Source organism: Anolis carolinensis, chromosome 3 (genome assembly GCF_035594765.1).
Source record: "Anolis carolinensis isolate JA03-04 chromosome 3, rAnoCar3.1.pri, whole genome shotgun sequence".
NCBI lineage: Eukaryota > Metazoa > Chordata > Lepidosauria > Squamata > Dactyloidae > Anolis > Anolis carolinensis.
The window spans coordinates 109,832,204-110,277,419 of NC_085843.1; the positions used below are offsets into that span (position 1 = coordinate 109,832,204).

The window sequence follows — 445,216 nt, forward strand, 5'->3', positions numbered from 1 at the left end:
TTTGAAATGCCATTTACAAGACCACAGCATCATATTACAGTAGAGTCTCACTTATCCAAGACTCGCTTATCCAAGGTTCTGGATTATCCAAGGCATTTTGTAGTCAATGTTTTCAATATACAGTAGAGTCTCACTTATCCAAGCTAAACGGGCCGGCAGAAGCTTGGATAGGCGAATATCTTGGATAATAAGGAGGGATTAAGGAAAAGCCTATGCTATTGAACATCAAATTAGGTTATGATTTTACAAATTAAACACCAAAACATCATGTTATACAACAAATTTGACAGAAAAGGTAGTTCAATACGCAGTAATGTTACGTTGTAATTACTGTATTTATGAATTTAGCACCAAAATATCACGGTATATTGAAAACATTGACTACAAGAAAGGCTTGGATAATCCAGAGGCTTGGATAAGTGAGACTCTACTTGTATCATGATATTTTGGTGCTAAATTCATAAATACAGTAATTACAACGTAACATTACTGTGTATTGAACTACTTTTTCTGTAAAATGTGTTGTATAACATGATGTTTTGGTGCTTACTTTGTAAAATCATAACCTAATTTGATGTTTAATGGGCTTCTCCTTAATCTCGCCTTATTATCCAACATATTCACTCATCCAACATTCTGCTGCCCCGTTTATGTTGGATAAGTGAGACTCTACTGTATTATTATTATTGCATCTTACTATTATTAATAATAATCACAATAATAAGTAACAACAATAATAGCTACATATAATAATACCATATAAATAATAATAATAGCATCATATAATAAGTTAGCCCCAGCTTCTGCCAACCTAGCAGTTCAAAAGCATGCAAATGTGAGTAAATCAGTAGGTACCGCTTCTGTGGGAAGGCACCGGCGTTCCATGCAGTCATGCCAGCCACATGACCTTGGAGGTGTCTGTGGACAACGCCGGCTCTTTGGCTTAGAAATGGAGATGAGCACCAACCCCCAGAGTCGGACACAACTAGACTTCATGTCAGAGGAAAATCTTTACTGTAATAATGTAATACTATAATCATTATTATAGCATCATATTATTCTTACAACATCATATAATATATTAGGAATAGTATGTAATATAAGTATAATAATAGTGTTATTATTATAGTATCATATTATTATTATACTATCATATTATTGTTGTTGTTGTAACATCATTTTATTATTATATGATGGGTACTGTGTTGTGGAAGGCTTTCATGGCCGGAATCACTGGGTTGCTGTGAGTTTTCTGGTCTGTATGGCCATGTTCCCGAAGCATTCTCTCCTGATGTTTCGCCCACATCTATGGCAGACATCCTCAGAGGTTATGAGGTCTGTTGGAAACTAGGCAAGTAGGACCTGTGGAAGGTCCAGGGTGGGAGAAAGAACTCATGTCTGGCCTGAGGCAAGTGTGAATGTTGCAATTGGCCCCCTTGATTAGCATTGAATGGCCTTGCAGCTTCAAAGCCTGGCTGCTTCCTGCCTGGGGGAATCCTTTGTATCCACTGAAAGATACCTACATAAAAACGTCAACCATCACCTGAGTAAAAAAGGAAGCACAATCAAAGCCCTGGCAGACCATGCAAAAAGAATCTGCGAACCCCACCTCCTCCAAGGGAAACTGAACACTGGACCTTCCAGAGATATATAAACCCCACCTGCCTAGTTTCCAATATACCTCTGAACCTCTGAGGATGCCTGCATAGATGTGGACGAAACATCAGGAGAGAATGCTTCTGGAACATGGCCATGCAGCCCAGAAAACTCACAGCAACCCATATTATTATTATTATCACAACATGTTGTTATTATTATTACTGTATTATTACTATTACTACTGATGCTAATAATAATAATAATAATAATAATAATAGCATCATATAATAATACCATATAAATAATAATAATAATAATAATAGCATCATATAATCATATAATGCTATAATTATTATAGCATCATATAATATATTAGGAATAGTATAAAATAGAAGTATAATAATAGCATTATATTATTATTATTATAGCATTACAACCTCTGAGGATGCCTGCTATGGTATTGTAAATTAAAAACTGAAAATAAAGGAATTATTAGATGTTGAACCCTGTTAGTGATTTTTGGCCCAGTCTGTGCATACACAATGAGAGGGATTTTTGGAAAACCTGTATTTGTATGATACATGCGCAATGAGATCTCTTGTAGGTTTAACCCAAGTCTAAACATGAAATTCAGTTATGGTTCATATCCACCTCGGGCTTGGAAGAACTTGTTAGACAACGTTTTTAATCATTTTGTGCATAAAATATCGTTTGTGTGCATTGAACCATCAGAAAAATAAAGGTGTCACTATCTCAAGGTGCAGCTCCACTGTAGAGTTAATGCAGTTTGACACCACTTTAACTGCCATGGTTCAATTCTGTAGAATCCAGGGTGAGACATCAGTCCTATTCAATGGAATACCTTGCAAAACTGCAGCTCCCATGATTCTATAACATTAAGCCATGGTAGTTAAAGTTGTGTCAAACTCCATTACTTCTACAGTGTAGCTGCACCTGAGATCACTTGAGTTTTTAGGAGTGAAGTGTGTTTTGAACAACTTTGCAATGTGTGGGCAAATGTGGATATGATTTCATGGAAGTTATAATCTGAACTTCAATTTCAGCCAGTGCTCTTTCCAGGAACTTCTACAAACCAATTGGAAGGGAATCGTCATCATTGTCATCATCATCACCATGTCAGAAGAATTCTGCTCTGCCTCAAACAAATAATTTTAAATAAACCAAAACTCTGCTTCTGACTCTAGGGTCCTAAGGCAAATCCCATGGACCAGTCACAATTTCAAATAAGAAAGTCATGCCTGAAACATACTCTGCAGACCTTAAACAAGTCTCAGCCCAAAAGAAAGTTATACAGTCACCAGAACCAGAAAGAGTTGGGTTGTGATTGTAGCCTTCAAAGGGGTGGACAACTGCAGTACCCATTTTCTTCCTCTGGAGGGCAATGTGGACCACCAACATTGGCAAATAAAGTGGGAAGTGCTAAAAAAGCCGCTGGATGAGGTCATCTGGAGTTTTGGAGTTCGGTGTCATCTCTATGCAGATGACACGCAACTCTATTACTCTTTTCCACCTAACTCCAAAGAAGCCTGGGCCAGTGTCTGCTGTGATGGACTGGATGAGGGCTAACAGGCTGAAGCTTAATCCAGACAAGACAGAGCTCCTCCTGGTCAGTCGTGGGGTCGATCGGGATATAGGGTGGCTGCCTCTGCTCGATGGGGGCACACTCCCCCTGAGGACACAGGCCCACAGTCTGGGAGTCCTGGATTCAACACTGACACTTGATGCCCAGGTGTCGGCGGTGACCGGGAGGGCCTTTGCACAGTTAAAACTTGTGCGTCAGCTGCGACCATACCTCGAAAAGTCTGACTTGGCCATGGTGGTCCATGCATTGGTTACATCAAGACTGGACTACTGCAATGCACTCTACGTGGGGCTGCCTTTGAAGACAACCTGAAAAATTAAAGTGGTGCAAAGGTCAGCAGCTACATTGCTAACAGGAGCTAGCTACAGGGAGCGCACAACACCTCTACTGAAGCAGCTTCACTAGCTGCCAGTAGGAGCTCCCGATGGCATAGTGGATTAAAGCCTTGTGACTTGAAGGTTGAGTTGCTGACCTGAAGGCTGCCAGGCTTGAATCCAACCCGGGGAGAGCGTGGATGAGCTCCCTCTATCAGTTCCAGCTCCATGCAGGGACATGAGAGAAGCCTCCCACAAGGATGGTAAAAACATCAAAACATCCGGGCGTCCCCTGGGCAACATCCTTGCAGACGGCCAATTCTCTCACACCAGAAGTGACATGCAGTTTCTCAAGTCACTCCTGACACGAAAAAACAAACAAAAAAACAACTAGCTGCCAGTAACTTTCCGGTCCTAATTCAAAGTGCAGGTTATGACCTATAAAGCCCAAAATGATTCAGGTCCTTCTTACCTTCATGACCGTATCTCCCCCTACGAACCAACGCGAGCTCTAAGATCTGCTGGGGAGGCCCTTCTCTCGCTCTCACCACCGTCTTAGGCATGGTTGATGGGGACGAGGGAGAGGGCTTTCTCGGTGGTGGCCCCCCCGCTCTGGAACTCTCCCCCCAGAGATATCAGATTAGCTCTCACCCTGTCTACATTCTGTAAAGACTTGAAAACATGGATGTTTCAATGTGCCTTTGAATAACAGATCAGCTCATAACCATCACTGTCCAGTCCTAATTTATTTATTGTTCCAGCTTCCAACACTTTATTCCTGCTCCTGGTCCTATTGTTCTGTGTTTTGCACAAGCCTTGCCCTTCCCTTATAATTCTTAATAGTCTCACTTTCAATCTTTGATGTTTTTAGATGTATTTTATTCCTTGAATTGTTTAATGGTTTTAATTATATTGTTCTGACTATGTTTTAATCTTTATTATTTTGAATTAATTGTTTTTGGGCTTGGACCCCATGTAAGCTGCCCTGTTGTTCTCATCATCATCACCATCATCATCATCCTATGACAGATCACCTGAAATGATGACTGAAGGCCCTTCCAGACAGGCCCTATATCCTAGGATCTGATTCCGGATTTTCTGCCTTAAACTGGATTGTATGAATCCGCACTGCAATCTGGGATCTGCACTGTTTATCTGGGATGAACAGAAAACTAGGATCAGATCCTGGGATATAGGGCCTGTCTGGAAGGGCCCTTAGAGTTAGTACTGATTCTGCTTTTCCAATGCAGCCTTAGCTGTAGGGTGTATTTAACTTCCAACACATAGCCCAGCCTTAGCATGTTTTCTCATGGGCAAAAAAACAAAACAAAAAAAAAACAAAACAAATTCCACTGGCTTCAAATCCCTGTATGCATGGTAGATCAGTTCCTGGACTTCACAATCATACACAAAACTGCAGATAATATTGAAGGCCCAAGAATGCCATAGGGTCAAGCTGGAGGATCTGGGAAATACTTAGAGAGGATATATTTTTCTGGATGTGGATAAATAAAGCTGCAGATACTGGTCCCGTGGATATGGAGATCATACCATATTTTTCAAAATGCGTATTAAAGTTATGCATTATTCTTCTGCTTCTATTTTAAAAAACTGAACTGAGGAGAGTGTTTTTTTGTGCTGTGAGAAAGTCAAACCAGTCCATACTCCAGGAATTAAAGCCCAACTGCTCACTGGAGGGAAGAATATTAGAGGCAAAGATGAAGTACTTGTACACATGAGAAGACAGGAAAGCTTGGAAAAGATCATGATGCTGGGGAAAATGGAAGGAAAAAGGAAGAGCGGCCAACCAAGGGCAAGATGGATGGACGGTATCCTTGAAGTGACTGGCTTGACCTTGAAGGAGCTGGGAGTGGCGACAGGCAACAGGGAGCTCTGGTGTGGGCTGGTCCATGAGGTCACAAAGAGTTGGAAGCGACTGAACAAATAAACAACAAAAGCTGCAGCCTTAATACAACATTTACTGTACTCACCAGCTAGACCGAATGTGATTTGACAGTATAGCAGTTTGATAGATAGATTGGCACTGGAAAATCATGAGGGTGAGCATCAGTGAGTCTGCTTGTCAAATTAATGTATCCCAGTGGATTTCTGGGAGGATAGCATTGAAGAGGAAAGGAAAACCTTACATCCCACCATGAGCTCTCTGGTAGTAGGGTAGGATGAACATGTCATAATAAAATACAAAATTGCAATTATTCTCAAATAAAATAACTGGTTGAAAGTGTTTTAGCATTTGTCTCTCCTATTCCCATGCTGACTGAATGCTCAATTAGATAAGTAAGCTTTATAGAAAGTTTAGCAGCAGCACTAAAGTGCACAGCAGTTGTTTCCTACAAAATAGGTTATCTGCTTCCAAAAAGTAACTGTTGCAAGAATATTTTCTTCCATCAAAGAAATTAACTTGCCTCAAATATTTCCAAGGTCAGACAAGTACTGATCTCAGCATTTGGCCATGATCATGCTTGCACAGGTCCAGGAAGTTTGGCAGAATTCCATCAGTTCCAGCTTTGCTACTTTGCCTGTGTGCCTTGGAACCACTTTGAAAGCCAGAGTAAAAGATTTAAGGGTGCCAATCAAAGTGATAAAGCTTTTCAAAAGAGGGTCTTTTCGAAATGGTCCTAATTAAAGGTTGTTCCACAGAATTGTCCAAATCTCTTTCAAATCTCTATGGAGATTAGTCTTCACAATACAGCATTTGTGTGTGACAGGGGGTGTGGTGTGGTGTGATGTGATGTGATGCTGGTGAAGGATCTCTGAGACATCAGCAATTGCACTATATAGTTAATGTTTGTTATTTATTAATATTATTTATTTAATACATTTATATCCCGCACTTCTCACCCTGAAGGGGACTCAGAGCGGCTTACAATAATATTTACATACAGTGTATTATATCACTGTTATATTGTTAGTACTGCACAGAGTGTAACTTGCCTATGACCACCCAGTGGGTTTCCATTGTTGTGCCCTAGTCAACACACAAATCACTATACCAAGCTGTCCCTCTGAAACTTGTCTAACCAAACAATAAGATAACATTCATCCAAGGAAAAATCATAGTTAATTGTTAGTGCACCCAACAGCTGTAACATTTGCTGCCATTCCTGCTAAGGTGGATATCCTGTGTGGTCATCTTAACTATAGGACCCATGTCACATGCCCAAGTTTTTCTAGGCCTTTTGCTAGTATTGCTGTAAGATTGATTGCCAATACTGAGGTCGAGCCAAGGACTTCCTGTGTTCAATCTAATCTGACCTGCAGCAGGGAGTTCCACAGATCCGGAAAAGTCCCGTGGGACCAGCCAACTATGAAATGTGCATACCCGCAGTAGCTCAATGAGCCGGGACTATCTTTCCCTTTGCATTCTCTCCCCAACCTCAACATTGTAACTAATCTCTAATAAAAGTATCATTGCATTTTAACCTTTCTCTCTCAGAGCGATACAATGTGTCTTTTCACTAATACCAACCTATGAGCCTTTCCCCGCACTGACTCTAGCCCTCTAACATATGAATTCTTTCCTTTCCTAAGCCGTGGGAAGCCACCGGTAAGCCAGAATTGTGTTTCCTTGAACCACAGTTACTGAAGACTCATTGGACCACAGGTCAACGGGTTGGCACCATTTTGGCATCATATCTTCCTAGATTAATTCTAAGACTAACTGCTATCTCCCTTTCCACACTTTGGACTTCTACACTCTGGGAAATAACCTTTATTCCAAGAAATGAAATTTAAAGGGAAGGAACAGCTGATTGTCAACCTTGGCTCTCCGCCGCCGCGCTGCCCTCGCTGGTTACTCGCCGCTGTTTAAGGAATTCGGACTCCATCATGAACTCAAAGGAGTCAACCTCAATGTTTCCTAGGGTCCCAGGCTATGATCGAAGCCTTCATCGACCCCTCCTTTCAGGATTTTTGGCCAACTTTGCCACGCGGTTTGAAAATCTACTGGAACCCTTTTCTTCCTTTTGGACCTCATATTCTCCTATGTGGTTTATGAACTTGTCCTGGACTATTTTGGTGGGTGGGATGGCTTGATATGATTTCCTTTTTCTATGAATTAATCCCTTATATGTCTCTCCTTCCCCTCATCCCATATATGAACTATGATATATGAAATGCCACCTCTGTGTGATCCCAGCCTTCGGGAGACGCCCTCATTTCTGTGGGGGGATAATCCCTTCACAATAAGGATTTAATCAAATCTCCTTGCATGAACAAAAACAATGGGCATCCCTCCAGGCATCGGAGCAAGACCACCTGAAAGAGGATGCCCTCTGGTGATCTTGTCACATTCCAATAGGGGACAACTTACCTTTGGAAAGTGGAGATTGCCCCAAGTGTTTCTCTCCTTTATCTTCACACCTGGCCGCAACTACTGTCAAAACCTCGCCTACTTGTTCCCATATTCAGCCTTTAGAAAATCCAGGTCTTGATGGACATGTCAGACACAAATGTATATCCACACAATCAAAAATTATAGCTTGCTGGCTTGAGAACCCCGAGGGTTATCACCAGCTGTCGGATACTCCTCTCTCCTGATTGGCCGAAAGGCCGAAGCGGCGCTGGCTTTCTGACATGCCTCCTTTCCAGCTGATGATGACGGCCATTCAGTATGGAGCCGGCAGAGGGGGGTGGGCGCGGGAAATTCAAAGCTGACCGCCCTGTTTTTTGGCTATATAATGTATTGTGAAGTGTTGTATGGTATGTCTGCTTGACGAATGATCGCGGTTTGACATCCTTTCCAGCTGGATCGCATTAAACAACTTGGTGGCATTCTCTTCTGCCTTGGGTGAGATTTATTTGGGAACTCAGTGGGAGATTCTTACTTGTGCGGCTCTCTTTTCCTCACCAAGGTAGCAGACCCTTTTTTTGGTGGGTCCGTGGGCTCTCTCCCACGGGACAAGACCCTTCAAATTCTAGTTCGATTTCAACACAATATAAATTGTTTCCAGACTTTGTGCTGGCATTCCGCTGAGCAGTATGATGGACCCAAATGCATGTACCTAACAGTGATATTTTAACATCAAACATGTGAAATATATAAATTCATGCTGAAACCAATGGGCCTTAGTATCAATTAGGAGTGGTGGAGATCAGTGCCAGAGTTTTAAAGCAGCTATACTCATAAAACTTTAAATTCCTCCTCCTTCCTCACCATTTCACCTACAAGGTATGTCCACCCTAAAATTGGAGAACCAGGGAAACGTAGTGGTTCTCCCCCAAACCTGACAACTGTTGTAGCCCAGTCTCCATCTGAGCTGTCAGTTGAGCCTGATGTTGGCCCCATTCAGCCTGTGATTGTCCCTCCACCTGCCTTGTCAGAGGACTCTGGGTTTGGGCCTGAGATGCAGCCAGAGTTTGTCCCAGTGGATTCTGGGACCAGAGACAGAATGGTTGCAAGTAGGCAGTTTGAACCGCATTCCTAAAGCAGTCAAGGTCGGATCTCCAGGTGCCAGATGGACATTCTAGTTTGGATGCTGGAACTGATAAGGTGGAGAGGGATAATGAGCTTGACAGGAGGAGAGTGATAACTCAGTTGAGAAAAGAAAAGGAGTGTGTTAGGAGGAGTAGACGTTTGCTTTTGAAACTAAATTATGAGCAACCTTCTCATGGAAAGGGACCTTGAATTCCCCATAAGAAGGGTTGCTTTCTTTGACACAGTCATAGGTGGTAACTTTGCAAATCCAAGAAGGAAGATCTTTGCTTCCTGTGTTTCCCTGAAGCCTTGTATCTTGATTCAAGTTCCAGCCTTGCTTGTTCCTGTGTTTCCAGTTGAATGTTACAGTACCCTGGACTAAATGTGGAGTTTTGTTCCTGTTTTACTTCCTGTGTTTCCAGCTTGATTAATGCCTTGGATTAACCCTTGAAATCCTGTTTGGACTATTCGTGATACTTTTCTTGGAACTGACTTTGCTATTTGGTTTGGACTATGTTCTTTGAGTGATTTTTACATACTCTTGCTTCCAAGTTTTCAAGTACTTTGTTCCTGTGGATTCAAACCCATTTAATTGACTTTGAACTTGATTTTGCTATTGCTTGCATATAATCTTCAATAAACAGCTTGCTTACTTATATTGTTGGGCTTCAGTGTGGATTTGAGGTACCTACGCAGCCTAGGGGTGCAACAACAACCTTAGTTTTAGTATTACCAATCCAGAAGAGGATGCAGCTTAAAATCTTGGCTAGATATTTGCCATTGTACTGCAGATTTTAATTCTGATAAATGATGTACATATTATGGCATTACCCAGGGCTTTTGTTTTTGTGCCGACTAGATAATCCTTGGAGCCCCTGGTGGCGCAGTGTGTTAAAGCGCTGAGCTGCTGAACTTGTGGACCGAAAGGTCACAGGTTCAAATCCGGGGAGCGGAGTGAGCACCCACTGTTAGCCACAGCTTCTGCCAAGCTAGCAGTTCAAAAATATGCAAATGTGAGTAGATCAGTAGGTACTGCTCCGGCGGGAAGGTAATGGCGCTCCATGCAGTCATGCTGGCCACATGACCTTGGAGGTGTCTACAGACAACGCCAGCTCTTTGGCTTAGATATGGCGATGAGCACCAATCCCCAGAGTCGGACACGACTGGACTTCATGTCAGGGGAAAACCTTTACCTTTATCTTAGATAATCCTTGCAACCAATTTCTCTTCATTCTTTCCTCTTGGTTCTTTCCCTCAGTGCTTATAGAGGTTTCTTTAAGGTTAGGGCAGATGTAGTGATCTCATTTTAAAAGAATGAGATAGCACCTAAACCTATTCTATTTCAAGCGCTTTGGATTTATCGTAATGCTAGTAATGTTATGCTCTAAAAACAGAAGTGTTGATTTCACTAATTAAAATAAAGGCAGAATAGTAAAGGACATGGCAATTCCTATTGTAAAATCCAAGCTTTAGGAAGGACAGAATATATGTATTAACAAACCAGCATGAAAAGTGATTATACATTCTCAGAATTCATATCTTAGTGCACTTTGAATTGGCAAAACCCGGAAATAGTACCACTGTCAGCTTGGTGAATTGTTCCCCTTGGACTCTTTTTATCTTCCAAAGATTCAGATACACTGATTACGTCATATAATTTTGTTTAAAAATTAGCTAGCTCATTTTCATGACTCAGGGAATTGGTCCCTGATACTTATGACAGTATTTTTGGAAGTCATCCAGATAGTCATGTTTATGCAGTATGTACAAGTCGTGTGTTTCTTTAGAAGGGTATCAAGTTCAGAAAGTATAATAATTTGAAGAATGTATATCCCTATCAATTAAAAAATACACTTGATGTGCTTTAGAATGAACAGGGAACCTGATAAAGCAACTCCAGTACTAGATGAAGATACTGGAAAGTATTTTCTTGAGTTTTTTTTAATTTGTCTTGAAAATTAAGTTTTTTAGTCTTGTTTTTTTTTTCCATGTCAGGAGCAATTTGAGAAACTGCAAGTCATTTCTGGTGTGAGAGAATTGGCCGTCTGCAAGGATATTGCCCAGGGGACACCCAGATGTTTGATGTTTTACCATCCTATGGGAAGCTTCTCTCATGTCCCCACATGGGGAGCTAGAGCTGACAAACAGGAGCTCACCCTGCTACCCAGATTCAAACCAACCTTTTGGACAGCAGTCCCGCCGGGAAAAGGGTTTAACCCATTGCACCGTTGGGGGCTCCTCTGTCTTGTGCTTCTTTGTTTTATGTTTCCAATTGGTTTGTAGTAATACTGTATACCTCATGGAGACTATTCTACAATAGGCAGAAACACATGCAGTATATTTACATAAAATAGATTTTCTGATTTTCTTTTTAAACAAAAGGAATTTTATATGGATTGTATTTTCAAAAACAATAGTCTTTTACAAAAGAAAACTTAAAACTTAGATTAAATTATTAGTTTGTTTTTTTTTTAAACCAAATGCACCAAAGAGAAACAGCTTTAAGGGCAATTAAATTTTGAATGAGATAAGCTCTGGCAACCATTCCATACAGACAATTCTGCCACTAGAGTGCAGTAATGAAAATGTTATTACACAAAGCAGAAGGGATGTGAAGATGAAGTGTCAAAGAGATGTATGGGGAGGAGGAGAGAAATAGTCACTTTTGCTTTTTTTTATCCTAGTTGGTATTCCACCTGCACTATTGAAGATGGAAATCAACACACCCAGCTCACGGGAGGAGCTCAAAGTTCTACAGCTCTTCTTAGGCTGTAAAACCCATGGCCCCTCACCAATTATTATATCAGAAACAGCTCATGGGAATTGCAGTCCTGCAATCCCTATGTAGTGATTTCAGCTAGGACCACTGTTAAAGGATCCATGCCTGGCGAGTGTATGCTAAACCAGATGGGCCAGGACAGAGAAACAAATACACCAGGCTGAAGACAAGCCACAGAGGTTTACTACAATTTGGCCAAAAAGGATTCAAGAACAGCATTCTGCTTCAAAAGGTACAAGCATAAAAACTCATGGAAATGCATGATATTTTATACAGTCCTTGTTAGGGAATTCTCCCAAAATAGCAGAGCATTCAAAAATACAAACAGGATACTTAATTGAACAGTCAGCTCACAGCAAGCAGAAGGTGAAGTGTTGTAGCTGCAAAATAATTCTTGAGCTTATGAGGCAAAGATGCAGAGTTCAACATTACAGTAGAGTCTCACTTATCCAACATTCGCTTATCCAACGTTCTGGATTATCCAATGCATTTTTGTAGTCAATGTTTTCAATACATCGTGATATTTTGGTGCTAAATTTATAAATACAGTAATTACTACATAGCATCACTGCATATTGAACTACTTTTTCTGACAAATTTGTTGTATAACATGATGTCTTGGTGCTTAATTTGTAAAATCATAACCTAATTTGATGTTTAATAGGCTTTTCCTTAATCTCTCCTTATTATCCAACATATTCACTTATCCAACATTCTGCCGGCCCGTTTATGTTGGATAAGTGAGACTCTACTGAATTTCTAAGGTTCAAAAAGAGGAAAATAATACAAATACCACATTTCTTTCAAACACACAGAGTAGAGAGAGGTCTGCATGCAAAGGTGGAAAATGCAGAAGTGAGATCATGTTGTTTCAGTTAGAAATTGGGATCAGAAGGTCAGAGAGAGAACAAATAGACACATTGACAGACATTCAGGAGCCTGGAAAAAAGGGATTCCCTCAGCCTAGCCTAATGCTAACTAAGCTATTCCTTATTGAGGACTGCAGACTTGAGCAGTGTGAGGCTGACTTTCAACAGTTCTGACAGCTATTCAGACTTCCTGCTCCCTCCCCTGATTGGCTGGAAAGGAGGCTGGCTGGGATCTGCACCAGGATTGGCTGGTGGTTCCTTTGACATCACAGCCTACAGGCTGAGATTCCTGTGGCGAGAGGAATGGCAGCTGGGGATTAGTCTGTTCAAGAAAGCCATCCACTGCAGAGATGCTCCTGGGAGGGTACAGTCCGTGAGGAAACAATGCTGTAGATTTGCTGATGGGTTTTTAATTAACTCATGTATCCAGTTCCATGCAAGACAAAGGTGTAAAGCCAAAGAGACAAAAGTGTAGGATTTAGACCAGGGGTCCCCAAACTAAGACCTGTGGGCCGGATGCGGCCCTCCAAGGTCATTTATCTGGCCCTTGCCCTCAGTTTTAGATTTAGGCTTGCCCAAAATCTGAAATGACTTGAAGGCACACAACAACAACAACAACAACAACAACAACAACAACAACAACAACAACAACAACCCTAATTAACTTGACTATCTCATTGGCCAGAAGCAGGCCCACACTTCCCATTGAAATCCTGATAGGTTTATGTTGGTTAAAATTGTTTTTCCTTTAAATATTGTATTATTCTTTCACTGTTGTTGTTGGGTTTTTTTGCACTACAAATAAGACATGTGCAGTGTGCATAGGAATTTGTTTGCTTTTTTTTCTTCAAATTATAATTCCGCCCCTCAACAGTCTGAAGGATTGTGGACTGGCCCTCTGCTTAAAAAGTTTGAGGACCCTGATTTAGACAATCAAGGGAGGTTAATAAATGCACATCTACTAAGGTCCCTCTTCTGTGGGAGCAGCAGACTCTCAGCCTCAGGTTAAATGGACAAACCTCACTGATCTAGTTTCCAATATACTTCACAACCTCTGAGGATGCCTGCATAGATGTGGGTGAAACTTCAGAATGGAATGCTTCTGGAACATGGCAATACAGCCATACAGCCCAGAAAACTCACAGCAACCCAACTATAAATCTTTTGGCGGTGGGGAAGGATGGCTTGATAACACCCAAAAGGCCACCATTTCCACAACCCCTGCTTTAACAAAGAAGTGTTACATTTCTGTTTGCTCTTTCATGTATTTTCATTCACTCTTGCTTAATATTTGATAACATGTCTCTTAAGTTTGAGAATTTTAGAAAGGTATAAGTGTGAGTGTACATGTTTCACCAAACACATTCACAAAGAATTGTCATCTTACACTGCTGAATTAATTCGGTTTCACACCACCTTAGCTGGCATGGCTCAATGCTGTGGAATCATGAGATTTGTCGTTTGGTGAGGCACCAGCACACTTTGGGAGAGAGGGCTAAAGATGTTTTTAAAACTAAAATTTCCATGATTCCGTAGCATTGAGCCATGGCAGTTCAAAGAGGGTCAAACTGCAATAATCCTAAAGTGTAGATGCACCCTTTGTTTGTCTAGGATGGGGTGCATAGCAAGATTGATGTATTTATCTGAGAAAATGTTTTGGCACAATAATCCTATACTACAGAACAGAGCATGAGAGTGTGCCAGAAGACGAGAAAAAATCAGATTCTGGATGTATTTTTTTTGAGGAAAAGCATCCATGAAAAATTAATATTATTTTTATTCATTACAATCAGTATAAAAACACCATAACTGACATTAGCTAGTAGGGTCGCCATAAGTCAGAAACAACTTGAAGACACACAATTACGACGGCCACAACAAAGTTGCTTGGTTGCTTGCATGAATTTTAGTTACTAATATGTAGCTGATATATGTTCTTTTCAGTCAAATTTAATTTTCTTTCCAATTCTCCAGGACCATAAAACAGATTGCTTCTGAACTAGAGAACAATGCTTGCTTTGTCCTATAATGAATAGTTCTGCCTTGCTTTAACAGAAGTTGCTTTGTGCTGCCTTCAACATAATATAATTATCAGTATCTGCTGCTTTAAAAAAAGAAGGACCTATCACTTGTATTTGCTGGTCCTATTTCATAATTATAATGCTTGATTTTAGTACATCAATCAATGTGGTCTCTAAGCACCATTTGACAGTCAAAAAATGCTCATGTCTGTAGAAATTATCTGTTCTCAGAACATATGTTTCCATTACAGTCACTGATGAATATTAGTCTGATTTCATCTTAGTTAATAATTAAGACTTTTTTAAAAGGTGGAAGCAAACGGCAGGTTTGAAATATATGTTACTCTAGTCTAACCGTTCAAACATGTTTACTCAAAGTGCAATGGGAGCTGTACTTTGAATTATCTTAGCCAACACATGTTTGCTGAGATAAACAGAATATGGGGCCAAGTGAAATACAGACATGATGAGGATCGGTGCATAACAGAAGGGTATTTAATTCTTCCTACACCCATTAATTATTCCCTGCAAGGTTTGGTTTTAGTTCTCCTCAGTAAGCTTTATGTGCAGTTCTAAAGCTCAAGGGAATAATCAGCAAATTACACACCTATGGAGACATCTGCAGTTTGAGTAAATTAGTGGTTTTGAATCTTTAATCCACTAGAACCTACAAAGAAATCAGAGTTTTCTTTGACAAGATCTGAGGGCTTTCACCTTTGCCTCTTCATCTGAGTGTGAATAGGATCTCTTCAGTAATCAAATCTATATATATAAAAGAGTGATGGCATCACGGCAATTCACAAAACAACAAAAGTACAGGCCCCCCAACCTCAAAATTTGACAACACAACCCATCATCCACGCCTCAAGGTTGATACAACAAAAAGAAAAGAAAAATAAAGTCCTAATTAGAGGGAGAGCAATATTTTTTTTTATCCAATTGCTGCCAGTTTAGAGGGCTAATCTCTGCCCACTTCGTTGCCTAGCAACCAGCCAAGGGACAACCAGGTTTCAGTTAGGGGACAGGCACAGTTAGGCCTCACTTAGACTTCTTCCACAGATTATCTAATTTGCACTGGATTATATGGCAGTGTAGACTCAAGGCCCTTCCACACAGCTATATAACCCATTTATAATCTTATATTATCTGCTTTGCACTGGATTATCTTGACTCCACACTACCATATAATCCACTTCAGTGTGCATTTTATACAGCTGTGAAGATGGGGCCTCATATAATCCAGTTCTGAGCAGATAATATAAGATTAGAAATATACAGTAGAGTCTCACTTATCCAACGTAAACAGGCCGGCAGGATAAGTGAATATGTTGGATAATAAGAAGGGATTCAGGAAAAGCCAATTAAACATCAAATTAGGTAATCGTTATACAAATTAAGCACCAAAACATCATATTATACAACAAATTTGACAGAAAAAGTAGTTCCATGCGCAGTAATGCTATGTAGTAATTACAGTAGAGTCTCACTTATCCAACACTCGCTTATCCAACGTTCTGGATTATCCAACGCATTTTTGTAGTCAATGCTTTCAATATATCGTGATATTTTGGTGCTAAATTCATAAATCCAGTAATTTCTACATAGAATTACTGTGTATTGAACTACTTTTTCTTCCAAATTTGTTGTCTAACATGATGTTTTGGTCCTTAATTTGTGAAATCATAAATCATAACTTAATTTGATGTTTAATAGGCTTATCCTTAATCCCTCCTTATTATCCAACATATTCGCTTATCCAACATTCTGCCGGCCCGTTTATGTTGGATAAGTGAGACTCTACTGTACTGTATTTACAAATTTACCACTAAAATATCGCAATGAATTTAAAACACTGACTACAAAAACATTGATTATGAAAAGGCAGACTGCGTTGGATAATCCAGAACACTGTATAAGCGAATGTTGGATAAGTGAGATTCTTCTTTAATATGAAATAATTACTGGGATAGAATAATGCAGAACAATATAATCTCTAAAACCAGGACAGTAAATAAACAGGGAAATTTCACACAGGAAACAATCAGGGCCAGCTAACACCTCCCAACAAAGTATTCCCATCATCAAAGTCTGGCAAATCCTCTGTTTTCTCAGGGCCACAGACAGTAGAAGCACATAAAATATCACAAACAACACCACTCTGAAAACAAAGGAATTCAAGACAGGAAACAATCAGGGCCAGCTAACACCTCCCAACAAAAAATTCACTCAGGGAGGAAACAGCCAGGCTTTAAAGCTGCAAGGCCATTACATCCTAATCATTTTTCCTAATTGCAGCATTCATACTTGCCTCCAACAAAAAAAAAAAACCAATCAGAAATATTGTATATTCACAACCTTTAGGAAATAATATCCCCTGATGGCGCAGCGTGTTAAAGCGCTGAGCTGCTGAACTTCTGGACCGAAAGGCCACAGGTTTGAATTGGGGGAGCGGAGAGAGCCCCCACTGTTAGCTCCAGCTTCTGCCAACCCAGAAGTTCGAAAACATGCAAATGTGAGTGCATCAATAGGTACTGCTCCGGCGGGAAGGTAACGCCGCTCCATGTAGTCATCCCACATGACCTTGGAGGAGTCTACGGACAACGCTGGCTCTTCGGCTTAGAAATGGAGATGAGCACCAACCCCCAGAGTAAGACACGACTGGACTTAATGTCTGGGGAAAACCTTTACCCTTGACCTTAACTACCACCAATTCCTCAATACTTTATTTCCCATACCACCAGACTTCGCCACAGCAACGCGTGGCCGGGCACAGCTAGTATATTAATAAGTTCAATAATACAGAAAAGGGGTTTCAGTAATGCTACTGAAATCAGCTATCAGTCACCAGGGGAGAGTGTAGGTCCATTGCCCGGCATGCCATGCTACTTTGAAAGCCAGGAAAAAATGACAGGCTGTCAACAGCTATAATCCAGGATCTCATTCTGGATGAGCAGGCAGATCTGGTGTGCATAATGGAGACCTGGTTGGGCAAGGCGGGAGAAGTCAACCTTACCCAGCTATGCCCACCAGGCTTCTCTGTGCAGCACCAACCAATATCTGGGGAGCAGGAAGGTGGGGTTGCAGTGGTCTGTAGGGATTCCATCTCCCTGACAAGATGCCCCATCTTTGAATGTGTCCACCTGAGGGTAGGCGATCGGAACAGAATAGGGATGCTGCTAGTGTACTGACCACCCTGTTGCACTATAGTCTCCCTGCCTGAGCTAGCCGGGGCTGGTCTTGGGCCTGGAATTGGAGTCCCAATGGCTCATTATGCTGGGGGATGTCAATGTTCATGTGGAGACCACCTTGTGGCTAAGGATTTCATGGCCACCATGGGGCTGTCCCAATGAGTATGTGGCCCCATCCAGAGCTGGGCACACATTAGACATGGGTTTCTGCCAGGGATGGGAGGAAGGTGGCAGTGTGGATGAGTTATCCATCACTCCTTTGCCATGGACCGACCATCACTTGGTCAGGTTTAGGCTTACTGCACCTCCTGACCCGTGCAGGGGTGAAGGGCCAATTGAAATGGTCCGCTCCAGGAGGCTCATGGATCCGGATGGGTTCCTGACGGCTCTTGGGGAATTTCCTGCCGCCTCAGTAGGTGATCCTGTCGATCCTCTGGTCACTCTCTGGAATGGGTAGATGACTAGGGCAATAGGGCAACGATTGCTCTGGAACGTCCCCTCTTGAGTTGCAGAGCTAAACTAGCTCCTTGGTTCAACAAGGAGCTGGCAGCAATGAAGCGAAGAAAGAAGGGTCTAGAGTGCGTGTGGCATACCAAACACAATGAGTCAGATCGAACATGGCTATGTCTTTATCTAAAGGCATATGCTGCGGCAATAGATGCTGCAAAGAAATCCTTCTTTGCTGCCAATATTGTGTTAGCAAAGAACCGTCTGGCAGAGTTGTTTTGAGTAGTCAGAGGTTTGTTAAACCCTGTCTTCCTTGACGGGGTCCCTGACAACTCAGCAGCTCGCTGTGAAGCATTTGCTCAGTTCTTTGCGGACAAAGTCGCTCTGATCTGCTCCAATTTGGACACCATGTTAACAGCAGTCTCTGAGGATGTATTACGAGCATCTGCTTGTCCGGTTTTAATTGGTGCAGTTCGATGATGTGGATAAGATATTTGGAGAGGCAAGACAACTACATGCATCTTAGACCCCTGCCCATCCTGGATGGTAAAGCAAGCCAGAGGGGGTTTGGCACAGTGGGTGAAGGTGGCAAAGATTCCGGCCAGCTTAAAACAAATTGTAATAAAAACGTTGTTGAGAAAACCATCACTGGAGCCCACTCAATTTAACAACTTCAAGCCAATTTCCAATTTTCCTTTTTTGGGCAAAGTCCTGGAACGTGTGGTTGCCTTGCAACTCCAGGTGTTCTTGGAAGACATGGATTATTTGGGTCTGGCTCAGTCTGGCTTTAGGCCGAGACATGGTACCGAGACAGCCTTGGTCGCCTTAGTCGATGATCTATGCCGGGAACTGGACAGGGGGAGTGTGTCCCTGTTGGTTCTGCTGGTATCCTTCTGGGACGTCTTGTGGGAATGGGTTTGGAGGCACTGTTTTGCAGTGGCTCCAGTCCTTCCTCGAAGACCGCTCCCAGAAGGTGTTGTTGGGGGACACCTGCTTGGCCCTGCAGTCGTTGTCTTGTGGGGTCCCGCATGCTGTTTAACATCTACATGAAGTCGTTGGGAGAGATCATCCGGAGTTTTGGAGTTTGGTGTCATCTGTACGCAGATGATGTCCAACTCTATCACTCCTTTCCACCTGCTACTAAGGAGGCTGTTTAGGTCCTGAACCATTGCTTGGCAGCTGTGACAGTCTGGATGAGAGCGAACAAATTGAAACTGAATCCAGACAAGACAGAGGTCCTTGTGGTAAGTTGTAAGGCCGTACAGGGTATAGGGTTACAGCCTGTGTTGGATGAGGTTACACTCCCCCTGAAGATGCAGGTTCACAGCTTGGGAGTTCTCCTGGATTCATAGTTGAGCCTGGAACCTCAAGTTTCAGTGGTGGCCAGGGGAGCTTTTGCACAGCTAAAATTTGTGCGTCAGTTGCGCCTGTACCTTGGGAAGTTTGACTTGGCCATGGTGGTCCATGGTCTGGTTACATCCCATATAGATTACTGCAACGCGCTCTACGTGGGATTGTCTTTGAAGACTGTTCAGAAGCTTCATGTGATCCAATGGCCGGCAGCCAGGCTGCTCACCGGAGTGGTATACAGGGAGCATACCACCCCTGTTATGTCAGCTCCAGTGACTACACAATTCAAACTGCTGGCTTTAGCCTATAAAGCCCTAAACAGTTTCAGCCCAGTCTACCTGTCCAAATGAACCACCTCGGAGTTTAGGATCATCTGGGGAGGTCTTGCTCTCAATCCCACTTTCCTTGCAAACGCGACTGGTGGGGATGAAAGACAGGGCCTTTTCAGAGGTGGACCCTCGGCTGTGGAATTCTCTCCTTAGCAATATCAGATCAGCCCCCTCCCTCCTAACCTTTAGAAGGAGAGTAAAAACCTGGCTTTGGGAGCAGGCCTTTGAAAAATAGCGTGTGCAACAATTGTAACGGGAAACTGTGCAATGTGATTATGGAATGGCCTCAACCTTGTTCTTGGAAGACGTATTTTAACTTTGAAATGTATTTTAATTTGCTAATTTGTATGTGTTAATTTTATTCATTTTTATCTTATGTTTTATGTCTTGAGGCACTTTTTAAGTGCTGTTTTGTAAGCCGCCTTGAGTCCCCCTCGGGGTAGAGAAAGCCAGGGAATAGATAAGGTAAATAATAATAATAATGTCTGGCCAGGATCACAGGGTTGTTGTATGTTTTCCAGGCTGTATGGCCATGTTCCAGAAGTATTCTCTCCATAGATGAAACGTCAGGAGAGAATACTTCTGGAACATGGCCATACAGCCCGGAAAACATACAACAACCCAACAACAATAATAATAACGCTTGTGTATTTCAATTATTTCTCTGTGTAGTCTGGTATGGTGGTTGTTAGAATGGTCCAGCATTTCCGTGTCCTCAAATAACACATTGTGTCCAGGTTGGTTCATGGAGTGCTCTGCTCTGGCTGACTTCTCTGGCTGAGTGAGTCTGCAGTGCCTTTCATGTTCCTTGATTCATGTTTGGGCAATGCTGCGTTTGGTGGTCCCTTCCACAGCTGCATACGTGGTATACGGTAGACTCCTGCCGAGGTGAGAGGATCCCTCTTGTCCTTCGCTGTTAGGAATTGTGGGAGTTGAAGTCCACAAGCCCTGGAGGGCCCAAGTTGGCCCATGCCTGCTATAGATGGACGCTAAATCAAACCATGTGATACCCGTGGCTGCTTGAAGGCACACAGCAACCCAGCCTCTCCCGCCTCCAAATCCACACGCCCTCCGCTCTGATCCTCCTCCTCCTCCTGCGGCTCTATAGCAACCAGCACCCTTCTTGCCGCTTCTTCTCTATGGCCAAGAGAACACGTCCCGCCCTCTTCGCCGGGGATTGGCGGGAGTGGACGGGGAGCACCGAGCTCCGATTGGGCGCCTCCTCAGTCCCTCCGCTTCCCTGGCGTAAGTGGGTGGGGCGAAGAAGGTGGAGCAGCAGTAGCAGGAGGATTAGTTGGGAGCTTGTGTAGTCGCCGCCGCCGCCTCCTCCCCCGTTGCTGCTGGGCCGAGGGAGGCGGGCGAGCCGCGGGAGACAGGCCTTGGTGAGTGAGTGCGGGTGGGAGCTGGGGCGGAGAACCAGGCCGGGAAAGGTCGGGCTGGCCTTCTGCCTGAAGGAAGGGAGGGGAGAAGGACTGCGAGGGGAGGCGGCTGCGGCCCTCATCCTCCGCCCAGACACCCCAGGAGCTTGGAGCCCTGGATAGGATAGAATGCTCCAGCCCCATTATTGATGTACAACGGCATAGTAAAATGGTGGGCCCTTATGTAAAAGGGCGGAATCAAGGATTGCTTTGTGGAATAGTACTCTTTTAATATTTCCAATCAGTGAATATGGAGGGAGGGCCTACTGTACTGTAGATGGACAGGGCGTCCCCCTTAAAACCGTGTGTGGCCTTGGGGATTCATGGAAGGCGGAGGCAATATATGTACGGCTCAGGAATTCCTTTCTGTGGGAGCGTAAGTACATTGTGTCCCAAAAGGAAACATTAACAAATGCATATTTAATTTTATATATTATATATATTATATATATACATATAGGGCTGAGGCAATGCATGTCTATGGGAGCATAAGTACATTGTGTTCCAAAAGGAAACATTAACAAATACATATCATATTGTTATATATTATACACACACACACACATATGGCTGAAATAATATATTTTTATGGAAACATAAGTATTGGGTGGCAACCTGTGCTTGACAGAGTCACACTCCCCCTGAAGGCGCAGGTCTGCAGCTTGGGGGTCCTCCTGGATTCGGGGCTGACACTTGAGGCTCAGGTGTCGGCCGTGGCCGGGAGGGCCTTTGCACAATTAAAACTTGTGCGCCAGCTGCGACCATACCTTGAGAAGTCAGATCTGATCATGGTGGTCCATGCCTTAGTTACCTCTAGACTGGATTATTGCAGTGCGCTCTACGTGGGGCTGCCTTTGAAGACTGCCCGGAAATTACAATTAGTACAACGCTCGGCAGCCAGGTTTCTAACTGGAGCAAATTACAGGGCGCGTTCAACGCCACTGTTTAAGGAGCTCCACTGGCTTCCGTTTATTTTCCGAACCCAATTCAAGGTGCAGGTTATTACCTACAAAGTCCTGAACGGTTTGGGACCCACCTACCTTCGTGACCGCATCTCCCCCTATAAACCTGCACGATCTCTTCGCTCGTTGGGGGAGGCCCTCCTCTCGCTTCCACCACCCTCGCAGTCACGGTTGGTGGGGACGAGGGAGAGGGCCTTCTCCGTCGTGGCCCCCCGGGTTTGGAATTCGCTCCCCAGGGAGATCAGGCAGGCCCCCACCCTCCTCTCCTTTCGGAGGAGCCTGAAAACCTGGCTCTTCCAAAAGGCCTTTGATGACTGATCCTTGTAGGATTGACTTGGTTGCCCACTTAGTAATAGACCCCCAGGTATGCCTTCTCAGTATTATACTTAGCACTTTAAAGACTATGTCAGCTGGGTAACTACCCCTCCCTGATGACTTCGACATATTTTGCGCCTTGCCCAGATCCATGAATTCAACCCATATTTTAACATTTTATTTTGTATGTTGATCTTTTATGACTGTTTTTATCAATGTTGATGTTTTATTGTTGATTGATTTGCTTATTGTTTTGCATTTGCTTTTATACTGTTGTGTCTGGACATGGCCCCATGTAAGCCGCCCTGAGTCCCTTCGGGGAGATGGGGCGGGGTATAAGAATAAAGTTATTATTATTATAAGTGCATAGTGTCCCAAAAGGAAACATTAACAAACTATATATATACATACATACATAGCTAGCCAAGGCAATATTTTTCTATGGGAGCATAAGTAAGTACATTGTGGCCCAAAAGGAAAAATTAACAAATGCATACATGTAAGGCAGAGGCAATATTTTTCTATGGGAGCATAAATACAGGGTATCCTAAAGTCTCCATGGATAGGAAAAATTAGCATATGCATATTATATTGCGCATGCATGCATACACAATATAATATGCATATGTCAATTATATATACTATATATGTAAATTGTAAAATTTTAGTAGTGACTATGTTGTAAATAAATGTACATTTAGCTGCAATTCACCATTCCCCAATCAGACTTACAGGTACCATTGTAAATGACAATTGTATACTAAGGGTTTGAGGGGTGGTTCCTGCACTGCCTTGCCTTGCAAACATCACTTGGGATTTTGGTTAGATTGCTGTTGCACTTCGTAATAGCCCAAAATAAAACAATTCCAAAATTGTAAACTGTTAAGGGTGTATATGTTTTTTTGTAGGAGTATATGTGTATAGCAAGCCCTCTGAGGAATGACTTAGGGAGCTAAATATGTTTAGCTTGGAGAAAAGAAGGCTGAGAGGGGACATGATAGCCTTGTTTAAATATTTGAAAGGATGTCACATTGAGGGGGGAGCAAGTTTTTTTTCTCCTGCTTTGGAAAATAGAACATGAAGCAAAGGATTCAAATTGCAGGTGAAAAGACTCAACCTAAACATTAGGTAAAACTTCCTGAATGTATTTATTTCTCGTGTCAGAAGCGAACCGAGGGTACAAGTTGTAATGGATTTGGAAACATATAGGTTTTTTAAGAAAAAAAAAGCTTGGCATTAATACTAAATGTCTTTTGCCCAGTAGCTGGCCACTTGGAGTGCCTCTGGTGTTGCTGTTAGAAGGTCCTCCATTGTGCGTGTAGCAGGGCTCAGAATGCATTGCAGTAGGTGGTCTGTGCTTTGCTCTTCTCCACAGTCTCATACTGTGGACTTCACTTTGTAGCCCTATTTCTTAAGGTTGGCTCTGCATCTCGTGGTGCCAGAGCGCAGTCTGTTTAGCGCCTTCCAAGTTGCCCAGTCTTCTGTGTGCCCAGGCGGGAGTCTCTCATCCGGCGTCAGCCACTGATTAAGGTTCCGGGTTTTAGCCTCCCACTTTTGGACTCTCGCTTGCTGAGATGTTCCTGTGAGTATCTCTGTAGATCTTAGAAAGCTATTTCTTGATTTAAGGCGTTGGTGTGCTGGCTGATATCTGAACAGGGGATGGGCCGGAGATGTCAATGCCTTGGTCCTTTCATTGTTGGCTGCTACTTCCCAGCGGATGTCAGGTGGTGTAATGTCGGCTAAGCAGTATAATTTCTCCAGTGGTGTAGGACGTAGACATCCTGTGATAATGCGGTATGTCTCATTAAGAGCTACATCCACTTTTTTAACGTGGTGAGATGTATTCCATAATGGGCATGTGTATTCAGCAGTAGAGTAGCAAAACGCAAGGGCAGATGTCTTCACTGTGTCAGGTTGTGATCCCCAGGTTGTGCCAGTCAGCTTTCGTACGATGTCATTTCTAGTGCCCACTTTTTGCTTGATGGTAAAGCAGTGTTTCTTGTAAGTCAGAGCATGGTCCAGGGTAACTCCCAAGTATTTTGGTATGCTGCAATGCTCCAGTGGGATTCTTTCCCAGGTAATCCTCAGAGCTCAAGATGCTTGTCTGTTCTTAATGTGGAAAGCACACGTCTATGTTCTAGATGGATTAGGGATCAGCTGGTTTTCCCTGTAATAGGTAGTAAGAGCACCTAAAGCTTTGGAATGCTTCTGTTCAACCATTTCAAAGCTCCTTGCTTGGGCGGTGATGGCACGATCGTCAACATAGATGAAACTCTGGCCCTTCTGGCAGTGGCTGGTCATTTGTGTAAATGTTAAATATTGATGGAGCAAGCATGCTCCCCTGAGGGAGGCTGTTCTACTGTTTTCGGCATCTGCTTCTCTGACCCTGGAATTCAACAAAAAGCTCCTGTTTTGTAGCAGATTTCCTATGAAGCGGATGAGGTGGTAGTCCTTTGTGATATTATAAATTTTTCTCAGGAGAAGGCAATGGTTTACAGTGTCATAAGTTGCTGGCAGATCTGTGAAGACAGCTCCTGTAATCTGCTGCCTTTCAAACCCATCTTCTGCGTGCTGAGTCAAATTCAAAACTTCTGATGTGCAGCTTTTGCCTTTCCTGAAGCCAACTTGCTCCGGAATCAGACATGGGTCTATTTTTTCTATAATTCTATTCAAAATAAGTCTCTACAGAACTTTGTAAAGATGGCACAACAGGGAGCTTGGTCTATAGCTTTTTGGGTCATTACAGCCTTTACTTCGTTTCAAGATGGCTATGACTTTTGCTTTCCGCCAGATTTTGGGAATCTAACAGGATGCAATGAAGTTGTTCATCATCTTCAACAGCCAGCACCTTGCTTTTGGGGCAAAGTTCTTAATTTGTTCCATCCATAGATCGTCCAGGCCAACTGCTTTTCCATTTTTACATTTATTGAGGGCCATGTCCAATTCAGTTGATGTAAAAGGTTCATGAAGGTGGTGGTTCTCATTATCTGGTTGTTTGACATTTGGGTTTCCTATTCTTCAGAAGTTGATGCGTTATCTGATCTGCCTTTATGTTGGCATGGGTGTTAGTTTGTGAGGGATCATTGCTCAGCTGTCTTAACAGCTTCCATGCCTTCTGACTGCTCCTGCCCATGTTGACTTCTGTTATCAGATTTATCCACTGTTCTTTCTTGGCTTCAGAGATGGAGGACAGAATGCTCTGCGCTGTCTGGAGAGTTTGCTCACTAAATAGGTCTTCATTGTGGAGCCTGTAGTAGTCTTCCAGCAAGGCAGCTGTATCAGGAGTAATGCCCTGAAGGTAGTGTGTTCTGCAGTCTCTCAGTATAGAGGCCCGTGAACAGGTTTTTACTATTTTGATAAAGTGCTTGTATTCCTCAGGGATTGGAGCAACTGATATGATCTTGTCATCTAGCATGTCTGAGAATTTAGACCAATCTGCCTTCCTGACTGTGAGAGCGGTTTGGTAGCAGAATATGCTGCCTCAAGATTGTGATGGAGTCTCCTTCCTTGGAGGTTTGTAAACAGGGCGGCCATCTCTCAGGGGTGTTTAATTGTCTATGCCTGCATGAGGTTGGACTGGATGGTGGTTGTGGTCTCCTCCATCCCTATGTTGCTGTGAATCTTCATGTATATAGTATAAAGCAGGCTTGACCCGCCCCGTCCCATCCTATAGTCTTTCTGTCAGAGATGGAGTTGCATAACTATGGAAATCATAGGGACGGTGGTGGTGGCAACAGCAGTTCAGGTGTGGTTTCTGCAGTTGCAGGGCATTTGCCTTAGCTTGAAGGCAGTGCGGTGGTTTTCATGCTTCTCAGGGTCTGAGGCACAGGGCAGGATCTCTGTCTGTCTGTCTGTCTATCTGTGGATCTGATGTGAATTAGTGTGTGTGAACTCTTGTGTAGGATCTTCCTGCCTCCTTGTTAGTCATCCCTCCCCTTCCTTATTTCTCCTATTTTTGGTTTTATTCTTTTGTTTTCAGACATGGCTTTCAAGTGGTTGATAAGCAGTGAACTGCTATGTTGTAGATGGGTAGGCTGATGCCCAAGAACACCAATTTCCACCTCCTTCAAAGCTCTAAAAACAAAAAGTTATTTGGGAACAGATTTGCAACTTCAAGCAGATGACAGGAAAGTGTTTTTGTGGCCACAACAGGTCTTGCTTGTTATGGAAGCAGTCAGAGTAGGTGGCCAGACTGAAATGCTAGGGGAGACAGTGGAGTGCTTCTTTTTTGTAATGGAAATGTAGAGCTCCTCCACTTGCCTCTTCAGGGTGAAAAGGGGTGAATGGTTTGGATTTGTTGGCTTGCATAATCGTCAATCAATAATTTATTTCATGCACCAGTTACAAGTCTTAAGGATAGCAGCAGCAGGAGCACAGGTTTCTGATTGTGTAGCACTGGTGCAATAGAGGAAGATGTTTTCCGTTTTAGCTTTGGGAGGAGACTTGTGTGACATAAACAGTGTTCTGGCAAACAAAATACTGATTCTCTTGTTTCCCTGCTTACAACTATCTATATTGGGACTTCTCCTTATACTGTAAAGAGTTTTTAGGAGAAGATGGAAACTATCTTGGAAGAGTGGGTGTATATGCAAAGATTTTTATGGCACCTTCCTTTTATTTTATGACAGGTTGCCCAGACAGCTAAAAAGGCTGGCTGGAAAAGGAAAGATGTCTTCCGAATCTTTTTGTTTGGAGGCCCAGACCAGATTTGATTCCAAATGGTTGAAGACAGACTTACAGGTAAAAACTTTTTAGTATGCATGACTGAGTGACCGTATTGTGAGATACTGTTTTTAATGCAATATAATCTGTTTTGCTAATTGAAAAACATAGCCAGGGGAATTGGAATGAACAAGTAACTTGTAAATATATTGATCTGACAGCTGCTCAACAGAAAGAAGTCAAAGCATGTATTTATGATTTCAGTGTATTTAAAGCTTTGATTAAAGGTATATTTATTTTATATTTAAGTCTGCCTACTGATAGTTCTTTCCATTTGGTTTGCACTGATTTGACTTCTGCATTTCAAATTGAGGCTGAAAAAGGCTTGGTGGTGGGAGCATTGAAATTGCTATGTTAGAATTCTTTAGGTTGATGTTCAACTTTGGTATGGCTGGCTGGCTGGCTTTCTGTTGTTATTTTACTTGGAACCAGCTGTACAAATAAATCTGTAACAACAATAATGATATATCCATATGTTTTGGGTTTCACTGTAATCAGTATTTGCCAGGACCATAATGGCTAGGGATGCTGGAGGGTATCCAAAATATCTGGAGGTCATCTGGTTTAGGAAAGCTAATTTTAGTAAGTAGCCCTGAGTGAGCAGGAGTAGGTAGATGGGCTTGTACACTTGTGTATGTCAGAGCTGTCCATGGGAAAATCCCTTTTAATTGATACTTTTACCATATTCTTAAACCTGGCAAAAGCTGAAAAGCCTGGGATTCCAGATTCTGTCACCATGGTGCAAATGGATGGAAAGCTGTGCGTGTGGTGATCTTTTTAAAATTTAACAACTATATTGTTTTAATCTCCAATCTTTAGTGCAAAGATAAGATACAGAAGTGGCTCAAGATTCTATGTTTGCTGTGATAATTATCAGTCCTCCCAAGTGGTAACTGGACCCAGTTATGCAGCAGGGTATACCGTGGAACTGTTTTTTTTAATGCTGGATAGGACGGTGGTTAATTGGAATGGAGAGACTTTAGGTAGTTCCATTTTCATAGGCAGATCATTATCCAAGGGTATAAATTTACCAGAATTCTGGGACACTGTAGTGGCTGGGGGCTCATTAAGATGGTCTGCTCCAGGAGACTGATGAATTTGGATGATTTTTTGTGCTTATTGGATATTTTTCTGTCTCATCAGCAGGTGATTCCATGAAATGTGGATGATCCATGAAATGGGAATTACCATATATACTTTTATATAAGTTTTAAAAAGACAAAAAGTTGCCCCACAAAACCTGGGTTGACTTCCCCATGGGTCAGTATAAGTCCTCTGCATTACTTCTGTTCTTTTTGAATGCCTGAGCACAGTGGTGCCACCAGAGGATTGCTGAGGAATGTTGAACAGGCGATAAGTGAAATAGGTGACTGCCACTTTTTTGCCCAAGCCAACTTTCAACTCACCCATCGTTATTGCTGTGCTGCTACCATTGTTTTCTCCTCGGATGGTGAAGCCCTGTGCTTTTGTTCCTTTTCTGGCTCTGGCAGTGATGGCAGTGTGCTTCTGTCTGCTGGCTCCCAGGTGGCAGGCAACCATGACAGGATTGGAGCTGGTGGTAACAGCTGCCATTTTCATAACAGCCCCACATTATCACTGGCAGCATGAGAGTTAGAGAAGAGGAGTGTATCACCACCAGAGCTTGAGAAGGAGTGGTAATAAAAGCCCAGAGCCTCACTGTCTAAAGAGAGGATATAGGTGCAGCAGTGGTAGCAGCAGGTGAGAAGGGAGATAACCTGGGTGAAAGAGTGATCTTTTATCTGCTTACTCATGATTAATTGCCCCTCCCTGCTTTAAGTGTCCCATGAGAGAAGGCTCAATGCAGGGCTTGTGGAAAGGGAGAATGTCCATGGGAAGACACTAATCCTGCCTGGTGCTTTCTGTCAAAGGAGTGCTGAGCGTAAAAAGTAGTGCCTCGTTTAGGTTCTCCCAGGATAGACTGATTTCTTACCTTAGCAATTTCACTCAGTAAAAGAGTGATTGTTAATACTTTTCTTGGTAGAAGGCCTTTTTGAATAGCTGGGCAAGAAAATGGTGGCAATGACATCCAAGGATGTTTCTAAGTGACCAGGCCACTTTGATTCACCATGGCAGAAAATTACATGCCTGCTAAAAATTAGGAAGTGAAAGATGATGTAAGTATAAAAGAAGATGAGGGAGAAAGAGCAATCTTGTGGCTCCTTGTAAACTTACATTTGTTTTAGCATGAGCTTTTATGCATTGTGCATTATTCATTTCACAATCAGCAAAAACACATGCTGAAATGAGTCTATTAATTCTAAAGGGAAAGTGTCCAGAGGAGGGTGACTAAAATGATCAAGGGTCCGGAGAACAAGCCCTACAAGAAGCGGCTGAAAGAGCTAGGCATGTTCAGCTTGCAGAAAAGAAGGCAGAGAGGAGACATGATAGCCATGTATAAATATGTGAGGGGAAGTCATAGGATGGAGGGAGCACGCCTACTTTCTTCTTCCCTGGAAATTGGAACGCGAAACAATGGTTTTAAACTACAGGAAAGGAGATTCCACCTGAACATTAGGAAGAACTTCCCCACTGTGAGAGCTGTTCGGCAGTGGAACTCTCTGCCCTGGAGTGTGGTGAAGGTTCCTTCTTTGGAGGCTTTTAAGCAGAGGCTGGAAGGCCATCTGTCGGGGTGCTTTGAATGCGATTTCCTGCTCCTTGGCAGGGGGTTGGACTGGATGGCCCATGAGGTCTCTTCGAACACTATGATTTTGTGATTCTAAGGAGCCATATCCTTTCATATGGATACATCAGTATTTCATTGTTTAATAGTTGCCATCACATAATAGTTGCACCCTTTTTATGGTACCAGGTTTGGTATTTTTGTATTTCCCACATAATAGTCAGTTACTTCTTTTGAAGGTAAAAAAGAGGTAAAAAATGTGACTATTATGTAGTGAAATATGGTATGTTTATTGTAGAACAAAAGTAAATAAAAACAGACTTATATTTTTGGTTGATTAAATATTCATGCCCTGTGAGTACTTGGTAGAAGGCCGATTGTGGGCAGTTAGCTGTGAGTCTTCTCAGGTATCTCTTTGCCAGCTTTGCACATCTGGATCCTTTATATTGGCCTTACCCTTTGGTGAAAGTGTACCAGTTGTATCAGGTGGACCCTGCGATGAACAGCAACTTGCATGCTATCTAATCTGATAAAGTTTAGGGCTTTGATTGGTCCTTTCAAAAATATTTGGGTTCTTCTTTTTCTAACATTTAATGTACCTTTGCCTTTCCCAAATTCTCCTGAGGAAAAGCATCCTCCACAGTATAAGGCTCCCCACCAACATGCAAATGGTATTTTTAGGGCAATGAGCAATATTAGCTTTGCACTATAAATAGCACTTTACAGCAAAATCTAGAAGTTCAATCTGTGTTCTATACCAAAGAAATGTTTTCCCACATGTTTACTGTATCTTCCACATGTTTTTTTTTTTAAAAAAATGAAACTCACAAACAGACTGAAACATTGGATTATTTCAGCAATGGCATTCTTCGTACCATTCTTCTATGTATTCCATCTGGGTGAAAGTTGTCCTGTGGATGATATTTCCTACCTCAGCTGCAAATCTGTCCAGCTTTTTCAGAGTTACCATTATTTAAACTGTTTTTGTGTGTTTGTGTGACCGCATGTTTCCATACGTAGGTGTTTGAACAATGTTTCTTTTCCACTTAAAAAGCTAATTGTGTTCTGTTTTTTAAAATAGTGTGAGATTGATATTCCATATGCTCATGTTATATCCTTAAAAAAAGATGGTTGAGTTATGTAGGAAAATATTCTGTCCCCCCAATATTTTCTCAGCCTTTGAGACATGCTCATGTGGTGAAGCTTGTGTTATGTTAACATCTCACTTTGAGCCAAGAAATGTTACACTGTGTGGTCCACACTTTTAATATTTCTAAGATTACCTGGTACTGTTTTTTCTTCTACTGGTCTTTTAATCACGTCTTTTCCATGGTACAATCTTTAAAAACCCTACATATTTAGTAGTTTTGATATAGTGACCCTATTTTAACAATATGATGCCAGATCTACCATAACATTCTGAAGTATTTATAAAGTTAGACAAGGTTAATCATCAGTGACCACAGACTACTCATCTTCAGGGATCTACAGGAAATGACAATTAAAAATACTGATATCAAATACGTTTTCAGCATACAGAGCTATTCATATTATATGACTTGGACCTGTTTATAAACCTGTATTCCAGTTTTTTTAGTTCACACTTGAAGGGAAAAGAAGATTGTTACACACAAGTATATTTCTAGCATGTCAGGGATTTGATAAAAATCCTTATCTCCGATATGCTAGCTATACATTTTATTTATTTTGGAAGAAAGACTGTGTTTAATCTGTCCTTGCAGAGCAAAGTAGTATACTTGAGATACAGGTTTAACACCTCATTTGCTACTTTTAAGAAGTGGGCTTAGCTGCTCCTTCATCTTCCATAACACATTTATTTTTAAATTCTTCATATTGCTGAGGTTAGTAGAATGCATATAGCTCCTGTGGTATGTAGAAGGATGGCTCTCTTGTTTCTAACTTTAACTCTCTTAATTATGGACTTATTTTTGAAACTTAATAATTGCAGATGCTACAGTTTATATTAAATAGAAAATAACCAGTGTAGTAAATTTCAGTGAGGAGATGTAAACACATTGCAGTTTGCTCTTGTTATTAAAGAACCAGATTATGCAGTTGTTTGAATTGTGATGCCTTGTATAGCTTTCTACAGTGAGAAGAAGCTTCTCTTTCTTGATGTGGAGAAGAAATGTGTAAATACCAGCTTGGCTGGTAACTTCTAATGAACAAGAAAGTGGCTTAGCAGTTAAGCTTTTGTAGGTAATGAAGTTGTTTCCTCTTTTTAGATGTGTTACAAATAACAAAGTGAAAATAAATTTGTGGGGTTATTTGAGTGACTGAAAACTACTATAGATAGTATAAATCTTCTAAATAGGAACTTTGGGAAGAAGCTATTAGTTGATTTTTTCATCCAAGCTTGTAACTAACAAATGATGCCTTTATAACAAAGATGTCTTTGTAGTATTTGTCTTATGGGATGTGGTCTTCAAATGTATGTTTGGTTGTGCTTGCCTGTTGCCATTCATAGAGTTATCTGGAGTCAGAAAATAATTTGCTAAAACTCTTGAGTTGCTCTTATAAAAAGACATGATCAATTTTGGATACTTCACTTTCTGTAGGTAGCTATGCTTTCACTTCTTTGAATAAGAATAATTGGGCTGTGTTCATGCTAAATTAATAGAACATAGAGTTCATTGCAATCAAAGGGGCATGTTGTTTGTGATTCCATCACATTGAATTCATAATGCAACTCCATTGGGATGTTAACAACTTATTCATTGTAGAAACACATTGTATAAATCTTCATTTTGGATTGTTTGACTTTGCCAACCTCATTTTCCAGAGAACTGGCTGTTTTTTTGGTTTAAGTATCTCAATTAAATATTCAGTAATAGATGGCTAACACTAAATTTGAATCGCAAATATGAACATATATGTTAGTGATTGCTGGTAATGTACTGAGAAGTAGCTCATATATCATATCTCTTTTTTTCTACCTCTTCGCTTCTAAAAGCTTGCTTTTACACGGGATGGACTCTGTGGACTATGGAATGAAATGGTCAAAGATGGTGAAATTGTATACACTGGGACAGAGCTTTCCCAAAACAGTGAAGCATCTCCACGGAAAGGTGGGTTTCTTTTCCTTTTTAAATTTTTTTCCCATCACCATTTCAATATACATATCAAATTATGGGCTGTGGCGCAGCTGGCTAGTAACTAGCTGCAATAAATCACTACTGACCGAAAGGTCATGAGTTCAAAGCCTGGGTCGGGTTAAGCCCCCGACCATTAAATAGCCCGACTTGCTGTTGACCTATGCAGCCCCGAAAGACAGTTGCATCTGTCAAGTAGGGAGATTTAGGTACGCTTTATGTGGGAGGCTAATTTAACTAATTTACAACATCATAAAAAACTGCCAGCAAAACACAAGGAAAGGAATGAGGAAGTACAGCCACTAGTGGACAGTGAAGCAACAGGTCCCCCTGTGGACGGAATCGTGAAGCTGGAAAAATGTTAAATACCTCTGTGTGTGTCTATACTGTATGTTGTTTGTCTGTTGGCATTGAATGTTTGCCATATATGTGTTCATTGTAATCCGCCCTGAGTCCCCATCGGGGTGAGAAGGGCGGAATATACTGTAAATAAATTATATATTCTTCGTAACATTAAAGGTAAAGGTAAATGTTTCCCCTGATGCTAAGTCCAGTCGTATCCGACTCTGGGGGTTGGTGCTCATCTCCATTTCTAAGCCGAAGAGCCGACGTTGTCCGTAGACACCTCCAAGGTCATGTGGTTGGCATGACTGCATGGAGCGCCGTTACCTTCCCGCCGGAGCGGAACCTATTTATCTACTCACATTTGCAAGTTTTCGAACTGCTAGGTTGGCAGAAGCTGGGGCTAACAGCGGGTGCTCATTCCACTCCCCGGATTCGAACCTGCGACCTTTTGGTCAGCAAGTTCAGCAGCTCAGCGCTTTAACACACTGCACTACCACATTATCCTTGCTAATTCCACCTTTATCTCCCACTTATGTCTATTGTTTTATGCTTTATGTTTTGGTAAATTGTTAAGTCTGGTTATGTGCAGATGATTTCTTATTTATTGTTGTCTTGGAAGTGCTGGAAACTGCATTTATAATTTAACTAGCTGTGCCTGGCCACGCGTTGCTGTGGCGAAGTATGGTGGTATGGGAAATAAAGTATTGAGGAATTGGTGGTAGTTAAGGTCAAGGGTAAAGGTTTTCCCCAGACATTAAGTCCAGTCGTGTCTTACTCTGGAGGTTGGTGCTCATCTCCATTTCTAAGCTGAAGAGCCGGCGTTGTCCGTAGACTCCTCCAAGGTCATGTGGGATGACTACATGGAGCAGCGTTACCTTCCCGCCGGAGCAGTACCTATTGATGCACTCACATTTGCATGTTTTCGAACTTCTGGGTTGGCAGAAGCTGGGGCTAACAGTGGAGGCTCTCTCCGCTCCCCCAATTCAAACCTGTGGCCTTTCGGTCCAGAAGTTCAGCAGCTCAGCGCTTTAACACGCTGCGCCATCAGGGGATATTATTTCCTAAAGGTTGTGAATATACAATATTTCTGATTGGTTTTTTTTTGTTTGTTGGAGGCAAGTATGAATGCTGCTATTAGGAAAAATGATTAGGATGTAATGGCCTTGCAGCTTTAAAGCCTGGCTGTTTCCTCCCTGAGTGAATTTTTTGTTGGGAGGTGTTAGCTGGCCCTGATTGTTTCCTGTCTGGAATTCCCTTGTTTTCAGAGTGGTGTTGTTTGCGATATTTTATGTGCTTCTACTGTCTGTGACCCTGAGAAAACAGAGGATTTTCCAGACTTTGATGATGGGAATACTTTGTTGGGAGGTGTTAGCTGGCCCTGATTGTTTCCTGTCTGGAATTCCCTTGTTTTCAGAGTGGTGTTGTTTGCGATATTTTATGTGCTTCCACTGTCTGTGGCCCTGAGAAAACAGGATTTGCCAGACTTTGATGATGGGAATACTTTGTTGGGAGGTGTTAGCTGGCCCTGATTGTTTCCTGTGTGGAATTCCCCTGTTTATTTACTGTCCTGGTTTTAGAGATTATATTGTTCTGCATTATTCTATCCCAGTAATTATTTCATATTAAAGAAGAATCTCACTTATCCAACATTCGCTTATACAATGTTCTGGATTATCCAACGCAGTCTGCCTTTTCATAATCAATGTTTTTGTAGTCAGTGTTTTAAATTCATTGTGATATTTTAGTGGTAAATTTGTAAATACAGTACAGTAGAGTCTCACTTATCCAACATAAACGGGCCGGCAGAACGTTGGATAAGCGAATATGTTGGATAATGAGGGATTAAGGATAACCCTATTAAACATCAAATTAAGTTATGATTTTACAAATTAAGCACCAAAACATCATGTTAGACAACAAATTTGTCAGAAAAAGTAGTTCAATACGCAGTGATGCTATGTAGTAATTACTGTATTTATAAATTTAGCACCAAAATATCACGATATATTGAAAGCATTGACTACAAAAATGCGTTGGATAATCCAGAACGTTGGATAAGCGAGTGTTGGATAAGTGAGACTCTACTGTAAATACTACATAGCATTACTGCGCATGGAACTACTTTTTCTGTCAAATTTGTTGTATAATATGATGTTTTGGTGCTTAATTTGTATAACGATTACCTCATTTGATGTTTAATTGGCTTTTCCTGAATCCCTTCTTATTATCCAACATATTCACTTATCCTGCCAGCCTGATTACGTTGGATAAGTGAGACTCTACTGTATATTTCCAATCTTATATTATCTGCTCAGAACTGGATTATATGAGGCTCCTTCTTCACAGCTGTATAAAATGCACACTGAAGTGGATTATATGGTAGTGTGGAGTCAAGATAATCCAGTGCAAAGCAGATAATATAAGATTATAAATGGGTTATATAGCTGTGTTGAAGGGCCTTGAGTCTACACTGCCATATAATCCAGTGCAAATTAGATAATCTGTGGTAGAAGTCTAAGTGAGGCCTAAATCTGCCTGTCCCCTAACTGAAACCTGGCTGTCCCTTGGTTGCTAGGCAACCAAGTGGGCAGAGATTAGCCCTCTAAACTGGCAGCAATTGGATAAAAAAAATTATTGCTCTCCCTCTAATTAAGACTTTATTTTTCTTTTCTTTTTGTTGTATCAACCTTGAGGCGTGGATGATGGGTTGTGTTGTCAAATTTTGAGGTTGGGGGGCCTGTACTTTTGTTGTTTTGTGAATCGCCGTGATGCCATCACTCTTTTATATATATAGATATAAGGATAAAGGTATCAGTTTCTCTATGACAGGGGTGTTTAACTAATTTTCATGGAGGGTCACATCAGCCTTATGGTTGCCTTTAAAGGGACATAGAATCTATGGATGGAGAATCTCTGGATACAGAGGGTCATTTATAATTTTTTTACATAGTGGTCAGTGCTCTTTAGTTTTTACCCAGTTTGGATATTACTATTATTCAGATAAATGCCTTTGTCTTTATGACAATGGGAACCTTTTGTAGGAGTTGAAATCAAAGGAAAAAAATACTGATAAAATATATGCTTTCACTCATACTTCATAAGACAATGTATGGTATTTCATTGCATTCTGAATTTATGCAGTTCTGCAATTGTTTTTCTCGGCTTTGATCTAATGACTCATATGTTTAAAGGTCTTGCAGAGAATGGAGACAAAGAGGCTTAGTTATGGACAGGAAATCTTATGTATGAAATATGCAACTGGATTGAGTTTGAAATCCATTAGAAAGTGATAGGAGCTTCCACTTTTTGAATGTATGCATGCATCTTAACAATGAGGCACAACAGAGACAGGGAATGTACAATCCTGCATATGTTGTTGGCCTATAATTCCCATCATCCCTCAACATTGACCCTGTTGGCTAATGCAGTCTGATGAGAGCTGCAGCTCAAGAACATCTAGAAGAAGATTTGTTCCCCAACCCGGCATTTTGGGATTCTAAATAGAATAGGTCACAGTGTTGTTCAGTGAAGCAGGAGCTTTAGCACCAGTAAGAGTTAGTGTGTCTCTTCCATGTAATGATAATATTAGAGGTAATCTGAGGACACTGAACGACCTTTTCGATAGCGAGACTGAGAACCTCTTTGATGGAACAGTTTTTTTCCTTTAAGCCATTTACATTGTTGCATTTGAATTCCCCCCCCCCCCCCCCCCAATTCCATAGATGACACTACTGAAGGTCAGACCGGATCAAAAAAAGATGATCAGAATGACAAGGAGAGGAAAGATGAAGAAGATACACCATCACCTACTTACAGAGCCAAATCCATTGTTGAAAGCTGGGTTTGGGGCAAACAACCAGGTAATCTCTTTCAAATTTTGATGATGAAGAAGAAGTTAGTGTTGTTCAGCATGGAACTTGTTATCTCTCCAATCCTGTAGAACTGTTGAAGCTATGGGAAGGGAAAATGATATTGTCTTTCCTTCCTTTTTCTTTCAGAGCTTTCTCTTGTGCTGTATGGTGCTGTATGGTGCTAGGGGTCTTAACTGGAATTTAAGAGGATGCAATTTTACTAGTGGATTAAATTACCAAATAGGCTTTGGCTGACTCATTTACTTCCATACAGTGTTTAATGACAGTGATATAGAAGCATAACTCTCAGTTCATGGCTGTAGAGTCAGTGTTGGTTCAGTTAATAAATAAATTATACGTTTTCTAGCTAGTTATTGACTCGGGAACCCATGAAATCTTTCAATTACATGGCGTTTGGGTGGTTCATGGTGCTATTTGTATACATTTCTTTGGGAAATTGCTTCGAAAACACCACAGTGGTGTTAACCCTTCCCTATGATATCTAAAGCTCTATCCGTCTGTCTATCTGGAGTTACACTTCACCCAATTGCAGTTACGTTTTGGATTCAAATGTTCCCAATAAATGTGAAAAAGTCAATGTTGCCCTTCAAATACAATAAAGCAAAAAAAAAAAAAACAATTTGGGAACTTAAGAAATGTACATGTCCTGACTTACAAACAAATTCAGATTGAGAACACACCTAAAGAACCTATCCTGTTTATAGCTTGGTGGGTGCCTGTGCCACATTTCAGCCCAAATGAGAGCATATAGGGAAAGCAGAGGGTTAGTTTACCCACGTTATTTTGAATATAGGGGGAAAATGATTACATTTATAAGTTCAGTGGAAACTGGATGGAAACATGGAGGCAAATTTATAAGCCTGCAATACATTAAGCCCTATTTGAAATACGTTTCTTGACATGAAAGCAGCTTTCAGTTCAAATGGTATCTGGGATAAGTTCCCAGTCACATGAAATTCTGTAAATATATATTCACCCAGGTTCAGTCACATTTTGGAATCAAATATTCCCAATAAATGTGAGACTGCCTGTGTATAGAAATCAGAGTATCTTTATGTGTTGTATAATATGCCCTATTGAAACAGTTAAATGTTATAGGAAACGTTATCATTTATCCTCAGGGGCAGCTGTTGATATAATGTTGAACCAAGAATACCATATACTGTATACTAAAAAAGTATTAATTCCCATTGCAATGGGAATTGCTGGCTTTAATACTAGGCATGCACTACTTTGAACCTTAGCTGATTGGCAAGGTCATCCCCATTTTACCAATGGGGCCAGATATAGCTAGGTTAGGGATAGATATGCTCTAGAGCCCAAAGCACTACAGAGCACTTGATTTCCATTATCTTGGGAAGGGCACAGCTATGCCAATTACAATAGCTGCTTTCATGATCTGATGTGATAGTGCCTCACTTTTGGTCTTTGCTTTCCCCCCAGCATGTTAAAGGGCTTCTTGCCATTTGTATTAGGGGTTCCTTGAAGCATAATTTTTGAGCATCTTGATTTTAAGAGTGGAATTCCCTAAGATTTTAAACAGATTTTTTTTGGAGGTATTGTATATTAGGGATGCTAGCAGGGATAGCAAGGGTCAATGTTCCTTACATGAGAGGTTGAAACAGCCTTCTCCATTTCTAAAACAATTTGTTGATTTTTTTGAAGTTAGAATTTAAAATCCTTGAAGTTTCAGATGCTGCCAATGTGCTGTTAAAAATAATAAGAATTTGTTTACAGATTACTATATTATGAGTGGAATCCAGATGTTATTGTGGGTGACTTAATGCCTGCTATAATTGTGTCTTATGTCTGGCTATAACCATATAGTATATAGTTACAGCCTATTCTGATGGATGGTCAAGAAAACTATAGTGTACAGTATAACGCATTTTCTAAAAACTTGCTAAACTAGTTTTGGATTTTAGGTTTCCTGTTCATTGAAAATATTTGCTGTTATCGAACGGCTAAAAACAGAGAGTTAGGCACACTGTGTTCCATGTTGGCACTTGGTTCAGTAAAGATATGGTTACTTTTGTGTGATCGAGGCAGCCTCTGCAATGTGGAATGAATGCAGTTTGGCACCATTTTAACTGCCATGGCTCAATGGTATGGAATCCTGGGATTTGGTAGTTTCCTTAAAGAGGAAGGCTCTTTGGCATTATAAAATGACAAGTCCCGGATTTCCATTTCAGAGAGCGATTGCAGTTAGTAGTGTCAAACTACATTATTTCTACAGTATAGAAACAGCTTGGGTCATTTTCTTCACTTTTCAAAAAGTATGAGATTGTATGATATTTACATAGCTCCCTTTTAAAAATATTGGCTTTGAATGGAAAGCCTCTTCAGTAACTTCATTTGATGAACATTACTACTATGATTTTTCTAAAGGGAAATCTCTCTCCTACAGCCATCAGTTTTAATATCAACATTATGTACTAAACCATACTTGGCTAAACTTCAGATGTTAGGAGATGCCTGTCAGAGTAAACAGGTCATGTTCCCTCTTAGTAGATTTACTGCAGCCTCATTGACCTGTTATCCTCCAGATGCATTGGAGTACAACTTGTCTTAGTCCCAGCAAGCTTTTCATTATTTTGAGCTGTGGTTGTTTGGTGCAGTAGTTCTTGAGTAACAGGAACATGCTACTGATTCTGGATAGGAATTAGTGTTGCAAAATGCTGACATGCAGATGTCTGTCTGCTACGGTATGTTCCCTTGAGATTTTGTTTACAAAATAAAGTTTGAGAGGTGTTATGGTGACTGTGGCTAGTGCTCTGACTCTGATTTGCCATGTAGGTCTTATATAGTTAGGTTGTATTGGGTGTTATGAATTGTAAAGCATTTATATGAATATGTTTGCTAGCTCTTAGAACATGACTCGTTTGAATCCCCACTCAAGCATGGAAACTCACTGGGTGACTTTTCGCAAATCCTTTTCTTAGATACACAAAGGAAACCCACTCTAAATAAAACTTGCCAAGAAAATGGTGTGATAGATATGCGTTTGGGTCACCATAAATTGGAAATAATTGGAAGTCACTTCAATTTTAACACCAGTCTTTTGACTTCCAAATTCGCTTTAGTAGAAGTTTACATGCTGCTTCTTTAATAAATGAATCTCCTGGAATCTGATGATTGCAATATATTGCAGTGAGGGTAGTGGCCATGGAGAACATAATTCTGGTTTGTCTATTTTTCACATTTTTAAAAGGAGGCTGCATTTTTGTAATGTATAGTCAGAAAGTGTCTGGAGCACCAAAATCATTCTACAGGGATTCTCCTGTTCTTTTAATGTCTTTCCCCTATGCTCCTGAATGAAGAAAATTGTATTTCATAATGTTGCATAGTTCTTGAGGGCATTGCACAATGTGAGAGAAATTCCTCAGTCACCTGATGAATATGCACAGACACCTCTAATCACTCACTCATCTTCCTGATTATATATTTTACCCTGCAAACGGGTCATGCCATCTAAATAGTTGTTATTGAGCATGGCAAAATGAACTGTCTTAAGGATTATGATTTTTTTCAGTGTCAGTTAAATTATACAGCTCAAATATTATAGTATTGCTTACTATCTGAGCCAGTTACCCAGGATTAACGGAAATGCTGCGGAATGCTGATCAGATTGCAACTGCTGGTCAGTCAAATTAGATGACATTCCATAAATCTCTTGATAGGATTCTTTATACCTGCACTTATCTGAAAAGAAGAAACAGAGTAAAAAATGTAAATAAATATGGGCCTATGATTTAGGAGAAAGGGGAATGTAGCTTCATGCCAGTTACCTGATTTACATCCCCCCCTCACTGCTATTTGCGTTATGACTGATGTGAAATGTTTTCTCTAGTAGGTGATCTAATTGGGAAAATTGATTGAGAAGGCGAACAAAGGGTTAAGCTGTGTCTGTGTTCCAGATCTGGCTTCTAACTCTATAGCTGCTCTGTGTATTTCTTCATGGCTGTGTGGACTTTTCCAAATCAGTGTTTCTATGGCTTTGTGTCATATGTCCCAAGACAGAAGCAGAATGGTTCTTGATTTTGTAAACTAGTGCCTAATGCAGTGGTTCTCAATCTGTGGGAGTTGTAGGTAGGCCAAAATACCTGGGTACCCACAGCTTGAGAACCACTGGCCTAATGGGTTCATTTCGATCTGCTTCAGCCCAGTTACAGGATCTGAAAATAGGATATGAGAGTTGAGAAGCTAATTGTCCACTAAAACCATATTTTCTGAGGAACTTACGCAAGACTTGAGAAAGCTTCAGCTTTCATCTTCCCAATGTTTTATTAGTCCTAAAAAGGACTAGGTTTAATTCTCAACTGGTTTTTGTATATATACAGGAATGACAATTCAAATGGATAATCCTGTGCTGTTCTCAGGTTTAAACTAAATTTGCTACCTTGTTTGTGTTGTCTACAATCTTAGTGTTCTGCCGTTTTAAGACTTGCTTTGTCAGTACTATTTTTAAATGATCGTTTTTATTCAAGAAAGAGACAAAAGGAGACACACAAACAAGCATTGTATATGTACGAAGCCACCAAAACTACACAACTCCTCGCAATTTACGGTATATTAATAACTACGACTATATTATAAGATTTTATGAATTATGCCATTATAGCAAAACATCCAACGCATTTTTGAAGTCAATGTTTTCTATACATCATGATATTTTGGTGCTAAATTCGTAAATACAGCAATTACTACATAGCATTATTGCGTATTGAACTACGTTTTCTGTCAATTTTGTTGTATAACATGATGTTTTGGTGCTTAATTTGTAAAATCATAACCTAATTTGATGTTTAATAGGCTTTTCCTTAATCCCTCCTTATTATCCAACATATTCGCTTATCCAATGTTCTGCCGGCCCATTTATGTTGGATAAGTGAGACTCTACTGTACTTTTAATAACAGGTTGGGGTTAGGTTTGTGCTAGATAGCACAATATGTCTCTTTTTTCTTTATGTCTTGCTGTGTTTTATGATGTTAGACATTTTCTGCATTTTCACTTATGCACGTGTTTGTATTGAATATATTTAATAATATATTTTTAAAAGCTGACAAAATAGAATACAGCGTACTTCCCCATTCATTGTAATAAATGTAACATCAGGTTCAGAGTAAATATGAGCAACTTCCCTTTACAATGCCAAGCAAATTTATCATAGCAAGCAATCAAGGGTGCAAATCCTGGCCATTCAGAATAGTTCTTCTGGGCAGAATGTTTTAGTTTTAATTTTGAGGCCAATTTCACTGCTGCATAGTAGAGCCAACAAAGTGTTCTCATTATTTTTTGGTTGTACTCATTTTGTTACCCATTCTACCTATATGCTAATTTTCATCCAGCTTGTTTCATCATGTGTAGTCTTCTGCAAACAATGGGCTCAACAGCACTAAACTGGGTGTTAACAACTTATTATATCAGTTGGCTTTTCCCATTTCACTATTCCATTATAAGAGCAAAGTCTTAGCCAAATTGCCTGGCCTGTTAGTACAAGAAAATTATTTTACCATTGTTGCTGAATCTCACCCCGTTCTCCGTCTCCCCAGTATCACAAATCTGTTTCAAGTTAAGTCCTTCTGTTGTCATGGAATAAGAGTTAAAGATTCAGCTGTATTCTGATTAGTTTAGTGAGCATCTAAAACCCTACCTTGACAATAGTTGATGTCTCCCCATGCCCTGTATTATTTACTGAGCTTTGTTAATTGTCTTATAACTGCTATAACTGCAATGTTATGTGCCTAGGACCCACAGCCAGAAATTATGGTTGTTCCCAAACTCTGAGAACATCCTTAAACAACAAACATAATCTGGCTATATTTTCTACTAGTCACATAGACCTCTGATGATTATCATGTATGCATTAGATATTGCTCATTATGTTCATATCTCTAAATTTCTATAAAATGTTGGTGCTTGGAATAAACTTTTATCTTTCTTGACCAGTGCTGTGAGTAGGTTGGACTGAAAGCAGTGCTGGGTCTTAATAGATCCTTTGGCCAAAGTTGTTGGCTGTTGGCCTTCCTGCTCAGTTTCAGGACTCACCCTAGCTTTGTGCCCCACTTGAGAGGATGATATAGGGCGGCTAACATACTAAGTACTGCCTCATGTGTTAAGCTAGTGATGTACTGAGCACCAGAATTGTCAGGGTGGTCCTGGAACCCCAAACTGGCTCTGTCAAAGTAAACATTGAAATCCTTGGAACCCATGCCCTGGGATGTTCCAGCACTGTCTTCAAGACCCACTTCAGCCGGTTCAAGCAAGGAGACCCCTTGGCAAAGGAGTAAGCAGTATAATAGTAACTTATCTGCTGTCTCCTTTGTCCAGTGCTAAGTACAAACTTTCAAAATTCAGGCAAGAGCTGAAGAGTTTCCTTGTGAAGAATCATTTTGTATGAAGGCAGCTTCTCCCCACATATCAGTGGAGTATTTTAGACCATTAATATTAAAATACTCAAATTACTATCCTTACTCTTGATATGTATGAGATTTACTTTATAAGGAACAGGTTTCAATAGTATTTCATGACTAGTTGGGAGCATGTCGATAAACATTACCTCAGGTTAAGAAGCTGTCACTTTTTTTTCTTCCTAGATATAGAATGACCACTCGAGATTTTGTAACATCATAGAGTTGGGACAGATCACAAGGGCCATCATTTCCAACCCCCTGCCATACAGGAATACATAAAGCATTCCAGACAGATGGCTATCCAGCCTCAGTTTAAAAACCTTCATAGAAGGAGAATTCACCACACTCTGAAGCAGCGTATTCCAGAGTTAAACAACTATTAGAAAAGTTTGTTCCATTTATCAGGAAAGTAGCATAAAATTTTGTCGTTTAAGTATTCCTTTCATGCCTTACATTGTGCAAATGTAAGTTCATATTACAAATTTTATAATAAGTTCATTCTTAATTGCTACACTTTTTAATTCAAACAAGAAAAACAGAACACTGTTTTCTTTATAATCCTATTTTTCTTAAATTTAATCAAAAATCAATTATTCTTCAAAACATCGCCCCCTACTTTTAGTATCAAATAGAATGCAAGTGGGTTTTGTACTAACTCTCAATTAGCTAAGTTAATTTGTCCATCCCTGCAATGTCTACTAATTTGTTGATCAATTCATCTTCAGATGGGATCTTTGATATTTTCCAGTATTTGATATAGAATATCTGATACTGTTACCATATGCCGAGGTAATCTGCTGATCTTTTGTTTGTCAAACTCAAAAAACTCAATCAAGTATTTGAGTTTCCAGTTTGAGAACAAGTTTTATTTTCAAAAGTTTCTGTGTTATTGATTTTAACAGCCACAAGTTTTTGGTTTAGACCAAGCCATGCCACTAAAATAGCTTTCATCACTATGAGTTGACAAACTTATGCAGGTGAATCATAGACTCATAGAGTTGGAAGAGACCTCGTGGGCCATCCAATCCAACCCCTGCCAAAAAGCAGGAAAATCGCATTCAAAGCACCCCCGACAGATGGCCATCTAGCCTCTGTTTAAAAGTTTCCAAGGAAGGAGCTTCCACCACACTCTGGGGCAGAGAGTTCCACTGCTGAAAACTCATATGGTCAGGAAGTACTTCTTAATGTTCAGGTGGAATCTCCTTTCCTGTAGTTTGAAGCCATTGTTCCACGTCCTAGTCTCCAGGGCAGCAGAAAACAAGCTTGTTCCCTCCTCACTGTGACTTCCCTTCACATATTTATGGCCCTCATCATGTCTCCTTTCAGCCTTCTCTTCTGCAGGCTAAACATGCCCAGCTCTTTAAGTTGCTCCTCATAGAGCTTGTTCTCCAGACCCTTGATCATTTTAGTCGCCCTCCTCTGGACATATTCCAGCTTGTCAACATCTCCCTTAAATTGCGGTGCCCAGAATTGAACACAGTATTCCAGGTGTGATCTGACCAAGGGAGAATTGCTACTGGCCAGAAGTAAATTAGACACAATAAACGGCACCTTAGTAAGCTCCAAATTTGACTACTGCAGTGCACTCTGTGTGGAGCTACTCTGGAAGCAAGCGCAGAAGGTAGCAACTAGACTGCTGTCTGGAATGCTATACAGCGACCACATAATTCTGGTATTAAATAAATTAATACCAGTATATTTCTTAAATGGTCTCACATCTCTTCCTATATATGTTTACCTGTTATTTGAGGTCTGCTGGAAGTATCTTCCACTTTGTCCCATAAGTCAGAAATGTGCTATCAGAAGATGTGGGTGAAAGCTTTCTCTGGTATAAGGGAATTCCCTCCTTTTACAGACCTGGATAATAGTGCCCATGCTGCCATCATTCTGGCTGCAAGGGAAAATGTTGCTAGTTACTAAAGCTTGTGAGATGCAATTGATTATATCCACATTTGCATGAGTGGTTTTGTTTCGTTTGCTTTAAATCTGCCTTGGTTTAATTTTCAAATTGTTTAATATGTTCTTAGCCTTTAAATTATTCTTACTGTTTTAAATAATTTTAAACTGTTCAGTTTCATTTTAATGCAAGCCACTCTTGAGATACATAGGGAACAATCAGCTCATATGTGAAAAGATGCCTAGGAACTCGGTGTATGCTACCATAAGATCCCATTTCACAAATGAAGTATACAGTAATGAACAAAGTATGGTGCATTCCAAATAGTTAGCATTGTACCCTAAAAATGAACACAATTCTTTATCTAAATAATAAATTGGGTGCATTTTATTTCTTTCCCAGTTATCATGAACTGTCAGATTTCTTCAAGGTATATTCATACTTTGAATATTTTGTATGTATTGTGCTCCATGTTTTATATAAGTAATATTCTTTTTTGTCCTAGATGTGAGTGAATTGAAAGAGTGCCTTTATGTCCTGGTGAAGGAGCAACAAGCTCTAGCCAAGAAAACTGCCACCACAACACTCTCAGCCCTGAGACTAAAACAAAGGCTTGCTATCTTAGAACGCTATTTTATTGCATTAAATAGAACTGTCCTTCAGGAAAATGTCAAAGTTAAGTGGAAAAGCAGCAATTTTCCTTTGCCTGCTGTGGACAAGAAGAGGTAAAGACCTGTTCAAAGAAATCTTTCTTATTTCCTCCTCCAGGGCCCTTTATTCAATTACTTGAGGTCTAAATTCACTTCCTAGGCCCACTCAGTCATTATAATTTACATATGTATTGACTAACCTTTCAGCGGTTTATTCAAAATGTCAATCTTAGCTGAGATTTAGGCCTGATTTTTCCTTCACCCAGAGCTGTGGCAGTTTCACTAGTGTGTTGTGCCTCAGTGTAAGGAAATGTTCTTGTTGTTTGCCATCAAATTCCCTTGGACATAGGGCAACCCAATGAATGAAAGACTACAAAAAGCCCTGATCGTCAACTGCCCTATTCAAGTCTTGACAGTGCCATGGCCATGGCTTCCCTGACCAAATCAATCCAACTGTAGTTCAGTATCTCTTGTTGCCTACTGCTTTGTTTTACCAAGCAAAAGTAAAAGAAAGTAAATATTAGCAGTTTATAATCTTGATGTTTTATGAGTAAGGATACAAATATTTCATGTCGTTGTTAATAGCTTCTTAACTAGTGCTGTGGTAGAGTTGTTTCCTGATGATATATCGGGGATGGAGCATTTGTCCTTATTCTTGAGTTACATCATTTTTATTACAGTTTTTCTATTTAAACATTCTAATCAATATTGTGTATAGTTAACCCTTCACAGCTTCCCTGTTCTTGTTTAGCTAAGTGATTGGTCAGTTAGCTGAACATTCAGCAGAATCATAGAAAAATCAGTCAGAATTGATAATCTATTATTCCATAGCTTTAAATGAGATGGTGTACATTGTATAGTAGTATAGTTGATAAATCAGGACCAAGCTTCCATAAAAGTGTCCCTTAATGTTTCTTCTCTGTTCAGCTGAGGATGGGGGTGCCAAGCAACATCTGTCTAGCGACAGTCAACATTTTGAAGATATAGGTGTTTAGTTTAAACAAATGTATTGTGTCCATCTGTAATGACTTCATTGTTTGCTACAGTCCCAGACCTGTTGGCAAAGGAGTAGAAGGACTTGCTCGTGTAGGATCCAGAGCTGCCCTTTCGTTTGCATTTGCATTCCTACGGAGAGCTTGGAGATCAGGTATAGTTCAATAGTACTATGAATCTGATTGTGCCTTTTTCAGGTTAGTAAAATTATTATCTAAAAGTTCTGTTTGTGTTTAGGTAATTTACTTGGAATCTTGTACAGATCCACAGAAGGAGAAAGTCTCATTGAATTGAATATAACTTATTCCCAGATGTGTGTGGTATTTCCATGTAAGACAGTGGTTCTTAACCTGTGGGTCCCAGATGTTTTGGCTTTCAACTCCCAGAAATCCTAGCAGCTGGTAAAGTGGCAGGGATTTCTGGGAGTTGTAGGCCAAAACACCTGGGGACCCACAGGTTGAGAACCACTGATGTAAGCGCTATGAACTAGCCCTTTCTTAAGGGTCAAGGCAGTATAAACCTTAACTTTGATGGAGTAATTTCCATTTTGAGGATACAATTCTGAAGCTAAAAGACAATGGATTGCATTTATCTACAAACATGCAGACAAACATAAACAAACAGAGAAACAGTTTATACAGAGCAAAAAGACAATACCCCTCACAAAAACAAATGGATACTGTTCCATTATCCAGGCGGAGGCCAAAAAAAGGGGGGGGGGGGCTAGACAGAGAAGAATAGTCAATTTTACCGGGGTGTGTGTGTTGAAGGAGTAAAACAATTTCTCCGGAATTTCTTTTATTCCCCCCACTCATGTTGCCGTCATGGAAACATGACGGTAACATGATATTTCTTAATATAAAAAAATTAAAATACAACAACTAACTCAGTCTAATCTCATCTTTACCACTACAACCACACACAATTCTCTGCTAAACATACACATCAGTAAAAAACTAATCTATAAGCCTCACACTCTCTACTTGTTGATTATAAATGCTCAGTTTTCTGTTCCCTTAAAATATCACTGTATCGCCTTTCTACTTTTAATAGTACTCTTCTAAATCAGAAAACCAATAGTAGACTTTTTTCTCCATCTTTGATGTAAAATAAAATAATAAGTCCCTGTCTTTAAATTCATCAAAGATTTATCCATGATCAACATTATCAAATGGAGGATACGAAATGCTACTTGGGTTTTCTTTTGTACTCTCAATGGTTTGTAAGAGTGCTCATTTTTAAAGCTCTAGTCCATTGGCGAGTTCGCTATTTAGCAGGAAAGTGTGGAACTTCTGTTTGAGAAGCACTCTAAAGCTTCCTTGGATGTACAGAATTCGTTATTTCTCGGATGTACAACTCTTGGTCTTCTAGATATTTGGGCATAGGCTTTCACAATCACTTACTCTTGATTGATGAGGCATGATGGCAGTTTGTAGGCAAAAGCATCTAGAAGGCCAAAGGTCATGTGTCTCTGGATTAAAGTGTCTTGTGGAATTATTTATTCTCCTCAGATTTTGTAGTTAGGTGGTCTGGAACTGAAATTGACTTAATTGACATTGTTATCACTTGATATACATAAGATAATAAATGCTGTGAAGGTGCTAAATATGTTTGTTGTGTCATAAAAGTTGAATTAACATAAACAATCTGGCATTTATTAGTTGCATAAATGTTCATCTGCCTGAGACAGTACTTGGTAGAAACATCTGTAGTAGCTATTATAGCTGTGTGAGTCACTGAATAAGTCTATCAACTTTGTGCATCTGGATCCTCATATTTTTGCCCATTCTTCTTGGCAAAATTAGTCTAGCTTTGTCAGGTTAGACATGACCATTAGTACATGGCTACTTTGAAGTCTTGCCATGAAGTTTCAATCATTGAGGTCTGCCCTTTGGTCTATTCTGAGGTATTCAATTTCCTGTTTTTAAATTGCTTTGATTATTTATCAAGGGTCGTTGCCATACTGAATAGTGGTGTTTTGTCCCAGGCCCCATCTACACTGTCATATAATGCAGTTTGAAAATGCATTGCATGGTCGGTGTGGAATGAAATAATATAGTTTAATTGCATTGAACTGCATTATATGAGTCTACACTGCCCATATAATGCAGTTTCAAACTGCATTACATGGCAGTATAGATATCTCAGATCTCTTGCAGCCTATGACTGAGTTTCTTCCAAAACAGCCCTGTATTTGGCTCAGTCGATCTTGTTTTAGTCCTAACCAGTTTCCCAGTCCCTGTTGAAGAATAGCATCTCCCCAGCAAGAGTCTGCTACCACTGTGGGGGAAGGCGATCTCAAAGTAATGAGCACAGTTGGCTTTGCACAATACATTTTGTGCCAAGACCTAGAAGCTTAATTTGGATCTCATCATACCAGAGAAACTTTCCCTCAGATGTTCGTTTTTTTTGTGCCATGTGTATTTTTTATAGATAGTCTTAAATATAAGTTTGCTTCAATAATAGCTTTTTTCTCATTATTCTTTTACGTACCCCAGCTTTATGAAACACCTACATGATATTTGTCCCATGGACAGTTTCTGCCCTCTGTATATCTTTACCTCCTTTGAAGTTGCCACTGGTCTTTTCGTTGCTTTTCTTTACAAAAAACAAGTGACAGTTTGTACCTTGACAGCATTGAGTAGGTTGTGTACACTAAGTGTTAACAATGTCAATTAAATATGTTTTAGTCCCCCTGGTATAGGAGAATTATAATACAGGAAATGTACCAAAGTACATCAATTGGCCATCAATTTTTATGTTACTCTATTTATGTTTCACTGGATTTCCTTAACATAGCAAACATATTGTATGCCATGTTTAGGTGAGGATGCAGATCTTTGCAGTGAACTATTACAAGAGTCTCTTGATGCCCTGAGAGCACTCCCAGAAGCATCACTCTTCGATGAAGGAACAGTATCCTCTGTCTGGCTGGAAGTTGTGGAGAGAGCAACCAAATTTCTAAGGTCTGTTGTGACTGGGTAAGTTTCTTTTTTAAATGTTCTGTGAATTTGTATGAGGAGGCTATTGTAAGGATTCTAGCATGATGGATTTTCACCCTCTGTGTTTTGTGCTTGAAGGAAACTGATGTTAAACCATTTTTAAGGGTTTCCTCTTAAAATCTTGAGATACATGAATGTGAACTTATACTTCTTTCTTGTCATTTCTTTAAAAATGCATTTCCTGGATTTATTCATATTGTATAAAATGCAGGTAGGTATGGAGGGACATGTTGCATTAGTAGTCTCCTTGAAAAGAAATTAGAAAAGAAAAACACAGTTTTGTTAAAAGTTTTGTCTAAAAGCACTCTGTAATGCAAAGGTTTTTATTTAGCTGCTTTGGGATACTATCTTCAACAAAACTGATTTCTGCTTTAAATTAGAGATATTCATGGAACTCCGGGTTCAAAAGGGTCTGGAAACATTCCGTTGCAAGACCAACACTTGGCACTTGCTATATTGCTAGAATTGGCTGTCCAGAGAGGCACACTAAGGTGAGCAGTGGAGAGCATAGTCTTTTTACATTTTTATGGCCCCTTCAGTCCTCATTACATGTTTTAAATTGTTCATATGTGTATATATTTATAAATTCTTATAAAGTAAAGGAAATATAAATGCAATTAAGTAAGATCTGTTTCACATATTTAACCATGCTTCTGGTTCTCCTCTCCCTCAGCCAAATGTTGTCTGCTGTTATACTATTGCTCCAGCTCTGGGACAATGGCACACGGGAAACAGATAACGAAAGATCAGCACAGGGAACTAGTGCCCCTCTCCTTCCTCTGCTGCAAAGGTTCCAGAATATAATTTGTAATAAAGAGATGAACAATACTGAAGAAGAACTTCAGGTAGGCCCACCCCTCATTAACTTATTTAGTTACATTGATAACCTGTGGACTGCAGTGGTCTTTACCTATTTATTGTGTTGCCCATGGAGCTTAAACCTGCCCTGTCATTGCCTTTCCCACCATGAGAATATATGGCCATTTTGTTTTGTCTGTCCATCCAACCAACCATCCATCCATCCATCTATCTCTCTGCTTACTCCTATCCACTTACTTCAATCATAGATTGCAGTTTCCTGGCCATTATCAAGAAGCCCTGGAGTGGAAGAGGGTGGAGGAAATAAGGAGATTTCAGCTTTTCTGTTACCTAAGTGACTCTGTTGCAAATCACTAATAGTGTGAAGACCAGCAGTCTGCAACTCTCACGAGTCTCCTGATCTCAGCAAGTCGGGTGGGGAGGCATAATCTTCTCCATCCTCATAGGGTGAACTATCTGTGTGCAGCCCCACTCCCCTGCCATTTCGTACATGTGGTACTCATGTCATTACTGATTCATCATGTGGTTCCTCAAGTATTTCAGTGATTTTGAAAATAACTCCCCCAGGCTTTGTACAGGTGTCTATTCTGCATAAATATTGTCCCAAGATGTTTTATTCAGGAAGCAATTGTAAATGTTTGGGCTACCTTTAACAATAGAATTTAATATGAATTCTAAAATTACTTCATTAATGTAACAATTCTGTAATCCCATTATTTCAGCAAAGTCATGCTGAGCTAACTCTTTCAAATGTTGCACAGTTTAAGAGCATATTTTAAAAACTCTCCATTTTTGTTTTAGATGCTGTCCTACCCATTAAGTCCAAATGAAAACTTCTTACGGTATCTAATACTGCCACAGGACAATGAACTAGCAATTGATTTAAGGCAAACGGCAGTTGTGATTATGGCTCACCTGGATCGCCTTGCCACCCCTTGTATGCCTCCCCACTGTAGCTCTCCTACATCACATAAGGTAATGTTACTTATGCTATCTAGTGAAAGGGTTCTGCTAATAAATAAACAAATAGTGAATCAATACATTTTAAGCAACATAAAATTGAGAGAGTTGGAGTTGGAGAGGTGTTTCAGTCCATGTGAAGGACTTAGTCTGGCCCAGTAGAATGTTTTATATTGGACCATTGTTCTTTGCCACGCCACAAACTTTGCTCATTTTTTTATTCACATGGGTATGAAATGAAGTGTGCCTGCCTACTTCTCTCCTTAATTCTTCATATAATAATTAAGCAAAATGAATAAATGTGAATTCAGTCCTTAGTATGTTTATTGGTTTTAACTATTGTAGATTAAGTTGGTGTACACAAGTATCGACGTATTTGGTAGTTGATTCAGTGGTTCTATTCTGGTCAGGATTAGCAGTGATCTTAAAGCAGTCTAAATATTCTAAAGGTACCAGATCCTTTCTGATCTTGGAAATGAAGCAACCTGAAAGACAGTTGCATCTGTCAAGTAGGAAAATTTAAGGACTGCTTATGCGAGGAGGCTAATTTAACTGATTTACAACACCGGATGAGGAAGTACTCCATCAAAAATGATTCGTCGTCACAGTGGATGATGAAGCAGCAGCTCCTCCTGTGGCCGGAATCGAGCATATCCTCACAAAGCCAGAAGCTGGGAAGTTAAATAGCCTCTGTGTCTGTCTGCCTGTGTGTTGTTTGTTTAATAGCACTGAATGTTTGCTATATATATGTACATTGTGATCCGCCCTGAGTCCCCTTCGGGGTGAGAAGGGCGGAATACAAATATTGTAAATAAATAAATAAATAAATAAGCAAGCGGGATAAGTGGAAGATGACCAATAATTATGGATTTCAGGCTACATTTCAAGGTAAACAACTTGCAAAACTAAATTGTCTGAGAAGACTGTATGACATTTCAGGTGTCTCCAGAAGTTGACAGGCGACTTGAGAGGCACACACACACACACACACACACATGCAACCAAATTGCTGAATATGTTCACCAATTTTCAGCAGAGAAGCATGTTTAAAACAAACATTGACACAGGAGATAAATTTTGACCTTTCTGGCATGTTGTAGCTGCACATAATGCCTGGAAATCGTTTCTTCATTTCTCTTGCTTTTGGATGTGTAAATCTGGTGCAAAATGAAACATTTATTGAGCTAACGTAATTGTCTGTGATTCTAATGCATTCTAAATGAAGATGTTAGATGTTATTTTTTTTGAAACAAAGAATTGTCTTTCAGGGTTCTTTACAAGAAGTCATAGCATGGGGCTTAATTGGATGGAAATATTATGCCAATGTGAGTGGTCCAATTCAGTGTGAAGGACTTGCCAGTCTTGGAGTTACGCAGATTGCTTGTGCAGAGAAGCGTTTTTTAATTTTATCTAGAAATGGACGTGTTTACACACAAGCATATAATAGCGATATACTGGTAGGTGGCTTCTACTTACTTCCCAATATATAATATATATATATTCAATAATATCTCATTGATGTTTGATGTTTTGTTAAATTAATGTTTTTCTTACAGAGCTATGATTGCAGTAGGAAACTCAGTATATCTTTATACTAGTTTTTAGTGAGGCCTACTTACTATTTCTATCTTTGTAATTGGCTTAAGAAAACATTGTTATGAAGTTCTTATTGTCCAATGAATGTGTTAGGATTCATTTATTGCAAAGACATGAAACTTGAGAGAGGTGATTACAAATCTATTTTTTACTCTTAAAATCATATGTATAGAATTTATATTGAATTGGGGATTGAGAAGATTATACTTTAGCTGTGAAAAAGAAGACAAACCATTCCATCATGCCATCTGGACTGATTTTAAATCTTTTAAAAATCAGTAGAAATTATCATGACTTTCCTAAGTTATGTGTTATTTGCATTGTATTTCCATCTTTCAGCAAGACTAATATTGTTGTAATTGTTTGTGTGTTCAATATAGGGACCACAACTAGTGCAGAGTCTTGCTTCAAGAAACATCGTCAAGATTGCAGCACATTCTGATGGCCATCATTATCTTGCTCTTGCAGCAACTGGTGAAGTTTTCTCTTGGGGTTGTGGAGATGGTGGGCGACTGGGCCATGGAGATACTGTGTAAGTATCTTAGAATCTATTTCTTCTAAGACTAGCAGTTAAATGTGTTTCCCCCACACCAGATATTAAGTCTAGAATAATGTAATGGATGTTCAGTAAGGGCCAATTGCTGTGTAGCAATCACTGGAAATCTATTTTTAAAATCACAATTTATTGTTTTGTTTCTAGTGTCATTTGCATTGCGAAATTAAATGACATAGAATGGTGTATTTTGAATCAACTTTGAATTTTTAAAGCTTGCATCTTGTTTACTATTTATGTGATCCAGTTTTCTTTTATATTTTATGTTCAGCATGCTGAATTGGTAGTTGTGTTGATGCCTTGTAATTCTGATGAACATTAATCTTTTATAGGCTGAACAGGATGCCTATTTGCAATCCAATATATCTGTCAAACTTCATTTTTTCTGTTTGCAAAACAAGTAGTAGTCTTAAAGAGAGCAAATGCCAGTCTTGAAACTATCATAATATTTGCTGCCTGGCGGATCTCTGTCCTAATATTTGGGAGCTCGGGCACTTAAATGAGCCATAAACAATGAAAGATTCTTTGTCACCCATCCATCCTATTATGATGTTTCTCAACAGTATGATAGCTGTATCATGAGAAAACAAAATGTTTTAAGCACTAAAATACTTGGTAAATAGAAGTTAAGAGTGTTTCAAAAAGATGGACCCAATTTGAAATCACTATATCCCTGCAACTGCGAACTGCCCAAGAATGAAGCTCTTAACACCTGAAAGGTTGCTGTATGGAGTTTCAAATGATTACCACTAATGACTTTCCTAGTGCACAAACAGCTCCTAGCCTCAGCCATGCACAAAATGGCAACCCCACAATATAAGGTCTAATGAGATATTCTCCACTTGCAGTTATTTTTTTATAGTTGTTTCTGTCTCAAAACAACTTGATAACTTATTAAACTTATTAAAACTTGATAATTTATTAAACAATCTGTAACTTTTTGTTTAATTTTAACATGTTGCCTTCGGGAAATATACCTCTTTGAAATTGGGTCAATCATTTTGAAACTCCCTGGTAAATAGAACTATTTCTGCTGGTTTGGAGGAGCATAGGACAGGAAAGAGACATCAGAAAGTCTATTGGTAGACTGCTTCGGTGTCTGGAAACTTTAAAAAAAACACCATTAGCATTATTGGCATTATGTACATGTTGTATACTTAATATATTCCTGCAATATCTGGCAGTGTGGTGTTGTGGTTTGCACATTGAATCATGATTCTGGAGAATAAGATTAAAGTCCCTACTTGGCCATGAAAACCCACTGGGTGACTTTGGGCCATTGCACTGTCAGCATTGGAGGAGGGCAAAGGAAAACCCCCTCTGAACAGATCCTGCCAAGAGAACCTGTGATAGGTTCACCTTAGGGGTCACTATAAGTCAGAAATTACTTGAAGACACACAGCAACATCAACATCATTTGTATGGCCAATTTATTATTCTCACTTGATACTGTCTTGCTTCCTACCTCTGTAGACCTTTAGAAGAACCGAAGATGATTTCTGCTTTGTCTGGGAAGCAGGCTGGAAAACATGTTGTACATATTGCATGTGGAAGTACATATAGTGCTGCAATCACAGCTGAAGGAGAGTTGTATACTTGGGGTCGAGGGAATTATGGTAGACTGGGTCATGGTATGTTCACTTTAGCTCCTTTAGTTTTTATGTTATGAAATCACAGCATCTAAATTTGTCCGAATGAACAAAGACATCTCATTTGTGTTTTGAAGGCTCCAGTGAAGATCAAACAATCCCAATGTTGGTTACTGGGCTGAAAGGACTGAAGGTCATTGATGTATCATGTGGGAGTGGTGATGCACAGACTCTTGCTGTTACCGAAAATGGTTAGTGTCACTACCAATGTATTATGAAGTCTACTTTGAATATTTTTAGTTGGGATAATTATGAATTTGTTTCTCTACCTTTTCTAAGTCCTTTTGGATTTGTATACTAAGTTGAACAGTTTTTAATTTCATCTTTTAAAAATGTATTGAATTTTTTATAGAACACTTTTTTTTGGCAATAAGAACCAACATTCTCTGCGGTGCAACAAATATTCAGTAAAACATAAATAATGTCAATTGTTGTGCTGTGGAGAGGCTGTATCCTTTGTAGGATTTCCTAAATTAGGGTTCTGCCACAAATAAGTATCCCAGATAATCCTCTTTCAGTGAGAACATGAAAGAAAGCCTCAGCAGAGATCATAAGAGATGGACAGATTGATCTATAACAGACCTACACAACCTGTGGCCCTCCATGTGTTTTGGATTTCAGCTCCCAGAATGCCTGGCCATTGGATAAGCTGGCTAGGGCTTCTGGGTGTTAGAGTCCCAAACATTGGAGGGGCACAGATTGTGCAGGTCTGATCACATAAAAGTATTCATTGTTCAAGCATACTCTAACATGGGCGTGTTACATGTGTATGTTATGGCAGTTGTGGCTACGATTTAGTTTAAGATATTATTTTTACTTTATCCAATTCAACATTTAAAGGAATAAGACTAATTCCTTGGCATTATACAATCAAATGTACTTTTGATCATGAAAAATAATTTGTCAATTGTTTTCCATTTCCAAATTGCAAAAACATTTGTTTTGCAAAATTTTGAAGTTCTTATGTTTCGTTTTCTGCATTTAATTTGTTTTGTACTTTCATTGATCTAAACCTATGAATGTTGCTGTGTTGTGTCTATTACAGTTACTAATGGGATCTCTTTTCCAGGTCAGGTATGGTCCTGGGGCGATGGAGATTATGGGAAGCTAGGAAGAGGTGGCAGCGATGGTTGCAAAACTCCCAAGTTAATAGAAAAACTTCAGGACTTGGATATAGTCAAAGTATCCTGTGGCAGCCAGTTCTCAGTTGCTCTAACAAAAGATGGGCAGGTCTACTCTTGGGGAAAGGGTGACAATCAGAGGCTTGGGCATGGAACAGAAGAACATGTCAGATATCCCAAACTACTGGAAGGTTTACAAGGTATGTGTTGAGTTAACACAACACTTTGCAACTTCAATGAAGTCAGTTAATGTTTTTCCCAGGAAATTTGATGAAATTATTAAAGATAACCATACAACATGTAAATGCAATAGATACATATTGCCTTATTCTAAAACAAACTTAGAAGTCATGGTTAAGAGGAGAGGTCAAGTTCAACATAAAGAACTAAAGATTAAACAGCTCTAGAAATGGATTGATATAAACATTGCAATTCCTGTGAATCAATATTAAAATTAGGGCTTCAAAATGGCTTGTTTGCCTGGAATTAGGGACAAAGGTAAACAGCAGTTGTGATTATGGCTCACCTGGATCGCCTTGCCACCTCCTGTATGCCTCCTTACTGTAGCTTTCCAACTTGCAAAACAATCTTTTATGAAAAGACTATGACATTTCAGGTGTCTCCATAAGTTGACAGGCGACTTGAGGGGCACATACACACATGCAATCAAACTGGTGAACATGCTCACCAATTTTCAGCAGAGAACCATGTTTAAAACAAACATTGACACAGGAGATAAATTCTGACCTTCCTGGCATGTTGTAGCTGCACATAACATTTGGAAATTGTTGCTTCATTTCTCTTTCTCTCATCTAGTGAAATAGGGAAACTGTCACGCTTTCTGACAACTCCAATTATTTTACGATTTGTTGGAAGTTTATAGCTCTAAACTCTCCTTTATGCTGCCTTAATTGTGATTTCCTATTAAAAACAGACATCTCCTTGGCCTAAAATAGTCTCTGGGGGACAGGGAACATAACAAAATTGAGGTGAGGTCCTTTGAAAAAAAGTGTTTTTCAAAGGATGATTTAAAATTTGGGGTGTAAGGATGGCAATAGAAAATGGTCAAATGAGTATGCATTTCCCCCATCTTTGGTCCTAAGGATGCATAGAGAGTGTTTATTTTCCTTCTGTCATACTACTAGAAACTAGAGTCATCCAGTGAAGCTATAAAAGATTAAGGGATGAAGACTGACAAAACAGAATGCTTCGTCACACAGCACATAGTTAAACTAGATATTTACTATCAAAAGATATGGTGATGGTTAATATCTTAGGTGGTTTTAAAAAGGGATTAGATCAATCCATGAAAGATAAAATTATCAATGACTGCTGGTCATGATAATTGCTGTATACTGTCTCCAGAATCAGAAGTAACCAGTTGCTGGGAAACAGAAGTGATTCTGGGCTCATGTCCTTAAGCCTTTGCTCGTTCTCTCAGGGCTCTTTTTTATAATTGTTGAAGATTTCTAAAAAGCAAAATCTGAAATTCCTGTTAGAACGGGAGCAAACTCAAGGATCTTCTGCTAAACTTGGCAAGATGCATTTCACATACATTACAAAAACTTCTCTTATTATGAAACTGTTTTCAAGAACAGTTAAAATTCTTCTCTTTTTGTAGAGTGATAACATTGATCGTTCCCATTGTCATTTTGTGTGTTTTCTCCCAAGGGGAAAAAGTGATAGATGTAGTAGCGGGATCTACCCACTGTTTAGCTCTCACAGAAGATAGTGAAGTGTACAGCTGGGGAAGCAATGATCAATGCCAGCATTTTGACACTCTGAGGATCACTAAACCTGACCCTACTGCTCTTCCTGGATTAGATTCTAAGCATATTGTTGGCATTGCTTGTGGGCCTGCCCAGGTATGTTTCTGCTATAACTCTACAGTTTCTCTCTTTCTTCTATTTCTTTATTTTTTTGTGTTGCTTCATAATGCAGGATTGGGCCATTGTTTATATGACATAACCATGCTTCTTATCTCTTTTTAATATCATACATTCAAACACATTCATTTTTATCTTTGAAGCTTCTTTTCATACTTAACTTCAATGAGCTTCTGTTGTAACCTTGGGAGGAACATTTATTCAACATCATTGATGTCCAGCAAAGATTTAACTACATGGAGCTTTGAATGTTATGACTTATTTCTTTTGTACATTACATAGAAGAACCTGCAGTCCTGCTCTAGAGCAGAAGTTGTGTTAGTTTAGTGCATACCTCTTTCTCTGCAGGACCTGCTTTTATCTTTTTTCTCTATATTATTTTTTCCTTTATGACAGAGAATATATGGGTATTGTTTTTCTTCACTGAACAAAGTTGAGAAGCAGAATTTCAGAGGTGGAGTGAGGATTAAGTGACTCCCTTTTACAAGATATTGCTCTGAACAAGATATTGTTTCTTGTCATTTTTGCTTCCAGAATATGTGTAGCTGCTCCTGAGGCCTATAGGCTACCTAATTTTTTAAAATGTCTTCTGAGCCATATATATGGCTTATGTTTGCATTCTTAGGGCATTTGGAAATACTATCATGTTCTCAAGCTGGCAGTTGTCCAAAATGAACCAGGGTAGGGAAAATCCAGTTGTAACCGCAGATCTGATTGAACTTTTCAGAGCCTGTACTTGAACTCACTAGCTCATTCCTCCAAATGTTTGCAATGGGATGAATCTTAAACTGGTTATTCCTCAATAACTGTTGGGTTTTCTTAGATATTTGCTTAAAGTTATTAGTTACTGTGGAGAGATTTATTTTTTAATTACATTTAATTTCAAATGTCTTTGTCTTTTCTCATGGTGTATTACTTGTTTTTTGGGTTTTTTTAAAGAGCTTTGCCTGGTCATCTTGCTCAGAATGGTCCATTGGTTTACGAGTGCCTTTTGTGGTAGATGTTTGCCCAATGACATTTGAACAACTGGATCTTTTACTTAGACAAGTGACAGAAGGAATGGATGGCACTTCTGACTGGCCACCTCCACAGGAGAAAGAATGTATGGCTGTGGCTACGCTGAATCTTTTAAGGCTACAGGTATCTTAAAAACGCTGAGATAAGATTCCAGGGTAATACTGTGAGAGACTCTGCTGGTTTTAAATATATACTAGCCCTGTTGTTGATGATATTGTTATTGTTAATGTTGTTGTAATTATTATTTGTATTTATATCCTTTTTCTTCTCTCCCAAAGGGCTAAGACTAAAAATAATACAATATGTGAATTTAAACCCAAACAGTAAAATAGAATTAAACACAGGACTTGCTGAAATACATAGTTAAAATCAATAAAACATTTTAAAAAACCTGTTTAAAGGGTGCAGTACTCCCACCCTTTAAACAAAGGCTGGATGACCATCTGTCAGGTGTACTTTGACTGTGCTTTTCCTGCATGGCAGCGGATTTTACTAGATGGCCCATGTGGTCTCTTCCAACTCTATGATTCCATGATCTTAAACTGATACTACTTCTTACAGATATTCTTACAGAGAATACAAAATGACTGTTCATTTACTGACGGGTCTATGGACCATAATAAATATTGTTGTTGTGATATCTTGTAATTTGATAAATGCTTTGCAATCCTAGACCTAAAACTGATGTAAAGTTAGTAGAAAAAACAGCATGGTCACAGAATTCTGTTAGTTTCTCCAGTATTAGAGTTGTACTTATGGTCACAAATGTGTTAAAAGAATGATGTCACTGGATATCAGCCTTTAGAGCATCTGTCCTTGCAACAAACTACTGAGAGTAAGGTTATTTTTGTCATTTTGCTGAAGATTGCACCTTAATGCAAGTTCATAATTCAAGACCTTTTCTCTGTTGACCTTAAAGGCTGAGTCCAAATGTTTTGAGAAATTATGACAACATTTCAGAATTTACTTTTGCAGAGTATGGAAGTATATATCCTTTAAAGTCAAATTGTAATGTTTTAGACTTGTATTAAAGACAGGCATGTTAATTTTTTATTTGTTTTACTTGTAAATTAACCTCTCTGTGTTTCTCTTTCAGCTTCATGCTGCAATAAGTCACCAAGTAGACCCAGAATGTCTTGGTTTGGGATTAGGCAGTGTGTTACTCAACAGTTTGAAGCAGACGGTTGTAACTTTAGCAAGTAATGCTGGCGTGCTTAACACCGTGCAGTCAGCTGCCCAAGCCGTGTTGCAAAGTGGATGGTCTGTGTTGTTGCCAACTGCAGAGGAACGAGCTAGGGCTCTTTCAGCTCTTCTACCCAGTGCAGGTATATTTTTGTGTGAGAGATAGATAGATGGGGGTTGGTGGAAAAAAATATTCTGCATTTTGACGCTCGTGTATGTATCTGTTGGGTTTCCAGTCAAGTAAGATGTTTTGTCAATTGTTAGTTTCAGGGAATGAAACAAATGTAAGTCCAGGTCGTAGATTTATGATTGATCTACTGGTTGGAAGCCTGATGGCTGATGGAGGTCTAGAATCTGCTCTGAATGCTGCTATCACTGCAGAAATCCAGGTATGCCTGTATGGTTCATATTGTACTTTGATATATATATATTTAAAGCAAGATCATAATTAGCATGTGTTGTAATCTGGTTGGTTTTGAGTAACTCATGTCTTGATTTATTTATTTTACAGTTGCGATATTAATTCTGAATAGTAGACCATATTATTTTAAGAGATAATACAGGTTGAGTATTCCTTATCTAGAATTGCAAAATCCAAAATACTCCACAATCCAGATTTGTCCACATGGATGGCAAAGATAGTGACACCCTTACTTTCTGATAATTTAGTGTACATAAACTTAGTTTCATGCAGAAAAGTATTAAAACTATTCAACATTACGTTCAGGCTCACTTCATAAAATGTATATGAGTCATACATGAATTTCTTGATCGAACCGAGATCCCATTTCAAAAATGTGTGTGTGTATTTATATATATATATACACACAAATATGGTATTTCAAAATCTAAAATGATCCAAAATATGAAACGCTTCTGAATCCAGTTGCATGTGGGATACTCAACTGTATGGAGTGCATATGCAATTTTTTTCAGCAGGGATTGGCAACTTCTGCCTTTCCATGTGTTGTTGGACTGGAGTTGCCATGATCCTTCACTGCTAACAAGAGCTAATGTGTGTGTCAAGCGAGCCACATCGAGAAGATAACAAGCTGCCTATCAGCAAAACATGTAATGCGCTGAATATTCTATAGATAGAGCATCTTTTTGTATTCATTTCTGATTTCATTGTATTCCGAAATTAATTTTGTTGCTTTTAACCTCATCCCTTTTGTGGCAGAGGTTCTACCTCTTTCTGCTGTGGAATTTGTTACTGCATGAATCTTAGAACGTGAACATTTAGACTGTCAGGATTTGGGCATGTGGGAAGTGTGATTAGGGAAAACTCACTACGTGAAATCTACATGGAATCAATAATTCTAATGTGACAGTAGTATTGTAAACGAGGAAATCCTAAACTGGATTGAGTTTAGATGGCGTCATAATTTGGAAGTGTGCATGCTATTTAATGCTAACAATAGATTAATGGATGTGTTTGATTGTCAGGAATGTTTTTAGCAGTTTAAATTGATTCAGTGGCTGCAATCTTGTTAAAAGAAAACTGATCTATCCACAGTGTCACATGTCTTAGTTAAGTTACTGTGTTGTAGAGGATACTGTGCAGCGTTTACCATTGAGGCTTGTTTATATGCAATAGCTGATATAGAATGTGGAACCTACAATGCTTGCATGAGTTACATAGTTAGATGATACTATACAGATGCTATATGAGTTATTTTGGCTGCCTGTTCAAGTCAGGGTGTTGCTTTTGGCTTGCAAAACTTTAAATCAGGAGGGGCCAATTTGTGACCCTTCAGACATTGGACTGCAATCCCCATCACCCACCACCAGCTTAACTAATTATGCAGGATGATGAGCTCTCTAGTCCAATTGTATCTGGAGGACCCAAATTGCTCTCCCCTACACGGTTGAGACCATGTAGTCTGAGGAAGCCTACATAAATAATGACTTAGTGTAGCCTTTATTGATTCCTGGCTCGTTGATCTCCAATTCTCCTATAATCTACCATGTGACTCTGATACCAGGGAAAATCCATTAAATATGGTATAGGGAGCAGGCATGTTTATTAACACAGTTTTTCTTCACCAGGCATTTGCTGTTTCATTGCCATAGCTTATTCAAGGGTTCAACATTCAGTGTTTCATTTTGTAGGATATAGAAGCAAAAAAAGAAGCCCAGAAAGAAAAAGAAATCGATGAACAGGAAGCAAATGCATCAACTCTCCACAGGAATAGAACACCGCTGGACAAAGACCTCATTAATACAGGGATCTATGAATCTGCAGGAAAACAAAGCTTACCTTTGGTTCAACTAATCCAGCAATTATTAAGGTAGTGTTTTTTTTTAAAAAAATGCGGCTATGACAAAATGATTGCCCCTATCCCCATTTCATTATTGTTGTAATTTACTTCTTCTCCCTTATCATTTCTGATAGGATGGTACAGTATATAAATAAAGTTTTTTTATTATTTATTATTATTACTTTTTGAGTTGTCACTGAACTGTAATAATTAAGACACAGCACCCTCAGCTGTTAGAAATAGTAAGACCAGAGGCTTATTTGTTAGTATACAGCCTTCACAGTATACGTTGTCATTTGAAAATGGCAAACTTGAATGGACAGTTTCCTTTAATACTTTTCTGTGTCTTTTGAAACATTCAGAATTTTCAGCAACAGATTGTAGTATTTATGGAGGAATCTCGCTAATATCAGGGCAACCCACTGGTGCACCCAAAGTATCTCATTGACTTTGTTTTATCTTCAAGTCGGTTATGTTTCCTATTAGCTGTAAAAAACTACACCATCTTCACCCAGTATTTCTGGGTGCATCCAGTATTTCTTTTCAATTGGCTTAGTTTTGCTTTAGTCTTTTTATTTCTTTGCTCCTGTAGAGGATTGAGGGAGAGGAGAATGGGAATGCGCTGTATAATCTTCATTTTAGAGGACACAATGACATATTATTCATCTGAGATTATGTCATGGTGCCGGCTAACATGCTCCTTGACTCAAGGAAAAAGAGCATCAAAATGTGGTGGCCTGGCTCACTATTTAACTCTTTATATAAAGTGTCTTTTAAAACATTTTTTCAAATGTTATTCTCATTAGGAACATTGCTTCACAGACAATAGCGAAACTGAAAGATGTGGCTCGTCGTATTTCTTCCTGCTTAGATCATGAACATTATAGTAAAGAGAGGTCTGCTTCTCTGGATTTGCTATTGCGTTTTCAGCGCTTACTTGTTAGTAAGTTGTATCCAGGAGATAGTGCTGTTCAAATCCCAAATACATACAGTAAGTAATGCATTTGTTGTTAACTGTTTTCAAAAATTGGTGGTTTATTGATTTACTATTAGAGTAAACATAATTTTCAAATTGCTGTGATTGTGATATAGTGTGTGCCTTCTGTTTTGGACAGGTCCTGAGCTTCTAGGAGTTGGTTCTCTGCTAAAGAAATACACAGCCCTTTTGTGTACGCATATTGGAGACATATTGCCGGTAGCAACAAGCATTGCCTCCACTAGTCATAGGCATTTTGCTGAAGTAACTCGGATTGTAGATGGAGACCTAACAGGTACTGATCATTGATCTTTGTAGACTAAATTGTCAATTGATGATTAATGAAAATGCAGTGGGGTGCATACTGAGTTGTGCTTCATGCTTTTCGGAAAGCTTCTCTAGAGGATTTTGGGTCCTTCCCGAGCAGCCTGAGATTGAAGGATTTCAGGGAGAAGGGAGATTGGTGAGAATCATCCGTACTCTCCTTCCTTTAACAAGAATCCTGGAGCCCCAGGAATGCTGACCAAAAGGTTGGCGGTTCGAATCCGGGGAGCGGGGTGAGCTCCTGTCTATCGGCTCCAGCTTCCCATGTGTGGACATGGAAGAAGCCTCCTATGGGATGGTAAAACATCAAACATTTGGGTGTCCCCTGGGCGCAACGTCCTTGCAGACGGCCAATTCTCTTACACCAGAAGCGACTTGCAGACACTCCTGACACCAAAATAACAACAACAGGAATCCTCCACTGGATCTTGATGTCTTTTATGAATGAGAGAAGCCCTTCCATTTATAGACCAGCCAATCTGGATTCAATCTGTTGCAAATCTGTATGAGAATATGTCAATAAATTGCTGATTAGTAGAGATCTACTTAACCAGTTTGCTCATCCTTTATAAATGGAAGCCTGAACAAAATAGACATGTGAAAAAATTAAAACGATGAAAAAGTTAAACATTCAAAGTTTAATAGCAAAACAACCATGGCTACTTGGCACAAAAGTCAATCCCTGTGAATGTCTTTCCTTTTTACTAGCTAACAGAGGGCCCTATCACAACAACTAGAGTAGCAAAAATGTGTTTAATGGGGTTGGGCTTGTAATCCTGTGGTGGAGAATAGCAGGAGGCAGAAGAGAACCAGGGAAGGATAGAGAATAGTTTGTAGTTAGAGGGAGGCTAAAGAGCAGAGATTGGTAGATAAGAGACTTGGAAGCTGGAGAGTAACAAAGACTTGTAAGGTATAGGGAGAGACTGAATAGGCTGGGGAGTAATGATGGGGTAAAGATGGAGCTGTCAAAGTCAGGTTGAAATATAGACCTACAGGAATCATTGTACACGAGTTCTTGTTGAATGGTTATGTGTGTATTTGAATTTCTGTGTGTGTGTGTGTGTGTGTGTGTGTGTGAAGAAAGACATGGTGTGTGCTGGAATGTGGTAGGAAAGCAGTCCTTATGATATGCTTGCAATTTAAAAATGCACAGAGGTGTATGTTTGTGCACCTGTAAGTTTATCATGCTTCCAGAGAAGATTCAAAGAATATCTTTACTACAACATAAACTTGTATTGGATTGCAATCCACAGAAAGTTACTTATTCTTGAAGCAAAACCACTTCAGCTCATTGACTAGATTATCTTTAAACTTCCAACTTTAATTTCAGCTCTGGAGTTCTGTTATACTGATTTTGCTAATTGCACTAGTTTTTAAGAATAGAAAATGTTTTTAATGTTTTTTTTTTGTTTTTTTTACTGAACACTGTGTTTTCCCTTAGGTGTACTTCTTCCAGAGGTGGTGGTGTCAATAGTACTCCTTCTCAGTAAAAATGCTGGGCTTATCCAAGAAGCTGGTGCAATCCCTTTACTGGCTGGCCTACTAGAGCATCTAGACAGATTTAACCATCTAGCTCCTGGTAAAGAGAGAGATGACAGTGAAGACTTAGCTTGGCCAGGAATCATGGGTATGTTCTTTATCAAAAACCCCTACTAGCTTCTACTTTCAAGTTGGTTTCAAAAGCCTTCTGTTTTGTTCCAGAAATTGGATCTTTTGACTGTGAACCACGGAGATAAGTTATGTTTATACATGTATCATTTCTTCCTTCTAGGTTCATTCTTTACAGGACAGAACTGCCGAAATAATGAAGAAGTGACACTGATACGGAAAGCTGATCTGGAGAACCACAATAAAGATGGTGGCTTCTGGACAGTTATTGATGGCAAAGTATATGATATAAAGGATTTCCAAACACAGTCATTAACAGGAAGCAGTATACTTGGTAAGCTTTCATTTTCCTGACAACAAAGATACCAAAAATATTTTTTGTTCGATTGCTTTCTGAATGAATTGATCTTTATTTTGGTGTTGCTCTATTTAGCTCAGTTTGCAGGAGAGGATCCAGTTGTAGCTTTGGAAGCAGCTTTGCAGTTTGAGGATACGAGAGAATCCATGCATGCCTTCTGTGTTGGCCAATATATGGAGGTAAAAACTTCAGAAAATAATATGTAACTTGTGTGACTTAGTGGATTTTAAAGAGAATAGTTCTCTAGTCTTATCCTTACATTCCACCCAAATTCTTGAATTTTGATATCAGGTATGGTGTCCTTTTTCTTTTGTGCTCCAGCCTGACCAGGAAGTGATTACTACACCAGATACTGGCAGCCTGTCATCACCTCTCATTGACACTGAAAGGAACCTAGGGCTGCTTCTTGGACTCCATGCTTCGTACCTAGCAATGAGTACACCACTTTCTCCTGTGGAGGTTGAATGCGCCAGTAAGAATATCTTTAATTGAAACTGTAACTGATACCACTATAGGAATGCAGTGTACTTTGCCCATTCTTTTTTGGCATTTAAATATAACTAACCACATAATTGGAACCCCGGTGGCGAAGTGTGTTAAAGCACTGAGCTGCTGAACTTGCAGACAGAAAGGTCCCAGGTTCAAACCCCGGGAACGGCGTGAGCAGCCGCTGTTAGCTCCAGCTTCTGCCAACCTAGCAGTTTGAAAACATGCCAATGTGAGTGGATCAATAGGTACCGCTCCAGCGGGAAGGTAACGGCGCTCCATGCAGTCATGCCGGCCTCATGACCTTGGAGGTGTCTACGGACAACGCCGGCTCTTCGGCTTAGAAATGGAGATGAGCACCAATCCCCAGAGTCAGACATGACTGGACTTAATGTCAGGGGAAACTTTTACCTTTACCTTAACCACATAAGTGAGTGCTGTAACCATGCTTATGTACACTCTTGAAACTAAATCTCCATTAGTTCAGTGGCACAGGAGTGTAGCCTTAAGTATTATAAAGGTATTGTGCATTAGAATTTAATTACAGACCAAACTGGGTTTTAGTTATTTGGGGGAAAAACCTGTAATTTGAGTGTTTAGGTGATCACAACAAAAGAGACCTGTTTTTTAGCATGTGGATTTAAAGATGAAAAAAAAAACATGAGTGGTAGATTGGATAATCAACCAGATCTGGATGGGGTTGCACTCCCCCTGAAAGCCTGTGTTTGTAGCTTGGGGGTACTCCTGGATCCTTCTCTCCAAATATCAGCCCAGGTAGATGTGACAGTCAGGAGCATTTATTTCGCCAGCTGTGTGGAACAACCTGCCAGAAGAGATTTGACAGCTAAATGAGTTGTCAGAATTTAAAACAAAACTGAATACCTGTCTCTTCCAGCAGGCCTATCCAGTTAACTGTCAATCATGAGTTTTGATTTATTTTCTATTTTTAATATATGTCGATTCTGTATCTGGGTTTTGCACACATTTTAAAATATATTTTTGTGTTTTATCTATGTAATTATTTTTGTAGAATGGCTGAAATCTTCTATTTTCTCTGGAGGCTTGCAAACTAGTCAAATACATTACAGTTACAATGAGGAGAAGGATGAAGACCATTGTAGCTCTCCTGGTAACACTACCCCTAACAAATCAAAACTGTATTCACATCGTCTGACTTTGAGTGATCACTCCCAGCCATTTCTGCAGGCAATTGCCGACAACAACATCCAGGATCACACTGTGAAGGTAATATCACACTTCCTTATAAACATGGGCTACAAAATTTATTTATTGCTCCCTGCCTTTTTCCAGTGTCTGTACGCCCCTTTTGAAGGTTTGGAAAAGAAGGGTGCCAATTAGATGATTTATCCAGGTCTTGTTCTCACTATTGGAACTGTTGTTGGGAAGCTTGGTGCTTGAAAGCTTCAGGATTTGTACCTGACAGAAATCCTAATAAATACACAACATTGGAAGCAATCCCTTTCATGGCCAAAAGAGTCTTTTGGGTCACTTGACTGACTTTGCTAATCGCCAATAGATAGTTGGTTCTCAGCTTTCAAACAGAGTAGAGGTAGTTATTCTATGTCCTCCAGTTGTTAATGGGATGTGACTCTCAGCAGTTTTCACCATTTTCTATGTTAGATAAGATTGCTGAGAGTTGTAGTTGTGGGCATGTCAACGTGAATCCCAACTACCTCTCTCAGCTACCACTGTTATTGTGGAGTGAGCAATTCCTGAGCTATTGTCCAGGGACTCAGTGGTAGATAGCCTGACATGTTTTCTCTTGCGAACTGGAAAGCTTTAATAAACCTAGAAGAGGTGTAGCAGATCAGATAAAGGGCCAGGTATTCAGTCTCTTGTATTTCAGTTTCTCTTTGTGGCTCTTCCAATTCTCTCAATTTCTGGCTGCTCATTTTAGCTTTGGAAGTAAGTCTACCTTTGTTCTGTGATTATGGCTGAGCTAAAGCAGCAGACTTGAATAATCTTCCCCCACACAAATCCATCCCCACTGACTTTGCCAGGCTGTGGGACTAGCAGCATCTGCTGCTTTCTCTAAAATTGTAAAACTCTACTTGATGAATATAAATAAAGCTGTGTGAGGAATATGAAGCATACTGTTCATCTGGCTGCCTCTTCTTGAATGTTGTTTCCTTCACAGTGTTCAATACTTTCACATATAGTGGGGAAGTACACAGTTTGCCATTAGCCTAATTCATGAAGAGATTAATACATTATGGCTAGCCATTTGTGAGAGAAGTGGACTGTGGGTTAAGCCATTACTGAGCTTTCCTTGCCTGTTATGTCTGCAGACTGTTTCTAAAATCGTGCCCTCCATCTTTCTGAGCCTTGAATTGGAATTTTTAAAATGTGCTTTTAGATCTTCCCCAGGCTGATGACCACAAATCTCATCCCCTTTTTGCTTGGTGGTTCATGCAAGTGAGACGTGTGTGTGTATGTTGTCTCTCTGCAATTACTTAAAATTCAGTCCTTTTCCTCAATAAAATTTGTCAGTTTTCATGAAGTATTTTGTTTCTGTGGAGTAGCGCTGAAGAAAATAGCCAGTTTAAACATAACTAGCTGAATAGTCCTGTATCAGTGGTTTTCTTTGAAATCTTTCAGGTATCATTCCACTTCCCTCATCTGTAACAATGACAAAGAAAATAAACTGATTATGGGAATGAGAAATTTTGACTTGTTCATGGAAAGTCACTTGAGTAATTTGTCTTTTTCAGCATTCTGTCTTTTAACCTTGAAAGTGTTGCTGTTTCAGACAATTACAAAATTTTATTGTCTCTTTTTTGTTTTGTTTAAGAGGGTGAGACCAAGAGGTTCTGTGAGAGGAAGTGAGTAAGTTTGTATAGTCTATAAATTCTCAGTTTAGGGTGAGGAGGCATCCAAGAATGGGTCCCATCTTGGGGATCATATTACTGTGTCACTACAGATGGTTGCATGAAGCTTGGGGTGTTCTGAGCTTTATCCCACATTCTGTCCTGATTTTGGACTAGGGCAGAACTCTTTTTTGCTCTCCTGTTGGCATTGTGTAATGTTCTGCTACATTGCAGCGCAGTCAGCCCTGATCACACAGTTCCCAAGATCTGCTCATGACTCCTTGCAATTACCCTCTGGCTGTATGCTAGAGCTAGAATGGATGTGATGTTTATGAAAGAAGTCTTCAATCGTTTTCATTGCACAGTTTGCCCCTGGCTGGTTTGAGAGGTGGATAGCCCTTTTATGTGAACAGCTCATGAGAGAAATTGAGCTAGTCAGTATATGCAACAGGGACCCAGCTGCCCATTCACTAGAAAACGGATTTGCAGGAGCGATACGTTCCTTACACTTCTTGTATACTCCAAAGTCTTTAACTTAGGATGAAGAAATATTGCCAACTATAACACATGACTTCTTGGGGCTTCATGATGTTTTATTAAATGTGTATATATTTTTGTACAGGACTTCCTATGTCAAGTGGAGAGGTACTGCAAACAATGTCACTTGACAACGCCTATTACATTCCCTCCAGAGCACCCAGTAGAAGAAGTAGGACGTTTGTTGTTATGTTGTCTTCTGAAACATGAAGATTTAGGTATCTGCATTTGACACACAGTCATCAAGAATATTCTTACTGTACTGCTTTTATTTTTTCTTTGATATTACTATAAGATCTCTCTTTTTCTCCTTCCAAAGGTCATATAGCACTCTCACTTGTTCATCCTGCTATGCTAGGAGTTGACCAAGTTAAACACCGAACACTTCCAAAATCTGTAGCAGATGTGTGTCGTGTTGTCTACCAAGCAAAATGTTCACTGATCAGAGTAAGCATTGGACCAATAAATCACTAGTATGTATTTTTAGCAATAATAGGTATTATTGTTGCCATAATGACACGTTGATTTGTTTATACTGTTATTTTAAGACTCATCAGGAACAAGGAAGGTCTTATAAAGAAGTTTGTGCTCCTGTCATTGAACGTTTGAGGTTCCTCTTCAATGAACTCCGTCCAGCGGTGTGCAATGACCTCTCAATCATGTCTAAGCTTAAAAGTCTAAGTTCTTTGCCCCGATGGAGGCGGGTTGTTCAGAAGATAATCAGAGAGCGAAGAAAAAAGAAAGGTAAAAAGACATTTTAAAATACAATTTCTAGTGAAAGTAATTGCAAACATTTTTAAACTTATGCATTAAAGTACAGTGGATTTGGGTTCATTTCCAAGCAAGGATTTGCCAAAAAAAAGATGGTGCCATCAGCTCTCAGTAGACTATCCTGTTCACTATGGACTTCCGCGTTACAATCGTGAAGATTCCATACAATTGAAGAATGTGTAGCTTGCAAGAAAAAAACACCTCCCAGATGTTTTTTAATTGGCCCAAATGTTCCTTAGGGATTTTTTTTTTTTGGGGGGGGGGCAATTTTGACACATACCCTCCTCCCGTATGTTTTATGTCCTGCCTCCCAGGAAATATTGGGAAATTTTTATTTATTTATTTACTTACAGTATTTATTTATTTAGAGCATTTTTACCCCGCCTTTCTCACCTGAGGGGACTCAAGGTGGCTTACATAAATTGGCAAAATTCAATGCCCAAAACAATTCACTAAAATCAACAGCACATACAAATCAAATAACAATACAGAGTATTGTTATTCTAGGCCTATCTTGGGTCTAGAATGATCTATGGAGGGCCCCCATTCATTGATGAACTCCCCATACATTTGTGTGGAGCCATGAACTCTGTTCTTAAATATATAAATTTTGTGCAAAGCAGTGGTGCTATCTTTCTTGTGAAAGCTTAAGATTTTTGTTTAAGAAGTATTAGTTTATAGAAGTGTATGCTCTTTTCTGTGTTTTTTCCCTACTAGTACCTAAGAAATCTGAATCTTCTGATGTGGAAGAATCCAAAATTGGCAATGAAGAGAGTGATTTGGAGGAGCCATGTGTCATACCCCACAGCCCTGTGACAGCTGATAAAAGACCCTTGTCAGTCAAATCACCTAAGGTAGATTTAGATATACTGTATCTAATGGTTAAGTTGTGTGTATAGTTGATTTTAACTTCATTCAATACCATGATGAGTTGAGGCATGCACATTTCCTTTAACATACAGATACAAACTTGAGTCATCTATCTTTGTGATCTGACCTTGAGTTTTGGATGAACTTCCTTGATGTTATAGGTGCAGATCTTTGACTTGCATTGGCCTTTTTGTATGATAAATTTTAGCTATAGACAGTCAGTTTGATGGAATCATTATTATTTAGTTACAATAGTAATATGTATACACATATGCTGCTTTTAAAAAAAGTAATCCTGCAGAGCCTGTTCTTGACTCTGAAATTTTAGAACTTTTAACTGTTAAATATTTAACATGCCATTGTAGAGCAAATAGTGTTTTTAGTCTGATGTCTTCATTATTAATTTACATGTAACTGCATTTCATTTCCTAGGATAAATGGCAGCCATTGATAAATACAGTCACAGGGGTACAAAAATACAAGTGGCTGAAACAAAATGTCCAAGGCTTGTATCCCCAGTCTGCTCTTCTCAGCACCATTGTGGAGTTTGCTCTAAAAGAAGAGCCTGTTGATGTAGAAAAAATGAGGAAGTGTTTGTTGAAGCAGGTAAAGTATGGCATGTTTATAGTGATTTTGTTTTTACTTCTTAAGAAGTTGATGCAGAGATGATATTTACATAGACGCTAACATTCTTTGTCTGTGTTTTGCAGCTAGAAAGAGCTGAAGTTCGTTTAGAGGGGATTGATACAATTCTGAAGTTGGCAACCAAAAGCTTTTTGCTACCTTCTGTGCAATATGCTATGTTCTGTGGATGGCAAAGACTTATTCCAGAAGGAACAAATATAGGGTAATTCCCCCTTGTTTCTTTGAACTCCATTGCGTTCTTTACTCTATGGTGCAGATAGCTCTAGGGGCCATTGCAAGGTTTGGCAGTGAGAAAGAATATCCCGTATGGCATATGAGTAACATACAAAAATGCAGAGGTTAATGCAGCATTTGTGTACTGTGACTGCCACTTGTTTACTTAAAATTCAATCCCCCCCCCCCAATAATAGAGGGTCTAAGAAGCACCACAAAAACACATTAGTATCCAGCTGTGTTATTGCATCAGGAGAAACCTCTCTAAGACTCAGCTACTTACCTTTTCAAATTAACCTGGACTGTTCTTTGACTACTCTCTTGCTACTCTCCTACTTACAGCTTGGACTGTGTTGTTAACTCTTCTCGATACTCCCTATTTATTATTAATTTGCGATTATGATATTTATACCCTGCCCTTCTCACCCTGAAGGGGACTCAGAGTGGCCCCACAGGTGAGTATATCTACAGCACTTTTTAAAAAGTGCAGCTCCTGTGCAGGAAAGTTACCCGACTATGACGGGCACTCAATGTGTCTCCTTTGGGAGAAACCCTCTTGGTGCAGGCTTGTGCCGTGAGTCTGGCATTTACTCCACAAGCCCGCAAGGCACTCCTCTAAGAGAGCTCTCCTGCCTCTTGCGCCTACCTCCAGCCACTTAACATCTGAGCCACTGGTTTCCACACACAGCTCAGGGGCGGCACCTCGGCAGCCACCTATCTCGATGGCTGGCGCACAGCCGGTCAAGAGGAAGCTAGCTAAATCACCACATTTCATCTGGCATAGGATATAGTTTTGCCAACTTTTTTATAGAATCCCATCATGTCCTTGTGTCAGGACCCAGGCTACAGAGCACCAATAACCATGCGCAGAGACCAGAATCTATCTAATATCTTTATTAAAGGAATATATAAAGTCAATAAAAGCAAGTGAAGAATATAGTTCAGAAGTAGACCTTTCAGGAAAGGTCAATTATAGTCCAGGAAAACAATGTCCAATATGTGATATTAGAGTCCAAAGTTATAATCCAATAACCGAAACACACACTTGCCGAGCAAAGTGTGGGGAAATGACAAGGTCCTTTAGTCCAATGGAGCTTGACAACAAGGCTGGAAAACAAACTAGATTCTTGGCAAACAAGACTTGATACGAGGCAACAAGAAGCAAGAAGCAAGAACAAGGTCCGTGGCGAGGTCCGGGGAACAAGGCAGGCTTGGAACTTGGTCCTGGAAACAAGGAACTGGAGTTGCGTAGTCCACACACGATCTCACTCCTGAAGCTGACGAATTGACTCCGCAAGGATCTCCTTGCGGTAAAACACCTATATAGGATCTTGTTTTCCCACCAAGGAACACTTTCCCTGGAGAACAAGAAGTGAAACCCAAACTGTGTCCAGATGCATGACTCCTTAGAATTTCCCAAGGGAAACAGGCTTAATCAGCTAATTGTCTGGCAGCGATTCTGAGAGAGCGGCGATTAGCCTCCCTCGCCCCTCTATCTCTATTATAATTGTCTTTTCGAGAAAACGGGGGAGAATTCTGCCCAAGGCTTGTTTGGCTGGATTCTTGAGGGCAAACATCCTGAAGGTGCAGGGGCTCCGTTTCTGGCTGAAACGGTGTAAATCCCATGTTTTCCTCTTCGTCTGCCACCATAGTACTAGGAACGGGACTACAAGGCCCATGAGACATCACACCTTGGGATGTTCCCTCCTTCTCCTTGACATATGCAGGTCCCTCACTTTTTATGTCAACAGGATGATGGCAATTAGGAAGTCACCTAGGCTCTTTCTGCAGTACCATAGCAATACAGCAGGCCTCCCAATGTTGTTCCAGCAGCTGCCAGCATGGTGGTATCCACGATCCAGCTAGCGTACCAGCTTCCTGGCAAGGATCCGGCCCAACATATCAGGGGCCACTCCCATCAGGGCTGTCGCTACTTCAGCAACATATATCCGCAGAGTGCCGTTGCATGACATCTGTCGAGCAGCTATCTGGCCCACCCCATTCACCTTCGTCACCCATTACAAACTGGACATCATCTTCAAGCAACAGGCAGCTTTTGGAAGAGTGGTCCTCTTCTCCGCAGTGGCATGGTGCCCACCAGCCAAGATTTATAGTTTGCTAGTCTACCAAATGTGCGATTTCACAGAGACCACAAAGAAGGAATAGTTGATTACCTGTAACCGTGTTTCTTTGAGTGGTCATCTGTGAAATTCGGACATCCCCATCCATTCTCCCCACTGATTGTCATGCCTCGGTCGTTCAGCCACGGTCTGTGGCGGGGGAACTGAGGCTGCAGCTTCTCCCCCAGGCTATATGCCTTCTGGGAAATGGGTGGGGCTATAGCCAACAGCTGGAAAAGCTTTCTAGGGAGTTCTGACCTTGCTGCGCAGGCACATCAACTACCATATGTGTGAATTTCACAGATGACCACTCGAAGAAACATGTTACAGGTAAGCAACCATACCTTATTCTATGATAGCAGCTGTTTTAAAGGCATTGAATTGTTTCTTATGTGTAAGCCGCGTTAAGTCCCCTTTGGGGTTGAGAAGGGCGGGATATAAATTTAGTAAATAAATATATTTTGGATATAATTCTGAAAATTCTGAAATCATGTTTTTTTTTAATTCACACAGGGAGCCTCTAACAGACTGCTTAAAAGATGTTGATCTGATTCCACCTTTCAATCGTATGCTCCTGGAAGTTACATTTGGAAAGTTGTATTCATGGGCTATTCTAAACATTCGGAATATTTTGCTTGATGCTAATAGTAGGTTCAAAGAACTAGGTAAGAACTTCACATTCTGTGCTGTTAGCTTTCTTTTATTTAAAAAGTTCATGTATTGATACTTCTTTCATGTTTATGTGTCGGGTGCAAAGTGGCTCAGTGTTTATGAAGTTATAAAAGCATTTCTATTTTTGTATGTTCAGGATTGGAGTCACAAAAATTCTGTTTATGTAATATATAATCTTTTTTATTTTTATAATGTTGCAACCAGATTGGGTTGAACAAGGCGGAGAAATAGATTATTCTAGGATTGTATTGATTTAGTTAGAGCATTTATACCCTATCCTTCAGCTGGAGCAGATTACAAATTATTAATTTGTTAATTAATTTTGCAATTCCCTGCCCTTATATAATCTGCCCTTGTATAATCTGCACAGTCCACTGTTTTTGCTTCTGGGGAGGATGAAGAGGAGAAAGTAATGTCTTCTGAAATAAATGCCCTAAACAGGATTCTGTTCTTTCAGCTGATTTCACATTTGAAAATATGGCCTGTTACCAAGCAGAAATGGAAAAATATTAATAAATGCCTTTTTTTCCTTTTGTATATTTGATCGTTATACTCAGATAAAGTACTTAGATGAATCTAGTTCCACCCAAGAAATGATGTGAATGTTCAACTGGGGTCAACATATTAACAATTTGAAGGAAATAATAGAATGGTTGCTTGCTAAATGTTATAAAAGCTACTTAGATTTGCTTTCTTATTCCTCCACTAGGGATCCAACCGGTTCCCCTGCAAACTATTACAAATGAGAACCCTGCTGGACCAAGTCTTGGGACTATTCCACAAGCACGTTTCTTATTGGTTATGCTTAACATGTTAACCCTACAACATGGCGCAAACACTTTGAATCTCCTTCTCAATTCTGGCATGTTGGCACTGACACAGACTGCATTGCGGCTGATAGGTATATTTGCTTTTGTTGATATGTCTTTCTTGTCATCCCACTAAGATTTTTAGGGTATTAGACTACTTCCTAGATCAAGTGACTCTCCATTTGTGCGACTAACACTCCCAGCAGCCTTAACCAGTGATGGGGAATTCTGGGAGTTGCAGTTTAGCAATATCTGAAGAACCCCACAACTGTAAGACATGCTGCTTTCAGAAAAGTTGGCCTAAACCCGAAGGTCCTCAGATCTTTTCAGCAGAGAGCCAGTTCATGGTCCCTCAGACAGTTGGGGGTCAGTCTATAGTTTAAACAACATAAACTTACTAGTATTTCAGTGGGAAGTGTGGACCTGTTTTTGGCTGAAGGGAAAGTCAGGTTAATTAGGATTGTTGTAATTGTGTGCCTTCAAGTAATTTCAGACTTCAGGTGACCCTAAGTCTACAGTTTAGGGTGGGGGCTAGGTAAATGACTTTGGAGGGCTGCATCTGTCCCACAAGCCTTTGTTTGGGGACCCTTGCCTAAACCTTTCAGAAAGCTGAAATAATTTCATTATGATCATTCGTTTTCCATTTCATATTTTATAAGAGTGGTAGCATACGTACTGGTGCCTACTAGATCTCAAAATGCATTTGTTTAATTAGGACCCAGTTCAGATAATGTTGAAGAAGACATGCTTGCTTCATCCCATGGTGCATCTGCTACAGTCCTAGAAGAATCTAGAAAGGAGACAACTCCAGTTCAGCTTCCTGTTTCAGGACCAGAGTTGGCAGCCATGATGAAGATTGGTACCAGAGTGATGAGAGGGGTAGACTGGAAATGGGGTGATCAGGTACCACTTTGGATATTGTCCTCTCTTTTTCTTAGATATTGGCAGTGTAGTCTTAGTTCGCTTCCACCTATATTAAAATTGCTCTCCTGCTGCTCTTTCTTCAGGATGGTCCACCTCCAGGCTTGGGTCGTGTGATTGGAGAACTGGGTGAAGATGGCTGGATTAGAGTCCAGTGGGACACCGGCAGCACAAATTCTTACAGGATGGGAAAAGAGGGAAAATACGATCTCAAACTGGCTGAGCCACCACCTGCTTCTCAACCTGCCACAGAAGACTCAGACACAGAGGATGATTCTGGTAAAGAACATGGGAGAAATGAAGTTGCTAAATGATTGAATTACCTCAGACCTTTTTTTATTCTCCTCTAATTTGGTTCAGATAAATAATGTCTTGGTAGTTTAGTTTTACAATTAGACTCTTCTCTCTCCTCTGCCTCCTCTGGTAAACTGTGGGCTGACACATGACCTTTCAGACATTGTTGGACTGTAGATCCCATCATCCTATACTATTAATTTATTATTTTATGCCTACAAACTTGTTATGAACTTACAGCAACCCTAAGGCCACCCTATCATGGAGTTTTCTTGGCAAAATTTGCTCAGAAGTTTACTTTTCCCTTCTTCTGAGGCTAAGAGAGTGTGACCTGCCAAAAATCACCTGGTGGGTTTCCATGACCAATCAGGGATTTGAATCCTGGTCTCCCTGATTTGAGCTCCAAGACTTAAACCACTAATACCACACTGGTACCATTAATGCAGAATTGTCAATGAGGAAGGCAGGTCAATAACATCCAGAAGATCACAAGTTACCTGCCCAGTCTTATGTCTTAAAGATATGGAAGAATTGAAACCATAGACATTCTTGAGCATCAGAGTTCTTTAACAGCAGGATGATGAGTTTGATGTGTGGTTTCAAGTAAGAGTAGATCATTTTTGTGTGCTTTATCAAGCTTCAGGAAAACTTCCTTTATTTTAATGGACAAATCATTAAATTATCCATGTTAATGGAGCAAATTTATTTCATTCGTTATTTCTCCAGATGTAATCTTTCCTAAGTGGTTCATTAAAGGTTGATAATGTAATTTGGATTCTAGATTATTGTCTTTCGCTGAACACTTTCTTCTTGAAAGCCCCCGGTGGTGCGGCAGGTTAAACTACTGAGCTGCTGAACTTGCTGACTGAAAGGTTGGCTGTTCGAATCCAGAGAGTGGGGTGAGCTCCTGCTGTTAGCCCCAGTTTCTGTCAAGCTAGTAATTCAAAAACATGCAGATGTGAGTAGATCAATAGGTACCACTCCGGCGGGAAGGTAACAGCGCTCCATGCAATCATGCTGGCCACATGACCTTGGAGGTGTCTACGGACAACGCTGGCTCTTTGGCTTAGAGATGAGCACCAACCCCCAGAGTTGGACACGACTAGACTTAATGTCGGGGGAAAACCTTTACCTTTACTTTCTTCTTTATTTCTTAATCGTTGAAGTTAACAGAAATATGTAGTCCTCCAAGTGATCTTAGACTGCAGTTGCATTGGTCCTATTTAGCGTCATTATCGGTAAGGTCCTGGCAGCTGTAGTTCTAGGAGCCCCCGGCGGCATAGTGGATTAAAGCCTCGTGACTTGAAGGTTGGGTTGCTGATCTGAAGGCTGCCAGGCTCGAATCCCATCCAGGGAGAGCACGGATGAGCTCCCTCTATCAGCTCCAGCTCCATGCGGGGACATGAGAGAAGCCTCCCACAAGAATGGTTAAAACATCAAAACATTCAGGCGTCCCCTGGGCAATGTCCTTGCAGACGGCCAATTCTCTCACACCTAAAGAGACTTGCAGTTTCTCAAGGCGCTCCTGACATGAAAAAAGTTAGGTTGAAAGTGCAAACAAATGTGTGTGTATCACTTCTATTACTTACAAACACTGACTTTGAGTCTTGCCTCAGAAGGAGAACAAGTTGAAAGAAACCTCCATCCTACTACCATGATGCTGACAAGTACAGTGAACCTGCTCCAGACGCTCTGCCTCTCTGCTGGCGTCCATGCTGAAGTCATGCAGAATGAAGCAACCAGGACCTTGTGTGGACTGCTCCGGATGCTGGTAGAAAGTGGAACTATAGATAAATCAGGTAGAGATTTGCAGCAGCGAATCTGAAGCTTGCTTTGTGTGTGTAGTTCTTACTGTAATAGTAATAAAACATCGTTTGGTTTTTCCAAGTTAAAATGACTTGCATTATATCTTTTCTGCAATCTTCATTTTTAGAAGTATTGAGGTTTAAAATATTGAATGTTCAACATTTTGGCAAATTATCTTTTGTGCAGTATGGATTTCTGGTGCTTTATTTCCGCATAAATATTTATTATTAAATTAGAAAACTATGGTTCTAGGATCCCCTGTGGATAACAGAATCTGTAGATGTGCAAGATCAGTTACATGCACAGTAAAATATTTATCTCATATAAAATAGTAAAATCACAGGTATTTTTCTGGAATGTTGCTCATATGGAGAGAAAGGGTTTACATGGAAGCCTGGCTTTCCCAAGATTATCTTTATAATGTACACTGCAGGATGACAGCCATGGTATTTGAAGACAATGGTTTTCTTTAAAGACACAGTTTTGTAGCAAAGAAGCCTCGTGCCAAAGTGCAAGCTGGGAAAAGAAGAGCACTTACAAGTGATTTAATTTCTCCCCAGCTTCCTTACCAAATACTTTGGTTAATAAAGAACAGCACAGAAGCTGGTGCACATTGGGATTCATCCGAAGCATAGCACTCATGCCTCAGATGTGCAGCACTCTTAGTACATCACAGTGGATAACTCTGCTAATGAAAATTGTAGAGGGACACGAATCATTCACTGCTGCATCTCTACAGCGACAGGTAAATCCATTGCTTGATGTGCCCACTGACATTTTAACAGCCAACCAGTGAATCACAGCACTGTTTTTAAAGTCATACCTCATGTCTTCAGCAAGGTCAGGTGTCCTTAAAAAGATTATTTTGCCAGTGGAAAAATAAAAGAACATGCAGTGTCAGCTTTGTTTCTGCATTTAATATTATGAATGTTGGCTGAAAATGTGTGTCTTGTCAACCTAGATTTGTTAGCTGAGAGTTTGTAAATATTGGCCTGAATCTAAAGATGAGAAGTTAGGCATTTGTTTTAAGAAAATGACCATACTGCACAGTGAAGTGATTTTTTTAAAACCAAAGGGTAGTTTGTCATATGTGCAGTGTCAAGCTTGTTTAAAAGGTGTTTTAAAAATCTGTAGTTCTATACATTGGCTGTACCTAAAACAGCTCTTTGAATCTTGACTGTTTTGTTCCTTGTGAAAAATAGCACTCCAAAAAACTGGCTATCCTCAGGATTCTCTGTTTTGTCATCTATAAAATTATATAAAACCAGGATTAGAGTATTTACATGCACATACAATTGAATCATGACAAATTTTGAGATGTATTTTTAAATAGAGATCTTTTGGTTTTTGTGAGGCTTTTTTGCAGCTGTGTTTCATCTCTTCTCTAAGAAAATATGCCTATTACACAGCTGAAATTCTGTGTTGTCCCTATAGTTTAAGAGGTTTTTTCCTGTAGAAAATCTCATTTCCATTCATCTTTAGATCCTTGCGGTACATTTACTTAAAGCTGTGCTCCCCTCCTGGGATAAAAGTGAAAGGTCAAGAGATATGAAATTCCTTGTGGAAAAGCTGTTTGGTTTCCTGGGTAGCCTGCTCACTACTTGCTCTTCAGATATTCCACTGCTCAGAGGTAAGAGAGTGTTCTGTTCTCAGTGTTATGTTTTCTTGTTTTTTTTTTGTTGTTTTCTGAGTATTGTGTGTGTGTGTGTGTGTGTTTTTTTTTGTAGAGTCTACTCTGAGGAGGAGGAAAGCCAGGCCTCAGGCCTCTCTGACTGCAACTCACAGCAGTACTTTAGCCGAAGAGATAGTGGCACTGTTGAGGACATTGCATTCACTGAGCCAGTGGAATGGACTCATAAACAAGTACATCAACTCTCAGCTAACCTCCATCACCCACATCTTTGCAGGAAAACAGTCAGAAGGGGTAGTTCCCACATCTTCAAAATCAACTTATTTTTTTTTAATAAACCAGTAATTGTTAATGTATTCAGTGAAATCTGATTATTTAAAATAATGTTATAATAATAGATCATTTGATGAAAAATATTTCTTTTTAAAAATTTCAGTTTATTATAATATATAGTTTGTGTGCTGCTTTAAAAATAAAAAATGTATGTATCTTTGGATAGACATTATTGTCCCCTACAGTGTAAGTATATTGTTCTCCCTTTTTTACTAGGCTGTTTTGGAAGATTTCTTCCCTGACTCAGAGAGTCTTGAGGTGGGAAGCCTAATGGCTGTTCTGGCAGTCATCGGTGGAATAGACAGTCGCTTACGGTTAGGTGGCCAGGTCATTCATGATGAATTTGGAGAAGGCACAGTAACAAGGATCACCCCAAAGGGAAAAATCACAGTGCAATTCTATGATATGAGAACCTGCAGAATCTGCCCACTTAGCCAGCTAAAACCAGTGAGTACACTGCAGTGATGTCGGTGCAAGGCAAATGTGATGGATAGTATTTGGACACATTTGATTTTGAGAAATGCCCCTTTGGCTGGTCAATAGGAATTTCTGTACTCATTTCCCTTCAGATCATATACAGTTGTCCCTCCATGTCCCTCCACTTTTACACAGGTTATGGGTGCGGCTCCTCTGTGGAGATGGAAAGTAGAAAAGTGTAGCTCCTCTGTGGAAATGGAAAAATGTGAATATTTCTGGGGGGCTGGTGAAGGAGAGACACTGTGTCACCACTGCTTCAGTCTGGGGCAGGGGATGACCACTATTGTGGGTAGGATTGAAGAAGACATGGGAAAGTCACTGTTCCCATCTTCTGGGAGTCTCTCCCACCAGAGGCGAGTACCTGTCAGCATTTAACTGAGAGTGGCAGGCAGAAGGATCTTTTAATGCAGCTTGCATCTTTATCTTACTTTATTTTGAATAATTTTAAGTATTTTATTACAGTTGTCTACTTCTTTCTTTTTAAACTTCATATCATTTTTATCTTAATTGTATTTTGTTTTAATCTCATACTATAACGCAATTTGGATCTCCAGTTTAGAGAAGAGCAGTATATACATTGAATGGATAAATAGATGGCATTTTCAGTAAAATATTTATTTTAGAATTTCTCTTCCTCTCTTACAGCTACCAGTGATTCCTTTTAATGTTAATAATTTGCCATTCACCGAGTCCATGCTATCTGTTTGGGCTCAGCTGGTTAACCTGGCTGGAAGTAAAGTTGAAAAACACAGAATGAAGACTCCTAATCAGGGTGTTTCAGGTTTGCATTTTTCATTTTGAAAATGTATTATCTCTGAAATGAAACCGTCATAAAATATGTAGTGATAAATAGATTTGAACAGTGTTGCTTCATCAGTGGTAGATATATGCACTTCTGTCAAGCTGTCTGGCATTTATTAAAATATATTCAGTATTTGATTATAAGCATAAAAACACTTCTACCTAAATGGGCTAATAAATGTCTGTAATTTGTTTTGATCAGGACAAATAGACTTGGACTTGCTGAGATGCCAGCAGTTAAAACTGTACATACTAAAAGCAGGTCGAGCTCTGCTGTCTCATCAGGATAAATTAAGGCAAATATTGTCTCAACCAGCAGTGCAAGATTCTGGCTCAGTCCCCACAGGTATTATCCTTTTGTTGATTCCTCTTTTTTAATTAGACTTTTATTCCTAGTTTGCTATTTCTTCTTTTGTTGAGTTAGACTAAACAACAGGGAATAGCTATTTTGTTTAAAAAAATCCCTTTTGAAAGATATTTTTAAATACTATAAATAAATCAAATAAACTTGACACCCTAACCACAATAGAAAAAAAAATCTTCCATTTCATAAACAAGTTATTCCAGGTTATAACTTCATGAATTCAATATGGTTCAATATTCACTTGGATGCATTGAAAGGAATTGATATGTTTCTTTTTTCTTCGTGTACTCTGTGAATGCACACTAATGGAGAAGGCTGCGCCTGCGCAGACTCCAACGGATACTCTTCCAAGCTAAAGTTTGAAATTTGGCGGTAACCCCGCCCCTCTTCCCGGAGGGTATAAAGGGCGCCCTCCGCGCCCGCTCTCCAGTTCCTTTTTTTCCGCCGCAAAGCTCACTTCGGACTCTTCGTTCTTATGTCAACCACGCGTTTTAAATGGTGCACTCAGTGTGCCGCTAAGATTCCAGATTCCGACGGCCACGCTAAGTGCCTTTTCTGCCTTGGCGAAAGCCACGTCGTCGGTACCTGCCGTTTTTGCCTGGCCTTTACAGCTCAGGCCAGAAGGAATAGAGCTGCAAGACTCCGTGCAGCTCTTTACGAAAAAACTCTTGCTCCTGAGGCTTCCACTTCCACCTCGGCCTCGATGGCGTCCAGGCCTGCTCCGTCGGTATCATCGAAAACCTCGAAAACCTCGAGACCGCGACCGACCAAACCGCCCTGCACGGTGACCACCGCTACGGTATCCACCCGGTTGGGCAAGATGGGCCCTTCATCAACTTCGAGTTCGGTGGCTTCGGCCATTTCCACTCGATCCCGCCTGGCTTCGCCGCCATCTTCTTCCGCCATGAAGATTGCCTTCAAGAGGGCTCAGGAGGAATCCAGACGGGCTCAATCTGACTCGGCAGCTGTGTGCCCGATTCCCCCGACGCCGGGAAAATCGCTGAGGGTCGCGTCGAAGCAACCTCCAGCAAAGAAACGAATGATCCAGAGGTCGTCCTCCTCAGCGTCTTCGAAGAAGGACGTCCCCTCCTCTGTGGCCTCCTCTAGGAGATCCTCTCCTATCCAACCAGCACAACGCCTCCGCTCCTCTTCCTCTCCTCATGGTCAGTCCTCGGATGCGGACGCTCAGGCCTCCCCCGACCGGTCGGTCAGGACAGTTATTAAGGCTCCCCAGCCGGCACCATCTCGTCTTCCGGCTCGACAAGAACTCTTTCCCCCGGCTCAAACACCTGAGAGGGGTAGACAGATGACGCGCTTAGCCCGCGCCGCCCAGGCCTCCGCGTCCAAGGGCGTTCCTCCACAGCCGGCTCTCCCTGCTCCTGAGGTAATACCTCATCATGACTCTATGCTTGTTTCTCCTCCCCGGTCCCCTCAAGGGCCCGAGGAGGATGACCCCGATATCGAGCGCCCCGAGTCGATACTCTCCGCCTCCGTTGTCTCTCTCGGCCTTGACCTCTCCCCGCCTCACGACGCCTACGAGGTCGACCCACCTTCCCCGACGGATAATATTCGGGCTTTCTCCGACCAGATGGTCAGAATGGCAGACGCTCTGGGGATGGAAATTAAACAAACTTCAAAGGCCGTTACCGACCCCGTTTTCAAGAGGGTTCAAGCCCAAGCCCCGCCAGCCACCTTGCTGCCTTTTCTTCCATACCTCCTGGACGTCATCCAGGCATCTTGGAAGACTCCGTCTTCGATACCTCCAACCTCTAAGAAAATAGAGGCCTGGTACCGAACCGATGACGAAGCCTTGGAATGGCTCAAGCATCACCCTGACCCAAACTCCATGGTGGTAAAGGCCTCCCAATCGTCGGGTCGACACTTCAACTCCCCGGCCGACAGAGAGGGCAAACGCTTCGATGCGGTGGGCCGCAAGCTGTACTCCGGTGCTCTCCTCCTTTGCCGTATGGCAAACTACGGGGCCTGCATGGGCGCTTATCAACAGATCCTCTGGGAGAAAGCCCAACCCTTCTTCGCCAAGCTTTCTGACGAAGACCGGTCAGTCCTCTCGACCCTCCAACAGGAGGCGGACTCTCTCGCACACCACCAAATTCAAATGGCTAAGCATACCGGTGATACCGCCGGAAAAATGATTGCCCACGTGGTCGCGATCAGACGGCATGCATGGCTTCGGTCCTCAGGACTCTCTTCTTCCTCTCGACAAGTGATCGAAGACCTTCCTTTCGACACCCAAGGCCTTTTCAATTCTGGCACTGATGACAAACTTAAGTCCAATCACGACTTCAAGATTCTCGCAACAAAGTGCGGGACCGATCAACCTCAGGCTCAGCGGACCCGATGGTTCCCGCAACGGTACCGTCGCTACCCTCAGCCTTTTCGTCACCAGCCGTTTCGACGCTCGTCGAGCTCGAGTCACCACAGTCATCAGCAACAACCTCGCCGCCAGCACCAGGTCCCGAAAGGTCGGGGCAAAGGTCCTGCAGCCATGCCACAACCCCAACGACGGGCCTGACGCCCACTCTCTCGGGGATCTTTCTATCTCCACTACTACTGCCACTACCATGCCGTCCCTAGGCCCCGACCAGATCCTTCCTCTCTGTTCTTTTCTCGACCGCCTAGCTCCTTTCTACCGCGAATGGGAGTCTATCACCTCAGATGCCTGGGTTCTTCGCATTGTCAGAGACGGCTATGCCTTGGAATTCGAAACTTTGCCACCCACGGGTCACATCCTCCACACCGACCCTTCACCGGAAATATGCGCCGAGGTCGACTCCCTTCTGGCGAAGGGCGCAATCCAGCCTTCTCCTTCCGAGCAGGACACTCGAGGTTTCTTCTCGAGATACTTTACGGTTCCCAAGCGGGGCGGAGGTCTTCGGCCTATCCTCGACCTGCGGGCTCTAAACCTCTTCATTCTGCCTTCAAAATTTCGAATGGTTTCAGTGGCCTCCATCCTCCCGATGCTCCGAGACTACTTCGCCTCTATAGACTTACGCGACGCGTATTTCCACGTCTCGGTGCGTCGATCCCACAGACGCTTCCTTTCCTTCAAGCTCCTGGGACACTCTTACCAGTTCACAGTTCTCCCCTTCGGCCTCGTCACGGCCCCAAGGGTCTTTACAAAGGTGGTCGCCGTGGTGGCAGCGCACCTCAGGAAACAGGGCATTATGGTCTTTCCTTATCTGGACGATTGGATGATTGTCGCGTCCGACCCCTCATCCCTTCAAAACCACGTCTCACAGACTCTTTCTCTCCTGCAACGGCTGGGCCTTCAGTTGAATGTCTCAAAGTCTCAACTCCTCCCAACCACAGAGATCCGCTTCATTGGAGCTCTCTTCAACTCCATCACGGAAACCGCCTCCCTACCGAAGGACAGGTTCCTAGCCCTTCAACAGCACCTTTCTCTCCTCCTCCGCAACCGCAGGATCCGAGCCCACGCGGTCCAAGTTCTTCTGGGTCACATGGCCTCCACGGTCATGGTTACCCCTTTCGCCAGATTACGTCTCAGACCTCTCCAGAGATGGTTTATAGACTCTTTCAAACCCCATCGGCATCCGAGCTCAATGTTTCTCACGGTACCGAACCACGTTTGCCTCTCCCTTCGTTGGTGGCAGGACCCAGCGAACGTTTGTGTGGGGCTTCCCTTCCATCCCTCTCTACCGTCAGTCACCATCACGACCGACGCCTCCAATTTTGCGTGGGGAGCCCACATGTCGTACCTCACCGTCAGGGACCTGTGGTCCACCCAAGAAAGGTCTCACCACATAAATTTTCTAGAACTGTTATCAATCTTCAAAGCCCTCCGGGCGTTTGCTCGCTTTCTTCCCCACAAGTCTGTTCTAATCCAAACGGACAACGTAGTAGCCATGTACTACATCAACAAACAAGGGGGTACGGGCTCGAGAAAACTCATGGCTCTCTCGACGGACATTTGACTATGGTGCATAGCGAGACACATAACTCTGTCGGCAGTTCACCTTCCGGGGGCTCAAAACACTCTAGCAGACTCTCTAAGCAGAATAACGACCTCCCCCCACGAGTGGCGTCTCGATCCCGAGATCCTGAAATCCGTCTTCGACGATTGGGGCTGGCCAACTCTGGACCTTTTTGCCTCCCCCTCGAACGCTCAACTTCCTCGCTTCGGAGCGAGACTACCTCCAAACTCGACTCCGGGCTGTCTCGGAGACGCGTTTCTCCTCGACTGGACTCTCGAACCCGTCTATCTATTTCCTCCCTTCCCTCTCATCTCGAGAGTAATAGAGAGACTCTATCTAACACCGACATCGGCCATCCTGATCGCCCCTGCATGGCCACGCCAGCCGTGGTATCCCACGCTACTCCGGATGTGTGCGCTTCCTCCCCGCACTCTCCCAACTCTTCCTCATCTTCTATCTTCACAGAAGGGACAGGTCCTCCACCCCGACGTCCCGTCCCTACACCTGACTGCCTGGAGGATACTTCCTTAAATTCTCTCCACCCAGACCTGCAGGCGATCCTTCGCGCCGCTCACAAACCGGCCACATCGAAGGCCTATGCTTACAAGCTGGCAAAATTCCAAACTTTCCTTCGGGACCGACGCGTCGATCCCGCCTCTACTTCGATCCCGCTGGTCATGGACTTCCTACTTTCCCTTGCGGATTGTCAACTTTCTCTGGCCTCGATAAAATCCTATCTCGCTGCTCTCTCCTGGCATTTCCAACGTCAGGGAAAACCCTCTCTCTTTTCTAACAACCTCATTAAGACCTTCCTTCGAGGTTACAACAACTTGCACCCTCCAGTTCAACCTCCGACTCCCGGATGGAGCCTCGAACTCGTCCTTTCTCAACTAGCTTCAGCTCCCTTCGAACCTATGGCCTCTGCAGACCTTCACCTTCTCTCTTGGAAGACTGCCTTCCTTATCGCTATCACCTCTGCGCGAAGGCCTTCGGAATTGGCTGCTCTCCGGGTGGACGAACCCTATCTCCGTTTCCACCACGACAGGGCTGTCCTTCGCCCGGACATCACCTTCCTACCTAAGGTGGTCTCTGCTTTTCACCTGAACCAGGACATAATACTTCCTGCTTTCTTCCCTAATCCTTCTTCTTCTCTGGAACGGAAACTCCATCTCCTCGATGTCAAGAGAGCCCTCCTTTTCTACAAGGACAGGACTAAGGACATACGTAAGTCACCTAGACTGTTTGTGGCTTACGCTACCCATAAACTGGGCGAACCACTTTCTTCCCAAAGACTCTCACACTGGATTGCTCAGACCATCGAGCTCGCTTATCAGCTGGCCAAACGCCAACCCCCCTCTTCGATCCGCCCTAGATCTACGAGGGGCCTTTCCACCTCTACGGCCTTCCTGAGGGGCGTCCCTCTCGACTCCATCTGTCGAGCGGCTATCTGGTCCACTCCATCCACCTTTGTTTCACACTACAGGATGGACTCAAAGAACCTCAAGGACTCGGCCTTTGCCAGGTCCGTCCTTTCCTCCTGCCTTACCTAAGGTTGTTGCCTTACTCAAAACCAGTTTTCGGGTTTATCCTTCTTACAGGCTGACCGTTGTCATCCACCCCGTTTGTAATAGATGTGCTCAGGGATTCTTTAATGTAGTGCTTGTGTACTGTACTTACCCACTGCACTGAAATGTATTTTTTGTTTAAATACTTCTCCCTCTGTTTTCAGAGACTGAGTTTATGCCTACCTCTGTATTTTCTTACAGACTATTGCTCACTTACAATGTTGTGATTATGTTCTGGATCCTAACATCAAGGATCGGTTTTTTTTTGCACTATATGCGATTGCATCGCTTCTTTGACCGTTGCACTTGCTTGTTTTGAACCTGTGCTCAATAAATGTGTTGTTTGGACACTAGACTGGTTATCGGGTTTGCTATCCCACCTACCTACACCTCAGCTTGCTAGTCTCCATTAGTGTGCATTCACAGAGTACACGAAGAAAAAGGACAGGTTGCTTACCTGTAACCGTGTTTCTTCGAGTGTACTCTGTGAATTCACACAATCCCGCCCTTCCTTCCCCACATGCAAACCTCTCCCTTTCTCGCTGCCTTTGCGGCGTAGGAACTGGAGAGCGGGCGCGGAGGGCGCCCTTTATACCCTCCGGGAAGAGGGGCGGGGTTACCGCCAAATTTCAAACTTTAGCTTGGAAGAGTATCCGTTGGAGTCTGCGCAGGCGCAGCCTTCTCCATTAGTGTGAATTCACAGAGTACACTCGAAGAAACACTGTTACAGGTAAGCAACCTGTCCTTATTGTTAGGTGGAGTATATATGCCTGATTAAAATGGGGGAGAAGAAAGGAGGGAAAGAAGGAAGATCAGCTTGTAGATTGATAGATAGGAAAGAGCTAAAACAGCTACCCTGTCTTCTTCAGTAAAAACAGCAGCACAGATATACTTGAACAAAATGGATGCTTGAGAAATAACAGTAAATACTTTTGAAATTATTTATTGCTCAATCATAATCCTGTCCTTTCTCTGAAGAATTCATGATTCAGCATTTACTTTCTTCTAGCCCTGTGAAATAAGGTAGGCCTGTGAGGCAGTGACAGGCCCTCAGCTCTGTGGTTCCAGGTTCTGTTCTAGCCATAAACCAGGATGGCCTGTTTCCTCGCTGCTGGGATATGTGATTATTTTCCCAGGCATAAAAAAGAACACCTTTGTCCCATTTTTGGGAATAGTTTCCAAATACAATACATGTTCATGATGCACAAATTATTGTCACTGTCGCCCATTTCAAATATGTGATTATGTTTTATTAAAATGTATGTGTATCAATACTCATGAGGACTTTGAGTTCTTACAGTTTTGCTTTGGTTAGCAATATTTGTCACTCAGAGAACTCTGGAAACAGGCGTTTAAGTGAAACACTCCCCCCAAAAATCAAAACTTTGTGAGCAGATAATAGATTGTGTAGAATTCGTGCATTTTAAGTGAAGAATTGTTGGGATCTGCTGCTGGAAAAGTATTTTAGTTACACTAACAATTATACTGTATGCAAATACTATATTTGCTTCTGGTGCTCTCCCTCCCACTGGTTCAGGCCAGGGAAGTTATATTTGTTATTTAAATCAATTTTTTGTTGATTTCAGACGATGGTGCAGTGGCATCACCTGATGTTGGAGACATGTCTCCTGAAGGACCCCAGCCTCCGATGATCCTCTTGCAACAACTGTTGACTGCAGCAACACAGCCTTCGCCAGTGAAGGCAATATTCGATAAGCAAGAACTTGAGGTAGATTTTCTTTTAAATATACTGCAAAACTTAAAATTGAACCAACAACAACCAAACAATGGTTTTGAATGTTCTTCAGTTTCCTAGAGGTTTGTATATGTTTTTTTTACAGGCAGCTGCATTGGCTGTGTGTCAGTATCTAGCTGTAGAGTCGGCACATCCATCAACTCCCGTCTTCGAAGACTGTAGTTCCAGCGAGGCCACAACACCCATTACAGTCCAACATATCAAACCTGCAAAAGTGAAAAAACGCAAAGTGTCCCCTATTCCACCACTTCCAATTGTAGTGCAGCTTATGGAAATGGGATTTCCTAGAAAGAATATAGAGTTTGCACTGAAGTCACTGTCAGGAACCTCTGGAAGTGCCTCTGGGTTACCAGGTATCAGAATGCGTTGGGACTGATTGTACTTGACAGTTACAGAGAGAAAGGGAAGGGAGAAACAAATGAGGCTAAATCCAAGGTCACTAAGGTTGTGGGCTGATTAGACAGAGCAAAAGAATAAGTTGTTAATTATTCCAATGCTGCATGCTTGAGATATTGGACCCCTTGGAAGTCAGAAAAATACCTACTACACTATACAGTATTGTGTCTTCGTTAGGTTCTTTACATGTTACATGGTTGTGATGAAGTGGTGTGGGAAGTTTTTCTTCTTCAGAAGATATTGGAAGACATTATCATGGCCTTTACTTCAACCACCAGCATGTCTTGGGGCAGTTGGATGGATTAGGATAAATGGATTAGAATAAAATGTGTGAAAGGTTGATTTAAAAAAAGAGAATGAAATGTTTTATTTTTGAAATTGCAGAGAATAATATTGGAAAAGCAAGAGTACACGAAGAAGTGGGCATGGAGAAACACAGAAAACAGGAACTTAATTTGTTGATGTGAATTATAACTATTGAAATGTACATTTATGCCGTCATATTCTAGGGGTGGAAGCCTTGGTTGGCTGGCTCTTGGATCATCCTGATGTTCAAATTACCGATCTCTCAGATGGTGATACAGTATCAGATGAATATTCAGATGAAGAAGTTACAGAGGATGTTGAGGAAGCAGAAGCTGCATATCCTGTGGTAAGTGCAGTAGATGGAGTTTTATAAATGGTTTTAGATCAACAGGGTAATTTCTTTAAGAGTGTTTGTCATAACTTTGGGATGAGGAAACTGATAGCACATTGTCTATAGTCATTTGAAGAACTTACAATGCAGCATATTTTACGTATATGACAGAGAGATTATATACATGTATTATTTTCTTTTGCAGTCCACAGGGGCCGTTGTAACAGAAAGCCAGACCTACAAGAAACGAGCTGATTTCCTAAGTAATGATGATTATGCTGTCTATGTTCGAGAGAACATTCAGGTAGGCTTCATTATGTAATTGGCATTTGATAGTGCTGTGTCCTGTTTGGAAAAACAGTACTGATGGTGTTGAAATACTGACAATGGATTTACATGGGAGAGTACATAAGTGGCAAATTACTTTAACTGCAGAAGTTGCATTATGTGACATCTCAAGTGTTTCAGAGTATTCTTTGTGTAATTAAAACCAAAAAAGGGGTTATTTGGTTATATCAGTAGAAAAAGGAAGAAAAAAGAAATTGTAGGGCCTCTGCGAGGAAAAGGTGGTTGAAATACTAATGGGATAGGAAAAAGGCAGAGCTACTCAACACCTTCGTTGCCTCAGTCTTCTCCCAAAAGGAAATTGGTGTTCAACCTGAGCAATACGAAGTGTATGAGGTAATAGGGGAAATACTGTTGTGGATTGCTCTTCTGATTCTGAGGGAGAAGGAGGACAGGTGGTTGAAGAGGCAGCAGCACTTGGGGATTTAGGGTTAACTGGTGAGGAAGAAGACGAGGGAGGAGTGATAACAGATATGGTGGAGATCCCTACATTTTCTGGAGCAACAAAGGGAGAAAGAGGGCCGAAGAAGGTCAGCTAGGCTAGCAGAGAAAACACTGAGCAATCAGATCTTGCCCTAGAATCAGCTGTGCTGGAAAGTTCAGGGCTATAAATTAGCAGCAAGGCTAGATCCCAGTGCTGGCTGCAACCATCTTATTTCCGAGAAAGAACCTCAACCCAGCATTGTGTATAGCGTGGAATCTCTGAACCCTCCTGTTATTGGCAATTTGTAAGCCTGTTTATCAAAGACTTTATTCGATGTTGGCTGCAGAGACTTTTGTTTTGAGTTTGCTTGAAGATTAACATCAAGATATTACTTTCTGTTTTCTAAATTTTAGCTGAAGTAAAGCTCTTTTTATTTGCTTTCACATGTGTCTAAGGCTGTTTCTGGTGCGGAACTGGACAAATACAACCCAAAATGAGTAAAGTAGCAGTCCAGGAATACCTAGATACTCTAAATCAGGGGTCCCCAAACTTTTTAAACAGGGGCCAGTTCATGGTCACTCAGACCGTTGGAGGGCCAGACTATAGTTTTTAAAAAAAAAAAAAAAACTATGAACAAATTCCAATGTACACTGCACATCTCTTATTTTGAAGTAAAAAAACAAAACGGGAACAAATACAGCCTCAATGTTAATAATAATCATAATAAAAATAATAAGGAGGGTTGGAAGAGTCCAACCCCCTTCTGCCTTTGTGCACCAAAAGCAGAAGCAAAGTGCCCCTGACAGATGAGCACCCGGCCTCAATGTTGTTGTTAATAATAATAATAATAATAATAAATCACACAGCCCTAAACACTTGGGAAGTGTTCGACTTGTGATTTTGTGATACGAAATCCAGCATATATATCTCATTTGCTGTGTTATACTGTGTCTTTGTGTCAATAATAATAATAATAATAATAATAATAATAATAATAATAATAATAATAATAATAATAAAGAAGTTTGGAAGAGACCCCCTTGGGCCATTTAGTCCAACCCCCTTTTGCCTTTGTGCACTAAAAGCACTAGCAAAGCACCCTTTAATAATTAATTATTAATTAAATAATAATTAAAATATCATTATAAACAAGCAAAGCTTTGGAAGGTGCGCACCAGGCAAGGAAGGAGGTGGGAAAGGCCTTTACCTCCTCCCTTGCGCTGCACGCACCTTCCTCGGCGGAGGAGAAAGGAGCTGTTGCAACCGGGGGCGGATAAATGGCTTCAATGGGTTGCATGTGGTCCCCGGGCTTTAGTTTGGGGACTCTTGCTCTAAACGAATTCAGGTATCCAGGGCCAGATCAACTACATCCAAAAGTATTGAAGCAACTAATCTTATCTCTTTTTTCAATAGAGTTACGAGCTTGGTAGATGCAGGGAATGCTGTGGATGTAGCATATCTTGATTTCAGTAAGGCCTTTGACAAGGTCCCCCATGACCACCTTGCAAGCAAACTAATCAAATGTGGGCTAGGCAATACTACTATTAGGTGGATCTGTAAATGGTTAAGCAACTGAACCCATAGGGTGCTCACCAATAGTTCCTCTTCATCCTGGAAAGAAGTGACTAGTGGAGTGCTGCAGGGTTCTGTCCTGGCCCCAGTACTGATCAACATCTTTATTAATGACTTGGATGAAGTTTTAGAGGTCGTGTTCTGGCCCAATGGTATCTTAAGTATTTGAAAGGTGAACTGACTGCGCAGGGAACAGATTGGAGACTATATAGTTGAATCAAACAAGAATTTATTAATTGACAAGAATTTTAGACTTTCTCTCCTGAGTCTCACTACAAAGTCTTTCTGGGGAGAAGTAAAGTCTTTGAGAGATACACACAGTTCTAGCAGAACTGAGACTCCTGAATCTTTATTTCTTCTTATTGTCTTTTTCTTGTATGGTGTTCAACTGTCTCTAAGATGGTCTCAAAGTTTAACTCCAAATGAACATGCTATTTGTAGACCTTTCAACCTTCCTCTCTCTTCACTTTCCAGTCACGAAAAGACTGACTCTCCCAAGAACCAGAAGTGCCTTGCCTGAGGCTCTGCCCCTGAGGAGATTCTTAAAGGGGCAGGGTGATGGATGCTTCAAAGGCAAAGAGGCTTTCTAGACTGACCTCCCAGAAACTGTACATAAAATATTAATCCCTCTAACTAAAAAGGGCTTAACTAGGGGTAAACAGTGAGAGTCTTCATGGGGTATGACAGGGCATGCTTATCAAGTTTGCAGATGATACCAAATTAGGAAGAGTAGCTAATACTTAAAGGACAGGATTAGAATTCAAAATGACCATAACAGATTAGAGGGACAAAACTAACAAAATGAATTTCAACAAGGCAAACGTAAGATACTACACTTAGGCAAAAAAATATGAAATGCCTGGCTCTTGCAGTCTTCATGGACACCAAGTTAAACATGAACCAACAGTGTGATGCAGCAGCTTAAAAAGCCAATGGGGTTTTGGACTGCATCAAAAGGAATATAGTGTCTAGATCAGGCATGGGCAAACTTCAGCTCTCCATGTGTTTTGGACTTCAACTCCCACAATTCCTAACAGTTTAAAAGTGATAAAATAAAGGAATCACAAACAGCTAAATAGTTTTGGACCAAAAGCGGGCAATAGCAATCGCATTGACCGTAGCTTTAAACAACAACAACTCTGTGCATGAGGCATGGTATTGTGGGCAAGCATACATATGAGGAGTTGTTTGTTCAGCTCCACAGTCACACAAGGTGGAGGATTCCTCCAGGTAGTGCCATCTTGCCAGGTTGTCTTTTGATCTGCCCACTCCGCTTCTCAGTCTATTTGGGGACTTCCAGGTTGCCCATTCTTGGTTTGCCCCTGGAGGCAGACCCTCATGGGGGCCCATCCAGTTGGGATTGCCTGGTTTAGCTGCCCAGAGGGACACCCTTGCTGCTGCTGGAGGAACATCAAGAGGAGTGGTGGTTCTCATGAAGCCCTTCCTTGATTTGAGTCTACTGGGAGGAGGCTGATAGTCATGCAGTAGGTGGCTTTCACAATGTTTGACCTTATTTCTCTCACAGTTAGCAGCAACTTCCCATCGCACATCAGGAGGGGCAATGCCAGCTAGCTTATAGAGTTTATCAACAGGTGTAGGTTTAAGGCAGGGGTCCCCAAACTTTTTAAACAGGGGGCCAGTTCATAGTCCCTTAGACCGTTGGAAGGCCGGACTATAGTTTTTTCTAAAAAACAGTGAAAAATTCCTATGCACACTGCATATATCTTATTTTTAGAAAAACAAAAACAAATACAGCCTCAATGTTAATAATAATCATAATAAAAATAACAAAGAAGGTTGGAAGAGACCCCTTGGGCCATTTAGTCCAACCCCCTTCTGCCTTTGTGCACCAAAAACACAAGTAAAGCACCCCTGACAGATGGCCACCCAGCTTCAATGTTGTAAATAAATAAATAAATAAATAAATAATAATAAGAAGAATAATACATCATACAGTCCTAAATTCTTGGGAAGTGTTCGACTTGTGATTTTATGATACGAAATCCAGCATACATATCTCGTTTGCTGTGTTATACTGTGTCTTTGTGTCAATAATAATAATAATAATAATAATAATAATAATAATAATAATAATAATAATAATAGTGGTTGGAAGAGAACCCTTGCGCCATTAGTCCAACCCCTTTGTGCACCAAAAGCATTAGCAAAGCACTCCTCAATAATTAATTATTAATTAAATAAAAATTAAAATACCATTATAAACAAGCAAAGCTTTGGAAGGTGCGTACCAGGAGAGGGAGGAGGCAGGAAAGGCGTGCACTTTTGCGTCCTCCCTCACGCCGCATGTGCCTTCCTCAGTAGAGGAGGAGGGAGCCACCACCGCGGGGGCCAGATAAATGGCTTCAATGGGCCGCATGTGGCCCCCGGGCCTTAGTTTGGGGACCCCTGGTTTAAGGCATCCTGTGATTATTCTACATGCTTCGTTCAGTGCTATGTCCACCTGCTTCGCATGGGCAGACTTGCGCCAGACAAGACAGGCGTACTCTGCAGTTGAGAAAGACAAGGCCAGGGCTCATGTTCTTATTACTTATGGGTCTGCACCCCGTGCACTGCCAGTCAGTTTCCACAGGATGTTATTGCGTGCAACTACTTTGTGCTTGGTGTTCATGCAGTGTTTCCCATATGCTAGTGTTCAATCTAAGGTGACACCAAGATATTTAGGATGGAAACAGTGTTTGAGCTCTTGGCCTTCCCAAGTAACTTTCAGTTTCCTGTTGGCTTCACGGTTACGTAGGTGGAAAGCACACACTTGTGTCTTGGCAGGGTTAGGCTTCAGGTGGTTCTCTTTGTAGGAGACGGAGAGATCTTTCAAGGCATTAGTGAGCTGGTTTTCAACTGTTTCAAAATCTTTTGCTTGTGTTGTAAGGCCAAGGTCATCAGCATATATAAAGCTCTTTGTAAGTGGTGGTTGTGGCTGATCGTTCGTGAAGATGTTAAGGTCGGTGCAAGAACGCTGCCTTGGGGTAAACCATTCTTTTGCCTCCTCCATCTACTTTTCCTGCCCTGAAACTCCACATAGAAGCTATGGTTTTCCAGGAGGGTCTGGACAGTTTTTGTAAAGTCAAAGTCCCGGGTGATATGGTAGACTTTTGCAGCATTTTTCTATGTTGCACCGTGTCATAGGCTGCCGTAAGGTCCACAAAAACTGTTCCCGTAATGCAGCCTTTCCCATAGCCTTCCTCGATATGCTCAGTCAGATGAAGAATTTGACCTATACAGTTTTTCCCTGGTCTGAAACCTGCTTGTTGTGCAATAAGCTTAGGTTCGATGACAGGTCCTAATCGATTTAATAGCGTCCTCTCATAGACTTTATATAGATGACACAAGAGGGAGATTGGTCGATAGTTCCTGGCATTGGAGGCATCTTTACCAGGTTTTAAAATGGCAATGATCTTAGTTTTCCTCCATGCTCCGGGAATCTGTTTGTGTACCAAGCATTGATTGTAGAATTTCAAAAGCCAGTTTTCAGCTTTGGGCCCCAAGTGTTTGATTTGCTCCATCATTAGGTCATCTAGGCCAGGTGCTTTACCAGTTTTACATCGCTTGATGGCTTCTCTGAGTTCTTTCAGGTTTAGAGGAGATGATAACTGGTGGGTTTCAATTTCTGGCACCCTGTGGATTTTCATCTTTACTCTGCTGCAGTTGGTTTTCCCATTCTGAATTAGCTGGTGAGCTCTCTAGTCTGGTGTTACGTTTGCATGTCCATGGTTGACCAGAGGGTCACTATCCAGGCATCTCAGCAATTGCCAGGCTTTTCGGCTACTCTTGGACATGTCAAGGTTCTCAAGCAGCTCTACCCAGCGGTCTTTCTTAGCATTAGCTATGACTGTAGATAATGTTTGGTCTGCTGCTATAGTCACATCACTGTATGGACTCTCTTGAAATAGTCTGAGATATTCCTGTAGCTGATGTAGCGATTTTTCATTTAGGCCTGGTAGGTAGTTTGTGCGACAGCCTCTAGGGATTGAGAGCCTCGAGGATCTTTTCACAGCTTCTACAAACAGGTCATAATTTTCTATACAAGGTTCTATATCAGAAATAGCTGCTTCCAAGGTCTCTGTAAACTTTGTCCAGTTCGCTTTATTGAAGTTATATCTTCTGCGGAATGGGACACTTTTTGGTCTTACAGCTGCATATACTACGCAGCATATTGGTCTGTGTTGAGTATTAGGTATCAGGTTTAATACCCTTTTAATGCATTGGTGGATTGTGCTTTCATTTACAAAAATCAGATCAGGGTTATAACCACGCTTCCATCGGCCGCTATTAAATGATGGCGGTAATTTACTATCATGAAGGAGGCTCATTCTGCTATTGTCGGCCCACGTTAGAACTGCTTTACCATTTCTATCATCTTCGTCATAGCCCCAGACACAGCTATGGCTATTGAAATCTCCCACAATAAAATGGGCTTCATGATTGTGACAATTGGTTGGGGGAGTAAAATAGAAATAAGCCCCAGGTGGTTTGTAGAGTGAAGATACACTGCAACTATCCAGTTCCACAGATAGGATTTCAGTGTTGTTCACTTCTGTGAGAGAGGTTGCAGATATTGCTATACCAGATCGTACAAAAATGGCACTACCATATTGTCTGTGAGGTCATTCCACTGCCAGTTGCATTCCGAGAATTTTTGGTCTTCTCATTGTGATGTCTCTGTGTGTTTCCTGTATACATAAAATGTCACACGAGATGTCCTCAGGCATTTTGGCTAATAGCTCTTCCTTAGCAAGTGACAAACTTTCTATATTAGTAGACATAATTGTTAGCAAAGGTCTAAAGACCTTTGGTGTGGAGAGATAAAACACATTTAAAATGTTTAAAAAATGTTTAAAAGCAATGCAGTGCTTTTGGGTTGGGAAGATTCGCCGTTTACAAGAAACGTTGCCCAGGGGACGTCCAACTGGATTTACTCAGTTTTCGAGGAGGCTCTTTCCATGTCCCCTATTCTACAATTTAGCAGTGTATTGTGTGAAGAAATATTTTGTTTCCTGCATCTCTCTATTTAGCATAATTGGATAAACCAAGATTCATGAAAAGCTCTTCCTGTTTATATTTTCCATAACTAATAATGAAACACATCACTAGCAAGTCCCTTGGTACTTATTTTTTTGTTGAGCTAACTTGCTTGAGATGAATTTTCTCATAAGAAGCTGTTTCATTGATCAATTGGACTTCTTATTTCAGCACCTTATCTGGTTCTACAACATCACTTTTGTATGTTAATTCCATAGTCTACGATCCAATGTGTCAGTGGATAGTGCTACTCCTTGAACCAAGTCTTTTGGGTTCTTGCCTACCTAATTTAGTAATAGTGTAAACCATGGGATATGGAATAGTTAGCCTTGGACCTGCTGGTTTCCTTCTTCCTTCTTCCAAAATTTGAAGGGTTCTGGGTTACCATAACTTATTGTGTCACTCTAGCTGGGAACTATGGTAAACCTTTGTAAGAGTTAAATTAAACAAGCCAACAACACTTAATGTACTTGAGTTGATTGAAATTAACCATAGTTAAAATTAACCACAGTTTGGCTAACTAAAAATAGAAACAAGTTTCTCTAAACTATGGTTTAGTGCAGTGTTGTTCAAAGTGATAGTTAATGATCAGGGTCTGGTTCAGAGACATTAGAACAGAAAAAGACTGCCTGTCTTCCTCATCAGGTAGCCTGTGCAGCACTGTTTTTGTGTAATTTGCAAATAAATGTCTTGTTTACTTCCCTAAATTGTTTTGGTTCTGGCATTCACTTCTGGTAAAACAGATTCTAATTTTACTTGTCTATGGAATGATCAGTTTTGTAACATGCAGTTCATCAATGTCACAATTCAATGTAATATTGACCATATATCTACGCTACATTTATATGCTAGCCTTTCCCCAGTGTACTGAAAGGCTTATGCATGGCTCTTTTCCTCTCAACAACCCTGTCAGGTAGGTCAGACGGAGAGAGGGTAACTACCTCAAGTTTACCCAGTTAATATCATTAAGGACTAGAACCTGGATCTCCCAAGTCCAAGAAAAATATTATAACCTCTATGCCATACTGGCATTTGATATTCAGGTGAATACTTAGATTTTTGCCCTTTTCAAAGTTAGGTAGCTATGCACACCATATGTCCAGATGGGTTTTGGCAAATGTGTTCTACAATTATGGCAAATTCTGATTTCAGGGATGTATGTCCTATTACAGGTAACTGTTAGTTTGTGGCTCAACTGCTATTGAAGCTTTAGGTAGTGATATTGATCTCGTTTTTGGTCTTAGGTGGGGATGATGGTTCGATGCTGTAGGACATATGAAGAAGTTTGTGAAGGCGATGTGGGAAAAGTTATTAAATTGGACCGAGATGGGCTGCATGATCTCAATGTGCAGTGTGACTGGCAACAAAAAGGTGGCACTTACTGGGTCAGATATATCCATGTTGAGCTTATTGGTAAGTTGAATATTTGTATTTCTTATTCAAACAGTATTTCTTGAGCCTTCAGAATTCATATACGTCAGTAACACTGCTTTCCATGTTTTTAGGATTCCCACCACAGAGCTCTCCCTCACACATAAAGATTGGTGATAAAGTACGTGTCAAAACCTCTGTGACCACACCAAAGTACAAATGGGGATCTGTTACCCATAGAAGTGTGGGAGTTGTGAAAGGTACTGAAGGTTTTTTTTTATAAAAAAAATATGTTGGTTTAATATTTTATGTGCTGTTACAGATTTTGTCACTGTAGAATAGTAATGTCACCTGCAAGGTAATACTGAACAATTGAGAAGGCTTGATCTTTTCTTCTGCATTTTTCCTAATATCTAGATGTATTAGAAGTATTATATTGGGTCCAAATATGAAAATAAATGCATGGTGAATAGTGAACATCGCACACATCAATAGTATGGTTCATTTACCTTTCTAAAGCTCTGTTTTTAACATTATCTGTTGCATCAAGACTAATATACATTTAAATAAGGCGAGAGTTGGTATCCATTTGAGGTTTGTGAGGAGAAGGCAGACCAGAAATCAGATACATTTAGTTGACTCTTTCCAGTACCCTAAGTTAACTTAAGCATTGAAGTAGAATAGCAGCTGTTTAGCACCTATGTCAGGGGCGGTTCAACCGTAAGGCAATTTTGGCAGTTGCTTAAGGCGCCTTCATCTCGGGGGTGCAGTTGAGGCGCCTCTTGAGGCGCCTCCAAGTGCCCTAAAGCCAAATGCCGACTTCCTGCGTCCCTCGCTCAACCTGTTCACAATTGATGTGTAAGAGCTGCATGATATATATAGTCCGCACTGAACACACAGAGTGCACTGTGCGGTCAGTGCAAATGGGGCCTGAGGCTGCAGGGCAACGTGGCGCTGCTCCCGGCTACAAAAAAGAAGAAAGGCTGACCTGCATCATGATGGCCAGGTGGAGCGAGTTCTTGGCAATATTGTCACTGCATTTCTTGCACGAAGCCTGGCTGTTCTTGGCGGTCAGTGCAAATGGGGCCTGAGGCAAATGGCGCTGCTCCCGACTGTAAAAAGGAAGATAGGCTGATCTGCACCATTATATATCTGTGGAATGTCCGGGGTGGGAGAAAGAGCTCTTATCTGTTTGAGGCTAGTGTGAATGTTACAATTGGCCAGCTTGATTAGCATGTAATGGCCTTGAAGATTCAAAACCTGGCTGCTTCCTCCCTGGGGGCATCCTTGGTTGGGAGGTGTTAGCTGGCCCTGATTGTTTCCTGTCTGGATTTCCCCTGTTTTCAGAGTTTTGTTCTTTATTTACTGTCCTGATTTTAGAGTTTTTTTTAATACCGGGGGCCAGATTCCCTTTTGGTGGCCTTTTAATTATCTGCCTTGATATTCTGGGTTATATGGCTGTGTGGAAGGACCCTCAATGCTCTTCCACACCGCTATATTGTCGCAGCTAGCAAATTGGGTTCCAAACTCTCAACCCCTTCTGCCAAACTGTCCTTTGGTAAATAAAGATTTATATAAACAAAACATACAAAACACAGTCCTTTGCTTTCATCAGCAACAAAACAAAGCTTTCTTATCTTCAAGCTTTAACCTTTCTGGTTTCTGGACTCTCAGTCTTCAAACCTCTCTTCGGTTCTCCTTCAGTAGCTTTTCAGCAGCAATACCATCTTTGCCACCATCACAGCATCTTCATATAATGCAAACACATAACACTCCACCACAACAACGCCACTACAACACTAACATAAGACTTACTCAATCTCTATTAATAGCCCTCAATCTAAAGCAGGTGTCTTGATTGCTGATCAAACATAGATGGGACATGATTCTTGCAAACACTTATTCATTTTCACATAAGAAATGACCCAAATAATATAAAAACTCTGACATATATAACCCAGAATATCAAAGCAGAATAACCCACAATATCTACTTTGAACTGGGTTATCTAAGTCCACACTGCCCTATATCCCAGTTCAATGTTTGGTGCTAAATTTGCAAATATAGTAATTCCTACATAACATTGAACTGCTTTTTCTGTTGATTTGTTGTAAAACATGATGTTTTGATGCTTAATTTGTAAAATCATAATGTAATTTGATGTTTAATTGGCTTTTCTTTAATCCCTCCTTATTATCCAACATTTTCGCTTATCCAACACTTATTTTTCAGTGATTGGTTGGGGGGGGGGGGGCAAAATTCTGTTCGCTTACACTTGAAAATTACCTAGGGCTGGTCCTGACTGGAGTATAGTCTCTTTGTTTGGTTCAGAAGGGCAAGCATTGTCTCACCGAATTCTGTGTTTTGCTGGAATCATGAGGTGCATTCCCTTCCTCATTCCTTGAAATCATTCCAGTCAACCAAGGTAGCCACATATTGGGGTTTTGGCTCAGAGCTGGTCTGTGACTTTTCATAGGCACAGCTTGCTTGTCCTTTGTCTTTAGAGAGAGACCACAGGTTCAGGTTGGGTTGTAAGTTAATGGAGATGTTACCATCTTGAATAGAAAACTAAATTTGAAGAAGAGGCAGCATTTTTGCCATTTTTCCCCTCTGTCACATTTTGTATTCTTCTCACTTTCCGCTTAATATTTTGGAAAGGCTTTTTGGAATATAGAGGGAGAAGCAGTGAAAGGATAGAAGGGCTTCTTCTGTGACAGTTGTTCCACTCACAAAGTTTATGGTCCATGTCATTGTTTTAGTTAATCCTTGGAGCAGACTTGGCTGTTCAGAGAGAAAAAAGAATAGGGAGGTTTATAGTTTTATTACGTGGTCTCTATGGTCCACAATCAGAAATCAAAATGGAGAAGTAAATGTCACATGATTATTTTGGCAGGCATGTGGTGTGATCCTCTGTCTGATCTTGCAGTGCAGATTGTGGAAGGAAAGGGAGGGGAGACTCTTTAGTTGAATGTCTCATGTACCCATGATTAGTTATCACACCTATATGTCTTCAAAGTAATACAGTTACAAGATGTGGCAAAAATACATGCTGTATATTCATCCATGAAAGAAAATACACAAAATACATCAGCCTAGTTTTTGAACCCTCATTTTTCTTGTTGTGTGCTTCAAGTTGTGACTCTTATCATGAACCTATCATGGGATTTTCTTGGCAAGATTTGTTCAGCATAGGGTTGCCTTTGCCCTCCTCTGAGGCTGAGAGAGCCTGACAAGGGCAAGGTCCCCCATCAGTTTCCACAGCTGAGCAGGGGATTCAGATTCTGCCTTCACCTAGAGTCCAAGCCACTATACACACACATACATACATATATCACATTACCCTTCCTTTTTTGAATCCTACTGACACAGATGGTAAAAAAATTACAGGGGAATAAAAAGAATGTTGTTTGGGTGACATTTTGCATATTTGTTTGAAATTTGCCTGAAGAAATGTTGACACTTTCCAGGGTCTTGGCATAAAGAGAATGGTCTCTAAGTCAGTTTTGAAGCCAATGGCTTTGAAAGCTAACATGATGTATTTTATACTTTTTTCATTGGCTAATCAAAGGTATATTTTGGATTTTGTTGTATTTTGTTCTTTGGCTACCAAGGAAACCTCTGCATTTTTAAAAAAGATGTAACACATATATATGTTTGCTCTTATTTCATTGTTAAAGACAAAGTGATTGCATTCTTTTTATTTTTTAGTTAGATAGTTTTCATGCTTAAAATATTTGGCGCAGGTTAGAGAAATGAATACTGAAACATCTCTACTACAGACAGATGGTTTCTTGTGCAAACAGAAAAGTTATTTAAATCAATGATGAAGGATATGCTAAAAATTACCCAAAGTTCCAGCAATTTCATAAATACTAGCAATCAATATAATATATATCAAGTTACAGATCTCTCTGTTGTCTTTCTCTTTTTGCGTGTCTAAGAGGCACCTCTAACTTTCCTGCCTTCTCTTGTTACAGCTTTTAGTGCCAATGGTAAGGATGTCATTGTTGACTTTCCTCAGCAGTCTCACTGGACTGGACTGTTGTCAGAAATGGAACTAGTTCCCAGCATTCATCCAGGGGTTACGTAAGTTGTTCTTTAATCCTTTGATCATTTTTTCTTGTGCTCTTTTGAAATCTGTATCTTTTACTTCTGTAACTGAAATTTCCTAAGAGATGGCATTAGCTGAAAAGCATGAAAATGGAAATTTTGATAATGAGCTGTGTAGAAACAGAAGCTGTTCATATTAAATGTTTTAAACTGAATCATTAACTAAGAGAGGGATATGGGTGTTGTTCTCATCAGGTGTGATGGCTGTCAGATGTTTCCCATTAATGGACCTCGGTTTAAATGCAGAAACTGTGATGACTTTGATTTCTGTGAAACTTGCTTTAAAACCCGGAAGCACAACACACGGCACACATTTGGCAGAATAAATGAACCAGGTATATATATATATATATATTTATTATAATTGAATGTGATTTCAACTCTGGGAAATTTCTTTTCTAAAGATTAATTTTGGAAACTCCATTTTCACAACTTTACCAGATTTTGCATTATCTCTGACAAGCTTTTCAAATGTGCAAAATTCCATGTAATGCACAAAACAGTAGGATGACTTGTGTACGCAGAATTTGCAATCCAACAAGCAGTCTAGTCTAGTGCATTGGCCTTTAAATATACCGAATACTAAAGAAAATATCATTGTCTTCAGGACTGTAACTCTTAACTTTTAAAAATAGGTCAGTCTCCAGTATTTTGCGGCCGTTCCGGAAAACAGTTAAAGAGACGTCACAGTAGCCAGCGAGGAATGCTCCTGGATGATTGGTCGAGAATTGTTAAAAATCTAAATGTATCATCCTCTGTAAATCAGGCATCACGTCTGATTGATGGAGGTGAACAGTGTTGGCAGTCCTCTGGCTCCCAAGGAAAGGCAAGTTTTTTTTTTAAAAAAAGGTTGCAACATTTATTTATTATTATTTATTATTTATAAAAATATTTATATCCCACCCTTCTCACCCTTATTTACTTCTATATGCAATTATCAATATTCATTTATCATTTCTTTTTGCTTTAAATATGAATATAATAATAGTTTTTAAAAAAGATAGTCATTTTTAAACTATATTTGTAGATTTAGAATTTTAAGAAGTACTTTTATGTTTGCATATAATGTCACTTTCACATTCAGTGGGGTTAGGGGCGCATGGAAAAAATATATGTTTTTTTTTACATGAGAGAACACTTCTCTAGGTGTCTCTAGATCCTCCAACACAATAATAATAATAATAATAATAATAATAATAATAATAATAATAATAATAATAATAACAACTTTATTTTTATGCCCCGCCCCATCTCCCCGAAGGTACTTGGGGCGGCTTACATGGGGCCTTGCCCGATAAAACAATCAAATATCAAAACACAGCAATAAAACAATTATCCAATAAAAACATCAATTACAGTAAAAACAATTGTTAAAATCGACATAAAATATACAATATTAACACAGGAGACTAATTCATTGAACCCAGGCAAAGTGCAGAATGTGCCGAAATGGGGAAGGTAATTTCACAGTAGAAATGGACAAAATGCAATATAACATTGGCAACACCTTGAGAATGGGGCTATTATAAAATGGGCAGATAGATCAGTCCGACAACAAATTAAGTGTGAAAGGCCTTTTGAAAGAGCCAGGTTTTTAAGTTCCTACGGAAGGAGAGGAGGGTAGGGGCCTGCCTGATCTCTCTAGGGAGCGAGTTCCAAAGCCGGGGGGGCCACGACGGAGAAGGCCCTCTCTCTCGTCCCCACCAACCGTGACTGCGAGGGTGGTGGGAGCGAGAGGAGGGCCTCCCCCGATGAGCGAAGAGAACGTGTGGGTTCATAGGGGGAGATGCGGTCTCTAAGGTAGGTGGGTCCCAAACCGTTTAGGGCTTTGTAGGTGATAACCTGCACCTTGAATTGGGCCCGGAAAATAAACGGCAGCCAGTGAAGCTTCTTAAACAGAGGCGTAGAACGCGCCCTGTAATTCGCTCCAGTTAGAAGCCTGGCTGCCGAACGCTGTACTAGTTGTAATTTCCGGTCCGTCTTCAAAGGCAGCCCCACGTAGAGCGCATTGCAATAGTCCAGTCTAGAGGTAACTAAGGCATGGACCACCATGGTCAGATCAGACTTCTCGAGGTATGGTCGCAGCTGGCGCACAAGTTTTAATTGTGCAAAGGCCCTCCCGGCCACGGCCGACACCTGAGCCTCAAGCGTTAGCCCCGAATCCAGAAGGACCCCCAAGCTGCGGACCTGCGCCTTCAGGGGGAGTGCGACCCCGTCAAGCACAGGTTGCCACCCAATACCCCGATCAGACGTACGACTGACCTGGAGGACCTCTGTCTTGTCGGGATTAAGTCTCAGTTTGTTCACCCTCATCCAGGCCAACACAGCTGCCAGACACTGGTCCAGAATCCGAGGGGCTTCCTTGGATTTAGGTGGAAAAGAGTAGTAGAGTTGGGTGTCATCCGCGTAGAGATGGCACCGCACTCCAAAACTCCGGATGACCTCTCCCAGCGGTTTCATATAGATGTTAAAAAGCATGGGGGACAAAATAGAACCTTGCGGGACCCCACAGGTCAATGGCCAGGGGTCCGAGCAGGTGTCCCCCATCTTCACCAACTGGGAGCGACCCTCCAGAAAGGACTGGAGCCACTGCAGTGCAGTACCCCCAAGGCCCATCCCAGAGAGCCGCCCCAGAAGGTTACCATGGTCGATGGTATCGAAAGCCACTGAGATGTCCAAGAGAACCAGCAGGGTCACACTCCCCCTGTCCAGCTCCCTGTGGAGGTCATCCACCAAGGCGACCAAAGCCGTCTCAGTACTGAACCCAGGCCTGAAGCCAGACTGCGATTGGTCCAGAAAATTCGTATCTTCCAAGAATCCCTGGAGCTGAGAGGCAACCACCCGCTCCAAGACCTTGCCCAAGAATGGTAGGTTAGAGATTGGCCTGTAGTTACAAGGATTGGTCGGATCCAATGAGGCCTTCTTCAAAATTGGCCTTACCACGGCTTGTTTTAGGCTAGATGGAAATTTGCCCTGCCCCAAGGAGGCATTAATTATTGCCACAAACCAATCAACTAACCCACCACTGGCCTGTTTTAAAAGCGAAGATGGGCAGGGATCAAGGGCACAGGTAGTCGCCCTCACTGCTCCAAGAATCTTGTCCACATCATCAGGTTGCACAAACTTGAAACGAATCCCACAAGATCGAACAGACAGATGCCTCGGTTACCTCACCTGGCAATGCTTCAAGACTGGCGTCCAAGTCGGAACGAATCTGAGCGACTTTGTCTGCAAAATGGTGAGCGAACTCGCTACACCAAGTTGCCGAGAAGTCAGGTGCCCCCCCACCCTGAGAAGGGTGGAGGAGCTCCCCAACAACTCGGAACAACTCAGAAGATCTATTTGTTGCAGACGCGATGCGGGCAGTCGTGAAAACCTTCCTGGCTGCCCGCAACACCGCGGAATAAGGCCTAATAGCGGCTTTATACCGTGCTCGGTCAGAAACGCCACAAGTTCTCCGCCAGCGACACTCTAGTCTCCTTCTCCCATGTTTCATCTCTGCCAGCTCCCCGGTGAACCAGGGAGCCGGGGCAACTCCACGTAGCGAGAGGGGACGTTCGGGAGCGATCATGTCAATAGCCATGGACAACTCGGTGTTGTAACGAGCGACCAAGGCATCGACAGGATCGTCAGCCTCCATGGCAGACAGAACCCCAAGAGATGTCAGGAATCCCTCAGGATCCATAAGTCTCCTGGGGCGGACCATCTTAATGGTCGTCATGGCAGCCATGAATTCCTGAGTTGCACCTGTTAAGGTGGCCTCAGCATGGATGTGGCCAACAAACAACTCTGTGGCCAACTTTTTTCAGGCTTACAGAGGTGCAACTGGAGGACCATAAGATTCCTAGAGAGGCTATTTTTAATCAAAGCTGCAAATAATCAAATCAGCAAAAGATAAACCTGCAAATGTGGAGGACCTGCTGTAATTGGAATAGTATTTTTCCTGAAGATTCTAGGTAACTGAATGCAATCAATATTTTCCAGCACTGGATCCGTTTGGAGATTTGCCCTGATGTCCTAGTGCACAGACTGAAAATGATTGTGGATCCTGCGGACAGCAGCTACATGCCCTCCTTGGTTGTAGTTTCAGGTATGGTATTCAAGTGTTAGGTTTTGGAAGAACCAGATCCATTATTGACCAAATACTTGTTTTGTGTATTCACATAGGCATTGATATAAAACCTCTGTCAAATATGGATCTGTTTTATAGGTGGAAGTTCTTTAAACAACCTCATTGAGCTGAGGACAATCACTATTAATCCTACAGACACTACAGTTCTTCTTCTTGGTGACTGCATAGAGGTCGGTATAAGCTACTTCTAAGGAAGACTTTTGAGGAATGTTCTATATTGTTCCTGTGGATGCCTGTTAGAGTATAGGAGAATAGTAACTTGTTTGCTGCTCCTCTGTGCTCTTAATTGACCAGGGAATGCCCAGGCTCAGGGAGGTTACAGCTGAGAAGAACGTTGATTTGGTGGAGGGTTTGGCCGGAAGACGATTATAGCTATGTCTTCTAGTCTTTATTTCTTTAAGTTGGCAAAAATATATGCCTTAGCAATTGAACAAAAGAGTCAGTTTCCAAGCTTTTTGCATGTTGCTTTTATTGTTGAGATTGAATGTATTAATAACTGGGCTATAGAATTGTAATAATTTTTACTTTTAGTATCACAGATATATTGAGGTTGCTATAAAACAGTGCAGGAGCTCTGGCATCGATTGCAAAATACATGGTCTCAGTATATTGGGGCGTATCCGGGCAGAGGATGAAGACTTAGCTGCAGTCCCTTTTCTTGCTTCTGATAATGAAGAAGAAGATGATGATAAAGCTAATACTGGGAGGTATGGCATATTGCAACAAGAAATCTTTAAAAATATTGCTTGTGTTGGTAACTACAATATGCCGTTATATGCTATAAAAACTCACTATGAACTGAAAATTTGAAATGTTTTATACTACACAAAGGTTAAGCATGTTTTCATAAAAGTATCTTATAGTCTAATTCCAGTAGTGTCTGCAGCTCACTGGAGCAGTGAAGTTAAAAGTGAAAGGGAAATGTGGATGAAGAGTATGGTCTTGCATGCATCAAGAAAACATGGAATGGGGAGAAGAACTTTTTAGCTCTCTTATTTTAAGGATTCCTCCCAAAAGTATGGGGCATAGAATGTTTTTCTTTAAAACAACAAGTGCTTGGAATGACAAATTGGTGTCAGGAATCTGGTCTTACAATTTAAACAGAGCACAGCTATGTTTAACTTTATGGTATCTATATATTTTGCCTATTGCCTTTTATGGTTTATATGAAACAATAAGAAAAATCCTAGATTGAATTCTTGTATCTTTGGAAGCCCTCTTAGTGTTCTTTTGGACTCTCAAACAGAGGATTCTTAGAGTGCATTATGGTGAATTGCAATTTTGTTTTCATACTATTAATCCCCCCCCCCCCCCCCGCCTATGACTTGTGGAAGACAAAGTTGAGGTAAACAGGCAGAAAATGTGATTCAATAGGAAGGTTTTTAAACTGATAGGCCTTTTTTTCTTACATAGTCTTGTTAGAAAGAAGACTTCTGGCCTGGAATCAGTGGCTACAATAAGGACCAAAGTTTTTGTTTGGGGCCTGAATGATAAAGACCAACTGGGAGGACTGAAAGGGTCAAAGGTACCGGATGTTTAAAATTTATAAAATGAATTAAACAGTCTGCTTCCTGACTTTACTATTTGAAACAGGCAGTAGTGGTGTGGGTTTGCTGGTGAAAATGAGAAAAATAGTGAATACAGCAGTAGGTCTGTCTTATCCTTGTGGATCTGATCATCTGAATTGAGTCTCTGGATTGCCGAAACATTTGCATTTCAACAGCAGCAGAACAGGAAAGATGTAGTCCACATTTAGCAGCTTGGTTCTTTGCTGAAGTCGGAATCAAGCAAGAGAAAAATCTTAAAGAAATGTGAAGCACTTGGACAAACACAGATATTGTCTGGGTTGTTGTGTGTTTTTCAGGCTGTGTGGCCATGTCCTGGAACATGGCCACACAGCCCGAAAAACACAACAACCCTGTGATTCCGGCCATGAAAGCCTTCAACAACACATAGATCATGTCTTTTTGCATTTATAGTCAGCAAGAATGGAACTTGAGATATAAATACTGTTTTATTGACATCTTATTAGTGCAGCACTTAGGCAATGGCTATCTTGAAATGGTGGCTGCATCTCCAAATCTTGTCAATATTAGAGAAGTCAACTTTCTTTTATTTAGAGCTGGATATGAATAGAGCTGTCAATGAGATACTCAACATTTATAAAGAAAACTTTGATAAGAGTACTCAAGCAATTGCCAATCTCAACTGGAGTAGATACATTGACTCAGTGGGATTTACAGAAGTGTTGGCTTGCCATGCAGTGGTTCATTAAATTAGCTCTGGTTGGGACTAGCAATTGGTTTTAGGCCATTACATTTTTTCATTTAACAGCACATCCTTGTACCATATGACTGAATGTTTTTGAAATCTTACTAAGTTTCAAAATCAGTTTACTCTATGTCCTTGGGGACTGCTGAAGGAGAAGTATCAGCCATGTGTCCGACACTTGGATATGCTGACTTATTTGGTCTATGATTAACTCCTGACCAGTATAGTGAGCTCTGGATTTTATTAGAAAAGGAGGTGGTGGATTTGTGGTTGGGGAGCCAGTTATCCTCATTTGATGCTATATTGTTCATATTCTTTTTATAATTTTTATTTCTCAGTTTTTATTTATTTATTTATTTCATAAATAAAATTTCTCAGCTTAGAAATGATTTTTTAAAAATATCATAACATTAGTAAACATATCAGATATATTAAAGAGGGCAGTAAATCATAAAAGTGAAATGAATTTTTAGGTATTGAATGAGAGTGGAAAATTAAATAGAAAGCAAACAAGCACATTTTGAAGTCTATTCAGATTTTCTTTCAAATAATATCAAAAGTAAAGTTTTTAATCAAAACATTCATTTTCAAGAAATCAGCCTATAAACTAATTTTTTGATCTAATAACTATATTTTGTTTTATTTGCCATGTGCAGATAAAAGTCCCTTCATTTTCTGAGACCCTCTCTGCCTTAAATGTGGTGCAGGTAGCTGGTGGCTCTAAAAGTCTTTTTGCAGGTGAGGAAACTCTTAATTGTGTTAACTTTCCTTTGTGTAAGGCACTGCATGTATTGTAAAAAGTTTGTCTTTCTCAAAATTTGAATTGTACATATCTTCTCTGTCTTAGTGACTGTAGAAGGCAAAGTCTATGCTTGTGGAGAGGCCACTAATGGAAGACTGGGATTAGGTCTATCAAGTGGAACGGTTCCTATTCCCCGGCAGATTACGGCTCTCAGTAATTATGTAGTCAAGAAAGTTGCTGTTCACTCAGGTATCGGTTCTATCTTTCTTTGGGAATAAATAAGCATGGCATATTACCTCCTCATTTCTCATCCTCTGTGCGTTAATCTTTTAAAATCAGTTAAAAAACAGTTTAAAGTCAGTTACATGTTTGTGTTTTAGGATTGTGTTTTTTCTCCATAATATTCTGAATGGAGAAATATGTATGTGAAGATGGAGTGCCACATCTATTCTAGAATACAGATATGAATGGTCGTTAATAAAGATTTAATTTTGAATGTTGACTTCTGTCATTATGGGAGTGTCATATAAAATAGAAATACAATGTACTGGTGTCCTGGTCTGGTTGGATTTTGCCATTTTTTCTTAACAGGTATAATTTTCCTGTTTTGTATTGGGTAGAACTGAGACTTGGAAACAGGTGGCAAGATTCTGTTTTGATATGAAGAAAAACAAAAGTGCAGTGCGTTTCTCAATCAGGCTCAAGTTGATTCCCTGATTTGAAGCTAAGTCTGAATATTAAAGAGAATTTAGTACATTGATTTGCCATGGATGGGAGTGAGGAAACTTAAAATTGCTGGTATAGCTATTCTCTGAAGATTCTTACTGCTGTTCAGTATTTTTTTTGTTTTGTTCTTACTTTGATGTTAACTTGACCACTTTCTCATATTCCTATCCATTCCAGGTGGACGCCATGCTATGGCTTTAACTGTTGATGGCAAGGTATTCTCTTGGGGTGAAGGAGATGATGGAAAGCTTGGACATTTCAGTAGAATGTAAGCGTTTTATGTTTGGTAACCTCTTAGGCTTGCTGAATTATTTACCACATCATTTTTAGCTAGCTAGCTATATTTGTTCAGTGAAGGGATTCGTAAAAAGTAGACAGTTGAGTTGAAATACTTAGTGTGATATGGAAGTAATAGTGGATGCTATTATTGTAATTTAGGTAATTTAGATACTTTGTCATTGTAATGCATGGCATATCTGTCTTCTGCTTTTTTCCCTCGGGGTATTTCACCACTCTTTAAATAACCTTCTGTTTTAAAAAAGAAGAACCAAAATGTGTGCAATAGATTGCTTATATTTTTTTTAATATATAATACCTTTATATAAATTGTATTATATGAAAAAGAATAGCACATAATCATATATTTTGACAAATGATATATTTGTGTGAAGCTCAGAGGAGTGGATCGATTACAAATCAGATAAAGGATAATATCTTCAAATAAACTGAGTAAACAGAAATACTTCATATGTGTTTTATGTTCTGTTTACAGGAACTGTGATAAACCAAGGCTGATAGAAGCACTGAAAACAAAACGTATTCGTGACATTGCCTGTGGTAGTTCTCATAGTGCTGCCATCACCTCCAGTGGGGAATTATATTCATGGGGCCTTGGTGAATATGGTCGGCTTGGACATGGAGACAATACTACACAACTTAAACCAAAGATGGTAAAGGTCGTATGATGTTTTCCTAGTTTCCCATATTAAGACATACACTTGCCGATGTATGAAAACCAGCTGAAATGCCCTCATGCAATATGTAGTGCTGGTTTTGTGTGTGTAACATCTCCTTATGCTTGTAATGGATGAAATGTTAAGCTTTCAGTGTAAGTTGGGACTGTCTGAGGAAGTGTGTAAAGAGTAAGCTTCCATGTAAACTTTTACTGCTCTTGATTTGATCAGGAGACGACCCAAGGTGTTGCTTTTTTCAGAAGACAGATGCCTAGATTGAGCAAGATTTTGGATGGCCCTTTGTTTCACTTTGTTTTCCTGAGTCCACCTTGCACAAACCCAGAAGTGTCCATTTAACTTTCCCCAACTGTTTGGCTTCTTTTGAAATCTGGTGTAAGAGTGTATGCATCTTTTGTGAGACATACACAAAAGACTTATAACAAATTCACTTTCTAATCAAAACTGGTTAGGGAGTAAGTTTGTCGCTAAAATGGGCAATGATTTCAGATGGATGCATTTCAAGCCCTATGTTTTCTGTGTTGTAGGTTAAAGTGCTTCTTGGTCATCGAGTGATTCAGGTGGCTTGTGGGAGCAGAGATGCTCAAACCTTGGCACTGACAGATGAGGGTAAAAAGTCTTTCATTAGTGCACTTTAAATATTGCATTACCTTTGCAATCTCTAATGCCGAGTTTCTTTTTCTATTAGGGCTAGTATTTTCCTGGGGAGATGGAGATTTTGGAAAACTGGGCCGAGGAGGAAGTGAAGGATGCAACATTCCTCAGAACATTGAAAGGCTGAATGGCCAAGGAGTCTGCCAAATTGAGTGCGGAGCTCAGTTCTCTTTGGCTCTTACCAAGTCTGGGGTGGTGTGGACATGGTATGTCATGTTTAACAAATTGCAAGCATTTGTTAGAATCAGTGAAATCGATGCAATATGATGTGTTGTATAAGACTAATTTATTATAATTGCAACCATCAAAGGCGAGAAATAATGGCAGCTGATCAATGAACACTTTCAGAGCAAAATTAAAGAGCAAGGTCAATTAAGTTGCACAGCCTTCATTGATTTTCTTTGTTTTTTTTCCAAAAATCCCAAGCTAGGATAAATTAATAATGTTCTTATCACTGAACTTTTTTTGTCCCACTTTGAAACTACTCCCAACTCTTACAGATGAATGATTGAATTTGCTCCTCAGTGATGTAAGAGCCAACAGCTTAGACAACTTTAAAAAGGGGTTAGATTAGTTGATAGAAGATAAGGCTATTAGTGGTTCCTAATTATAATGGTGGTGTGTTACCTCCAGTATTAAGGAGCAATATGATGCATTCCCATTTGATGTAAACATGTGCAGAAGCTTCTGTTGCCATTGTGCTCTGCTTATAGGAGTCCCAAAAGGTATTGGTTGGCCATTTTAGAGTCAGTAGGCTGGAGTAGGTGGATCTTTATAGTCTTTTCCAACATGGCTCTTTTTATGTTCCAAGGCTTTCTTTATAATACCAGTACATATGGTCTATATTGGAAAAGTCCACATAATAATTAAATAATGTTATTTTGTTAGATCTGCTTGACAAAAAAGAAAAGAAAAAAGTAAATCTAGGTGCATGTTTATTTCAGTGAATGGGCTGAGAATAAGGGCTCTGGGGTCAAAATAATCCTCTTGAGCAAAGCTGCTTCAACTCTTTCCCCTTCAATTGCAAAAATTGCCTTTCCTTTTAAACACATGAGAAATTGAGAGTACAGTAGAGTCTCATTTATCCAACCTTCGCTTATCCAATGTTCTGGATTATCCAACACAGTCTGCCTCCTGACCGTTTCCACAGCTGTTTCTCTAGGTAGTAAGAACTGAACTTTTTATGGATTTAACTTCTGACAATGTTGTTACTGTAAGTTCATTTTATGCAATTCTATCTTTATTTGTAATCAATTTTTAATAGTCAATGTTTTGCAGTCAATGTTTTCAATACATTGTGATGTTTTGGTGCTAAATTCGTAAATACAGTAATTCTTCTTACGTGTTGTCTGTGAAATGCACACATATGGGTTACCCCAGTGCGCCTGCGCAGAGTTCGGAACCTTCTGGAAGTTTAAAAGTGAAACAAATCAGCGGGAGCCCCGCCCACTCTCCCCATGTAGTATATGTAGACGTGGGCGGGGCTACGCCCCAGTTCTTCTTTCCGCGCGACAGCAGACAGTAGGAACCTTTTGTACTCCTCTCTTTTGGATTTGCAACGGTTTTTGACTCTGGACTGGCCTTGACTTGCTGCCCTCTCCTGCCCCACTTTCTGGACTGGACTTTGACCACGAATCAGGCAATGTCTACTTTATTCTTTAAAAAATGCAGCTCATGCGGAGCTAAGCTGCCTGACTCAGACAGGCACAACATGTGCCTTTTGTGCTTGGGGGGAAGGGCACGTTCCCCAAACCTGCCCAATTTGCCAATCTTTCACCCCCCAAGCACGCAGAAACAGAGAGGCCCGCCTTAAGGCCGTCCTCTATGAGCAAGCCCTGGCGCCAGAAGAAACACGCGCCCAAAAACGGCCCTGCCCAGAGGCCTCCCCTCCTCCTCTCCTAACTGAGGCCTTAAACTCCCTCCCAGCCAGGGAAGAGAGTGCTGCCGAGGATTACCTGGTGCCTGAAGCGCCACGCAAAAAAGCCAAATCCTCCAGGACCAGGGAGGCCAAACAGAAAGAAGGCTCAAAAAAGCAAAAAAAAAGGGAGGCAACTCACTGGCGAAAAGCCCTTGAGTCCCCCGCTGCAAAACCGGGCTGGAGAAAACATGCCTCGGGACCGAGGCTCTCCGAACCCGCCCTCTCCGCAGGAGACTCCTCCCCACTTGTCTCCAGTTAACTCTTTGCAGCCTCTCGCTGAAGCAAGCAGCGAAGCTGCCCCTGATGGCCAAATTGCAGAGCCCTTCCCCACTCAGGGACGGCCTTATCCTCCTCCCCGCTCAACCCCAGACAGGCAAAGCCTCCAGGAGGAGGGGCGAGGCCGCACCATGAGGGCTCCTCAGTACCGTGGGCGCTCCCCCTCCCTCGAATCCAGGGCCTCAGGCTCTAGGAGCCCATCCAGGGCATCCTCCTACTCCAGGTCTTTTTCCCCTGGCCGCAACCGCCCTTATTATGCTGATTTCTTTTATCCCTATCCCCCTCCACCCCCCTTCCCCTATGGGGCTCCTTGTTACTATGATTTTTACCCAAACCGAGGCCAACTTCCTCCTCCAGTGCCCAGGCAGCCTCCTTCTGCTTCAGCCTCCCGACCAGAGGCCACAATACAGGCACTGCCTCCCACTCAAGGACCTTCCAGCTCCTCCCAGGCAGCTGAACCAAATCTGCCTGAGCAAGGAAGGGAGCTAGCTCACATCCAATCAACTCCCATCCCTGACACACTGCAAGACAGGGATCTAAATGCATCTGAAGGAGACACCCCTTCATTGGCACCCCCTCAAACTGAAACAGATCAAGACCCTCAACAGGCAGAGGATTTTAGAAACTTTTCAGCTCTCCTCATTAGACTCTCAAAAGCCCTTAACCTACCCACCCCCAAACCAGCTAATGTTGTGGAAGATCCCTGTTTTTCCTCCTCAGAACAACAAACCCCAATATCCACAGCCCTCCCAACCCTTCCATACTTACTACAAGTTATCAAAACTGTGGGGATAGCCCCATCATTAGTACCAGCTACTCCAAAACGAGCTGAAAACCTTTATAGGGTTGATCTCGCTACAGCCTCTTGGCTTGCAAAAATGCCTAAGGCCAATTCAGTTGTTACAGACGCCCAACCTAAACCAACTCAAAGGGCACAGCTTACACCCTCAGACAGAGAGGGTAAGAAACTTGATGTAATGGCCAAAAAGTTCTATACCTCAGCCTGCCTCTTCGCCCGTATGGCTCACTATGGAGTATACATGAGTATATACCAAAAATTTCTCTGGACTAAAATGGAATCCTTCCTCGATTCTCTTTCCACTCATCAACAAACCCTTGCCAAAGCTTTTCAACAAGAAGCATTATCTCTCACGGCCTTTCAAAAGGACCTAGCAAAGAATACTGCCGACGCATCGGGAAAACTCCTTGCAAGTGCAGTGGCCCTACGAAGACATGCATGGCTCCGAGCCGCCATCTTGTCTCCTTCCGCTCGCTCCCTTATTGAAGACTTACCAATGGATGAAGCGGGACTTTTCAACCCGGAAACAGACTCCCAGCTCGAACATTCTCATAAAATGAAACAAACCATCACCAAGTATGGACAACATCAATACCAACCCTACCCCTCCCAGCATCGGCGATGGCCTTATCAACCACAATACTACCGGGGCCGCTACAGTCCCCTGCCCTTTCGAGGAAGACAACGGCAGCAGCCTGCCTCAACAGGCAACCGCGGACCACCCCTCCCCACGAAGGGTCAGTACCGCGGAACAAAACCGGCAGACAATAGGAGACGGCGCTTTTAGCCCCTCTCCCCCTACTACCACTCACTCCTCCCCAGTTCAAACTATGTTTCCCCCCCTTACCACCCACACTTACCTTGATAGACTCTCTCCATACCTTGAACGGTGGCAACAGATCACATCAGATGCCTGGGTGCTAAACATTATAGAGAGTGGCTATGCTATAGAATTCCTTTCCCTGCCACCCGTGGGACACATCTGTGCCACTTCCCCCTCAGACCCCCTCCTTGAAGAAATAAGTTCCTTACTTGACAAAGGGGCAATTTCCCCCATCCCTCCTCACCACGTTTCTTCCTGTTATTTTTCCCGTTACTTCTTAGTAACCAAACGCGGTGGCGGTCTTCGCCCCATCCTAGATTTACGTGGTATTAATCTGTACATCAAACCACGTAAATTCCGCATGGTGACACTCCCCACCATCCTTCCCCTTATCAGGAAGGGATCCTGGCTTGCGTCTATTGATTTGAGGGATGCTTATTTCCATATTTCCATTATGGAAGATCACCGTAGATTTCTCAGCTTTGCAATAGGAGACTCCTGTTACTCATTTAACGTCCTACCCTTTGGCCTTTCCACAGCCCCAAGGGTCTTTACCAAATGCATGTCAGTAGTGGCAGCCCATTTACGCCGACACCACATAACGATTTTTCCGTATCTGGATGATTGGCTTTTATCAGCGGAATCCCGCGATCAATTGCAATCTGATATTCATTTCACTTTATCTTTTTTGCAGACCTTAGGTCTCGTTGTCAACAGAGAAAAATCCCACCTCTCCCCTACCCAGCGTATCACCTTCATTTGCGCCCTTATAGACACGCAGTCCCAAAAGGCCTTCCTACCAGAGGAAAGATTCAGAAACTTAAGAACTATGGTCTCCGAATTGCGCCACTATGGACGAGCGTCCGCCTGGACAATCCAATCCACCTTAGGCCACATGGCCTCAACTACAGTGGTTACACCATACGCTCGCCTCCGCTTCCGAACCTTACAAAACTGGTTCGTCCGGAAATTCGACCCAATCCGAGATCACCAAAACATTGTCCTATCACTTCCTCAGGACGTCCTCAACTCCCTCTCATGGTGGACAAAGAGGTCCAATGTGTGCTCGGGACTTCCGTTTGTTTCTCCTCGCCCCTCAGTCTCACTGACAACTGATACATCAACACTAGGTTAGGGTGTACACTTACAGAACCTAACAGCCCACGGCCGTTGGTCAACACAAGAGCAAAAGCTCCACATCAACGCCTTGGAGCTCCTAGCCGTGGAAAAGGCCCTGAAATCCTTTGCCCACCTTACCAAAAACCAGGTCATCCAACTTGTCACGGACAACACAACAGTGAAAGCCTACATAAACAAACAGGGAGGGACCCGCTCACTCACTCTCCTCTCCATCGCATCACAAATCTGGGAATGGTGCATTTGCAGGAATATTTTTCCCATAGCGATTCACCTGCCGGGAGAGGACAACGTCCTAGCGGACTCCCTGAGCAGAACTCCCCTCATCAACCACGAATGGAAACTCCACTGCAGGGAGTTTCGCTTCATCACGAGACGTTGGGGAGTTCCTCAGGTGGATCTCTTCGCCTTCCAGTCACTTCTCAACGTCTGGCCTCCTGGATCACCTCGGCGATCCGCCTGGCTTACCAACTAGCGGGCAAAGAACCACCATCGCATGTAGCTGCACACTCCACCAGGTCACTGTCAGCCTCCCAAGCCTTCCTCCGGGGTGTATCCCTGCAAGATATCTGCAAGGCAGCTACCTGGTCATCTCCATCGACGTTTGTGTCACACTACAAGCTGGACATCCAGGCGAAGAAGGATGCCGCGTTCGGCAGGGCAGTGTTATTCTCCTGTGTAGCATGACCCACCTCCAAGGTTAGTAGCTTGCTATTCACCCATATCTGTGCATTTCACAGACAACACGTAAGAAGAAGTATAGGTTGCTTACCTGTAACCGTATTTCTTCGAGTGTTGATCTGTGAAATTCACACAGCCCGCCCATCCTCCCCGCTGAGGTCATGCCTCGGTCTCTCAGCTGCTGTCTGCGGCGGAGAACTGAGGCGTAGCCCCGCCCACGGCTACATATACTACGTGGGGAGAGTGGGCGGGGCTCCCGCCGATTTGTTTCACTTTTAAACTTCCAGAAGGTTCCGAACTCTGCGCAGGCGCACTGGGGAAACCCATAAGTGTGAATTTCACAGATCAACACTCGAAGAAATACGGTTACAGGTAAGCAACCTATACTTCCTACATAACACTACCATGTATTTAACTGCTTTTTCTGTTGATTTGTTGTAAAACATGATATTTTGGTGCTTAATTTGTAAAATCATAATGTTATTTGAGGTTTAATAGGCATTTCCTTAATCCCGCCTTATTATCCAACATTTTTGCTATCCAACGTTCTGCCAACGTTTATGTTGGATAAGTGAGATTCTACTGTACTATAGATTTAGAGGGGAAGAGAGAGAAGAGAATTCCGTGAGAATAAAATAAATACATAAGCATACAGACTTCATTCTCCTCATCTGCTGGGGAAAATATTTTTTTAGCTGTTGGTTTCAAATGCTTAGAGCCTGGTAAGATTTCTGAATTCCCAATGTGATATGTTATCTCCAGGGGCAAAGGAGATTACTTCAGGCTAGGACATGGCACTGATGTTCATGTAAGAAAGCCGCAAGTAGTAGAAGGACTGAGAGGGAAGAAGATCATTCATGTGGCTGTAGGTGCCCTCCATTGCTTGGCCGTCACTGACACAGGACAGGTAAGAAAAACTTGCCAGCCCAATGTTTTGTGCAGCAGCATACAAAATCTGTTAGAGGATGACTGGTCCCGAAAGTTAACTATGTATCCAGTAATCACCCTCCCTTGATTCTATAATTTGCTGATAGACCTGTGCAATGTATGTTTTTACCCTGTTTCTCCTTCCGCTCCCCTCCCCCTATTGTGCTTTAGTATCTATCCTCACATTTTAAATGTACTAAACATACCAAGTTTGTTTGTAACTGTGACCTTTATTTCCTGTGCTGGTCTATGATCGAAATAAATGATTTGATTTGATTGATTTCCCAGCCCACTCTGAAGACCATTATTTGATAGTAATTTCTATGGGAAAAAAATAAAATTTACTTCTTACCGCTTGTTCAGAACTGAAGTTCAGACTCCTGGCAATAAATGAGTAAATGCTCAAATGCTGAACAAAATAATGCAATAATTTTGTGAAGCTTTCAAAATCATTACTAGTATTACCATGTTTCCCCAAAAAATAAGACAGCCCCTGAAAATAAGACCTAGTAGAGGTTTTGCTGAATTGCTACATATAAGGCCTCCCCCGAAAGTAAGACCTAGCGGGTCTGTTGTGATGAGCTCCCCCTCGTGGCTGGAAGCTGCAGTACCGTTCTTGCTGTACAATAGTCCAGGAACTGCTGTGGAGATCGTTACAGTCTCGAGACAGTGTGTGGGAGCCAGGTATTTTACAGCCCATATTTTTTGTGGCCCTGTGTGTGAGTCAGGCAACCAGTGTGTCACTTTGATTCTTTAGGGGGTGTCTCTTTTCTGCTAAAGTACAAGAAAAAATAAGACATCCCCTGAAAATAAAACCTAGCACATCTTTGTGAGTCAAAATTAATACAAGACACTGTCTTATTTTCGGGGAAAGAGAGTAGCTATTCTTTTTTTTAGCTTTTTAGACTGCAGTGCCTTAATTTAATCATTTTATTATGTGGATCGCCACTATGTTAAGTGATTTGAATTCTTTTGACTAATGAAAAACTTGTCAGATAATAGTTTTGTTTTTTTTCAATGTTATAATGTTTACTTAATAAATATAGCTTCTGTAAAATTGTGAAGTACCAACCTGTGGTAACAGTGTTAAAAATTCCACAGATGAAATAAAAAGCAGAAAAGCCCAAATAAACCCTTCTGAAATAATCAATGTATGCATTTTTTAAAAGTAAACAACGAAGGAATTTCATGTTGTAAGGGCATTCCAGAGTCAATGTGAAATCTCCCTCTCTCTCACACACACCCTGTAGCTGTTTTTGTTCCTTGTTATATTATTTATACATCTTTGATCAAAATTTGGATTTTGTAATAATTACTAGTCAGTATATGAGTTTTTATTTGTACTGTGTTTTTAAGTGTTATAGAATTGAAGTAAACCAAAGCCTTTTTGGAATTACTGTGTATTATTATTCAGGGAAGCTATGGAGGAGTAATCCTCCAAAATTGGGTTTATCCCCTCATGCCACCTTAGACAGACCCTTGTTTTCCTTCAGTTACATGCATAGGTTTCATACAGAATGAAAAGTATGGAGAGCATATCTGGTTTTAAATCTGCTATTTATACTTCCATCTTAAAAGAGGCAATGTGGTGTAGTGGTTTGAACATCTGAAATTGGAAATAACTTGAAGCCTCTCGCTAACAAATACATGATAGGCTTACTAGAAAAAGTGAAGCAAAGAATTCCTTGCTTTATTGACAGGTTTACGCTTGGGGTGATAATGATCATGGACAGCAAGGCAATGGGACTACTACGGTTAACAGAAAGCCCACTCTGGTCCAGGGTCTAGAAGGCCAGAAAATCACGCGTGTAGCATGTGGATCTTCCCACAGTGTGTCTTGGACGACAATGGATGTAGCTACACCATCAGTGCATGAACCAGTTCTTTTTCAAACAGCAAGAGACCCTTTAGGCGCATCCTATTTAGGTAATATATAGCTAATTTTCCGACAATGCTGTTAAGGCGTTAGAGAGAGAAATTACTCCTATGTGCCGGGCTGCAGTTGGGGGTGGGGGTGGGGGTGGGGCTTGTGCCATTGAGAGAGTTAAATAGTGGCTTAATGGCTCATTACTTCAGCATGTTCCCCTCTGGCCTGAAGCACAAGGAGAGGGGAAATATGCTTAATTTCAGTTGTTATAAAATTTAACAAAGCAGGAGTATATGAGAGTTTAATCATGCTGTGGGGACCATTTATGAGGAATACTACGACTGAAGAAAGAACAAACAAATATTTTATGAGAGTTCTTACTTGTTGTGGGAGCCCGTGGTGGCTCAGCGGGTTAAACCACTGAGCTGCTGAACTTGCTGACTGAAAGGTTGGTGGTTCGAATCTGGGGAGCAGAGTGAGCTCCTGCTGTTAGCCCCAGGTTCTGCCAACCCAGCAGTTCGAAAACATGCAAATGCGAGTAGATCAATAGGTACCACTCCAGCAGGAAGGTAACAGCGCTCCATGCAGTTATGCTGACCACATGACCTTAGAGGTGTCTATAGACAAAGCTTTGGCTTAGAAATGGAGATGAGCACCAACCCCCAGAGTCGGACACGACTAGACTTAATGTCAGGGGAAAACTTTTACCTTAATCTTCTTACTTGTACATCTTTATAATTATATATTGAGCAAATGTTATGAATCAAATTAATCTATGAATGTATTATCCTTGAATTTATATGCACATGCCTCTCTGAGACATGTAATTAAACTACTCTCTTATTTCTTGTAGGTGTCCCATCAGATGCAGATTCTTCTGCTGCTAGTAACAAAATCAATGGTACAAACAGCTCCAAACCTAACCGACCTTCCCTTGCCAAAATCCTTTTGTCACTAGATGGCAACCTTGCCAAACAGCAGGCCTTATCTCATATACTGACCTCACTGCAAATCATGTATGCCAGGTGAGCATGTGGCAAAAGACAGGTGATGGCACACAGTTTCTTTTAGTGTCCATATTGGCCTTGGGCTGTCTCTAGCTTTTTCCAGACCCTGGAAAATATAATTGAACAATAACTTCTGGAGCCAAAATAGAGTTCTGGAAATTGCAATAAAAACAAAACAAAACTTTTTACCATTCTAAATTTTCTGTTGCCTAATAGAGTTTCTGAAGAAAATCTATATACCAATAAAGTAATGCAAATGAAACAACTGTAATTGGCTAGGAAATCTGTTGGTTAACTTTGAGTGGATATGCTCTATGTTTGTGAGAATACATGAGAGAGAGTTCCATCATCAAATATGTGTAATATGTGCATTAGAGACTACAGTTGCTTCCAATAGCATATCTTTTCTACTTGACGTTATGTCTGCTTAATAATAGGCCAGATTTTTAATCACATTCTTGGAAGTATGTGCAGTTCTTAGATAAAGCAAACCGATTGCTTGCTTTGGGAGAAAAGCATGCATATATATATATATATATATATATATACACATACACATACACATACACACACACACACACATACACACACACACACACACATACATATATGTGTGTGTGTGGGTGTGTGTGTGTATATATGTATATATGTATATAAAATAATAAATAAAAAGTATGTTAATGCATTTTATAGGTTGACATTCTTCTTGCCTTTAGATCCTATGTGTTGATCCTTCTCACTTTTTAAAAAAGAGATGGACAACATTCCTCTGTAGTTTTATCAATGGGTAATGTGTGGTTTAGGGTGACTCTTAGGGCTAGCACTATGAACTGTGGTAATTCCATACAATTTTCATAAAATGGGAAATCGTGTATGTAGCTGAAAAAAATGTGGGCCCTTGGTATCCTCTGTTTCCAGAATCACTATTAACCCCACTCACCCTGAATACTCAGATCTATGGATGCTCAAGTCCCATTATATACACTGACATAGTAAAATTGTGTCTCTTGTGTAAAATGGAAAAATCAAGGTTTTGGAATTTTGTTTGAATATTTTCAAGCTGTGTATGGTTGATTGTATAGTGAATATGTTTATTTTGATTTAGGGATGCTGTGGTTGGAGCACTAATGCCTGCAAGTATGATTGCACCTGTGGAGTGTTTATCTTCATCCCCTGCACCTCCTCCAGACCTTGTTTCCACGGGCAGCGCTTCAAATGGAGACGAGAGTATGCTGGCTGTAGATGTAGAGGAGCGACTGAGCCCAACCCCTTGGCAAGACAGGAGGGTAGAGGTAAATATTTTTTTTCAAATGAAAACATGAACATCATACGTGGATAAGGTGGACAGAACTATTGCTTTATTCCTGCAAAATGGTACTGTTTAATTTGCCTGTATTTCATTGATGTAACATTCCAGTATAAAATATTCTATGTAGGCAAGTTCTTAGTTTCATTTAAAAATAATTATGTGTGGAGCTTGCAACACATAGGATAAAATAAGATTCCAAACGTTTTTAGATATTGTATTGTTCCAACGAAATAGACATTTTAAGGTTTCAGAATCTTATTTTGATATGGCAAACTCTGTTTGCCTTATAGTAAGATTCCCCCGAAAAAAGGATTAAGACAAAAATAAAAAAAATTGGCAAGTCAGGAATGCACTTGTGATTTATATGTGATTTTGAACCTGTTTTTGGTAATGATCGTTTATTTTTTGGGAGCATTGAAAACATTTTAGTCCTGAAGTATCTTCTATAAGCTATGATGTTTTGTCTGTGCAAAATTTTGTTGTATCTGATTTAACGGCCTCTGTTTATTATTGCCATGCGGTTCTTTTGACTAGGTGGCTTCTTCAGAAGATTCTGTAACTCCCTCTGCTGTGACTCCTTCGTCCACAGCAGCCTCGTCTCGTCCTTTCATTCCTGTCACTGATGACCCTGGAGCAGCCAGTATAATAGCAGAGACAATGACTAAAACCAAAGAGGTATTGCTTCTATTTTTCATTAGATATACTTACTGTGTATATTCAGAAGCAACTAAATGTTGACAGCAGTTGATAGATTTGGGTTGTAGAGTGGTCAGATAGTGTAGAACCTCCTCCATTGTGGTTAAAAAAATAAAATGTTTAAGTTTGTGCTAAAGTAGAGATATAGCAGGTGAACTAAAAATAAACTGATATCCTGTAACAATAGAATCCATAGATGTAGATATTACACTAAATCCAGTTGTTAGTTTCAACCAGCATAGACCATTTCCATAATTTGTATTTATTCAGCTTAGTCCACTCTATTTTGCTAATGGCTAATATTTAGGTTTGCTGCTGCTGCTCCTCCTTTTTCTTCTGAGCTCTATTAGTTACTGTAAGTAAAGCTTTTCTTCATTTGCCTTGGCTTCCATCTTCCTTTGAAGGACGTGGAAAGCCAAAGTAAGGTCTCTGGTCCTGAGCCACAGTACTTGGATGAGTTCACTGGTCTCCTGGTCCCAGATGACACCAGAGTCATGGTGGATCTGCTGAAGCTGGCCGTGTCCAGTCGTGCCGGAGAGAAGGGGAAAGATGTTCTTTCAGCTGTTCTGTCTGGCATGGGCACTGCTTATCCTCAGGTGTGTTAAAATAACCCTTGCTGTTTCTGAACCAGTTACTCCCTTAACAGCAGTGTTTTTTAGTATATAAAAATTTCTAATGATTAAATTGACTCTGAAAAGTTAAAAGACTATGGAAAGCATTGAAGAACAAGTGCTCATGAAGTGGCATTCTTAAATATATTTTTGAAATGGGATTGTAATCTATAAACAAGCTGAGTCAAAATGTTTCCCACTGAAAGATTGACCTGGAAAAAATAAAAGTTTGCAAAGAGAGTATATACGTGTATATGTACAGGTTGAGTATCCTTTGTCCAGAATTCCAAAATCCACAATGCTCCAAAATCCAGAGTTGTCCACATGGGTGGCTGAGAGAAGAACTTTATGATGCTTTGATGTACACAAACTTTGTTTCATACACAACATTTTTAAGACTATTGTATAAAATGCCTCAGGCTAAGTGCGTAATATAAAAGATAAATGAATTTCATGTTTCAGTTTGGGTCCCATCATTAAGATATGTATATCCAGTATTCCAAAACCTTTAAAAACCCAAAATATGGAACACTTGTGGTTAGGGCTGTAGCCAGAGGTTTTTTTTTTAAGTTCACCTCCCTCCAAAATGTGTCAGGTTAAAAAAAACCTGGTTTACTCATAAATTGGTTAACCAGTTACAATACATGAGTAAACCAGTTTATTTTAACCTGACACATTTTTTTTGGGGGGGGGGGAGAGTTGAACCCTTAACCCCCCCCCCCCCCCCCGCTACGGCCCTGCCTGTGGTCCTAGGCATTACGGATAAGGGATACTCAATCTGTACCAGTACATGTAAAATATGTGTAAGAAACTGATGAGAAAACTGGACTTGTATCTTCTTTGGGTTTCTTTGGGAAAAGCTCAAAAATTTATTTTTGTATTTTTTTCTTGATCTGTACTGCTAAGGCTAGTCTCACAAATGTGAAAACACACTGCATTTTCTGCAGAAAAGTCAAGTCACCTGGAGATGGGGTGGGACACATGCCCCTGTCACCCTATACTTTCTGCCTGAGACGTAAAGAAACTTTATGTTTGCAAAGAGTAAATCACAAAAGATTTGTATTTTTAGGTTGCTGATATGTTGTTGGAGCTATGCGTCACAGAACTGGAAGATGTGGCAACCGATTCACAGAGTGGCCGTTTGTCTTCACAACCCGTGGTGGTTGAAAGTAGTCATCCATATACAGATGATACTTCCACCAGCGGCACAGTTAAAATACCAGGTACTAAATTTCTTAAAATGCTTATTAAAAGGAGTAGTTGTACATTCATTGTAAATAATATCTATATAGGCTTTCTTTGTTTCTTTTCAAATGAAAAAAGATGTCAATTCCATTCTGAATTCTTCAGTCTCTTTGATAAATGTAGACCAAAATGATATGTCAGCTGTTATCGAGTTCACATAAGGATTGTTTGGACATCCCTGGGCATAATGCAATAATTGTTAGATGGGGAAAAGTATTCACAAGTTTTATGTAATCTAATGCTTCCTGTGTTGTCTGTGACTATATACTGGAATTAATTTTAGATCATTTTAGGGGAACTGCATTTAGATTGTCATCCCAAAACATGTTGACTTATGTGCTTGAAGAAAAAAAATGTATTTTAATGGTTTAATACTCAGGTAAAGAGCCTTTAAAGGCTAATATAGAGTTCTGGACTTACAGTTGTGAAATGTGTGCACAATCCTATTGGTTATGTTGAGTTGCACTTTGGATATTATTTATACAAAGTTTTAAAATGATCCTTCTAGGAAAAATGCATTTATTTATTTCCCACTTTTCTTCTACAGGGACTCAAATAACTCCCTATAGATAAAACCAGGGAAATCTTGCTAAATACACAATACAAAAGATTTGAAAAGCCGTACAAAGAGTTAGCTTGTGTGTGGGCTCTTGTTGCAAATTTCTTTTTTTTTCATTATTATTTTTTATTTTGTAAAGAAACATAATACATTGAAAGTGGTGGAACAATATATTGATAGGAAAGTGAGAGAGGTGAAAGGGTTCTGGAAATAGGTGAAAAGAGAAAACAGGAGGGGGAAAAAAAGAAAGAAAGAAAAGAAAAATAAAAAAATATTGGTTGACTTTCCATCTTGACCTCAGAGTTTTCTTGTTGCAAATTTCTGATGGTATTTTTCTGGCTTTAATCTGTAGGTGCTGAAGGGCTTAGAGTAGAGTTTGATCGACAGTGTTCCACAGAGCGGCGCCATGATCCACTCACTGTCATGGATGGAGTCAACCGTATAGTTTCTGTCAGATCTGGTAATGAGCTAGAAAGTCAGATTGCTTCATTGTGTGTTGAATATTTTATCATTGTTTCATTGAGATATTAGCTTGTATATTGATTTGTGGCAGGGAGCAAATAACCTAAAACATAACAAATATAATAAAATAGAAAATACTTAACTCACAAAATAATGGACAGATTGTACATGATGGGATTAACCAGCTTTCCTTTGCTGAATCCTTAATCTGAGTAGAGTTTTCAGGCACATGTTGTCTATGTTATATATTCTGTTGGATTGGAACCCCTTCAGGACCTTTGTGTTTTTAATTTGCCTCTTCCTGCTCTACTTGTGTTTAGTGAAACATTATGTTCTCTAGATGGTGCAGAGGAAGAATCCATGTCACTGAGTTGTTTTCCTTCACACCAACTCAGAAGGCTGGAGTGCATGATCCAGCTAATACTTGAATGTCAATTCTCATTTGCTCTCTGCAAATAGAGTTATGTTGCAGCTAGGAATAGCATGTGGTTTTCCTTTGCTGAAATTTATTGTGTTTGGTGTTCTCTAAGGCACCATGAAAAAAAGAACAGATTCCTATCCTGCAGGGTTTATCATTTAAATAGCTATTCTCATCCTAACGTTATAGGTCGTGAATGGTCTGACTGGTCTAGTGAGCTGCGTATTCCAGGAGATGAATTGAAATGGAAATTCATCAGTGATGGTTCTGTAAATGGATGGGGCTGGCGCTTCACAGTTTATCCTATCATGCCAGCAGCAGGTGAGTGTCATACATGGCGTCAAGACAGAATAGTGAATCGTACTAGTGTATCTATTGCTTTCCAGACCTCAGTTATCAGAGATTGTTCTGCTAACAGACTAATGATTACCTTAAACAGGAGGAGAAGAGACTGCACTAGACCACATATGGTTAACATTCAACTCACATGATCAATATGAACTTTTCTTCTGCTGATGACCGCCAAATGTCCATGGTTAAAAAAAAAACATTGCTTTAAGAACCAATGTGAAAAACTCTTTTGATAACCTAGTTATCATGTGATGATTGCAGTCATTACATGAATTGTGTTGGTCATGTGCATTTAGCTTATGTTTGAACTGTATATAGTTGAGTCGCTGTTGCCCTATTTTGATTAAACTGTGGTATATACCGTATTTTTTGCTTTATAAGACGCACTCCCCCCCCCCCCCCCAAATAGAGGGAAAAAGTCAGTGCATCTTATAAACGCAATATGACCTCACGTGGGGCCGTCCTCCTCCTCCTCCTCCCCCCCTGGCTGCTGAGGACGGGCCTCTCTCGCTCTCTCTCGCATTCGCCTTCCCTCCCTTCCCTCCGAGGCAGAGTAGGCCCCGCAGGAGGCGCTGGCGGCGGGAGGCGCCCTTCGCTTGTCGCCGCTGCGCCTGCCTTCTCCTCCTCCCCCCCTGGCTGCTGAGGGCGGGCCTCTCTCGCTCTCTCTCGCCTTCGCCTTCCCTCCCTTCCCTCCGAGGCAGAGTAGGCCCCGCAGGAGCGTGGGGTCATCTTTTAGTTCAAATTATTTTTCCCCATTTTCCTCCTCTGAAAACTAGGTGCGTCTTATCATCAGGTGCGTCTTATAAAGCGAAAAATACAGTATTTAATTTTTTCTCCTTCCAAGTAGCTGACATCAGTTTCCAGTTTTAAACGTTTTTTTTTTATGTAAGTGCAAACCTTTGACTGACGTGATTAATGTTGTTTTCTCCCCTGCAGGTCCAAAAGATCTTCTATCAGATCGCTGCATCCTTTCTTGCCCCTCAATGGATTTAGTAACATGTTTGCTAGATTTCCGTTTGAATTTTGCTTCTAATAGAAGCATAGTTCCTCGCTTAGCAGCCTCACTAGCAGCATGTGCTCAGCTGAGTGCTTTAGGTAGGTACAGTTTTGAATAAGCTTCTGAGTTATATATTTTAAAATAATTTTAAATTCTGTCAGCATTAATTTTATTTCCCATGTATTTTTAGCTGCTAGCCACAGAATGTGGGCCTTACAAAGACTACGGAAGTTGTTAACTACTGAGTTTGGCCAATCAATCAACATCAATAGAATACTGGGAGAAAATGATGGTGAAACACGCACTATGGTAACTCCTCCTATATAATAATGATTTTTTTAAGATTGTTGCAATGCTTGATTAAATAATAGCACATAGCAACATATCATGTTATGTGGAAGATGAAGCAAACCAGTAGATTCAAATTACTAGGAAAGGAGGTCTGACTGACAATGAGGAAGGACTCTCTAGTGATAAGACCTGCCTGACAATGGAATAGATTACTTCAAAAGGTAGTGAGCTTTTCTTTTAAGCAGATGTTAGTTGGCTGACTGCCAGGGATGATTTAATTGTAGATCGCTGAACTAATTGAGGATGAGTTGGATTACCACATTCATCTAGTAGCTCTGTGATTTACAGAGTTTAGTTATCCATGCAATACTATACAGCTTGTAGGTTTTTATGTAATATCAGTGTTGAGTAATGTTTTTCCACCCAGAATTGCTTCTAGTCTTCTGGATATTTTATTGATGGATTTCACAAAGGATACCATTATTAATTTTGTCAAATGTGGCATGAATATTTCCTTTCCATGATAAACTGTACATGGCTGTGTAATTTCATCCACAGAGCAGGAACCAAAGCTGCTTTATAATTAGTTAGTAGTTATGATCTAGTAGTAAGATTGTCTTCTGTATTGTCCAAGGCTTTCATAGCTGGAATCACAGTTGTGTGATTTTCGGGCTGAATGGTCGTGTTTTAGCAGTATTTTCTCCTGACATTCGCCTGCATCTGTGGCTGGCATCTTCAGAGGATCGGATTCTCTGAAGATGCCAGCCACAGATGCAGGTGAAATGTCAGGAGAAAATGCTGTTAGAAACAGCCATACTTCCCGGAAACCACACAACATCCCACTGTCTTCTATAGCTACACAGCCAGTGCCATTTGTCAGTTTAAAAGATCATCTCTTCATTACAACAGGATCACCATTGTAAATAACCATATATAGAAACTACCATTTATTTTCGATACTTTTTCTTCCAGAGTTTCACTGGTAGTGCCTTAGCTGCTCTAGTTAAAGGCCTTCCTGAAGCTTTGCAGCGGCAATTTGATTATGAAGATCCCATTGTTAGAGGTGGCAAGCAACTACTTCACAGCCCTTTCTTTAAGGTAATAAAATGCAGAAATGGGAAAAAATATAAGTCAGAGTTTGGGCTCACCTTTAGCATTGTATAGCAGCAAATTTTGAACTTGAAACTTCAGACCAATCCTGATGATACTATTTAGATAACTAAAATGTTGGCTGGAGAAGAAATAGTCTAATAACAAATGAAGCAAGGGCTTAAAAAGATTCACTTTATGAATATGTTTAATATGAGGAAACCCAGTAGGGGAATCATATTTCCAACTCAAGCTGAAATCTGGTGCTTTCCAACTAAATTGTTTCTTTGCTTGTAGGTTCTGGTAGCGCTTGCTTGTGACCTGGAATTGGATACTCTTCCCTGCTGTGCAGAGACACATAAGTGGGCTTGGTTTCGGAGATACTGCATGGCTTCCAGGGTTGCTGTAGCTCTTGATAAAAGAACACCAATGCCTCGCCTCTTCCTTGATGAGGTATTGAAGAACATCTTTAATATAATGTTTTTACAGTGAAAGACACACATTTAAAATTTTTAAAGGCTATCATGGAGACGATAATAAATATTTAAATGTTGCTCACCTTCTGTCAAATCAAACCACCAGTGGATATTTTGAAGCCTGCCATTGTATGACTTGATTGTCATCTTTTGCCGCTTTTCACTAAAACATCATAGTGCTTGACTGCTTGCTCTTGCAGTCAGCGCATAGTGAAATAGCAAGGGTTATGAGATGCTTTGCTTTAACTGATAGCTTTAAAAGTCTGATATGTTTTTCAGGTGGCCAAGAAAATTCGTGAATTAATGGCTGACAATGAAAATATGGATGTTTTACATGAGAGTCATGATGTTTTCAAGCGAGAGCAAGATGAACAGCTTGTGCAATGGATGAACAGGTACTTGCAGGCTTCATATTGTCGAACAGCATTCTAGTTCCAAATGTGCAAAATGTTATGATGTTAGGGTATTTCTCATTTTCATGTGACCTCCTCTCTGCTTTTCAACAGACGACCTGATGATTGGACGCTTTCTGCAGGAGGGAGTGGAACTATTTATGGTTGGGGCCATAATCACAGGGGACAGCTTGGAGGTATTGAAGGTGCAAAGGTCAAAGTTCCCACTCCATGTGAAGCTCTTGCCACACTTAGACCTGTGCAATTAATAGGTGGTGAGCAGACACTTTTTGCAGTGACTGCAGATGGGAAGGTAAGCCACAAGGAGAGGCAGATGTAACATGGTTTTTGTTATTTAACACGTTTAGTTAGGACAAATGGGAAAGACTTAAAGTTATCAGTGAAGTTTGAATGAAAGGAAAGCTGTGTTCGGATTTAATAAACCACACAAATGCAATATGTAAAACAGACCAGAAACAATGAGTACTGTTTCCATTGAAACAGCAAGTACTTTTTCCACTCAACTGACCTTGTATCCACAAAGTATTATTTGAAAGAGCTTTCTTATTTATACAACAGTTGTTGGTTAACTTTGGAATTCAAATCCCAGCACTACGCAAATCCCAGCACTACGCATAAACACCCACCTTCCACATGATATCAGAACAGAATGGTGTATGATGATCACATGGAATGTGAAAGCTCCTGCTCGATCATACTGAAAGCTCTGGCTCAAACTTTTGCCTCTTTATCCTTCAAGAAACAGTAGTAATGTGCTATATGCAGCACTCCAAAAGACATTAATTGCATGTGAGACAATGGTGCTTGTACAAATGTAGGTGGACGGAGTATTCACCACAAGGTTTTTTTGTGGCTACATATGTCTTTTCTATTACTGGATGACAATATGGTTGTACTTTGAAGCATGCAGATCAATAGTATTCCAGAAATCTGATACAGCTTCCCTGGTAGTGACTGGCGGGTGAGTGGGAACTCAAGAAAGGCTGACCCATTTTTGCAGGCAGTATGGGATCCTAATGTGCCAGTCACAGGCCTGTACATACTTGATTTTCTGTATGCAGCTTTCCCATGACCTGCATTTCAGCATAATATGTAGCACAACCTTCATATCTAAATGGCTGTTATCACATGGGACATGAACCTGTTTCCTGTTATCCCAGAGGGCAGGGCCCAAATAAATAGATTTAAAGTATAACAAAAGAGGTTTTGACTAACATTAGTGTGAACTTCCTGATGGTAAGAGCTGTTTGACAATGGAATATATTGCTCCTGAAGGAAGTGGTCATACCTTCATCCGAGTGTGTTTAAACAAAAGTTGGATGCTTACATCTCTAGGTTGATTTAGTGGTAGATTTTCAGTACTGGGAGAGGGTTATATAGTCTTTGGGGACCTGTCCAGCTCTGTGACTTAATGATATTATCATTGGTCTTTTCGCTTTCATGCCAGAGAAGATATGAGCAAGTTGAACTTGTGTAGTTTTGACTACTAATCTCTTTTTTGAAATATACATTTAGCTGTTATGCCGAGAAACAGTCATTTTGTAATAAGCTTTCAGCTTTTGATATGGCAAATTAATGCAATAGGGAGTTCTTAGAGAAATCCTTCAACACAATTCCATTTTCCAACAGACACTCAGGATAGCATAGCGTTGAGATATTGTAATCTTTGTTGGTTCCTCTCATTAGGGCTTTTCATGAAGCGTATTTTATTTCCTTCTGAAAACATTGGTGTTTGTCAAAGTCTCCTAACATTAATTATGTCCTTTGTTTAATTTCTGTTTTGTGTATTTTAATATGTATTTTATAGAAATACGTTTTAATATGTATCTTTTATATACATACATTTTAATATGTATATTTGTGGTATTTTTACTATGTTTATGTGTTTTAATTATTCTGTAACCTGCCACAAGGAGAGTAAGAAATAAAATAATAATAATAATAATAATAATAATAATAATAATAATAATAATATTATTTTAGTATGAATGCTTGCATTCTGGCTGCATAGGCAGCAACAGTCAAAGCCTAAACATCTGAAATAAAGAGATTGTAATATATTAACACATATATAGTTTTCCTGCTGAAAATTCCTTTCTTTTGGAGATATTAGTTGAATCATATACAGTAGAATCTCACTTATCCAACATTCGCTTATCCAATGTTCTGGATTATCCAACGCATTTTTGAAGTCAATGTTTTCAATACATCATGATATTTTGGTGCTAAATTTGTAAATACAGTAATTACTACATGGCATTACTAAGTATTGAACTACTTTTTCTGTCAAATGTGTTGTATAACATGATGTTTTGGTGCTTAATTTGTAAAATCATAACCTAATTTGATGTTTAATAGGCTTTTCCTTAATCCCTCTTTATTATCCAACATATTCGCTTATCCAACATTCTGCCGGCCCGTTTATGTTGGATAAGTGAGACTCTGCTGTATGATGATTCAGGTAGATAACATTGACATACAGAACATCAGGAAAGGGACTTTCAGGTTTTATTCTTATGTTACAAAGTTAGTATTTCTTAAAACTTGGCTAAATAGAAGAGGAAACTGTTTCATAAGATAATATGAGAAGCTTTGGAAGAATGTAAACAAAATTGTGAAGTCTTCTGAATGAGAGAAGTAGATACATATTTACTTTTATTTTCCTTTTGTCATAACCCATAGAAACACTGAATATTCACATCCACATGTGAAAAGTTTTTGCAGTTACAAAATCTTTTGTTCTTTTTAGCTATATGCCACTGGATATGGTGCTGGCGGAAGGCTTGGAATAGGAGGAACAGAGTCTGTTTCTACGCCAACACTTTTAGAATCTATTCAGCATGTGTTTATAAAAAAAGTTGCAGTGAATTCTGGAGGAAAGCATTGCCTAGCTCTGTCTTCAGAAGGAGAAGTCTATTCCTGGGGTGAGGCAGAAGATGGCAAACTGGGTCATGGCAACCGAAGGTAATAACAAATTTTCAGCAAATGCGTTGTTTTCACATTACTGTTTAGGCAGGAAAAATGGTATAACAGGAAAGTGGCCTATTTATAATGTATTGTAGAACCTATGTATTGAGTCATTTTAATACTATATTAGTTCTTTGTGAGAGAGCAGGCTTATCTCCTGCTTTTGACAGACTTTGCCAAAATAACATAGCATAGAAATGGGTAACTTTGCCTCCCCCCAGATGTTATTTAGATTACATCTTTCATCAACCTTAGCCAGTCAGTGATGAAGAGTTATGACAAATGTTAACATATGGTTGACAATTTCTGGCATATTACAGTTGGCAGTCCACCTCTTGCAGTTAAAAACTATAAGGCAAAAATCCACTGTGTTGGATCTTTGGCTGAAAGTTTGCTTGTAAGGTATTTGCCCACTCTGCTGTGTCATTTCACAGGTTTAGAAATAGAAAAAAATATTTAACTTCTATGTCACAGTCTCTAGCATGACAAAGTGTTTGTTGGAGCTGTTTATTCTACAAAGTTTGTGAGCTATGCTTTAATTATTCCTCATAATTTCTTTTAAAAAGAGAACCTTTTTACTTTTCCTATTGCACTATTGTACTTAACTGAAGTATGCTACTTAAATCGGGCACTTAATTTATCATTTTACTTTCAAATGACTTAATTTAGCCCTTGTGATCGTCCTCGAGTAATCGAATCTTTGCGGGGCATAGAAGTGGTTGACATTGCAGCTGGTGGTGCACACAGTGCATGTATTACTGCTGCAGGAGATCTTTACACATGGGGCAAAGGAAGATACGGACGTCTTGGCCATGGAGACAGTGAGGATCAGCTAAAACCGAAACTGGTGAGATGAAGTCTCAGTCATGTGTTTCACTCATCTTTTCAATGGCATCGGATTCCTGCCTGATCCTGATAGTTAAGCAGGATGATGATGATGATGATGATGATGATGATGATGATGATGGTGATGATGATAATTATCATCTTTATACCCCGCCTTTCTCCCCATGGGGACTCAAGGCAGCTAACAATCCCACACTAGACAAGTTTAAAAGGTGCAGTACAAAAGTTAAAAAGTAATTAAATTGTAGCAGTGTGGTAAAAGCTAAATTAAAATACATAAATACACTTAAAATAATCAGCCATAGTCAGTATGTGAAGAGGAGACCTCCAATGAATATGTATTGATCAGATGCTATCAGATGGAACTGGCAAAATCACCTCTGATTATTCCTCACCTCAAAAACCCTATGAAATTCAAAGTATGACCACAAGTCAACAGGCCACTTGAAGGTACATGTACAAACAACGTTTTGTTAATTGGGCAAGCGTATCTTTAAGTTGCTCCTGAACCAAGTTGCCAAAACATATCAGATATTTTGCCAGCTTCCATTGATATGAGTAACAGTTAAGCAATCTTTTATTCCATTCTAATGTTATCTTGGAGAAATCACTACGGATTGAGAATTGTTCATATTTGTACATGGATAATAATAGTAAACATATGTAAAATCTGAATGCAGCCAGTGCAGCTTACCTTCCAGATGAGTGTATTTTCAGATGTAGCTGATTCTTAGATTAGAATAAATACCATGTCAAATATGTGTATTCATTTAATACAATAATAGAAAACTGATTACAACATAGATAAAACACATAAACATTGTAAATATTGTATAAAATACACATATTAAAATGTATTTCTATAAAATGCACGTATTAAAATGTATTCCTATAATATATGTATTATAATACAGAATAAATATGAAAACACTGGACATGAGTTTAAAATTCATTAAAGCTGACTGGGTAGGTCTGCCAGAAGAGATAGGTCTTCAGATGGGTTTTAAATTGTGACAGCTGATCTAGCTGTTGGATCTCTTCTGGCAGCTCATTCCACAGTAATGGGGAGGCCAATGTAAAGGTCATCTGGGTGACACTCTCCAGTCAGGTTCCAGCTGGTTGGAGTACAGTAGTTGTCTCCCAGAGGATCTTAGTGTTCTGGGCGGATTGTACGGGAGAAGGCGATCCTGTAGGTAATTGGACCCAAACTGTGTAGGGCTTTAAAGGTCAAAACCAACACTTTGTACTTTGCCTGGAAACTAATTGTTAGCTAGTGGAGGGACTTTAGCATAGGTGTAGTATGCTCACTCCTGGATGTTCCTGTAACCAATCTGGTTGCTGTATTTCTGCTGTGTTTCTACACTTGGTACACAACGTAACCCAGTGTACAGTGCATTGCAGAAGTGCAACCTTTAGATTACCAGCACATGCATTACCATCTTTGGGACTTCCAATTCTAGGAAGGGGCGCAGCTAGCGTATCAGCTAAAGCTGGTAGTAAGTACTCCTGACTATCGCATTTACCCTGGCTGACATTTAGAGATACAGAACCAGGAGCACTCCCAAGCTGTGAACACAGTCTTTCAGAACTGACTGACACATCTCCATCCCCAGATTAGGACCCTTAATGGCAAGCACCTATCATTTTGTCTTAATTCAATTTCAGTTTGTTTTTCTTCATCCAGCCCATTACCTCCTCTAGGCATTCATTCAGAGGAGAAACTATCCTTAGCTGAGGCTGATTTTGAAGGCATGGAGAAATATATGTGGATATCATCAGCATACTGATAACACCTTGCCTCCAGATGTTCTCTCCTAGCAGTTTCATGTACATATTAAAAAGCAGCGGGGATAGAATGGCCCGTTGTAGGATGCCACATAACAGTTTCCTTTTTGAGGAACAGCTGTCCCCAAGCCCCACCATCTTGAACCTGCCTGAGAGGTACGACTGGAACCATTGCAACACAGTGTCTCCGATTCCCAGCCCCTCCAGGCGTTCCAGAAGGATACCATGGACAATGGTATCAAAAGCTGCTGAGAGTCTAGAAGCAGTAACAGGGACACACTCCCTCTGTCGATGTTAAGATGGAAACCATCCACTAAGGTGACCATAGCAGTCTTAACTCCATATCCTGCTGTGAAGCCAGTTTGAAATGGGTCAGGGAAGTATGTATCATCCAAGACTGCCTGGAGTTGGAGGGCAACTGCCTTCTCAATCATCTTGCCAAAAATGGAAGGTTGGACACTGGTCTATAATGATTAGATACAATATACATTTTTAAAAGATTGATGTTTTAACAGAATTCTCTCCTTCTCCTTGAAACTTCATATGTATACATCACAAAACCAGTTTTCAATCTTTGATTAAAAATCCTGGACTTTCAAATAGGATGTTTACTAGAGGTAAGCTGAAGCAATGTATGGTTTAACAAGATAGACCCAGTGAGTAGAAGACCCGCATAAATCGCTCTGTGCTTCTACTAAAACTGAAGTAGTAGAAATGTAGAGCAATTGATGAAGGTCCTCTATTTTTGAGATTTCTTTTTCAACAAAGTGCCTGTTTTGCAGGTGGAAGCACTCCAGGGCTACCGTGTGATTGACATCGCCTGTGGTAGTGGAGACGCACAGACCTTGTGCTTGACGGATGATGATACAGTCTGGTCATGGGGAGATGGAGACTATGGAAAGCTTGGTAGAGGTGGTAGTGATGGTTGTAAAGTCCCAATGAAGGTACTTGGATTTCAAAATCTGCTTTCAGTCTATAAAAGTTTGAATTAAGAATGGAAGCAGGCCTGTAGCTAGGATTTTGATTCGGGAGAGGGGGGCTGAGTCTGAGTGAGAGAGGATCTACCTAGCAAACCTTTTGTATCATCCCAATACTCCCATGCATATGAGATATATTGAGCATGGTGATCAGATCATGATATGAATAAACACGTGCCAGGTGCCACATACCAGTAAGGCATTCTTGCGGACCACCCTGAGAATTTTTGGGGGGGGGGTGTCAAACCCCCCCCCCCCCAGGCTACATGCCCGCATGGAAGTATTATGATTTATTTATTTTTTTAAAAAAGCAAGATGAAATAGCGTAATTAAGAATAGTGGTGAACGTTGTGACGTCTATATATACAAATGATTATGTGTACAATGATTAAGTGAAAATTCTTCTTTTGAAGGATTACTGTGAAATCTTTTTAGGCTTGAAGGATGAACTAGTTGTCACTAATCAAAAGTTATTTCTGTCTTAAGAGCATATATTGACATTTCAGTCCAGATGGATTTTTCTGTTGGCAAATTATCAAGATACCATGTCGTAAAAATATCTCATGAGAGGATGTCGAAGACATATTTAATGTCATTGCCATCAAAGAAACATCTGTTCCAACAGTTTAAAAACATTGATAGGACTGGACTACATTGGAGAAAACAGCCGATTATAAAATACTGCAGGAGACTCCATGAGGATTGCATTTACCATTTCCTGTTCTTTTTAGAGATGCTTTTATCCCTTATAGGCTTTCCTTTAAATCAGAATTTAAATCCAAACTTTGCACAATTTCTTCTTGAGTTTAGGTTGCTGTTGAACTGTTTAATGAAAAAAGCAGCAGACCTTCCACATTTGAGGTGTTTTGTGGGTTGATATCCCACAATTCCATTATTGGAGTTGAAAACATTCTTCTCGTCCTAAGGAGTCTCTTAGAGGTTTCTCGTTAGTCTTCCTATGGCTTTTTGAAATTCTGTCATATGGCTGTCAAATCCTTGCTTGCGGATTACTTTGTGAGAACATCATTGTGCTCTCTGCCTGAACATTTTCTTCATTTCTCCAGCTTATTTTTTGTGACTAAATGAGCGATAGCTCAGCATTGCTTAAATAGAGATAGCAAAGAAGAGGGACAAAGGACCTATTAAATATGCTAAATTAAAGTAATGGCACTTCTTAACTAAATGTAACTTCGTTAGGACTAATATTAAATTTAGCTAAATGAAAATTGTTTTTAATCTATATTAACATCATTATTGGACTGCACTGTAAATCTATTTTAATATGCCTTTGTGCACCATGTGGTCTGAAGTTTCCTTCTTTTTTCAGTTACACTTAAACTTCTCTCCCTTAGATTGATTCCCTCACAGGGGTTGGAGTAGTTAAAGTAGAATGTGGCTCCCAGTTTTCTGTTGCACTTACCAAGTCTGGAGCTGTGTATACATGGTAAGTGCATTTGTTACTAGTTGGACTTGAATTCTTAGGAGAAATTTAATAGTAGTTTGAGCTCTTTTTCTGTTCTCTTTTTACAAAATTTGCAGTATGTTACACTTAAATGTCATTTTTGTTTATTGTTTTTAAATGCCACTTTAATTATTAGAATAACATAAAGAACAAAATACCTGTATTCTAAATACGATAGCTTTAAGTAACTTCATCCCCAAAGCTGTCTTTTAGTAAAGGCTAGCAGGCATTTAGTGGTATAACTTCTAAGCATTTGTTATCTTCACGTAGGGACAGAATCACATTAAAAATACATATAGTCCTGGTCCACCAAATAAGGATTATAGATTTCAGAACTGATTCATGAAAAAACAAATGTATTGATTGAGACCTGTTTTTTCAATACAGGGGCAAAGGAGATTACCATCGATTAGGTCATGGGTCAGATGACCATGTTCGGAGACCTCGACAAGTCCAGGGGTTACAAGGAAAGAAAGTCATTGCCATTGCAACTGGTTCATTGCACTGTGTGTGTTGTACTGAAGATGGTGGGTAGTACAACTCTTTATTTATGATTTCAGTTCTAAGAGTTGAACATGTTCTTATTTTTTTTCATTTTGCAAGGAACTGCCCTGTTGCCCTTCTGCCCCATTTGTGAAATCTTATTTACTTCAGGGCCTAATAGCCTCTAGTTCTGAAATAGTGCCACCACCTCTACATCTTTATGAAGATAGCCACCAAAACATACTTCCTTTTAGTATGTTTGGTGAGTGGAGAACATAGTCGAATGCTAAACTATCTGACAGTGTCTGTGTAGTGCAATGCATATTGTATTCTCAGCCAATGGAGAATGGGCCATCCAAGAAGGACTTTTTCACCCCCAAGTATGTGTCTGGCAGAAATTAGGTAGATAGGGGCATGTGAATGATGCTGTGGCGCAGCTGGTTAGTAGCCAGCTGCAATAAATCACTACTGACCATGAGTTCATGAGTTCAAAGCTAGCCCAAGTTGGAGTGAGTGCCCAACCATTAAAATAGCCCAGCTCTTTGTTGATCTAAGCAACCCGAAAGATAGCTGCATCTATCAAGTAGGAAATTAAGGTACCGCTTATGTGGGGAGGCTAATTTAACTAATTTACCACACCATAAAAATCGTCCAGCAGCTTGTGGAAAGGAATGAGGAAGTAATCCATCAAGAACTCGGTGTCAAAGTGGATGAAGCAGAAGCTCTCCCCATGGCCGAAATCGAGCATACCCTCATGAAGCCGGAAACTGGAAAATGTTGAATTGCCTCTGTGTCTTTGCCTGTATGTCATATGTCATTGAATGATTGCCATGTATATGTACATTTTAATCTGCCCTGAGTCCCCTTCGGGGTGAGAAGGGCGGAATATAAATACTGCAAATAAATAAATAAATAAATAAAAGTGCTCCAGTATAACAGTACAGTAGAGTCTCACTTATCCAAGCTAAACGGGCTGGCAGAAACTTGGATAAGTGAATATCTTGGATAATAAGGAGGGATTAAGGAAAAGCCTATTAAACATCAAATTAGGTTATGATTTTACAAATTAAGCACCAAAACATCATGTTTTACAACAAATTTGACCGAAAAAGCAGTTCAATACACATTAATGTTATGTTGTAATTACTGTATTTACAAATTTAGCACCAAAATATCACGATATATTGAAAACATTGACTACAAAAATGGCTTGGATAATCCAGAAACTTGGATAAGCGAGGCTTGGATAAGCGGGACTCTACTGTATTTTTAGAATAGCGATATTTAATAATGTGGAATATGTTTATAACCCTGTGGATTGAAGAATGGGGGTTTTCAGTGACAGGGCAGGCTGGGAACATAGAGAAGAGTTATACCTGGGGAGTGCTGCTGAGTGAACACATACTATTTGAATGGAAGGGATTTCCAGTGTACGTACATATTTTAAGGTACCATATATACTCGAGTATAAGCCGAACCAAATATAAGCCGAGGCACTTAATTTTATCTCAAAAAACTGGGAAAACGTATTGATTTGAGTATAAGACAAGAATCAGAAATGCAGCAGCTCCAGGTAAATTTTAAAAATAAAAATAGATACCAATAAAATTACATTAATTGAGGCATCAGTATGTTAAATGTTTTTGAATATTTACATAAAACTAATTTGAGATCATAATAAGACTTTAATAAGATAAGACTGTCCAACTCTGATTACCTATATACTTTAGTATAAGCCGACCCAAATATAAGCTGGCAGAACCCTCACTCGAGTATAAGCCCTAAAAAGGGCTGAAAAACTTGACTTATACTCGAGTATATACAGTAATCAAAGTAAAAAGGCTTATATGTAACATTAATACAGAGGACCCTTGTCCTCCACAGGAGTTTGGTTTTGAGTCCGCCTGCAGATGCCAATAAAAGTGGATAATCATGTCCCATATAAGTTTTCTATATTTCTTTGTTGTATTATAAAAGACACACAAAACAAAACTAATAACAAAAAACTAAACTCCCAACAACAACCAAGCAAACACTAATCTGTTTCCACCTCACTCACTAAGAAAAACAATTTAAAAATTGACTTCCAAATCAAATCAAAGATTTACGTATGTTAACATTAAACTTTTGTCAGTCATCAAGTCATAAAACTCAGTCTTCAAACCCTGAAAGCATTTTGTTTGTTTGTTTGTTTATTTATTTATTTACAGTACTTAAACCTCGCCCTTCTTACCCTGTCCTTCTCTTCCCTTTTAAACTGCAGCAGTTCATCTACTTTAACATCACTGTCATTTTATTTATAAGATGCGATGCGATGATCCGCAGTTAGTGTAAATCATGGGTCCAGAGCCAGTAGATCTGGAGGGTCTGTTGTATGTACAGGCAGTCCCCGAGTTACAAATATCTGACTTACAAATGACTCATAGTTCAGAACGGGGGTTAGACAACAGAACGTGTGAGAAATTTCCCCCTCAGAATGGAAATTTACTCCTGAAAGAGTTTTTATGGGGCAAAGAGGTCTCAACTGAAACTCTCACCAATCCTTGTTTCCACAGCAAGCTAAATTTTTCAAAATCCCATTATCACAGGGACAGAAAATAAGGTGAAATCTTCTGAACAGGTGCATAGACAGCAAAATAAATGTTATAGGGGCGTTAATCCTTTTCTATGCTATCCAAAGTGTGTGTGTGTGTGTGTGTGTGTATCCCCTTCACACACACTCATTAATACATACATATGGACGGAGTTACACTTAAAAATGTGCCTGTTCTGACTTGCATACAAATTCAACTTAAGAACAAACTTGGGGACTGGCTGTATTGCATCCAGGGCTGTGTTAAACATTTCTTAGGTACAAATTTTCCTTGATACTTTCATAACACCCTCTCTTCTTTTCCTTTGACTTTTCATGTTCCCACCAATTTGATTAATATGTAGCATTGTTTTTTGTTTTTTTTTTACTAAGTAGCTATGAAATTAGCTTAATTTTTTGGTCTAATCCCTTCAGAGGCTGTGGCTCCATTAATAGTTATAATTTATTTTATGTATGTATGTATGTATACATGTAATCTCCCACCTGTCTCCTGATAGGGAACCCCCTATTTTGAACTGACATGTAATGTTTTGTCGGACTTAACATTGTTAAGCCATTGCTGTAACTCATTCTTTGGATTTGATGTCCTTGGTGAAGGTGAAATGATGCTTTTGATTGATGCAGGTGAAGTTTATACATGGGGAGATAATGATGAAGGCCAGCTTGGAGATGGGACAACAAATGCTATCCAAAGACCACGCCTGGTTGCTGCCCTTCAGGGTAAAAAGATTAACAGAGTGGCCTGTGGCTCAGCACATACTTTGGCATGGTCTACCAGCAAGCCAGCAAATGCAGGCAAGCTCCCTACACAGGTAAGACTGAATCCCTTTTGAATTAAATGTTTAAATCTCTTGAAAAAATGTATAACAAGAATGGTCTTAGTTTTCAGTGGCTAAATGGTGTGGGTACAGGATTATTGGTTTCTTTTGCCCTCATGCCTTTGACCACATCATTTTATTGAGTGGATTGATTTATGGTTGTGCTGAACATTCTCCTATTCCGGTGTTTTATGCCAAAGTAATGCTATTACTGAGAAGGGATGATTCTTCCTCAAAGATATTAATTTTAAAAATACTAACTTTTGAACAGCATGGTTGTTGCCATTGCTCATCTCTATGTCCATCAGTGCAGATTCAGGGCTACTGCTTCTTTTTGCATGGCTGACTCTAGTTAACAGGAGACTGTGCAGTGAGTGGGGTGATACCATGATGTTTCATAGCCATCAGATTTGGCTGTGTATCATTTTTGGTATTAAAGTGACTGAAAAACACTTATTTGATCCCAGTCAGTAGGAGAGCATGTAGCTACCCGAATAACAACATTACATTTTAGTATCAGTCCTCTTTAGCAATATGATGAAGGGTAGGTAGGGTTTGAGAAGCATTTTGATCTCTCAGAAATCCTTGAAAGGCCATACTCCATTGTGTCTTTCCATTCTTTAGTTTAATAGTGTTTGTGTGTGCTAAAAGTGGTCCCTATGCTTCCTAGCGGATGTGGGGACAACTTTGACATGCAGCACCCCCCTCTCCTTGGCCTAAAATAGGTCATGAAAACATTTTTACAATTTGGTTTTTTTTTTTTCAAAAATGCGAGAGGAGGGAGACTGGAGACTTCAGAAATAGCTGTAGGAGTTCATTTTCCCACCCATGCATTACCGAGTGTGACAGAATCTGAAAAGATTGGAAGGAAGGAACTCGCTAAAATTTTTTCAAGCCTTGTCAAAAAATCTTCCAGATTCAGGGGGATACTTTTAATAATGCAAACATATTAATAAAATGCAGTTGAATATTTTAGCTGTACTCTCTTTATTTCCTCTAAGCTGTTCCACTTGTAGAGTCTACACTTGTGCACAGTGTAAAACTTTGGAAATTCTTTGGAAGCATATATAAGTATAAAGCCCCTCCCTATCCATGCTTTAACAGCATGGGAAGGGTGCTCAATTTTTTTAATGACAGTAACTAGCCTAAATACAACGTAGGATGGGATAAGACGAGATGGATCTTTGAGGGGTTTGGACTAGTGGAAATGTTAGCTAGCTCTTCCTGTACAGATGCTGTGTATTTATTCAGTGGCGTATTATTATTCAGAGTATATAGCACTAATGTTGTGACTCCTTCCAGGTTCCTATGGAATATAATCATCTACAAGAAATTCCTATAATTGCCTTGAGAAACAGGTTGCTGTTATTGCATCACATCTCTGAACTGTTTTGTCCTTGCATTCCCATGTTTGATCTTGAGGGCCGTCTTGAAGAAACTGGCCAGGGCCCTTCAGTGGGGTTTGATACATTACGAGGAATTTTGATATCTCAAGGAAAGGTATTTGCCTGAGATTTTAGTATTTACTACTTTTAAACAAAATCACTTTTTAAATCAAGTCAACTGCTGTAATTGTATGTGGGTACAGAACTATGTGTTTGTACAGTTAGCTTAAGGTTTCAGCAGTGGATCTGGCATTACTGTGGTTGCCTGACCATTGACAGTGGAAAAATAGGAATCACTGTAGCAGATTAGGAAAGGCAAATGACTTAATCCTTAACAATGATCAACAGTACAGCTTTCTCACTGCTGGCAATCTTGTAGATGAAATTGCTGGTATTTTGAGCCTTAATTTCACCTCTTCCTGGCAATCCATCAACCACCATTAGAGGTACAGGAGCAGTACTACTAACTGTTTCTGGGCCAGTTTAGGAGAGAGGCTCGTCCTCTCCCCAGCAATCCCAATTGGCATTGTACTTTTGAACCACTGTCAGTAACATCAAAAGTTTCCACATTGTCCCACTGACATGGAGGCCACCAGGCACTACTCCTTTCTGGACATTGTGACCATGTTTACAGCCATCTAGAATTGAGGTAATGGCAAGTATCTGAATTTCTTTGACTAAAGGAAATTTTAAAATATACCATATTCTTTATGGTCAAAATGCTATATTGTTAATGATGGTGGGATTTTCCTTTTAAGTACACATAGGCTCATGACTAAATTGCACTGCCCCACTCCTGCCCCATGCCCAAAATGTCTCCAGTTTTCTTGTGTTGATCTGACAGTAACCTACTGGTCATGGTTGGGGTATATAAGGTGATGTAGTAGCCATCTAGTAAACAACACAGGCATAGTTGTGTTTTAAAGACTCTATTCTTCACTGTTTTAGGAGGCAGCATTTAGAAAAGTTGTTCAAGCAACTATGGTAAGAGATCGACAACACGGGCCAGTTGTAGAACTCAACAGAATACAAGTAAGAATGCTACACTGCAAGTGCCTTAAATGTGAGGCTGCTGGTCATTATTTCATGCTCAAGGACTTGAGAATGACAACTTGTGATGCTAATAACCTTCTTTGTCTGTTTTGAACTTATTCTGATAACCTCTGGCATAATGTACTCATTAGACAAATAGCTTGGACCTGAAAAGATTATTATTATTATTATTATTATTATTATTATTATTATTATTATTATTATTATTATCCTTATTATATTTATTATATTTATTTATACCCCTCTTTATCTCTCTCGAAGGAGACTCAAAGGGGTTTTTGCTATAGGAAAACTGTAGCTTCAGGAAACTTTCTTTCTATGAGCTTACTTCCATTTACTTTTATTAGGAGTAAAACCATACTGTCTAAATTTCATGATCATTCTGATTTTTAGGTTTGTATGATTGTAGGGAAAGTAACTGAAGCTGAAATTGGGTTTCCTTCATTTTGTCAAAGCACATGATATTCTATACCTATTATAAAGTGCCATTTATTATTTCTGTCACTATTTTAGTATGACTGATTTTTATAGGGAAATGAATCAACCTGGAGGAAAGAATCGAGGGTCTTTTATTTGACAGCTAGAAGTATGTGTGTGCTTGTTTATGTATGTGGGAAATACTCTTATTAAGGTCTTTACGTTAACTATGAAGAGAGTGTTGTATCACATTGTGTACCTTTATTCTCTCACATGATTTTTGTCTGCCTTTGCTTGTATAATTTCATGTGCTTCATAATGGCCTAAAGTATAATTAAGGTCCAGGAAGTAACTTTTAGGCATCACATGTGGTCACATTGGTGAAGGAAGTGGTTATTATAAAAGCTTTCATTGACGTGGAAGAGTGTAATGCCATGCCTTGGGCAAGATAGGGTGTTCTAAGATTCCCCCCCCCCAAAGGCTATATATAAAATACTACTTTATTATATGGAGTAAAATTTGCAGCTTTAAAACTGATTATACAGTGGATATTTCAAAATTTCTCTTTGAAGGGGAGGCTACTATGCCTGCTTGCCTTAGTGGCATGGAATTGGGTAAAGGGTTTGAATTTATGATACAAATATGATGTGTTCTGAAACTATAATGAAGGGCAGAATAATATTTACCATAATACACTATGTATGTGTATGGTCTGCCAGTGTTTATATTGTAAGACTTGCTGTGGCAATCAGAACATCAAGTACCATAGATCTGGAGAAAAACATGAATATTTAAGAAGCTTCCTAATATACTGACAGATAAATTATGTTGGTTTGTCACTACTGTAGTGAGTATTCAGTATTGTTTCCTCTGATTAGAAATGACATTCGTGGATCTCAGGCAGGACTGTTTTCTTGATTTGCATGCCTCTGACATCTTAAACATAATTTTAGGATTGTTGCTCCATCCTGTCACTACAGTAGAGTCTCACTTATCCAACATAAACGGGCCGGCAGCATGTTGGATAAGTGAATATGTTGGATAATAAGGAGGCATTAAGGAAAAGCCTATTAAACATCAAATTAGGTTATGATTTTACAAATGAAGCACCAAAACATCATGTTAGACAACAAATTTGGCAGAAAAGGTAGTTCAATACGCAGTAATGCTATGTAGTAATTACTGTATTTATGAATTTAGCACCAAAATATCATGATATATTGAAAACATTGACTACAAAAATGTGTTGGATAATCCAGAACGTTGGATAAGCGAGTGTTGGATAAGTGGGACTCTACTGTATTTGCATTTAGCATCATTCCCTCCATGTAGGTTTGTATAGTCTGCATACACCTTCAAATATTCCTGTTGAAATTAATTGCTACACTCACACGTTTGAGTGCCTGATTCTGCATGCTAAACATATTCCAGTTTTACCCATTATGTTTTAAGTTTAACAGCCTGCTAGATTTGACATTGTAAGACATTTTTTTTTTTATCATTCACTGTCAGGTAAAGCGTTCCAGAAGCAAAGGAGGATTGGCCGGTCCAGATGGCACAAAATCTGTTTTTGGACAAATGTGTGCAAAAATGTGCTCATTCAGCCCAGATAGTCTTCTCCTGCCCCATCGTGTCTGGAAAGTCAAATTTGTTGGTAAGATTCTTGTTTTGACATGGCGAGTTATTTTAGCTTTCTTTTTGATTTTGTGTGCTGCAATTTACAACTCAAATAAACATGAATGGAGCCTTCTAATCCAGTTATACTAGATATAGTGGGTTGATTTCTATTTTGGTTTTGTGGTAATGAAAAAGCTGAATTGAATTTGAGATTAAATCCAGAGTATTTTCAGCTGGCAATGCCATCCATTGATGGGTTAGCTCCTGTTGCCACCCAACCTAGACAGGATATTGCATTATTTTGAATTTCTGTTGATCCTGACCTCCTCTTGTTTAAGTTCTTCTTGCCTCAACTCATCATATATTAATCTCTTTTGCTTTTTCTGAGTTTTTATATAAATATTTATCTTTTCATCTCTCTCCATCCTCAATCCAATCCAATACTATTACTATAAAAAAATCCTTGATCTTTCATTTATTCATGTTACTTTTCTTCCCTGCTAGTTTCCTCTTCTCTTTCTATTCTTATTTATTTATTATTTTATTTACTGTATTTATACCCTGCCCTTCTCACCCTGAAGGGGACTCAGAGCGGCCCCTTCATGCCTCTTTCTCAAACACACCCTGGGAGTGGGAAAAGCGTAGTCCGCTAAACCAAGCTCTGCTTCAGGAAGCTCTCCTGCCCCAAGACATGCCCATTTAATCCAGGATATGTATGTGATCTTATCTGCCTCCCCCAAAACCTGCAAAGGCATGCAGACAGTAGCATCCCCCAAGGCAATGGCTGCCTCCTCCAGAGCTGCCTATTCTAACAAAGATGTTGAATCAGTTTGTAATGAAAAGAATCCTCCTTGTGCGCTTGACTGAGCAACAGCTGAGGTGTTGGAACCATTTTCCATTCAACAGTAATTAAAAACAGGATTTAGCCTCTGACTATAAAAGAGGAGATAGTACCCAACCCCAACAAGGATATTTCCCCTCCTACTCCTCCAATCCTTGCTAGAGCAGCCATGGTCCCAGTTATTTCCACAGTGCCTCTCAAGCCCTGAGAATGCACACACATGCTGCAACTTCTTGCAATAGCCTTTTTGAAGCCCAACCTAGCATTGGTGCCCTGAATATTTCCAAAACCTAGCACCTTGAGACCACAGAAAATGTATATTTTCCAGTACCTTAATGGCCGCCTTGTAAAATCAACTTCCTCCCAAGAAGCCCACTTTCTCTTATCCTGGGTAGAGAACCTTCTTTCAATCTCAGCCCAACACATTCAGGGAACCTTGAGAAGGGGGGTGGATTTCCTCAGCCTTCATACTCTGGATCCTGGGGAATGTAGTCTAGACCTTTACATTTTCAACCAACTGCAAGCACACTCCTTCAGGTAACAACAACAACAACAACAACAACAACTTTATTCTTGTATCCCGCCTCCACCTCCCCGAAGGAACTCAGGGCAGCTTACACAGGGACTAGCCCTAAAAAACAACAACATAGTATTACATACAACAGTAATTAAAACAGTAATTTAAAACAATATAACAAAGGTATAAACAACATAACAGATGCTTTAAAAGCCTGAGCATCAATTGCTATATACAGAAGAGAGTAACTAGTGCAAGAGCTCCAAAAGATCCATACGTAAAATCAGGGCAAATAGGGAAAGAACAAGGGAACAGTTCCATTAAAATGCTAAAACATATAGAGTGAGGAACAGTGATAAAGTGCTGTACATATTTGTAAACAGATTGCATGTCTGATGGGCTTATTCACTCAAACACGCACTGGAACATCTACATTTTCAATTCCCAGCGGAAGATGGGCAATGATGGAGTCAACCTAATCTCCCTGGGGAAAGAGTTCCAGAGCCAGGGGACCACCACCGAGAAGACCCTCTCCCTCGTCCCCACCAGCCGTGCTTGGGACAGAGGTGGGAGCGAGAGAAGGGTCTTCCCGGAAGATCTTAGGTCCTGCGCAGGTTCATAGGGGAGAAAGCGATTGCAGAGATAGGCAGGTCCTGAACCATTTAAGGCTTTATAGGTAATAACCTGCACTTTGAATTGGGCCTGGAAACTTATCAGTAGTCAATGGAGCTGCTTGGAACAGGAGGGTTGACTGCTCTCTGTAGCTTGCTCCCATTATTAATCTGGGTGCTGATCTTTGTACCAGCTGTAGTTTCTGAACCATCTTCAAAGGCAGCCCATGTAGAGTGCATTGCATTAATCCAACCTGGAAGTAACTAAGTCATGGACCACCATGGCCAAGTCAGACTTCACGAGGTACGGTCGCAGCTGGCGCAAAGCTTTAACTGTGCAAAGGCCCTCCCAGCCACCGCCGACACCTGAGCATCAAGCATCAGCACTGAGACCAGGAGGACCCCCCAAGCTGCAGACCTGTGCCTTAATGGGAAGTGTGACCCTGTCGAGCACAGGTTGCCACTCTATGCCCTGATCAGCCACACGACTGACCTGGAGGATCTCTGTCTTATCAGGATTAAGTTTCAGCTTGTTCACCCTTGCCCAGTCCATCACAGCGGCCAGGCATCGATCAAGGATCCGAGGGGCTTCCTTGGAATTTGGTGGGAAAGAGTAGTAGAGTTGAGTGTCATCTGCATAAAGATGGCACCCAACTCCAAAACTCCGGATGACCTCGCCCAGCGGTTTCATGTAAATGTTAAAAAGCATGGGAAACAAAATGGAACCTTGCGGGACCCCTCAGGTCAATGGCCAGGGGTCCGAGCAGGAGTCTCCCAGCTTCACCAACTGGGAATGGTCCTCCAGGAAAGAGCGGAGCCATTGCAAAGCAACGCCCCCAGTACCCATTCCCGAGAGCCTCCCCAGAAGGATACCATGGTCAATGGTATCAAAAGCCACTGAGATGTCCAAGAGAACTAATAGAGTCACATCCCCCCTATCAAGCTCTCTGTGGAGGTCATCCACCAAGGCGACCAAAGCCGTCTCGGTACCGTGATCGGGCCTGAATCCAGACTGTGACGGATCTAGATAATCAGTCCCTATCACGAACCCCTGGAGCTGCGAACCAACCACCCGCTCCAGAACCTTGCCCAAAAAAGGAAGGTTTGAAATTGGCCGGTAGTTGTTAAGTACCAACAGATCGAGGGATGCCTTTTTCAGGATTGGTTTAATCAATGCCTGTTTTAAGGTAGATGGAAAAAGTCCCTGATGCAGTGAGGCATTTATTATCCTCAAAAACCAATTTACCAGCCTCCCATTGGCAAGTTTTATTAGCCAAGATGGGCAAGGATCTGAAGTGCATGTGGTCTCCCTCCAAGGATCCCCTCAACGTCATCAGAGCGAACAGTCTGAAACGAATCCATTAACACTGGACAAGCAGGTGCCTTGATTACCTCCGTAGATACTGCATTAAGGCTGGTGTCTAAACTGGAGCTTTCTTTATCATAGTCCTGAGGTGTTTCCACGTCAAAATGCAGGTTTGAAGAAGAGCCCAAAAGGCTCAGGGGCTTCTCCTGTTTCTTCACCGACGGGAGAAGCGAATAGAAGCCTGCTGGTTTGGGTAATTAGCTGTTAATTAATTTGTTGTGGGATAAAGGCCCGCCTATTCATTGAAGCTTTAGCTTAATAAAAATGTTTGAGTTGCATTCAGGAGATGTATTTCCCAAGTCTTACAAAAACTAAGGGGGTTTCACCCTTATTTTGAGCCTTGAAGGCTCTTGGTTTAATTAATCCTAAGTTTCTATAATAAGATCAGTGGTGTTAATGGAATTAAAAAATAGTAATTGTGGCAGGGGCTGTGGTTAAGATGATTGTTGTATTTGGGTAAAATCATTTAAATTTCATTTGGATTGTGTTTGGGGATAATGTGAGGGTAGTTGTGTAGGTTAGTCATAGATAAAAAATAGGCTTAGTAGGGAGGAAATGGCTATTATAATGGTTAGTGAATTGAAGTTTTGTAAAATTAGTTCTTCTATAACGAGTCATATTGGTACAAATCCAGTTAGTGGGGGTAGACTTCCTAGTGATAGGAGTGAGAGTATTATAATAATAGTAAGTGTTGGTGATAGCGTTCAAGTGGTTGCTGTATTTTGAATTGTTTTGGATTTGGAAATAGTGAGAGAGAAAAATATTGAAGTCATTATGGTTAGGTAAATTAATAGGTTTATTATTAGAATATTTGTTATAATTGAAGAAATTGTAAACTCCCTCCTCTCCCTGGAGATAGAAATGGCAGGGGCAGGGTCTAAGGAGGCTAGTCATCTCTTTGATTCTGACGAGCCAAGGAAAGTACTGCTGAGGAGGGATGCTGATAGGGAAAATTCATGTGCCAGTTGAAAAAAGAAATTATGTTGGGGGGGGAGCTATTCGGGGATGACGACAACAAATTGGAAGGATTTTTTTCTTGCAAGAGGGTTAAGGCCTGTGCTGGGACATCGGAATCCAAGATTGTAATCCGGGAAACCAACTTGAAAGCATCTGGATAAGAATCAAGGGAACCGGGACTCAAAAAGATCTTGTCGTGGGTGTCTACTACAGACCTCCGAGTCAGGATGAAGGACTTGATGAAGCCTTCTGTCAACAGCTGACCAAACAGGCACAAAGAAGAGATATAGTAGTCATGGGCGATTTCAATTATCCCGATATCTGCTGGAAAACAAACTCGGCCAAGAGTACAAAGTCCAACAAATTCCTCACTTGCCTTGCAGGTGATGTTATGGTCCAGAAGGTAGAAGAGGCAACAAGGGGATTGGCTACTCTTGATCTAATCTTAACAAATGTGGAAGACCTGATCAATACAGTAGAAGTCGTCGGATCCTTAGGGGCAAGTGACCATGTGCTCCTGCAGGTTGCAATACAAAGGAAGGCTGAAACTAAGACAAGTCACACACGCATTCTGGACTTTAAGAGAGCTGACTTCCAAAAAATGAAGGAATTACTGAGCGGCATTCCATGGACGCCAATATTAAAAGACAAGGGAGTTAAGGATAGATGGGAGTTTTTCAAAAGTGAAATACTCAAGGCACAAATGCAAACAGTGCCAACAAAGAAGAAAAATAAGACAAGTGCAAAGAAGCCAGAATGGATGTCCAAAGAACTTCTAACTGAGCTAAGACTCAAAAGTGACATGCACAAGAAGTGAAAAAGGGGAGAAATCACCAAAGAAGAATTCAAACGCATAGCCAACTCCTGTAGGGAAAAGGTTCGCAAGGCTAAAGCGCAAAATGAGCTCAGGCTTGCCAGGGACATAAAAAACAACAAAAAAGGCTTTTTTGCTTACATTAGTAGAAAAAGGAAGAACAAGGAGGTGATAGGGCCACTGTGAGGAAAAGATGGGGTGATGGTGACAAGGGACGGGGAAAAGGCAGAACTACTTAATGCCTTCTTTGCCTTGGTCTTCTCACAAAAAGAAAGCCATCTCCAACCTCAGCAACATGAAATGGACGAAGGATTGGGGGAAATCCAACCCCAAATAGGGAAACAAGTTGTCTAGGAACACCTGGCCTCTCTAAACGAATTCAAGTCCCCAGGGCCAGATCAGCTACATCCAAGAGTATTGAAGGAACTAGCAGAAGTTATTTCAGAACCACTGGCAATTATCTTCGAGAGTTCTTGGAGAACGGGAGAAGTCCCAGAAGATTGGAGGAGGGCGAATGTGGTCCCTATCTTCAAGAAGGGGAAAAAAGAACAACCCAAACAATTACCATCCGGTTAGCCTCACTTCGATACCAGGCAAGATTCTGGAAAAGATAATTAAGGAAGTGGTCTGCGAACACTTAGAAACAAATGCGGTCATTGCTAATAGTCAACACGGATTTACCAAAAACAAGTCATGCCAGACTAATCTGATCTCTTTTTTCGATAGAGTTACAAGTTGGGTCGATACAGGGAATGCTGTGGATGTAGCGTACCTGGATTTCAGTAAGGCCTTCGACAAAGTCCCCCACGACCTTCTGGCAAACAAACTAGTAAAATGTGGGCTAGACAAAACTACGGTTAGATGGATCTGTAATTGGCTAAGCGAACGAACCCAAAGGTTGCTCACCAATGCGTTGTCTTCATCATGGAAAAAAGTGACAAATGGAGTGCCGCAGGGCTCCGTCCTGGGCCCGGTTCTGTTCAACATCTTTATTAACGACTTAGATGAAGGGTTAGAAGGCATGATCATCAAGTTTGCAGACAACACCAAACCGAGAGGGATAGCTAACACTCCAAAAGACAGGAGCAGAATTCAAAACGACCTTGACAGACTGGAGAGATGGGCCGAAACTAACAAAATGAAGTTCAACAGGGACAAATGCAAGATACTTCGGCAGAAAAAATGGAATGCAAAGATACAGAATGGGGGACGCCTGGCTTGACAGCAGTGTGTGCAAAAAAGACCTTGGAGTTCTCGTGGACAACAAGTTAAACATGAGCCAACAATGTGATGCGGCAGCTAAAAAAGCCAACGGGATTCTGGCCTGCATAAATAGGGGTATAGCGTCTAGATCCAGGGAAGTCATGCTCCCCCTCTATTCTGCCTTGGTCAGACCACACCTGGAATACTGTGTCCAATTTTGGGCACCGCAGTTGAAGGGAGATGTTGACAAGCTGGAAAGCGTCCAGAGGAGGGCGACTAAAATGATTAAGGGTCTGGAGAACAAGCCCTATGAGGAGCAGCTTAAAGAGCTGGGCATCTTTAGCCTGCAAAAGAGAAGGCTGAGAGGAGACATGATAGCCATGTACAAATATGTGGGGGGAAGTCATAGGGAGGAGGGAGCAAGCTTGTTTCCTGCTGCCCTGCAGACTAGGACACGGAACAATGGCTTCAAACTACAGGAAAGGAGATTCCACCTGAACATCAGGAAGAACTTTCTCACTGTGAGAGCTGTTCGACAGTGGAACTCTCTCCCCCGGGCTGTGGTGGAGGCTCCTTCTTTGGACGCTTTTAAGCAAAGGCTGGATGGCCATATGTGCTTTGAATGCGATTTCCTGCTTCTTAGCAGGGGGTTGGACTGGATGGCCCATGAGGTCTCTTCCAACTCTACTGTTCTAGTAAAGACACTATTCAATTGCTGGGGAGTCCCGAGCATAGACCTATTTGCTTACCAGAAAATTCGAAATGCCCTCTGTACTGTGCTCGCCAACCCGCAAATCTGAAAAAAGGATGTCTGGGGTATGCGTTTCTTCAACTGTGGAGTGGAAGAGTTTTGTATCTTTTTCCACCAATTCCCCTTATCACAAAGGAGATTTCCAAAATACAGAGGGACAGAGCAAATTGCATTCTAATTATTCCTTGGTGACCTCAACAGCCATAGTTTGTGAGCATCTTACAAATGTCCATTCGTCTATTGAACCGTCCAAACTTGCTATCAACTCAGAGAGGTATGGTTTGGCATCCGGACACACATCAACTCAAGATGACAGCGTGGCGAATTCGATAAACGCAATAACTCCATCATTATCTGCTTCAGTGCAAAAGATATCGGCAGCACATAGGACTCCCACAATGTGATCATATACATATAAATAGGCGTGTTTTAAGTCATTCACACAGCTTAAAGGAGTTCAACCAGAATCAGCCTCATCTGCTATAATACTGGAATTTTTGGGCTTGCTTGTAGATGCAGGACTATCACTCTCATCTCTGAAATGTTATCTTGCAGTGATATCTTGGTATAGAAGGAAAGCTGGTTTACCATCATGCTTTGCTGACCCATTAATTACTCTATTTCTTCGTGGTTTTAAAAACCTAAGACCATCAATCACGCCTATAGTACCATGTTGGAGCTTGGAGTTGGTACTCTCGTCTTTAACGAAGCCTCCATTCGAACCACTTGCCTCAACTGAATTAGTTTATCTTTCTTGGAAAACAGCGTTTTTAGTAGCAATCACTTCTGCCAGATGGGCACGTGAGTTGTGCGCCCTTCGATCAGATGCTCCCTATATTCCATTTCATAAAGATAAAGTGGTATTACGCACTGATGTTGCTTTCCTCCCAAAGGTAGCGTCTATGTTTCATACTTCCCAGGAAATAGTCCTCCCAGCATTTTTCAAAAACCCATCAACAGCATTAGAGAAAACACTACACATTCTAGATGTACGATTTTATATTGATAGAACAGCTGGATTTCGTAAATCTTCAAGATTGTTTTTGAAATATCGTGAGGATACTAAAGGTACACCTGTATCCACACAGCGGTTATCGGCTTGGATTGTAGCTACGATTCGGCATGCATACAAGTTAGCAAACTGAGAGTTACCAGGACATGTTAAAGGCCACTCCACAAAATCTATGTCCACCTCCATGGCTTTCATGAAGAGTGTGCCCTTGGATGCTGTTTGCCATGCAGCTGCTTGGTCCATGCCGTCGACTTTCATCAGGCACTACAAGGTCGATGCAGTGTCTCGAAAGGATGCTGCGTTCGGGAAAGCAGTACTGTTTTCTACGGTGACATGACTCCCACGAGCCAAGGTTAGTAGCTCGCTAATCTACCATATGTTCGGATTTCATAGTTGACCACGAAGGAGGAGAAGAAGGTTGCTTACCAGTAACCGTGTTTCTCTGAGTGGTCACCTGTGAAATTCGCACATCCCCGCCCATCCTCCCCACTACTGTCATGCCTCTTACCTTGCTACTATCGCAGCAGGGAACTGAGGCGGCAGCCCCTCAGACTGGCTATATATAGGTCAAGGAGGAGAGTGGGCGGGCTTCCGCCAGGAGAGCTCTGGAAGATTCTGTGAACTGTCAGCATAGGCTGAGGGATACCATATGTGCGAATTTCACAGGTGACCACTCTGAGAAACACGGTTACAGGTAAGCAACCTTCTTCTTCTGTAGCCTGTTGTGTGCTTATGGGTAGGTCTAATGCAATCTTAATGACCAATAAATAGTTTGAATTATGTGGCCTTTTGTTCTCGTTGTGTTATGTATTAGTGGCAAACATAAGTACATTTAACAACTGTTCATTCACACTACATTTATTATTTATTTTACCAACATGTTGCAGGTAGCTTTTACATGACTCAGCTATTAACGCTGATGTTCCCACAAAAATATTGTTTTCCTTTCTCGTAGGTGAATCTGTGGATGACTGTGGTGGAGGATACAGTGAATCAATAGCAGAAATGTGTGAGGAGCTTCAGAATGGGCTGACACCTCTTCTGATTGTCACTCCCAATGGAAGGGATGAATCCGGAGCCAACAGGGACTGCTTTCTGCTAAACCCTGCAGCAAAGTCATTGTTGCACATGAATATGTTTCGCTTCCTGGGTAACTTTCACTTAACCACATTGCTTTAATTTGCAAAGATTTCATTGTATAGTATATGCAAACCCATGATCTCTCTCTTTTTCCTAGGGGTTTTGCTGGGGATTGCTATTCGGACTGGGAGCCCTTTAAGCCTCAATCTGGCAGAACCTGTATGGAAACAGTTGGCAGGAATGAACTTAACGATTGCTGATCTCAGTGAGGCAAGCACAAACTTATGTTCATCCAAGTCATTTTAGTGAATTTAAGAACTTGCTTGATTATGACTACTACCAAAAGACTATACTTATTTAAAGAAATACACTCTGAAAGCCGCTAATTAAGGTGTTGCTCTCTACTTGTTATAAAGAAAAGGAGAAAAGGCAAGATGTATGCATCTTTAAAATATTTAAAAAGAGGAATCCTTTTTAGTGCATAAAAACACAGGTCTTCTAGGAAGTAAATTGAGATATGGATGACAGTGGTTTCCAGCCTATTTTGCAGGGCCTCAGCTCTTCCTCTACTCCTGTGTAGAAGAAAATAACCAAAAAGCAGTCAATGGCTGCCTCTGGGGTTTCAATTCTTTCTCAAAATATGGTGTATCCACCCATATTTTGGGTGGAGGGGCTTCAGCTGGGTGGGACCTGCAGCAGGACTAGGGTATGTGGAATTACTGTAGTTCTTGAACTCCAGAAGTTTTCTTGCATATTCCCCACATTGCTAGTTGTAGACCACATTTGACAATGTGGCTTGTCCTTAATCCGTAATTTAAAATAAGGTCATTCTGGGGTGTGGGTGGGTTATTTGAATTTTTGCCCTGCCACAGAACTCTGGAGGATCAGGACCTAGTCAGAGTTTAAACAATTTCAGGTGATTCTTTCATTGGTGGCTTTCCAGTTAAGGAAGTTGCTAGATTGTGGAGATCTCAGGATATGGCTTATTAGACTATGAGTGTCTTGTGTTGCCCCTTCTTCCCTTTTTTTTTATTACCGGTTTTATACTTCAATAACATTTTGCTAAATGGTTTTTGTTTGGCATTCTTACACACAAACCCTCAGTGCTTCAAAACAGATGTCTATTAGAGTAGGGCCCGGTATTCGTTTCATGCATTTCATTCGTGCTTTTGTACCGTACCGTTCATTGGTATTGCACGGTACGGCAGACCCCTCTCCACACAGATGAAGCAGTAAAACAAAAGTGAAAGCAGCACAAACCCATTTGCTTTGCTGCTGTTCATTCCACATGGCGCTCCCTGAGTGGCCCTGGGAGCTCATTGCGGGCATGTCTGCCAGCCGTGCTTGTTGCCTCTTGCCTGCCTCAGTGCCTGCCTTGCAGCCTGCTTATTCTTTAATCTCAGGACTCCTCTGCATATTGAGAGGGAGACATCTCAGAATCAGTGGTACCTTAACCCCAGTCTTTAAGATAAATTCTCTGCATATTGAGAGGGAAACCTCTAAGAATCGGTGGTACCTTAAGCCCAATCTTTAAGCTCAATTCTCCTCTGCATATTGAGAGGGAGACCTCTCAGAATCAGTGGTACCTTAAGCCCAGTCTTTTAGCTCAGTTCTCCTGCATATTGAGAGGGAGACCTCTCAAAATGAGTGGTACCTTAAGCCCAGTCTTTAAGCTCAGTTCTCCTCTGCGTATTGAGAGGGAGACCTCTCAGAATCAGTGGTACCTAAGGCCCCGCCTTTTTACTTCAAGTCTCCTTCACAGATCAAGAGTAAAACATCTCAGAATCATTGGTATCTTAAGCCCTTAGGTTAGAGGGCGGGACCAATGGGGAAAGAGGAAATGTTTTTAAGGAGATTATATTTAAAGAAAGAAAAAATCCCTAAAATTCGGGGGATGACCCAAACCTTGTAGGAGTTGGAGGGTTAAAAATGGTAGATGTGCCCTCCATGTGTGGTGATTTTCACCCCACTAGCCCTAAAACTGAGCGTAAGGGAAGCCTGGGCAACCTGCCCATTGTCGCCAATGGGACAATGCATTTGTATATTTGGATGGTGAAACCAAAGAGCTCATTCGGATGGGCACTAGTTTTGGAAGCGGCAGATGAACATGGAAACGGGGCCATATAAATGGAACAAACAGAAACGGGTAGTGATTTCATATAAATGCGCAAGACTAATGTCCATATAGTTTTAGGAAGCAATATTCTACCTCCTACCATAAACATACATATATATTTACGTTCAGAACTCTTGTATAATCAATAAATTGCTTCCATGCCTTCCATTCTGGAAAACAACTATTCTGACTTGGGTTTTTCTTTATTTCAAAGGTTGATAAGGATTTTATTCCTGGACTTATGTATATCCGGGACAATGAGGCTACTTCTGAAGAATTTGAAGCCATGAGCCTGCCTTTTACAGTGCCAAATGCCAGTGGCCAAGATATTCAGCTTAGTTCCAAATATGCCCATATTACACTAGATAATCGAGCAGAATATGTGAGGCTGGCAATAAACTACAGGTTTGTGGAATATTAGTGTCCTGTTTACAGAGCCATCCTATTGACATTTAAAAAGCCTTTGCCTTTGTTTCAGCCCAAAAAAGTATTAGTTAATATGCTTCCTGTGATCTCTTTTTGTATCACAAAATTCTCTTGAGTATTAGGGTAAGAGACAAAGAAAAAATGAGGTGGAAGTGGGGTCATGAGTTAGGAGGTAGATGATCGCTGAGAACTAAAGTGTGACTTAATTTCCTGTCCTTGAACTGAATGTGTCCTTCCAGATGTAATTGGCATGCATCTTCCAATAGCCCTGTTCAGTGTGTTGTCGAAGGCTTTCATGGCCGGGATCACAGGGTTGTTGTATGTCTTTCGGGCTGTGTGGCCATGTTCCAGAAGTATTTTCTCCTGACGTTTCGCCCACATCTATGGCAGGCATCCTCAGAGGCTATGTGGCATGGATAAACTAGGCAAGGAAAGGAAAAAATATATATCTGTGGCGAGTCCAGGGTGTGGCAAGAGTCCTCTCCACAGATATATATTTTTTCCTTTCCTTGCCTAGTTTATCCATGCCACACAGCCTCTGAGGATGACTGCCATAGATGTGGGCGAAACGTCAGGAGAGAATACTTCTGGAACATGGCCACACAGCCCGAAAGACATACAACAGCCCTGTTCAGCATAGGCAATGGCGAGATATTATATTCTATATGAAAAATGTACTGTATTTGCTTTCAACTTTTCAAACTATTTAAAAGGGAGGGATTGCTCTATTATCTTTTTTCATTATTCCAGAGCCTTGAACATGTGTAAATAAATACTGTTGGGGTTATAGCGTAGTATATTTTGGTGGTTTTCTTCAGAATTCTTTAAAGTGCATTTTGAAGGAAAGAGAAAAGATTTCAGAATCTATCCTCTAGATCTGTTATCAATCATATCAGTGGTGTTCTTTTCACTGATAAATGGGTGTCTTTTGGCAGACTTCATGAATTTGATGAACAAGTTGCTGCAGTTCGAGAAGGGATGGCTCGCGTTGTTCCGGTTCCTCTTCTTTCACTTTTCACAGGATATGAACTGGAAACAATGGTGCGTAGGATGGAACTATTAATTCTATTGGTTACCTGAGAAAAAATCTGGTCATATATATTTTTATATGAACATGTGTTTGAAACTTTTATCTCTGCTTATTTTATAAGTTTATGCCTCATTAAGGTTGAGTTTACCCTGAGTTACATAATTGACCTACCTACAAGTGCTAAAACTGCTTTGTGCCTAACAATGCAAAATAAATTTGGGACTAAGCCACTCACTTGGTGACACTATTGGTTGCTGCTATAAAATAAAGCCTTGCAGAAGTATTACCCCCTCCCCTCCCCCATTTTCCACATTTTGTTTTATAATCTGGCATTGAAATGTATTAATTGGCAATGTTATCATTTGATCTACCCAAGATACTGTGGGCTCCTGGTATCTGCTGGAGTTTGGTTCCAGGGCTGCTGTGGATACCAAATCTGTATGTAATCTATTACATACAATGGCATAGTAAAATGATGTTCCTTATATAAAATGACAAACTTCTTTTTTTGGGTGGGAATATTTTCATGTTGAAGATATTGAATTTATAGATGCAAAATCCATGCATATAGCGGATCAATTGGCAAAGTATTATTTTTTGCAGCACAAAAGTTAAGTTAACCTAAATAAAATCAAGAGAAAATGTTTAGGAGGAAGCTGATATATTTGATGCCTTCTATAAAAAGCCTATTTTTAATCATTTTATTAAATTATTAAAAACCTAACTTGAAATTTTATAGTATTTTTCTGGAATCCAGATTTTTTTTGAAAACTATCTCCTTCCTTACCTTCCTCCTGTATGTCTGCATCTGAGAGAGTGAATGTCTTCCCATCAGGTGACTACTACTTCACCTCTTTTCTTCTATCTTTTTCCTTTGTCTGAAATGTTTTTGCCTTTTAGAATGGTTACTCTAATTGTTCAGTTCCTATCTGATGACCCCCACCTATACATTTCAGTTTATAGTGCTAGATATGATTTTTTTGGGGAATGGAGGGTGAGTAAGGAAGACTAATTTGGCCTATAAACAGTTGTTGCTCAATGTCATCAGCCAAGCTGGGGGCATTCTGCATCCTGAACGTTTAGAGAATGAGAATGATATAACTGGGATGTAGTGTGGACATTGATTACATTCATAATAAATGGCATACCTAAACTTCACAAAGAGCAGGTCATTATCCCCAAATCCTAAGGGATCTGCATCCTGGTTAACAAGAAAGAGTGGTAATTTGAAATAATTGGGATTTTTTATTTTTTTATTTTGGAGAAACTTTATTTGCACATGGGTACAAAATAAGATATCATGGAGATGGGACCCAAATCTAAGCAGAAAATTCATTTACACCTTGTAGATGATCATTTCATATGCAATATTTTTTTAACAATTTTGTGCATAAAATCAAGTACATCAAACCATTAGAAAACAAAGATGTCACTATCTCAGCCACTCAGGTGGATGATTTTGGAGTATTTCAGATTATGGAATTCTGTGTTAAGGAATGCTTAACTTACAGTTTTTTATTGTTAAATGGCTTAAATGTTATGAAAGTTAAAGATGGCCTGTGAAATTCTCCAGTGTCCTTTTTCTTTCTCCCTCCTCAGGTGTGTGGGAGTCCAGATATTCCTCTTCACCTTCTGAAATCTGTGGCTACATATAAAGGCATTGAACCCACAGCTTCCCTCATACAGTGGTTCTGGGAAGTCATGGAGTCCTTCTCCAACACGGAGCGTTCCCTTTTCCTGCGCTTTGTCTGGGGCAGGACCAGGCTTCCTAGAACAATCGCGGATTTCAGAGGCAGAGACTTTGTCATCCAGGTAAGAACTGAAGAGCCACAGGAGCTCATTACTACTGTGAATTAATTTCCAGTTTGTGAGACTACATGGTGTAATAATACTAGGCAGCCCACTGGGAAACCAATGTTCAGCACACACAGTGGAAGGCATAACCTTTTTATGTTTTTCTCTCTCTCTGTTGGCATCTCTGGAACTACTGTTGCCATGATTATAGTTTTCCTTTGTCCTTTTTTGTTACTATTTAATGGAGCTAGAATAATTTTGTAGTTTTTCCAGAATTATTGTGCAATGCATGACTTGTGACTGCAGTATTAAAGGACTTGCCTTGATCTTATGATTTTAGCAGTGAATAGGTGTCTTGTGCTTTCACAGGGAAACAGTAGTGTACTTTGAGTTGAAATAAAAATAAATATTATCTTTAAGGATTATTTCATGCTGTGCTAAATTCTTGAACCAGCCAGTAAAAAGACTGAGGCAATTTAAGGAAGAAAGCACTTATCATTGTAAAGGCACTCTTTAATGTGCATTATACGAGTACGTACAGCAACTGCAAATACAAATTCTAATGGAGTTGCTGCCTGTATTGGAGATGGAACATGATGAAGGCTGACATAACTGAATGTAAACCCCACTGAGGCTTCAATTTTGTTCAGCTTCTACATGAAAGCATATTATGTAAAAAATATATTTGCTGGTTCAATGCAGTGAAATGTTTGTTTCTTTTCTGCCTTGACAGGTCCTAGATAAATACAACCCTCCAGATCACTTCCTTCCTGAGTCGTACACATGCTTCTTTCTGCTGAAACTGCCCAGGTATTCGTGCAAACAGGTGCTAGAAGAGAAATTAAAGTATGCCATTCATTTCTGTAAGTCCATAGACACTGATGACTATGCTCGGATAGCACTGACTGGAGAGCCGACTGCAGACGACAGCAGCGATGACTCCGACAATGAAGATGCGGACTCTTTTGCTTCAGATTCCACACAGGATTATTTAACTGGCCACTGAAAGGGAACCGTCCCCTTGCTGGCTGTTGATGCTACAAGCACTGAGGCAACGCGCCATAATGTAGCATTGGAGCAGAGGGAGAACTGTGTAGTGAACCGGGCACAAAGGCATGTAACCAGAGAACTACTAATCATTACTCAACATGGGGAGCTTGTGTTCTTGTGGGAATAGGGATTGATAACTGAAGTAACTTTCTGTAGAGTTAAACGGGTGCCATAAATGGGCATTGAACATCTATTTTGATAGCTGAAGGTCCCCTTTTTTCCCTTTATGCTGCACTGCAGGTAGAAATTTGTGTTTACTCATGTGTTGTAAATGTTTATAAAAATATTGGTAGAGTGAAATTTAAACAACTGAAATCTTTTAAATTGTGGGTGCAATAGATTTTTTTTTCAAAATTAAGTGTTGTGTTCTTTGCATCTTCTTGATTGTATATTGGAACTACTGTGCAATGACTGAATAGTATTATAAATATTTCAATTAATTTTACTAGTTGTTTTGTTTATTAAAAATACTTTTTGGAACACTCAGTTATCAGTATTCCTTACATTCATCAATAGATAACTAAGCAACACCTCATTAAGCTTATTCCACCCCTCAGAGACTTTATTTGAACTTCTATATATATATAATGTATCTTGAATTGATATCTTTCTGTGAATGACAGAATTCTTAACATGGGAAATATACTGTACAGAACTGTGCCATGTATATGCAAAAATTATAATTTCCCTCTGAATAAAACATCTGTCAACAAACAGTTTAGTAGGGCTTTTTATGGTGAGAAATCTTCCAAAGAATTATGTACCTTTCCAATTTGGTTTTTCTTTTTTATAATTTTTTTATTAAATGAATTAATGGCATACAGAATATGAGAAAGATAATAAAATACACATAATACAGGTATGCCATTCCCCCAAATCCCCCCCCACTTCCCCCCACCCATGAACCCACATATGACTTTCGGCACCACCCAGTATGAAACTAATATCTCAAAAAATCTACCCTTATCCTACATTAATAAATTCCCCTTGCAACTACTTTGAAATATATTTTGTCTTTCTTTCTAAATGCCCAAATGCAAGCCTCCATTTCTTAACAAAGTCTTTATTGCTTCCTCCCCATATGCCATTTGATAGCTTGGCCATTTGGATATATTCTAATAATTTTTATCTCCAGTTCTTTAGCTCTTTTTCTCCTTTCCAAGATTATTCTATTATTCTCACTGCAACAAAACTGTATTGACATATTTCTACATCTTCTTTACAGGTATTTTCACCAATTAGCCCTAAGATGTACATTCTGGATCTTTCCTAATTGTTTTAATGATCATATTATTTGTTTCTTTAATTCCTTTTCCCCAAGATATTTGTACCAACTTATAGATCCACCAGACATGAAAAAGGTACCTTTCTGTACTTTAGGAGGTACCTTCCCAATTTCTAAAGAATTAAACAAATGCACTTTCAGAAGGCTTGGACCAATTCTGGATCACTCTTGGTTTAGCTTTCAAGTCAAATTTCCAAAACCTTTTTTGGGCGTTAGCTATGTGTAGGTAATTTTACCACTCTGGTTCTTTTTATTGCTGTGTTATCTAATATTTTTCTAAAATGGAATGGAAGACACTGCAAATTTGAGACATTTCCATTAATGTTTCTTCACTTATATGGTGTCTACTTTTAAGAACCTTTCCTCGTTGCCTTTAGTACTCTGATTAATAGGTTACTCAGGTTTATTTGTGTAAACAAGTGATATATGTCTTTTCTTAATTTATGTTTTTAGTCTGACACATTCCATTTATATGGCAAAATCACAGTCTCCTATCTTCTAATTGAGTGGTTTTCTGCCTTTGGCCCTCCAGATCTTTTGGATTTCCACTAACCATTGTCCCACGCTGGCTGGGACTTCTGGGGATTGAAGTCCAAAATATCTCAAGGATTTCATTGGAGAGCTACTGTTCAAATTGTAGTCAAAAAAAGGACTTGGCAATCCACGTGTTATTACTTGTCCCCCTCACTCAATGTTGAAGTCCCGAAAAATTTGGAAATAATAAAAGTTTTATGATCATCAATTAGTGGCTGTTTTAGACATTTACACAAATCTGTTGTGCCATATATGCAGTGAACTCTGCCTCTATTTTTAAATACCTATATATCCAGGGTCACATAAAAATGTTTTGGGCTGAAGGGGGTCGCAATTGGAAAGGTTTAAGAAGCCCCGTGTTAGATGTATTCCATAAAGAGTCTCCACCTTTCCAACTCTTCTTTTTGCATAGAATTAATGAGGATCTATTATTTTCAGTAGAAGGACATGTCAGTTGTGTTTGACAGAATCAGTGGAATGATGGGTATCAAGAATGCCATATTATGTTGTGCTCTTTCTAGCAGTGCCATTGTGTGAGTGCAAGGTTTGTTTACTGATATACATTTACAGACTTAGTACAAAGGCAGTGCCCAAGCAATGCAAACACTATCGGCCTAGTTTTATTGCACAACTGGTTATGCAAAGGGATCAAACATGTGCTATCTCTTAAGTTACCACTTGTGCAAAAAAGAAATAAATACAGCACAAGTAAGTAGGATTTTATCCTCTACTACGGGCATCCTCAGGAATTCTGGGAGCTGGAGGGCTGCAGTTTGAGGATGCCTGCTCTGCTAGATTTACATGGGAGTCATAGTCCCCTCAAGTATTAATTAGTTACTTAGTATACTTTTCTAATTAACACTGCAGGAGTTAAACATCTCCAGGTTCATCGATAAGTAAAATATGTTAGGTGATCTGAGAATGCAGTAAACTTTGCAGTATTGGGATTACAATATGTATGAATGATAAAAGGACGTTTTGGAAGAAATTGGCATGAATTCAGACAGCCTAGGAGAATTTATCAGCTGAGCTGTCACATCCGTGGTTGTAATACTTCTTATCTAATATTAACTCAAAGAAACACATTCTAGGGTCAATTAGGATTCAGCAGAGTTGGAAAATATAAAGGATCCCATGATTATTACAAAAGCAGTGTAGTATGTTAATCTAGAGAAAGTTATTTTTTTATTTTTAGAATGTACTTTATCATAAACTAAGCCAACTGCCTTATCATATCCCAAAAGGTTAATCCAAAATTTGGGTTCACTGACAAAGTTCTGCTCCAATAATTCTTGCCTTGTTCCCTCCTGGCAGATGATAATAGGCTTCCTAAAAACTGTGTTAATATTAAAACTTGCTAATTGGTGCCTATTTGACTTGTCTCTGTGTTGGATTATTTTTTCAAGAAATGTGTCCTGTTATTTCTGTAGTCATACGGTAAGATTTCTGTAAAAAAAATCTCAGATTATCATATTTTTGTTTCTTTTATTATTTTGATATTTGGCCAAGCAATATAAGACTTCTGTGTTCACTATAAGAGCAAATTCCTTTTGTGTTTTCATTGCATTAACTTTAAAAAGGTAACATATCCCAATACAATGCTTGTTCAGTTTCAAACTTGGAAAGAATCCTTTTGGAATTTAACATTTTGAACACTTTTGAAAAACCAAGTGGCACAGGAATTTAACCTTGATAGTAAGAGAAAAGAGGGAAAAATGAAAGTTTGAATCAGTGGTGCTCATTGGAATTAGAGGCAGTGTTGCTAAAGCATCACTTACTCATAATAGCATTTCGTTATTGGTTTAACCCAAAGATCCATGTAATCACTCTGACTGCAAGAGGGGCCAAATGGAAATTTCCAAAGCAGCAATGTGGGTATAGGACACTTTTCGTTTGTTCATGACAACTGATAATTGGAAATGTATGCCTTATAAACACAGAGAACAATTTTTAGATAAATATAACAAAGAATCCATAGTAAGTCTAGTTTCCATAGACTTTTGAGCGATGTAGTTGCTTTTGTCTATCTTGAATTGCCAGTCAATTTTTGGAATGACCTTTGACAGACAAAATCAGAAGCATTCCTCTCTTCGTTAAGAGCTTTAGTAAAATGACCAGTAGTAGCATTACTATTACAATGAATTGTATTGTTACATGCCTTCAAGTCTTTTGCAACTCATGATGACATTACCACAGGGTTTTCTTGGCAAGATTTGTTCAGGGAGGCGTTCCCTTTGTCCCCCTCTGAGTCTGAGAGAGTGTGACTTGCCAAAGGTCAACCAGTGGGTTTCCATGGCCAAGTGGGGGTTTGAACCATGGTCTCCAGAGTCCTAGTCCAACCCTTAAACCACGGTCATTTCTTTGGAAACATCTAAAAAATAAGATAATACAAGAGGAGGATATTGCTTGTTGTTTATTCATTCAGTCACTTCCGACTCTTCATGACCTCATGGACCAGCCCATGGCAGAGCTCCCTGTCGGCCATCGCCACCTCCAGCTCCTTCAAGGTCAAGCCAGTCACTTCAAAGATACCATCCATCCACCTTGCCCTTGGTCAGCTCCTCTTCCCTTTTCTTTCCATTTTCCCCAGCATCATTATCTTCTCCAAGCTTTCCTGTCTTCTCATGATCTGGCCAAAGTACTTCACCTTTGCCTCTAATATCCTTCCCTCCAGTGAGCAGTCGGGCATTATTTCCTGGAGTATGGACTGGTTTGATCTTGTGGTCCAAGGCACTCAGAATTTTCTTCCAACACCACAGTAAAAATGTGTCTGTCTTCTTTCGCTCAGCCCTTCTAACTAGGAGGAATACCATTGCTTTAACTATGCGGACTTTCGCTGCCAGTGTAATGTCTCTATTCTTCACTATTTTATTGAGATTGGTCAATGCTTTCCTCCAGTCTGTGTCTGCAGTAATCTTTGAGCCAGAAATATATAATCTGTCACTGCCTCTATGTTTTCTCCCTCTATTTGCCAGGATCTAAATAGAAATATCATGTGAGATACATATATATATTGGATAGAGGATATAAATGCTCTAAATGAATAATTACTAAGGCAATTAGGGTAAAAACAAAGTCACAAAAGTATAGGGAAGGTTTTGGGTATGCAGCTTAATGCTTCCGAGATTTTTTTTTTTTTGGATTATAGTTTCTAGGAATTCAATTAAAACTTCTTCCAGGAAATAATATTTCAATCTGTAGTCTCAGTTTGCATCTAGACCCCTCAACACACACACACAGACACACACACAGTATTTTAAACTGTGACAGCCACCCTATAAATATATCAATTAAAGCGTGACACATCTAAAAAATAAAATATATGAGACTTATGTTTACTTAAAACATTGCCTTCTTTACCCTTAAATAATCTATTCTGATTTGCAAAGGCTCTACAGTGCTTCCAGCAATTATATTTCTTGATCTTGCAATATCAGATCTTTTTTAAAAAAAAACTGGGTTATGTTGGGGATTGAACCCAAATGCTCCTGTGTGTAAACCTGGCTAGAGTTTTCTTGTTTCCTCCACTGATTTTTGCTGTTTGGGGTAAGCCTGTCTCATAAACAGTCCTTTGGATGAGGTTTTACATACATATTCATTTATGCAAACATCTTTATAATAATTGCCACTCCCTTGAGCTGCTGGAGGAATGCAAATATGACCGAGCCCTGGAGGAGCGTTCCCTCCTCATCTGCTTTATCCCTTCTGCTTCATTACTTAGAACTCAAAAGTCTGTCAGGAATGCAGGCAAAACATATTTTCCCTGCCCTTCACTCCCTGCACATGCTTGTCATAAGGTAGAATCTATAAAAATCCTTCAGACTGGCAGACCTTAAACCAGTTCACAGTTTGCTCTTTTTTCATATTCTCCAGCATTCCTGGCAGACTCCAGACACGCAAAAGTGAGCAGTAGCAATTCCCAAGCTCATGACTGACAAAACCATGCTAGTTGTGAAACAGTCTGTCTGTAGGGCCCATAGGTTCTCTTCTTTACCTAACCCAAGGGCATTTTTTGGTCTTAGGATAGTTATGGGACTGCTTGGATTTAGAAGAAAAGGGTAGTCTATTGTAAGAGGAGAGACATGTAGCCTTCCACAGTTCTCAGCAGCCCCAGCCAGCATCCCCAGTGGTTAATGGGAGTGGTTGCCACCATTAGACTAGGATTGAGGATCCCAGATTCAGTCCTCCATTTTGTAAACAATTGGTCCTGACACTATATTTCAGACTTCATGAGATTGTTGTGGGCAAGAGGCCCATGTGCACTGCCTAGAACTCCTTGGAGACAAAACAAGGTAAGTGTAGGAGATAAATGACAGGAAGACATGTTGAGAATGTTTTGAAATACAGCCATAGTTTGTCTTCCTGTTTTTTGTATTTTGTATGTAACGGCATCAGTTGCCACTTGTAAGCCGCCCTGAGTCCCCTCGGGTGAGAAGGGCAGGGTATAAATAATTGAAATAAATAAATAAATATGTACATAAGGACAAATACATGCTTTCAAAATGTTGATTCCAGAAGTGTGTGTGTATGTGTGTGTGTATGCGTGCATGCCTTCAAGTTGCCTCTCGGCTTATGACGATACCATGAATTTCATGGGGTGTTCTTAGGCAAGGAATACTCATGTGATTTTGTCAGTTCCTTCCTCTGAAATGTAGCCTTTGGTATTCATTGGTGGTCTCTGATCAGGGCTGGCCCTGCTTAGCTTCCAAGATCAGACAGGATCTATTGCCATTAGGAAGACTGTGGAAAATGTGTTTTCTCCTCTTTCCTATCCATGTTGTATTTGAAAGATGGTGTGTTTTCTTCTGAGGCTAAAATCATAGAGTTGAAAGAGACCTCAAGTGCCATCCAGTCGAACCCCCTTCTGCCATGCAGGAACAGCCAATCAAAGCATTCCTGCCCTTCCTTGGACACACATTCCAGCTTGTTAACATTGTTCTAGAATTGTAATTACAACTGGGCACAGTATTCCAGTTGAGGTTTGGCGAAAAGCAGAATAGAGTGGGACTATTACTTTCCTTGATCTAGGCACTATACTTGATGCATAGCTATACAGTAGAGTCTCACTTATCCAACATAAACGGGCCGGCAGAATGTTGGATAAGCGAATATGTTGGATAATAAGGAGGCATTAAGGAAAAGCCTATTAAACATCAAATTAGGTTATGATTTTATAAATTAAGTACCAAAACACCATGTTATACAACAAATTTGACAGAAAAAGTAGTTCAATATGCAGTAATGCTATGTAGTAATTACTGTATTTCCGAATTTAGCACCAAAATATCACGATGTATTGAAAACATTGACTACAAAAATGCGTTGTATAATCCAGAACGTTGGATAAGCGAGTGTTGGATAAGTGAGACTCTACTGTACTTCTATTGATGCAAAATACAAAAATACAGAGAGATAAAACCAATGGATACTTTAAATATATTTAAACTTAGACTATGATACTTTGCCCTGCACATGACAGACTCACTGGAGAGAACAGAGTCTCTTTTCTAGTTTTGCTTATCAGATGATCTCTATATTTGCATGTGGATGAGCACAAATTAGAAATTTGATTGCAAAGTACTATTAAGAGATTTGAGATGCCAGTTCTCAGATCCTGGCCCCTCTTCTCTGCTCCTCAAGGTGAAAGGGAGGAACCTAAGGTTGAAGTGCTGCCTTGAAACATGTCCCTTGTACTATCTCCACAGACCCACCTACTGTGACATTGCAAGGGATTGTGCCTGGATCTTATAGCTTCCAAATGTAATTCCAGAAGAATCCTTGGAAATACAACCTATCAGTGAGAAAAGACAGAGCATTTTGCATCGAGTCACTGTAATTCTTTTGCAGTCAGAATGTGTAGGTTTATAAGGTTTGAGCTCATTGAAGTTCATCTCATGCCAGCTACATGTGAGCATCTGTCTACATTGACACAAAAATTCATATGCATTTTCTGGACATTTTCAAATGTACAAATCTTTACCCACTGAGTGAAGTGCTTTCAACCCAGAATTGAATATGGCTTTCTTTCTACATTTTTTCCAGACGCATCGCTTTGTTATTTGTTTTCTTTCATAGAATGGATTGAATATTCGGTTACAAATTGTGTCTAGTTCAGGTTTTAGGGTGCAAACTGGACAAATCTGTAAACAAAACATTGCAACAAAGTTAATTTTATACCCCTACATTTCAGATAACAGAAAACAGGTTTAAGTTTGAGTATCCTTTTCCCCGTGATTTAGAGCTTGAAAAGTTACATTTTCAAACTACAACTTCCAGAATCCTCGAGCCACTGGCTACACTGGAAGTTTTAGCTTATTTATTTATTGTGTCAGAAGCGAAGCGAGGTTACAAACTGTAATGTATTTGAAAACAAAACAAAGTTAAATAAAACTTGGCATTATGCTAAATGTCCTTTGACCAGAAGCTGGCCACTTGGAGTGCCTCTGGTGTTGCTATAAGAAGGTCCTCCATTGTGCATGTGGCAGGGCTCAGGCTGCATTGTAGTAGGTGGTTTGTGGTTTGCTCTTCTCCACACTCACATGTTGTGGACTCCACTTTGTGGCCCCATTTCTTAAGGTTGGCTCTGCATCTCGTGGTGCCAGAGCAGTCTGTTCAGCACCTTCTAAGTTGCCCAGTCTTCTGTGTGCCCAGGAGGGAGTATCTCATCTGGCATCAGCCACTGATTGAGGTTCTGGGTTTTAGTCTGCCACTTTTGGACTCTTGCTTGCTGAGGTGTTCCTGCAAATATCTCTGTAGAATCTAGAAAACTATTTCATGATTTAAGGCGTTGGAATGCTGACTAATATCCAAATGGGATGGTCTGGATATGTCAATGCCTTGGTCTTTTCATTGCTGGCTACTACTTCCCGGCGGATGTCAGATGATGCAATGCTGGCTAAACAGTATAATTTCTCCAGTGGTGTGGGACATAGACATCATGTGATAATGTGGCATGTCTCATTAAGAGCCACATCCACTGTTTTAACATGGTGAGATGTATTCCACACTAAGCATGCATATTCAGCAGAAGAGTTGCAAAACACAAGGGCAGATGTCTTCACTGTGTCTGGTTGACAACATTAAGATTGTTTCGGGGCCAGGCTTCAAAATGTTTACTAACACTGCTATTACTCTAAACATACTAACGAAAAAATAACTTATCCTGTGATAGAGAAAGACATCTTTAAACCCTTGCCTGACTTAAACCTGAACCCAGGATTTAACAAGACTGACAGGTAGAAAGTGAACCCTCAAAACAGACAAAACATTATCTCAGTGGCTTCCCCTTTTTCTCATGTAGCTTGCTATTGTTGAGATCATTACTCAGAATTTAGTTGAAATTGATACTTTAAGGGCCCTTCCTGCACACTTTGACATGCTCTCCCAATTTACCATCCTGCCATGGAGTTAACCTCTGTCACATGTGTGTGGATTTTTTTCCCTGAGAGAATTAGCAGTGATCCATTTACTTTCCCCTCCCCTTTTTTTGCCCTTTCCAAGGACTGACGGAGGATTAAAAGGAGCTTTGTAAATGCAACGAATACTGCTAATGGCAGTCAAAACAAGCACCAGCTTCTAAGTTGGCATCACATGATAGCAGACCTAGAAATTCTTGTTTCATTTATCAAGGCATAGAATGCAATGGGCACTTGTAGATCCTTAGGATACAGAATCTGGTTCCTTTTATCCATTTAGATCTAGAAATGTTCAATTTTTGAAAGGTAGAAACTTCCACCTGTCTTAACTGAGGGAATTGGCTCATGACTTTATGATCTGTGCTTTTTTTGGAAGACTTAAAGAAGACAGCAAGAAGTCAGCAGGAACAGGTAAAACATCTTCCCGTTCTCTTCACCAGGCATATAAGACAATAAACCGTTGATATATTCTTTAAACTCTACAGCTGAGATTACTTAATTGCAAAGATTTTCTTCATGCAACACTTGCTGTAGTTGCCTTTTGATTGTGATTCTTTGAATATTTTTAAAAATCATTACATTACATTATTTTTGCTGCAGGAAATTAACTACTCCTTTTCTCCCATAGGCATTTCTACTTTTGGGAAAATAAAAAAGGTCATTGTTTCTTTGGCCATTTGATTGAGATAACTATGACAAAATACCTTACCAACTTGATATGAATTTATATGAAGGTAGCAATAAAGGCTCTTCCGGTAGAAATATTTGCTTTGATCCATCTATGTAGATTTGAATTGAATAATGAGGTTTTTATATGCATACAAGTTGAAAGATCAAGAATACCATTTGGATGCTTAATTATTGGCTGGGCATTATTTGCTGAATCAGAAATGTAAATCTATAATTATTATGGTTTTTTTGCTATCCCCATATCATTCTATCACACACTACATTTTTTGAAGTGTAACTACAGTTGGTTAAGAGCAATGAAGTTTGAAATATATATACCGTAGAGTCTCGCTTATCCAACCTTCGCTTAGCCAATGTTCTGTATTATCCAACGCAGTTTGCCTTTTAGTAGTCAGTGATTTTGTAGTCAATTTTTCAATACATTGCAAAGTTTTTTGGTGCTAAATTTGTAAATACAATAATTTGTAAATTTGTAAATACATAATGTTATCATGTACTGAACTGCTTTTTCTGTCCATTTGTTGTAAAACTTGATGTTTTTGGTGCTTAATTTGTAAAATCCTAATGTAATTTGACGTTTAATAGGCTTTTTCTTAATCCCTCCTTATTATCCAACATTTTTGCTTTTCCAACACCTGTGTATACACACACACACACACACACACACACAGTGTGTGTGTGTGTGTGTTCATGATTGCCTAGAATAGAGTTAAAGGGTCATTTAACACATTAACTGAATGTTTTACATTGTAGCTTCCTAAGATTCTTGGACTGAATTAGACCTGTTCAGAGTGGAATCATTTTTCATTCGGGAGTTACACTAGTTTTTGAACTTTGATCAATCCCCTTGAAGGCTTTAAGTTAGATGTGGAAATTCGGACAACTGTGAAATTTGATACAAAATGGGAATGAATGCTATAGTAGGTTTCTACTTGGTTCATTCTATTTCTAAATTGATTTTTTTTACCACTAGTACACATCAGTGGCTACTAGTCATGATTGCTATGCATTCCCTCCAGTATCCAAGTCAGTATGCCTCTCATTACTAGTTTCTGGGGAAAATATAATTGCATTCATATTCTGTTCAGAAGTTGCCCTTTGGCATCTGCTTGACAATATACTGAATTAGTTATTAGTCTTTTAATATGATCTCACAGTGTTGCTTTTTACATTTGCTATTTGAGTTCTTCAGAACAATAGTGCTGATACCCATGAGTAGATGAAAGGGCTGTCCCAGGCAACAAATTTGGTGTTTCATAAATGGAAAGGAAAATACTAGTTATATGACCATTCTTGCATTCAAGACTGGAGATAAATTCTTGTAGGATTTTCTGTCTCTGATACCAAGTCGGTTGTATTCTAAGCCCTTTGATTTGGTTGGGTAGATTGCCATTTGAAGATTGTGTTGATCTGGCTCCTTTATTGTAAAAAGGAAGTGCAGGTATAGCCATCTGTCACATCTTCCACAGTAGACATTTCATGAAATATTTGGAATACTATCCTCCATGCCTGAAACAAAGTGAAGATCATGTTTTCCATGTCTCCTTACAATTGCTACGCTGTGTGGCATATAATATGGTTTTAGAGCAGAGATGGGCAACTGTGGCCCTCCAAAAGTTGTTGATTTGGAGTTGGCTCTGACTGCAAAGGACGAATGGGAGTGGTTGGCCAGAAACATTACATTTTTATGTTATAGCATAAGAAAGAAATTCCCTTGGGATATTTAGTTTTGGGTATTCAGTGAGCTATAGGACTCATTGAATAATCTTGGGTCAGTTACCTCCTAGATGCCATCTTGAGCTCACTAAAGGAAAGGCAGCAACCAAATCTAATACGGTTGGTCCTTCACATTTGCAGATTTGACTATGGTGGATTTGCTCATTTGCAGATTTGATTAATGTGTCCTCTTTAGGAATCTCTAGGTCTTCTGGTGTGACTCTAACATCCACTGGAAATTGATCACAGAGTTGTTCTGGGGTGACTGGCAATTCCTAGGAAGGACACTTCTCCAGGTCCTCCAAGGCAATTCTATGTTCAACCTCTACCTGAGACAAGCTGATTAGGGCTTCTGGGAGTTGGAGTCCCAAACAGGCCAAAGGTTGTGCTCCACCGATTCAAAACATAACAGTGGAAATAATGTACAGCACTCTCCATTAAAATGGTTTCTGCAGTTGTTAGTAGATAACGGAAGACCCGTCTAAATGCAATGGAGGTGGCGTTTCTTAACAACTTCTCAAGGAGCAGAGAGTTGTTGATGTGTGGAGGCAGAAGAGCAAAGGAGATGGAAAGATCTTTATGAAAAAGTCAGAGTAGTCTATGGAATCATGGGAGATAAGCAAGCATGAAGCAGGAGTAAAGACCCTTGGGGTTTAAAGGTGAGCCAGAGGGTCCGGGGGAAAGCAAACAGTGCACTGATCGCCACGAACCCCTGGTCCCACAAGATAATATAAGAAAGAGAGGGGGGACCCATTTTGTGGAAAGATCTTAAACAAATAACACCAAAGAGGCACAGAACCAGAACAGGGAAGAAACCATAAAAATGCATGAAATTTGGAGCAATTTCAGTTGATGTTAAAATGTTTCCTCAAATTAGAGAGGCCACAGAGGAACACATTACAAAACCACAAATATACGGGGCATGAAAAGAGTTTTTGAGTTAAAGTCAAAACATTTTCTCATCTCATACATGAGAAAACCAAATACAGGCAGTCCCCAAGTTGCAAACATCCGACTTACAAACAGCTCATAGTTAAGAATAGGACTCAGACCAAAGGAAGTGAGAGAAATCTATCCCTAGGATGGGAAATTCACCCCTGAAAGAATTATCATGGGGAAAAAGTGTCTCCACTGAAGCAATCATATCCATAACAGAATCATATCCATATCAAAATCCAGTTATCACAGGGACGGAAAATGAGATGAAATCTTCTGAACAGGGGCACAGGCAACAAAATTATGCCTTCCCTATGCTATCCAAAGCAAATACATACTGGAGTTACACTTAAAAAATGTACCTGTTTTGGCTTACATAAAAATTCAACTTAAGAACAAACCCCTTAGAACCCATCTTGTTTGTAACTTAGGGACTGCCTGTAAATGCATGAAATATGGGAAGAGTTTTACTATATGTAAACAAAATGTAATTTTAATATAGGCCCCTGCACAAAAGAGAAGCTATATAAATGCATGAAATATGGAAAGAGCTTCAGTCAAAGTTATCACCTTATTTCACTTCAAACAATCAACGTAGGAGAGAAACCATATAAATGCACGGAGTGTAGGAAAACCTTATGATGATGAAGATCTCTTAATTTGTTCAAATATATGTGCTCAAGGAAGATATTAATTTAAAGCTCTGTTTTTTTCCTTAAAATTCTGAAGAATTCTGAAAAGACATAATTGATTTGTCCTTGATCAAAACTTTTAATACCTCCTATATACTTTTTTTTAAAGATTCAGATATTATTGCCCACCTTTCTATTAAGAACACTCACCAAGAAATCTGAGGATTAATTTTTAAAATCACAATAATATTAGTTTACATACTGGGAATAATAGGAACGACTGGTTTAAACAGTGATATATGTCTAGATTGTTTTAAATGGCAAATAGCTTTTAATTGTTATTGATTAATATCTACGGTATGTTATTTATTAATACCTACCGGTATGTTATTTTCAGAGCCCCCGATGGCACAGCAGTTTAAATTGCTGAGCTGCTGAACTTGCTGACCAAAAGGTTGGCGGTTCAAATCAGAGGAGCAGGGTGAGTTCCTGCTGTTAACCCCAGCTTCTGTCAGTTCAAAAACATGCAAATGTGAATAGATCAATAGGTATTGCTCTGGCGGGAAGGTAACGGTGCTCCATGCAGTCATGCCGGTCACATGATCTTGGAGGCATCTACGGACAATGCTGGCTCTTTAGCTTAGAAATAGAGATGAGTGTTACAGATTAATGATGATAAATGGAAGCTCTTATGTGTGCCCGTGATCCAGAGTCACCCGCAGAACAATAACATGCCACTCAGGTTTGCAGAACAAAAATGCAGGAACTTTACTGATTCCAAGAGATCAAAAACAGTAGTATTTACAATGGTCACTCTGATCAATTACAGAAGTCCACAGTCATAAACAGTCCTTTCTCGGTCCACAAATCTGCTTCAGAGAAGAATACAGTCCCGGTTCTTCTCCCTCTTTTTCTCAGCAGCAAACAGGCCTCAAAATAGCAAGGCCTCTCTGAGTACACTTGCTACCTACACCAGCAATACTTAGTCAGCAACTGAAAACTTGTCCAAACTGATTCTGCAGCACCAGAACAGAAACAGTATCAAAATCAATCTCCAGGTCTTTTGCAGGCTCAGCCAATCGGCTTTAGGTACTTCATTTTCCAGTTAACACACACAGCAAACTATGACAGTGAGCACCAACCCCCAGAGTCAGACACAACTAGACTTAATGTCAAGGGAAAATCGTTACCTTATGTTATTTTCAATCGTATTAAGTTGAAAACTATTTATTGTTTATTACTTTTTTTTAATATACTATTTTTGTATTTGTTACTTGTTGTAAGCTGTTCCAAGTCCCTTCAGGGAGAGGAGGCGGGATATAAATAAATAATAATTATTATTATTACTGTGTAAAAACACTTCATTATAATTTTTAATTATATCCAGGGTATGTAAAAACATGCACAAACTAAAGGACTTTTGTAAAACAAAATGAGAAATCAAATGACTTAGTCACTAACAAAATTACTTCAGTGTAATGCAGCCTAACCTTTTGTTGGTGACTGAAGCATTTTACTTCTCATTTTATTCTATAAAAGTCCTCTGGTCTGTGCATGCCTTTCAGAGAAGCCTGCCTCTTGGCTTTATTTAGCCTTATAATATACTACACTCTTTGATAACCCACTCACTTTATGACTGCTTTTCACAGTGTGTTAAATGTATTAAGAGACATTTCCGGGTCTCAGTTCTCTTTTAAGGTATTCATAAGCTCTTATGCTTTTTCGCTACTTCCAATGCCACTTTATAAACAAAGCCTTCAGAAAACAGCTTATCACAGAAAACAATTTATCACAGGCCAGTGAATCTCATTGTCATATTCCTTCTTAGTAATGTAGATTTGGATCCTCCTCCCACAAAATCTGAAGGGAAACTCATAATAAGCAATCATCTTTTTAAAAGAGATCAATTGACCCATCTCCCTCCAACACAGTCCTTTGAATCTGCACCCTTTTCTTCAGTGAATTGCTTTTTTTGATTATGCTTCTGGATCATTCTTGTTTGAAGAAAGTCTTCTCTGTGCCTGTCTTTCTTCTCTGCCGGCTGTGAGGTTCTTTCTAGTGACATCAATGTAATTAATTTGGGAGGGCTGTGGTTATGAGCATTCCTGCTCTTCCTTCAAGTTCAAGCAGGGATTTCACATGGTGTTTCCAGTTTTGCGATATTCCTGCCTTCCACAATGAATCTGCATAGAACTTTAAGGTTCTTCTTTTTCAGTAGAGTAGATATGCGCAAATCTCTACGAGACTTGTATACCCATACCATTCTGCTCTTCCCCAAGCTGCTAATTACTGGTAAAGATTGAGTATCCCTTGGAACCAGAAGTATTTTTGATTTCAGATTTTGGAATACCTGTATTTGCATATATGTCCATAAAGAGAGATCTTGGAGATGGGACCCAGTTCAAAACATAAAATTCATTTGAGTTTCATATACACATAGCCTGAAGTTAATTTGTACACAATGTGTTTAATCATGTTGTGCATGAAATAGAGTTTGGGTAGGTTAACCACCAGAAAGCAAAGAGGTCACTCTCAGCTACCCATGTAGACAATTTTGGATTTTGGAGTATTTCAGAATTCTGGATAGGGGATACTCAACCTACAGTTGTTTAGCTCCTATACAAAGTAAGTACAAGATAGCACCCAGGTGCTTGGTCCTCTTAACAATTTAACAGTGATCTCTCATTATCTCTTCCCACCTTAGTTTGCTCTGCCATCCACGAGATTGGAAAGTTTATAACATCAAACCTTTCCAGAGATCTTTTGAAAGCTTTTTCCAAAACACATTCAGTGATTTTTTTACACAACTCCCCACTTTTATGATTTCCATTTTTGTGACTAAACATGTAGATCTATGACACTTTACCATAGTTTGTGGGAGCTGATGGGTCAGCCACTTAACCTCTTTTTTGATGTTGGATTAAGATGCTGGGAGGGAGACCACAGTTCAAATCCCCACTAAACCATGGAAACCCACTGGGTGAACAAGTCAGCCTCAGCCTCAGAGGGGAGCAACCCCTCTTTGAACAAATCCTGCCAAAGAAGCCCCATTATAGGTTCTCCTTAGGATCACCATAAGTTAGAAAAGACTGTTGATTTCGATTGCTCTCTATTTTTGATGCTGATTAATTTCTGTTGAAATGTAACACCTAAGTAAATGAATCTGTACACTTCATCTGGCCTCCCACAGTGACCTGATCATTTTTACCCAGCATTTCAAACACAAAGCCTTCCAATGAAGTCGAGTCATGCTTTCAACTGTGAGTCATAATGTAGGCCTCTCCAGTGATGTGTGAAAATCAAGTCTTAAATGCTTTGAGCACTTGACTGGCCTATTAGTGCAATTATATTTCAAAAACCACCTTCCTCTCTGTCAATAGCTCCCCATCATGCTACGTTCCTATCACCTGTCTTGGCAGGATGGAGCTCTTCTGCTTCTGTGTCAGCATGTGGCCAGTAATATGACATCATATATGTATTTTGTCGAATTGTGTATATGTGTGTATGTGTGTTGAATTACGTTTTAAAATGTGCATGTTATATAATTATTATGTGTTTTAGCTATGTTGTAACCCGCCTTGAGCCACGAGAAGAGACAGGCAAGAAATGAAATCATCATCACCATCATTTGGAGGCAGCATCCCCCTTTCCCCCCTTTCTCACAGTCCACCTTTTATTTTATTTTTATACTAGCTTGGGTACCTGGCGATGCCCAGGTTATTTGAAAAAGGCATTGTTGATTTTTGGATGTTAGGTATTCTCAGTTTGATGTGGGTGAACTACAATTCCCAGAATCGTGAGGCAATCCTTTGCGAATCCTGCCAACATTCAAAGTTGGCCATTTTGGTCTGTGTGTCAGATTTGGTCCAGATACGTCATTGTCTGGCTTTAGTGCTGTCTGGATAAGGGTGAACTACAGTTCTCAAATTCCAAGGGCAATCACCCCCAAACCCCGCCTGTATTCACAATTGGCCTTGTTGGTTCTGTGTGCCAATTATGGTCCAGATCTGTCACCTGCTGGGTTCAGTGTTCTCTGGATGAGGGTGAACTACAACTCCCAGATTCCCAGGGCAATCACCCTGAAACCGTGCTAGTATTCACAGTTGGCCATGTTGGGTCTGTGTGCCAAGTCTGGTCTAGATCTGTCACCTGCTGGATTCAGTGTTCTCTGGATGAGGGTGAACTACAACTCCCAACATCAAGGTAAATTCCCCCCAACCCCTGCAGTATGTTTAGTTGGTCACAGGGGTCTCTGCGCCAAGTTTGGTCTCGGTCCATCATCGGTGGGTTTGGAACCCTTTTTGATTGTAGGTGAACTATACATCCTAGTACCTACAACTCCAAAATGTCCAGGCCATTTCTCCTCAAAACCCATCAGTATTCAAATTTCAGTATATCGGGTATGCATGCCAAGTTTGGTCCAGATCCATCAATGTTTGGGTTCATAGAACGCTCTGGGTGTAGATAAACTACAACTCCTATCAATCCCTCCAAAGGTCTCCAGTATATTTTGTTGGTCATGAGGGTTCTGTGTGCCAAGTTAGTTACAGGTCATTGGTGGGGTCTAGAATGCTCTTTGATTGCAGGTGAACTATAAATTTCAGTACCTACAATGGCTATAAATCAAGGTGAATTCCCCCCAAACCTCTCTAATATTTTTCGTTGGTCATGGAGGTTCTGTATGCCAAATGTAGTCCAGGTCCATTGTTAGTGGGGTTCACAGTGCTATGTCCTGATGCAGGGTGAACAACAACTTCCATCATGTGGAGTCAGTCCCCCAAACTCTTCCAGTATGTTTAGTTGCTGCTTAGTTTTGCTCTGTTTGTTATGCAGATGAAAGGGTTAAGGGAGAGGCAGTGGGTGGAGTCATGCAAATTTCATACCAATGGAGAGAAAGGAACCCTGGGAGGTGTCCTTGGTGGGAGATGTCACTTGGGTGAGGGGTAGTATGGTGTTTGTGGAGGACATTGGCAGGGCTCTTGGACAGGTTCATGGCGCTCACTATAACCTGCAATGTCAGTGGAGGGAGGGACATGGGTGTCTTCCGCTTAGTGGGAACTATAGCTGTTTGTGGAGACAGGACTCTGTCTGTGTGAGTGGACACCTGTGCCACATACACACATACAGATTTTCACTTTTATTATGTGTATAGACAGATGTGTATAGATGTGTATATATTTGCCTTTCTTAAAAAATGCTGGAATCACACAATTGTGGAATTATAGTGGGAGAGCAGTAGTGTGGAAAGGTGGGTGATAAAAGATTGTGGAAGTTTAATCATGGGACCATGGACTGGTGAACGGGTGCAATATTGAAGATGCTCAGTGCAGTTTCCATCTCTTATCTCTGCTAATGCAACTATTGCAGATAGTTGGTGTGATAAAATCCACAATTTTCTCCCACAATTCCAAACAGCCGGTAGGCTGTTAGGAATTGTGGGAGTTGAAGTCCAAAACACCTGGAGGGTTGAAATTTGCCCATGCCTGCAATACACGTATGTATAAATCTAGAAATTTTAGATAAACATCAACCTAAAAATGTCTGACTTATCAATGGATCAGTGTAAGTGCTGTATTTCAATAAATAAATAAATAGAAATGAAAGGGGTGATTTGGGAACTACCCCAATCACTGAAGATACCCGAGTTTGCCAAGCCGTTATGAGTCCACTCAAGAGACCAAAAATAGTTGAGGACAAAACACCTTTATTGTAGCTACAGACAGACGATGACCACAGTGGGGCCAGCAAAAGATCGTCTGCCCAGAATGTTTCCATTCAGGGCATTTTATAGGCCAGTTGTTTATCACATTTCTAGTTCCTCTTTCTGAACTGGAATTTACTGGAAATCCCCCAGTTCAGTTTGTGGTTAGCTAGAACATCCTGCGTTGTCAACAAGTCCAGGATATAGCTAACCACAACATTTCAACAGGTGCAAGCTAAACACATGTAACGTATATATATTGCATACATTTCTCAGAATCGGCTTAACCACAAGCTTGACCGAAACTGATTCTTGCTAAACTTAGAACACATGCTATCTTTCGCAAAACAGCAAGTTGCAAACTTTTATCTTTACTTCAGAGGGGAGACTGATCCTCTAATTTCCAAGCAGACAGGCATTTCTAAAATGGAGTCACTTTGGTTCAGTGACCCCTTCATTCCCCCGTTTTTTCTTGTAACCAGGAAAGACATTTTCTTGGTTACACAGGTCATTCAGGTCATTCCATTACAGTGGGGTGGTTTCTTGCTCCATGGTGTTTAACTGCATGTACATGACATGCTGAACTTCCCTGTGCTGGCTGAAAGTAGCAGTGATCAGTCTCGCCATCATGTTTCTCAAGCACGACATAATACAGGGCAAAAAGAGCAAAGCAAGAAGTATAATTAGCAAGATTACAAACAATACTTTGATGAGGTCTCGTAACCAATTAAGATTCGGCAACCAATTAAAAAGCCAATCAAACCAGCCGGTTCCCTTGGGGGTGTAAGTAGCCCTTATTGTGGAGACAACACTGTTGATTTTGGCCACATCATATTCAATAAGTCCAGACTCATTGACATAATGGCAGCAAGTTACATTTAACCATACACATAAGCCACCCTCTGCTGCCAGAAGGTAATCTAATGCCATCTTGTGTTGCATAAGGACTCCTGCCAGTGAATCAATTTCAGTCTGGAGTGCTTTCATGCCTATGACAGTCTGATTAGCCAAAATTTCCAGCTGTGCGGAGAGCCTCCTCAGTTGTTTGACATTTAGGGCAACTCCCACCCAAGGGAACAGGATTGCTCCAAATCTTTCTCCCTCTGTTAGGTACGTATTATCAGGATCGTAGCCACGTTTTTCATCATATGATCTTTTAGGCCTGTTCCACCGGTCAGCTGCTTCCAATGCATGCAGGGGCTGCTCTCGCGGGTGTATCCCAATATTAGTGGGGACTAGGGTACCAATGGTGCAGGTACCAACCCATAGTGGGGGTAAGACTTTACCTCCCCACTTCACACATATCCAGAAATACCCCGGAGGCAATCCTCCCATAGCATGGTTATCAAGCAATATACCGGGCCTTGGCCTTCCAGGAATTTGGTATTCCATTGGGAAGTTTCCTCGCGTCCGGACCAGATCTTGCCGCGCTGGGGGTGCAGCTCTCACCACTGGTGATCGTGGTGAAGGTGCAGCACCACCCACAGGCGGTTGTGGTGGAGCCGCCGCTCCCGCCACGGGTGGCTGAGTTGCTGCACGAGGCAGCTCCGACCCGGGCTTAACCACATATATTTTTGGGGGCGTGTTAGCTTTCCCATTACGTGCCGGACGAGAGGGCGGTTTCTTGTCACCCCCCTCTGGTGAGGCCGCTTGCCTTCTCAATCTCTGCGAGTGACCATCTCGTTGTGGCTGTGGCTGTTCAACTCCAAAGTGTATGTTGTCATAATATACAGGGAGAGTGAGATTACAACGGGGGTAATCTCCTACTTCTATGAGATTGGCTTGGGGGAAGTTCTTATGATCAATTTCTGAGATCCCTTCTTTTGATCGTGTCAGACAGGCTGATGCGGCTGGTGCAGAATCATCAAGGGCCAATAAGAATTGAGCCGAATCAGTCAACCCCTCTTCATCTTCATATGTCCAAGGGGTAAACAGTTTCCATCCGGATACATCCAGCAGGGGTCCTGCGGTCATGACCCAACCCTCATATTGAGAGTGAGGGCTATGGGCACAAATCCAGCAGTCTTTGACCTCTGCTTCTTTGACTATATCTTTAATTAATTTGTGGAACATGTTCTTGTCCCAACCCATCTGAGTCTGCACCAATGGCATCATTATCAATATCAATAAGTATAATTGTGTCCTCATTTTTACACTGGTGTTTGTCCTCACTATCACAAAATTTCAGCCAACAGAAAAACAGAATACAACCCACACAGGAACCCACAATTCCCCACACCCAAAACCAAGTGTCCATTCGGTCTTTTGGGACACTCTCGGAAGTGTACCCTCCTTCCTTCTTCAAGGCGGTTCTTGGTAACCTGACCTCTGGGGCTAGCTCTAGGTAGCTTCGGACCCCTCCTCTTCAGGGCAGCTCTTGGTAGCTTGACCCTTAGGGCGGGTGAGTGTGAATTTGAGTGGATTGTCCTTGTGTAGGTTTACCTTCCAGTAATCAGGATCTTTGGTGGTGTAGTCCTTCTTGATGCGAGTGTAATGTACCCACGGTTTTATACCCTTCAACTTCACAGCAGTAGGAGTTGTGAGTAACACCTCCAGTGGTCCCTTCCACCTTGGGCCGAGGGGATCGCACTTCCAATCTTTCAGCCAAACAAAGTCTCCTGGTGAGAAAGAATGTAACGCAGTAACGGGAAAGGGGTAACGCAGCATGCCAGTGTATTTATACAGTTTGTTTAACACTATACCCAAAGCTTGGACCTCTTTTATCAGTTCTTGCTTTCCTAATTCGTGTATGTCTCCCTGCAGAGGTCTAATTTTCAGAGGGGGTCTTCCATACAACAATTCATAAGGTGACAAACCCAAAACCCTGGTGGGGGTGCATCTGACCTTTAGTAATGCCATTGGCAATATTTGAACCCATGTCATCCCAGTCTCTTGACACATCTTTGAGATTGTTCCTTTCAAAGTCCTATTCATTCTTTCCACTTTCCCCGAAGATTGGGGCCGGTAAGCACAATGCAATTTCCAAACGGTTCCTAACAACTGGGCTAGGCACCCTAAGACTTGGTGAACAAAGGCCGGGCCGTTGTCACTCCCAATGTGTAAAGGTATTCCGTACCTAGGGATTATATCCCTCATCATGGCACGGCTGACCTCTACAGCCTTCTCAGAGGTGGTAGGATATGCTTCCACCCACCCTGAGAATGTGCATACCATTACCAACATGTAATGAAATCTTTGGACTTTTGGCATTTCAGTGAAATCAACCACTAGAGACTCAAAGGGTGTCGTTCCCAAGTACTGAACTCCAGGCGGGAGCAGTGGCCCCATCCTGGGGTTGTTCTTGGCACAAATTTCACATCTTAGAGCAGCGGTTCTGGCCAAGGCATGCAAGCCGTCCACCCAGATTTGCCGTTCCAAGAGTGAAGCCATTCCTGTTGCACCTAAATGGGTTTGTCTATGAACCTCCTTCACCAATTCCCATCCCAAAGCTTTTGGGACGTAAATTTTTCCATTGGGTAATATGAGAATATTACCCCTCCACTTTGCCCCTTCTGCTAGGGCCCACTCCTTCTCTTGTGCAGAGTAAGTCATGGACTCTACTGTGGGTGTAACATCCAACTGCAAAACTGATTCCTCCGATGTGCTTTCATCTGCTGCTTTCCTAGCCTGTTGATCTGCCAGGCGATTTCCCTGGGTTACCTGATCCTCACCATACTGATGTCCCTTACAATGCATGACTGCTACCTCCTCTGGTTCCCAAACTGCATCTAAAAGCTGCAAAATTTCTGTTGCATTCTTGATCTGCTGTCCAGCAGAGGTCAGCAGTCCTCTTTCCTTGTAAATGGCACCGTGGGCATGCAAAGTGGTGAAGGCATATTTTGAGTCAGTATAAATATTAACTCTTTTTCCTTTAGCCAATTGGAGGGCCCTTGTCAGAGCAATCAACTCGGCCCGCTGTGCGGAAGTCCCCGGAGGCAACCCCTTTGCCTCTAGGGTCTCCCCATTGCTATTCACCACTGCATACCCCGCCTTCCTTTCGGAACCAACCACACGACTTGACCCATCTGTGAAAAGCACCCATTCTGGAACCTGAAGTGGCAGGTCTTTGAGATCTGGCCTACTTGAATACACTTCATCCATCACTTCCAAACAATCATGCTGCATCAATTCTCCTTCTTCTACTGGCAACAAGGTAGCTGGGTTTAAAGTGGCACACACTGACAATTTGACCTGTGGATTATCCACCAACATGCTCTCGTACTTAAGCATTCGGCTATTGGTGAGCCAATGGTGTCCCCTATGTTCCATTAAAGTCACTACTGCATGGGGACACTTTAAAATCACTGGCTGCCCTAAGGTCAGCTTGTTCGCCTCTTCCACAAGAACTGCAGCAGCCGCTACAGCTCTCAAGCACGGGGGCCATCCACAGGCCACATTGTCCAGTTGTTTAGACAGATAAGCCACTGGCCGGGGCCAATCACCTACCAACTGAGTCAATACTCCTACAGCCACTCCTTTCCGTTCTCCTACATACAAGTAGAAAGTTTTGTCCAAATCAGGCAACCCCAAAGCGGGGGCAGACATCAAGGCTTTCTTCAATTGCTCAAATGCATCCTGCTGTTCTGTTCCCCACACCAAGGGGTCTCCTGACTTCCCTTTTGTGGCCTCATGGAGGGGTTTGGCATATAGTCCGAAATTCGGAATCCATATATGACAAAACCCTGCCGCTCCTAGGAATTCTCTGACCTGTTTCCGAGTTTGGGGGGTAGGGATGGAGCAGATGGCTTCCTTGCGCTCCACCTCTAGCCTCCGAACACCTTTAGCCAAACGAAAACCCAAGTACTTCACTTCCTGCTGAACTAGCTGAGCCTTCTTTTTCGAAACTTTGTAACCTTTTTCTGCCAAGAACTGCAACAAGGTCTGAGTCCCTTCTAAACATTCCTCTCTACTGTCTGCACAGAGGAGGATATCGTCTACATATTGGAGAATGGTCCATCCTTTGTCATTTTTGACCATTGGCAGCAAGTCCTGCGCCAGGGCTTGTCCGAAAATGGTCGGGGAATTACAGAACCCCTGTGGCAATCTTGACCAAACGAGTTGACCCTTGGCCCCTGTCCCAGGATCCTCCTTTTGAAAGGCAAAAATCTTCTGGCTCTCCTCGGCCAGTCTGATGCAAAAGAAAGCATCTTTGAGGTCCAGGACAGTAAACCATTGGTGTTGAGGTGGAATCAGGCTGAGCAGGGTGTATGGGTTTGGAACTACCGGGTGGAGAGGGACTACTAATTTATTTACAGCCCTCAAATCTTGGACAGGGCGATAAGACCCATCCGGTTTCCTGATTGGCAACAAGGGTGTGTTCCATGGAGACTGGCAAGGAACCAGTATTCCGTACTTTTCCAACTTCTCCAAATAGGCCGCAATTCCAACGATCGCCTCCCGAGGGAGCCGATACTGTCGGATTGCCACCGGATTGGCAAAGGGCTTTAATTCAATTATGACTGGTGGAACATCCTTTGCCAACCCCGGAGGGTTATCTTCTGCCCATACCTCTGGGACATTGAATGCTTCCCAGTCAGTTCTTTCTTCCAATACAGAGTACAATCTCCACTCTTCCTCCATAGGTAGTTCCAAAGCCATTTTTAACTGCTGTTCCACTAGTTGTCTATCTTGACCTACCCTAAATCCAGCCAACAATGAACCATCTTCCTCAAAAAGCAAAGCAGCTCTCATTTTGCACAAAAGATCTCTTCCCATTAGAGGCACAGGACATTCAGGCATATAAATGAATCTATGCCTGACCAGATGCCTCCCTAACAAACATTCTCTCTCTGCCAACAAAGGACAAGCTTTTCGTTTTCCTGTAGCTGCTACAATATTTACATCTTCTCCAGTTGGGTGAGACACAGCCGTGTTCACCACAGACTTAGAAGCCCCGGAATCAAGCATAAACTCAACGGATTGATTTCCAACTCTCATATCGACCATTGGCTCCCCTGGTTCAATCCTAACCATTCCATGGCTACCCGGGGATCCGGGAGCCGGTCTGTCCTATTGCTCATACTCATCCTCCTCTCTCACGGAGGCCAATCCATGCACATCTATAGCAGGGTCAGCCAACCCGGCTGCCACCGGAGCCCACCTGGGCTGGCCGGCAGCTCCACGGTTCGGCCTTTTCCCTTTCCAATTTCCACTTCCACTCTGCACTTTTCTATTCTGTCCTTTCCCAAGGTCCACTTTGCAATCAGCTGCCCAATGCCCATGCTTGTGGCACCTTGCACATTCATTCTTTCCCAGTGGCTTGCCCCCTGGTTCTTTCTTTCCTTGGCCTTTTCCTTTCCAGCCTGATCCTCTGGGTCTTTGCGGCTGTTCCCCTTGGAACACAGCAGCTATGACCTTGACCCTGCGGGCCACCGCTGTTTCTTCTTTCTTCGCTTGTACAACCTCACGAGACAAGTAAACCTGATTTGCAATCTCCAAAATCCTTTCTAAAGTCAAGTGGGCCAACCCAGCATCTTTCTGTAACTTTCTCCGTATGTCTGGGCTACACTGGCTGGAGAAAACACTCTTCAACACTATCTTTCCTGCAGCTTGATCCCTCTGATCATCCATGTCATATGGAGAAAACTTCTCAAACGCTTCCCTGAGTCTTTCCAGAAAGGCTACCGGACTTTCATTCTTCTCCTGCTCCATCTGGTAAATCTTTTTCAAATTTGGGACCCTCGGAACCCCTCTTCTCAGGGCACGCACAATCAAGTTCTGGTACAACCTCAGTGCATCCTTACCAGGACCATTTGGTTCATTCAAATCCCATTGTGGGTCTTCCCTCACTGGGAATACCCTTTCCTGGTACACATCCACAGCATCCCTACTATGAGAGTTTGCATGCTCCTTCGCAGCCTCTTGTCTACCCACTTGCGTCAACAGTACTCTCTCCTCTGCTGTCAACAGAGCTTCTAACAACTGTTTCAAATCCACCCAACTAGGATTGTGTGTCTGAATGATACCTTCAACCAGGTTCGCCATGCCTCTCGGATCTTCTGACCAGGCGGGACGGTTTGTCCGCCAGTTCAAAATATCCGAAGAAGTAAAAGGAACGTGTTGAAACAGAGTCCTAGTCTCAAATGTGGGGCGCCCGTGGTCATCAAAAGACCGTGGTACCAACTGTGGCACTTCCCTTATGGGGCACAATGTTGCCTCATCCTCACTTGATTCACTATAACAATGGGCCTGTTTCAACTCTGTCAGCTTCTGACGGGCATCTATTTTCGCTTGCCTCTCTGTCCGTTTCATCTCTTCAGAGGGGTAGAGCAATCGGGGGTCAGAACTCACCGCAGGCTGCTCCTGCTTGGGAGCGCTTGCCGCTGCTGTGAGGTCAAACCCCCCCATCGCGCCCGCCCCTCCATGTGATGCCAGTGGGGTATAGAGGGTAGGTATATATGGGGGAGCCGGCATGGGTTCATCAGCCGGATTCCCCGAATCTTGATAAGGGGGAGGTTTGGCAATTTGCCTTCCCCCTCTCTTTCCCATTGGGGTGCCAATTCCCCTTTGGGAATTACCTGAGGCAAGTCCTCTATTCCTCCCAGGCATCACCTCTTCAACCACCATGCATTTGCACTCTTTCAACCAGTCAGGCGGCTTTCGTACAATATCATACCAAGCTGAAATGTATTTGAACTGATCAGGGTGTACATCGGCAATGAATCTATAAACACTTAAAGTCAAAGCAAGATCGAGTGACCCTTCAGAAGGCCACTGGGGAGTGAGGGGGAATGAGGGCCACTCTAGCTCACACAGCGTACGCAACTTATTTGGCCTCATTCCTTTCTCATATGTGTACTTAGAAAACTTATCGAAATTATCTAACATGCATTGGAGAGGGGTCATTGACCCTTCTGCTCCTTTTGATCCTTTTGATTCTTTCCCACCCATTGTGGTATGTGGAGTAGACCCTGGCCGGCACCCCCGGACGGTCAACGGTCAGTAACCGGGAACGCAAGGTCTCCTCCGCCCTCCCACAAGATGCGAAAAGAAAACACAACAATAAATTTCCCAGTGGAGTATGTCCCCGGACTGTGGTTGGATCTCCCGTACACGTCCAGTTACTAGGGCTTGCCTCCCTGCAGACCTGGTTGGATCTCCCTTTCAGGTCTTTCCTAGAGCTCTTTTCTCCCTTTGGGTTTCTCTCGTTTTCCCAAGGGCTTCTAACGGGACCCAGAACAATTTCTACAATTTAAAACTTTCCCTCCCCGCAATGCTAAACAACAGCGGTTTAAGAGATATACTTGCCTATCTGGCATTCTGTCCCGCGGCGGCCGCCTTCCCACGAGCGATGGTTGTCTCCCAACGAGTTGTTTTAGAGGAGAGCTCACCTTCCCTCGCCTCGGGTGTCATGCAGGGAACCGCTGGTCTTTACCTCGAGAGGCCGTGCACGTCTCAGCGCGGACCGTACGCGGCACCCCGGAAGGGGAAGTGGACACGCCTTGCTCCCAAGAGCAGCTCTTGAGTGGGCTACAACGGAACCTTGGCAAAACACTAGAAATCCCAAAATTCCGAAATCCCGGACGAGCCCCCAGAAATGAAAGGGGTGATTTGGGAACTACCCCAATCACTGAAGATACCCGAGTTTGCCAAGCCGTTATGAGTCCACTCAAGAGACCAAAAATAGTTGAGGACAAAACACCTTTATTGTAGCTACAGACAGACGATGACCACAGTGGGGCCAGCAAAAGATCGTCTGCCCAGAATGTTTCCATTCAGGGCATTTTATAGGCCAGTTGTTTATCACATTTCTAGTTCCTCTTTCTGAACTGGAATTTACTGGAAATCCCCCAGTTCAGTTTGTGGTTAGCTAGAACATCCTGCGTTGTCAACAAGTCCAGGATATAGCTAACCACAACATTTCAACAGGTGCAAGCTAAACACATGTAACGTATATATATTGCATACATTTCTCAGAATCGGCTTAACCACAAGCTTGACCGAAACTGATTCTTGCTAAACTTAGAACACATGCTATCTTTCGCAAAACAGCAAGTTGCAAACTTTTATCTTTACTTCAGAGGGGAGACTGATCCTCTAATTTCCAAGCAGACAGGCATTTCTAAAATGGAGTCACTTTGGTTCAGTGACCCCTTCAATAATATCTCCTTTTCTGACTGGAGTGCTGAAAGGCAAGAGCTTAGTCCCTCCTGAGAGAACCATAAAGAAGTACAGACCCCCTCTATTATATCCTCTGCTGCTCTGCATCTGGCTTTTGTGAATTTCTGGGCAGAGAAATGCTGGCAGCATTGATGCTTTCTTCTCTTCAGAATGACCCTCGACTTACCCATGGCTCATATCAAAATCCATAGCTGGGGTCCCAAAACCTGCCTTCACCCGGATCCACAGCTGTTTCTCTAGGCAGCAATGTGCAGCGGGCCAATCACGCCCAACAACACAAGTGCAGCCACACTCCCAAACAAGTGGCAGACTTGTTGTAAAACATGATGTTTTGGTACTTAATTTGTAAAACGCTGAGGTGAGTTGTAAATGTGATATCCCACTTAGATGCTATCCCAGCATCTAATTGCTATCCCGTTTTGCACAGATCCTGAAGAAAGGCAGAATGTTCTCAGCAGGGTTATTTAAGGACTATGACTGAGCCACAATGGAAAGCAATGCCATTCCCAGACTAATTTGTGGACAGCAATGCCATTGCCTTCCAAATTATCCCCTCTCCAAATTTTTTTAGTGGAGCTCTTGACTAAAAAAAAAGCCACAAAATGAATATTTTAGCATAAAACCTGCTTAATGATACATTCTTTGAGAGAAAATACATTTTGAAAAGCATTTATTGTGAGAATAAATATTACTGCTGGCATTTAAATAGGGATTTTAATGGGAAATCGGATGAAGCAGATTTATGAATGAAAACAGGCGAAAAAACAACAACCTTCTCTCAAGAGACTGGAAATAGGCTCATAAGTAAGATGTTTGTGAGCTGCTGTTTCAGAAAAGCTTTTCTTGATGTTAATTCATGAGAGTACAGCAGTATTTCAGCATTTGCAGTGGATCTATCAAGTGCAAAGAAGGAAGAATGGGGAGGGAGCGGCTCAAAATCAGATTCCTTTGCAGCCTTTTCTCGCCCAAGGGATTAACTCTGAACTACCAATTAAAAGTTATTGTTAAATCTTGTTAGCAGCAGAAAGCAGTTAGGCGATTAATCCCAAAGATTTAAAATATCTGTTTCACACAGCAGAGGTTTCTTCTTATTTCTTGTAACTGCTGGATCTTCTATAGTGTTGTGTCCCAGGGAGGCTGTGCTATTTCTTGCATCTTAACCCATGGCAAAGTACACACACCAGTCACTACTTGAAGCTGAAATAAAAGCGTAGCTGCAGGCGAGTGCATGCACACAGTGTGTGGCTGTTTGAGAATGATTTTGTTTTTTTCTCAGATTCCCCCCTCACCCTACAATCCATATAATCATTTCATGCTTTGATGGAATTTCAGGCAACAACCCTTGTAAATTCAGCACCGAAATGACTGCTTATCAGCAGGCTAAGAACTATTATTAGACAGAATGAGGCAAGTGCTTCAAACTTGTGGGGGAGGGGGGCATTTATTGTGCCATTACCTTAGATCAGGAGGTAGAGATGGTAGGGATGCATTGGCATCCCATTGGAACTTAGAAGGCAGCAAGCCTCACTATGGATGTATCTACACTGTGGGATTAATGAAGTTTGGCACTACTTGAACTGTCATGACTCAATGCTCAATTGAATAATGGTTGTTGTAGTTTTATATATCTTTAGGTTTTTCTGCCAAAGTGCTCACCAAACTAGAAATCTGAGGATGCCATTGAGCAGGGGTCCTCAAACCTTTTAAGCAGAGGGCCTGCTCATGGTCCCTCAGACTGTGTTGTCGAAGGCTTTCATGACCGGGATCACATGGTTGTTGTATGTTTTCCATTTCTCCATACCTCACAACCTCCGAGGATGCCTGCCATAGATGTGGGCGAAACGTCAGGAGAGAATACTTCTGGAACATGGCCATACAGCCCGGAAAACATACAATAACCCTGTCCCTCAGACTGTTGGGGGGTCGGACTATAGTTTGAAAAAACCAATTCCTATGCACTTCACATATCTATGTACTGCAAAAAAACAAAACAAAACAAAACAAAACAAAAAACAAACAAAAAACGAATGAACGATACAATTTTTTAAGAAGAATAATTTCAACCAACATAAACTTACCAGTATTTCAATGGAAAGTGTGGGCCAGCATTTGGCCGATGATATAGTCAAGTTAATTAGGATTGTTGTTGTGTGCCTTCAAGTCATTTCAGACTTAGGTGAAAGTCTAAAGTTTAGGGCGGGAGCCAGGTAAATGAGGGAGCCCCTGGTAGAGCAGTGGTTAAATCACTTAGCTGCTGAACTTGCTGACTGAAAGTTCAGCAGTTCAAATCCGCTGAGTGGAGTGAGCTCCTGCTGTTAGCCTCAGCTTCTGCCAACCTAGCAGTTCGAAAACATCTGAGTAGATCAATAGGTACCGCTGCAGTGGGAAGGTAATGGCATTGTATGCAGTCATGCCGGCCACATGACGTTGGAGGCATCTATGGACAATGTCAGCTCTTTGGCTTAGAAATGGAGATGAGCACCAACCCCCAGATTCGGACACAACTAGACTTAATGTCAAGGGGAAAGCTTTACCTTTACCTTACCAGGTAAATGACATTGGTGGGCCTTAGTTTGGGGATCAATGCCATTGAGCATTTCTGTTTGTTCTTGAATCAATGCGTCTCAGTCATTTTTGACACTTCGTATAAATTTGTGGACCAGATTTTATGAAGAAGTACCAAACAGGCATTTTAATATGATATGGACATTTTCCTCTTCTTCCTGAGAGCTGGCTGAAATACAGTCCCAAGGAGAGTATCAGTTGGATGACTTGTTGCACTTTGCACAATCATACCTTCTACCCAACACCTCTGGTGTCCCATTTTCCTAGCTGCTTTTCAAATGGACCCGATTCTCTTTCTTCCCATCTCACTTTCCCTCTTTGTTCTGGCTTACTTCAATTGCTGCATCTAAATTAAGATGCATGGGCATTTTTCACTCAATTAATTCAACAGCAAGGAGAAAAAGTGCTAGAATGTTGCCCTTTCCTATAGGATGAGTCAAAAGTGAACTACCACAGCCTCTCCTTATTAGTGTGTTCTTCCTCATTAATAACTTTTGCTCTCTTGGCCAGGCTCTGATGTTGCTTGGCTGTATATTTATGGCTTTCTATTTGTAAAATGTTGGCAGGACTATGACTTTAGAGACCAGGGTTCGAATTCCCATTCATTCATAGGAACCCATTGAGTGAGTCTTGGCATGCCATATTCTCACAATGCCAGAGGAATGCAAAGGCAAACTCACTCCAAGGGATCTTGCTAAGAAACATCAAGATAGGTTCACCTTACGGTTGCCATAAGTCAAAACTGACTTGAGGTCATACAACAATATTACTTAATTCAACCTTTTTGTAATAGGTTTAGAATACTCCTCCTTCACCTGCAAATCCCTGGTTTCCATAGGAAGCTTCCTTGGCTGTTAAAGAGAAAACAGGGAAAGAGGAGGAGATTCTCCCTTTTACCAAAACTATGTCTCCAGGACTTCTCTTTGTTTGGTGGTGAAGAAAAGGACACAGAGATCCTGAGTGATATAGTTGTCATAAAAGCATGTAATTCTGCCAATTGGTGCATTTCATTATTAGTTGCTAGGCTCTGTGGCTTTAGCTACTTCCTCACTTGTGCAATGATCAAAAAGCCTGGACTGTTGGATGCTGTATTTATAAATAAAATGATTAGGTAAGAGCTCTTAAAATGTCCAGCAACATCATATATGTACGAGAATATCAGGATGTATATAAGGCAATCAAATTCGTGGAAATCCTTTATTGTCAACAGCCATTCTGTGCTGAGTGTAAAGCCTATCTTCAAAAACGATGTCTCCTCTTCTTGGGACCAGGCTCTTTTTGGCTTCAGCAACATGTACAAAGAATCTCTGGGTCTAACAGAGAGAAATTTAATCTTGTGATTAAAGCATGGCCTACATACATTGAAGGTCATATGTTAATTTTTAACTTAGGTACAAAACTCTCATTGATATCTCCCGTTGGAATAAACTTTTTTTGGAATTTCTGCCACGTGATAGGACAGATGACGATTATGATGGAATGAAAGTACATACTTCCTGGGACTCTCTGGGAAGATAGCATTGTTCCTCTTTTGAAAATCACCAGTACTTAAAATGCGATAAGGATCAAAATTCACCCCCATGATTAGTCCTTAACATTAGTCCGCATCTCTGTGGGTTTCACCTTTGAGGATTTGATTATTCACAGATCTGATTAATGGGTTCTCTACAGGAATCTCTAGATCCTTCAGGCTGACTCTATGGCTGACTTCTGCTAGAACGTGACCATAGAGTTATGCTAGAGGAAACAGATTCCTGAAGAGAACAGTTTTCTAGGAATCTCTCAGTCTTACACAGTGATTCTGTGGCCAAGTTCCAGGGCGATGTAGCTGGATCCGGGGCGCCTACCGCTTCGCCACGGACCGCAACGATTTTCCCTTAAACACAATTTCATTGATGTAAATAAAGCATGGTATACTATACTTAGGAGGATTACTATAATACACTTCTTTATCTAGATGCATTTCAGCATTAACTTCAATATGTCTTGTTCATATAATATAACATACCGGTAGTTGCCACCCAAACTGGTATTTCCATATCTGTAACTAAGTTTTGCTGATGTAAGTTCAATGAATGAGCAAAACATGCGGAAGAACTTTGCCTTAAGTGTTTCCATTGGATATGTGGAAAGCTGGTTTTGAATCTGAAGGAGCTTAAGCAATTCATTAGCATGATTAAACCCCCTTTCTCATGGATTATGTTTTATCCCAGCTAGTTTGTTCTACGATGTCATGCTTGCTAACTAATGTATGTTTAACACTGCAAATGCAATTTTCTGTAGCAAACGATTTTCCATGGCAAATTAAAGTGAAGAAGAACTTAAATACAGGGCGACTGGGAGAGATGTGGAAGTGATTATACAGACCAACAAATCTGCCTTTCTCTGAGCTCATGTTGACAAGGCTTGGCTGTATGGTTATGAGTCTTCATGTGATGTCTTCATGTCTTTTAGAATTACATAAGGCTATTAGAAGGAATATTTTGAAGATGGGGAGAATGAAGGTTAGGCAGGCCGGTTAACCTGCTCTCATGAAGATATTTTCAGACTACAGCTGTTTCTTAGAGCACTCTGCAGTCTGCCTGGGAAATTCTAACTGAAATCTCTGGCAATCTGATTTAAGCCCCAAGACAGTCAGCTGAGAAAGACACTGGCAGCCAAAACATTTGATATCTTTTCAGGATCAAGCTTTTTTTTTCTAGCTTCCTTTGATTTTAGTGCTGGTCTGATTTTATTCCAAATAAGCCCTGCTCACCCCGTGACCATTCATTCCATCACCTTTTACTCCTTAAAAATTAAACCTCTTCTATTCAGTATTCTCAGCAATCTGTATCCACAGTTTCTTTATCCAGGGATTCAACGATGCACAGCTTGAAAATGCCCCCACCCCAAAGTCCACCACAAGGCAAACCTTTTTGCCTTTTTATGTAAGGGACACAATTTCACTACACCAGTGTATATTATAGGATTTGAGCACCTGTGGAACCAAATCCCAGATGATACCAAGGGTCCACTGCATTAGTCATTCAACAAGACCTTGCTCCTACAAAGTGGATGGAGAAGGTAATGTTTGGAAAGCCAAGATACTGCTTAACATCAGTTTAGATTCAGCGATGCACACTGTCATATCTGTCCATACACAGCACGGAGCTAAGATTCACTATAGTTGCTTCATGGTATGTGCAAAACATTTTTGTCCTTTGATATGGAAATCTGCCACCACTTCAGACTCAAAGGTGTATAGAATGTACATTCTGGGTCTGAACCATGGTGCTACATGCAACAATAGGGAGAGGTAGAAGAGAAGCAATGGGTAATGAGGAGCTGCTACTCTAAGCTTGGCTTTAGCATTAGATAAAATAAGGCAATTGCCTTAGATGGGCAAATGCTAGAGGGGGAGCAGGACCAGGAGCAGGCATCATTATAATGTCCTAAACGGTTCAGGCCCTGCCTATCTCTGTGATCACATCTCCCCTTACTTACCAGCACGGACTCTTAGATCCTCTGGGGAGGCCCTCCTCTCGCTCCCACCACCGTCTCAAGCGTGGTTGGTGGGGACGAGGGAGAGGGCTTTCTCGATGGTGCCTCCCTGCCTTTGGAACGCCCTACCCAAGGAGATAAGGCAAGCCCTGTCACTATCCTCCTTCTGCAGGGACCTGAAAACCTGGTGGTTCCAACAGGCCTTTGAAAATGATTAGTTCTGGCCACTGGCTAGGACACTACTTGCACTTTACCCACTTCCTTGGACCTACCACACATTGTCCAATCCTCTTATAGCGGCCTAACAGGCTGTGAGATCAAGAAACCTAGTTTGCACTTTACTCACCAGCTGCACCTTACCCACCTCCAACTACAGTAGAGTCTCACTAATCCAAGCCTCGCTTATCCAAGCCTCTGGATAATCCAAGCCATTTTTGTAGTAAATGTTTTCAATATATCATGATATTTTGGTGCTAAATTCGTAAATACAGTAATTACAACATAACATTACTGCATATTGAACTACTTTTTCTGTCAAATTTGTTGTATAACATGATGTTTTGGTGCTTAATTTGTAAAATCATAACCTAATTTGATGTTTAATAGACTTTTCCTTAATCCCTCCTTATCATCCAAGTTATTCGCTTATCCAAGCTTCTGCCGGCCCGTTTAGCTTGGATAAGTGAGACTCTACTGTATATGTTACTTCGTGGCACTAGCCCTTGTCCAGCCTCTCATAATGTCTACCCTCACCCCCACAGGAATCTTGTCCATTGGTAGGTGAACCTTACCCAATGGGTCAATATTGAACTGGTTTTATTTTGTATGAATATGTTGCATCACAGTAATTATGTTGATGTTTTATTATGGTTGTGTTATATGTTTTGTACTGGTAATTGAATGTTTTACCTATGTTTGGAACCGCCCTGGGTCACTTTGGGGAGATACAGCAATATATACATAAAGTTTTTATTTATATATTTGCTATTATATTATTATTCTCTACTATGTACAGAGATCTGATGTTGAACTCATGGCTCAAGTTTTGAGTCTCCTTGCTATTCCTTCTACTGAAGGGCAGAGCTAGAGGGATGCAGGGCAGACCTGCATCCCTTAAGCTGCTCTGTTGCCTTCAGATGCTATAGCAACAATGCTTTATTGCACGTTCATCTGTATTTATTTGCTTGGAATGGTGGTGGAGGTGGCTGCCATCTTTATCTTTATCTGAGCACCAAATGGCCCAATCAGTGCTGCTTTTACTAACCAGCTGATTGTCTGGCTTGACCTGGACTCTCTTTCCCTCATAGAGGCCACCAGTTCCAAGTACTTTGTGAGTAAGAGAAGAGGCAGCTGATGTTGAGTAACTGCCATCATCAATAGACAGGAACCTGTGCTGCATTTTTTTCTGCCAAGGACTACAGGAAATTCCTGCCTCAGGGGCTGCAATAACCTAACCTAACCTAACCTAACCTAACCTAATCTGATCTTAATAACTATGGAGTCAGTGTGGCATAATGGGCTGAGCATTGGACTACAAAACTGAAGAATAAGGTTTGAATCCATGTTTAGACACAAAAACCTACTGTGTGACCTTGGACAAGTAGCGTACTCAAAGCCCTGGAAAACCCATGCTATAACATCCTTGATTTTATAATCTATACTGTGCACAGAGACCTGATCTGGCCTTAGGTTTTGCCTTAAGGGTTATCTTAAATCAGAAATGTCTTGAAGGCATACAACAACAAAATCTTGAGGACTATGTATCTTGACATATGGGAGGGAGGGGTCATTTTGTATTCTGCTTCAGGAAGTTAAATGTCTTGGGCCAGCCCTGTTTAGTGTGATTCAGCAAAGCCTTTTTTATGGTCATGTTTGCCTAACTTGTATACAACTATGCCTAGGTTTCTTTCTTTCTTTTTTTTTTAAATGTACATAAGGATAGTCTGATTTGAGAAGAAATGCAATCAGAAACCTAGGCATAGTTATGTTCCAGTTGTGTACAAGTCAGTCAGCTGAAAGTGATACAGGCAGACCAAAATGTGATATCTGTTCCTGCTGGGTCCTTCTATTCTCTTTTAAAGCCGAGCCTTTATGTAACTCAACATCATAAATTGATGTGATTAGCTATTGACTTTGGTCCCAGTTTGGTAAGATTTTGCTGTCTGCTGCCACATATTCCCTATTGTTCAGGAAGGAAGCAGAGCAAATGTACCGTGTGGTTCTGCTTGAGGTGGCAACTTGGCACTAAGCACTTTTCAAGTTTATTGTTACACGCTGATAGCAAAGTGATTCAATTAATGAAAGACCTTTCAGTTTAATATGTTGAGTTGAGAGGTTTCCATGTTCATTCAAGTTGCAAAATGTCAGGAAATTGCAGCTGTTACAGACCAGACCCTTAACAGATATTTCATTTAGGTAATCTAAATGTGATACAACAGTCTGTGCAATAGCTTGTGCTAATCAGAAGAAGGAAAAAGTTATTTACTGGGAGCTGCGGTAGCTTTGTAAAGCTCTGCTGGGAGGATACAATGAAAGAAAGAGGAATATTAGGGACTGTTAACTAGACCACTAACTGGCATCATTTATCTCATTAGATTGCATTACATGTTTATTCTGTCTTTCCTACAGTTAACACAAAGATAATCCACACTAGAGAGTTATAGCAGTTTGATGCCACTTTAGCTGCTATAGCTCCACAGAATGATAGAATAAGAGTTGGAAGAGACTACATGGACCATCTAGTCCAACCCCCTGCCATGTAGGAAAAGCACAAAGCAAACCTGACAGATGACCATCCAACATCTGTTTAAAAGCTTCCAAAAAAGGAGCCTCCACTACATTCCAAGGGAGAGAGTTCCACTGTTGAACAGCTCTTACAGTCAGGGAGTTTTTCCTAATGTTCAGGTGGAATCTCCTTTCCTGTAATTTGAGCCCATTTGAACTCTGAGTCCTAGTCTCCAGTGCAGCAGAAAACAAGCTTGCTCCCTCTTCCTTGTGACACCCTTTCACATATTTAATCATGGCAACCATGTCTCCTCTCAACATTCTCTTCTGCAGGCTAAACATACCCAGCTTTTTAAGCCGCTATTCATAGGGAATAGTCTTCAGGCCTTTGCACATTTTAGTCGTCCTCCTCTGGACACCTTCCAGCTAGTCAATTTCCCTCTTGAATTGTGGTGTTGGATACAGTTTTCCAGGTGAGGTCTAACCAAAGCCGAGTAGAGAGGCAACATGATTTCCCTCGATCTAGACACTACAGTATTCCACGTGAGGTCTAACCAAAGCCAAATAGAGAAGCACCACGATTTCCCTCGATCTAGACACTGTAATCCTTTTGATGCAGCCAAAGTCCCATTGACTTTTTTAGCTGCTACATCACACTTTGGCTCATGTTCAACTTGTTGTCCACGAAAACACCAAGATCTTTTTCAAATGTACTATTGTCGAGCCAGGCATTACCCATCCTGTATCTGTGAATTTCATTTTTTTTCCTGCCTAAGTGAATTATTCTACACTTCTCCTTGTTGAAATTCATTTTGTTAGTTTTGGCCCAGCTCATTTTTGAAGTCATTTTGAATTCTGATCCTGTCCTCTGGTGTATTAGTTATCACTCTCAATTTAGTGTCATCTGCAAACTTATTATTATTATTTTATGAGCACACCCTTTACATTTCCATTTGAGTCATTAATAAAGATGTTGAACAGTACTGGGCCCAGGACCAAACCCTGCGGTGCTCCACTAATCACTTTTTTCCAGGATGAAGAGGAACCCTCTGGGTTTGGTCACTTAAACAATTACAAATCTACCCAACAGTAGTATTAGCTAGCTCACATTTGACTAGTTTGTTTGAATGGAGGTCATGGGGGACCTTTTTGAAGGCCTTACTGAAATCAAGATATGTTACATCCACAGCATTTCCTGCATCTACCAAGTTTGTAACTCTATCAGAACCAAAGATAAGAATAGCATGACTTGTTTTTGAGAAATCCATGTTGACTCTTAGTAATTACAGCATTCCTTTCTAAGTGATTGCAGACTGCTTCCCAAATGATCTGCTCCAGAGTTTATCCTGGTACTGATGTCAGGCTGACTGGACAGTATTTTTTGGGGTTCTCTTTTTTTCCTTCTTGAAGATAGGGGCAACATTTGCCCTCCTCCAGTCTGCTGGGACTTCTCCTGTTCCCCAAGAATTCTCAAAGATTATTGCCAGTGGTTCTGAAATGACGTTTGCTAGTTCCTTCAATACTTTTGGATGTAGTTCATCTGGCCCTGATGATTTGAAGTCATTCAGAGCAGCCAGGTATTCCTGAATTACTTACTTACCTATTTGGGTTTCATCAGAGCCGGTCCAAGGTAATTTTCAAGAGTAGGCGAACAGAATTTTGGTGCCCCCCCCCCAAACCAATAACTGAGAAATAAAAGGTAGAAGGTAGAGGTGAATAGAATGGATAAAAGAGTTTACCTTACAAATCAGAAGTTTATTTACATCATTATGTTCATATAGTTACATTACATAGAATTAACACAAAACTACTTGCATTTTAGAATGAAAATATTTTATTAAACTTAGTTTTTGTTGTTATTTTTAGTCTACAAGTACTACACAAAGGTTTCCTGGTCATGCTGTCCCTTCAGAAGAGTTTTCAGACTTCGGACTTGCTAATATCAGAGAATTCAATCCCATGCTTCTTGAGTCTGTAAATCAGTTTTGTTTTGGAGAACGCAGTCCCAGGAGAATAGACACTTCCTTTTTCAGGAAGTGAACTCTTGTCCTTCAGAAATGCCAGGCCAGCCTGGACCATTATAATGAGTGTGGCAACATAGCCAGCCTCTAGCACCTTCACTTGAGTGGATATTTTAACATCCAGTTTTCTTTAACACAAATAAACTTGAACACTATTAAAATTAAAAAGAGATTTTTCTGGCTTTCAATTTTGAAAACTCACATACGAGCACATCTGTTTCAATTTCTTGCAACAAGTCATTCTCAATGGCCAAGGTTGCTAATCCACTCAAGCGCTCTTGACTCACAGTAGATCTTAAGTAGGTTTTTATAAGTTTTAATTTTGAAAAACTCCTTTCACCGCTGGCCACGGATACTGGAAGTGTTAACAGAATTCTCAATGCAATATAGACATTTGGGAAAGCATGCACAAAACCACGTTTGGTTATGAAAGACAAGGCTTCAGCTGGAGGACTTCCAGGTGGCAGCATATTTGGAAGTATTTGTAGCTCATCATACAGATCATCACCATTCACATCGTGGTCTTCTCCATCCGTCAAAACGGTTTGAAGGTGTTGACAGGCAATCTTCAATTCTGTTTCTTTCAAACTTTTCCCAAGGCTTGAAATATCATACAGAAATTTGAAACTTTCACTATGGTTGTCCATTAGCTCAAATCTCTCCTTTAATGAGGATATTGCTGTGTCAAGCACAACAAAAAAGAAGTTGACTTTAAAAGATTCTTTACCAGAAAGTACAGCTTCATCTTTACTTTCATAGGAAAACTGTCTTTTTACTTTTCTTGATCGAGATAGCGGTTCTTTTTCAAAGTCAGCAGCAGCATCGATTTTTTTTGCAAGTTCCTTTGCATCTGTAATGACGTTATTTAGACCTTCTTCAGATCTCATTCTTTCTAGAAATGTTTTCACACTCTTAATAAGATCCATAGAACTTTGAAGATCAATTGTCACATTTTGCAACAGTTTACTAACCATATTTATCTTATGCAAGATCTCATGCCATGTCACTACACAGCACAGAAACGTGAAGCTTTGCAGTCTATTAAGAAGTACTTCAGCAGTGTCCCTACAAAATGCATCAAATTTCTCATCTTCAGAAGCCTTCATTTAAGGCATCATATACTTCTTCAATATGGAACCTCAAAGGCAACAGTGCCTCAATTCTACTTTCCCACCTAGTATTGCTGAGTGGTTTGACTGTGAGACTTGTAACATACTTCAACAAAATACTCCATCTTAGAGTAGAACCTGAAAAAAGGTTAAAGATTTGTTGTATAGTGCTGAAACAGCGTACTGCAATCCTGCAAGACAGAGCTGCATCATTTACGACCAAGTTCAGGGAGTGGTTTCCACATGGTACATAAAAGGCTCTAGGATTTAAATCAAGGATCCTCCTCTGGACTCCAACATGTTTTCCCTTCATTGCAGAACCATTATCATAGCCCTGGCCTCTCATGCTTTTTAAAGGAATGTGTCGTGCTTCCAACTCTTTGAGTAATATTTCTGTGAGACCTTCACCTGAAGCATGGATAACAGGAACAAAGCCTAAAAAATGTTCCTTAATTGAGACATCTTTATTTGCTTCAAATGTAATGAATCTTACCACCAACGTCATTTGTTCAGTGTGGCTAACATCGGGAGTACAGTCTAAAATAATAGAATAATATTTTGCCTGGTGTAGTTGTTGTAAAATATTGTTCTGGATCTTGCCTGACAAGAAAGCAATAAACTCGTTCTGGACATTTTTGCTCAAATAGTGAACATGTGTTTCTTTGGAATTGATTCTTCTCATATGTTCGGCCATAAAACCATCAAACTTTGCTATATGTTCTACCAATTTTAAAAAGTTGCCATTATTACGTTCAAATAGAACATCTTTTTTCCCTCTAAATGCCAATCCTTGAGTCCCCAAAAACTGTACAACACATAGCAAGCGTTTCAGAACTTGCTGCCAATGTTCAGTTTCAGCATGAATAAGTCTTTCATGCTCTGCATCAATAGTTTTGTTTAAATGTAAACACTGAGAGAGTTCATACCAAGATGCATAGTGTGCAAGATGAGTTTTGGATTTCTCATGACTGTCCAAAGTCTTGGTCAAGTTCTTCCAGTCAGAATATCCTTGGCTACTAGCAAGAAGAGAATTTGAGTTTCCAAAAATTTTGCATGTAAAACAAAATACTGCATTTTTTGATGCAGAATATAGCAGCCAATCCCTGTTGATATACTCTCCGTTGCACAGCTTCTTTGTATAATAACTTGAGGTAAATCTCCTACCCTTAGCATCCTGAGGAAAATCTTTGTCTCTGACTTGCTGAGGTCCTCGTTCCACAAGTATTTTCCGTACCTTATCATTTATTTTGGGTGGCCACTCTCCACAATCATTTGAAATCCATAATAATGGGTCTCTGCTTTGTTCCTGAAAAAAAAAAGTGGTGTATGTTAAATTCTTAAAGTTTTTCAAAGATTTAATGCAATGCCAGATCAATACCAATAATAGCTCGTTATGAAATTTTTAATAAAAAATGGAAATAAAACAGACCTTTTGGCAGTGGCCAATCGGAAAGGTAGATTTTGCATATTAATTATAAATGTAAACCATGGTAAATGCAAATTGTTTTATAAAATTATGTCTGCAGTTCTTAACAGATTTACAGAATCAATATTTTACTAAAATCTACCTGGAAATAGCTCTGAGATATTTTATAATAAATATTTCTGGAAAAGTGCCCTTTTCATCCTCCACCTTCATTCCTCCTTCTTCTCAACAAGAGCTAAACGAACTGGACAGGCCTAGGCCAATTATATTTTCCTAAAATATGTACTAATAAGTTAAAATTGAATCTACTTACAGTTTCAATTGTTTTCTGACTACTAGATGGCAGGACTGCATGTCTTAATAAATCATTATCCACATCTTCAGTGTCTGACTCAGTGATGTCACAACCAATAATTGAAGGTGCTAGCGGTGCTGCTGAAGTCACTGTAAGAGGGTCTTGACTTGTTGATGGTCCAGGTAGAGGCTCAGATATTGGTATCTTGCCGTCATCGTCATGAATGGATTCAGTCAATTCAGTTGTCTCTAGGTTTCCTGTCTCACACGATGGTGATGGTGAAGTCGTTAAAAACCTTTGCAATGCTTTTGCTTGAGTCACATCTTCTTTGCAATGCTGCAACCTCCTTTTACGATGAAATGCTCCCGATGGCTTCTTGCTGCTTGACATTTCCTGAGCAAAATCTGGTTTGTTTTTTTAAAAAAAATACTATTAAAACCAGGCCAGTAAATAAAAAACAGCACTCTGAAAACAGGGGAAATCCAGTCATGAATCAATCAGGGCCAGTTAACACCTCCCAACAAAGGCAGGAATCAGTCAGGCTTTGAAGTAGCAACAGGCTATCAAAAGCGAATCAAGTGAGGGAACACTGTATTCTATTCACAGCAATGTGATATTGTTGTATATCCCATATTCAGTTCTCTCATTCCTTTAAGTGTTCTCCTCTTTTGTCTAAAGCCCTATCTACACTGCCACATAATCCAGTTTCAGAATGTAGATTAACTGCATTGGTCTGGATTATACGGCAGTATAGACTCAGTAATCTAGTTCAATGAAGTTAGCCTGCATTTTGAAACTGGATTATATGACAGTGTAGATGGGGGGAAAGTGAGGTTTATTTATCTGTTGAATGTCCAGGGTGGGAGAAAGAACTCTTTGTCTGCTTGAGGTACTGTGAATGTTGCAGTTTGCCACCTTGATAAGCTTATGGCCAACAGTTTCAAGGCCTGGCTGGTAGCTGCCTGGAGGAATCCTCCCAACAAGGGATTCCCCAGGCAGGAATCAGCCAGGCTTTGAAGCAGCAACAGGCTATCAAAAGCTAATCAAGTGAGGGAACACTGTATTCTATTCACAGCAATGTGATATTGTTGTATATCCCATATTCAGTTCTCTCATTCCTTTAAGTGTTCTCCTCTTTTGTCTAAAGCCCTATCTACACTGCCACATAATCCAGTTTCAGAATGTAGATTAACTGCATTGATCTGGATTATACGACAGTATAGACTCAGTAATCTAGTTCAATGAAATTAACCCGCATTTTTAAACTGGATTATATGACAGTGTAGACAGAGCCGGCCCTAGGTATTTTTCAAGTGTAGGCAAACAGAATTTTGGCGCCCCCCCAAACCAATCACTGAAAAATAAAAGCATTGGATAAGCGAAAATGTTGGATAATAAGGAAGTATAAAGGAAAAGCCTATAAAACATCAAATTACATTATGATTTTAAAAATTAAGCACCAAAACATCATGTTTTACAACAAATCAATAGAAAAAGCAGTTCAATACATGGTAATGTTATGTAGGAATTACTATATTTGCAAATTTAGCACTAAACATTGAACAGGGATATAGGGCAGTGTGGACTTAGATAACCCAGATAGCCCTCAGTATTAAAAAAAAACCCTCTAAAATCAGGACAATAAATAAAAAACAACACTCTGAAAACAGAAGAAATCCAGACAGTAAACAATCAGGGACAGCTAACTCCTCCCAAAAAAAGATTCTCCCAGGCAAGAAGAAGCCAGGCCTTGAAGCCACAGGGCCATTAAATGCTAATCAAGGTGATTAATTACAACATTCACACCTGCTTCAAAGAAAAGTTCTTTCTCCCACCCTGGACCTTCTACAGATATATAAACCCCACATACCTAGCTTCCAAGTTCCTACAGACCTCACAATCTCTGAAGGCCCCAAAGGTGGGCTTGCGTGGTGCGAAGGTGGGTCTGCGCTGGCCGGAAGGCCCAGCGCGGCCGCTGGAAGGCCCGAAAGAGAAGGAGGTGGAGAGTGGTGCCCTCCTCCCAGGACGATGGTGCCCCCGGGACGATGGCGCCACAGGCAAATGCCTATTTCGCCTTATGGTTGGACCGCCTCTGGGTTTCATATCCCCTATTACCTCATACAACCCATACTGCTCAGGTTGAACATCAATCTTCTTTTGGGAGAAGACTGAGGTAAAAAAGGTGTTGAGCAGCTCTGCCTTTTCCCTATCCCCTGTTAGCATTTCACCACCTATTCCATGAAGAGGTCCTACTGTTTCCTTTTTCTTCCTTTTTCTACTGACATAACCAAAGAACCCCTTTTTGTTGTTTTTAATCTCTCTGGCAGGCTTGAGCTCATTTTTGGACCTTTTCTCTACCCTTGTTGGTTATTCGTTTGAATTCCTCCTTGGTGATCCCACCCCTCCTTCCATTTCTTGTACATGTCCCTTTTAAATCTTAGTTCAGTTGAAAGTTTTTTAGATATCCATTCTAGTTTTTTCAGACATTTATTATTTTTTCTTTTTGTTGGAACTGTTTGAATTTGCGCCTTCAGTATCTGACTTTTTAAAAACTCTCATCCATCATTAATTCCCTTATCTTTAAGCATTTCTATCCATGGGAACACACTCAGTATCTTCCTAAGTTTTCTGAAATCAGCTTTCCTAAAGTTTGGAATGCATTGATGTGTGTCATCAGCCAGTCAGCCACATGGTGGATTTTGCCCCAGGAAAATAACGTACTTCTCAAGACATCCTGTCACATTTGCAAATTGCTGCTTTTGTTCCTCTCAGGAGGGAGTCCCCTACTACCAGTACACGTTTCCTCTGGGGACAGACAGAGGACAGTTTTAAAATTTCATGTTAAACCATTTGGACCTTAAATCCTCAATTTTGAAAGTACTGCTCTCTGCTAACAGGCCTGAACATTACCTTGTTCCATTTTGCAATTCCTGGTAGGCTCAGGCAAAAGCAAATGACTTCAGTGGGTGCATGTACACCATAGAATGGGTGCACTTCGACGCCACTTTATTTGCCATGGTTCAGTGTAATGGAATCATGGAAATTATAGTTTGGTGTCACACTAGCACTCTTTGGTAGAGAAGACTGAAACTCTAAGTTCTGTGATTTCATAGTATTAAGCCATGGCATATTGCATTTATTCTATAGTATAGCTTCATCCAGTGTCTTGTGTGTTCTTCAATACCTTTTGCCATCAGTGTAGCAATGACAAAGGGTATTGAAGAACACACAAGACATTGGATGCATCTACACGTTGATGCACCAAAACATAGCAATGTTAATGCATGGAATTTCTTGTGTATAAAAATGTCTGCTTATGATTATGCTTTTACACTTGCATTGTGCTGTACAAGTATCCCTTTTGCGCAAATTGAATAAAGTCTCTGCCGCTTGCCATCAACCTGGTGAGATTCTTGGTTTCTGATTCATGTCATCCACAGTTAGCAAAGCTTGCCAGGCATCCCTCAGTATCCACAAGACTTAGGAAAACTCTAAATTTCCAGCATCAAACCGAATGAGTTAGCTTGAACTAGCAGGGATTTGAACCCTGGTCTCAAAAGTCATAGTACCCTCAACACTCAAAAAATATAAACTGGGAAACGTTTTGCCAAGCAACATCAGAACATGGTCAAATTAGCAAAATTATGAATATGGAAGAACACAATAGCTGATTTTTGACTTATGGTGATTCTAAGGCTACTTTATCATATGGTTTTCTTGGAATGTTGGTCCATTACAATGTTTAAAAGCAATCCACTGTTACACGTTGTAATTTTAAAAGCGTAGTTTGCTGTGGTACTTCTTAATGTTACCTGCTGTTTTCTTTTTTCCTCCCTTTCATTGCTTTAAAAACACCTTAGGGTGATAACAGAAGTACATAAAACTGGAAAACTTCCCATCAAAATGCCTTTAAGGATGCCTTTAAAACATCAAAGTAGCATTTAAAAAGCAATTAGAAAGCCTTTCTCCTTACACCAATAAATTGCCATCATTTCCACTTGTTACATTGCATTTATGAGGTAGATATGCATTGTTACAAAAGGAGGAAGTGACTCATAGCAGCTGACTTACTTATAATGCATTAGTCCCATGCTCTGAGTTTATTTCTTTGGGGTTATATTCTGGACGGAAGCTCAAATTAAATTCTAAACTGGGCCATGACCTGGAAAGGCAGGAAGCACACCAGCCCCTGAGCAGGAAAATAGCCACCATACTGCAGAGTGAGTGCACTTATTTGGAGAGAAAGGGAAGGAGGGACGAAAATGTTGCTAGAGAGTTATATATTAACTTCCTTCCCATGTGTATGTGAGAAACTAGCCAGAATTCACTTAGCAACATATCCACACAGACACCATGCTATATATTGCACACCTGGGCTGCGAAGGCACCTCAAAACCACTCTGGAGCCCCAAAATATAAGCAAGCAAGCTGTTTGCTGGGGGCTGAGTGTATACCATTATGCATGTCCATAATCTGAGAATCAGAGGTGACCAACTGAAACTGAATGGTGGGATATTCAGGACAAATAAAAAAGGATGCCATGAGCTCTGTTGTTTTAGGATGTAGTGATGGCTGCCAACTTGGACAGCTTTTTTTAAAAAAAGGATCAGATAAAATCAGGATAGTCAGGGGTCTTAGTAGCTACTAGGGTAGTTAGTTAGATATAATCTCCACTATCAGAGGAACTATGTCTTTCTGCATCAGTTGCTGGGAAAGACAAGACAGGGGCTGCAAGTGGTACTCCTAAGCTGCAGTTGGGTTTCTGTTTGCTTCTGTGTGAACAGAATCTTGGATTAGGTAGGCCTTTGGTCTGACACAGTAAGGCTGTTCCTGTGTTTTTAAATCAGCCCAAAGACTGAATAATTCTGAAGCAATTGGGAGTTGCTAAAAGAATTTGTCTAAATAGAACTTGGGAAAAACAGAAGATAGGGGAAATATGTCTGGAAAAGCTAAGGTCAAGGAGGCATGAAGACTTTTTTTCTGACCTTGCCAAAGAGCAGCCAAAAATGAACGACCCTATCATCTGTGGGACAACAGAAGCAGACAAAAAGGAGTTCTGTACTTACTCTTCACATGGCCCTTTTGGGCAGTGCCGTTTCGCCAGTGAAAGGGAAGCTCATGAGGCGGCTTGTGGTGCCCTGTGTGCCCTTCCTCCTTTCCCATCATACGGTGGGGACAGAACAGGCTGCACTGGCACCCTGTACCTGTCAGATGGGAGAAAGAGCAGCAACACATGACAGCACATGTTGCCCCGCCACCCTTTCCCTATCACACGATAAAAAGGGGAGGGAAGTGCAGGTAGCCCTTTCGGAGCTACCTAAAACACATTTTCCTTCCTATAGTGGTGGAGGAAGCGCCTTTCGGCACTTTCTCTCCACTTTGGGAGGAATGTGGGTGGGGCTTGCTGTGCATTATGTGATGGCACATGGCAAACCCTGTCTTTGCTGCAAATAAAAGCGGCAAAATGTATGAAAGTATGAAAACAAGGTTGATTGCATGTAAACTCAGGGTGAGTCTTCACTGTGGGATAAAACCAAGGCTAGTCTGGAATAGAAATCCTTTGGAGTGGCCCTAGAGCCAATGGCATGTCTTGGCTTTGGTGTCAGAGGTTGGCACACTATGTTTTGTCTCAGGACAGAAGGGGGACCATCAAAGTTGTTTCTCCCTCGGCCCTATCCATACCATCTAGCATTTTGTAACCATTTCCTGGATTCCATCATATGGCCCAAAAAAGATGGCAAATACATTTTGTGGGTGGAGTCTTTTGTACTGAGGAAGTTACTTGCCAGCATCTTTTCTATGAAGGAAATGTAGGCCAAGGAAGGCTGCTTTTTGTTATTCATTAGTATGCTGCCACTGAGCTGCAAACTTGAAACACATGCCATTTATCAACTTAGACATGAGGAAGACCGACACTGCAGAATAACAATAATCTAGATATGTCATTCTGGGTACAATAACACATTTTTCTGAGATGTGTTTTAGCAAGCTTGGTTCTCAGATTGAAAGGCTGCTGGGTTGCTCCTAGACAGGTTTGAAAGCCATTGCTTGCTTTGTATTGTTCTCTTAGAAGCATGAAGCGTTCTTCAAAAATGGATGCAAAGGAAGTTGGCACTGGTTTTATGTTTCTACAGAACATATTGTCTAGTGGTGGGTAAAGTGCAGCCCTCCTATAGAGCCAATGCTGAGGAATTCTGCAGTTGTACTCCAGCAAAGTCTGGGGGGCTGCACTTTGCCTACATCTGGCACAGGGGAAGAAATGCTGGGTCCAAATCCCTGGAAATGAGAACAACCTATGGCCTGGAAGCCTTTTCACCTTGATCCAGGGTTTGGGAATTGCACGCCCACCATCCCTAGCTTTTGACTATGCTCTTTAGCTAATAAAACTGCAATGGCTTTAATCTTAGAAACAAAGTCATCATTTGCTACAATCTTGCCTGTCTTCTATCTTTTCCCTCACCTGTCTGTCATTTTATTTGATTTTTTTTAAAAAAAACAATACCAAACATAAGAGGTATGTAGAAATACATAGAAGTACGACTTCTTCATATAGCCCTTGTGGGCTGTGCTGTTGTGCTGGCAAAAGGGAAGGTGCGTGGGGCGGCTCTGAGTGCCCCGAGTGCCCTCCCTCCTCCCCTCATCACATGGAGGGGACAGGAGTGGGTGCTCTGGCACCTTTTCCCTCCCCCATCAGCTGACAGAAAGAGCAACAACACACAGTAATGCGCATTGCCCTGCCGCCCTTTCTGCCATCACACGGCAGAAAGGGGAAGAAAGTGTGGGTAGCTCAATCGGAGCTACCCAAAATACACTTTTCTCACTGTAGTGGAGGAGAAAACTCCTTTTGGCGCTTCTCCACTTTGGGAGGAATGTGGATGGGGCCTGCTGTGTTTCATGTGATGCATAAAAGTGGCAAAACGGGGCAAAAATGCCCCACATGAAGATGTCCATAGTGCCTTGTGTTATTTTGATGGTTATTAGTAGTAGTTTACACAGATTCACACTGGTTGAAGCTGTTAGTAGTCACTAGTGGGATATGGTGATTCCATATTCCTTCTGGCTTCAGAGGCAGTGTGCCCTGTATAATACATTTCTGGAAATTATGTGTGTATGGATGTGTTGTTGCATTCATGTTCCCTTTCTGGGTATCCTACTGACCATCTGTAGATTAGATGAACCATTAGATAGGGATCTTATTTGGTTACTATTATAACTGCATTCTTCCTCCAAGGATCTATGTGGACTAGATTTCATGACTGAAGCCAAACAGATATGTTTCAGTCGGTCCTCTAAATCCATGGATTCACAGATCCACAGATTGCACCATTTATGGCTGGAAAATATATTTCAAAAATTCCAAAAAGCAAACCTTGATTTTGCTGTTTTATGCAAGAGACATCATTTTACTGTGCTACTATGTATATTGGGACTTCACTATCCGTGGAATTTATTGTCTACAGGGAGACCTGGAACCAAGCTCCAGCATTGGATACCAAGGGTCCACTCTAATATCATACAGGCATTTCTTTTTCCCACTGTGTCCTAGCTAAAATGCAACTATAGGAAGCTGCCATTATGGTTATTATATTATAGCATGATGATTCTTCTTTAACTGTCATGACAGCATCCTGTGGTTTTTTCAGGTTTGCAGTTTGCTGAGGTATTAGAGCAGGCATGGGCAAACTTCAGCCCTCCAAGTGTCTTGGACGTCAACTCCCACTATTCCTTTCTGTCTCTCTCCCCCCCCCCCCCACACACACTTCATTTGAACACTGTGTGTATGTGAGAGAGAATATGTGTGTGTTTGTGTGTGTGTGTATACATATATATATAGTGTACATTGAGCATCCCTTATCCATACATACCTGTATGTATGTACGTGCTTGTGTGTGCACATGTGTACACACACATACACACACATACATACATGGGATAAATATGGACAATTTCGGATTGTGTATGTGTGTAAGAGAGAATATATCTATATATCTATATATCTATGTATATATAGATATATATGGGTTGCTGTGAGTTTTCCAGGCTGTATGGACATGTTAATATATATATACATACACATACTGGTGTATATAGATAAGGGATGCTCAACATACACCATATATAGGTGTGGGATACATACATACATGGCATATATATAGGCAATTTCGGATTGTGTTTGTATATGAGAGAGATAATCTATGCACACACACACACACACATACAAACATATGTATATGGATAAGGGATGCTCAATGTACAACATATGACTGCTTCCTACCAAGGGAAATCCTTTGTTAACCAGCTTGAATACAATTAAATAGCCTTGCAGCTTCCAAGCCTTGCTGCTTCCTATCTAAGGCAAACCTTTGTTGTCCACCTTGAACACCATTGAATAGCCTTGCAGCATCAAAGCTTACCTCTTCAGACTTTAAGTACTGATGGAGTTTCTGAGGGTTAACCAGGCATGATGTGAGTTGTAGTTCATACACAATCTTGTTCATTTTGTACATATATACAACCATATCACACACACCAAATACCACCACTTCCTCATTACTTTATTTTCCACACCACAAGACTTCTCCACAGCAATGCGTGACCGGGCATAGCTAGTAGTATTATAATAATGTGATGTGAAAGAACCCCTGGATCCCCTGACTGCTAAGAATAAGGCAGAGAGAGAGCACCATATAATTCTCACTTCAAATCCATTGCTTTAATATAGGATGGCAGATGTGGGGAGATTCATCTCATTTCCTACTCTGAATCACTGTGAGCTGTACTTCTGATTTTTAAGGGTCCCTTCTGATTTTAAGAGATGAAAAAGAAATAATGGCCATTTCTTGTTTTAGCCAAGAAATGTACCCACTGGACTCTTGCAGAGATGTTATTTCTGTGGGTTTCTGAAATGTACTTGCATATGGCCTATGGGACATGCCATTCTCTTCTCTGGTCTGCTCACTAGACTACAATGGGTACTATGAATAAGTATTCCTCCTAGGATGCAGAGCTACAACTTCGAAGCAACACGTACATGTTCAATGGACTGTATCTGAGCTGGTCTTCACAAAGCGAAGGCAATATTACCTCAATTGATCTCATTTCTTCTACTGATACGCTGTGTGCTCTTCTTTTATTAGGTGTAATTTGGAATCAATGATTGAAGTTTTATTACCATTTTAAACTTTTCCTAGCTAATATAGCAGTTTGATTTTATAGGCATCTTTGGAAGTTCCTTAAGACCACATGACAGGGCACCCACATTTGGAAAAATATTGAAGATAGCAAATATTCTGTATTTAAAGGGATGGAGTTGACTTTGGGGAGAGATATTAACATTGATGATCCGAAGAGATGATCTTCAACATTCCTACAGACTTTTTGAGTTTGCAACTTTTAAAAAGTTTTTTGAGATAGATATGGATTGTGAATATTCAATTTCATACTTAATATTCGCATGGTACTGAATATTCATATGTAAGACAAGCAAGCATAGAGGCAACACAGCAGAATTTTTTGACATTTTTATTGGGTGTGATGGAGAAACACATCAGGGAAGGTTCAGAACTAAAAAATACAAAGGGAGCAAAAGACAGTAATCAAGGAAAACTTCTGCTTTTCTCTATTCTGTCCATGCTGGTGTTTTTCAGATGTCTTGGAATGCAACACCCATCAGCCCCAGCTAACGTTTCTACTAGTGAGGATCATGGAAGACAAAAACATATGCAGACCACCAACTTTGGGTAATCTTTCCAGCTGTTTTCTAAAGCCAAAGAAAGGTTTTACAAGTCCTTCCTCCAAGGATCTCTGTGGACTGCATAAACATAAAATGTATACTGCCACTTAGCCCAGTTGATGCAGTGGTCTATCCTAAACTCAAAGAAGGCTTGTAGCAGATTATGCACCATGTATACAGCTAATATTCTTCTACATCTAGGACGTGCACCGATGTCTTCGCATCACCTTTAACATTTCCAAGTGGTCTAAGACCTGCTTTTAAGCTCAACCTGGAAAATATGAGTCACTTTTACATCTTCATCTGACATTTTATTCAGCATTTGAGGCTGCTCCTTCCCAGGCAGAAGAAAATAATCATGGACTGGCCTGATAAATTCTGCAAGTGAATCTGTAAAATAAGATATTACTTTTTCTATATAATGTACAATGCTTTCAAGGATTCAAAATAGGAAGAAAATCTGGTTATACATTTGGATCAGGATAAAAAGGATCTTGATCTCCCATAATCTTCTTCAATATCTTAATCAGAGCAGGGTGCATACTTTGAATAGCTCAGAATAATAAATATGTAGATTCCATTGGGAGGAACAGTTTCTTTTGCCATTATCTTGTAGAAAACAAAGGCAGGGCGAACGCAGCATGTGTTGCCATGGAATCTTCTGTAGGATTTTTCTTCACCTATTTAAATAAGTTTCATATGCATGTTGACCATTTCAGAAGAGCAATGAGAGGGATTTGCCTCTTGGTGAAGGAATAACGCTGTCTGTAATTGAGCAGGAAGAGCCTGATGGATGTGCAAACAAAATGGAGAGAGAGTGGAAGAAATATCACTGTAGGTTGCAAAGTCTGTTGGTTTGAATTAATACGGTTTGTCATCATTTTAAATGCTATGGCTCAATACTATGAAATAATGGGAGGTTTTGTTTTACAGATTTTTAGCCTTTTTTGCCAAGAGGGTTGGTCCCTCACCAAACTACAAATCCCAGGATTCCATAGCATTGAGGTATGACAGTTAAAGTGGTGTCAAAGTGCATTAATTCTACAGTGTTGATAAATATAGAGGCAATCTAGATAACTTGACTGGTTCAGAACCGTTTGTAGTCTAATCATTTTCATACTGAAAAAAGCAGAGATGTGTTAGAGACAAAAGTGGACTGTTTTCAGCATGGCCTGTGCTCTAAATGGGGACTGGGGGATGGCAAATGGGACAACATCAGACCATGCAGAATGAGAAAAAAAAACTCATCACCATTTGAACCATGGGCTTCTGGTGATTACATTGTTTTTGCCCATTAAAGAAATGAAGATCTGTCAATATGTATAACCTTTCAAAAATGTAGGGGGGGAAAGGAGCTGAAATCAGTTTTTTGGGTTGTCAAACAACCCTGATAACTAGAATTTTGATGAGAATGTTTGTAGTTTAGGGTATTTTTCAAGAAATAATTTATTTAGATTGTTACATAGGACCTTAGCAGATGGGCCCTTTTCCCCATTCTAGGATGCTGCCCAGACACAGCCAGGACAGATTCTACCAGAGCCCTTCACATGATGCAGGGCTACTTCTGGCGGGGCTACTTCTGACTAAGCTGGGGATAGTGTGAGACCAAGCTGGGGACAGATGGGAAACACTGTGGGATGGTAAGGGCGCGATGCAAGACGCTGGCCTATGGTTTCCCCTGCTGCTCCATGGAATTGCCCTGCTGTCCTCTGGCTTATGGACCTCCATCTGATGAGATCCATAGTTACATGTAACCTTAGATACATAGCTAAGTAGTGTTTCCTGCCTGACTCCTCACTTAACTGGATTTCAGCCACTGCGAGCAATAGGAATCTCCATTTGATTGGGAAGCAACTGACTGATGTTCTCACTTGTTCTTGTGACCAATTTCTGTTGTGACAGGGAAAAGCAGGGCCCCTATCTCAATCCCCCCCCCACATTGGAGACCACTCACAGAAAAGGGGCAGGGTGGGAATGACAGCGGAACAGATCTCTGCCACTTGCAGTGGTTGCTGACTAGTAAGTGGAGGCTGGTGGACTTTCACAGTTGTTATCTATTCCCTAAAGTAGTTGAATGCATAGGAATCATGAATATGTCCTCCAGGTTATGTGTTTGTAACTTCCTTAGTGAATTAAAGAGATACATACGATTAAACCGCCCTAAAAGTCAAACACGCAATTAAAATACTTCAATAATTAGTCTTGATTTTAGAATCTGAAGGTGCATCTACGCTGTAGAATGAATATAGCTTGACACCACTTGAACTGCCACAACTCAATGCTATGGAATCATGGAAGTTATAGTTTGGTGAGGCATCAGCAAAGAAGGCTCAAGGCCTTGTAGAACTAAAAATCCCAGGATTCCATAGCATTGAGCCATTTCAGTTCAAATGGCATCAAGCTGCATTCATTCTAGAAGCAGTTTTGTTTGCCTTGCTCAAAAGTAGCTCAAAAGGGATGGAGTCAGTCTGATTTTTCTCAAGAAGGAGTTTGACAACTGGGATGCTGTTATTGAGAAAGTCCTGTCTTGTCTATTCACCATTCTAGGTTCTCAGGGTGATAAGATATGCAACAGGGTCTCTTTTGTTGGTCTGAAAGTCTGAACAGGCTTGAATGGAGAGAGGCGGCTCTCCAAATGTATGAAAGCTACAGTTTTATGCGAACATGATTGTGAGAAAACAGTCCTGAACTCACTGGAACTTTGTTTCTAGTACACATACACACAGGATTGTATTTCAATTATGATATTAGTAACCCTTTTGAGAAGTTTTTGCAATTTACAAAAAACCTATGTGCCTGCCACAAGAGGTCAGTGTATACTTTTGCTTGTTTGTTTCATTCCTGTTACCACAATATATGCTGATGTTAACAAATGATATACTGTGAGGTGGGCGAAAAAGAGATCACAAAGTCCAAATTTATAGCATTTTCTGCTTTTCCGAATACCGCTGCGCCTTGAGGTCTTTGTGGTGAATCATTGCTTAAAAGTGTATTTAATGCTGCCTTGTAAAGTGGACAAGCTTAATAAAATACTACTTAGCTGTGGCAATCAGTTTCCTCGCCCACTCATGCACATCTGGCAAGCATTGCATATGCCTGTGGATACGTACAGACAGGCATGCACACACATTTGTCAGGCAATGCTACGCCTTCCTAAGCTATTTATTTTTGAGAGAGATAAATGGAAGTACATAGATCTCAACAGTGTATGTGCAAAAGAGGGGAAGAAAGAGAGAAAAATGGGACGGAAAGTGGGCATGTCACATGCATATCTACATCTAATGCATTTGCACTTAGAGCTGTGTAGACACCTCTTCTTTTAGGGAAGGAACCCATTCACTGCAAAGCAAACCCTCACAACATCTGATTTCTCTATTTATAGAACAACTGTTCTGCTGAGCACACAACATTCATGGTAATTAAAGCCAATTGTGTTACACAGTGATATTCTACAAAATCAGAATATGGGAGAACCGAACAGATGCTGCTCATGAAATATTAGGCAATCCTCACAAAAGAAAGCCCTGTCTCAATAAGAATATTCTCACTTTGACTGTGAAATATAGTCAAGGAGGATGTGAACCTAACCTTGCATGGCAAAAACTCCCAAATGCTTAGAGGTGGCTGCAAAGGACTACTACATGCCCAACACAGAATAGTCCAGTCTGTCTTTCTGATCAACTTTTCTCATGGTTTCTAAGAGTGTTCTGAGAAGGAAAGGCGCCTACCTACCTGCAGAGTTCTTCCCATCTTTCTGCAGTGGATGTGCCTCCTGCCACTCTTTTCCTCCCTCTTCTCCTTTGTTTCATGCAAGAACCATGCCAGATTCTCTGTGAACAGGAAGCATCTTGATGAATTTTAACCAGTGATATTAACATTTCACAGCTATGCAAGCTCTCCTGGGACTAAGCTCCATTGTACTCAGGTTATATTTACTTCTCATGGCTTGTGTTCAGAGGTGGGAAAGGGAAGTTTTTGGGATCACAGCTCTCAGAACCCCATTGGACAATTCTGGGAACTGCATTAAATTTACCTTTCATGTTCTGTCTAAGGTTGGTTTGACCCCATCAGCCTTCAAAGGGCAGTTTCTAATTGTAAGACTGTATAAATGTCACTATGTTGCCCTGGCATTGAAAGCCTCATGGGCCACATAAAATTACATAGCAGGCCAGATTTGGTCTGTGGGCTTTGCGTTTGATATGTGTGCTCTACACTATAGAATCAATGAGTCTGACACCACTTTAACTGCCAATGTGATGGAATGGTGATCCACGCCCTTGGTACATCTTGAATAGAGTACTGCAATGTGCTCTACACGGGGTTGCCTTTGAAAACTGTTCTGAAGCTTCAAGTAGTCCAATGGGTGGCAGCCAGATTGCTCACTGGAGCAATGTACAGGGAGCATACAACCCCCCCCTGTTACATCAGCTCCACTGGCTGCCAGTCTGTTACTGAGCACAATTCAAAGTGCTGGCTTTAACCTATAAAGCCCTAAACAGCTCCAGCTCAACTTACCTGTCTGAACATATATCCCCTTACAAACCAGCTAGAGTGTTAAGATCCGCTGGGGAGGCCCTGCTTTCAGTCCCACCCCCTTTGCAAGTGTGGATGGTGAAGATGAGAGATGGTTCATTCTCACTGGTGACCCCTTGGTTATGGAACTCCCTCCCCAATGATATTAGATTGGCCCCTTCCCTCCTGGTTTTCAGGAAAAAAGTTAAGTCCTGACTCTGGAACCAAGCATCCAGGGAATAGGGCAATAGTGCAATACGAAATAGACACAAATCCAGCAACTTGAAGGACGACCACGGGTTTAGGGCTATGTTTTTTACAGTTTTATCCAGGTTACTGTATTTATATATTTTATTTGTTTATTGTTTAATATGATGTATTTATACACTGTGTTTTGTAATGTGGCACAGAAGTGGCCAAATGATAAGCCGCTTTGAGTCCCCTTCAGGGTGAGAAAAGTGAGGTAGAAGTATAGTAAATAAATGGTGGGAATTGCAGTTTGGATCTGCAGCTCAATCCGAGATGGCAATTGCACTCAGTGGTTTTGTTTATCCTATTTAGCAGTTATAGTTTTACATAACATTCTTACTCTTTATAAATGAGAGTTTTTTTCTACACCACTGACTCTTTTTTCCTTTTATCTGTTTTCCTTTTCAGACAAGACGATACCCTTCTTCAGGCTCCAGAGCTATGTACTTGGACCATAAAGGTGACAGTGCAATCTCTAGAAAAGTAGACATGGAGTTGACCCAGGCTGCTGTTCCACACCATGTGGATCTGCTTGGAAATGTAGCTGTGGAACCAATTCCCAACAATTTGAGTGAGCTGAAGCTGTTGAAAGAGATGATGGCTGTTCAGGGAGAACCCACAAAACCCTATGCAAAGAACGCTCCAGAATCTGACTGCTCCATTACGTTGGAGAAAGATTATAACCCTTTCAATATGCAGGGGAGGTAAGGAAAACAAGAATAAACAGATTCTATTTTTTTCTGATACATATTGATTTTTTAAAAATCTCACAGACGCAATAAATGTTTTATTTGATATCTTCTGGCAGGATAAGGAATGGGAAAGAACCATATGGGAAACCACAGTAGCCAATTGCTGAGGGAGGATATTCTTTTAGAGCTAATCTTTGTTTTTATAGGAATTGTGCGCGGTATTTTCCATCATTTTCATATCCTTATTGAGTTTTCATTTAAATAAAATGTTCACAGAATGCACACAAATGTCATTGTACTGATAAAATGATACCTAAATGACCAAACTGCATCAGATATGTGTCTTAAAGGGACAAACTTTGCTGTTATGGCCGACTGCTGGAGACATAAAAGTGATGTATGGTACTACAGTTATGATAGCAAGAATACTATTCACTCCTTCTGGGCTTGATTATGTGGAATGATGAGGATGTATGAAATTATCTAGTAGTTTGTTTTTATCTCTTCTGAGATGCCCTGAGGTGGAAGTGGCACTGATTGTCCTTGCTTCTTTATATTCCTCTTACCACACAAGTACTGTTTCATATCCTCCAACTGTCCTTATTTGGCAGTGATAGCCCTGATCAATCCTCTGTTATCCTTTTTTTTTACTGTCTTTCAAATTCTCAAGTTTCTCCATCCTCATTCCACTCCCCCTCTTTGTCTCCAGCTGATTTTCTTTGTTTTAAACTAATAATTTGCACTCATTTAACCTAGGAGGGAGAAGGAGAAAAGAAGGCAGAATCTTGTCCTTTCCTGTAGATCTGGGTAAACGGAAACTGCTGCAACTTCTCCTAGCTGTTTTATAACCTCATCATATGGGCTAATTTGCCTGTTGTACGCTGCTTGCTCACCCCTTTGGCCATGGAGCCCATTACACGATGTACATCTACTTCTTGTGGGGTTCTGTGGCAAAAGGGGAGAGCAAGCGGCATATATTGCCATGACACGGGACATGTGATGGCACGCCAGGGTTAAAAGGAAAACTGTAATGTCTGGCTATACCCGGTGGCTATCGGTATACCCTCCGATGTACTTCAGTTCTTTAAAATAAAGACTCTAGAGGCAAGATACAGTTAACCAAATACGTTTACTGGAAACAAAAGGCAAAGTTAACTTCAGTCAGGGTTCTTGAAAGGTAAATCAAAATAATATATTACAAAGACGAAGTTTGTTGGTTGAACTTAGTTACACTGGTAATAAATACTTGACTATAATGGTGGTAAGTCACTTGGTAAAATACTCGGCTATTGAAGGTAGAATACTGGACTATATTGTTGGTAAATACTTGGCTATAGATGTAATGTAGAACTAAGATGGTAAAGTACAGAACTATGGTGAAGTACACTAAGCTATATCGGTAAAGTACTGTTTTGGTGGTAAATACTGGACTGTGATAACTATATGGTAAGGTACTCTAAGCTATGTTGGTAAAATACTCTAAGCTATATTGGTAAAATACTCTAAGCTATGTTGGTAAAATACTATTTGGATGGTAAAATATGTGCTAAGGATGTCTGTCTGGATTGCCAAGGCCAAGGAACCCGGACGATTTCTGGCCTTCTCCTCTAAAACTCTGACACAGAATAAAAAGGAAGGAAAAGCCTCTGAGGCAAAAAGGCTAAACCCACCGAGACAGGCTTCTAGGGGGGTTTTAAGCTCCACCCATAAAAACTAAGTACAAATGGAAAAGTCCACACCAAAGGGAGAACTAAACAAGGAAATGAAGCAGAGGAGGGAAAAAGCTAGGCCAAGACATCACAGGACACTTCCTGTGTTGCCTTTGCAACAATGGGGGGAAGTTGGGTAGCAGATGCTCTCCCCTGTGGGATTGGGCCAGCGGTAAGTCGGGTGATGTGGGGTGATGGATTCTCCACGCCCCACACTGGGACCCCATGGGTATCCTTGTCATCACGCAGTTGAAGATAGGCAGGTGTCCTTCTGGCAGGTAGGGACCAGAGTCAGCCTTGGTGTCTGTCATTTTCAATGTTGTTCTGATGTTGCTTGGACAGATATGTCTCAGCTTTCATCTGTCAAATGTTAGAAGATAGAGTGTCTGGATTGGTCAAATGCAAACCTAACCCCCCCCCCCCTCCCAAGGTTGGTTTGTAAAGGGCATTTTTGTTAAAATGTACATGGCATCAGTGAAGTTTGGAGTGCAACCTTGTAGAAAGAGAAAAATAGAAAGGTTTGTGGAAAGAGAAAAGTTTGGACTTCTCTAGGTGGGCTTTATCTTTATCTGGCACTACCATCCAGCAATATCCTTGTTGTCATGCAGTGGAAGGTAGGCAGATGTCCTTCTGGCAGGTAGGGTCAAGAGTCAGCCAGGAACATTATGCTGTCTGAGATGGATAAGCAAATGGTGTCTCTTGGCACAAATTCATGATATCCTACGTCAGCCAGATTATTTTGATGCCTGAGCGAGAAAATGCCACAGGTCACAGTCCTCATTTTATGAACAGTAAGAATACAATAACATGCTGCAGTTACTTCAGGCAATATATTTGGGGTATCAGCCGCTTGCTATTTTTTAATTTATGATTGTAATGAATGAATGAATGAACAAATAGCCTGTCTAGTATGGTGATCTGAATGTTGGAAGATGACTCTGGAGACCTGGGACTGATTCCCCACTCAGGGAATAGAAACCCATTGGATAACTTTGGACGAGTCATTTATTTTCAGTTCCAGAAAACCATGTGATAGGTTTGCCCTAGGCAGGCATGTAGCGGGGGGGGGGGGGGGGGAGGGGGGGGGGCTTGAGGGGCTTCTGCCCCCCCCCCCCCCAAATTCTCAGGGTGGTCGGCGAGAAGGCCTTACATTTATTATTTAAACTGTTACGTTTATTCATATCATGATCTGATCACCATGCTCAATATCTCCCATATGGGGATTTTGGTATAACGATACAAAAGCCCCCCCCCCCCCCCGGTAAGACATGAGATCTCACAGGCACCTAGAGATCTCAAGAGAAGCTCTTCTTTTTTGAGGTTAAAGGTGAGCCTTGTGTAGGCTGACCTCAGGTGCCTCAGGTGCCTCAGTCTAGTGTTAAGCTGACAACTGAGTGGGAAAACATTATTAAAACAACTCCAGGCCTTCGTTCTCCTCCTGCCGTCATATTGCTTCATAAATTTCAATATCATGTGTTACTATTTGGAAAACCTGGGAATCCTATTTATGGGGTGAGATAAAGGGTCCTTGTATGGACTGTTAACATCCTCTTATGGATTTGAGAACAGGTAGGAGTAAACAGACATCTCACGATGAAGAAAACGAAGCAGATAGTTTGACTTCCACAAAGTTTAGAAAAATTGGACTGCAATTCTGAGAAACCTCTAGTCAGCTTGTAAACATTCTGGCTAGGGAATGATATTTCAAAGTATGAGCAAGTTAACTGCTCCATGTTGTTAAAGTATATCTTTACACAATGAGTAATTTACTTACAGAATTTATTGTCAAGTAGTAACAGCTTTTGGTTTGCATGGCTCAAAAGGGAGGACTAGAATTGTATCTTAAGGCTACTTTCTAAGCAAGAGAGCCAAAACGAAGAGTAAACAGAATTTGTTTCTTCAGGAATATATCCCACCCTGCTCTGGTTCAATATGTAATGAATGTTTTATTTAACAACCTTCTGCAACTTAGTGAAAAAGAACAAAGTGTATAGTTAGGAAGCTGCAGCCAAATGCCTAGGGAGGCATCTTCACTCAGGCACTTTACAAATCTGTTTTTATAGCTGTTCTGTGTACACACTGGTTTCTGTATTGCAATATTTTCCAGCATCTTTTTTTTCTTATTGACTTTTTATTTAAATACAATACAGACCTTAAAAACAGTACCTGGCATGGATAAAATGATACATAAATTGTCAAAGTACATAATAAATCTACACTAAGAGAACAAATCCAGTAATTATTGTTAACTCAATGGCGGGTCAGGCGGAAGATAACATGGTACATGTGAAGGTCAGAAGAAAGCTGCAACAGATCGAGAATCTACCATCATCGTGTTAACCACGCCACTGGTTGGGACCTTCACTCTGTGAAGACTGTGTGTTGATTGGCTGTACACTGATCTCTACACATTAAAAAAAACCTCACGCATAGGCGTCTTCCAAGACCTTGGAAGGCTGTCATACTTGGACAATGAGTGATCATTTAAGTAAGTAAGTAAGTAAGTAAGTAAGTAAGTAAGTAAGTGACAACAGTAGATGTGAAATAGATCTAGGAGTCTTGCAATCTTACCAGGAAGATCAGGTGAAGTGTCCTACTTCTTGCTTCCGCAAGGAAAGAGAGAGCAGTAGGGCAAATCTGTCCCCCGCGCACAGCTCCCTCTCCAAGACGCTTTCCCCATGGGGAAAGCATCACCCCTTTCTGGCTCCATTGGAAGCCTCCCATCTGGTGATGCTTTCACACGGGTTGGACATGGCCTACACCAGAAGTCACACAGCATTGTGTGATGTCCCACGTGGACTTCTGCCCTCCAGATGGAGTGAAAACATCCTAGGATGCTGGTGAGGTCAGGGTGAAATCATGAGTCAACAGTGTGATGTGACAGCTAAAAACCCCCAATGTGATTCCAGGCTGCATCATTAGGAGTATAGTATCTAGATCAAGAGAAGTAATAGTACCACTGTATTCTTTGGTCAGGCCTTTCCTGAAATATCTAGTTCTGTGCACCGCAACTCAAGAAGGATATGGACAAGCTGGAGTCCAGAGAAGGGTGAGAAAAATGGTAAGAGATCTGGGTTTAGTCTGGGAAAGAGAAGGTTAAGGAGGTTGGGCATGATAGTCATTTTTAAATATTTGAAAGAATGTCATGTTGAGAAAGGGGTAAGCTTGTTTTCTGTTGCTTAAGGGGCTAGGATATGGTACAATGGATTTAAACTGGAAGAAAAGGAATTCCACCTAAACATTAGGAAGAATTTCCTGATGTAGGAGCTGCTTGGAATATGCTTCCTTGGAGGTTTTCAAACAAAGGCTGGATGGCCATATTTTGGGAGTGCTTTCATTGTGCATGGTAGGGGCCTGGGCTGGTTAGACACTGTAGATTCCAAAATTCTATGATTCTAAATTTCTGAAAGCTAAAATAATATTAAAGGAATAATATTCATTTGATCCCTAATTCATTCTGTAGACTTTATTGGTATTTTTTTTTGCATTTTTTAGCATTTTAAAATCTGCAATCCTACACAACTTTCTATAAGAGAGTTACAACATAATATTCTTGAGGCATTTCGAAACAAAACAAACAAAACTCAATTTATTTACCTAGTGGGCATTTGGGAAGAATACACAGACTAAGTGAGAGAATAAAATATTTATTACTTTAATTCATCAGTTTGCTGAGCCTACTTCTTTTCCAATCCTGCATGGATTTTTCTTCTTTGTGTACATATAAATCCTTATCTAAGAAAAACATCCTTCTACAGGCTAACAGTCTCATTTACTTTAAAGGTTCTAGCACCAGAAAAAAGAAAGAAAAATGGAATTCGACACAAAATGGGTGTCAAATCCCCATGTTTTGAGAGCTTCAAGGAAGGCCCTTCTGTGTGAGAAGTTTGACCCAATTGTATCGTTGGTAGGGTTCAAGTGACTCTTTGATTGTAGGTGAACTATAAATCCCAGCAACTACAACTCCCAAATGTCAAGCTCTATTTTCCACAAACTCCACCAGTGTTCACATTTGGTCATATTGAATATCTGTGCCAAGTTTGATCCAGAGCCATCATTGTCCACAGTGCTCTCTAGATGTAGGTGAACTACAACCCCAAAACTCAAGGTCAATGCCCACCAGTCCCTTCCGGTATTTTATCTTGGTCATAGGAGTTCTGTCTGCCAAGTCTGGTTAAATTCCATCATTGGTGGAGTTCAGAATGCTCTTTGATTGTAGGTGAACTATAAATCCCAGCAACTACAATTCCCAAAATGACAAAATCAATCCCCCCCAACCCCACCAGTATTCAAATTTGGCATATTAGGTATTTATGCCAAATTTGGTCCAATGAATGAAAATACATCTTGCATATCAGATATTTATATTACGATTCATAACTAGCAAAATTACAGTTATGAAGTAGCAACAATGGTTGGGGGTCACCACAACATGAGGAACTGTATTAAGGGGTCGCAGCATTAGGAAGGTTGAGAACCATTGCTTTAACTAGAGATCCTGCATCGACCACGAAGTTGGTCTCAATAGCCTATGTGGCCATTTATGACTATGTTTTTACAGCTTTGCCATCCAGAACCCTTTTCCTCCCCCCCCCCCAAATGTTTACATTAAAAGTACATTTTCTATGTAAACTTTACTCCCATCTCTGAATACCAGTGGGGAAACCATTCAAGGCAGAGAACTCGATTTTGGGGGCTGGTGGTTGTGTGGTTCAGCATTTTGAACAACTTCTTTAAAATTTAGATAAAACCTGAAACAGATTTTCTGCCCAATCAGTGTGGAAGTCACCAACTGCCACACTTTGACACCAGTTTAACTGCAGTGGTTCAATGCTATGGAATCCTGTGATTCTGTGAGGCACGAGTACATTTTAGCAGAGAAGTCTAAAACTGCAACTCCCATGATTCCATAGCAGTGATCCATAGCAGTTAAAGTGGGGGGTCAAACTGCATTAATTCTACATTGCAGAAGTACCCATAGAGAAACATAAAATACTGTAGTGAAGAAAGAAATAGGGATCTATTACAGCCCCTCCTTTCTCTTGTTTGAAATGTAGCTGCACAGGATTTCTCTGGCCTCTTTGTTCGGTGGTGGAAAGATGTCAGTAACATGTAGATTTCAATCCTCTCAGGATAGCTCTGACATCTGTACCTTTATCTAAACCTTTTTAAATAGAGGCTTTTTTGTACTGACAGCTCTCTTGACCAAGGAGACACATAATAGGTTTAGAAAATCCTGAATGGCATGAAAGGTGGAAATAAGAGAAAGTATGTTCTCTAGCGGAGCATGGGCAGAAAATAAGTGGCAGCTGCCTGCTGAGGGCTATCATTGCTGGCTCCCATTCAGATTCAAAAGGAGGTATTGTTCCCTTATTTTTTTAAAATTTTATCCCATCTTGTTCCCTCACTGGCCTAGACTTGTGACCATGTTGAGCCTGAAGCTCTTGTGAGAAATAACCATTAATACCTCCTCTGGCTCATTTGCTGGGCAGATACCACTGGGCATGGATGGGAAATGGGCATAGCGGTATGTTTTTTGAGAATATCAGCAAACTAGAATAAAGTGAACTGGTAGATATGGGACATCACAAGGCTTTAACTCATGCAGCATGCTCCAGCCATTAATGATAAACTTACTATCATCCTAAATTTACTGCAAACTAACCTTCAAGGTGCATTGAAGCAATTATTTATGAAAATGGTCAAATCCCATTTTTAGGGTTCTGAATGTGTGTGCAAAGAGTTTCCCAAAGCAATTCCTTCCATATGGCAATCAGAACCCACTTCTGCTGTGAGTTTTGGAGCCAGTGACATATCGTTTTATGGGTTGCCTTTCTTTCTGCTGCAAAGTCACAAGTGTCAACCTCAAGGCTTGGGTGGGCTGGATCTGGCCCTATGTGTGATTTTATGCGGCCCCCCAGATGATGGACTACAGCTCCTGTATTTCTCTTCATTAAATGTTATGATTAGAGTTGATGGGAGCTAGGATGCAGTAGCATCCAGAAGGCTGCCGTTTGATCTGTTTAGTTGGGATAGTGGGGTTTGAATTTAGATACAAGGCTTGTGGATGTCTGGCTTTAAAATGTCCTTTAACTTTCCTCCAACCTCATGGTTACAAGTGCAGTTGGGTTGCAATTCCCATTATCCCCAGTCCACATGGCACATAATCAAAAATGATGGGAAGTGCCATTCAATAACATTTGGGGACCCAAACTGGGTAAAAACTAAAGAGCACCTATCACTATGTAAAAAAATTATAGTTGGCCCGCTGTATTCATGGATTCTCTGTCCACAGATTCAAAGGGCCTTTCAGTGCAACCATATGGCTGGTGAGGCCAAGCAGCAGTTGTAAGGGCATTGTGCTATAAGACCAATAGGCTTGGTGTGATAAGAAGAGCGAGTAGGCAGACTGATGCGATGGCAAGCCCATTTTAGGAGCTTCATGTGTTTACTTGGACTTGTAAAAGGTGTTTAACAGTGTCAGTCATCAAAGGTTTCTAGGTTTCATTGCCCCGGTGGCACAATGGGTTAAACCCTTGTGCCAGCAGGAACGCTGACTTGAAAGTTGGGTTGCTGACCTGAAAGTTGCTGGTTTGAATCTGGTTTGAATCTGGGGAGAGCTCGGATGAGCTCCCTCTGTCAGCTCCAGCTCCCCATGTGGGGACATGAAAGAAGTCTCCCACAAGGATGGTAAAACATGAAAATATTTGGGCATCCCCTGGTCAACACTCTTGCAGACAATCAATTCTCTCACACCAGAAGCGATTTGCAGTTTCTCAAAGTCACTCCTGACACGAAAAAAATTCAAAAGTTTCTATTACAAGATAAGCTAATACGGAATAAGGAAAAAGTCTTATGTCTAGATCAGTAAAAATCACAGTAGAAATAAATGGGTAACTCATAGTATCTGTATTTGGGGACAAAAAATATTAATAAATGATCTGGAATTTGTTGGGCAAGTTTGCCAAGGACATCAAGTTGTCCAGTACAGCTTAAAATAATGTGCAGGGTCTCTCTGTATTCCAAACTGTATTCCAAATGAAAAGTGTTTTTAATGCTGCACATTAAGGCAAAAGGTCTAACTTTACATGTATGTGACTGCCCAGGAAAGAGACTTGAAGATTATGATGGATAGATCAGTGTAAAATTTTAGCCTGTATATAGCAGCTGAGAAAAAGGTCAAATTCAGAACAATCGGGAAAGGAATATTAAACCAAACTACCAATATCATTATTTGGTGTGATCACACTACATACTGTTATGATTTCCACACACTCCAAGGAGTACCAAAATTTTCAAGTAACTCTGCTGGGAGAATAAGTTACAATATGTAGAGCTTTGTGAATTTTTAGTTCAGCAAAAAGACAACTTAGAGAGGATGTAATGTGGACATATAAAGTTTAGACATAGTGAATGTGGAGAGGAGGTTCTAATGATAGAAATGGGATCACACAGTGAAAGCGAACTGTGGAAGACTCACAAAAGGAAATACTTTCTCATGCAGTGAACAGTTAAATTATGGAGTTTGTGGTGACAGCTGCCAAACTGAATGGCTTTAAAAGAGGCTTAGGCAAATGAATGCTGGGCAACTACTAATCACGCTGGCTATATATTACAATGAGTTTCATTGGCTGTACATCTCCCAGTATCAATTATCGGGGAGCAAGAGTTGGAGAGTGTTGTCATCCTCATGTTCTGACTGTGAGCTCCCCAAAAGCATTTGGTTAGCCATTGTGCAAATAGAATGATATTTGCTCATGTGGCTTTGCCATCCAAAGATCTCCTTGCTGTATCAAATACTGCTTATTCTTTTTTCCTTGCTTCTGTACAAGTATTGTTCCAGGGGATAGGACTCAGTCCAATAGTGTGAATTCTCAAAAGGATAGATTTTAATTGAACATTAGCAGGAACTTCTTGATAGTGAGAGCAGTCTGGCAATGGAAAAACAATATTGAGAAATGGTAGAGCCTCCTTATCTGGATGTCTTCAACAAAAAGCTGGACAGCTACTTGCCGAGGATGCTTTAGCTCAGTGGTTCTCAACCTGTGGGTCACCAGATGTTTTGGCCTTCAACTTCCAGTAGTCCCAACAGCTGGTAAACTGGCTGGGATTTCTGGGAGTTGTAGGCCAAAACATCTGGGGACCCAAAGGTTGAGAACCACTGCTTTAGCTGGAGATCTTGCATTGCCCAGGGGATTGGACTCAGTGGCCCATGAGGCCCCTTGTGACTATGTTTTCATAGCCCTGCCATCCAGAACACTTTTAATGTTGTACCTTTTCCATGCAAACATTATTCCCATATCTTTCTAAAGTAAGTCTAAAGATGTGCCATTGAAACAATCACATATTCTTTCTCTTCCTCCATTTCTTTTCTTCAGTTATTTCTGTTGAGTTTAGATTGTAAGTTCCTTGGTCCAAAGACCCATCTTTTTTGCATTCTGTAAAATGCTGGGCACATTGATGTAACCATGCAAATGGCTGCTGTTTCATGTTAAATTTTTATTTGATTGTCCTATGTGATTTCGTCACAGTGCCTACATTATGGAGGTAGACAGTTTCCTCAGGCAGCAGATGGCAAGGCAATGACAGTACCCAGCTTGTTTTGCAACATCTAAACTATTCTGCTATTGACAGGTGTGGTGATGGACCTGGTGTGCATCTCCATTGCACAATTTAGAACGGTTTCATTTCACTTTAACTGTCATGGCTCCATCACATGGAATCCTGGAATTTGTCCTTTATTCCAGGGAGTGGATTAGATAATTGTTAGTACAGGTTGAATATTGCTTATCCAGAATTTTAAAAACCCAAATACTACAAAATTATTCCCATGGGTGGCTGAGATAGTGACACCTTTGCTTTTTGATGTTTAGTGTACATACATTTTGTTTCCTGCACACAATAACCAAAATGTTGCATATAAAATTGCCTTCAGCCCAAGTGTGCAAGATATATTAACTTAAACAAATGTCATGTTCCAGATTTGGGTACCATCTCTAATATATCTCATTATGTACACATATACAAATACAGGTATTCCCATAAATAAATATCCAATATCCCAAACACTTCTGGTCCTAAGCATTTTTGATAAAGACTATTCAGCTTGTACCAACAAACTACAGGTGTCTGTAGGATGGAGCAGCGGCAATTACAATGGTATTAGACTGCTATAATTTGCTGAGTTGATAGATACATTCTACTTGCCATTGCCAGTATTAGAGTAAGTATTAGAGTAAGATTTAGTCCCAGTTTGGTCAGCTTCTGGATATGGAATCCATGAAATTGAAGGGGAGATGTCTGTGTCTTCTTGTCCTTTCCCTCAAGTAGTAAACTATTTTGGGATATTCCTGCTGGGAGGAAACAACAGGAGATGTTTATTTCCATTGTGTCCTACTTCTGAGCTTCAAGGCAGGCATGGGCAAACTTCACCCCTCTAGATGTTTTGGACTTCAACTTCCAGAAATCCCAGCCAGCTTACCTGCTGTTAGGAACCTTTTTTTTTCATGACAGGAGCAGCTTGAGAAACTACAAGTCACTTCTGGTGTGAGAGAATTGACTGTCTGCAAGGATGTTGCCCAGGGGATGCCCAAATGTTTTGATGTTTTTACCATCCTTGTGGGAGGCTTCTCTCATGTCTGCGCATGGGGAGCTGGAGCTGACAGAGGGAGCTCACCCACTCTTCCTGGATTGGATTCAAACTGGCAACCTTCAGGTCAGCAACTCAACCTTCCAATCAGCAGTTCTGCCAGCACAAGGATTTAATCCTGTGGGATCTGTAGGAACTGTGGGAGTTGAAGTCCAGAGTTTGCCCATGCCTGTTCTAAGGAGTAATGGGGTGCCAGAGTGAGTTCTCAAGTAGATGAACCACCCCAGGGACGCTTATGTAAATGTGTGAGTAGCATACCCACAGAAACACTCCCTCAGATTAATATGTGAGGTGGGCCATTACCCTTTTCACTTGTGTAGTTCGTGTTATATTGTAGATAAGCCCAGAGGCAGCTACGTAAGCCTGAATTAGTAACATCTTTTCTGTTTTCTTAGGATGATGATTACTTCATCTGCTATTGTTGATTTATGTAATGTGCTTTTTGCAGTTTTGCTAATCACTCCCACCCACCCCCTTTTTGAAACCTCAGAGGGATCCAGAGTTTAATCTTTCTAGGAGCGATAGGAGCAACTGTGCCCCCCTTCAGCCATGCCACCGACATGTGAGCACCAATCCTCTTTAGGGGGTTTATTGACAGCTGTTTCATCATGTAAACCTCTTAGAGCTAAAACCATGAACCTGATTTTAATGAATATGTCTGATAAAAGGAACAGGAAAGCCAAGGTAGGGTAGGGTGGGAGGAAGGAGAAGAGAAGGAGATCTCAAAAGCGGCTGCTTCCCATTTCTTAGTGGTGTTGGCCTTATTTGTAAGAAGATGATATATAACCCTACAGTGCTGAGGATCCTGAAGATCTTTGTCTGCCTGCCTGTGCCTGTCTCCGTGCTGATGTCTCTTTCTCTTTTTAAATTGTAGATTTACAACTGTGTTGGGCATTTTGCCCCAGGATACAGCATGGTTACATTTGCTTCGGTCTCCTAGAGCAAATTCAGGATAGATGCTACACATGATGATCAAAGGACAGTGCCGTTTGAAAGCTTGTATTCTTTCATCAAAAGAAGCAAGGCTAATTAAAATGAGAATTATTCCCTTATTTTTCAGGTCTCTTATCTGGAATCAGCAGAATTTCCTTCCTTCCTGAGTCCATGCTTAGTTTGTGCTTTTTGAACATTTCTGTTTTTGGCTTATGTTCCTTAGGGGGATTGTGAACTACAATACCTATTTCTCAAACTGGTCACATGATGGTAATGAAAGAAATAATTTAAAATGATAAATCCTGAAAACTGGGTTTCAAGAAGCTCCTGCTTTTATCACAGGTTGAATACCAACATGTACCCAGAAGGTTGCTATTACAAATCTGTTCATAGTTGTATAACAGTATTAAAGAGGATTATAGAGCTAGAAATATTTCTTTTAGTCTATGTAGTTAGAAAATAGAATATCTAAAGAGACACATAGCAAGAAATATGGCCAATTTTAGTACATTTTAATGATTTCTGTGGGCAATACTCCCTTCTCCTCCCCTCTTTAATAAATGAACGAGAAAACAAACAAGCAAGAAAACAAACATTGGTTCAACTAGAAACCAACAGCCAATCCTGGGTTTTCTGGGAATCACATTTCAAATGTGTGCAGATTTAGTTTAATTCTTTGACGTTCTTTGGACCCAGAACTTGGGTGATTTCTGTAACTTGTTGGTTACTGAGGCCCCATTTACACTGATCATTTAATGCAGTTTCAAACTGTTATTGAAGAAAGTGGTTTCACTGTGCAGATGATTATTTGGGAAATCCTGGATCCAGCTTGAAGCCCAAATGGTTATGACACAAACTGCAGAGGATTGATGAACATTAAGGGCTTTCTTTTGCCTGCTTTTGTTGGAGTTTGTTGTCTGGCTGCCACAGTTTGAAACTAGCTTTGAACTTCATTAAATGGTCTGTGTAGATAGGCCCTTAGTCTCTGAATAAGCACAGAATGCTTTTCTTTTTGGTTAGGTTGCTATCATTATAGTTAGTTGCCATGAATTAGGGATTACTTGTAAAGGCTTCCAAAGCACAATGAGGCATCCAGGAGAGTATTAACTTTGAGATCTTGTATTTTGTTATGAGGAGGACTATATTGTTAGATATATGCCTCTGGTTACCATCATGCTGGCCCTAACTTGGGACCTGGTGAGTCAGCCAGCATCCTCTAGTGAACTTCTGGTTTGGGAAGCCTCTTTCTCATTGGACTTTTCTGAATCTAACTTTGCTTTTGTTAACTGCTACTCCACTTTGAATGAATGCAATTTGTAACAGAATTGAGCAACGACTGTCTCTAGTAGCCTTATTTTATGCACCTCTTGGTGCTTGCCATTCCTACCCATGCTGCCATGGTTGGCAGGTGTATACCCACTCAAAGTGTGAAATGGTGAAATAGTTACCAGGTATGCTCTAAGAATGTATTCATATGTATTCTGAGTTCATAGGCTTATCAGTCTTCTTGTAACTTGAATAAAAAGTACATTAGGCAGATTAGCTTTTACAAAACCTAATCATGCAGAACTCTAAAGATGCAATTTTATTGAGCATTCAGCAATCAAAATAGGAGAAATAAGTGCTTTGTGGAGAGCAGATATTGCACAATAAGTTTCATAAATGGTAAAGGTACATGCAGAATAGCCAGTCTAGTTGGAATTAGAAGTAGCTTGAAGCTATAGGCATTGTTAAGGGGAGGAAGATATGAGAGATAAAGTATCAGAAGTAAGAATAGTATAATACTTTCTCTAATCCAGACACATACCAGAAAAGGTTTTTGGGAGTTGCAATATCAAGGGAAAGTACACCCCAAAAGATAGATGTAAGAAACTTCCTGCTTCTCAGCAGAGGGTTCGACTGGATGGCCCATGAGGTCTCTTCCAACTCTATTATTCTATGATTCTATGATTCTATGACTGAGAATTTATCTCTTCTTGGCTCCTTTGGACTTATGAGCCCTTCTGGCTCAAAGAACCCAAGCAAATTAGGTTAAGATGATCAAGGTCTTCTGCACCAAAGCTAGGAGTATGAGAAAGGAGAAAAGCTAACAAGATTCTCTGCCCCAGATTCCAGCTTTTGGGGTTGCAAAAACTGATTTCAACTCATTTATGCAGGGATTTTCAGCAAAGGCCTCCAGAAGGGGGAAGGCAGCTCAAATTATTGGTTCCTATAGAGCTCACCCAAGAATAAATTGCTCTGAATTTGGAATTAGGCATTTCAGTCCTGAGCATGACTGAAACAAAAGAGCTTCCCTCAAATAAAAGATCTCCACCTAGGCTTCTTGAGGCACTTTGCCCCCTTTTTGGGTTAGTCAAAGGTGGTTGTGGCTCAGAGAAGTACCCATTTAAGAAATGTATCATTATCACTTATGAAGTGTAAAAATTGGTGGGTCCAAAAGTGACATTTTCTGTCTGTATTGCATTGTCTGCCACCTGCAGGACCATATGCTGAAAGATATAGAACCTTGTCTGGTGGATATTTAGTGTTCCAATAGTTTAATAAGGAAGCTTTAAGAAATTTGATGGTGGTAGATCATGGAGTTCATCCATGGTTCTGGCAACCAGATTTGACCAGGAGAGGTATCTTTGGCCAGACAATCATTTTTGAGTGTACACATGTACATCTTGCAAGGCGTGTTGTACAGATTTGGCTGTCTCCTAACATAGTGACCTAGCATTCTTCAAAGAAATAGACGACCATATGTTTTTGGACTATCAAACTTGGGTATAAACCTTCTTGTGTGTGTCTCTTTTTCTTCTTTTAGTGTGAGGGGACTCCTGCCCTTCAACTTCAGATGGGAACAAGCCGGGTATCCTTTCAGTATCATGCTTGGTGTAGGACAGCACATGCTCAGAACACTAGGGATGACCATCACCATGTCAATTAAATTCTTTAGCCCTAGTTGGTCTTTTTACTGCTCTACTGATACCATATAATAGCTGAGGAATAAATGGTAAAGAGGTGTTTTGGATTATCCAATCTATTTTTGAGTGCAATTAAATATTTAAAGTGAATGGTTGCCTTTATGTCCTTCATATTGGCTATGAATATGTGGGGGACTGATTTAGTAATTAACAAAAGAACTTGGGGAGCAAAACATTTTAAATGATGAACAGTCTTGAGATGGTACATTTTGTTTCACTGAATGCTTCCTTTGCCAACTCTCTGGTTATTTTGTAAATAAATTCTAAATGCTGAGCATTTAATGCTATAAACTACTTTCCCCCACTTAGACACAAATGTGCTACAAGATTTCTTTGTATCCAAATGCAGAGATCAAATTGAACCAGCTCTTTCTCTCTAAATCCTTTCTTCCAGGGACATTAATTAAAGTTGTGTCACTGATACAGGAGATGTGGCATTAAACAAAGTTCCTGTGATTTAGATCAGCATCTTGTGCCTCTCCTGATGGGAGCATATATCTTTGCCAACATCAAAGTGTTCAATAAATACTGTGTCTCTGATTCAGTTTTTCAAGCTTCTTTAAAAAGTTTGACAAAGTTTCCTTATGGACCTCAGCATGTTGTTGTTGTTGTCTTTCATTTCTGATGGCTATATCAGGGGTTTTCTTGCCAATATAAGTTCAGAAGGAAGTAGACTAGTATAACCTCATCAGATGGGCCAAAATTTGGTGGCAATGCTGGTTCCTCTTCAGTTTTGCCACAGAGCCTTCTTCTCCTATCCCACCACATGCAGCTACTTCCATCAGGGCTCTGTAGCAAAACTGAAGAGGAACTGACATATGCCTATGTGGCAGCAATATAGGAGGCTTTCTGTGTTGCATCATCAGCAACAATGGGGGGAAGCCGGTTGGTGGACCCTTCCCCCAGTGGGATAGGGTTAGGGGTAAGTTGGGTGATGCAGGGCATGGGGTGACAGCATCCTGGTTACCCTCACCGGACACCTCCAGATTTGCCACAATCTGTGGTGATTCCTGCAGCAAATGTGATTACCTTCCTCTGAGAGATGTAACTTGTTCAAGTGGGCTTCCATGGCTGAGCAGGGATTTGAACACTAGTCTCTAGAGTTATAGTTCAACACTCAAACCACTACTATATGCTGGCTCTCACATCATTGATACAAATGCTCACACAAATCAATGACTTACATGAAATCAAAGAATAATCTTAATAAAATTACTATTCTTGTTCATCTGTGTGGTGTTTGGCTGAAAAAGGGATCAAGTAGGCAGTTGAGCTGCAACAGCCAGGACATTTTGATTCTTGAATGAAAGGCAATAATGCTTTATTTCATAGTCAGAAGCAAACTGCGTTTGCCTTGAATCATGCTTACTGGGCAGTGGCATGGTGCCCCCCAGGGTAATGGTTTAGTTTAGAGGTGTGGGGCAGACCATGTAGCTTCCAACATTCTGTCTGACAAACGGTCCTCCAAAAGATAAAAATGACTGGGCTTCTAGTAGAGCTATAACATCATTCGAGATGTGATATGCTAGCAGTAGAACACTAAAAAGCTCAACTACTTATGTATAAGTTGACCTCATGTGTAAGTTGAGGGCAGGTTTGGGGGCCAAAATTATGGATGTTTACATGACTTGTGAATATCATTTCAACAAGAGGGGAAAGTGCCATGAGGGGCCCAGCTGCCCCTGGCCACCCAGGTGGCGCCCCTTTGGCAAAATAGCCAGAAGGGGTGCCACGGCAGAGAGAGGGGATCAGTGTTTCTTTTAGATTCTCCAGGGATTGGACTAAGCTCTTGACTTTCACCACTCTACTGAGAAAGGGGAGTGGTTCCTTTAAAAAAGAGTTAAGGTACACTATTTACATTGATCCATGGAGAGTCAACCCACATTTTGGGTTGGCAGTTTTAACTAAAATTTCTAGATTTATACATGACTATATAGTGTAGATCCAAAGAACACCAGAATGTTGTGTGGGATCCAGTGTCTGTTGCATGATGCAGTTGTCTTAATGTGCCTTAGGACCTCATCACAAAGGCACATGGATTTGCCACATATCGTGGCAAATCCATGGGCTCCAAGCAGGGGCGTGGGGAACCTGTTGCTCCGCTCCCCAAATCGCACAGCTTGTCTTTGCCCCCATCCCATGGGGGGGGGGGAGCATTGCCACCCGGCCTCCTCTCATTGCTGGTATGGTATGGCTTCTTGCTTTTTGGACAGAGCCTGGTCGGAAGTATGCATGCATTATGTAATGGGTTCCATCCTGAAAGGGGAGAACAAGTGGCATATGACGGGCCAAGTAGCCTGTCTGATGAGGTCATAATAGTGTTGTTAGTGATACTGTTGAGTTGTCAGTTTTTTCTTTCCCAAAGAAAAGTCCTGGTGGATTTTTATGCATAACATCTGTTTTTTTTGGCATGTGAGATAAAAAAATAGTGTAGGATTCTTATCTACCAATTCTAATCTTCCTGCCCATCAACACTTTTATAGAGCCAAGTGGTTGATAACTTTAGAATTGTTAACATTGTTAACATAAAACGATAATCTGAAGTGAAAGGACAGGAGGGCACAGAGGGAATTGGCAGTGTTTAGTTGCCTTACTTTGTCTTTCTACTTACCCTCCTAGTCCAGCTGCTTTCAATCCAGCAGAATGTTGTATATGTTTCCCAGTGTGTTTTATCTAAGGCTATAGGTTCTGTCAGCTGATTCTTGTTTTCCTACTATAATTCTAAACAATAGCCTTAGCAAATTTCAATTCAGGAAAAGGTCTTTGAATCTATCTCTTAGGGAACAAAGGTTGTGACAATGATTAATGTTCTGCGAAAATCCTTGAGCCAGATTGTTGAATTAGCATTTTAAAAGGGAATATTATAAAACCGCAGAATAAATACAATGCTGAATTTATATATTGAGTTTTATTCATGCTTGTTCTCAGTTCTGACACCTAGCATTCAGTGAATCTTATTTTAATTTATAGGGCTCCCTACTAGGAGCTCATAACCAGAACATTTTGTCTTCAAGAATGCAATGCAAGTTCCATTAAATTCTAGTTAACACTTTCTTTTGAGTAAGTAGCTTGAACACACACTATATACAATTGGAAAAAAAATGAACAAACAAGAATAAACAAAAAAAAACCGAGCCATTCATCAGGGTGTTAGTCTATCAGAAGAGCCTGCTGGGACAGATCAAATGCTTACTGACAAATTTTGTTCCCTAGAATGTATGGGAACCATTTGTCTATGGGAAGCCATCTACACTGGTCAGTGTAAAAGGACATCAAAACAACAAGATATGAGTGCATAAGCTCCATACTTTCTCTGTTACTGGAGGGAACTTGTATTCATCATGACAAGTAGCCAGGGACAAAGTGTGTAGATTAGACACTGGAAGTAGGTTTGATTTACGCTCTTCTCAAGGAGGTGAAATGAATTCCTTTATGTGGCTAGTGCTAGTAGAATACTACAAGAGACAATCACTCTTCTGCCTTGATGGTATCTTGAAAGGGAGGGCAGGCCTAGAAAATTGCTCAAGTAGCTTTCTCCAGCCTGGTACACTCCTGCTCTGAGGGCTTACAACTTTCATTGAAAAATAAAGATCTCCATGTGCAAGCAGATGGACCAAATTTATTCTTTGAAAAGATCAGCATATTTTGGCTTTGTAGACAAATAGATTGGCCTTTTTCAGAAGCTATATTGAAACAAACAGAAATACATTTATTTACTTAAAATCTTTTACAAAGGGACAACACATAAATACAATTATTTAATTATATATACTAAGATAATAAAATTGTGATTACATACCATTCATTAGTTTGTCTTTACTACGTTTACTTGGGTGCCAAATCCATGTTTACTATGGTTAACATTTTAAATGTTTTACTATGCCAGTGTGTAAACTTTTCATATTTGTGTCTGTATTTTCTGATGTATTTTACTTTGGTTTGTTGTTTTTACCCAGGCTTGGCCCCATGTAAGCCGCCGCGGGTCCCTTTGGGGAGATGGAGGCGGAGTATAAAAATAAAGTATTATTATTATTTTATTGTATGACACAGCAAACAAGATAGACATGCTGGATTTCATATCACAAAATCACAAGTCGAACACTTCCCAAGTGTCTAGGACTGTGTGATGTATTTTCGGATGATGCGTGCAGATCCCAGTAGGGTGGCCTTTTGCAGTTGACAGATCGTAATTTTGTCAATGTCTATTGTTTCCAAATGCCGGCTGAGATCTTTTGGCTATTATTATTATTATTATTATTATTATTATTATTATTATTAGACTACCAGAAGAAATTTTAGGAATTCATAAACATTTGGATTACAAGTTCCGTCATCCCCAACACTAGAATTGCTGGTTATGGAAGATAAAAGTTTGAGCCTCAAACACTAATATAATTAATGTTTTAAAATGTTGAACATTTCTTATCTGGAATTCTGAAATCCTTCCAAAATACAAAATTGTTCACATGGCTAGCTGAGAGTGACACTTTTGCTTTCTGATGGTTGAATCCACACAAACTTTGTTTCATGCACAAAATTATTAAATGTATTACCTTCAGCCTATGTGTATAAGATGAATATGAAACATACATGCATTTTGTGTTTAGACCGGGGTCCCATTTCAAGGAGTACCCGAGCTAAACCATCTATTTGGTTCAACGAGGAGTTGGCATCAATGAAGCAAAAGAAGAGAGGACTAGAGTGCGTGTGGGATTTAAGGCTGAGCGAATCAAACTGAACACGACTATGTTCCTATCTTAGGGCATATGCCGTGGCAATAGATGCTGCAAAGAATTCTTTCTTTGCAGCTAATATTGCGTCTGCAAAGAACCATCCAGCGGAGCTGTTTCGGGTTTGTTAAATCCCGTGCCCCAGGACGGGATCCCTGACAACTCGGCAGCCCGCTGTGAAGCATTTGCTCGGTTCTTTGCGGACAAAGTCGCTTTGATCCGCTCTGGCTTTGACACCATATTAACGGCAACTTCCGAGGATGTAACACGAGCACCTGCTTGTCCCATTTGATGGATTCTTTTCAATTGGTGCAGCCTGAGGATGTGGACAAGCTGCTTGGAGAGGTGAGGGCAACCACATGCATCCTAGACCTCTGCCCATCTTGGCTAGTGAGAGAAGCCAGAGGGGGATTGGCCGAGTGGGTGAAGGTGGTGGCGAATGCCTCCCTTCGGGAAGGCAAACTTCCAACGAGCTTTAAAACGGCTGTGATCAAACCGCTGTTGAAGAAGCCATCACTGGACCCCACTCAATTGGACAACTATTGGCCTATTTCCAATCTCTCTTTTTTGGGCAAGGTCGTGGAACGTGTGATGGCCGCACAACTCCAGGCATTCTTGGTAGACACTGATGTTCTAGATCCGGCGCAGTCTGGCTTCAGGGCGGGGATGGTACCGATACATCCTTGGTCACCTTAGTCAATGATTTACGCCGGGAACTGGACGGGGGAGTGTGTCCCTGCTGGTTCTGCTGGACCTCTCAGCAGCCTTCGATACCGTCGACCACGGTATCCTTCTGGGACGCCTTGCTGGAATGGGGCTTGGAGGTATTGTTTTACAGTGGCTCCAGTCCTTTTTGGAGGGCTGCTCCCAGAAGGTGTTACTGGGGAACACCTGCTTGGCTCCACAACCATTGTCTTGTGGGGTCCCACAGGGTTCAGTGCTGTCCCCCATGTTGTTCAACATATACATGAAGCCACTGGGAGAGATCATCTGGAGTTTTGGGGTGCGGTGTCATCTGTATGCAGATGATGTCCAGCTCTGTCACTCCTTCCACCTGTCACTAAGGAGGCTGTCCAAGTCCTGAACTGGTGTCTGGCAGCTGTGTCGGACTGGATGAGGGCCAACAAATTGAAATTGAATCTAGACAAGACAGAAGTCCTCCTGATCAGTCGTAAGGCTGAACAGGGAATAGGGTTACAGCCTGTGTTGGACGGCGTCACACTTCCCCTGAAGACACAAGTTCGCAGTCTGGGTGTTCTCCTGGACTCATCGCTGAGCCTGGAACCCCAGGCGGTGGCCAGGGGAGCATTTGCACAATTAAGACTTGTGCGCCAGCTGCGCCTGTTCCTTGGGAGGTCTGACTTAGCCGCGGTGGTCCACGCTCTGGTTACATCCTGTTTGGATTACTGCAACACGCTCTACGTGGGGTTGCCTCTGAAGATGGCCCAGAAGCTCTAATTAGTACAACGGGCGGCAGCCAGATTGATAACTGGAGCAGCATACAGGGAGCATACTACCCTCCTGCTAAGCCAGCTCCAATGCTGCCGATATGCTACCGAGCCCAATTCAAAGTGCTAGTTTTGACCTATAAAGCCCTAAACGGTTCTGGTCCAACTTACCTGTCTGAACGTATCTCCTCCTATGAACCATTAAGAACATTAAGATCGTCAGGAGAGGCCCTGCTCTTGGTCCCACTTGCCTCGCAAGCGTGGGTAAAGACTTGGCTTTGTGTGCAAGCATTTAATGAGTAAACAGTATATTATGGTCCGAACTAAGGTCTACGTGCAAGGTCTTTGGAAGAATGGAATTAAGTAACTATATGTTTTTAAGCCTGTATAATATGTTTTTATTAATTATTTCTTAATTATTGTTAATTGTTTAAAGGTATTGCTGATTTTTATTTGTTGTGGCATTGAATTTTGCCAGTTGTAAGCTGCCTTGAATCCCCTCGGGTGAGAAAGGCGGGGCAAAAATGTTGTAAATAAATAAATAAATAATTAATTACATATATGCAAATACAGGTATTTCAAAATCCAAAACACTTCTGGTTCTAAGCATTTTGGGTAAAGGATTGTTGTTTATTTGTTCAGTCACTTCTGACTCTTCGTGACCTCATGGACCAGCCCACACAAGAGCTCTCTGTTGGCCATGGCCACCCCAGCCTCTTCAAGTATAAGGATATTCAACCATTATTGTTTTTAAAAAAATAGAATTTCAAACATTTCAAATACCCCAAAATTTAATTATTCCCAAAGTGGACATCTGTTTAAGGTTTTGTGTGAGATTTTGGGAAAGATTTTTCAGTTCTACAAAAACGTTAATCTCTGCCATCTAAGCCTTACAAATATAATTAGTTATATAAGAATGCACTTTGATTCAGTAAGAAGTTGCTTTGAGTTATTAGCATATTTCTAGGATCCAAATATTTTGACTCAGTCTGTGGGGCAATTTGTTTTGTTCTAATAGCACAGAGGTTTGCAAATACACGAGGATTTAATTTATATGGGAACACTTCTTGAGGATGTGTTCACCAAAAGCCCTTGAAATCAGAAAGAGGTCAGAAGGGAAGGATGGAGATAATTCTACTTGCCATCTGTGACTATACCCTCAGGTGAATTCATCTGCTTAATGTAATATCTAATTAATTAAAAATCCTCTTATTAAAACATCAACAACTCTACCTATAGCATTGGTTCAGTAAGAAGTTTCTCTGTGCTGTTAGCATATTTCAAGGGCTCAAATATTTTGAATCTTGGTCTGTGGGGCAATCTGTTTTGTTCAAATTGCATGGACTTTGAGCATACATGAAGTCCTATTTTGCATGGAACAAAATCTGCCCCAGGAGGTGTTCACTAAAAGCCCATGAAATCAGGAAGAGGTAAAACGGGAAGGAGGGAGCTAATTCTACTTGCCAGCTGTGACTGTACCCTCAGGTGAATTCATCTGCTTGATGTAGTATCTAATCAGTTAAAACCCTCTTACTTAAACATCAACAATTCTACATACAACACTACGGAGGTTATTATAATACAAATGAACTTTCATTCTTTCTTTCTAAAGGTATCACTTCACTTTGCCTAAATTCTTCAGCGCAAGGTCAAAAGATAGCTGTTTTACAGAGAGAAGTCCCCTGTTGAAAGTTTCCACTGAAGAAAATGGGTAAGGAATTATTTTAAAAAGCATACCACAGTATCATTAACTGTTAGTGCTGGCTGAACTGCTATTGATTTCTGAGGGACATAGGCTTGCACTTGAATATAGCCTAGGGATAATAAATATTTACTAGGAATGTGTGATCTATTTAAAAAAGGTTCAAAATTCATTGCAAAACAGGGAGGGGAGCTGCCGTTTAATTTCTAAATGGTTTCTAAATGGTACTTGGTGAAAATTTTGTTATTATAATGAGAGTAACAAAACTTAGTTACTATTTCGTTACAGTAATTCTGCATGCATGTAATTAAATTATTATTATGGGAGAAAATTTTTCTCCCTCATTTTTAAAGCCATTGGAGTGAAACTTGCTACAATAGCAGAACTCATTTACCACTGTTAGCCCACCAAATTCCAGAACGTTTCACTTATCCATGGATTTTTGGGGAATTTTCAATTTTCAATTTAAAAAAACCCCCCACAAGAGCTGTCTCTTTGAATTTTCTATACAATGACAGGAGATAACAGGGGAATCATTCCTCCAACTTGGTGAGTGTGACAATGTACCTTGTCACACTCACCGCCACAATTGCCACAAATCACTGCAGGTCGTGGCAATCTTGGTGATGCCCACCCAGGGGACGTGGGGACCTGTCACCCTGTGCCCTGCACCATCCTTGTTTCCCCCCTAACCCATCACACCGGGGGGGGGGGGGCGCACTTTAAGCTGGTTTGACCTATCTTTCCTTATGGAAAGACGGGGAGTCTCCCATCATGAGCTGCCAGCAATTTTTTGGTGACAGCAGGGTTTTTGCAGCAAATTATGCACAGAACCACTCGGAAATACTTTTCTGGGGTGCAATGGGAGCCAGTAGGCTCTGTGGCTGAAATAGAAAAAACCACCACTGCCGCTGAATTTGGGTCCATTTGAAGAGGTTCATTATGTGTATAATGTTGTAATATTTGTATGCACGATGTGATGAACTGGGATTGAATCCTGGTCTCAAAAATAATAATCCAACACTCAAAACATTCCACCATGGTGGCTCTATCATGTTTTGGTAGTAGACCCCTTCAGCAACTGGTTGGCCTTTGTGTGAGTATTGGACTAGTCAATAATTTTGAACTTCATTGCACAGAGATGGCAAACTGGCACAGTAGTAGGACTGTCACCTTTTGTGATGCTCTTTATTGCACAATGTCACGAGAAGCCCATTGCCGGTCTATCACTTTGCTGTGATGTCTATATATTGTGTTTCTAGTCTATTCCAAGGGTAGATGGAATTCCATTTAGGCTTTCATTTATGTTACTGTTAACCATTGTTTATTTTGTGTATTATATAATTGTATTGCTAGAGATTTATTTGGCTAATGTTGTTGCTGTTGTTGTCACATTCGAATCTTATTTTTTCCTATTTTTTCCATTTCACATAATTTCATAATTTCACTACATTTGTTGTTGTTATGTGTTATCAAATTATTTATAACCCAAGGCAAACATATCACATGTTTTTGACAAGATTTTTTGAGAGGAGGGCTGTCCTTGTCTTCTCTGGGGCTGAGAGATTTGTCCAAGGTATCTCAGTGTGTTTTCATGGTGAGCAGAGAGTTGAATCCTAGGCCGCTTCCAGATGGCAGGAAAGTCTGCACCAAACTGGGTTTAAAAACCCAGGTCAGGGTAGCCTTTGGCCCCACACCTCCTCCTAAACTACGCACTTTCCCCGGGGCGTGTCTAGATGCCCCCTTGGTTATCTTCCGGGATGGTACTGAGACACCCAACCTCCCCTCCCCCAAGGCTTTAAAATACAACATAACTTACCTGGCTGCTATTGACGTCCTATCAGACATGTCCTGGTGTGTAGAAATAATGCTCCAGGAGAGGGTGAGGGTGAGTAGGAAAATCTCTCCTCGTCCCCTCCTATCCTGGAGCATAATTTCTATGAGCCTGCACAGAGGACTACACATTCTCATCCTCTGAAAATAACATGAGAAACTCTGTAGGTTTCTATAGCTGCCCTTTAATACATTACATGCTGTTTTAATTACTTGCTTCAGATACTGTGGCAGATGACATTATTGCTCTGACATTGAAAAATGTCTCATAGCTTCATGTGCCTGTGTTGTCCCATCTCTATATCATGGCTGTGTTCACCAGAGATTGTCATTCTTTGCTTTGTTGCTCTAGGCTGCACAGACTACAAAATAGGTGGCTTTCTCATGTGAGACAGAGTGGGGTGTGTGTTGATTATTTGGCAATTTTGTTTTACAGGTTTATGGCTGTTCATAATACAGATTTCACCACAGATGATGACTCTTGGGAGAACAGCTCAGCTGAATTTGAGCAAAGGTTTCAGCTGGGCAGTGAAATGGCCAGTCTGTCCAGATCTTCCTCAGAGAAATCTGAAATGTTGGACCACTTTTATGTCAAATTCAATTTATCCAAGATGAGGTATGAGTCCAGCCTTTGTTTCACTGTTAATGTTTCTGCAAGCATTGAAGGCTACAGAAAGAATCAAGAAATTGATTTCTTCCCTTCAGCTAATGAGGAAAATAATGCTCCATACATTTAGTCATATCCTGCCATCGATCTTGTGCAGATCACCCTCATGAAACAGATGATAGTATCTGTTCAGATTTATAGCCCCAGGAAACAGTAGGGGATTAGCTTACAACCTCTCAACTCGTATATTTGATAACTCACAGGAATGGCAGACATCTTCAGCACAATATTACACAGGTTCCTAGGAGATTCTGAATGTCTAGGAAAAAAAAGTATACTTCGAAACACTGGTTATTATCATTGTGTTTGAAACTTTTGACTTATTTGAGTTGTTCTCTGGAGAAATGACAGGTCAAAATCACTTTCATTACATAGGTTGAGCATCTCTTATCCAAAACAAGTGGGACAAGAAGTAGTCCGTATTACAACTTTTTGGGGGATTTGGCGTCACCATCAAGGCTGCAAGGCTGGGCAGTTTGTATCTTGTGGAATTTTTGGTTGGCCAGTTTGAATAGCAATTAATAGTGTCGGTGTGGGAGGTTTGAATGATGGAATTAGCGTCCTTGATTAGTATTTAATGGTCTTGTAGGTTGAAAAGTTGTTTGTTTTCTGTCTGGAGGAATCGTTTGTTGCAACCATCAAGGCTATTCAATACTTTTCAACCACTCCAACCAACATTTCCCCTACATACAAAACCCCCAAACTCTGAAACCACAACACTACTCTATCCTAATCAACCTGGCCTACCAAGAATACCCTATATACAAAGCGATCAGCCTTTTCACCTATTCAGTGCCATTCAATCTACCCAAACAAGGATTCCCCTACTAAGCAAATAACCAGGCTTCAAAGCACCTCTTTCATTGACGCTACGACTCCAACCACTCCACAAAACGTCCAGACTTTCAGACTGCAAGCCTATTCACTCCTATTCCACCTGGCCAACAAATAATTCCGATAAGCCATAGCAACGCGTGGCTGGGCAAAGCTAGTGATTATATAATTATAATAGCAACACCAGGGGCCACCTAGTACAGCCCCCTTCTGCCATGCAGTAAAAGCACAAATTGAAGCACTCCCAACAGATGCCTATCAGGCCTTCATAGTACTAGTAGTATTTCTAGTAGTAGTAGTAGCAGCAGTAATAATAGTAGTAATAATAGTAATAATAGAAACTCCAGGAGCCATCCAGTCCAACTTCCTTCTGCCATGCAGGAAAAGGGTTCTGGAAGCAAGGAAGGTGCACGGGAAAGGTCTGCATGGAGAGATAGGGAAGGGAAGGGAGGAAGGAAGGAGAGGAAGGGGAAGGGGAAGGAAGGAAAGAAGGAAGGAAGCAAGTCCTTTATGGCTACGGACTCCAGCCTCAGCATGTTCCAGCCCTCAATTTTCTACATTAAAATATGTTGGACTGGATCCCATAGTTAATCACAACCTTGGATAGACCCATTTAATCAATGAAATTTAGGCCCACAACCGTGTGTGTGTGTGTGTGTGTGTGTGTGTGAAAATGTAGGGCTTTGACCCATTAAATTGGCATTCCACTGAGAGGCTTAGATCTAAAGAAAAATAACTGTTTTACAGTAGGCTATATTTCACCACATATATTTCTACTTGGAGCTACTCAAGACCATCAGTATTAGCTGCATCTCTTCTCCAAGCGTCTTAGTGTTTCAGGTACCATTATTCAAAGCAGTAAGAACAGTAGCATGTATTCTGTAATAGAGTAAAAATCTAATCAGAACTGAAAACTACTATTCCAAGCTCTCACCAGATTGTAGATATTGACATTTGAAATGATTTTTAATTATATTTAGAGTACAAAGAGATTTGATGTCTTTTGTGTTACAAAGCGATAGAGTTTGCATTGCCTCATATTATCTGGAAGCCTTTGTTTGTGCGTGTGTGTGTGTATGTTTTAGAACTCCTAGATTTTCTTCCATGTATATTTAGAAAGTGTGAAACCAGTCGAAATGTTTGCATTCCATTGTTAATCAGGATCAAGTCTTGTATGTCCTTCTGCTAATGAATTGCCTTGTTCCAAGTTCTTAACCTATATACTCGTGTTTAAGACTATACATTTTAGTCAAAAACTTCAAAAATCTGGGTCAAGTTATTCATGAGTCAATGTGAGTACTGTACAAGTACCTTAATTTGAGAAAAAGGAACCATCCCCTTCTCTGAACAGAGTGCCAAAAGGCAAGAACTTTTTCTGGCCCTAGAGATCCTAAAAGAAGCACCAACCTCTCTACTCTCTCTGCCACAGCACTGTTTCTGATCTTTTTTTAATGTCTTGGTGAAGAAATGTCAGTGGTAGACAGAGATGGTTGGTCTCCTGAAACAGCATTGATGCTTTCTCTTCTCCATGGAATGGCCCTCAATGTATTTATCAAAAGGCATAATTTTAGTCCCAAAATCTGCCTTCAAATTATATATGAGGTCAACTTATACATGAGTATAAATTTTCATTTTGTGCTTAAACATAAAATTTATATATAAATCTTGAAAATGCTGACCGTTAATTTTCTCTATTGCACTATGGTAATTCCTTTTTTTGCAGAAAACAAGTGGGGATGCTTTATCAGCCCAGAACATAATTATGATTTCATCTCAGATTTGGAACTGGAACTTTTTTTTACTTATAACCATTGTGCATCACAATTTGGTAGACACAAATAATACAGACTACATATCAAAATACAAAACAACAATAACAACAACAAGAACAAGAACAAACTTTATTTTTAACTCACCTTCTCTCCCAAAAGGGACTCAGGGTGGTTTCCAAAAATGAAAATGGCACACATTCAACGTCATGTAAGATCATAAAATAAAAATTGTACATACAATTAAAACAAATTAAATGACTTTAGTTAAAAATATATAAATCAATCAGTCAGGCATCATAGATAGTACAATTAGACAGTTAAAATCTGCATAAAAATATAGCTCTTCAATAAATTAAATTATCATTGTCAACTTCGTCCACCTGAATGGAATCAGTGATATTATTCATCCTCCTCTCCATAAACCAGTGAACAGAAATAGGTTTTTAATTCTTTCTTGAAGAAGAGGAGTGAGTGGGCTGTTCCTATGTTCTTTAGGGAGGGAGTTCCAGAGGGAAGGGGCGACCATTGAGAAGCCCCCCCCTCTCGTTCCCACCAGCTGCGCTTGAGACAGGGGTGGGACTGAGAGGAGGGCCCCCTCCGATGATCACAGAGTCTGAACAGGTTTGTAGATAGGGACACAGGTTGTCAAATAGTCTGGGCTTTATAGGTAATAGCCCAGAAGCAGACCGGCAGCCAGTGGAGCTACCGCAAAATGGGGGTTGCCCGCTCCCTGTATGGCACCCCAGTTAGTAATCTGGCTGCTGATCTCTGAACCAGTTGAAGCTTCTGAATTATCTTCCAAGGCAGCCCCACATAGAGAGCATTGCAGTAGTTCATGAGAGATGTGGCTAAATCATGGACAACCATGGCCAGATCTGGCGTCTCAAGGTATGAGGGCAGCTGGCACACAAATTGTAATTGTGCAAAGGCGCTCCTGGCCACCACTAACACCTGGGGTTCCAGGGTCAATGATGAATCCAGGAGCACCCCCAGACTGTGAACCTGCATCTTCAGGGGGAGTCTAACCCTATCCAGCACAGGCTGTAACCCCGCTCCCTGGTGCCCCTTACGACTGACCAGGAGTACCTCTGTCTTGTCTGGATTTAATTTCAACTCATTGTCCCTCATTCAGTCCATTACTGATGACAGGACCTGGTTCAGGACCAGGATGGCATTCTTGGCTTTTGGTGGAAAGGACCCTCTCATGTCATTTATATTTCTAAAAGGAAAGAAATACCTAAAAAATGCTAAAATTGCTAAAAGTAAAATTGCTAATAATAAATTCCCTTCTAAAATGAGAGACATATTATTCCCTCCTCCACATTACAATGTAAATAGTTTGGAAAGACAAAAGACCATTCTATTTACCTTGCTAAATCACGTCCTTTCACTTCATATATTTGGGTATATACTGGTAGAAGTGTATTGTATTATTGCATAATTTAGGAATTACGAAGTGAAAAACAAAAGCATATTGTGAAGGCTTTTATTTGAAGTATGTCTTTTTTAGTTTTCTTTTTGGTTCATCTTTCATATGGCAGATGGTTTCAAGCAACCAACCCTCATTAATTACCCAAAGTGGTAAAGCTGTATGAGGGGACTGTACCACATTGTATAAACTCACCAGCTGGAGTTAATAAATGGAACAGTGACTATGGCATATTGTGAATTGCCACTACATACAATAGCCCAACTGTCAATACAAAAGATTAGTAGACCTTTATAAATAAACCCAGAACCTGCTGCTCGTAATATCTGTTTCTCCACATAGTTTTTGTTTTCTTCTCATACCCTTCCTTCTTAACCTTCACTTTTTCTGGCTTAATCATGGATATATTAATGCGTTCAAAGCAGCGTGGAATTTCCTTGTTCCTTATCATTGCTGTGTAAGCACAGCCGGATGTAATTGCCCTAGTTAGGTAGAGCGGTTGGCAGCTACTCTTTGCATTGTTTCCTTTATGCTGTAGCAGAAATATACTCCTTCTGAAAAATTGTTTTTTGAAATATTTTTCAATACTGCATTGCTGAATAAACTTGCTAGCATTTCCAGATGCTGAGACAACTTAAATTTGCAAACCTTCACCAAGAACCATGCATGTTGTAGAGCTAAACAGTTGAGAGATTCAGAAGCAAGAAAAAATTCTTACAACTTAGTGTTCATGCTTGGTGGTCATCATTATAGATCACCCATGATGAGATTCACGTTCTAATATACAAAGCGTAATCAGCTATAGATGTGAACTGCTTAGATATTTTATTATAGCAAATGTTATAATGATATATTCTAAGGCACTCTTTTTGTGAAATATGCATATACAAAATGTTGGCAGTGGCAGAAGCAGAGTGCATACTGTGGTTAAACACTGCATATTATTCATTGTACATTACTCATTGCACATTAGTACCCAGTCATTGGTATGTGTTGGGTAGCATTATTATTCTCCATTGGGGTTGTATCGTTCTGGTGCAGTGTATCTCTCCATGAAGATGTGTACTGCCATGCTAGGGGTTGTCGGATTACAACCAAAATATGTTTCTATACACCAGGGTGGGCAAATGTAGCATGTCTAAGGCCCACTTTTCTGACTTGGGCCCACATGGTGACCACAAATGAAACCCAAACTTCAAAATGGCTGAAAATCCAATTTTGATTCTCAGATTATATTTTAACATTACACAGCACAGCAAAGACGTCAAACTAATTTAAAGCATTAACTATTCCAGGAGAAGCAATTTGTTGTCTATTTTGGACCTCATAAAAGCCAGTTTGGGCATTTAAAGGTGAGTTTGGAGGTTTCTCTCGTGGGACTTCTATAAATGACTTTGATATAACAGCTCAAGTGCTTTGTCCAACCACTTGTTATACAGATTCTGTAGTTCTGAGGTTGTGCACTAGAATAAACTTTTCTGAGTATCTTCCAGTGCACCGCTACAGACAAACATAAAAACATTCTTGGGGACTGCATGACTCTTGTTTTACACAGATTTTTTTTATTTAAACCCTTTTATCCCTTCTATCCTGCCCTTTATCACAGGATTTCATGCTTTTGTACAATAAGCATAATCTAAACATTTCCAGCTGAAAAAGCACACATAAATAGAAAAAAAAACATATTAAATGCAACAACAGCAAAAAACCATATTGGTCACACATAAATCAGCCCCATTACAACTCCAGGTGGAAGAGGCTCAGAAAACGGCAAAATGGATGATGTCCCCATGAGAGAAATATTCTCGGAATTCTCCTCCAATTTCCCAAATCCCTCAGAATTTTCTTGGAAGAAACCAAATATGATGTCAACTGTCCTGCCAACTTTGTGTCAGTTTCCTGTCAAAACTCAATAAATTGATAACTACAGAAATAATATTGAAATCTAGAACACATATAAAATGACTGCATATTGGGGAGCCAATATATCCAATGATTCAATTGCCCCATTGTTTTCTAAGCATAATTAAGTCTGAATTCAATCCATATGATGTCCTAATGCCTGAGTCTTGTTAATGGATAAGGGAGAAAAGATTTTCAGACTTTCACATTCAAGAGAAAATAAAGCATAAAAGTTAGCAATCAGAGCTGCATTTCACCAAACAATGGATGTATTTTAATATATCTTGGGTCCCAATTCTAAAAGAAATATTTTGAAAAGCAATTCAGTTGGCGAAAGTTACATCTTGGAGGCTAGTTGGAAGTCAACACATATTTTGGACCTGAGCTGGTGGAATATGGATTAGTATTTACTTTCATATTGTGCTGTAATATAATTGTTATATATTGGACAGGAAAAGACATAGTGATTTCTGCTCTTGAATAGCTTGAATAAAGCTAGAAATTGGTGGAGGCTGCTGACTCTGATGTTGGTCAGGCAAAGACTCTTCTCTAGGTTTTTGTATAAACATTAAAAAAGCTATCCAAGGTGGTCTCCAAAATATTCATATCAAAATCTGAAATAGATTTACTGCCTTTCTGACACTAGTGCCTCCAGCTCCATGGGCTGGACATTTTAATTTTGCTTGTCAGAAATTCCTTGCAGGATGCTGAAGCTGGCATTTTTATTTATTTAATTTTGGGCAAATCAAGGGCACAATTTTCTATCTATATTTATGTAAGTTGAAGAGATACTTTGCCCCCACCCCCAAAAGCCCTAGCATGATTTTTCAGGATTTTTTGAGAATGCTTGAAATATACACCCTACCTAAAAATAAGCCCTAGTTACAGTTCATAAAAATCAATTTGAAAAAATAAGACATCCCCTGAAAATAAGCCTGAACACATCTTTTGGAGCAAAAATTAATATAAGACCTTGTCTCATTTTTGGGAAACAGGGCCTTTAGTAAAGAGAAGTTATGCTAGCTATTCCTGATGAAGCAGTTGTTCTGAAGTCATTATCCAAAACCCATTTTTAGGGTCTTTTTCTCCTCTTCTTTGATCCAAAGCATTTTAGGTGAAAGAGAAAAATAGCTTTCTTCAGCCACCTCATTCTGATGAGGAACAAGCATGTGAGGGAACAGTGGATAGTGCCGGTCCCCCTTGGGCACACCATCACATCTTCTTCCCACCCTATTCTGTTGTCTCCATATCAGGGCTACAGAGCCTGGAAAAATTATTTTACAATGAAATAATATAGTTCAATGCAGCATGTCATTGCTTGAGATGACCATATATGTCAGGCATTCAACTCCCACAATTCCTAACAGCCGGTAGGGCCAAAGTTTGTCCATGCCTGATATATGTCCTGCAGACATATGTGTGTTGTTTTCATAAGAAAACCAACTCAGGTCGTCCAGAACAGGGTTTAAGCTGATGTCAGGAATATGAAAAATCATGTTTTCTTCCTTTTAAAATGTTGAAAGGATCATTTTATAGACCAAAACCTGCCCTGCCCTGTGCATGTGTATATATGAGTCCATGTGTGAAGTGTTGTCCAAAATGTAAGCTTTCAAGTTCTGCTCTTTCTACAGCACAAGGCTTTGACTGAAACCGAGGAAGCTCTGCTTCCAACACAAGAGCTATTTGTCAGCTTTCTTTCTCTCTCTCTCTGTGTTGAACTAAACAAATCCTTCCTAATAAAACATCTTGCTGTGGATGGGATTGCAAGCCTCCTTCTTGCAAATTACCTGGCAATACAAAATTGGATGTGTGAGTCATTTGGGCAACTGCTTTTTGATACTTTTCTCAGCGTGTGAAGCAGCTTTTAAAGTAAAGTGCAGATGCATTAGTGGCTTTTAAAAAATCCCACAGAATTGGAGTGCCAAGGTCTTGATGATGCTAGATGCATGGTTCAAGGTCTGATTGTGGCTAGCTGCTAATCTGTTAAAAGCACGGATTCCAAAAGGGTTGTGGTTAGTGATGGGAATGCTTTAAGTGCCACAGTTTATTAATAAAATTACCTCCTCCTCTCGCAAGGTAAGCTCTACCACCATGTCAATTTGCCCAGATGAGTTGCTTTTTTAAGATCATGCACATCTGGAGGATTTAATGGTCCCTGGATTTTATTGTCCTTTCGGGGTGCCTGTCTCGGTTACCATTATGTTAATGTTATTTGGAAAGGATCAAATTAACCTTGACAAGGGATGGAGCTGTGGTGACCATAATTAAATTTGTACTATAAATACTTTGAAATATGTAAATATTACAGTACTGCACATTTGGAAGGAGCACGTGGCAAAAACCAGAGAGAAAGAGCTCTAAAAGAGGAATGACATGCTATTTGTGTTTAAATATATGATATGAATAATCTTAAGGTAGCAATACTCGTTCACCGGTATTTAATTTTTAATTTGATTTGGTTCCCACATGCTAAGATTATAGCATTTTTCAAATACAAAGGCAATGTATTCCTCATAAATACAAGTGCAGAGTTCAGAGCTAAAGCATATGAATGTAGTCAGCATTAACTTCAGTCCCTGGCAGTATTGAGAGCAGTTTAAGATGAAGTGATGAAAGGGGAGGAACAGAGACTGAAATTTCCTCCTAGGATTCCACAAAACAAGCCTCTCACATCTTAGCTTTTAACGCTGAAGAGTGAAGAATGCCTTGCAGTGGACAGTAGTAATAATGTTAGTTTGAGTGACCTGAAGTGTCCTCTCTCTTTGTCTGCCTCTCTTGACCACTCTGTGGTGTAAACTCATACTCAAAGAAATGTTTCTCCACATCTTCTTCCCATCTAGATACTCTCTTGATCTACTAAAATAGTGCTAGATCAGCACCCTGAGTTATTATCTTGTCTTAAAATTGAGTTCCTACAATAAAATGTACTCCTTTTCTCAAAGGCATTAGTGAAAAGCATTGCTCCTTAAATCAAGATCTCTACCCTTCATACATACATTGTAACACGTTCCTGTATGTATCCCACTGGCCCCTGCCTAGATCATACTGCATCATTCACCAGAGTCCTGTAAATATGTGAATGAACTTGTAGGAAAGAGCCTGCCCCAGGCTTATAAAACTTCAGGACAGATGTGACACATGTACACTTAATACTTAGCTCTACCTACTAACTGTTTAATGTCACAACAACATACATTTTAATGCCTTTGCTGAACATTACTGACCACTAGCAATTAGGATGGAGAAACAATGTGATGTTCAATACATTATTAAAATCTTCTATATGTTACAGAATGGGAAGGGGAGGTTGCTTTCATTGCACCCACATATTTAACCCAATGATCTGTTTTCTCCCCCATGGATGGCAGGGAGCAGGGTCAGGGATGCTTTTGTCTCAGAATCAGGAGAGCTATGACCAGTCAAGAGTATGCTAGATGGGTTGTTTATATGATCTCCTTATTTTACTGCACAACGCCATAAAAAGTCAGTGATGGATTTCCCATATAGTCTTTGATAAATGACTCCTTTCCTGCTTTAGTGTCTCGTGGAAATGACAGGAATGCTAACTGCCAGCCTTGGATATTTGTGATGTGAATGAGTGGAATAATATATTTTCCTACTATTTGTTCTTAGTAAAAAACTTCTTCTTTATCCTCTCCCACCCCCACCCCCCTTTTCTTCTTCTTCTTCTTCTTCTTCTTCTTCTTCTTCTTCTTCTTCTTCTTCTTCTTCTTCTTCTTTTTTTTACAGATGCTGCTTAAGATTCTTCAAGGTTTCTGGCCTTTTTATCTTTGTAGTTGTATGCTCTGTAAGTACTGGATCTCCAAAGTTTCCAAATAATTTTGTATCTAAAGTTAACTCTGGCAGTACAAACGAGGCCTTGAATGTTTCTCATTCTTAGGGTTACAATAAGTAGAAATTGGCTTTAACGGCAGTTAACGGCAGAGCTTTTTTTCCTCTGCATCTCCTTATTTCTAAGTAAGTATAAAACCTGGGAGCCCCTGATGGCACAGTGGGTTAAACTGCTGAGCTGCTGAACTTGCTGACCAAAAGGTCGGTGGTTCAAATCTGGGGAGCAGGATGAGCTCCTGCTGTTAGCCCCAGTTTCTGCCAACCTAGCAGTTCAAAAACATGCAAATGTGAGTAGATTAATAGATTCCATTCTGGCGGGAAGGTAATGGTGTTCCATGCAGTCATGCCAGCCACATGACCTTGGAGGTGTCTACTGACAATGCCGGCTCTTCGGCTTAGAAATGGAGATGAGCACCAATCCCCAGAGTTGGACACTACTAGACTTAATGTCGAGGAAAACCTTTACCTTTACCTATAAAACCTGGGTTGGATTGGAGGATGGATTAGCAAATCCAAAGAAGGCTGAAATAACTTGAAGATGTACACTTATAAAGCAGAAGTAGGCAGCTTCAAGAAGTTGAATGAGTTCTCCATCTTCTGCTGCCACCAGAGTCCACTTTTTCTTGCTTGTGCAGACTTGGCCTTAAGGATTTTAATAAGAAACCTGAAACAACTCATTTTTTAGTCTAGACCAGGCATGGGAAAACTGGTCCACCAGATGTTTTGGACTTCAACAGGGCCAAAGTTTGTCCATGTCTGTTCTAGACGTTATTTTCACCAGGAGAAATATCACTGGCAGATACAGAAATTTGAGTATGTTAGAAATCTAGAAAGATTTCTAGCAATCTGAAACATGAAAGTCATGAAGTTTTTGAAAGAAATTGGAAGCTGGCCTTAGCATATCTGATGGGGGAAACTAAGAAATAAAAACAAGGGGAATTTATTGATTCAGAAGCACAGAGGGTTAAACAAAATTATGCATAAACTCTACGTTGTTCAGTGTCGGGAGTCAAGGTGGTGGGGCGCACTGGGGGTGGGTTGAGGGGTAATTGTATTGTGGGTGGTGTGTTGTCTATGTATGTGTATGTTTGTAATGTGTATTGTGGGTGTTTTACAATTTTAAAATAAAATTCTATTAAAAATAAAGAAATTTGAGTGTTATCTCAGAAGGTTTTCACATGTAACAGCTTTTCCTTTTCCTGAATCTCTAAGATAAATGTTCAGTTCAGTTTGAAATTTAATTGCTTAAAATAATAGATCATCACAATGTAACAACACCGAGATGATAAAAATACCAGCTAACAAAGTAAAAATATAAAATATATCATGGAATTTCCAACATTATTTCTAAATGTTCAACACTTACCAGTAAGTATTGCAATATACAAAATGAGGCCATAGGGGCAGCAAAGCTTCAGACTTTTGACATTCCTTATAATAATTTTCACGGGCATTAGCATATGCCATTAAAAAGGTTTCAGCTCTTCTAGTGATACTAGAATCTTTATTAACAAACAAAAATTCTATTTTTATTGGTTGACCAATTGCATTTAATAGATAGCAGCCCCGTAAGGTATTTTTCTCTAAATTATTTTGAGAAAGAACAACTAAACAAATAGCAAGGGACTTCATCCAGCCACAGTGACAATAATGGAAATGATAAAGGAGCTTAGCTAGTGCAGATTTGTGAGTCATTTGCTGAAACCTGGCTAACGTTTGCTCTCTTCTTAAACAAAACTTTTCAAATCTTAAATTTGTCCTTGGACCTGGATAGTGTTTTAAGTATTTTGTACTATGGGAAGGGGGTTAACTGAGGTGAAAGATGCAAAGTCTTTTTGAATGTCAAACAAGCTGTGTAGAATGTACCCAAATAGCTTGTTCTTGCTTACAGTCCCATGTTAATGAGATTATTCTTGTTTGGACCCAATGAGTTTGCAAAGGGATCGGCATCACTTCTAGGACCAGAGGTGAAAACCTTTTTTATTTCAACATTGTAGATGAGTTTGTGAGATAAAAATAAGCAACAGACTGCTTGTTTAATCATGATAAGAAAGTCTAGGTTTCCTTTGTAGTGTTTCTAGATCATAACCCAGTTGTTCCCAATCTGCGAGTCCCCAGATGTTTTGCCTTCAACTCCCAGAAATCCTAACAGCTGGTAAACTGGCTGGGATTTCTGGGAGTTGTAGGCCAAAACACATGGGGACTCATAGGTTGGGAACCACTGTCATAACCCTTTGAAAGAGACATTTTGTTTAAACATTTGGTAATTTACCACATTTACTATTTAATGTACCCCCAGGTTTTATTTAGCATTCATCCTGAAAATGGAACACCTTGGCAAATGCTGGCTGTGTCACCTATGGAGAGCTATGGTATCCTTTACCAGTTTTTTATGTATGTGTTTTTTTAAAAAATAACAAATATAATAATGAACTACAGCGTCATAGACAGTAGGGGGATTCAGAAGTGTTTGATATGAAATTGCAGTCTTTGCTTGCTTAATTAAATACTGACAGTGATTTATTTCTTCCGTGACCTTGATGCTGCCTCTTGGGACTGTTCATCCAGTGAATTCATTCATATGTAAATCTGTTTCCCAAGTTTGCTTCCTAAGTGATAATAGGAACTTTTGGATAATTGTAACAAAATGTGCAAATAGAAGAAATGTGCAATTTTAAACTGGAATGTGGTTAGATCCTCCCTTCCATTCCATTTCTCTTTTATTTTACAGCTTGAAGTTAGTTATGATCAAGTCCACATTTTCTGCTTGGAACTGTGATGTATGGCATTGTGGACTCAGATAACCCAGTTCAAAGCAGATATTGTGGGATTTTCTGCCTTTATATCTTGGGTTATATGGCTGTGTGGAAGAGTCCTTAGTTACACAACCCTATCTGCATTTTTAGATAGGAGAGAGGTTCCCAAAAATCTGGAAAATTACAAATTTCAGCATGCTTCAGTTCCTGTATTGGTTTTGTTTTAGGGGTGTGTGTGTACATTGCTTAAGGTACTGGCTGAACAAATTTCTTCCCCATCCTTTAATGTGGCTTCTTATTTATACAACAGCCACAATCTTGCCCTGACACTGGCACCTACAGTGCGGTACAGTATGAGAAGGCTTTATACTCAGTTTGAATCACATTATACTTTGCCACAATGCCCCCATAGTGGGATATTAAAAGCAACTCAGGGCATCACATGTGAAAAATCTTTTGGAACACATCCTGTCTCAGCATGACACAGCACTGCAACCCAAGACTTTCTTATGTTTGACCAGGAAGCCTGTAATATTGTCTACCATTTTGTCCTTGGAAAGACTACTCTCCCAGAACAACTGCAATCTCAGTGTGAAGGAGACAGCAAGGTTGCTGTTGGTAAGGAATGAGTGATGGCGAGAGGAGTGAAACAGGAATGTGAATATCTTGAAGATGGAGTATCAATGGGAGCTAGCCAGGCTGTAAATCCACATGACGAGGCTTGTACAATGGCATCTGGTGACTGGTGGCATTTGGTGACTTTCCCCTTTCAATCAGTAGAGCCAATACTGCATTGCACGGCTTGCCCTGCTCCCCTCCCTCCTTGTCCTTTGGCTCACCGATCGGCAGTGGCAGCTTGCCAGTCTAATCTGCATCTGCAGAGGCCGTTGCTGGCACAGGGCCCGAGAACAGTTTTCCCATTTGTTTTCCAATATGACCAGATCACGAACACATCGATGTCTTAGAACACAAAGAGATGCCTTCTTCTTGTCCCACCAATCTTTCTTTACTGAGCTCTCTCTTCTGAGTAAGTAATCTCCAGGGTTTTTTTTTTTTATAGCAGAGACAGAACTCAGAAACTGAAGCACTTTGGTGTATCAATGGAGTAAGGACTCACGGGATGACGCACTCAGATGTTCTGATAAACAGGGATAATGATGTCATCTGTCATCCAGCTCAAGCTTCATGGTTCCCTCAAATATAGTATCTAAATAAAGCAGTACTATGCGTAAATGTAGTGCAACTAACCAACAGACCCTTAAACAGTATTTATTAACTCACAAAGTGGGAAACATACTATGGAATAGAAGAACTTTATTATCACTGTATAACATGCAACAAAATTAATTGCCATCCCCAATACACATTATAGGTAGAATTACCAAAACCAAACACCCATCCTTCCACATTCTAATCACTATTGCACAATCCTTAATGCCACATCAGTGTGAAACCATACAGTTCAATATAGTCACAGCTCTCCTCAGACTAAATATGCCCAAATTCCTTCATAAGGCATGGTTTCTAGACCTTTGAGCATTTTGCTTACCCTCCTCTGGAAATGTTCTAGCTTATCAATATGCTTCCTGAATTGTGGTGCCCAGAACTAAACACAGTCCAAGTGAAGCCTAACTAAAGCAGAATAGAATACTACTATTACTTCCTTTGATTAAGACATTATTCAGTCTAGAACTGATGCAGCCTAGACTTGCATTGGCTTTTAAAGCAACTGCATCACTCTCTTAGCTGCTTCTTCTGATGCCACTCCCCAAAGACCTTCCTCTTAAGTCAGGCAGTGTTCCAGCTGCACTGGGTGCTGAGGACTAGGACTTTGGGAAATGACAACTGCAGTGGTCTTCTGGTCATTGGGTGCATCAAGAGGGGCAGCTTGGGAGACCCCCTCAAGGTCCTGCTGCAACTACTTGTCTCAATATCCCAGAACCTCAATCTGCAGCACCTCAGAAACTCTTTGGTTGGGGTGCTGCCTGACATAAGACGTATGATTTTTGGGGTCATATTCAGTCATTAATGACTGCAAACATGCATGCCCAAAATTACAGGAATATCAATCTAGTTTATAATCTCATAAATATTGAACAGGATTCTGGTCATGTAATAATAATTGGATGATGACAAGAACATTGTTAAAAACCCCATTTGAATACTCGGGTCCTATGCAATGAAGCTTGATCTTTGGCAGAAGAATTATTTTCTATTATAATAAAAATTGCAATACTGATGTTGGAATTGTTGTTATGTGATTTTGAGTTGTGTCTGACCAACCTTAAGGTGATCCCATCAGTTAAGTTTATGGCTGCGCAGGGAATCAAACTCTATTCTCCAGGGTCATAGTCCAACACTTTAAACCAAGTTCTTAATTTTTGGACAAACTTTGTCAGTAACATATTAGATGTTGCATTAGCAGCAAATTGCAAACAATGTCATATATTACAACAATACAATATTTTATGAGCTATTCTTCTGATAATGTGAAGTATTTGGAAGTGGTGTGGTCATGGACAAGTCACAAAGATCTGTTCACTCCTGATGGCAATGAAAATAGTACAACTGATTGATTAGTAATAATCAAAACAGCTACCCGAATTATTGGATTCTCCATGGGAGCACAAGCAGTGAATGCCTGCTCTTCAAAATGTATTTCACTATGTTACTGCTTGAGCTAATACTGTGCCATCCATGCATGAACTTAATGCTAGCAGGTTCTTTCAGTCATTATCTCTCTGCCCACTCACATACACTTGCAACACACCGGGATTATTTCTGCCTCTGGCACAGTGAGGAGGAAGAAAGAATATGTATGGACTATGTCTATGCTTGACAGGGAGCACTGAAGTAGACAGAATAACTTAGAATTATGTGTGTTGGCTGATCACGCATGTTGGTTGATTAACAGACTTTTAAAAAATCTGTTAATCACCTTTTTATTTTTAACAAAGAGTGATGTTTTTGGAACATTTCCTTTCAGCCAAAAGCACTGGGAGGAGGTCTGTTATCAGCTCCGTGATTAATCTGGCATGGCTTCAGGCCACCTTGCTTCCCCTCTTGTCTTTCCTGCATTATTGATTTTCTTTACATCAAAGTCTCCCCAATTCATTTTGGGAAGCTCGTCACTGAGATGGCTTTTCTGATGCTATCAGATATGAACAGACATCTCCCCTTCATCACTCTGCCAATTCAGCTTGTATGTGCCACCTTGAACTGATGGGGATTTTCCATATCTATTAAGATCTGCTCTGAATTTATTTTGATCACAAATGCATTTAGTTTTGCACATTGGCAATCATTCAAATGAAATAGCTTTTGTGTAATGTTCCAAAATGGGGGGGGGGGGGGGTTGCTGTTCCTGTTGCTTCCTCTGTGGCTTATTGGCTTAAAAGCTTTTCTATGGGTGATGCCAGGGTCTATAACTCTAGGACATGAAATGTTCTGCTGGGTATGTAGCTTGTAAATGTAAACATTACAAAAACAGTAAACGAGAAAGGAAACATTTTCAGACTTGGGTTACAGGAATCTTCAAGTTGTTCCTTTCCCTGAGTTAGATAGGATCATGTACCTTCTTTTAGGATCATGGCTATATTATCAAATAGTCACTCCTTCCTTAATTTATATTCCACCGTACCCTCATAGAGGGACTCAAGGCAGAAAAGTACAATAAAAGGGCATGTTCTTAAACATAGAGAAATTGAGATTAAAACAGTAATAAACAAACACCGGAGCCCCAGATGGCACAGCGGATTAAACTGCTGAGCTGCTGAATTTGCTGATCGAAAGGTCGGCAGTTCAGATCTGAGGAGTGGGGTAAGCTCCTGTTGTAAGCCCCAGCTTCTGCCAACCTAACAGTTCAAAAACATGCAAATATTAGTAGACCAATAGGTACCGCTTCTGCGGGAAGGTAATGGCATTCCATGCAGTCATGCTGGCCACATGACCTTGGAGGCATCTACAGACAACGCCGGCTCTTCGGCTTGGAAATGGAGATGAGTGGCAACTCCCAGAGTCAGACATGACTAGGCTTAATGTCAAGGGGAAACCTTTACCTTTACTTAAACCAACAATATAATAAAATAATTAAAAATTACTTCAAAACATAGATTAAAAACAGCACAGACTGATAACAGCCCTTCTTTTGTTAACAATCTACTCCCAAAGGCTTGATGGAATAGAATTTATTCACCTGCTGCTGAAAAGAAAACAAAGAACGAATCATTCTAATGTCATTAGTGAGAGGGTTCCAAAGTGAGAGAGTAGCCATGGAGAAGGCTCCCTCTGTTCCACCAAACATGTCCATTAAGGCAGTGGAATAGTGAAGGGACACGGGAAAGGCAGGGGCATGCCCCCTTCTGTAGCCTCTGGTAACTTTTGCTGGGGAACAGCATTCCTCCACTGCCTCACCCCCATCTCCTTGAACTCATAGAAAGTTTATCTATCAAGAGTTGCAACTTCTTGGCAATCTGCCTCCTCCTCCTCCTTGTCTGAGGGCCCTGGGGGCGGGTGATAAAGCCACTTATGCTGGTGCATAGTTGGCATGAATGGACAGAGGCATCATCCTATGCGTGCCTTGCTCTGTGTCACTGACACAGGGAGCTTTTGAGAGGGACCTAGGCAAGTCTTGTACCTTAGTTAAGGAGGCTGTTTTATGATTTGGGGAGGGGAAAAATGGGGGGCAGGGAGGCTAGAGTGGCACTGCCACACCATCTTTACAGGCTGTCTGAGCCCAGGGACTGCAGGATGGCTATGAGGGTGCCTCCTGAGATCACAGTCCCCACAGCGCCCATACTTGCAAATCGGGACATTTGCAGGTATTTTTAAAAACCTGGAATAAACCTAGATGAACAGGTTTATTCCAAGTTTAAAAATCAAGTATGTTGTTTGACCTTCCCAGGCTAATGCAATTGCTATGCTACATCATGTGGCAGTGTAATGCTAGGAACTTCCATTTCCCCTTCAATTACTGTAGGGTTGCAGCTAAACTCAGAGTGAACTGGGGAACTTAAGAGGAATGTGTTTGGTAACCAAAAAGCCCAAATCTTTGAACCTGTGAACTCTGACTTTACTATGCCACTGGATAGGTGACAAGTTAGGAGAGACAGGAGAATGGGAGGAGTAACAGGAGGTAAGAATATTTTGTGAGGCTTATGGGAGTAGAAGGGGGAAGAAAACAATATAAATACAAAGTTCACCCTTCAGTTGCAGTTCAATGAATTGGGACTGAAAGGGGTGGCTGAGTGAAGTGATGCCTCCAGATCTAACATTGATACTGAATGCAAAATTAGGAAACTTGCTGTTGTAAGAAAATGAAAGTGGCAAAATTTTAAAAATTCCAATGGGAAATTGGAGCATGCTGTAAAACTAGAACAATAATAGTTAAGCTGCTGATTCCAAACTCTGTTTCCATTTGATGCCTTTTTGTAGACTTGACTCTACTCCCATGTTATTCATTTTGTGACTGATGGGCCTCCATAATTTTTAGCTGTCTTCAGATGATCTTCCTGAAGATAGGAACTTCGAGAAGCTCTGCTTTGCATGAATGAATTAGGCACAACAGTGAAAGCAATTTTTAGACCTATTGGTCCGTTCGGAATTACTTACTCTACTTTGCCATTCATTACTGAACTTCCTTTCATGCTGTGCCCCTAATAACTTCTGCTCTGTGCAAAATTATAATAATTAATATATACAAGTGGCGGGCACAAGGCTGGAGTGAATCAAATGTCCATATTAGGAACACTTTTACTGAAAAGAGAATATGATAAGGATTCTCATGCATTAATAAGATATCAAGTACTTCAATTTCTTGTTTTTAAAAAGCACATTTGGAGAATAATGGCCTTTGACCTCCCACTAACATTAACAGCACTTATAATTAGTTATTATTAGTGGATTATTCATCATCCAGGCAGATTGTTTATTGGAGAAACTCCTACATTCAGAATGAATTCCATTCCCTGCTTCCCAGGTAAGAGAAAAACCTTTTTCATTAAGTGTTGCTGTTGACTCATCCTGACCTCCATGTATTCAGATGAAGGTTGAATTCATGCACTGCTATAACAATGTATCTTTCTCTCTGCAAAACTGGAAAATCTCCAGGTTTTGAGATATTTAGTGTGTTCACTATCCACCTCATCATACCTCTGGCAGCTTGCAGTGGCGGTGCTCCACTTTGCTATGGGGCATGGGGAATCCGGCATCCCACGGTTCTCATCACCCAGATCCAAGGGAGGGGAATCACATGGGGGAAGCATGAGTGCACGTGCTGTGTGTAGCTTCCCCCCATAGACTGTATGACAACATGGGAGCACTCTCGTGTTCCCCTACCAGCAGTATGTGCCGGCTCTGCCCTGCTTCACCTACAGAGACATCACAACATCATGTTATGTGAGCCAGCTGGCTCCATGGGTTGACGGGGGCTAAAATCAGTGAATGCCACCAATTTTAGCCTAATGTGATGAGATTGTTGAATTGACTCTGCATATAGTTATCTCCATATTTTGCAGATCTGATTTTTCACAGATTTGATTAAAATGTTATCTCTAGGAATCTCTAGATCCTCCAGTATGACTCTATAGTCAACATCTTCTAGTTATACTGGTGGACATAAAGATTTCTACAGAGAACACATCCAACACAAGTGTTACACCTCTAGGCAGCGAGAGCACTGAAAACCAACACAGAGGCCAATAACAATATAATATCTTTATTAAAGCAAATAAAGTTCCAAAAGGAAATAAGCAGCAAAGTTGAATAAGCAATTGACCTTTCAGGGAAGATCAAAATTAGTCCAATAAGTGAAAGTCTTATGTCCAATATTAAAGTCCAAAGTCCAGAAACCGAAATACATTCAAACTCAGCTTGAGTATTGAGTGGGGAAAAGGAGCAAAGTGGCAAAGAAGAGTTCTCTGGTGTAAATGTCCAAAAGCAGGATTACAGGGCAAGGCATGAACTGGATGTGCAGGAGCTGAAATGCAGTCCAAACTTGGGCAAGGAGGTAGACAGGCGCCCGGTCTACTCAAGAGTAAGCGCACCTTCAGGCCGCTTGGATTTCAAGAGCTAGAGACAATGATGCTTCTCAGTAAGAAGTAAAGTTGACACCGTGAAGGAAAGTTCCCAGCGCAGTACTTTTATTGAAGTTCATAAGCTCCCCCAAACCAGGTGCCTGACTCCCTAAAACTTCCCAGGAGAACTGAACTTGCCATAGTCACCACGCCAGGTGTCTGACTCCCAAATTCTTCCCAAGAGAACTGGGCTTAGCCATAGTCACCACACTCCGCTAATCTGGCGCTTCTCCTCAAGCTTTGTCTCTGTGATCTCTCTGTTTTCAAAAAAGCCCTGCGATCAAACACTAACCCTTCGGGAGAATCTGGGAGAGCCGGCACTGTTTCAAGGGCATCCTTAACTGGCTCTGGTTCGGAGATGTCAACAGAAGGCATCTGGAAAGGAGTTGAATCTTGCTGACGTGGGAGAAAACCAAAGTCTTCTTCATCCTGGTCAGTAATGGTCACAGGGTCAGGGGCCAAAGGTGCCCGAGGCATCACAACAAGTTGACCATATAGTTGTACTGGAAAATCTAGAAATTCTTAGAGAGATGTTCTGTCAGATAAAAAAGCAGCAATTTCTTTTTCTTTCTTTTTTTTTTTTTTTGCATTTTTTCACTTTCACTGAAGTCCTCTTCAGTAAACATGACGGACTAACTTCAGTAAACATGATGGACTAACTGTACTTAAAAGCTGACGATGCATTTGTGCATCTATGCAATTCGGATCCCAGCTTTTGTCTCTGTAGATTCAATGGTAAGTAAAGCTTCACTCATTGAACAAAGAAAGAGACAACACAGATTGGACTTAAACAGATCACAACTTTAGTTATCTTTGAAGACGCATTGAGTGTAGGTATATAATTTGTTCCAAAGGACACGGAGAGTCTACTACAAGCATGCACAGTCAGGCATTAGTTAAACCCTGCAATGGCTTTCATCTGAATTTGGAAGTTATGAAAGGGGAAGTAGCATATGCACAATCCTATGCTTGCTGTTTCTCCCTCACTCCTTGTATTCCTTGAAGATCTGAGATAGAATTGAGCTTATCATCTGTAGAACAATAGGAATGCCAAAGGCCATGATTTAGAGTCCTGCATGCAAAATAATAAAGAGTCTATGCTTCTCCATATATGAAGATGCAAATCCAGTGCCAATAACTGTGCATGGAGGAAATAATTTTCTCTTTGAAAGCGGTATGTATATATGGTGACCCATAAAGAGATTCTTGAAAAAACACCAAATTTGTTTAGATATATGGAATGGTCAACTTTTATAGAAGAAAGAAAGAAAGAAATATAGTTTCCATCATTATAATTCTCAGTATGCTACTTCTGCTAAAGATTGTATAGGACCGACAAGTATGAACCCTGGCATCCATGACCTTATTGGTGAGGTTTATGGTGGTCCTGTGTTTCCAGACAGTCCAAGGAATATTGTCATAGGAAGTAAATAAAAAAACTGCAGAAAATTGACAAATTTACTCTTTTAACTCTATGTTTTGCTTTGATGTGTTATATATTTTGTTGATTCTGGGTGAAAAGCACAGATGTATATCATTCTGTTATGTCAAGGAAAGCAGTTTTTCATAGATTAGGTGATTTTTTTTAAAAGCAGTGGCTCAAAAGTTAAGCCCCATACCCACCCATTCAAACACATGGCATCAACTGCTGGCAAAAGCACCAGACACATTTTATTGGCATCAGCTTTTGTGTATTCCAACCCACATAGTCAGAGGCATCAGTGGGATTGTGCATCTCTTCCATTCTGAAGCAAGAACCTATATGGTATAGTGGTTTGTGTGTTGGAATACAACTCTGGAGGCCAGGGTTTGATTCCCTGCTCGGCTCCATGATAGGTTCAACTCAACATAAGTCAAAAATGACTTGAAGGCACAAGAATAACAATGCAGTTTGTATTCCACTGTTTTCAGGGGGAATATGTGCAACAAAAATAATTTGGTGGATTCTCTGTGTTATCACTATTCCATTAATTACTTGTATTGACCTAAGAAGTCAGACAGACCAAGGAACAGTGTTGGGTATATGGAGAATAAATTGTAAGTAAGAATAACTTGTGACATTACACAATATCATTGCCTATCACAGTTCATGTTTATTGAGGCATCACCTTAAGCTTAAAATTGTCTGCCTTTGTAGAATTTGAGCTAATATTAGATTACTTTAACTCTAATTTTATTTTAAGCTGGCAGGATGTTTCAAAATCATTAAACAGAAAAGATGAAATAACATTGTATACATTAATATTATAAAATGGATTTTCAGAATCTGAAGAGAATAAGAAACAGAAAAGAGACTGGACTGGGAAAATAAATGTTTTTCCTAATCAAAGGAATAGGGGAATATGAGTTGAAATATGAGACAAATATAAGAAAGTGAGTAGATGATGGCAAAAGGCATTATCTAGGAAATAATTCATGAAGAAGGATGGAAAGGATTATGATAGCATTGTAGCTGGATATTAAAGAGATCAGGGACTGGGAATCAGAGAATAAGCACCAGAGAAACAGGGGAGGAGGTTCATCAGGGCCACAAGGGCTGGTAAATCAGACCTTTGCTAGTTCATATTTTTCTTTTTGAATGATCATAACCTGGAGTACTTATTTTAAGGTCATTTTGTTGCATTCATAGTGGACACTGGCATCAAAATCTAAGAATGATAGATAGGACTGCTGTGTAAGTCATGTTACTATTGTAGTTTGAACTGACACACAAAAACAATATGCCCATTGCTTAAGTGTTGCAAATTAAACCTGCAAAGAATGATTTATGTTGGACTTCCAGTGGGGACATGGCGGCAGGAGCACCTTCCTAAGATTTTGCTCTGGGGAAGGAACCACGTTGAGAGGTCGGTAGAGCCTGTAGCTCCCCACCCCGGGCGGATCGAGACCCAGAGTGATGCAAAGCTCACCAGGGACCCTCCGAAGACCCCAAAGATCCCCCCTCAAGGGAGGGAGAGCGAGAGCGTCTGGAGACCCATGAGCAAGTGGACCTCCCCGTGGGAGCAAGCGCAAGCCTGCAGTAACTGCCAGCTGAACCCCCACTTAAAAGCCAAAGAAACACAGAAGAAACCAGCTTGGTGACGGGCTGGGGGAACGTAAGTTTTCTTAAGAAATTCAATCTGGAGCGGGAGGGGGAGATCTGCGCTTTTTAAAACAACAAATCAAAAGAATATCTATAATAGAAATGACAACTTTATAAAACCTAGCTAACAATTATCCCCTGCTAAACAGCGACTTTTATTACCATTACTATCAAGGGGAGACAGAAGTGGAAACTTAAATACCTTCCATAATGTTTGGATGACCTTGGCGACATATTGTTGAGTCTACAGGAGAAGAATTGGTAAACTATCTTCATAAATATCCCCCAAGTACGACTCACAAAGGAAGTGATGCAACCTACGTAGGACGTGAGAGTTCCCGGGCCCAAGGGAGGAGTAAGGGCAGAAGTAAGGGCAGAGGACAAGAGGAAGGAGGGAAAAAGGAGCTATAGGCGACATCTTTACTTAGGGCAGATACCCGGACGGGGAAAACAGCCCTAATCAACTGAAATTGACTAAAGGAGAAAGGGCCAAGCGCAACTCCACAAAGGGGGATTTAACACTTATTGAAAGGAATGAGATAGGCGATGGACCGGGGATGGAGGCACCAGGAAAGAAGAAGAGACAGACGGGAAGAAGAGGTTTTGGAAAATTGGCAGAGTTGATGGAAGAACGGCGAGGGATGAGTCAGAAAGGAAGACGGACGACGGGACATTACATAACAAGATACGACGAGATCAAATAAGTTAACACAAGGAGCATTAAGAACAGGAGGGAGCAAAGGAAAAACAATCCTTTAGGCTTATCAATAAAAAGGGTGATATCAGGAAGGAGTTAATAATCAATTAATTAAACAATAAATAAATTGACTAAATTATATCCCTCATATCAGGGGAAAATTAACTAGGATATCAAATCAATTACAATTTAGAATTAATTCTATATCAATTTAAATCAAAATAATCCTTTTATATTTATATAGAGCCATATATATATAAATAAAACAACTTAAAATGATAAAATAAAATTGGAGAAAGATCAGACACAACTACAAAAAAAGGTGGAAAATCTCGAAAAACAAAAAGAATGTTTGGATCGGCTTGAAAGAAACCAAGAAAGATGGCAACAAAATGAATTAGAGTATCAGACTGAGAAATCTTCAGGAAGACGCCAGAGAAAATATAAGATTGATAACCACTCAACTATTGGCAAATACACTGGACCGTCCTGAGGAAGAAATTGATAAAGAAATTGATAGAGTTTATCTAATTTCTACAATCTACACAAAGAAGCATAAGGTGGTCAGGGACACGATAGTACATTTTGTAAGGAGGAATATTAGAGATGAGATTTTGTGAATGAGTAACAAAAGCCGATCTGCTATCAAGGAATAAAAGTGGTGATCCTTAAAGAATTCACCCAAGCAACTTTAAATAAACATAAAAAATATTTATTTTTAACACAAGAACTTAAAAAATGACAAATTAGACTTCGCTGGGAAAAATCGGAAGGGATAATGGCTACTTATAAGGAGCAAAGGTTCTGGCTCACCTCCAAAGATAAGGCGAAAGCCTTTTATGAGATGTTAAAAAAAGAATCTGAACAGGAACAACCCATTACAACTCTCAGGAAAGGAGAGAAGAAGAAAAGACCCAGACCAGACTCGACGGATAACCCCGAAAATGATAAAGACAAACCGGTTACAGACAACTAAGATAATACTGATCATGAAAGACAAATAAAATGCTATTCCTGGAATGTGAATGGATTGAATTCACCCAATGAAAGAAAAAAAGATATTTAATAAACTAAAACGTGGTAATTGGGATATAATTGCTTTACAGGAGACCCATATAGCCCATAAACATGTGACCTATTTAACACAAAAAAATTGGCAAGGAATATCATTCCTCATATGAGGGGAAGAAAAGAGGGGTTGTATTGTACATAAACGAAAATTTACCCTCAGAATTTCAATTCAGAAATCAGGAAGGTAGACAAATAGCAGTAAGAATAACAATTGGAGACCAAAACATTCTAATATGTAATATATATGCACCTAATGGCCCAAAAACAAAATTCATTACTAATCTGAAAGAAAAATTATCAAAAGTAGAATATGATGATTTAATTTAATTGCAGCAATCTATGATAAACAGTCTGCGAGAATGATTTTTAATGGCCAGAAATCAGATGAAATATTGATTGGAAAGGGCACCCGGCAGGGTTGCCCTTTATCTCCACTAATATTTATAATGGCCCTGGAGGTCTTGATGAAAAGTATAAGAGAAGATAATAAAATTAAAGGCACAAGGATTGGAAAACATGAATACAAAATACGGGCGTTTGCAGACGACGCCATAGGAATTATAGAAGATCCAAGTGAAAACATATATAATTGGCTACAAAAAAGAGAGGAATTTGGGAGGGTGGCAGGTTTCAATCCTCACCAAAACCTAGACAGAAAAAAGCAAGAAGAGTTAAATGAGAAGACTGGAATTCAAATAACCTCAAAAATCAAATACAGTAGAGTCTCACTTATCCAAGACTCACTTATCCAAGGTTCTGGATTATCCAATGCATTTTTGTAGTCAATGTTTTCTATATATCGTGCTGAATTCGTAAATACAGCAATTACATTACTGCGTATTGAACTACTTTTTCTGTCAAATTTGTTGTATAACATGATGTTTTGGTGCTTAATTTGTAAAATCATAACCTAATTTGATGTTTAATAGGCTCTTCCTTAATCCCTTCTTATTATCCAAGATATTCGCTTATCCAAGTTTCTGCCGGTCCGTTTAGCTTGGATAAGTGAGACTCTACTGTACTTACTCTACTGTACTTTGGAATTTAGGTAACGGCAAAGAATTCTCAACTATTGACAAACAACTACGAGAAACTTTGGAAAGTATTGAAAATGGATTTGACGAAATGGAGCCATTTAAATCTCTCATTGCTAGGAAGAATTTCTTTGGTAAAGATGAATATCTTACCTAAGCTATTATTCCTATTTCAAAACTTACCTATCATACGAAATGTTAAAAAGTTTAAAGAATAGATGAAAGTCTTATTAAAGTTTGTTTGGAAAGGTAAAAAACCTAGGATAAATTACGTAATTTTGACTGATAAAAAGAACAGAGGAGGATTTGGATTTCCTGATTTGAAATTGTATCATGAGGCATGTGCTTTAACCTGGGTGAAAGATTGGATGACTTTGGAAAAGGAAAAAAACTTTAGAGGGACATGATCTCAGGGTAGGTTGGAACGTGTATACCTGGTATGATAGGGTGAAAAAAGAAAAAGGTTTTGGAAATCATTTTGTAAGATCCTCTCTGTTGAGAGTTTGGGACAAATACAAAACTCCGTTGTGGGTATCAGCTTTCAAAGCAAACCAAAGGAGACTTTTGGGCTGGATTAGATGGCCAACATATAAAGATATTCTAACCAAGAATACTACAGACTTAAAATCTCATGAAGAACTGAAACAAAAAATTAACAATATATCTTGGCTACATTACCTACAAATCAGAGAGCACTATAATCAGGATAAAAAGATGGGATTTAATACCAATGAAACTTTTTGGGATAAAATCCTGCAGACACAAAATAAATTAATTACAAAATCTATAATAGATTATTAGATTGGGCAACAGAGAAGGAAGGAGTAAAAATGTATGATTCAATGGGCAGAAAATATAAGACCAATTAATTTAAACAAATGGGAATTGATTTGGATTAAAAAGTTTAAATATACCTACACGTTGGATCTTAAAGAAAATTGGCTCAAGATGTTCCATCAATGATATATGACGCCGATAAAATTATCCAAAATGTATAAGAATGTTGAAAAAAATTGCTGGAAATGCCTAGACCATGACGGAAGTTTCTTTCACTTTTGGTGGACTTGTAAAACAACCACTAGCTACCGGATGAAGATTCGTAAGGAGTTCTAAAAAATATTCAAAAGAACATTCCCAAAGAAACCAGAATACTATCTTTTAGGTTTATTAGATAAGGACTTGACTCTGACAAAAAATGAGGATATTTTATTCACATATCTCTCGACGGCCGCGAGGATTGTCTTCGTGAAAACATGGAAACTACAGGAAACACCAGATTTGGATTTATGGAGAAACAAAGTAAGAGAGGTTAAAGATATGGATCAATTGACTTTTTTCCTTAAAAAGAACTTGGGAAACCCCATTTTTTTTTCGTGTCAGGAGCAACCGGAGTTGCTTCTGGAGTGAGAGAATTGGCCATCTGCAAGGACGTTGCCCAGGGGACGCCCGGATGTTTTGATGTTTTATTATCCTTGTGGAGGCTTCTCTCATGTCCCCGCATGGAGCTGGAGCTGATAGAGGGAGCTCATCCGCACTCTCCCCGGGTGGGATTCGAACCTGGCAGCTTTCAGGTCAGCAACCCAACCTTCAAGTTACGAGGCTTTTATCCCCTTGGCCACCGGGGGCTCCTGGGAAACCCCATAAAACAAATAGATTGGGAATTAGTAGAAAACTACTTTAGAAGAATTAATAGATTATTAATAACTGGAGTAGAATCAGGGTCAGAAGGACATTGAGTAATCTTAGAGGAAAGAAACAAGAGGACCCTAACCGCAAAGGATCAAGGAAGTAATTTTATTTTTATTTTTATGTTTTTTCTTCTCTCTCTCTCTCTCTCTCTCTCTCTCTCTCTCTCTATATATATATATATATATATAATCTGACATCTCTCTACTTCACCCATCTTTCCTATCAAGTTATTGTTCCTATCAAGTCATTGTTCTCACACTTTCACTGTATTCTATCTTCAATATCTCAATAAAAATTATTTATATAAAAAGAATGATTTATGTTTATGTGTGATACTGAGTAAGAGCTTTCAGAAGAATTGGGCCACTTAGTTCTGTAGGTATGTGATATTGGGGAAATTGAGACCTTTTTTCTTTAGTTTCTATTGTAATGCTCTCTGTGTAATTATAGGGTGTATTTTAGTATATTGTGAGAAATGGAAACTGTTGTAATTATGTGCACCTGAAGTCTTTTTCAAATACAAATTATTGGCTGTACTCATAAGATTGGCTACAAGTTGTCAGAGTGTCCCAAGCCATTAGGTTAATTAAAACAGGTCAGAAACGCTTTTGAAGCACAAAACTGCAGTAGCATCTGAAGTGCACCATATCTAACTCATCTAGCCTTGGAAAATGCAGTAATCATTATGACTTGCCCCTAGAAATTTAAAGTACTTCTACTGACAATTTATTTAAACTGTCTAGCAGTTATTTTTAATCTCTTTTGTGCAGCCATTCCATTTGTCAGAATGCAAATATAAGCCAGCTCAGTATTTGTGGAAAGGTCACATAGTTGTAGGCAATGTTATCGCCTGCCCATTTGGAAAGCATGTGCAGCAAAGGCATTGAGGCAACTGTGAACAATGCTCAAAACACAAGGTCCTGACATTCAAGAAAAACCCAGGTCACTTAAAACTAAAAAATAATCTAGTTTGTACATGACCTTTTCCAAGCCTCTGCTTCGACTTCAGGCACAGTTTCTATTGTGTCTTTTTCATCCTCCCTTGTGTTTTGTTTCAATGCATGACATGAAACATTTTCATTTCATTGCTAGGAACATAAGACTCTCATGTGGAAGCTCTCCATGTGGCGATGCCCGAGAAACATGTGAGAAATCCACTAAGAATGATCAGAGGAAGGTTGTGGAGATTACACAATGAGAACAATGTGTCCTGTGATTGCTGAATGTTATAAATAATGGCTGGAATTCTGTTCTTTAGTTATGATGTTGTAAGTTAGACATAGGACATTGTAATTGCTTTGGATTCTGCAATTGTAGTACTCTTGTTGCCACTGTTTCCCTACCTTGCCATTGTCCACACCGGGCTCCATAGGAGGAGGAGGAGGAGGAGGAGGAGGAGGAGGTGGGGGTGAGGCTGGCTGGGCCACCATGGAGCCTAGGGCGCTGCCCACTCTCAGCTGTCCCCGCCCCCTCCTCCTCCTCCTCACACCGGCGGCATCCCTACCTTGTCATTGTCTGCACTGGTGAAGGTCTCTCTTGTTGTCCCTTGGGGCGCGCCTCCCTCCTCACCTGCCTGCCTCCGGCAGTGAGTCTGGGAGGAGGAGGCAGGGGTGCACACGCATGCATGCATGCGTGCACGCAGGAGGGGAAAAAAGAAAAAAAGACAAGAAGCTGCTCAACTTGGAGGCGCCACAAGAGGCGCCTCAACTGCGCCCCCAAGAGCATGGCGCCTTCGGCAACCACCTAATGGGCCTAACGGGTGAACCGCCCTTGGTTGTCACTCCTTCACAGTGACGCTTCCCACATCACACATGGGAAGTGTCACCCTCCTTCAAGGACATGTGCTGGCTCTATTGAAGCCAGCACAACATGGGCAGGCTCCTGTGTTGTGGAGAATGCTTCCACCTGGTTGGGGTCAGGGCCTCTGCTGGAAGTCACACGACGTCGTGTGATGGCCAACATGGAGCTTTGTCTCCAAGACAGGGTGAAAGCATCCTAGGATGCTTAAATTGCCTTGTCTGATGAGGCACAGTCCCTCTTGCCAGTGAACGAGGCTGGGAAGAGCAGAAGCAGGGAGTCCTATCTCATCTCTTCTTCACAGTTTCACTTGCTGGTGGAAAGGGGCTGGCCCCATCATCCTTGAGCTCACCAGCAGCATAGGCCTCCTTTGTTTCAGACAGCTTCCTGGCTTTTAGGCGGGTTTCAACAGCTAGATGGAAATTAAGGTGTAGCTAAGACATTGCAGCCACATGATTGATGGAAGATATTGGCTAATATTTTTAGGAGCCGCCATTACTAGAATTGAACACCTTTGTTTCTGTGTAACATTGCTCTGTGCAAGAAGCAGGGATATGAAGAATATTTGTTAATACATTACATCCCCTATATCTTGGCACCAGCAACTGTACTTTCATTCATCCACTTACAACAAAATTCGACCACTAGGCCTTTTCTTAGTTCTCCAGTGCAATTTATGGTATTCTTAGTAATCACACACTGCTTTAGACTCCTTCTGAAACCAGCTTGTGCAGCAAAAGCACCGAGGCAGCTCTGAACAATGTATGGAGTTTTGCCATTTAGCTGCCCATTCTAGCATTAAAATATTTTCCTCTTTTTTCTCTTCCTATTTTGTTTATGTATAAAATAGAGCCTCAGAAAATTTAAAATAGGGATGACTTAAATTTCGTGCTATACTAATTGCCTACTCAGTCTGGGTATCTTGGTTTTTCTTTTTAAATAATGCTTTCTACCTTTTGGTCTTGAAGAAATGCAATGCAAAGCACTTTCAAAACTGTAGCATGCAGCACTTTTGAATTCTTGCTAGTAATATGGCTCTGTAAATGTTACTTTAACACTTGCTTTGCAATATTTTAGGAAATAAGCTTGCCATATAAAATACTGGACTTGAGTCAGAATCATCCAGTCAGTTCTTTTATTTTATTCAGTTTATAGACCATTATGTTCTCCAATGAGCTCCAAGTAGCCTGTTTTAATCCCTCTATCAGCCTTTTGTCATCACAACAATCCTTCAACATTGCAGGTTAAAATGAAAGGGAGTGATTACTCTGTAATGACTTTCATGAGTTTCATGACCAGATTCCACATATTGACTTGGGGATAGGAATAGGCCATATATACCCTTTTGGACTTTCGTTGGCCTCCCAAAACCCATAACATCTTCTAAAATTACTTGTGGCTCAAAAGAAATACATTTTTCTGTTGAAAAGAAAACAACACCCCTCCCTGTCCCTCAAAAATATTTTTGAATGCTGCTTTGGTGCTTCCTGAAAACACGATTCCTTCAAATCACAAAGATGACTGTGTGATGTTACTCAAAAACATAGTTGTGGTAGTTTGCATCAGTATGCAAAGGTATCTTATAGCACCTTTGAGACTGAGAGAAGTAGGTTTGCAGCATAAACTTCTTTCTGCATCTGATGAAGCAAGCCCAGTTTACAAAGGCTTGTTAGAAACTTCCTTCTTTCAGTTAGTCTCAAAGGTGCTACAAGATCCTTGATTGATGTTATGTCACTTCTGGTTACTTAAAATGGTAGCGGTGACTGCATTGTAGTCCTCCGGATTCCGCAGGAAGACATCATACTCATTTATTTAGTATCCTGCCTTTGTCCCAGTATGGGATTCAAGGTGGCTCAAAAATGGGATTGTGCATTCCTCTGCAGCCCAAATTATGACCCCCACCACCACACCAACTCTAGCATAAATACATCTGAATGAACCAATTGGCAAACTAAGCAGTTGGGCTGTAATGTATTAGTTTTGAGTATGAGCTGCCAACAGTCTTTATCCATTAGTACTTCCTTGAGCCTTCACCCCATAATCATCTCTGGCTCAGGATGATGTATTTGCATTTCTCCCTGATGACAGAAAATATCTCTACTAACAACAGGGAATATACAGCTGAGAACGCTGTAACAGTTAAGGGAAATCAGTGTAACGCCATCAACTCGAGGAACACCAAAGTCCTCTCTCAAGAGTTGTGTGAAGTCTTGGCTCTGCCTTTGCCTTTCCTTTGCTTTAGTTCCCTCTGTTTAGGCTTTCCCTATAGTGTAAAGATACCTCCATTTGTATTAGTTTTTGGGTGGAGCATAAATCCCCCTAGAGGCCAGCCTTAGTTGGTCTATTCCTTTTGCCTGCATAGAGCTTCTTTGCTAGATTTCTCCTTTTTCTGCAGTAGAGCTACAGAGACAACAGGCCTGATTTTTGTATGGAAATCCTAGGCCCATCAATCCAAAACAGGCATCCTTAGCACTATAAACACTGCATTCAGTAATATTCTTATACCATCAGTCCCAGAGACAACAGAAGCCTTTTGTCCAGCTTAGGCTTCAACAAAGAAAGAAGATTGAGACAGCCCTTGGGCTCCAGCTTGCGAGCCATTGCTTCACACCAGAGACAGAGGACTTTCAAAGACTCCAGAGAGATGACTGCAATCAGCAAAATCTCTCTTTGTAATGTATTGTTTTAAGCTATCTTTCAATAGCACCGGGTGGAGTTGACCCTTTATTCATCTTGTTTTCAGTAAATTCGTTTTGGTTATATTTTCAGTTTGCCTAAAGTGCCTCTGTATGTTAAAGATCTTGATCTTAATAGAAGGTATACAGATAGCCCCTGAGTAAAGCCAGACAGTATAGTTTCCCCAAAGGCTCGGGTGTGTCATCACAAGTTGCTTTGGGAGCCAAGGGAGGCTGATACTAACTTCATCTCTAAAGTGACTTCTGGAGTACAAAATTAGTGTTTGCATCACCTATTGTTTTATACTGTGACTGCCATTAATGCCATATTTGCAGAAAGGAGGCATATTAATTAATTAATTAATTAATTAATTGAATTAAACAAAATGCTGCAGACTAAATTGTAGTCCTTAACTATCTTTCCATTAGTTGTGAACTTTAGCAATTTCAGTGATTCTGCCCTTCTAAAAGTAGAACTTGGAGGGCCTTTTGTACCAGATCGGCAATCAGAAGATTATATGATTGTCCAAGTTAGACAAATGGAAGACTCTGGTCCTAGAAGGCGACGTCAGCAGCAGGTGAGTCTTTAACATCACTGTTGAATTTTTTCTCACAACCATGCTTGAAATCATTTTATTTCTAAGGAAGGGATGCATACTGTCAAGATTATATTCAGTTCAGAGTAGAACTAGATCTCATCAATACAAATACTAGTGTTCCCAATCATTGTTTATTTTCAGCACTATTCAGTACTGATAATGAATTCGTGAAGGGATGAAGCATGGAAGCCTTTCCTAGATCTCTTCATTGTTGCTTTCTTTACTCTGAGAGCAACATTCTGATGAGGAATTATTGTTGCCTGCTTTGGGATGGAGCCTTTGCGTTCCTTTAAGGCTGAGAGAGCATGACTTGCCCAAGGTCATCCCCTGGGGTTCCATGGCTGAGTGGGGATTTGGTAGTCACAGCCCAATAGTCATTGTACTGGAGGAATGCCTCCATGATATGTTAAAGCTCTCATATTATTTACAAACAGGTAATAATTTCCATAGGTCTTTTTCAAGATGAAATGGATATTTAGTTCAAATACACTGGGAGATGGAAAGATCTATTACTGACACCCCCAGCAGTTATATCTGGTGTGACCACTAGTGAGGAGGTTGCATCCAACAATACCTGGAAGGCTTCTCCTTGTCCATCCTTGAAATACCGGCAGATTTCTCTAGTCTTCAAGCAACTATCTCCAATTAATTGCTATTGATAAAATATGCACTGACCACTCTGAGTTATTAACCTAACAAAGCAATGGTTCTGTTTTTATTTGCTTACTGACATTTAACAAGATCTCTGTATTTGTGTGGAACATCTTCTAACAAATTAGCTTCTGACATAGTGAGTTGAGGAAGAAGAAATGGAGCAAAATCACTAATCTTGTCTTTGTTACTGAAGTATTTTATTTTTTCTCCCAGATCTTGTATAACTGGACCCTGCCTTTAAATTTAAGAGTCAATGAGCAAGTGATTGTATCAAGAATCTTTGAGATGTTAAACAGGTGAGTGTATGGTCTCAAGGTTAGCAGATGAACAGTATATGTCCAAACAGTGACATATACAAGAATAATGCTTATTATTCACCCACACAACCACAATGTAGTCCTCCTCTCCCTGTCCCAAGCTCAGTTTGGATGATTTTATGATAACTGTGTCAAATAGTTGCATTCTAATGGAAGCTCACTTGAAGTAACTGGACTAGGACTCTCCCGTCGAGCCTTTCTTTTTACTGTTCCTCCTGTTAGAAGGAAAATAAATTTGCAATGTATGGGGACATGATTAAACAAGAAAGATAGTGTCTTAGGACATAATCGCATTATAGGAACAATTTGTGAGATAGAAAGATAACAGGATTTTAATGCTCAGCATCATGCTTAAGAGTGTGATGAAAGAAGACAACATTCTGGAACAAATAAGACTATCTACTTGTAAAAGTAACTTGAATCATTTTTAAAAAAAGTTTTATAACTTTCTAAATCATGGCATTGGTTATGCTGAAAGACACCAGAATAGTTATAGAGTTTTAACAAATGATACTACTTTCTCACACTGGGAAACATAGCTATTTTTGCTACAGTCTACCAAATCTCATTTAGGAGTGAAGAAACATCCATAAGTATCCAAGCTGTACTTCAGGAATCAGAAACCATTCCTCTTTCCGTGACCTATCAATACCTTCATGCAAATGTAGAGACGCAAGTTACAATTGCATCAGTCATTTTAGCAGGTGTTTATGCGCTGATCATTTTTGAGGTAAGCACAATTATTTTTACTCAAAGAAAATAGGAATATAATTGTTTCTGACACTTAAGCTATTTTTCAAAAATACCAAGAGGAAAGCTACATCACTCTGAGTAAAATTTCATGCTGTTTTGCATTCATTTCCAGTAAATTTTCATTCTATGTTTAAACCAACCATTTCTAAGGGTTTCAGAACTGACGGCAACATTAAATTTCAATTCTGTAATAAATTATATTCAGGTTAGAAAACATTAATCAGGTCTCTGCTTATTCCTAGCCATACTTAATAGGAACATGGTTATTAAATGAGAACTGCTTCAGCACCTCTGTGCTGAATCACAGTAGACGCTGTTCTGATCCATTGGTTCCCTTTGAAACAGAAGAGTGTTAAGGTGGGATTGTAAATCTGTGATAAGAATAGAGAAAGATTTCTATCTCAAGAAGTCATTTTATTAATGCCTTTACTTCTTGTTATTGGAACATCACAGTTTTCTATCCAACGTAGTTTTGACTGTGTGGCAGAAGAGCTGGGTTAGAGCTCACTGGGGTGAATTCTCCTTTCAAACTTGCAGAAGCACTAAGGCAAAGTGATAAAATATAAGCTGGAAGGAGACAAACAATGAGATTTGTGATTAATCTTATGCAAGGAAGTGAAAAGATTAGTTGTTCCATCTGTTAGCAACCAGTGACTATTTTATATACTGCGGTAAAGATAGGCCTGCTCCTAATGAATTTGTTAATATACATTGCCGCATATTGTGTAAATGAAGGTTTAAGTCAGAACTTGGAAATATTACTGTTTTAGTCTGTAACTCATGGAATTCCTCATCTAGCATGGCTGCTGACAATGCTGGCTGAGAAATTGTGGGATCTACAATTCCTAAAAATAATTTCCCTCCAAACTATGGTTGAGATTACTCTTATTAGATTCTAGTCTTCCAGTCTTCTTTTTTGCCCATCTATCTGATCTTGAGAAATATATGGTTTATCATAGGTCTTTGGGACATGGAGATTTCAGGGATCAAGGCAGCTAAATTTGGTTACATCCTTTCAGTTAGGACTAACTTTTTGATGTCTCCCTCTCCCTACTTCAAATATGTTTTCGAAAGCTCTACCATTAGGAAAACTGGGATGGCTGCCTCACAAAGCAGATTTTGGATGCTACAAAAAGCCCATTAGTTGGGGTGGGAAGAAGTACTTGAGAAATGTTTTGTGTCAGATGCTCATATAAGTTAACTGACTTTGAATATCATGTACTTTGACTCAACTGAATGGGAGGCACTTTTTGCTGCTCCATCTCAATGTAGTACATGTTTGCCATCCCTTATCTGGAATCCCAACCTCCATCATAAACTAAAATTGTCTACATAGATGGCTGCTTTCTGATGGTTCAATGTATACATAAAATGTGTTCAATGCACAAAATTATTAAAAAGGATTAACATTCCCTTTAGATTATGTGTATAATGTACATATGAAACATACATGTATTTCAGTTTTAGATGTGGGTCCTATCTCTAAGGTGGCGCAATAGATTGAATCCTTGTGCTGGCAGGACTGCTGACCGGATGGTTGGTGGTTTGAATCAGGGAGCAAGGTGAGCTCCCATGTGTCAGCTCCAGCTTCCCATGCGGGCACATGAGAGAAGCCTACTACAGGATGGTAAAACATCCAGGCGTCCCTGGGCAACATCCTTGCAGACAGCCAATTTTCTCACACCAGAAGCGACTTGCAGTTTCTCAAATAGCTCCTGACACAAAAAAGTACACACACACACACACACACACACACACATATATATATATATCCAAGATTTGAAAAAAAAAATCAAAATTTAAACCACTTCTGATCTGAAGCATTTTGGAAAAGGGAGACTCGACCGGTAAAATATCTTAGATATAGATCCTCCAGGACAATGTAGGGCCCTTTCACACAGCCATATAACCTAGAATATCAAGGCAGAAAATCCCACAATATCTGCTTTGAACTGGGATATCCGAGTCCACACTGCCATATATTCCACTTCAAAGCAGACAATGTGGGATTTTATCCAGCTGTGTGGAAGGGGCCCTATTTAATATAGCAGTAATATTGTAAGTTATGTTGTTTGCTTGTATTCTCATTTTCTCTTTTGGCTGCAGATTGGAACCTTGGTATCTGCGGGGGTTTGGTTACAGAACCCCTCATTGATACTAAAATCTGTGGATACTCAAGTCCCATTATATAGAATGGATAAGCAAAATGGTGTTCCTTATACAGTATAAAATTACAAAAGCTTTCTGATTTTTTTTAAATCCCTGGATGATTGAATATGTGGATTTAGAATCTATGAATATGGTGGGTTGACTGTATATGTCTGGGTATTTCTGTATAACTTCAACGGGCCGCTCCACAATTTCATATAAACATTTGTTGTCTGTATACAATTTGATAGAAATGCTTTTGGTTTGGAAACTAGGAATTAAGTTAACCACTGGGTGGCACTACATGCTACTCTAAACCTTAGGTACTGCTCTTGTTCATTTCGTAATGCATGCTTTTGCCTAGCTTTCTAGCCCACAGAATGTTTTCTAGCAACAATCAGTGTGGTGCCATATTTTTTTTCACAGCAGGAAGCAATATGCCAACTTTCAAGAGTGTGGTGTTTTCTATATTTTCTCCTTCCTAATGAAATTAATTCTGAAATCACTCACATTTTTGATATGACCCATGCACATGCTTTGTCTTGCATCAACTTTGTGCTTGCTTTCTCTTGTGCAAGTGGCAGTGGAATATTAAGCTAGGTTAATTGAATGCTACTGTATAGCTTCCAGTCTGCCTAAGGCAATCAAGGGAAGGTGAACCAGAGAGTCTTAAAAATTAACAAGATGCAACATTCTTCCATGTGTATGTATATAGGTATGTGTATATGTTAGTTCTTCCATATGTGTTCCATATGTGTATATATAGGTGTGTGTGTGTATGTATAGTTGTCCTGCAACCAAACTATCTGCACTTTTTTATTAGGCAGTACAGGTTTTATTATTAAGAGGAAAAGTAAATGGTAGTAAAATGAATAGCTACTAAGGAAATGAGATGCTCAAAAAGGTAACTATACAGCTTAAAAAGTACATGAAATGAAATACATAACCAAAGACGATGAGACATTAGAAACCAGGAAGCAGATATTTCAAGGAAGGCTGAAAATATTTTTTACAAGGAGAGAGCCTGGCTGCATCTGTGATTGCCCTTAGAATCCACCATATGCTGGGCTTTATTGCACCGGTCATTGATGCTGTGTTATTCCATTTGAAGTCTCCTTTAGCCATTCTCATGAGAGTAGCTGATTGTTGACTCTCTGCGCTCTCTGCACACAGACACACATGCTTCTCTAATAAGCATCTTAAAAGCATGTGCTTGTTCCTTGTGTATACACAAAATATAAGGAGCCGGGCATGTTTAGCCTGCAAAGAGAAGGCTGAGAGGAGACATGATGGCCATGATTATAGGGAGGAGGGAGCAAGCTTGTTTACTGCTGCCCTGGAGACTAGGACACAATGGAACAATGGCTTCAAATGACAGGAAAGGAGATTCCACCTGAACATTAGGAAGAACTTCCTCACTGTGAGAGCTATTCAGCAGTGTAACTCTCTGCCCTGGACAGTGGTGGAGGCTCCTTCTTTGGAGGCTTTTAAACAGAAGCTGGATGACAATTTGTCAGGGGTGCTTTGAATGCAATTTCCCAGCTTCTTGGCAGGAGGTTGGACTGGATGGCTCACGAGGTCTCTTCCATGGTCCTATAAGGCAGGGTCCTCAAACTGCGGCCCTTCAGCTGTTTGGGCCTCCAACTCCCAGAATTCTGGACCATTGATCAATCTGGCAAGGGCTTCTAGAAGTTTGAGGCCCAAACAGCTGGAGGGCCGCAGTTTGAGGATGCCTGCTATAAGGAATAGGAAGGCATGCTGTGTCTCAGTCGCAGATAATTCTCCTCCTCCTGCCTGCATCATTTATTTATCTGTTACATTTACTTTCTGCTTTTTCTGCAAGGAACTCTCTGCAGTGCAGAGCTCTCTTGTCCATGTCCTTCCTTACAAAATCGGAGAAATACCATAAAGTCTAAGAAGTACTCACTAGCTCAAAGTCATTTTATGAGCTTTACAAAATGGAGAGCTGAACCTGGGACCCTCAGTCCCAATCCAATCATATAACCTCCAAATGCATCAATGTTAAAGAAAAAACCTGGACCCTGGGAAATCACTAATAAATATCAAGCGGTGTAGGCTACATTTCAGAGGAAAGGACTAGCAACCACCTCAGAGTATTCATTTCCTAAGAAAACCCTATGAATTTCATGGGATTGCCATAAATCGACAGGTGACCAGAAGGCACACATACACACACACACTTCCATAAGCAAGTGTTTGTCTTGTTTACACACAAAATAGAAACAATGGGAATACATACTGTGGCTCCTTGTCAGTTTCCAAGTCATTTGTGTGCAGCTCAGTAATAGATGAGAACTGAATTCATGAGTCAGATGGTAGAAAGGAAAGTAATGCCACCCCTACCTTTATGAATAATACTAATACTAATACCATCTACTGAGAGCCAGCGATGGTGGAAAAATGAAGGCTGCAGTTCTAGACATGCTTCCCAGGGAGTAAGTCATGTTGAATTCAGTGGTACATACTTCCAAAGAAACAGGCACAGGATGAGACTGCATGCCATTTTAAAATACCTCTTTTACTCTTCCTTTTTTATGGGTCCATGAAAACTTAATAATTCTATTAAGGCTGGTAAGTGTGTGTTTGTGCTCAGTAAATGGGAGCTAAAAGGAGCTGGCTTCACTTCAGGCCACATAGCAGCATTACTCAGCTTCATCTTCTGTTTCATTAAGCTTCTTTTTAGCACATATAGGAATCAAACGAGTGCCCTGAGAATGTGACAAAACAAGAGGAGCCTTCTCTGAATTTTTCTTCCAGCAGAAATTCCATGTCATAAATTGTTGAAGTAAACTGACATGCATTCTTAACAGGAATAAATAATGTTGTAATTGCATTGTTTGCCTTTGGAATAGCAGCCCTGATTGTGAACTAAAATATGTGCCTTCAAGTCATCCGTCAACGTATAGCAAATGCATGGAGGTTGTGTGTTCAGGAATGATAACCGTTACCAAGCAAACACCGTGAATTGAATTGGAATAAATTAGAGCGCAACTTTATTTAGTTACAGCTGTCATCAGAGAATTGGCCCACACTGGATACGGGCATAGCCCAAAGCACCTGGTCTTCCCTGGAGACCTCCCAAAGTACTAATCAGGTTGACACTACATAACTTTCATGACCAGATGGTACAGTTTTGACCTCATTGACTTTTCCTGAGCGCATCCTCTGAATTCCTTCTTATTCTATATTGGATTAAGAGAATGACTGTCCTCTGTACTGAAATTTGCTCTATCTGATGTGTATTCTTCCTGATTTATGGAATCAACTTAATTTATGCAACAGTATACACCGGAGCTCCCGGTGGCACAGGGGATTAAATCACTGAGCTGCTGAACTTGCTGACCAAAAGATCAGCAGTTCGAATCTAGAGAGCGGGGTGAACTCCTGTTGTTAGCCCTAGCTTCTGCCAACCTAGCAGTTGGCATGCAAATGTGATCAATAGGTACCACTCCGGCGGGAAGGTGATGGCGCTCCATGCAGTCATGTTGGCCACATGACCTCAGAGGTGTCTATGGACAACGCTGGTTCTTTGGCTTAGAAATGGAGATGAGCACCAACCCCCTGAGTCGGACACGACTAGACTTGATGTCAGGGGAAAACCTTTACTCTTTACACAATGTCACCAGGAGCTATCCCTATGGTTTTACTTCTGAAATTTCATGGCTTTAAAGGCTCCCATCAGACAACCTTAGTTTTTGAATTTATTATCTGTTTCTTCACTGTTCTGAAATCTAGTGGCTTCATATTAATCAGAGATGGGCATCTTAGATGTCATTCTAGCTGGTCATTTCCAATTTCTAAAGAAGGCTTTTAACACCTAAAGCAGGCTTGAGGGGGTAGGGATTATGTTTAAATGGCAGCCCTTGCTCTCTCTGGGATATATACTGTATATACTCGAGTATAAGCCTAGTTTTTCAGCCCTTTTTTTAAGACTGAAAAAGCCCCCCTCAGCTTATACTCGGGTGAGGGTCCTGGTTGGCTTATATTTGGATCAGCTTATACTCAAGAATATATGGTAATTTATTATTTTTCTCTATTATTATTGGTATTATTACATTTATTATTTTTCTCTATTATTGTTGATACTATTACATTTATTTTACTCTATTTTTATTATTATTATTAATAAATTTATTATTTCACTCTGATATTATTATTATTATTATTGCTTTTATTATTTTACTCTATTTTTTATTACTTGTATTATTTTCCTGTATTTATTATTATTATTATTACATGTATTATTAAAAGGATACATAAGCACATTTACATTGAAGAAGATGAGAATAATGATTTGATCAGAGTTGGATGGTCTTATCTTAAATTTGAGCTTTATGTAAATATTCAAAAACATTTAACCTACTGATGCCCCAATTAATGTAATTTTATTGGTATCTATTTTTAATTCTGAAACTTACCACCCACGGCTTATACTGGAGTCAATGTTTTCCCAGTTTTTTTTGTAGTAAAATTAGGTGCCTCAGCTTATATTTGGGTTGGCTTATACTCGAGTATATACGGTAATTCAAATTTAGGAGATTTTATTAGAGGTAGGAGTGTCTGGAGCATTAGAAGAGCTCCTAAAATGTTGCATTACTGCAGCATCACAATTCATATATAGTGATTCTAATGTATAACATTTTGAAAAATACTTGTATCTTTTCCATTTTATATATTAGTTTGTACTGTCCCAGCATTTCTATTCAATGTGACATTGGAATGTCAATCTATCAATCATGAAAACAGCTGCTAATACATTTTATTGGGAGTTTTTAGTACCAATACATTTAGTGCTTGAAAATGGCTGGTAAAACTACAATAGACAATTACAGCCCCTAGAACTTTGCATATGAAAATTATATTTCCCTATATTTCTTTTCCTATGCAGCAAACACAAATATTGGCATAGATAAAACTGTAAGCATTTGAAGCTTTACAATTAAGTCGCTCTCAGGCATTTCCCACTTAGCCAGATTAAAAGGAAAGTAAGGCAGAGACGAACTATTGGATTCAAGCATCAGCTGAGACCACATTTCAAAACCCCCCACAAAGTTCTAAATTTTGACTGGGAAGATGTCTGTTGCCTTAAATATTGAAGCAATGATCACTTAAGTCCTTATGTAATTTTTTTTAACCATGTGGGATTCCCCACTGGCTGCACTGTTTTCCATTAGCATCATGCCATTGGATTTTAGAAACTTTCTCAAGAACACTTTGAAGTGTTTGACAAATTCCACTCAGGCTCTTGTCCCGAAGGAATATGACTATCAGGAAGCTGATTTCAGATATTTGAATTTATTTCAACCTGTTCTATTTTTGGGAACAATGTTATCCTACACCATCTGGCAGAGGTCAGCAAAAATGAATAAATTAGCTGCTCAGAGCAGAAACGCTATAAAATTGTACACAGTGGTATCATTGAGTGGACAAAGAGCTGAAGGGGTGTTATTAGGTATTCAAAATCTAACCTCACATAAACTTTGAACATAATTTGTGGTGTGACAGAGATCCATGGTATCTTGCTTTTCTTATCTTTGAAGACCTTGTGAAAAGGAGATCTTCGTCCCAGAAGGATGAAGGAGAATTAATAAAAGGAGAACTAGCAAAAACCTTTAGGACAGATAGATATGGGAGACTTCTGAAATAGCAAATATAATTTTATGGCTATGGTACAATGACAAAAATATAAGCTTCTGTATCTGCTGCAGGGTTTTTTAAGGCTCCCGTTCTATTTTCACCATGTGCTGTCCCAAATTTGCTTCTGAATGTTCAGGAGATTCTCCTAAGTGGAGCTGAGGACAATAAAGGAGGTTGTAGAAAGAAAATAAATTGGTGCAGATTTTAGTGGGATCTCAGATTTGTACACTACTCCTACTCACAGGCTACTTATGCATATGGCCAAACTACTGTGCTTTTAACCATGTCCAGTGTTGTGTTGCTCCTCTCAGCACCACCATCTAGACATTTGCATGCAGTTTAGAAGCAGTATGTATGAGGATCCTTACTTGGATTCTGGATGAGCTGTGAAATGTTGGGAACATGTATGAGGAGAAAGGTCTGATGAACCTTTGGACAGGATTCTTCCTTCACACAAGAAATGTGTCAGGAGGATACAAGGTCATCTGAATCTCAAATAGCATGTATAATTATAATCTTTCTCTTTTATGATTTGTAGGTGGGCAATTTTATGTGATGCATGAAAGTATATTTCCTTAATGAATTTATATTGAAAATCTCATATTTTTGAGCTTTGTTAAAACATTTAAAATAAATACAGTCATAAAAACACTATGGCAGATATTGAACAAGCAGCATTTCTGTCTACAAAATTCAGAAATGTGGTTCACAAATACACATTTCTAGATTTCTGTTGCTGTTTTGTAAGCATATGCTTACTTTTAAGGCAGTGTAAAGAGTTTATTTGAAGCCAAGAAGGCTTTTATATTTTATAAGCCACTATCATCTTCTGCAGGTGTTAATTCCTTTTCAGATAAGTCTCTGCAAAGATAGTGAATATAAAAATAGGACTGTTTGAAAATGTCAGGACTACATGGCTCCTACGTTTCTGATCAATAGTACAGCCTAAGTAGATTTCCCCTGTGTAAAATTTTATCCTTTTTATCTAGTTACTTATCTGGTTGTTGGAACGGAAAGAAATGGGAAGATAGATTGATTTTTGTAGTCTGACCCCTCACCGAGGCTCACATATAAGTCAAAATCGTCCTTTTCCTTCCTCCTCACTGCTGCTCCAAAGTCCCTCCCAGACAACCACTTTTGGAAGTCTGAAATAACCTTTCCTCCCTAAAATAGGAAGTTACCTTTCAGTTACTTCTTTTTTTGAAAAAAACTATGGGTGCAGCTCAAAGAGATGCAGGATGGTGCTACAAATTAAGCAGCTTCTGAACCATCTCCTGATGCCCCCCACAATTTTATACATTTAATTCTGTTAACCTTTTAAATTAAACATGGATGTTAAGATCTTCTGGGGAGGCCCTGCTCTCGGTCCCACCTCCTTCGTAGGAGTGACTGGTGGGGACGAGAGACAGCGCCTTCTCATTGGTGGCCCCTCGCTTGTGGAACTCCCTTCCTAGTGATATGAGATCAGCCTCCTCCCTCCTGGCATTTAGAAAACAAGTAAAATCCTGGATTTGGACCAGGTGTTCAGAGATTAGCTACAATGCAACAGACAGTTGGGAATCAATGTGACTGTAACTGGAATGGCTCATGAGCTCTGATTATGGCCTATGTGGTTGTTTTAACTGCTGTTTTAAATCCTGTTTGAATTGTATATGTGATTGGTTTATGTTGAATGATTTAATGTTTAATGTATTTATAATTTGTTATGTTTATGTTTGATGTAGCATTGAATGGTGCTATGTTGTAAGCCTCTCTGAGTCTCCCTTGGGGTGAGATAGGGCAAGATATAAATATGGTAAATAAATAAAATAACTAGATCACTGTTTTATGCAAGAATGTTAGTTGTGGAAAGCATGTACCTGACCGCTGAGTTACAGGTCCTTTTGACTGTGCACCATGGAGATATGGTAAATAAAGGTAGGAAAGGATTTAGGATGACTGTCTCACATTCTCTTTCTATTTTACACATGTTGGCACATACTATGATCTAAAGACCAAACTACTTATTCATCTTGATGCATCTTCATAGTTTACTTTAAGTAACTATAGGCAGTAGGGGTAAGATTCTTACAGTGAATGCGAAGTGAAACAAGGAAAATCCATGCATGTGTTTCGAACTCAAAAGAAAAATGTCAGTGTCATTGATAATTCTTTTCTAAGACTACAAGCTATGAAATGTGGGCTTGTTATTGTATTGAGAAGTGAAGTGATGAACCTCCCCTTCCTAAGTATGCATTTTTGTTAGAGTCCCCTTGCTCCATGCTCATAACTACTAAAGTAGTTATTTTATTTTCATCCATGTACCATACCTGATTGAATGAATGGTTCACAAACTTGGATTTGCAGACATTGTTTGGGTACAATGCCCCAGGTCTCTGATACATGGACATCCTGGTGAAGGATTCTCAGAACTGAAATCTAACAACTTCTGAGGTCCCAAAATTTCCACTACAAGAGGGCCTGCAAGGGTCTAGTAACCTATGTGATGGCTAATGTATCGGAGTTAATGCTCAAGCCAGCTGGTGAGAAAGAAGGAAGTCCCACTAAACCATATGATGCTATAAATAGAATTCAGAGCAGGGGGAATGTTGATATGTTCCAGATTTTGTTGATATGGAACCTGTGCTAATGATAAGGGATGGCGATAGTTGCGGCCAGTGGCCAGTTCTTTTAGGACGCAGATGGTAAGGAAGAACAACAGCAGACCAGCAAAGGTTCCGAGTTCAGATTTTTCTGATTTTTACTATTTCCAATGGGAAAAGGGTATGAAGCTGCAGCTCTCTGGCTGATGAAAGGTAGCTTCCACACCTAATGTTCATTACAGACCTCATATTTATACAGATATTGTTATATAAGTTGTTGATTACAATTATTTATTAATACATTGAAAAACAGCTTTATGATCGATAGGAAAAACCCACGTCAGCTGGGATATGTGTCTTGGTCCTGTTCCAGCATCCCTTATGACCTCATGTGGGTCAGTACTTTGATCCTATTGCTGAGGTGTCGGATTTAAGATCTTATTTCTTGTATTGTGGTCACCTTACATCACCTGCAAGCTTCAGCAATTTTCTAGGTGTTTTCCTCTATATTAGTTTTGATCGGGTTTATAGTGTAATTACTTATTGCATATTTATTGCTCTCTACCTATGTCATCGGCTTGTTTTCTTGGTATGAATATGTGCAAGGTACACTGTATGTGCCTACCTTGTATCTGATTAATAGTTATGATTATGACTTTATGGTGGTCAGCAGAAAGCATAGCTGACATGTAGGTAAAAATCAGGTTATATGTTTCCCTTGATTTATACGGACAATGCCGGCTCTTGGGCTTAGAAATGGAGATGAGCACCAACCCCCAGAGTCAGACATGACTGGACTTATAGTCAGGGGAAACCTTTACCTTATAGGGAAAAAGGGGTTTTCTCGGGGGTCTGCCTCAGTAGTCCAGTTATGTGTCAGCTTTGTTTTGTAGGGTTTCTGTCTATAAAAAAGGAACCTTGTATGTTTACTTATGACCATCCTGATTCATAAGTAGTGTTGGTCAAATATTTCCTATTTGAACAAGGGTAGACTCCTATGTTCAGATCCCCCCCCCCCAGCACACTTCACCAACACAGTCAGAATGGAGCCCCACCAGAAGTAGCTGTGCATCGTATGATGAGATTTGGCATGCTCCGTGCCAGCTGCGTGGGTGAAATGTTCTATGACTGAGAATTTTCCCCATGTGATGAGGTCCTTTGCCCACTATATCATGCTGGCTTTAACTTAATTATTCTACTCTTCCTGTTATGTCTTTGATACCTTTGGGAACCAAACAACTGAATAAGGCTTATATGTCTGGTGTTATATTCTGATGCGTTATTTAAGTGATATGTAATAGCATTTAGGTCTCAATTTAGTTTTTTTTTAAGAGTTAAACTTTTTCTGACTTTTTCATGTTGTGCTGTAAATGAACAGTGAGGATAGCACAGGTTGCTTTCTGTTCTGCCAAAGCCGTTCTAACCAAATTAACAGTGAATGAGCTTTTCTGAAATGATACTGTCCTTTGAGTAATATTTTAAGTATTGCTAATTCATTTGCGGGTGATTCAGTGATAACAGTAAATTCTTTCAATTATATTAAACCTTTCTCAATTGAATTTCATTTAATGAAATTACCCACTTAATGGTAAAAAAATGATTCAATTTGTAGAACAGATCTTGTGGACATACTAAATCAGTGCAGCACTGAGAACTTTACAAATATTTGGAGATATTTCATTCTGCTATTTTCCTCTTAAACATTTATAAAATGGGACAGAATAATGAAAACCCAAAAACAAGCTTTATCTTTGTTTGCATCACAACATTATGGGTATCAGAGCTAGCTAGTTCTTGTAACAACATTGTTGCAGCCATTAAAACAAAAATGGGAGAAGAAATGTAGATTAGACATCTGTTCTTTGTGTTTTTACATTTTACTTTACATCAATGTTTGGATGTCATGCGCTTCTAGAAATGAAGCAAATCTGTTGAGAGGTTATCATATGTGTTACTCTAATTCTTTGTTTTTTTTTTTTAAACCATCCAAGTGATGTTTTTGTTGTATTGGACTGTTTTGGGGCAATTTTTGGCACCAGCTGCTGCATGCTGGTCCCATCCTCCAGTAGGTTTGTTTTAATTGTGAGAGATGTTCAAATAAAAAAAAAGATTCTTCTGTCTCTCCCTTAGACTTAACAGTGCTTCAGTGGGTCCATGAAATGACACTTTTGCTTTATAACCCTATTACTCTAAGAAAAAAGAAATGAGGGAAAATTGGTTCCTTCGGACCATAGGAGTATCTCAGCAAATCATGGTCCCAGTTAAAAGAAAACAACACACTTTTGAAGAGGCCTAGTGCAAACCCAAGAAAGTGCATAAGCAACAACAAAAAAAGATTGGGAAGTGTTGATATGGACGAAACAATATCCAACAAAACCCATAAAAACTCAAAGAGCTATATTTTGAGAACCCAGACTCCTTTGGGCAGTTTGGAAGAGTCCCTTCTTACCATAATTTATTGGGGTTTTAAAACATAGTTAAAACATAAGACTTAACATTTTACCTTTTAAGGATGCTCATACCTATTCGTTTTGGGCATTACTAACAATGTCTTTCAAACTTTTTTAAAAGTTTACTTTCACTTATTTGAGATAAGGAGCTGGTAAAATTGTGAGCAGTTCTTTACATTACATTATAGGATGTTTGGAAGGGAGGGGTAGAAAAAGATGGTGTAACAACTGAACTCCAGACAAAGGATATTCTTTGATGACTCTTTTACTTCCAGATTGTTCACAGAACATTAGCAGCAATTCTTGGTTCCCTGGCTGCTTTGGCTGCCTTAGCTGCAATTGGTGATGTAAGTGCCACATTTTAAATATTTGTTTTACACCATCATGTTTGCAAGTTCCTAAACGAATACTAACACTTTTAAAGGAAACATTGGCAATCAGACTTACAGCGTGGCAGAGGCATGGGTGCATGGTTGTGTGAATGGTTGTGACCAAACATTAAATTAAAAATTTCATTTGGAATGGATAACAACTAGGAATGTGTTCAAGAATTGAGACAAACATAAAGAGGACCTTTATTATAATAGGAGCTACCACCAGATAAGTGCATGTGTTACCATGAGAAGATGGGCAAAGTTATACGTTTGATATGTTTGATATGTTTGATATGTTTTAATCATTTGAAAGACTATTTTAATTGATATTTATATATTTTTTACAGTTTTATAATATTGTGTTTTACTGATATTGTTATTGTCTGTATCTGGCATTGAATTATTGCCATAGTTTGTAAGCCTCCTTGAGTCCCCCTTCAGGGGTGAGAAGGGCAGGGTATAAATACAGTAAATTAGTAGATAAAAGTTAGGTTTGCACACAGACTTTGTGGAGACAGTTTCCTGTGTTCTTTTTCTGTTGGACAGTTTGCACAGATGGCACACGTAAAAAGGCATACTAAAGTCAGTCTTAATATGATCTCGGATTATCACAGTTGGCACAAGCCATTAAAATCCTGATTATAGCTTATGAGACACTGGATAACTAACACACTTTTTGTTGTGGGTTTCCTCCTCATTATCTTCCTTTTAATTTATTCCATTTGTTGCATTATTCTAAGCCTTCTACATGACACATCAGACAATATTTTTGCCAAAGCGGCTTAAATACAAAAAAACCCTTTCAACTTTTGCCCTTTTGTTCTTTAAACTTTTAAACTTTTTCTCTCTGAACTCCATCTAAGCCACCCACAGAAGGATGTGTCATTCCATTTTGTCAGCAGAAAACATTTAGCTTTCATTTATTCCTATAAGGTGGGAATAATAATAATAATAATAATAATAATAATAATAATAATAATAATACCCTACTTTGTAAATAAGCTCTTTCAATTTGTTAGCATTTTACAAAGATGTTGCCCTACAGGCTCCTAAAAGAAAACAAAACTTCAATTACTTTCCTTCAAAGTGTATTTCAATAGAGGTTTTTTTCCAAGAAAAAGAAATGATGCTTGCATTTCCAAAGCTAATCACTAGATAGGAGATTCATGGGCTTAATAATAATTGTTTTTTTCAATTGCAGAAGCCGAGTCTGGTCAAAGTAGTGGCATGGATTGATTATGAAACTCTGGCACTTCTATTTGGAATGGTAATTAAAACAGAACTTATGCCCTAAGAGTTGAAGATGTATTTATACAGATATAAACATGAATAAATAATTGCTGCTAAAATTAAATTATGCTCTTTGAGGGAAGAATTTTCCTAACACCAATTCCTTTCAAGGTATTTCTGTTTCAAAAGTTCTGACATCTCAAAGTTAGGCAGAGAGAATGAATGAATTTGGCCAAATTATGAGGTGATCAATTTTGGATTAATTTAATTGCGGAAAAAACATACACTAGTTGGCCTTTGTGCCAGGAGAAATCCCTTTAGTATGTAAATAAGTAGGAATGGTGCATAGATGTTTGCTAGATAATGACATTTTAGGTAGCTGCATAATGTTGGAAAATATTTTTCAGATTGAGGGGTACAGAACACTTTATATCTATTTAATAAGCTCTTGTGTAGTAAAACATTTATTTTAACATTTCTTCCTATAGATGCTGCTAGTTGCCATCTTCTCTGAAACTGGATTTTTTGATTATTGTGCAGTGAAGGTAACTCGGATTTTGGTTCTCCCACTTTGTTTGGTGTGGCACACATTTCTGTTTAGCTCTAGGGATAACAAATAACATATATATCATATTGAACAACTAAAAATATATTCAAGTCTTCCCTGCTCTCTCCTCCTTTTCTTTTTCCCATTTGATATCAGGTTAATTACTTGTTTCATTGCCAGTTATATTTTGGAGTCTTCCTTTTACTTACAAAAAACAAAATGCTCATCATGTAGGACCGGGCTGTGACGCAGGCTGGAAAGCAAGCCAGCTGCAACAAATCAACAAATCACTCTGACCAAGAGGTCATGAGTTCGAGGCCAGCCCGGTGCCTGCGTCTTGTCTCTGTCTCTGTTCTGTGTCATGGCATTGAATGTTTGCCTTTATGTGTGCAATGTGATCCGCCCTGAGTCCTCTTTGGGGTGAGAAGGGCGGAATATAAATGCTGTAAATAAATAAATAAATAAATAAATAAATAAATGTAACTTTTGTCATGATTTTAACTGACTAAAGAAACTTTCTTAGAAATTATCTTAGTGGTAATGGGTATAGATTGGGCTCATTCCTGAGTCTCTCTCTTACCCTGACTGAAATTAATGATACTCCAGTCTCCTCAATATCAGTAAGATTGAATAGTCTAATTAAGTGGCAGGACATTGTAGATGTTTATTGCTGCATGTCCATTGGCCTGTGATCAATTTCAGTTTCCTAATGTGTGTATTTCTATATAACACACATTAGCAACATTTTGCATGCATTCATAAAATGTAATGTTACCAATTGTCCTTTCCCTAACTGCACATCAGGGAAATATACCTACATTAGTGTATTCATAAATTCCAGATTGGCATCTTGTTTACACATAATTATATTGCGGAAAGTGGCTCAGTTCACTCACTCACTCACTCACTGTGATGATTCACAGAGATTCTCAAACATGTGACATTCTCACATTTGTCACATAGTGTTGCTTGCTGTATGAAAAAAACATCAGATAATTGTTTCTATGATCTCACTTGCACTATTCCTCGCCTCTGTTGTAATGGAGTATCCGTGACTGCCTCTTCAAAGACATTATCATGTGTGTCTCTTAAAATGGGGTTTTCCTTGGAAAACCTGTCTTGGCTAAGATGGGAGAATGCCTGCTTAGCTTTTCTTCTTTCTGCATGAATTCTTTTTGCACTCATTTTGAGTGTGTTGACTTTACCACACATGCAGGGAAATCGCTCCTCTTCATCTGTGCTATACCCATCTTCACATATGTCCCACCTTTTTTTTTAAAGTTAAGAATGGTGTGAATATGATAGTTCCTAAGGCTATACACACCCTGAACTCTTCTATTTTTGCAGTTTTGAAGCTCCAATGATACACATCTTGAAATATTTTCAAAAGCACTTTACAATATTAATATTTTTGGTATTGTGTTTATTTGGCAATTGGGAGGTGTACTTTAAAGTTTTTGAGCTTGTGTAATGAGGCAAAAGAATGGACAAGTGGGATGCTCTGCAAATGTTCTTGCCTTGTAAGAAAAGGAAATGTTCAATTAACAGGGGAAATGGCTTGTTGCAAGCAAGAACCACTGCAGTTAGTTTATTTAAATCTTTAAAAAGGGGAAAAAAGGAATTGATTGGGAAGCTTGGGGTGGGGGAGATTTCTTTCCTTTGTATCTGAGAAGGAGAGTAATCAGATGATCAGGAGGACATGACAAAGAGTCCTTTGCAGTTGAGAAGGAGAGTGATTAAGTGATCAGGGGAGAAAGGGTTATGTTTTTCCTTTGTGGCCAGGAAGGACAACCCACAATGAACATCACAACCCCCAAAATGAATGGCTAGAGTTGATACCTGTCACTGCATTGTAAGAACACATTTTCTAAAGCTGATAGGAAGCACATTCAGAAGCCAAAAGATGGGGAAAGACATTTGAGTGTTTTCATTTGATACACTTTGACACAACTTGAAGATTGGTTTGGAATGAGATTAAGGACTTCATCACATTGACTTCTGGATCCATCCTAAGATACTTCCAAGCTTCATTTTTCTCCTCTTTCTCCCTATATCCTTGGGGGATGGATGATAAGGGAGGAGGTTTGGAAATTATTACTAATTACTCACATTGTGACTTCATGGCTGAATGTGGAAAAGTTGTGATTAGTCCTAATAATAATAAAATTTTATTCTTAAATCCCGCCTCATCTCCCCGAAAGGACTTGGAGTGGCTTACATGAGGATCAAGCCCAGTGGAATAAAATTAAATACAACACCATAAAATATATGTACATTGCAAAGCATAACCACATAAAACATGTAAACCATCATAAAAAACAAACTCAACAGCAACTAATACCAGTAGCTGAGACCAGTAGATATGGTCAGAGCTAAAAGGCGGGTCAGGGCTTGTGCAGTATACTCCAGGGATGGGGCTGGTGATAAAGTGCTGAGGATAGATATTAAATAGGGCTTACAAGACCAAGTCAAAATGTTAAACCGATTAGTGAAAGGCACATTGGAAGAGCCACGTTTTCAGAACTTTCTGGAAGATGGCCAAGATGGGCGCTAATCTAGTCTCTCTGGGGAGGGAGTTCCAGAGCCGAGATGGCCCTCTTCCTCGTCCCCACCAGCCACACTTGTGACAGAGGCGGGAGGGAGAGAAGGGCCTCCCCAGCAGATCTTAAGGTTCGTGCAGGTTCATAGCGAAATATGCGATCGCAAAAATAGGCTGGACCCAAACCGTTTAGGGTTTTGTAGGTTATAACCAGCACCTTGAATTGGGATCAGAAACTTATCAGCTGCCAGTGGAGCTGTTTTAATAGGGGGGTTATCCACTCCCTATAATTTGCTCCAGTTAACAACCTGACCACTGACCATTGTCATGGCAGCTGGGTGGGATCATTCTGAATGGTGAAGAAAGAAACAACAGCAGTGTAGAAATATATTTGGTTCAAGAGGTTGCCCATGTCTCATCTTTTGTCTGCCTTCTCCAACTCTGTACCCCTTCTTGGTGGAAAGTCAGTTCAGCTGTGATATCTCACTTTTTGTCTGTCTTTCCTGGTTGCAACCGCTCTAGGATAGACAGAATTATTTAGGTTTTCATGAAAAAGTAGCAAGATACTACTGGTGTCTATTATTATTTCACAGCCAAGTAGATAGAAGTCCCTGCATTTTTTATGCCCTGGGTGCCAAAATAATTGCCTTAGGAGCTATATGCCATATATTAGGGCCATTTATTTTGCTGTTTAAGGCAATGCTGTGTTTTGGGTTGGTCCTACAGCCAGGCAGATGAGTGATATGGTGTTAGGGAGGGTGAATGAATCTTAGGTATAACCATAAACTATTGTTAATTGAGATCCTTTTTTATTTTTGCATCTGAGCTCCCATAAAAGTTACTTTTTGACCAAAAGATCTTATGTTGAGCATTAGTTGCTCTTTGCTGATGTATGTGTCTAGATTCATAGTGTCATTTCTTTATATTGAGAAATCAAAAGAACGTTATTTTCAAATCCATAAATCTTAATAAATCAACAGAATGCCTGTTACATTTCTTAATTTTAATGGTGCCCAATGCTAGTTCGATCTTAAGTTGTTCATTAGTAGCTATAAATTTATTCCTTATCTTCATACATTTCATTACTTTATCTTTGTCTCTTTTTATTTTTATTTATTTTTATTAGGCTTATAGACTCTCTAGAGGCAGAGTATGGGCCATGATTACCATTCTTTGTCTAATTGCTGCAATTCTCTCAGCCTTTTTGGACAATGTTACTACTATGCTCCTTTTTACTCCAGTCACTATAAGGTATGTTTGTATGTGCTTATTTGTATATTTTAGATGTTGTTTTGCATTTTATATTTCAGTATGTTAGCATTATGCTTCCCTTTCTGTATAGGAATTTCAAAGTTCACTCCAACAACCCAAACAAACTATCAGAGAATAAAAAAATATATAAATGGGACTTAATATTAAAATACAAGTGAGGTCTCCAGTGCGGAATAGTTCTCTTCAGCAAGTACAGTAGTTGAGTCAGTCAATCATGCCTTCCATCACAGGACTCCATTTAATTCTCAGTCCTACGCAATTTTCCATTCCTTTCACAATGCTCAGTATTCTATGTATGTCCAGATTCCACTGGAAAATTTTCGAGCCTTTCCTCAGTGTTATTAATACTGGAGAGAGAAAAACTTATTTCATCTGATCTTCCTGGTATTGATATGCATTTTGAAGCAAAATAGTAAGAAAAGATAGCAGAAATTGTACTTAGCACTTGGTGCGCAATCAGTCATGCAAGCTGTTTTATTTTTGTAGCAATCCAAACTGAAGATTAGGAGGAAATTGTGTCCTTGATTGTACTCTTTTTTTTTCTTCTTCAGCAAACTTCAACAAGCATTTTGCCCAGCTTCCTAATGCCTCTCTCTTGAGTGTATGTGGTTCTGTTTTGACTGCATAAAGATTCACACTTAATTCTGAATGTTGAAAGTAGAAGAAATGATAAACCTTAGGATGAAGTTTGATTTTCATTTGCAAAGGAGTGTTGGTGAGATTGGTGGCTTCTTTACTGTCTCCCTGTGTCTCATACAAATGGTTCATTCTATACCTGAACAGAGCTACATCAAAATCTTCTAGAAATTTTTGTATAGGAGGCTCTTCTAACATCGTTGTGTGTGTGTGTCCTTCTGGTGACTTCCTATTAGTCCCTCAGTTTGGGAAGGTGTGATTTTAATCAAAAAAATTATCTTGGAGAAAATGTTTGCACATTCCAACTTTGATTGGAATCTATTGAAGTTTTGGCTCAGATTTAAAGAGATAAGAGAATCAGGGTACATGACACCATTTTAATTGCCATGGTCTAATACAATGGAATCAAGGCAGTTGTAGTTTTGCAAGGTCTAAAGCATTGTCTTTCAAAGAGTGTTGGTGCCCCACCAAACTAGGTATAAATCTCAGAATTCTATAGCAGTGAGCTATGGCAGTTAAAGGATGTCATATTGCATTAATTCTACAGTGTAGATATTCTCTCATGCATGGATGTCTCTTTTACAACTTTGTCACATGGCTGCCGAAGTTGCTCCGTCTTGTCAGGGGGCGGGGAACCCAGCGCCCCATAACCCGCATCACCTGGCTCCAGTAAAGGGCAATCCCATGGGGGAAGCATCAATTGTGTGGTTTCCCCCCATTGCTTCCTATGGCAACATGGGAAGCCTCTTGTGTTACTGCGGTGGTGGCATGCAACAGCTCTGCCCTACTTCATCCATGGAGCCCCATCACTTGATGGGAGCTGGTGGGCTGCGTGGGTGACCTGGACTAAACCGATGTAATGCTGCCGATTTTGCACATTTGCTTCCTAAACTGTATTTTGTGATTTGTACAAACATTTTTAAAAAGCTGTGGATTTCAATTATAGCAGCAACTATAAATCTTGCCAGAACATCTATTTGGACAGCAATTCTAAATTGCACACCAAGGTCAGATGAAACTACATTGAGCACAATGGGAATACATTTAGATCGAGGGAAGTCCTGGTGCCTCTCTATTCTGCTTTGGTCAGACCTCATCTGGAATACTGTGTCCAGTTCTGGGCACCACAATTTAAAAGAGATACTGACAAGCTGGAAGATGTCCAGAGCAGGGCGACTGAAATGATATTGATAATAATAATAATAATATATTTATAACCCACCCTCTCTCCCTGGAAGGGGGGGACTCAGAGTGGTTTATAGAAATAACAATGGCAAACATTCAATGCCCCAAACCAAAGAGACAGTCAAAGCAAAAACATAAAATAAAATAAACTCAAAATAACTTATAAACTATCAAAATGCTCAAAGGTCTGAAGACCATGCCCTATGAGGAGCGTCTTAAAGAACTGGGTATGTTTAGCCTGCAGAAGAAAAGGTTGAAAGGACACATGATAGCAATGTATAAATATATGAAAGGGTGTCATAAGGAAGAGGGTGCAACCCTTGAAGCTAGGACTAGGAGTAATGGGGGTTCAAATTACAGGAAAGGAGATTCTGCCTGAACATTAGGAAGAACTTCCTGACTGTATGATATGTTCAACAGTTGAACTCTCTGCCTCGGAGTCTGGTGGAAGCTCCTTTCTTGGAAACAGAGGCTGGATGGCCAACTGTCAGCAATACTTTGATTGTGCTTTCCTGCATGGCAGGGGGTTGAACTAGACAGCCCATGTGGTCTCTTCCAACTCTATTATTCCATGATTCTATGATTTGTCTTTGTTGGATTGGAGTCTAATTAGATAATTACTGGATATGTGTCCTCACACAATTGTACTAAATTATCCTTTAAAGTCTGAATGTTAACAGTGAAAATGTAGCCAGCACAGATCTTCCCCAGAAGGGCAACGCTTCCCACATGTGATGGGAGAAGGGTCACTAAGAGGGAGCTACACATGAGGTGATGGATTTGCCTTGCTGCCTCTCTTTTTCCTATGTGAAGCCAGGCAAAGTGGAACACTTTGTCTGCCTTTGTGATAAGGTCATAAGTCATCTTCTGATTTAGATTCTGATTCAGATAGCATCTGTTATCAAATATTATCTGAATCAGAAGAAAACTTAGAAGCAGTCTAACCACCTCATCACATTGACTTCAGGAAGCGTCCTAGGGCACTTCCAGGACACTTCCTTGACGGATTCCACTAGAGCCCACCATATGATTTAAGACTACTTCTGGTGGGGCTCCATAAAGGAAGCATCCTGGCAGCATGCTAGGATGCTGCCCAGAGAAGGTGGGAGGCTTCCAGTGTTCTCATTAGATAGAATGGGGGAAAGCCAGAGAGCTTGTGATGGGGAAAGTGGAGCAGAGGGTGATGTGTGGCACGGGGCAACAGCTTTCCCTACCGCCCTCCAGATTCACCATACTGCATGTTGAACCCTCTGCTGTCATTTGGCTTCAGGACCTCAGTGTGATGAAGTCCTTAGTCTTCTTCTCATTTAGACTCTGTTTCAGATCCTATCTGCTGTCTGACTGACTAAACCACCCTCGGGCATCTGAAATGCCTTCTGGGGTGACGTTTCTTTTTGCAGCTGGTCCCTCTGCCTTTCACTATGGTTACATTTACTTTTCTGTGTTATTGCTATATTTATAAGGCTTCTAATTGCCCCATGATGAAATATCTCTAAATTGTACAGATGTGTGCACAGTGACAACAGAGGTAGTGGCAGTGTGTTTTCTTGTATTTTTCAGAACAAAAGCTTTGTGTCTAGTGCAGGTGATTGTCTTGCAATTAATACCATCTATCATGTTTTACCTTATGGTTCTGGTTATTCACCAGAAGCTGATGATTTAATGTTTTATTTTTCCTATAACTTTTAACACATGATATATTATTAGCATTTCCCCCTTAAAACTTAACAACTATTTTATGAATGAGTAGTTTAGCAAGAGTTACCTCTATTTTTGAGGCAGAATGGTGCAGTAGTTTGAACACTGGGATAGAGTTCTGGAGACCAGGGTTGAAATGTTCGCTTAGCCATGAAAATCCACCTAGGGAAGTCACAATTTCTCAGACTCAGAGGGAGGGAAAGGCAATTCTTCTCTGAGCAAATCTTGCCAAGAAAACCCTGTGATAGTTCTGTTTTAGGCAAGGAACAACTTGAAAGGACACAACCAACAACAATAAACTTGTATTTTATTTTAATTTAATCTCTGTATAACCTCTTGAGATTAAAAAAACCAAAATAATTGTTTCTAAACATTTTAGATCAAATAAAACAAAGCTGTTCTTGATACAGAGGGATCAGTCAAGCATTATAAGCTAGCTACGGTACCATGGCTTTTAAAATATTGAGTAATAATAATAATAATAATAATAATAATAATTTTATTCTTATATCCCACCCCATCTCCCCGAAGGGACTTGGGGCGGCTTACATGGGGCCAAGCCCGGTCATCAACAATATAAAAACAAGCAGTAAAACAAATCAAACAACAATTAAAAAGTTATAAAAACACATACAATACATAATGATAAAATCATGGATAAGATCTGTAGGAAACTGGGCCAAAGTGCTAGTTATGTCGATATCATCAGGGAGGAGTGGTTATCCAAAGTGTCATAGCCATCAAAAGTGCTAGGAGAAGCGTACATATGGGACTATTAGTGGAAGGCGACAGGTCAATCTTACTAGATCAGTTGTCAAAGGCCTGCTGGAAGAGCCATGTTTTCAGGCTCTTCCAAAAGGAGAGAAGGGTAGGGGCCTGCCTGATCTCCCTGGGGAGCGAGTTCCAGAGCCGGGGGGCCAGGACGGAGAAGGCCCTCTCCCTCGTCCCCACCAACCGCGACTGTGACGGTGGTGGGAACGAGAGGAGGGCCTCCCCTGACGAGCGAAGAGATTGTGCAGGTTCATAGGGGGAAATGTGGTCACGAAGGTAGGTGGGTCCCAAACCGTTTAGGGCTTTGTAGGTAATGACCTGCTCCTTGAATTGGGTTTGGAAAATAAATGGCAGCCAATGGAGCTCCTTAAACAGGGGAGTTTTTAACCCTGTAATTTGCTCCGGTTAAAAACCTGGCTGCCGAACGTTGTACTAGTTGCAGTTTCCTGGGCGTCTTCAAAGGCAGCCCCACGTAGAGCGTGTTGCAATAATCCAGTCTAGAGGTAACTAAGGCATGGACCACCATGGTCAGATCAGACTTCTCAAGGTACGGTCGCAGCTGAAATGAGTTTTCGGATATTTTTCAAGGATAACCCTGTGTAGAATGCTGTGCAGTTATTCATATGTGAAGAGTGATGCAAACGGTTGTTGTGGAAAGTTGACTCTTGTCCCCAAACTTTCTAGGTGAATGCGGTAGGCATGGCAACTGCAAATGTGGCTCTCTCCATCACATTTAGCTCTAAACTCTAGAGACATTCCTCCCACCTGCCTGGTGTCTGTTTTGTATTTGAGCTGAAGATTAACTCGGAGAGCTCAAACAGCCTGACACAGTTGTCTTTAATTGCATATTTTCTTCCTTCACCTTTTTGATTAGAGAGAGTTCGATCTTTTAGCCCATAATGGTGAAGTTGCCCCTGGGTGAAAAGTGTGTTATTAAAACATTCATTGCTTCAGAGAGGCTTCAAGATGCTGAAAGTGACTAAATGGGTAACAATTTTAAAGCTTCGGTATTTTTTTCCCTATGCAGATATTATTGTGATATGGCTTTTTAATTTTCTGTTCTTGAACTTTTTTTAATAAAAAGGTGCTCTTTTCTCCTTACACTGTTATATTAGTCATTCATTTTATTTTGTCGTTGTCTTCTTCAGCCCAGTTTTAAAATGGGATTGTAAGCTGCTATTACCATGGTGATGAAGCTTAGTGGAAAATTCTCCTGGTTCCTTGACAATAAGCTTTTGCTTTTAGCAGCAGTGCATGAAATATGATCTTATTTTCTTTTTACATTTTTTTTTGGCAAACTCAGTTTGGAAAAAACCCCCATGTCTTGTATTTTAAAGCATTATTGTTAAATGAACGCAGTCCTATTTACGTTCCTTTTGCTGTTCTATTCCAAATTGGTTTTGCGTATGAAAATTTTTAAGTCTTGACTAAACCTTAACAGACTCCTATAGCATCACTTAATAGACAAAATTAGCTCATCCTGACATTATGCGTGATTTCATAAACTCTAGAAGAGAATATCCTTTTCACCAACAGAATAAATCTTTCAAATTGAGAAAAGTCTATGATTGTAAAATAGTTATCCAGGAGCATTTTCATCTCTTTGTTGGGATGCTTTACAATACTTTGCATTTGAAATTTAATCTGATACTACTTGTATTTAATATTAATGCAATGATGATCTTCAGCTTTCCTGATGATCTGAACTTCTGTTGGTACCAGGTAGAATTCAGCAACATATGAACAGTTGTAGCTTGCCAACAAATGATAGGGACTAGGAGTAAAAGTGGGAGTAAAGTAGGTTGTTGCAGATGGAAAATTCAGAGTGAGTGGAAGAGGAGCAGTTAGGGCCTTAGGATCATCTAGTGATTTTATTTGCTAAGATTGAGATTTTAAATGGGAACTATAAGGAGCTATGTAAGTAACATAACTCTGTTGTGGAGTAAATCTGTGGCATGCTGCAATTTCAATCCCAGCATCTCCTTTCAATAAAATAAGATAAAGTATTAGGTGTTGGAAAATTGGAGAACTCATAGAGCTCAGGGCCAAGGAAAGATGCCTTGGTTATACCAGGCTAGGACCTTGGTTCAGGGCCAAGGAAAAGTGCCCTAGATCAGCTGTATCTATGTAGTTCATTATTGTTTTACATTTGAAACATTGAACAAATAGGACCGAACCCTGACATGTTAGAATCATGATTCCACTTTAACCATCATGGCAACATCTTATGGAACCCTGGGATTCACAGTTAAGGAAGAAACATTTAGAAAAGTGGTTCTCAATCTATGGGTCCCCAGGTGTTTTTGCCTACAACTCCCAGAAATCCCAGCCAGTTTACCAGCTGTTAGGATTTCTGGGAGTTGAAGGCCAAAACATCTGGGGACCCACAGGTAGAGAACTACTGATAGGACTTTCAGAAGGGGAAGTCCTATGCTGCCCCACCAAACTAAAAAATCCCAGAATCCCACAGGACACAGCCAGGAAAGTTAAAGTAGAACCATTGCGATATGCTTGTGTTATGTGAAAAGGCAAGATTTGGAAAAAATGAAAGGAAATCTAAACAGATTATAATAATGTTTAGGGTAGGGATGGGATGCAACTGCTGATTTTCAGCATCTCCAGAGCTGCAGCATTAAAACAGTTATTTTGGAAATTAGAAGTGACACTTGAGTCACCTTTGGGGGTGTTTGGGGGATGACTCTAGTTCGAGGCATATACCAAGCTTGCAATCAGATGTATAGTTCAGCAGGAATGTCCTAGCAATCTTTCTCTTATGACCGTGTAGGACTCAATGGTCCATGGGTAGCCTCTGTCTATGGCTCCTGAAATCTCCAAGACTTGATGGACTGCTCCTTTTGCAAAGGAGAATTGATGCTTCCAGAAGTCTGCTTCCAATGCAACCGTTCTCCTTTAAGAATGCAGTGGAACCCCAGACAAAACATATAATTTTAAAGTAAATAAATAAACAAAATTGAAAGTAGGTTTTCAGTTATTTCCAGTTATGTTTTGTGGGCTAGCATGACACCTAACTGATAGATCCCTACAAATTAGCCCCAGCCTTCGGGTTTTGGCTGGTTTCAACCTCAAAATACCATAGTTCAAATGAATAAGACTACTGGTGATAATTCATAGATTTCCTTTTGATGTACTGTACAGTTTTGACCTATTAAGAAAAACAAGTGTGTTTGCAAACTATCCTAGAAGGACCTGATTTCATTACTTCTCTATGCAACTGCAGGTTATGCGAGGTGCTTAATCTTGATCCCAGGCATGTCTTGATCGCCGAAGTAATCTTCACCAACATTGGAGGGGCTTCTACAGCTATTGGGGATCCACCAAATGTGATAATTGTTTCAAAGCAGGAGCTTAAGAAAGTGGTATGTATGGCTCTCTCTTGTATTAATAAATCACAAATCGCAGTTGAAAGAAACCATATGGGTCATCCAGTCCAGCCCCATTCTGCCATTAATCAAAGCACTCCTGACAGATGGTTGTCAAGCCTATGTTTAGATGCTTCCAGAGAAGGAGACTCCACCATATTCTACGGCAATGCATTTTTCTTTCGGGAAATTCTTTCATAAACAAACAAATAGGTCATTCTGTTCACTTGTGCTGACAAATGAAACACCATCTATTTTGACACTATTCTGCAGAACCAAATGCACATTAGGGGCAGGACTATACAATCCTATCAATATGCATTCAGTGCCATGTGCGAAGAATCCCATTATTACCATGTCACTGTTCAGGTTAGATGCTTATATTGCATTCGTCACAATAAAACTGGAATCTTACTCTGTTTATTTCTGTAACATTTTAAAACTTTTCCCTAGAAATCTTGGGTGTGAATATTCCAAAATGTGAATAAAACATCTTTATTTTTGTGCTGCAGGATTTACTGCACTAGAGGATGATCAAGAGCAGCACAGAGTGCCAGAATGTTTCATTTATCTCAAACCCTTTTCTTTTATCTTCCTTGTAGTTTTCATTAATTTGCCAGTATTGAAACCAGGTGATTTTCAGTTCTATTGCTTGAATTCTGGGACAAAATTATAAAGACAGATACAAAATTGATAAAAAGAATATAGCAACTACTACTGTGGACAGAGGAAGAGCAGGTGAAAGAAGTAATGATAAGATGGGCAAAGGCCATACAATTAGCATGGCAAAATGGGAGGAAATTTGGACAAAGAAATTAAAGTATGCATAAGCTGTAGAAATTAAAGAAAACTGGTATAAGGTGTTTTACATGTGGTACCTAACGCCAGAAAAATTAGCCAAATATAGTAAAGGAAGGATTAGAAAAAAGTGCTGGAAATGTGGGGAAAATACAGGTACTTTTATACACATGTGGTGGGAATGTAAAGTTGTAAAAAAGTTCTGGTATGAGATATACAAAAAGATGGAAGAAATCTTACAATTAAAATTTGAGTTCAAACCTGAATATTTTTTACTGGGAATTACAGACTTCCAAATAGACAGAAATGGAGACAAGATTTTTTTTTACATTGCTACAGCGGCAAGAATAAACCTAGTCAATTTTTGGAAAACAAAGGAAATAGTAACAAAGGACAAATGGATTGAGAAAGCCATAGACATTATGAATATGGATCTGTTGACTCAAAATCTTGCACAGAACAGATCAACACCAAACAGAACAGATTGGAATAACTTTATTTTTTTTAAAAGAACAAATGTGTATAACAGCTGAATAAAGAAGCCCCAAGGGCCAATATAAGATATATGTAAAGGGACATATACAATAGGAAAAGAGTGTTGTGTAAAGGAACAAATAGTGCCACATTGAGCGATCTGGAAGTAATAGGAATAATGTATGTGTGTGTGTGTTTTGTTGTTGTTGCAGTAGGTTTTTATTTTTTTGTTTTTTTGTCTCCTTGTGCCCCCTTTTCACCTCTTACAATATTCTTCTACTACATGTTTTCTCAGGTTGAAATATTAACAATAATCAACTATTCTAACTACTCTCTAAAATTATGTTCACCCACTTTCACTGTAATAGGAAACCAAACCAGTATCATAGTTACGTTAACATCTTTTTATCTATAATTGTTTGTCTGGTGTCATTTATGTTATTCACTAATAAAAACAAATTACAAAAAAGAGCAGCACTGAGTGTAGTCATAAATTGTCAGCATTTGTGGCTCTCAGGTTTCAGACATTGTAACAATTTCACACTTTACCTTTTATCAGTCCTGAAGGGTCATAACATATTAGACCATCAAGCAAAGTGTCACCTGAAGTTTTTGAACATTTCTGCTGGAGCACCCCATAAACCTTTCAGAAACTTTTTAAAGCTCAGAGTCCATTATTTATTTTTAATGTGCTTGTTTCAAATAGGCTGACTTTCTTTGGATGCTTGTCTGCTGGAGCTGGCTTTATATATTCATGACTACTGTTTGTAGAAGAAGCTACTGTTGTGGTTATAAGTTCATCTCAATAGATTTTCATCACTTTCTAAATTAAATCTTTCCCTGGAACATTTCAATTCAGATCCATGGAAGCAAATATTGCTCCTGATATAATAAGAATTACCTGAGGTTATTTCAATCTATGCAAACATCTTACTCAGCCTAGATTGGGCATATAAGCAAATCCCCAATTGGTTATGTTTACTGTGAATTCATAACTGCAAAATAACACAGTTCCAACAGTACATGCAATACCTTTTCTAAATTCATGTTTCCTTTCATATCTTGCAAAATCTGAGCCTTTCCTCAAAAGATTGGTTTTGTTTTTTTAGAAAGCATATATATTATAAAAAAACAAGCCTTTTTGCAGTAGAAGATATTCAACCAGTATGTACAATTCAGGACCTATATCCTGATGATTATTCCAACTACAACTTAACCTTATATGCAGTTTAAAGAACACAATCCCCACTGGTAGTGCATCTACACTGTAGAATTAATGCTGTTTGACACCACTTCAACTTCTACAGCACAGTGCTATGTAATCATAAAAGTTGTAGTTTGGTGGGGTGACAGCACTGTTTGGCAGAGAAGGCCAAAGACCTTGTAAAACTACAACTCCCATGTCCTATAGCATTGTGCCATGACAGGTTACATGGTGTCACATTACATTAATTTGATACACCCCATGTCTACATTACAAGTGCAAATCATTGACCCTTTAAATTCTGGGTATATCTTGTCCCAAGTAGCATTTAATTTCAGAGAAGACGAAAGGATTTTACTACTATCATTCTACTCTTGACTCCGAGCTGTTGGAAACTGAATCTACATCCACTGCATTTGTATTCCCAGGGATTGGATTTTGCTGCATTTACAGGGCACATGTTTCTGGGAATCTGCCTTGTCCTTCTGGTCTCTGTGCCTTTCCTAAGACTCCTGTACTGGAACAAGAAATTTTACAACAAAGAACCAAGTGAAATTGTTGGTGAGTTCAAGCTTGACATGAAATATGTAACAGAAGGGCTCTGTTATTTTAAATATTTATTTATTTATTAAGGTACTCATTTATTTATTTTCCAACCTTTCTCCCAATGTGGGACCCAAGGCAGCTTACAGTGGAGGTTGAAACTGAATGTAGTTGAAGAATATATGGCACAACAGCAAAAAGCCCCATTAAATATACAATCATATTAAAATATTTTAAAACAGAAGAAAAAAGGACAGCTCAGCTTTTCTGCCACATTTAGTTAAAGATCAATCTGTTAAAAAGATTTATGGAGAGGGATGTAAGGCCACGTAATTTCCTGAGTGTGTCAGACTTGTTTCTTTTCTTTACTTCTGAAGACATTACATTTCATCTTCAGATTTGAAATTTGCTGCTGAACATATCAGATAAGAAGAACATAATAGGTGAATCTGGTACAGCACAGAGTTTGGAAAGTTACTTTTAAGAAGATTAAATATAATGACAAGCCACCCATAACTCAACCATGGTAGAATGAGGTTTTGGAATCAATTATAGTTATATACTGTTTTGAAATATGTTTTTCACTTCTAAGGAATAGACAACTTCAGGATGTCATTATGTTTATTCTAAGAATTAACAAATACATTTGAAAGTCATACATTTCATTAAATTCTGATAAATGCATTTAAATTATATTCATACACATCCCTAATGGATTGGTATATGTATCTGTAATTTTCATTAAAGAATAAGATTTTTAAGATCATGTCAGGAGCTCCTGTGGTTTTATATGTTTTTGTGGATTTAATCTGAATTGTTTTTAATACTAATGATGTTTAATGCCTTTTTAATATTTGTATATTTGTATATTTTAAATTGTATGCTAATGTTTTTATGTTAAGCCTCTTTGAGTCTCTTGCAGGAAAGATAAAGTGAGGGAATATAATAATAATAATTCTGCATATGATTGTGAATTTTTCAAAATTTTGATCAAAAACAAATAGGAATGAAACCCTCTAATCCACCCTCTTTAAATGAAACTTCCACCTAGATCTTCCCATCTAGATCCCAAAGTGTTTACACCCCATCCTAACATGGACCAAATCAAATCTTCTAACATCAAATACTCTGTAATGTACAGCTAAGTCTTCATCAAAACCTCTGCTTCTAGACTTTAATCTATCAAAAGAAGAATTACTAGTTACTCTAGAGCCTTGGAAACTCTAGAATATATAGACAGCTAAATCAGGCCTGATTTGGGGCAATTCAGTGTCAAAAAGAATCTCCTCTGTTTCACTGGCCAGAAACTGCTCACTAGCAAAGCCTTTTTGGCAATGTCGCTTGTGGTGATCACATGGCTGGGAAGCCCCATTTTGTTGTCACCCAAAGTGTCATTACCAGCAAGGTTGCTTCTTGCCAGTGAAATAGTGGCTGTGATTTCCAGGAGAACAGGGCAAATGTACTGCTGGCCTAGCCAACCCTGTGGACTGCAAAATGGAAATGGCAGACTTCTTCACTGGTACATGTGGGCCCTCTCTGGTGTATCCAGGGCAGCATCGGAGCAGACTACTCTGGATTATTTTGCCTGGTATAGATGCAGCTGCAGCCAGACTTGCTTATCTTTATAGACTGTGCACATGGACTGCACTGATATTGCTGTTGTAGGATGGTTCTGCTTTTCTTCCATGCTGCCAGCAGTGGTTTTTTTTTTTTTTAAATTATGTAGCCTTCATTGATACTTTGGCTTTCTTAGTTAAAAGCATGGTTGCCTAGTGTCCCTTATTATAAGTGATAGGCACTTTTCTTCATGGGCAAAAACATGTCCTTCATCGAACTAGTAAGTGTCTCTTGTTTTTAAGGTTTCAAAGCTGTATATCAAATAAGATGCCAAAAATCTTGTATTTTAGGTGTGAGCCCTTCATAAACACAGAAGTGTGTTGTCATGTAATCAATGTTGTTAATTTTTAAGAGAAATAGGTGGCTAAGTTAACTGCAACTGATACTTTTATTTGGTACAGGCAGTCTCCAAGTTGCAAACATCTGACTTACTAACGGCTTATAGTTAAGAACAGGGGCAAGACAACAGGAATTGAGAGAAATCTACTCCATGGAAGGGAAATTCACTCCTGGAAGAGTTATCTTGGGGGAAAAGGTGTCTCCACTGAAACTTTATTACCAATCCTCGTTTCCAAAACAAGTCAAATTTTTCTAAATCCAATTATCACAGGGACATGGGAGGGAGGCAAAATCTTCTGGACAGGGGCACAGACAGAAAAACAAACTCCACGGGGATATTAACCCTTCCCTATACTACCCAAAACACACACACACATATACGAGGACTATCCCCAAGGTAGGTTACGTTTTGGAATTAAAAATGAACAAAGTATAGGAGAAAACATTTACCATATGCAGATGAAAGCCACACCCAAATACCACATCTCACGTAGTCGCCATTCAAATCTAGGCACTTACCATAGCGATGAACGAGCTTTGCAAATCCTTCCCTACTAAATTCTGCCGCTTGCACCCTCAACTACTTGTTTCCAACAATGGGGGCGTGGCTGGCAACACAGCGTTTTGGCGACACTGTGTAGCTGCGGGAAGGGCTGACCGGCTGGTTGAGGATGCAAGCGGCATAATTTAGTGGGGAAGGATTTGCAAAGCTCAATCTTCGCTATGGCAAGTGCCTAGATTTGAATGCCGACTACGTAAGATGTGGTATTTGGGTGTGGCTTTTAATTGCATATGGTAAATGTTTTCTCCTATACTTTGTCCATTTTTAATTCCAAAACGTAACCTACTTTGTGGATAACCCTCGTATAAGTAAAGGTTTTCCCCTGACATTAAGTCTAGTCATGTTTGACTGGGGGTTGGTGCTCATCTCCAACCAAAGAGCTGGCATTGCCTGTAGACACCTCCAAGGTCATGTGGCTGGCATGACTCCATGGAGCACCGTTATCTTCTTGCCGGAGCAGTACCTATTTATCTACTCACATTTGCATGTTTTTGAACTGCTAGGTTTGCAGAAATCTGGGGCTAACAGCGGGAGCTCACCCCACTCCATGGATTCAAACCACCCACCTTTTGGTCACCAAGTTCAGCACCTCAGCAGTTTAACCCGCTGCGCCATCTGGGGCTCCATACATACATATACATACACATACATAAATACATATACACACATATATACACATAAACACACATATACGCACACACATATGTGGCAGGAAAAATGTTTTAAAATATATCTGTTTGAATTACAAACAAATTCAACTTAAGAACAAACCTACAGAACCTATCTTTCTTGAACTTGGGTACGGCCTGTATTTAGGTATAACATAAACTAGTTAATGGCCACTTCCATTAGTTGCTGTGTTGTCATGTGTCTTCAACTTGTTTCTGACTTTGGATGACCCTAAATTGAATCTATGAGGGGGGTTTCATCTCATGATTTCTTCAGGAGGAGTTTACTTTCCTGTGATGCTGAGAAAGTGCGACTTGCCCAAGGTCACTCTGGCTGGATCTACACTGCCCTATATCCCAGGATCTGATACCAGATTATATGCTTTGAACTGGATTATATGAGTTTACATTGCTAGATAGTCTGCGATAATCAGATAATCTGGGATCAGATCCTGGGATATAGGGCAGTGTAGATAAATCCTCAGTGGGTTTTGATGGTGAGCAGGCATTTGAACCCTGGTCTAGAGTCCTGGTTCAATACACAAACCACATTGGCTCTCCAGCAACAATGCACCGGACATCCTAAAGCACTTTCTTGGATATACATTCCCTTATTTTATTTTATTTTTTGCTATATCTCTATTATGGTTGTCCTGTAATGAGCTCAAAGCAGCATACACACCCCCTGAAAGAATTTTACAACACCTTTGTGAGGTGGGTAAAGCTGAAAGAAGTAGTGATTGGCCTGTGGAGGCAACAAGTGAGACTTTACAAGCACTTTCAACATTTACTGTACGGATTCTGTTTTGAAAACTTTGTGGGAGTTTAATGTTTTCTCAACCTTGGGATGGCATTAGAAAAAAATGATTTGAAACCACATGTCATCTATATACCAGTCCTATATTTAATGAGCCAAAATGGTTAAATACATTCTAAAAAACAAGCATATTTAGGCTCAAATTAGCCTTGCCATTTGTGCTGCTTTTTTGACTACCATCGTCAGATTCAGCAGTTTTCATAATTATTAAATGGCATTCTCTCCTGCAATCAAGCAGCCGCTGCATCATGATGAAACCAATCAGTACCTGCTCAATAAAGGCACATACGAAAATACAAGTTCTATTAACATTTTCTGTGAAATGGGATGAGAGGGATGATCAAAGAACATACCATTAAAACAGAGCTGGAGTCATTTGGCTTCAGAAGAGTAGTAACAGAATGCATGCAAGATGTCTTAATGGTTCTTTTCAATCTCTAATTGCTGTGGTTTTGTGGTAACCTTCAATAGGATTGTTTGAAGCAGCTGTTTCAATCAACTCAGTGCTTGCGACTGTTGCCCTCTGATTACCAATCAAACATGTACTAAGTGTATATATATATTTAAAGGCACTAGTTTACTATTCTTCATTGCTTTGGTTTGCTTGCTTGTCATATTTTTATTGTATGTTGCTATTCATCTGTTGAAATTAGAATAGAACCACAAGATTTCTCCTTCTAAAGTAAAGGGGTGCTCCTATGCATCCCTGCCTGACAGAAGTGAGTCCTTCAGGGAAGTTTTTTTCAGCTAAAAACTACTGTTCTCTCTCTCCCCCTCCCTCTCAAATTTATAACGCGCCTTTCCATCAAGATGGGATTCAAGACAGCTTTATTGTTTTCCTACATTCATAGCACATGAGTGACACTTCTATAATCTTTTTATTTATTTATTCAATAATAATGTTCTCCCAACATCAGGTCTAAAGTGGATCCAATCCAAAAAATTTAATACATATAGTATATGAAAAAAGCAGTTGCTTCTTATTTGTTTATATATGGTCCACTCTTCAATTCCCTGGTTTGTCTAGAATGGTGGACAGATCAAATCAAATATAAATCCAATAAAAACCACAAGTTAACATTAAAAGCTAAACACTAAAAATAGGGCACTTAGCAGTAAAATCAAGAAAATTGGGAGACTATATCGGTCTTTGTCTTAACTGTGTGATAGTGAAGGCAGGTGAGTTTTCTGTGGAGAGACTTCCACAATGTGGAAGATACCTTCATGGAGGTATTTCATGATAGATACCCATCATATCTGAGCCTGTGGGATCAATAGGTCATCATTCACTGATCTTAGGACTCAAGCATGGACATGTGGAGACTTGTGACATTCCTATAAACTGTAGACTGAGAGGAAGGAAGAGCAAAGGTCAAATACTGATGGGCTATTGTTCCTGATGAGCAAATATTTTACTGGTCTAGAAAATGTTTTCTGAGATCTTTCAGATTGTAATGGCACTCTACAATTTCAAAGAACTACATTCATTCATTGAGCTCATATAAAATAAGTAGTCCTGCTATAAATCTTATTACACTTATTACATGAGCTCATTGAATGCAGTTTCAATTATATGCAAAGATCTTTAAATATCATAGAATTGTACAGTGATGCCTAGATAAGTATTTTCTCGACAAAAATTGGCCATACTGAATCACACCGGAGGCCCAGAGATAAAATTTCTTTAGGCATCACTATGCCCTTCTGCATGATTCTATAGGATCCTTCAGTCAGAAGCCCAAGATTTTGTTCATGTCAGGAAAGAAAAATAAGATTCCAGATAATATAAAAATTATATTAAACAAAGTATCCTAGAATGAATTCCTTGTTTAATATGTGGGCATACTGTACATTTTAATCACACTATATGTTATGTGAGAGAATATGTCATACTGAGCTATTGGATAAGCCCTTTCTCTAGTATAGATTGAGGCAGGAAGAGTGATTATACACAGGATACACTTGGATTTCTAGTTCAGGAGGAAGATGGATAAAAGGACAAGAGAGCTGGGAATTACCCGGCGAGGCATACCCTTTCAAGAATTACAGTCACGCAGGCCCTGCTGGCATCTCCCATGCAATGAAGGGGCAATGGACACAATAATGAGAAGCCCTGAGAGTCTGGGCTGAAGCTAATCTGTTGGCAGAAGTAAATAAGCATAACTGATTCAAGATATTTTAATGCCTGAGATAGAGCAAAATGTTAAAATTGGATCAAGGTACCCAAAGTTATTTTGGCACATGAAGTAGAAAATCTCATCTGCTCTTTACTTGGGAATAAAAATGAATGGCAACAATTTAGATGACCAACAATAATTGTTTTTTCTGACAATTGAGAACTTGCTACAGGTTGAATATTCCTTATCCAAAGTGCTTGGGACCAGAAGTGTTATTGTGTTTGTATTGTTTTGAATTTTGGAAGACTTGCATATACTCAATAAGGTATCTTGGGGATGAGACCTAGGTCTAAACACAAAATTAATGTTTCATATACACCTTTCATACATAACCTGAAGGTAATTTTATACACAATATTTTAAAATAATGTGCTTGAAACAAAGTTTGTGTACACTGAAACATCAGCAAAAGTATTACTATTTTAGCTACTGATGTGTACAATTTTGGATTTTGAATTATTTTGGATTTCAGAATTTTGATTAAGGGATTCTCAACCTGTACCAGAGTGAGGTGGCTACCTCACTCTGGACTTTATCAGACAGGCAGGAGGGAAATGGGGGAAAGCATTGGGAAGAGTGGGGAAATGTTTGTAAATGTCTCAAAGACTATCATGCAAAAGTTGGGGCACATCTAAACTGGCCACTTAAGTCAATTTCAAACCAGGATTGAAGAGAGTTGGTTTGCTGTGCAGATAATTACGTAGGAAATCCTGAGACCAGTTTGAGGCCTGGAAGGTGATTACATAAACACAGAACACTGATGCGTGTAAAGGGCTGTCTTTCACATGCTTTTGTGGGCATTCGTTATCTGGCTGTGACGGTTTGAAGCTAGGTTCAAACGGCATTAAATGGTAAGTGTAGACATGGCCTTGGGTCAGACCTTGGGCCCTTTTATGGTACACAATTATAGTGCTGTGATTTCACTTTTATTGTCAAGGTAATATCCCATGAAATCCTGAGATCTGAAGTTAGGGAGGTGTATATTGATTTCTAATGTGTCACCTAACTACCAATCCCAAAATTCCTTAGGTTTTAGCCATGACCCTCAAGATGGAATCATAATGCTTTAACCTTGTAGTGTGAAAGAGCCTCATTCTCTGTTGTTCTGGAGGGGAGGGTTAAAATGAACAGAAAAAACACAGATCTTGGCTAAACTTTTATGAATTCATCTAAGCTCTTCATGACTAGAGGAATGGAAGCAGAGAGTCTTATCTTCTAGGGGTGCTACAGTTGCATCCTGTAGTCCACTACCTAAATTGTGCAGGCTATTTCCAATATCCTATCCAAATCGAAGATATCAGGTCTGACTTAATGTTTAGAAAAATAAAGAGTCTAAACTCTGAGAATTAAATAAAAGAAACAATTCAACCCACCAAGTTTCTATGATATGTCAGTGATGCTCGGGAGAGAAAGGAGTATGTTGTATGTTTGTACTGGTTTCAGAGAAAAGACATTTGAGCCCTATTTGCTCTTCATAGCTTATGGGAATGCTGTTAAAATTAATGAGCATTAGATAAATGTTCTGATTTCCTGACTGAACATTCTTATTTATTCAGCTAGAGTCTGTAGATTTGCAATAGTTTATAAATCCGAGAAGCTGATGCTAGCTTAGTTCACAGTGCCTTTTAACTTCCTACAATTCTTATCTGCCTTGGTGAACAGATAATGATTTGGTTTCTTCTGCACATCTTTTTTCCCCTGTGATGTTTTCAAACTCCATGAGGGGAACACAGTCATCTTTTGAAAGACAACCTGTCTTTAGTAAAAGGACAGCACAGCAGCATTTGAGATTTTTCAGACTTTATCCTAATTCTGTCATAGATGAAAATAATAAGACAGATGAGGACATATGAAAAACCACAGACTAAAAGAAGTAGCTTCAATGATAATCATGCTACCTGCAAATGTGAAGGCCAGCTGAGGTCACAACTGACCTTTCTGGCACTATTGGCCACTGTTAAGGGCTTTTGAATCTGGGAAGCACTCGTACATGCCAGATGTCTTCAAATTTATCAGTATTTATTTTAAAAAAAACTTACATAGAGCAACTCTGGGTGATTTTTGTATCGAGCACTAGGAACTTAATGAAACATTTGGTGGTACAATCTCACGAACGCCAGGATGGACCTAGGCTTTGCAAAGCTCTGCTAGACACCAGTTGGTCTTTCTGGCTTTTTGTCAGAATAAAAGCATTCATTTTTGTTCTTCTTTATGGGCTTGTCTCTTGAAGGTGTCATGCCCAATAGAGATGACAGCAAACATTTCTTTATATAGTAGTCATTATATTTTTATCCTACCTTTTTTGAAAATTTTGCTCAAAGTACTCAGACTGTACATTAAAAGCACCATATTAAGTCATATATGACATAAGAAAATATTTCTTTCTCCTTTTTTGAATGAACAATTTCTGGGATTAGTTGACTTGAATGCCTTGCTTTTTGATGTTTATTTATGTGTCTTTATAAGCTATATTCTGTTGCTGGTCATCGACTGTAATAAATAAATATATAAGCTATATTGCACCCAAACAATACTTTTCCTTTATTTAGATTTATATTATTTGAACATGATATTAAGAAGCAAGTGTTTATTTTTGAAAAAATATAATTTTTGAATGCTCCCCCCCCAACTGTAGGGAATTCCTTGTATGTTTGATTAAAGATTTTCAGATAACAAGAGCCAGAAGTAATTTTCCTGGGACCATCTCAGGAATGTGTCATTTGAATAACACAGGACTAAGTAGAGCAGTGATCATTAGGTCAGTCCTGTCATGAGCAGAAACAATTTTCTGTATCATTCCTTGGAATGGCTTTAAAGGAAAGCAGCTTGCTACCCAAAGAGAAAATAGCTCATTGTTTACATGGGGTAGATTAATTCAGGACATTTATACCTCTGAACTGCCCCAGAATCAGCACATACCTTGTCCAGATAGTCTATCCCAGGGGTCCTCAAACTTTTTAAGTGGAGGGCCGGTTCATGGTCCCTCAGACTCTTGAGGGGCCAAATTATCATTTGAAAAAAAATACGAACAAATTCCTATGCACACTGCACATGTCTTATTTGTAGTGCAAAAAATCCCCCAAAACAACAATTTTTTTATTTACTACATTTATACCCCACCCTTTCTCACCTCAAAGGGGAGTCAGAGCGCCTTACAAGTTGTATGTACATATAATATATATTATTAGCATATCACAATATTAGCATTATATATTACTATATTGTACTATACCACTATACTGTAATATTATTAGTAATATTACATTTAATACATACTGTATAATTAATATTATTATATTGTATTATTATTAGTATTATATTGTATTACATTATATTATCAATATTATATGTATACACAATATATTATATTATTACCATAGCACAATATTAGTAAATGAAAGAACAATACAATATTTAAAAATAAAAACAATTTTAACTAACATAGACCTATCAGGATTTCAATGGGAAGTGTGGGCCTGCTTCTGGCCAATGAAATAGTCAAGTTAAGTAGGATTGTTGTTGTTGTTGTTGTGTGCCTTCAAGTCATTTCAGACTTTGGGCGAGGCTAAGTCTAAAACTGAATGTGGGGGCCAGGTAAATGACCTTGGAGGGCCGCATCTGGCCCCCGGGCCTTAGTTTGGGGACCCCTGGTCTATCCCATTTCCTTGCAGGACCATCCCCTTGCCAGTGTGTTGCCTTTGCTGCTCCTCGCTGGCCATGGAGCTCCCTACTAGCACCTGGAAATCATAGTAATTTCTACTGAGATCATAACACGGCAGCTACATGATCAACAAGTAAGAGGAAAACAATGGTTATAAGTACATGTTTGGGTTACCATAAATTTGAAATGACTTGAATGTACACAACTAGGAATGAACAAATCAATTTCACTTGTTTTCCCCACACTCCAGTTTCCTAGATGTGAACAAATACTAGTTGGAAGCAAACCGAAGCAAAATGCTCAGCCTCTCTAACATGTGCATTGATCCCAGCATTTCTGGTGTGAAATTGGAAAAGGGAAAATTCCACATTTCATCACAGATCCATGGAAACTAGTCACATCAAGGAAGTGTATAGGTTCTTCATTAAGCATTTTGCTGCATATGTGAAAAATAGAGGTATGCTGAACAATAGTACACCCAGTCACAAGCATACATTATTATTTCATTCAAAAAGTGCTGTACCTCCTTGTGGTTTCCAATTTTTGTCATCACATACTAAAAATTATACCAGAGGTTCTTTTTGCAAACTCTTATTGATCTCAGAAATGTAGTTTTTGTCCTGAAGAAACATCATTACTTGCAAATGTATGTGAAATATTCATTCCTTGGGTTATTGCTGGAATAATTTTTGAATGTTCCTTTTTGAAAGCATTTCCACACTCCTTAACAGGCTATTAAGTATATCATGTTTAAATGTCTGGTTGCATCAATCATTTCTTTCTTGACCCCAGTGGTCATTTTTTTTTCACTGGAGTGAGAAATATATATCCACTCCTGAAAAAGCATATAATGAATTGCAGAGAGATTTCTTTTTTTCTGCAGATAGTTGCCAAAGCGTAAGCTTATACTTTAATGAAAAATGTTGCTAACTTGATTTTGGAAATGTTGTGACCTAGAAGCCTGGCATTTTGAGTTACAATGTCTTGGTAGAAAATAAAAAGGAATTATTTTGATAGGCTTCAAAGTTGATGTAATTTTCTTAGCTATAAATTACATTGTCAGGGTTTTAGTTGAGTGAAAAGCAGCAATTTGTGATTTTGAACTTGTTCTGCCAGTGATATAAAAGGACATTAAATTGCTATTGTATAAATAAGTGATTGGGAGGGAAATAGATGGTAAGGCAGGAGGCCTTTGTCTGTAGTTATGGCAAACTTCCCATTTAAGATCAGAGGTTCTTGGCAGTAAGAATCAGATGAGCCACAGGAAAGCAACCCCTGAAGCCAAATAGACAAAGGTTACTGTATTATTGAAACTGTTTGGGACTTTTAAAAGAACAGAAACATATGAGGTATGAAAGCATTCCACATATGTGGGTGGATGGATATATGTGGAGTCTTACAATTATGGTTTTTGTCAAGGTCCACTATTTTCTCATTCCTGAAACAATGAATATAGGACAATGTAAGATTTAGTCATTGGAAACTGGAGCCCCCGGTGGAGTAGTGGGTTAAAGCCTTGTGACTTGAAGGTTGGGCTGCTGATCTTCAAGCTGCCAGGTTCGAATCCCACCCGGGGAGAGCGCGGATGAGCTCCCTCTATCAGCTCCAGCTCCATGCGGGGACATGAGAAAAGCCTCCCACAAGGATGGTAAAACATCAAAAACATCCGAGCATCCCCTGGGCAACGTCCTTGCAGATGGCCAATTCTCTCACTCCAGAAGCGACGTGGAGTTTCTCAAGTCGCTCCTGATACGAAATAAATAAATAAATAGAAATCTAGGTTCCTATCCACAATCAGCCATGAGGATTTTGAGCAAATTACCATTTCTGTTTCACACGGCTATTATGAGATATGCAAAGTACCATAGGAATAATAAATAATAGCAGCAATAATTATGGCCATATTTCTTCAATTGTAAGATGCCATAAATGGTAAGACAAACCCTGATTTCAGTGCAGCCAACACCAACATAAATACATAAGATACACTTGTAATTCTAAGACATGCCCCAATTTTAGAGATATTTATCTAGGAAAAAAGTGAGTCTTAGAATCAAAGAAACATTATTATCTAGTGCCAGTGCACTATTTTGGACAGTATTCAGCCATCTACAAACATTGGAGTTAGGGGTGCAAGACTCCCACAAAAATGGAAAAAATACACATTTTTTTGTAACCTGAGAAAATATCTTTCTATGAATCTCTAGGGCCCCTTCCACACAGCTGTATAAAATCCACATTGAACTGGATTATATGACAGTGTGGACTCAGGTAACCCAGTTCAAAGTAGATATTGTGGATTATCTGCCTTGATATTCTGGGTAATATGGCTGTGTGGAAGGGCCATATTAGGTCCTTTAGCACAGTACTACTGTTGGAAGATGATCATAGAATCGTGATGGAGGATCTAAATGCCTACAAATGCTTCCACCATAAAGTTGTGCTGGAGGACCTAGAGTGTTCTTTCTAGGAATCTCTAGAAACTCCAGCACAACTTTATAATAGAAATTGACCATAGAGTCATGCTGGAAGACATAGAGATACTTAGTGAGAGCATAAACAAAGGTAAAGTTTTTCCCCTGACTTTAAGTCTAGTCGGGTCTGACTCTGCGGATTGGTGCTCATCTCCATTTGTAAGCTGAAGAGCTGGCATTGTCCGTCGATGCCTCCAAGGTCATGTGGCCGGCATGGAGTGCGGTTACCTCCCGCTGGAGTGGTACCTATTGATCTACTCACATTTGCATATTTTTGAACCGCTGGGTTGGCAGAAGCTGGGGCTAATAGCGGGAGCTCACCCTGCTCCCCAGATTTGAATCACCAACCTATCAGTTAGCAAGTTCAGCAGCTCAGCGGTTTAACCACAGTGCCACCAGGGACTCCTAGCAAGAGCATACTAATCCATAAATAATGAAATCTACAATAGCAAGACCCGCAAATATGAAGACCCAACTGTACTGCCATGCAGTATTGAACTGAGGTTGTTAAAATTGCTTGAAATTTGAGCTGCAATCACAATAATGACATTTCTAAATTTTCACCTATGTACATGGAATTTAACTAAACAATTATTATAGTGAACACCATCTTACAGAAACAATTGAATTTAAGTTGATGTGGCTGCAGATCTGATCAAACTTTGAACTTTAAGCAGTTAAAAGTCTTGGAGTGACAAAAGCAACAAATTCCTTTTCAAAGGAAATTGTCTTTTACAAATTATTTTTTAAAGTATATGTTCAGGTGGGTGGATATATGCACACATTTGTGTGCGTGTGTATAGTGTTCTGATCTGGGATCAGATCACACATTTTCCAGTTTGTTTGATGCTATTGCTGCAAAATAGGCACTTATTATTGATTAATGTATGCTGCAGCTCTTTGCAGATGGGAAAGCTCATTTTTTCTACTTAAACACAATTTTTCTACTTAAACATAGCTGGGCCCAAAAGCTAGAGGGAAAGATCTGGAATACAGGTGGGGAACGTGAGACCCATAGGCTACATGCAGCCCTTAAAACTCATTTTTCTGGGCATTATCCTGAAACTCCTTTTTCTAAATCCCAAACATCAACATCCCCCTGCCAATTTTCAGGTAAGCTTTCAACCAAATGCCAAAAATATCTAGAAATGCTGTGGTTTGGCTATTCCATGACTTTTAGGAGGTGAAAGGTGACCCTTGCCTTTGTCTTGCATATTAAAAATCCCTACAACCCCACACTTCCAAATCACCCCATTTGATCCAAAAACCAGTTAAAATGGAGACCAAGAGTGATATGATTTTACTTTAGATGCATCTAGATGTGTCAGTGTGCTCATTAGACATGTTTGGGGATGGAAATTGCCCCATGCCTTGGGTAGTTGCATATCGCTACTCTAGGTCTCAGGGCTCAATTCTTTATGTGTGCTTCCCACCTTTAGCCTGGATGCAATATGCTGCTGAGATAGGAAGGATCCCATGATGTACAATAGGTAAAGGTAAAGGTTTTCCCCTGAGTCTAGTTGTGTCTGACTTTGGGGGTTGGTGCTCATCTCCATTTCTAAGCTGCATTGTCTGTAGACACCTCCAAGGTCATGTGGCCAGCATGACTACATGAAACTCTGTTACCTTCCTGCCTGAGAGGTATCTATTGATCACCCTGCTCCCAGGTTTCGAACCACCAACCTTTTGGTCAGCAAGTTCAGCAGCTCAGCAGTTTAATCTGTTGCATCACCAGGGGCTCCACACCTACACAATAGACTGTCCAATATGCAGGCACAAATGCAAGGGCCAACTTCTATCTCCTAAATGTTGTGGGAAGTAGAAAAATAAAGAGGGCTCAAGTAAAAATAGATCAATACAACTTTTTGAACTAAAAATATTTCAGAAGAAAACAAGCGTTTGTCTCCTTATTTACTGGAAAGTTCTGCCAAAATTAATGGCATTAGCAAGAGCAAAGTAGTTTCAGCACTATGGACAGTTGTATAACAGTCATTGGCCCTGTAGTCTGGAAACTACATGGTTGTAATGTACATACTGTAGTGTGTTTTGTTAGAGTTCCATGGAACATGGGGGAAACAGCATCTTGGCATTACTTAGGATTTGTGCACTACTTAGGATTTCTTCAGTGGTGTTTGATGGCTCCCAAGTCAATTTTTTTTCTGGGATTTATTCTAAATGTTAAAAGAGTCATTTGAGGTGCTCTACTTATTTTGGACACCAAGATCAGCACCTTGGGGCAGATTCAGCACTGTACTGATTTGGACTTCATAGCTGTTATTCTGTTTCATGCTGGTCAGGTTGGTACATTTAGGACTCCTTAAAAGAAGGCAGCTTGAAAAACATGGACATTCTATATTACTAAATCTCTTGATAAACTTTATTCTATTTGAGCCTATAATACTATTTAAGTTCATAAAATTATAATACTAATAAATATGAAGCAAAACATTCTCTTTCTGTATTATAAAGGTTTATAGATTCTAAGTGATATAGCTGAAGTGATGTCTACAAAATCACAATTCAAGTCAAATATCTCAATATCATCATATTATATTGACAATGGGATTATATTTGATGCTTAACCAAGAAGAAATCCACTTTAAAGTAAACTGTCCATTAATCTTTTATATATCAGAATGATCAGGTGCCAAGAGAGGAAAAAGGAGGGCGGATTTAAATGTTGAATAAGATTTCAGACTCTTAGCACTTTCTAAGTTAAGTAATTATACAAATTGACATAGTGGAGAATAAGGATTCCATGAATATTTAACCCATCTGAGATTAAGAATTAACTATATATGTGAGTATAATGCATGTCATGGCACATGACTGCTTAAATGCTCAAATCCGTAGGACAAGACATAACCGCACTGTACCTCTTCCAGTTTCAGAGGTTTTCTATATTATACCGGTGTCTTTCTATATGCTTGATCTGTCATATGAAGTCTGGAAATTGTATAAAAAAAATGACAGAAGCACCTGAGAGAGCAGAATCTATGTATTTCCTTTTGATGACATTTTTGTTTGATCTCTAGCAGGCAATAATCCAATAGTAGATAACCTGAGGTGTGTTCCATCTTCCGTGCTGCCTAAGTCTTGCCTGTAATGATCCTCTTTCTTTTGCTCTTAACAAAGCTTCAAGGCTCTTCATACACATTTCAGCAGTTTGTGCAGCCAGACCACTAGTTAGGTGATGGACCATATTAAACCATACCTTTAGTGCTAGCCTAACTTTTTGATTAAAGGTGTGTTTGTTTTTGTTGTGGTTAGGGAACGTAGTCTCATGTGCTACGTCTTCATTCTTGGCTAAATAAGCTAAATTGTTCTATTTCTTCTTAGAACTGAAACATGAAATCCATGTCTGGAGACTGACAGCCCAGCGAATTAACCCTGCCAGCAGAGAAGAGACCGCTGTAAAGTGCCTCTTAATGCAAAAAGTTCTTACTCTGGATCTCCTGCTGAAGAAAAAACTCAAAACATTCCATAGGTAGGACCTATGAGAGCTCCCCATTAAAGCAAAAAAAACAAAAAAACAGAGACCCAGTCAGCTCTTGGGTGATTGCGTTTTTCAAACTGTTTGGAATCAAGTTTTATCTGGTTGTGGGGCTCCACTAGAAAAAAGGATTCTTCCAACTACATCACTCCACATATGTCCTTTGCTTCTGGAACAGAGGAGAGACAGTTGAACAGAGGAAGATAGGAAGTAGAGGTCTGCTATACAATTGTCATATTCCCATAAAACCTTATTAAAAAGATGAATACATGCAAATTTAATGCGGTAATCAGGGAAATATATTTGAAAAAAACTCATTTATATTAAAGTTACATAGGTTAGATAGGTATGTTGTAGTTGCTTTTGAGTGCATACTTAATAGCCAATCTTTCTTCCTACTGTCATGATGTGAGTTGAATGACAGGAGCCCTCTCACACTACATTGCTACAGAGTTTTATCTGACCCCTTGGAAGAATCCTATGGAATCATGGGTTTTGTGGTTTGCTGATGCTCCAGAATTCCCCAGTTGATAATTCTAATGGGGACTTGAATCCTCTGCCCTGAAACAATTTGGCTTTTGTGCTACAAACCTGAGTTTTACTTGTACAGAAGCTTTTTTCTGAAAAAACAAAACAAAACAACACATCACAAGAAACCTATTGATTTGCCACTGGAGTGCTTTCCATTCAGTCTCATGCCTCCCCCCCCCCCCCCCCCGCCCAACTTACTGAAGCAAAAAGATTTATCCAGGGAAATAGGCTTATGGACCCACTCTTTTCATATCACACACACAAATATGTTAGGAAATATTTAGCTACTATGAGATGCATCGGTGTTTAGTTTTGCACACTAAAATGCCACTGTATGTGGTGGTAGAAATTAATAGTGTGGTATACCACAAAAATGTACAAAATCTTGACTGATGCTTTGTGATTTTTTTTTTGTAAAGGCATGGGAATTAGGAATCTTGATGGCTATGTCAGGTATATAGTTATGTAGATAATACTGGATCACCATAGAAAACTACACAAAATTTGATTGGGAGATGCATGATTAACATCATCACAGTTCATAGTTCATATTTCTAACACACATGATCAGTATATAAGATAAACTTTCCAAAACGTGGGATATTCTGGAGAGCTAAATTCCTCCTTTCACAGGCAAGATAAAATAACCCTAGGGTAAGCCCTATAAAACACATCTGTTTCCATTGAAGTAACTCAAGATTCCTTTTGGCATGCTTTCACTAAGCACAACTGAGCACAGAATTGCTGCTCTAGGAATTTGTGGCAAATGGATGGCCATATTGCTGTTCTGTGACAGTTTTGAAAAACCAGCCTGTTTTCTTTTGGTGTGAATTGCTATATGTGGATTTTTCTTTCAGACAAATTTCCCAAGAAGATAAAAACTGGGAAACAAATATCCAGGAGCTTCAAAAAAAGGTAAATGAATTATAGAATCATAGAGTCAGAAGGGATTACAAGAACTACCCTCCATCATGAAGCAATACACAATCAAAGCACTCCTGATAGATGGCAATCCAGTCTTTGTTTAAAAACCTCCAGAGAAAGAGACTCTGCCAGACTCTCTGGCAACTGTTTTCCTATTTATGACAAATTCTCCCCTCTATCTATATATATAAAAGGGTAATGACATTTTGGCCTAGGACAAAACAACAAAACTACACATCCCAGAAACACTAAACTTGGCAGCACAACCCCTCATCCATGCCTCTACGTTCATACAACAAAAAGAAAAGAAAAATAAAGTCCTAATTAGAGGGAGAGGAATAATTGTTTTTATCCAATTGCTGCCAGTTAGAAGGCTAAGCTCCGCCCACTTGGTCTCCTAGCAACCCACTCAGCCCAGAGGACAGGCAGAGTTAGGCCTCACTTAGGTCTCTTCCACACTGCCTATAAAATACAGATTATCTGATTTGAACTGGATTATATGGCAGTGTAGACTCAAGGCCCTTCCACACAGCTATATAACCCATTTAGAATCTTATATTATCTGCTTTAAACTGGGTTATCTTGACTCCACACTGCCATATAATCCACTTCAGTGTGCCTTTTATACAGCTGTGTAGAAGGGGCCTCATACTTCGCCACAGCACCGCGTGGCTGGGCACAGCTAGTATTTTATAATTAATTATTTTTGTGGAATATCCCGTACAGCTGAGTTCTTTAACACTGAGTAAAACCATGCTTTTCCTCTTCCTTGCTTCTTTCACTGTTTGAAAGAAGTATCATAATGGATGAAAGAAATACTAGACCACCATGGATCTTAATTGTTCCTTACAGAATAACAAAGGCCAAACATCTATATCATATTTTCATAGCATAAATCACACTCCTGAATTGCTGACATTTTGCCATCCCTTGTGTATCTATCTGCTAGTGTGCCTCTTAATTTCCACATTGTTCAATGGAGAATCCACAGTGGCTGTTTATTCATCTTCACAGAATAAAGTAGTGCTTGATGGAACTGGCAAATTGGTACATATTGCCCAAGAATATGAAACTGCATGGCTGGAATTTTGTTGATACTTCTAACTATGTTAGGTTTATTCAGCCAAGTGTGGGATGGTTTGTCAACTTGTAGGTACTGTAAATGTAATTGAGTCAATGGCTCTGCTCTAAACAGGACAAACAATAGGATTCAGGCCCTGGTGAATTATTTTCTATAATTTATAATTTTTAGATCTGTAAGATCCATAACATTTCCATTAAAACGGATTAGTTTGGAACTTCTTACTCTGTGTGTGTGATGGTTACTAGTATTTAAAAATAAGGGCAAAATCATGAGGATTTAGCAGAGGTAGAAGTTTTCTCAGTTGCAGCATGAAAAGGTTCAAATTTCTCTCCTTTGAAACATGACATTAAAAAGTGAGCTGACATGAGATTGGGTTTTTTCTTTTTGCATGTGGGGCTTTTTTTACACTAAAGTTGCCCAGCAGGGAGAGAATGTATTCATTCTTGCATGTGAAGATAACATAAGCAAAGCTAGAATCCTAGCATTTACCAAGGAGAATTCTTGTGGCTAGTCAACTGGAAAACATGGGCATTGAACAGATCTTGGAAAATGTATTTTCTTGGACAATAACACTGTCTATCCTGGCTGGAAGATTCTGGAAGCTATGCTTCAAAGAAGTACCTTTTCTAAGCATGATGAAGAGTGCTAACTTTTCCCATCTCATTGGCATTTGTCCAGTGCTCTGAGACAGAAATGAAAGATTGTACTGATCAAGATAGAAAATGGAGCCAAAGGCAGAGGCTCGTGATTTTAAAAAAAAGATATATTCCTCAGCTGCGTCACACATGATGAACATCCTGTACTTCAATAATTTAAGAGTACGAAACGTGTGAAAGTTGAATACAGAATGTGTCTGAGAGGTGTAATTTGTTGTGAGTATAAGCACTGGATAACTGTGATTGACTGTTGTCACTTCTCATAGGCAAAATAGTCCATTACACATATCATGTGATCTTATGTGATGTGATATATTTATGAATTTCACATTTTCTGCTACATAGAAAGGTGTATATGGGATTTTGAGAGTGGGTCAATAAAGTATGTGTCTTCAAGTCATCCGGATGTTCTCAGAGAATACACAGAGATGGTTTGCAATTGCCTTCCTCTAATATAGCCTACAGCTCCTGGTCTCATTTCCAAATACTAACCAGATCAGACACTGCTTAGCTTTTGAGATCAGATGGGATCAGGTACCTTTGAGGTATTTAGGTAGCTTACTAAAGTAAGTCTCAGTTACCAATTTTTGTGTGTGTCAGGAGTGACTTGAGAAACTGCAAGTCGCTTCTGGTGTGAGAATTGGCCATCTGCAAGGATGTTGCCCAGGGGACGTCCAGATGTTTGATGTTTTACCATCCTTGTGGGAGGCTTCTCTCATGTCCCCGCATGGAGCTGGAGCTGATAGAGGGAGCATATCCACGCTCTCCGTGGATTCAAATTGGCAAACTTAAGGTCAGCCACCCAACCTTTGAGTCAGCAGTCCTGCCGGCATAAGGGTTTAACCCATTCTGCCTCGGGGGCTCCTAGGTACCTAAATAAAAATCTGTAATAGAAATTATATGTGGAGCAGTAAAGCAATTTTTCTATAGCTCATTCCTACTGTAGAGGTATCCAAATGTAAGACTATAGTAGAAATTAACTATAGAAAAATTGCCTTACTGCTCCACATATAATTTGTATAAATTGAACAAACAGGTTTGCTTCCCAACCTATTAATAAAGAAACATGCAGTCTGCTTTTATTTGTGTATCCACAGTAAAGACTTTGTCACCTTTAGGCTATAAACAGTGAGATACGAGATAATGCACAGGAAACAAAAACATTTTGCCCTCAATTTGAAATATTGTATTCACATCTCAGATGTTCTCTCTACCGTTGTAATGGATCCTTCATATAGCATTACATTATTCTTCATGTCTTTGAATAATATGTGTGTTTGAAAGCAAAAATCTGAAGAGCATTTATCCTTTAACAAAGTTTTTCTCTTCTCTCCTTTCAACAGCATCGAATAACAGACAAGATACTTCTTATCAAATGCCTGACTGTTTTAGGATTTGTTATCCTCATGTTCTTTCTCAATTCATTTGTTCCAGGAATTCACCTAGATCTCGGTAAGCTCCCTCTATCTTCTGGCTTTGTTGGAAGAATAGAAATGCTGCATTTGAATGGGCTTCATGCAGCTTTTTGCATGCATTCTTTCTCAGTGGTTTCTTTTCCTTTATCATGCACTTGCAAAAAGATATGCAAACTTTTATTTTCTGGAGATGAAGAATGATAAGCCACTCATAACTGTAACATTATAAAGAATGCCAATATCCCCCATCCAAAGACCTCTGTTATTGCTGCTAAGATCTCACCAGATGTCTATTGAAGAAACAAGAGAAATATACCCTCTTGTACCACTAAAACTACTATTGCTACTTAAAAATGGAGGGAGGGAGGAAGGAAATGAAACTTCTTTTTCTTAGCCTCTACCTATGTATTACAGTGGGTCCTTGGGAACTGCTAGGGTCTGGTTCTAGGACCCCTTCTGAATACCAATATCTATGGGTGCCCAAGTTCACTGCATACAGTGGCACAGTAAAATGGTGTTGCTTTTTTAAAATGGCAAAATCAAGGTTTACTTTTTGGATTTTTGGTAAATTTTTTGACCATGATTGGTTGAATCTGGAGGCTGAATCTATGGATATGAAAGGCTGACTGTATCTAAATAAATAAATAAATAAATAAATAAATAAATAAATAAATAAATAAAATGAGTGAGGGGGAATATGTTTATAAATGAGTTCTGAAAGTGTATTCTCCTTCCACAGAGGTCTCTCACGGGTATTTTATTGTGAGTAGATTGTAGACCTAACAGATACCAAACAAAACTCAACCAGTTTAGTGATACACTATATTGCTAAGCTCTACTGCTGTAGTCTGCAGTACTGTCCTGGGTTATACATGACTTGAATAGATCCTTATTTCAGTGTTGTGTGTATGCTCAGGCAATAGTTTGTTGATATTAGAACACAATTCCTATAGAATAAACATTTTGATGAAAGATGACTATTTTAAAATGAGAGCAAAACTGTATAGTATTAATTACAATGCAGGCTTTAACTATGCAATCTTGTTGTCAAAGCCTATATTCTGATGTCTCACAATCATAGGCTAATTCACACATCTATGTTAGATATCAAATTATTTCCTTCTTTGTGTGAATCAGAAATCATAGGCTAAAAATCACACATAGAAGCTTCATGTTTCCTCGTCTTGTAGATAGAAACAGGCCAGCTATTGCCTTGGTACTCCACATGTGTCGACTCATTCATACAAAATGAGAGAAGTGTGAATATGTGCCTAGGAGTCTCTCATACCATCCAATGACTGTTGAGGAAAGGCTGCTCCATCACAGAAAGAAAGCAAGTTTTCAGCTGTTTTTTTAAGACAGGGCAGAATCTCAAGTCCTGGGAGAAACTAGCCATGGAATTTGCCTCTGATAGATCATTCAATTTTGCTTCATAACAGAGTTGGAAGAGAGCTTAAAACAGTCATAGGGAACATGCTGCCCTCTAAATGTAGTTGGGTTGTAACTGTCATCATACTTAACCTTTGACAGATAAACAAGATCTATTCCTAGTTTAAAGGGACTATGTCAGGTCCTTGATTTATTTTGCTTTTGGAGGGCATCTGGTACCTCAATCTAGTGCCTTATTCAAGCATTAGGATAAGATTAGGCATCGTATAAAACTCCAGATGCTTTGGATTGCAAATCACAGCAACTCTAGCAGTGAAAAATGTTTAGATCTGCAGTCCAACAACATCTGGAGGGCTATATGTTTCTCCACAGGCAGCCAGAAATGCCTATGTCAGGAGAGCTGTGAATCTATTTTTTTTTCATTCCAGAGCTATCCAAGGTGCTGAAATGTACTATCAGCTTTCAGTTCTTTAAATGTTGGACAACTCCTTAAGAAGTGGGGTCAATTGCCTCAACTCCCCCCCCCCCCCCCCAGCACACATGTCTGTCTAGGCCTCAAAATAACAACAATTGTATTTCTTACCTGCCTCGCCCTGTGGCTTGATACATCTTCTGGTTGGAATTGACATTTCTAGTCACTATTCTGTCCAATACAAGCAGTCCCAAGTTACAAACACAATAGGTCCTGTAAGTTTGTTCTTAAGTTGAATTTGTATATAAGTCAGAACAGGTATATTTTAAGTATAACTCCAGTCTCTCTCTCCCTCCCTCCCTCCCTCCCTCCCTCCCTCCCTCCCTCCCTCCCTCCCTCTCTCTAGTTTTGGATGGCATAGAGAGGGTTAACAGCCCTGTGGTGTTTCTTTTGCTGTCTGTGGATTTTGAAAACAAAATAGCTTGTTGTGGAAACAAGGATTGGTGATAAACCTTTAGTGGAGACACCTTTCCACCGTGATAACTCTTTTAGAAGTGAATTTCCTTTCCTAGGATAGATTTCTCTCACTTTCTGTTGTCTTAATTCCGTTCTCAACAATGAGTTGTTTGTAAGTCAGATGTTTGTAACTTAGGGACTGCCTGTATATGATCAGAGAGGGGGTTTTGGAATGTGGATTCTTTGCGGTACTTGGTTGTGTTTTGGAGATGGAATATTTTTGGAGGGAGGTTGGAAGCTTCATAAGTGGGAATTAGGGTTTGCTTGTAGCCTACAGGACACATCTTTTCACCTCTGCTGATTTTAAATAAAGCATATGAAAGACTCTCCCTCCATCTGAACTGCCACCATTCTCACTTTGGAAGGAGAAATGAAGCAGCAATGTCTACTGAAAGTTTCTCTTTCCTTAGTGCCACTCCCTTTTCCTTCTCTGTCACATCTCATTTAGATTGTAAACCTGAGGGCAACTTAATGATTTGTAAACGACTCTGAGAGCCTTTGTGACTGAAGAGCAGGGTATAAATCCTCTAAATAAAATGAAATAAAATAAACTACAAAACCCATAGTGCATTCACCAGATCTTTGAGATGGACAGTGCTGATTCCTATGTGAAAGAAGTACAGGAGAAAAGTCTCATTTTGATCTGTTCTTGTGGAATATGCAGTTTTGACACATGAAAGCCATACATTAAATCAGTTTATATGTTGATGGATTTGGGGCAGGCTTTTGGGACAGAGTTCCAGAGCCCTACTTAGCAGAATAAACATGCCACTAGACCCCTGCTTTGTGTCAAGGCAGCCAAGCTAATAAACAAGTGAAGGAACATACATTCTTGTCTATGCAGGATGTCCCCCATAAAATACCATTAAAAGTAAGTGTACTTACTTTGAACTAAATTACATTGCCTTTTCAAAAGAGATTGATGGCTGAGTTGTAAAACCATCACATCAAGAACCTAAATTTACCTAACTGCACCACTTAATTTATATAAACTGTGAGTGGAATAACTATGTTGCTGTCTTTTAAAAAATTATATCATTTATATCCAAGCCTTTCTTATAAATGGTGCCCCCATTTATAGTAGAAGCTGAAGTGCATTTTAAAGACATTGGATCATGCTGGAGGTTTGACAAGGGACTAGAACAGGGGGATGTTGTGCTTGTTCCCTCAGTTGTAGCTCCCATTGAGTTCAATGGATCTTATTCTCAAGGAAGCATGGAAGGGATTATGTCTGCAGTTTGAGAAAAGGCCCTTCTTTTAGCTTTAAAAGGTCTAGTGAGAGGGGGACCTATGGAAAAAAGTTGGGGGTAGGTGCCTTTGGAACCTTGTGACTTTCATCAACCCCGAATTATAGACTCAGAATTATGCAATCACTTTAGAGCAATGGAATGATGGCAGGATCAGCAAAATACTTCCTTCTTTTGACATAATGGAAACTGTTTTGGGAGTAGGAAAATCTTATTCTAAGCAGTGATTCCCAAATTGTGGTCTTCCAGGTGTTTTAGACCAACTCACAGCAGCTTCGGCCACTTTGGCCAAGAGCCAGAAATTATGGGAATTAAAGTCCGAAAGACTTGGAAGACCACAGTTTGAGAATCACAGATCTAGATGGTCAGAAATTTATTTATTTATTTATTTACAGCATTTATATTCCACCCTTCTCACCCCGAAGGGGACTCAGGGCGGATCACATTGCACACATAAAGGCAAGCATTCAATGCCATAACATAGAACAAAGACAGAGACAAGACGCAGGCACGGGATGGCCTCGAACTCGTGACCTCTTGGTCAGAGTGATTTGTTGCAGCTGGCTTGCTATCCAGCCTGCGCCACAGCCCAGCCTGAAATATGGTGGTTATGCCATCTACGTACATAGCTTGCAGAAATGTGGTGTTATACCAGCCAGACACATAGGTTGTACCACTGGTTTGCTTTTCAGTTCCATGTGTTAAATATGTGAATTGTCTTTATAATATAATAATAATAATAATAATAATAATAATAATAATAATAATAATAATAAAAAATTTATTCTTATATCCCGCCCCATCTCCCCAAAGGGACTCGGGGCGGCTCACAGCAATAATAAAAACAGTGACAAATTACACATTGTAAAATCAAACATGAAAAGCAGTCATACAATCAATACATACATCACATGTTAAAAACAAGGAGCTAAACAATTCTAGGCCGAAATAGAGGGCTACATGGAGAAGGTATTTATTTTATTTACTCAGACATTTCATTTCTTTAGCAAACTGTGCTATTGGCAAAGTGTTCTATCAGAAGTATGTTGAATTGTGCTGATTAGGACATCCCTGTTTTTATTGTTATTTCTTTAGAAACCAATTGGCATATTTATTGACTTGTGTGCATAATTTGCATGAATTGCTAAAGAAATCCACTAGAGAAATTAAACACTTTAATTGCCAAGAGCAGTCACAGGGCCCCTGTGGCAGCATTCCCTTTTGCTGAAACAAATGACATTGAATGCATTATGGAAATCATAGGGGTTATTGTGTCTTAATAAATAAATGAATAACACCTAGGAAATTGGCAAGATTTGGACGTGTAATTCCTTTTTATTTCTTGCTCCCAGACACTTAAGCGGTCATGCAAGAATGCTAGCTTTGGCAGTCATTTCCATGGTTAAATGAATAAACATAACAGACTGGTAGCTGAGTAACCATGTGTGACCTTTGCCTGGTACATTCTCTAGCCATGATAAAGTCTTTACATTACTCTCGGGTGTCTCGCATGCTCAACTACAAATTACTTCTGAAGTTTCCAAATAGGATGTAGTAACATAAGTAGCCACACTTGCCCTGCTTCAAATTAGTTCTGAATATATATTTTATTAGCTAGAATTAAAATTATATGGTGTTGTTTGTATGTGTTTACCTGATTCAAACAACTTGAAAGTGGAATATACATTTTACAAAAACGATTTAAGCCCCATGGATTCCCTCTGTGATTTGGGGCAGATGTGCTCTACTTGCTGCAAGTAGGATGAAGATAGTTTGCTGCAGGACTTTTCATTTTATTCAGGATGCCTGAGAAACAACTAAATTTTGGCTTACCTTCCCCCACTAGCACATTAACACATCATCATATTAGCCAGGTGACGTGTCCCACCTGAATATGTTGCCCTCTATGCAGAACTGCTGGGGTGGAAGGGACTAGATGCTTTCTAAGGTAAATGTGATGAGGTAGTATGTCAGAAATGGCCTGAGTTTACCTGCTGCACCCTGACCACAGCTTGGAACAGCTTCTCTTTTTATCATCAACTCTTACAACCCCAAATTTCCCAAGCCCAGGAACAGGTATATCTGATCTATTAGATCTACAGATTCAGATCTTCTTTCAAATTTCTAACCTTCTCTGAATATATCTTCCCAGCTCCAAACCCCAACATTGATTCTTCACAAACCTAAAGAGCAGAAATGGCCACAGGTCTGAATTGAATTTCCCAAATGGTAGAGACTGATGTCATGAAACATCTCATTTTAAAACTCAAAACCAAAGAATACTTGGTTGAATTGTGATCAGAATCAGGGCAGATCAACTTGACTACAAAACCCATTCACTGTTTTTGGGAATTGATGCTGTTGAGATCCCATGGTCTGGTTCTTACCTTCTAGGTCTTTTCCCTACATTTTGGGGTTCCTCTGCTATTCCATCCTTAGCTATCTCCTTGGGAGTATGCTTGCTACTCAACCCTATGCCTATTTACTAAGATTTGAGTGCTTCTTTATTTACTGGTAGATGCAAAGGTTTCCCCTTGACATTAAGTCTAGTCGAATCTGACTGTTTGCGTTAGTGCTCATTTCCATTTCTAAGCCGAAGAGCCAGCGTTGTCCATAGATGCCTCCTAGGTCATGTGGCCTGCATGACTGCATGGAACTCCTTAATTTGGTGGTATTTACTCCTATTTACTCCAGTGCTTAGTACTGAAAAATTTATGCCACTTCTCCTTCGTCCTCCTCAATTAAATATTTATTGGATTAATGTTGAGATGGTAAAAAGTAATAAAGATTCTGTCGCACCTCAGAATAGTTCACCTTGCTATAGACACCCAGTCAGACACAGGAGAAAGTCTTTTGTAGTTTTATTGAGCAAAAGCAGATCTAAATCAAAGCAGGCAATAAAAAGTCAATAAAAATCCATTAGTCCATGAGCCATAATAATTCACAAGTCCATAAGCCAAAACAGTAACCGATAAATCCCAAAGAACCAAGGCCCAAAGGTTTCAAAGATCCAGGAACAATAATCTTTTCTTAAGCATGAAGCAAGAACATCCACACAGATGAAGCGAGGATTTGCTTTGACAAAAATCTATCTGCAGACACACACTTTTAAAAGCACCCCAGAAATGCATTCCTCTTTCCTGTGGAGGCCTCTCTCTTTCCCGCCAATCTCACACTCCTACGAGGCTGAACTCCCTTCCAAAACAACCAGTCCACCCTAGATAATGCTGGCGCCCCTTCAAGGTCCTCGTTATCTCGCACCTGAACATCTCTTGCTCATTATTTCCCATGGGAATGTCATTCTGGCTGTTATCTATGGCTTGTGGGGTCAACATTTCCTTCTACTCAAACTGCATTTCTCGAGCCTCTGAATCAGCCTGTATTTTCATTCCCATGCCATCATCCTGAAATTCATCCTGCATCCCATCGTCTGATTCATCTGGCTCTTCTATCTGAAACCCAGAATCCCCTTCTTCATCCTCAGTCTGGCTTTGCTGTGGTTGAGTCACAACAGATTCACAAAAACTAGAAAATTATATAGGAAAATCAAGAGTGAGGCTCCGTTAAGCTTTGTTTTGTGCCCCCTCCCTGGAGATACCAGATCTACATTTTTTGGGGGGGAAAAGTTGGCTAAATTTTTAAGATAAATTTCCCTGGATAGAAAAATATGGTGTTTGAGGAGCCCTTCCTCTTCCCACTAACATCGACAACCCCAAACCCTGTAAAGAAAACCTTAAGAACTGGCCATTTGCAACAAGTGGTATGATGTCACTTTCTGTAGCATCAGGAGTGATGGTGTGTCTCTTTAGAGGGAATGGAGAGGGACCCCATTTCCTTCTCAATTGCCTACCATGTTACACAACATCAAAAATAACAACAACACAACAAGAATATAAGAATGGAAGCTATGGCCATGTGGGGAACATTAAAACCCAGAATGGCTTGAATTTTTTGTCCAAAACTCGCGGACACAAAACTTAACAACAACAACAAAAAGCGACTGTTCCAAAAACATAGATGATGGATTAGAAAGCATGCAGCGACACGGAGAGATTTGGTGAGAAAATCCTTTTTAAAACAAGAAGACTTTTTTATTTATAGTGGGTTGGTAAAGGGAGTGGAGGAAGGAAATGAAAAACATGTTAAGGTATCAATCACATTCAGAGAATGCCAAATACTATCAATAGCCAATCTAACTTCTGTTAACTATTTTAGTAGAGCCTTGTGTTCCAGAGAACATGTAGAAATGTTGGTCTGAGAGAAAGATCTGGGCAACCTCTTATTTTTAATGGCATCCTTGTGGTTCTATTAAAACATGATTAAAAGCATTGTGGGAACTGACTATTGCTTGTCCAATGTGTTGTCAAAGGCTTTCATGGCTGGAATCACAGAGTTGTTGTGTATTTTCCGGGCTGTATTTATTTATTTATTTATTTACAGTATTTATATTCCGCCCTTCTCACCCCAAAGGGGACTCAGGGAGGATCACATCACACATATAAGGTAAACATTCAATGCCTTAACATAGAACAAAGACAGAGACAAACGCAGCTCCGAGCTGGCCTCGAACTCATGACCTCTTGGTCAGAGTGATTTGTTGCAGCTGACTGCTTTATCAGCCTGCGCCACAGTTCCAGAATATTCTCTCCTGACGTTTTGTCCACATCTATGGCAGGCATCCTCTGAGGTTGTGAGGTATATGCAAATAAGAAACCCCCCCCCCCCCATCTTTATCAACATCTTGCATTTAAATGATAAAGGAGGTGGATCACTGTAGCTGGTAAAACCATTAATGGGCTGATTGCGTGAGATACTCTTAAGGCTAGAGTTGAGTTTCATCAAAGTGTTGTGTCACACTGGGAAAACGATGCATATGAAAATATATTAGGAAATAGCTTTCAAAGGGAAAGCACAGCAAGGTGGTGTTGATGGTTATGGTTAACAAGGCTACTGTTAACTTTACTTGTAAATAAAAGTGCTATTTTTGTGTGATGTGTAGGTGTCCCCTACTTTAATTTTATTATTTCTGGAAACCTCATGTGTTGCCTCATGTGTACCAATGTGAGTTTTAGAAATGCATTAAGTTCATAGCTGTATAACATAATGGTCTAGGATGCTTTTTAAAAAAAAACTGGAGAAGTAATTTTAGTTTACAGTGATGCTTTCATGATTATATTGTGAGCAAGTCCCAACATCAATCCTTCTTGGAGCAGACTTCTTGTGATGAAAACGACTTCTAGTGTGTATGCATATGTGCCTTCAAGCCACTTGTCCATTTATGATGACACTGTGGTTTTCATAGGGTTTTCTTAGGAAAGGAAGATTCAGAAGTGGTTTAAACATTTCTTTCTCTAAAATATAGCCTACTGCAGTTGGTATTTGTTGGTGGTCTCCCACCCAATAGCTAACCAGAGCTGGCCTTGCTTGCCTTCCAAGATAAGAGGTGAACTTGTACCTTCGGAATATTTAGACCCTGTACTTTTTATTGGATATTAGGAGACAAAGTACAAACATCACACAAATGTATAGTGAAATAAAATATCATTAGACTGTGCTCTATACTTTATGAATATTTCTTAAATGTAGAGCACAGATATCTACTAATGACACTGGTTCCCAAGTTCCATGGGGATATATTAGCAAGAAAGATGATGTGGGAAGGAATATTAAAGGTTAATAATTCATATAACAATTGAAAATCCAGTATCCTGTGTAAAGTTATTTTACAGTCAAAATGTATACATTCAACTTCTGTTTGAACTGATGGCTATTAAACCCTTGGACAGTATCGAAAGAAATCTTACAGCCTTTAAAAGTTTAAAAAGTATATCACACTTTTTGCATAATGCTGTATGTGGAAACAGAACATGAATAACGAATAAGCCTTGGGGATTATTCTCTTTGGCAAAAAGCCCTAACCTTCCTTAACCCATGTCAAAGAGGCAGAATCACTACAAGCTTTTACAGAATATTTGATGAAGATCCCTCCTAGACTAACTTTCACAGCTTTAAATAATTTATTTGAAACCTCTTGCCAAACATTTTGAGAGGGAAACAGAGGCTGGCACAATCATTCTTTTGATTATCGATCTATCACTATAGGCATCACCTTGGGAAGAAGCATTTATGTGTAAAACTACAGTGCCTCCCAAATAGCAGATAATGTTTCTGGTATGAGGTAGAAGGGCAATTTAAAGAATGTTTTACTTTGTTTCTATGTTAGTAAGGGACACCTTGAATAATTTCGCTTTCAAAATCCTGAGATTTCATCAGGTTTGTATATTACAAATTAGTTCTGAGTTTGTAAACAGTGACTAGTAGATCGTGGCAGTACAGAACCCTTTCATGTGGAGTAGGATATCTGAGGTCTCTTCTACACTGTCATATAAAATCCAGATTATCTGTTTTGAACTGAATTATATGGCAATGTAGACTCATATAATCCAGTTCAAAGCAGATAATGTGGATTATCTGCTTTAATAATCTGGATTATATGACAGTGTAGAAGGGACCTGAGAGAGGTATCCACAGAAGACTTTCATTATAGGAAAGTTCAGTGTCAGAAGCTTCTTCACGGGTATCGCAAGGAAGCATTATTATTAACCAACCCTGATGACTCTGTGAATTAGTAGCCGCTGGTATCTTTCCCCAAATTTCTGAACTATATTGATTGTTGTTGGGTGCCCTCAAGTCATTTCCACCTTATATTAACTCTAAGATGACACTATCACGAGGTTTTCTGGGGCTAAAAGTGTGTGACTTGCCCCCAGGTCTCCCACTGGGTTTTCATGACTGAACAAGGATTTAAATCTTCTTCTCCAGAGCCATAGTCCAGTGCACAAACTACTATGCCATGCTGGACAGCACCAGTATCTTTTGAAATAAAACTTGGGCAGATTAATTGAACTCTTGTCACTAGCTAGAGTGTCCCTCAGACTCAAGATCTCACCATACGGGGCCTCATCAGACGGGGTAAATTTAGCAGCCCACACGTGATACTCCATGCCAGCCATCACATGATGTCATGTGACTTCTGGTAGAGGCCCTGTTGCAACTGGGTTGGAATTATTGTTGGAGGCTTCCTCCACAACATGAGAGGTTTGTGCTGGCTCCAACTGAATCCTCTGCAGAATGACCATGCTTCCCACATCTGATGCAGGGTGACAGATTTGCCCCTCTCTTTTAACTGCAATGCCAGGCAAAGTGGGAAACTTTGCCTGGCCTTTTTGATGAGGTCCCATGTCTGGCCAATGGTCATGCAAGACCATTTTTATAACTTCATTAACATTTATTCTATCCTTACATCTTTTCCACGCTCCTTTCTTACAAGCTGGAGAAAGCAAGAACTTTGTTTTGGAAGAATGCTGATGATGCAGAGAAGGGGGAAAGGGACTAGCTGGGGTGGGGTGGGAAAGTACAAGGAAAGAGCAGGTGATCCATAAAAAACACTTGTGGGTCTAGATTACAAGAGGATTCAAGGTTACTGTTGAACTCTGAGAGTAAGACACAGGGATGGTGAGATGGGCAGCTTCAGAGGAAAATAGTGTTGCCCCCATTAAGCAGATGGCACTAATAGAACTAGCCAGGTCAAAATGCATGGGCAATAACAGAGAACTAAGTACAGTAGAGTCTCACTTATCCAACACTCACTTATCCAACGTTCTGGATTATCCAACGCATTTTTGTAGCCAATGTTTTCAAAATGTCATGATATTTTGGTGCTAAATTCGTAAATACAGCAATTACTGCATAGCATTACTGCGTATTGAACTACTTTTTCTGTCAAATTTGTTGTATAACATGAAGTTTTGGTGCTTAATTTGTAAAATCATAACCTAATTTGATGTTTACTAGACTTTTCCTTAATCTCTCCTTATTATCCAACATATTCACTTATCCAACATTCTGCCAGCCCGTTTATGTTGGATAAGTGAGACTCTACTGTATGTGAATAGTGTAAAAGCTACTGTGAAATGAAAAAGTGTCTTTATGACTGTACAGCCCACAACTGGACTGTTAATCTTTTGCAATGATCAATCCAGTTTCACTTCTAAAACCTGTTTGAAGCTCCAGTTTGAAAGGATTCATGTAATCAGTGTTATTCAATAAAGCCCTAATTTTGATTACCACCACTCAATCATCTTTTCCAATAGGTGAGAGACAGGGTGACAGTTTTGACCATTGCTTCATTTTTCTCAGCAAGCCGTTAACAGTTGCCTTTATTACTGTTTCCAAAAGATATTTCTTGCATATTAGATGTTAGTTTCTTCAGTTACCCTGTGCTCTTTTGGCTGACTTAGGCCCCATCTAGCTTACCAAAGGAAAATAGTGCATGAGATGCATTCATGGTTGTTCCTATTCCAAAAACTTTGTTCAACATGCATCTGAAAAAAACAGATAACATAATTCTGGTAGAACTGTAGTTTGTAGGGACCCTTTCATACCACATGATTATAGCACTATGATTCTGCTTTTGTGCCATGATTCCATCTTATGGAATCATGGGATTTGCAGTTTAGGGAGGTACAATATTTAGGATTCTCAGACAGAGAACGCTATTGCCTCATCACACTGGTAACCTAAAGATTAGATAAAGACTGAACCCTGGGAGTTAAAGTGGAATGATAGTGCTATAACTGTGTAGTGTAAATAGGTCCCAGGTCAAAACAATTCCTCTTGTTTGGCAATGCCAGAGGACATCTTAAAAAAGAGTGGAGACCCTACATTGACCAGGGGATTGGACCTAGTGGGCCATGAGGCCCATTCCAATTCTATAATTCCATGAAATCTGGGATAAAATAGAATTGTCTGAGTTTTGCCCCAGGTCTCCTTGTCACATTGCAGTGGATTTTGGAGTGCATGTGTTTAAATGCCCAGTTGTTGGGACTTCTAAAATATTCTTGTCTGAAATGATAAATTGAGTTGCTTTTGTATTATTTATTTATTTACAGCATTTATATTCTGCCCTTCTCACCCCGAAGGGGACTCAGGGCGGATCACATTACACATATTAGGCAAACATTCAATGCCTTTTAAACATAGGACAAAGACAAACAACATAGCTCTGAGCGGGCCTCGAACTTATGACCTCCTGGTCAGTGATTCATTGCAGTTAATTGCACTGGCTTGCTCTCCCGTCTGCGCCACAGCCTTCTATCTTTCTCTTGAATGTCCTCACATTATCCATATCTTCATTTATGTGATTTGTAAGAATTTTTAAATTCTTACTATGGAGCAAATGGTATCAGGAATTTTAACATATACTACTAAATGTGACCAGCCACATATTGCTGTGGCATAGTCTGCTGGTTTTGAAAAAAAGTAATGAAGAAGTGGTGGTATTTAATATATGTTATATGCTTGTATATATGTACAGTATGCATAAGGTTGTGTGTGAACTGCAACTCACATCATGCCTGGTTAACGCCTACAAACTCCATCAGTATTTAGAGTATGTTATGTTGGGCAAGTTTGGTCTAGATGCAGGACTGCTGGGGTTCAGTGTGGTCTCTGGCTGTAGGGTAAACTTGAACTTCCAGTATGGTGAATCAGTCATCTCAAACCCCTTCAGTAGCGTATTCCTCTGTTTTCAGAGTGTTGTTCTTTATTTACTGTCCTGGTTTTAGAGTTTTTTTTTAATTCTGGGAGCCAGGTTTTGTTCACTTTCAATTGATTTCCCTAGGTAGGAATCAGCCAGGCAAGTGTGGTTTATATACCTGTAGAATAATATCCAGCATGAGAGAAAGAACTTTTGTCTGTTGGAGGCAAGATTGAATGCTGCAATTAGTCACCTTGATTAGTATTTAATGGCCTTGTAGCTTCAAAGCCTGGCTGATTCCTCCCAGAGGCAATCCTTTGTTGGAAGGTGTTAGCTGGCTCTGATTGTTTCCTTTCTGGAATTCCTCTGTTTTCAAAGTGTTGTTCTTTATTTACTCCCCTGGTTTTAGAGATTATATTGTCCTGTATTATTATACCACAGTAATTATTATATATTATATTTATAATCTTATATTATCTGCTTAGAACTGGATTATATGAGGCCCCTTCTACACAGCTGTATAAAATCCACACTGAACTGGATTATATGGCAGTGTGGACTTAAGATAATCTAGTTCAAAGCAGATACTGTGGATTATCTGCCTTGGCATTCTGGGTTATATAGCTGTGTGGAAGGGCCTTGAATCTACACTGCCATATAATCCAGATCAGATAATCTGTATTTTATAGGACCCTTAGGCCTCTTCCACACAGCCCTTTATCCCAGAATATCAAGGCAGAAAATCTCACATTATCTGAGTGTGGACTGAGACAACCCAATTCAAAACAGATATTGTGAGATTTTCTACCTTGATATTCTGGGATATAGGTCTGTGTGGAAGGGCACTCAGTGAACTCTGCATATCCCCTGGGTGCCATTGTGGCTGAGGGGGTCTCTATGACACAAAGTGGGCAGGGCCTAAAGGGGGCAGGGCCTACCCTTCTGACTGGTAGCCATGGGGAGAACGGCTCTTCCTCATCCTCCCTCCTCCCCGCCACTTTCTAATTGTAGGTCTATGTATTCCCCTGTGTGCAAGGAGGGAGGGAAGTCCCTCCAAGAAGAACACCCCTGGCAGCTGGCACTCTCTCTACCTGCTCCTCTCCATGTGCTGGGCTCCCCCCCCCTTCAGCTGTAAACACAGTCACTCCCCTCAGGGCAAGTGCAGAGAGTAAAGGGAAAAGAGGGGAGCGTACCATTCAGGCAGAAGAGGGAGGGGGAAAAGTGAGAAATAAATATAGGCCAATACGTTTTTTTGGGGTTTTGTGATGGCCACTCCCTGGGAAGTGATGAGTATTGTGGCCAAATTTGGTGTGATTTGGCCCAGTGGTTTTGTTGTTTATTCTGTTCTAATTATGGACATTACATTATGTCTATGAGCATGTCTTATCTGAACGCAAGAACAGTATGATGCGGTATCTAAAAAGCCAATGCAATTCTAGGCTGCATCAATAGAAATAAAGTGTCTGGACTGAGGGAAGTAGTAATATCACACTATTCTGCTTTGGTCAAACCTTACCTGGGAGACTGTGTCCCTTTCCGGGCATCACAATTCAAGGAGGATATTGACAACCTGAAATGATCCCCCAAATGGTACAAGGTTTGGAAACCATGCCCTGTGAGGAGCAGCTCAGGACCTGAGTTTGTTTAGCATGGAATATAGAAGATGCTAGGTGACATTATAGCCATGTTTAAATATTTGAAAGGATGTTATATCGAAGATGGAGCAAGCTTGCTTCCTGGTGCTTCAAAGATTAAGAAAGGGAGCAACGTATTCAAACTACAGGAAAAGAGATCCCAACTGAACATTGGGAACACCTTATTGACAGCAAGACCTGCTCAACCAGTAAGAAATTAGTGGAGTTTGCTTCTTTGTAGCTTTTTAAACAGAGGCTTTGATTGTATTCCAACGTGGCAGAAAGTTGGACTGGATGACCCTGGTGGTCTCTATGATTCTTTAATATTTTTCACTGAAATCATTTCAACTTGTAATGAGTTTTTAAATTCAGATTTACACTGATTTTTTTTTTAAAAAATAATGCTTTCACATTTGCATGTGAGCCATGAAAAAGCCAATATACTACAGAAATCATACTTTCCACATTTGTCATCTTGAAAGACTGCAGCTGTTATCATAATCTTTTGTTTACACTCCATTTTTTGCATAGCCGACGTTTGAATATTTTCCTTGAGAAATTTATCATTGCCACTGAGTATAGCAGTTCTCAAAATACGTTGGAGAAATATCACCTAAATATATTACTTTTATTTAGGAAACTACAGTATTTAAAAATGCAAAAAAAAAAAATCACCGAAGCCCAGGTGCTATTTCTTTTAAGCACATATTTCCTTTGAGACTGAACAGGAGACATTTTAGAAATCAAAGGAAGCATGACACAATAAATGTTCATCTTTCTCGGATGACTGTTTGACGCTGCCACTGCACAAAACCATCCATTTACATTCCTATCCCACAGGAATCAAATGTTGGCCGTAGAAGCAGAGTGTTGTATACTAGCTGATGTTATTCAGCAGAAGATGTAATCCATTTGGAAACAGGTTATCTGAGGTTGCTCAGCATATGCTATGGACTATAACTCCCAGATTCCCTGAGCTCTTAAGAGTTGTTGTTCATAAATGTAATTTTTATGAATTCTTGGTAGTCTTCTGTAATATTTCAAGATATCTAGAAATCACTGATTTCTCAACACCCTGCAGATAATACGGTTGATCAGAATCACATAAAAATTACAACTGGCAGAGTCAAGACTCATGACTTCAAGGTTTGAATAAGAGCGAGCACATAGGTAAATCCCATTGATTAAAGGTGACAGAACAGTAGGATTTAGGTTTATATATACAGTATAACCCCTGTATCTTCCGGGATCTGTAACCAGACTTTGCAAAATTATGGGCAATAGAAAATCTTATTGAATGAACAACTTCTGGAGGAAACGTACAATAGAGTCACACCGGAGAAACTAGGAAATGCCTAGATATGACAAGTCCCTACATATCACTAGGTTCTCTGGTGCTACTCTATGGTCAATTTTCAGCAAAAGTATATCATATAATCACCTGGAAGAACTAGAAAATGTTTACAAAGGATACATTTTGTCAGAAGCAGTTAAATGAAACTGCAGGCATTGGTCCCAAAGATATGGTCATGCTTTATTATCTTATCCCATTGTATCCAACTGGATGTAAACTTTCCATCATCATGAGCAGCTAGCTTTGTGTATTAAAGACAATGTATTTGTTACAAGAGCTTCCTTCAGGGACTTTTCAGTGAATATTCTGCAAAACTGTAATATTGTGAAACTGGAAAAAGTTGTGAACCAAACTGTTCTGGGTAAGTGATAATGTTTCCTTTTAGATATTGAAACCAATCTTTGTTTTTGCCAAGTGGAGATTGATACTCTCCGTGCCAATCTAAGTCTTCTTGCCAAAATGTAGCCTACGGTATTGATTCACAGCAGAGATATTTTGGCAGAGGACTATATACTCACCTAGGCCAAGTTTGGTATGAGGCCCTTTTTTCTGGCATTAATGCATATTGGGACTCATCCAACAGGTATAATATGAAAATGCAGAGTAAAGAGAAGTTCTACTTATTGAGTTGCTTCCTGCATTTCAATCAGAAAAAGAAGATGGCAGCAAGCCTTGGCGTATACATTTCTGGTGATGTGCCATTGCTACTGCACAACTGAAACATGCTCTTAATAAGTACTTAATTGATGAATGTTGGTGAAATATACATATATAGTAAAATGTAGATAAAATTCTTATTAATGCTATTCATCCCTCTTTTATGCAGGGTGGATTGCTATGCTGGGAGCAATATGGCTTCTTGTGTTAGCCAACATTCATGATTTTGAGATGATTCTGAACCGAGTGGAATGGGCAACACTCCTTTTCTTTGCAGCACTATTTATCTTAATGGAGGTAAGAAGAAGAATTTTTAGAAGTCCCTTTAATTTTTGCCTCCTTAATCTCAATTTAATACAGGTGCAAAAATGAGAATGAGATAGTAGGTCTTTTTTTGGAAGACAAGACTGCAAAATGCCATTAGAGTCAGCCATACATATCAGTGAGTTCTGCATAAGCCAACCACAACTTGAAAATATATTTTTAAAAAACCTCCAAAAAGCAAGCCTCAGAGATGTATGTCATTTTATATAAGAGACATGATATAACTACACCACTGTATGTAATGGAACTTGTGCATCCACAGATTTCAGTATCCACTCTTGTGTGTGTGTGTGTGTGTGTGTGTGTGTGTATCTAGAACCAAACTCCACCAGATGCAGAGTCTACTATATACTTAAATCACAGATGCATGGAATCTTTCCTTCTCAGAATAGATTTTTGATTCCAGTACAGGTTCAATATCCCTTATCTGGAAATCTGAAATCTAAAAGTGTCCACATTGGTAGTTGAGAAACTGACATCTTTGGTTTCTGATGGTTTATTCAGTCTAGACAAACTTTGTTTTATGCACAAAAATATTTTAAGATGTATATAAAATTAACCTACATGTTAGATGTGGGTAACATCTCCAAGGCCCCATCTACACCGCCATATGAAACTGCATTATATGAGTCCACACTGACCATATCATGCAGTTTCAAACTGCATGATATGGCAGTGTAGATGAGTCTCAAGATATCTCATTATGTATATGCAAATATTCAAAAACAAAACAAAAACTAAATCTGAAATCCAAAACACTTTTGGTCCAGTGCACTTTACATCTTCAGTACTCAGAGTAATCACTGTTACTTTCCATCGTCGCTGTTTAGTAAAAAAACAAAAACAAAACTGTAAACATGTCTCAGGATCATTTGTTTGAATATGTCACATAAGCTATGGGCTGCAGAAGACCTTGGGAAAATATTACTGTGCTATCAAGTTTCTATTGTCAAGGATTTGGCCTGCTTGCAAAATTTTAAAAAATGTATTGAAAGTGAAATTTCATCTTGCCTTATTAGAATATGGAATGAGGATAAGATCCAGGCTAATTGAAAACCAGTCACTCTAGTTCAGAAACTGTGGTTATCCCTGGAAAGTTTTTCTTTCCCAATTTTTCTGTTTGTTTTTGGTACACCAGTGCATGGAATATCCCACTGGAATAATTAATCTCACCAGGGACATCTAATTCCCTGCCATGCATGAATGCAGAATAAGCACCTTTTCTGGTGCAATTTTTTTCATGCTGGAAGACACTTTCTCATTATGGAACATAGTGAATAATTAAATACATTCATTTTAAAATGATTTACTTATCATATTAAAATTAATTTTTAATTAATTAATTTAATGAATGACATTAAGTTCAGTTTAATCTCATTTAGTATTCTCTGATTGCACTTGAAAAGTTATAACACAAATCAAAAGCTTTTCTGAAACTTCAGTCTACTTTTGAAAATAACACTGAAACCTCTGTAGGGATCAACCGATCAGCATTAATGTTGTATTCTTGTCTCATCACATGTGGAAAAAAAACATTCTAGGACACTTCTGCCCCAGTTCACCCTTCGAACCCCATGCTGCCCATTGGATGACATAAGGTGACTTCTGGTGGGGTTCAGTGGGTGAACTAGGGTGGCAGCGTGGAAGGATTCTGTCACCGCCAATACAGAAACCTCCCTGTGTTCTGTAAGGAATAATGAGGCTTTCACGGGTGTCAGCTGCATGGCAACACTTCCCTGCGTATGATGGGCAGGTGTCAGCTGTTGGCTGGGGTGCCAGGATTGCCCCACTGTTGCCCAGATTCGCCACAAAGGCTGGTGAATAGACCTTATACATTTGATGAGGTTATCAATTTCCTATAAACTTGGTATGAATCTCTTATTTATATTGATCAGTCATTGGATTCTTTAGCCAAGGAGCTAATAAATACATTCTTATTTGGTGGACTTCCTTTAACTAAAAAAAGTTATCTACATTAACGATCTCACATAATCCTTCTGAGAATTCCTGCTTTCTTTTAGGTGGCCTAATTACGGAGAAAGAATTTGTGTATTTGTTGGAAGTATATTTTCTAGCATTGTAATGTATTCATTTCTATGTATGGATTTACATGTAGTGTGTAGAAAGTATAGAATATATGCCATAGATTCTTTTTTAAGTTGTAAATGATAGTAACAGTGACTGGAATACTACCCAAGACACATCTGTGTTGACTACTTAATCTGTGATGAAACCAGCATAGGAGGAAATGATTCCACTGTGCATATGTTTATAATGCAAGCCCTAGGAGCAGTTCAGGGGCTAGATCTTGTTTACATGCAGGGCCGGCGCTAGGTAATTTCGCTTTGTAAGCGAACCTAGTGGCTGCGCCCCCCCCGAAATTGTGCCCCCCACCCCTGCACATACTGGCTTCGGCGGTGGTTTCGGCAGCGGCGGCAGCGGCTTCGGCGGCGGCGGCTTCGGCGGCGGGGAGGACCATCGCCTCCCTCCCAGGTGAAGGCCTTCCGCGTTTGCCAAGGAGGGAGGCGATGATCCCTGGCACAGCCTCCCTCCTTGGCGAACGTGGAAGGCCTACCTGAGGCCTAGCTTTTCTTGCAAGGTCTCGCGAGGACTCGCGAGACTTCGTGAGAAAAGCTAGGCCGCAGTAGGCCTTCCCCGTTTGCTGAGGGTGGAGGCAGCGGCGGGACCATCGCCTCCCTCTTCGGCAAATGCGGAAGGCCTTCACCTGGGAGGGAGGTGATGGTCCCGCCGCCGCCGCTGCCGTCGGCGAATGGGGAAGGCCTACTGCGGCCTAGCTATTCTCACGAGGTCTTGTGAGTCCTCGCGAGACCTCGCGAGAATAGCTAGGCCCCAGATAGGCCTTCCGCATTCGCCGAGGAGGGAGGAGGCGGCGGCAGCGGGGACCATCGCCTCCCTCCTCAGCGAAGGCCTCATCTGAGGCCTAGCTCTTCACTGAGGAGGGAGGTGATGGTCCCCGCTGCCGCCACCGTCTCCCTCCTCAGTAAATTTACACGGGGGCGCTGTCGAGGCCTCGACAGCCCCCCCCTCCTTGACGTGCACCCGAAGTGGCTGCTTCAACGGCCTCCACGTTGGACCAGCCCTGCTTACATGCACCAAAGAGACTGACCTCAAACTGGTTCCAGGATCTGCAACATCTGTGGCTTGACTGCTATGGATAATGTAGGGTTTTTTCCTAACTGTTCCCTACCAGAATGTGCTTGTCCAGATCAGCGCTGCACAGCAATTTGTATTCTGCAGAGTTGATTTCACCATACAATGTGGTTTCACTACAGCAAGCTTATTAAGGGCTGTCTTTTTGGACTATGCCTTGACCTTGCTCATCTCACTGCACATGCATTATATAAACACCACACTTTCAAACTTCCTTCAAACTGCATTAAATGGTCATTGTAGATGTGTCCTTAGTTAAGTATACTTGTTTTAGTATGTTATGATTGTATTTGTAAAGTTATAAAGTTGTAAAGGTATGAAGTAAAAGTTATAAAAATGAAATGGGATAAATCCTCCGCATCTCTCTTTCCCCCCAATATGAAACCTAAAATGGCTAGGTAGATACCCTTCCCTTAATGCAAACAGCAGAATGAACAGTGTAATCCATTTTGTCAGAGTATCCTAGGTGGGGAAAGAACAGCCTCTAGATGTTGAATCAAATTTCCCATTTTTTAGACTGGCTAGGGCTGATGAGAGTCCAAAAACGTAAGAAGAGCAACTGCTGTAGAGGATCTTTACATTCCACTACTATGGGAAAGCATACAGGTATAAGCACTTCCTGTGCTTATTCAGCCAAGTGAGCCAGGCTGGTATTAATCATAACAGCAGAGGTCTTACAGCATCTTACTTTTGTACCCAACATGAGAAAAAACATATTTAGATATTTCTGTCTATTGTCTATTGTGAATATCCTCTCCAAATCTAATTTTCCTCTCAGTGCTTTGACTACACAGCCTTTTGCCTCTGTGGAGATTGTCCCTCCAGCTGAACCACATTCATTCCTTTCAGCCAAAATGTTTTTCAAATGTTCTGCCTAGATCAGATTGCTAATGGTTCCCAGTTGTGGTGTTGTTTTCAAAACTATGCCTTGCTGAACATTATTCACTCCCTGACTTAACAGGGAAATAGAGAAAGAAACTTCAGCAGGTTGGGGCTGTTGGGAATTAAAGTTATTAAAGTTATTTTGGAGATTGATATTATTTTAGAAATATCCGTCTTGCATATCTCCTCTATCTTTCACACCACTTTTGACATGTTTGCTCTTTGTTTTCGGTACTCTTCAGACATTTGATGGAGTGAAACAAAGTTCCCATTTACACTGACATTAGAATGCAACTGGAGACTGGTTTGGGAAGAACCGGTCTTGCTGCATGGATGATTAGATTGACAGGTCTGGAACTGGACTGAGGCCAGGTGGGTGATTACATTCACCATGGAACTGCAAACCACTTTGAGGGGGTTTTTCTCCCATTTCTGGGAGAGATGAGCATTAGTGATCCAGAGGCGTAGGAGATAAAAAGGAAGGTGTTTGTCAGGACTGGAGGTAATTAATTACCCCTCCCTGGGTGTTATGTAGCCCCCGGATAGCTAGCCATGCCCTTGGGGCATTTTCTGGCAGCCTCCTTGCTCCCTCTTCCAAGTTTTATAAAGTGCTTCAGCAAGAATGGGTATCTACAATGCACTCTCCATTTTGTGGAGCTGAATTCATGCTGGTGTGTGGGATACACTGGGATCTGTTGCAAGGCATTAAGACTTTTCTGCAACTTTATTTAATGTGCTATAGACCCTTAAATCCATGCTGCAGCATTCATTGGCTGTGTGTTTTGGGCCATCATGGTTTTGAGTTGTCTTGGATCCACATTGTAGTGTCAGTAGATGCATCCAAGTGAATTTCTGCCAGCCAATGTTTTCTGGAAAACTTATTGTGAAGGGCACACTATGTTGACATTTAGGACTTCATTAGACTAGCATTTTAAAACAGGTACTCTCACATTAGTGTTTTTTGCCTCCTGCAGAATTTTGGGAAATGTAGTTTAGGATGGGGCCTTTGCAATTCTCGGTTAGAGAGATCCTGGCCTTCCCAAACTACATTTCCCAAAAGTCTGCAGGAGGCAGAAGTTGTCAAGAATGTGGGGGTGCCCACTTTAAAATGCTATTCTGATAAAGCCCATAGCGGCAGTTTGGATTTGCCAGGCTAAAACCTTTTTATTCAGGCAGACATTTAAGGATGAAGGTTTTAAAGATCCAGTCAGGGAGTGCTGTGGTTTTTCACTTTGAATATGTTTTAATGGTTTAATAGTTTTAAATACTGTTTATATTTAATTCTGTTTTAATGTTTGCATATTTGTATATTTTAAATTGTATGTTGATACTTTTATGTTAAGCTGCTTTGATTCTTCTCCAGGAGAGATAAAGTGGGGTATAAATAACAACAACAACAACAGCGACAATAATGGTGTTCAACTTGCATTTCTGGACCACAGCTTCCACAATCTGTATCAAAAGTCACCAGCAGTCATGCTCACTGGAGATGGGAGAAGGCATGGTCAAACATGTCCCCAGGGCATCACAAAATATACATTTCCATAAATTAGGAGGATTTATCATGAAATAAAAGTTTTCCTACTCTGGTGAAACACCAGTGAAGTGGACCCAAATAGCTGGATAAAATGTATTAACTGATCTACTTTTACATAATCAACATATGAAAAAAGATTTTCATTGGCCTCGGGTCTAGACCAAGACATTTTGATGCACCTCAACATCTCTACATAAAAGTGAGAACCACTCCTCATAAGTACCCAAAGTCATAAAAATTATTTTGGTACATGAAATAGAATATCTCACAACAATTTCTTTTAAGCGTGGCACTAAAAACACAGTAACAGCAAAAATACATTTTCTTCCCTTTCATGACATCATTGTCTCTCAGACTTCATTGGACAGGGCAGGCTATAAATCAAGGAGAGTTTTACCTCTCAATATACTGCCCCAGAGAACAAGTAATTGGAATTGGTCAGGTAGCATTGTGGAAGAATTTGGTACGATTTTCCAGTTGACAATTATGTTTCTATGAGTGATTTGAAGTAATGTAACATGACCTAGAAGAGCACTGATTTCAAAATGCGTTTGCATTATTACCTTTTGATTAACTCTGGTTCCCAGTGCAGGAAATAAAAATAAATGTATTTTCTGCCATGATTTTTAATCTTTTAAGTTTTCTTACTATGTTTCATTTGTTGTTGATGTGAGCTGACTAGGTAGCAACTTTTGTACACGTTTTATTGCTTAGCCCATCGGCTGTATCAAAACATTTAACACATAGACATACATACAACATACAACCCACGATACAACAGAAGTTAAAATAAACAAGCTGTTAACAAGATCCTGTTCGGATCAAATATCTGCATTACCTTTACAGTTTACCCCAATTGATTCCAAATATGAAGTTCTCAGCTGTGTTGCTTTGAATAGGAAAAGGGCTGGGGTAGCAACTTGTTTTGTGACTTACTTATGCAAAGAAGGGTATTTACAGTTACTCAACTACCTGTTATTTCCTGGGTTGCATCAAATCAACAGCCTCATTGCATATTTATTTATCTGGGACACAAATTTAAAAGTTTTAGTCAATTTATCACTAAATTCTTGCTATGATTCATGCCATTTCCCTTCAAATATTAACATGTCTTCTTGTCTAATGAGATGAAAACAGAAGCAAGGCAAAAATTCTCTTAACCCACATTAATTGAAACTTTTAAATGAACACTGATGCTCTAATTAAATTAACTTTACATATAAGTGCTATTACAATATAAGCCCTATGTTAAGGTCATATTGAATGAATCACATTCTGTCATTACAATCAGAAATTAGGAGTGGAGACAGAACAACTCCATATTTAGATATATTTTTTTAAAGCTAGACCATGTCAAAGAAGTTGGTTTTGAGGATGCTCTGTGCCAGTTTTGAGCCAGATATGAAATGGTTTCTTTGGAGGGTCTGAAGATTCGACAGCTGATTTCTATTTTTGTTCCATAAACTCTGCTGAGGTTAGATATGCTAGTAAATTTCCCAATTATTAATGTCTTTCATGAAACAGTTTGCTGCATTATGTCAGATTGTTTTAGTATATGCTGTACAAGGTATTTGAAGTCTTTATTATAAACTCAACATTTGGCCCATTTTAGGTTACAAAGTTCCTAAGGTTTATTCGATTTACATTTGGTTATGTGAGAAATGGAAGGGAGGAGTATATAGACTGATAATAAATGTGGGTGGTTACTGGGGAGATGAGAAAAAAGGCTTACAAGATGCAATCTACTTTTCTTCAACATAAGATTTTAGAAGAAATCTGGGAAGGAGAAATGCTTGGAAATATGGGGAAAATATGTACACTTGAACAATTGAATTCATTCCTATTGTTGTTGACATTATCTTTATTCAAATATTTTGATCTAGTTATTAATTAATAGTAAAATAAATCCTACTCCTAGGAAAATCCAGAATTATGCTGCTTTTCAAGCAGAAGCCATATTAATAGGTTTGGAGACTTCACAATCCTAGAACGACATCATGAGACTTCCTGGAATAAATACACGTGTGTATGCAAGCCAGTAAAGTGACTCAAATATTTTCCTCCTTGAAAACTGAGGTGTGTTTGTACATGTCTGTGTGCATGAATGCTGAGATTTGGGTGTATGTACATGTGTTTCCTCCCCACTGAGCCAATAGTGGATATAGCCTTTGGGGCTGAAAATGTATCAAATCTCTAATTCAGATATATAGTGAACTATTTTATTTACTTCTTTTAAACCAGGCTTTGGCTCACCTTCATTTAATAGAATACATAGGAGAACAGACAGCTTTGTTAATAAAGGTATGTTCATAATTTTCTTTCACTCAATTTCTTTCATTCCGCAATGGGCTTCTAGTGTCAGCCTTCTAACGGTTTTCTGTATCTCCTCCAGAATCTGTTACTAATGCCTATGCTCACAGGGCCTTGGGGTGGGGGGTGGGGGGTGGGCTTAGTCATAATGACTATAAGTTATCTCCATATTTATAAATCATGTACGAGCAGACCGAGGGCCTTTCTACATGGGCTACAAATCCTGAAATGGGCCAAAAGTCACTCCTAAGCATCTAAAAGACATCTAGGGACTTTCTGTTCCCACTGAGGAGAAAAACTGCTTAACACTTGCTTTTTCCATGCTAGGAAAAATTGGGGAATGCTCTGAAACATCTCCCTCTTCTTTCCCCTCTCCTTTCTCCAAGTTGTGAGGATGCCTTTGCTGATATCAGCACAGGTGCCTTTGGAGCTCTGTGGCCATTGCTGCAGTGTCAAAGCATGACAAGGGTGGCCATTCCATGGGAATGAATGAGGTTTGGTCTGACTGAATGGCCAGGACTCCATCTTGCTGCTGCAGTGAGATGACATCAGGCAGTGCAGCCACCACCAGGGCTGGTCTGGAGGATTGCCACTCTGGACCAGCCCACATTAAGTGCCTGATGAAGATTGGTCCTATGAGGCAGGAAAGGGTCTTTACACTTCCGTCTTGCTTATGGACTTTTAGTCTGCATTCACCAATATAGAAAAAAAGGATTCTGGATTACATGGACCTTTCATGTGCATCTAAACAACAATTCTTCTTTAAATGTATTTTTATTGAAATCTTTTAATACAATGCTTAAAAACTGGGGAAAATCACATTTTGGGGAAGGGGGATGTACTGGTAAGAGGAGGGTGGTTAGGGAGGGGGCACTTCATGCAAGAGGAGGGAGGGGAGAGGATAGATCTTAAATTATTTAGTCACGGGGGCCAGAATCGTTTTTGCAAGAATCTGGAGATCAAACCAAGTACCTACAACAGACCAGTGGCTGATAAAGATAAGTGATATAAAGAATATGGACAAGCTGACATTCCTAATGAAGAAACAACAAGGAAACCCAATAAAAGAAACAGATTGGTCAAATTTCGAGGAATACATAAGACAAAGAATGCTAGAATCAGAGGAAAAGAAATAGAGATTAGAGCTCTTGGAAGAGGAAAAAGGAAACACCCAAAAGTGATCAGGACACTCGTCATAAGAGGAATGGTCATCTGATGATGAAATCTGCAGAGTTAAACAAATGAAGAATACACACTCTTAAATCATTCCACCTCACACTCCCTCCCTTTCTAAACAACAATTCTTTATTCTGTTTTTTTTAATCCCATACCAAAATAGTGGCTCAAATTGAAAGATGGAGCTTACATGAAATCACTGAATGAAGGCAAAGTTGGCCACTTAAGCTTTCATAGACTTCTCCAAGAGTCCAAATTATGAAGATATCATAAATGTACCTCAGGTAAAAGATATTGGCATGTTGTGGTACCATGTGTGCACCCATGGCAGTATCCTTAACCCGAAAGTGAAGTAGTTATGTGTGAGAACAAAGTGGTGGACCTTGGTGGCTAGATCTGCTACGGTTCCATCTGGAATTGTATTCCTGACAGGTTGTAGTCCACCCTTGTGTGAGATGTTGGTTTATAGGGTTTCCAGATTTATAGTGGTTATGATGGTTTTCTCTGGAAGGTAGATATATATTGTAAATTATATTTCTCAAATCTCTTGCGAAACATTTTAAATCCCACTTTCTCTTAGGCCACACAGCTGGCCTAAACCCCAGAGTTTTGTGGGGGGTGGGGGTGGTGGTGTCCAGATACTCATCAGGGTTGGGCATTGGCACTGCCAGCCTCCCTCTCCCTTCCCTCCATTTCCCCCTGCACTTACTGGGAGAAGACTCCACAAGGCCTGAAAACCTTTTCCCTCTGCCCCCTCCCTTGGAAGAGCCAAAAGAGGGTTTGGGTAGGGAATTTCTGCTCCAAGGCCCTCTGATGGATCTTCTAGGGCGGAGGGAGAGAAGCAAAAGCAGCAATTCTGCATCCAAGGAAGTCTCCGGTAAGTTGAGAGGGAAATGGGTTGCCGAGTGGCTTCCCTCTGCGGTAGCCCCGTTGTTACGAATGGAACATGGAGAGGCTCCCATGTTAATGGTGCAGTATCATAGGACTCTGCCACCCCAATTGAGCCCAGTAGCCCTGCCAAAAATGAGGCCACATAATGTAATGGGCAGCATGGGACTCTGTGGCTCAACTGGATGAGAAGCGTCATAGGATGCTGAAATTTCCTTGCGATGAGGTCAAAAGAAACTTGAGAGGATGTGGTAGATAGATTTTTAACACATCCTAGGTTTGAATAATTGTGATATCAGACTGAGTGGGTAATTCGTGCTACTATTTTACTATCCATAATATGAATAACATGCAAAAATGTTGATAGTCCTGTGTCTTTTATTCATCTTTCTTTTCTTTTTTTTAATCTTAGAATTATGAGCAATTTTTTTTATCTTGCAACCTTATGCTTTGTAGCAGTTTTTGAAACTCTGGACTGATATATGGAGAAAACCTATGCAATATTTGCTCTAGTTGTAGAAAGAACTCTGCATTTGATCATTCAGTTGCAAAATAATATATTTCAAGAAAAAAGACAGTTCTTATCTAACAATTGTTTCTTAATGCCAGGTGGTGCCAGAGGACCAGCGTTTGACAGTTGCGATCATTTTAGTCCTTTGGGTCTCTGCTCTAGCATCATCTCTAATTGACAATATTCCATTCACTGCTACAATGGTAGGTTGCATTGCCTTCTTTTCTTGCTGCTAAGAACAAGAAGTAAGACTGTCATATTAGTGGATACCTGGGTCATTATAGGTTTCCTCCCACATTTTAGTTTACCTTTTACAGAACTATTTTGCCTATTCAGTCCCTTTGTTGCCAAGGAGTCCCCTTTGATAGTGTTCTGAGAAGAGAATTTTTTTTTTAAATTGTAATGTACTGTATACATTTGAAATGCCTTTGATGCCAGCTTGGTGCCTCTCTATTCTGGGCTACCTTGGAAAGTTGCATATAATTGTGCTGACTTTTGGTACTTTTAGTTCTTTCCACCTCAGGCTTAAGATCAGACATGTAGGCTATGCCATCCAAGAAATGCAATATTAGGCAATGGAGAGAAGCAAAAATAAATATTTTTTAAAAAGAGAAGACACTGTAAAGAGTTTTAAAAGACCACTGCTTTAATCATTGCTAAGAAAGGACTGGTTGCCCCATAAAATCAAAGACTCTCAAGCATTAGAACTTTTAAGAGCAATATGTGTTTGGAAGAAGGAAACCAATTTGTATACCTATTAAAGATTTATTGGAGATGGTCTGATGCTACAGAAGGATAATTTCATATTGTATGTGGGAAACTATGCCACATTTAACACAATGGTATAACTGAAGCAAGCTTTGTTGAAGAATCTTTCCTTTGCTACAAATACAAGTTGTGTTGTCTTCCAGCATGCAAATCAGACCATGGGGAACTACTGGTTGAACCATAATTCCAGGCATCTCTAGCTAGTTTGGTTACTGCCATGCTTGTAGGGATTTTGGCATATGTTGTCCAGAAAGTAATGTTTCCAGGCTCAGGGCAAAATCTAATGTCAAAAATGACCAGCATAATTTAATTTGACATGCATAGGTAATAACTGAAATGTCTCCTTTTTTTTGCCATGTTGGGACTAATGTTAGAGTTGGCCATGTGGGAGAAGTAGGGATTATGCTAGCATTTGATAAATATTGTCTGTCCCAGCATTTTTTTTAGTTGGAGTGTTGTTTGCCATATTTGCCAAAGTAAAAATACTCTTCAAATGAAAAAAAAAGCTTTGATGGTGGCCATAGCTGCAGAAAAAAAAATCGCAAGGAGAGCATCTTTGGATCATGTTGACTGTCTCTTTTCAACATATCCATGAATAGACTTGAAGCAATTGCTGGATCTTTTAGAAGCACCTCAAATGAATTAAACATCAAAGTACTGTGTCAAGATCAGCTCTGGTGGTTCCTTCAGCCATCTACCAAAAATAAAGTTCTGACATGAACATAACCACAGCTACCTTTACAATGCTCTTTTTCCTATTTACAGGTTCACAGTTGGTATTGTAAGCTAGGATAAATGTGGCAAATCCCATCAGATGTGATTGAACTTTAATTAAATGTTTTTTGATATTTCCACTGATTTCTTTGCTGTTGAGGTTTAAAATCCAATGTATTTGATTAAAACGTCTGCTTCTTAGCATCATTAACTTCATAGTCAGGGTGTTCTGCCCCCAGACTGTTATGCAAAAAAATCCTTATTCTCAACATGTCCTTAATTTTTAATAAGCCACTATTGTAGGCTGCATATGTTGAGCCATCTGTTTGTACTTTTCTTATTACAAGGGCATAGATTTTTTTTACATTAAATTAGTCTTTCATGCTTTCTACTCTTAATGCAGTGTAATAAACCATTTTGCCAATTAACCCTTCACACCACATATAATATGCTATGATTATGTGACAAAACAGTGTTGTATGGGAGGAAAGGTTGGTGGCTTAGTGATATAGTATGCTTGAGGCCTCTCTGATATAATTTTTCTTGTTGTTATATATTCTTTTGTTTTTTAAACTATCACTATTACAAATTGAATGTTGTTTTCACAACCTTAATGACAAAAAGTATTCAGAGCTCACAATGAAACCAGTGATATATCACCTCTTAATATAGATAGTGCAAACTGTTAATCCAGATAAATGCCAGGATGGCTCAATCAAACAGCTTGCAAAGGGAAAGCCCTTTGACAGTATCCAAGAAGCTTACTTATGAGCTTCTCTGAAGAAAAAGTCCCGTAGCACCAATGCTAATACTAAAAAGGACATGCATCTCCTTTTCAATATGCTGTTTGGAGAAATTCTGACATTTAGTTCATGCTCCACCTTTTCCCAGCTATCAGGAGTGGAACTTATTGGAAAAATGAATGATATGGTATATGAAAGATCTTTTTCCTGTGAGGAACAGAAATAAATATCTACTATCAGGAGTGCTGAAGAATGGTTTGAGTTGGTAGGGTCAGTAATAGCAGGTAGCTTCTTTTTTCTTCACTTTTAATGAGTTTTATGTGACAACGCTTACACATTTTCCATTTTAATTCTAAATTGTGCTATTGGCTTTTCAGATATGGTCCCATGTTTGAAATATAATTTCACTTTATTTTGCAGTTGGGAACCCATTCATGCTATAGAATTACAGTTACTATCATTTCATTTTAACTACAATGGTTCCATCCTATGGAGTGCTTGGATTGACAATTGAGACATTTAGAACTGGCCAGTGAACTCCAGTACTATACTCCAGTACTATAAATCCCAAGGTTCAATCAGATGGACCCTTGGCAATTAATGTGGATTGATATAGCTATAATCACATTGTTGGAAAAGGTCCCAAGCTAGATTTGGAAGCAGTACTGTATTGCTTTTAGGTGGCGAAAAAATGTGAAAGGAAAAATACAATTTCATCATAGCAAATTTCATGTTGTCTTGCTCCCATTGCTACAAAAGGAAGAAAAGATTGAAAGCCAATGACAATGGAAATTACATTGACAAAATAGCTACCTAATTGCAGTGTGGCATAGTTAGAGCAGTCACCCCAAAGACCCCAGAGCCCTGTGACTTGGAGATAATCAATTGTCACACAAATAGAGATTGAAACTGACATGGAAAGCTGCTACAAGCATTGACATTGTATGCCTTCCTTATAAACATAGCCATGATAGGCTGCTATTCTCATTTTTGCTCATATGGTAATCCTGGCCTTTTTGGATAAGGTGGCCAAATTCCAGTTTAGGAAGGGTCTTGTGTTCCAGCAGTGGATCAGACTAATGGCATAGGAAAAGTCCATATGTCATTATTTCCTATTACAAACTGGAGATCTAGCTAATGCAATAGCTTCCTGAACTTCAGATTCCTTTGGTTTTTTGATCACCAAGCAATGATCAAAGATAATGACATGAAAAGCTTGTGAACCACATCTAGAATGGGAGCCAAAGATTCTCCATCCTTGGTGTAAGGGAATGATGATCCCTTAGGATCCATTCCTGTGCTTGGCGTCCTCTTAGTGTTTGTGTTTCGTGAGAGGTGACAAGGACTATTGGTCTTCTATGCTTATCATCTTCATCATTGTCCCTTGAATTCTATTGTTAATACCAATAGGAACAGGTATTTATCTGCTCTTCTAGGACAATTGATGTAGTGGGTCTTACTCTAGCTGGGACTGACTAATGAATTCCTGTCCTACATTCCCCATCAGCAACAAAGATTCTAATAGATCCCACCCTGTATTGCTGCCTTTTAATTATGAGGAAGCATTCAACTACCGTATGTCATCTTCTCAGGACATCCCTGAGGGCCTATGCCAAGTGCTTTTCTGAGTCTCTGGGATTAAGTAGAGCCCTGTGGCAGTTTTAGAAGACATAAAATGTTAGCCATCAAATTCATTTTGCTTCCACTTTTATTTTACTACAACTGGTGAGTTGTGGGGGATCATACATATGTATACAGTCATCAATAATCTTTCCATTATTATTTTAATTTATTCTTTGTAGATCCCTGTGCTTCTCAACCTGAGTCAAGATCCAGAGGTTAACTTACCTGTGAAACCCCTCATCTTTTCCTTGGCCATGGGTGCCTGTCTAGGAGGTAAGCAGTGAATGGTTATCTTACGCAAGCCACCCTAGTATCTGAAAGTAGAGCTGAAAGTGCCACATCACATTTAGAATCATACAATTTGAAAAGTGGATTACAAGGGTCTTCTGGCCTTTGGTCCAACTGGATGCCAGTGTATGGAATCTCTCCTAATACAACCATTTTAGGCTAAAACTTGTAAGGTTTTTCATTTGAAGGGTATCTGCTATCTATCACCAGGTCATTGCTCTTCCGATATGAAGTGCAGCCAGAATTGTAACACATTTTACCTGTTTCTTTTGTTTAAATATGTTTATGCTCTGTCCTGTTCCAGCAGTGACACAGAATGTAACTCTGTGGATGGTAAAAGGCTAATCCCTCCCCCTTCTCCCATAATATGATTCCAGATTATCCAGAAACAAAGAAAATAGTTTTTCAGGTTGTATGGCCATGTTCCAGTAGCATTCTCTCCTATTGTCCATAAATAAGAGATGCTGTTGTTCTTCCAAGTAGAAACTAAGGAATAATGAGTTTAAAAAATGAAGGAAAATAGCAAATGGCACTGCAGTTTTACTTGCAGTATGGATCTAAGGGACCATGTTTTCTTCTCTGCATCTCTAATTGACAACAACTGTAAGAGAAAAAGAAAAAGAAAATCTTTTTTAAAGGAAATGCTGTGAGAAAACAAACCCTATTAAGTTAAACAAAAAGACAGAACCAAAGCTGAACAGAGGATAAAAAAAGAAACACCACCAGAAGGAAAATCACATCCTACACATGGGAACTTTTGTTTTCCGCACTTTGTTCCCATTTCCTGTGCTCTGTTATGGTCTAGCTCTGATCCTGAAGGGACATGGTGATGCACATCAGTACATTTCAGTGGACAGGGTAAAAAAAATTCCTGGGTTTGGATATGATCTGCAACCAGCTGATACTGTGGCCACCATCCCAGCCTCAAACCAATTCTTGGGGTATTTGAGGAACTGCTGTACAGCAGAATTCGTTTCTTTTAATCCAGTTCCAAACTGGAGTATAGAGTTTGTGTAGAAGTGCCCTAAAATATTCCAGGCTGTGTCTATATGGCCAAAATAAAATTGACTCACTGCTCTGCTGGTATGGGGAGTCAATATGACATATGCCTGGTTTCCCAGTAGAACTGCTGCATCTGGATATTAGAACAGATTGATGAAAATGGAATTTCCTCTGGAGTCTCCAGGAAGCTTCAGAGTGATCCCAGAAGTTTGGAAGTGCAGACAGATGGATGTGTCGATGTTGACAAAGTTCCAGTTTCTCTTCTCAGTTTGCTCAGTTTATTTCCATTGCTTCAAACTGAGTTCAAAGTGCAGAACTAGTAAACAGGCAGTTAGCTCACCAAGAAGGAGGAGTTGAGAGAAATGCCCCCCCCCCCCAATCATGTTAATGAATAAGTGGACTAAATTTGTGCACCATTCCTCATTAATATTTTTCCTGGTTGACCCCATTCCAACATTAAATGGCTATGCATGTCCTAGTTATCATCTGTGAAATGTTGGAGGGTAGGTGATTTGAAGGTAGAGTGAAAAACCAGACCACATAAAGAAAAAATAATTCATATAATTGTAAGACTTCCTGCAAAATGGAAACTGACTAAACTATAGATTCTCAGAATGGGCATATCAAGTGAGCAAGTATGTCTCTCAACAGTGTTCTTACGGAAGGCATAGGGTATCATCAAAAAAGAAAGAATGCTTCCTTTTCCTATAAAACTATTGCTGTAATCATCTGCAAACTGAGGATTATCTAAATCAGTTGAATCTCATTTGATGAATGTACTCAAATCTCGCTTCTAAAGCAAAAAATGCATGTAACACTTGCAACTTCATCACAAAGGGATAAAATCAGCGGCATGTGCTGGTTTAGCCCAGGTCACCCACAGAGCCCATCGGCTCTCATCAGACAATGCCAGTGGGGCTCTGTGGGCTCTATGGATGAAGTAGAGCAGAGCCAGTGCACACAGCTGCCACAGCAATATGATAGGCAGGTTTCCCGTGTTGTCATAAGAAGTCATGGGGAAAGCCGCGTGGTCGACGCTCCCCCCCATGGGATCAAGGAAATCTGCAGCAGGGTGATGTGGGGTTTGGGGCACCAGGTTCCAACGATGCGAAACAACGTGGGATGACTTTGGCGTTCATGTGACAAGGTCGTAAGACTTCTTAAAACATGGAAATTGATGGAAGTATAAATTCTTAGAATGGGAAAATTAAGTGAGGTAGTTGATTGGCTTTTGATTGCTACTTGCTTATGAGATCAGTATTGAATGGTTACAGAGCTAGTGTAGAGTTGTTACCAAAGATAGTGAAATATAGTCCTGGTACATAACATTATCTGCCCATCCATAAGTCACTTGTATATTGCTTTCTACTCTTGATTATATCTGCCTAGCTTTTATCCTGCCATAGTACACATTTCTTTCAGTTGCCTCCTTTCTTCCACATGTCTAGGATCCTTGATTGCAAAAGGTTGCCAGTTGGGTGCAGGACCCCCCCCCCCTTTAATCTTACTATGGTGTGTGCTTAGCAGGTGCAGAGATAGTATGACAATGTGGAGTTGCTGGGATGTTTTTCGGGCTGTAAGGCCATGTTCCAGTGGAACATGACCATACAGCCCAAAAAACTCACAGCAATTCAGTGATCCCAACCATGAAAGACTTTGACAACACTTAATGATAATTTAATTAAATCCTGCCATTTCCCTATGCATTCCATGGAAATTGGGGTGGGGTGGGGTGGGCAGGAGCGGGGAGAAGATTAGAAGAGGGTAATGTGCATCTGACAAAATGTCAGCCTTCATTTTTCCTTGGCTAGTTTATAGACCCCCTACACCATACACTATACACACTTGAAAGCTCTAATGAATGTGTTCCTGTAGACATGGAGGAGGGACTTTAAAACATTGAAGAATACCTTTCCCAGCTTGAAGAAATTGCAGTGGTTGTTCACTCTCCAGAAAATCCACACTGAAATATTTTCAGCAACTTTACATACAAGTCTGGAATTCTTTAAATATTGGAGGAGGGGGATATTATGTTGTGAGCCTCAAAGTTGTTTGCAACACAGGGTTTTTTCATAGGGGAGCTATTATTTCTTTCCTTTGAGGTTGAGATAATGTGACTACCTAATGGGTTTCAGTGGCCAAGTAGGCATTTGAACCCTACAATTCTTCAAAGCCATAGTCCAATACTCAAGCCACTACACCACACTGGCTCTATAGGGGGCTATTTTCCCATTAAAAAACTAGCCAGCCCTCTATAGATACATGCCCTTTCAAAGGACAGTAGGAAATGATACCAAAACCATCTTTGTGGTACAGTCAACAGCTTAAAACGAATTCTAATTTGCCTTTTTGGTGTGCTAGTTTGTCTCTGGTGAATGATTGTAAAACCCATTGTAATTGAATCCATTTATTCTGTTATTGGTTTTAAAACACATTTGCATACAATCCAACCTGACAGAAGGACAGTCCAGATGGTTTTTTTTAATGTGATCGTATTCTTTTTGATGATAAACTAAAGAGGCAGGGGCACCTTTTGTATACTTTGTTGCAGTTTCCCGCACCGTAACCACAGCTGATATACATCAACCAATTTTATGAATGGAATTCAAATCCCATTAAAGTGTAAAACAATTTCAGAAGCTTTTTGCTTTGTAATTAGACTCATTCAAGCAGACCTATTTATGATGTCTTACTGTGAAGAAATTCTGTCATTTAAATTGTTGTTAGCTGCGTTAAGACAGGAATCCAGCAGATGCATTTGGTGATGGGATAAACTATACCTGTTGATTTGCATGATGTTGTGTAATGGGTCTTTTAGATGTGTAAGATTATTTCTGCCACAATCCTATAGAGAGCTGGCCAGTTATGGAATTATGGTCCAAGATAACTGAAGCACAGGTTGACAAAAGTTACCATGAGTTGTTAAAGGGACATTATTTGGGAATAAAGACTCGGATGTTTATACTAGAACGTTTATAGTTTGCTTGGGGAGGGAGAGAAAATTGCATAGGCTAGAGCAGGACCATGGGCTATTTTCACAGCAAAAAGTCTGAAAAATTGGACTCTGGGCCATGAAGAGAATAAATTTTTGGATAACTTAAATTCTGCTAAAAGTTTTATTTCTTTGATCTTTTTGGATCTTGCTGTTAGCTGGCTAGGTTTTTAGATTAAGTACATTTATATTCTGCCAACTGTTATGCAAGCAAGGAATCCCACAAAGGAGTGTTGTGGCTGGCTGGAATTTGTTTGTAATTTATAAAAATAATATAGAACAGCCATCTGCTTGCTCCTTGGTTCATCTTTATGTTGATTATTCTCTTTTATATTCTACAAATATTGGCTATGCATGTTACAAACAACAAAAACTTGCTAAGACAAAATAAACCCAGAAGCTTTCCTCCTCTTTTATTTATCTCAAGTTGGAAGTGAACATTTTGCGGATAACATTATAGGAAAAAATAATTACAGGTAGGTTGTTTTTGAACATAACATTATATATTTTATTTGAAGATTTTTCAATTAGAAAAAAGCAATACATAAATTGAACAAAAACATAGGCACCAATTTTAACTTGCTTAGGCTTTTAGTGCATGGCAGGGCAAACCAGCATAGAAATACTGTTACCTTCGCTATCACACCACACAGTTTGATATCCATTGCCAGTCTGCCTCCTCCCCACGATGATGCCGTACACATTATTGATGGGAAAAACCCATCAATAGCAGCATGTTGTGCTATGGTGTCACAGCCTACCTTGATCAATGATCCCGATTGCATCTATGTTGACATGACAGTGATGTCAGTGGGTGGGATTGTCCTCCCACTTTCCCTTCACTGAAAAAGAAGGATGTCTCAAAAACTGTTTTTTTTTACCTAGACTTTGCAGAATTGTGTCTTAAAATATTTAAAAGGGGGGACAGAGTTATGCTACCTACTCAGATGTGTAGCCATAGGTCCTCCTTGCATTGTTGAGGTTTTGCATAATAGCAGCACTGCTGTGATGGAGAGAACAATACCTGTAAATTACAGTTATCCCTGGATGAGGGAATGCTATGGGATACCATCTACATATGGTATAGTCCCCATTCTCTGTTCTGAGTTATCAAATATAACAGTCTTACACTTATTTAACAATTGGTACAATAATTTAAAAGCATTCTCCGGTGATGTTAGTGGTAGAAATACATATAAGTAATTCATAATAATCACTAACTTGTGTAGCATCATCATTTCATCACTTCGAGCTTATATAAAGTTGCTGTTCCTCCATGAGGCATGCAAAGGATCTTGAGGAGCAAAGTTGTTGCTGTGGTTACAAGCCATTTCCAATTTATGGCAACCCTAGCGTGGTGTTTCCTTGCCACAATTTATTCAGAGGGTTTTTCCATTGCCTTCCTGTAGGGCTGAAAAAGTGTCAATTCCCCAAAGTCACCCAGTAGGTTGCCATGGCTGAGCAGGGATTCAAACCTGGTTTTAAGTCGTACTCCAGTGCTCCAACCACTACACCACACCAGCAAGTATGTAGTTGTTAAAAAATTATCTTCCACTTGTATGTTCTGTTTTAAAAAGCCAAATCAAAGATCCTATATTCACTATAGTCACGTTACTCCCTTTTTCTACCCTTCTGATTAAGTTTTAAAAAAGAGATTTACAGGGTTGTTGTGTGTTTTCCGGGCGGAATGGCCATGTTCCAGAAGCATTCTTTTCTGACGTTTTGCCCACATCTATGCCAGGCATCCTCAGAGGGTTTGAGGTATATTGAAAAAAACTAAAAAGGAAGCTGCTTAAGGCCCCTTCCACACAGCTGAATAAAATCCCACATTATCTGCTTGGAACTGGAATACATGGCAGTGTGGACTCAGATAACTCAGTTCAAAGCAGATATTGTGGGATTTTCTGCCTTGATATTCTGAGTTATATTGCTGTGTGGAAGGGCCCAAAGTTCCTTTTCACATCCTGGAATGAAAGCATTCTGTATATCTGCATGATCTCGTCATTTGGGAAAAAATGAAGGGAAAAAAGAACGACCCAAACAATTACCGTCCGGTCAGCCTCACATCAATACCAGGCAAAATTCTGGAAAAGATCATTAAGGAAGTGGTCTGCGAACACTTAGAAACAAATGCGGTCATTGCTAATAGTCAACACGGATTTACCAAAAACAAGTCATGCCAGACTAATCTGATCTCTTTTTTCGATAGAGTTACGAATTGGGTCGATACAGGGAATGCTGTGGATGTAGCGTACCTGGATTTCAGTAAGGCCTTCGACAAAGTCCCCCACGACCTTCTGGCAAACAAACTAGTAAAATGTGGGCTAGACAAAACTACGGTTAGGTGGATCTGTAATTGGCTAAGCGAACGAACCCAAAGGGTGCTCACCAATGCGTCGTCTTCATCATGGAAAGAAGTGACAAGTGGAGTGCCGCAGGGCTCCGTCCTGGGCCCGGTTCTGTTCAACATCTTTATTAACGACTTAGACGAAGGGTTAGAAGGCACGATCATCAAGTTTGCAGACGACACAAAACTGGGAGGGATAGCTAACACTCCAGAAGACAGGAGCAGAATTCAAAACGATCTTGACAGACTAGAGAGATGGGCCAAAACTAACAAAATGAAGTTCAACAGGGACAAATGCAAGATACTTCACTTCGGCAGAAAAAATGGAAATCAAAGATACAGAATGGGGGACGCCTGGCTGGACAGCAGTGTGTGCGGAAAAGACCTTGGAGTCCTCGTGGACAACAAGTTAAACATGAGCCAACAATGTGATGCGGCTGCTAAAAAAGCCAATGGGATTCTGGCCTGCATCAATAGGGGAATAGCGTCTAGATCCAGGGAAGTTATGCTCCCCCTCGATTCTGCCTTGGTCAGACCACACCTGGAATACTGTGTCCAATTTTGGGCACCACAGTTGAAGGGAGATGTTGACAAGCTGGAAAGCGTCCAGAGGAGGGCGACTAAAATGATTAAGGGTCTGGAGAACAAGCCCTATGAGGAGCGGCTTAAAGAGCTGGGCATGTTTAGCCTGCAGAAGAGAAGGCTGAGAGGAGACATGATAGCCATGTACAAATACGTGAAGGGAAGTCATAGGGAGGAGGGAGCAAGCTTGTTTTCTGCTGCCCTGCAGACTAGGACACGGAACAATGGCTTCAAACTACAGGAAAGGAGATTCCACCTGAACATCAGGAAGAACTTCCTCACTGTGAGAGTTGTTCGACAGTGGAACTCTCTCCCCAGGGCCGTGGTGGAGGCTCCTTCTTTGGAGGCTTTTAAGCAGAGGCTGGATGGCCATCTGTCGGGGGTGCTTTGAATGCGATTTCCTGCTTCTTAGCAGGGGGTTGGACTGGATGGCCCATGTGGTCTCTTCCAACTCTACTATTCTATGATTCTATGATTCTATGATTTTTTCCACACTTCATGTTTTGCATTTGTTTTGCATTGTTCATATGCACACTTTCTTTCTGCCTATCTGTTGTTCTCTGTTCCAGGTGTAATCCTTTTCTCGCTTGTCTTCTTCAGCGAGCCACTCATCTGTCTCAACTATAATCTGCTTCCAGTGTAGCCATTTTGTTATATCCTTTGAAGTTGAGTGCATTTGGGGTCTAGTCTGCAAGCCATACATTTCTATAATGCTTAAGCATGTTTTTAGCAGCTCCAGGCTTTTGATCTGCTGGTGTTAGTCATGGTGCTAGGAGCAAAGGGTTTTGCATTTCAGAAGGAATTGTATCTGCAGTCTTCTGAGGGAACAAATACATATACTGTAAAACACAGACACTACCAGATTAGTCAGTCAGCCAGTCACTCAAGGAATTCAGGCAGTACAATTTTCTGTTTACTGCAGTTTTTCAGCTGCACAGCCTAAAGCTGAAACCACGCTTCTGCAAAATGTGTTCCCTTTTTGTCCAAGAGTTATATGAAAAAGACTCTTCTTTTTATTACATTCGAGTACATTGAATCAGGTGTTCTCTTTTATTGCATAGCCGACTCTCCCCGCCTTTTCCCTCTTCGGTCTACGAAAAACCTTGCTGTAGCTCTGCATTAGGAATCCTCCAGAAAACTGTATAAAGCTCCCTAAATAAATTATAGTAATCACAACTGTTTGGAGCCTGAATCTAATAGTTAAATTTTAACAGGTTTAATTAACAGTCAATCCATTTTAATAACTCTACTTTGTGATACTCTTTTTTCACACTAATGTAATATTATTAATAATATTGCAGTATAGTGGTATAGTACAATATAAACGTTGCAAATAAATAAACAATAAAAGTTTCCTGGTTGCAATGTTGTATCTTCTTGCTTTGTCACAGAGTAACTATTCATTTAAAATGCATGTATGGTATTTATGTATGTATATGTAGGTATGTATTTAAATATAACATCATTCACAACCAGGGCAATAAATGTTCAGAAAGAGAACATTTCAAAGAAGAAAGGAAATGAATTAGAGAAAAAAGCAACACACACACACATACAAACTAAAATGAAACCAAAATTCAAATACAATTCGAAGACATCTAAAGCACTGAACACTAACTAAGGTCCTATCTACACAGACCCCAAAATTTGGGGCTGGTCTCAAGCATTGCTGCTTTGGACAAGCTCCAGATTCTGGCAAGGTGTTTACCCCTCTCCATTTCTTACTGTTCAATCAGGTTGAACCCAGTTTGCCCCCACTGGAGATGATAATCCTTCCCTGTGTGGTTTTTTTTTGTCATTGCAACAGTGGTCATGGAGCTCTGGGGGAACAAAACCCACCCTTCCTTATTTTCACAATCCCAGCATTGGGGTTATGTGCCATCTGTACATCATTTAATAATTCCTTGAGAAGCATCTCCCATGATTTAAGCTCCTAACTGCCTTGTTCAACATATAAATGATCATCATATAATAGCATTTTCTGATTTCTTGACATTTTTTTCATAAAGAAAAGGCTTCCTGTGGTGATGTGGCTAATGTTTTCTTAGGAAAAAGTGTACACTTTTATTTATACCAAACTTTTAAGAGGACTTTTCTGGTTAAAAAAATATTTTTAAACTCAGCATGTGCCTTAATGTTATCATGGCAAAGTTAGTCAGATCTTAAATCATGACCTTTTTAAGTTCCAAAAGTCCCTCATTTTAATCAAAATTCATTCATCCAGCCCCATCAAACAATACAAGCCATAGTCACCAGGAAGTCTGAAAATCAGAAATACAAAACAGTCTGATCCCCAAAGCTTTGGATGGCCCTTTACTGCTTGGTGCATTGAAATATTGTACATTTCAAAGCAGAGGAGAGATGTAATTTGTATCCATTGAAATTTGATGTCAAATTCTATGAAAGTTTTGAAGATACCAAGGACAGATACAGATGGTGTTGACAATTTATGAAGTGCATATTATAAAATGAGAGAAAATGAACAAGTGAGGATCCAGTTATACTTGATTGTTTGATATGATGTAAAGAAACTGAGTAAAGTTCTTGCCTTTTGGGAGACTGTGGAAAATGAAATAATAAAGAAACTTGCAAATGAAGTTCAGGAAAATATCTTATGCTAGCAAAATGCCAGCCAAAAAAGCAGAAAGTATTTTAGAAGTGTGTATAGAAAAATGGTGCATTGCTGACAACATCTGTTACCCGTAGCTTTCCTTTCCATGTGCCTTTGGAGCAACTTCACATTGCTTCATCTTGTTCCTTAACCGGGAACCTTACACCTTCTGGCAGCATTTTGAGGGCTCTATTGCAAACTTGTAACATCTAGTACCAACCACACAGATGCTCTACAATTCAACACTACCATGCTCATTGAAAATAAGTTGCAAGTTTGTATACACAGTGCGATTCATGTATCTGCGATTATAGTCAGAACAGGACCCTTGTAAAAGTGGGAAAAATATGATGTGAAAATGGTTTTGTGTGTGATAGAATCTCTCTCTAGGAATTTAGCAAGGCTCTGCCAGAGGTTGGCCATAGAACCACAGTGGAGGCATTCGAGATTTCTAAAGAGAATGTTTTATTCAAAACTGCAAATAATCAACTTTATAGCTGTAACCAATTATATTTAAAAGCAATTTCCCAATTTTTGCAAACTTTACCTTTCCTATTGAGCTGGATTTTTTTTAAAAAGGATTCTTTCAGACATCCAGTTAATATTTCTGTAATGGATCTCTGGACTTCCTGGGGGGTTCTTTGAGATACGGCCTTTTTCAGCTTGGAAGGGAATAATGTTCCAATCCTGTCTAGAGGCCAAGGAGCAGGAAAACCAAATTGGATGTAATACATTTTCAATTACTACTGGGATTAATATCAGTTTGAAACTGTCACAGGCTTTTCACAAGTACAGCCTGCCATGGCTAACCTCTTCCTGCTCTCAATGCTCTGATCACAATTTCTTTGCAAGATGAGATGCTGTCACGGCCTGTCTTTCCAAGACTCTCATTTCATGCCACAAATTGCAAGTTTCTGATCCAAGTCCTCTTTGCTCTTGTCAAGAGCCCCTTACTGTAGATCTCATTCCAGTGCTCTGCAGAGTTCCTCTTGGCTGAATAAAAATGGCCTATTATTACAGCAACTATGAACTAATGATACACAAGCAGAAATGGAAGCTTAAAGAATGGCTACTGTATTCTTTCACCACTTGAGAAAGGATGGAGTACCTGTAAAATTGTCATTTTTCTGACATTCATTTCCCTGGGTATTTAGAATCTCTTAGCTCTCCCACTCCCTGCTCCTTTCCTAGGTGGAAAAGCCAAGGAGGAAAAAGTTGGGTGCAAATTTTGAGCAATAAAATGCTAGAAATGTGGAGTTAATCAATCTCCTACTTGCCACTTTTTAAACCTAGAGCTGTGGCCTCTCAAGTTAGTTCTTGATTTTGTGAAAAAATTTAAAAAGACTAAAAACCAATCAAGGCACTTCATTTGCATTTTTAGCATATTAAAATAATCACATTGTTTTAAGCTTATTTAACTGCTATTTGTAAGCTGACCTGATCTCTCTTGATATAGGGCACCATATAAATATTTTGAGATCCAGTGTGGTGTAGTGGTTTGCGCATTGGACTACAACTTTGGAGATAAGGGCATGAATTCTTAGTGAGCTATAGGAATCTACTTTGTGGCCTTGGGCAAGTTATGCTATGTTTCAACTTCAGAGAATGGTAAAGGCAACCTACCCGCTGATACATCTTTTCAAGAAAACTCTTAGGTCACCGTAAGGGATAATTGACTTGAAGGCATGCAACAACTGTAAATATTTTAATAATAATAATAATAATAATAATAATAATAATAATAATATTTTTGTTTCTTACCCACCTCTCCCTGTAAGCAATATATACATCCACAGGACTGGGGCAGAAAGGGAGGAACTAGAACAGTTGTTGGCAGGACCATAGCCAGAAAAAAAAATGGGGGGAGGTTTGAATTTTTTTAGCAAATCATGAAGAGTAGTTCCATAATGCAAAATAATTTAGAAATCAGGGTCCATCAATAAACTTCAGTGGACACTCATGGGGATTTGGTTAATCAGTTAAAATTCATTAGTAAACCAGATATTTTTTAAAACCTGAAAATTTGGGGAGTGTTGTGTTGAACCCCTACCCCCCCCCCCCCTTGGCTACAGCCCTGGTTGTTGGTGTTCACAGGCATATAATGATAGCAAAGTCCTTTCCCAGTGGTGATGTGTATTGCATGCCTTGTGTTTTCTGGGAGCAGCCCAGTAGTAGTACTTTGAGAAGGAAGCAGAACTTGAGAAAGCTTTGAGGGGAACAAATTCCATGTTGTCATGCAAGAAATAAAACAGCCATACACTAGAACCGTCTTTCTGTTTTTTAAATGGTACATTGGCTCTTTAAAAAAACAATTCATTGGGAAAATTTAAATCTTGTAAGAATACAAAATCTATTGGGGGGGGGGGGCAGCTGGAAAATTTACACCTGTGGAAATGAAGAATCTGCTCTTAGTTTTTCTGTTGCTCCTCCTGTTGCTCCTCCAAGTTGATCAGAAATTCTCCAAGTTCTAGACCCCCAACTTTTCACGGACTCTGTCTTGGCAGAGTGACTCTTCTGTTCTGAGAAGCTACGGGGTGAGTGAATATTCTACAACATTTGGTAAATGGAAACCAGGACACATGTGGTCAGACAACATGAAAGTGGGATCAAGATGGCAAAGGAAGAATAGTTAGGAGAGGCTGCAGCAGTTTCCTTTTGCCTGAAACTGCTAGGAAGGGCAAGATCGGATCCCTCCTCTGCTTCTCAATTAATTTTGCACTCTGTGTGTAGCAAGTAAGATGAGGACAAAAAGGAAAAACGGGAGGAGGAGAGAAAAACCAGGACATTTTAAAAGCAACTGAAAAAAGACTAAAGACAGAGAATGAATTAGCTATGTCTCTGCCAAATTGGGACACTTGGAAAGCAGTTAAGTGAGTGGCAGTAAAATCAAGAGTAGTGACAGTTTTTATAAAATCCCCTCTACTTATATTCAAATGCAATTTTTCATGGTTTGGACAATATATTTTTGTGCCCTGGTATATAAAACAATTGCCTCAGTGCTTTTTTGATGTTTGGAATGCACAAAAATACTTAACACTGTACTGTGCGTATGTACAATGTTATGCAGCTAGTGTTACTTTAGCCTCTCTCCAGTCTATCCTCTCATTGAAGTAAGAGATGGTTTATTTCCCCCATCCCCAAACTGAAATTATGTACTGTATGGAGAATTTTATTTCAATGGTTATGCAATGGTTCCGGGTATTTTGGGAGTATCTGTGTCACTTTATGTGGAGGTCACGTATTAATGGTACTGATGGATTAAAGGACCTGCTTAAAATGCAAGTGACTCATTCTGCTGGTCTGGCGTGCATTGCTCAGAACGTAAACAACTCATCCATTTTCATTGTTATCTCAATCAATATCCAAACATGTGATTAGCAGAGATGTGACTCCTCTCCTCCTACACATTTCCCTCCCGATTTCATTTTAGCGTTCTGTTATTTTTTTTGTATATGAAGCAAATTATCAGGCAGTTTCTCTGTATACAGGCAGGAGGTGTCAGTTTGACAATAAAGTGGTATATTTCTTTCTCTTTCTCTCCACCCCCGCATTGAGAATAAGAGGACAAAGACAGGCATGCCTTTGCAAACATTCAGCTATTTATATGCAGGGAGGTTATTGTTCAGATTTCCTTTTGGGTTCTTGAGAAATGATTGATTCCTCCCTTTCCCTCCCTTTGCACATAGTCTTCAAGGCAATCTAACTCAGGGACAAAGCAAATAGTCAAAGAACCAAATATCCATTTTGATTCTTTTTATTTTTGTTTTAATGGCAGGTAATGGGACATTGATCGGAGCATCTGCAAATGTCGTTTGTGCAGGAATTGCTGAGCAACATGGTTATGGCTTCTCTTTCATGGAATTTTTCAGGTACATTTTAGACTTCAAAAGAATTTATGTTCACACTTGCCTCTATATGTAATTATTGATTTGCAATAGAAACCTGAACAAATCAAGCAGATGGCTCATAGTGTATTAAAAAGGGAAAGGATGAATGTTGTAACTCCAGGGGCATAACAAAAATAAAAACATTGGCTCTCCAACCAGTGAAATAACGAGAGAATACAACTGCGTGGTTAAACGATGGGCAACTTTTATTATATGTTACCAATCAATCTCTGTGTGAACTGCAAAACCAATTTAAGGGCATGAACTTGAACTTGGTGTGCAATAAAAATGAGGCAGTGGCCATCAGAGACCAACTCATCCTCAAACAATGGCGAGACACCACGGTCCATGGATGCAACCCAAATGTTGTTTGCAAGGTGACCCTTCAGGGAAACAGGTAGAGAATTCAGTCCCAACTCCAGATGATATTGAAGCCGTAACTCTCCCTGCTCAAGGCCACTCCTGTTCACCCTCATCTCAATTCGTTTAATAATAGATGAGGGTTCCCATTCATGGCCTACACCACAAAGAGGTGCCTTACGTGCACACTGGCATGTAACATATCCCCGTTTTTCTTGCATTATGCCTATTTAGAACCCACTCACACAATTTGCCATGGATTAAGCAGTGTAGGATAGACAAAAATCCCCTATTACAAATTGTTGCTAGTGTCCAGTGTTGCTTGAGAGAATCATTACCCATCATTGATTCAACTGTCATAGAGCAGGGCTTCTTAAACATTTTCCACTTGTGACCCATTTCTGTCCAAGAAAATTTAAAGATAGCTATACAAACCAAACATTTACTGCTAGTAAATCAGCATGTGCAAAGATTACTAAACAGGCTGATTTTCCTTTTTAAGAAGTACAGCTGAAACATTTTTGCAAAGTCCACTGTAAACACTGCCTGTTACAAATTTGGGTAAATGTCTGAAATGGTCTTTAGGTGGCAGCCTGAAACCTTTTACTGTTGCCAATTTTTTTGTGACCCCAACATTGAGCTAAGGAGAATCCGTTTGGGGTCAGGACCCACAGTTTAAGAAGCAGTGTCCTAGATTATGAGTATGTTTCTCGTTAGAAGCTTAGACATTCCTCACATTGCACATCCATCTGGAATGCTCTCGAGAGAGCAAGCCTCTCCAGATCATCCACCACTAACACTATTCACTATGACTAACTTGAGCGCCCCTCCACCCTCTAATTGATTTTTTTGTACACTATGTAGCCAGTTTATGTTAAATCAGATCATTCCAAATACCCCTTTCAAATTTGGTGCAAATCCGTCAAGCCAAGACATAAACTCAATTTTATTTCACTAGTTACAGCAAAATGTCAAACTCAACTCTATAGCGGTACTATCAAATTATGTTCCACACTATTCTACATGAATGAACAAATGCTTGAATGCCCTCATGAGCCCTCTAAAGTGAATTTTAAGAATGATACATTACCCTATATACTCATGTATAAGTCTAAAAACTTGAGTTAAAAATTCATCCTGAAAACTGGATTGACTTATTAAAAAAGAAACCCCCCCTTCTTTGAGTAAAGTGGTGAAAGGCAAGAGTATATTATATCCCAAAGGACCGTAAAAGAAACATTGACCCCCTCCATTGAGTTGTTTCTGTCCTTTTTGAATGCTTTGCAGGAAAATGGTGGTGGTGGTGATCAGCTGTCCTCCCAAGTTGGCATTGCTGCTTTCCCCTCTCCACAGAATGATCCTTGACATCTATTGGTCAGATAAAAATCCATAATTTTGGCCTCAAAGCCTGCCCTCATGTATAAGGTCGATTTGTATATAGTGTGACTTAAAATATAAGCGGTACCTTATATTTTAGACTATCCTTGATCACACCTTCCAGATTTGGTGAAATTTGTCCAGCTCTGTAAGACTGGAACTTCAGGCATGTTTAGGTGTCATGGTTCTCAATCCATAATTTGGTTTTAGGAATGAAAGTTCTATGAAGACTGATTTCAGAAGGCCTATTGCAAAATTATAGGAAGGTTTATTAAATATCTCTGCGCAACGTTACTAAAAAGACCTTTGGTGATGGGGGAAATCTGAAATAATGGCTTCCTCATTCTGCATTGAATGGTTGGTTCTTCACATCACCGAACTGTTGGTCTCCATTGAAGGGATACAGAAATTCAGTCCATTTGCTGAAGAGCTCTGACACTGTGAACTGGTTTGAGTTTAAGCTCCTAGGGCTAATCAAAGAATGCTAGTCAAAGACAACCAATAAAACTGCCCTCTCTTTTTGGGACATATATATTTGTTCTTTATTCCCACGGTTTCTCTAATATTGTATTGCACAAAGCTTGAATTAATAGTCTATGTATCTAATAGAAATAGCAATAATGGGAAAAATCATTTCAAAGTAATAGCTTTTTAGATTACTTATTTTATTTGCCACATAGCCAAGGGGATGCATTGCAATAAAATTTACTCCATCATACATACATCATCAATAGACCATGGTTTAAAAGTTGTTATAAATTTTGATAAGATAGTTACATTCTGAACTGGGAAGTAGGTAGATTAGGATCAGATGGATTTGCAAGGATTTATGACTCCTGGTGGCTCAACAAAAAGATTGTACCCACATTACCTTCAATTATACTGTCAACATGGAAACAGCATGTAATGAGAAATTGGGGTTTTGTGTGTGTAAAAGGCTTATAAACTCTATTCAGTGTTGGTACTCATTTTTATAGCTCAATAGGCTTTGGTTGGTGGATCTCAGGGCTCTTGAAATAGATTCTGTAAATCTGAAATCTCCCTACCCCGACTTGAACTCAAGGACATCCTTGGCAATCTTTCTAAATATTCACCATTGGGGAAGGCACTATTTAGTAACATTTTGACCCATTTTGAATGAAGGTGGTGGATATATTTCTGTTCATTATCATGCTTTAATTTTTGTTTGTTCATCATTATGGTTTATATGTATTATTTTTATCTTCTGTTTTGATGCTGAACTATTTTTTGTTATTATAAACTTGATTTTAAACTGTACCTTCTTTTTTGAATCCTTGGAAGTCATCTAGGATTCTCTATAAGGAGAAAGGTGGAATATAAATAAAATAAAACAATGTATAATAAAGTTGAGCCTTTCTTCCCATGACTTCCACAATCTGAAATACTCCAAAATCATCTGCATGGTTGGCTGAGTTAGTGGCCCTTTTGCTTTTTGATAGTTGAATGTACACAGACATTGTCTGATGCACAAAATTGTTAAAATATTGTATAAAATTAACTTCAAGATAAAAAATGTAAGGTGCATATGGAGCCTAAATGAATGCTATGTTTAGACTTGGGTCCCATCACCATTTTGTGTGTGTGTGTGTGTGTGTGTGTGTGTATACTGAAACCATCGTAATAATGAGTGATCACTCATGGCTGAGTATGATTGTCTTCCAAAGACAGAGTTTTAGCAGTGGATCCGTAAATGACTGTGAAGATCTATTATGTATCCGCATGGTCTTTCACATTGAGAACATAGATTTCCAGATGGAAGGCAATCATGACAAGGGTTTCCTTAATGTGCCTTCCTCTTGGAATACAAGTATTCCAGCCCTCCTCCTTCTGAAATTCAAAACACTTCTGGTCTCATGTATTTCAGATAAGGGGTATTCTTTCTCCCGCTCCCTTCCCTTTCAATTATCTATATATCACTATATTTAGGTTTTCTCCCTCCATAAATGGCTCTTATAAATACCATAATATTAACATTATTTAAAACAAAGCAAAACAATCAAAGCCAGTCCTGGGAGCAGAAAAGTTAGGAGTAGCATGTTCTGGAATCTTGTATGGAGTCTCAATGTCATATCTTGTATTTAGGGCTGCTGGAGGCTCTTCCAACATGTGGGTCATCTTTTCTCACTTGGAAAGTAACATGAGAGTTTAGACCAACATGATATGTTAATTAAAGACTGTGTCATAATATTATTATTTTCTTTTTTCCTGGCTTGTCATTATGTACAGCATTATTACCAGTCTTTAATGTTTAGAAGACAACCTAATTGGCACGAATAATATTTTGTATTTAGGTAATGCTTTAATTAATGTGTTACTTTAAATACACATTCATGAGCACATTAAGACTGTTGTTAAATGTCTCACCACAAAGCTATTTTAGGGAAGATTTCTACAGAGCGATTACCACAGAAAGTGCAGCACAGGGCTCAGGGATAGATATGCAATTAATCAATAATAAAATGAAATTATGTGTTTGTCACAAAATTCAAAGGAGAGTAGATTACTGCTAACTTCTACTGAAGGATCCTTTAAAAAAGGCTTTGCAGATGATTAGTACAAGTGTAATTTTTCTGTAAGTATATCTTGATGGGAATGTTTCCATAAGCACCAATGAAGAAAAAGTTTAAATCAGAAAAAAATCTCTCTCTCTCAATTTCTATCATGATTCCTGATATGGAGTAAACATGTTTTGTTAAATGCTGCATTTCAAACTGTAAAGGTTAAAAGGATCATTATGTTGAATGTACTTCTATTTATAATAAGGAGAATAACAGTCAAATATAAATCTGTTGCAAAAGCAAAAGCATAACTAAAGTATCCTTCTTTTAATAACCAGTGGTAAATTATTTTTGAACCTAATATCCAACTCTACTGAAAGGGAAATCTTATCACCTTTGGCTGGGGTAGTAACTAATATGAGCAAAGCAGGTGTTAATGGAGATTTAACCCCTTTTCTCCAGGTGTGATCCTGAGAGAAATTGCTCCCCCAACACAGGGGAAAGTCAAAATCTTGGAGCAGGTTTCTTTAACCCAGGTGCAGCTTCATTAAGCAGCTTACCCCAGGATAACTCGCATCCACCTGCTTGCATTCTGTGGACACATGGGCTAATGTGATTCTACACTGCAATATTTGATAGTGTAGAACCATCTCTGAAGGAGTTTTTGGGTTATGTCTCCCAGCATTCCTTACCACTGGCTGGGATCCTGAGAACTGCAGCTTGACAAAATCTGGAAGTCCTCATGGTTCATACCCATGATTTTGTTTTGTTTTTCTGAAACATGTTCACCTACATTTTCCTTGTTGATGCATGAAATGATATCTCCACTTATTGCATAAAACTGTATTTCAATTTATTGGAAAGATAAAATACACTATAATGGCTCTATTTTTGGAGCTTGGTTGTGGAAAGACCCAGTGTGTTCATGTTTTCTGAGAAGCAATAAGACACCTTACACATCAAAGTATTTATTTTTAAAGTATGATGTATATCCCGCACACAAACAAGTGACAGACGAATGTGCAAGTTTTATTTATTTATTAGAGATTTTTATATCTCACCTTTCTAGTTCAAAGCTGTTAACATCAAAACGAAATGAAAACAGCAGATGAGCACCAGTTAATAATACGTTAAAAACAACACCAAAGATTATTAAACAGGCAGGTAAAGAATCAGCAAATGAAGATAAATCCAAAGTGAGGCCAGAGGGTTGCAGCAATGCAAGTAATATCTTGGTGTTGCAGAATGTCATTAAAGAGGGGGCAATGCAGGTCTCTTAGACCAAAATTTGGAGAAGGGATTTAACAAGGGAGAACCCTTTATCCCCATCCCTCAGAAGCAGATCTTCACAAATTACATATTCTGGTGATGATAACAAGAATATTCATTCCAATGGCTTCTCAAGGCAGAAAGATGGAACAAGAAGTGATTCCTTAGATATCTATACTGTAGAATTAATGTAGTTTGACACCACATTAGCTACCATGGCTCAGTGCTATGGAATCCCGGACTTTGGACTTTGGTGAAGCACCGGAACTTTTTCGACCTCATCACAAACGGCTAAAATTGGCAGCATGCACCGATTTTAGCCCTGGTAATCCATAAAGCGAGGAGCATTATGGGGAGAAGGAGCCCAGACAAAGTTGTGCCCCATCGTTGCAACTACCCTGCTCAGCAAATTGGGACAGGGATATAATACAGTTCAATGCAGTTAAGCTAATTATATGAGTCTACACTGACCATATAATGCAGTTTCAAACTGCATTATATGGCAATGTAGATGGGGCCTTTGGCAAGGAGTGCTTCCAAACTGTGTTTTTTTAAGGGCAGTACCAGTATAATCGTGTCCAAAGTTTTGTCTACACTTATTGGCTCAATCTAATGTATTCCAGAGCTTCTCTAAATGCACCTGTGACTATCATTTAACCATCCATAAGCCCAGCTGCCAGAGATTTGATGATAGAGTTGAATTTCTGGACACATAACTGGGTGCCCTGGTATGACACAACCAAAAATGTGGCATCACCAGTACCGCAGAGGGAGCTGCTTGCTGGTGGTGATGCAGTCGTGGGTTCACTGGAGGTGTAGATAGTGGATTAGGAATGTTTGCCTTTTTATGTTGTGAGCCGCCCTGAGTCCCCATGGGGAGATGTGGCGAGATATAAATAAAGTTTTACTTACTAGACTGAATCCAGCCTGATTCACACCTTTGATTTCTTTTGGAAACTCTGGAGTAAATTACATGTTCTGTTGACCTGTATTAATGGTTAGATAAAGCATTTTTCTGATAATCCAACACACAGCCATGTAGACATAGCCTAAAACAGACTGAACTCCCAATGTTGAATTAGTAGTCTTCTTGAGAAAGTGTGCCCCCCCTCTCTCTCCCCCCCCCCCCCCGGTTTGTTTAGTTGGATTAAAGGAATATGGTATGATCTCATTTAGTGGTACTCTAACTGTGAGATTTTGGGGCTGGGATTTCTCAGAGCTTAGTTAGCACAGCGGGTTAAACCACCAGCTATAGAAGATCCTGCTGACAGGAAGGTTGGCAGTTCAAGCCTGGGTTTGGGTGAGCTCCTGCCATCAGCCCAGCTTCTGCAATGTAAGTAGATAAATAGGTACCACTTTGGCGGGGAGGTAAAGGCATCCTGAAAAACATGTTGGCAAAAATCCAACTAGGAAAGTCGTTCATGAACAACAGGCTCCTCAGTATGAAAAATGAAACAATATCACCTCCCTATGGCTGAGTTGAGCACAGCCAGATGCTGGAGATGAAAAGAGGGAAGCCTGCCTCTATTTATGTGCTTTTGTATAACGGCATTGAATGTTTGCCATATATGTATCTGTAATCCACTCTGAGTCCCCACAGGGAGATAGAGCGGAATATAAATAAAGTATAGTATTATTGTTGTTGTTGTTGTTAAATAAACTCCCATACATCTGAAGGGCCACAACCTGAGAAACCATGATCCAGTTAATGAAAAACAGAATGTGAATTACTATGAAAATATAGGATTTTGTTCCACCAATCTTAGTTTTGATGGTTTTCCCTTTGCAGAGTCCCCCAGCTTTTCACATTGAGGGTAATGTGGGAGCTAATCAATTTCTCCTTCCTGTTTTGATGATGATCTTTCTTTACCAGAGTAGCTAGTTGTCAGTACAATGGATTATGTGAACCAAATCTAGATTGAACGTTTACTTACCTTACATAAAGTGTAATTCAATAAAGTTGCTAATCAGTATTTCAACAAGTGGAATCATATTGCTGGAAAAAATGTCAAAGCTCATCCAGTTCTGTCACTTTTAGTTTTTACTGTTATATTTTAAAATGCTCTAACATTTTAAAAATAAAATTTACTGGATTTTTAATATCATAGCTTTTTAAATTGTGCATTATCAATTTTTCACTTTATTTGTTTGATTTAATTTTATATTTGTAGAAGGCATTCATCTCCATGCCAGAAGAAAGATGAGATATAAAATAACAAATTAATAAATAAGCCCAATATTATACTATCTAATCTAGGTTGCCAATCACTGCTCAAACAATGCAAAAGGAAAAACAATCTACTACTATGAGGAAATCAGTTCCTTTGTTAAGCAGTGTGTTCTGCCAAATGTTTACTCTAAATCTCTTTTCTTTTAATTTGAAACTGTTGACGCAGTTCATGTCCTCTAGGACCGCTGAATAGAAATGAGCATCACCTTTGACACCCTTTGAAATATATGAAGATGTCTATCATAGCATCACATACCCTCCAGCATTTTACAGATGAAAACAGTGACGCGTGTGGCCGACCAAGCATCATCAGAGTGTGGTCAGGATGGCAAAAGTTATTAATGAGGAAGAAAACACAAGCTGCAGCAGTTTTTCCTGAGTCTATTAGGAAGGACAAATTCCACCCCCTCATCTTCTCTCCCTCCTGCTGAGTTAATGGAGTGCAAACTAATTTTGCACTTTTCAGCAACTGAAGTAAGCAGAAGATGAAGGGGGAAAGTGGGAGGAAGGGAGAGAAAATGAGACACCTGAAAAAGTGGTATGACACAGGATTCATTGGAACTTTTAGTGGCAAATAAGGATAGTTATGACAACACATGACCTTAAGGAGATACAACTCCACCAAGGTTTTCTTGATAGGGCTTTAATCTCTTTTGTTGATGCAGCCTGGATTTGTGTTCAATTTTTAAGCTGCTGCAACACATTGATGGTACAGCTGTCAAATCAAGTACCTCTCATACATACTTTTAATACAGTGATCTCACTCGGTTTGGTGTCACCTATTGCAGTAACTCATGGTGTTGCCTCCATGGACCTCCTCCCATACCAGAGCATACCACAATACTGTGGCTGGGCACCAGAAAATTTGATAATATTAACTGCTATTAAAAACAGTAATTTATTTGCAGGGCTGGCCCTAGGTAATTTTCAAGTGTAAGCAAACAGAATTTTGGTGCCTCCCCCAACCAATCACTAAAAAATAAAAGTGTTGGATAAGCAAAAATGATGGATAGTAAGGAGGGATTAAGGAAAAGCCTATTAAACATCAAATTACATTATGATTTTACAAATTAAGCACCAAAACATCATGTTTTACAACAAATCAACAGAAAAAGCAGTTCAATACATGGTAATGTAGGAATTACTATAGTTACAAATTTAGCACCAAACAGTGAACTATTTGTTTGTAGCTCATGCAAAAAACATGTGATTTGAAGTGTCATTATAATTATTTAATAATGACAACTCAGATCAGAGCATTTAGCTAGAGGTTCAAAGAGTAAATGAACATTGAGTTTTAACCTTGTAGACATATTGCTGCACTATATCTAGCCTTACACATTCACTGCAGTTAGGGAAACAGAACTCCCATGAAAGTGAAAAACTGTAAATAAAAGTGCTATTTTTAACCTGAGAAAAGACCTCAGGCTATATTTACTGTACCACTCCAGCATGACTCTAGGTACAGGACATAATCCAGGAATCTCTAGGAATCACTAGGTCCTCCAGCATGACTCTATGGTCAATGTCAATGGAAGATCATAGAGAACCTGGAGCTTCTTCTAACATTTAAATCAAATCTGCAATAATCAGATCTGCAAACGTCAAACTTGCAAACATGGAGGACTGATTTTACATGTAGGCTGAGATTATGAAAAATGTTTTGTGGTTATATCTAACTACAGGGAAATTTTAATCAAATAATAATAATAATAATAATAATAATAATAATAATAATAATAATATAACTGCTGAACCACTGCACAAAAATGTATAGACTTTATTGTGGTGTCATAATAATAATAATAATAATAATAATAATAATAATAATATTTTATTTTTCTATCCCGCCTCCATCTCCCCAAAGGGACTCGGGGCAGTTAACATGGGGCTGAGCCCAAACACAAGAACAAGGTATGACAAGTTAAAACATGTATAAATAACTAAATAAACAGTATCAACACAACAATCGAGTAAAATAAAACAAATTAAAACACAGTAATACAATATAACATCATAATAACCAGATAAAAGATAAAGTAATAAAAACAAACATCACCACTAATGGATAGGATGAGGCGGTCAAGTCATAAAGTGCATAGTTTCAAGACCATTTAATTAAGTGCCTGGACACTGTCACACAAGTTTTAATTGTGCAAAGGCCCTCCCTGCCACCACCAACACCTGAGCATCAAGCGTCAGCGCTGACTCCAGAAAGACCCCCAAGCTGCGGACCTGTGCCCTCAAGAGGAGTGCAACCCCATTGAGCACAGCTTGCCACCCAATACCCTGATTGGTCTCATGACTGACCAGACTGTCTTGTCTGTTAGCCTTCATCCAGACATCACAGCTGTCAGGCACTGGTTTAGGTTCTGGGAGGCTTCCTTGGAATTTGATGGAAAGGAGTAGTAGAGTTGAATGTCATCTGCATAGAGATGGCACCGAACCCCAAAACTCGAGATGACCTCACCCAGTGGATTCATGTAGATGATAAAAAGCATAGGGGATAGAATGGAGCCTTGCGGGACCCCACAGGTCAATGGCCAGGGGTTTGAGCAGGCATCCCCTAGCTTCACCAACTGGGTACAATCCTTCAGGAAAGAGTGGAGCCACTGTAAAGCAATGCCCCCAAGACCCATTCCTGAAAGCCACCCCAGAAGGATACTATGGTCGATGGTATCGAAAGCTGCTGAGATATCCAGGAGAACCAACAAGGACACACTCCCCCTGTCTAGCTCTCTGCGGAGGTCATCCATCAAGGCGACCAAAGCCGTCTCTGTACCGTGGCCAGGTCTAAAACCAGACTGTGATGGATCTAGATAATCGGTTTCATCCAAGAATCCCTGGAGCTGAGAAGCTACCACCCGCTCCAGAACCTTGCTCAAGAAAGGAAGGTTGGAAATTGGCCGATAGTTGTTTAGAACTGACGAATCCAGGGACTCCTTCTTCAAAATAGGTTGTACTGTTGCTTTTTAAAGGCACACTGGAATATGTCCCTGTTCCAAGGACACATTTATTATCCTCATAAACCACTTGGCCAATTCCCCACTGGCCAGCTTGATAAGCTAGGATGGGCAAGGGTCTAGAGTACAAGTGGTCATTCTCACAGCTCCAAGCACCTTGTCAATGTCATCAGGCTGAACAAGTTGAAACGAATCCATCAAAACTGAACAGACAGGTGCCTCAAGTTGATGAGTGGTCAGAAACCTCCCCTCCTCCATGAGTATGGAGGAGTTCCCTGACCACCTGAAACAACTCCGCTGGTCTATTAGTTGCAGATGTATGTGAGCAGTCAAGAAAGACTTTCTGGCTGCTCTCATTGCCTCTCATCGCCACGGACTAGGCCTTAAGAGAGATGCTTTCCGAGTCTTCAGCCAGAGGCTCTCTAGCCTTCGTCTTGCCTGCTTCAGTACCACCAGTTCTCCAGTAAACCAGATCTACTGTATTATCTGCATCTGGTTAAAAAGTGACCGAAGACACTCTCTGGTGTATGCTTATGTGTGTTTCAGAAATCAATTTCTTTTGAATACAAATTAAAGTTTGTCTTTAATGGGAATGATTTTTATTGTAAATATGCCAATAGGTGTTTGAAGCGGCACGGCATGTAGACAGCTGTACAAAAGAGAATAACTGTCTTTACAACACACTGCTGTAGATCAGCAGCCTGCATCACACCAACACCACCAAGACCATGATCAGGAACCTTATGGGGAGATCAACTCAAAGGTAGACAACCCTCAGGCTTGGAAGGAGGTCACCCATAGAAGGAGACGTAGGACCAGGCAGCCTCCGCAGAACTCCTCTGCTCAGCTGCATTTACACAACAGATTTGAAATTCTTACATCATTAACATACAATCAGGAAACACATCTTGTGGAGGACCACAGTTTCTTAGATACCACTCAGTGGACCACCCTGGATCAATGCGCAGGGGATAGCCCTGACGGGGACAGTGCATCACCACAGTCACACTTATGTAATCATGCAAATGCTCCATCCCCAATCATAGACCAGGAGCAACAGGAACATCCTTGGGAGAGTAATGGGCTCTCGGATGTATCTCAATGGATTGTCATTGATGAATGCACTGGGGATGTTGAGGAGGAGGACAACACTTTACACCTACATGATTCACTTCAACAGGAACACTCTTCAGGGGATATACACACTGTCTTGCACAAAAGGGACCCTGTCAATCCTCAAAGGAAACAGGTCTTGGTAGTAGGTGACTCCCTCCTTAGAGGAACGGAAGCCATCATTTCCAGACCGGATGGGATGGCTCGAGAAACATGCTGCCTCCCGGGGGCAAAAATACACCATATCACTCAGAGGCTCAGCAGGCTCCTAAAGCCCCATCACCCTCCCCACCTTATGTTGATTCATGTAGGTACCAATGACACCGCTAGGCATACTTTTCAAAAGATCACAAATGATTTTCGAGCTCTGGGAACAAAGCTAAAACTGTATAATGTACATGTGATCTTTTCATCCCTCCTCCCTGTTGTAGGACACGGCTCTACAAGGGCCGGAAAAATAGTACAGGTCAATAACTGGCTCAGAAAATGGTGTCAAGAGGAGCATTTTGGCTTCCTTGACCATGGTCTACTCTTCCAAGAGGATGGACTACTGGCAAGCGATGGGGTGCATCTCACACAAGTAGGAAAACATCTTTTTGCACACAGACTCACAAACCTCATCAGGCGCACTTTAAACTAGATCCACTGGGGGAGGGGAACAACAGCCTGGCGAACACTATATTACCCACGACCACAGGGAACCGCCGAAAGGCTAAACGGAGGGCTGCACAAACACAGCAAGGACCAAGTACAGAGAGCACAATAATCCCAAATAAACAGTTCGAGGGGAGGTCACAGGGGCTTACATGTCTTTACACCAATGCATGGGAAATAAGCAAGACGAACTCCAACTCCTAGCACAGCACCACACATACGATGTCATAGGCATCACTGAAACCTGGTGGGATGACTCCCATCACTGGAATTTAACCATTGAGGGCTATAACCTCTTTCACAGAAATAGAACAAAGGGGAGAGGAGGGGGAGTAGCTTTATATGTCAAAAACAGTTACGTTGCAGAAGAAATGCAAGACTGTAATCCGGGAAACCAGCTTGAAAGCATCTGGATAAGAATCAAGGGAACCGGGACTCAAAAAGATCTTGTCGTGGGTGTCTACTACAGACCTCCGAGTCAGGATGAAGGACTTGATGAAGCCTTCTGTCAACAGCTGACCAAACAGGCACAAAGAAGAGATATAGTAGTCATGGGCGATTTCAATTATCCCGATATCTGCTGGAAAACAAACTCAGCCAAGAGTACAAAGTCCAACAAATTCCTCACTTGCCTTGCAGATAATTTTATGGTCCAGAAGGTAGAAGATGCAACAAGGGGATCAGCAACTCTTGATCTAATCTTAACAAATGTGGAAGACCTGATCAATACAGTTGAAGTGGTTGGATCCTTAGGGGCAAGTGACCATGTGCTCCTGCAGTTTGCAATACAAAGGAATGCTGAAACTAAGACAAGTCAAACACGCATTCTGGACTTTAAGAGAGCTGACTTCCAAAAAATGAAGGAATTACTGAGCGGCATTCCATGGACGCCGATATTAAAAAACAAGGGAGTTAAGGATGGATGGGAGTTTTTCAAAAGTGAAATACTCAAGGCGCAAATGCAAACAGTGCCAACAAAGAAGAAAAATAAGACAAGTGCAAAGAAGCCAGAATGGATGTCCAAAGAACTTCTAACTGAGCTAAAGCTCAAAAGTGACATGCACAAGAAGTGGAAAAGGGGAGAAATCACCAAAGAAGAATTCAAACGTATAGCCAACACCTGTAGGGAAAAGGTTCGCAAGGCTAAAGCGCAAAATGAGCTCAGGCTTGCCAGGGACATAAAAAACAACAAAAAAGGCTTTTTTGCTTACGTTGGTAGAAAAAGGAAGAAAAAGGAGGCGATAGGGCCACTGCAAGGAGAAGATGGGGTGATGGTGACAGGGGATAGGGAAAAGGCAGAACTGCTTAATGCCTTCTTTGCCTCGGTCTTCTCACAAAAAGAAAGCCATCTTCAACCTCAGCAACATGGAATGGACGAAGGATTGGGGGAAATCCAACCCCAAATAGGGAAACAAGTTGTCCAGGAACACTTGGCCTCTCTAAACGAATTCAAGTCCCCAGGGCCAGATCAGCTACACCCAAGAGTACTGAAGGAACTAGCGGAAGTTATTTCAGAACCACTGGCAATTATCTTCGAGAGTTCTTGGAGAACGGGAGAAGTCCCAGCAGATTGGAGGAGGGCGAATGTGGTCCCTATCTTCAAGAAGGGAAAAAAGAACGACCCAAACAATTACCGTCCGGTCAGCCTCACATCAATACCAGGCAAAATTCTGGAAAAGATCATTAAGGAAGTGGTCTGCGAACACTTAGAAACAAATGCGGTCATTGCTAATAGTCAACACGGATTTACCAAAAACAAGTCATGCCAGACTAATCTGATCTCTTTTTTCGATAGAGTTACGAATTGGGTCGATACAGGGAATGCTGTGGATGTAGCGTACCTGGATTTCAGTAAGGCCTTCGACAAAGTCCCCCACGACCTTCTGGCAAACAAACTAGTAAAATGTGGGCTAGACAAAACTACGGTTAGGTGGATCTGTAATTGGCTAAGCGAACGAACCCAAAGGGTGCTCACCAATGCGTCGTCTTCATCATGGAAAGAAGTGACAAGTGGAGTGCCGCAGGGCTCCGTCCTGGGCCCGGTTCTGTTCAACATCTTTATTAACGACTTAGACGAAGGGTTAGAAGGCACGATCATCAGGTTTGCAGACGACACAAAACTGGGAGGGATAGCTAACACTCCAGAAGACAGGAGCAGAATTCAAAACGATCTTGACAGACTAGAGAGATGGGCCAAAACTAACAAAATGAAGTTCAACAGGGACAAATGCAAGATACTTCACTTCGGCAGAAAAAATGGAAATCAAAGATACAGAATGGGGGACGCCTGGCTTGACAGCAGTGTGTGCGAAAAAGACCTTGGAGTCCTCGTGGACAACAAGTTAAACATGAGCCAACAATGTGATGCGGCAGCTAAAAAAGCCAATGGGATTCTGGCCTGTATCAATAGGGGTATAGCGTCTAGATCCAGGGAAGTTATGCTCCCCCTCTATTCTGCCTTGGTCAGACCACACCTGGAATACTGTGTCCAATTTTGGGCACCACAGTTGAAGGGAGATGTTGACAAGCTGGAAAGCGTCCAGAGGAGGGCGACTAAAATGATTAAGGGTCTGGAGAACAAGCCCTATGAGGAGCGGCTTAAAGAGCTGGGCATGTTTAGCCTGCAGAAGAGAAGGCTGAGAGGAGACATGATAGCCATGTACAAATATGTGAAGGGAAGTCATAGGGAAGAGGGAGCAAGCTTGTTTTCTGCTGCCCTGCAGACTAGGACACGGAACAATGGCTTCAAACTACAGGAAAGGAGATTCCACCTGAACATCAGGAAGAACTTCCTCACTGTGAGAGCTGTTCGACAGTGGAACTCTCTCCCCGGGGCCGTGGTGGAGGCTCCTTCCTTGGAGGCTTTTAAGCAGAGGCTGGATGGCCATCTGTCGGGGGTGCTTTGAATGCGATTTCCTGCTTCTTGGCAGGGGGTTGGACTAGATGGCCCATGTGGTCTCTTCCAACTCTACTATTCTATGATTCTATGATTCTATGATTCTACAAACATGCAGCTGGGTGTATATATTGCAAAACTCTCACAAGTGTGATTAATCACATGCTCCGGTAATATTAGAAGTGTCAGAAATCCTCCTGCTGCCCAGGAATAATGCTTCAGAAGGAGTTTTTGTAAAACGGCTCTCTTGCTGAGATGTGAGGGCCTTTTTTTTTGTTTAGCTGTGCCATATCTTAAGTTTGATACAAGTATTTTCAGGAAAAATCCTCAGAACATAAATTGAGATCAAAGGTGGAAAGAGCTTTTATCAGACTGAAAACCATGACAATGAAAGACCAACTTCTTTGTTCAGCTCACTGCTTGCTTTGGCAAACATGGGATGAGTTTAACTTAGATGAAGCTTTTTTGGGGGAAGCTTACAACAATAATGAACAATCAGGGACAAATATCAGTAGAAGAGGTTACTAAGTGGGTATTACATATCATCCAAAAGTGTTTGTAGACCTTCAGAATAATAGGAAAAATATGTGCTACCCAGTAGTATGGCTGTGGAGAGGCAAAATGAAGATATTACTCCTCATGAAATTTTCCTTTATACCAGAAATTTCTGGCATTGAAGTAATGTAAAACTTCACCTGAGCATTTAAAAATAACGTTTTGGCATCCAAAGGGAATGGACAAGTAAAGGGGATGGAACTTGCCAAATGGAAGAGCACTATGTATGAATGAGTTTCAATGTCTCACCCTCTGCAATGCTTACAATTTGGGGAATGAATGAAAACCTAATTTGCTGGTGCAGAATTATTTGTGGGGGAGTATGTGCCATCATTTGCCTATCCCATGGGGTGGGGGAGGGGGGAATTTAGATTTCCAGCCAGAGACCTTCGCTTCCTAATCAAGCTATAAATCATGGCAGAATAGCTGGATAATTCTATCCTGAGAATGACTCCATGGTTGCAGGGTTGTCAGATAAGTAATATTTTTCCCATACAGGAGAACTATGTTTTTGCAAGGTAATCAGTCCTGGGCTATGACCCAAGCTGTAAATTAATCCGCAGCCACATGCATGCAATCATAATGTGCTATTTGTCTTTCAAAGTACCCTCAATGTAGGGCTATTAATGCTGAAGAAGCAAAGGGGGGAATATGAGTGCATTTCTCCCACCATTAAAGTAATAAAGATTTGGATCACAAGATGGCTAGATGCTTCTGGTAGTTGTCTTTAAAAGTAACTTTTCAAAGTTTTGCTTGCTCTTTCTTAAATTACAGCATCTAGTGAGGTGTAGTGACTTGAATGTTAAATGGGGTGTTCGAAACAGGGTTTGAATTCCCATCCAACCATGGACAGTGGACACCCACTGAGTCATCTTGGGCAAGTCACACTTTCAGTAAGGCAATAGCAACACTTTGTGTAAAAAACTTGCCAAGAAAATACCACAAATGCAAAAAGGGAGTTATAGGTTTGCCATGTTTTTGAAGAATTAGAAGGCGAACAAAACATACACAGTCTAGGGACATTTTCACATAAGCATTTTTTGGCCCCGTTCTTCCATTTGTTGACTTTTCCTGCCAAGCGTCATCAGACGATGCTGGCTTGGCCCTGCCCACATTCCTCCTGAAGTGGAGGGGAATCACTGCAAGACACTTCCTCCTCCACAACAGAGATGAAAGTGTTTTTTTGGTGGCTCCTCTCCATTTCCTACGATGGAGGAAAGCGTGATGGGACAACATGCGTTGCCATCCTTCACCCATCTGATGAGGATAGGGACAGGGCGCCTTGTCCCATCCCTACCCTATGGCGGGGGAAGGAGGGAGGTTGCGCAGAGTGCCACACGCCTTCCCTTTTTGCTGGTGACTGCTGGCGAAACAACACGGCCTCATAGGGCTATGTGAAGAGGTCCTAAAGCACTGGAGGTCCCCTAATCCCCAGTAATGCTCTTTGTAATGCTCTTTGTCTGGAAAGAATGGAATGAAACAAGACTTGAAGGTTTGACTTAAATATTGTATCTTCAAAACTGTCAAAAATCACTGTTGAGGTACCAAAATACTGAAATGCTTTGAAGTCTGAAGCATTGACTGAACTGAAATTGCTTCCATCTGTGAGTTGCAAAAGTGTTAAATACTTCTCTTAAGAAACACCTCTTTTAATTTATTCTCTTTTGAATAAATGGTTTATCTTTTTCTGCATTTCAGGAGTAGAAAATGGGGTTTCAAAATATCAATTAAAATGGTACCCCTTCATTTAGACTGCCTGCTACATCTCATAACATTCATGTTAGGGTGTAGGAAGTACAAGTTTTGGAATGTTTTGTTTTTCTCACTTAATACTGATGTGTCAAATTATCTAATATACCTTTTAAAAAGTAGGTGAGGAAAGGAAGAGGTCTTATTTCAGAATTGGTTGACAGGGCTAATTTATCTTATTTACTAGGCAGGCTTTGAAAGAAAGTCTGTTCTAGAGAATCTAATAGAGTGATTAATGTTTCTGCAAATCAGATGTGCTTTGCTTACTTTAACTTGCCATTCTGTATCTTAATATATATTGTTTTCTGCTGGTAGACTTTGACATCTAGGCTGTCTCAAGTCAGATTCAGAGCCCTGGGGGAAAGAAACTTCATATTCTGTTCAGCCATTTCCTCTTTTCTGAGTCCACATGTGCAATTATAATCCAGGATTAAAAGGGGTGGCAGCTAAACAAAGTTTAGCTAAAACACAGGAGAAATCGGGTTAAAGACTGCAAAACATGTTTTTAAGAGTTGACCTTTAAATCCGGTTCTTCCTGAGAAACACACATTTTCCCATGCCTGTATATCCCTGCAGCCATGGAAAAACATGTTTTCCTTCCCTCCCTCCTGTCTGGACTCCCTCCTGCCCCCAATTTCTCCCTCAACTCACCTTCCATACAGGCCTGCAGCCATTGCCTCTGTTCGTCCTTCTTAGAAGATCCAATGAGGGCCTTGGAGCAGAAATCCCCCCTCCCCTATCCAAAGTCCTCCTTTGGCTTTTCCAAAGGAGGGGTGGAGAGAGGCAGGGAGCCTTCAGGCCTTGTTCAGTCTTCTTTTGGTAAGTGCAGGAGAAATTGGGGTAAGGGAGGAAGAGGCTGGCAGTGCCAATGCCAATGCCCACTCCTGCTGATCTCGGATCAGCAAGAGCGAGTATCTGGAACCCCCCCCCCCCCCCCAAACTCCTGGGGTTTAGGCCAGCTGTGTGGCCTCCATCCCAAGAAGAACTGGGATTTAAAATCTCAATTCCTCTTTCATTTTTTGCCTGTCTGGAAGGGTCCTCAGAGATATAGCCAACCTACAGTACCCACAGATAAGAGAATATTTTGATTTAACTATTTTTAGCACTGGTTTCAAGTATCTTTAGACCAAAGGCTTTTCCAAAATTTCTGCTTAATATGTAATGTTTTCTTGTGAATAAGGCCACCAGCATTGATGGTCCCCACTCCACAGGAGAAATGACTGTGAGTAAATTTGGTTAGCAAATCTATCTTGTCCCAAATATTGTCTGAATCTCCGTCCATTTGATTACACTGGATAGACTATCCTTTGCGGAAATCTGACCCAGGGCAGACTTGGATCCAGCACGTATGTGCTGAATCTGGGATGATGTCCAGACTGGCTGAGACAGCAATGGTCCTGGTGGATTGTGACCTTGTCCCAATGTCACTGCTCCCCATTGGCCACAGAACTGCAGGTGAGCACCTGGCCATCACCTGTTGTATCTACTGATTTCAGAATGGAGTGCCCCCTTCTTTCTAGTTGCATGTACACCCCGTTCTGACATCAGCAGATGTGACCACAATAACCAGATGATTGCATGGATTTCCATGACTATTGTGGATTAGTTACAAGATGGGGAGGAGCCATGCACTTTCCTTCTGTGAAGCAACAGTGTCCATTTGAACAGTGGAGCAGTCTGAAATAGACCAGATTCAGCTGTCCAGACTGCTGTGAAGCCCCAGGATACTCAGGTTTTCTGCAAACTCCAGCCTATCAGCAGACTGTGCCTAAAGCAGTGCAAGTTTGGATTAAACTGAAAATTCTGACATACTCACTAGAACTCACTGTGCAAAATAGAGGCATACAGGTATGCATTTGAGGCTTTTTGGGTAGTGTAGATAATTATGTATTTGAGATGTTCTATATTTGATGATGAGGCTCTGGCTTCTACACAAGAAATTAGAACATCAGCAACTACAAGTATGAAACCATTGGTTTGATTTCCATTTCCTTTTATTGGTGCTTTTGCTTTATTTTTATTCATTGGAAAATTGCAAATAGTGGCTCTATGTTGGTTTAATGTGGAAGTGGGGAAGGTTTGGTCCTCAGGCTGCATGCAGCCCCAGGGGAAATTTTGTGACCCAAAGAGCACTCATTTTTGGATTTTTAAATATAGAGAACACTATGATACCCTTAAGAGCTTAATTCTTGCTCACTGTGATTTAATGGAATGACATAACCTAAGAGAGTGAGAAAATAATTGTAGAAGAGTATTTTCTTCCTGCCTGAAGAAGCAGAATTTCATTACTGGCATATTGACTGCTAGCAATTCAGTATGCATTTCATCTGGGAAGCTTTCCAGAAATTATTGTTTAGCTAAGCAACTGTGTTAGTATTAGCATTCCGTTGTTTGTTCCTGGCTGCTGCCAAATATTTTCTATTGAAACTATTTGTACATAATATATAGGGGAAACAGATACTAAGATATATCACAATTCAGTCTCAAGCCCTTTGTACTTGTTCTAATTCTACCTGGCTTTCTCTTTTTTCAACAGTCCACTATCTTCTAGGGAAAAAGTATACTCCAGGTTTTTGCAATAATTCTTTAAGGATCTCGTCACATGGATGAGGTTCTGTGAGGTGATTTGCAGCAACCCATGATGAATCAATGGAGCAGCGGGGCAATCCCAGTACCCTGCCCCGCCTGCGACTGATGCTTCCCTATCACACATGGGGTAGCATCACTGCTGTGGCTAGGCCCTGTAGTTTCCTACAGAACACGGGAAGTCTTCCGTGTGCCAAGGGAGTCTTCTGTGTTCCAAGGGAAGCCTCCTGTGCCACTTTCAGGACACTTACTCTACAGGGCCCTACAGGAAGTCACCATATGTCGTGTGATGTCATCTGATATCCGGTGTTCAGTGAGGAAGAAGTGTCCTGAAATGCTTAATTTGCCTCATGTGATGTGGCTGTTAATCTGTTAGGGAATCTGTTTCCTTGTATGCTATTTACATCAGAACATAATATTGAGCTCTCATCATAAACGTCCTTGTATCAATTTCTGTGAATGTTAACCTTGTGTACTAAATTCTAATCTTGAGATACTTCTGTTAGTATTTTGATACAAAACATATATGATCAGTAGCATTCAGAACAGGACCGATTGCTTTTTCTGTTGAAAACTAGAATCATAGAGTTGGAAGAGGCCACAAGGGCCTCCCAGTCCAAGCACTTTTTACCATGCAAGAATACAAAAAGCACTCCCAATAGATGGCCATCCATTCCCTGTTTATAAATGTTCAGAGAAAGAGACTCTACCACACTCTCAGACAGCAGACTCTACTACTGTCAAATGGCTCTTACCATCAGGTAGGTGTTCTTGAACGTTTAGAGACCTCATCAGATGGTCAAAATTGTCTGTCCTAGAATCCTTGGACTTCAGTTGATCCATGGAGTCCACCGGCTCCCATCACATGATTTAGAACAACTTCCGGCGGGGCTTCATGCCCCAGCTGAACTCCAAGTATTGCAAGAGGTAGAAGTGGCAACATGGGAAGCTCCCCGTATTGTATAAGAAACAAAGGGGGGAACTCGGGCAGCAACGCTTTCCCCCATGGGATGGGTTGAGTGACGAGGTGGGCGATGAGGGGTGTGGGGTGATGTGTTCCTCCACCCCCCTGCTGGGCCTCATGGATTCATCATGATGCGTGGAGAATCAGAGAGTGAATATGATGAGGTTGTCAGTGGAATCTCTTATTGTAGTTTGAATCCATTCATTCATGTCTAATCTCTGGAGCAGCAGAAAACAAACTTGCTCCCTTTTGCTCTCTTTTTAATGCTTAAATATAGCTTGACTTCTTACTGGAATATATTGAATGATGTTTTTATTCATGGAGGCTACTGCTAATTTGTTACTTCTGATCTGTGAAGAATTTTATAGTAAAAATCTGAAGAACTGTTTGGAAACCATGGTGTATGATATGCTAATACTTTCCCTACATCTTTTCCTTTGGTTACAACAATGCAAAACTCATACTGTCATATTGTTCAAAAAGATTTCTTCTCCATAACATTTAGGAACTGCTGTGGTTTCACAAGGAGGATCTGCTTATTATATTTAAAAATATAAGACACAACTTACACTGATTAATTTCAATTGAATCACCTTGGATTTTTTTGAAAATACAGCAGTCTTCCCAAAAACACATGCATGGTGGTCACTGTGAAATATACTGCTGTTAAGTCTTCATACATTGAATTTTTATAGTTAACCCATAATTTTGACAAGGTTTGAAAAGCATGTGTATGAGTAGCTGCTGCTCAGTCGTTTAGTCGTCTCCGACTCTTCGTGACCTCATGGACCAGTCCACGCCAGAGCTCCCTGTCGGCCATCACCACCCCCAGTTCCTTTAAGGTCAAGCCAGTCACTTCCAGGATACCGTCCATCCATCTTGCCCTTGGTCGACCTCTCTTCCTTTTTCCTTCCTTCCATGAGTAGGCTTAACAAGAAAATACAAGACATTGGAAAAAATGGCATGAGAACAGCAATCACAACTACCTGGCTTTCATGTCCTTGGACTGATGAAACTCATCCTGATTTTAGCCTGAATTTTGAAGGATGTTTTTATGATTGGGTTCATCATTTTGAATAGCTTGGAGCTCCATGTGGATCCACTGACCCAATGAGATGGGTGTCATCAGCCACCACTGGGTAACAAATAGAAGTAGATGAGACAGGTCAAAATCACAGGAGGAACACAAGGATCTAATAGCAAAATATGAATTTCAGTTGTTGCTCTGCAAAGACTTGGAGGCAGCCAAACTATAGCTTCACTCAGTTCAGAAAGCTTATAACTGTACCCACTGTACATATATTTGATAAGATTTACCCATACATTCTCTGAGTGGCTATTAAGATTTGTTGTATAAACCTTGTTAGTGCTAGCCTCCAATCTTATTGACTAAGGACCTCATCACATTGAGGCCAGGAAGCCAGGATATGGTGGGGGAAAGCAGGGGAAACTGTGGGGCAGCATAAGACTTCGTCCCCTTACCATTGTTGGTTGTGGGATACTTTCTCACGATGTTTCCCCACTATCCCCGGCTTCTTCTGGCTTCCTCTCCAGCTTCTTCTATGAGGAGTTGGGTGCACACTTGACTCTTCTGTGTTCTGCGTCTCGGCACTGCTAGCATGCTGCTGGCACAGAACCCAACTGAGCCCCACTGGAAGTAGCCCTGTGTCATTTGATGGGCTCTGGGAACTCCGTGCAGGCAGCATGCCAGCAGCACCGAGAAGTGCAGAGAAGACACTTCTGGACCTCAATGTGATGAGGTCCTAAGTTATGCTGTTATAAATGCACACATAGTTCTAAGCTCACCCAGGAATCTCATTGCAATTACAGATAGTGAATTCCATGGTGTTGCATGCCTTCTAGGTTTCATTCTATGCTTTAAAGCAGGGGTCCTCAAACTTTTTAAGCCGAGGGCCGGTCCACAATCCTTCAGACTGTTGAGGGGCCGGATTATCATTTGAAAAAAATACAAACAAATTCCGATGCATACTGCATTTGTCTTATTTGTAGTGCAAAAACAACAACAACAACAATGAAAGAACAATACAATATTTAAAAATAAAAACAATTTTAACCAACATATATTTATCAGGATTTCAATGGGAAGTGTGGTCCTGCTTCTGGCCAATGAGATAGTCAAGTTAATTAGGGTTGTTGTTGTTGTTGTTGTTGTTGTTGTTGTTGTGTGCCTTCAAGTCATTTCAGATTTTGGGTGAGCCTAAGTCTAAAATTTATTTATTATTTATTTACTGCATTTATTTACTACATTTGTATCACACCCTTCTCACCCCAAAGGGGATTCAGAGTGGCTTACAAATTATATGTACATACAATATATTATATTATTAGCATAGCACAATATTAGCATTATATATTACTATATTGAACTATACCACTATACTGTAATATTATTAGTAACATTATATGTAATATAGAATATATAATTAATATTATTATATGGTATTATTATTAGTGTTATATTGTATTACATTATAATATTATTATCAACATTATATGTATATACAATATATTATATTATAAAACTGAGGGCGGGGGCCAGGTAAATGACCTCGGAGGGCCGCATCCGGCCCCCGGGCCTTAGTTTGGGGACCCCTGCTTTAAAGTGTTATGTAGGGTGCTTAGCCTCTTACAGAGATACTTTCATTTCTATCAATTTCTCCTTTAGATAGCTCCTTTATTGTTCAGACTATAACCTGAAGTGGATTCACTGTTCCACTGACATGGAAACACTAGCTACTATAATAAATGTTCTTAAACTCTAAGTGTGAGGCTAGAAGCCAAATTTTCACCCTCAGCACCCACTCAATATAGGAAAGGAAAAAAAATGAAACCAGACGTGACAAGATAACCAATTCTATTCCTCATCTTAAGGGCTTTTTGGAATTACAAAATGTTGCTTCTGGAGCTTTGCAAAAGGAGCATAATCCATATTTTATTTTTTCCCCCTTGCACTGAAGATCTTTAGAGGTATGAGTTCAAAGAAATGCCAGGCAACCCAAATGGCATGATTTTGAGAGTTTTGGTTTAGGCACATGTTTGTAGAAGTTTGACACTATTTTAAATGGCATACTACTTACATGCGATCTTGTGATTTATCGTTTGGTGAATAAGAGGTACAGTAGAGTCTTGCTTATCCAACATAAATGGGCCAGCAGGACACTGGATAAGTGAAAATGTTGGATAATAAGGAAGGATTCAGGAAAAGCCTATTAAACGTCAAATTACATTATGATTTTACAAATTAGGCACCAAAACATCATGTTTTACAAGTGTGCCACTTGTTCAGGAGTGTGGCTGCACTTGTGTTGTTGTTGGATGTGTTGGCCTGCTGTGAGTTGCTGCCTAGAGAAACAGCTGTGGATCCGGGTGGGAGGCAAACTGCATTGGATAATACAGAATGTTGGATGAGCAAAGGTTGGATGAGTGAGACTCTACTGTACTAGTAAATGAGGGTCAAGCCATCCAGATGTCAATGCATAATATGTACTGCACATCTAGAATCTACCACAGATCTAGGGAAATTAGACAAGAAAGAACTGAAAATCATATCCTCAGACTTCTCCAAGTACAGAGATGACAGGTGTGGACTGTGTGAGACATAGTGCGGATATGAGGATAACCACACTTAGCTAAAACACCAATTCAGAAGTCCAAAAAAGAGAATATTGTGGTGAAGAACATTGGTTCCAGGTCCCATGGGAGCTCTCCAGTTCCAATTAAAAGTCTTTGAAAGTTGCAGATACCCTGATAACACTAATTATGATTTGCATGAGAACATTTCTGATCACCTTGAGTTGGGCAGTTGCAAGTATAAGGAACTGAAGCCAATTAGCCAACTGGAAAATTATGACAACCAAGTCATAATAGTTTTGCAACAAGACTAATTTGCAAAGCAAGGTCAAAGCAAGAAAGCAAGTGGCTTTCTTGAGAAGGAATTACTTCAGAAAATGTGCTAGAGGGGTCTAGAATTATTAGAGAACATTTTGTGTGACATTTTATGTATACAGGAAACAAACTGAGACATCACAATGAAAAGACCAAAAATCCTTGGAGTGCAACTAACAATGGAATGACCGCACAGACAATATGGTAGTGGTATTTTTGTACGATCTCATGTAGCAATCTCTGCAACCTATCTCACAGAAGTGAACAAAATTGAAATCCTATTTGTGGAACTTGATAGTTGCAGTGTATCATCACTCTATAAACCACAAGGGGCTGATTTCTATTTTACACCCCCAACCAGTTCCCACAATCATCAAGTCAATTTTATTGTGAGAGATTTCAATAGCCATAGCTGTGTCTGGGGCTGTGATGAAAGTGATAGACATGGCGAAGCAGTTCTAATGTGGGCCGACAATAGTAAAATGAGCCTCCTTCATGACAGTAGATTACCACCATCATTTAATAGTGGCTGATGGAAGCATGGTTACAACACTGATCTTATTTTTGTAAATGAAAGCATAATCCACTAATGCATTAAAAGGGTATGAAACCCGATACCCAATACTCAACACAAACCAATATGTGGCATAGCATATGCAGCTGTATGACCAAAAAGTGTCCCTTTCCGCAGAAGAAATAATTTCAATAAAGTTAACTGGACAAAGTTTACAGAGACCTTAGAAGCAGCTATTTCTGATATAGAACTTTCTATAGAAGGCTGTGACCTGTTTGTAGGAGCTGTGAAAAGATCCTCGAGGCTCTCAATCTCTAGAGGCTGTTGCACAAGCTACCTGCCAGGCCTAAATGAAGAATCACTAAATCAGCTACAGGAATATCTCAGACTATTTCAAGAGAATCCATACAGCGATGAGACTATAGCAGCAGACCAAACATTATCTACAGTCATAGCTAATGCTAAGAAAGACCGCTGTGTAGAGCTGCTTGAGAATCTTGATATGTCCAAGAGCCTGGCAATTGCTGAGATGCCTAAATAGTGACCCTCTGGTCAACTGTGGACCTGCAAATGTAACACCAGACCAGATAGCACACCAGCTAATTCAGAATGGGAAAACCAACTGCAGAAGAGTAAAGATGAAAACCAACAGGGTGCCTAGATGACCTAATGATGGAGCAAATAAAACACTTGGGCCCCAAAGCTGAAAACTGGCTTTTGAAATTCTACAACCAATGTTTGGCACACAAACAGATTCCCAGAGTATGGAGGAAAACTGAGATCATTGCCATTTTTAAACTTGGTAAAGATACCTCTAGCGCCAGGAATTACCGACCATTCTCTCTCACGTGTCATCTATATAAAGTATATGAGAGGATGCTATTAAATTGATTAGGACCTGTTATTGAACCCAAGTTTATTGCACAACAAGCAGGTTTCAGACCAGGGAAAAACTGTACAGCTCAAATTCTAAATCATATCGAGGAAGGCTATGAGAAAGGCTGCATTATGGGAACAGTTTTTGTGGACCTTACGGCAACCTATGACACGGTGCAACATAGAAAAATCCTTCATAAAGTCTACCATATTACCCAGGATTATGATTTTACAAAACCTGTCCAGACCCTCCTAGAAAACTGCAGCTTCTATGTGGAGTTTCAGGGCAGGAAAAGTAGATGGAGGAGGCAAAAGAATGGTTTACCTCAAGGCAGCGTTCTTACACCAACCTTGTTTAACATCTTTATGAACGATCAGCCACAGCTACCATTCACAAAGAGCTTTATGTATGCTGATGACCTTGGCCTCACAAGTAAAAGACTTTGAAACAGTTGAAAACCAACTCACCAATGCCTTGAAAGATCTCTCCAGCTACTACAAAGATAACCACCTGAAGCCTAACCCTGCCAAGACACAAGTGTGTGCTTTCCACCTACGTACCGTGAAGCCAACAGAAAACTGAAAGTTACTTGGGAAGGCCAAGAGCTCGAACACTGTTTCCATCCTAAATATCTTGGTGTCACCTTAGATTGAACACTAACATTTAGGAAACACTGTATGAATACTAAGCACAAAGTTGCTGCATGTAATAACATCCTGCGAAAACCTACTGGCAGCGCATGGGGTACAGATCCAAAATGAATAAGAACATCAGCCTTGGCCTTGTCTTACTCAACTGCTGAGTATGTCTGTCCTGTCTGGTACAAGTGTGTCTACGCAAAGCAGGTAAACATATCACTGACTGAAACTTGCAGAATAATCACAGGATGCCTTAAACCTACAACTCTACAAGCTATCTGGCATTGCTCCCCCCCCCCCCGATGTGCGACGGGAAGTTGCTGTTAACTGTAAGAGAAATAAGAGAAAACACTGTGAAAGCCATCCTCTGCATGGCTATCAGCCTCTTCCCAGTAGACTCAAATCAAAGAAAAGCTTCATGAGAACCACCACTCCTCTCAATGTTCCTCCAGCAATAGCAAGAGCAGCTAAACCAGGCAATCCCAAATTGATGGTCCCCCATGAGGGTGTGCCCCCAGAGGCAAACCAAAAATGGGCAACTTGGAAGTCCCTGAACAGACTCAGTGGAGTGGGCAGATCAAAAGACATCCTGGCAAAATGGCACTACCTGGAGGAATCCTCCAACTTGTTTGACTGTGGAGCAGAACAAACAACTCCTCCTATGTATGCTTGCTCACAATGTCCTGCCTCATGTACAGAGGAGGAGTTGTTTAAAGCTACAGACAATGCGGTTGCTGTTGCCCGCTTTTGGTCTAAAACTATTTCACTGCTTGGGATCCCGTTATTTTATCAGTTTTAACTTATTTAGTATGCAATGCTTTTGACACAAAATAAATAAATAAATAAATAAATAAATAAATAAATTAGACACAAAGGTACCTGGCTAATTAAGCTGCTTTAATGATGATATTTAAAGGAGTACTGGTTTGTGTCTAGGACCCTTTTGTGGATAGCAAAATCCATGGATGCTCAAGTCCTGTTATGTACAATAGCATAATAAAATGATATTCTCTATGCTAAATGGCAAAATTGGGGCTTGGATTTTGTATGGTAGTATCTTCAAGCTGTGGATGATTGAATTTTGAGGGAGGGGAATATTTTCAAGTTGTGGATGGAATCTGGATTTTGAAGACTTTTTGTTTAGTTCACATGGCTTTGCTTCTTAGAACTGGCCTAATGCTAGTCATTTCAGAATGTCACAACTCTAATTTTCTTTACAGAAGAAAGAGAATTGCTCCACTCTATTTCCTCTTCCCTTCTTCTAGCTCCCCTCTCTCCCCATTCCCAGAACTTTGATCTGGCAGCTCTTCTTTGAGCACTGCAACTACTCTGTGGGGGGATTGGTTCAAAAAATACCCCACAGATGTTTTAAATAAATTAAATATAAAATCAATATCTCAGTACAGTCGCTTTTTTCTGCCTGTTTGATGATAAATTCAATTCACTTTCCCCCACCCTTCTGCTTCCACAGTTTTAGATTTTGTAATGGGCTTCCATATAGATACATACTTTATAAGGGGTTGATAAGGGCTTGACAGGTATGCTGAGAACATAGGAAATAGGAAGACAGACAACCTTTAAAATGTCATATGAAGCAATTTAACTCATTTACAATGCTGAGATATTTGTATGGTTAATTGTGTTTGCATGTACTTTCCTTCCCTACCTTCTCACTCCCTCCCCTTCTCTTTCCCGCTTTGTGTATGTTACCATTTATCTTTTTGGCTTCAGAGTTAATATATTGTTGGTATAACTTTAACAAGTCATACAATAGTATTTAGGACATATGTTACAATTAACAACCTCTGTGTACTTAATAATAATAATAATAATAATAATAATAATAATAATAATAATAATAATAATAATAATTTATTTTTATATCCCGCTCCCATCTCCCCCAAGGGGACTCAGGGCAGCTCACATGGGGAACAAGCCCAATGTCACATATAATAAACAGTCATACAATAAAACCAATATAAACAATGTAAATAATAAAACCATATAACAGCATAAAACAGGATAAAATAGCATATCAGAACAATGAGTCTGAGCATAGTGCAGGCTCAACGTAAGGCTCAGGATAAAATATAGGGCGATCAGGAAGAGTAATCTCATTTAAAAATAAAATCAACAAGAGAGGAACTCACTCATTACAAGCTTCTTGGGCAGAGGCTTTGTTAACTAATTCATGCTTGAATTAGTAGAAGCACTGAATCTGTAAAGCATTGAATCTCCTTCTTTTCAATATAAGTAGTTCTGTTTCTAGTCTGGTCTAGTAACACATTGCAGAATGAGAAAAACAAATCTCCAAATCTATCACAGATACACCACTTACGGTGTTCATACACATTACCTCTTTTACAGACAATTTGGTACCAGCAGCAGAAATAATTGGAATGAGTTCCTGAACCACATAAAACAAGGTTTCTGTATCCCCTCAATGCAGATGCTGCTAAACCAGATCCAGCTGCACAGGAGATACCGAGGAAAGGGGTTGGGTGGGCATAGAAAGACTTTATTAAAAGGGCTTCTTTTTTAGGGGCTTTGTTAACAGAGGTATGCTTGCATTTGGAATGTGAGCCTCTTTGTTTTTATATGTTAGAATTTGACGAAGTTTGAATGGTGGAGGATGCACCAATTCTTTTCAACCTGAAATTCTACCCTTGCAAAATCACTTTGTAGCTGCTGTTAAAGAGTTTTCATTTGCATGAGATCTCAAATTCTCTCTCTTTGGTTACATGTCCCAGATACAGCATGTTGTTAACCCGCCAAATATTAAAAGCATATACAGAGATCGGTTGCATAATAACACCCTGTTTGATGATTCTTCACTGTATAAATTTAGAAAACACAGATGAAGCTTCAAATGTACATATAATAGCTGCCATGCGTCAGAATTATAATTACATGACCGTGCTAGCCTTGCAAGCAGTGCTTTTGCAAAGTAGTTTTTACAAAAATACTGAAACACATCCATCCCTGATAAATGGGAGAAACGTTGGGAGAACGTTATAACTGTACAAAGTCAAGGAAGCAAGAGATGGAGGGGGAGAAAATAAAACTAAATTTTAAAAAAACAGAGGTGGGATATTTTGCAAATTAAATTTTAACATAGGTAAAAGTAAAGGTTTTCCCCTGACATTAAGTCTAGTCGAGTCTGATTCAGAGGTTGGTGCTCATCTCCATTTCTAAGTCAAAGAGCCGGCATGGTCAGTACATGCCTCCAAGGTCACATCGCCTGCATGACTGCATGGAGAGCCATTACCTTCCTACTGGAGTGGTACCTATTGATCTGCTCACCTTTGCATGTTTTCAAACTGCTAGGTTGGCAGAAGCTGGGGCTAACAGCAGGAGCTCACCCTGCTCCTAGGATTCGAACTGCCAACCTTTTGGTCAACAAGTTCAGCAGCTCAGCAGTTTAATCCGCTGCCCCACCGGTGGCTATTTTGTGGGATATTTTGCAAATGAAATTTTAACATATCGCTTTGGAAAACAATGGTACAATAACTGGCAGCAATCAAAACATTTATGTTTGGTAAATCATACATGATAAATGTAAAGGTTGAATATCCCTTATTCGAAATGCTTGGGACCAGAAATATTTTACATTTTCTTTTTATTTTGGGATACCTGTAATTGCATATACATACCTAAAGAGATATTTGGAGATGAAACTAAAGTCTAAACATAAATTCACTTGTGTTTCATATAAATAAATCTTATGCACATGGTCTGAAAATAGTTTAATTAACAATAATGATGATGGCAATTTTGGAAACAAAGTTTGTTTTGGAAATGAGGTTTTCATTCACTGCACCATCAGATATTGAAGTCCTATGTAAGGAATTTTTTTTAAATTTTGGCCCACTACCTATTTCCCTTTTCTAATGTACTTCAAAGTGCCTGGAGGACACATTTAGGCTTAATCTTTAACAACATCCAAATAAGTTAAAATTCTTTCTGGTAATATTTCTTTTAGAAAAATCTAAAGAGATTATTTCAGCTATTAAACCAAAATCCATTATCTAAGTCTGAAGCAACTAAATGCTTGCATAGAGCTTCAGCATTAAATCTTTTAATATAATTTGTAGTATGATGAATAATCAGACTTTTAAAAAGGCATCTAAAGCATGTATAAAAGATAGAAATACTCTAAGGGCTATTGTACTTAGCACAATAAGCTAAAATCAAGAATTTAAACTCATTAGAAGCCTCAAAGCAGGCTCAGCTAAAAGGTTTATTGTGGGGAAAATGACAGGGTAAGAAATATCATATGTCATTTAACTTGTGGCTTGTGGGCACATTATAAAGTAAAATAAGGGACTATTATATTTCTTTTTGAAATGATAGAATTTCCATTTTCAGCAAAAGGTCATCTAAAATGTTATGGACATTCATTATAGCAAATACAAGTTGGACTTCATAGGAAGCAAGGAGAATTGTCACCAGATCCATAAACTTATATCCATATAGTTATAGAGGTTTGGGATATAAATAGATTCAAATGAAAATGCAGAAATTCAAATGAGAAAGTTTGAGATAGTCTAGTGATGATACACGGCAATAGTAAGAGTTGTTGGGGGATCTGGATGGTCCATGTATTCAAGGAAGACAGAGAAGCATGGGATAATGCAAGTTCTTCCTTGCAAATATGTTCAGTAGCAAAGCCCTCTTCCCCCGAGTGCCAGCAGATGCAAAAATGGGCTTGACACATGCATGGAAATCCACTATAGAAAAGAGACTCATTGGGTCAGGATTTTCCCTTGGATATGTGTATCAGTAAGCATGTAAACATCTTCTGATGTACACTGAATATACAGATGTTTTTGGAGAAAGGGCTACTTGTCCTGTCAGCAGTGGTTTTCTAAAGAATTGCTATGAGACGAGGATCTCCTCATTCATGTCAAAATGGAAAGAATCAAATAGATTAATTAACTGTGGTTCCATGGTTATTTTTTGTTGAAGATTCTATGGTTACTATTAATGATATGAAGTCAAACAGCTATGAAATAAATAGAATATAAAACCAGGGTAAACCAGAGAACACAAAGGCAAGATAAATTGTAGGTAGTAAAATGTCTGATAGGGTTGTTAGGTAAATCTTATCATATGTTAAACAAATATATGGGGCGTGTAGGCTAAATTCATCCACTGTTGTTGATGTCTGCACCGGTCATGCTCCTTGGGCCATTGCAAAGACATGGCAAGGGACACTGCACACATACAAAGATTTGCACACAGAATTCCTCTGCATGAGATGGAATCCTGAGCTACTCATATAACAAAATTATTAGTACATTTATGGAGATGATGGAAGAAGATGTATATTTGAATTTTTAAATACTGATATGTGTAGTTAAATGGTATTGTCTGTATTTGTTTGAGCAGTGTTACCTGTTCAAGTTCATACGTCTGAGAAAATAACTCATGGCACAGAAAAAGTGCATTCACCTATTATAAGAGAAGTGTATTTCATATTGGGAAATGGCATGCAAAAATGTGTGCCATCAGAAAACTGTGTGTGCAATCCCAAAAGAAGTCCACAAAGTAGGGTGGAAATGGGATGAACATGTATTTGAATTTTTTAAGTGCAGGAAAGTGAACCTGACAATATCTGTCCATCTTGGGACCTCATTAGAAAGGCCAGACAAAGCGTTCCAATTCACCTAGCTTTGCCCCAGACAGAGGGGGCAGAAGGGTGAATCTGTTGCCCTGCATGCCGCTCCATTGTAGTGACGCTTCCTACATCAAATGTGGAAAGTGTTGCCCTCCTGGCAAAAACCCATGTTGTGGGGGAAGTCACCAACTACGCTTTCACCCTGGTTGTAGGCAGGGCCTCTGCTCGAAGTCACATGACATCACGTGATGTTCTGTGTGGGGCTCCATCCGCAAGACAGGGTGGAAGCATCCTAGGATGCTAAATGTACCCCATCTGATGAGGCCCTTGGTTTGAGTCTTGGACTGTAACTGATAACCAGGGTTCAATTCCCGGCTTGAGTGACTGCAGGCAAGTCACAAACTCTCAGCTCAAGAAAGCAGCCTTAGGGTCACCATAAGTCAGAAATTACTTGAATGCACACAATAACAACGTGAACAATGGTATGTGCATGTGCCAGTGGGAGTGGGAAAAACAGTAATTGATCTCTGATCCCTTTGTGCATTCTTTCAGCTTCTAATCAGGTTTATGTAAACTCTCTGGATGAGTTCAAATTCAGCATTTTCATGCTGGAATCTTCATTTGAAAAGCTTTGCTTTTACAATATTCCAGCAGTGAAACAATCTTCTTTTCTGAATTTTGTGGTTTCTGATTTCACGTTTACTTTGAATGATGATGATGGCAATTTGCATATAGAATGATATAATACTGTAAATGATAGTATATGTTACCTTGCAAGGATGAAAAGGTAAGCAAAATGTTTACGTTCTGCCTGATGTTATTAAATCTTGTAATGATGTTGTCTGAGGGACAAATGTGATACACTTTAGTTCAAATATAGGAAATAAAGGATTAGGGGAAATCCAACCCAAATAGGGAAACAAGTTGTCCAGGGAGCACCTGGTTGCTCTAAATGAATTCAAGTCCTCAGGGCCAGTTCAACTACATCCATGAGTATTGAAGGAACTACTGGAAGTTATTTCGGAACCACTGGCAATCATCTTTGAGAGTCCCAGCAGATTGGAGGAGGGCAAATGTGGTCCCCATCTTCAAGAAGGGAAAAAAGGATGACCCAAACAAATACTGTCCAGTCAGCCTCACGTCGATACCAGGCAAGATTCTGGAAAAGATTGTTAAGGAAGTGGTCTGCAAACACTTAGAAACAAATGCTGTCATTGCTAGTAGTCAACATGGATTTACCAAAACCAAATCATGTCATACTAATCTGATCTCTTTTTTTGATAAATTTACAAGCTGGGTAGATGTGGGGAATGCCGTGGATGTAGCTTATCTGGATTTCAGTAAGGCCTTGGACATGGTCCCCCATGACCTTCTGGCAAACAAGCTAATCAAATGTGGGCTAGGCAAAACTACGTTTAGGTGGATCTGTAATTGGTTAAGTGAACGAACCCAAAGGGTGCTCACCATTGTGTCGTCTTCATCTTGGAAAGAAATCACAAGTGGAGTGCCGCAGGATTCCGTCCTGGGCCCGGTTCTGTTCAACATTTATTTATTTCTAATATTTCTATCCCGCCCTTCTCACCCGAAGGGACTCAGGGCGGCGTACAATTGGCAACAATTCAATGCCGACACATCATTAAAAACAAACAGCATATAAAATCTATTACAAATAGTTAAATACAGTATAAAATATAAAACATATGGTTAAAATCTGTTCATCCAATATCCTCGTGCTTTATCCATACATCAGTCTGGGTCGTCTTTGTTGTTTATTCGTTAAAAGCCTGAGCACATAGCCATGTTTTTAAAGCTTTTCTAAAACTCAAAAGGGTTGGAGCTTGCCATATATCTTTGGGGAGGGTGTTCCACAGCCAGGGAGCCACCACCGAGAAGGCCCTGTCCCTCGTTCCCACCAGCCGCGCTTGTGAGCCAGGCGGGACCGAGAGCAGGGCCTCACCAGATGACCTTAGGGATCTTCCTGGCTCATAGGAGGATTATACGTCCAGACAAGTAGATTGGACCAGAACCGTTTAGGGCTTTATAGGTCAAAACCAGCACTTTGAATTGGGCTCGGTAGCATATCGGCAGCCAGTGGAGCTGGCTTAACAGGGGGTGGTGTGCTCCCTGTAAGCCGCCCCGGTTATTAATCTGGCTGCCGCCCGTTGTATTAGTTTTCGTGTCAGGAGCAACTTGAGTCGCTTCTGGAGTGAGAGAATAGTCCGTCTGCAAGGACGTTGCCCAGGGGACGCCCAGATGTTTTTGATGTTTTTACCATCCTTGTGGGAGGCTTCTCTCATGTCCCCGCATGGAGCTTCCGGGCCGTGTTCAGAGGCAACCCCATGTAGAGAGTGTTGCAGTAGTCCAGACGGGATGTAACCAGAGCGTGGACCACCATGGCCAAGTCACACTTCCCAAGGAACGGGCGCATCTGGCGCACAAGTCTGAGTTGTGCGAAGGCTCCTCTAGCCACCGCTGAGACCTAGGGCTCCAGGCTCAGCGATGAGTTCAGGAGAACCCCCAGACTGCGAACCTGCATCTTCAGGGGGAGTGCAACCCCATCCAGCACAGGCTGTAACCCTATTCCCTGTTCGGCACTGCGACTGACCAGGAGGACCTCTGTCTTGTCTGGATTCAATTTCAATTTGTTAGCCCTCATCCAGTCCGACACAGCGGCCAGACACCAGTTCAGGACCTGAACAGCTTCCTTAGTGACAGGTGGGAAGGAGTGACAGAGGTGGACATCATCTGCGTACAGATGACACCGCACCCTGAAACTTGGGATGATCTCTCCCAACGGCTTCATGTAGATGTTGAACAACATGGGGGACAGTACTGACCCCTGCGGGACCCCGCAAGTCAATGGTTGTGGGGCCGAGCAGGCATCCCCCAATGACACCATCTGGGAATGACCCTCCAGGAAGGACCGGAGCCACTGCAAAACAGTACCTCTGAGCCCCATCCCGGAGAGGCATCCCAGAAGGATACCGTGGTCAATGGTATCGAAGGCCGCTGAGAGGTCCAGCAGAACCAGCAGGGACACACTCCCCCTGTCCAGTTCCCGGCGTAGATCATCGACTAAGTCGACCAAGGCTGTCTCGGTACCATGCCCCGGCCTGAAGCCAGACTGTGCCGGATCCAGATAATTGGTATCTACCAAGAATGCCTGGAGTTGTGTGGCCACAACACATTCCACGACCTTGCCCAAAAAGGCAAGATTGGAAATAGGCCGATAGCTGTCCATTTGAGTAGGGTCCAGTGATGGCTTTTTCAACAGCGGTTTGATTACAGCCAATTTAAAGCTCGCTGGAAATATGCCTTCACGTAGGGAGGCATTCACCACCACCTTCACCCACTCGGTCAATCCCCCTCTGACTTCTCTCACTAGCCAGGATGGGCAGGGGTCTAGGATGCATGTGGTAGACCTCACCTCTCCAAGCACCTTGTCCACGTCCTCAGGCTGAACCAATTGAAACGAATCCATCAAAAAGGGACAAGCAGGTGCTCTTGCTACATCCTGGGAGACTGCCGTTAATATGGTGTCAAAGCCAGAATGGATCAAAGCGACTTTGTTAACGACTTTATCTTTATTAACCACTTAGATGAAGGATTAGAAGGCACAATTGTCAAGCTTGCAGATGATACCAAACTGGGAGGGATAGCTAACACTCCAAAAGACAGGAGTAGAATTCAAAACGATCTGACAGATTTGAGAGATGTGCTGAAACTAACAAAATGAAGTTCAACAGGGACAAATGCAAGATACTTCACTATGGCAGACAAAATGAAATGCAAAGATACAGAATGGGGGACGCCTGTCTCGACAGCAGTACGTGTGAAAAGGACCTTGGAGTCCTCGTGGACAACAAGTTAAACATAAGCCTACAATGTGATGCGGCAGCGAAAAAGCCAATGGGATTTTGGCTTGCATAAATAGGGGTATAGCTTCTAGATCCAGGGAAGTCATGCTACTCCCCTATTCTGCCTTGGTCAGGCCACACCTGTAATACTGTGTCCAATTCTGGGCACCACAGTTGAAGGGAGATGTTGACAAGCTGGAAAGTGTTCAGAGGAGGGTGACTAAAATTATCAAGGGTCAGGAGAACAAGCTGTATGAGGAGCGGCTTAAAGAGCTGGGCATGTTAAGCCTGCAGAAGAGAAGGCTGAGTGGAGACATGGTAGCCATGTATAAATATGTGAGGGGAGGAAGGAGAAAACTTGTTTTCTGCTTCCCTGGAGGCTAGGACACGGAACAATGGCTTCAAACTGCAGGAAAGGAGATTCCACCTGAACATTAGGATGAACTTCCTAACTGTGAGAGCTGTTCAGCAGTGGAACTCTCTGTCCCAGAGTGTGGTTGACGCTCCTTCTTTGGAGGCTTTTAAGTAGAGGCTGGATGGCCATCTGTCGGGGGTGCTTTGAATGACATCTTCCTGCTTCTTGGCAGAGGGTTGGACTGGATGGCCCGTGAGCTCTCTTCCAACTCTATGATTCTATGATTCTACGATTCTATGTTCAGGTGTCTATATATACACCTCCAAGCCACCTTGGTTTCCCCATGAATGATGAGAGTTTTGTTATGCAGAGCATACTCAGAAGTGATTTCCTCTTCCCTTCCTCTTTTTAGAGCACTTGGTATGTCTTAGCAGTCCCCCATCCAAGTATTAAAAAGGGCTGACTCTGCTTAGTTTCCAAGATCAGAGAGGATCTGGTGCTTTTGTTTTGTTTTAAATCTAGCCCCTAATGTAATTAATATCAACATGCTGCTTCAGATTTTCCTTGCATCTTTATTTAAATATAGGCAGAATTCATACACTATGTTATTTCAGTTGGACGGTTCAATTCTTGAAATTATCTTTTATTCTTTTTTAAAACAATATTTTTATTGAATATTTCCAATTTTTTTCACAGAAAAGGGGAAAATGGAACAGTCAGATAAAAAGTAAATAAGAGAGGGTTGTATGTTTTCCGGGTTGTATGTCCATGTTCTAGAAGTATTCTAGAACATGGCCCACATCTATGGCACAGATATATATAAACCTTACTTGCTTAGTTTCTCCATACCTCACAACCTCTGAGGATGCCTGCCATAGATGTGGGCAAAACGTCAGGAGAGAATACTTCTAGAACATGGCCATAAGAGCCCAGAAAACATACAACAACCCTGTGATCCCGGCCATGAAAGCCTTTGACAACACATTAAATAAGAGAGGGTAGGAGTAATGGAGGTATTGTTAGTAGGTTAACTCTTTACAAATATCGAGTATGTTGCTGTCAAAGAGGGAGGGGGATGAGAGGATGAAGGGCAAGACATTGTACAAAATTATAGTTGTTACATCTAATTATTCATCTCTATTACTCTTAAACACATTACCTAAAGTATTTAAGTACAGTGTTCCCTCACTACTTTTCACGGATTCACTGTTTTGCGGTTTTTCAATAAACTCTAAAAGACTTTAAAAAATTTAAAAGACTCTAAAAAATTACAATTTACAGCCTAAGGGAGGGAGGAAGGAGAAGCCAAAGGGAGAGAAAGGGAGCCCAAGCGGCAATGGGAGGAGAAGGAGGCAATTTATCAACACATGATTGGTTGATAAAGACTTAAAATAGTGTATAACTACTAAAATAATGTATAAATATTAAAATTAATATAGTGTCCCTACTTCGCAGATTTTCACTTATTGTGGGTGGTCCTGTAACCTAACCCCCATGATAAGTGAGGGAACACTGTAATGTGTTTAAGAGTAATAAAGATGTAGAATTTATATTCTTTCTTTTAATTCTTTTCTGAAATTTTAATTATTGTCTAAATAACCTAAAGTTTAGTTAAGTCTCTTAGTAAATTAGTATGGCGCAGACAAAAAATTGCTATGTATCACTATCATTCTTCCCACCCCCAATAATCCAAATCTAATTAGGGGGTACCAACCCCCCTACTATCCAGAGATTCTTGGCGGCCCCCCGGCTCTGGAACGCGCTCCCCAGAGAAATTAGACAAGCTGCCACCTTGGATGTGTTCAGGAAGAGCCTGAAAACCTGGCTCTTCAAACAGGCATTTGAAGAAGTACCGCCCACTGTTTGCTAAACCCTGGTACTAGCGGGTTCTTCTGACCAGTTGTACCTGTTGGTTAACTCCTTGACATAGCCTCAGAGTTCACCCCAGTTTAAGGCTCTTCCCATGACCCTGTAGCACCTTAATCTTCCTTCTTGTTTACAAGTTCCACTCAGTGCACTTTGCCCAGCTCATTTTATGTTTTTATTGCTGTGTTTTTCATGTGTTTTATAATGATTGTGTTTTTTAATGCCTTTTATATTTATTTGTGTGTTTTTGTAAAACTGTATACTGTATGCTGGTTTTATATCTGTAAGCCGCCCCGAGTCCCTCTGGGGAGATGGTGGCGGGGTACAAAAATAAAATTATTATTATTATTATTATTATTATTATTAGTATTAGTATTACAAAGTGTGTGTGTATACTCTGCAAATATTATACTCTTTGCTTCTTATTTTCTGTTTTGTAGAAAAGAGAAAGCATAGCCTGTCAAGTGTACTCAGCTGAATGAAGTGTTGGAAACAAGTAGATATAAAGCAATTTGTATTTTAGAGGACTCTGTACATTGCTAGCAGCATGGATACTTCTGGAAAGCCACTTATGCCAGAGACCTAATAAGCTTCTCATCCTAAGGCCAAAGGATAAGACCATATCTGTGAGATAGAAAATATAAACAACTATTTCCATAACAATAATGCAGTGATGGATTTGTTCTCTCTCTTTGCCACAGCAATAGTTTTCAGGGGAGTTATGACATAAATTAAAAATAATCTGAAAATGCTTGTACCATTTATTTCAAACTATTTCTTGGTGGAGGATCCAGCTTCAAAGAGGAAATAATGTAACATGAACTCCAGTCCGCAAAATAAAGTGGCAATGTCTTAAAGCTACCAGGGGCTTATCAACAAAGGGAAAGCAAGTCTCTGGAAGTATTGAAACCTTACAGTACATTTTGTTTTGATTCCCCGGTTTGGATCTATACTCTTGTTTGAAACAACTTGAGTTTCATAGAATCATAGAATCATAGAATAGTAGAGTTGGAAGAGACCTCATGGGCCATCCAGTCCAACCCCCTGCCAAGAAGCAGGAAATCGCATTCAAAGCACCCCCGACAGATGGCCATCCAGCCTCTGCTTAAAAGCCTCCAAAGAAGGAGCCTCCACTACAGTCCGGGGAAGAGAGTTCCACTGCCGAACAGCCCTCACTATGAGGAAGTTCTTCCTAATGTTCAGATAGAATCTCCTTTCCTGTAGTTTGAATCCATTGTTCCGTGTCCTAGTCTGCAGGGCAGCAGAAAACAAGCTTGTTCCCTCATCCCTATGACTTCCCCTCACATATTTGTACATGGCTATCATATCTCCTCTCAACCTTCTCTTCTGCAGGCTAAACATGCCCAGCTCTTTAAGCAGCTCCTCATAGGGCTTGTTCTCTAGATGCTTAATCATTTTAGTTGCCCTCCTCTGGACGCTTTCCAGCTTGTCAACATCTCCCTTCAACTGTGGTGCCCAGAATTGGACGCAGTATTCCAGGTGTGGTCTGACCAAGGCAGAATAGAGAGGGAGCATGACTTCCCTGGATCTAGACGCTATACCCCTATTTATGCAGGCCAGAATCCCGTTGGCGTTCTTAGCAGCCGCATCACATTGCTGGCTTATGTTTAACTTGTTGTCCACAAGGACTCCAAGATCGTTTTCACATGTACTGCTGTCTAGCCAGGTGTCCCCCATTCTGTATCTTTGCATTCCATTTTTTCTGCCAAAGTGAAGTATCTTGCATTTGTCCCTGTTGAACTTCATTTTGTTAGTTTCGGCCCATCTCTCTAGTCTGTCAAGATCGTTTTGAATTCTGCTCCTTTCTTCTGGAGTGTTGGCTATCCCTCCCAGTTTGGTGTCGTCTGCAAACTTGAAGATCGTGCCTTCTAACCATTCGTCTAAGTCATTAATAAAGATGTTGAACAGAACCGGGCCCAGGATGGAAGCCTGCGGCACTCCACTTGTGACTTCTTTCCAAGATGAAGACGACGCATTGGTGAGCACCCTTTGGGTTCGTTTGCTTAGCCAATTACAGATCCACCTAACCGTAGTTTTGTCTAGCCCACATGTTACTAGTTTGTTTGCCAGAAGGTTGTGAGGGACTTTGTCGAAGGCCTTACTGAAATCTAGGTAGGCTAGATCCACGGCATTCCTTGCATTGACCCAACTCATAACTCTGTCGAAAAAAGAGATCAGATTAGTCTGGCATGACTTGTTTTTGGTAAATCTGTGTTGACTATTAGCAATGACCGCATTTGTTTCTAAGTGTTTGCAGACCACTTCCTTAATGATCTTTTCCAGAATCTTGCCTGGTATCGATGTGAGGCTGACTGGACGGTAATTGTTTGGGTAATTGTTTTTCTCTTCTTGAAGATAGGATCACATTTGCCATCCTCCAATCTTCTGGGACTTCTCCCGTTCTCCAAGAACTCTCAAATATGATTGCCAGTGGTTCTGAAATAACTTCTGCTAGTTCCTTCAGTACTCTTGGATGTAGTTGATCTGGCCCTGGCGACTTGAATTCGTTTAGAGCGGCCAGGTGTTCCTGGACAACTTGTTTCCCTATTTGGGGTTGGATTTCCCCAAATCCTTCGTCCATTTCATGTTGCTGAGGTTGAAGATGGCTTTCTTTTTGTGAGAAGACCGAGGCAAAGAAGGCATTGAGCAGTTCTGCCTTTTCCCTGTCCCCTGTTGCCCCTGTTGCCATCACCCCATCTTCTCCTTGCAGAGGCCCTATCGCCTCCCTTTTCTTCCTTTTTCTACCAACGTAAGCAAAAAAGCCTTCTTTCCTTCTCCATTGTGGTCTTCTCCCTACTTTTATTGATCATGAGATTAGTAAAAAGACATTGTGAAAAATTTGCAAAAGATAAAAGATAAAACATATTAAATAATCAGAACATCAAACTAAGTTTAAAAATACATTATTAAAATTGCACACACCAGCACAACAATTGGCAATTGCAATAGTGTAAGATGGAGCTATAATGATGTCCCTTATAGAAAATAACAAGAATGAAGGTTTGCTCTTTGGAATTTTTTTGAGAAATAAGTTCAAATAATATGGACACAGCATATTATTTGAGAACACAGAAATGCTGGACCACTCTAACTACCACTATGTCAGACCACACAGAGAAGCCATTGAAATCCAAAAGCATGTGGACAATTTCAACAGAAAGAAGAAAACCGTGAAAATGAACAAAATCTGGATACCAATATTTAAAAACTCTAAAATCAGGACAGTAAATAAAGAACAACACTCTGAAAACAGGGGAATTCCAGACAGGAAACAATGAGGGCCAGCTAACACCTCCCAACAAAGGAATCAGCTAGGCCTTGAAACTGCAAAGCTAATCAAGGTGATTAATTGCAACATTCACACTTGCCTCAAGCAGACAAGAGTTCTTATTCCCACTCTGGACCTTCCACAGATATATAAACCCCCCGTGCCTAGTTTCCAATATACCTCACAATCTCTTAGGATGCCTACCATAGATGTGGAGAGAATGTTTCTGGAACATGGCCATGCAGCCCGGAAAACTCACAGCAACCCAATTTCAACTTGTTGATGGTTGAATCTATAGATGTTGACTCCATGCATATGGAGGGTCAATTGTATTATTCAGGAGTTATAGTCAAGGTGCTAAAGTACTTTAACAATGGTAAACTAGTTAAACATTAGTATCATTTTGTTTTAGACCTCACATTTCTTTTTCCCTTGCTAGATCTCTGTTGAAATGTGCCCTGGAAGCAATAGTTGCAGTCACTTTAGCTAGTATTGTATTCGTACAAATAGTACCTATCAAAGTGAGATACATTTCATTTCAGAAAATAATAGATCAATTTAAAACTGGCTTAAGAAGAAGGAGTGAATTTATACCTGACCTGAAAAGTAGACATGAAAAGTACTTGATAATGCTGGGAGTTCATAGGAAATACTTTGGAATGAAGAAAATGCAATGTAGATATCAAGAATAAAAGCAGTTTGTACAGTTAAGTGTTGTTGCATTAATGTCTTATAATTTGTCTTTTGTATTTATATATTTTTTGTTTTTGGTTGTCTCTTTGATTTTAATTCAATGTATTCAAAACCTGGGGCGGAAATACAAGTCATACAGGGCAGAGGGAGATATAGCGATGGCAGGGTCACATGCCTTATAGACACTGGTTCTCAACCTGGGATCCCCAGATATTTTTCGCCTACAACTCCCAGAAATCCCAGTCAGTTTACCAGCTGTTAGGATTTCTGGAAGTTCAAGGCCAAAAAACAGCTGGGGACCCCAGGTTGAGAACCACTGTTATAAAGGAAGGAGAAAAAGGTGCTTATTACCTATCTCACCTTCCAGTCCCCCTGCCAGTCTGAGGAACTTGGGAAAGTGAACCAGACCACCCACAAAAACTCACCTTGCTCTAAAGCAATGACAGAGCAGTGAAAAATAACATTCATATAATCTATGATCTCCTCAAAGACGAGGGAGCTGACTTGGCATGCTTCACTGAAACTTGGCTGGGATATGATAGTGCTCCAACCTGGGCCTAGTCTCTCCCAGCTGGGTACTGCGTCAGTGAGTAGATGAGGAAAAGTGGGAAGGGGTGGGGGTGGGGTAGTTGTGGTCTATAAAGACCATCTTAACTTGACCAGATTACCTGTTAGAGAGCTGAATCACATTGAATATGTGTATCTGAGTCTGAAAACCAGGGATAGACTGGGGATTCTGTTAGCATACTGTTCACCCTGCTGCCTGACAGACTTGCTGGCTGAGCTCACTGAACTGGTCTTGGAGGTGTTGGAGTCATCCAGACTTTTGCTTCTGGGTGACTTCAATATACCACTGGAGGCCAGTTTGTCAGTTGCAGCTTGGGAATTTATGGTATACATGACAAACATGAGCCTATCCCAATTGGTTTCTGGACCAACGTATTCAGCAGGACATCCCTTTGATGCGATTTTAAGCTTGGATCATATGAATCTGAGGACCTATTAAAATGGTCCACCCTCAATGGCTAATGTATCCTTTGAGATTCCAGGAGGTCTTGGAGGGTACTATGGCTGGCATCACCGACAACCCTGTTGACTCCCTGCTCAATAAATGGAATCAGAATCTAACGAAGGCTATTGATATGATAGCTCCCAAACGTCATCTCCAACTTGTTACAAATCAGGTTCCCTGGCAGGAGCATAGCCAGGGGAGGTTAAGAGTTCAACCCCCTCCCCCAAATGTGTCAGGTTAAAAAAAAAATCTGGGTTACTCATGAATAGGTTAAAATTGGTTTTTTTTACCTGACACATTTTTTTTTGGGGGGGGGGGATGGACACCCCTGCTCTCTGGTAAATAATAGAAGACTAGGACTTTCAGAGATATTTTTAGTTTGTGTATATATATTGCATGGTGGTATTGGTGGATTGCTTCTTGATAGATTTTCTAATCCAGTCCCTGATACCTTTAGTTTAAAGTTCTGAAGAAGCAAATCTGGGAAAGATGTCTCCCTCTGCACCTCAGGGCTCCTGTCAGTCAGAGGAAATAATGCTGGGATTAGGTAAATGGATTACATGTGCAGAAAGCAGATTCTGGTTAGGTATGGATGTATGTGGCATTTTAAATTTGGATTACAGTGCACAGAGAGGAGAGATTGAAGCCTTAAATCCAACACCATGATCCTGATAAAAATGCTCTCTGCAGTTAGTAGCAGAGGGAAAAAAATTACAAGATTCCCATAGGGACTACATATCTTAATGCAGCATGTGGAGTTTGTTTTGTCAGGATTGCATCAGACAAAGAAAAGAAATAAAATTTTCCTCCAATGTGGCTCAGTTCAAAACGTAATAGTTTACTATTGGGTGATCAATTAAATACATGATGTGCAGGCAATTTAATATCATGGGCAGTTAAGCCATGAAATTCACACTACAAACAGCCTCTCTTGTCAGTCTAGTGGCAAGAAACTCCATGAGATTCAGGGAGGCAAGAAACACACCAACAACTCTATTATGTACACTTGAAATAATGTTGATATGTTAGGAGGCACAGATCAGGTCTTGGATATCCCATCTACCATCCTGGCTGGCTGTGGGGAGCAACTACAGATTCAGCATTGCAAGCACACTTCCACTGCCTGGTACCCTGCCATTTGAGAGTGAGGCTGGTCTTTCCTGAAAATTCAGGGACCTCTTTTTCATATACTCCACCTGCATACTTTTGCAAGTTTATTGACCAGGCTACTCACAGCCATTGTTTGGATTCCTGAACATTTCCTGAACACTTTCTCAACAGCAACAGTTATTATATTTAGTTAGACTATTAATATTAAAGATTGTAAACAAACAAGAAACAAAACTACACACTCACATTAGCCAGCATTGTATTGGTAGTCTTTTAAAAAAGTTTTTATTGAGTGATTTAATGACATACAAAATGTAAAAGGAAAACTAGAAATAATCAAGTACACATAATACAGGTATGCCATTCCCCCCAAACAAGTACATTGCCAAATTCTCTTGTATGTACGATAATAGATTGTAATACAGAAATATGTATGTCTTAACTTCTATAATATATTCATCCTCTAATTCTATTACATATTTGTTATATTTACCTCTATCTGCCTTCCCCTTGTTTCCCCTCACCTAGTGCTGACCCTTCACCCCAGACCAGCCAATTACAATTCTTATTTCCAAAATTCTATTGTTTCTATTACAGGTTTGTTCCCCTTACCTTCTAAACATACAAATTCTATAAATTTTCCCTATATCTTCCCAAAATTGTCCTTTTTCAATAACCCTCTTTTAATCTTTATATTACATGTCAATTTATCATTTATTGCAATATCCCAGATCCACCTATACAATTCTTCCAATTGCTACTCCCCCCACCTTCTTTCCATTTTTTTGACTATTAACAACCTTGCAGCTGTAACCAGATTGGCAATTAATTCATGTAGCTCTTTTGATATTTCATTATTATCAATAAACAACAACAGTGCTACTTCAGGCATTTCTGTTATTTCTGTTTTGGTGATTCCCCTTATTTCTTGAAATATATTTTCCCCAATTTTTTGAAAATATTTACAAGACCACCACATGTGTATGTATGTATGTTTCTTGGCAGCCTCTCCAGCACTGCTTAGAATATTTCTTATCAATTTGATTTAGCCTAATTGGTGTGAGGTACCATCTCCTCATCACTTTGTAATAATTCTCTTTTATTCTTATAGACATGTTTTTAATATAGGCATATTCCACATTCCTTTCCAATTTTGAGGGTGTATTTCCTTATTACAATCTAACTCACACATATCTTTAAAATGAACCTGATCCTGTACTTCTTCCAACAATTTGTAAATATCACTTGTTATACCTTTTGTTCTTTTTTTCTCTTCCTTGCATCCCCTTTGACTAATCATCTTTTCAAATTTTGTAAGTTCTCTATCTCCTTTATATTTCTTTCTTATTTCCCTTAACCATCTTTCCAATTGTAGAACTTTATACCACCTATTACTCTCTCCTGATAGCTGATCCCTTATCCCTCCTGTATTTTTCATCTTTGATACCCAATCTTTTAATTTCATTATTCCTTTTTCTTTAAATTTGCTTTCTAACTCCTTTTTGAGATTTATAGGGAAATCTTTTGTAATTAACACTAGAGTTAATGGGGAGATCGGTGATATTAATTTTTCTTCATATGTAGTCCAAATTTCCAATATATTTTTTAAAAAGGGGGTTCTCTATTTTGTTATGCCATTTCTTCTCCAAATTTCTGGTTTTCCCTATGCAGAAAATATATTCTAATTTCAGATCTATGTTTTCGCTGTCTTTTTCTAACCATTCTAAATCCTTTTGACCTACAGTCCCTTCAATAATATACCTTAATTGGTTTGCTATATAGTATAATTTTAAGTTTGGTATTACCAGACCTCCTTTCTTTTGTATTTTATACCATTTTTCTTTGTTTATTCTAGCTCTTTTATTCCCATTACAGAAGGTGTTTATCATATTCTGCCAAATTGTAATTTATCCTACTGAGATTTTAATAGGTAGCATCCTAAACAAAAAGTTGATTTTGGGTAGTATTTTCATTTTATTAATGCTATTCTACCGAACCATGACAATTTGCGTTTGGCAAATTTAGCTAGAATATCCTTAACATTTTTCCTTAAGCTGATTAAATTATCACCTTCTAGATTGCTAATTTTCTTAGATATATTGATTCCTAAATATTTTATTGACTTCTTTATTTTTATTCTGAACAATCTCGCTTCTCGTAATTTCTCTTCCTCTTCTTTAGCATAATTAAATAATAAGATTTCTGATTATTCCAATTAACTTTAAGGCCTGTAATTTCCCCAAATTCTGTTAGGTGTGTCTCTATTCTTTTTAACTGTTGGATTTTCAAAGGTTAGTAGCATGTCATCTGTGAATAAACATATCTTATATATTCCCTCCCTCCCTACAAGAAACAAAACCACACACTCACATTAGCCAGCATCGTATTGGTAGTCTTGATTGTATTAGACCAATTATATCGATACATGTTGACTCACCATTCAACAGTATTCAATAGGTCTGTTCTAGTTGGGTCTACCAACAGAATGCAGGTCATTTTCTGCATTCTGATAAAGAATCCAGTAAAAAACTAGACTGTTTTAGTAGTTCTAGTAGTTTTTAGTTGTTTCCTTTAGATAAGTGGATCTCAATTTTTGGTTGCCCAGGTGCTTTGAATTTAGTTACTAGAATCTGTTATCATTGGTTATGCAGGCAAAGGCTTTTGGCAGCTGAAATATAAAATAGTGGGATGGTCAAAAATGTAGAAACCCTGCTTTAGAGAAAAATCTTTCAACATTTGGGATTTTTGAAGGAAGGTTTTGGAGGTAGTGATGGTGAAGTTAGTACTCTCTTGTAGATGTATGAATTGCTGTAATACTATTTTTGTCTTGGATGTTTTGGTAAAGATTCATTAGAAACCACAACATTTCACAAAAGTAGATGCTAAACTTGACATTTTCAGCAAGTTAAAAGTCTATGTTCAAGTGTATGGAAACAATACTAAATATACATTTTCTCAAAAATTTGGCTGTTTGGCTGAGAGGAATTGTAGTGGAAGTTTCAGATGCCTGTATTAATCTTTCCCATCTTTCCCATCTGTGTATATCACTAATTTAGATAGAAGGCTTGGTGAGCATGCATGTGCATATGTGAAATGTCTCTGAGCTAGTCTTTGCAGGATTAAATCATAATTTTCTCATTTTCACCTCTATAGCTGTGGAGTCATTCTAGCCATCTCTGTTGTGGTACTTTTCCAGTTTTGCAACATAGTAACTAGATAAATCCACCCGTTTCAGTTGAAAAGTTCATTGAGCTTCACTGTAGAATGATAGAAAGTTAAGATGAATTTTACCCGTTTGTGGCTGCTGACTTTATCTGTTTTATCTCTCACTGCATCCCATATCTGTTTCTCAAAAACTTGATGAAAATCATAGGATCTTTATAAAGTAGACTAAAAGATTAGAACGCTGTCACTAGATTACATGGGGAGGGATATATTAGAAATACATGAGGAATACTTGATAAATAATTAAGCAGCTAAGAAGATATCCAGAACATATCATAGAGGCAAACTTCTCATGAACTTGTAATTATCACAGTATTCAAAATGTACAAACACCTGTTTATCATATCGAAGTTCACAGTAGATATGAAGAGATTATATATATTTGCCAAACAACACCTGAAATAACGATACCACACAAGAGATATGGGTTGAACTATGGGCAACTTTTATTAATGTCACCTGCTTAAACTTTTATAACTATCAGAGCATTTTGATGGGTGGCATGAACTTGGTGTGGATAAAGCTGAGGCAGTGGTCATTCCAGTCCTTCTTCTCAGCAAATTTGGACAAAACACTTGGGCCCCTGGCTGAAATAATCCTTGGTGACCACTAAGGGAAATGTAACAGAGAATTCTACCCCAAGGATAATTGAGGCCAGACTCTCCCTGTTTCTAGGCCATTTCTGTTTGCCCTCACCTCGGTTATTTGAACCACAAGTGAGGGTTTCCGTTCCTGGTCTACACTACAAAGGTGGTGTCTTAAGTGCACACCAAAATGTAAAACCCCTTGCTGATTTCCACATGAAGTTCTATTTAAAACCACCTCATCCCAATTTGCCCTCATTAAACAGTATAGGGTAGGCGACCCCCCCCCCCCCAGAACATAGGGGTGGAAATTCCTACCTGGCCCCAGAGGTGACCAATTAATTATACTGTTAGGGGGCGGGAGGGTGGGTCAGAGATGAAACCAAGAATGAAATCTAGGGGCAGGCTCATTAACAATGTAACTCTGCCCCCTGAAAATAGCTCCAGCCAGAGCTATTTTCTTTTGGAAGGCAAAGCACCTTCCACCCCCAGCTGGACAGGGGGCGGGAAGTCAATTATATGTGGTGGACACTCCTTCCTTGGAGGCTTTTAAGTAGAGGCTGGATGGACATTTGTCAGGGGTGCTTTGGTTGTATTTTTCCTATATGATAGGTGGTTGGACTAGATGGCCCATGTGGTCTCTTCCAACTTTATGATTCTATGATTCTATGATTTAAGAATGTGCCTTAGGTGGGTAAGGTATATATACATTTTCAAATAGTGCATGATGAAATTAAGTTACATTACCAGAATTTCATTCAATCATATTACATGCTGTACAATCAAATTCTTGTCATTCTGTGCACATATCTAAATTACATTTTATTTTTACTGCATTGATAACAGCCAATTTATTCATTTTGTACAGGACTGCATATTTTGATTTCACAGTGGGATCATTGGATTCACTGGCTACAGTTGGGATTTAATTATCTTTTGATTTGTTTGCTTTTTAAGTCATTTGCTATGAACTTCTTCACACTTTAGAATAGTTATCTTGCCCAGTGTTTCCATTTTAGCATCATATAAGAGGAAGTAGTGTTCCTCATATGTTTAATTTTTGACTAGCTGATACATTTTGTTGTGTGAGGTCATTTGAAGCCTGACATGATTCAGCTAAGTCTAATATCCATTCCATTTATAGTAGACCTGTTGGACTGCATGGAATTTGTTAGGCACAAACTAAATTCTATTGATTGTAGTAGGTACTGTATACTGTAAGTATAAGAACCAGCATGATATAATGGTTTGGGTGTAAGAGTAATACTTTGGAGACCAGGGTTCAAATCCCTGTTCAGCCATGGTAACGCATTAGGTGACTTTAAGTATGTAACTGTCAGCCTAAGGGAAAGGCAAAAATCAAATCCCTGCAAACAACTCTTGCCAAGAAAACCCTTTGATAGGTTTTCCTTAAGGCCATCCTAAGTTGGAAAAGGCCTGCTGTTCCTTCAAGAACACATTAAATGTAGCTACAACTAGTATTGAATTTATCCCCTGCTGCTTAGGTGGCCTTTAACAACAACAGCAGCAGCAACAACAACAACAACAACAACAACAACAACAACAACAACAACAACAACAACATTTATATCCTGCCCCATCTCCCACAAAGCAACAATAGTGCAACTCAGAACATATCAAATACAGCAAATAAACCTAAATAAAACAATACCAAATAATGTAAAATAAGAACATATAAGGATCAACATAAGACACCTCAATCAATGTGAAATAATCAATAATAAATGTGAAATAATCAATGAAACACAATAAAAAATTGTAGTTAAAATTATACAAACCAAGTATAGACAGCAAACAAATAATAATATAAACTTCATTAAAGTCCATTGCAAAAATAGCTCTCTAAGACATTTCAAATCAGTTTACAGACCATATGTAACATAATATTAAATAGTATCCCCATTGCAATCAACACTTTTAATCATACATTTATTGCACAACTCATTACAATTTTTTTAAAAAAAGAGTGAACAATATTATTTTATCTGCTACTCTCTTTTAATTCCTTTGCTGAAAAAAAATCTCAAAAAGTAAGAAAATTGTCAAATATTTATAAAGGACACTAAAATGTCACCAAAAGAATTTGGCCCCTAAAAGATTGAGAAAAACTAACTAGTGAAGCATTGCTCATTAGATTAAAAATGGTAATCACATTACTAGTCATTATGTTAAAAGAGTTATCGTTTTGCCCATTTTAACCTTCCAAAAATAACACATGACAGACACGATGATATTGATGGCATTACTGCATTCAGTGACATTAAAAATGAAGATTTGACTTCCATGGGATTCAAAAATACAAATGGAATGACAAAAAGTTGATGGACCCTATCAACTTGTAATAATACTGATGAAAATGAAAGCTATTCTCTCCCACATTGCAGATTCAACTGGCAGAAAAGGTATCATTGAAGTTCAGAGTGGAAAAGAGATGCTGGGTGCCAAGAATGATGCTCTGGCCTATGTCCAACTATTTGGTCTCAACTTGAGCCGACCTATAGAAGCATGTCAGTCTTACATACATATTGACCATTTAACAACTGACTCGTGCTGTTTACTGAAGCTGGGATTGACAGATTGAACTAGGGTTGAAATGCATTTGTCTCAGGACATCTTTGGGAAGCCCAGTGACTGGTTTGTACCATCAGCTAACCCATACGTTCGAAAGACAATTTTATTGACATATTTGTTTGTTTAACTTTTATCCTGTCTTACCTCCAAGACAGGATCACCTGAGACATAAAATAATATGGTGAGGCTATTCCTGAAACCTTGGTATGGGACAGGTGGTCACCCAATGAGTCAGGACTGACCATGAAGTGCCACTTTCCCACTTTGTCATCTCACTGTAAACATAATTATTGTTGAATTCTTATTGGGATTGTGATGGGTGGGCTGTGTTTTATCTCCTGATACTTCCCCCATCCGTGGTGGTAATTTCCATTTTTACAATAATAAAAAGCAAACATTAGATAATTTGACATACAGTTTGGCCCTTACAATGTTTCCTAAACACATAAGGTTTGAGGTTACCATGGGAGACCTCTGTTGCTTGTGGTTTGTCTGGAACAGGGTTGGGAATCACATAGCCCTCCAGATACTTTTTCAAATCCAAAGCTCTTGCTAGTACACTAAAGATAGAAATGCTGGATATTACAATAACTTCAGGGTTGCCAGATTCCTAACCCTGCCCTGAGTACATATTTTGTTTTGGGGAAAAAGTCAAGAATTCAAGAAAGCAATTCCAGCAGACTTTTCTAAAAGTGAAGAACAAAACCAAGCTTTTAATTTGTGTCTCTTGAGATCTATTCTTTTCCTGTGAGGCTCGTTGCTGACAGCAGCTGCATAGAAAAATCTGGGCACAGGCTCAAAACACAGAAAACCAGAAACAAGTCTTATAATTTTAGCAATCAGAGCAAAGTGGGATTATAGGTTTTATTCTGTGTTTTCAATTCCTTAGTAACCGCCATACGTGTACTTATCAGGTAGGCACATAATCATTCTTATGCAAATAGTGGACACAGAGCAATTTTGATGTCAATGATTCAAAGCAACATTAGGCACCTACTGTATGTGGCACAAAAGGTGTCAAAAGACAGGGGGTAATGTAGTTACTTTCTGAAAAACAAGGACACAATTTTAAAGTGATGGGTGATGCAGAACATGATGGGTTAATTGTGCACACTGGAAGATATTTATATTTTGGATTAAAATGTGATATTTGTAATAGGCAGGATTTCTTATTATGGCATATAAATGAGTAGACAGGGCTGTTTTCAGCAACATATGCTGGTTCCTCTACAGTTTTGCGACAGAGCTCGCTGGCTCCCATCCCACGACGTGGAACTACTTCTGGTGGGGCTCAATCACAAAACTGCAGAGGAATCAGCATATGCCACCATGGCGGCAACATGGGTGGCTTCCCGTGTTGCATTGGGATCAATGTGGGGGAAGGCGGGCAGTGGACGCTTCCACCGTGGGATGAAGTGGGGGAAAGCTGGGCGATGGTGATTCCAGCGTGTACGATGAGGTCATTTGACTTTCTGGCAATCAGAGGGGGGAAACACAGGGAAAAAAAGAGGTTACGACACTGAAGGAATGAATACATTTGGCTTTGAAAACAAGAATGAAAGAGCAGAATACATCTATCCTCCTGTCCCTATGAATTCTACATTCATGGATTAAATTATCCATGGCTTGAAAATATTAAAAATAGTCCAAAGAGGAAACCTTGATTTTGCCATTTTATATAAGGGACAGCATTTTACTACACTATTGTGTACAGCGTATAATGGAATGTCAGCATCCTTGCATTTGGGTATCCAGGGGGAGTCCTGAAACGAACGCCCTACTGTAATTTTAAGATGGCTGAGCGTCAATCCTGGGGCTAGAATCATTGGAATCTCCCATGGCACTTGGTCAGACTTAATGGTTTCTTTAAGAGATGGGCAGGGGGAAAATGGAGGGAAATGTCCTCCTATCATCTTTCCCTGTCTTCTGGGATGGCTGGCCATTTTCTGTCATTTTCCCTGCTTTCCCTCCTTCCTCCCCATTTCTGCCATTAGGAATTGGGGAGCACCCAACTCCTGAAAATTGGGTGCTTCCCAACTCCTAATGGCAGAAAAATTTCAGGCTCCAAAAATCTGGATTCCCATGGGCAGCCACCAGAAGTGGCCATGTGTCATGGGATGGCCTCCCTGGCCCAAGTAGCTTGACAAATTTTGGATATTTTATACCTTGAATGGAGAGGGGGCAGCCATTTGATGCTCTTTCTCCTGTAGGAAAATATCTCGGGCATAAGGCCCTTCCACACAGCCATATAACTCAGAATATCAAGGCAGAAAAATCCCACAATATCTGCTTTGAACTGGGTTATCTGAGTCCACACTGCCATATATTCCAGTTCAAAGCAGAAAATGTGGGATTTTATTCAGCTGTATGGAAGGGACATTACTTAGCTGTGGATCCCATCTCCAACTCTTTTCTACTTTTGTGCAAATTAATTTTCCTGTGAGACAAGTCTGGTTCTTCTACCTCGCCTTTTTATTTGCAGTGTTGAACATTCTTTATTGTTTTCAAAGTCTGTCTGTTTCTATTAGGAGTTCCCTCTAGTCCATATTCTGGTTCCTTCTTGTGAACATTGTCTTAATAGGCAGGCTAGGATTATCATTCCCATTAAGATTCTATAATATCAGAATATTTTGTCATGGGCTAATAAACCTGCAGCTTTCTAATCTTTTAGGTGACTTTATAAGATAAGCAATTTTATATATGCACTATTCTATTCCCTTGGGGGGAATCATAGATAATATAGACAGTATATTGTTTAGGCACATTCTTAAATATATACAATCTGTTCAGGAATTAAGACATTGGTTACATATCTGTGGCCATCTGTATCACTTAATGAACATTTGTATTATTAAACAGGCATCTCTATACATTCAATTGTAGACATTTAAGGATCCACCACTAAGACTCTACCTTTGGAAGACAATCATGCACAGTCATGAGTCATGCACAGCCCATGATGATGATTTGGCAACTCTATATGACCTCCATATCTGCGATTCCATTTATCACTTTTGACAAAATTTGTTCCGTTGGGCATTTATTTGGGTCTTTAAGCACCACTATGGTATTTTTGTACCAAAAGTCCTTTATTTCAATACGATTCCTTCTTATTTTTAGTTTCACAGATCCACAGTAAGCCTGGAAACATATCCCCCTTGGATATGGGGGTTATAAAAACTTTGTTCATTGCACAACTATACTTCTCCAGCTGTGCCCAGTGCATTGCTCCTTTATCATTTTTCTTTATTTTTTGCTGGCTGGCAGTAATTCACTCCGAATGTTTTAATTCTCCACCATTCCTTTAACCAAAGCATATCTAATTAAACTGAAACTGCATGCTTTCTTCCTCACACAAAATATTTGGGAGTCCTCTGATGTTTTTAAGTAGTCTACGGTACATTTATAGTCAGGGCTGGCCCTAGGAAATTTTCAAGTGGAAGCAAACAGTATTTTGCCCCCCCCCCCCAAAAAAAAATCACTGAAAAATACACTTTATATATACTCAGAGGTGGTCCAACCACCCGGGGAGGGAGGCATTTGCCTGTGGTGCCATGGTCCTGGGGGTGCTGTTGAGCCCTCGGGAGGATGGCGCCACCCCCTGCCTCCTTCTCCTTCGGGCCTGGGCCTTCCCACTGTGGCGGGAAGACCCATCCAGGCCTGAAGGAGAAGGCCCATACAAGCTGGCTGGGCCTCCCCGCTGTGGCCCATGCGCCCTGGCCCCGCCTCCTGCACATTGTGTTAAACTCAATGTGTTTATATTTAAACTCAATGTGTTTATATTTAAAAGCCACACAAAACGATGTCAAGGAGGAAATGGATGAGAGACAGTTGCTTCCTATTCCTCTGCGTCTGCCATTTTGTGCTGCTGTTGAAATTGTCCACATGCTTGTGGATTTCAGTGGCTTCTCTGTGTGATTCCCTCCCCAGGCAGGAAGAAGCCAGACTTTGAAGCTTTATGGACATTCAATGCTAATCAAGCTGCCCAATTGCGCCATTCACACTTACCTCAGATAAGTTTTCTCCCTAGTTTCCAACCCCTGACAGATAGCCATCCAGCCTCAATATTAAAGATATATATATTTTGGGCACCGAAAAACACTTCTGTAGCACTGCTGTTTTAATGCACTGGCTGGTCACCAATCAGGGCAAGGGAGGGGATGGGGGGGGCAGTCTGCACATGCCCCAGGGTATCCTGTCTGTCTCTCACCATCTTGGATGCTGTGCTGAAGGGCGGACACCTGCTCTGAGGAGGCGGCGGAGCTGGCATAGGAGGTCTTGGAAGCGCTGGGCTTCTGAGAAAGAAGGAAGGCAGGAAGGGAGCCGCCAAGGCAAATCAAGAAGGCAAGAGGCAGCAAGGGAGGGAGGTCAAGGAGTGATGTGAAAGGGGGTGTGGCCTGGTGCAAGCTTCTGCCTTCATGGAACAAAAGCATAATCAAAGCACCTCTCAATAGGGAGAAGAGGAGGGAGGAAAGGAGTTGGAAGAGGAAGAAGGGAGCAGGATGCAGAAGAAAGGGGGAATTCAAAAATAAAAAGTCTTCCTCTTTCTTTACTTCCTTCCTGCAGTGAAAGAAGGGAGGCAAGAAGGAGTTGGTGAAGAAGGAAGCAGTCTCCCTCCCGTCCTCCCTTCCACCCACCTGCTGCTTCCTTGGGGGCATTTTGCAGGAAGAGGAGGAGGAGGAGGAAAGGAAGGCTGGAGGACCAGGTTAGAGAAAGAAGGCTGCTGCTGCTGCTTCTCCCAAAGTGCATTGAATAGCCTTGCAGAGGGCTCAGCAGGGAAGGGAAGGGGGTGGAGCTGCCTGAATGATGGTCAGCCAGGGGTTGCCAGTCATTCAGGTAGCTCCTCCCCCTTCCCTTCCAGGCACCTCAATGGCACCCCTAGCGGATTTGGCACCACCCGCAAATGTTTTCCACGTGTATAGCTTCAGCCGCCCCTGTTTATAGTAACACTTTAGAAATACTTTTAATAATCAATTTCAGGCTCTGAAATCAGAAAAATAAATAAACGTATGAGAAATATCATCCAGCCTGTAACAACCTAACGAAGTTCCAAAGTATGATTAGTGTTTAAAAATGGATAGGAAACCCTGGTTTTCTTGCAAAGTAGAGAGAAAATTACTGAAATGCTTTGTTCTTATGTGTGAGAATGAAATAAGCACAGATTTACATCCTCACTGAAAAGGAGCCAGCAAGCTGCATGAAATTGCAGAACGAGATGCATTCTTCTCTCACTCTCAAATAGCAGATCGGCTTCTGCATAGAGAAAGGGAAACATAAAAGAAAAGAGTTTGGAAACACATATTTCAAGACATTTGCAAATCCCTTCTCCATGTAGTTTCATATCTTATTTGCATGTATATAAAATGACTAAAGTTTTGTTAAACATTTCTCTTGCTTCTTATTTGGTTAAAAAGAAGACAGCTGCCTTTAAGAAGATTGTGTGCTGTATGAGTTCAGAAGAACAGTTATATATAGCCATTAGACATGTCCAAAAATCGTTTTGAATCGTATATCAGATTTATTTCGGATTGTTCTTGCTTTTTCATACGCATTCTGAGACATTGTCTCACAGCGCAACCAGCAATGTAATTCGAACCATTGTTGGCCCATTCTCTAATTGTCTCTTAATGTTTCGTTAATCCCCCCCCCCCAATTTTTTAATATATTTAAAAAATATTTTTTTAAATTTTTTTTTGTTTCTACAACCTACCTTGAATGGGAGCTTAGCGCAGCCTAACATGGCTGCCGCTCCCCAGCCAATCAGAAGCTTCCATGATGGACGCAAAGGTGGGGGCTAGGGTCCTCTGCGCCCATGTGGAAGATTGCCATAAAAGCCCGTTGTGTAGCCTGGGCGAGCCATTCTGGGCTGGGCTTTGTGCAGAGAGGGTGGTGGTCTGCAAACGGAGAGCAAGCAAGCCTCTTGAGGGAGGGAGAGGGTGAAGGGGCCCAGTCTGGCTGTTCCCACAGAGGGGTTTGGAGAAAGGGTTAGGGTTTTGTTGCTGGTTCTTTCTCTTAGCAAGGGAATTTCTAGTTTTCAAATATCTTTGCACTCCTTGCCAGGGCATTGCTTGGCGTGGTGGCCACTGGTCCATTTCTAATTGAAGGCATTGGGTTGAGGCTTGTGGGATTACATAGCCAGAGACACCATTGATTTCCAGTGTCCTTCTTGCTTACAAATATAGCAAGGGAATTTCTAGTTTTCAAAGTATCTTTGCACAACTTGCAAGGACATTGCAAATTTGATGAGGATAGCTCAAGAAATGAGCATGGGAGGGTCCTGTAAAAGTCCCCCTCCTTGGGTTCCTTTTTTTCTTAAGGCAATTTCGCATGCACGTCCGCCATTTTAGAAACATTTAGAATCATTACGAATTTTCGGAAATATCCGAAATTTTTGGGTGAAAAAATCGGAAATACTTTCTATATTGAAGCGCCAGTGCCCCCTACTTTAGAAACGAGAATTGAAACATTTTTTTCATCGATTGGAAATGCCTAATAGCCATCTAATTGGGACATAATTTTTTAATAGCCATCACTTTTTAGTACTTACATTATTTTTTTTTACCATTTAGTGAAAAGGCAGATCACATTATATTTCAGGAGCCAGGAAGTGATCTAGAACTGGGAATGGCATAGTGCTTTGATAGTAATGAATTGAAGTTTTAGTGCTTTGCACTTCAACATGTGGTCAAAGTCTTTAATTGAGAAATCTTAAACATCGTTTTGCTTGCATTGGATATTAATGTAATGATCTGATTGTTTCTATTTTCTCTTTGGTATAAGAATGTATATTAAGTATTTCCATTTTGTGGGTCACTGTTTCATTTTCCATATTTGTTGGCAGAGGTTTGTTTAAATTTGACTGGTTTCTGTCTCTATACCTTGAAACAGCTCTAATAGTATGTCATCTAGTAATGTTTTTCCTCTTAGGATTTTGAAAATTTCCACTTTACTTTCTAAAATTGTGAGTCATTGTCAAAAGTTTCTTTTTTGAAGGAATCTGTCATCTTTTAATCTCTTTTTTATTTTTCTTCACTGTATTGCTTCAATTGTCTTTTTATTTTACCCTGTTCATATAATCAGTTCTCCTGTTCATCATATAGCATTCCTATTTTCAGTCTAAATATAATATCTTTCATATCTTGTGGAAGAAGCTTCTTGTTCATCCTTTTTTTGTCTCATATTTGTTTGCACTGGCTGTTACAAATAGTTGCCTTTGGCTCTATTCACAAGCCATTGAACCATTGAACTCAAGATTTTGATTCAGTTTCTATCAGCATTCTGTTTTCCTCCTCTTTTGTCCTTAATGATTTGAGGACTTTCATCAGTCACTCAAATCATTTTTTTATTTATTTTCAGCTACGAATAATGTCTGTTTGCACTTTTCCCTGATAATGTCCCTGGTTTTGATCCAAAGCTTTTCCTTGTTTCAAGTCACTTAAAGCCCATCTGCATGAGTGAAATGAGGCGTGGTGGGGGTGAATGGACTTTGTGATATTCACATGACACATGGAGCAGTTTTGTCCTACTTGCCCCATGTTACCTAAAGTTGGGGAATGCCCTGAAGCTCTGGAGTTGCCTCACACTTTACGTATATGTAAACAGTTGGGTTGGTTCTGATTCAGTACCAACCACCACTGTTTACACGGCCATCCTGCATTCCTTGAGCTTGGGTGGCCCAGGGGGCCATCATTATCCTATCCTTATCATAATGATGATAATGGGGTGCATATTGCTTAGGGTTGTCATTTGTCACTATTGCTGATGCTGGCTGAAGCAGCAACATGACTCAGGAGATGGGGAAAGGAGGAGGGAGAAATCTGTTCTTTGCATAGTCTTTCACTGTAACAGGTTTTTCTCTTGCTCTTTAGGCTTTCCCTAATTTTTCATATTCATGGCGCATGTCACAATTTGATCCTGATTTTGTATTTATTTATTTATTTATTTAATTATTTCACATATTTGTATTCTGCCCTTCTCACCCTAAAAAGGGGACGCAGAATGACCTTACAGCAGACAGCAATTCGATGCCGATACATATAAATATAAAATAAACAGATACAATTAAAACCATACAATTAAACATTAATTAAAACATCAATTAAAATCATGCAATCCAGATTGTAGTCCAAGGTCTGTACAATTGTCGATTTAATTAATCCATTATCTTTATTGCACTGTTTATGGTTGAATACTTGGTCCCACAGCCATGTCTTAAGTTTTTTTCCTGAAAGACAGGAGGGAGGGGGCTCACCTGATTTCATTGGAAAGGGAGTTCCATAGACGAGGGGCCATCACTGAGAAGGCCATCTCTCATCCCTACCAATTGTGCCTGTGAAGGTGGTGGGACTGAAAGCAGGGTCGAGGTGGATCATAGTGGAAGGTATGTTTGGACAGGTAAGCTGGGTTAAAGCCAGCACTTTGAATTGTGTTTGGTAGCAGACTGGCATAGTTGGCATGTTCTTTATTTCTGTTGTGACTCAGCAGCAGTGCCAGAGTGAAGATGAGGAAGGGGATTTTGGGTTACAGATGCAGGAGTCAGAGGATGGGATGCAAGATGAATTCCAGGATGATGTCATGGGGATGGGGAATCATGGAGTTACACAGGCTGGTTCAGAAGTGCAAGAAGCGCAGCCTGTGGATGAACTCCTGAACCAGCCTGTGACAGATGAAAACCAGGGAGACATTCCCATGGGAAATAATGAGCTTGATTTGTCTCAGGCTCCTATTCAGGTGCAAGATAATGAACTGGTTGACCTTGACAGAGCTCCATTGCTCTCTCAGGCAGATCGTTTGCAATGCCTTGGCGTAGCCTGAGATTCGCTGGAAAACAGGAGACCTCTGAAGGGAAGAGAAATGCCTTTTTGGGTTGCTTTTAAAACTGTGTTGGGAGACAAATCTCTGTCAAAGCAAATTCTCGCTTAATCAGAGTGGATGGTTTATCTCTTCAACCTTTGGAAGTTCTCCTGCTCGTGAATCCTAGTAACCTGTGGACTATTGTATCTTTGGGAATAGACTCTTGTTTTTTGCCTATGGACCATTTGATTGGTTGACTCTACTTTAGAACTACTTTGGGAACTATATTTTTGCCTGCTTTGATAATATATATATATACAGCTTTTGCTCAATAAAACTACAAAAGACTATCTTCTGTGTGTGGCTTGGTGTCAATAGCAAGGTGAACTATTCTGAGGAACCACAATTTCCTCCTTGGATCTTTTTTTCTTCCTTCTCTGCTTCTCTTGTTGGATCATAAATATGGTTTATAATTATATTAATATGTTTCTTGTAAACTTTTATTAATATTGTTTGTTTAGAATTTGGAGTATATCTTATGAATGCTTTTGGTACATGCCATATCACTATTTTTGCCACAGTGTTTTTTCTTAAATTGTGATTTCCAGATTGAAATACTATATAATTACTTGAACAAAAATGTCATCTTCCTGCCTCCCTGGATTGTTCGCTCCGAGTGTTCAAATGTTCATATACAGGCAGCCCCCAAGTTATGAACAAGATAGGTTCTGTAGGTTTGTTCTTAAGTTGAATTTGTATGTAAGCTGGAACAGGTACGTTCCTGTGTAACCCCAGACATATCCGCGCCATTGTTTGGATAGCTTAGGAAAGGGTTAGCACCCCTGTAGTGTTTGTTTGTTTTTCTGTCTGTGCCACTGTCAGAAGATTTCACCTCACTTTCTGTCTCTCTCTTTTGAAAATTTGTCTTGTGGAAACAAGGATTGGTGATAAAATTTTAGTGGAGACACCTTTTCCCCATGATAACTCTTTCAGGAGTGAATTTCCCTTCATAGAGGTAGATTTTTTTCACTTCTTGTTGTCTCACCCCCATTTGTAACTAGTTTGTAAGTTAGATGTTTGTAAAGGAGAATGCCTTTATTTCATTTCTTGTAGTACAGATTTTAGTTTCCCCTCTGATACATCCTATATTTCACATTCCTATAAGATGTGTTGTGCAGCTTCAGTCTCGACTTTTGACTTGAGTCACGTTGCATCATTAGACACAGCACCATTCCCACTTGTCCTTTGCTCTGCCCCAGTTCCTGGTTGAGTGACTTCTGATCTGAAGCTTTCATCTTCTAGCACTATCTCTTGCTTTATTTTAGCTTGTTTTACCATAGGATTTTCAAGGTAAGAGACAGGTGATATCTCTTTTTAAAATGACATGTGCAGAGTAAAAGGCACACACTATTTGAGAAATAGAAATCTTTTGGTTTTCTTGCATGGTTCTTTAGATTCTGGTTATTGCTTCTCTTTTGAATAAAGCTAGATACTGAATTGATACACTCAGCATGGTAGATAGAATTGAGCTCTTGATGGTAGGTGACCCATTTGAACTTGGAGTATATTGTTGTAAGTCTTCTCTGCAGGGGATTGTATTTCCCCTTAAAGGGATACCTTCACATCTGTATCTTAGAAAACTTATTGTCTGCCTATCAAGTGATGTGTATTGGCTAGAACCTTAATTTTTATATCAATTGGTATACCCATTATCTTTTGCTAGGAAATGTGAAACTAGTTATTATGATGCATACAGTGATGATCTCTAGAAGACATTTTGAATTTATTATTGGATTATGTTTGTGCCAATAATTTAAACATCAATACTGTTTAAATTATTGGCACAAACATAATCCTATCATAAATCCCATTGAAACAAATGGTAAACTAGTTCGTTGAAGTTGAGTAGCAATTTATTCTGAATTCAGTTCAATTAAATGGGAAATATTCAGGATCAACATTTGCTAGATGCTATCCTCTTGTTCCTTTTTCTTTTGAATAGATGGATGGATGATGAACCTACACATGCCTTTCTACCTTTAACTCTGTAAAATAGTAATGTATTCATTATACATATATTTGCAACAATGCTAAGCATGCAAGGCATTCTGATTCAGCAATATTAAAAACGATGGTTTTAAAGTTCCTATTTGTGATGAGTAATTTGGAATGTCAGCAAGTGAATGATGTGCCCTTACTTATCGCTTCTCTCTTTTTTATTCTTTCAGGTTGGGTTTCCCTATGATGGTCATGACCTGTATCATTGGGATGTGCTATCTTCTTGTTGCTCATGTCGTATTGGGCTGGACCTAAGAATGTGTATATTGCTACTGGAGAACAAAATACATTTTCTGTCCCTTGTGGTCTCTATTATATTTTAAAATACTGTATAAAAACAAAAAGCAATCTGAGGGAAATAAATCCTTCACACCGTCACTCCTATTCATCTTTCTGTTATACACATGAGATTTCTTCTTTGCCTGTGGCCAAGATCCTACTCAGTAGCATAAAATTGTGCTGGGTTTCTTCTGAATAGTACTATTATGCAAAAGCCTTGTTAGGTACATACAGGGTTTTATTTAACAGCAGACTGTGTAGCAGCACTAGTAATAGCCCTTGTACAACATTTTAAACAACACAAAATGGTTGCATTTTGCTATAAGAAGCCATTTACAGGATTTTGGTCTTTTTATGTGGTTCCTGTTCATTTTTAGTTGAGAATGTCTATTTGTGTATTACCTTTACTTCCTGACATAAGCAGGGATCACTGTGGATGCAGCTTAATGACTGGCAGCTAAATCACTGGGACACATGAAGCACATAGTGCAAATGTTTGATGAATTGTACTATTTTAGATTGCAGGAAGAAAATTATCATTTGACTGCTAGTTTAGTTTAGTTTAAGCAAAAAAGTAGATCAGAATTCATCCCTTTGATGTATTATGTTTTGTGTATGCAACAATCTAAACTGGCATAGCTGAGCAATAGCTATGCCATGTGAGTTTTTGGATAATGTGCCAAAGACCTATATGTCCATGTATTTCTTTTTCCAGCCTGGATGACTGAACATTGAGATTTCCACTGATCTTGATAAGTTATTAGTTAGGACAGAGCCAATTTTATTGCAGGTGTACGTTTTGGTTCAAAACTAGTGATTTTGGTGAGGTTGTTGATCATTCCTGTAGGTCATAAGCTGTATTCCTCTTTTGTGGATGGACTACTGGCTTTCATTAACTCTTTCAGCCTTCCATGACATCCCTGACAATCCGAGATCACATGCTGATGACATCACATTACTAAGTAATTCATATTTGGAAACCCATATTGTGATTTATACCTTAATTAAGTTGACTAAAAGGCACAGAAATACCAAGTTTTTTTATTTACCTAAGAAATGTGTTGCTATAATAATGGAGTTTGCAATTTGAACTGTTTGTCAGTAGATTTCTAGACATTATCAACCAATAATGAAGCCCATTAAGAGTGAGGGAAATGTTTTCTGAAGAGGTTATGTGAACCATCTATTATTCCTCTAACAAAATGCATACTTTGACACCACCCTCTTAAACTGAGATTCCCAAAAGAGAGCATTCTTTCAATTCTGACAAAGATTTTTGTAAAAAAAATGTCCATTTTGTTCTCAATTGTTGTGAATGTTTATATACAAATTAATTGAGAGATTAATATAACAAATGCCAAATCCCCCCCCCCCCCAAAAAAAAACCATATATTGATACAGTCTGCATAAACCTGCAGGTTAAAAATTTGCTTTCTATGGAACATATTAAGTAGTTTCTCACTAGGGCTTCCTTTGTATACTTAGCAATTTATATTAAAGCACCTGATATTCACCCTCTACTTGCAGTAGTGGATAGACAAACTTTGCTTAATGAAAGATACATCATTGCCTTTTTAAAAAAACAAACCAGTTCAAAGGAAGGTTTGAAATAGAAACAATTATCTATTTTAATTTGGCTCTTAGGATTCTACAGAAAAATATTTCCATGGGAAATGCAAATGATTTTTCCACACTTAGATAAGTTTAGATAAATAAAATGGGGGATGCTTTGGATAATTAGTTTCTTGAATAAATACCAGAGCTATTTGCTTAACTCAACATGGAGAATACAGTGATTTCAATATTTTTGTCAATCAAGGACACACAGACAAAGGTACTTACTTTTACTATTGTTCATCAGGAAGATGTGCTTTTACATGGGAAATGGGGTTGCAAATATAGTGTGTGTGAGTGTGAGAGAGATTGCCGACCTCATCAAATGTGCGGCCAGAATCGCCACGGATTGTGGCAATTCTGGCAGTGCCCGTGTGGGCATGTGGGGAACCTGTCACCCCACGCCCCACATCGCCCGACTCATCTGAGTCCCCATGCCAGAGGGGGAAGTGTCTGCCACCTGGCTTCTCCCCATTGAGCCAAGGAAATGTTGGTTCGCCTTCCCTTTTATGACGTAACCCTGCTGGAAGTTGCAGTGCATTGTGGGATGGGAGCCAGTGGGCTCCATTGTAAAAGCATAGATAAACTGGCTCATGCTGCCAAATTTTCCCTGTCTGAGGAGGTCATGAGAGGGAGAGACAGCAAGCACTATAAGGAGAGTGAGTGCATCTGCCAATAAGGTTGTGTTCTTGCAAGTACTTTCTGGAATTCAGGAAGTGCTAAAATTTCTTTTACCATGATGCAAGCAACCAGTTGGTGCTCTTGTAGCTTGCCTCTTCTGCAAAAGCAAAAGCAAAACAGTGCTTGTCCTCTTGTGCAAGCACATTGTACCATTTTAATCCCCGTTCAGAGGGTCTTTATAACTATTAGATAGGAGAAAGTAAGAAGCTAATCTGTAACTTGCACCATGAGATGAAAACAAAATGTCTACATTGAAGACCAAGAAAGAGTAATCCCAGCATTAATAAGCAAGATACTATCTCCAGAAAGAATTTAAAATACATGTGCCCACTGGTATCTTTTACTATAATTTTAAGTACTTTTTTATTCAAAAGAAAATAAAAAAGCAAAATTTTATAATACATAATGCTAAAATGTTTTTGTTCTAATAGCTATTTGTAGTAGCTATGTTATAGCTACTACAAATTCTAGAAACTACAAACCTAAATCAAAGCACAAACACACAAGCCAAACAAACATCTACATAGACAGTGTTCCCTCACTTATTGCTGGGGTTAGATTCCAGGACCACCCGCAATAAGTGAAAATCCGCAAAGTAGGGACACTATATTTATTTTAATATTTATACATTATTTTAGTAGTTATACACTATGTCGAGTCTTTATCAACCAATCGTGTGTTGATAAATCGCCTCCTTCTTCTCCTGTTGCCGCTTGGGCTCCGTTTCTCTCCCTTTGGCTTCTTCTTCCTCCCTTCCTTAGGCTGTAAATTGTAATTTGTTATGATTTATAATAGTCTTTTAGAGTTGATTGAAAATCTGAGAAACAACGAATCCGCGAAAAGTGAACCGCGAAGTAGTGAGGGAACACTGTACGCACAAACTACACTAACGAACAGATTAGGAATCTCTTCACATGGCCCTTTTGGGCAATTGCCAGTGAAAGGGAAGGCACGTGGGTTGGCTTGTGGCACCTTGTGTGTCCTCCCTCCTTATCCCATCACATGGTGGGGGCAGATGGTAATATGTGTTGCCCCGCAGCCCTTTACCCCATAATATGGGGAAAAGGGGAAGAAAGTGCAGGTAGCTCCATCGGAGCTACCCAAAGTACACTTTCCTACCCGTAGTGGTGGAGGAAGCACCTTTTGGTGCTTCCACCCCACTTTGGGAGGAATGTGGGCGGGACCTCCATGTGTCCTGTGATGGTGCATGGCAGGCCACATCCTTGCATTGACACAACGAGGCAAAATGGGGCAAAAATGCCCCGTGTGAAGAGGTGGAAGGAGAGAATTCTACGAATCTCACACTCACTATCTGATGTTTTTTGTGCCTTGTTTTTCTACTCCCTAATATATATACTATATAATATACTTTTGGTAACATTCTTCTAATTCATAAATCCTACAGTTGTGAAAAGGTCATAACAAGTACCATTTTTTTCTTGAAAGTCCTTCATCAGCTTAGTTTATCAATCTCAGCTAATTCTCAGATCTTTGTCAGCCATTCTTCTAATGTTGGAGAACATGCTGGTTCCTTCCATCTCTGAGCACAAATGATTCCTACTGCAGTTGTCATTTACTGTAATGATTTTTCCAAATTTTCTTTAGCATTCACAATAGCAAAACATTTGGTCATATTTGAATTTAACCTTAAAAATTTAATTCAGTATCATATGTATTTGAATTCAGAAGTTCTAGGCCTTTCTGCAAGACTACTATATCTGATAAAATGTCCCAACATTTTGCTCATATTTCCAACATTTGCTAGTCCTGCCTTTGCACACTTTAGTGTTTTTTTCTGATGTCAAACAACACCTGTACATCATCTTATAGAAGTTATAGATCAATACTCAAAGTAAATTTCAAACTCTTTGTTCACACCTTTTACCATTGTTCAAACTGAATTTGTGTACCTTTATTTTGAGTCTGTTCAATCATGCAGTCCTTCATTCATTTTTTCTCCATTTCATATTTTATTAGCAGTTTATACATTTTATCATTGAAAGGATTATCCCCTGAATACAATACGTTTTTGAACTCTGGTTTAACTATTTCAAATCCAAAGCAGATTTTAATGGATAAAATCTGTTTTGGATTTGAAATAGTTAAACCAGAGTTCAAAAACTTACTGTATTCAGGGTGTGAAGTCTTGGCTCTGCCTTTCCTCTCCTTTGCTTCAGTTCTCTCTGTTTAGGTTTCCCAATAGTGTAGATGCCTCCATTAGTATTAGTTTTTGGGTGGAGCTTAAAAAAACCCCCCTAGAAGCCAGCCTTAGTTGGTTTAGTCCATTTGCATGCACAGAGCTTTCTTGCTAGGTCCTCTTTTCTTTCTGCAATAGAGCTACCGAGTTTAGAGGCCTGGATATTGTCTGGAAATCCTAGGCCCTAGCAATCCAAACAGTCATCCTTAGTATTAAACTCCTCATATACAGTAGAGTCTCACTTATCAAAGCTAAACCGGCAGAAGCTTGGATAAGCGAATAACTTGGATTATAAGGAGGGATTAAGGAAAAGCCTACTAAATGTCACATTTCGTTATGATTTTACAAATTAAGCACCAAAACATCATGTTTTGCAACAAATCTACAGAAAAAGCAGTTCAATACACAGTAAAGTTATGTAGCAATTACTGTATTTATTAATTTAGCACCAAAACATCGCAATGCTTCTGGAACATGGCCTGACAGTCTGGAAAACTGACAACAACCCTGTGATCTGGGCCATGAAAGCCTTCGACAACACAGGAGGAGCTATCCAGCAAGTGGGTGAGCGAGAAGGACTTTTGGAGCCCTCCTCGCTCACCAACCCGCCCATGCCTCGGCTCCCTCGCCATGCTGGGGCTGGCAGCACTGGCGGCCAGCATGGCGGAGGAGCGAGAGAGCGAGCCCACCCTCCATCCCTCGCTCACTCACTCACCCGGCTAGGTTCTGGCAGCACTGGGAACTGGCGGGGTCAGTGGGGGGGGGGGGAAGGAATTTGGCTCGAATTGCCCAGATGCTCGAACAAGCGGGGCTAGATTTAGCGGGGTTTTACTGTACTATCATTCCCAGTGACAACAGAAGCTTGTGGTCAGCTCAAGTTTCACAAAATAGAAGACCAAGTCCGTCATTTTACATCAGAGGCAAAAGACTTTCAAGGATTCCAGAGAGATGACTGTGACCAGCAAAATCTTCTTTTGTAATGTATTGTTTTAAGCTATCTTTCAATAGCCCTGGGTGGAGTTAACCCTTTATTCATCTTGTTTTCAGTAAACTTGTTTTGGTTAATTTTTATCTTGCTTAAGTGACTCTGTATGTTAAGGGTCTTGATCTTAATAGAAAGTATACAGATAGCCCCCAAGCAAAGCCAGACACTATAGTTTTCCCAAAGGCTCGGGCATGCCATCACATCAATCTTAAATTGCTAGCAAACCATTGTATTCCATAATCCTCCATCATTAACTACTCTTTCATCTTAAATTAATATTAGTCATTATCTAGCAGTAACAAGTCTTCATAAATCACCCATTTTCCTTTAAAAGAAATTTCTCTTCTGAACATAAGGTCTATTCTTACATTTATTGCAAACTCTTAGTAGTAATCTCCTTAGGACGTTGTTTTTAAAATTTGAATCTGCTTTTATTTTGTCATGCTAAAGAGAGCCATGTACCTCAAATTTCAGACCAGCATATGTTAGTTGCAATAATCTTTTGTTTTTCAATGTTGACCAATTTTTCAACCATGCCAAATAAGCATAATAATACATTTTTAGATTAGAGAGATCTATACCCCCTCTTTTCATATGATCTTGCAGTGTCTTGAATCTGAGTCTAGGTCTCTTTCCTCACCAGATAAAAGTTGCAAAACATTTTTTGTCATTGTTTAAATGATATCATTTGTAATGACTGAAATAAAAATAAAATATTTGATAACACATTCATCTTAAGTGTTGGTTTTAGATCATATTTCACCTTAATTATTTTAAAAGTTAGATTTTTGGTAGAGAAATTTATTCCCAAATATTTGACCTTATGAACAGCCTGGTATCTTTTACTATAAGGTTGTGCCAAATACCTTAGTAGCTGTTAGAACAGGTCAGGCAATTTAGTTTTAGTCATATAAAGACCCATACAAATTTGAGGTCATGTGATTGATTTCGTAAGAAAAATGATTAAGAGTGGATCAAAACCATTCTGTATTAAATTTTTCTATTTTGGATGTAAATTTTTCCTCATTCTTGGACTGACTGAAAACATGATTTACCCTTGTAACTGATCTGACCAAATATTTTACTGGGAGCGACAATATTAATTATTCTTAAAATGTGAAATATTCTTCTATTTCTTGGTAATTGCACAGAATAAATATATGGAACTGAATGGTGATGAAATCAGTGCTACTTTATATTATCCACCTCAGATAATAGGCAACGCACACCCAAAAGCATCATGTGCATGTCACTCCTCTTTCTCCAAGGCCAGCACTCCTTCAAACATAATTATTTTTCTTCAAAACAAGGATAATTGCATTATTGGAAGCTTTTGTACTTTATTTTTGTATTATCTTTGCCTTTGTCTTCATTTTTGGTAGCTTCACTCCCAAAAAATGGTCAACTGAAAACAGATGATTTTGTTGTGCACTCTGCAGTTGGGGCCATATCACACCATACAATTAATAGTGTTACAACTCTAATTGCCATGACCCCTATCACTTATTCCTGAATATCAGTGTTGCCTACCCTCCTTGTTCTCTCTATGAAACTCAGATCAGTCAGGTATGGGAATGCTGCTGCTCATGTCAGGAGTTATATGAAGCAAATATGAG

At 40.1% G+C, this 445,216-nt stretch overlaps 3 protein-coding genes across 7 annotated transcripts; 2 read left to right on the forward strand and 1 right to left on the reverse strand.

Annotated features, from left to right (window-relative positions):
- The first annotated feature begins 21,167 nt into the window (after positions 1 to 21,167).
- herc2 (HECT and RLD domain containing E3 ubiquitin protein ligase 2) lies at positions 21,168 to 164,866 on the forward strand. 5 transcript variants are annotated; one of them, XM_062975356.1, is made up of 93 exons: positions 21,168 to 21,318; positions 27,260 to 27,371; positions 32,969 to 33,083; positions 37,175 to 37,312; positions 46,141 to 46,360; positions 47,332 to 47,432; positions 50,103 to 50,259; positions 50,661 to 50,771; positions 50,954 to 51,125; positions 51,901 to 52,074; positions 53,328 to 53,516; positions 54,036 to 54,187; positions 55,682 to 55,839; positions 55,935 to 56,048; positions 56,927 to 57,178; positions 58,650 to 58,843; positions 59,804 to 60,004; positions 60,978 to 61,206; positions 61,328 to 61,452; positions 63,176 to 63,354; positions 64,131 to 64,315; positions 64,440 to 64,595; positions 66,066 to 66,251; positions 66,396 to 66,566; positions 66,666 to 66,769; positions 66,912 to 67,062; positions 68,107 to 68,321; positions 70,527 to 70,659; positions 70,761 to 70,888; positions 70,990 to 71,185; positions 71,930 to 72,066; positions 72,515 to 72,688; positions 72,793 to 72,929; positions 75,574 to 75,725; positions 76,442 to 76,633; positions 77,257 to 77,444; positions 77,549 to 77,741; positions 79,373 to 79,555; positions 80,123 to 80,307; positions 81,045 to 81,192; positions 81,290 to 81,486; positions 81,742 to 81,972; positions 82,648 to 82,783; positions 83,006 to 83,149; positions 90,272 to 90,414; positions 90,527 to 90,794; positions 91,347 to 91,489; positions 91,680 to 91,778; positions 100,097 to 100,265; positions 100,358 to 100,483; positions 104,201 to 104,309; positions 104,529 to 104,668; positions 104,969 to 105,159; positions 108,318 to 108,423; positions 108,544 to 108,635; positions 108,997 to 109,172; positions 109,879 to 109,990; positions 111,393 to 111,474; positions 111,584 to 111,727; positions 112,382 to 112,472; positions 112,977 to 113,160; positions 113,703 to 113,784; positions 113,864 to 114,035; positions 120,226 to 120,370; positions 122,091 to 122,316; positions 123,111 to 123,282; positions 124,370 to 124,556; positions 125,108 to 125,248; positions 125,674 to 125,865; positions 126,950 to 127,103; positions 128,037 to 128,144; positions 128,754 to 128,885; positions 129,852 to 130,010; positions 130,103 to 130,221; positions 131,176 to 131,301; positions 131,590 to 131,745; positions 132,048 to 132,163; positions 132,275 to 132,473; positions 134,931 to 135,145; positions 135,818 to 135,995; positions 138,562 to 138,723; positions 140,109 to 140,200; positions 140,606 to 140,745; positions 143,919 to 144,106; positions 145,415 to 145,612; positions 146,446 to 146,529; positions 148,480 to 148,621; positions 157,612 to 157,806; positions 157,894 to 158,006; positions 160,067 to 160,257; positions 161,214 to 161,319; positions 162,908 to 163,120; positions 163,836 to 164,866. In XM_062975356.1, exons 2-93 carry the CDS (start codon positions 27,300 to 27,302, stop codon positions 164,106 to 164,108), a joined length of 14,526 nt encoding a protein of 4,841 aa, XP_062831426.1. In that variant the 5' UTR covers positions 21,168 to 21,318; positions 27,260 to 27,299; the 3' UTR covers positions 164,109 to 164,866. The 5 variants fall into 5 exon arrangements, with proteins under 5 accessions (XP_062831426.1, XP_062831422.1, XP_062831423.1 ...); XM_062975352.1 differs by lacking the exon at positions 21,168 to 21,318 and adding an exon at positions 21,390 to 21,730; XM_062975353.1 differs by lacking the exon at positions 21,168 to 21,318 and adding an exon at positions 21,390 to 21,730 and having other exon boundaries at positions 79,376 to 79,555.
- Positions 164,867 to 165,009: 143 nt separating this feature from the next.
- oca2 (OCA2 melanosomal transmembrane protein) lies at positions 165,010 to 444,326 on the forward strand. The gene is made up of 24 exons (XM_008107105.3): positions 165,010 to 173,797; positions 220,704 to 220,999; positions 244,035 to 244,133; positions 246,394 to 246,573; positions 256,312 to 256,369; positions 258,713 to 258,785; positions 278,717 to 278,865; positions 279,754 to 279,836; positions 280,431 to 280,587; positions 293,724 to 293,795; positions 295,024 to 295,089; positions 295,541 to 295,597; positions 299,265 to 299,389; positions 306,939 to 307,077; positions 309,985 to 310,117; positions 325,754 to 325,901; positions 327,296 to 327,353; positions 330,446 to 330,554; positions 347,434 to 347,561; positions 355,420 to 355,479; positions 358,162 to 358,266; positions 362,091 to 362,184; positions 375,509 to 375,602; positions 438,015 to 444,326. Exons 2-24 carry the CDS (start codon positions 220,737 to 220,739, stop codon positions 438,097 to 438,099), a joined length of 2,535 nt encoding a protein of 844 aa, XP_008105312.1. The 5' UTR covers positions 165,010 to 173,797; positions 220,704 to 220,736; the 3' UTR covers positions 438,100 to 444,326.
- Positions 202,528 to 206,307, reverse strand: LOC107982636 (zinc finger MYM-type protein 1-like). Its single transcript, XM_016992343.2, has one exon. The coding sequence runs from the start codon at positions 204,075 to 204,077 to the stop codon at positions 203,133 to 203,135; it is 945 nt and encodes a 314-aa protein (XP_016847832.1). The 5' UTR covers positions 204,078 to 206,307; the 3' UTR covers positions 202,528 to 203,132.
- Positions 444,327 to 445,216: the final 890 nt, after the last annotated feature.

What these genes read in the sequence shown, in the direction of transcription:
- herc2 (XM_062975352.1), top strand. Translation starts at nt 21,678, where the DNA reads ATGGAAGGCGGAGGCAATATATGTACGGCTCAGGAATTCCTTTCTGTG. An exon ending in TCGATAAGCAAGAACTTGAG is followed by an intron (nt 90,415 to 90,526) that starts GTAGATTTTCTT and finishes TTTTTTTTACAG; the next exon opens with GCAGCTGCATTGGCTGTGTG. An exon ending in TGCTCAGCTGAGTGCTTTAG is followed by an intron (nt 130,011 to 130,102) that starts GTAGGTACAGTT and finishes ATGTATTTTTAG; the next exon opens with CTGCTAGCCACAGAATGTGG.
- LOC107982636 (XM_016992343.2), bottom strand. Translation starts at nt 204,077, where the DNA reads ATGAAGGCTTCTGAAGATGAGAAATTTGATGCATTTTGTAGGGACACT.
- oca2 (XM_008107105.3), top strand. Translation starts at nt 220,737, where the DNA reads ATGTACTTGGACCATAAAGGTGACAGTGCAATCTCTAGAAAAGTAGAC. An exon ending in AAACTCAAAACATTCCATAG is followed by an intron (nt 325,902 to 327,295) that starts GTAGGACCTATG and finishes TTTTTCTTTCAG; the next exon opens with ACAAATTTCCCAAGAAGATA. An exon ending in AGACAGCTTTGTTAATAAAG is followed by an intron (nt 355,480 to 358,161) that starts GTATGTTCATAA and finishes TCTTAATGCCAG; the next exon opens with GTGGTGCCAGAGGACCAGCG.